Source organism: Ornithorhynchus anatinus, chromosome 1 (genome assembly GCF_004115215.2).
Source record: "Ornithorhynchus anatinus isolate Pmale09 chromosome 1, mOrnAna1.pri.v4, whole genome shotgun sequence".
Classification (NCBI taxonomy): Eukaryota; Metazoa; Chordata; class Mammalia; order Monotremata; family Ornithorhynchidae; genus Ornithorhynchus; species Ornithorhynchus anatinus.
In genome coordinates, this window is record NC_041728.1 from 90340789 (window position 1) to 90917504 (window position 576716).

General features: G+C 42.3%; 2 protein-coding genes and 3 non-coding genes across 6 annotated transcripts; 3 read left to right on the top strand and 2 right to left on the bottom strand.

The window, feature by feature from the left end:
- Positions 1-57670: 57670 nt before the first annotated feature.
- NBAS (NBAS subunit of NRZ tethering complex) lies at positions 57671-344002 on the bottom strand. Of its 2 annotated transcripts, none has more exons than XM_029058646.2 (52): positions 343844-344002; positions 335925-335979; positions 329277-329313; positions 327813-327890; positions 327053-327100; positions 323947-323990; positions 309066-309199; positions 305062-305195; positions 304835-304933; positions 290431-290569; positions 286157-286225; positions 280599-280727; positions 275388-275451; positions 272830-273023; positions 270102-270359; positions 269341-269466; positions 266643-266794; positions 265800-265937; positions 264494-264572; positions 261370-261474; positions 260851-260987; positions 236295-236378; positions 235028-235181; positions 230068-230253; positions 226836-227009; positions 221506-221639; positions 221067-221129; positions 219253-219375; positions 216491-216593; positions 213260-213489; positions 208688-208800; positions 202860-202973; positions 196019-196132; positions 192589-192746; positions 191864-191962; positions 176866-177033; positions 175569-175682; positions 175097-175220; positions 171826-171902; positions 171335-171472; positions 158987-159216; positions 148566-148676; positions 140964-141214; positions 138504-138838; positions 115769-115987; positions 113453-113655; positions 107848-107937; positions 103565-103760; positions 82775-82914; positions 71494-71638; positions 65997-66125; positions 57671-58120 (listed from the first exon to the last, which is right to left on the bottom strand). In XM_029058646.2, exons 1-52 carry the CDS (start codon positions 343955-343957, stop codon positions 57845-57847), a joined length of 7128 nt encoding a protein of 2375 aa, XP_028914479.1. In that variant the 5' UTR covers positions 343958-344002; the 3' UTR covers positions 57671-57844. The 2 variants fall into 2 exon arrangements, with proteins under 2 accessions (XP_028914479.1, XP_028914476.1); XM_029058643.2 differs by having other exon boundaries at positions 343838-344002.
- A 7138-nt stretch (positions 344003-351140) lies between these two features.
- On the top strand, positions 351141-391297 carry DDX1 (DEAD-box helicase 1). The gene is made up of 26 exons (XM_029065535.2): positions 351141-351220; positions 360984-361035; positions 361323-361386; positions 361613-361642; positions 364170-364266; positions 366940-366987; positions 367432-367515; positions 368250-368333; positions 370577-370653; positions 371173-371245; positions 371330-371406; positions 372425-372539; positions 373048-373186; positions 373638-373698; positions 377676-377774; positions 378660-378749; positions 381198-381386; positions 382908-382959; positions 386013-386159; positions 386368-386459; positions 387499-387571; positions 387753-387825; positions 387906-387948; positions 388868-388963; positions 390198-390318; positions 390976-391297. The coding sequence occupies exons 1-26, from the start codon at positions 351205-351207 to the stop codon at positions 391104-391106; spliced, it is 2223 nt and encodes a 740-aa protein (XP_028921368.1). The 5' UTR covers positions 351141-351204; the 3' UTR covers positions 391107-391297.
- A 5199-nt stretch (positions 391298-396496) lies between these two features.
- LOC114816105 lies at positions 396497-396634 on the bottom strand. The gene has a single exon (XR_003763889.1). It is a non-coding gene; the product is annotated as a small nucleolar RNA SNORA7 (small nucleolar RNA).
- A 72091-nt stretch (positions 396635-468725) lies between these two features.
- LOC114816485 lies at positions 468726-468863 on the top strand. Its single transcript, XR_003764265.1, has one exon. It is a non-coding gene; the product is annotated as a small nucleolar RNA SNORA7 (small nucleolar RNA).
- Positions 468864-533117: 64254 nt separating this feature from the next.
- TRNAV-UAC lies at positions 533118-533190 on the top strand. Its single transcript has one exon. It is a non-coding gene; the product is annotated as a tRNA-Val (tRNA).
- Positions 533191-576716: the final 43526 nt, after the last annotated feature.

Consider the following 576716-nt stretch of genomic DNA (forward strand, 5'->3'; position numbering starts at 1 on the left):
CTATTTATTTTGTAAATGATGTGTATTTCTCTATGATTCTATTTATCTTGATGATGTTGTTTTGTTTTGTTTTATTCTGTTTTGCTTTGCTCCCCTGTTTAGTCTTCCCCATTTAGACTGTGAGCCTGTTATTGGGCAGGGAGTGCCTCTATCTGTTGCCGAATTGTACACTCCAAGAGCTTAGTACAGTGCTCTGCACATAGTAAGCACTCAGTAAATGGTATTGAATGAATGAATTGGAAAATTCTGATTATTCATTCATTCATTCATTCAATCGTTATCTATTGAGCACTTATTGTGGGCAGAGCACTGTACTAAGCACTTGGAAAGTACAGTTCAGCAATAAAGAGAGACAATCCCTGCTCACACCAGGCTTACAGTCTAGAAAGGGGGAGACAGACTCATAAGTAAACAGGCATCAATATAAATAAATAAAATTATGGATATATGCTCATCAAAACAATTAAACAGGCATCAATACAAATAAACAGAATTATAGATATGTACCTATATACACAACTGCTGTAGGGACATCGCATTAAGACATATTAATAATTATAATAATTGTTGTGGTTTTTATACCTGTTATACCAGGAGGATGGTTTAGGAAACTGATCCAGGCAGGAGTGCGAAGTATGGACTGCAGAGGAAGACAACCAGAAGAAAGGAGACAGCAAAATAATGGTCACTGTGGAGACGGTGTTTACCGCTCCCAGATTTCTCCTGCTGCTACCCTGATGTTGTGGTCACCTGCAATCATGGATATCACTATACTTCTACAAGCTTTAAAGACATAAACATTTTTTATTCATTATCTGTGAAATCACAGGTGGCTGGCAATCTGGCCAGGCAAATGAGACAGAAAAAATGATATGCAATGAAGAACAGTTTCCAACAATGTGGTACAGCAGTAAACTTTAGGATGCAGCAGCAGTAACAATCAACTCTGGAGCAAAGGTTTTGGGAGGGCTAGGAGACTAAGAGACAGTCAAACCATTGATTCATTCGTATTTATTGAGCGCTTACTGTTTTCAGAGCACTGTACTAAGCGCTTGGAAAGTACAATTTGGCAACAGAGACAATCTTTACCCAACAACGGGCTCACAGTCTAGAAGTGAGGAGACAAAAAACAGAACAAAACAAGTAGACAGGCATCAGTAGCATCAATATAAATAGGTAGAATTACCTATATACACATAAAATAAATAGAATAATAAAGATGTACATATATACACAAGTGCTGTGGGGCAGGGAGCAGGTAGAGCAGAGGGAGGGAGTCGGGGCGATGGGTGGGAGGAGCAGACAATAAGGGGGTTCAGTCTGGGAAGACCTCCTGGAGGAGGTGAGTTTTCATTAGCAAGAACAAGCCAAGAAAGTCAACAATATATCCCCACATCAAGAAACTGTCTTTTCTGTTTCTGTCTTTTCAGCTTCAACAACCATGGTTAGACTCTCACCATCAAAGTGTTATCTTGGAAATATGATCAAAAAGCTCTTCTAAAGGAGGAAGGGTTAACGATTACACCTCCTTCTCATCACATGCTGCTTAGGGAAGCAATATGGCCTAGTAGAAAGCCCAGAGGCCTGGGAGTCAGAGGATCTGTGTTCTAATTCTGGTCCTGCTGGGCAAGTCACTTGTCTCTGGGCCTCTGTTTCCTTATCTGTAAAATGGGAATTAAATTCTACTCCATCATACTTAGAATGATGGGACCAAGTCCTCTCAGTTATTATTTCCCTCCTACTTAGACTGGGAGCCCCATGTTGGACAGGGACTGTGTCCAACCTGGTTATTTTGCATCTACCCCAGCACTTCATTCATTCATTCAATAGTATTTATTGAGCGCTTACTATGTGCAGAGCACTGTACTAAGCGCTTGGGATGAACAAGTCGGCAACAGATAGAGACAGTCCCTGCCGTTTGACGGGCTTACAGTCTAATCGGGGGAGACGGACAGACAAGAACAATGGCACTAAACAGCGTCAAGGGGAAGAACATCTCGTAAAAACAATGGCAGCACTTAACCCAGTGCTTTTCACATCGTAAACACTGAACAGGTATCATAAAGCTCACTGTGGGCAGGAAATGTGTCTGTTTATTGTTATATTGTACTATCCCAAGCACTTAGTACAGTAAGCGCTCCCAATAGACACTACTGAATGAATGAATGGGTTAATTAGATGTGTATTCATATACAGACACCCGCACACACACAAACATGAGCTCTCATACTTTTCTCCACTTAAGCAGTTTCTATATTAGTCAATGTTTAGAGAAGCCAATGTCCACAGCCCGTAGAAATTGTTTAGCCAGCAGAGACCAATGTTGCAACATAATTATCTTGAAAAAGCATGCAGACATTTAGCACAAATCTGTGAAAATATGCTCTGCTCAGAAGTAGAATGAAACAGTGCAGTTAGATGAAATCGCTATTCCAATAACAGTTTCAGCAAAAAACACTGGCAGCCAAGATAAAGCAGTAAATAGGTTTAGCCCCCACCCAAACAAAGCTGAAACAAAGGACATGCCTCTTTCTGAAATAGCACAGTTGTGTTTTTATGTTTCTCAGGAGATCTCCTTTCATATTTGAGCCATGCAATCTCTGTTTTCTTTTCCTGGTGTTTTCTGGTTGAAAGCTAAATTTCTAGGACAGAAGTGAAAAAGGATAAGTGGGGCTGTTCTCCCAGACCTACCGTCCATTACCCTCAATCCTGAAAAAGATAAAAAAGGAACACTATAACATTCAGTTAAGCTTCCTAAATCTGACATTTACTAATGGATATAGGTGAAACCAGAATTTAACAAGGATAGCCTATAGCAAGAACTCCATTATAGTGAGAGAAAATCAAGGCAGCATGGGGAAGATCATGGCCTAGTGAAAAGAGCACAGGCCTGCGAGTCAGAGGACCTGGACTCTAACCCTGACTCCGTCACTTGTGTGCAGTGTGACCTTAGGAAAGTCACTTTACTTATCTGTGCCTTAGTTTCTTCATCTATAAAATGGGGATTAAGACTGTTAGGCCCAAATGCAACATAGACTGTTTCCAACCCGATTCGTTTGTATCTACCCCAGTGCTTAGTACAGTGCCTAGAACATAGTAAGCATTTAACAAATTCCATAAAAAGGCACCACTCTGTCTTTAATGAGAAGTTGGTATGATGAATATTTTCTGGAACTTAACGATCTTTGCCATAATGGTGGTTTCACCTGCTGCTATGTCAATAAGAACTGTTTTATCCAGTCCCAGGTGGACATTGACTTCCCACATTTTGATGCCATCATCCATCCACACACAGAAATCCCCTATGATGAACAGCTGTCAGATTTGGGTGCTACTGCAACCTGTACAACTAGAGTTGTGTAGAATTTTAACTCTTCATTGGTACTTAGTGTAAAATCTCACGCTCACGATGTTGGCAAAGCACTTTTATTTAAGAGCAAATCAACGGCTATTTCTTCTAAGCCATTCCCCTTTAATGGCACTCTTTCTGAGGTTCATTTTCTGGCACTAGAATAAAGGAAATGATGTAGCCAAAATCTATCAGTTGCACAATCAGAAGCTAAATCAAAACATTACCTCTTCCAAATGCTTGTTTTTAGGAAGAAGAACTCCTGAAAGCATATTTAAAAGGCTCAAAGTATCTCTTCAGCATCAAGGAGCTTACAGCATAAATTAATCAAACATAGAGGGATTCAATTTCTTTGAAATGGATCGCTCATTAACTATAACAGGAAAAATTATTTGGCCAAAATCATTTGCAAGGTTTATCGACCCTCGCACATTTATGAAACAGAACTCACTGAATTCGCATCTTGATTTATCTTAAGCAACAAAGCTGAAAATGGTAGTCGAGAGAAAGTTTTCCAGAGCCCCTGGGAAAACTTATAAGCAAACCTGAGTCTTGGGAAAGGCCAAAATGAGGACTCAGAAAATTAATTTTCTTTCCTAGTTCCTCCTCCTAAAAGCAGCAGTAGTAGTAGAAGTCAAAGTAGGAGGAGAAGTGGTAGTAAAAGATGTTTAATAATAATAATAATAATGGTGGTATTTGTTAAGCGCTTACTATGTGCCGAGCACTGTTCTAAGCACTGGGGTAGACACAGGGGAAGCAGGTTGTCCCACGTGGGGATCACAGTCTTCAGCCCCATTTTGCAGATGAGGTCACTGAGGCACAGAGAAGTGAAGTGACTTGCCCACAGTCACACAGCTGACAAGTGGCAGAGTTGGGATTCGAACTCATGACCTCTGACTCCAAAGCCCATGCTCTCCCATCATTGGTCAGGGATTGTCTCTTTCTGTTGCTGAATTGTACATTCCAAGTGCTTAGTACAGTGCTCTGCACACAGTAAGTGCTCAATAAATACGAATGAATGAATGAATGAATGAATGAATGAATGAATGAATAGTAATAGTGGGACAGAGACTGATCCATTTTTTATTGTGTCTACCTCAGCACTCGAGCAACAGTGTGGCTTAGTGGCAAGAGCACAGCTTGGGAAGCAGAGGACGTGGGCTCTAAGCCCGGATCAACCACTTGTCTGCTGTGTGACCTTGGGCAAGCCACTTCACTTCTCTGTGCCTCAGTTACCTTATCTGTAAAATGGGGATTAAGAGTGAGCCCCACGTGGGACAACCTGATTAGCTTGTGTCAACTCCAGTGCTTAGAATGGTGCTTGGCTTATAGTGAGTGCTTAACAAATGCCATCATTATTATTATTACTTAATTCTTGGCACATAGTCAACACAACAAATACCACTATTATTATTATTATTATTATTATTATTATTATTAGTTCATTCATTTGATCGTATTTATTGAGTGCTTACTATGGGCAGGGCACTGTACTAAGCGCTTGGAATGTAAAATTCAGCAACAGATAGAGACAATCCCTGCCCAACAACAGGCTCACAGTCTAAACAGGGGAGACAGACAACAAAACAAAACAGCACAAAATATTATTAATAGCAGTAGAAGTAGGTATAATAGTAATAGAAGCAGCATTTGTTAAGAGCCCATTAGTGGCAGTACGCTATACTAAGGACTAATTAACATTTTCAATTCCATGTTACATGGACATCATTCAAAATAAGGTGACCAGATATCCTAAAAATAGGCAGGATGGTCACCATTTTCAGCCCCAAACCAAAAGATTTGGGAGACTCCATTCAGAGAAAGAGTGGAAAGAGATCATACCAGTGGCATAGTAGCAATCCCATCATCAACCTATCCAGGGACTGGGCAGAGAAGCATCAGTGCTGCTAGACTAATGTGTTTCTGGTCGGGTCAGAAACTTACATGCCTAGCCCTAACACAGGGAAGTTCAAAAAACCTGGGCTGCCACTGGCTTTCACCCAAGTGGGGCTGAGGGTGGTAACCCTGGCTGAACAGTCCCAGCCTTAATTAGACAGGCCCCACAGTAACATTTCAGAGATCAATGTCAATATATGTACTGATACATATCAGTATCAGAGAAGCAGCATGGTTCAGTGGAAAGAACGTGGGCTTGGGAGTCAGAGGTCACGGGTTCTAATCCCGGATCCACCGCTAGTCAGCTGTGTGACCTTGGGCAAGTCACTTAAGTTCTCTGTGCCTCAGTTACCTCATCTGTCAAATAGGAATTAAAACTGTGAGCCCCACTAGGGACAACCTGATCAACTTGTATCCCCCAGCACTTAGAACAGTGCTGTGCACATAGTAAACTCTTAACAAATACCACAATTTATTTTATTATTTTATTTTATTTATTATTTATCATTTCACTGGAGTAGATATGGCAGCAGCGGCTAGAGCAAGCAGCAGCAGTAGACAGGACAGGACAGCCCAGAGCAAGCCAGGCCCCTACTTGGAGAGTCAGAATGTTGGTCCCACCAGTTTAACTGACTCTGCTAAGGCTACTGTTGCTTTTCGCCCAGATAGCAGAATGAAAAAAGGAGAGGGCTAATTGCTTTTCCTCATTTCTCCTTTCCCCCCACCTTTTACTTGCCCTCTCTCCTCCCCTTTTTTTTTTTTTATTTCCTTTTTCTTTTCTTTTTATTTCTGTTCTCTGATTTTCCCCTTTCTTTTTCTTCTCTCTCACACTCTCTTTCATATTTCTGGAGTCCACATTCCTATCCCACATAAGACCTGAAGTCTAATTGCCTTCATTCATTCCTTCATTCGATCGTATTTATTGAGCGCTTACTAGGTGCAGAGCACTGCACTAAGCACTTGGAATGCACAATTAGGCAAGAGATAGAAACAATCCCTGCCCAACAACGGGATCACAGTCTAAAAGGGGGAGACAGACGGAAAAACAAAACAAGTAGTCAGGCAATCCAAGTTTGCTGGTCACAAAGCTAACCAACTAATGGAGTGCCATTTTTTATTGACATCCCGCAATCAAGGGCAAATCTAGTAAGTTATGGAACCTATTGAGTACTTACTATGGCTTAAGCACTGGGCTAGACACTTGGGTAGAAACAAGTATGGGGGGGGGGCATGTAGGGAGTAGTTGATATATGAGGTCTTGGGAACTTGAGATATGTAAAAGTCTTTGTTGGTAGAGGGTGGGGGTTGTCACTGAGTGTGTGTGGTCAGTGTGTGTGTGTGTATGTGTGATAGGGGTGTTTGGGTGGGAAGGGGAGAAGTGGATAATAAAATGTGGGCCTGGACTATCACCCGCTCCTTGAGCCAAAATGGACAGGATGGAGGGATAACCTAATTGCACTCTCCCAAGCACTTAATACAGTGGTGTCCCCATAGTAAGTGTTCAATAAACACAATTAATTGATTGATGATTGATTATCCCACAACAATGGGGGATGTTTAGGGTAAAATATAATAATAATGTTATGAATTAAGTATTTGTTATGTGCCAAGCACTGTCTAAACACTGGGGTAGATACAATTTAACCAGGTTGGACATGGTCCCTGTCCCACTTGGGGCTCACATTCCTACTCCCCATTTTTACAGAAGAGGGAATTGAGGCCCAGAGAAGTTAAGTGACTTCCCCAAGGTCACACAGCAGACATGTGGCAGAGCCAGGATTAGAACCGAGGTCCTTCTGACTCCCAGGCCCATGCTCTATCCGTCAAGCTATGCAACTCTTTATGCAGAAATATGCAGAAACAACTATGAATAGGGAGGCAGTGAGTGCTTTTTCACTGCTCCGCTCTGGAGGGTGGGAACCACTGACCAGGATGCCAGTGTGGGCTGGACATATATACCTGCATTGAGTAAGCTCAACTGAATGCTTGAGAAAGCACACTACAACAGAGTTGGTAATAATAATAATGATGTTTGTATTTGTTAAGCACTTACTATGTGCAGAACACTGTTCTAAACGTTGGGGTAGATACAGGGTAATCAGGTTGTCCCATGTGGGGCTCACAGTCTTAATCCCCATTTTACAGATGAGGTAACTGAGGCCCAGAGAAGTTGAGTGACTTGCCCAAAGTCACACAGCTGACAAGTGTCCGAGCTGGGATTCGAATTCATGACCTCTAACTCCCAAGGCCAGGCTCTTTCCACTGACCTATGCTCAGCAAGCTTGCAGTCTAGAGAATCTATATAGAGCACCTATAAACACAGATATATTGCCTTCATGTTATTAGAGCACCCAAGGGGGGTGATACTGCTTGTCTACTTAAACCTTTTAGCATGCTGGGCCACAAAAGAGAGCCTAATCTCATGCCTTCTTTTAATGGTTTATGTTTTGCTCAACTATTGATTTAGCGTTTTACCTGTTAATATTTTGCACATTATTCCCAAAACTCTAGTGATTTGAACATTTCATTTATTGCTTCATTTGACTTTCATCTGTCTCACAAGCCATGTTTTGGCGGGGGAGGGGGAAGCAGGGGAGAGAAGGGGTGGGGATTGCAGCACAGACAAAAACAACTGTAATAGTAATCCTGTTGTGTCTGTAAATTTAGGTGGGGTATACTTAATTAAAAGTAAAACCAATGTTGATTTTTACGATATTTCACTTTACTGTATTCTCGTAAGTCCAAACATTCCTTCATGAACAGGACAAATGAAAAGAAAACATCATCGTAATTGTGGATAGTGTACTTATTGTTCAGAGGGCTGGAAAATTCAGATGAATGGACATCTTTATCACTTCTTTATCAACTGTAAAGATTTAAACTTCTTTATAATTGTAGATTCCTTTTTCTCAGGATTTACACATCTTGGGGCTTATGTATTAGTTTTTTGGGAGACGAGTAACCATTTTGTTATAAATTTCACTAAACTTTAGTTAAATATAATTCTGTGGTATTTAACTGTTATCCGCACTCAATAATGATCAATTTTCTTGGCTGAATGAATAACAGAGACAGATAAGTTACCTCAGGGACCCAGGAATGAGTTATTGGCTTGGAGTTAACCAGACCTTGGTACCTTGAAATGGTTAATTCATCTCCCAGAAGATTCAATTTACTTCTGGGAGTAATTTAAGTCTTGAGAAATTCTGGCTTTTGTATTAGCCCATATATCTTCTGCATGAGTTCTATAAGGATATCCAACTAAGCAAAGTTCAGAGACAGACCTCTAAAACCTAGAATTAAATCACCGAGGACATACTGAATGCACTCTGCTGAACTGAAAAGGGGAAACTGTCTTCATGACAATTTAAATGAATCAGAAGGCTCAGAAACGGGGTTGGTAGTCCATCCTATAATATGTGGACCTATTTGCATATATCTGTGTAGTTTATTTTTACATCACACTGACTTTCACAGCATATCTAACAGGTTTGATGTTAGTTTTTTCTATGTAGGTTTGTCATCCAAGTACATTATTTTACAGGCTAATTCTATTTATGGTGTTTCCTAATTTTGAAAATAATAAATCCAAAAATATTTGCCACATGGGAAAGGAAGGTTTGAAAAATTTTCTATGTAAGCTCTCTAATGGTAATAATAATAATAATAATGATGGTATTTGTTAAGCACTTACTATGTGCCAAGCACTGTTTTAAGCCCTGGGGAGATACAGGATTATCAGGTTTTCCCACTTGGGGCTCACAGTCTTAATCCCCATTTTATAGATGAGGTCACTGAGGCACAAGAGAAGTTAAGTGACTTGCCCAAAGTCACACAGCTGGCAAGTGGCAGAAACGGGATTAGAACCCATAACCTCTGACTCCCAAGCCCGGGCTCTTTCCACTAAGCTGTGCTGTTTCTCTAATAGTAGGAAACATGTCTCCGATTTTTAAAGTACCCAAATACTGAGAACACAGTATATGCTCAATAAATGCCAGTGGTTGATTTTTAGTTTATTAGTTAATGGATTATTTTGTTAATTTCTTCACTTTGATGAAAACAAGTGATATTTGCCGACCAAACAAATTCAGCATAGGAAAATGGGTTCTTGCTCAGGAGATATATAGCCTAACTTCTCAAGTTAAAACACCATTTAAATGTTGATGTCTTTGTAAACAACCTTCCAATCCTTTGCACTGTTTTGTCACTTTTCCAGGCACACAAAAACTGGCCAAGCATTCAGATAGGTTTAACGAAGCGGTCAGATTTCAATATTTCACTATACACAATAAAAATCTGTCATCTCGCTGAAACAAAGGGAAATATATGAAGTACGAAACCAATGCTTTATCAGAATAATCCTTCATATAAACCAGTATGTTCTTAGTAGTACAAAAAAAGGAAACAATTTGTTATTGACTTTACTCAGTATTCCACAATTTTGCTTTTTCTCCTAATGCCTCTCTTTACTCTGTCAACACCCAGGAGCATAAGGCTTTACTAGACCTACAAAGAATCAGAAACTATCAATCACTTCATCTTCTGCAGCTTCTACTTCTCTGTTCGGTGATAATCATTAATCAGGCACTTCAGAAGCAGATGGTGTTACTACTAGTTCACCACTGAAGCTTATTCTTAAAAGTACTGCGAAAGTCTTAAATTGTTTTGTTTGGTTTTGCTCTTATATGGTATCCACTAAGTACTTACTATGTGCCAGGCACTGTTCTAAATGCTGGAGTAGATATAAATTAATGAGGTCAGACAGTTCAAATTGCTTGTGGAGCTCAGAATCTTAATCCCCATTTAAAGAGGTAACTGAGGCACAGAAAAGTAACGTGATGCTTATGGTCACACAGCAGACAAGCAGCAGAATGGGGATAAGAAACCTGTTCTGGGATCCAGGCGCAGGTTCACTTTGGTAAATACACTAATGACAGCTACATGGACAGTGTTCATAATATTACATCTCGCCAATCATTCATTTTATACAAACTAAAATTTTACAAGTTAACCTCATTTGTTCCTTATCCACCAGAATATCATACCCTATAAGACAAAAATCCTTAAAAGATTTACATACATTTTTTCAGGGCCATAGCTAGACCATTTCATTCAGTTCAATAGCATTTACCAAGCATTTACAAAATCTTAATCCATGGTATTTTTTGAGTGTGTACTGTGTGCAGAGCACTATACTAAGCAGTGTAAAGAAAAATGCAAGTTTGAGAATTAGATGCAATCTTTGGATTGCAAGGGACTCACAGTCCAAGAATTAAGTGGTAGGGGAGATGTTGGCAGCAGACACATAAGACTCATAAGGATGAAACAATACAAACAATACAAAAATAACATGAAAAACAAAGAAAAGAATAAAAACACCAAGTCTATGTGGCATTATGCTTGCTGTAGTCAGGAAGCATGTCTATCAGTTATGTTCTCTTGTACTCTAGAAGCAGTGTGGCTTAGTGGAAAGAGCTGGGGCTTGGGAGTCAGAGGTCGTGGGTTCTAATCACCGCTCTGCCACTTGTCAGCTGTGTGACTTTGGGCAAGTCACTTAACTTCTCTGTGCCTCAGTTCCCTCATCTGTATTAAGATGATTAAGACTGCGAGCCCCACATGGGACAACCTGATCACCTTGTATCTACCCCAGCACTTAGAACAGTTCTTGGCACATAGTAAGCACTTAACAAATACCGTCATCATCATCATGAACTTGTACAGTGCTCTGCACACAGTAAGCTCTCACTAAATAATACTGATTGATTGATTGATTGATTGATTATCGCTACTGAAGCAAAGTTTCAAACTACTTGAGGTTCAGAATCTAGCAGAGTTGCAAAAATATCCTCTCCAACATTCAGAAAATTAGTTCTCATGCTACCTCTCTTTCTTCACCCTGGTCAGTTGGGGGAGAAGAAAGTGAAAATGGAAATTCTGATGTCATGGGGTTTGGGCAGCCTCTCTCCCACACAGCAGCCTCCATGATCTGGCTCTTCAGTTTACATTATGGATTTCCTGTGTTTATCCCACATATATGACATTAATAAAGCATCGTATTGTTTCACATTAACAATCTCTGCTAGACTAGCACTTCACATAGAGACGGAAAAATGTAGATGTTTCTAGAACAGGGAATCAGCTAGATACTCAGGACTCCTATTAGGGGGAAAGTTATTTTGCATAAGATATGTGACTCACCTAGTCACATAAAAGGAAACACAACCAATTACAGGAAAGGAATTAGACCAGGAACCAGGGGCTAGAAGCAGCATGGCTTAGTGGAAAGAAGCCAGGCATGGGAGTCAGATGTCATGGGTTCTAATCCCAGCTCAGCCATTAATCAGCTGTGTGACTTTAGGCAAGTCACTTAACTTCTCTGTGCCCCAGTTACCTCATCTGTAAAATGGGGATTAAAAAAATGTTGGTATTTGTTAAGCGCTTACTATATGCAGAGCACTGTTCTAAGTGCTGGGGTAGATACAGGGTCATTAGGTTGTCCCACGTGAGGCTCACAGGCTTCACCTCCATTTTAACAGATGAGGTAACTGAGGCACATAGAAGTTAAGTGACTTGCCCACAGTCACACAGCTGACAAGTGGCAGATCCGGAATTCGAACCCATGACCTCTGACTCCCAAATCTGTGCTCTTTCCACTGAGCCACGCTGCTTCACAGATTAAGACTGTGAGCCCCAAGTGGGACAACCTGATTACCTTGTATCTACCCCAGCACTTAGAATAGTGCTTGGCACATAGTAAGTGTTTAACAAATACCATTATTATTATTATTAACTTCAATCAGCACCATAAGGGGAGCAGACCACATTCTGCAGGATGTAGAACATTGTTTACTAAGATGGCCCTTTATTGGTAGCAGGATGGGCTGCAGGAGCTGAGGGAAATCTGTTAAGGAAAATACAATCAATCAGTCAATCAATGGTAATTATTCAGCACTTACTATTTGCAGAGCCCTGTACTCAGCAGTAGAATTAGTAGGCAGTTACTCTTGGGGTTCAATCTTGTAACAAGTTCCAGATCAAAGACAGGCAGATATTCTTGGACTTGATTTTAAATTTTCTTGAGCAACTACTGACGTTGTTGAAACACTTAAGATGATCTGATTTTGACCAGACAGTGTACCCATGTAATCTGGTTGTAAGGAATCTGTTCTCATGGACCTTCCTAGGCAATAGGACTGCCTCATTTGGTAGCTTTTACCAAAAGGACAACCCATCAGGGTCATGCTCACGAAAGGTCCTTTTACTAAAGCGGCCCCTTCGTCCCAAATATCAGGATGCACCATACCAGCATAATGTGAATAATCACAAAAAAATATTTTTTAAAGCAAATACATATGCCTTCTATAGTTAAAGAAATCCTAACTCCTAAATGGTTCCCAGAATCCTCCCCCTACTTCATGATTCATCAAAGAATCCTGCAGGATAAGCAGGTTTCTCTTGTCTTTTGATGATCGATCAGTGATATTTATTAAGTCTTACGTCTTCGGGGTACTGTCCTAAAAGCTTGGGAGAGTACCACACAACAGAGTTGATAGACACGTTTCCTGGTCTACCACCTCGCCCCCTCCTACATCTCCTTTCTTCTCTCCTATTTCAGCCCAGCCCTCACACTTCACTCCTCTAGTGCTAAACTTCTCACCACCGACCCCTAGCCCACATCCTGCTTCGGGACTGGAACAGCCTCCCTCCTCAAATCTGACAGACAATTACACTCCCTCCCTTCAAAGCCTTATTGAAAGAACATCTCCTCCAAGAGGCCTTCCCAGACTAAGCCCCACTTTTCCTTCTCTCCCATTCCTTTCTGCATCACCCTGACTTGCTCCCTTTGCTCTTCCCCCACTGCATCCCCACAGCACTTATGTATATATCTGTAATTTTATTTATTTGTATTGATGTCTGCCTGCCATGGCTCTAGATTGTAAGCTCGTTGTGGGGAGGGAATGTGACTGTTTATTGCTGTATTGGACTCTCTCAAGTGCTTAGTTCAGTGCTCTGCACACAGGAGGTGCTCAATAAATACAATTGAATGAATGAGAGTGAATATGGGAACCATCTTTTCAGAGGAAATTCCTCTTCTCATGATGTAAACAGTACTGATTCCTCCACCTTTTGATAGTAGTACACAAAAAACCTTTAGTTGAACCTTATTCTTTTGCCAATATTCATTCATTCATTCAATTATATTTATTGAGCACCTATTGTGTGCAGAGCACTGTACTAAGTGCTTGGGAAGTGCAATTCAGCAACAGATATGCATAAGCCATGAGAGGCAATTTCTTTGATCAGTTTCAGAGGTAACCAGATAGTCTACACTGGACTGATCAATTAATTAATCAATCTATCAATCAATCGATGGCATTTATTGAGATCTGTGCACAGAACACTGTCCTTAGCCCTTGGAAATGTACAACAGAGTTGGAGTTGGGGTTCACAATCTAAGTAGGAGAGAGAACAGGTATTTAATCACCAATTTACAATTGAGGAACTGAAGCACATAGAAGTTAAGTGACTTGCCCAAGGTCATACAGCCAGGACTTGGCAGAGGTGGGATTAGGACCCAGGTCCTCTGGATCCCAGGCCTGTGCTCTCAGTCCTGCTAATCAGTCAGCCTCTGTACTAGCAGCCATGATTTCTGTCAGCAGCTGGCAGGGTGGACATTCCAGGTGTGCATTGGCTAAGCAGTAACAGGTTTGTTATCTAGATGGTGAGACAGACTTTAAAATAAATTATGGCTTTACATAAGTGCTTTGGGGGTCAGAGTGAAGTGACAGTCAAGTGCTTAAAGGGTATAGATTCATTCATTCAATAGTACTTATTGAGTGCTTACTATGTGCAGAGCACTGTACTAAGCACTTGGAATGTACAAGTCGGCAACAGAGAGAGACAGTCCCTGCTCTTTGACGGGCTTACAGTCTAATGCATAGTCGAGGCAGAGGGAAGACAGCATAGGGAAAATGAGGGATTCATTGGGAAAGAACTTGTCTGCTGTGTGACCTTGGGAAAATCACTCAACTCCTCTGTGCTTCTGTTACCTCATTTGTAAAATGCAGATTGAGACTGTGAGCCCCATGTGAGACAGGGACCGTGTCCAACTCGATTTGTTTGTATCCACTCCAGCACCTAGAACAGTGCCTGGCACTTAGTAAGTGCTTAACAATTACCACAGTTATTATTATTATTAACTCTTGGAGGAGATGTGATTTAATAGGGCTTTGAGGAGAAACAGCATGGGCTGGTGAAAAGAGCATGGGCCTGGGTGTCAGAGACCCTGGATTCTAATTCTGGCTTTGCTACTTGTCTGCTATATGGCCTTGGACAAGTCACTTAGCTTCTTTGTGCTTCAGTTTCCTCAAATGCACAAAGAAGATTCAATACATGTTCTCCCTTCTACTTAAACTATGAGCTGCATATGGAAGATTGTTCCAGCGTGGCTCAGTGGAAAGAGCATGGGCTTGGGAGTCAGAGGTCATGGGTTTGAATCCCAGCTCGGCCACTTGTCAGCTGTGTGACTGTGGGCAAGTCACTTAACTTCTCTGTGACTCAGTTACTTCATCTGTAAATGGAGATTAAGACTGTGAGCCTCACGTGGGACAACCTGATTATCCTGTATCCACCCCAGCGCTTAGAACAGTGCTCTGCACATAGTAAGCACTTAACAAATACCAACATTATTATTATTATCTACCCCAATGTTTAATACAGTTCTTGGCACAGGATAAGTACTTGACAAGAAAAAAAATTATCATTACTAATAAGGTTGGGAGAATGGTGGTCTATTAGATATGAAAGGGGAGGGAGTTCCAGGTCACATGGCAGACATGGACAAGGGGTCGGCAGCGAAATAGAAGAGATAGTGATACAGTGAGTAGGTTACAGTTAAAGAAGTAAGTGTGTGGGTTTGGTTTTAGTAGGAAAGCAATAAAGTAGGATAGGAAGGGATAAGCTAATTGAGTGCTTTAAAGCCTATGTAAGATGCTTCTGTTTTATGTGGAGGTGGATGCTCTTGAAGAATGGGGAAACATGGACTGAACTTTTTTTAGAAAAATGATCTGGGCAGCAGAGTGAAATATGGACTGGAGTAAGGAGAGTCAGGGAGGTCAGCAAGGAGGCTAATGCAGTAGTTAAGGTAGAATATAATAAATGCTTAAATCATTGACTGGAGAGGAAAGGGAGGACTTTACCGATGTTGTGAGTGAACTGACAGGATTTGATGACAGTTTCAATATGTGAGTTGAATCAGAGAGATGAATTGAGGATAATGACTGGGTTATGGTCTTGGGAGATAGAAAGGATACCGGTGTTTTCTACAGTAATGGGAAAGATAAGGGAGGAAACGGCTTAAGAGGGAAGATGAAGAATTCTGTCTGGGATGAGTTAAATTTGAAGTATTAGCAGTACATCCCAACAGAGATGAATGAATGAATGATGGCATTTTTTTAAGTCTTTACTATGTATCAAACATTGTTCTAAATGTTGGGGTAGATACAAGCAAATCAGGTTGGACACAGTTCATGTCCCACATGGGGCTCACAGTCTTAATTCCCATTATACAGATGATGTAACTGAGGTACAGAGAAGTGAAGTGACTTGCCCAAGGCCACACAGCAGACAAGTGGCAAAGATGGTAGTAGAACCCAGGTCCTTCTGAGTCCCAGGCTCTTGCTCTATCCACTAGGCCATGCTGCTGCAGGAGGCAATTTGAGACTACAGAGAAAGAGGGAGAGGTCAGGGCTGGAGAAGTAGATTCATTTTATAAATGGTAGTAATAGGAGCAAATGAGTTCTCCAAGGGAGTAGATGTAGACGGAAGCAAGCCCAGTACAAGTGTCCTGCTGCTATTATTCTGCAGCTGGTACACTGGTAACAAAACATAGTTACTCAGAGACTCACTATCAAAAGGATGAGTATACATTTGGCATGTCTTCCAATCTCAGCAGCTATTCCTTCAAATGATAATAATAATAAATTAATTTTTTTGGCATTTCTCCCAATCTTAGCAGCTTTGGTAAGTCCACAACAAGCTGTCTTGTCTAAAAAGTGACTGTCTGTGACCCCACAAACAACAACGGAGAGACTTTGCAAAGGCATTGACGGGTTGTACTTGAGACAGGTGATTGCTGGCCTTTGGGGGCAGAGCATAGAGGGAGGTGTGGCTTTCTCTCCCAGTTCTACCCGGTAAGGGGCCTGGACCAATCAATCACTGCCACATGAAGTCACAGCTGCCAAGCATAAGCAGATGAAAGGCAATCATTTTGAATCCTGAGGGGGCACCTGGAGGTATACACAGAAGAAAGCATGCAGAGGAGTAGAAATGTGCAGAGAAGTCAGCATTGAAGCAGCAGGAGGACAGTACTTGAAAGCAGAAACAAGCAGCATTGGCAGAATGGGCTCCTTGGACCCCAGAGTGGTATTGGACCCTTGGAGGAGTGGAGAGAGTGACTGTGTGTATGTGTCTCTCCTTTGCACTCCTCACTCTAGGCTTCAAGGCTCTCCATCACCTTGCCCCTTCCTACCTCTCCTCCCTTCTCTCCTTCTACCGCCCACCCCGCACGCTCCGCTCCTCTGCCGCCCACCTCCTCGCCGTCCCTCGGTCTCGCCTATCCCGCCGTCGACCCCTGGGTCACATCCTCCCGCGGTCCTGGAACGCCCTCCCTCCTCACCTCCGCCAAACTGATTCTCTTTCCCTCTTCAAAACCTTACTTAAAAATCACCTCCTCCATGAGGCCTTCCCAGACTGAGCTCCTCTTCCCCCTCTACTCCCTCTGCCATCCCCCCTTTACCTCTCCGCAGCTAAAGCCTCATTTTCCCCTTTTCCCTCTGCTCCTCCACCTCTCCCTTCCCATCCCCACAGCACTGTACCCGTCCGCTCAACTGTATATATTTTCGTTACCCTATTTATTTTGTTAATGAATTGTACATCGCCTTGATTCTATTTAGTTGCCATTGTTTTTACGAGATGTTCTTCCCCTTGACGCTGTTTAGTGCCATTGTTCTTGTCTGTCCGTCTCCCCCGATTAGACTGTAAGCCCGTCAAACGGCAGGGACTGTCTCTATCTGTTGCCGACTTGTTCATCCCAAGCGCTTAGTACAGTGCTCTGCACATAGTAAGCGCTCAATAAATACTATTGAATGAATGAATGAATGAATAAGTAAAAAACTTTCCACAGTAACCTAAGTGATCAGAGGTGTGGTTTGAACTCTACTACATATCACAGATGCTGATCTGGTCCAGGAGGGTCCTGGTTGGTACAAACTGGGGAACTTGTGACAACAGCTATTCCTTGGCTTGATCACTGACTAGTTGCACCCTGAATGCTTCGGACACCTTTGGGGGGTTCCAAATCTTAGTCAAAGTGAGAGCAGCAAAATTTTGGGTCAATTCTGAGATGCATTTATGTGGAGCCCCAGGAAGTCCCTATGCTGGATATAAAAAATAATGGCCTCTATAGCCATAGGGTTGGAAATTGGATGTTCGATAGTGAGTTGATGAAAATATCATGGTCACAGTAACAGAAAGCTGCATTGGTCTGACTTTTTGATATTAATGTTTACTAGTAATGCTTGCTTTGTTGTCTGCTTCATATATTGATATGATTCTTTTCCTCTTACACAAACTATTTTTCCATAAGCCTGAGTTTCCTAAAAAGGAAAATACAATCAGTAGAACTGTAGGAAAAATGATACACCTTAAAGCACTAAAGAAAAATAGGCTACAGGGTGAATAAAATTCAGGATAAAAGTTTCTATATCAAGGTTATGATCAAACACACATTATGAGATAGGAAATTAGAATGGTCGGTGCTAGAAATGTAAAACTCTTTCCTAAATGGGACACTTCAACAGTAATATGTACATGGAAGTATATTAAAACAGCTGCAAATTACTAACACATTCTTTAAAACATTTTTAGCAATGTAATACATCATTCCTCTCAGAGTTGCACCTGGAGAGTTTCCACTACTCTACCAGTCATGACTACAGGAGGGAGAGTCAAGCAGAGGCATATTATTTCATTCCTAGCTTGGGCAGTTGCTAATGAGTGGAAGGCAATCGGCTGCCAGTCAAAACTCACCTGTGCTGGGCTGCAGTGTGGCATGGGAGAGAGTCAAGGGCAGAGACTCATTTACTGCATGGAAGGAGGCAGTGGTAAACCACTTCCTTATTTTTACCAAGAAAACTCTTTGATACACTACCAGAACAATTGCAGATGGAAGTGGGGCATTCTAGGAGAGATGTGTTTATGGTGTCGCTATGGGTTGGACATGACTCTACAGCATTAGACAACAACAATACATCATTAACAAATCAGACAAAATGAAATTAAAATTGTTTTTTTGCAGGTAGATTTTGGTGGGCAAGTTGTCTTTAAATTGTAAGTTACTCGAGGGTGAGGAACATTTCACTTATATTTTTCACACTCTTCCAAGTGTTCAGTTCAGTGCTTTGCATGCAATAGGTATTCATTAAGTACAGTTGATTGACTTATTGCATTCAGTCAGTTGTCAAATATCAGTAGTGAGAAGGCAGAGAGAATGAGAGAGGTTTAGATGAGCTCCATCCGGGACTTGAACACTAATCTAAGTACTTGGAAAAGTGAATAGGAATAAGACAGAGTCCTATGTCCTCAAGGTATTTATGGAATTATTTTTAAAAAAGAGGAAAAAGAGTGGGAATACTTGCTTAAATAGTAGAGAATGTAAAATGAGATGTACAAAACATTAGGAGCGATTGCAATTGCATCACTGCAGAGTTGGTAGTTGGAAGTATATAATATGGAAAGAAGAAGATTACTAGGGGGAAAAAAACTCCACTGCTGTAGAAGCACTTTGAAGATGTGTGTGTGTGTAGAGGGCTTTTGTTTAGTAAATTTGAAGGGGAAATGAATGCCAGGTAGGGGATAGGGCATAAACAAGGGACTGGAGGCAGGAGAGAAGGTCCGTTTGTCTCTCGCTCTAGTCAGTAAAATCACTGTGGGCAGGGAATGTGTTATATTATTATTATAATGTTGATTTTGTTAAGTGCTTACTATGTGCAGAGCATTGTTCTAAGTGCTGGGGTAGATTTACAGGGTAATCAGGTTGTCCCACATGAGGTTCACAGTCTTAATCCCATTTTACAGATGATGTAACTGAGGCACAGAGAAGTTGTGACTTGCCCACAGTCACAAAGCTGACAAGTGGCAGAACTGGGATTTGAACCCATGACCTCTGACTCCCAAGCCCAGGCTTTTTCCACTGAGCCACGCTGCTTATAGTGCACTCTCCCAAGCACCTAGTACAGTGCTCGGCACACAAGTGCTCAGTAAATATGAATGAATTTGGGAGGAGAGTAGAGAGTGACCTGGCAAGTAAGCACTTTAGATAAAAGAGTTTGAAGTCAGTGGTCCCAAGATTTTGCTTGATGCAGGGGGAAAGGGCTAGCCATTGAAGGCTTTATTAGGGGAGAGGTGTGAACAGAACAATGCTTTTAAGATGTTCTAGGTTGTGGATTGCAATGTACATTGAAGATTGGAGAGTTTGGAAGCAGAAAGGAAGCTCCTATTGAAGAGAGTCCGAGCTAGATGATAGATGTCTGGTGGAAGAAAGGGACAAATTCAAAAAGTAGTGTGGAGAAAACCTGGTTGCATTTAACAACAGATAATATGAAGAGCAGAGATAATGGTGGTGTGGTCAATACAGATGGGAAATCAAGAGGAGTAAGATTAGGGAAGATAGTGATTCTCGATTTTAAGATGCTTGCAGAGAATGCCTTGGAAAAAAACCTGATGGGAGGGAGCTGAAGGACAGAAAGCGGAAGAGGTGGTTGAATGAAACACTGAATATGTTTGAAGGTGAAGAAGATGAAGAAAGGAAGGTTACGACTGAAAGCAGTAATGAAGTAGAATATAATAGAAGTTGTAGGTGTGCTAGCAATTTATAAAAGTTATAGATTTGAAGTTGTGGAGACTGGAAGTAGATGAAGATTAAAGCCAGGATGCAGGTAGAACAAAAAACACACACATAAACAAATAGTTTCTATCCTTTCTGCCTCAAATAACTTATTGCCAAATACATTCCCCAAAGATTTATATTGTTTTTGCACATTGTGTGCTTGTGAGTAAATGTTTTTCCTCTCCAAATGACCTTTCCCCCCAATATAATGCTTTTTATCACTCTTGGATGCCCTATTCACTGATTTCTCAACCTGTTCCATTCTTTTTTGTCCTCATGGTCATCTATTTTTTGCCCAGTCAATAATTTTGCTCAATATCCAATTCATCTTCAGTCTTGAAACAAAGCCAAATGTGAATTTGATACAAATATTGGCCAATTTGAAACCCGTTCATACGTCTTCTGGAGTGAGAGCTAGGCTTTCCTCATTGGCAATCTTTATTTTTAGTGGTACTACATCTTGGGATAGTGTCCTCTTTTGACAGCTTAAAGAATAACAGTAAAAAGTTTCATCCACCCAGGACCATTTTCTGAAACACCTGACAGACCCTGTTATGACTGTTAGAGTACGATTCACTCTACTAATACCAAAACAGCCAATTTTGTCCACCAAATAACAAAGCTAATATGTGCTATGCAGAAATTTTTTATGGTATTTGTTAAGCTCTTACTATGTGACAGACACTGTACTAAGCTCTGGGGTAAATATAAGCTAGTCATGTTGGACACAGTCCATGTCCCACATAGGTCTCACAATCTTAATCCCCATTTTACAACTGAGCTAACTGAGGCACAGAGAAGTGAAGTGACTTGTCCAAGGTCACATAGCAGACAAGTGGCAGAGCGGGAATTAGAACCCAGATCCTTCTAACTCCAACCCATACTCTATCAGGCTATTCTGCTTCTCTAGGGAGGGGTTTCTGTCCTCTCCATCCTATTCTCCTCATTGGAAAGCTGTAGGATTAGGAATCTTATTAATATTACTTGTTAATATTAATTGAGCCCTTATTGGAACCAAGCTGTATTCAACCCTTGGGAATGGAGAGAAAAACATAAACTAACCCTGTCCATAAAGAGTTTATAATCTAGGGTGGGAAGACAGAGACACACACACTCACACACAAATTTAATATGAAATGAATCTTTTTCTCCCTTTTACCTCAATCCCCATTCCAGTAAAAGGAAAGTCTCCTGTTGTACAGTCACACTCCCTGCTTCACCCACTTTCTCTCTTTATTTGAGGGCTGGACTTGGATGTTGGAATAGCAGGTATCACTCCTGAAGCCCCCAGTGGCAGAGGGCTTGAGTCAGAACCTCGGCTTCACCTGCTATATGCTCCTGTAGAAGGGTATCGCTTAAGTAAGGCAACAGTGGGAAGCCTGAGATTGAGATGAGCATTAAGCACTCACTTAACTTCTCTGTGCCTCAGTTTCTTCATCTGTCAAATGGGGATTAAATTTGTGATCCCCATGTCAGATAGGGACTGTGTCCAATCCAATTTGCTTGTGTCCACTCCACCACTTAGTACAATGCCTGGAATATAGTAAGCACTTAAATACCACAATTACTATTACAAGGTACTGCAATCAATCAATAAATCAATGGTATTTATGGAGTGCATACTGTGTGTAGAGCACACGCACAGCGGACAAGTGACGGAGCCGGGATTAGAACCCACGTCCTTCTGACTCCCTGATCTGTGATCTATCCACTGATAATAATAACCATAATGATGATATTTGTTAAGCATTACCTATGTGCCAGGCACTGTGCTAAGCGCTGAGGTGGATAATAATAATAATGTTGGTATTTGTTAAGCGCTTACTATGTGCAGAGCACTGTTCTAAGCGCTGGGGTAGATACAGGGGAATCAGGTTGTCCCACGTGAGGCTCACAGTTAATCCCCATTTTACAGATGAGGTAACTGAGGCACAGAGAAGTTAAGTGACTCACCCACAGTCACACAGCTGACAAGTGGCAGAGCCAGGAGTCGAACCCATGACCTCTGACTCCGAAACCCAGATTCTTTCCACTGAGTCACGCTGCTTCCCCTTATAATAATGTTGGTATTCGTTAAGTGCTCACTATGTGCAGAGCACTGTTCTAAGCGGTGGGGTAGATACAGGGTAATCAGATTGTCCCACATGAGGCTCACAGTCTTCATCCCCATTTTACAGATGAGGTAACTGAGGCACAGAGAAGTTAAGTGACTTGCCCACAGTCACACAGCTGACAATGTGGCAGAGCCGGGATTCGAACCCATGACCTCTGACTCCCAAGCCCGGGCTCTTTCCACTGAGCCATGATACAAGGCCACGTGGCAAGCATTTATAACTGACTTACCAAGATACTCCCATTCTTCAACAGGAGAAGCAAAATGTATTGTGTACCCCAGGGGGTTGCTCCCAACAGTGAGGTGAGGAGTAGCAAAGTGAAGTGTACTATGGGAACCCAGCTCAAAAGAGGAAGAAGCCTATAGATGAAGAAGGGAAAAAGAGAGATTAAAAAGTGGGCAAGTTGGAACATTTTAATAATGATGGTTGTGTGACCAAAGAAAAGGGAAGGGAATCTTTTCACAGACTCAAAGGGATTTTCTTTCTGTGAGGTTTGGCTCTATTGAGAACCAAAAATTGATGATTCCAGTGAACAAAATTCCTACTGTGGTTACTTTTATTGGATATGTTCCCCTAAGGCAAAGACAGGTTTAAAAAAAACCTGCAAGTTTGCCTAATACCCAGAAATTTGCTATGCTTCTACCTTATTCCTACTTTTATCTTTCCTATGTTATCTGCTCAGGGATTTTAAGAGACAAATTAATCTTAAAATCTGCTGGAATGGGAGGAAAAGTGATTTGTTCCCAAAGAAATGCATCTCAGAAGTTTTAACATTTACTAAACTGACTTTATTCACTCAATTGAAGAATCATTCTGACTTCAATATACATTTCCTACCAAAAGGTATGCAGAGAATTAACAGGTGATAATAGTTTAACAGTGCACTCAGTTACAATGCCTGCCAAATTATTTCTTGACTGCATTGGCTGTTACTTTAATCTTTTCACTTCTTCACTGGGTTACAGCACAGTAGTTAATGACCTGCAATAAATCCAAGAAGCTGTGATGTGAAAGCTACAGAACCATAGAGAAGAAGCATAGCTAGGCTATTTGGTTTGAGATATGGCATCCAAATTAGGTTTGCCTCACAAGTATCCCTCAATATTAAAGCGGTTGTTCTTTAAAGACACAAATGTATTCTTATCCTCCTTACTCATAGGCATCTATTTCTTTTTAATCACAACCAAGACTTTTTATCCAATCTTTTCATATTGCATATTATTTATGGCATAATTGCTGGTTGTGAAACTAAGGTTACAGAGAGCATGCTGTTTGTATGACTCTCAGTTATTGTGCCCTTCCCAGTACCTTGCATACAAATCTGCATTTCAGTACGATGAAATGTGTCAGCCCTTTTATACAATCACCCAAACTGCTTTTCTCCATTATTGTTCTTGTAGCTGCCCAGAAAGGCTTAATTATTTAAATCTGAACTAATTCTTCTAATATGCTTGTATGAGAAGTTTGGCTAATTTGGCTATGCTTGGCCCATAATATATAGCCTTAACTCACGGTGACTCAATCTCACTTGTCTCACTGCCGACCCCTGGACCAAGTCCTACCTCTGGACTTGAATGCCCTCCCTCCTCAAATTCACCAATTACTCTTTTTCCCCCCAAAAAAGCCCTACTGAAGGCACACCTCCTCCAAGAGGCCTTCCCAGACTAATCCTCCTTTTTCTAAGCTCCCCCTCCCTTCCGCACCACCTCAACTCACTCCCTTTGCTCTTCCCTTCTCCTGCTGCCCCACAGCACTTATGTATATATGCATATATCTATAATTCCATTAATTTATATTGATGCCAGTTTACTTGTATTGATGTCTCTCTTGCCTCTTCTAGACTGTAAGCCCATTGTGGGCAAGGATTGTCTCTCTTTATTGCTATATTGTACTTTCCAAGTGCTTAATACAGTGCTCTGCACAAGGTAAGCACTCATTCATTATACACGATTGAATGAATGAATATCACTAATAACTCAGCACTACTCTATAAGCAAGTTGACAGCTACAGTATGTTTAAAAAGAGTCCAAAGGATTATGTTTCTCTCTTGACTTTAATATCCTGCTTTCCTTTCAGTGACTGACAATGGCAGTAGGAGCAGAGGGAGTGTGGGGTAGGAAAGGAGTCAAGTCTTAGATTCTCAAAAGTTCATGAGAATATCCACTAACCTTTTGAAGTATGATTACCTTGGCAAGAATGCTATGAATTCGAATTCATTTTTCTCTTTGTTTTCTCTATTTTATGATTATTTACCCATTCATGAAAAAGGCCTGATAGCTATATTCAAGTAATGAATAGGTAAAAAGAAATGTAATAAAAAATAATGTGCCATATACAGATAACCATGTCTTTAAGAAATGCCTTATCATATGCTGTCGAGTCATCTCCGACCGATAGCAACGCCATGAACACATCTCTCCCAGAACGCCCCACCTCCTCAATCTGCAGTTGTTCTGGTAGTGTATCCTTAGAGTTTTCTTGGTAAAAATACAGAAGTGGTTTACTATTGCATCCTTCCAAGCAGTAAATTTGAATCTCTGCCCTCGACTCTCTCTCATGCCGCTGCTGCTCAGCACAGATGAGATTTGACTTGTAGCAGATTGCCTTCCACTTGCTAGTCACTGCCCAATGACTAGCGCCTCTGGAATGGGAATGGGTACACCTCTGCTTGACTCTCTCTCCAATAGCTGAAACTAGTAGAGTACTGGAAACTCTCCAAGTGCGACCCTGAGAGGAGTTTAAGATGTGCAGCTCTTACTGAATTACTATCATGAGATAAAAAATGTCATACAATCATTCTATTTATGGGGAAGTGTCACAAATTGGTACTTGATTTCAGCCCAGAGTTCTGGAAAAATGATAGATCTATGAATAGTACTTACCATTGCATTTCATTTGCTTTTAGCATGTCTAAAATTCTCCAACATTCATTTTTAATGTTACTCCATCAACCAGCAAGAACTTAATAGACTAAATGTATTTTTTTTAATCCAAAATTTTAGACAGAGCACTGTGACACAGTAGAAAGGGTATGGACCTGGGAGTCAGGGGATCTGGGTTTTAAACCCTACTCTGCCACTTTTCTGCTGTGTGACCCGGTGCAAACCATTTAACATCTCCATACCTCAGTTTCCTAATCTGTTAAATGGAGATTAGATCCAACTCCCTTCTACTTAGACTATGAACATCATATATCTACCTACAAGTAGATTAACTTGTATCTACTCCAGTGCTTAGTACAATACTTGGCACATAGTAAGCATTTAACATATACCATTTAAAAATTAACAAATACCATGATTATTATTGCTAATAGGCACAAGATAGAGAGGAATGTATTTACTATTTAGATAACAATCTTGATCTTAAAAATATCGTTAGATTATTTCTTCATTTTACAACTATCCTGATTTGTGTCCACATTAACTCTACTCATATCTGTTACTTTATATTTTTATATCTACCCTTTCCCAGTAGTCTATTTAAAGCTGGAAGATGAACAGTTTTTCTAAATGTAATTTGAGGGAATTTGCATGATACATGATCTAACAAATATGCATTGAATTATGTATGATATCTTGTAATGGGCTATTGCTTGTTTTTAAGTGTGATCTTATAAACTATTGGTTTTGCTTTTGATGGAAAATTGAATGCTATTTTCCCCACTTGCTTTACATATTCTTCTAATTAAGGTAGGATAAAATAGATTTCAAACCTGAAATAAGCCATTTCCTTCCAACAGTCTGCATTTGTAAAATGAATTGGGCTCATTTCAATCAACTGCACCCTCTAATTTGTCAGCAAAAAAGTATCATCATAAAAGATATCCCAATAAGCAGCTCTTATGCAAAGTAATTCTTAAGGTGACATTTTATGGTTAGTGAATTAACTTTATTACTTTCATTACTTTAGGAAAATCTTGATAATTTTACAAAGGGATATACTTTGAGATATTTTAAGATCACTCTAGATTAATTTTTTCAGTGCAAATACTATGATATATTAAAAATAAATTGGCAAGAAAAATAATGAAATAAATACCCAGAACTCAAATTCCTGTAACTCTCGAAAGTAATAAGGAGCCACACTGCTGGAACCTTTCCTGCAATACTGGAAATCTCAAATAATCAATCGGTCAAATGCAGTGTTCCAGCTTCATAATGCATTTTCAATAGTCAATTGTATTTATTGAGCTAAGCGCCTCGCACAGTGTTCTGCACATAGTAAGCATTTAATAAATACCATTGATTATTAAGCACTTACTGTGTGCAAAACACAATACTAAGTGCTTGGGAGAGTACACTGTAACAGAGTTGGTAGATACATTCCCTGTCCACAATGAGCTTACAGTCTACAGCCAGGAGATAGACGTCAGTATAAATAAGTTATGGATACATATGTAAGTGCTGTGATTATAGTATTTAAGTGCTTACCGTATGCCAAGTTATCATATTCAGCACTAGGGTAGATACAAGGTAACCAGGTCCCACATGGTGGTCACAGTCTAAGTAGGAGGGAGGGCAGGTAATGAATCCCCATTTTGCAGATGAGGGAACTGAGACACAGGGAAGTTGTGACTTCTTCAGGGTCATGCAACAAGTACATGATGGAGCCAGGATTAGAATCCAGATGATCTGACTCCCAGGCCTGTGCTCTTTCCACTAGGTCACACTACTTCCCTAAGCACACATTTATTTACTTCAAAAGAAAGCCTTAGCTCAATATTTTGACTCCAACAGTGACATATAAGAATGTATGGAGGAACAGTGTGGTGGTTGACCTTCTTGAAATCTCTATCCATTGGTACCCTCAGGCATCCTTTGCTTTTCCTTCTAACAACCCATTTTGGATCTCTCATTGTTTGACTTATCTAGACCCTCCTTAAACTATTACTAAAATACAGGAGCTATGTTTTTGCAAAAGCCCACGTTTGGGAAAACTCATGCCAAAGTACTCATTTGTGCTGTAATCATACAGACATTTCACACCCACGGCATTTCTTCTAATAGCAAGTTGGCAAAGAAAACCTATTGCTGAATATAGGGACCAAGCCAGTGTAGTGAAGTGTCTTAAACAGACATTAAATGGAGATTCCTAGCAATATCAAGTACTATTTCCCTGTATAGCATCCCCTCAAGTGTCCAATCTGATTAACTTGTGTCTACCATAGCACTTCGAAAAGTGCCTAATACATAGTAAGCACTTTACAAATTCCTTTTTTTTTTAATGAGGGGAGATTAGATTCTGGGTAATGAGACAGGTCAGTGGGTCTCAAATCAGAAGGGAGTTGGATATCTGAAGGATGGAAGGCACCAGGTACCGACACAATGTAGGGTTTATGTCTATGTAGGGTTTATGTTTGGGATCATGATGTTGCTGTTTAAAAGTTGAATGTTTATTTCAAAGAGAAATATTTATGAAAAAGACTAGAAGGAGGTGAGAGAAAAGAAATGGGGCTTGGAGAGTAGCAGAACAGAAATCACAAAGCCAAACACTAGAAGCTGCTCACTTTTACCATCACCTCTCTTGATTCTTCCATCCTGGGTCTAAGAATCAGGTACCAGGTGAGATGAAGGGCAGTGGAAAACCAGGAGCCTGCTAAGAGCAGGCGAAGTCCAGTCCATGTCTCCCTACTCCTCAAGAATCTCCTGTGGTTGCCCAACCACTTCCACATCAAATAGAAACTCCTTATTATTGACTTTTAAGCACTCAATAGGCTCACCCCATTCTACCTCACCTCACTGATGTCCCATTACAGCCCAGCCCGCGCACTCAGCTTCTTTAGTGCCAGCTTACTCACTGTATCCCCAATCTCGTCTATCTTACCACAAAGCCCTTTCCCATATCCTTCTCTTACCCTGGGACTCTCTTCCCCTCCATATATACCACACCACCTTTCTCCCCCACCTTCAAAACATTATTAAGGTCCTCCAAGAGGCCTTCCCCAATAAAACCCTCTGTCCCCCAGCTCACTCTCCCTTCTGTGTCATCTATGCACTTGGATTTGTAACCTTTGGCTATTTGATATTTGCCCACCCTGAGTGCCACAGCACTTATGTATATAGCTTTAAATCAAATATAAATTAATTATTGATATTAGTGTCTGACTCCCCCCCCGCCCCCACTGGACTGTAAGCTTACTATGGGCAGGGAACTTGTTAATTCTGTTGCATTGAACTCTCCCAAGCACTTAGTACAGTGCTCTCCATATAATAAGTTTTCAGTAAATACCACTGATTGATTGAATGGGAGTAGAAGTCAGGTCATTCTGACTTCTAGACTCATGCTCTATCCTCTAGCCCACACTACTTCTGGAGAACATGGGAAAGTACAATATAAAAATAGCTGGGAGACACATTCCCTGCCCACAGCGAGTTTACAGTCTAGAGGGGGATACAGGCATTAATATAAATACATTGTGGACATGGACATAAGTGCTGTGGAAGTGATGGAGGAGTGAATAAATGGGGCAAATTCAAGTACAAGGGCAATGCAGAAGGCAGTGGGGAAAAAAGAAAATGAGGATTTAGACAGGGAAGACCTCTTGAAGAAGATGTGCTTTTAATAAGTCTTCAAAGGTGGGGAGAGTGATCATTTGTCAGATGTGAAAAGAGAGGACATTCCAGGCCAGAGGCAGGGCATCGGAAAGAGGTCGTCAGTGAGACAGATAAGACTGAGATACAGCATGTAAGTTGGCATTAGAGTAGTGAAGTGTGCTGGCTGGGTTTTAGTAAAAAATCAGTAAGGTAAGTTATAAGAGTGCAAGGAGTTTCTTTTTGATGTGGGTATGGATAAGCAACCACTGGAGGTTCTTGAGGAGTGGGAAAACATGGACTGAACGATTTTGTAGGAAAATGATCTGGGTAGCAGAGTGAAGTATGGACTGAAGTGGGGAGATATGGGAGGCAGGAAGGTCAGCAAGGTGGCTGATGCAGTAATCAAGGTGGGATAGGATACGTGCTTAAATTACCATCATAGCAGTTTGAATATAAGAGCTTAGTACACTGCTCTGCACACAGTAAGCACTCAATAAATACGATTGAATGAAATAGCCCTCTGGACTGTAAACTTGTCGCGGGCAAGGAATGTTTCAACCAACTCTCTTGTATTCTCCCAAGCACTTAGTTCAAGTGCTCTGAACACAGTAAGTACTCATTAAATACAACTGATTGAAGGAAAGATTTTAGTGATGTAGTGAAGGTAGAACTGACAGGATTCGGTGACAGGTTGAATATATGGGTTGAATAAGACAGATGAGTCAAAGAGTAACACCAAGGTATACCAGCTTTTGAGACAGGGATTATGGTGATGCTATCTACAGTCAAGGAGAAGTCATGGGGAGGAAAGGGTTTGGGTGGAAAGATGAGGAGTTCTGTTTTGGACATGTCAGGTTTGAGGTGTCGGTAGGACATCTGAGTTAGAGATGTCCTAAAGGCAGAAGGAAATGTGAAACTGCTGAGAAGGAGAGAGATCAGGGGTAGAGAATTAGATTTGGGAATCATCTGTGCAGAGATGGCAGTTGAAACCATGGGAGTGAATGAGTTTTCCGAGGGAGTGGGTATATATTAATAATCAAAAGGAACTCAGAACTGGGCCTTGAGGGATTTTCACAGGTAGGGAGTGGGAGGCAGGCAGGATGTCTGCATAAGGGGCTAAGAATTAGCGGCCGAAGAGAGAGGAGGAGAAGCAGGGGAGGACAGTGTCAGTGACGCCGTCGGATAACGTTTCCAGGAAAAGGGGGTGTCTACAGCTGAGAGGATGAGGTTGATTATGGTGGAGTAGAGGCTGACAGACAAATGTTCAGTAATTCTTTACTTCCATGTGATGGAAGGCAATGTAGTCCAGTGGAAAGATCACAAGACTGGAAGACAGAAGTTCTAGTCCTTGCTCCAATACTTGCCGACTGTGTGACCTTAGGCAGGTCACTTTACTTCCCTGACTCAGTTTCGTCATCTGCAAGTGATCAACCCTTCCCATGACCAAGCAATTGCAGAATAGTTTGATAATGCTCATCATTATCATCAATTTATTGAGTGCTTACTCTGCACTGTACTAAGCATTTGGGAGGCAATAATACAACAGAATTGACAGATACATTCTTCTGCCCACAGTGGGAAGCACTGTGGCCTCATGGAAAGAGAATGGGCCTGAGAGTCAGAGGACCTGAGTTCTAATCCTCTCTCGACCATTTGCTGCGAGACTTTGGGCAAGTCATTTAAGTTATTTGTGCATCAATTACCTCATCTGTAAAATGGAGATTAAGACTGTGAGCCCCATATGGTGCATGGACTGTGTCCAATCTGATAAGCTTGTATCTACCCCAGTGCCTACTATAGTGCCTGGTACATATTAAACAGTTTAGATACCCTTAAAAAAAAAGAGCTTACACTCTAGAGGGGGAGACAGGCATTAATAAAAATAAGTAACATAATATATAATTTAAAGAAATGCTCATAGGTGCTGTGGGTTGAGGAGAGGAAGATATCAAATGCCCAGAGGTCACAGATTCAAGTGTGGATACATATAATCTAGTTTCAATTAATCCATTTTGATGGCTTCTTTTAGGTTTATTCCAGCTCAGTTGGTTGAGAGGGTCATAAAAGGACTTTTAGTATAGTATCCTCCCCTTTGTCTCCATCCAAACTGCTACCATGTTAATAATAATAATAATGATGGTATTTGTTAAGTGCTTACTATGTGCCAAGCACTGTTCTAAGCTTGGGGTAGATACAAGGTAATCAGGTTGTCCCACATGGGGCTCACAGTCTTAATCCCCATTTTACAGATGAGGTAACTGATGCATAGAAAAGTTAAGTGGCTTGCCCAAAGTCACACGCTTACAAGTGGTGGAGCTGGGATTAGAACCCATGTCCTCTGAAGCCCAAGCCCATGCTCTTTCCATTAAGCCACACTGCTTCAATCCAATCACTTACTGTGGGCTTGATTGCTGTTTCAGCCTCCCCGCTGACCTCTCAGTCTCCTGCCTCTTCCCACTCCAGTCCATACTTTGCTGTTTGGTTCACTTTTCTACAAAAACCTTCAAGCCATATTTTCTCACTCTTCAGAACCCTGTAGTTGTTGCCCATCCTCCTCTTCATCAGACAGAAACTCCTCACTATTGGCTTTAAAGCACTCTATCACCTTGCTCCCTCTTAACTTCACCTTACTACTCTCCTGCTACAAACAAGCCTGCACACTTCACTCCTTTAATACTTACCTTCTCATTGTCACCTATCTTGCCACTGACCTCTTGCTCAAGTCTTACCTCTGGCCTGGAATGCCCTCCCTCCTCATTTCTGATAGACAAGTATTTTCCGCTCCTTCAAAGCCTTACTGAAGGCACATCTCCTCCAAGAGGGCTTCCCTGACTAAACTCTCTTTTCCTTTACTTCAATTGCCTTCTACGTCGTCCTGACTTGCTCCCTTTATTCTTGCCTCTTCCCGGCCCCACAACAATTATGTACATAACTGCAACTTATTTATTTCTCTTACTGTCTCCACCTCTGGTTGTGGGCAGGGAATATGTCTATTATATTGTTTCTTTGTCCTCTACCTAGTGCTTAGTACAGTGCTTGGCATACAGTAAGCACTCAATAAATGCAATTGACTGACTGTTATAATATACTTCCATTACACAATTGGGACACATGAATATACATACAATAATCAATCTCTGGTGCATGGATGGCAACAATGGTAAACCACTTGTGTATTTTTACCAAGAAAACTCTTGGATCCACTACCAGAAAGATTGCAGATGGACAGTGGGGTGTTTTGGGAGAGATGTGTTCATGGTGTCGCTATGGGTTAAAAATGACTCAATGGCTTAAAACAAGACAAGAAGTTATTTATTAAGCACTTACTATGTGCAGAGCATTGCACTAAGCACTTGGGAGAATACAATATGATTCGTAGACACATTTCCTGCCCACAACCAGCTTACAGTAGAGGAGAGTGCTAGGAAAGAATCTACAGATGAGCCCCGCATGGGATAGGGACTCTCTCTGCTTTGCTTTATCTTCTATCTCCTTCCAGTGCACATAGAGAAGCAATGTGGCCTAATGGAAAGATCACGGGCATGGGAGTCAGAAGACCTTGGTTCTAATCCTGGCTCCACCTCTTGCCTGCTTTGTGACCTTGGGTAAGTCCTTTAACTTTTCTGTTCCTCAGCTTCCTCATCTGTAATATGAGGATGAAATACCTGTTGCCCCTCCTACTTAGACTGTGAGCACCAAGTGGGACTGTGTCCAATCTGCATATACTATATCTACCCTAGCACTGGCACAGAATAAGAATTTAACAAGAACACCATTATTATTACCGTTGTTATATCGTTGTTGGCAACTGGTTATAACAAGATGGGGCTCTGACAGAAATGTGGTTTCAGGCAGAGAGAATCACATGGATGCTATGTCTACAGCATGGATGCTATGTCTAGAGTACTTTATTAATATTTCAAAGGGAAATAATTACAAGTATTTAAAATAATAATTATGGTATTCGTTATGCACTTAACTATGTGCCAGGCACTGTATTAAGCGCTGGGGTGGATACAAGCAGATCAGGTTGGATGCAGTCGTTGTCCCCTGTGGGGCTCACAGTCTCAATCCCCATTTTACAGATGAGATAATTTGAGGCCCAGACCCAAGACAGCAGACAAGTGGCGGAGCTGGGATTAGAACCCATGACCTCCTGACTCCCAGGCCCATGCTCTATCTACTATGCTATGATTAAGAGCAGATTTTAATACATTGAAACTAAGCTAGCTAATTTAGTATAATGTCCTTTACTTGAGGAAAAATAACTGGTAATGTGGTTTTCCTAATCAAACTGCTGCTCCTAAGAAGTCGTGTCCTATAGGCTAGCATTATTAGTATTTAATTATTATTTAACATTTTCTGAGAGTATTAGAAAAAATACCCATTTATAAACTAATGCAGGGAAACATCGAATTTAGATTTCAAAAGCCCCAAGATAATATAATTTATTATTGATTCATAAATATCTTGAGGGTAGACTCCAGAACATACCTTCTGTTGAATGCTCCTAAGACCTTAGCACAGTACTCCACAGTCAAGACTCTGTGACTCTAATAAATGGCTCTGATGATGATGATGATGATGATGATGATGATGATGATGATGGGTACCTTGAAAGACCTGGAATTAGGAAGCTGTAAGCAGCTGTTCTAAGTAGTCCCCCTCCCCTAGCCTCTCCTCTATGGTCCTACGCTCCCAGGTTGCCTAGAATGGCAGCCCTCCCCCTTCCAGTTTTGTCTGGGAATGGCAGATTTGGCTTACGTAAAAATGACATATTTGGTGGGGGAAATGGGGTAAGGGATTATGCCTACCACCTCTACTTAGGTTCTTAGTATGCAGTAAGGGCTCAATAAATACACTGACTGATGGATTGCCTTGTGCAAAGGGAATATTGGCAGGAGGAGAAAGCTATCATGGCTACCCATTTTGGGGGAAACAAAGCCAAAGGTTATTAACCCCATTCCCACCTGAGGTCCATGAGAAATGCATAAAATCCTGATCACTCAATAGGACTTACTGTATTAATATTCATTCAATCGTATTTATTGAGTGCTTTTTGGGTACACAGCACTGAATTAAAGATCTGTGACAAGTTATTGCCCAGGAAGGAGCAACCCCACATGGCATCTTTTGGAAGAAAGATTTGGGAGGCTGGAGAAGACTATAGCTTTTCATAACATTTCCAAATTAAAATGGCTTTCTGTGATGTTTTTTCTCTCCAAAATTTTAAATTCATCATCAGGAATTACTCCTGGAGGTGGGCATATCACTGACCCCTAAATTTACCAACATACACTACTGCAAAGAGAAATACCTAGCCCAGGAAAGTCAGCTTTTCTTGTCTATTCCGTGTAGTGTGAACTGATGGCATTTATAATCGCTAAATTTATGTCCAGGGATAAACATCATCTGCAAGCAAATGAATATTGAACATCTATTCAGCTTGTTTATAAGTTCTGGAACATATGCTTCCGAAATGTTACAATGTTACAAGATGCTGAGTGATGAACATCCTGAAGACAACTATCATCAGCATTTTAATGATTCAAGGCTTCCAATTCAACTCTGCTGAGGATAGGAGAATTTAGAGCCCCGGGATAGCATCTGACAATAAAAAAGGTGGAAGAATCTAGGAGCAGTCAGAACTGGGCTATGCAGTTTATCCTAGATGATCAGAACATTTGGCATGGTCTGGTGAAATTTGTGCAGTAAATTGAACTTCAATTAACCAATCGATCAATGGTATTTATTGAGTGTTTACTATATGTAAAGCACTGCACTACGTTCTTGTGAGAGTATAATATAACAGTGTTGGTAGACATGTTTCCTGCATATAAGGACCTTGTGGTCTAAAGGAGGAGTTCATAATCTAGAAGACTCCATATCCAAATTCATGTTCCATGTGAAGCAGATTGACCTAGTGATCCTTCTGGGAGTCGAAGGACCTGGGTTAATAATAATGTTGGTATTTGTTAAGCGCTTACTATGTGCAGAGCACTGTTCTACACGCTGGGGGAGATACAGGGTCATCAGGTTGTCCCATGTGAGGCTAACAGTCTTAATCCCCATTTTACAGATGAGGTAATTAAGGCACAGAGAAGTTAAGTGACTTGCCCACAGTCACATGGCTGACAAGTCACAGATATGGGATTCGAACCCATGATCTCTGACTCCCAAGCCCATGCTCTTTCCACTGAGCCACGCTGCTTCCCCTAATACAGACTCTGCCACTTGTCTACTCTGTGACCTTGGGCAAGTCACTTAACTTTTATGTGCATCACTAACCTCATCTGAAAAATGGGGGATTAAGACTGTGAGCCCCAGCCTTTGTGTCCCCCCTGATGAGCTTGTTCCTCCCCCAGTGCTTAGTACAGTGTCTGGCACATAGTAAGTACTTAACAAGTACCTTGCATAAAGGCAGCATGGCCTAGTGGAAAATTCATGGACTTGAAACAAAGGACCTCAGCATGTTCACTGTGGGCAGAGAATATGCCTACCAACTCTGTTGCATTGTACTCTCCATAATAATAATGGTAATAATGATGATATTTGTTAAGCATTTACTGTGTGCCAAACACTGTTCTAAGTGCTGGGGTAGATAGGAGGTAATCAGGTTGTCCCTCGTGGGGCTCACACTCTTAATCCCCATTTTCCAGATGAGGTAACTGAGGCACAGAGAAGTTAAGTGACTCACCCAAAAGTAACACAGCTGATAAGTGGCAAAGCTGGGATTAGAACCCATGACCTCTGGATTACCAAATGCTTTTGGGTACACCAAATACAGTTTGGGTGTGCCAAACACTTCATACAGTGCCCTGCACACAGTGAGCACTCAAATATCAACTGATTGATTCTAATCCTGGCTCTGCCAAATGCTTGCTGCATAACCTTGGGGAAGACAGTTCACGTCTCTTTGCCTCAGTTTCCTCATCTGTAAAATGGGCTTAGACACCTGTTCCACCTCCTCCTTAGATTGTGAGATCTGTGTCCAACCTGATAAACTTGTTTTTACTCCATGTCTTAAAACAGTGGGTGATACATAGAAAGTACTTAAAAAATACTATAGCAATAACAAATGATTTCTTTCCTCCCTAAAATGAAGGCAGTATTACATAGATTTTCAGAAAATGTAACTCCAAATGTCACCAAGTGGCAACTGTTTCAAGTGAAAAGCAAGGCAAATAGAAGAAATTGACAATGCCAGTCTATGAAAATAGCTGTCTATTCTTGCATTGTGGCTGGCAAACTATTTCAGCAGGCAAGGTATCGCAGTGCTGGGTCATCACTGAGTAGTGTAAGCATTGGTTTATGTTGTTCCAAACTGCTATCTGTAGAAGCTTCCCCTACTCAGTAGCAGACAGAACCTTATCAGTTAATCAAAATCCAGATAAATAAATAGTGGCAGGTTCCTCTAAGAATAGAGAAGCCAGATAGATTGAAAGGAGAAGTCCACAAACTCTCTGCTTAATAACTTCCCCCTATAATGAAAACAAATGTCTTATCCAGTTCCTCGATGACTTTGGGAAGATTTTTTTTTCCTAACTACTTCTATTTTTGGACCAAATCCTACGAAAGTAGAAAAAAGGACCTTTTAACTAGAAGTCAAGAAATCCAAGGGGAAAATCTATTCTTGTAGATTTCTATGTTTGTGGTCTGAAGCTATGAAGAAGCCCATGAAGTTTGAGATTCCCATCTGGATGAAGAAAATGCTTATCTATCATATTTACTGAGTACTTACTCTGTGCAAAATATCTGTACAAAGCGCTTGGGAGAGTACAATGTAACAGAGTTGATAGACATGTTCCCTGTGCGAAAGGAGTTTACAATCCAAAGGGGAGACAGGGGATGAGGTAAACAAAGGGTATAAATTCAAGTGCAATGACAACACAGAAGGGATAAGGAGTAGCGGAGGACTTGGTGAGGGAAGACTTCTTGGAAGAGGTGTCACTTTAATGAATTTTTGAAGGGGTGGAGAGTGACTATAGCAAGGGTAGACAAGATCAAAATCCAGTAAGTGTTAGAAGAGTGAAGCATGCGGACTGGATTATAGTGCAAAATCAGGGAGATAAGGAAAGGACAAGGTGACGGAGTACTTTAAAACCTATAGTAACGAGTTTCTATTTGATGCATAAATGGACGAGCAACCACTGGAGGTTCTTGGAGAGTGGGTAAAACATGGCCTGAACATTTAGCAGAGGGAAGTATTAACTGAAGTGGGAGAGAAACGAGGCAGGGAGGTCAGGCAATAGGCAAGGCGGGATTTGGCAAGGGCTTGCATTAGTGTAATAGTTTATACAAAGTGGAAAGGGTGGATTTTAGTGGTGTTGCAAAGGTAGAACTGACAGGATTTGGTAAAAGATTGACTGTGTGGGTTGGATGAGAATGATTATGGCCACGGTATTGACTTGTTAGGGAGGATGGTGGGGCTATCTAAAGGGATGGAAAAGTCAGGGAGGGGCAAGGTTTGAGTGGAAAGATGGAGTTCTGTTACATAGTCTCCCAAATGCTTAGTACAGTGCTCTGCACACAGTAAGCAGTCAATAAATATAATCGATTGAATGATTGATTAAGGTTGATGTGTTGGTGGGACACCCAAGTAGAGATGTCCTAAAGACAGAAGGAAAAATGAGATTGCAGAGAAAAGAGAGTGATTAGGGCTGGAGAGGTAGGTTTGGGAATCATCTGCATAGAGATGATACTTGAAGCTATAGGATTAAATGAATTATCTAAGGGAGAGGGTGTAGATGAAGAATAAAATGGGACCTAGGCCTGAGCCTTGAGAGACTCCCACAATTAAGGGATGGAAGGCAGAGGAGAGGCTCATATAAGAAACTGAGAATGAGCAGCCAAAGAAATAGGAGGAGAACCAGGACAGTATCAGTGAAGCCAAGGTTAGATCATGTTTTCTGGAAAAATGGGTGGTTGAAGACAGCGTCGCTGGCAGCTGAGTGGTCAAGGAGGATTAGGATGGAGTAGAGGCCATTGGCTTCTGTCAGGGTCACATCTGGAGAGTTTCCAGTCCTCTACCAGTCTCAGCTATGGGAAGGAGAGTCAAGCAGAGACCTGTCCATTCCATTCTTAGCTTGGGCAGTGACTAGAAAGTGGAAGGCAATCTGCTACAAGTCAAAACTCATCCATGCTGGGCAGCAGCAGCATGTGAGAGAGTCGAGGGCTGAGACTCGAGTTTACTGCATGGAAGGTGGCAATGGTAAGCCACTTCCGTATTTTTACCAAGAAAACTGTATGGATACATTACCGGAATGATTGCAGATGGAAAGCAGGGGGTTCTGGGAGAGATGTGTCTGTGGCATTGCTATGGGTCCAAAAAAGACTCGACGGCATAAGACATGACAGAAGCCATTGGATTTAGCAAAAAGATCATTGGTGACTTTAGAGAGGGCAGTGTCTGTGGAGAGGAGGTGACAGAAGCCAGATTGCAAGGAGTCAAGGAAAGAATTGGAGGAGAGAAAGTGGAGGAAATGGGTGTCAACAACTTGCTGCAGGAGTTTGAGAAGAATGGTAGGAGGGAGATGAGGCAATAACTCGAAGGAGTCATGGGATCAAGGGAAGGTTTTTGTTGTGTTTTTTTTTTAGGATAGGGGCATGGACATGTTTGAAAGCTGTGAAGTGGTTGAAGGTGATGATCAGGGAGAGAAGAAAGAAGGGTTTTAATAGGGTGCAAATAGAAACTCAGGTAGAGAGAGTAGATTTTAAGAGGAGGAAGATTTCCTCTTGAGGTATTTTTACTCCAAGCTTGTAAGAAAAGACTAATGCATGGATAAAGTTTTCCATGGCAATACTAACAAAATATATAATAAGTGGGGACGCAGATATTTGTCTTGTCTTATGACATTGAGTTGTTTCTGACCCATAGTGAAATCACGGGCATGTGAGACATCTCTCCCAGAATGCCCCCCTCTTTATCTGCAATAGTTCTGGTGGTGTATCCATAGAATTTTCTTGGTAAAAATACAAAATTGGTTTACCACTGTCACATTCCGCGCAGTAAACTTGAGTCTCCACCCTCAACCCTCCCGCATGCCGCTGTTGCCCTGCATGGGTGAGTTTTGATTTGTATCAGATTGCCTTCCACTCGCTAGCCGCTGCCCAAGCTAGGAATCGAATGGATAGGCCTCTGCTTGACTCTGTCTCCCATAGCCGAGACTGGTAGAGTACTGGAAACTCTCCAGGTGTGACCCTGAGAGGGGCAGGCAGGGAGAGAGAGAAAGACAGCCAATGCTGTCGTGCAAGCAAGGTAAATAAACTGACTGATGCTAAGAACTATATCAGTGTTCAAGTGGCAGACAAAAATAATTTTGTATCTATGGAAAGAATTTTCCTTCACTTGATGATAAAAATACTACTGATTATTATGGTATTTAAGTGATTAAGTGTTCATGGGTTTGAATCCCAGCTCTGCCACTTGTCAGCTGTGTGACTGTGGTCAAGTCACAACTTCTCTGTGCCTCAGTTCCCTTATCTGTAAAATGGGGATCAACTCTGAGTCTCACGTGGGACAACCTGATTACCCTGTATCTACCCCAGCGCTTAGAACAGTGCTCTGCACATAGTAAGCAGTTAACAAATACCAACATTATTATTATTATTACTATGTGCCAGGCACTCTAAGTGCTAGGGTAAATACAAGCTAATCTGGTAGGACACAGTCCCTGTCCTACATGGGCCTCAAACTCATAATCACCATTTTACAGATGAGGTAACAGGCCCATAGAAGTGAAGTGACTTGCCAAAGGTCACATAACAGACAAGTGGTGGAGTCAGAATTAGAACCCTGGTCTTTCTGACTCTCAAGCCCATGGTCTAACCACTATACCACTCTGCTCCTTTTCATTCTTGCCTATTTTATCCAGAGTGAATGGCATAATTTTGTTATTCCTTTTTGGCATCATGATCTCCCTGAAGTTGCTTTTCTAAGACAGTCCCACCATTTCTAAGTTCTAGAGACTAGGTTGATCTATTTTCTGTGGCTGCCTCTTTGCTGTTCATAGCTACCCTGGAGTGTCTGATGTATTGCTTCACTGTGTTTTTAAAGCATTTCTTTTCTCTTTTCTGTTTCAGCTTGTCCTAGAACAATTGCTAGCTATCCTATTCTTGTCTATTCTCCTTACATGTCCCACCCAGCAACAGGATAAACATAGCTTCTATAGTGATGGTCTTTTAGAGATGAAAGGACGTAGAGAAATGAAGATTAATAAAAAAATAAATTAAATTAATTTTTTTGTCAAGCCTCAATTTCCCATAAGGGAAAGACAGGAATTCAAAATTCAATTAATTTCCAGGGCTATAGAGCTTTCTAAATGTATTAGAATTATAAAATAATAATATAAGCTATATTTGTTGGGAAGGAATTGAGGTTCTAGTAAAAAGATACAAAGTAGCTTGAGACCATAGGTCATGGGCCTAAAATTAGATGGGATTTCTTTTCAATTCAGCCTAAGTAAAAATATAAGTTAAAATGGAAAGTCCAGCCCAGAGTAGTACAACCATCTTCATATTTCTGATATTTCCATTAGGACACTGGCAAGTGGGGGAAGAATGCTTGAGAGGCTTTTAAGCTTGTAAAAGTGGTTTTGTCTGATAGGCCTGGTACAGCTTTCTCAAAGACTGGGTTAAATACAATCTTACCAAATATCAGATTTGTTCTGGTATGTACTTTTCAGTTAGAAATAACAGAATGTTCATATTTTCATCAAAATAACCTCAGGCAACTTCTTTGACTTAAAATTTTCCATTTTCTGCTTGCATTTATGATGAACTGGATGGGGACATATTTGGAAATATCTGGGAATACAGAATTGATTAAACATGCATTTAATTTTAAAATATCACAGATTAAAATGTCCTTGATTAGGCTTTTGCCATTCTTACCCTTACCAAATTTAATGCAAGGTAAGGGTCATCATTCAATGTCTTTTATAAATGAAAATGATATTGCTGATATTTCCTAAATGTAGAGGTGCCCTGTAGAAAATCATTTGTGATTCATTTTCCTGACCAATTTTTTTTAAATGGTATGTGCTCACTAATAATTTCAGAGAATTAATGATAACTGTGGTATTTGTTGTTTTTACTATATGCCAAGCATTGTACTAAGCATGAGATAGATATAACCTAATCAGGTTGGACACAGTCCCTGTCTCAAATGGGGTCACAGTCTTAATTCCCATTTTACAGATAAGGTAACTGAGGCACAGAGAAGTTAAGTGACTTGCCCAAGTCCACACAGCAGACAAGTGGCGGAGATGGGTTTAGAACACAGATTTTCTTGATTCCTGGGCCCATACTCTTTCCACTAAGCCACACTGCTTCTTAATTGCTGCCCATAGCAAAAAAAAGTACAGTTGATTTCTTCCCATGCTCCAGGGAAAGTGTTCTCTGTAATATCTGTAATTTTTTTATTTATATTATCTGTCTTTCCCTATAGACTAAGCTCATTGTGCATAGGGAATATGTTTATTGTTATACTGTACTCTCCCAAGCGCTTAGTACTGTGCCCTGCACACAGTAAGTGCTCAATAAATATGATTGACTGACTCTTTGACTCTATTCTTATTTTTGCTTTTTCCCAAGACCCTCCACCAAGTGAATGACTGCATGGAATTGGTTTCTTAATGAGCAGATTGTATTTGAAGGTGTCTTCAACTACAACAGCAATAATAATGATGATGATGGCATTTGTTAAGCACTTATTATGTGCCAAGCACTGTTCTAAGCACAAGTTAATCAGGTTGTCCCACGTGGGGCTCCAGTCTTAATCCCCATTTTACAGATGAGGTACCTGAGGCACAGAGAAGTGAAGTGACTTGTCCAAAGTCACACAGCTGACAAGTGGCAGAGCCGGGATTAAAACCCATGACCTCTGACTCCCAAGCCTGTGCTCTTTCCATTGAGCCATGCTGCAATCAAAGTAGAACCTATTTAATTCAGTTCAGTTGAAACTTTCCCTAAAACCCCTTCTCATGATTGAAGTCTCTGTTCATTCTGAATGACATGCCACTTTTCCTTGAGAAGAAAGAGAATAAAAAAGGTACCTTGTCTTTCTCTATCCTCCTGGGCTTTTGCGAGAACCTCTGAGTAATAAACTTTATAGGCTGTAGGCTTGTTGTGGGCAGGGAACCAATTCTGTTATATTGTACTCTCCCAAGCACTTAGTACAGTGTTATACAAACACTTAAGCACCCAATAAATACAACTGACTGATGGAGTTCAACACATTCCAAGAGAGATACTTTCAAGACAGTTCTATGCTATGTACAAAAGCTTTCAAAAGGCATTTGAAACTGCATTTCTATGGTAGTAATTTCTTTTTTCTATTTACTACAGATGTAATTGGCAAAGTGGGGGGGGGGGGGAACTATTAGAAAGTTTCAGTCTGTTTCATTTTTACTCTGTAAGCATTCCTTTAGATCTAAGTTCCATTGCCCAGATGGTCTAGGAGAAGAAATCAACAACTTATTGTTATAGGTTTGCCAGTGCCAAGCTACAGAGGACATTTATGCTCACTGTGGAGAGGTAAGTGACTTGAATAATGCTGAATCTAGAGAAATATAAGCATTCTTTTATTTCAATCTCTTTCATAGTGGATTTTATTCAGCAAATTCATTACCAGATACTTGGCAGGCAATATAAGGGGCCTGAAAATGATGCCATTTGAGTTCTTTTTGTTCATATTAAATATGCCTACCTAAAAGATGGGCCTTTTCAAAAAAAGGAATTCACTAGTTAATTCAATCAAATTTAACAAGTACCTACAGTGTGCAGAACTTGTACTGCAGACTACTTGTTTTGTTCTGTTTTGCTTTGCTATCTCCCCCATTTAGACTGTGAGCCTGTTATTGGGCAAGGGTTGTCTCTATCTGTTGCCAAATTGAATATTCCCAGCATTTAGTACAGTGCTCTGCACAAGTAAGCCCTCAATAAATACAATTGAATGAATGAATGAACACTCTATTTTTTGCATAGGTCTGTTATGGGCAGGGAATGTGTCTGCTAACTCTGTTGTACTGAACTCTCCCAAGCTCTGAGTACAGTGCTCTGTACATAGTCAAGTGCTCAATAAATACTGCTGATTGACTAATAGAAATAGGAGATCTGCCCCTGCCTTTGATGAATTCTCATGACAATTTATTCACCAAGGATTCCAATGATTAGATTGAAGGCAGGAAAAACAATCAGTTTCTGCTCTTTGATGAGATGGAGCCTTCAACTTGGTAGAGACACACAGAAGTCCTTCCCAGCCCAGCTCCGCAGAGAGGTGAATGGGAAACAGCTGGAGATGACATTGTGACTTAGTGGATAGAGCACAGTCCTGGGAGTCAGAAGGACCGGGACTCTAATTTTGGTTCTGCCACATGTCTGCTGTGTGACCTAGGCAAGTCGCTTCATTTCTCTCTCTTTCTGTTTCCTCATCTGTAAAATGGGGATTAAGAATGTAAACCCTATATAGGACAGTGACTGTGTCCAACCCAATTACTTGTATCTACCCCAGCACTTAGTACAATGCCTGACATAGTAAACTCTTAACAAGTACCACAATTATTATTAACTGTGAAATCAACCCCCACAAGTCTATTGATAAAGCACAACCCAGAACCTCTCCTTCAGCCCTTCCACAAAATCCAAGTGGAATTAGTTTTCCGTGGAAAAGAAAGAGTATCCCCTTGGAACAGTAAATCCAGCTTTTAGGGTGCCTTGAAATAGTATTGGAGGACTATAATAATGATGGAATTTAAGTGCTTACTATGTGTCAAGCACTGTTCTAAGCACTCTGCCCTTGCAAGTGAAGAATAAGATTTCCCAACAGAGCTGTCTTTATCTCTGCGTCTGGAAGGACTCACAGGACTAAAGAATGTGAGTGGTACTGAGAAACCATTTATACTGTAATCAGTTCCTTCATGTGGGTTTGTCTATCGTTTAGGAGATACTATCATCATTTTTTCTATGATAACCTGAGAGGGCTCAAGCCATGGATATTATATAACGATAACATCTATCCCAATAAAAGTGGACATCTGATATCTGCTTTAGTCTGATCAATTTATCTTCTGTTGGCCACATCTATAATTTCTAAAAATGAGGAACTCATTTCATTTGTTGGCCATTCATTGGTTGGCCCTCTAAACTATAAGCTCATTATGGGTAGGGAACATGTCCGCCAATTCCATTGTATATTGTACTCTCCCAAGTGCTTACTACAATGCTCAAAACACAGCAAGCACTCAATAAATATCATTGATTGATGTACTGATTAATTTCATTTGGTTTGAGGAGGGAGAAGATGAGGGAATGGGAGGGGTATCCTTCCTCACCAAGAGGGTTGTTTAGGGATACCAGAGGTTGCACCCCCGCCCCACTGATTTTTAGTTATAATTAAATCCACAGATCCTGGGAAGATATCCATGCTGCCAGTATATAGATGGCCTGACTTTTCCATGGAGTATTGGCTGTCCCTGGTTTGGATCCTGGAAGTTCAGTCTAGGTGATAATGGGTAGATTAAGGGTGGAAAGGTGCCCATCTGACTAGAAATCCAGCCCATTGATGGGTAGGGATTGTCTCTGTTGCTGAATTGTACTTTCCAAGTGCTTAGTATAGTTCTCTGCACAGAGTAAGTGCTCAGTAAATACGATTGAATGAATAAACTTATAGAGGTGGCACTGAAGTTTCTACTCCACTCTCCCACTTTCCCCAACACAGTTCCCCCTCTTTCTCTCTCTTTTTCACACTTTAGGGACTAAGACAGTGCACAAGTTAAAGTCAGGAAGGAAGTTTGCACATCTGTGCTCTGGAACTGTAGCTGCATCTGGGGCAGCAACACCCAGAAGTCTGGACTATGCTCATTTCTGCTTCCTGCTGCCTCATTTAGTGGAGAGAGATGTGTGTGCACTAAAGCTTTGGTAAATAGTCTCCCCAAAGGATTGACAGTGCATTTAGGCAAAGCTGAGCCTAGTGCTGCCCTGCTCTAAAATTTGCCATTTTGGGCAACGTAACCTGCAAGTGGCATTCAGATGTCAGGACAATTCATTCATTCCATTGTATTGATTGAGTGCTTACTATATGCAGAGCATTGTACTAATAATAATGTTGGTATTTGTTAAGTGCTTACTATGTGCCGAGCACTGTTCTAAGCGCTGGGGTAGATACAGGGTAATCAGATTGTCCCACGTGAGGCTCACAGTTAATCCCCATTTTACAGATGAGGTAACTGAGGCACAGAGAAGTTGTGACTTGCCCACAGTCACACAGCTGACAAGTGGCAGACCTGGCATTCAAACTCATGACCTCTGACTCCCAAGCCCGTGCTCTTTCCACTGAGCCACGCTGCTTCTCTCCCCTATAAAGAGAAATAAGAGAAGGAGACAGTGAAAGAGGATGGTGGAAGATGGTGAATGAAGAGAATGGGGAAAGATAATAATGGTGGTATTTGCTAAGCTCTTAGTATGTGTCAAGCACTGCCATGGGTTCTAATCCTGACTCCACCACTTATCAGCTGTGTGACTTTGAGCAAGTCACTTCACTTCTTGGTGCCTCAGTTACCTCATCTGTAAAATGGGGATTAAGACTGTGAGCCCCATGTGGGACAACTTGATTACCGTGTATCAACCCCAGCACTTAAAACAGTGCTTTGCACATAGTAAGTGCTTAAATACCATTATAATAATAATTATTATTATTCTAAGTGCTGGGGTAGATACAAGTCAATCAGGGTGTCCCATGTGGTGCTCACAGTCTTCATCCCCATTTTACAGATAAGGTAACTGAGGCACAGAGAAGTGAAGTGACTTGCCCAAAGGCACACAGCTGATAAGTGAGATTAGAACTCACAACCTCTGACTCCCAAGCCTGGGCTCTTTCCACTAAACCATACTGCTTCTGAAAAATGTAAAGGAGTGTATAGGATGCTTGGCTAGAGTGGAGACAGGTGAGTTTTTATGGCATTTTAGATTTATTAATCCTAAGAATAATCATTTTTTTAATTACGTATAGCACTCTTCTTTCCCTCCCCTGTTGAATCTCTCTTTCTCCCCTTCTCTCTCTGTCTCTGACTTTGTTTCTCTCAATTTTCCTTCCTTGCATTTTTTTGAATCCTGGCCTATAATGAACCTCCGCCAGCACTCTTGAGGCTTTGGAAATATTTTCACCTACTCTGTTTCTCATCAAAAAGAAAAATCAAATAAAAAATTGTTGTTCTTTTAAACTCAACCTTCTATAGTAGAAAGTTTGAAAAATGATATTCATTCCTTATCAAGGTAGCATTATTCTTTACGAGTTTGCGAGTTTGGTTTTTTCAGACAAGTCAGTCATTTTGTCACTAAAATGAATTTAATTAAAGTCTGAATGCACTTTCTCCTAATCATGATTTTTCAAAACAGATTTGTCTCTCTCCTTAGGCTATTACTAGGGGGGAAAAAATCCCTGAGAAATAAACAGGGTGCTTTTTATTTCACTCACAGGAGGGAATACTATCTTGGGGCCTGAAATTTTAGATATTTAGGAAGCTTTTCAGACAACTGATAAAGACAAAATTGATCTTCCTTTGAGTTATATTAGAACATTACTTGAAGTCATCCAAGCTGCTTTTCTAATCCAAAATAATTTACTGTTGAACAGTATCAATGAATTGAGTCACTCCACTTACATGATTCTAGTCTTGACAATGACTAGCTTGCTGTTTGACTTTGGGCAAATCACAGCTTTGCTGAGCTCCAAACTGTCACCCAAAAAATATGTTTCACAGAGATTCAGGGAGGTTAAGGACATAGCATATTATACAGTCCTCTGTACTGTGAAGACTGAATTCCCTAAACTTACTTTTCACTAATTCATTCATTCAATAGTATTTATTGAGCACTTACTATGTGCAGAGCACTGTACTAAGTGCTTGGGATGTACAATTCAGCAACAGATAGAGACAACCCCTGCCCAATGATGGGCTCACAGTCTAAAGATTAAGTATAGTAGCAGTAAGAGAAGAGCTGGAAAAAGCTCACAATCAGAGTACTGTACTAAGCAGTTGGTTAAGTACATGATCCATGCCCATAAAGATGTTAAAGACTAGCAAGTCAGAAATTGGGGTTTCTGGGGCTCTTGGGCTCAGGTAAAACTAGTGGTTCCAAGTTCTAAAAATATTAGATATGAGATAATGTCCAACCCCCAAGAAAATCACCTTGGCCCTGGAAGTTTGATTTTTTTTCCACAGAGATTTGGTTAACTTTTCCATCATAAAACGCCTTTCAAAACACAAGCCTGACTATGCAAGCTTGCCTAGTCTCTGTTCCTGGGAAGGACAATTCAGAACAGCCAGCAGTTAACTCGTGGGGCAAGTACAAGGTATCCTGACAAAAAAGGCTAGTTGTCAAAGCACTGTGAGAAATCTTATCCATAGATTCCTCTGCTCATACTGGGCCTGGTTATGAGAACAACATTAGATTTCTCACTTCTGTCAGCATGACTTCCCCAGACTCACCTGGAGAAACAAGAATAATCCAGATTCTGAGCTGTATATTACGTGACTTTGAATGTGAGAATACCCAACCAAGTTGAAAGTCCTCAGGCATAACTTCAGTTACCTAGACATACCAAACCCTGAATGGGCAGTTGATTTACAGCCAGACTCCACTAGTTTGGGGGGGGGAGGGGCGTCTATTATCTACAGGCTGATTCACTCTGCCAAATAGTTTAAAGTTGCAAGATGATTAAAAACTTCTTGGTCCAAAATTAAAATCTTGAGAACAAAATTAGGGCCCTTTCACTAGTAGGCAGCAAACTACTAATAAAACTCAGGAGAAAAAAAGCTGGGACTGGGGGGTTGGGGAAAGGAAGGGGTAGGGTTGCAGAACTCTGTTCCCATGGAAACCACAGCAGGTATGTGTGGTCCAAGAAATAATACAACACAATAGTTAGTGCTTACATAAAGAGAGGAGAGGACACACATGGTGAAATATTTATCACCCACCAATCACTCTGAAAATTGTGTCTGACAAGTGTATCAAATATCACTGGGAGATGCTATCTTCCAAGAGAAACCACTGAACAAAATGATGTGGGTCAAGGGGAGTGGCAACTCACAGGAATGGTGGAGGCAAATAGCAATATTAGGTGAGTTCTAAAAGGGAATGCTGGAGAAAGAAAGGGTGTAATGGCAGGCATTGTTGTGGGAGGAGGTTGCAGTTAGTGTGCTTTGTTACCAACCAAATCAAAAGCCTCAAATCTCTCTACAGGTGCCCAAAAGGGTAGAGAGACCAAGGGAACTGGGACCAATACTGACATTTACCAGAATATCTCTCTCAGAAGTGAATTTCAGAGGAAAATTCCAGGTTTTCCCCTCCAGTTCAGTGATGCATCTACTTGATGGGCAGAAGGTTCAAAAATGCATCAGGATCTCAGAAACCACACTGTGGCAGGGAAAAAAATAAGGTATTTTATTCCATGGTATTCAATGCTTTTCATCTTTGTGCTCAGGTAATGAGACCCATATTTCTAATAGTGTTCTCGCAGGTGTAATTACTATGGGCAAATCCCATCCTCTAGACCACCTCGCCATGGTTATTATGTGGCAGCACATTTTATGGGCTTTCAACATAGAAATGTGCAATTACTGCCGAAGTAACTAAGGCTTAAGGTTGCTAAGAACATCACTGTATACTTGTGAGTCAGAGCTCTGAATCTTCCTCTTGCCCTTCCATTCCTAAAATAGGTAGGAGGCTAAGAGCAGTTTGCTTTAACTTTTATCTCAACTTGTTCTACCAAGAAGTCACTTCTCTAAGGCCTGTCTTGGTTTGTGCTAAAGCTGCTTCCATTTTTGGAAGGAAAGCAGCACCTCAGGTTCACTGGTTAACTGGGAGGGTGGAGAACTAACTGGTTGGACTGTTCTTTCATCATGTAACTTTTCCTTTGGAATTCATCTTAGACTAAAATCATTATGAGCAGGGAAGGTGTCTGCTAATTCTGTTGTATCGTACTCTCCCAAGTGCTTAGTTTGGTGTTCTGTATGTAGCGAGTGCTCAATAAATACCATTTGTTGATTGATTGAGTTACCACAGCTATGTAGAGAGAAGAGTAACCTCCTGTAACCTTGGTGTTATCCTTGACTCATCTTTCTTAGTCAACCCATGTATTCTTTCTGTCACAAATCCTGTTGGTTCAACCTTCACAGCACCACTAACCTTTCCAGCCAACTGCTACCATGTGATTCCAAGCACTTATCTGATCCCACCTTGATCACTGCATCAGCCTCCTTGCTGACCTCCCTGCCTGCTGTCTCTCCCTATTTCAGTCCATACTTCACTCTGCTGCCTGGATCATTTTTCTACAAAATTGATCAGTCCATATTTCCCCACTCCTCAAGAACCCCCAGTGGTTGCACATCCACCTCCATATCAAGCAGAAACCCCGTACTCTTTGTTTTAAGGCCCTCAACCACCTCGCCCCCTCCTACCTTACCTCTGATTTTTCAGTACAACCCTACTCACACAATTGGCTACTCAAATGCCAACCTCGTCACTGTTTCTCAATCTTGTCTATCTTGCTGCCGATGCCTAGATCCAGCCTCTGGCCTGGAACTCCCTCCCCGTTCATGCCTGACAGACCATCACTCTCTCCACCTTCAAAACCTTGTTAAAAGCATATCAACTCTAGGAGCCTTTCTAGGAGTGTTTCCTCCAGGAGGAAACTCTCATTTCCTCTTTTGTCTCTCCTTTCTGTGTTGCCCTTCCACTGGGATCTGTACCCTTCATTCATCTCACCCTCAGTCCCACAACACTTATGTGCATATCTGTAATTTATTCAATTAAATCATCTGTCTCCCACTCTAGACTGTAAGCTCTTTGAGGACGATGAACGTATCTACTAACTCTCTTGTACTGTCCCAAGTGCTTAGTACTGTGCTCTGCACACAGTAAGTGCTTAATAAATACAATTGATGGATTAAGGAGTAACAATGGATAGAGTTCACTAGTAGGAATCTTTCTCATTGGACCAAGCCTTTAAAATCCTTGACCCCTCATGTCGGAAAGGATCCTGAGATATCAGCTGGCCTAAGACATATGGTGGAATTTGCTGCTGAAAAATCTCCAGGTCTGGAGAAGCAGTGTGTTCAATGAAAAGAGCATTGGCCTGGGAGTCAGAAGAACCTGGTTCTATTCACATCTCTGGCATTTGCCTGCTGAGTGACTTTGGGAAAGTCACTGAACTTCCCTGCACTTGATACTTGTTCTCCACAGGACTCTTAGCCCTGGGAAGGGTAGGGATTGGGTCCAACTGGATTATCTTGTATGTACTGCAGAGATTAGTATAGTACTTGGCATGAAGTAAGTGGTTAAAAAGTAACAGTTATTGTTTTTAAGATTGTAGAGAATACATAACCTTCTGGGTTTTATTACCAGGGGAGTTGAGTTCTTTGTGATGTCTAACCAAAATCTCTCCTACTTTAATTTCTATAACCACAGGGTTACACATCACACTGCTTTGCCAAGTGTTTTTTACACAACTGCCAGAGACAGAATACTGAGTTTTAGAGCATTAGTCTCCCTCAGTAACAACATGTGTTGCCTTAAATTAATAGCATTTCCTCTTGATCAGTTTTTCAGGGACAAAGAAAATAGTTCTTCAGCATTCACACCATTCCAAAAAAAAAAAAAAAGAAAATCAAAAAAACCTTCTTATTCCTGAAAACAATTACTCCATCGCCAATTAGCGCTCTCTTTTTTTATAGTATTTGTTAAGCACCTACTATGTGTCAAACACTGTTCTAGGTTCTGGGGTAGGTACAAGTTAATAAGTCGAGAACAGTCCCTATCCCACATGGGGCTCACAGAATAAGTAGGAGGGAGAACAGGCATTTAATCCGCATTTTACAGTGAAGGGGAACTGAAGCATAGAGGATAGGAAACCACTGGAGATATGGACTGACTGGTTTTTCAGAAAAACATGATCCTGGAAACAGAGTGAATCATGAACTAAAAGGGAAGAGACAGAGGCAGGGAGGTCGGAGAGGAGGCTGATGCGGTAGGCAGGCTATGGTAAGTGCTTGGATCAGCATGATAGCAGTCTAATTTAGACTTTGCTTCCTGTTAACTGTACTGTTCTGTCTCTTTCTATGATTATTTCTAAATCTGTCACAGGCAACTCAAGATGTAGATAATATCTCTTCCCTTTCCTTCTTTCATCACTGCTCCCTTCCTGCTGATTTTGCATATTTTCTGTTGCTTGAAGTAAGATTAACTGAGGATTTGTAAATCACAATATTTGTTTAATACTTCCTTTTTAGGATTAAAACATGGATTCTTCATTTAGAAATTAAGAGGGTATATGAAGGAGGCAAGGAGTCAAATTACCATGGAATTTGGATTAGTTGAATCCAAATTAATTAGGCTTTACAGTACATCTTTCCTCTTTTCCCCTTCCCCCAATTGATTGGTTCATTTAATCATATTTATTGAACACTTACTGTGTGCAGAGGACTGTACTAAGCTCTTGGGAGAGTACAATATAACAATAAACAGACACATTCCCTGTCCACAACAAGCTTACAGTCTAGATTTTGATCTCCTATCTGTAAATGTGATTTTAAATGTTTGTCTATGTCTAGAAAATATTTTCAAATAAAACTCTGCAGGAATGATAATTTTAAAGTAAATATGCTAAATTATTTTTGATGCACAAACACAGGAAACAAAAATTAATTTTGCCAGCTTTTCATTCAACTGGGGGTAAACACTGCATAGAGAAAGTTTCCACAGCTAATGGTCTGCTAACTGGCTAAGACAGTACTTGCCCTCCAAAATCTCCTGTGTAAATGTCCATATTTAGCACAGATTTAGATGTAAATTTTAATTATGGTTCAAAAAACACTACAGATACCATTAGAAGTCAGAAAAAAAAAATCTTTCATCATTCTGAACTTAGTTGCATGAATTTATTTCTTTGGTTTACAGAAATTTTTAAGAATCTGCCCAGAATGCCTATCATTTGATAATAGCGAACTGTAAAATAAATTATCAGTGACAACTCAGTGGTTGAAAAGCATCACTCAACCTCTTTAGAAATCCCTACAGAAGGACTCCAGGGAGGTATTTCTAAAGAAAAAATCTCTTATCTGTTGATACATTTGGAAAAGTTTTGAATTGGGTTCAGTCAGTGAACAAAAATTGTTGAGCACCCACTAATTACCACTTCTAGACTGTGAGCCAGTTGTTGGGTAGGGATTGTCTTTATTTGTTGCTGAATTGTACTTTCCAAGCACTTAGTATAGTGCTCTGCACAGAGTAAGACGTCAAATATGATTGAATGAATGAATGAAAGGAAGAAGGGACTTCTGGAAATGTAGAGAATGAAGCCATAGGATTTGGCAACAAACTGAATACAGGGGCTTGAAAGAATGAAGAGTCAAGAATCATGTGAAGGCTTCAGCTTTGAGAGTTGGGAAGCATGGTGATGTCCACTGTGATGGGAAAGTTAGGTGGACAAGAGGATTTGGGAAGGAAGAGGTCAGTTTTGACTATATTGAGCTTGAGGAGCCAGGGAGACACCCATGAACCTGGAGGCAGGAAGAAATGCAAAATGAAGTGGCAGAGAAGTAGTGAGGTCAGGGCTAACAAGGTAGATTTGGGAGCTATCTACAGAAAGATGGGGTATTTCAAGCCATGGGAATGGAAGAGCTCTGGAGACTGTGAGCCTGTCATTGGGCAGGGATTGTCTCTATCTGCTGTCGAATTGTACCTTCCAAGCGATTAGTACTCATACTGTACTCGTCTGCCCAACTGTATATATTTAATTATCCTATTTATTTTGTTAATGAAATGTACATCACCTTGATTCTATTTAGTTGCCATTATTTTTACGAGATGTTCTTCCCCTTGACTCTGTTTATTGCCATTGTTCTTGTATGTCTGTCTCCCCCGATTAGACTGTAAGCCCATCAAACGGCAGGGACTGTCTCTATCTGTTGCTGACTTGTTCATTCCAAGCGCTTAGTACAGTGCTGTGCACATAGTAAGTGCTCAATAAATACTATTGAATGAATTAATAGTACAGTGCTCTGCACATAGTAAGTGCTCAATAAATACTATGGAATGAATGAATGCATTGAATGAATGAAAGTAAAATGAGAAGAGAGTGGGATCCAAAGGAAAGCCTAAGGAACTTCCACAGTGAGAGAAAGAGAGGCAGAAGAAGAGACATGGTCAAAGAGATCTAGAAAGTTTGACCAGGGAGGGGCAACTGGAGAGGAGAGGTTTGAACCAGGAGAGGTCTGTGTCAGAAAACCCAAAGTTACATAGTGTTTCCAGGGGAAGAGCGTGGTCCACAGTGTCCAAGCTAGCTGAGAGGTGGAGAAGGTTCAGGGTGGACTAAAGTCCATTAGATCATCAGTGGCCTTGGAGAGTGAGATCTTAATGGAGTGAAGGTGGAAAAAATGGGATTGCAGAGAGTCAGGAAGGGAATTAGAAGAGAGGAAGTGGGAGCAGAAGTTATGTAACCATTAGAGCTGAAGTCGGGTAACCATTAAAGAAGCTTGGACTGGACTGAAAGGGTGATTAGGTGCAGTAGTATGGAAAAGCAGGGTCCAGGGAATGTTTTTCTCCCTCATTAACTGGTGACATTTGATCTTCCTGGCAATGACAAAAGTCTTCTGATGCCAGCTTCCTCTTTTTTGTCTATCAATGGACCTTTGATCCTCCTCTTTTCTCAAAAGCGAAGAGAAAATTCATTTCTATTGCTTTTAATTTTCTATGCTGAATCTCCTTTCGGGTTTTAGCTTTTCTAATCTAGTCCTTCAAGAATTGTTCTATGTAAAACTATTACTGAATGTTGGAAAGTCCGTGTCTTATGTTAGGATTTTTCCCTGGGCTATACTGCATGAATTACTTACGTAGCTTATCCTTCTATCGACATTAATGTTTGTGTAAAATTATTTGTGCCTAGGAGGGCAGTGCAACCTATTACCAAGTTGTAGTACTAGCTGCAGTCGCATTTGTGTATCCAGGATGTGGTGCACTGCACACTAAGTCTTGAATGACAAAGTGTCTTATTCCTTGTCCACAGGGATCATACACCCTAACAGCAGAGACAATCACAGAAATATTTAAAACTAGAGTGGTTCAAGTAAATGGGAAATGCCAAGGAAATATTCAAGTTAATTATTAACCTTAAGATCATAGTCTTTTCTTCACTGCTTATCTATTCTTTTCACCTGCATACCAATCTTTGAAATAAGAAATACTTTTCCATTTGAAGAGGTATAGTCACAAGGTATAGGCAATGGGAAAAGAAGAGGAATAATTTCCGGTTGGAAAGGAAAATAAAGAATACTATCTCAGAGAAAAATTTCAACTGATGAAATACAGTTTCACTACCCTGTGTTAACAAATCAATATATCTTCTTCATTTAACATTTATTGAAAATTCACTTTATCACCAAATATTGTGGAAACAGCTCTAGTATCTGCTTCCTCCATACTAGATAATCAACTTCATGTTCTTGGGAAGTTAGTAATCTGGGCAGATTCCACTTTCAAATCAAGTAAACTAATAAAATCCAAGTAAGCATAAGTATCAACTCATCTCTTCCTTGTTCTTCCATTTCTTTTCTGTCCAGTGCTTGCTTAAATTCACAAGCAAAGGAAGCAGAGTGGCTTAGTGGAAAAAGCACATGCCTGAGAGTCAAGGGAGCTGGGTTCTAATCCCAGAACCACCACTTGTCTTCTATGTGATCTTGGGCAAGTCATTTTACTTTTGTTACCTCAGTTACCTCATCTGGAAATGGGGATTAAGACTGTGAGCTCCATGTGGGTCATGGACTGTATCCAACCTGATTATCTTGTATCTACTCTACTGATTAGTAGAGTGGCACATAGGAAGCACTTAAACACTACTAAAAAAAAAAAAAAGCACTGCCAACACCAAAATTCAAAATCATATTTTCATTTTATAGTAGGAAACTACTCACATTATGATATTTTAGTTATAGAAGGTATTTAAATACTACATACTTAATTTCAAAGCAATTGTCAAGGCTACCGATGAGTGACATATATCTTGCATTAACATTGCTTATGTAGTTAGAATCCAATTTATTAAGCGTTTTCTGTATGCAGAGCACTGTACAGAGCTCTCGGGGTGTATAATCAGAGTTAGTAGACACGTTCTCTGCCCACAAGGAGCTGATGGTCTAAAGAGGAGACAGACAAAATAAATTATGGATCTGTACATAAGTTCTGTAGGGCCGAGGGTGGGGCGAATATCAAGTGCTTAAAAGGTACAAATACAACTGCAAGGGTGATACAGAAGGGAGAAGGAGTAGGAGAAATGAGTCCGGTAAAACCTCTTGGAAGAGATGGGATTTTAATAGGGATTTGAAGGAGGGGAGAGGGATGGTCTATTGTCTATGAAGAGAAAGGGCATTCCAGGCCAGCGGCAGGACGTGGATGAGGGGTCAGCGGCAAGACAGATGAGACTGAGGTACAGTAAATTGGTAACTGTTAGAGTGAAGTGAGGGTGCTGGGTTTTAGTAGTAAATCAGTAAGGTAAAATAGGAAGGGGGCAAAATGATTGAGTGCTTTAAAGCCAATAAATAGCAAGAAGTGTCTTGAATGCAGAGGTATACATGCAACCCTGTTAAATAGAGTTGTCCATTTTCAAAGAGACTAAGCTTCCATTCTTGTGTCTCAGTTTGTTTGACAAGACTCATGTGTGACCAACACTTCTGAATTATGTGCACATGAGAATAGCTGCTGTACAGCTGTATTGAGCCTGTCTCTGCTTTTCAGGCTTCCAGTTTGTGGGCATCCTAAACTTTGCAGAGGACAACTGCCCTCCCAACTGCTGCCACACAAGATGGTCAGCTGGCTGCCACGGAACAATACTTTGTCAACCATTTATATTAATGTCTGTCTCACTCTAGACTGTAACCTCTTTGTGGGGAGGGAACGTGTCTGCCGACTCTGTTGTATTCTCCCAAAAGCTCAGTACAATGCTCTGCACATAGTAAGCACTCAATAAACACCACTGATTAAATGACTGAATTAACCACTAGAAGAAAAAGATTCAATGCTGTTATTTAAGTGAAAGATTTGTTACAACAATTCTATTCAATGGAGAGGAGAAAATTCACCTTTTTAACAGACATAAAGCTCCAGGTCTAATTTATATCCTCAATGCTTCCGACTGATTCATTTCTGAGATTCTGTAGTTGTATGTAAGCATGAAAGGGGTGAAACTGGTCCTAAAAGAGGTATCAAATGTGAGTAAAGACAATCTGAAACTATCTTAAACTAATTTAAACAATCTTCCTGCAAAAGATCTTGATTAAAGACAAAGGAGCCTGACAAAGGAGGGTTTAGAGCTTGTCATGTTTTGTACTTGGGGAGTTTGGTGCCATTGTTAAATTCCCTTGATAATGAATTTGTATAATCATACATTATGATTTGTATTATGATTAGTATTTGTATAATCATACATTATAATCATACATATGACCCAGAACTACTTCAAGCATTCATCTGACTTTTAGAACAGTTCCACCAAATGCCACATAAGTGTTATACTCCATATCAATTGGTAAGGGCGGATCACAAATAATGAGGATCTGGAACACAATTAGTCCACCATTACTGAAGCGGTGCCTTTTACAACACACATTTGTTGGACGGGATGTGAGAGTATCCTCACATCTGCCCTGCCAACTCACATCTGTAGTATGTGAGTGTACTGTATTCTATACAGTAGAATATCTAAAGAGTTGCTCTATGGCTAGGTGGAGTGGGATTATCATAAGCAGGGTAAAAAGAAACTCTTTAAAGGCACAGTGAAGCAAAACAAGCACATCAGTGAACAAATGGGAGATAGGTCACCCTCGTGTGCCCTCATTTCAAATGGGGCACCTGCCTTCGAAAAAATGTTCTGGAAAAATCGTGACAGCAAGAGGGAGCAGTGTGAGCCCCACCCACCCCACTGCTCTTCTCACACTTGACAACCAAACGGGATTCTGATGTGTGACAGGAAGTTCCATATCCACGGCACTGGACTCCCATCAGCCTTCCCCACTTCATTAGTCATGGAAGTACTCAAACTTTTTAAGTAACAGGGTGCCTTCTTAACTTTTAGAACACTGCGTGAGTCACCACTGTGACTCTATAACTTCTGCATGTTTCTTCCCGAGCACTTAGTACACAGTAAGTACTTCATGAATATTACTACTACAACAAATACAATACTGTAGCAGAGAGCAGTTCTTACAGGCACACAATGTGGAAGATATTCCCAGTCACAGGTCAGTCTCATCAGCCAGATCCTAACTGACTGATCCTAACTAACTAACAGATCCTAATATGACTGGGGAATTCAAGGAAATATGTTATGTTTTTTTAAAAGTCACAAAGAAAAATAATTGAAGAAAACTGATTTGAAAGACACAGAATGTGGCATTTATAAAACCCGGCCAGACAACAGCACACAAGGTGGAAAGTCCAAAAGAACATTGATCAGTAAGTGTTCACTAAAATTAGATCCTCACTGAAAATCTTTCCCATGTATGTTTTCATTATGTGTTTTTGGTAGTTTTTAGGGAATCCAAGAATGCTGGCATCACAGCGTAAGCCTGTTTGCACACCACATTGGGAAGACGCAGTTTTAAATGTGTGTATGCATGTACACTCACAGTGTCAGGCCTAGGGACCTCAACAAAATGAGTTGGAGACCTGAGGTGTTCGTTTCTCCATCCTAGTGCTTTGTAACTTTCAATTATGCTTTATATAGGTATGAGCCGAATGGTTTAGCTTTCTCCAGTGATAATCTTTAAACCACGTCAGTCACATTCACATTAAGTTTATTAGCATTTTTCGAAATCGTTTTGAGCAGTGGACAGATATATTCCCTACGATCCGAGCTGTCCTTCCATACCAAATTTCCATCTGAGAACTAGGTAGGACGCTTTACTACACAGAAACTTCTTTACACCCCAAACCTCCATGCTGAAATGCATCTTATAGCCAGAGCTGAACGGCCCTGAGGGCGGCACTAAACGTTCTCAGGGAGGGATGTGTCCCTTTGTACTTCAGCAGCAGGGAACCCGCCTCTGCGGGGAAACCAGCCTTCTGCAGCTGCTGGACTATTTCTTCTACAGCCCATTGCTGCTCTTCATGGTGAGCCAACAGGTGATTGATAAGACGAGGATAAAAGGAAGTGGACACACAGTCGACCACCAATCCGGCATCCAGAAGCAATCCGAGGATTTCCGGGTCACAGTTTGAATCTTCGACCTATGGGAAAGGAAAAAGCATAATGAGAATAAGTCATGTGAAATCATCAGAATGGAATGGTCAGTTAGCCTAGTATTTTGACGCTAACAGTGCTACCAGAATACCTGGAGCAACAGGTTGGCAATTCATTTAATCATATTTACTGAGCACTTACTGTGTGAAAAGCAGTTGTCTGCCTTATGTTGCACATTAATAAAAAGGGTTCCACAGGCTCTACAAAGAACCCTACAAGATTAGTACAGTTTGAGTTTTCATCACAAAAGTTCTGACACCTTTTGCTATCAGGGAAGGATTTTCTAAATGCCCACTGCTCCAAATAATTCTAGACTTTACTATTCTGACAGGGACTAAAGGAAGAAGTACCACACATAATTCTCTGGATCACCTCTAGCAACCTTCTTATAAATAAAGTTCCATTGAAGTTATACTCTTTAATGGCTTGTTTTACTTTTGATTCTCCAACTCCCTACTGAAGAAAGCTTTACTCAGATTGACCCAAATGAACTCTTCAAAGCATTATACTTTCTTCACGACGACTTCTGGAATTTTGCTTTCTCACCAGGTTTCTTTACAAACAAGGTGGGATGATCTTTTCACTTAATGCGACATGACAGCAAAAATGTGTTTGCAATAACCAAGTGGCTAAGATTGAACACTCACAGTTCTTCATGCTAAACTTTTTCCAATAAAAAATCCATTGTAAAAGTATAAGATTTGTATTACAGCCCAGTAGACATTAAAACAATCAATTCACACTAAATGATCCGGCAACTAACTTTTACACAACTGTTTAACTACAAAAGTGCTCAATGTTCTACCAATCTGAAGACAATGAAGATTCTTTCCCAACTCCATTCTCTTCACATCACCCCAAATTATACCCGTCCTTTCTTCTTGTAAAACTGCCCCACACTCATCATTTCCCCAAAACTCTTTAAGCAGTCTAAGTTAGGCTTTAGCACTTTCTCAGTACTGTGTATACACATCAGCAAGGGTATAGCTGTTCATATAAGGCAATATTTTCTGTCTCCAACATTGTGCTATTATGTGTTTTCCCATTTTCCTTGATTTTTTAATATGAGTGCCAGCTCACGGAATGCATAGTTCCTCAAGGAGTGAAAATGTCCAGAAGGTGTATGCGGTATTGTTGATTGGGCAATATTTCTGAAAAATACACTGTCATGAATTGCACACATGTTAAATAAAAATTATGAGCTACGGCATAAGCAATATTTCCCCCTGTCATTTAATTTCTGGATAATGTATTAGAAATAGTAATAATAATAGTAGTAATAATAGTATTTACTGAGTGGCCACAGAGTGGCCACTGTACTGAATGCTTTGGAAGACCAGAAAAAGTAATGACACATTCTCTGTCCACAAGGAGCTTACCCTCTAGTGGCGATAATCCATTTATAACTGAAATCTACAGACAATTCAAAAAATCATTTTTAAACAATAGTTTTCCTATCTTCATCATGAAATGTTTTTGGTACCATGAAGCAACAGAAAAATGGGTAGGTTTGAATTTTACCTCTTTTTAATTTCCCCTGCCCATCCTCTGGTAGATTTGTTAATGAAATCCCCAAAAGAAAAGCAGAAAATGGTACAGGGAGAAACTAAAAAACTTGCATAATTCTCTAAATGGACATTAAACTCATGAATTTGTTGCACTGTACGCTCCCAAATGCTTAGTACCATACTCTGCACACAGTGCTCAATAAATACCATTGATTGATAATAAGATGTTCACTCCTTGTGTTAATACTGTTTTTTTTCCCATATTCTCCCTTCCTTACTTTCTACCTCTTAATAACTGAGCACCTGGAATGTCTATGGAACAAAAAGCAAAGGAATTATTTTGAGCTTTTTGATCACCTTAAGAATTATGCCAATTCTATTGTAGTACATTCTCCCATGTACTTAGTACATTGCTCTGCACACAGTAAGTGCTCAATAAATGTCACTGACTGATCTCACGCTCCCTTATTTTTACAAATTAAAAAAAAAGTAGAAAAGCACAAAATGTCAGTATGCCAAGGGCAAACATTTGATAAACTACACCACTCAGATAAAAGGCTCTGAATTACAAATACAGTGCCATAATAATTTTAAATTCTCCAGAATACGACACCAGAAAACACCTTCATCATTCTCTATTTTCTCACTGAACTCCCTTCCTTCAGGATTTCAGACTCCTAGAGAGAAAGTGATATTTTTTTCTGAGGTAAGAGGCAGAGGCCGCAGCAGGAGTTCCTGACCTGATTTTTCTCCCTTTATTCCATTTTCATATTTGTGTGTCCCTCCTTTGCAGCGGCATTTCCAAAATATACAGTCTCTGAATTACAACTGAAAACTCTAAAGGGGGGGGGGGGGACTTATATTTTCTTTTGTATGATTAGCTGCTTCAATTTTGGCACAACAGTTCCAAGATACAAGTTAAAAGACTCAATGACCAATAAATTTTGTTGTTTTTTCAAGTCCCGCACTCTTTGGCCATAACCTCTTAACCTTCCTTCTCTCCCACACACACTCTTTTCAGCAAAACTGTGTTCTCCTGCACAAAGATCTTTGATCTTTATAGCTCCTCCATTTATTCAAGGTCATCGTTCCCTATTTGGACACCTACATAACTTTCCCTCTCTAAATGCTCAAATTCACAACCTCAACTCTTTACCTCCTGCCCCTCTGGTCATCTTGAACCACCAACCCCCATCCCTGGGCAACCTCCACAGGAGGCCTCCTCTGCTCTTCCTCTAACAAGTGTTGGGAAAATATCTCTCGGGAGGAGGGAGGTGGCGGTTAAACCATATTAAATCAGTATTTGCTGAGAAGAATGGGATTTCAAAGAACCAATCAATCACATTTATTGAGCACTTACTGTTTGCAGAGCACTGTACTAAGCACTTGGTAGATTACAATATATCAGAGTTGGGAGACATGTCCCCTTCACACAGTGAGTTTATAGTCCAGAAGGGAAGACATAAATCAGTACGAATAAATAGATTATGAATATGTACACAAGTTCTATCGGGCTGAAGGTGGGGTGGTGAATATTGGAGAAGCAGCATGGCTTAGTGGAAAGAGCCCGGGCTTGGGAATCAGAGGACGTGGGTTCTAATCCCAGCTCTGCTACTTGTTGGCTGTGTGACCTTGGGCAAGCCACTTTAACTTCTCTGTGCCTCAGGTACCTCAACTGTAAAATGGGGATTAAGACTGTGAGCCCCACATGGGACAACCTGATTACCTCGCATTACCCCAGCGCTTAGAACAGTGTTTGGCACACAGTAAGGGCTTAAGAAAAACCATAATTATTATAATTATAGGCTGCAAATAATAATAATAATCACTGTGGTATTTGTTAAGCACATACTATGTGCCAAGCACCGTATTAAACGCTGAGGTGGATACAGGCAAATAGGATTGGACAGCACATACTATGTGCCAAGCACCATATTAAACGCTGGGGTGGATACAGGCAAATCGGGTTGGACACAGTCCCTGTCCCACATAGGGATCACAGCCTCAATCCCCATTTTGCAGATGAGATAACTGAGTCCCACAGAAGTGAAGTGACTTGCCCAAGGTCACACAGCAGATACATGGTGGAGCCAGGATCCAAGTGCAAGGGAGATGCAGAAGGGAGTGGGAGAAGAGGAAATGCGGGCTAAGTCAGGGAAGGCCTCTTAGAGGAGATGTCCTTTTAATATGGCTTTGAAGGTGGAGAGTGATCATCTGTCGGCTAAGAGGAGGGCGTTCCAGGCCAGAGGCAGGAGGATATGGGCGAGGAGTCAGTGGCGAGATTGATGAGGTCGAGGTACAGTGAGTAGGTTGGCAGTAGAGGAGTGAAATGCGAGGGCTGGGTTGTAGTACGAAAGAAGCTAAGTATAGGAGGGGGCAAGGTTTTTGAATGCTTTTAAAGCCCATGGTAAGGAGTTTCTGTTTGATGTGGAGTAGATGGGCAACCACTAGAAGTTTTTGAGGAATGGGGAAACACGGACTGAAAGGTTATGTAGAAAAATGATCCAGGAAGCTGAGTGAAGTATGCCCTTAATTGGGGAGAGACAAGAGGCAGGAAGGTAAACAAGGAGATTGATGCCAGTAATCAGTCAGGTGGGATTGGATAAGTGCTTGGACGAAAGTTTGGATGGCTCCATCCAAAGGGAAGATTTTAATGATGTTACGAAGGTTGAACCAAAATAATTTCGTGACAGAATGAATATGTGGGTTAAATGAGAGAGCGGAGTCATGTATTAAGCACCATGGTTAGGGGGTTGTGAGAAGGGAGGATGCTGTGCTCTCCACAGTGATAGGAAAGTCACAGGGAGGACAGGGTTTGGGTGGGAAGATGAGGAGTTCTGTTTTAGACATGTTAAGTTTGAGGTGGAAATCATCTGCCTCTTAGTATAGTGCTCTGCACATAGTAAGACCTCAATAATACCACTGATTGATATATCTTTAGGAGCTCTACATTTGTCTCCTCGATGTTTTTTCATAACCATCATTTTTCTGGCAACCCCAATCCTAATTGAAAATGGAAACATTTAATAAAGTAGAAAGATGAATTACTGACAAATATTATGGCATATCTGCATAGCAACTGAATTGCCAGCCTCCTCAATCACTATCGACCTCGGTCCATTGTCCTACCTATGGCCTGGAATGCCCTCCCTCCTCACATCTGTCAAACTAGCTCTCTTCTCCGCTTCGAAGCCCTACTGAGAGGCTCACCTCCTCCAGGAGGCCTTCCCAGAATGAGCCCCCCTTTTCCCCTACTCCTCCCCTCCCATCACCCCTCTCCCTCCCTCTGCTCTACCCCCTTCCCCACCCCTCAGCACTTGTGCATAGTTGTAGATTTTTATTATTAGATTTATTTTATTAATGATGTGCATATATCTATAATTCTATTTATCTATTTTGATGCTATTGATGCCTATCTACTTGTTTTGTTGTCTGTCTCCCCCTTCCGGACTGTGAGCCCGTTGTTGGGTAGGCATTGTCTCTAACTGTTGCTGAACTGTATTTTCCAAGCACTTAGAACAGTGCTCTGCACACAGTAAGCGCTCAATAAATATGATTTAATGAATGAATGAATGAATGAATGAATGAATAGTATTTATTGAAAGCCTACTGGGAACAAGCACTATGCTAAATGCTTGGTCTTCAGCATCAAATGATTCAGATGAAAGCCAAGAGAGTTCATCTCATTTCTTACGAAGTGGACGGCATTGAAAAAACTTTCAAATGTTTGTTTGGTCATAAGAAAGAGACCAAAGGAGTTCATGGTATGGTACTGCTGCTTTTTTATTTGTTTGTTAAGTGTTCATCATTAGGCTATGCACGGTTGTAACTGAGTCTTCCACTTGGAAGTATAAAAACATGATCATTAACCTGGGGTAGTTATAATAATGATGGCATTTGTTAAGCGCTTACTATATGCAAAGCACTGTTCTAAACGCTGGGGGAGATACAAGGTAATCAGCTTGTCCCAGGTGGGGCTCATATCCCCACTTTACAGATGAGGTCACTGAGGCACAGAGAATAATAATAATAATAATAATAATGTTGGTATTTGTTAAGCGCTTACTATGTGCCGAGCACTGTTCTAAGCGCTGGGGTAGACATAGGGGAATCAGGTTGTCCCACGTGGGGCTCACAGTCTTAATCCCCATTTTACAGACGAGGGAACTGAGGCACAGAGAAGTTAAGTGACTTGCCCAGAAGTTAAGTGACTTGCCCAAGGTCACACGGCTGACAAGTGGCAGAGCCGGGATTAGAACCCACAATCTCTGACTCCCAAGCCCAGGCTCTTACTCTCAATGATGTAAAATATCAGTCTTTTTGTTTGACTTTCTTGAATTAATTTGTATATTTAATAATCAGGTATTCCACTAACCAAAACGTTTCATAATTTATGCTTCTGGGGAAAAAACTGACAAGAATGATGTAAATGGGCACCAATAAGCTATTCTTAAATTATAACTGTGCACATATCTTCATAGGTAAATACTTTTTTATGTGTTTTCTTTCACCTCCTAGTAAGCAAAAGGGCACCTGGAACTTACATATTAGAGATCTAACACTATCCAGGCTAAAGAGATCTACCATTATCTAGTACACTTTAACCACTTTACTTGGGACTGTTAAAATATTTCAATGATTGAGGAGGATGTAAGCCAAAGTAAACTTGGCAGCATTCCACGCTCCAAAGCACAAGCAGCGTGGCTCAGTGGAAGGAGCACGGGCTTGAGAGCCAGAGGTCGTGGGTTTGAATCCCGGCTCTGCCACTTGTCAGCTGTGTGACTGTGGGCAAGTCACTTCACTTCTCTGTGCCTCAGTTACCTCATCTGTAAAATGGGAATTAAGACTGTGAACCTCACGTGGGACAACCTGATTACCCTGTATCTACCCCAGAGCTTAGAACAGTGCTCTGCACATAGTAAGCGCTTAACAAATACCAACATTATTATTAAGCACTGAAAGAAACAATGGCAACATGATACAATACTGAGTGTTGTCACGAAAAAGTTCTAAGAGAAGAGTGTTATGGGGAATGTTGCATGTGTACAATAATTGAAGAAAGCAGCATGGCATAGTAGAAGTGACTTGGTGCAGTGGTTAGAGCACGGACTGGGAGTCAGAAGGTCATGGGTTCTAATCCTGGCTCCACCACTTGTCAGCTGTGTGACCTTGGGCAAGTCACTTCACTTCTCTGGGCTTCAGTTTGTCTCATCTGTAAAATGGGGATTGAGACGGTAAGCCCCACGTGGGACAGGGACTGTGTCCAAACTAATTAGCTTGTATCCACCCCAGCGCTTAATACAGTGCCTGGCACACAGTAAGTGCTTAACAAATACAATAATAAGAAGAAAGCAAACATATTATTATTTTCATAAATTGCTTCTCTCATATACCCTCTGAGATTGGTTGACATTTATTTTCCCCATTTTAAAGATGTTTGGCTCACTTGAACAGGCTGCCATGCAAAATTATTCAGCCGGAAAACTTATAAGAGCCTAAATCAGAATTAAAAAGAAAAGTTAAATATGGTGCTGAGTCTTTACAAAACTGTAAGATTAGGTAAAAGGGAGATTTGCAGTCCTGGGAAGCTCCTTGAGGGCAGGGAAAATGTCTACAACTTCATTATATTGTACTCTTCCAACTATTTAGATTGATTTATTAGGGCATAGTTAATAAATTCCTCTTTAGATGACAGATATGAGTTACTCTAGAATTATGATGGAAAATACCTTTAGAGGTTAAGATACAATCATTGTTCTGTTGCCCTCTCCTAGACTTCCGTTTAGGACCCAAGCTGAGCAAGAGCAGTAAAGATTTAATGGTTTGACCAGACTGGAGTACATACAATGACCACTGGAACAGCTAAATTGTGACCCTAGAGTTGGCTGACTTTGAAGTGCAAGCTTGAAAGGGGAAGAGAAAAAAGAAGTTGGAGTTCATAGTCTTTCCCAACAGTCACATTATTAAACACTGTTAAGGCTGCCAAACCAGGAGAGGCTCAGGAGGTGCATGCCTAATTGAATCTTTGAACTCTGAGAGTCTCTAGGTACTGAAAAAGCAGCCCAAATACACTGCCATCCTTTGTATTACATGCTCCTTAAACATGGCTTTCAAACAACAAACACAATTTCAATTGTACTAGTTTTACACCAAATGAATTAAGACAACTATTGTTGACTCTCATTAGATCATAGAAGATCTGATTAAGCTCTAGAATCACACAATGCAGTGATAACGGTTTTAGCAAATTTTCATGATGGTCCAGGAATCCAGAGACTGTGACTTCTGTGAAGATGAAAGATCTAATTTATTACCTTACACCTAGAAAGATGGTTAATTCAACTTCTCCTCATACCTTTCCCACAGTTTTGATCTGCTCCAGGGCCACAACATGAAGATCGCGATCTTGGCTTTCTACTAGCAGTTTCAGGGAAGGTAGCAGGAGAGCCTGGTTAAGCAGCAGCAAACACAGCTCCTTTATACACTGCAAACAAAGCATAAAAGCCATGCTGTGAAATAATAATAATAATGTTGGTATTCGTTAAGCGCTTACTATGTGCAGAGCACTGTTCTAAGTGCTGGGGTAGATACAGGGAATGTTAGTAGACCTTTAGTGATGCTAATAAATCAATCAATCCATCATATTCATTGAGTGCTTACTGTGTGCAGAGCACTCTACTAAGTGATTGGGAGAGTACAATGAATCGGATTTGGCAGACGTTCCCTGTCCACAAGGAGCTTACAGTCTAGAGGGGAAGAAAGACGTTAAAATAAATTATGATTACGTACATAAGTTCTGTGGGGTTGAGGGTGGGAGAATAAAGGATACAGATTCAAGTGCAAAAGCAATGAAGATGGGAGAGAGAGTAGGGGAACTGAGGGATGAACAGGGAAGACCTCTTGAAGGAGATGTGATTTAAATATGGCTTTGAAGAAGGGTAGAGTGATGGTCTATTGGATATGAAGAGGGAGGAAGCTCCAGGCCAGAGGCAGGACATGGGGGAGAGATCAGTGGAGAAATGGATGAGACTGAGGCACAGTGAGACGTTTGGCATTTAAGGATGAAGTGAGCTTGCTGGGTTGTAGTAAGAAATCAGCAAGGTAAGATAGGAGGGGGAGAAGTGATTGAGTGATGCACAGTCCCAATGGTTAGGAGTTTCTGTGTGATGCAGAAATGGATAGGCAACCTCTGGCATTTCTTGGAGGTTAACTGAATTCACGTTTATGAAAATCTAATATGTCACAAAGAAAGCCAAATAATGAAAATTTTAACTAACATCATAGAAATAAGGAAAAATGCCAGTATTCAAAAATCTATCAATATACCCTTCAATATCACCCAATTTTTCTTCATTAATGTACCTATCTATCCATCTACACTAAATAAATAGGATGCCTGTTCTACTGTACCTAAGAAAACTGAAATAGTCTCACAGCTTCCTCCTGAAAGAAGAGCATATTCTCAGTCCCCTTTGGGACTGATAGTTCTTTGAAGTTTCTGCAGAAGCCTGGTTTCTAGGGAGGAAAGTTCCCATCTAGCATTGGGAATTCCTTTAAAAAATGCCAAGAAGTTGCAATAAAACAAGAGACAAATAGCTTCTTTAAAATTCACTATAAAGAATTAATTTGAATCCATTCAATTTTTTCTTCCCTTGGATTTTAAGCTAAGATGCTGATTAGAATTATATTTTTAAGTATCAGTTTATTGGGCTTCAAAGTCCCATACAACTAGAAGTATAGAGTGGCAAATATCTTCACAAAAATGTGTTTGAAGAATAAATAATTCAGTAGAACTACGATTTAAAAGCATTCAGTAAACGTCATCTAAAATTATGAATCTTCAGTTATGAATTGCACCCATTTGTTGCAAAAAAAAAAGAAGTACATCTACATTCTGAGTCTAGAATAAGAGAAATAAATAGTTGAGCGTGATGAAACAACCATTATGAATGATGACACTCTGACCTTGGATGACTAGATTTAAAGACTCAGTCTTTTCTCCATCATTTTCAACCTTAATAATTAGGTACTTCGAACAATGCAACCAGCTTATTTTGTAGTTCCCACTTGATGCTGCTGCTGCTGCTGATGGTATTTGTTAAGCTCTTACTATGTGCCAAGCACTGTTCTAAGCACTGGGGAGAATCAAGGTAATCAGGTTGTCCCATGTGGGCTCACAGTCTTAATCCCCATTTTCAGATGAGGTAACTGAAGCACAGAGAAGTTAAGTGACTTGCCCAAAGTCACACAGCTGATAAGCGGCAGAGACGGAATTAGAACACGCAACCTCTGACTCCCAAGCCCAGGCTCTTTCCACTGAGCCACACTGCATCTCACACTTGGATAAGCTTCACTGGAAAGCAGAGGTTGTCATGTTTTTAAGTCTTTGGTTGTAGCATAGCTTACTAAATGCTCGATTTTATGTACCATATTAGGTTCAATGACCATCAGAAGAGTGCTGCTAATTTTTTTGCTTTCACTTTAATGATTGGGTACTTAGAAGTCAAGGACAAGTATATTAGGGCTACAATTTTACAGGAAATTAAACATCTCAATCAATTAATTTTATTTATTGAGCACTCCCTGTGTGCACAGCACTGTACTAATCCTATGAATCCAGGCTTATATTTTGTCAATGATGGAACTACATTTCTATCCTCACAAATAGTAGAACTCTCCTTTGGTTTGTGTATTTTATTTTCAATTATTTACTTATGCAAATGTCAGTGGCACTGAGCTGGCCTTTACTATCTAAATCGAATCATTCTGTTTGATGAACGATTGACCGAAGCCAGAGAGTTTGGAAAGGTAGATGAAAATCCTCTGTGAGTAATATGCTTATAATTTAGAACACATTCACTAGTAAAACCTGCATCAAGGTAGATGGATGTTCCAATATATTTTGACTGCAAACTTTCAATATTATTTTCTTCAAGTCCATATATTATCTTTGAAAGGATGGATAATTTGGAGGTTTCCCCTCCAATACCCTCAACAGACGTTAGGTTATCCTCAAAACCCCTAACGCTACTCCATTTTCCTTTCAACTGTTCCTCAATGCATATTTTGGGAAACTGGAAGCAGATCATACATTATAAATGGGCTAACCTGCCTGGGCCAGCAGGGGATTGCACAAGAGCAATGGAAAAGCAGCAAGGCCTAATGGATAGATCACGGGCCTGGGAGTCAGAAGGCCCTGGGTTCTAATGCCAGCTCCGCCACTTGTCCGCTGTGTGTCCTTGGGCAAGTCACTTAGCTCCTCTGGGCCTCAGTTACCTCATCTGTAAAATGGAGATTGACTGTGAGCCTCCTGTGGGGCATGGACTGTGTCTAATCTGATTAGCCCATATCTACCCCAGTGATTAGTACAGTGCCCTTACTTAACAAATACTATTAAAAAGAACAATGAGCTGCACCCAAAACTTACATTTTATTGTCAATGACCCTAGATTTAAACCTTAATCACCTATTTAATCACCCGGAGAAGCAACATGGCTCAGTGGAAAGAGCCCGGGCTCGGGAGTCAGAGGTCATGGGTTCGAATTCCGGCTCTGCCACTTGTCTGCTGTGTGACCTTGGGCAAGTCACTTAACTTCTCTGTGCCTCAGTTACCTCATCTGTAAAATGGGGATTAACTGTGAGCCTCACGTGGGACAACCTGATTCCCCTGTATCTACCCCAGTGCTTAGAACAGTGCTCGGCACATAGTAAGCGCTTAACAAATACCAACATTATTATTTAATCTGGAGCCTTGAAAGCTTATGTGTAAATTTTAAGCAAGCAATGAAGCTGAGTGTTGTTTAGTGAAATGCCATGCAGCTAGGGAGAGACCGCAGGAAGACCTCATAAAGCTGGATGTGAATGGACCGAAAATGATAATGTTGTTATTTATCGTGAGGCTCACAGTTAATCCCCATTTTACAGATGAGGTAACTGAGGCCCAGAGAAGTGAGTGACTTGCCCAAGGTCACATAGCAGATAAGTGGCGGAGCCAGGATTAGAACCCATGACCTCTGACTCCCAGCCCGTGCTCTTTCCACTAAGCCACGCTGCTTCTCAGGAAAAGGAGTATATCTGTTCCGACTCGACTGAAGTGCATGGCCAAGGCAAGCCCCAATTGTTGTTCATCAAATCCCACAACATTAAGTCGAGGAGGAACCTACTGAACGCTTGAATGATGGATTACTGAAACTTAAAGAAGGTTCAAAAATCACAAAAGGAAACGCATCTTTACATAATGGATATTACTATATGGTATCAGTTAACACAGGAAGGCATGCAGCGGCAAAACATTAGCAGGTTCCGAAGGGATTTGGATTTCTAGAGGGAAAGTTAGGATGTATATATATATATAAAATAGAGGATGTCAGAACCCTAAACATGAGGACTGATATCAAAGTGGGCAACCACTACATGGCCCTACTGTTGCTTATGTTGGCAGCAGGACAGTAGGCAGGGGAGAGTATCGGTTTGACCAATTTGACCAATTAATCAAATCTATCAATTGAGTTTATTGAATTCTTATTGTGTACAGAGCACAATATGAAGCACTTGAAAAGGTATAATAAAATAGAGTTGATAGATAAGGTCCCTGCCCCTAAGGGAAGCAGCATAGCCTAATGGAAAGAGTACTGGACTGGGAATCAGAGGACCTGGGTTCTAATCCTGGCTCTGCCAAATGCTTGCTCTATAACTTTGGGCAAGTCACTTAACTTCTCTCACCCTCAGTTCTGTCGTTCTCACTCTTACTTAGACTGTGAGCCTAATGTGGGGCAGGGATTGTGTCCAACCTAATTCTGCTTTGTAGTAGGAAATCTGCAGGGTAAGATAAGAGAGGGCAAACTGATTGAGTGCTTTAAACCCAATGGTAAGGAGATTCTATCTGATGCAGAGTTGGTGGGTGGTGAGGAGACATGGGCTGAACACTTCTGTAGAAAAATGACCTGGGCAACAGAATGAAGGATTTGGTGACAATATATATGGGTTGCGTGAGGGAAATGAGTAAATGGTAATGTTTATGATATAGTAGGAAAATGGTGTTGTCTAGAGTGATGGAAAACTGAGGGGGAGGACATGGTTTGGGTGGGAAGATGAAGAGTTCTCCTTAGTTAAATAACTTTTCTGCTTTTCTTGATTCTGAAACACATTAGTCTGTAATTTTGAGTAAATTACAAAATAAGTATTTAACAGTTTTATTTTCCAGCTAACATGTGACATTTACTCTTGTTTTGATGTCATATTTACTCCAAGTGCTGGCTTATTCCCACAAAATTCCATGATCACATTTTCCAACACTTAAAATGGACAAAATATTTTGCTACTATAAAACTTTTCAATGCTTTTTTCTTTCTATAAGTGCTTCTCTCTTTTTCAAAACACAGTACAAGATAAAGCCCGAGGGTCACGAAGGATCTGACTGATTTTTCTCCCTACTATTTTTAGCAACAAATAGTGTGGTTAGGCAAATCATATCAGAGGGGAAAAAAAACTAGAACACTAAAGGAGTTTGTCTGAAGGTATGCTCAGGGCAATGCTGAAGCCGGCAAAGTTTGCAAATAATGTGTATGCATGCTCTATTTTTTGGGATGTGAAGGGGGAGAATGGGGAAGAACATACATAATTCATTTAACCGAACATTTATATAGAAGCACCACTTAAGAAAATGGAAAATATAAAGTTTTAGAGTTTTTCTCCTGGAATATTTTCTTCATTCAATATATTAAAAATTATTGGCATTTAACTCATCATGGCTTCTGGTAAAAGTAATTTATGGGAACTTGAAGGCATCAGTTTAGGTGTTTTGATATTAATTCAAATACTCACTAAGAAGAGCCCTTGAAACATCAACTCACCTCTACAGGGAGCATTTGCTTGGTATGATACAAAGATCGACAGATCTTCAATACTTCATTACCCAGAGCTTCCTTGTTCTCCTCTGTGCAGCTGGACACCATCTTGGTGACTAGTTTCATCCAAGGATTTTTTGCTGTACTTGTACTGATAGAGAAAAGTACATATTATTGGAAATGAATAAAAGGTCTAATTGTTACTCAAACATACAGGAAGAATTTAGCACCTTCCACAGCAAAACACAAACACTGGACCTACCTTGAGTGTTCAATTAAGTTCCCAATTATAGTCAAATAGAATGCACTTGGATTCAGTATGAACTATAGGCTTCACAACACAACAGAGGAACCACTAAGTGTCCAGGGTCCCATAAATTCCCATCAGCAGTTTGCATAAAGGGGCTTCTGAAATGTCTTGCAGTCTGAATGTGGAGGATGAGCCTGGAAGTTAGAAGGTCATGGGTTCTAATACCGGGTTCACTAAATGTCTGCTGTGTGACCTTGGGCAAGTCACTTAACTTCTCTGTGCCTCAGTTACCTCATCTGTAAAATGGGGACTGAGAAACGAGCCCCACATGGGACAGGGACTGTGTCCAACCCAATATGCTTGTATCCACCCCGGCGCTTAGTAAAGTGCCTGGCACACAGTAAGCACTTAACAAAAACCATCATTAATATTATTGAGTCATCAACCCACTTTGCTGACTTCTGCCCTGGAATCCTTAACCCCCAGGAAACTTGGGAGATCTCAAGGACTGACTTGCAGGTTTGGGTAAACTTGGGGTGACTTTAGGGGGACTGCTCTGAGCTAAAAGCAAATCATAGGTGGGGTAAAGTGAAATTCGAAATAGGAAGGTCTCTGCCTCCAAGTCAGTCCTTCCCTCCCAAACCCCGTCCTCTCCCTGACTTCCCTGTCACTGTGGACGGCACGACCATCCTTCCCATCTCTCAAGCCCGCAACCTTAGTGTCATCCTTGACTCAGCTCTCTCATTCACCCCACACATCCAATCCGTCACCAAGACCTGCGAGGCTCACCTTTATAATATCGCCAAGATTCGCCCTTTCCTCTCCACCCAAACGGCTCTCTTACTGCTACAGGCTCTCATAATATCCCGGCTGGATTATTGTGTCAGCCTTCTCTCTGATTTCCCTTCCTCCTGTCTCTCCCCGCTCCAGTCTATTCTTCATTCCGCTGCCCGGATCATCTTTCTGCAGAAATGCTCTGGGCATATCACTCCCCTCCTCAAAAACCTCCAGAGGTTGCCTATCAACCTTCTCACGCAACAAAAACTCCTCACCCTTGACTTCAAAGCTCTCCATCACCTTGCCCCCTCCTACCTCACCTCCCTTCTCTCTGTCTACTGCCCACCCCGTACACTCCGCTCCTCTGCTGCTCACCTCCTCATGGTCCCCTGTTCATGTCTATCCCGCTGTCGATCCCTGGCCCACGTCCTACCGCTGCCCTGGAATACCCTCCCTCCTCACATCTGCCAAACTAACTCTCTTCCTCTCTTCAAAGCCCTACTTAGAGCTCACCTCCTCCAGGAGGCCTTCCCAAACTGAACCCTCCCTTACCCTCTGCTCCTCTTCCCTGCCCCATGCCCCTTCTCCCTCCCTCTGCTCTTCCTCCCCCTCCCCACAGCACTTATGCATATTTTTATATATTACTCTATTTATTTTGCTAATAATGTTTATAAATCTATGATTCCGTTTATCTCGATGATATTGATGCCAAACTACTTGTTTGTTCTGTTTTGTTGTCTGTCTCCATTTAGACTGTGAGCCCGTTGTTGGGCAGGGATTATCTCTATCTGTTGCCAAATTGTACATTCCAAGCGCTTAGTACAGTGCTCTGCACATAGTAAGCGCTCAGTAAATACGATTGAATGAATGAATGAATCTTCTGCGGTCCTGATCAATGAGTCAGTGATATTTACTGAGTACTTACGGTGTGCAGAGCACTGAACTAAGTGCTTAGGACAGTACAGTGCAGTATTCTGCACACAATAATTGCTCAATAAATATGCTCGATTCATTCCTTCAATCAATTGTATTCAGAGCTTACTGTATGCAGAGAACTGTACTAAGCACTTAGGAAAGGACAATATAACGATAGACATATTCCCTGCCCACAAGGAGCTTACAGTCTAGGGGACAGAAAGACATTAATATAAATAAATTACAGATATGTACATAAGTGCTGTGGGATGGAGAAAGGGAGCAAGTCAGGGTGAAGCAGAAAGGAGTGGGAGAAGAGGAAAGGAGCGCTTAAGTACAATAGAATTGGTAGACAGGTTCCTTGCCCTCTAGAAGCTTACAGTTCTGTTGAGGCAGCATTGGAGGGAGAAGAGAGGAGTGTCTTTGTCCACATAATAACTCCCAGAATGCAGGAGAATTGCACAATGTCCAAGAAACTCTCCAATCCCTTTAAAAATTAACAAAGCAGGAATCAACCAGGCTTTGCCTAAACCCTCCTGGAGTGTCTGTTAGGGTGGTCCTGTAAACTCTCCCCTGGCCAGGGAAACCAAGTTTTCAATTTGAGTGGTGGGACAAACTTGGGAGTGGAGTGATGTGGGAGTGAGGCTTTGAGGAGAAATGGGAGGAGGCAGGGGAGAGATAATAGGGGGTGGAGAAGAGGGGAAGGAACAGGAGAAGGGAGTAAAAGAAGGAAGTAGGAGAGATTAGGAGTGGGAGAGGAGAGGTAGGAAAGGAAGGAGAAAAAGGAAGGGGGCAGAAAGGAGAGGTTTTCACCAGTGCTTTACCTGCTTCTACTATTGTTCCAATACCTATTTTCAGGTACTTGCCTAATCAGTAGTACTTAACTGTCTACTGTATGCATAGCACTGAGTGCTTGGTAGAGTACAATCACAGAAGACATGAATCCTGCATAAAAGAAACAGAGGTGTGAGAATGAATGCCTCTCTCTTCTTGCCTCAATCAATCAATGGTATTTAGAGAGTGCTTTCTACATTAAGCCCTTGGGAAAGAGCAATACTGTAAAGTTGGTAGACATGATCTATTTTTTTAATGTCATTTGTTAAGCACTTCCTCTGTGCCAGATACTGTACTAAGCACTGGGGTAGATGCAAGATAATCAGGTTGGACACAGTCCCTGTCCAACATAGGGTTTATAGTCTTAATCCCCATTTTACAGATGAGGTAACGGGCACAGAGAAGTGAAGTGATTTGCCCAAGATCACACAGCGGACAAATGGCAGACCTCTGTCCTCAAAGATTTCAGAATCTGCCCAGTTGCTACACTGGCTTTCTGGGATCACTAAAGTTCAGGTGCCCTGCATGGGTTACGTAGTTACAATCATCCTTGGACCGGGCCTGTAGCCGCGACCATCAGACCTTATCGGAAGGCAGCACAGTTCCTCTCAGCCCCAACCCTGACACCTTGTGAGGAGCAGCCATCTGCTTGCCTTCCCTGTTGGAGCTGACCGGGCAATCCTGGGGGCCTGCTGGGAGGAGATGGGGTTGCCTCAGGCAGTAGCAGTGTCTCTTTCTCTGTAGGTTGGATGGAGCAAGAGTTGGGTTCACCATTTTGCCTCCACCTCTAGTGTCTTTGCCTCGATAGCAATTTCTGGAGCTGGACAGGTGAGGGAGTGGCCAGGGATTGTGTCCAATATTCTGTTGTGTTATACTCTCCCAAGTGCTTATTCATTCATTCAATAGTATTTATTGAGCGCTTACTATGTGCAGAGCACTGTACTAAGCGCTTGGGATGAACAAGTCGGCAACAGATAGAGACAGTCCCTGCCGTTTGACGGGCTTACAGTCTAATCGGGGGAGACGGACAGACAAGAACAATGGCACTAAACAGCGTCAAGGGGAAGAACATCTCATAAAAACAATGGCAACTAAATAGAATCAAGGCGATGTAGTACAGTGCTCTGCACACAGTAAGTGCTCAATAAATACAACTGATTGATTGATTGACAGATGAAGGATCACTTTCACCTAGTCATGCCTACTGAGGCCTCTGCTTCTGGCTTCAAGGGGTAAGAAGGGCCTACTTACAGTTGTTCTCCATGCCTAAAAATCTAGGGCTAACCTCCTTGACCTCTCAGGATCGCACCTGGAGCGTTTCCAGGACTCTACGAGTCTCAGCTATGAGAGGCAGAGTCAAGCAGGGCTTGGGCAGTGGAAGGCTAATCTGCCACAAGTCTAAACTCACCCCTATGGGGAAGAAACGACCAGGAGTCATTCATTCATTCATTTATTCATTCATTCATTCATTCTTATTTATTGATTGAATTGGGGAAGCAGCATGGCTCAGTGGAAAGAGCCTGGGCTATGGAGTCAGAGGTCACGGGTTCGACTCCCGGATCTGCCACTTGTTAGCTGTGTGACTGTAGGCAAGTCACTTAACTTCTCTGTGCCTCAGTTACCTCATCTGTAAAATGGGGATTAACTGTCCACGTGGGACAACCTGATTACCATGTATCTATCCCAGTGCTTAGAACAGTGCTCTGCACATAGTAAGCGCTTAACAAATACCAACATTATTATTATTATTATTATTTATTGAGCACTTATTGTGTGCAGAACACTGTACTAAACACTTGGGAAGTACAATTCAGCAACAAATAGAGTTGAGGGCAGAGACTCAAGTCTACTACATGGAAGAAGACAACGGTAAACCACTTCTGCATTTTTACCAAGAAAACTCTACGGATGCATTACCAGAACGATTGCAGATGGAGAGAGAGGCGTTCTGGGAGACATGTGTCCTTGGAATGGCTATGGGTCGGTGACGACTCGACAGGATAAGACAAGACAGCCTCCTTGAGGCGATTGGCTCCCTCTGCCTATGCCTCAGGCCAAAATGAATAGCTTGCCTTCTTCCCTGAGTTGCCCCAAGATTTAGGGACTTCCCAGGCCAGCAACTCTGCTTTCGGGGGCTAGGAATTGCCAAGACTAAGAAGTTTAATGTTACTGATTCCACCAGTCCTATCCAAAGGCTCTAAGGAGGTATTTTATCTACTTAAATGTATCTTATTCTGGATTAACTGCTTACCATAAAAGATTTAGCAGTGCATCACCAGATACAGGGTACATTAAAAGATAAGAATTTCACTGTTACATTTTTTTCCACAGCCACCAGCTAAATAAATACTCTCTCGGCCTAATCTGTTTTTAGCAGTTTCTGTAGTTTCCTCTATTTGGACTTTTGCTCAACTTGAATGTTAATATGATAGAGTAAAAAATGAACACAAAAGCATTTATTTTTGGTTACTAAGTGGTGATAGGGAAATATGCTATGAAAACCACAGTAGTAAGGTGATCTCAACTATTATTGCGAAATAAAAATAGTTATTTTTAAAATTAAACCTCAGTACAAATAAAAATGGGTATGTCAAAGTATTTTTCAATTGCCCGTGACCTGGGATACAAGCAAATTATGATTCCTCTATGTAGGCAGCACCCATACAGAGGGTGGCCTTTAGATTACATGGATACAATTCCATATTAAACAGGTCATCGCTATGAGATGAATATGGGCATCATTTTAAATTCAATCGTATTTATTGAGCATATATTTATTTATAGTACTGTGTGCAGAGCACTGTACTAAGTACTTGGAATAGTATGATATAATAGGGTTTGTAGACATAATTCCCTGTCCCCAAAAAACTTAGAATCTAGAGTGGGAGACAGACGTGAATATAAATAAATAAATTATGGTTATATACATGAGTGCTGTGGGGCTGAGGGAGGGGTGAATAAAAGGAACACATCAGGGAAACTCTGAAGGCGGGGGGAAAAGAGGAAATGAGGGCCTCTTGGAAATGTGCCTTCAAGAAGGTTTTGAAGGTAGAGAGAGTAACTGCCTGTCAGATTTGAGGAGGGAGGGTGTTCCAGGCCAGAGGTAGGATGTGGGTGAGAGGCTGGCGGTGCGATCCACCAGATCGAGGTACAGTGAGTAGGTTGGCACTAAAGGAACAAAGTGTGTAGGCTGGGTTGTAGTAGGAGAGTAGCGAGGTAAGGTAGAAGGGAGCAGGGTGACTGAGTGCTTTAAAGCTGATTGTAAGGAGTTTCCATTTGATGTGTAGGTAGATGGGCAACCACTGGAAGTTCTTGAAGAGTGAGGAAAACATGGACTGAATGCTTTTGTAGAAAAATGATCTAGGCAGCAGAATGAATTATGGATTGGAGTGGGGAGAGACAGGAGGCAGAAAGGTCAGCAAGGAAACTGATAATCAAGGCAATTCTTCCTTTTGCTTTGACTAATATGAATGTCCAAGTCAAAGTCAGTTTTAAATTTGTAAGAGAAATTTCCATGAGATTTATATTCAAATAGATCATGTAGAGTTATTATATTTCACTCTATGGTGTCGAATTCACAATGCAGCCACGATGTAGTCAATGAAAACATGGATAGATTGTGAATGGCTGAATTGAGGAGTACACTCTCCCACAGACTCACATTTTATAAACGGTGATCCATTCTAAAATCTCTGGAAAAATTATTCCTGTAGGCACTATATGCTATTACATTAAGCATCACTAAACTGCAGTTTAATATTTGTTAATACTTCAAAGTATTATATTCCAAATGTGATACCCTACAATGATTATAGCAGAGGAAGGTAAAAGTAGAAGCTTCTGCTACAGACTGTGGTAGTGGTTTTTCAACTGTAGTGAAGAACTGGATGGAACAACATCCCTCTTTTCTTGCCTTCAGAAAGTATCTTGTCATGGGCCAAATCCTTCGGAATGCCATGAACTCTTTTCTCTGTCAGGGCCTTCTTCGATCAATTTTACAATTTCATTTGGTTTTCAAGTTGACGCAAATCTTCAAACTCAAATCTTAGCTGAGAGTGACGAGGCGGTAACTTTATTCTTTGGTTTTTTTTGCATATTGCAGTGATGTTTGGATTTGCAAGGTGTTAAACATTCATGGCGGCAACCTTGAGTTGTACGTTATCTTTGGGGTGTCTGTAACCTTTATTCATCCCCCATCCAGCCCCAGAGCACTTTTAAACATATCTGTAATTTTATTTATATTCATGTCTGCCTCCCCCTCTACATTTTGAGCTTGTTGGGGGCAGGGAACGTATCTGTTTATTGTTATATTGAATTCTCTCAAGAGATTAGTACAGTGCTTTGCACACTTTAAGTATTCAATAAATATGAATGAATGGATGAATAACCTGGCATGGCATATCAATTCACACCAGTTTTATCTCTGGGTTGTAGGTAGTATCATGGTCTGTCCCCTCTCAGGTCGCACCTGGAGAGTTTCCAGTACCCTACCAGTCTCCACTACTGGAGGGAGAGTCAAGCAGAGGCATACCCATTCCATTCCTAGATTGGGCAGTGGCTAGCGAATGGAAGGCAAGCGCTACAAGTCAAAACTCACCAGTGCTGGGCAGCAGCAGCTTGGGAGAGAGTAGAGGACAGACACTCAAGTTTACTGCATGGAAGGAGGCAATGGTAAACTACTTCCATATTTTTACCAAGAAAACTCTATGGATACACCAACAGAACGATTGCAGATGGAGGTGGGGCTTTCTGGGAGAGATGCGTCCACGGCGTTGTTATCGTCGGAGATGACTCGACAGCATAAGACAAGACAAGATCATGGTTTGGCTAAAACCTGCAGTCTGCTTTGTCTTGTACTGTTACCACTGTTCTGGGGGAAGTTGACGGCACATCCATCCTTCTCATCTCACAAGCCCGTAACCTTGGTCTCATCCTTGACTCCGCTCTCTCTTTCACCCCACCTATCCAATCCATCACCAAATCCTGTCGATCTCACCTTCACAACATCGCGAAGATCCGCCCTTTCCTCTCCATCCAAAGCACTACCACATTAGTACAATATCTCATCCTACCCTGACTAGATTTATGCATCAGCATCCTTTCTGATCTCCCATCCTCCTGTCTCTCCCCAAGTCAGCCCATACTTCACTCCGCTGCCCGGATGATCTTTCTATAGAACCGTTCAGGGCGTGTCACTCCCTCCTCAAAAATCCCCAGTGGTTGCCTATCAACCTCTGTATCAAACAAAAACTCTTCACTACTGGCTTCAAAGCTCTCCATTACCTTGCCCCTTACCTCACCTTCCTTCTCTCCTTCTGCATCCCAGCCTGTACACTCTGCTCCTCTAGTGCTAAACTTCTCACCATGCCTCACCTGTCTCATCGCCGACCCCTAGCCCACGTCCTATCTCTGGCCTGGAACGCCCTCCCTCCTCAAATCTGACAATCATTCTTCCCCTGCTTCAAAACACTACTGCAGGAGCACCTTCTCCAAGAGACCTTCCCTAAGCCCTATTTCCTCAGCTCCCTCTCTCTTCTGCATCACCTAGATTCACTCTCTTTACTCTTAATAATAATAATAATAATGTTGGTATTTGTTCAGCGCTTACTATGTGCCGAGCACTGTTCTAAGCGCTGGGGTAGACACAGAGGAATCAGGTTGTCCCACATGGGGCTCACAGTCTTAATCCCCATTTTACAGATGAGGTAACTGAGGCACCGAGAAGTTAAGTGACTTGCCCGAAGTCACACAGCTGACAAGTGGCCGAGCCGGGATTTGAACCCATGACCTCTGACTCCAAAGCCCGTGCTCTTTCCACTGAGCCACACTGCTTCTCGTATCTAACCTATCACTCTTCCCCCCGGCCCCACAGCACTTATGTATATATGTATATATCTATAATTCTACTTATTTATATCAATGCCGGTTTACTTGTTTTGATATCTGTTTCACCCCCTCTAGACTGTAAGCCCTGTGGGCAGGGACTGTCTCTCTTTATTGCTGTATTGTACTTTCCAAGCACTTAGTACAGCGCTCTGCATACAGTAAGCACCAGTAAGCACTCAATAAATATGACTGATGGACTAAATGAATGAAAAAAAGAATTGGACACTCCCATTGCTATGCTACCTATTCATATCTTAGTTGCTCTGTTTGTTTTCTCTAATCTCCTATTGTCATATCTGCTCTATATTTGAAGCAACAACCATTTTGAGCTGCAAACTACAGGATAATTAAAAAGGGCCCAGAAAACTGATATAATTCAATAAGCACTCGAATTCTAGGTTCCCTTTAAGAAATAATTCATATCTTTTAAACTTTAGATACTGATCCAGAAGTCATTATGGAAGCAACAGAAACTCATTTTTACCAAATTTTCTCTTTATATAACTCTACTTTGTTACAGCAAAATTCATCACCAGGAAACCAAACGAATTGTGTGAAGATGGAAACACTTTCAAATACATATGTCTGAAAGATCTATTAACAACCTTAAATATATCAATAATTTGAATCAGTCACATTGCTGTAAAAAGTATAGAGCACTGATAATATTAAACAGGACGTGTGTAATTTTTATCTGCGTCACCTCAAACAAAATCAACTCTTTTTACTGTTCATGATGCAGTACCCTGCTTCTCAAAATATCATGGTCCTTAAACCATACGTAGAAATCTTTAGCTGAATGTTTAAGGAAATACAGGACATATTCTTAAGTCAGGCAGCAACCTGCTCTCCAACATATACAAAAACCATTAAGGAAGTGTAATATTTGTTTGCATCAAAGCTTGTGGCGAAAAATTCCTTATTTCAGAAACCCTCCAAACTTTCTTGCCTTTAGTTGTGAAAAATCATGTCTATCAGGCATTTCTTTGTAGTCTCCAAGTGTACACAAAATAATTTGTTTGCAGGAAAAAGAAAGCTACTATTTACCATCTGACATGTATGAATTTGTATAAGCCCTTCAGGGAGTCTGTTTTTTAAGTTCAAACAGACTGTGATCTATATTCCATGGCAGCTCAAGTAAGTAGACCATAGTAACTGGTCTTATCCACCTAGCTTTGCAGATGAAGGATGGCACCTTATGATAGCTAACGTGCCAAAACAAAAATGTTCATTTGACTGTGTTTCCTGAAGGGCAGCTAGAAGGATAGAAGATTGCTGATAACACAATAAGGTAAGAACTGTTCCATTTAAATCAAGGGAACGACGACCTCGGCAGAGGAAAACGTATGGCAACTGAATATCTGAAACCCAATCAAAATAATAACTTTTCAAATACAGAATGTTTCCATGAGTTTTGAAGTCACTAATTAATAACAACCTTTCAATGGGAGAGCATATTAGCTTGTCTCTTTCCAGGGATTAATCCTTATTTCCCTCCCACCTCTTATCCACTACTTAGCTCAGCTCAACAGAACTCTGAACACATCCTTATACTCTACTATTTACCTGATCTGTAATTGTCTTTTAATATCTTTAGAGAAGTAGTATGACTTAGTGGGAAGAGCATGTGTCTGGTGGTCAAAGGCCTTGTGTTCTAATCCAGGCTCTGCCATGAACCCTGCTGGGTGACCTTGGGCAAATCACTAAACTTCTCTGTGCCTTGGTTCCCTCATCTATAAAATAGGGATTTAATACCTGTTCTCCCTCCTATTTAGATTGTGAGCCCCATGTGGGACCTGATTATCTTATATCTATCCCAGCACTTAGTACAGTGCTTGGCATTCAATAAGCACTCAACAAATATTATTATTATTATTACTATCTGACTCTCCCTCTAAACTGAAGGCTTCCTGTGGGCAGGGATCATATCTACCAACTCTACTGTACTGCACTTTCCTTAGCACACAATGCTCTGCACACAAAACATGCTCAATAATTACCATGTATTGATTAAGACCTCACCGTCTGAAAAACACTAAAGCACACGGATTATAAAGTGATGTGAACTCACAACACCATAGGCAAACTGATTATTTGAATTCTGATCTTGCCCGATTAAGCTAAAGCCTTCTAAGAACTAAAAAAAGTATACTGATGTGTGTAGATGGTAATGTCCTTCTAGGCAGAGATCATGACTACCAATTCTTGAAACTTACTTTCCCAATGCTTAATAAGTGCCCTCCACACAAGAAGCATTCAATAAAAGACACTGATTGATTAAAGTGTAATCTGAATTAAGTTTCTGTACAGTGGGATATTTGTAGAAAATGGCATAGAAAATAATCCAGTGATTGAACTTTATAAAAAATTATTTTGAAATACTTCATGCCTGGAGTTGTTTTAAGGCACTGAAGTAAACGTGTAAAACACATCACACCTTTTGAAAGAATACTTCAAGGGGGTTTGAAGCCTAGTTTCATTCCGTCTTAAATAAATGTACAGTTTCAAACTTCTTCCAAACAACATTTCAATCAGACACATTATATTTCTTTTGTTGACTTGAGGTACAGAAATTCAGTATCAAGTATTTTATATAAAACCCCTTGGGTTCATAAGAATACTTACAGATCTGCACTCTCCATAGGTGGCCAAGCTTGCAAGAGTAAAACTAGGTGCTGGAACTCAGTCTCATGGTGACTGGACTCTAGTAAATTCAGGAAGAGAGAGTAGCGCTTCTCCTCATTTTCTATATCTGCTACGTCAACCTAGAGAAAAATGAATGGACGTGACAAAGTTGAAAAAAAATACAATTTTTAAATGGAAAATACTGATTTTTCACAATTCCTGCATATACTGCTGATATAGAAATTATTACCCTCTTTTTAATCTCAATTATTCAAACTTGAAATGAGAAAGGACATTTATTTTTAGAAATTTCTCAATTATTATCTTAGTGGAATAATTCATTCATTCATTCATTTATTTTTATTGAGCAGCTACTGTGTGCAAAGCACTGTACTAAGCACTTTGAAAGTATGTAAATTGAGAGTGTGTTTATAAATTCACTCAAATTTTCCCAAGAAAAGTTTTCAAAAACACCTTCAGGTAGAATTGATTGAAGAAATATCCAATATCGCATTACTGCTAGACTGAATCTAACTTTTCTGTAAAATATGTTAATCATCAATTGAGAGTAATTTTCCACATAGAATTCTGTTGCTTAGTGTTGCTCTCTAGACCAGTACATTGGTTCCTTTGAGAAATTCAAATTTTGCTCTAGAGTATTTTATTTTATTGTTGAAAAAACTGACCATTTATAATCACCTTAAATATTTTTCCAGTTAAATCTTAGTTCCTGTTGTAGAGCAGCTTTTATAAATATATCAATAATTTGAATCAGTCACATTGCTGTAAAAAGTATAGAGCACTGATAATATTAAACAGGACATGTGTAATTTTTATCTGCGTCACCTCAAACAAAATCAACTCTTTTTAATATAAAATATTAAGTTCGTCTCACTGATGATTCAAAAACAAAGACTAATACATTTTTCTTTTATACTGAAATATTAAAATAGGTCAGATTTTCAGCTCAGTGGCAGATTCACGGGATGAAATGTTAATAATTTTGTGGAACTCCAAGTATTTCTAAAAATGAACTGGGCTCATAAGGTATTTTTAAATTCTTAAACATCTTTAGAAGTTCAGAAATTATCTGTTCTAAGATTCCCAGGTGCTATAAAATTTGAAAGGAAATATTTTCATAGAATGCTGGGAAATTATTAACTGCATTTAGTAATAAAAGGTACACAGTGTTAAAAACATTCAATTTTTAAAACTTTTTGGCTTTGGATATAAGGTTATGTGAAAACATCACAGTAAAACATTCTTTTTGCACAAAAATATGCTTGGAATGAGACAGTTTTGACGTCAGTAAAGTCGGTGTATGCTTTGAAATTACGGGGCAGATGAGACTGTAGGGGGTTATGAAGCTATAATGTGACTCAAAAATGAACAGCTACTAAATCATCATGGCAATAACAACTACTTGTTGCTAGAGAAACGACTAAATGGGAGTATGGACTCAGTTCAACTTCTAGCCAACAATCATCATGACAATAACAACTACCTGTTGCTAGAGAAACGACTAAATAGGAGTATGGACTCGGTTCAGCTTCTAGCAACAATCAATCAATCCATCAGTGGCATTTACTGGGCACTTACTATGTGCAGATCACTGTTCTAAGCACTTGGGAGAGTACAACACAAGAGAATTAGATGACATGTTCCCTGCCCATAATGATTTTACAGCCTAGAGGAAAGCCTATAGCACCCAGTAATCCCAGGTGGCCTCCCATCCAAGTACTAATCAGGTCCAACCCTGCTTAGCTTCCGGGATCAGACGAGATTGCGTGCGTTCAGGGTGGTACCCAGGCAGCTGTCGTGAGTGATTTGGCCAGACACAGAATCAACATCCCAGCAGTCGGTGAAGCTAGATGTCCTGATAAAGGACAGCTTGAAGATAAAGGTGTCAGCCAGGTGCTCCCACATCCTCCCTCTGGTCTGGAACTCCTTCCCACTCCAAATCTGCCACACCCCTAAGTCAGTAAATCAACTGTATTTATTGAGCATTATTCTATGCAGAGCACTGTTCTAAGTGCTTGAGAGAATACCTATAACAATAAACCAACACATTCCCTGGACATCTGGAGGACAATCAGTGTCCCCACCTTCAAAGACCTCCTAAAATCACATCAGGAGGTCTTCCCGGGTTAAGCCCTCTTTTCCCCAAATCCCTCTCCCTTCTTGTAGCTTACACACTTGGATTTCTACCCTTTAAGCACTTGATACTCATCTCACTCTCAGCTCTATAGCACTTATGTCTATATCCATTACTTGCTTACATATTGTAAGTAAGTCTCCTCCTTTAGGCTGTAAGACTTTGTGGCAAGGAATGTGTCTATCAACTCTATAATACTATACTTATCAAGTGCTTAGTATAGTACTCTGCACAGAGTAAAGTCCTAAATAAATATGATTCATTGATTAGAGTTGTTGGTTAATATAAACGTGAGAAGCAGCATGCTGAAGTGGATAGGGCACGGGCCTGGGAGTCAGAGGGGTTCTAATCCCGACTCTGCCACTTGTCTGCTGGGTGATCTTGGGCAAGTCATTCATTCAATCATTTTTACTGAGCGATTAATGTGTGCAAAGTAATGAACTAAGCACTTGGGAGAGTACGTTATAACATATAATATGAGTCACTTCACTTCTATGTGCCTCAGATACCTCATCTGTAAAATGGGGATTGAGACGTCAGCCCCACATAGGACAGGGACTGTGTCCAGCTCAATTTGCTTGTATCCACCCCAACACTTAGTATAGTGCCTGGCATATAGTACCATTGTTATTATCGTTATTAATTTATAATAATAATAACAAATGCAGATCACATATGCACTTCACAATGTGCTACACCCCATTCACCTATTGGTTGTACTCTGGACCCAGCTAGAAAATTACTGGCATAGACGAATAAGTCCAAGTGGTGTCATGGAAACCACAAGCACTATAATCTCTGCACACTCTCATGCATTAAATCATATTTATTGAGCACTTACTATATGCAAAGGACTGTACTAAGTGCTTAGCACTCTCCAGCCTTGAAAGCTTAAGACTGAGGCTCATCCGACCTTACTGACAGGAGACTCCTTCTATCTTCTTCAGAGCAATGGTTTTTAGGGAGTGGATGTGCAATTAGATAGCTGCTACTCTCTGATCTTTTAATTCTACCCCAAACCACAGGTGAGTAACTTGATGATCCTATTGTAGGCCTTAAAAAAGTGCTATGTCACAAATATCAGATCATTTGCCCCTCTGTTAATAAACTTGGAAAAGAGCACGGACCTGGGATTCAGAAGGACCTGGGATCTAATCCTGGTTCAACCACTTGTCTGCTCTGTGACCTTAGGCAAGTCACTTCACTTCTCTGTGACTCAGTTACCTCAACTGTAAAATAGGTATTAAGACTGTGAGCGCCTTGTGACACAGGAACTGTGTCTAACCTGATTTGCTTCTATCTCTGCAAGTGCTTAGTAAAGGGCATGGCACATAGTAAGCACTTAAATACCACAACTATTAATAGTATTCATTATTATTAAACTGCAAACATAAAAACATTCTTGCTACAAATATTTGAATGGATTTATTTTGGGTGTGGCAAGAGCTAAGTGACTGTTTTCGGCAGACCCTAGCAAGGTATTTGAAACCAGTACTTTTGGGTTCTGGCAAATACAAATGACATTTAGCTGCCCTAAGATCACCGAGATCCTGAGATTTCCCATGTCAGAATTGAAGGAGGCCTATTACATCCATTTCTGGCAGTCAAGAATATTGTATGGGAACGCACTAACAAAGGAGAGGGCATATAGTTTTATGCATTAATAGAACTTGTGAAAGTTAGCTTGCTTAAGAATGTAAGGCAAAATGCCAGAAAAACAGATAAGGATGTAAGGTGGAAGGCTGCGTGTAAGATGAAAAGTTAGGCTTGCCAAATATTGACCACTAGAAGAAGAGAAGGCACCAGAAGAAGAGAAGACTCCACAGGGGACGTGGGAAGTAAAAATCCACTGCAAGCCCTAGCTGAAACCGGCTGAGACTAGTAGAATATGTGTGTCGGGGAGGCGGGAAACGACGCCCCACCAAGAGGAATAGCACCTGCACACCCAACCAAACGATTTAGGGAGCGCACAGATCGAGGAGAGGACCAAGACCAGAAGAATGGACCTGAAGGAGAGCCTACTTAAGAGAGCAGACTGTAATGGTCGGTGTGACTCCCTTCGGTTGACACTCTCTTTGGTAGAGATCACCCACAGGATCGCCACCAACGTGGAGTCCCGCCTCAATATTTTGACACTAAAGCTGAAATCGCTGCCTCTGAGCACTCCCTCGCTGGAGGACTTCAGAGCACCCTACCACCACCACTGTAGACTAAAACTGCTTCTTGCCACTTCTGAGCACCTTCCCAGTGTCTCTCTGCAGCATCAGCCCTCTGGGGATAACATCTCTCAGGGCTAGCGGGTATAAACGGGACTGTAAAACTAGTCAGGCCTCGTACATCTTATTCTCGAAAGCCATGCTGGAAAAGTACAAAACCAAATCAAATCAACCCAAGAACCTTGTACCTAACTCCAGTACTTAATACAGTGCCTGGCATAAAATAGGCACTTTACAAATACCACGCTCATTATCAAGAAGCCAGTATACCCCAGGAAAGACTGTCAGATTGTGGCAATTGGCCTTATATGCTTACTATGTGTCAAACATAGAGAAGCAGCAAGGCTTAGTGGCTAGAGCACAGACCTGGGAGTCAGAAGGATCTTGGTTCTAAACAATAATAATAATGTTGGTATTTATTAAGCGCTTACTATGTGCCGAGCACTGTTCTAAGCGCTGGGGTAGACACAGGGGAATCAGGTTGTCCCACGTGGGGCTCACAGTCTTAATCCCCATTTTACAGATGAGGGAACTGAGGCACAGAGAAGTTAAGTGACTTGCCCACAGTCACACAGCTGACAAGTGGCAGAGCTGGGATTCGAACTCATGAGCCCTGACTCCAAAGCCCGTGCTCTTTCCACTGAGCCACGGTTCTAAACCCACATCTGGCACAAGCTTACTGTGAACAAGGACTGTATTAACCAACTCTGCTGTATGATAGTCTCCCAAGCATTTAGTACAGTGCTCTGCACACAGTAAATGTTCAATAAATACCATTAATTTACTGATTGATCGCAGAAGACATATTGTTTCAAAAGATAGTACAGCACAAACTGATTTAACTGAAGATTTGAGCTGTGGATTCCCTTAATTCCCAGGTGAATTTATTTTATATTCCATCTTCCTTCTAAACACCTCCTTTCCATAAGAAGTAGTAGAGTGCAAACAGTAAGCACTCAATAAATATGACTGAATGAAAGTAAAATTACTTATTTTAGTTTAAGGCCACCAAATGATCACCAAACTACCAATCACTGCCAGAGTTCTTGAAATTTTAGTGAATACATCAATTCTACTCTGCTAATTTACTCTAGCTGGATGTCATCAGGAAAAACGTAATACACATCTTACTACTGAACAACTCCTCTTGTTTGGGCTTTGCATAATCATGTTTCAGCTCAATGAATTGGGTGACTTTAGTCATCACCAAAATTGTATTTCTCAAGTAGCTACAGTCTATCAGCCTAGAATCACTGGATTTGACACAGTACACACCATCACCTACTCTTATAGGAGGGCAGTTTCGACCTTGCAACCGATTGTAGTTGCTGAAAATGAATAGGATTACCCTAACACTCTGTTGAATTTCATCTCCTTTTTCAGTCACTGATATAAATTTAAATTTATCTTTGTATCCCCTTTGGTGGGTTGATCCAGAACAGTTTTATAGATATTAGGCATGCTGTAACTACTTTACCTTTTTTGAACTTTTATGATTTTGTAAATTATACTCAGATAATCTTTATCATTTGTGAAAAATACACGTGATGGAAGATAAAATAGAGTAGCTTAATTGTTTCTGGCAATTTGAACCACATTTACCTAATTCATATGTATTTTGCACTTAAGGCTCAGACATTTAGTGAAGAAATTAAATATAAACCTCCAACATGATATCATGTGACTAGATGTCCAAAAATAGATGTATTGGTGTAATTATTATTATTAAAATAAAAATAACAATAATAATTTTTGTTAAGCACTTATGTGCCCAACACTGTACTGAATGCTGGTGTAGATGCAAAATATTCAGGTCAGACACAGTCTCTGTCTCACATGAGGCTCACCATCTAAGGAGGAGGAGGAAGAACAGGTATTTAATCTCCATTTTACAGATGGGAAAAAGAAAAGTGAAGTGACTTGCGGATTTCTGCTGGTTTTTCCACTCTTAATAAGCTTTAGGAATGACATTTTGTTTTCATTGTGATTGAGAGAGAACATATCCGGAATCTCTGATTGATGTTTACTCTATTATTTTTGGATGCTCACTTAACTCCTTTTTAAAAAGAGCCAGATTATATATGGTTGTAGGCATTGGTGGAAACATCAAGAAAAAAATATTTCTACTCAACTTTAAAATCAGAAGAGCAGATTTTGTTTATTTATATAAAGGGCTGTTGCTTTGGTTTGCTGGAGTTTCTTCCTCTGGAAGTTTAAGCCAGCAGAGAGGTGTATATTAGAGTACAATTAGAATGCCAGTACATAAAAGAGTTAGCAGACATGAGATACACAAACAGCTGTTGGAGAGAACAAAGCTAATGCATTTTTCTTTATCAGAGAGGCAAGACAATTTGGTTTGAAAAGACAATTATTACCAAAAGGAACAAAAAAGCAATAGTGTCGCCCCCAGAGCATTCTATTTAAGGTGGTGTTCTATACCAAATCCAATATTGAAGCAAAATTTGTTTTCCTACACTAAATTCATTTGATTCATTTTATTGTCTCTAAAGAGATGCAAGTGACATATTTAGGAGAGCCACCTCAATCTTCCTGAAGCCTCTGTTTAGGACAGTCATCACTTTACTCAAGGTTGTTTGTCAGGCTAATCAGTTTTCTCCAGCTGTGCCCCAACTGTTCAAGGCATCCTCTGAGGTTTTTCTTGTGAATCCTATTTGGATACCATGCTTTCATCCATTTGCTTTCCAGCCCACCCAATACAGATATCATTACCGATTCCTTCTTTATGGGTAAAACAATATTTTTGTTTAATCAGAAAATGGTGAAATTAAATACTTATTGAAATAGCCTCATGCTTTTGACTGAAGAGAAAGTCTAAAGGTAGACTTTTCTACTTTTCTAAGGTTCTTCAACAGAGCGTATGTCTTCCCTGCTAAATTATAAACTCCTTAAGGGGAGTGTTCTGACCACATTAGATAATATATGTTTGGGGTTGATTAACATAAAACTTGGAGAAAATGTATTAATTAGGTTAGGTCTGCAGGAGGTGTGATTCAAAACAGGCTCTAGAAGTGGACGAAGCCATGATTTGTCGGATATAAAGGGGAAGTGAGTTCCAGACAGCAGAAAGATGGGCAGGAGAGGCAGAGGCAAGAGATAGTTGTGGTGAGCCTACAACAAGCTGCCTTATTAATGACTGTTTATGATCCCATGAACAACAAGGAAGGAAGAGACTGGTGAAGGCACTGATGGGCTCTGCTTAAGGGCAGGTAATTGTGGGCCTTTGGGAGTGAAGCATGGAGGGTGGCGGGGCTTTCTCTCCCTGTTCTACCCAGTAATGGTCCTGGACCAGTTAATGACTGCCATGTAGAGCCACAGCTGCGATGCCTAAGGCAGATAAAAGGTGTTCCTTTGGGCATGGAGGAAGCAGCATTGGCATGGCAGGAGAACAGCAGAAACGAGGCAAGCAAAAGGGTCGTGCAAAAAACAACAAGGCAGCACAGAGGCACACAGAAGGCAACACTGAAGAAGCAGCAGCAGGAGAGCAGCACTCAGAGAAGTAGCAGAAGGCAACGGCACTTGGAAGCAGAAAGAAGAAGCATTGGCAGAACAGGATCCTTAGACCAAAGACTGGTACTGAACCTTTGGTAGAGTGGAGTGAGTGTGTGTATGTGTCACTCCCTTGCACATTGGTTAAACTAAGTAACATAGTTTTCACGGTAACCTTGGTGATCAGAGGTGTGGTTAGACTTCTACGTGTCACTGAGGCTCTCCCGGTCTGGGAAGGTGCTGGTTGGTATGACACGACAATAGTTAGTAGATATATTTCAGGAGAATGAAGAGCGTGAGCTGAGGTGTGGTGGAAGAAAACAGGAGGAAAGGAGGAGGGAGAGAGCTGATTGAGTGCCTTAAAGCCAGTGGTCAGAGGTTTCTGCTTCATATGAAGAGGAATGGGTAACTATATGAAATTTGTTTGAGGAGTGGAAATACATGTGCAGAATGACATCTAGAAAAATGAGGTGGGCAGCAGAATGAAGTACGAACTGCAGATGGGACACCGGAGACAGGGAGGTCAGCGTAGAAGCTGATCTGGTAGTTCAGTAGGGATTATGACAAGGGAAGGCATGGTGGCCATTTGGATGGAAAGGAAAGGGTGGATCCTGGAGTTGTGGTGGAAAAACATAGAGAATTCGGTGACAGATTGATTATGAGAGTTGAAATTGAAGGAACAAGTATGGACAATGCCAAGACTGGTGTCCTCAGGGACAGAGCGGTGTTGCTAATTGTATTGGGATGAGAAGAGGATTTGGGAGGGAAAACAGGGATTCCACTTTGGACATTTTGCATGTGGGGTAATAGGGGTCAACCTTTCATTTTGACCATGGAGGTGAAAAGGGGACAGGGATTTTAGTGGGAACGAAGACTCAGAGGGTGAAGGCTTCAAAGAGATAAATAAGCCAGAAATCTATCATTTTGCATCTTTTTATCCCTGAATGGGTTCCCATTTCTCAGTTCTGAATGGGTTCTCAGTTCTCTTCGGAGAACAGCTTAAACACCTTTTGGGGCGGGGTCATCACCCCCATCGGCATATGGAATGGGGCCCTGTGCTTAAGAGGATGGTGGGCTAGCCATACAAAGATGTTTCGGAGGTAGGAGAAAACATGCAATTACCCAGAGGGAGAGAGGTGGGGCATAGGAAGTTAAATTGGAATGTCCAACTGCATAGTGGTGGTGGTTGGATGCCATGGAAGCAGATGTGCTCCCCAAGGGAAGAAGTGTCAATTGAGAAGAGATGGAGGCCTAGAAAAGAGCTGACACCCACATTAATGGGTGGGAAGCGAAGGAGGGGGTCAGAGAGAGAGACTGAGAAGCATCAGCCAGGAAGATGAAAAAAATCAATTATACTTACTGAGAACTTTTAGTGTGCACAGCACTGTTACTAAACCCTTGGAAGAATCAGAGGGTCAGTAAAACTTAGGTTGGGAAGTGTTTCCCGGGAAAGGATGTGGCACACTTTGTCAAGGTTGGTCAGGAGGTCAAGGAGAATTAGGTTAGAGTCGAGTGCATCCTATTTGGGAAGTAGGAAATCATTCAGAGAGGTCCACGAAGGAAGTTTGGAGAGTAAAAGATGGAAGATCTCAGTAATGCACTGAGGAGACTGGACAGAAATTGGAGGAGGGAGATGGAGCAATACAGGGAGAGTGCAATGAGGTCCACAGTAGGTTTCTTTTGAAGATCCAGGAGTTGTGAGTGTGTTTGAGCACAGATGGGGAAACACTATTAGATAGTGACTGAATATGGAAATATTCAGAAGAGTTGGCACAGGTGTTTTTAGAACATGAGACAGTAAGCTCATTGTGGGCAGAGAACATGTCTACCAACTCTGTTATATTGTATTCTTCCAAGTTCGCAGTAACAATAATAATGATGTTGGTATTTAAGTGCTTATTATGTGCCAGGCACCGTGCTAAGTGCTGGGGAGGATACAAGCAAATCAAGCAAATGGACACTGTCCCTGTCCCACATGGAGCTCACAGTCTCAATCCCCATTTTACAGATGAGGTAACTGAGGCACAGAGAAGTGAACTGACTTGCCCAAGGTCACACAGAAGACAAGAGGCAGAGGCGGGATTAGAAACCATGTCCTTCTGACTCCCAGTCCAGTACTCTATCCAGTACACCATGCTGCTTCTACAACATAGTACGGTACTCTACACAAAGTGAAAAGGGTGGGGTCGGACCAGTGAAGGGGGTAGACTTATTAAAACAGGCAGATGATCTCTTGAGAGTTGAGAAGGGTGAAAAAGTGGATGTGAGACAGAGAGATTTAGGGAGGTAAAATGGGGACTGTGGGGACATCACACATGATGGTTTCAGTTTTACAAACTAAATTGTTGTCAAGGTCTCTGGGGGCGGTGGAGAGAGAGATGAAGGTGTTTGGAGGCTCAGGGGGAGTTAAAAATCTGCAATAATTGATGTGGACAACTAGGTATGGGACTAGATGAGGAAAGAGAAGTAATGTTGCTGTAAAGGAGGGCAGAGTTATAGCATGTGAGGATAGATATAAAATGGCTGAAACTGGCCTGGAACCAGGATTTCCACAAACAATGCACTGCGACCCAAGCACAGGAGCCAAGGAAACATATTCTGCAAGTGATCCAGGGCTGGTGGTGGTGGTGGTGATGTTAGAATGATGGAGGAAGAGGGGTGTGAGAATATACTGAAGACTGTACTGTATTGAGGATTAAAAAGGGACAGAATTTAGGCTCCCTAATACTCAAACCTACTAAACTATTGTCAGCATCTACCACTTAGATTTCATTTCATTCGTGAACGAATCCCTTAAGTACATGCCCACCTATTATTTACTTCCTGCTTTTCTCTTGCTTGTCACTGGATTTTGCTTACCACTGGCATTAATCAATCAGTGGTATTTATTGAGTGTTTATTCTGCGTGAAAACTATACTTGGGACAGGTGCTTGGGACAGAACAACAGAATTGATGGAAACAGTACCTTTCGATTTCTCTAATAATAATAATAATAATGGCGTTTGTTAAGCACTTACTATGTGCCAAGCACTGTTCTCAGTGCTGGAGCACTCTACTGCTTATTCTTACAAAGAGGATGATAAAGGCCCCATCATTCTAATAAAAATGGGGACTAATCCTTCCAAATCTCAACTAATATTTGATAGCCTAATATTTTTAAGTTAGAAAAATGAACATGCCAATCTTTGTGATATTTGGGCATTCTTAACAGTTGCTCACCCGAATTTATGATAGTTACCTGGCGTTGGGGGTTCCGGAGCCGGTGGCGGAAGGTGGGGTTGAATGTGTGCCCCTCCCCCCCGCTCCCCACGACGCGAGTGTGGGTGAGATGGGTGGAGGAGAAGGCAGGAGGAAGGAAAAAAGAATATGATAAAGATTTTAGAACATACACTAATTGAAGGTTATAATTCATTCATATTATGCATCTTAAAATGGCCTTTTAGCACACTTTATGAATTACTCAAAAACAATAAATGATGGGGAAAATACTTTATGCTAGAATATTTACAAAAAGCCTCTGCCTTATAAGTCTCCTCATGTACCAAAGTTAACTGATGATAACTAACTCAGAAATGATGTGACCAATTAAAAAAATTTAAAGGTAATTTTGAAAGCACAACACTTTCCAGTTCTATTAAAATACTTGAGGATACAAAAGGGATTTTTTTACTGAAAGCCTTTTAGAGGTGATTTCTATGGGCAATTTTAAGCCATAGAAATGATATATAGGGGTCTTTCCTTGTGTTTTCCCAGTTAGACGTTAACTCAATATAAAATGCTAAATTCCTGCATATAGAGATTATCGGAGGCTTTAAAGTTGCTTTTGTTATAGCAGTCTTTCTTTACATCTTTTTTTCTTGCATTAGAGTTTCTAATTCTGTTTACACTCAGCCACAAAGCCTTTTCATGAATCAAGGCATGATGGCCAAAACACACAATGAGTATAGATGTATGTAATTCCAAGCAAAAGGCCCTTAAAGCTAATTATTTGGACACAAAACACAAACGGGACTTGACCTTAACCTGGAGATAAAAGCAACTCATGTGGCAAAAGGGTAAATAATCTCAATTACATTAAATTCAAGTTTAAGTCTCAGGACATGTTCACAATTCATTGAAATAAAATTAAGATGATGTGGAAAAAATGCCTGTCTTCTCTAGTACTTAGAAAAATAATTGAAGGTAAATGATTTTAATGGCAATTTCCCCAGAAAGTTTTGCTCAAATGTCCTAAGACCTTTAAGATAATGGTTCTATAAACAGTAACCTTGATCTTATAGTAGGTTTCTGTACATTTGAACAGGAGGCATTACTTAAATTGATTAGATGACCTAGTTGGTGAGATGAACAGTGGATAAACATCATTTAGGACTGAAGGAACTTTGCTATTTGAAAGTTCTGAGTCAATTTACAAGTTGAGCCCACGGAAGCCATATGCTTATTCTTATCTCTACTGGCCATAGCAATAGTAGTAATAGTATTTACCTTATGCAGAGCATTGTGTTAAGTCCTTATAAAAGTTCGATACAATAGAGTTGGGAGATGCGATGCCTGTCTTCAAGGAGTTTAGAATCAACAAGAGGAAACAGACGTTGAAATGTGGAAAAGAGTAGAGATAAAGTGCTGGAGCAGAATACCGAGGTGGGAATTACACATGATCCTTGTCCCTCAGGGAGCTAACAGTCTGTGAGCAAAAATGAGAACTTCTCATTTTGAGTTTGGAGGTGAAAAACTTCCTTGCAAATAGAGATCACATCTACCAACTGTAGCGTACTCTCTCCCAAGCAACTCAGTACAGTGTTCTGCACACCGTAAGCACTCAATAAAGATCAATGGTTAATTAATTTATTGGAAGCTTGGCCTGCAGAATAGAACACAGGTGTAAGAGTCAGAAAGAACTGGGTTCTAATCCTGCCTCCGCCACAGTGCCTGTGAGCCCCACATGGGATATGAACTGTGTCCAATCTGATTAGGTTATATCTACCCCAGTGCTTTGTGCAATGCCTGGCACATAGTAAGTGCCGAACAAATACCATTAAAAAAAAAAAGCCAAATTGGGAGGAGATTCTATGACATGTGGTACTCCAGGAGCAACAAAGAGGAATCCCACCCAGACCTAAATATGCAAGATCACAGAGGTATATCTGGAATGGAACCACAGCCCAGGGAACCAATGATGATCCACTGAAAGAGAAAGAAATGAAATGAATTGAAGAAGAATTAAAAATGCAGCAATGCACATGGGTCTAGAGATGTTGACGCAGACACACAAGGGACTGGGTGGGTAAACTAAAACCCAATTCCTGGCCAGTGTTGCTCACAGCATGAGCCAAAACTACATGGATTTGAAAGTGTCAATAAGGTTCTGAATCCATGGTTGTCGGGGTTTTTTTAATAGCAATTTTTAAGCACTTGCTATTTGACAAGAACCGTGCTAAGTGCCCATGTTATTTATTGAACATTTTACAGTAGGGACTCCATGAGGTAGGAATTGTCTCTATTGTTGTATTGTACTTTAGCAAGTGCTTAGTACAGTGCTCTGCAAAAAGTAAGCACTCAATAAATAGAAGCAGCATGATTCAATGGATAGAGCACGGGCCTGGGAATTAGAAGGACATGGTTTCTAATCCCGGCTCCACCACTTGTCTGCTGGGTGACCTTGGGCAATTCACTTCACTTCTCTGTGCCTCAGTTGCCTCATCTGTAAAATGGGGATTGAGACTGTGATCCCTACACGGGACAGAGACTGTGTCCAACCTCATTTGCTTGCATCCACCCCAGCGCTTAGTACAGGGCCTGGCACAAACTAAGCGCTCAACAAATATCATTATTATTAATAAATATGATTAAATGAACAGATGAATGAATGAAGTAGCCCTCTCTAAGAGTTCACAATCTAAAATGAGGTGAACTGCACTGGTAGAACAAGTCCAGCACTAAATTTAAAAACAAAATGGTAACAAAGAGCGAGAGCACAAACCTGGCAGAAGGACAACCTCCCAAAAAGAATTGGCTAGAAAATTCTGGAATGAAGCTGCTGTCCCCCACTGCCTACAGCGTGAGTGGTCCACCCCCTCCCTACCTAGGGGGAGATAGAGTTCGTTTGTAATTTATTTTAATGTCTGTCTCCTCTTGTAGACTGTAAGCTCCTTGTGGGCAGTGATGTCGACTACCAACTCTACTGGATTACACTTTCCTCAGCGCTTAGTACAATGCTCTGAAAAAATAAGCTCTCAATAAATATGATTGATCAACTAGAGAGTTGGGAACTTCCTGTTGGCTCTGTGGTATGCTGGTGGCCTGTTCCCCAGACCTCCTGCCAGAAGAGATCCTCATGTACTTCATGTATTTTTCTCTAAAAAAGGAAGCTCGAAGTTGAATTTCAGAAGTATCTTAAACTGAACTCTTTCTCAGCCCTTTTCCCAGCAAAGCTCTCAGGCTCACGCTCGGCTTGGCTTTGATGGCCTTGGATCTCAGTTACTTTAAATATTACCCTACAAATCTTGAGTTCAATATTTTCTGTTGTGATCTTTTTCCATCTTGTGGTACTAACTCAATCTCAGCTTTGATCTTGTCTCATTTTGGAATCTGGTTCAGCTAGGGTCGTTGGGGCCAATTTAGACCTAGAAACTGGATCCTGTGCGGAAGTGTGAATTCCATATCTTCTTTTAGTAGGTTAAATGTAGGATGGGTGATTTTGAGCCTCGTTTGTGGCAATATAACCAAGCACTTCCAATTTTTATTTCCAAAAGAATATGCTACGGGGGGGGAGGGCTCTAATACAATAAACATGGTCCTTGAAAATCAGTCCGACGGTCAGTGGGCTCAAGTCAAGTCGAAATTGAAATCAACACCTTAACACCTTAACCTTAAGGCAGATAATTTTTTTTTTGATGTTAGTGAATTTACAAAGCAGAGTGAATGGGATAAATTCTACCATCTTTCAAGTCCTGAAACTTTGCTGGAATAAACTTTTACTGAAAATCACAGGAATCACAATCAAAAATTTAAAGACTACACCAGCATAGAGTCAAGAAACATTGTACTGTATTTCACAGGTTAACTATTTATATTATCTTTAATACTGTTTTACAAGCATAATTCTTACTAATGCTATTCTCCTAGTTCCTGCTTGCTAAAGAAACACATACTTCATCATCATTACTATAAATTGTGTCAAATTGGCCACTGAAATGAATAGCTAATATGTTCAAAGACAATGCTTAGGCAGGAAGAACACATGTGTAAATCGAGTTGTTTGGAAGTCTTTGCAAACTGTTTTGCCGATTTGGTTATAACAATTCCAAGGCATAAACTCAAATTTAGAATATGATGATTTTAAGCCACACATTCTATTTTGCTCCTAAATAAAAAAATGTCAGGGATGGGGTGGGAGGGGATGGTGTGTGTGTGTGTGCTTAAGAAAACACCATTATTTTGACTCATATTTTTCAAGCACCAGTTAACTAGAAAATTACAGAACCTGAAGAGCTCAGATAAAATATAACAAGGGATTAGAACAACACATACTTTCTCTCTACCTCCATCTTTCCCCACAGCTGTGGGATTCTCCTAGAATTTGAATTAAATACTCTCAAGCTGTTGAGAAATGAGGACTTCTGAATTTTTAATTCTGTTAACTAATCATTACAGAACTGGAAATTACAGCACCTCTGACTACAAAAAGAGGTAGCTGCCTTCATAAAGCACATGTTTAATTTTGCACAAGCTGGCTTGTTTCCCAGCAACACATTGATTTGTGGGACTCCTACTTCTAGTACCTAGAGCATAATTAAATATTAAGGTCCTCTTTGATGTATGCAAAGTCTCACTAAGAGGATTACTAGAGACCCTGACGGTGGCTTTCTCATGCTGCAATATCATTAAACTTATCTTTACTCAATAAGAACCCATATCCAACCATGTCATTATCCAAAGACCCTTGGGTATAGGAAAGGTGGGGGTGAAAGGAAGGAGAGCAACCATAAATAACGGAGCAGGGGAGAAAATCAGAATGTTTTCAAAGGATATGAAAAGAAATCACCAGAACTAAATACAGCAATTTAGGTCCCCTGCATCAGAGGAATCGCAGATGCTTCCATGTGGAGATCACAGTTTGGATTAATTCATTTACAAGAGCCAAAGTTGTTTTTAGTCACACAAAACAGTCCTTAATAATATAAGCTTGAGTTTCCTCTAAATTGGAATGTGCTATGAAATTTAGGCATTTTTTTTAAATAGGAAGAAAGAGGTCATTTAATTGTTAAGTTATACTTTCCCAAGCATTAGTGCAGTGTTCTGCACACAGTAAGTGCTCAACAAATATGATTGGATGAATGAATGAATAAATAAGAGGGAGGGCACATCTATAAGACAGGGACAAAAAATAACTTCACTTTTACCCTCGCTACCAAAAACAACTTAGTCTCCTTCACCGACTCTTCTTCGCCCACCACACTCTGAGTACTCCTCAAGGCTCAGTTCTCATCTCAAGCTATTCATAAAAGCCTCATCTACCACATCTGTGTGATAGATTCAAAATTTACCTCATTAGCCCTAACCTCTCTCCTTCTCTGAAATCTTGCATCTCTTCTTCCCTCCAGGATGTCTCTCAAACATGACATATCCAAAACTGAACTCTTCAACTTTCCTACCAAATTCTCTCCTCCATCACTGCTGACATTGTCTCCCTCCCTCAATCTCAAGCCCTTAACCTTGGCATTATCCTAAATTTCGCCCTCTCTTTCAACACTCACATTCCAGCTGTTGCCAAATCCTGTTGGTTCCATTTCTGAAACATTTCCAGAACCTGCCCCTTCCTCTCCATTCCAAATGGTACCGCGTTGTTCCAGGCATAGCCATATCCCGGCTTGACTACTGGTACTATTTTATTACTAGCTGACTTTCCTGCTTCCGATCTCTTCTCTCTCCAGCCCATACTTCATTCTGTTGCCCCGATCACTTCTTCTAGATCATTTTATACATTTCTCTCCACCCCTCAAAGGTTGTGCATTCCTCTGTGCATTAAACACTGACCTGACCACTGGTTTTCCTATCTTCTCTTGACCTACTACACTGCAGGTCCCATGCTTCTTTCCTCTCACACCTAAGCACTCGTTTGTCTCTCTTGCTGCCCGTCTGCTGCTCCCACCCTCCACCCACCCTGAAACTCCCTCTCCTTTCACATACTGCAGATCCTCCATCTTCAAAACCCTTCTGAAATCACATCTCCTCCAGGAGATCTTGCTTACTGATCATTTACCTGCCCATCTTATGTTACCCAACAGCCACTGCGGCACTTAGACCCCTGGTAGCACTTCTGTATCTATTTTTATTTTCTACTATCAGAAAATGATTTTAGTTCCTGCCTCCCCCTGCTGTCTTGTAATTCCTTGAAGGCATGGATCATGTCAAATAATTCTATCTACTTCCCCAAATGCTTAGTATAGTACTCTGAACACAGTAAGTGCTCAATGAATTATATTAATTAGTACAATCGCTCATCCTATACCGACTGGATTACTGCATCAGCATCCTTTCTGATCTTCCAAACTCCTATCTCTCCCCAGTTCAGCCCATACTTCACTCTGCTGCCCAGATTATCTTTCTATAGAAACACTCTGGGCATGTCACCCTTCTCCTCAAAAATCTCCAGTAGTTGCCTATCGACCTTCGTATCAAGCAAAAGCTCACTATTGGCTTCAAAGCCCTCCATCACCATGGCCCCTCCTACTTCAACTCCTTTCTCTCCTACATCCCAGCCCACATACTCCGCTCCTCTGGTGCTAACCCTCTCACCGTGCCTTGTTCTCACCAATCCTGCCGTCAACCGCTGGACCATGTCCTACCTCTGGCCTGGAACGCCCTTCCTCCTCAAATCTGCCAATCACATTTCCCCCCTTCAAAGGTCTACTGAGACACACATTCTCCAGGAGGCCTTCTCAGACTAAGTCCCCCTTTCTTTCCATCCATTCTCCATTGCCCTAACTCACTCCCTTTGCTCTACCCCTCTCCCCACAGCACTTGTGTATATATGTACATATCTACAATTCTATTTATTTATAGTAATGCCTGTTTACTTGTTTTGATGTGTATATATAATTCTGTTTATTTATATTGATGCTATTGATGCCTGTTTACTTGTTTTGATATCTGCCTCCCCCTTCTAGACTGTGAGCCCATTGTGGGCAGAGATCGTCTCTCTTTTTTGCTGAATTGTACTTTCCAAGCGCTTAATACAGTGCTCTGAACACAGTAAGCAGTCAATAAATACAAATGAGTGAATGAATGAATGAACTGATGGATGTTTGTGGATTATCAATTTGTCCCATGAAATTCATAGGGGGAATTAAAAATTAATACATAACACCTTCACTAAGGCAACTAATCAACCATAATAGCTTCTTATTTATAAAAGATGAAGGACAAATTTAACAGGTGGTTTCACCAGGGCTGGCGGTTGCTAGATGTCATGACCCTTGAGGAAATATTTTTGCTTTGCTATATACATCAGAGTTCAGGGAAAGTGGATGAGAATGCAAGAAAACAGTTGTCATTTCTGGCCTGACTACCCACTGGCACAATTCAACGCCTCACAACACTCCCTTGGCTGCTCTGTAGACTAACAAATCAATCAATCAGTCATATTTTTGAACACTCACTGTGTAGAGAGCACTGCGCTAAATGCTTGGAAGAGTACAACAAGAGTTGGTAGACACAGTTCCTGCTGATACGGCTCTTATGGTATAGAGGAGAGACACATATTATGTCTAAGAAAATAAGTGCTGTGGTGCTGAGGGTGGGGTGGATAAGGGGTACAGATCCAACTTCAAGAGCAATGCAGAAAAGGAGAGGAGTAGGAGAAACAGGGCTTTGTTGGGAAAGGGCTCTTGGAAGAGAGGTGATTTTAATAAGGGAGTTCCCGACCAGAGGCAGGACATGGATGAGGGGTGGGTGCTGAGATAGACCAGTTGAAAGTCAAGTGAATAGACTGGTGTTAGAGGAGTGAAGTGTGCAGACCGGGTTGTATTAGGAAATTGGCAAGATAAGATAGGTGGGGGCAAGGTGATTGAGTGTTTTAAAGCCAGTGGTAAAGAGTTTCTGTTTGATGTGAAAGTGGATAGGCAACCACTGGGGCTTCTTGAGAAGGGGGAAAATATGGACAGAACCATTTTTTAAAAATTTTAGAATAGTTAATAGGGGCAGAAGAGTGAAGTATGGACTGGAGTGGGGAGAGATAGGTGGTAGGGAGGTCACCGAGGAGGCTGATGCAGTAGTCACGGTGGATGGATCAACGTAGTAGCAGTTTAGATGGAGAGGAAAGGGTGGATTTCAGCGATGTTGTAAAGGGTGAACATAAGGGATTTGGTGACAGACTGATGATGGGGGTTGAGTGAGTGAGATAAGCTGAGGATAATGTCAAGGTTACAGGCTGTGTGACAGGAAGGATGCAGTCTACAGCAATGGGACAGTCTGTGGGGAGGACAGGGTTTGGGTGGGAAGATAAGCAGTTCTGCTTTGGACAGAACTTTGGGAGAGTAGCCTACTGGAAAGAGCATCGACCTGGGTTCTAATTGCAGCTCTGCCTCTTGCCTGCTGTGACACCTTGGGCAAGTCACTTAACTTACGTGTGCTTCAGTTTTCGCATTTGTAAAATGGGGATTAAATACCTGTTTCCCACCCCCTTCTTAGTCTTATTCCATGTGCGACAGGGACTGTGATCCACCTGTGTTTACAGTGTCTACCCCAGTCTTAGTATAGTGCTCGACACAACGTATGTGTTTAAAAATACCACAGTTATTATTATTCAAAGACTTACACATACATTCAGCTTGGGTTTGTGGACTTGACACAAACTCCGTTTCTATAAACTCCATCATGCAATCAACTGCATTTTCTTCATACTCTATGATTTCTAACTTATATTCATAGGATGGAACTCATCTTCCAGCCAAAGCAAAGGGCTAGTCAGGAGACCTGGAAGCTCTTCCTCCACCACTAGTCAGGAATCGTGTGCTCTTGATAATTTGGGTTTCAGTTTCTCCAATTAAAGCACGGCGACCATAGCACCCCTTCCTCCCTATAGTGGCTGTTGTTGGGAAAAATGAAATGCTACAGAATGAATTATTCGATTTACATCATATTAACTTTGGGTTATAATTTTAGATGCACATCCACGTCTTCAAGACCCAAGCAGCATGACCTAATGGCTAGAGCAAGGGCCTGGGAGTCAGAAGGAACTGGGTTTTACTCCCATCTTCGCCACTTGTCTGCTGTGTGACCTTAGGCAAGTCACAACTTCTCTGTGCCTCAGTTCCCTCATCTGTAAAATGAGGATTAAGACTGTAAGCCCAATGTGGACAGGGTCTGTGTCCAACCTGATTAGCTTGTATCTTTCCCAGAATTTAGTAAAGTGCTTGGCACTTAGTAAGCACTTAACAAATACCATGAGAACAAAAGAAAACAAAAAAAAAACCCCAAAACTTTATGAACCACAACCTTATATTAATTACACACTAAGAGTTATGGGTAGCTATAGAACAAAAATATATTATTCGCTTTCAGTAGGGCTTCCATTCTAATCTACAGGTCTACAGAGAAATGATAATGCAGACACCCTGACCCAGATTTAAAGTTGACAGGCTTTGGATAGTTAACTGAAGAAAATGTTTCTAAAGACAAAGGTAATTTGTGAGGTAGTCATATTTAAGGTATTCATCATAAATAGCAGTGTTGGGAAAAAGTAAGATATTATAAATCAAAATGCAAAATGGCCAATGTGGTGCTTTAAAAAGAAAAAGTCTATGGCTGCCATGGTTTTCATTTCCAGTTATTCTTCGCTCTAAAGTACTTTAAAGTCATTAAGAGTCTATTTTATCATTTTAATTACTGATAAAGCAAAAAGAGGCTACCTTCACTTGAGGCCAGGAGGCTTTGAGAACTGCCTGGGTTCGGAAGAACACAAGGAGCTTGCTGTCCTTGTCAGAGAGATGAAAAGACTGTTCTATAATCTGCAGCACTCTAATGCGAGGTTTCACCGGCAGGGCATCATCATCACAAAAGGGTCGTAACCACTCCAACAAATCATCGGAGGAAATCAGCTTTTCTCTGAAAGTCAAACCAAACGGTCAGCTAGGCACTATGGTTTTAATTAAAATGTAAATGCATGATTAATGACCAGTGATTCTATTCAACTATGCTATGTGTTTGAAGGATCTATGTCAGGGACCTCTTAGAGTTTTATTATTTGGTGTTTATAGTAAAAATTTTAACTTGTTTCACCTCTGTCCTGTTCAGCTCAGCACTCTTACAATCACAATCTCCTGTTGCACTTTTTTACCTATCAACTGACATGCTCTACTATTTAAGCATTTTTTCCTCTTATCTGTAAATTACTGAGTCTCTAGCTCTCCCTATGGATCCCCTGCTTCTTGGTGCAGGGATTCTGTCTCCTTTACCTACTGAACTCAGAAGTCGGAGATAGGGACAATAGGGAGTGGGAGAGAGCTAGGTTTGCTTTCATAGTAAGACTTCCTTGTAGCCAGGGAACATCTCTGTCAACTCTGCTGTATTGTAATAATAATAATAATAATGTTGGCATTTGTTAAGCGCTTACTATGTGCAGAGCACGGTTCTAAGCGCTGGGGGAGATACAGGGTAATCGGGTTGTCCCACGTGAGGCTCACAGTTAATAATAATAATAATGTTGGTATTTGTTAAGCGCTTACTATGTGCCGAGCACTGTTCTAAGCGCTGGGGTAGTCACAGGGGAATCAGGGTGTCCCACGTGGGGCTCACAGTCTGCACCCCCATTTTACAGATGAGGGAACTGAGGCACCGAGAAGTTAAGTGACTTGCCCAAAGTCACACAGCTGACAAGTGACCGAGGCGGGATTCGAACCCATGACCTCTGACTCCAAAGCCCGTGCTCTTTCCACTGAGCCACGCTGCAGTTAATCCCCATTTTACAGATGAGGTCACTGAGGCACAGAGAAGTGAAGTGACTTGCCTACAGTCACACAGCTGACGAGTGGCAGAGCTGGGAGTCGAACTCATGACCTCTGATCCGAAGCACAGGCTCTTTCCACTGAGCCACGCTGCTTCCCAAGCTGCTTGGGATTGTACAGTCCCAAGAGCTTAGTACAGTGCTCTGCATATGGCAAGTGCTCAGTAAACACCATTGATGATGACAGACGATTAAATGAACCTCAGCCACGTTTAAATTGTGGGAATAAATCTTAAAATTGCAAATTTTTCTGAGCGGCCAAACTTGAATAGCTTTCAGAATTCAAGCCTGTAATGCCAATTTGTATCCAAGAATTCAATGGTCAGCAATTTTTTTTTTAACCTCCAATAACATCTCAAACTGGCTAATGAATTTTAGACATGTACAGCTGCAAAGAGAAGGGAAATGTATAATTAATGCAACTTTACAGGCTTCATCAAAACAGAGACGAAAGTAGTATTAGAAAATAATTCAACTTGTCATTTCCCTCTGATAATAATTAGGGCTAACAGGTTTTTAAGCTCAGTATAGTGAATATTTCAACTTTATTTTTTGGTTTCCCTTTATCATTTTGTCTCAAAGACCAAGGCAAAATTTGATTGGAAAAACACAAATGTTTTTCTATTTTTGATCCACAAGTTAATTTAAAATCTGAAGTTTTGAAACATGACAGAAAAAATTTAGTTTTCATTTAACATGACTTTGTCAGTTTGTCAGTAAACTGTGTTGAATTCAGATCATTTGAAAGATTAACAGCTCACAGCTTTTCCTGAATGAGCCATGTCAGACAATGCTAGAAAGAAAACAATTGAAGGACTTTGAACAACAGAGATGTGTGCCTGGACTAGAGAAGGTAAAGGCTGAAGTAGGGAGACCAGTGCCGAAAGGCTGATAACCTAATTATCCTATCCTAGCTAGGCTAAGCAAGTTACTGATAGTTAGGATAAACACACGGAGCAGTTTGAATGGGGAAGAAGGAACTGGATTTGGGAAATGTTGTGGAGGAAAACTCAGTGGGTTTAGTAATAGAAAAAACATGAGAGTTGAAGAAAAGTGAATAATCCAGAAGGAATGGCAAAGTTCCAGGGTGTGAGACAGAGAAGATGGTAGAGTTGTCACTTAAATGGGAAAGTTATTACTGAAAAGGGAAGGTTAGATGAAGGAGGATTCATTTAATGAACTCTTACTAATTCATGAGTAATGGCAGCTATCCTTCTTGGGGGTGGTGACTGTTGTTAACTCTGTTAAAAAGCATCCTGATGACCATGACATGAAGTCACTTCCTTTTTATTATTTTTAAGGGTGTTATCACATCCTGAGATTCAAATTCAACAGGTATCATTCATTTGTGATTGTGAATTGCCCCTTTATTAGTCTTTGCTCATTTAGCACAAGCAGGACACCCCACACTTTTTTTAAGGGTATTCATTAAGTGCTAACTATGTTCCGGGCACTGTAGTAAGCAATGAGGTTATGTTGATGGTATTGACGCCTGACTACTTATTTTGTTTTGCTGTCTGTCACCCCCTTTTAGACTGTGAGCCCATTGTTGGGCAGGGATCGTCTCTATCTGTTGCCGAATTGTACATTCCAAGCGCTTAGTACAGTGCTCTGCACACAGTAAGCGCTCAATAAATACGATTGAATGAATGAGGTAGATACATCATAATTAGGTTGGACACAGTCCACACCCCACAGTCTTAATTCCCATTTTACAGATGAAGTAACTGGGGCCCAGAGAAGTAAAATTACTTGCCCAAATCACAGAGGAGTCAAATGGTGGAGCCAGGATTAGAACCCAGTTCCTCTGACTCCCAGGCCCATGCTCCTTCCACTAGGCCTCATACCACTTTCTCATCACACTTCCATAAATTATTATTATTATTATTATAAAGCTCAGATCTTCTTACTAAATCAATCAGTGGTACTTACAGAGCACTTACTGTGTGCAGAGCACTTTCTAAGCACTTGGGAGATTGATCAGTGGTATAACAGAAGGGAGACAGGTGGACAGCTGTGCTAGACATCAGGGGACTCAGGGAAGACTTCCTCAATCTAGCAACTCTGGTTCTGAGAGGCAGGACTTTGTCCCATAAGCTACGGCCCCTCCTTTGGTCTGTCTTGGATGAAGAGGGGAGATATGTTGATGTCTCCTGGCCCACGGTTTAACTTCAGCATTAGGCAAAATACTTGTCCAGTGATAGTTTGGGGGCCCCTTCTGCTGACATGTTTACTTTGGAGGCCCTCAGGAGTTGCACTAGCCAGAAGACTCATCCCAATGTCAGGGGTCAGGGCTACACTGGCTGGCTAGGCTGCCTCCAGGGTTGGCATTATCAGCCTGAGCACCAGACCTTAGGAATTACCTCCAACTTTAGGGGCAGCCATAAGTCCAGATGCCACTACTATCTCAAGGGTGGCTGAGCCCCCTCTGATGAGAAGTATCTCTCTCAGTAATAGCAACATTTACCAAGTTGCTGTGTACAGAGTACTTTAGCAAGCACTCGGGAAATTTGCAAAATGAAAAATATCCAAGACATCTTCTCCAAGACCTCTTCTCTTCACCATCTAAGGAAGCTATGTATGGGACAGGTGAGTTGGGAAAGTGGAGTGGCCTTTATCGTGAGTGGCCAACTAGATTGTCTGCCTCTGGGTATTATGCCGCTGTCATTTGCTGATAGATCAATAAGACTCAGTGACTATGGGAAGTTGTGTAGCCTAGTGGAAAGGGGATGGACCAGATAGCTATCCTGGTTCTAATCCTGGCTCTGCTATTTGCCTGCTGGTAACCTTGTAAAAGTCACTTAACTTCTCTGCTCCTCAATTTCCTCAACTGCAAAATGGGGATTCAGAACCTATTTTCCTTCCTACTTAGGCTGTGAGGTCCATGTGGGTCAGAGACTATAACCGGCCTGATTAACTCCTACCTACCCCAGTGCTTAGAACAGTGCTTGACACATATTAAGCACTTAAGTATCATTAAAAAACTGGTAGAATTGGGATTAAACCTAAGAGCCTTATCCTTAGGCAAGAGCTTTTCCCTCTGAGATTTGCATTTAAGCTTAAAAGCCTAACAAATAGTAGTGCAACTGTTCTTATGGTCACACTGTCTTTTTGTCTAGAACACTAATCCACAGAGGCTACAGTAATGAATGTCACTTGAGCATTTGAAAACAGGTACACCTTTCTTACCCCTTTTCAACACTCGCATGAACTGAGGAAACAATGCCTTCAAGAACCTGGAGTGGATCTTGCTTGATAAGAGAGTCTCCTTCATTCCCACTGTAAAAGAAAAAGTGACATATTCAAAACAGGATCACTTTTCCAAATAGACATAATCTTACATGCACTTTAGTAACTAAGAATACAGACAATCCAATTTAGTATTCCAGTCTATTTCTGTAGCTTTGAATATTCTAAATATGTGAATACCATAAATATGTGAGGAAGGAAATGGAAAAGTGATAACCCAAGACAGTTATTTCTCGAAGTGGCCGTACTAATTTATGATTTCTGGGAATGCCTTTATGAGATAATAACGCACTAAGTGGCTGCGGAAAAGCTGATGCAAAATCTTAATCTGTCAAAGCCGAAGGAGGACATCCCACTCACTCGATGAAGTGGCAGGCAGCAGAGAACCCCACAGTCAAGGACTCAGAGGCCTCTCTGAACCTGTAGCCCTGACGGCCAGATTGACTGAAGCAGAATTGCAGGAATCAGGTCCCTACTGTTAAGGAACTGGAGGATGGCATCCATCCTTGGCATTCAGGTCCAACTGACTACTTCCAAGGACACCTTAAAAATCAATCTCCTTGCCCCTTCTAGATTACCTTGCTGCTTTCCTCCTATAACCCAGCCCTCATATTTCACCACTCTAATACCTACTCCCTGTTCCTTGATCTCATCTATCTCATCAATGACCTCTCACCCACGTCATTCTTTCATTCATTCAATTGCATTCATTGAGTACTTACTGTGTACAGAGCACTGTACTAAGTACTTGGAAGAGTACAATACAACAACAGACACATTCCCTGCCCACAGCAAGCTTACAGTCTAGGGAGGCAGGTATTAACATAAGTAAATATTTATTTATCCTGCTTCTGGCCTAGAACACTCTCCCTCTTCATATCTGACAGATAATCACTCTCCCCATCTTCAAAGTTATCGAGAAGCCTTCCTCAACTAAGACCTGATTTCCTCTTCTGCCACTCCTTGCACTTGGATTTGCAACCTTTATTCACCCCTCCCTCAGCCCTACAGCACTTATGGACATATCCATAAGTTATTTATTCATATTAATGTCTGTCTCTCCCTTGAGACTGTAAGCTCCCCGTGGGCAGGAAGCATGTCTACCAATCCTGTTACATCTCCCAAGAGTATACAATGATCTGTACACAGAAAATGCTCAGTGAATATGAGCGATTGACTGAGACCTGGGGAGGACTCCCAAATGGCTGCAAGATATGCCCAAGGCTCGAGGCTGGAGCCAACAGACAAACACCACTGAAATTCACAGAAGAGGCTGCTGGCTGGTGACCTCCGCACATAAATTGAACCGATTGAAGTTGGTCAGATTTAATCGCTCCACTGGATTGATTGTAAAACCGTGAAACCAAGCTACTGATTTCTGAATCATTCCTCAATCAAGTAATTTTTAAACTTGGATCAATCTGAATTGATGAAAGCTCTTTCGATTCGCAGAGATTACATAAAATCCAAACTAGCTTCCCGAAACCATGATAAGATTAAAATAGCTTTGTGGGTTCTAGTAGAGGCTATGGGTACACAACAGGGGTGTGAATTGTCTAAGCTGGGTCTGATTGGATAATGGCTGTCTGGGACACCTCTGTCTGACCTTCTTTAACTCAGTTGAAGGGGTTAATTTATGGCAGGGTTATGAGGCGCTTTTTTAAATTAGTTCTCCAGGTCCATTGCCCCTGCCCAGGAGGAGTTCGGAAGTGGGCCTTTCCGGCTGACGGGATCTGAAATTTTATTAAAATGTCATTTGAGAGGGAGAAAAGTTTCTGAAAAATCAAATTCAGTATCTTTCCCCGTCTCCAGCCCCATTGCTGCTTCTCCACAGCTCCAGAGGGGATAGAAGCGGGGAACCGGGAGGGGTAGAAGTGGGGCTCAGCAACTGTCCCAGTGAAGTATGGGCGCCCACAGACACTCTGACTCCAAGGAGCCCATAACTATGGAGGCTCTGAGAAAGAGAGGAGGAAAGGCATTAGCAGGACTGATCGACTGCCCCACTGGGGCTGGGGCCACCAAATACACCTGGCTCCACATAGGTATGGAGGCTCTGGAACAGAGAAGCAGCCTAGGGAGGTGACAGGAAGGGACAGAAGTAGGGCTCAGCAACTGACCCACTGGAGCTGGGGGTGCCCACAGACACTCAGGCTACTCAAGGCACAGAACTATGGAGGGGGACAGAGTGGAGGCAGGGGGAATGGGAGGCAGGAAGGGCTCACCAATCCTGGAGGATTTATTTTGCATTTATCTCAATAAAAAGAATGCCCCTTACCAGGCAAGTCCAATTTTTATTTAGGGCAGCAGGAACAGCAGCTCTGTGGCTCCTTCCCCTCCTCTCCCACAGCCCAGGGAGAAGCAGGGGCAGCTGTTTTTCCCTGACTGACTGGGGTCCCCCCGATGCAGGGATCAGCTCCAAGTTCACCCTCATAAACTACGGTTTGGGAGGAAATCCCTGATTACCATGGGTTCCTTCTTCCCTAGCTTCATGGAAAATCCCAACTCCCTCTTCCCTGGCTCCTCCCCCTATTTGCTAGATTAGATTTACCAATTAAACCTGATAGATATAGCGCCACAAAGACTTTAAAAATGCCACCTAATATATCATCTTGAAGGATTTTACCTAAGTAATATGCTCTAGAGAAAAATGTGCCACCCGGCCGTGGAACCAAGATTTTTGGATTTTCATATTGAAATAGGTAATTTACAAATGTTTTATTACCAATCTAACAAAATGTTCTCTAGAACCTAGGACAATTTCTGCCTTTTCAAGTTTGCCTTAACAAGATATCACAGGACAATTTTCTAGACACCAATTTATCATTATTATTATGGTATTAATAATGATGGCATTTGTTAAGTGCTTTACTAGGTGCCAAGCATTGTTCTAAGCACTGGGGTAGATACAAGGTCATCAGGTTGTCCTATGTGGGGTTCACAGTCTTAATCCCCATTTTCCAGATGAGGTAACTGAGGCACAGAGAAGTTAAGTGACTTGCCCAAAGTCATACAGCTGCTAAATGGCAGAGCCAGGATTAGAACCCATGACCTCTGACTCCTGAGCCTGGCCTCTTTCCACTAAGCCACGCTGCTTCTCCAAAGCAAATAGGTAGGGTTAGGGACCCAACTTTAGCACTTCATTCCATCATCCCCACCCTATTGATTAAGCACATATTGTGTGTTTAGAACTATTCTAAACACTGGGGGTATATAGAAGTTAATCAGGTAGGACACAATCTTTCTCCCACATGGGTCTTACATTCTAAGAAGGAGTAGGCAATTATTCTTGCCCCCATCGAGTTACTACTGTATATTTGATCTTGCATGGATACTCATGGTGCAAGAAGGAAGTGTGTTCAAACCAATACAAAAACTCACTTAAGATGTAGAAATGTCTCAAGTATACAAAGCTGCAGCGTGGCCTAGTGCAAAGAGCATGGACCTGGGAGTCAGAGGGCCTGGATTCTAATCCCCACTCCGCCAACTACTTGTTGCATGACCTTGAGCAAGTAGCTTAACTTCTCTGTGTCTCAGTTTCCTCAACTGTGAAATAGGAATTAAAATAGTCTCCCTCCTACTTAGACTGCAAGCTCCATGTGGGACAAGGACTAAGTCCGACCTAATTAACTTGCACCTACCCCAGTGCATAGAAGAATATTTGACACATGATAATAATAATAATAATTATGGTATTTGTTAAGCACTTGCACTGTACCAGACTGTACTAAGCGCTGGGGTAGAAACAAGCAGATTGGGTTGGACACAGTCCCTGTCCCATATGGGGATTATGGTCTCAATCTCCATTTTTAAGATAAAGTAACTGAGGAACAGAGAAATGAAGAGACTTGCTCAAGGTCAAAGAGCAGACAAGTGGCAGAGCCAGGATTAGAACCCATTACCTTCTGACTCCCAGGCCCATGCTCTCTCCACTACACCATAATGCTTTTACAAATAAGTGCTTAACAAATATCAATACAATAACAATACCAAAATTTGATAAGTGCTTAATAAATACCTTGGGAATAGTACATCTTTTAGCATTTTCTTACATTTAAAGGCTAGACCAAGGGATCAATTCACTAATTAAAGCATGCAACTTGAGAAATATTTTGTCCATTGGGTCTTTTGGGCCCAATCTAAACCTTATATTGTATAAACTTAAAAAGGTGATGTAAAATTACAAATAACAGAGCTTCAAAGGTGACGTATCAAATTATCTATCGAGTTTTTAAAAAAACTACTGTTTTTTATTTTCACCCTTACTGTCCAAAACAAAGAATCATCATAAGCTGGTGATGGAACAAAGCTCAATTATTCAGACACTAATTCTTCCTAAAAATTTCAAAGTATTCCACATCTGTTATAAAAGAAACTGAAGATACCTCAGAGCATTAAGGTGAATACTCTATGAGGCTAGAGTAATTAAATTGATAAAGACTCATTTGATTTCAGTTCAGCTCAAGAAAAGAGACATGCATTTAATCAAAAAGTTCCTCAAGAGCAATAAAGAATTACAAAGAACGCTTAAAAGGAGAATAAATTAAACAGAACTAAATCTTTTAGCCTAATTACATTATTCACAGAAAGCACTTGATGCTATGTGTCAGCCTAACTTTTCTTTCCCTTTTTTATTATCCTCTCCACTCCCACAAAACCCTGCTCACGTCTCACCTTCATGAAATGCCTCAACCGCTCCACGAAATGCCTCAAAAGTGACACTTCGTTCTAGGGATCATTACTAAGATGATAATGGAATGCCCCAAATATTTACCAGTTGATTGTGCTTCTCTACAATTAATATTTTGTGTGACAAATTGCTCTTTGCTATGAATCTGCAGGGGTAAGTTGCACCTGATGACTAGCTTCGGTTTGATGTCAAGAATAATGATGTCACCTGCTAACTGGAGTATCACAGGCATTATCTCTGGTTTGCAGTCCCCAGTATTTGGAAACTGCTATTCAGTGCAAGGCTGAACAGGCTGAGGACAGTCTCCAGCAGGAAAATGGCAGCAGGTGAGATTCCAAGATTCCCCCAATTTTCCCTCAAATCCTGTACTTTATTATATAAACTGAAGGAGAGCATTCGTATTTGGGGAATGAGTTTTGAGTTGGAGACAGGAGGAACACCGAGCCTGGCCAGTGCCGTTCAAACAGACACTCTTCTTACTATTTTACTCCTTTCCTTTCATCTTCACCCATCACCACTTTCAACAGGTCAAATTTACTTTGTGGGAGATAATAATCTTAGTGCAAGCATGAACATTTTCTGCATACTGCCTTCAAATAAAAGGGCCAACTAATATAAAGAGAGGGTTAAAAGAGACCACCCTTCCAAGATTAAAATGGGTTTTTTGTATAAACTTATATTACATCAGATGGTCAGTCTTGAACCTTCAGGATACTACTTCTAACACTGTTTAGATGCTACTGTTAACACTGTTCTAAACTTAGAATTATAAGTGAAAATGATTTAAAAACTGCAAAGATTCTTGAATACACTTCCCCGTTTTGAGAAAGACTACTGTCCAACAATACTTGTGCTTACCTTAGTGCAAATATAATTTTCTTTATGGCACTGTGGACTACATCTTTGGGGGAGATTTCCAGAGGGCCAACAGCTACTTCTAGTAACTCCTGTATCATCTCTAGAGATTGGCCATCTAAACACATGGTCACTGCTTGGTCATGTATTTTCACTTTTTCCGACCTGGACAGATCATACAGAAAACCATATTTTTGTAGCATATCCTGTAAAGGGAGAAGATTGAACAGTTCAATGACAATGTAAATATAAATACATAAAAGATTTCTAAATATTTTTGAGGAATTTTTACAGTGGAAAGTCATCATGATATTTTAAAATATACAAAGGGCTGAAAAAAACATGAGCTTTTCCTTTACAGAAAATGGAGAGGCCCTGCAAAACTTTATGTCTACAAACCTATTAATGAACATTCACATGCTGAAATAATGAGGTAATTAAAATGCAATCATATAAGTTTTACACAAAAATTTAAATAGAAACCATTGTATTACCTAACATTGCAATAAAATTTGCCATCCTACAATTTAAGTCATATATATTATTATTAGCACATGAGTGCCTGATTGTGCGAGCACTGTCCTGGGAGTTTTCAGGCCATAAACAAGAACCACGGGACATAATCCCTTCCCTCGGGGAATTTACAATTCACAGAGAAGGTAGAAAACATAATAAAGAGTCTCAGAGTTAATAAGAAGCGTGGTGGAAAATCCAAGAATAACAAATAAGAAATTAGATTAGTGCAGGGGTTCTGAGGTGCCTGAGAATAGCAGGACTCTAAGTATTCAAGGAATGTCTTTCATGATCACTTTGAAGGAAGGTAAATGATTTCTACACTCCCTGGGACTTAGAACAGTGCTCTGCATATAGTAAGTGCTTGGTAACTACCATTGATTAACTGATGATTTCGCAAAGCAGGGGGGAGTCATTCCAGACAGGAAAAGAAGTAAACAATGGATCATGGGAAGGAGAGAAATAAGAGCTAGTGACTGTTAGGGGACTTAGGAGAACTGAATAGGGAGAAGATAGCTGAGAGACAAGAAAGAGCCAACTTACAGAAAACCTTGAGGCTGATGGGCAGGAGTTTTTTATTTTGTGTGACAAGTAATGGGAACAGAGTGAAGATTTTTGATAACAAAAATATTGCACTCTGGTGCTTTAGAAAAATGATGCCAGAAACCACATACACCTGCTTGCTATAACAGGTGGTAGTTTTTATTGTTAGGAACCAAAAAATGATATTTAGATTATTTTCTACATATAAAAGGATATTATTGGCTGCAGATAAGGCTAACCACCTTTAATCAAAAATCCCTACAAGAATTCTCTATTTACCTGGCCATATTTTAAACTTTATTGGGCTTCTCAATAAGATAAATCAATCATGTTAAAAGCTGAAAGTTCATGTGTGTGTGAATATATATGGGTATCTATATTTATATCAGCATAGATATATAGGTGTATTAATTCATTCAATCATATTTATTGAGCGCTTATTGTGTGCAGAGCACTGTACTAAGCGCTTGGAAAGTACAATAAGGCAACAAAGAGAAACAATCCCTGCCCACAATGAACTTACAGTTTAGAAGGGGGGAGAGAGACATCAAAACACGTGAACAGGCATCAATAGCATCAATATAAATAAATGTAATTGTAGATATACCGATTTGCCAATAGATTTGCCGATTTGTACATTCCAAGCGCTTAGTACAGTACTCTGCACATAGTAAGTGCTCAATAAATACTATTGAATGAATGAATATACATATACATCATAACAAGTACATACACATTGTGCCTAACTGTTCTAAATCAAGACTTGTGAAGCAAATTTATTTAATAGTAATTGCATTCATTTACCAGTTTATGCATATAAAGCAAGTTAAAATTATCATAAAAACTGATTTTAATTTTACTGTTTGGATGGATGAACCTGGGACCTCAATAGAGCATAAATGGTAGGTGTGCATATAATTGCATCATACATCAAAAACTCATTTCAAAACTTTTCCACACATTCTACATCTGATCCTGAAATCATATCTTTCCACGTAGAAAGCAACTGAACAAAGCTGCCCAGAAATCTTACTCAGTATATATAAATATAATGAGTTTAAAATGAATGAACCAGTTATATGTTAGTTCTCAGTAGGCATTAAATTTAAAGGGTAGAGAACATCGACATTTTTAACGCAGTGGTCTACCAAGTCAAATTTCCCTTTATTGACTTCCTACCTTTCAAGTTCTTCAAAAGACTATATATGCAAAATACGCTGCTAAACAAACATAAGGAAGAACTTTTTGAGAATTTTTTATTACCTGTTCACTGTTCTTCAGAAATATAATGAAGCTATGGCTGAGTGTTTCCAAATGAGCAAGTGACTGTTGCAGATGATTCAGAGTGTCCTCATATGTAACTACAGAATCACCAGCATTGTGATTAGTATCTTCTGTAGGCCTTTTCCTAGGCTTCTCAATAAAATGTTTGACTGCATTTATAGTTTTTTTAGTCATTTCTCTACGGACATCCAGAGGCAACTGGAAAAAAACAACAACATACGCTTTGGTAAGATTCCCTTTCAAAGCAGTTACTGAGAATGCAATAAACTTTCTCTTCCTCTTTTTCATGAGTTCGGGAATACAGGTTGAATCCGTTAATTGATTGATTAATTGATGAAACACTGGAGCCCCATGTTCTGACTCTTACATCAAAGTAATAAGCATGCTTACAGGAAATACAGAAGTTTTACCCTCTTTACATTTTTCCTTTGTGATCTACATGTTCACAACTCTAAATTTACCGTTTGAAAATAGAGCACCAATCAATCAATGGCATTTATTGAGCCCCTATTGTACTGAATCCTGGGAAAGTACAATAAATTTGAGAGACACAATCCCTACCCTGAAGGAGTTTACAATCTCAGGCTTAAAATCTCAGGCCTTTATCCATGCATCTAAATTCTTCTGTAATTTTGGGTGTGGTCTGCTAACTTCTTGTCCTAACAAATTCCACCGGCTTTTGGTTTTGTGTCTACCATCATCAAGCTTCAGTAGTTGTCACCAAGTATCAAGTGGTGAGGGACTTATTGAAAAACAATTCTGGGTACACGTGGCCCTTTAGAATTGTGGAGATGCCAATCACGTCACCTCTCAGGTTCATATTTCCAGACTATGGAATTCTGATCTTTTCCATTCAGTCTGGTACAGAAATTCCTCTTCCTGATCAGCTGGTTGCTATTTTCTCTATTTTTTTTAAATGGAAAACCTATATTTATGAATCTCGCTGAGTATTGACAGATATTAGTGAAATGGAGAAGTTAGAAGATGGAAAAATACTCAGGCTAAGACTACAATGTTGGCAATATCAGGCAGGAGGAATACAAATTTTCAGGTAAGATGCTTTTAGGAGAAAGCTCTACTTCTTCTTAATGGTATTTGTTAAGCACATACCATGTACCAAGCACTGTACTAAGCAGTGAGGTAGATGCAAGCTAATCAGGTTGGACACAATCCCTGTCCCACATGGGGCTCACAGTCTATGGGAGAAAGACAACAGACATTGAAGCTCATTTGACAGATGATAAAACGAAGACCCACAGAATTGAAGTGACTTCTCCAGGTCACAGAGCAGGCAAGTGGCAGAACCCAGGTCCTCAGACTCCCAGGCCCATGTTCTCTCCAGAAGTCCCATCCATTTTAAAAACACTTTTTAAAAACAATTTGTGAAATCACTTCCTATTCTTTCCCTCATCATATTCAACTAGTGTAGCCTAAAGTAATTCTCTTTGAGTAAAGAGTGAACCATAAATGTCTTTATTTGCTAGGCTTCACTGAAATTAGTCCTCTTGTGGAAATGCTAATTGTAGCCATGGTTGTAATTTAAAGAACTGTAAAGGTGAGGCATAAAAGCTGTGATGACTATGTGAATTACTTCTGAAACTAACTCATAATAATACCGCTTTTCACGCCAGCCTTGACTACTGCAATAGTCTCCTCACTGATCTCCGTTGCCTGTCTCTCTTTCCACCTCAGTTCTTACTTCTCTCTATTGCCCAGATCATTTTTCTTAAAAAAAAACCCCAAAAAACCCCAAAAAATCAGGTTATGTCTCACTTCTAAAAATTTTTCAATGGTTGCCTCCTCCCAGCATTAAAAACCAACTCCTTACCATCAGCTTTAAAGCACTGTTTGCCCCCTCCTATCTTACCTCACTGATTTCCTAATACAACCCAGCACACTTTGGTTCCCTAACACCAGCCTTCTCACTTTACCACCTCTTGCCGCCTCCTCCTTCTGGCCTGGAATTCCCTCCCCTTTAAATAAGAAAAACCATCACTCTCCTCACCTTCAAATCCTTAGTAAAATCACATCTCCTCTGCATCTCTTTACCCGACAAAGTCCTCATATCCCTCACTCAATCTTCTGCATGGCCTAGAACTTGGATCTGTACCATTTAACTACTTGACAGTCACCCCATCCTCAGCCACACAGCCCTTACGTTAATGCCTGACTCCTCTGCTATAAACTCACTGTGGGCAGGATTACCGATTCTGTAATACTGTGTTCTCGCAAACACGTAATGCAGTGCTCTGTGCACAGTAAGCGCTCAATGAATAGCAATGGCTGATTAAGGTCATATATATCCAGCTGGATATATTCTGCTTCAAGGGTGAGCTACAGATCTGGACTGTCTTCTCACTTAGCAATTTCATGCTGATGCAAATATTCAGGAATCATTTGATCTAGATGGTGCCTCAAACCATGAAATTGCTCAGCGAGATGATGAAGAGTGAGGCAGTAGGGGAAATAGGATTGAGCCTTAGAGAGACCTGGCAATCAACAGAAGTCAGGCATCCCAAAAATTGTCAAAAGGAAATATTACAAGACTCAGAACAAAACAAATACGTGAATATGTCAGATACATAGCTGGCATTTTAGGAACATATGTGGAACGAGAATCAACCAAAACCTGGCTAAATACCATATGAATTACTCCTTTGTTCCAAGAAATGGCTTGGATCCAAAGACATTGACATTTCTGAGAAGACTGATAAAACAGTTTAGTCTGTGGACAGCTACTGCACTTAATGCAAGCAGTTATCATTCGAAAGACCTTGAACTTACAAACACTGTGTAGTACAGACAATTGATTGGGTAGCTATAACTGAGAAATACAAATCACTAAGAAATACACTCCATTTATAACACAAAAGAGAAATACTAAACATGAGAGGAGGAAAACAGTGAAGCATGATGGTCTAGTGGAAAAAGCATGCGTCTAGGAGCCAGGAAATCTGGGTTCTAATTTCAACTCCACCACCTGCCTGCTGTGTGGCTTTGGGAAAGTCACTTAACTGCTCTGTGCCTCAGTTTCCTCAACTGCAAAATGGGTATACAATACCTGTTCTCTCCCTTACTTGGAACAAGAGCCCCACATGGGACAAGGGCTAACATTAATTTGTATCTATCCCTGCATTTAGAACAGTGTTTGATACATAGTAAGCACTTAACAAATATCATAAAAAACCTAAGAGAAGAAATTCAGATGCAACTTTTTATATAGTTTTAGGAAAATCATAAAATGTTATTACCAAAACTCATTTAGAGAGAGAAAAATGAGAAAAATGGGATTTCTTGCTCTGGTTGCTTAAGTTGTAATATGACACACAGATCTCCATGTTTAACAGATGTGAATTTAAGCTAGATTCAATACTCCTCGGGCATCTTTAATGGGAGGGCAAACTGTTACAGTAAATCTTTCTGGAGTACCAGCTCTTAGGGATTTATTCTAATGTTTCTTCAGCTGTGAAATTTTGTCATTTCCCTGTAAAAGCTAAAAGGAAAATTTACACTAAGCAAAATGCAGAGAAACATAAATCAAGTCGAATATGCATAAAAAAGCTATATTTTTCAATGGTTCATGCGTCTCTTATCAATCTCCATCCTTACCTGGCTCTCACGATGTGTAAATAATTTATGTCTGCCTGTCCCACCCCCATTAGATTGTAAGTTCCCTGAGCTTACTCTGTACTTGGCTTCTGGTACTCTCTCTCCCAATAAATACCATTAACTGAATGGCTTATGTAGATTGAAACTGGTTTGCTTCACTGTGAAATATGTGTAACAACTTGAACAGAATAAAATGTCCATACTATTTTTCTACAATCAATCATTCTGTGATATTCACTAAATGCTTTCTGTGAGCGGGACTCTGTACTAAGGACTTGGAAGACAGTACAACAAAGTCAGTAGAAACAATCCCTAGCCAGTATTAATTAATGTGATTGAATGAATAAGGCAAGTATGAATATGAATAGACAAGTGCGTCTACAGAGTAAGATGGACATTACAATAGATTAGGGATGGGGAAATAGTAGAGTATAAAAAATATTTACACAAGTATTAGGGGGTCCTGGTGAATATCCAAGTGCTTAAGGGGTACAGAGCCAAGTTCATAGTAGACACAGAGTAGGGGGCAGAAAGAGACAAAGCACCGCGTTTTTTCAGCTCCCTTCCCCCCACACATTGCCGACTCGCTCCCTTTGCTCTACCCTCCCACCCCATAGCACCTGTGCATATATGCACATATCTATAATTATATTTATATTAATGCCTGTTTACTTGTTCTGATGTGTATATATATCTATATCTATAATTATATTTATTTATATTGATGCCTGTTTACTTGTTTTAATGTCTGTCTTGCCCCTTCTAGACTCTGAGCTTGCTGTGGGCAGGGACTGTCTCTCTTTGTTGCTGAATTGTACTTTTTAAGCACTTCGTGCAGTGTTCTGCACACAGTAAGCGCTCAACAAATGACTGATTGATTGAATGAATGAATGAATGAATGAATGAATGAATGGGGAAATAAAGAGTGTAGCCTGGGGCTCTAGCAAAGGATGTGATTTTGAAGAGGATTCTGAAAGTGGGGAGAGTTATAAACTGTTAAATAGGAGGCAGGAGGGAGTTACAGACCAGAAGGAGGACATCAGCAAGGGGTCAGTACTGGGATACAAGAGATCCAGGTACAGAAGTGTTAGATGAACAGAACATGTGGGTTGGGTTGTAGTAGAAGATCAGCGAGGTAAGGTAGGAGGGAAAGAGCTGATCGAATGTCTTAAAGCCAATAAAGAATTTCTGTTTGACATAGAGGAGGATGAGCAACCACTGGAAGTTTTTGAGGAGTGGGTAGAAATGGACTTAATTTTTTTTGGAAAAATGGTCTAGGCAGCAGAGTGATGTTATGAACTGGAGAATGGAAAGATAGAATACGGGGAAGTCAGAGAGTAGACTGATGATGTAGTCAAGACAGGATACGATGAATCCTTGGATCAGCTGGATGGAGAGAAAAGGGTGGGTTCTAGAGATATTGTGAAGGTAGAACTGTCAGGATTTTGGGACACAGTGTCTGGACTGAATGAGAGAGATGAGTTGAAGATAAATTTGTGAGACAAAGAGGATGATGGTGCTGTCTACAGTGATAGGAAAGTCAGGAGTTGTTCAGGATTTAGATGGGAAGATGAGGAGTTATGTTTCAGACATGTTAGGTTTGAGATGTCAGCAGAACATCCAGGTAGAGATGCCCTCTAATGTGGGAATCATCCAACTAGAAATGGCAGTTAAAGCCACGGGAGCAAATGAATTCTCCAAGAGAATGTGTATATAAGGAGAATAGAAGGAAGGATAATAGAAGGAGAACAAGAACCCATGCCTGGGGAGTCTCCACAGTTAGATTTTCGGAGGCAGAGGAGGAGCGTGTGAAAGAGTCTGAGAAGGAGCATTCAGAGAGATATGAGAATAACAAGGAGAGGACAGTGTCAATGAAACCAAAGTTAGATGATGTTTCCAGGAGAAGGGGACAGTCTTCAGTATTAAAGATAGTGGAAAAGTCGAGGAAGATTAGGATGGACTACAGGCATTGGCTTTGGCAACAAGGAGGTCATTGGTAACCTTAGAGAGAATCGTTTCCATGGAGTGAAGGGAGAGGAAGCCAGATTTCAGTTGGTCGAAGAGAGGACTGGAAGAGGGGAAGTGGAGGCAGTGGGTGTTGACAACTCACTCATGGAGCCTGCAGAGGAATTGGTAGGAGGGAGTTGGGGCGATAAATGGAGGGAGCTGTGGTGTCAAGGGAGGGTTTTTTTTTTTTTTTAAGAATGGAGGAAACATAGGCATGTTCTAAAGGAGTGGGGCTGGAGTCATACATTTGTCCTTATTCCTTTATTACACAGAGGTATACATATTGAGAAAAACAACGTGTTAGTGTCATTGTGACACAACCATATACTTCAGAGAAGATATGTGACTATCCACTTCCATTTTAGCATTGCATTCACCCACTGCAAAGCATTAAATTGCAACATAATTGAAAGATTATCATTGACTACTTGTTCTGCACCAACCTGAAAGGCTCTATCTTTTTACTGGTCAGTTTCTGTAATGAAATTTTCTATCACACTCTGAGTTTCTGAACAGCTTGAGGCTTTCTACAATCATAGTTTGTATTGAAGAATGTGAATAAAAATAAATTCACTTTCTTATGCATAATAAATCCCAATATTCACTATTATTGTTTGCATTTTATAGTTTTTAATAAAATATTCAAACACCCATTTGCACTTTCCATTTTAAAATAATTTTCTGCTTGTGTGTAAATATAACACATTTCAAGCTACATTGTTTTGGAAGAAAATATCAGATTGACTTAAGTTACAGAAAAGGAAAATGTTATACAAGTCATAAATTTATACATGAATGTGTAAAGAACAAAAATCTTGGCAAAATTTATGATCCTCTGGGTTTCTGAATAGCCTTGATTAGTAACATGATAGTCATGGAATAAGGCTACAAAGTGTTTCTCTAAAATTTGCCTGCCTCATAAACCAGCCTCACTGTAGAGGATAGGATCATAACTTTAAGGTGTAAAAATAGAAAACCACTAAACATGGAAAATAACAGAGTGGAGCAGTCTTACAAGAGAAATGACACGTAACTCTATGCAGTATGCTATATTCATAAGTACATGTGCTCCCATCATGACTAAAATCACAACTCTTCCAAGACGTCTTGACCAACTAAGCCCTCATTTACCCTACACCTTTTCCCTCTGGAGTCACCTATGCATTTGGATCTGTAATAATTATAATATTAATAATGATAGCCATTATTATTATTATGGTATTTGTTAAGCGCTTACTACATACTCAGCAGAACACTCATCTAAGCGCTGGGGTAGATTCTCTCTGACCTCCCTTCCTCCTCTCTCGCCCCGCTCCGGTCTATTCTTCACTCCGCTGCCCGGCTCATCTTCCTGCAGAAACGATCTGGGCATGTCACTCCCCTTCTTAAACAACTCCAGTGGTTGCCTATCGACCTCCGCTCCAAACAAAAACTCCTCACTCTAGGCTTCAAGGCTCTCCATCACCTTGCCCCTTCCTACCTCTCCTCCCTTCTCTCTTTCTACCGCCCACCCCGCACGCTCCGCTCCTCTGCCGCCCACCTCCTCGCCGTCCCTCGGTCTCGCCTATCCCGCCGTCGACCCCTGGGTCACGTCCTCCCGCGGTCCTGGAACGCCCTCCCTCCTCACCTCCGCCAAACTGATTCTCTTTCCCTCTTCAAAACCTTACTTAAAAATCACCTCCTCCAAGAGGCCTTCCCAGACTGAGCTCCTCTTCCCCCTCTACTCCCTCTGCCATCCCCCCTTTACCTCTCCGCAGCTAAAGCCTCATTTTCCCCTTTTCCCTCTGCTCCTCCACCTCTCCCTTCCCATCCCCACAGCACTGTACCCGTCCGCTCAACTGTATATATCTTCGTTACCCTATTTATTTTGTTAATGAATTGTACATCGCCTTGATTCTATTTAGTTGCCATTGTTTTTACGAGATGTTCTTCCCCTTGACGCTGTTTAGTGCCATTGTTCTTGTCTGTCCGTCTCCCCCGATTAGACTGTAAGCCCGTCAAACGGCAGGGACTGTCTCTATCTGTTGCCGACTTGTTCATCCCAAGCGCTTAGTACAGTGCTCTGCACATAGTAAGCGCTCAATAAATACTATTGAATGAATGAATGAATAAAAGGTAATCAGGTTGTCCCATGTGGGGCTCACAGTCATAATCCCCATTTTACAGATGAGGTAACTGAGGCATAGAGAAGTGAAGTGACTTGCCCAAGGTCACACAGCAGACAAGTGGCAAAGCCAGGATCAGAACCCACATCCTTTGACTCCCAAGCCCGTGCCCTTACCACTAAGGCATGATGCTTCTCTACCTTCTAAGCCCTTGATATTAATTCCATCCTCAGCCCCATAGCCTTTATATCTGTCTCCTCCTCTACACTGTAAACTCCCAATGGTAGGCAGGGAATGTATCTACCAACTCTGATGTACTGTTCTCTTCCAAGCACTCAGTATGGTGTTCTGCACACGGTAAGCTCTCAATAAATACAATTGATTGATTGATAATTAAAGATTTATAACCAAATAGGTGGAGATACATTGGGACCATCCTAATAATTCTACCAGATTGAGTATGATGGTAATCTTAAAAACAAATCTAGGCATTAATCTGGAACAGTGAAGAAAATTAATTGGAATACAGACTCATCATGAGGGCTGCACTATCTGAAGCCTGGACCTTGGGCCTGAATGCCTCGTGGGCCCCTCAACAGTGTGGCTTAGTGGAAAGAGCACAGGCTTGGGAGTCAGAGGTCGTGAGTGCTAATCCCAGCTCTGCCACTTGCCTTCTGTGTGACTCTGGACAAGTCACTTAACTTCTCTGTGACTCAGTTACCTCATCTGTAACATGAGGATTAAGACTGTGAGCCCCACATGGGACAACCTGCTTACCTTGTATCTACCCCTACGCTTAGAACAGTGCTCGGCACCATAATTATTATTATTATTATCCATGAAACAGATTACATCATGTGAAGTGCTGTGTAAGGATGTCGTTAGAGTGGTGCCATCCTTAGAGGGGAGGGAGATGTGGGTGGCTTGGGTTTGGCAGACATGTCCAGTTAAGCAGTTCATTCATTCATTCAATCGTATTTATTGAGCATTAATGTGTGCAGAGCACTGTGTTAAGCAATTGGAAAGTACAATTTGGCAACAAATAGAGACAATCCCTACCCAACAATGGCTCGTGGTCTTGGGCTAGCTGTTGCCAAGCAGCCTTCCTAGTTGCCTATTCCCTGCAATTTTATAAGAATCAGACATTCATACATCAGTTGCCTCATAATAGTATCTTTGAAAAGGTCTATGTAAGCCATTGTCTTCATAATCCCACAACTAGGAGAGTATGATTTGGAAAGTTGTCTGAGGGCCCCCCCTCCCTCCCAGGACCAAGGTCCCTGGGCTGGCGCTCTTTCAGCCCCTGTGCTAATTTGGTCCTGTATATAACATCCTACTCCTGCGGAAAAGGACAGGAGGGAGAGTGGTCCACAGCAGGACCCCCATAAAGTTACTATTTGGGGATCTGAGGTAGGAGATCTGCAAACAGGGCAGAAAGAAGGAATGTTAAATTCACAATTGAAGAAAAACCTCATGATGTGCCATAGCTGTGGATACTTGTAAAATAATTACAAAAAACAGATCACCCCCATCTACATTAAGTAGTGACAAGGCAACTCATAGCAGAGGATGTAAGACTTGCACAACGTAAAGGGTGCAAGTAAAAGTGACAGCACAAACCTGCATTTCAAATGCATGCAAGGCCACTTGCCATGCACATGACTCATATGGGGTTGGCTATACACAAGTTGGGCACACTGAGCTCAATGATTAAAAAAAAAAAATCTCACTATTCACAAATAGGGCTATTTAAGGTGCTAAAGGATGTCTATAGAGACTATTCAACAACAGGCATTGCACAGAAAACGTTATATAAATGCATAATTTTCCAATTGACTTTTTCCCGTAATCTACATAAAACTGATGAGACAATTTACCTTGAGGGATGTGAAGCGCTCCTATGACTCCTATAACGTTTCTAATGGTAAGGGTGTTAACTATCCTATTTCCCAGCTGACATACCTGACATATTCACAGCAGATCAGTTTTTAAGTAAGCCTGATTTGTGGCTTAAGCTGAACTTCAAAGACAGAAAAGGTTAGTGCAGTCAATCATATTTATTGAGCTCTGACTGTGTGCGAAGCACTGTACTAAGCGCTTGGAAGAGTACAAGACAATAATAAAGAGACACATTCCCTGCCCACGACGAGCTCACACTCGAGAGGGTCCTTGATAATTTACGGAGTACTTCCTTAGTAAGAGTAAAAACGATGAATATGTGGAAATGGCCTGGGAAGGTCAATAAAGGATCTGAGCTTGAAGGAAGAACTTTATATGAGTAAGAGGGAAAAGAATCTGTTTAGAAATCCCCACAATACTCCACCCCTGTTTAACAGATTCAAGTTACTGATATGATCCTTGTACATCCCTGGTACCCCTTGCCCACTTCTTCTCTTGGCCCTGGAACTCCTTTCTCTTTCATATCTGACAGACCACCACTCTCCCCACCTTCAAAGCCAACCCCAAATCACATCTTCCCCAAGAGGCCTTCACCAGCTAAGCCCTTATTTCCCCTATCAATCGATAGTATTTATTGAGCACTTACTGAAGAGCACTGTCTTAAGCACTTGGGGGAGTACAATATAATTTGGTAGATGTGTTCCCCGGCCCCAAGGAGCTTAGGGACTGTAGGGGGAGAAAGACATTAGAATAAATTTTGGATACATACATTAGTTCATTCATTCATTCATTCAATTTTACTTATCGAGCACTTACAGTGTGCAGAACACTGTACAAAGCACTTGAAACTCTCCCTCCTGCACCACCTTTGCACTTGGATCTGTACCCCATTAAACACCTGATATTTATCCCACCCTTAGCACACAGCACTTGTGTACATATCCTCCCATTTCCCCTACTTGTAATTTATATTACTGTCTCCCGCTCTAGATTATAAACTACTTGTGGGCAGGGAACCTAACACCTCTGTTGTACTGTAATAATAATAATGTTGGTATTTGTTAAGCGCTTACTATGTGCAGAGCACTGTTCTAAGTGCTGGGGTAGATACTGGGTAAACAGGTTGTCCCACGTGAGGCTCACAGTTAATCCCCATTTTACAGATGAGGTAACTGAGGCACAGAGAAGTTAAGTGATTTGCCCACAGTCACACGGCTGACAAGTGGCAGAGCCGGGAGTCGAACCCAAGACCTCTGACTCCGAAGCCCAGGCTCTTTTCACTGAGCCACGCTGCTTCTCTAAATAAAGATGGCATTGACATTTTCGTGAAAACAATTTTCATTTAAAACATTTAAAAACATATCGAAACCTTAGATCAGCAAGTGGCGGGCGGGGGGGTGTGGGGGGAGAGGGGTGGCGGGAATGAATAGAGTACCTGATCATTTAAGAGAGAAATCAAGTGAATTACCAGATCAGTTTTCTCTTGGTGCACTGCCTTGCATTTTTACAGGTTGAATTTCAATTGGATGCGACTTAGCCATATTTTGATTCATTTAGAATGCCTGCTTTATTTCTTTCCTCTCACCGGGATTTCTGACACCAAAGAAATGCCCGCATACCTCATTAATGTGGTGCTTAGTCCCCCTTCCAAATCATTAATGAAGGCTGTTAAATAAGACCTCCAAAATAACACCAACTCCTGTGGCATCCCACTAAGATTCTCCTGGGTCAAATACATTACCATTTATTAGTACCCTTTGTTTACAGACTTTCGGCCAATTTTCAATCTGAAGTCTTACTCAATTTGAAGTAATTGTACAAGTTCAGAGAGGCACTACTTATTCAATTTGTCAATAGTGAACACCATGATGACCACAAATTTGCTTTTGAAGCCAAGTTCTTTAAGGTTTTTTGTAGTTATTTGGTAGGAGAAGGTTTGACACCTGTCTTCATGTTCTATCAACGAGGAACTGAATAATACAGTTATTATCTTTGGGATAATCTCAGGGGGACATGAAGTAGTGGGATAGCCCGGAATTAATTCAAACTGCAGTTCTTTTTATAGGTAAACAAAAGCTAGTATGCTCATCGTAGCAGCCCTAAATTTGCTTTTTACACAACACAAACTAAGACATAGAGAGGATTGTGAAACACTATCAATGCTAAAGAATAATGATTCGGGGGCAAAGGCAACAGCCCATTTTGATATCAATCTAGGCTGTCATGCCATTAGTGAAAAACTAGTATGATATCGGTATTGTAGTGAGCTTTGCAAAAGCAAGAAGAAATACTTCCAGCTTAGTCAAATGCTAATTACTGTGCTGTTATTAATTTTAGTGATAGCATTTTACAAAGGATGTGGAGAACCTGGAGAAGGTTCAGAGAGAAGTCACAAACATGGAAAATAAATTCTAAAAGAGTAAGGTAAGACACTGGAATTATTTAGCCTGAAGAAGAGAAGACCAAAGGATAATTGATTAACTGTCTTGAAGTAAATGAGCTGGCCCAGGACATTTGGAAGCACATGCAGTCTGACCACTAGAGGTGGGGTAGTGGGGCACACCTGTGGGGTAAGTGAAATGAATCATGAAATGCATTTCTTTCTTCCCACCTCCTCCCCTTCCATCCCATGCTGGAGAACCTATGCCAGGCCTGAATAACAATAATTATAACAGTTATCTGTTATCTGGCAAGCACTTACTATGTGCCAAGCACTGTATTCATTCATTCATTCATTAGTATTTATTGTGCGCTTACTATGTGCACAGCACTGTACTAAGCGCTTGGAATGTACAATTGGGCAACAGACAGAGACAATCCCTGCCTACTAACGGGCTCACAGTCTGAATGGGGGAGACAGACAGCAAAGCAAAACAGAACAAAATAAAACAGGACAACATCATAATAATAATAATGTTGGTATTTGTTAAGCGCTTACTATGTGCAGAGCACTGTTCTAAGCGCTGGGGTAAACACAGGGGAATCAGGTTGTCCCACGTGGGGCTCACAGTCTTAATCCCCATTTTACAGATTAGGGAACTGAGGCACAGACAAGTTAAGTGACTTGCCCACAGTCACACAGCTGACAAGTGGCAGAGCTGGGATTCGAACTCATGAGCCCTGACTCCAAAGGCCATGCTCTTTCCACTGCGCTACGCTGCTTCTCATGAAGATAAATTCAATAGTATTTATTGAGCGCTTACTATGTGCAGAGCACTGTACTAAGCGCTTGGGATGAACAAGTCGGCAACAGATAGAGACAGTCCCTGCCGTTTGACGGGCTTACAGTCTAATCGGGGGAGACGGACAGACAAGGAGATATACATCTCATTAACAAAATAAATAGGGTAATTAATAATATATACAAATGAGTACAATGCTGAGAGGAGGGGAAGGGGGAACAACAGAGGGTGGGGGGAGGGGAGGAGGAGCAAAGGGAAAGGGGAGGCTCAGACAGGGAAGGCCTCCTGGAGGAGGAGAGCTGTACTAAATGCTAGGATAGATACAATATATAATAATAATAATGATGGTACTTGTTAAGCGCTTACTATGTGCTAAGAACTGTTCTAAGCATTAGGGTAGATAAAAGGGGTTCGCAGTCTTAATTCCCAGTTTACAGATGGGGAAACTGACGTACAGAGAAATTAAGTGACTTTCCCAAAATCACACAGCAGGATTAGAATCCACCCATGTATGCAGCTCAGACACAGTTCTTGCCCCAAATGGGGTACTTAGTCTAGGGAGGTAGGAGAACAGTTATGTAATCCTCATTTTACAGATGAGGAAACTGAGGTACACAGAAATTAAGTGGCCCCACCCCTCACTGATTCCAATAACAAATCTACATATAAAGTCAAGGTTTTAACTTCTCAGGGAGGGAGGGTGGGGTATTCAAAAAAGTCTCATTATTAAACTTACAACAAAGCTTCTTCCTTTGGGAGAGCCAAATTGGGGCCTCCTATATCCCCCAAATAGGGCCAAAATCAGCCATCCTATATGTCTGATTATTATGGAACAACACGGAATTAGGAACTTCATCCAGGATGCAGTTGTCGGAACCCAGAGACCATGGCTGAAACAGATTCTCATAAGCCAGGATTTCTCCCTTTACTTATCCTTGTTCCTCTCCCAGTACAACCCAGTTCACATGCTTGACTCCTCTCAAGTCACACTAGTCATGGTGCCTCATTCACTTATCTCTCATGGCTGATTTCTTATTCATGTTCTCTTCCCTCCCAGAGTTCCTTCCCCCTTCACTTTTGGCAGACCTTTTGCTCTCCCCATCTTCATGGCCTTTCTGAAATCATATCCCCTCCAAGATCTCCCCACCTTATTTTGCCCTCTATTGACATTTCAGCATCACCTAATTACTTGGGCACTAACCCACCCCATCTCTGGTACCATGTAGTTTTACATTCTGTTGCTTCTCCTGATCATTAGAGTGATTCTCTTACTTGTACGGGGATCATTTTTCTACAAACTTTTCAGTCCACATTTCCCCAGTCCTCAAGAACCTCCATGGTTGCTCATCCACCTCCACATCAAACAGTAACTCCTTACCACAGGCTTTAAAGCACTCGATCACCTTTCCCCCTCCTAAGTTACCTCCAGGACCTCCCACTACAACCCAGCCCACACACTTCACTCCTCTAATGCCAACCTACTCACTGAAACTTTATCTTGTCTGTCTCACTGCCAATCCCTCGCCCACGTCTGGCCTGGAAATCCTTGTCTCTTCATATCCGACAGACATTCACTCTTCCCACCTTCAAAGCCTTATAAAAACACATTTCTTCCTTCCCCAACAAAGCCCTCATTTCCTCTTCTCCCATGTCCTTCTATGTTACCCCTCCACTAGGATTTGCATCCTTAATTCACCCCTCTTTCAGCCCCATAGCACTTTATTTTACTGTGCCTCATAGCATATGTACCTGTAATTCAATCCATTTATATTAATGTCTGTATTCCCTGCTTGACTATAAGCTAGTTGTAGACAGAGAACGTGTCTACCAACTCTGTTATATTGTATTCTTCCAAGTGCTTACCGCAGCGCTCTGCACACAGTAAGCATTCAATAAACACAATTGACTGATTTTAATTTATTTTGGTTTGTCTCCTACCTTGATTGCAAGCTCCTTGAAGGCACAAATCAGGTCTACTAACCTTACTTTGCTCTCCCAGGTGCGGAGTACAGTGCTCTGCACAAAGTAAGCACTTACTAGATAGTATTTGATTAAATCGGTTTCATAAATTTGAAAAAAAATGCTATAGAAAATGTAGCAGTCGAGGTTTACCAGGAAATTATTTAAAGTGCCTTAAGTTCAAGACTAACTGGGCTCAGCAGATGGTCTGGCTACCAGAAATCAGACACCATGTGGTTTGACCATGAAGCTGGCTGCCTCAGAGCTTTGCTTGGGGAAGAGGCATCTGTATGTCAAAACATGTTCATTTTCTACTTTCCAGATATTTAGGAGTGAGATGATCCTTTTTCATAGTTCTGAATATTCATCTATGGATGCATATCCATTACCACTTGAAAAGCACTTGGGGTAAAAACATAAATGATGATGATGATGGTGGTGGTATTTGTTAAATGCTTACTATGTGCCAAGCACAGTTCTAAGTAATCAGGTTGTCCCAAGTGAGGCTCACAGTCTTAATCCCCATTTTACAGATGAGGTAACTGAGGCACACAGAAGTTAAGTGAATTGCCCAAAGTCACACAGGTGATAAATTGCAGAACTGGGATTAGAACCCATGACCTCTGACTCCCAAACCCAGGCTCTTTCCACGAAGCCGTACTGCTTCTCTATATGGTCCGTAAATAGTCTACTGCCCATCGATACTTACTGCACTTTTTGACTGTTAAGGATAAGAATTCACATAACAAGGCAGATTCATTTTATCCAATGTCCAGAAAATGTCTAGCTAAGGAAATCTGGGTGGATTTTTGACCTATAAGAGGGGCAAGATACAGCAGGAAGGAGCAGTATGAGGGTGGAGTCGGATGGAAGGAGCTACTAACAGTTTTGTGCAACTAACGGAAAATCCTTCCAACTCTCATAACAATAATGATACTTATTAAGTGTTTTCTATGTACAAAGCACTGTCCTAAACACTATGGCAGATACAAGATAATAAGCTTGGTCAAAATTTCCTGTCCCATTGTGTGGCTCACAGTCTGACAGGTTTTTTATTCCCATTTTACAGATAAGGAACTGAGGCACTGGGAAGTTAAGTACCTTGCCTAAGGTCACATGGCAGTTATGTGCTCGAGCTGGGACCAGACCCTTGGTTCCCTAAATCCCAAGCCTGTGCAGTTTCTACTATCACCTGCTTTGGAACAGCCAAATAATTTGCATGAGGAAACAATTTCCTTGAAACGTGACTCAAATTCACATGAACCGAGTCAGAATATTCATCTGTACATTTAATAATTGTATGCATAGTGATAATATGACCGAATTATCTGTATGGCCTCCAAATATCAAAAAAATATGAAAGTGTTGGTTTAATTTGCTATGTTTAGTCTCTTTCACCAAGGCACTCATCCAACATGCTATTTTAGAAAAAACGGTGATTTATTTTTTGGATTCTATCCACATTCACAAAAAATTTGGTTCTCGACAATCGAAGGCACATCTAATAATAATGATAATAATAATAATAATGTAGTTGTTAAGCTACAGTCTAAAAGTATTGAAAACTAAAAGAGTATGTACAATTACCTGATATTTAATTGACAAAAAATCACATGTAAGTAGCTTGAACAAGTTATATTGAGGTCACATATTAATTTATATGCTATATACATATTCTTTCTCTCTATATAAACTAATGCACATTAGTACAGTGCTAAGCACTTAGTACAGTGCTTTGCACACAGTAAGTGCTCAATAAATAGAGTGAATAAATGAATAAACACAAATCTACGGTAAGCTAATTTGGTAGTTGTCACAGACTGAACCCTATCTCTGGACATTTCTCCACTGAAGCTCCCAAACAGCTACCTGTCAAATCACTCCACATGGTTTCTGACAGCCAGATCACCAGTTTGGCCCTGGCAGTCTTAGCTCTGATGGCCTGACATATCATATAAAGTTTAACATTATCATCAACATCATCTTCAGGAGATGATGATGGGCTCTCGTTACGGGCTCTCGTTATATCCCGGCTAGACTACTGTGTCAGCCTTCTCTCTGACCTCCCTTCCTCCTCTCTCGCCCCGCTCTGGTCTATTCTTCACTCCGCTGCCCGGCTCATCTTCCTGCAGAAACGATCTGGGCATGTCACTCCCCTTCTTAAACAACTCCAGTGGTTGCCTATCGACCTCCGCTCCAAACAAAAACTCCTCACTCTAGGCTTCAAGGCTCTCCATCACCTTGCCCCTTCCTACCTCTCCTCCCTTCTCTCTTTCTACCGCCCACCCCGCACGCTCCGCTCCTCTGCCGCCCACCTCCTCGCCGTCCCTCGGTCTCGCCTATCCCGCCGTCGACCCCTGGGTCACGTCCTCCCGCGGTCCTGGAACGCCCTCCCTCCTCACCTCCGCCAAACTGATTCTCTTTCCCTCTTCAAAACCCTACTTAAAAATCACCTCCTCCAAGAGGCCTTCCCAGACTGAGCTCCTCTTCCCCCTCTACTCCCTCTGCCATCCCCCCTTTACCTCTCCGCAGCTAAAGCCTCATTTTCCCCTTTTCCCTCTGCTCCTCCACCTCTCCCTTCCCATCCCCACAGCACTGTACTCGTCCGCTCAACTGTATATATTTTCATTACCCTATTTATTTTGTTAATGAATTGTACATCGCCTTGATTCTATTTAGTTGCCATTGTTTTTACGAGATGTTCTTCCCCTTGACGCTGTTTATTGCCATTGTTCTTGTCTGTCCGTCTCCCCCGATTAGACTGTAAGCCCGTCAAACGGCAGGGACTGTCTCTATCTGTTGCCGACTTGTTCATCCCAAGCGCTTAGTACAGTGCTCTGCACATAGTAAGCGCTCAATAAATACTATTGAATGAATGAATGAATGAATGAATGAGAAGCAGCAAGGAGTAGTGGAGAGAGCCCGGGCTTGGGAGTCAGAGGTCATGGGTTCTAATCCTGTCTCCGTCACTTGTCTGCTCTGTGACCTTGGGTGAGTCACTTTACTTCTCTGGGCCTCAGTTTCCTCATCTGTGAATGGACAACTGTGAGTCCCATATGGGACAGGGATTGTCTGACCCGATTTTCTTCTATCCACCCCAGCAATTAATACACTGCTTGGCAAATAGTAAGCACTTAACAAATACCGTAATTATTATTATTTTTATCCACATTATCATCATCATCACCATCAATGGTATCTGAGCACTTACTATGTGCAGAGCACTGTACTAAGTGCTTAGAAGAGTACAACAGAGTTGGTAGACATATTCCCTGCCTGTGTTGACCTTAGAATCAACTTTAATGTTTTCTATGATGATCTTTTCTAGTTTGTGGTATGAGGTAAATCCTGACTCTGATCTTGTCTGATTTAGAGTTCTGATTCAGCTATGATTACTAGAGCCTCCAGAGAACTCTCAACTGCATCCTGTTACGAATTTCTAAACCCAGATCTTCCTCTGATGGCCCTGGTTGGGGACTACACAACAAATTGACTCTAACTCTGATGATCCTTCAGGAAAAGCCTCATTGGTGTTTAATAAAAATGACTCGCATTATCATGAGTTATGAATTAAGGATATTTATTTTGGAGACACATTTATCATAATGGGTAATGCTATGATAGATAATGAGGTTTTTCCTTTTTGTGCTTAATCAGAGTACATGGGAGTCAGGGAGAATAAATGTACCTCCGGTCCAAAAGCTAAAGTACCAGACTGTGTGGATGTGAAGTAGTCGACTATGTAATGTTTCATTTTCCACAAAAATGTCATACTATCTATTAGATTGTGTGATGCTTAATCTTCTTAACGACCTAAATACTGGCAACAAGTTTAAGCATCCACCTAAAGAAATGTATGAACACAGGCATCAAGGAAGATCTCTTTGACTCCTTTTCTCTTTTCACACCAGCCAATGGGAGGGAAACCTGAAGCTGAAGGAAAACTTTTTTTGTACTCAGAACAAAGCAGTCTAACCCTTCCATCAATCGATTATTACCAGTTGTGACGTGTCTTAGCATCGATCGGTGGGTTGTGAGTGACCCCTGGAAATTCAGCTTCTTAAAGCCCCTTTTCTGCTCTAAAATTGGCAATTTCCATACCTACTTAGCCTGTCTCAGAATTTAAATGAATAATAATAATAAAATAATTGTGGTATTTGTTAAATGCTTACTACGTGCCAAGCACTGTACTAAGCGCTGGAGTAATAATATAATGTTGGTATTTGTTAAGCACTTACTATGTGCAGAGCACTGTTCTAAGCACTGGGGTAGATACAGGGTAATCAGGTTGTCCCATGTGAGGCTCACAGTCTTCATCCCCATTTTCCAGATGAGGTCACTGAGGACCAGAGAAGTTAAGTGCCTTGCCCACAGTCACACAGCTGACAGGTGGCAGAGCTGGGATTCCAGCCCATGGCCTGTGGCTCCCAAGCCCAAGATCTTTCCACTGAGCCACGCTGCTTCTCTAAATACAAAATAATCAGGACAGACATAATTCTTGTTCCTCATGTGGCTCACAGTCTAAGTAGGAGGGACACTAGTTATTTAATTCCCATTTTAGAGATGAGGAGACTAAGGCAGAGGGAAGTTAGGTGATTTGCCCAAGGTCACTCACAGAAGGCAGGTGGCAGAGCTGGGATAATAATAATAATAATGGTATTTGTTAAGTGCTTACTACATGCAGAGCACTGTTCTAAGCGCTGGGGTAGATACAGGGTCATCAGGTTGTCCCACTTGAGGCTCACAGTCTTAATCCCCATTTTACAGATGAGGGAACTGAGGCACAGAGAAGTGAAGTGACTTGCCCACAGTCACACAGCTGACAAGTGGCAGAGCCGGGATTCGAACCCACGACCTCTGACTCCCAAGCCCGTGCTCTTTCCACTGAGCCATGCTGCTTCTCAGATCCTCTGACTCCCAGGTCTGTGCCCTTTCTACAAGACCACAAGATCAGGGGTGAGTGGAAAAGTATTCACTTGCAAGAAAACCCATTTTGTAAGATGTCAGGGAAAACCTCCTGCAGGTAGTTCTCAGAACAAGTTCAAGACAATAAGAAAGCAAGGAAATTTCCCCAGATCACAACACAGACGGGAGGAGGGGCAGTGTTGGGGGAAGAGAAGCAGTCGTGGGACAATGGTTAAAAATTTTAAGTGTCCACCCATCAATAGTGACACCTCTCTACAATGGCTCTGCAGACAGTGGTACAGATCTGGGATCCCCCAATGAAACACAGGTTCAGGGTTTCAAAAAGCTTCTTGACGACATTATGATATACTCCATGCGCACAAAATTTTCTTGGCTTGACAACTGGGAAGCTCTAGACAGCTGGATCTCAACCAGTCTTTCCAATAGGAGTAGTGTGTTTTCAAATTCTATTATCAGGTCTGGCAAGGAATTTTATTTAATGGTATTTGTTAAATGCTTAGTAGGTGCGAGCACTGTACTAAGCATTGGGATAGATATGAGCTAATCAGGTTGGACAGAGTCCCTTGTCCCACATGGGACTCACAGTTTCAATCCGCATTTTACAGTTGAGGTAACAGAGGCACAGAGAAGCTAAGTGATTTGCCCATGGTCAAACAGCGGACAAATGGTGGAGCTGGGATCAGAACCCAGATCCTTTTGAGTCCCGAGCCCGTGCTAGCGCTACGTTACTTCTTGCAAGGCAACAAAGGGGAAAAAAAACCCAGCATGACCTAAGAAGCCAAAAAGTTGGTTGTCTATATTTCCCAGATATCCCTGGTGCTGTGGGAAATACAACCGAATGACTGATCGATTAAGTCTGCCTTTATTCCTAGAAAGTGAGTTATGCTCACCTCTGGGGTGGCTCATATTTAGAAAAAAATTTAGCTACCTGCCTCCCTGCCAAAAGGAAATCTGCCCTCCATTTGCTTTGAGATGAGGTGAAGTTTTTCTCTCTCTGCTTAACTGAGACTAGAATAAAATAGCCCAGGACATAAAGACTTTGGAAATTAGTGATTCCACCCATTTTCTGAGCCAAAGCCTTAGATCAGGAGCGGAAATGTGCTCTGCATGCTTTAACCTGAGCACATGGTGAGGAGCTTTTATAATTAGGCAATCCATCTTAGTTGGGGAACCTACATTTGCAACCTTTCCAACTGTAATATTAATTAAACATTGATTTTGGCTATTATTCTGGCTAGGAAACTTTTAACCAATATTTACCAGGACTTCTGTAGAGCCAGAATCCAGATTCTAGCCAGCTTCTTTAACCTCTTTTCTTCTTTTGGAGGGCCCACGTCGCAAGCCAATCAATAGGCTTACTTCTTGGCCAGAAGGAAAGAGCAATATGGCCCTGGCCTTTCAAAGAACTTCCCCATTCTTTGCCCTCAAGTTTCTCCAATCTACCCCTGGGCTTTTCCTAATCTGCCCTCCATCCTCTTCATTCTTTCCCCCTTCTTTTAAACACAGATTTTAACACTTTTTCCCCCACCACTTTCCATGACTCCTGTGTGGAAAATACCCCCACCTCACCCCTGTGCTACCTGGAGCTAGGAGTATAAAATAAACCAGTCCTGTATAGGTGATGTGTTATAAAACTGAAACAGGTATAAATTTAGAAACACTTGTGAGCAGGGAATGTGTTTATTCCTATATTGTACTCTCCCAAGTCTTAGTACACTGTTTTGCACACAATAAGCTCTCAATAAATATGAATGAATGAAATGCCTAAAATTGAAGTCTGCCTCTGTATTCAATAATAATAATGACAATAATGGTATTTGTTCAGCACTTACTATATGCCAGGCACTTTACTAAGCACCGGGGTTGATACAAGCAAATCAGGTTGGACAGAGTCCTTGTCGCACATGAGCCTCGCAGTCTTAATTCCCATTTTACAGATGAGGTAACTGAGGCACAGGGAAGTTAGTGACTTGCCCAAGGTCACACAGCAGACAAATGGCAAAGCCAAGATTAGAACATAGGTCCTTCTGACTCCCAGGCCTATGCTCTACTCATTCAATCGTATTTATTGAGCGCTTGCTCTGTGCAGAGCACTGTACTAAGTGCTTGGAAAGTACCATTCGGCAATAGAGAGAGACAATCCCTGCCCACAACAGGCTCTACCCACTAGATCACGCTGCTTTATATGAATGATGAAATAATGAGCTCAACTTTCCCATACCTGAAAGAGCATTATGTGAAGCAAAGATTGTGGTAATTTGTATGTATGTTTACATCTTTGCCCCACACAATATTATAATGTTAAATCTGCATGCCCATAGAAATGCAGATAGTTGAACTTCAATGAAAAGCACAAAAAGGTAAGATTTTTCATCCTATTCAATTTCATTACTCAGTGCAAATGGACAGCTGTCAGGACCCAAGGCCACTAACAGGGAATCCTCTAAGGCAAATCTTTCCACATCCACATCACCGGTGGTAATTCATTTTATATGCTGTAACAGATTATCAGATGAGAATGACCACCACCTATTCATCTTACTTATCAGTAGAATCCACCTAACCATATTAAAACATACTGGGATGCTTCACCCAGCAACAGGACAGCAGAAACAGCTGGTCTAGTGGAAAGAGCACGGGCCTAGGAGTCAGAGGATGCAGGTTCTAATCCCGGCTCTGCCACATGTCTGCTGTGTGACCTCGGGCAAGTCACTTCCTTTCTCTGTGTTGGTTACCTCATCTGTAAAATGGGATTAAGACTGTGAGCCCCAAGTGGGATAGGGACTGCATCTAACCTGATTATCTTCTATGTACCACAGGGCTTAGAACAGTTCTTGGCAAACAGTGAGCACTTAATACCATAGTTATTATTATTATTATTATTGTTATTATTATTATTAGAAGCACACTGAAATATCAACATTTTGCTAAAACGAAGACAACGGAAACTAATGTGGAAAATCTTGATTGAAAATTCTCATTAATAGTAAAATACATTCTCAACTGACATTTAAAATATTAAATTACCTTGGTTACAGCCTTCGGAGAAAATGTAAGCGCGTCGACCACTGTGACAATATCACTCGGTTGGAGTCGGTCAAAGTACTTTCCACAGACTTCATATGCGTGAAGCCACTCGGGAAATGACTCCGGTGCTTTTTTAATGAGCTGAGGGTCTCCAGTCCAGAACAGTTTTTGCAACCAGATGGTATACAGAGAGCTTGGTGAGAGCATACTTCCATCTTTCTCAGGGATTTTGGAAGCGAGTTTGGAAATGGATAAAATATTCTGACTTGTTAGAACTGGTTCCAGTGCTCCTAGAGGGCTCACATTCTCATCAGTAAGCTTTTTGTAGTTAAGTCCTAAAGGTAGGAAGATAGAAAAACCAAAATACATTTGTAAATCCACTATAAGAAACCACTCCTCCTGACAATCCTTACAGAGTACCACGAAAACAGAAGGAATTCTGGTTGTTCATTCAAATTTTCCAGACACGCTGGAGCCTAAGCGAGATCCAGCCATGGAGAGTCTTAGGAAAGCTAAGGCCTTAGGAGCCTTGAGAGATAATAAAAACAATAATAATAATAATAATAATGATGACGTTTGCACTTACTATGTGCTGAGCACTGCTCTAAGTGCTGGGGTAGATATAAGGTTATCAGGTTGTCAAAGAGCCCGGGCTTTGGAGTCAGAGGTCATGAGTTCAAATCCCGGCTCTGCCACTTGCCAGCTGTGTGACTGTGGGCAAGTCGCTTCACTTCTCTGTGCCTCAGTTACCTCATCTGTAAAATGGGGATGAAGTCTGTGAGCCCCACGTGGGACAACCTGATTCCCCTGTGTCTACCCCAGCGCTTAGAACAGTGCTCTGCACATAGTAAGCGCTTAACAAATACCATCATTATTATTATTATGTGGGGCTTACAGTCTTAATCCCCATTTTACAGATGAGGTAACTGAGGCACAGAGCAATTAAGTGACTGGCCCAAAGTCACACGGCTGACAAGTGATACAGGCGGGATTAGAACCCACAGCCTCTGACTCTCAAGCCCATGCACTTTCCACGAAGCCACACTGCCAGGGAGAGGCCAAAGTTTTGGCTCCCCTGAGCCAGAGAGCTTCTTGGTCCTTCGATTCCAACTTCAAACACCCCTAGGATGGATCTCTCCAACTACCTAGTTTGCCATGTCTTGCCACTTCCCCCTACCTCTTCCAATTCTCTACCCCCCTCAGTTAGAGTCACTAGAAAGACGGAATGAATACGGGATTTATGTTACAGAGGCATCCTTTGGTCCTATGGCCTGCTGCTGACTTTCCCAAACTAGAACTAACTGCTTTGTTGAAGAAGTGGATGATTGCATTGATGTTACCAGTACTATTTTCCTAGGGAAAAAAAAGGGCTAAAACCTGTTGGCTTCTTTGTCCCATTAATAACTGAGATAGGAGAAAGACTCCTCAATATACAACCCAGAGGTCGAAGTTAGGAGACTGAATAGCTGCCAGATGGTGGTGGTGGGAATGAGGCTGTTCTTAAAAAAAAAAAAAAAAAAAAATTAAAGCCTCTTTTCTCAGACCAAGTGTTTGCTTTGCTCTCCTCCCTCCTTTTGATATTGGATTTGGGGATTTGGTGACATTTACTTTGTGGAATTTCATCTCTCTCATTAAGAAAGCTACTGCAGTGCTCTCCTCTGATGCATCACTACCCCAAAATAGTGTAACATTCTTATTTAGTTACAACATGGATTTAGTTTATAATAATGTCATTCTCTGAACTTCTACTAACATTAAACCTACTTTTTAACATGCAAAGAGTTCCTTTTATTTTGGAACTTATATGAAATAAAACTCAATCAATGATATTTCTAAAACAGCAACTACTCGCAGAGAATCGTATTGAGTGCTTGGGAGAGTATGACGTAAGCGGAACACACAGTCCCTACCTTTAAGAAGCTTACATCCTATAAAACATTTCAAAAGTAAATGTTCTCCTTTCTGTAATGTAGTTGTAGTCATAACAGCATTTATTAAAAGCTTACTGTGCATAGAACACTGCACTAAGCACTGGGAGAAAATACGCAGTGAAAAATAGACATGGTCCCTGGCCCTCAAGGGCTCACAACCTCTGTAAGTCAGAGAGAAGTCTTAGATAAATTATACTTCTTGAACATATCACCTGTGAATGTCTGAAATGCGTCAAAATTGATGTACGCAGAAATTGCGAAAATGGTAACTATTTGTGAATGAACCCAGTAACTAGAAATCAAGAACTATATGATCACTATTTTGTAATTACTATCACAACAAATGTAAGCAGGGAATGTGTCCAACAATTCTGTTGTACTGTATTCTCCCAAGCACTTAGTAGAGAGCTCTGCACACAGAGCGTATTTAACAAATACCATGGATTGCTTCATAAGAGCATCACCTTAGCTGTGTTTATAACAGAGTACAGATAGATCCCTGAGGATTTAATTACCAGATTTATCTTACCTGATGCAACAACCTTGAACTTCTTCAGCAGCCGAATGTGTGTGTCAGGTTTGATGGCATGCCTCACAAAACTTGAACAACCGCAGTTTTCGAGAAGAGTAAAGTAACAGAGCAACCTTTCGTGATCTAAGCCGCTGATACTTGGATAGACATATTTGACCATATGCTCATGAAAAGCTTCAGGGTTGGTTTTCAAAGTATCAAAGAGACCAAGAACTTGTGCTCTACTTTCTATTTCTACTGTGGATAAACTGTAATTCAAACAGAAAAACGGAATTACGGTTTAGCTTTCTGAAATGGAATGCTTTCCTTAGAGCCAAGTTAGTTTATGGAATATTTATTTTGTCAAGCAGAAAGTATTTTTTTTTTCTGTAGAAAAGGCAATATACTGGCCAGAGTACTTTGGCAATCCACATTAGGAGCTGGTGAAGCAGAAAAGATATTCAATGCCTTGGGCCCAATTCTATTTGGGGTTGCTTTACCTACTGGGCAAAATCTCAAATAACCCACTGCCGGGGACCTACAGCCCTAACAGCCCCAATGTCCAGACTCCATTTCCTTCCTTCAAGGTGAGTGGAAATTTTACCCTTTCTAGGATACTGGAAGAGCTCAGAGACACTGAAGTTGCTGAGAAACAGAGGCTGCCAACTCAGGTCCTTATAAAACAGTTTAGAGCAGAGTTGGCACAGGAAGAACCCTCCAAAGCCCAGACAGTGTCATTGGGTAATAATCATAATAATAATGTTGGTATTTGTTAAGCGCTTACTATGTGCAGAGCATGTTCTAAGCGCTGGGGTAGATACAGGGTAATCAGGTTGTCCCTCGTGAGGCTCACAGTCTTAATCCCCACTTTACAGATGAGGTAACTGAGGCACAGAGAAGTCAAGTGACTTGCCCACGGTCACACAGCTGACGAGTGGCAGAGCCGGGATTCGAACTCATGACATCTGACTCCCAAGCCCGTGCTCTTTCCACTGAGCCATGCTGCTTCTCTAAAGGTAGACCTAAGCCTTGCAACCTGTCTAGAGGACTACTGCTGATACAGGAGGGAATATAAAAAATCCCGGTATCTTCAGAAGAGAAGAGGGAGGTCTCTATGTCACGGTTAAACAAGACAAATGGGCTACTATTAATCTAGTGTCCTGAAAAGTTCAATGGAACTTTCAAAGGTAACTCACTTAAAATCAGGGAATAATAGGCACTGAAAAAATGTGACCTTAAACCATTATGCCTGAATGGAACAATTTGATTTCACTAAGTTTTTAATTACAGTCAAATTCCATGATTTAGAAACAGATTATAGATTTGTTCAGAAAGATTGTATTTTAAAACCACAACTGGAGAAACAAGGACCTCAGTCTGGAGGATGATGAAAATGATAATGATAATAATAATGTCAGTTAAGTGCTTACTTTGTGCCAAGCACTGTACTACGTGTTGGTCTAGATATAAAATGATACGGTCTTACATGGGCCTCACAGTTTAAATAGAAGGGAGAACAGGAACTGAATCCCCATTTTGCAGATGGGGGAAATGAGACAGAGAACTTAAGTGACTTGCCCAAGGTCACACAGCAAGTAAGTGGCAGGATCGGAATTAGAATCCAGGTCCTCTGACTCCCAGACCTTTCTTCTTTCCACTAGGCACACTACCTCCTGGAAAATGAATATTGGGACTCAGATATGGATGTGAGATGGAGCAGAAATTGAGATAGGTTTCTCTACTTGAGTAGAGGAGTTTCTGAGATTGGGGCAGTCTGAAAAACAAAGAGATGCCCTGTTGGAGCAAATAAATCTTTATAGGCTTATAAGGTATAATTAGTCTCACAAATGGTTCTTTCTGGACACACTTGGGCATATGGAAAAGATTTTACACTGCATGCTAATTATTTTGTTCAAGAATCATCTTGGAACAACTTTACCAACCCAAGAAACATTCCCAGACCTCCTTCTGTAATCTACAATGTACCATCGTGTCTCAGTAGCTCATTACGGGCAGGGCACATGTCTGCTAATTCTGTTGCATTCTCCCAAGCGCTTAGTACACTGCACTGCACAGAGTCAGTAGTCAACATAGAAAGACTCTATTATCTTTCTCACTTGAGCAGAAATGAACTTTGAATTTAGAATATTTCAATTCAAACACCAAAAAAAGCCATATTTTTTGCATTCCCTTCTCTCCGTCTACAGCCTACACCGCACACTCCGCTCCTCTGCCGCTCACCTCCTCACTGTGCCTCGCTCTTGCCTGTCCCGCCATCAACCCCTGGCCCACGTCTCACCGCTGTCCTGGAATGCCCTCCCTCCTCACATCCTCTCTTCCCCTCTTCAAAGCCCTACTGGGCTCACCTCCTCCAGAGGCCTTCCCAGATTGAGCCCTCCCTTTCCCTCTGCTCCTCCTCCCTCCTAGTTGCCCCTACTCCCTCCCTCTGCTCTGTGTATATTTGTACATATTTATTACTCTATTTAATTAATGATGTGTATATATCTATGATTCTATTTATCTATTTTGATGTAATTTTTGATGCCTACTTGTTTTGTTTTGTTGTCTGTCTCCCTCTTCTAGACTGTGAGCCCTTTGTTGGGTAGGGATTGTCTCTATCTGTAGCTGAATTGTCCTTTCCAAGTGGTTAGTGCAGTGCTGTGCACACAGTAAGTGCTAAATAAGTACTATTGAATGATTGGCTGAATAAAAAGGACTACTCAAACTGTTGTTAAATTTTGTCATTTCATGTTTTAGCTACAGAATAGCTTAAATACAAATACTTCACATTTGATTTTCAGCAATTAAACATAATAAAGTAGCTTTTAGTTGTGAATTAATGCATATAGCAATCCCATGACTAAGGTGTGCTTTAGTAGCTTAAAGTTGTCAATCATCCTTGACAGAATACTTAATTCAACAAAAGCATATATTGAAGATATCTATGCCATTATGGAACAATTAATTTAATCAAATCCATTTGCTCTTCACTCAATATGTAATGACTATTAAAGGAGTTAGATAATGAAGCCTAACCTAGTGGAAAAAGTATGGTGGGGAGTTTGGAGGTGTTCAGAGGTGCAGGTTCTAGTCCCAGCTCTGTCATCTGCCTGCTGTGTTACCTTCAATAAGTCACCTAATTTCTCCACGCCTCAGTTTTATTTTTAAAATACAGATTAAAACTCTTGTTCATCCCTCGTAAAGGATGATAGTTGTGTAGAACAAGGACTGTATCCAATCTGATTATTCTGGATATACCTGAAGATTTAGTACATAATAAACACTTAATAAATGCTCTCACTATTATTAGTATAATACTATCATAAATATTTGGCTACTTCTTAAATACTTTTAGAATTCGTTCACATTTTGTTATGTCTATTCATAGACTGTAAACTCAGTACGCACTCAATAAATACCATTGACTGATTGATCTATTGATTCAACTCATTCATTCATTCATTCAATAGTATTTATTGAGCGCTTACTATGTGCAGAGCACTGTACTAAGCGCTTGGAATGAACAAGTCGGCAACAGATAGAGACAGTCCCTGCCATTTGAAGGGCTTACAGTCTAATCGGGGGAGACGGACAGACAAGAACAATGGCAATAAATAGAGTCATGGAGAAGAACATCTCGTAAAAACAGTGGCAACTAAATAGAATCAAGGTGATGTACATTTCATTAACAAAATAAATAGGGCAATAAATATATACAGTGGAGCGGACGAGTACAGTGCTGAGGGGATGGGAAGGGAGAGGGGGAGGAGCAGAGGGAAATGGGGGGAAAAGAGGGTTAAGCTGCGGAGAGGTGAAGGGGGGGTGGTAGAGGGAGTAGAGGGAGTCAGTCTGGGAAGGCCTCTTGGAGGAGGTGAGTTTTAAGTAGGGTTTCGAAGAAGGGAAGAGAATCAGTTTGGCGGAGGTGAGGAGGGAGGGCATTCCAGGACCGCGGGAGGACGTGGCCCGGGGGTAGACGGCGGGATAGGCGAGACCGAGGGACGGTGAGGAGGTGAACTCACACATTCAATCAATCTGTCATAAAATCCTGTAGGTTCTACGTTCATATCATCTCTAGAATTTACCCTTCCATCTCCATCCAAACTGCTACCTCGCTGACCCATGCGACACATCTCATCCCATCCCATCCTTGACTACTACATCAGCCTCCTTGCTGACCACCCTGCTGGATTATTTTTCTGAAAAACTGTTCAGTCGCTCAGTCCATATCTTCCCACTCCTCAACAACTTCCAGTGGTTGCCCATCCACCTCCGCATCAAAGAGAAACTCCTTACTATCAAACAGAAACTTCTTACCATCGGCTTTAAAGGACTCAATCAACTCTCTCCCTCTTACCTTTCCTTGCTGATCCCCTATTACAATCCAGCTTGCACACTTCACTCCTTTAATGCCAACATACCCTCTGTACCTTATCTTGTCTATCTTGCCACTGACCCCTTGCCCAGGACTTCATTGAGCCTAAAACTCCCTCCCCTTCACATATGACAGTCCACCACTCTCCCCGCTTAAAATCCTCCTAAAATCACATCTCCCAGAGGCCTTCCCTTACTAAATCTTCATTTCTCTTATCTGCCCTTCCTTCAGCATCTGTGGATCGGTACCCCTTAAGTAATTTATATTCAACCCGCCCTCAGCCCCACAGCACTTTTGTTCCTATTCTTATTACTCTCCCATTTCCCCTTTCTGTAATTTACTTTAACATCCATCTCCCCATCTACACTGTAAGCTCCTTGTGGGCACTGATTGTGTCCACTAACTCTATTGTATTGTACTCTCCCAGGTACTTAGTACAGTAGTCTACACAAAGAGTAAGTGCTCAATAAATACACTGACTAATTGAGCTTCCCTGTCAGGAACAAATGAACCTCGGTTCTGAGACTTTAGGACCAAGAACCTGAGAAAAGGAATTTGCGTTGGTGATTCAAGCCAAGTCACTCTTACTCTCACTTCCCTACCAGTTATGTTCTCTCTGGAGCAATCAAATTAGGATACAACAAATTTCAAGGTAAATGTATTTTTTTTATGTGAAGGACCCATCAACAGTCGAACTTGACGAAATAACATTTCTGAATATATGCTGGAATGTGGTTGCCTTGGTAGCTGCTGCAGGCTTTACTGCCCAAGTTACCCGGCTAAATTTTTGAAGTTCTTCTCTTCTACTTCTTTGGTAGATTGTCCTATAGTACACCACAGCAACCAATCTATGAGGGGACTTCAAAGCATCCAATCGGATCTTCTGTTGAATGCCAGAAGGAAATTGCAGAGAAGGAATGATGAAGACGATATTTCTCAATAGGCAAAGAGGCTGAATCACCACGTTTCATTCAATCCACTATATTTCACACTATAAAGGTGTTCTTCTGGGCAAGAGACAAGCTCTCAGAGTTCTTTTGGAGGAAAGAAGTTAAGGTCTGAGTCTTCTTTTGCTCTGACTTGACTAAACTGCAGCTGCTCTGCTGGCTGACTCTGCCCTAAGATTGAGCCTATTACATGGTAAAGAGCCTCTTTATCACCTACCTAAAAACTACTTGAGGGAAAGGTGGGGAAGAGAAAAACGGATCTGCAGTGCATTTCTGGTTTTATTATTGAAATCTGAATATCCCCTTCCATTCCTTGATGAGTAGATTTTTTTGACTAAAATGATACTGTTTGGAAATACTTCCTTATGAAAGATTCAAGCAGAATTTTCCTCTGAGGCTTAGCAATATTCTTTAACTCTTCTGCTTTTTCTGAACGCAATTTGTCTAATAGGGTTTTTCTACTGGCCAAGGGAATATTGATAAGATCTCTCCATGAATCTCTTTTAATACTCCCTAAGTGCTTCTTCAGGCAGAAACTTGAAGCACTAATGGTAAAGCCCTTGGGGGCAGAACCAGGTCTAGAATTCAGGTCTGCTTGTTCCCAAAGCAGTTCTTTCCACTGGACCAGCAGCAGGGCTGCAAAGATAGCAACAAATGTATATACATAATATACACAGTGCAATTTTACCACTTCTTATTTAATATAGCTACAACTGCCATGAAAAACAAAATCATCCTGTTAACTTTTATGAAAAAATGAAACAAATCCTAACTGAAGAGGCAATCTAATGTAATAAAAGTGAATGATAGCCAAATTCAATTTGCCACTGTAATATATGTGTGTAAGTATATATATATAAATATATTTATATTTGAGAGAGAACGTGTGTGAAGGGAATGAAGTAGGAGAATGAGGAAAGACAAGAGAAGAGAGGGAAGAGGAGGAGGAAGGGGAAGGGAGAAAGTTATGAATAGTGTATACAATTTTCCCTTATTTTCAAAGTTAACACCACCAGTACTAGGTTGGGCAAATATAGTTCCGCTTTAGAGAGATGTTAATTTTATCTTATTTAATTTATGTTAAATTTTATCATTTTATCTTTTATCCTCAAAGAATGTCTGAAAATTAAGCAATAAATGAAAAACCTTGATTTTTAAATACGGACATACGGAAACTGAAGGAAGTTCAGAGACTTGCCTGAGGCCACTAACTAGATATAAACAATCTGGGGTCTGTAGTTCAAAATTCCCTACTACCAGGACAGCTGTTCTAAGAACTAGATATAAATTACTGCTGTGTATTTGAAAAAAAATAAAATAAACCTCAGGAAATTTGGACCAATGATTTGGAGAAAATAATGTAGTAATGTGACATTACTACTACTACTACTAATAATAAAGTAATATGACATTTTTCTGGTTTTATTCCCTTTCAATGCCAACACCATTTGGAAATAATAACAGTAGCTATCTTATTACATAGGAACATTGGAAAGAGAATCACCTTCAGGGCAGGTAGTAAGTTAAGGATGGGTAAAATGTTTTATGGCTCACAATTTTTAAAATTATTTAAAAATACAATTTCACCAATTGGTAATGTTGATATTTTATTTATTTGTGTATTAGTTTTCTTCAAAGCTATGTTCTGGTATAATTAAACCTTTCTTTTAAGTCATGATTGCCCTTTTTATTGAATTAATACAAGGTAGTCTACAAAAATTCTGATAAGCCTATTAACCCTGAAAATGCTGAAATTTCTAAGTGATTTGTTTTCCAATTGATAAAATGATGATGGCAATATATAGTGAAAAAAACCAAAAAAATGTCCTGGGATCCTCAACATATATTAAATTACTAATATGACATTCAGCTTTAGGACATTTATGGCTTTAACTATTGATTTGTAAGCTAAAATTACACATCTTGAGTCAGAGGAGCCCCTGCTAAACTTGGAAGGATTGAACCGCTTTATGAAAGCAAGAGAAAAATGTAAAAGACACTGTTTCCTGAAAAGAGACTGTCCTAGATTATCCTAGCAACTGAAGAAATAACCAGGGAGAAGAGAGAAATGAGGCAGACCTGAAACTTATTATATTTTATTTGCCAATCGTTATGGAAAGGGACAATCAGATTAGAAGAATAAGTATTAAAGACGTGAAAGTAAGGTAGAGCTTAAGTTTCAAGCTGCTACAGCAAAATTATAAAACACATGAGCTAAAATTTTCATCATGAAAAGTCTCCAATTACCAAGAATATATGCAAGGGCAGAACTACAAATGCGTTTATATTCATTTCACTTACCCACTGTCAGTGAAGAGAAATTCCAAATGAGTCATATAAACTTCCCAACTTGGTACATTATACCGCTGTGCCAAGGAAAGAGAGATGTTGTATACATTTTCCTCGAGGGTTCTTGAGAATAACCAAAGAACGGAATTGAAAAACAAAAGAACAAATAGGTTACTTTCGGTAGGATAGAAAATATTCCTAGGCCTCTCTCTCAAGTTGTTAGTACTTCCCTTAATAAACATTGTACGTAACTCAGTAAAAGCAATTACATTTAGCTTTATCATTAATTCTTCTTTGCAGTGAACTGCAATTCTAAGGATGCATGATTGTGTAACTGAAAAACTGGAAGGGACTTTTGAAAAATCATCTGGTTTAGCTCCTGCTTCCATACATGGAGAAGCAGTATGGTGTAGTGGAAAGAGCATGGGCCTGAGAGTCAGAAGGTCTTGGGTTCTAATCCCAGCTCCTCCATTTGTCTGCTATGTGACCTTGAACAAGTCACTTCACTTCTTGGTACCTCGGTTACCACATCTGTAAAACGGGAATCGAGACTGTGAACTCCATGTGGGACAGGGGCTGTGTCTAACCCGATTTGCCTGTATCCATCGCAGTGCTTAGTACAGTGCCTGGCACACAGTAAGCCCTTAATAAATACCACACATTATTATTATTATGGGGAAGACCAAATCATCAAGGATAAAGTGTTTACATTTTACCAGAGATTTAGATTTCATTATTTTCCTAGATAGTTCATTTCAGTTAAGAAGTTCTTTTTAGGCAACAGAAATCAATATTCTAATTTCAGCCTAATTATTCTTGTCTGTTGTCTGGAAACAGAGAATAATACGGACCACCATAATACATGTAACTAGCTAGTAAGGCACCACTTAATCTTCTCTTGTCCATTATAAAAAAAAAAGTTCTGGCTCTTACCCAACATTCAGAAAAAAAAAAAAAGAAGGATGCAAACTTTCTGAAGAAACTCAGTTAATGCACCACCAATACAGTAGTTTGGCCAACTTCTTGATGGTAGGACCCTGGCATGGACTTCTTGACATTTACAAAGGATCTGGGGAGAATTCAAAGACCCTGGAGGGCTCTACCACGTGAGAGTGGGAGTCAGCCTTTTGTGATTGCCCTGAGGTGATTTAGGAAAATTGAGAATTCAAATATATCCCTGCCTTATCCAATCAACTTCTCTGCCATGTTTGATGCGGTTCTTTATTGGCACCACACTTGATGGACCCACTAGATTATAAACTCCTTAAAAGCATGGATCTAATCCACCAATTCTATTGTACTTTCATTCATTCAATCGTGTTTATTGAGTGCTTACTCTGTGTAGAGCACTGTGCTAAGCACTTGGGAAGTACAATTCAGCAACAAATGGAGACAATCCCTGCCCACAACGGGCTCAAAATCTAGAATGGGCTCACAGTCTAGAAGTGTAGTATTTTTCCAAGTGCTTAATACAGTGGTCAGCCATCAATCAATCAATATCTATTGACTGCTCACTGTGCACAGGGCACGGTACTAAGCATTCATTCAATCACATTTATTGAGCACTTACTTTGTGCACAGCCCTTACTAAGCACTTGGGAGAGTACAGTACAACAGTTGGTAGATAGGTTCCCTGTCCACAGCGACCTTACAATCTAGAGGGGGAGGCAGACATTAATATAAACTACAGGCATGTAAGTGCTGTGGACCTGAGGAGTGAAAAAAGGTGAGAAAATCCTAGTGCAAAGGTGACACAGGAGAGAGTGGGAGAAGAGGAAATGAGGGTTTAGTATGGGAAAGCCCCTTGGAAAAAATGTGCCCTCAATAAGGCTTCGAAAGTGGGGAGGAGTGATTGTAGGAAAAGAAGAGGGAGGGCGTTCCAGGCCGGAGGCAGGATGTATGCAATAGGTCAGAGGCGAGATATACGAGATTGAGTAAAGTGAGTAAGCTGGGGCATTAGAGGAGCAAAGTGTGCAGGCTGAGTTGTAGTAAGAAAGCAGTGAGGTAAGGTAGGAGGGGGAGACAAGGTGATTGAGTGCTTTAAAGCCGATGGTAAGGAGTTTCTGTTTGAGGTGGAGGTGGAAGGGCAACCAGTGGAGGTTCTTGAGGAGTGGAAAAACATCGATTGAATGGTTTTGTTAAAAAAAAAAAATGATCCAGGCAGCAGAGTGAAGTACGGTCTGTAGTGGGGAGAGACGGTAGGCAGGGAGGTCAACAAGGAGGCTGATGCAGTAATCAAGACAGGATGATACGATAAATGTTTGAATTAACCAAGCAGCAGTTTGGATGGAGAGGAAAGGGTGGATTGTAGCGATGTTGTGAAGGTAAAATGAGTATCTGGGTTGAATGAGAGCAATGAGTCAAGTATAACACTAAGGCTATGAGCTTGTGAGACAGGAAAAGCGGTGGTGCTGTCTACGGTGATGGCAAAGTGAAGGAGAGGGAAAGGCTTGGGTTGGAATATGTTCTGTTTCAGACATGTTAAGTTTGAGGTGATGGGAGGACATCCAAGTAGGGATGTCTTGAAGGCAGGAGGAAATATGAGACTGCAGAGAGGGAGAGAGATTAGGGCTGTAAATGTAGATTTGGGAATCACTTGCATAGAGGTGGTAGAAAGCAGGAGGAGGAAGCCATTAGGGAGTGAACACTGGAAGAAAGCAGTAAGGGAGGAAAGAAGGGAGGGGGCGAGTGCTTTGATAAGGTCCAACGGGATGGGGTATAAGGTGCAGGTGGAGGGGCTACATTTTGAGAGGAGACTGGAGACCTCTTCTTGAGATACTGCTGGGAAAGATGGGGGAATCGAAGAAGGGGCAGAAGGATGGAGGAACTGTAGAGGATCAAAAGAGGTTTTAGGGATTTCACACTTGATGATTTCAATTTTCTCAGTAAAGGCAGCACTCAATATATATACCCCCAGGTGAACTCGGGGTACCCACCACCTCAAGGTCAAATGCTATCTTGTGACTGCCCGAGCCAGCAGGTGGAACTCAGAAGTGCGGGTGGGTATCGCCCCCGCAACCAAAACTGCTAGATTGACACCCCAAACCGGGAATACGGAAGGTGTCCCTCGCCCCTGTGCCAATTCAAATTAGGTATGGAGGAGGGGGGAGGGAGGAGATTGGATAAACTGAGGCCGGAAGCTGGAATGGCCCAGGAGCACAGGAAATAAATACCTGCCGCCTCTGACCTTCTGTGCAGCGGATTAAGACTCACAGCAGTCGGCTGCCGGTCACCTCTACCCGGAGCGTGAGATGACCTCTCTGCCTGCACCAAATGAGGAGCCATGGGATGGGTGAGTGTCCCACTGAATGTTCATGGGGCTGGAAACTAGGCACTTCGCCACAGGTGTGTAATGTGCACGTGGATTCCCCCCAAGTGGGAGGCGCCGCGTGCACCACGTGCAAACAAACCTTAACAGAATTCTTCCTGGGTGGGACCTGGGTGTTTTCTCATGTGCGAGTAACACATAAGTATATTCCTCCCAATAGGGAAGCTCTAATATAATTAAATAATCATATTCCTCCTGAAAGGCAGGTTCAACTCACTGTGTCCAAAATAATCAAATTCAATTTGCCTCATGGAATCAATTTTGTATAAACTCTACCTTTCTATCCCTGGTCTATCTCCCTCTTTCGCTGCAATGATTCACAAATGAAACCGTCCCCAGGTGACGGGTGACAACATACCATTGATTAAGTGATGAGTGGATTGCACTTGGATTTGTACGATTCACTCCACCCCAATAGCACTTATGAACATAACCATAATTTATTTATATTAATTTCTATCTCCCCATCTAGACTGTAAGCGCCTTGTGGGCAGGAATGTATCTATCAATTCTGTCCCCCAAGTGCTTAGTACAGTGCTCTGCACACAATAAGCAGTCAGTCTGTCGATCATACTGAGTGCTTACCATGTGTAGAGCACTGTACTAAGCACTTGGGAGAGTACAATAACAATATAACACATTCCCTGTACACAATGATCTTACAGTCTAGATGGGGAGATAGAAATTAATGTAAATAAATAAATTACAGATATGTTCATAAGTACTGTGGGGCTGGGAAGGGGGATGAATAAAGGGAGCAAATCAGGGTGACACAGAAGGGAGTGGGAGAAAGGAAAAGAGGGCTTAGTCAGGGAAGATCTTTTAGAGGAGATATGCCCTCAACAAGGCTTTGGAGTGAATAACTGTCTGCCAGATATAAGGAGGGAGGGAGTTCCAGGCCAGAGGCAGGACATGGAAAAGAGGTCAGTGCCGAGATAAATGAGATTGAGGTATAGTGAGAAGGTTAGCATTAGAGGAGCAAAGTGTGGGGGCTGAGTTGTAGTAGGATCACTCAATAAATACAACTGATTGACTGATGGGTGTAGTAATAAATCTCAGGATCGTAGCAGCCTCTTCTCCTGAAGATTAGATAGGGTGAATGATATTCGCCCCATTCAGCCCCCCACAGCACTTATGTACAAATCCTTAATCTTTTCCATTTTCCTTATCTGCAATTTATTTTAATGTAAAATAAATCTAGACTGTAAGTTCTTTGTGGACAGAGATCATATCTACCAACTCCACTATATTACATTAAATGAATACTTCTGACTTGGAATTGGTACCCCAGAAGCCTAAAGCATCAGTCAGGCATAGCATGTCTTGGGGATAAAGTCAATAAGTTGTATCCTCATTTTACACTTACCAAAACAGCACAGCGGGATCCTACTAGTGAATGAGGAACAAAACTTTTTTTTCCATAGGAAATGCAGTGTGCTAACAGGAACAACTATTTAGATTACTACAATGCAACAATGAATAACATTTTTTCACCAAAAAGAGCTAATGTAACCTGAAGGGCTAACTAATTAACCTACATTCTGAATAGTAAAAATAATCCCTATGAAAATTTGGAAAATACAACAATTCAGTCATGAATGTATATAATATTCACTAGGTTTCAAAGCACTGTCATAATAAATGGTTCCACTCTTTCATATATTTAATTTGTTATACATTGATGAAAGATACATTCACTTAAGGTCAGATAAATCAAACATTAGTGATAAATGCAATAATCACTTGAAGTTACTGAGGCATAAGTAATAGTTATAAAAAGCACTGACCTAATCCTTTCGTTCTAAGAAAAATACCCTCGTCATAATTTCATTTACATAAGTATTCAAGTGGCTTTTACTGCTACTTAAGTGAGTACAGTGACTACTAACAATTACTAAATCTTTTTTGACTTTTTACTCTGCACCCCACTAAGGCACATTACTGAGAAGTCCTCAGGAATTAAATCTCCCGGGAGAGACCTCCTGCCATTAGGAGTAGGAACGATGGGATATTTTATCTAAACAGTGCTGTAGCTGCCTGTCCAAGAGAGAGAATCTTTCCCAAGACCTGCTGCCGGGGCATGGAAGAACCACTCTTCCCTTATTTTCTAACCATTTCCTGCTTTTTAAAAAAAGTTTCCCATTATTCCTCTGGCCAGCAACAAGCAGTGGGGTGGAAGAGGCAGGGAGTGAGAAGAGAAGTGGTGGAGAAGTGATGTGGCTTTGGCTAGGGATTTCAAGGGTCCTGGAGTTTAACTTTTTGACTGACAGATGGAAGAAAATTAACCTGTTTGACGGGGTTGGGGAGGAAGGGCTGGAGCTAGCCATTCCACCTCAGCAGGGCAACTGCTGGGTGAACAGACTCCTGGAGGGCAGAGACCAAGGGACAGATGGTGAAGCACAGCAGCTGCTCATCCTAATTTGGAAACTTTTATGTACATACATTTCCATAAATTTCCATGAATACTATATTGTATATATAAGGTCAAGAGGGAATTTGATAGGTATAAAATCCCCTATGTCCCATTAAAACAACAACAGCCTCTCTTAGGAACTCAACTGTCACCATTAGAGGGGGTCTAGCGTATTAGTTGAATATTGATGTATGAATGACTGAAACACTAATAATTTTAAAATATGACAACTGCATAAGAGAAGACCCTTTTTACACATAACTTACTTCCTTTAAAGAAATTTAGTCATTTAGTAAAACAGTGTCTAATTTCAAAAGCAGTTTCTCCTATGAGTTTAATGCAAAAATTAGAAATGAAATTAGTGTTATGACAGTCCTACATTTCTGAAAACATTTTACACTAGATTTTAGAATAATAGCATTATTATTAATTATTAATTTAGTCAAATTAACTAAAAAAGATAAAACTGTGTTCCCAATTTTCTGATTGATTTTATTGGAGTTATTCCTTATGGAAGCCATCAAATCAAATTCTAAGTGAATTTTACTGTGAGCGATAATTTTCGAATATTACCGTCAGGTTTCTCTTCAACCTTAATAACCTGATAATTAACAGTAAATGCCTGCAAGATTATTTACACCACCCATATAAATCACTAAATTTCTAAAGTTATCTGAGACCCTGGAATTGAAGAACCAACTCTGTAGCAAAAGATAAACCACTTGTAAAGTGAGGCTAAAACCATCAGGATAATGACAACAGAATCCTTTAAAAATGTGAGGCTCAACAAAATGGGATTCTCATCAGGCATACACAAGCTACGCCTAGCCCAGAAACAATCAATCAGTGGTATTTATTGAGCATTACTCTGTGCAGAACACTGTACTAAGTGCTTGAAAGAAAAACAGAGTTTGTAGATACCCTGCCCTTAAGAAGCTTGCGGTGAAGTGGGTGAGACAGCCATTAAAATAAATTACAGAAAGGGGAAGGAACAGAATATAAGGATATGCTCATAATTGCCGTGGGGAGGAGAGTGCAGTGAGTATCAAAGTGCTTAGATCATTTGGACAAAGTGCACAGGCAATGCAGAGGAGGAAATGAATATGAGAGATTAGACAGGGAAAGATTCTTGAAGAAGATCTGATTTTAGGAGGATGCTGAGGATGGGGAGAGTGGTATTTTGTTGGATACGAAGGTGGAGGGAGGATAGCAAGAGAAATACGACTGAAAGAACAGCAAATGTAGTTTTTTTTAAATGGTATTTGTTAAGCTCTTAAAGAATACCATAACAACAGGCACACTTGTCTAAGGTCACAGGCATATAAGTGCTAGATCCGGGATCAAAACTCATGTCCTCTGACTCTCAGGCCCATGTTCTTTCCATTATTCCACACTGGTTGGTGTTAGACGACAGAAGTGTGTGGCCTGGACTATAGTAGGAGAGGAGTGAGGTGAGATAAGAAGGGGAGAGCTGATTGAGTTTCTTAGAGTCGAGAGTGAGGGGTTTGTAGTATGCAGTAATTAGTGCGGAACCATTGAAGGTTTTGAGGCGTGGGGAGGCGCGTGCGGAGAGATTTTTTAGAAAAAAGATCAGGGCAGCAGAATGAAGCATGGATTGGAGAGGGGACAGACAGGCAGCAGAGAGCTCTGTGAGAAGGCTGAAGCAGTAGTCAAAGCAGGATATGATAAATGGTTGAACAATCATGGCTGCAGTTTGGATGGAGAGGAAAGGGCGGAGTCTATGGATGCTATTGATGCTTGTCTGCTTGTTTTGCTTTGTTGTCTCCCCCTTTCTAGACTGTGAGCTCGCTGTTGGGTAGGGATTGTCTCTGTTGACGAATTATACTTTCCAAGTGCTTAGTACAGTGCTCTGCACACAGTAAGAGCTCAATAAATACGAATGAATGAATGAATGCTGTGAAGGTAGAACCAAGAGGATTTGGTAGCAGACTGAATATGGGGTTTGAGTGACAGAGATAAGTCAAGGATAATGCTAATGTTACAGGCTTGAAACACAAGGGGTTGGTCGTGTTGCCTATAGTGATGGGAAAGCCAGAGGGAAGAGAGGATTTTGGTGGGAAAATGAGGAATTATGTTTTGTACACAGATTACAACCCTTCATTTAAGGAAAAAAATAGCAGTGGCAAAGAGAAGAGTGAAAAAAACCCTGGAGGAGTGGTAAGGGAATGGAATAGACCAAAAAGCAGTCCAAAAATCTAGTATGCAAGCTGGCCTTAGTGTCCCCGAAGAGGATCACAGATGGAATTAATTAAAGTTGGTAGCCTTGTCTGTATGGGGCAAACCCTAAGTTATTGTCAAAGATCAAGTTATCCCACACAGATTTAGATCAGAAATAGAATTGTCCACTTCAGTTATTCTCTCCACATATATCAATTGATCGATGGCATTTATTGAATGTTTGGTATGTGTGCAGAGCACTACACTAAGCACTCGGGAGAGTACAATTGGATAGAGTAGGTAGATGTAATTTCTGCCCACGAGGAGTTTACAGTCTAGAGAGAGACTGTAAACTTGCCCTATAATCCCTGTTTCATTTGTTTTATGCAGATTCAGTCCATTAAACGACTTCATTGCAGATAAAAAAAGGGAAAATAACCAACTGTTAGATTGTTCTCTCTCCCAAGCACTCAGTACATTGCTCTGCACATAGTAAGTGCTCAAAAAATACCACTGATTGATCGACAGAAGCAACATAGGACTCTGCGGCACATCATTTGGAAATTCAGGGTTTAGGAAAGTATTAGCCTTTCAAACACTGTCTAGATTGCAAACCACCATTTTGTGTTTTGATAAGACAATCCTATAATGGAATAAGAAGTAACTACATTCAATAAACATTTTGGCCTGGGGGAATTAAACCACCCACACAAGCTCCTACATTTCCAATCTCCGTTACGACTAAGACAGATGCACTCGAACTAAAAAAGCAGCTTGGTAGGAGGGAGTTGATCCATCTATAAAATGGCGATGATATTCAACCTGAATTTCACCTCAGAGACCACACTAACAAAATGAAATATATTACAGAAGCTGACACTTCTGAAAACATTAACAGTAGAGAAAAATACCTGAATTATTGCCTCTGTGAAGTTACACTGAAATTATAATAGCAACATCTTTGCATGTGAAAGGTGTCCTTTCCACTAGATCTTTACTGATCTATTGGTTAATCTGGATTCCAAGTATGTCCAAGGATCTGCTGCTAATATTAATTCCAGTTTTTAAATGAGAAATTGCCTAACTATGACTAACCAGTAGACCTTAGGGTCTAAACGGAAGTTTAAAGTTGGCCCAAAATCTGCAAACGTTCAATTGATACTGCAATGCTAAAATGATTTGGTCAATAAGTACCATGCTAAGACTTTTAAATTAGCTTTAATAAGACTCTGATTTAAGATGTTAACAAAGGACACTGACGTTTTAAAGTGTCTTACGATAAAGAAGCAGCAATGATGTAGTGGCTAGAGCACGGGCCCGGGAGTCAGAAGGTTATGGGTTCTAATGCCAGCTCCACTACTTGTCTGCTGTGTGACCTTGGGCAAGTTATTTAACTTGTTACCTCATCCGTAAAAAAATGGGATTAAGAGTGTGAACCCAATTTGAGACAGGGACTGTGTCCAACCTGATTAATTTGCACCTACCCCAGTGTTTAGAACAGCACACAGTAAATGCAAAAGTACTTATTATTATTACATGAATTATATTTCAGAGGTATCGACTACAATAGAAAAGTAACTTTAGCAGTGCACTGACCAAAAGGGGAAGAAAAAAATAATTAATTTATACTGCTTCTCCAGCAATTAGTACAGCACTTGGTTTGTAATTCTATGTTTCAAATAGAGTGCCTTTTAACTAATCAAACTATGATATTTATTATTTACTATGCGACAAATACTCTCCCCCGCTTCAAAACCTTACTCAAGGTGCATCTCCTCCAAGAGGCCTTCTCTGATTAACCCCTCCTTTCCTCTTCTCCCACTCCCTTCTGTGTCACCCCGGCTCTCTTTAATAACAACAATGATAACTGTGGTATTTATTAAGTGCTTACTATGTGCCAAGCACTGTTCCAAGGGCTGGGACAAGATAAGCAGGTTGGACATAGTCCCTGTCCTACATGGGGCTCACAGACTTAATCCCCACTTTACAGACGAGGTAACTAAGGCACAGAGAAGTTAAGTGACTTGCCCAAGGTCCTTTATTCATCCGCCCTTCCAGCCCCAGAGTACTTATATACATATCTGTAATTTAATTATTGTGTCTGTCTCCCTGTCTAGACTGTGAGCTTGTTGAGGGCAGGGAACGTGTCTGTTTATTATTACATTGTACTCTCCCAGTGGCTTAGTCTAGTGCTCTGCACACATGAAGACCTCAATAAACACAACTGACTGATTGATGTGCAGAGCACTGGAGTAAGTGCTTGGGAGAGTATGATAAAACAGAATTAGCAGACATGTTTTCTGCCCGTACTAAGTTCCGCTCAGTTGGATAAATATTTCTCATTTGCCTATAAGAATGTGAGAAAGATGTTCTGACGAATGGCAGCCTGGGAAAAGAAATCTTCAAGGTGAATGACGATTAATATGGCCTCCTAGAAGACACCATGGCTAAAAATTTAGTCTGTTGGGAATTTTCAATGCAACCACTTTAAAAAAAGAGACACGATTGACTTACTCGGCCAGACCCAAAATAGTTTCTCTCTTATATTGGCGATCTGCGGTAAACCTCTGCACATCCACCCCCTTTCCAAGACCTTGAAGAATTTGAGCCTGAGTGAAATCCAGAAGTCGCTCGTTATAATAATGTAACTGCTTAATCAGCATGGTGAGTTCTTCAGACCAGTCTTCATTTTCATACTGAGTAACGTACTTTGTGACCAGTTGGATTAACTCTTTTGGTTTAGCCTGTAGGAACGAGCAAAATAGAATGTAATGATTAACCCTAAGGATACAGTAAAAAAAATGCTCAAAATACAACATTCCTCCAAAATGTACATGTTCCATCTCTTCAACGGTTACAAACACCAAGCAGATATGCTCCAATAAATGAAAGCATTTCCAGCCTTATGAACACTTCTTCGACTGACTTTGCACAAGTTTCATTTAGATTAGAATGAATGATCATTAGCAAACTGTTGCCGTTTGACAGAAAGGTTAACAGTGAACTCTAAACCAGCTGTCCAGATAATAAACTTCACTAATGTAAGGCGCCACCCTTCTTATAGCATCAATGCCGATAGTACTCACTGAGTGCTTACTGTGTGCAGTTCATTTTGTAAAATCATCTGGAATCAAAGGCAGAATTTAGTGCAAAGGTGGGCCAAATAGTTAATTTGGGGAGAGAACACAGTTCAAAATAAGAAAAACGTGTACATTTAAGTAGCATCCTTACTCATAACAATGTAATCTAGCCTGTTTTTCTATTTTTAGTGTATATTATGAAACCCATCCACAGATTACGCTCCTCGATCCCATCATTAAACCATTCCAGAGCAATGATGATGAACAATTACAGAAATACCTCCCTCAGGTTAAGATAAAAGCTTAAAAACAGATAACTTACTAGAGGTAAACTTTCACTTTAATAACTCCATCATAATGAAGTACATATTTCTTATCTTCAAGTAGCTTAGATTTTAAACATGTCCATCTTGATGAATAAGTCTTTTGCCAAACACCTAATGAAAGTGACTTATTTTCCTTCTCTCTTTGCTATTTATGTAAAAAAGGAGGGTCAGAAACATTCAAGGACAGTGGAACATCGCCAGGAAAGGAGCCAAGGAATTGCAGACTAGAGGGGAAAGGAAAGAAGCAGTGTGACGTAGTGGAAAGAGCACAGGCCTAGGAGTCAGAGGACCTGGGTTCTAGTGGAAAGAGCACGGGCTTTGGAGTCAGAGGTCATGGGTTCGAATCCCTGCTCCGCCACTTGTCAGCTGTGTGACTGTGGGCAAGTCACTTCACTTCTCGGTGCCTCAGTTCCCTCATCTGTAAAATGGGGATGAAGACTGTGAGCCCCACGTGGGACAACCTGATTCCCCTGTGTCTACCCCAGCGCTTAGAACAGTGCTCTGCACATAGTAAGCGCTTAACAAATACCAACAATATTATTATTATTATTAATCCCAGCTCCACTACATACTTGCTGAGTGATCTAGTATACTTGCTGAGTGATCTAGTACCCTAAGTCACTTAGCACCTCTGTTTCTCAGTTCCTTCATCTGTAAAAAAAGACCATGAGCCCCATGGGGGACAAGAACTGTGTCCAAACTGATTATCTTATATCTACTCCAGCTCTTACTACCCTTCCTGGCTCACAGTAAGTGCTTAACAAATGCCATTAAAAAATGAAAAAAAAAAAAAAGAAATAAAGAACCAGGAGAGTGATAAGAAGTTGATTTATGCTTTGTGGTTTCCAGTACTAAATTCATTCCAAAAGTGAATCCTTTTGACTTATCACTCAGGGACCTGGCTGAGATGTTATAGCATCACTGGAAGAATTACCTACGGCCACTCTGAAAGGAACCTTAAAACCTTACGAAGCCACTCAAATGTATCCAGGTAATACACTGCGAGTGTCCAAGTAGACCTCTGGTGGAGGAAAATGGGAAGATTATTATTTTTTTTTTATGTATTTGTTAATTGCTGGCTGTGTGGCAGTCACTGTACTACGCACTGGGGTATATATAAGTTAATCAGGTTGGACACATTCCATGTCCCAAACATGGTGCTCACTGCCTTAATCCCCATTTTACAGATGAGGTAACTGAGGCACAGGGAAGTTGAGTGACTTAAAAATTCTCTTTACTTGCTCAAGACACACTGCTGAGTCTTTGCTACCTCAGTTATAAAAATCATGTTCACTATTGGTGGACACACTCCTCTCTGACTAAATGCAGAACACTCTCTGGAAGAGAGATTAACTGATCATTCACTTTTCTAGGATACCATTTATGACACAGAAGAGCTAATTTACCAAAACAAAGTCAGGGCACCCAGAGAAATCAAAATTATTTTGAATCCCCTATTTCTAAAACTGGATCTAAATCATCTTACTCTTGTTTTATCTTTTTATGCGACTATTGTGTCATGATCTTACCCATAGTTTAAATCTAATGTTATTTCTTGTGGATATTGATTTTGGTTTCAGATACAGCGAATTATCTGCACCTATGGCAGCTGGGAACACCTATTGCAGCAAGCCGTTTAGCCTGAAAAGGGAACGACCAATCCAGCGTCAATTCCTGCCCTAACACACTACAGAGCAAAATAATTTGTGACACACATTTACAACTCTCGTTCAATTTGGTAATCTGATGAATTGATTATGACATGGCCTCACAGTTGTCTCCACAGGAGACCTGAAATACTAAGACATACTTGGAGATGCAGCATGATGTAGTGGATAGAGTCCATGCCTGGGAGTCAGTAGGTCATGGATTCAAATCCTGGCTAGGCCACTTGCCTGCTGTGGGACTTTGGGCAAGTCAATTAACTTTTCTGGGCCTCAGTTATCTCATCTGTAAAATGGGGATTAAGAATATGAGCCCTACGTGGGACAGGCACTATGTCCGACATGATTTGCCTGTATCCACCCCAGTGCTTAGTAATAATAATAATGATGGTATTTGTTAGGTGCTTACTATGTACAAAGCACTGTTCTAAGTGCTGGGGTAGATACAGGGTCATCAGGTTGTCCCTCGTGGGGACAGTGCCTGGCACACAGTAAGCATTTAACAAATATTATTAATAAACAAACTGTAGTTTGCCCAAATCTGTAAGAAGGGAAAACTTGTTATGTATGAACCACAGGAGTGGGTTATGCCTATAAACAGAATGTTAAGAGTTAAAAATGCTGGTGCTTAGATGGAATGTTCTAACAGATGCAGAAAGTGGGTCACACAAGTATTTGGTAAGAACTGCCCCTGTCAGAAAATGAAAAAAACAGTAGCCAGCATCCTCTACCAAGAGTGGTGACACATTGAAACTCATCAATATTTATAGTACTAAACACCAGACCTGGAAATAGGGATGTTGTTACAACAATAAGGCAGGAAAACAGCTAACCCAGAGGGTCTTGTCTAGTCAGAAAATTCCTGCTGTCAACTTTATGACAAATCATCGCAGTCTCTTCGGAGAGTTTGTTTCTACCTAGGCGAGCCTGACTCGCATGCGGGTCAGAATTCTAACTTAAAATAAAAGTCTTCAGAAAAACCTGTCCTTTTGTCCCCTTCCCCACATGCAAAATTGGGCAGCTCTAAAACTCCTTTAGGCAAACAATGAATATTTAGATCAGTTTTATTTCTTATGGAATGAGGTCTAAGTTTCTCAGGCCAGATAAACTCAAGTAAATATTGATGCTCATTTATCTTTTAGCGTTCATTATTCCGCCTTTTAATATTTTGATCTCCAATTCTTTGTACATTGGGATTTTTGTTCTTTCCTGCACATTTAATTACATTCTTTAACTATCAACTTGATTTCTCTTTGAAAACCAAGCCCATAGCTAGGCTCTGGGATAAAACAATTATAGCCAGTTATTGATTTCCTAAAATCTAGTTTGGTGCCATTTGAATCGTCTTTTACACCCCCCTACGCATACCCAAGTGAAATTTGGTCCACACTTATTAAAAATTACACCGGTTTATCAAATTCTGTTAATCTCAGTTATCTGCATTTTGGCCCGGCTTCTCACTTGTTGCACTCCATACCCCAGAAGGAACATGACTGACAGGGAAGAAAGTGTGCAAGTGATCCTGTACAAACCATTTACACAATAATCAACTCGCCCTCTGCAGGTTCACAGTCATGAATCCTCAGGACCAAGGCTTGTTTATCACTTCTGACAGGAGGCTCCATCATTATCATCACAAACAGTTTACCAAGCCAGCCTATGTTTGATTTATTTCACTGAATTGTAGTGGTACTGGCAAATCACTTTTTTTAATGTTATAATGTTTACAGGTGAGGTTCAAAAGTCATAGGCAAAAGCATCCCATTCCATTCTCAATTATTTGCAATATGTAGTCATCCCCAGAATTTCACTGAAGTCCTCGACCTAAATAAGAAATGACAAGCAAGATGCAAAGAGTTGAGATTGGAAAGCTAAAATTCTTAATTTGGGGGAAAGTTTTCCTAGAGGAGCACTGTGACCTATGGAAAGAGTTCAGGACTGGGATTAGACCATGATTCTAATCCCAGCTCCTTGATTTGCCTGCTGTGTGAGTTTGGTAAAGATTTCTCCTATCTGATTATCTTGCAACTACTCCAGCACTCAGAAGTAGCACTAAGTGCAAATACCACCTTACTGCTAATATTCTTTTCAAATATAACAGATGAACGAAAGGAAGAATTTCATGAAGGTGATTACCTGGGCTTCCAAGAGATGGTGAATGAAGCTATATTTCTGTCCACTTATTTTACCAATGTGTCTAGTGAAATCCATCTATTGCTACCCATTCTTTCCAATTATACATTTAACTCTCCACATCAGATTCCATTTAACCTTATCTACAAATTGCCTTATACCACTCTATTACAAATATAAACACCAATTTCAAGTAGTTTAACTCCCAGTTTTCCTTCTAAGCAATCTCAAAATGCATCCTATTTTTATCGCCTTAAAAAAAAGAGAAAAACTTTACTAGGTAAGGGACTTGATAATTGCTTCCCCCTGCGTCATTACATTCTCTATTCTCTCTTTATAGTTAATCTCTTCTTAGAATCCTTTGATTAAATTACAAGGTGTGTACAAAATTTTACCAGTCACAAAAAAATTATACAATTATATTTGAATGTGCATTTTCATCTTTGATTTCTTCCGAAGGGATCATTCTACTTTCACCTGAGCAACTTAAAAACATCTGCAAATTTTCTTTTCAAAAGCATTTCCTTTTAATCTATTCCTTTTATACATTTGATTAAAATTATGAGATATGCTTTAAGTTTCCATGATTTTTAGCTTTAGTTGTAGCACACATTAATTGCATCAAAATACTGAAAAAGAAAATGTTAGGTATTTTAAAAAAGTGAATTTAAGAGCAGGAAAGATAAGGAAAAGTTAGTATGATGGCCTTAAATGGGGAGGGAACCTAGTTTAAGAGGGAACCTAGTTCTCTGACTTAAAGCAAGGAAAAACAATTTTTTTTTCTTCTGGCTTTGTTACAAGCTGTACTATTCTACACCCTTCATGGATTTACTGTTAAAAAACAAGCCCAGAAATAATGTTCATAATTTCTATATATAATTTCTATAAATCTTAAATAATTTCTAGTGCTGCATAACTAACTGCATGTGTAAGTAAAGGAAGTCAAATTTAAATTCTGGTGAGTTATGTATATTCTTACAAGTTGATACTACTTTCATGTATTCTTTTATATCACTCCTCAAATATCTGTTACATTTAACTTCAATCTCTGCAATTACATTTTACATGGATGCTGATGCTAAACTGCCATTAGTGTGTCAAAGGGAAAACGCCCAAACTTTACTTTCAGGATCTATGAAACACAATGAAACACTACTTTTGGATGTGAGTGTATGGAAACCTCCCTCCCTCTTTCCCCCAAATAACCCTAGTTTCTCACGGTCATGAGAAGTAGACTGGTAATGACACTATTTCTTTGTAATATTTCTAGAGCCTAATATGAAATGAAGTCTTCTTTTTTTGGTTGGTGGGGGGGGTGCTTAAATGGCATCATGGGTAAAGTTCAAAAAAGTATTCAGTTGAATATATCTATATAGACATAACACCCACCCCCTGATGGAAAGAACCTGGATCCTAATCCCAGCCCCGCCGCGTATCAGTTGTGTGGCGTTAGACAAGTTACTTAACTTCTCTGTGCCTCAGTTACTTCATCTTACCTCATCTTTAAATTGGGGTTTAAATCCTACTCCCTCCTACTTAGACTGTGAGCCCCACTGAGACAGGGACTGTGTCCAACCTGATTGATTTATATCCACCCCAGTATTAAGAGTAGTGCTTGGTACATAGTAAGCGTTTAACAAGTACTATATTAATTGTTGTCCTTCATATTAGAAGACAATATTATTAATGGTGATATTCCCTTTTGAGTGTGTGTGACTGAAAGGGCCAATGACGGACCCACCTTCTCGACAAAATGGTGAACATAAAAAGGCTGACCCTTGTGATTTCATGATGCTTGCTAAGGCTGGTGCTGTTTCTGCTTCTACCTCCTTGTTTCTCATCCCTTACTTCTTTACAAAAAGAGACACTCCTTCCTTGATTGCAGTACACCATGCTGGTATGGCCTCGAAAATTGACTTAAGTTTTCCTCTGGGATGCAGCATTGGGTGAGGTTTTCTTTTCCTGCGGACTTAAAATGCTTCCGTGGTCAGGTCCCCAGACAGAGGTGTTTGGTATCTTACTATCTTTCACTCTCCTCCCGTGTCCCACCGAAGTCGGGGTGTTGAAGTAAGCTTAGATTCAATGAGAGAAGAGTGAGTACATTCCAGAATTGAATTATTTGGGATCTCATCTTGCCACCTGATATTGAACATGGCTAGAAATATCAATGATGGAACTGCTCAAAGAGGAACAGATGTTGTCCACGATGAGCTCGGGTCTCAATCAGTGGTATGTACTGAGTGCTTACTATTTGCAAAGCACTGTACTGTTTGGGCGGGTGCAACACAACAGAGTTGGCAAACACATTCCCTGCCCATTGCGAGCTCACAAGTCTAGACAGGGAGACAGACATTAATATAAATTAATAATTTATAACACATTTAAAGATATGGACTTAAGTGCTTATTAATTGTCCATATTAGAAGACAATATCATTAATGGTTATATTCCCTTTGGAGTGTAAGTGTGTGACTGAAAGGGCAGGGTTGAGGGTAGGACAAATATCAATAGCACACAGTCTCACTCGTAGAAAACGGTGGACATCAATGTAGCTTAGTAGACCTTTAGTTTCATCTGAAGTGTGATATGGCATTGTCATTACACTCTGTTGACCTGTCTCCCAAAGGATGGCCTCCTTGGTTTGCTCATCTACTCCTTTGCCTATTGCTGCATCATTGGTCAATAAGCTGTGTAGATAAACCTTCCTTCCACCAGCCTCTCCTCTCTCCAGTCCGTATTTCACTCTGATGCCTGGATCATTTTTCTAAAAAATCATTCCTCAAACAGGGCTTGACACATAGTAGGCTTTAACAAGTACCATCAGTATTACTGCTATTACTGTTACTATCACCTAACCTCACTTATCTCCCACAACTCAGCCTGCCCACTTCACTTCTCTAACACCAACTTACTGGGCCTCATCTTGTCTCTCTCTCAACCCCTTGCTCACGTTCTCCCTCGTGCCTAGAACTCTTTCCACCTTCATATCGGGCAGACCACCACTCACCCACCTTCCAAGCCCAATGAAAATCATATCCTCTCAAACAAGCCTTTCCTGACTAACCTCTCATTTTCCCAGCTATTCTCCCACTCTTCTGAATCATCTATGCACTTGTGTCTATACCCCTTAGTACTTTTATACTCACCCCATACTCATAGCACTCCCCAATTGTATTAACTGTATGTGGTAACATATCTTCCCTATACTCCACTGCTGTACTATCTGTAATTCATTTGAATGACTGTCTCTCCCTCTAAATTACACTCTCCTTGAAAGCCGAAATCACATCTTCCAATTCTTGTGAGAAGCAGCGTGGCTTAGTGGAAGCAGCACAGGCTTGGGAGTCACGGGATGTGAGTTCTAATTCTGGCTCCACCACTTGTGTGACCTTGGGCAAGCCACTTAACTTCTCTAGGCCCAACTCATCTGTAAAATGGGGATAAAGACTGTGAGCCCCATGTGGGACAACCTGATTACCTTGTATCTATCCCAACACTTAGAACAGTGCTTGGCACATAGCAAGTGCTTAATAAAAACCATAATTATTATTATTATTGCTTTGAATTTAATACCATATTAAGTGCCTTCAGCATCTTACTAAAGCTTCAGCCCAAATAATTGTTCATCCTGCTCTCTGGTGTTACCTTTGTTTTATGCTGCCTCAGGATGAGCTCAGACTGATGCAGTTAATAAGAAAATATTACCTTGATTTTTGTCTAGTACTTTTATTTTCAAAGCACTCGCACATATGCTTATTTAATTTATGACCAAAGTGCTCAATATAATGCTCTGTACACAAATAAGCACTCAATCAGCACTGTTGACTGGAGGGGGGGGGGGGGGGGTGCGGGGAAGGGCAGTATTTGTTAGCACATATTATGTGCCAGGCACTGTTGTTTTAAGTGCTGGGGTAAATATGAGGTAATCAGGTTGGACACAGTCCATGTCCCACATGGGGTTCACAGTCTTAATACCCTTTTCACAAATGAGATAACTGAGGCACAAGTTAAGAGGCTTGCCCAAGGTCCACAGCAGACAAGTGGCAGAGTCAGGATTAAAAGCCAGGTCCTTCTGACTCCCTTGCCTGTGCTCTAACCACTAGTACTCACTGCTTCTCCATTTATTCATTGACCTCCAATGAATCAATTGATTGACTGATTCCAAATTCTGCAAAGTGTTCAGCTGTGTCCCCAATTGCTCTGGTGCAGACTGGCACATCCCCTCTGTTTTTTATGAGGGGAGGCAGTGTAGTATAATGGAGGACCACCTGTCTGTAAGCCTGAGGACCTGAGTTAGAATGCGACTCTTTCACCAGCCTATTGGGTGACCTCGGGAAAGTCACTTAACTTCTCTTATACTTCAATTTCCTCATCAAGGAATGGGGATAATAATACCTGCTCTGCTACCCAACTTCACAGGGTTGCTGTGAGGGAATAAATTAAATAAGCACATGTGAGAGTGCTTTGAAAATAAAAGTGCTAGACAAAAATCAAGGTAATATTTTCTTATTATTGCATCAGCCTGAGCTCAGCCTGAGGCATTATAAAACAAAGGTAACACCAGAGAGCAGGACGAACAATTATTTGGGCTGAAGCTTTAGTAAGATGCTGAAGGCACTTAATAAGGTATTCATTATATAAAAGACCTTTGTCATTTCAAGTGGTGAAAACACTATGTAGAGAAAAATGTATTATTTTTATTTCCAAGTAAAAATAGTATATCTCTACTTTAGCTGGAAATAGGATGGGACTGTATAAAATCCGGCCATGGGCCCAGGGTCATATTTTGCCCACCCTTACCACAGAGCCTCCAGAGGCATCTCCTCATCTGAGAAATTCTAGAGTGCGGGATGGTTGCAAGACTTATTCAGGGTGAATTAACAAATCCCAGAAAAATCAATGCAAAGCGTGGGCGGCACAGAACACTGCTAACAGAACCTTCTGTGTGATGGTTTCTACAGCCCTCATTCTCGGCTTGATTTCTCCTCCTCCTTCCCCACCCTCCCGCCCCCAACCCCAGCATTTCCAAGTTTACTGATGCTGTGAGGACCCAGCCTTTTGAGTCCCCGGTCTAGCACAGAGCCAACACCTGGACTTGAACTGGGGAGGCAGGGAGATGAAAGACATGCCGGGCAATTTCTTAGGACCTCAGCCGTACTAGGGAAATCACCATTGCTGCTCATGGACAATCAGTTAATCAACTGATCAATTAATGAAATGTATTTACTGAACTTTTACTGTATGCAGAGCACTGTACTGTTTGGGAGAGCACTTATTAATTTATATATATATATATTAATGTCAGCCTTCCCCTCTAGGCTGTGAACTCATTGTGTGCAGGGAAAGTGCCTGTTAATTGTTATACTGTACTCTCTCAAGTGCTTAGTACAGTGCTTTGCACACTGGTAAGTGTTCAATAAATAAGACTGAATGAATGAATGAATGAATGAATGAGAGTACAATATAACAAAGTTGGTAGACACGTTCCCTTTCCGCAACAAGCTTTTCAGAGGTTGTTGTATTAGGGAAAACTCCCTGTGAGAGCCCCAGAAATATGAAGTCCTTGCTGGGGTGATTTTAGGAGTAGAACTCCTATTCTAGGATGCGGTTTGCCCCATTTTAATCAGCCCCCAGATTATTTCCCCGGGAATAGTCCCCAGGGACCTACCTGCCTAATGCCAGCCTTTACCAACAAAATTGATTTTGGACTGACTCAAGCAGTCAAATTTCACATTCTTCAAATGGCCTGTCTCTGACCACAGTTTAGGTGGGAGAAAGGGAAGAACCGGGAATGTGAATGTTTGGGGGATTGTGCTTTTTGTTTTTTTAACGGTCTTAATAATTGCTGGACTGGACCTTGTTATTCCACTGCCTCCCAAAGCTGGCAAAGCCAGATATCAATGAGCCATTAAAAGGAGTTTTTCACTTAATTTTGCCCCTTGGATAAAGCTTTCAGAACATGGGCTTTAATCCAGCCTGTGGCCTCATCTACCACCAGTAATGGCCATGGTTCAATACTGTAGAGGTTCAATATAGTACAACATTTTCCTTCAGTAAGAACTATTATGTTCAAAGCTGCTGATATTGTATAAGTCTCCTGGGTGATGATTAGGATACAAAAAAGCTGTAGACTTGCTGGTTTCTGGCACTTTCACTGCTTACAGCAACCAAACTGGACAGCTCAAAAAGACAATTCGTCTATATTTATGCTAGGTTCTAGAGATGGGGCACAGGGGAAAAGATATTTGGTCCCCCAAATATGAGTTCACTGTATCAATTTTCATTTGCTGTATAAAAATACTCTGTCACAGGACTGTGTTTTGCAAATATATTCTGGACACTACCAGCCCACCTTCGTACAACTGAGTCACAGTCTAAAGTAATGAGACTGATTACACTATCAGAAACCTGAGGAGGTTTTCCATAATCGTAAAATCATTTTCTTTGGTACTGGGACTTTACAAACCCAAATTAATGTGAATACATCCAGTTTCCCTATAACCCAAGGGTTGTGTACCTCCCTAAATAACCTGTAAAGAAGCAGCATGGCCTAATGGAAAGAGCATAGGCTTGGGAATCAGAGGTCATGGGGTTTTAATCCCTGCTTCACCACTTGTCAGCTGTGTGACTTTGGGCAAATCACGTATCTTCTCTGTGCCTCAGTTAAATAGGGATTAAGACTGTGAGCCCCACGTGGGACAACTTGATTACCTTGTATCTACTCCAGCGGTTAGAACAGTGCTTGGAACACTGTAAGCACTTCACAAATACCATCATCATCAAAATGTTTTATTAAGAAAAATCTATGCTTTGCATTTGTCCAGGCTAACGCCACAGATATGTGTGATAGCAGTTTCTTTGAAAGCACAGCACAGCAGGATCCAGACAGGCTCACTTCACGATCAGAACGTATGCTGCCTCTCTAATTGCGTTCAAACCAAGGTGAATACTGAATCCATGTGTTATGGCTGAACCTGCGTTGCAACGTGCCGCTGTTCCATTTTGAACAAACTCTAAAATGTATCTCTTCAAATCGCCAAAGAATCGCAAAACTAGGTCAAACAACAGAAGACGTGAAGGTGCCGGATGCCAAGCGCCCGCGGCATCTTTCTCTGATCATAAGGCACTAGTAAAAGGCCAAGACATGCAAATTCAAGAGACAAGTACAATAGACTTGTACTATTAGCTACGCAGATGCACCAGGGTAGTGGGACTGGAAGATATAATCCCTGTAGCCCCTACAATTTTTTCAGATCAAAAAAACAACAAAGGTGGTCCCAAAAACTGATTTACTCTGATGTTTTCATGAATCATAAAGACTCAATTTTCCATAGGGCAGTGCTCCATGAACCAACCTTTTTACTTTGACTTAAAAGTTAATTGATGTCTGCTTTGTTTCCTTCTATGAAATGGAAATTAAGTAAAATATGATATTAAAAAGCAGATCCTCTCAGGAAGCAAGAGATTAGACCCATTCCCTTTTGATTCTGTTGGAATAAGTTTTTGAAAGAAAAACAAAAACACTGATTGCATGCCTCTTGGAAGACTGTCCAGAGTGTATGAAGTCCAGGTTTGCTCTTTGAATAGTGTACTCTCTTAGCAAGTCTTTCATTCTACACATTAATTAATAAGGGGGGGAGAAAAAAAAAAAGAACTAACCCTGTAGAGAGGATGGCATTTGTCTGTGAAACATGGTGCCAAACGAGCATAGATCTGTAGGCTATAGAAATAAGCTGCCAGCTGGAGCGATAAGGCAGAATTGGATTGCTTTTCAAAGCACTTGTTGGCATCTAACTCCTAAAATGGAAAGTAATAGAATTAATTTAGCTAAAAGGAATAATCAAGCTTATAACTGCAAATAATATTATCAAAAAATCCATGTCAACAAATGCCCATTTCCCCTAAATTAGCTGTACTATTAATGTAGTTCAAAAGACAAGAAAGTTTACTCTCCTTAAATCAACTGCTTGAATAAAGACAAGCTCAAAATTGATATACTCATTTTCTCAGGGTTTTGCTTAGACACAAAATTACACTCAACATTAATACATTTTCCATTTTAATAATAATACAATTAAATGCTGTCAAGCCATCACTGTGGTTTCTTTAAATCCAAAGCAACACTATATTAGCAGTTCAATATGACTTACCTGCGGTAATGCAAGCAGGTAAGCAAGAGACAAGGTCATGTCATTTGGTAAAGTATCACTAGCCAGTTGTAAGAGAACTGAAGAACAAAGGAAAATATGACATATATCGATTAGTGTTCTATTCACATTAAGTGAAATGCTTTTCATGCTCTGGAAAATGTTAACAGACACTAGCAGGAATCACTGCCTGAACACACTTAGTGAAGCCTTAATTTTTTTTTTCTTAATCTTAACTTTCAGGCAAAGTTCATTATGCCACCAAATAGGATGAATGAGCAAACAGTTGCAAACTCAAACTAAAGTAACATCACCTGGTCTACATCCCTCTAGAATGTCAGCTCCTTGAGGACAGGGAACAGGTCTACTAACTCTGTTGTAATGTACTCTCCCAAGTGCCTAGAACAGTGCTCTGCACACAGTAAGTGCTCAATAGATACTATTGATTGATGGCTACAAGCTAACTTGATGGCAATAAAAATCAAGGTAATGGTATGAAATTATATACATTACAGAAAGCCAACAAGAGATATACTGTCAATACGAGTTCTCCAAAAACAAGCAACTAGTAAATAGATTTCATATGTTCCTCAATTACTTTATTGTTCATAAGCCATATTGCCAAAAATGAATTTGAGTTGTAAAATATGAAATTATCTTACCAGTGAAAAATTTTTCATTCCTGAAGCTACTTCTTATTGCAAACTGTGCACTATTCTAAATGTCCATGCCTAAAACTAATCCAAGGGGTGTTAGCTCATAGAGTCTTCTCCCACCTGCAGTGGCTGCAAACTCTTCATGTTGGAAAAAAATATGCTTTACACAGAATGTTAGCCCTGAAAATTAAGCCTTATGGAAGTTTTAGTGATCAACTTATCTAAACGATGTGGGTTTTTATCAATTTAACATGATGGTCATGAAATTTCTATCTACATTCCAATATAGGTTTGCACAATGGTTCATCTTTGGAAAGCAAAAGGAAGTCTCTACTGTCTAACTGTTGTAATGTTTATCGCTTTGAAACAATCAGAGAGCATGAGACAAATTGATTCACTGACGATCCAGAAATGGTAAAGACAAAAGATCGAGGAGTTAGAAAAGTAAGGAGGAGAGTGGCCGGGGGAGGGGTGTCACAGAGAGGAAAAGGAAGCCATCCTTCTAGGGATTCCCTAACTGTGTGAGCTGCAGGCCTATTAGTTCACCCGCAGATCTGCCTCTGTTCAATGCACTTCTACTGATTTTGCACAGAAGTTACCTACTAAAAATAGGAAATCATCTATATAATTTTTAGGACCCTCTTGCTTATCACCCAACCTCCCAATACTTATGTCTCCTCCTCTAAATTGTAAACCCACTGTGGGCAGGGGATGTGTCTACCAACTCTCCTATATTGTAATCTCCCAAGAGCTTAGTACAGTCCACTGCATACTGTTAGCACTCACTAAAAACAACTGATTGATTGCTTGATTCATTCATTCAATTGTATTTATTGAGCACTTCCTCTGTGCAGAACATGCACTAAGCGCTTGGAAAGTACAATTCGGCAACAGAGACAATCCTTACCCAAAGTGGGATCACAGTCTAGAAGTGGGGAGACAGGCAACAAAACAAATAGACAAGCACTAATTGCATCAGTATAAATAGAATTATAGATATATATACATCATTAATAAAACAAATTGAATAATATGTACATGTACACACAAGTGCTGTGGGGCAGGGAAGGGGTAGAGCAGAGAGAGGGAATTGGGCCAATGAGGAGACGAGGAGAAGCAGAGAAAAAGGGGGCGCTAGTCTGGGAAGGCCTCCTGGAGGAGCTGAGCCTTCAGTAGGTCTTTGAAGGGGGGAAGTGTGAGTGTTTGGCAGATTTGAGGAGGGAGAGGATTTGAGGAGGGAGGTCATTCGAGGCAGAGGCAAGATGTGGGTCAGGGATCGACGGCAGGACAGGCGAGAACGAGGCACAGTGAAGAAGAGAGCAGCAGAGGAGAAAGAGTGTGCAGGCCGGAGATGGAGGAGAGAAGGGAGGTGAGGCAGAAGGGGACAAGGTGATGGACAGCTTTGAGGCCAATAGTGAGGACTTTTTGCCTGATACTAAAGGTTGAAAGGCAGCCACTGGAGATTTCTGAGAAGGGGGGTGACATGCCCAGGGTGTTTCTGTAGAAAGATAATGATGGCAGCAGAGTGAAGTATAGACTGAGGTGGGGAGTGACAGGAGTTTGGGAGATCAGAAAGGAGTAAGTAAGTATTCCTACACTCAACTATCTGTCCTATCCCTAATCTACTTTAAAGTCAGTCTCCTTCTGTAGACTGTAAGATCCTTGTGAACAGGAATTACATCTACCAAATCTGTTGTACTGTACTCTCCCAAGTGCTTAGTACAGTGCTCTGTACACAGTAAGCACTCAGCTGATTGTTAAAAGTTCTCCAAACAACAGCTCCTAGGAAACATTGCTCTGGTTAGTAAAGAAATGCAAATGAATTCATCCCCACTCTGTAGCACTCATCTTATGACCTTCCAACTCCACTATAAAATTTATTTCATAAAAATTAAACCACCCAGGCTAAAAAAGGTTTTGGTGAAAAATATGAAAAAAGTCTTCTTTCATATTTCAATTTTCCAAAGGTTTTCTAATGAAATCATTAATAATACATTCACTTTTATCATTATATAATATTCTCACAGCTCAGAATTTGAATAAGTGGATAAAACCTCTGCACACTGTAGGCGCTCAATAAATACCATTGACTGATAGTTCTTATAAAGCTATTAACAGCCAATAAGTATTAAACCACTTTCTTCATAGAGTAATGGGCGAAAAAACATACAAAATTACAGAGGGGGATGATGAAATTTACAATGATTACAGTGAGTCAATATAATGAATCAAAGAATTTTAGGCAAAGCCAAACTGCCTTTTATTGCATTTTACAATGATAAAGAAGCATTTATTTGTTCAGAGCTTTGAAATCTCCATCACTCCTTCTATTGAAACATACACAACGTCATTAACAAATTTAAATCAACCTATGTCAGCTTATGAGTTGAAAACACTAAAACAATATTTGGACTATGAGGTGGAATACATATTTTGAGAGAAATCACTAAACATGAAAGTTTAGTAATAAATAAAAATTATATTGTGCTACAATACAAATTAAGACTAAAGAACTATGAAACCCTTTAGTAAATGGAACTTCGGAATTCATTTGGAGCAAAGAGTAAATAAATTGAAACTACATTGAATGAAAACAATTTGTTTAATATATTTCTTACCTTCTGTAGTTGGAAATACGTTTTCCCCTTCACTCTTAGTTTCTGCTAATTTCCCTGTTCTCAGCAAGACTTCTGCAAAGCTTTCTAAAGGGACATGCTGATAGGCTGTATAGGTAACTTCAGCCTGCACAAAAAATAATTATTCGACATGATAGGATTTAATAGCTTATTTTAATGCTCATATCTAATATGCCTGGCAACACAGCACTCGACATTCCATTAATAACTCCCGCTATCAGCTTAATTTCCTAAAATAAATCATTTTAAAATGCAGAAACTTTCATATGCTCTTTAACTTGGCAGAATAAATAATGAATCCAATTACTTAATGATAGTGAAGCAAATGATTGAATATTTTAAACCTAGTAACAGTATTTCATTTTCAAGAAATAAAATAATCTATTTGCATCAAATGGTATGAAATAAAACAAGATAACAATAAAATCTCTATTTCAACACAGCTTATACTTACTTCAGCCAGAAAAGGATCAACAATTAAAGATTCATAAAAAGGATGGCAGCCTTGTTTTTCCAATTTGGCATTGGCTCCGGCCCCGCTTCTATAAACATCCCCAAATTCTTGTCCCTCAAAGTAAAAAAAAAAAGTATATTCTGACATTAGCGATGGGATTTCTACATTAGTAAAAGCTACCTAAAGTATTTCAAAAACTCAAGGTGCACAAGTAATAGCTAACAGTATGGACTATAAAAATGAAAGCTGCGTATATTCAAGAAACCATGAAAAAAACGAATATAGCCTATGTCACTAATATAACTGAATTAACAAGGGCTTGACAGACTAAGGTTGTATGTAAATGCTATTTCATTGACTCAGTTTCTGTTTGATGTGGAGGTGGATGGGCAGCCACTGGAGGTTCTATTTTTGAAGATCAGTTGCTTGTCTATTCTATTTCTTGGCAGTTAGATCTTAGTATGATAGCGGAACAAAGGTCCCCAAGACGGAGCCACTGATGGGTGATTTCTAGACATCCTCCACTTACCCCAGTTAATCCTGCCCTTTGTAGGTTCGGCAGAGAGGACACAGATGAAAACGACAGATGGTAAAGGAGTCCAACTTCCTATCCTCCCTATCCCTCTGGAGAACTCACACCAACTTGCCAACATGCTGTTTCACTCCTGTGCTTGTGCTGTGGGTGCTGTTCCCACAAATCCAGGCATTTGGCCTAATTCAGCCACTTCAAATAGGTTCATTATGGTCAGGAAATGTGTCTGCTAATTTCCCTTGTATTGTACTCTTCCAAGTGCTTAAAACAGCAGTCTGCACATAGTAAGCACTCAATAAATACCACGGATTGATCCACATTCTGCCCTCTCTATTTTTCACAGCGCTGTTTCTCTCTCTCTCGCTCCCCTGCCCTTCAAATTTTTCCACATATTTAACTAAGCTGAAGGCCCCAAATGTCCCCCCAACCCTTGTATAGTTTGCTAACTACTATACTGATGAAAATCGATACCATCAGGCGTCTTCTACACTGTAAACTTGTTACGGGCAGGGAACATTCCCACTGATCCTGTTTTACTATACTCTCCCAAGTGCTTAGTACAATGCTATGTACATACTATACTTAATAAATACCACTGATTGATTGATTAGCTTTCCAAAATCTCCTTATTCCCTTCCAATGCCACTTTCATTCTCTCATTCCTCTCAAGATGCCACCATCGGTAGTAACATCCTCAAAAGAGAAGTACATTCATGCTGGCAGATCAAAACCAAGCTCTGTATTTGCATGTAAAAGATGTCTTACATGTAATGGTCGGAGGTAGGTTAAAGACTTCTTCCACCACTGCCGGTCGCTGACTGCATGAAGCATGGCTTTGGTTGTCATCGTTGTATTAGACAGGACTTTCATGGTAGTAGCAGTCGTCCAGTATAATAAGTCAGTTGAATGACTCGGTGGAATGTTTGTTCCATCCTGACATTTACACAAAGAGAACGGGAAGTTTTAAAGTGCTCAAAGAACGTAGCAGTGTTAAAAAAAAAAGTATCCCATACACCAAGTTGACTGATTTCAGAAAACAATTCACCCAAAATGACTTTCATTCATCCAATCCATTAATCCGATCCAATACTTCCAAAGTATAAATTCAGGGTCATGACCAGAATAGACAAGCAACTGATCTTTTAAAATAGAACCCCCAATGGTTGCCCATCCACCTCCTCATCATCCTCACCGTCGGCACTGCTCCCTCCTACCTCACCTCACTGCTCTCCTACTATAGCGCAGCCTGCACACTTTGCTCCTCTAACGCTAACCTTCTCAATGAATCTCAATCCCGTCTGACTCGCTGCCGACCTCTCATCCACGTCCTGCCTCTGGCCTGGAATGCTCTCCCTCCTCATATCGGACAGTCTATTACTCTTCATCTCTTCAAAGCCTTATTGAAGGCACATCTCCTCCAAGAGGTCTGTCCTAAGCTCTTTTTTCCTTATCAACTCCTCTTTTTCACCCTGACTTGCTCTCTTTGTTCTTCCTCCTCCCAGGCCCTGGCACTTATGTCCATATCTGTACTTTATTTCTTTATATTAATTTATTTCTCCCCCTCTATACTCTAACCTCATTGTGGGCAGGGAATGTGTCTGTTATATTGTACTCTCCCAAGTGCTTAGTTCACAGTTAGTGCTCAATTAATAATGAGTAACTAACTTACTATATTTGACTAAAGAATGTGTTATACAATCTTACTGTGGGACACAACATCTGATGTGTGACGCAGAATGCACTATACATTGCCTAATTATAATCTGAAAGGTCTGTCTGTATCGTTCTAATGGTTTTGATGTCTTCTTTCATTACTATTATCACTTTATTACAGATAGACCTTTCATTTATTAAGAACCCCAGAATGACCCTTTTATTTCTTAAGACTTACACTGTACAAACAGTCTCCTGGATCTTTGGGTATTGCTCAGTAAATACTATGAGTACAGTTGGACACTCTATTGCCCCCAAGACACTACCAGCTGTCAGGGGACCACTTTTGTTTTTCCAGCAGGAGCGGGGAATGGGACAAAGTAGCTTGTGGAAACCCACAGAGAGCAACAACAGCAAAAGGGCTGCAACTCGGCTGGGTCACTTGTCTGCCCAATTTTAATCATTCCTAGTAACCAGTGACATTTTGGGGTCCCCTATTGATGACTCCTAAATAGAGAGGAGTGAAGTGGTAAGAGCAAAGGGGAAACAGAGAGGGCAGGGAAAGAAAGGAAAATAAATGAGATCTGCGGCTACGGATGACCAGCGTCAACTTGGCAGGAGCTGAAAGGGGAGAGGTCAGAAGAAGAAAAGCAGTGCCACCTAGAAGATAGAGCTTGGGCCGGGGAGTCAGAAGGACTTGGGTTCTAATCCCGGCTCTGCCTCTTGTCTGCTGTGTGATCTTGAGCAACGCATTTCACTTCTCTGGGCCTCAGTTACCTCACCTGTAAAATTGGGAATAAAACTCTGAGTTCCATGTGGGACACAGACTGTCCCAACACAACAGTGCCTGGCACATAGTAAGCGGTTAACAACATTAAAAAAAAAAGAGCAGGGCGAGGTAAAGAGCAAGAATTTTTGGTCCATCATCTCTGGTCACAGGTCAGACAAAGAGGAGACACTGGACCCAGTAGACAGGTCTTAGAAGGGCAGCATAGCTTGCTGTGGGTTGGGTATGTGTCTACCAATTAACTCTGTTACACTGTACTCTCCCAAGTGATTATTGGTACTGTGCTCTGCACACAGTACGTGCTCAATAAATATGACTGACTGATGGACAGAGTACTTCCTCTCCGAAAAACACAATTAATGAACACAAGGGACTGTAGGAACCATTCAGGAAGCACTTCTGGAAGGAGTGAAAGTACAATGACCAAGGGACAGAGAAAAGCAAGGAGCAAAGGAACCAAGTATAGAGGAAGACACAAAAGAGTAAAATAAGAGATTCAACAAAAGGAGAAACAACCTCTTGGACACAACTTTATAAGGAAGCAGGGAAGAGAACAGTAATCAGATACACTATGTAGATAAGAAGAAGAGACTGCAATGCAGGATAAACCTAGATAGAGATAAAGTACTCAAGACACAGATTAAGTAAAAGCACGGTAATTTAGGGAAAAAAAGGAAAAGAGTGAGAACTGTAGTAGTACTTCTTCAGCTCCCAATTGGTGTAATTATATAGGCACTTGGGAAGCACAGAATAAAAAAACGGCATGCCCTGTCCACAAGGAGCTTTCATTCTAAAGGAGGAAACAAAGATCCAAATACGGTAACTCAACTGGTCAAAATAAATAATTTATCACATGTGTTTCCATCTGTTGCCGACTTGTATGCTCCAAGTGCTCCATACAGTGCTCTGCACATAGTAAGCACTCAATAAATACTATTGAATGAATGAATTCATGAGTGCTTAGAAGGGTATAAGTTGAGTAAGTAAGTCCCACTGTAAGTATCGTCTTGTCTTATGCTGTCGAGTTGCCTCTGACTCACAGCGATGCCATGGACTCATCTCTCCCGGAATGCTCCACTCTCAACTGCAATTGTTCTGATAGTTCATTCACAGAGTTTTCTTAGTAAAAATATGGAAGTGGTTTACTATTGCCTCCTTCTGCGCAGTAATTTTGAGTCTCCGTCCTCGACTATGTCCCATGCCACTGCTGCCCAGCACAGGTGAGTTCTGACTTGCAGCAGATTGCCTGCCACTTGTTAGCCACTGGCCAAGCTAGGAATGGAATGGATATGCCTCTGCTTGACTCTCCCCCCGTAGTTGAGACTGGTAGAGTATTGGAACCTCTCCATATACAGCTCTGAGAGGGGAACTTTTTTTTTTTTGTTGGTATTTGTTAAGCGCTTACTATGTGCCAAGCACTGTTCTAAGCGCTGGGGTAGACATAGGGGAATCAGGTTGTCCCACGTGGGGCTCACAGTCTTAATCCCCATTTTACAGATGAGGGAACTGAGGCACAGAGAAGTTAAGTGACTCGCCCACAGTCACACAGCCGACAAGTGGCAGAGCTGGGATTCGAACTCATGAGCCCTGACTCCAAAGCCCGTGCTCTTTCCACTGAGCCACGCTGGATCTCCTGTAAGTTCTACAGTTGGCTAAAGGAATGATTTAGCTCAGGATGCAGGAAATCAATCAGGTAAAACATTCCCTGATTCCTAAATTCATTCCCTGATTCCTAAAATCACATCTCCGAGAGACCTTCCACAACTACGTCCTCATTTCCCCTATGCACCTTCCCCTCTGCATCATCTATGCAGTCATCTGTGTACCACTTGAGTAATCTCATACACATTTCAGCCCCACAACACTTAGGTACATATTCTTAAACTCTGCTACTTGCCCTCTCTGTAACTCATTTTTTATGTCTGTCTTTCCCTGTAGCCTGCAAACCTCTTGAAGGCAGGGATCTCATCTACCAACTCTATTGTACTGTACTTTCTCTGGTGCTTAACACAGTGCTCTGCAAGCAATAATCACTCCATAAATGTCACTGACTGGAGGGCTTACAGAGGGCTCAAAGTGGGAAGTGTCGTAATTTGTCTGATGTGGGTAAAGAGGGAATTTCAAGACAGTGAAACAAGATGAGTGAGGGGATAGAAAAGGCAAAGTTGAAAGCCAGGTTCACTCGGGGAAGCACCATGGCCTACTGGATAAAGGCCAGGCCTGGGAGTCAGAATGTGGTGGGTTCTATTCCTGGCCCCGCCACTTGTCTGCTGTGAGACCTTGGGCAAATCACTTAATTTCTCTGGGCCTCAGTTACCTCATCTGGAAAATGGGAATTAAGACTATGAGTCCCACGTGGGACTGGGACTGTGTCCAACCCAATTTGTCTGTTCCACCCAGTGCTTAGTTCTGTTCCTGACACAGAGTTATCACATAGCAAATAACAAAATAATAATAAAAATAGTAATTATTATTATTACTACTATAAGGTTGGCTTTAGAGGGATGAAGATGACAAGTTTGATGTTAAGAGGCACATCAAGCTAGGAGAGGATTTTCAAGAGAGGAGAGATGGGGGCCAAGTGACACTTCAGGAGAGTTATCCGTGCAACAGCACGGATAGTCTGGGGTGGGGAGAAGCTGACTGGAAGCTGTGAGACCAGTGAGGAGGATAACACAATAGTCTAGCCGTGGCTAAAGCAAAAGGTTTACCAGCATGGTAGTAGTTAGCATGGAGAGAAAGCAGCATATCTGCAAGACTTCTAGGGAGAAAAGGCAGTATTTGGCTGTGGGTTGACTGTGAGAACTGAATGATAATTAAGAGTTGAGGATGTCCCTTAGCTTACAGGCCTCTGGGATAGGAAAGATGGTGGTGTTGTACAAGATGAAAAAGTTATGGGGAGGAGTGAGTTTCAGGGGAAAGATGAGGAGCTCTGTTTTAGAGTTCTGTTGAGTTTAAGGTACCAGGAAGACTTCCTAGTGGAGATGCCTTGGAGTCAAAAGGTCAGATGAGAAGTCAGAGCTAGATAAATAGACCTAGGACTTCTCTGCCTCGAAGTGGTAATTGAAGCCACGGGAACAGGTGAGTTCCTAGAGACAATGGTTGTATTATTATTATTATTATTACTACTAATAATAATCATATTTATCAAGCGCTTGTGGGAGTACAACATAACATCAGACACATTCCCTGCCCACAACGAGCTCACGGGGGGAGACAGACAATATGAATAAATAGATCATTAAATAAATAGATAAATAAATTACAGAATAAATAGAGTAGATGATTGAAAACAGAGTTTTGAGGGAACAACCACACTAAGGGGATAAGAGGCAGAGGAGAGGCAAGATACTGCCTGAATTTCTGAAAAGTCTGAACCTAATATAACAGCCTTCCTATTTGCCCCTAAATGCTCTTGCATTTAGGGAATGGAGATAGATGGGAGAGAGGAGAATGAGGTACAGTGGAGCAAAGAGAGAGAAAGAGAGAGAGCTAGGTGAGAAGAGTAGAAAGGTAGGAGGGAGGGAGTTGGTGGAGGTTCTTGATGCTGATTATGAATAGTTTTTGCTTGGTGCGGGGGGGGGATCTGAGAAGCAGATGGAGGGTTTGGAGAAGAGGGGAGATGAAATAGGGCCTATCAAATATGAGACGACGATCTGTGCAGTACTATAGCAGAGTTTGGAAGGTGGAGGGGGGCTAGCAAGGAAACTTATAATAATAATGTTGGTATTTGTTAAGCGCTTACTATGTGCAGAGCACTGTTCTAAGTGCTGGGATAGATACAGGGTAATCAGGTTGTCCCACGTGAGGCTCACAGTTAATCCCCATTTCACAGATGAGGTAACTGAGGCACAGGGAAGTTAAGTGACTTGCCCACAGTCACACAGCTGACAAGTGGCAGAGCTGGCATTCAAACCCATGACCTCTGCCTCCCAAGCCCGGGCTCTTTCCAGTGAGCTATGCTAATTCTCTAAGAATACCCTAGACGGACTCTGATGAGAGTCTGTACCAGCAGGGTAGTGTTAAGCTGGAGACGAAGGGGCAGATCCAAGAGAAGCTGGTTATGTATCTGCTCCCTTTGCTGTTGATTCTTATATTCTGTATCTTCCCATTATCAGTGGATCATTGTTTGTAATTTCTTCCTCTTTCCTAATCCCCTTTCCTCCTCATCTAGGTTGAGAGTATAGGAACCAACTACGAATAGGTTAATTTTGCATTTACGCTATGCTCAGCACAGTGCTCCTCACACAACAAACAACACACAATGTTACTGCCATTACTATTCCCACTACTAAAACGATCACAAACACAGCTTTTTTAATATCCTGAATATAAGGACAAAAGAACACATCAGAGCGCTGTCTGAAAAAAACACTACCTTTGCAATTGTTCTGGGCATTTCACTGTGTTATTCTTATATAAATTTCTAATAAAAAGTGAATCTTTGGTTAAGCTCACTATCATGTTTGCAATTTCCAGCAAGGAAATCATGGCAAGGAGCTTCAGCTCAAAGCAGACATTTATCAGACGTTCTTGGCGAGTAATAAACGAAGGCTCACAAATCAGCACGTCAATATTGCAGATTTAATCAATAAGCCATTTTGGTAAAATCAAAATTTAGAATAATTCAAAATGCCCCAGATACCAGTCAACTTTTAATAGACTGAAATTCTGAGACTACCAAGACTCTCCTACAATAGGTTTATAGGTTATTTGAAGGTTACAATGAAAGCTTTTATTAAACCTATTTTATCAAATTTTTAGAGGATATTATATTCAAATTTTACATAGAGTAATCGGGAGTCCTTGTATTACTTCTTTTTTCATCTAGTATTTATAGATTCTAAAACTCATGTAATATGGTCACATAGTGGACAGAACATCAAATTCTACTCTGGAACAATACAACAGAGAGCTGTTTTTCCAGAAATTTTAGGGAAGACAAACAAAAATTTCTCACTTTTCTGCCCCAATTCTTTTATCTCAACCCTTGCTTCCTCAAAGTTCCTTTTTCATGCATGAAAATACCTTCAGCAACTAATCAGACCAGAGAAAATAACTGAATTAATTTTTTTGTTGTTGGTTTGAATTAGTAATACAATGTTTCAATGAATTCTATGTGCTTATAAACTTTATATTTTGGAATTATCTATGACAGGTTGGCCTCCTGGGACCTTGTATAAATTCCAAGATATGTAAATGGTCCATTAGTGAGCAGGAACATGACAGTCATCAAAATAACTCCAAGAGTTCAGGGGAAGACCATGAAAAAAGACATCCATCCCACCTTGTGTTTGTAAGGAAAAGAAAGGTGCATTTTGACTTTATTAGTTCAATGACCTATTCCAAGCTGATTTTGCTATTTACAATAATGAAAACCAATGATTAAACAAATAACACCATTACTTCATATTTATTTATTAATATTAAAATTACTAATGCCAATACCCTTTCCATCTTCAAGCCTCAGCATTGACATTTCTTCTCCCTCTCTTTCCATTACCATATTCAACCTGTCACCAAATCTCATCAGCGTTTCCTTCATCACCTCTCCAGACTTCACCGTTTTCTCTCTATCGAAACAGCTACCACTCTGGTCTAGGCATTCCAAGGATACATTCATTCATTCAATCGTATTTATTGAGCTCTTACTGTGTGCAGAGCACTGTATTAAGCGCTTGGGAAAGTATAATACAACAATAAACAGTGACATTCCCTGCCCACAACGAGCTCACACCAGGACCCACATGGGGTTTACAGTCTTAATCCCTATTTTACAGATGAGGTTACTGAGGCACAGATGAGGAAACATATCCTGACTGACTGTTGCATCAGCCTCCAATGACCTTCTTGTCTCCTGTCTCTCCCCTCTCCAGTCTATACTTCACTCAGCTGGCAGGATTATCTTTCATTCAATCAATCAATGTTGTCAACTGAGTGCTTACTGTGTCTGTACAAATCACTGTACTAAGTGCTTGCATGAGAATAATATATAGAGTTGGTAGACAGTCTCTGCCCACTAGGAGCTTAGAGTTTACAGGGAGAGACAGATATTAAAATAAATTACAGGTACGCAAACAGAAAGAAAGAGTTCGCCAAGGGAGTGGGTGTAGACAGAGAATAGAAGGGGGCTCAGAACTGAGCCTTGAGATAACCCCAGAGATTGAGGGAGGGAGGCAGAAGAGGAGCAGAGAAAGACTGTGAAGTAGAAGCCAGAGAGAAGGGAGGAAAAGCCAGAGAGTGCAGTCTGTAAAGTCAAGGTTAGACAATGTTTCCAGAACAGGGGGTCAATGTCGAAGGCAGCAGAAAGATCAAAGAGGATTAGAATGGAGTTTGGTGACCTCAGAGAGGACCATTTCCGTGGGATGAGAGAGGCAGATACCAGAGTGTAGGGGCTGAGGAGAGAACTGAAGGCGAGGAAGTGGAGACATTGAGTGTTTGGAGAGCAATGACAGGAAGAAAATGGGACATTCTTCACACACCTCCCCACTCCTCGAAAACCTCAAATTGTTCTCCATCCCTCTCCCCATTACGCAGAAATTCCTGTCCACTGGATTTGAAATACTCAGTCAGCTATCTCCATTCTATTTCTCCACTCTCTTCCACCTCTTCATCCCACCTCACAAGCTTCATTCCTCTCAAGCTAACCTACTTTGGTTCTCAAAGCCCTCTGCAGCATTTAGGTACATACCTTCAAACTCTATGATTTCATTCTACATATAGTTGATTTGAGTGTCTGACTCCCCAGAAATATTTTAAACTCCTTGAGAGAAGGTATCAGGCCTACTTAGACTGGGAGCCCCGTGACTCTCTCTGACCTGAGTATCATGAATCTCCTCCAGCGCTTGGCACAGTGTCTGGCACGGAGTAAATGCTTAACAAATACCAAATTATTGCTATTGTTAATTCTATTATACTACAAGTACTAAATCCAGTACCCTGCCCACATTAGGCACTCAATTCATATGTTTGAGTGATTGACACCATTATTCCCTTACACTGTGCAAAACATATTAAGCACTTGGATAAGTCTGTTAAAAAAAGTATTAGCACTTGCATCTAAACTGATTGCTAATCAGAGACACTGCAATCTGCTTTTCACTTATTTAGACTTAACAAATCACTTAAAATGCAACAACTAAACTGAGAAATAATCTCAAAAAGTCTAATTACCTAATTAGAGTTCACAGGGGTAAGACCGATCTTAAAAAAAAAAAAAAAGATTCTTAGCCATGTGCTCAATGGTTTGTGGGATATGATTTTTTTCATTGGATTAATTTCTATTTCTAGCATTTTTGAGGACTTCAAGTTGGCTTTGTTGCAGCTGTAAAGTTACAGTAGACATCAATTTATTATTTTTAACAACATAAAGGTTTTCATTCAGCTCACACACATATGTAATTGTGGACTATTGGACTTTAGTAGTGACTAAGAAGACTTTTCTGTGAATTTCAAGTAACGATGTTATTCAAGTTACAAACCAAAATAGTGTATTAAGGGTCTAATTGGAGCTACTCTACCACACCAATACTAAAATTAGTGATACTAGGAAGGAGAAACAGATGCCTTTGATCTTAAAATAAGACCGGATCAGAGGATGGATATAATCAATCCTCAAATTATGAGTTGTTTTTGGTCCTCTAGCACAACTGCAAATGGACATAGCTAATTAATTTGGAATATGGTATGACTAAAATAAGTCTGGAGCCCTCCAAAATACACATACACAGCGCAACCAGGCCCAGAATAAACCTTAGAAGTATCAAATCAGGTCTAACAGAGTCCCCAGCCCACAAAAGGCTCACAGTCTAAGCAGGAGGGAGAAAAGAAATTCAATCCACACTTTACAGATGTGGAGATTGAAGCATTGAGAAGTAACGTGACTTGCCCAAGGTCAGAAGGAGGTAAGTGGCAGAGTCAGAATTAGAACTCAGGTCCTACAGCTACCAGGTCCATGCTCTTTCAACTAGGTCATACTACTTCCCTGGGAAAAAGATAATAGAGATAAAAGAGGGAAGTCTTAGGGGTTTCAACATTGAGTTATGGAGATGAAATGGTTTTTGGTTCCCCCATTAGATTGAAAACTCTTAGAAGGCAGGTATTATACCTTCCATTTGCATTGTAGGAGCTTAGGTGCCCAGTAAATGCTCTGCACATAGAAGACTCTAAAGGATGGATAATGACAATTTACCACCCCACCTCTGATAAGTGGTTAGGTACCAATACCTATGGAGAGCATAGCATATGCCCTGTAAAGTTTACCATTCGGTTATTAAGATGTGTTTTCTCAGGAATTGAAGGGAGGAAGAAGAGTGAGAAAGGAAATGGAGACGGAGGAGAGTAGTGGAAAAAAGAGGGAAGAAAATCAGAGATGGAAAGAAAATGAAAAGAGCAAAGTGGCAAAACAACAACCAGAGAATGTTCAGTTTAGAATTATACCTGGAAGATGATTATTTAATCCCCGTGTTTGATTTACTCAAGGACGTTTCCAAGAGAACCAGGATGCTCACCTTACACTGATATTATCATGTTGAGAACAGACCAATGTCATGCTGTATGAAGCCAGAGTAAATCAGTGCCAGCAGGGCAGGAACCAGAGCAAAAGATTGAGCAATGCTGATTTGCCCAGCAGAATAAAGGTGTGAGACAAAACAATCTTTGACACATTATTCTGTCCTTGTTTGGCTGAGAAGGAAGGATGCTTGAAATTTCCTCAAGAACAAAGCACAGTTAATTAATAAGTGCTTATTATCATTTTTATTTCCAGGTTCTATTCGGTGCCAGAAGCTAATTTTCTGAGGTCTTAATATTGATACTTCCATCTGAGAGGAAGGAAGACAGACAGACCTGATCTGGAAATGTACTTCTAGCAGCCCATTTGGTGTTAGAAGGCATGGTTTAAATTCTTTGAAAAGGGACACCTTCAAGTCAGAGCATTTCACAGAAAAGTATCTCAGCAAAAAGATTTGCCAAACAACCATCTCAACTGGACAGTGCATGGGACGGTGCACTACTAAGGCCACATCTCTCCCGAGAGGCCCTCCCTGATTTAGCCCTCTTTTCCTCAACTCGCTCTATCTTCTGCGATAACTATGCACATCAATCTGTGACCTTTGGACGTTTGATTTTCATCCCACCCTCAACCAACAGCACTTATATATATATATATATATTATATATTATTCATATTGATGTCAGTCTCTTCCTGTAGACTGTAAGCTCACTGTGGGTAGGGAACGTGTTACCAACTCTGTTGTATTGTACACTTCCAAACACTTGGTACAGTGCTCTGCACACAATAATTGCTCAATAATACCATTGATGATGATTATGATGAATTAAGACAAAGTTATTTAAAGTAAATTAGGTATGTGGGAATAAAAACTGAAAATAAATGACAGAAGCTTTAGCATTACCAACAGCACATAGTTTTTTCTTCCTGGTTATAGGATGTAGCCACTTCTCAGTCCTTTCTCCAGCTCCCCAAGGAGAAATAAGATTGAGCTAACCATTGAATTGATTATGTGCGTCAATCTCGGAAACCTGTGCTTCTGATTCAGCAACTACCTTAAAAGTAAAATGCTAGCATAGCAGATCCTCAATTGATGTAGCCGACTTGATGCCAAAAACTTGCTGATATTAAATTGTTGATGCAAAACAGAATGCTCCAAATCATGACAACATTATTCAATCCTGCGAGGAAATGAATGACCTTCAGAAATAAAATGATCAACACGGTCATCTAAGACCTTCTTATAGTTTTATAGCACTGACTTTACAGTGTCCCTGTCGTTTGCGAGCATACGACTGCTTAAAGAAGAATTGTTTAAAGCCCTACTGTTGATAACACCAACCTAAAGTACCAGATCATCGTGATGGGACACAGTCCTAATCCCACATGGGGCTGCTGTCTAAGTACGAAGAAGAACAGATTTCTAATCCCACTTTACAGATGAGGAAACTGAGGCGCAGAAAAGTTAAGTAACTTGCCCAAAGTCATTCAGCAAGCAAGTGGCAGAGCCGGGATTAGAAACCAGGTCCTCTGAAATCCAGGCCTACGCTCTTTCCACTAGTCCATGCTGCTTCTTTGACGCAGAAAGCCAGCTCTCATTTAGGAGGCATAATTAAATTTAGAGAAGCAGCGTGGCTCAGTGGAAAGAACCCGGGCTTTGGAGTCAGAGGTCATGAGTTCAAATCCCAGCTCTGACACTTGCCAGCTGTGTGACTGTGGGCAAGTCGCTTCTCTTCTCTGTGCCTCAGTTACCTCATCTGTAAAATGGGGATGAAGACTGTGAGCCCCACGTGGGACAACCTGATTCCCCTGTGTCTACCCCAGCGCTTAGAACAGTGCTCTGCACATAATAAGCGTTTAACAAATACCATCATTATTATTAATTTAATGTGGCTATTATATCCATTGTTAATCTGCAACATGTGGCCCCCTACAGCTAAGAATTATATGTGAATCTGATAAAGTTGGGTATTCTATTCAGAAATGTTTTCCTTAAATCAGAACCCCAATATGCTCAATGAGGTACCTGTTTGGAGCCTCCCTAGATTTAGACCTAGCACATCATGTACGAGAGGATTTTAGGTGTTACAATGCAAAAGGCAATCGCTGTGGAGGACTTATTTCTCCTTCCTGAGGCTCACTTCTGGAGTTTCCTTCGTTAACTATAGAGATTTTATCTAGGGATGTGCTCACATTTAAAACTGTGTCACGACCTACTCAAAGGGCCACAGAACTGATAGGCTTCTTGCTTTTAATTCAATGGAATACCAATAGGCAGAAGAGCTGGAAACCACATAAAGCTCTTAATGAATTCCAAAGAGAGAGGCGAGAATATAAAATGTGATTACAAGAACCAAACTTCATAAAAGGACATCTATGTCTTTCAAATAGGCATCAATCTGGCATTAAGAAGATTGTGAAAGCAAGAATAACTGAATAGAATACCAAAGCCACCTTTCTTTTCTAAAAAGGTCAACCTGAAAATATATTTCCTAGAAAATTTTCTTTGTGAAACAAATTAACAATCATGAACAATCACTGAAATGTTCTCAGTTGAATATGTCCCTTGGGGATACAGTATTGAGAAGCACGGTAACCTCGAGTGGAAAAGCAAGCCTTGGGATCAGGCAGTCTGGGTTCAAAAGCTCTACCACTTATCTGCTGTTTTACTTTGGGCAAGTCATTTAATTTCTCCACATCTCAGTTTCCTTATCTCTAAAAGAATATACCTGTTCTTTCCCCGCTTCAGTCTGAGAGTCTTATGTGAGAAAGAAACTATGTCCGATCTACTTATTTATATCGATCCCGGCTATGATTATCACTATTCTGGTAGGACGTTGTGTGATCCTTTTCTGTGTTGAGAACTATGAAACACGCTCATTTTCTTGCAATGGTTTGGAAAACAATGTCCAGTAAATGTTCCCAATGATTGTTTGGTTTATATCTGATTAGCTTGTGTCGACCCTCGCACTTAGTACAGTGCTTGGCACACAGTGCTTAACAAATACCATTTAAAAAAAGTGACTTGCCAAAGGTCACACAGCAGACTCCTAGCCCCATGCTCCTTCCATTAGGTTACACTACTTCCACAAGAACTGCTTCCTTAGATGGTAAGCGCACTGTGGGCAGGAAATATGTCTACCAATTCTGTTTTATTGTACTTTCCCAAGCACTTATTACAGTGCTCTGCACACAGCAAGCACTTAATACAACTGATTTGATTGATCCAAGAACTTATCATATCCCATCCATGACTACTGTACCAGCCTCCTCACTGACCATCATGCCTCCTGTCTCTCCCCGTCCAGTCCAAATGTCACTCTTCTGCTCGGATCATTTTTCTGGAAAACCATCCAGTCTATTTCTACCTACTCCTCAAAAACCTCCATTGGTAGCCCACTAATCTCCACAGCAAACTGAAACTTACAGTCGACTAAAAGGCATTCAACCAGCTCTCTCTCGCCTACCTTACCTCACGGATCTCCTGCTACAACCCAATCCACGTGCTCTGCTCTTCTAAAAGCAACCTACTCTCTGTACTTAGATCTTATTTGTCCTGCCAACCACTCTTTGGCAATATCCTCTCCTCTGTCCTGGAGCTGCCTCTCCCTTTACAACAGACAGCCCACACTCTACCCACCTTCAAAACCCTCCTGCACTAGACTTTCATGACTTAAGCCCTCATTTTAAGCAACGTGGCTCAGAGATCATGAGTTTGAATCCCGGCTCCGCCACTTGTCAGCTATGTGACTGAGGGCAAGTCACTTCACTTCTCTGTGCCTCAGTTACCTCATCTGTAAAATGGGGATTAAGACTGTGAGCCTCACAAGGGACATCCAGACTACCCTGTATCTTCCCCAGCACTTAGAACAGTGCTCTGCACATAGTAAGTGCTTAACAAATACCAACATTATTATTTCCTCCCCATCTTCCCCTCTGTTGTCACCTATGCCACCAGATCTGTACCCATTATGTACTTTGATATTCACCCCACCATCAGCCCCATAGCACTTAAGTACACATCCTTATTCACTCCTGTTATTCTACCTGTAATTTATTTAAAATGTCTGTAAATTCCTTGTGGGAAAAGATTGTGTCTACCAACTCTACTGTACTTTCCCAAGCACTTAATACAGTGATCTGCACAAAGTAAGCACTCACTACGTATCACTGATAGATTCAGAAACTGTTTAAGTGTTTTTCAGGAACTTTCGTGAAGTTCTGTGCCTCCATCTGCAATCCCCTCTTTTCAAACACTGTGGACTTTGAAAAGTGGAATTGTGGATCTGTTTGCTCTCTCATCCAAGAAATGACATTTAGAGGGCAGAAGCAGGAACTTGCCAACACATTCATGCCCATTAGTATGGACAGAAAATCAGAATGTGAAAATACAGTTTATAACACTGTTCTCATTGACAGAGAAAATAATGCCAAATTGAAAATGGATCTTCAGAGAAAGTATTAAGGTAATTTGTCACACAAACAATACAATGGACTAAAAGTGGTAAGTTCTATATATAAATTAAAATATCAACAACATATGTTTGATTTGGGGGCAAGGAATTCTCTTTAGCTATCCAAGACACTCACAAACAAAACACACTGATAATTTTGCTATTTTAGGGCTTTAACTTTCAAGCATCTCTAAAATCATAAGATCGTTGTTATGAGATACATGGCAGATGCTATTTGAATTTCATAAGCTACAAAGTGGCATTTGAAAGGATTTTAATTTCTCTAAGTATCCCTTTTTAACACATTATTAAAATAAAGCAAAACAATGGATAAGTACTGGTCCTCCTTCTACCTACCTCTTGCAGCTCCTTATTAATGAATGATGAAGAACCTGAAACATTTATATTTTCTCCTCCTTCTGGGTGCATCTGAAAATTAACTGCTTGGTAGAGAATCTGAAAAGGAAAGAAGAGTAAAACTACTTAAACTACCATAGGGTTTGACTTTACCCAAAAGATTTTAGAAATATCTGTAAAATGAAATATTCTTCTTAACTTTGTAAACTGAAATATATTTTTGACAATTGTGTCAACAGGAAATTGCACTTCTGTAATGCAATTTCTCAGTTATTTAAAGTCTTTTTGAACTCGTATGCACACAAGAACTACAAGGTCATTAACTTGAGTGAACTTTTGCTTCTGAATAATTACCATATCTATACTGGTTGTTCTGCCCAGGTATTTGAAGGGGAGACATTTAAAAGCACATATCTTAGTATTTTTCTTCTTAATATCATTACTTCACTATGTATTCCTGCCTTTCTCCAATGTAGTAGGTTATTTTTTAACAAGATACTATGTATTTCTCTAAGTGTTTTGTATTTCTAGAAATCTACAACTAAAAAAATTATATTTGGAATCTAGTAAATATAATTTTCTCACTTATATTTTCTTCTACAAATCAGTTCCTTCGAGCAGGTCCCAGTTCTAAAACCTCAAGACAAAATGTCGCTTGTCTTTCTTGACGATGATATAAACTTGAAGCGGAACTCCCTTAACTCTCATTAACACAGCACACTTACTTCTGTCTGTAGTGAACTACTTGCTGCCAGCAGAGATTCTATGGCATTAGGAGGGCAATGTGTCAGAGCAAAAGCCATGAGTTCCTGACGAGTTCCCAAATCTTGGTAACCTTCCGACTGTCCCAATTGGCTACACACCTTCCAACTTCCAGAATAGCCTGTTGACGGGAGGAAAATATAACATAAGGGCTTATGAAATACAGCTAGCAATCTTAAAAACGGAATTCTAGAGTAAGTAAATACACTAAAACCAAGTTAGAGAAATGTTCAAACTAACATTAAAGCGATATAAATTTGAATGAAAATGGTAAATGTGTCTGTTTTGTCTCTGATGATTCTACCTAGGTGTTAGCCTACCCTGGTATGGCTTTGCTCAAGTCTTCTCTTCTTCACAATATCAAACGATCACTAAATGGTATTTACTGAGCGCTTAGTGTGTAAAGAGCCACTGTACTATGCACTTGGGAGAGAATACAAGAGAGTTGCTAGATACATTTCCTGCCTACAAGAAGTTTACAATCTAGAGGGCGAAATGGACATTAAAATAAATTATGGAAAGCCCTGCACTTTATCAGTCAATGGCATTTATTGGGTGATTACTGTGTGCAGAGCACTGTACTAAATACTTCAGAAACTATACAACTGAGGTGGCAGAGAAACTTTCGTAAAACTGCAGAAACGGTCTGGGCATGTCACTCCCCTTCTTAAAAACCTCCAGTGGTTGCCTATCAACCTCCGCACAAAACAAAAACTTCTCACTCTAGGCTTCAAGGCTCTGCATCACCTTGCCCCTTCCTACCTCTCCTCCCTTCTCTCTTTCTACTGCCCAACCCGCACACTCCTCCCCTCTGCCGCCCACCTCCTCACCGACCCCCGTTCTCGCCTATCCCGCCGACGACCCCCGGGCCACGTCCTCCTGCGGTCCTGGAACGCCCTCCCTGCTCACCTCCACCAAACTAATTCTCTTCCCCTCTTCAAAACCCTACTTAAAACTCACCTCCTCCAAGAGGTCTTGCCAGACTGAGCTCCCTTTCTCCCTCTACTCCCTCTGCCACCCCCCCTTTTACCTCTCCGCAGCTAAACCCTCTTCTGCCCCCTTTCCCTCTGCTCCTCCCCCTCTCCCATCCCATCCCCTCAGCACTGTACTTGTCCACTCAACTGTATATATCTTCAGTACCCTATTTATTCTGTTAATGAGATGTACATCACCCTGATTCTATTTATTTGCTATTGTTTTAATGAGATGTTCTTCCCCTTGATTCTATTTATCGCCATTGTTCTTGTCTGTCTGTCTCCCCCGATTAGACTGTAAGCCCGTCAATGGGCAGGGACTGTATCTCTTGCCGATTTGTACATTCCAAGCGCTTAGTACAGTGTTCTGCACATAGTAAGCTCTCAATAAATACTACTGAATGAATGAATGAATAGAACCCTGCATTGAGGAAAACTCATGCTGTAGTATCCACCAGTTCCAACAACTTGCACAAGAATGCAAAAACGTCAAATAATAATAATGATAATGATGGCATTTATTAAGCACTATGTGCTGGGCACTGTTCTAAGCACTTGATACCACGCTGCACCATATCCAAGACATGCTAGCAACATTTTAGCCAAAATTTGCAGCAAGAACATGCATTTTGGTAGAACTGGGTATAATTTAATTTTGATCCTGTCTTGCAAAGACATTTTTTAAAATTCAGTAGCTGAAAATATTTTCACCAGTCTTTCCTACATACCCTGTTAAGAACACTGGTTTCCCTGATGAATTTAATTATCAATTAGGATGGCTTCTCTTTCTAATTTAATTAAAATCACCCGCCCTCCCTCCTCAAATCGACAGACTATTACTCTCCTCCCCACACCCCCTTCAAAGCCTTACTGAAGGAACATTTCCTCCAGGAGGTCTTCCCTGACTAAGCCTCACTTTTCTCTTCTCCCACTCCCTTCTGTATCACCCTGACTTGCTCCCTTTGTTCTTCTCTCCTCTCAGCCCCACAGCACATATATACATATCTGTAATTTATTTATATTAATGTCTGTCTCCCCACCTCGAGACCGTAAGCTCGCTGAGGGCAGGGAATGTGTTGTTTATTGTTGTATTGTACTCTCCCGAGCACTTAGCACAGTGATCTGCACAAAATAGGCACTCAATAAATGCAACTGAATTAATGAGATACCACAATTATTATTATTATTTATTAAATGTAAATGAAGGCTATTTATCATGCTGTCTTTTCAACACCTCAATTCTTTCAAAATTACATATAACATTAGAGTAGCAAAGCAGTTACCTTTAAATGATTACACAAACCTAGTTTCTAGATTAGGTAAAGTTATTCCAATATATTTTTATCTACTAATACCACAGCACTTTTTGCTAAAACCATAGGGCAAGAGCCATCAACTTTAACATTCAAAAATTAGCACATCCATATTATTGTGCATGTTTTTCTAAGACCGACTCTGTATCTGAACTTATTAAATCCATCATAACCTTCAAAAAAATTGCAAAACATAATGTATTCCAAGTCCCAAAAAAACTTCCTACATAGGCAAGAGGCTGTAAATAAAAGCTGAAGGCTTTTATATAAGCACAACAAAGGAACATAAGAACAGTTTCAGTTTAAAACTTCCAATTATTTAAATTTGGAGATTTAAAATCTTCAATATTTCTTTGACCATAGCCCTGAGTATTTGATGTCCCATTAGTTCTACATACATACTTGGGGAAAAATAATGATATAGCACAAATATCTACCGTTGAAATAAGACTTTAAATTATATATCCTCTTGCCACTGTTGGGTAGGGACTGTCTCTATCGGTTGCCGAATTGTAGTTTCCAAGCGCTGAGTACAGTGCTCTGCACACAGTAAGTGCTTAATGAATATGACTGACTGACTGAATGAATATAAGAGGAGATTAGATGCGCTTCCAGGTCAACAAAGTGAAATTAAAATTTTTAAAAATAATTTCTAAAGTCAAATTTAAAGTAAATCTTTAAAGTCCAGATTTCTTTTCATCACTATTAGACAACATGTATTCCAAGATAGTCACAGTTTACATAACTAATATGCTATAAAAAACGCTCTTTGAGGGTTTTTTTAAAAATGGTATTTGTTAAGCCCTTACAGTGAGCCAGGCCCCGTACTAGGCACTGAGATTTACACAAGATAATAGGGTTAGACAGAGTCCCTGTCACACAAAGAGCTCACAATCTTAATCCCCATTTTACATATAAGGAAACTGAGGCACAGAGAAGTTAAGCAACTTGTCCAAGTTCACCTATCATATAAGTGGTAGACAAGTTCCAAAACCCAAATGCGAATGGCTTACCAGTAGACTACTTAAATTTTACGCTGGGCAATTTACAACACTAAGAGCGAAAAGGTGGCATGTAAAGGGACTTACATACTGCTCACACTTTACCTGTGGCCATCAGCTCTTGACAGTGCATATTAGCTGCTTTGTAGTCCAGGAAATGAAGAGCTTGTTCCACTAACAGGATCAAAACCTGCCCCTTCCTTTCCGCTTGGTCGTCTTCTAGAAGTAGAGAGAAATAATTTAGAAATTCTCAGAAGGTCAAGTAGCACATGCATTAAATTGTATTTCAGAATAATCTGAAGATAGAAAAATACAATGAGATACACTTAAAAAAACCCAGAAAAATAGACAATGTCATCCTTGGCCTCACCACTGTTATCAGTCTCACTCTGCAGGAGTGAATAGCTCCAGTCTCCAGGAGAATTCCTGAGGGCGAGACTATTTCTGGTTTTGTCCCTGATTAAAGCAAGCCAAACCTGTTGTCCCTCCCCCTTAGACTTCCAACACCATGTGGGACAAGCGGGGACTGTAGTAAGTGCTTGGCACAGAATAAGCAGTATGGCTCAGAGGAAAGAGCCCGGGCTTGGGAGTCAGAGGTCATGGGTTCTAATCCCGGCTCCACCACTTGTCAGCTGTGTGACTTTGGGCCAGTCACTTAACTTCTCTGGGCCTCAGTTACCTCATCTGTAAAATGGGGATTGAGACTGTGAGCCCCACGTGGGACAGGGACTGTGTCCAACCCGATCTGCTTGTGTTCACCCAATGCTTAGTACAGTGCCTGGCACAAAGTTAAGCGCTTAACAAATACCATAATTATTATTAATAAGCACTTAATAAATACCATAATTATAATGAAGAAGCATTTAACAAATACCACAATTATTACCCTTATTGATTTGCGGGACTACAAGTGAAAGACCATCTGAGCCTGGTACACAATAAGCACTTAACAAATACCCCAATTATTAATATTAAAAGGAACACAGTATTATCCGGCTCACCCTATCTCAAAGGGATATTTTGAGGGGAACATGATATAACTGACATGAAAGCCTATTTGAAGAATAAAAGCATGCACTCTTCAAAGTTACAGTGTTGCAAGGTGTTTGGAGCCATCGTAGGGCAAGGCGATGGCAGGCCCAGGAATCCTGCAAAGAACAGACTGTGGATAACTAAGAGTCACCCCAATTAAGAGTGGCTGTTGAAAGAAAAATTAATCAGTGGCATTTATCGAAGGCATACTGTGTGTGGAGAAAGTACAACACAACCGAGTTGGCAGATATGCTCCCTGCCCACAAGAAGCTTGGAAGGAAGAGGGAGACCCACGGCATCTGCAGCACTGCAGAATTAGACTTAAATAATGGGATTAGATTTCTAATGGGGTTGTAAATTTGAAAATGATTAGAAATATTATGGTGATAACCGTAAGATCAAGACTGTAAGATCCTGAGGCCAAAAAGTCTATCTACCAACTCTCCCAGATGCTTCGTTCACTACTCGGCACACAGTAAAAACTAAATAAATATTGTTCATTGACTGATAACACAACGGAATATACTGGACTGATATTTATTGATTTGGTCTTCATCAGATATTACACCGATCCTGTAATGACAAGGACTGCAATTCTGTGCAACTCATCTGACGACTAGACTGTAGTCTCTGGACTGTAATCTTACTGTGGGCAGGGAACAAATCTACCACTTCTGATGTATTGTACTCTCCCAAAGCGATTGATAAATTCAGTGTTCTTCAATCAATCTTATCAAATGAGCACTTACATGTGCAGAACACAGTACTTAGCCCTTGGGAGAGTACAATATAACAGAGTTGGTAGACAAGTTCCCTGTCACACAATGAACTTGCAGTCTAGAGAGTAAGACAGACATTAATATAAATTACAGGTATGTATATAAGCGGTGTTGGGCTGAGGGAGAGATGAATAAAGAGTGCAAATCTAAGTTCAAAGGTGCTGGAAAAGGGAGTGTGGGAGAAGATGAAATGAGGGCTCAGTCAGGGAAGGCCTCTTGGAGGAGATGTGCTTATAATAATAGAGAATAATAGAGAAGCAGCGTGGTTTTGTGGAAAGAGCATGGGCTGGGAGTCAGAGGTCATGGGTTCTAATCCCAGATCCACCACTTGCCAGCTGTGTGACTGTGGGCAAGTCAATTAACTTCTCAGTGCCTCAATTACCTCATTTATAAAATGAGGATTAAGACTGTGAGCCCCATGTGGGAGAACCTGATTACCTTGAATCTACCCCAGCGCTTAGAATAGTGCTTGGCACTTAATAAGCATTTAACAAATCCCATCATTATTATTATTGTTATTATCAATAAGGTTTTAAGGTGGGGAAAGAGTGATTGGCTCTCAGATATGAAGAAGTAGCATGGCCTAGTGGATAGAGCATGAGTTTGGGAGTCAGAAGGACCTAGTTCCAAATGCAGCTCCGCCACTTGTCTGCTGTGTGACCCTGGGCAAGTCACATAACTTTTCTGTGCCTCGGTTACCTCATCTGTAAAGTGGACATTAAAAATGTGTGTCATGTGGGACATGGACTGTGTCCAACCTGATTAGCTTGCATCTACCCCCAGTGATTAGAACAGTGGCTGGCACATAGTAAGCGCTTAACAAATACCATTTCCACACACCTCCCACTCCCCCTCCCCCCCAAAAAAGAGGAGGGAGGGCATTCCAGGCCAGAGGCAGGATGTGGGTGGGAGTTTAGTGGCAAGATAGATGGAGTTCACGGTACAGTGGGAAGATTGGCATTAGGGGAGTGAAATGTGTGAGCTGGGCTGTAGTAAAAGAGTAGAGAGGTAAGATAGGTGGAGGCAAGATGACCGAGTGCTATAAAGCTGATGGTAAGGAGTTTCTGTTTGATATGGAGCTGAATTGGCAACTGTTGGAAGTTCTTGAGGAGTAGGGAGACATGGACTCAGTGGTTTTGTAGAAAAATGATCCGGGCAGCATAGTCAAATATGGGCTGGAGTTGAGTGAGACAGGAAGGAGGGAGGTTAGCAAGGAGACTGATGCAGTAACCAAGGAAGGATAGAATAAATGCTTGAATTAACACTACAGCACTGAATATGTGGACTGAATGAAAGACACGTGTCAAGGATAATACCAAGAATATGAGACAGGGAGGATGATGGTGCTGCCTACAAGGATGGGAAAGTCAAGAGGAGGACAGGGTTTGGGTAGGAAGATGAGGAATTCTCTTTTGGGACACAGAATTGCTTATTACACATTTACATGAGCTGCTAAATGCTTTGGGTAGAAAGTCTTTTTATGCCTCACATCATCAATTATTTGCAACATAAAGCCAACAAAAAATTCTGCCATTTGAACAGCAAGAATTTGGAAAATCCTATTATAGATAATGCCATCCAAAGACATATCAGCATGGCCAGCACGGCATTTGGAAAGCTGGAGCATTGGCTTGGGAAGGAAAGAGGAATTAGCCTGAAGACCAATATTGATATCAGCTGTGTTGCTGTCATAACATTACTGAGGCATGGACGCCATATTGATGGCATATGAAACAACTTGTGTAATTCCATTTGTGTTGTCTGAAATAGACTAAATTAAAATCACAAGGTCTCATTCCAAATACTGAGATCCTGCAGTCTTGCACAATCAATCAATCATCAATCAAAGGTACTTTTTGAGTGTTTATCTGTGCAGAGCACTGTATTAAGGACCTGGAAGGCTGTAATACAACAGAATTGGTATACATGTTCCCTTATCAGAGGTAGCTCACAGTCCAGAAGATCACACAACTGGTAGGTGATGATAATGATGAGGGGGGTGCCTGTAATTATGTGGTCATCAATCAATCACATTGATTGAGCACTTACTGTGTGCTGACTACTGTACTATGCGCTTGGGAGGGTACGATATAACAATGTAACAGAAACATTCTACAATGAACACACCATCTAGAGGATAAGTTTACAGTCTAGAGAATGAGCTTTCAGTACAAATATTGGATTAAGAGGTGCCCAAATCGATTTTTTATGGGAGCTCAGCACTGGGACATGTTTCAGAAGCAGCTGGTGGAAAAGTACTGCAGACTAATAAAAACCCACTCCCCCTGTATCGCTTGTGCTTGGGAACTGGCAGCATGCTGCTGAGGCAAGCTCTACCAATTGGTTATTCAGTCTTTTGAGGCCAAACCCATTTTGGGACAACTGAAGAAACAACCCAGGTCAGGTGACAGACGTTTCCAAGTGCTACACAGCAACCAGTGCAAATCTTCATGTGTGTGGCCTTTTTCTGATCAGTGTGAGCCTCAAGACATCTCCTATATAACTCCCCTCGTAACTCAGTAGAAGTGATACGGTTGGGGCTTATCGGTCAATTTTGATGGTAGACTCCATCATCAAAATGTAGAGGACCAAGAGATAAAAAATTCACAATTCGTTACTTTGAGGAAAATAAGAAAAGAGAACAGAAAACTGATTATAGAGATAAAATGGAAGCAAGTAGCTCTCATTTGTCTTTGTTTCAGATAGTGAACTGTTATCATTTGGAGACACACAATGACGCACAACAATGTTGCTGCTCCTCACAACACCACTGGCTCCCAGAACTCTCTTAGACCTCGGTGTTTTCCTTTAACACACTGCTCAGCACGGTCAGACAGAAAGAAAAACTACCACATTAAAGGAGGGTGGTCAAAAGAGGAGTGCTTTTGGGTGTGTTGTACAAGCCTCCACACTCGTCTTAAACAAGTTTTACATAACCATCCGTGCACAAAGTCTTAAGTTTCACCAGCACCATTCTATTTCTAACGTAATGTATACACCACTCGACTAATGTGAGACCTGGGACAAGTCAATTATTTTTCTCATCTGTAAAATGAGGATAAAAGTATGTGTTTTCCTGACTCAGACCGTGTACTCCACGTGGGATGGAGCGTTGATACGACTCTTGTATATCTATCAATCGTATTTATTGAGCACTTACTTTGTGCAGAGCACTGTACAACACTTGGGAGAGTACAATGTAACAGAGTTGGAGGACATGCTCCCTGCCCTGTGGAAATTACAGGCTAGAGGGGGATATTGACACTAATATAAATAAATTGAGGATATGAACATAAATACTGTGGGGCTGAGACTGGAGTGAATACAGGGTGCAAAATCAGGTGCAAGCACGACAGAGGGGAGAGGGAGTATTTGAAATGAGGGCTTAGTCAAGGGAAAGCTTCTTGGAGGAGATATGCTTTTAATGAATCTTTGAAGGCTGGGGAAGGGGATCATCTGACAGATAGGAAGATATCTAACCCTATGTTTATCACAGTCACATAATAAGCACTTAGTAATCTCATTATCCTTATTGCTTTTTTTCTTATTCTTCTATTTTATGTATTTATCTACAGTAAAATGGACAACACATGAAAGAACATGTTTAAGGTATTGCTGTGTACTTCATTTATACTATGGATTTGCAGCATTTCTCCAACACACACTTAATAATCATAATAACTGTGATATTTGTTAAGCGCTTACTGTGTGAGGCACTATAGTAAACGCTGGGGTGGACACAAGCAAATTGGGTTAGACCACATAGGGCTCACAGTTTTATTCCTCATTTTACAGTTGAGGTAACTGAAGCACAGAGAAGTGAAATGACTTGCCCAGGGTCACAGAGCAGACAACGGGCAGAGCCAGGATTAGAACCCATGACCTTCTGACTCCCAGGCCTGTGCTCTATCCCCTACGCCATGTTGCTTCTCCTAAATCCCATGGTTTAAAATAAACCCTGTCACTAAAGTCCTGTCCCAGCAGTACCCCACCGTATCAAGGCGTAACACTCTGAGTTAGTTAATAATGACGGTATTTGTTAAGCCCTTACTATGTTCCAGGCACTGTTCTAAGCGCTAGAATTATGCCCAAATCAGCAGAATGAGGCAGACAGAACAGGAAGAAACATTTAAAAGGTATTGGTGAGTTGCTTCCAGTACCTACTGACATTTAGCAACAACCCCATGGCCTGAGTGTTGCCAACAGTTGCTTCTACAAAACAGAAGCTACCATACTCTTCTCCTAGATTAGGAATTCGCGTTGCGATTTGGAGGTACTGTGCTTAGACAAAATACTAGTTTTAATTTTCAGTTGTGGAGGAGAATGCCAGCTTTTCACTAGAATCAGTTTTGGTAGAGACATGATTTAACCTGTTGCTAAGCCAAATCCATCAGGCTCTCCCGTTATTGGGTAGGGATTGCCTCTATTTGTTGCCCAACTGTACTTTCCAAGCGCTTAGTAGAGTGCTCTGCATAAGCGTTCGTTCAATAAATATGACTGAATGAATGAATCACAGTGGTACGTCAAAGTCCACAGCATCTTCTTGGGATCGTGCACACTGAAGAAACCAGAAATGAAACCAGATAAACTACAGGGAGAATGAATTTTAACATCAAGTAATAATCATAATCTAAAAATTATGAATTCAGAAGGGAATAAGTAGAAAATATAACTTTTTTCCCCAAATAGCAAGTAAATTATTCCCCTTTGAAAGCCCTAAAGTTTCTAGTTCAAGAGGGTCATGGAATAAATTGGAGTAGTGTATGACTTGCTTTAGTGAAAACATAATAAGAAACGCCACAAGACCAGTAATTGAGGAGGATTTAAGCACATGGTTGAAAGCTGTGAGCATGGATGAAATAATCTCAAACAAATAAAGGAATTTTAGAAAAAAAAAGTTTTAGAGAAATTAGTATAGAAAATGTGCATGGACAGAAACCATTCAATGAAAGATTTCTATTGTTTTCATGAACCAAGGAAAAACATCACTTATACCAAAAAAAAAAAATGTCAAATATATCAATCTTCCAGAAGGCTGAAAGCTTTAGTTACATCCTTGAACACACTTTCTGATAATAATTCAAATTCTCTCAAGCGTAACAAAGATATTCTACATTTTAGAGTTTAGCATTTACCTGCAACCCTCAGCAAATTTGCAAGTTCCAGGAGTTTAGCAGATTGCTTGTAGCTTGTCGGGGCCTGCACAATACAATCCTTGATGAGACTTAGGCGATCAGAGCACAGACGCACTAAAAGAGAGACACCGTTAAAGTGGTTAATGTAAAAAGAAATATATGGCTTCTTGTTTAGATCAAAAAAGCAAAATGGAAAAAACCTTTTTTTTTTTACATGTTACGGCTACAGAATATGCAGAAAAATGAGAATTTTTAAGGGTACAAACAAGAGAAACAAAGCACAATACTTGTTTTGAAGAACACGGGCCAGGTTTTTAGCTCATTAACCTCAGTATATTATAGAGTAAATGTGTTTCACTCAGTCTCAATAGCACAGCAGGTTGAATGTATTCTGAAAAATGATTACTTTTTTGAAAAGGAGAATAGAAGCACTGAAGGGAGGGGAAAGAAAGGGAGAGGGGAAAAAAGACGGCTTTCAAGGTCCTAGAGGTAAACTTAGAGAAGTTTGTTCTTTTACTTGTGAATTTATTATACTTACTGAGCGCTTACTGTTTGCGGAGTACTATGCTAAACACTTAAGAGTACAATAAAACGGAGTTGATAGTTTAGCAGCAGTGGCCTCCTCAGATTTGAAAGCCAGATTTTTCTTTATGAACCACTTTTACACACTGGTCAATGACATAAAGGTTGGGAAGAGAATACAGGCAAAGTTGAGGGAGACATGAATACAGAAAAGAAAAAAAAAAACCTCTGAATTTTTTTTATCCCATTTAGGAAATGAGACATTTGAACTGGATTCTATTTTTCTCCTTCAGTAATACGAGACAGCTAAGGTTTGAATTCTTGCAAATGAAAAGTGCTTTGTAATTTATTAGGCAAACCTAGAATAATTGCTTCAGTAATAAGAGCCAATAGATACTACGGATGTCGAGAGGAAAATACATTAATTCTATCCCAGTAATTGCAGAGTCTGATTAAAGCTTCTTCCTCATGTTAATTCCAGTAGCTTTTTTGAAGCAACGTATATACTAGATCTATTGTGATGGCAAGAAAAGGATGGGAATTAAACAGCATTCCAAGGGATGACCTGTGTGGGGAACCAAGAGTCGAGGGTTAGCTGTAGTCTAAGTTCGTCCCTGAATTTAATGAACTGGAAGAGAACATAATGAGAATGGCATTCACATCTGTGGTGGTACTCAGTGGGGGTTTCAAATACTAATAATAGGCATAATTCAAATGAATTTATAGGTGATATTAGGAAGCTACAATAAAATACTCCTTAATAATATCATAAAAGAAATCAAAGAAAAAAGATTTGGGAGGAAGGAAAGAAGGGTGGAAAAAAAGGCTGACTGAGACCATCAAATTAGAAAGATATGTGGGACACAACATGTGAAGTGCGGGACCTGATTATCTTGTATCCACCCCAGGGCTTTGTACACTGCTTGGCACATAACAAACACTTAACAAATACCACAATTATTATTATAATTTCCTTGGAATACTGGAATACAGAATACTCTAATTTAAGAGTTCAGGTATTAGCCAGATAAAATGAAAAGAATTTTAAAGCATTAAAAATAATTATAGAGCAACTGGAAGGATAAATAAGAATAAATTAACATGCAAAATGAATACCGTTGCTAAATACAGTAAAAAGGTCTAGGGTACAGCAGAGTATATAAAAAAATGATTGGAGCATGTCCTACAGACAATATACACAGAAATAAAGGGAAGAAATAAAGAAATGGAAAACAACCCAAACATCTTGAGGGAAATTAAGGGGACTGTGGGTTTTTCCTTGTGGGCAGTAATCACAACAATGAATCAATCAATCAATCATATTTATTGAGCCCTTACTATTTACCAAGCACTGTAACAAGAGCATGGGAGAGTACAGAATAACAGTTTAACAAACACATTTCGTGTCTTACAGTCTATAGGGCATTTTACCATTTCTGCTATACTGTACTCTCCCAAGCACTTATAGTTGATATTTGTTAAGCACTTACTATGTGCAGAGCACTGTTCTAAGCGCTGGGGTAGACACAGGGGAATCAGGTTGTCCCACGTGGGGCTCACAGTCTTAATCCCCATTTTACAGATGAGGTAACTGAGGCACAGAGAAGTTAAGTGACTTGCCCACAATCACACAGCTGACAAGTGGCAGAGCTGGGATTCGAACCCATGACCTCTGACTCCAAAGCCCATGCTCTTTCCACTGAGCCACGCTGCTTAGTAATGTGCTCTGCATACAGTAAGCACTTAATAAATAAAACTGGTCAAGAGTGGTTTCAATTATTACTTTTAGAAAGTGTTTAAAAAAGCATATAGAAAAATGACCCCAAAATCATCAGAGGAAAAAAAAAATCCTTCACTGACAAAATATAAATATGATGATAAACCTTTTTCCCCCATGGGGTTTGCCTTGTGTTTTACCTAATCAATTTTAATTTATCTGATTTCTTCCATGAAACAATATCCACAGTACAAAAGAAAAAACAACAGAATAATGAAATTAGCCACTTAATTTGCTAAGGATGAGCACTTGGGTAATAGATTTCTAAAATAACAACCTTCTTTATATGCATTTCTAATGAGTATAAAAATATCCTGAACTGAAAATCTGCTTGTGTGCTAAACATTGCCAAGACTGGGCAGAGGTGACTGACTGTAGGCTCAGAATTCAAAGGCTGCTGTGGACAGCCATTACAATGGGAAACTCCCAATCAATAAATCAAGCTATGGAGCTGTCAACTCTTTAAACCTGCTGATTTTCTTGAAACACTCCTAATTCCTGAAAATTTTTCCCAAGCTACAGCAGAATAGTTGGGGGGATTCCCCATCAAAATCACTCTGCAGCTGTTCTATAAACACACCACTCAAAATATGACTAAGTGAACACCTAAGCACATCAGAATTTGATCTGTAATTTGAAAATTAACATTTTGGGTAGTAGCGGCAATTTTTGTGCATACCCGCCTGCGTAAAGTATAATTACAAATTATATTTTACCCAGAAGAGCAGTGTGGCTTAGTGGATAGAGCATGGGGCTGGGAGTCACAAGGAGCTGGGTTCTCCACTTGTCGGCTGAGTGACCTCGGGCAAGTCACTTAACTTCTCTGTGCCTCAGTTACCTCATCTGTACCCTATTGTACCCTATAGTACAGATGAGGTAACTGAGGCACAGAGAAGATAATTCACATAGCAGATACTGAGGCACAGAGAAGATAAGTCACATAGCACGTCACATAGCAGTCTAGTGGTGTTTCTGGGATTAAAACCCAGGTCTTTTTGACTCCCAGGCCCGTGGTCTATTCACTAGGCCACGCTGCTTACAACAACCCGTTTGGCCATTATTCTCTTTACTTCAGTCCCCCGGCCCTGTATGCCAGGGTACACCATATCCCAGGATAATCTGGCAAATGCACACCTTGGCGGTAAAGTCATTCAATCAATCAGTCATATTTACTAAGCGTTTTCTTAGCAGAGCACTCCACTAGCAAGGCAAAGGCTTGGGCCTTTATAGTGACAGAAATCCCAACTCCCAAATGCTTCCCTGACTCTTCTCCTTTATTCCTTGTTCGTCAAAGACTCCCGCATGATGAGCGGGTTCCTCCTCTCTTTCAGTGATGGTATTTGGAAGCAGGAAAGTCCTCTTCTGGTGGTGTGAAGAGCAGCATCGATTCCTTCCTTTGATGACAGTTCACCAGAATTTGCAGGATCCCTTTTTACAGACTTTCTCCTCTACAGAGGTAAACAATCCTGGTTTCTCCTCCTTTTGATGAGAGAATGCTGAAACTCTTTGGTGGAGCAATCCCAGTTTGAATGCTGCCGGAGTGGGTGACCGGTTTCTGAGATGCCCAAATTGTCTGCCCTGAACTGATGCAGACTGAGCGTGGGTAGCTTACTAAGCAGCCTGTCTCAGTGGGAAAAGCACGGGCTTGGAAGTAAGAGGTCGTGGCTTCCAATCCCAGCTCCGTCAGTTATCAGTTGTGTGACTTTAGGCAAGTGACAACTTCTCTGTGCCTCAGTTACCTCACCTGTTAAATGGGGATGAAGACTCTGAGCCCACGTGGGACACACTGATTACCTAGTATCTACCCCAGTGCTTAGAACAGTACTGGACAAGTAATAAGCGCTTAACAAATACCATTATTATTATTATTCTGCAGCTGGTCCTAGTGTGCCTAGTGGATTATCCCTAACAAATCCATCTACAGCCAAAGGAAGAGCAGCATAGTGCCAATAACCTACTGCAGCACAATAATGCAGTAGGCAGATGTTTTGGCATTCTGCGGTCTTTGCCTTCCCTGACTAGCCTCATCTCCCAACCCTATTCATTCTCCATTGGTATCTACTCTACCCTCATTCCTCCTGTACTTATGTACGTAGCCTAATACTCTGCTGCTCCCCATCTCTAATTTATTTTCACGTAGGTCTGCCCCACTACATCGTGAGCTCCTTGAAGGCATGAATCATGGCTGTCAATTTACTGTATTGCACTCTCCCAAGCACTTATTACAGTGCTCAGCAGAGAGTTAATGAACAATAAATACCGCTGGTTGATTGACTGCTGCTCACTTTAGCCAGGCATTTTTCAGGATTCCTGTAGGGCCCCTCTTCCTTGACAGATGCTCTAGGTGGTTCTTCAGTTAGAAACCTTCACATCCCAGCAGGCAATCCCCTTCTTGCGGTGCCAGGACTGAAACCCAGGTCGCCTGATTCCCAGAGACACGCTCTTTCCACTGGGTCTTGTTTTTTGTCCATCTGTCTCCCCCGATTAAACTGTAAGCCCGTCAATGGGCAGGGATTGTCTCTATCTGTTGACAAATTGGACATTCCAAGCGCTTAGTACAGTGCTCTGCACATAGCAAGTGCTCAATAAATACTATTGAATGAATGAATGGACCATCAGTGGGGGCTAAATCAAACAAAATATTCAATGTGCCAAGTATAACTTTAGTATTCAGTAGTATCTGTCATGGAATGAAAAACACTTATTCTTTGTTGCCCAAAAACAAAAAAGGGAGGTGCAGTGATGTAAAAGGAAATATGCTACTGTGATCCATGAGAGGAACCTTTGGCCAGGTTTTTTAAATTCAGAATCTATATAGCACAACATGATTGGCCTAAAATTAGTGGTTGGACCAGAAATGGTTTTTGTCTTTTTATTTTTTTTTAAGCGCTTACTGTGTGCCAGGCACTATACTAAGCATTGGAGTAGATACGAGCTAATCAGGTTGGACACAGTCAATCCCCATTTTACAGATGAGGTAACTGAGGTCTAGAGAAGTGAAGTTACGTGCTTAAGGTCACACAGCAGACAAGTGGCGGAACTGGGATTTGAATCCAGGTCCTTCTGACTCCCAGGCCCGTGCTCTCTCCACTAGGCCACACTGCTACTCTGCCTAGCTACAACTAGACTAAATACCAACAGAACAAAGATATATTATTGAAAAATGGAGTTTCCCTCTATTTAAAAAAAATTAAAAATAGAATCCTGGAAATGAAAGCATTGAAAAGAGGACTAGCAGCTTACATCTCAAAATTGTCATCTCTCCTTCAGCAAGAGGTATGTTATTTTATATAAATACATTTAGCATAAATTTCACTTCTCCTAAAAGCCTAATTAAAGGCTGGAATGAGAAAAATGATGCCTCATAGGTAAGATGCAATAGTGAAAATATTATATCAATAGGCTTTGAAAAGAAATCAACAAAAGATAAATTGTCATTTTTTGACGTATAAAATCTTGATGATCCAGAGTAAACACAAAGAGACAGTACCCATCACGTATACTTTCTATAAAACACCATTCATTTCACCTTGCAAAGGTAGAATCTTTACTCCAAATTCTTCGAGATAGCTAAGAGCTCGGATGAGATCTAATTCTTCTTGAATGGCATTGGGACATTCAATGATCAATTGTAAGCAGGACCTAAGCAACAAAAGATGGCAATCAGGAAAGTCAGGGAATACAGTTTCAGAGTTTTCCTTGAGAGTTACACAATTATTTAGTCTGCCCACTGTAATGTTTCAATACTTCAAGAAAAGATCTAGGGAACAATACAAATCCAGGGGTATATTCTATGGTTAAAGAATTTCTGATTACTAATCATAAAGAATACAGAGTTTTTCCCTACTTGTCATTTTAAGGAATCTATAATAATTCAGTCGTATTTTCAATTCAATTGCATTTACTGAGCACTTACTGCGTGTAAAGCACTGTACTAAGTGCTATAGGGGTGATTAATAAAATAAGAAACTTGCAAACAGGCTAATATTGTCTATTTGGAGCCAGGCGTTTATTGAAATCCTTATAAAACGGAAATGTGGGAAAAAAAGGTACTACAGGGATTCCACCCATCCTTCCCATGCCTCCTGTTTTGTCCTCTGCTAATCTTCAAACTCTCTATCCCAAGGCAAAGCAGTCACAACAGCTGCCAGGCACTTGGTACACAAGCAGGGGAAGAACTTTAAGAGACAAAGGGAAATAGAGGAAGGCTGAAAGTTGGCATCCTGCATATGCTGCCCCATCACAGCTTCCCAGTTTCCCTCTCCATGGCAACTGAAAGCAGCAGGGGGAGGATTACGTGCAGGAAGAGTGGAAACATCCAAAGTTAATCGGACTATGACATTCACTGAGCCTCCAGCTTTTTTTTAGCGCACTAAGTACTGCGTAAAGATACAAATGACAAACTCAGTCCTCAAGGAACGTTTTACTGGACAAAGGATAAATCCCCAAACTGCATGTTAAACCATAAAAACAAGTAATATACACTCAGTCAATCAGTGGTATTTACTGAGCGTAAACTGTGTAGATCACTATACTGAGTACTTATGAGCATTCAGCAGAGTAAGCAGACATGATCTTTGCCCTCCAGGACCTGACAATTTAGCAGGGGAGAACAAACTTTAAAATAAATTACACTTAGGGGAAGCAACAGTGAGTAAGTAAATGTACATAATGCTGCAAGCGTGGCGGGATGGGGAAGATAGAAATGCAAATTGGAAAAAAATCTACTGAGCATTAAGGGACAGTTAAGGAGTAGGAGACACGTGGTGAAAGAGAGTGAGCAGTAGCCAGAGAGACAGGAGGAGACCCCAGAAAGGCTAAATCAAGGTTAGATGTTTACAGAAGGGGATGGTCCACATAGTATTAGAGGCTTCTGAGAGATTTAGGCAGATTGGGATGGAGTTAGAGTCTATTAGATTTGGAAAAGAGAAGGTTATTGGTGACCATGGAGACAACTGTTTCAGTGGAGTGGAAGGGGCCGAAGCTGGATCGCAGAGAGTTAAGGAAAGAATTGGAGGAAAGGAAGAAGTGGGCAGGTGTCAACAACTTGTTTGAGGAATTTGCAAAGGCACGGAAAAGAGAGATGGAAGAATAACTGGAGGGTGCGCCAGGAGAGGAGATATGTGGGCATGTTAAACAGAAGGGAGGTAACCACTGATGAGTGACTGGCTGAAGATGGCAGTTAGGGAGGTAAGAAGGGAAGGGCAAGTGTTTTAATAAGGTGTGAAGTGAATGATCAGAGGCATAGGTGGCGAGGGTAGATTCCTAAAGCAAGTGTGACATTTACTCTTGAAAGGTGACTGGAAAGGATGAGAAAGTGGATGGAAGCAGGATGGGGGTAAGACTGGGGAGGTGAGGAGATTTATTCAACGGTATTTGTTAAGCACTTACTATGTGTCAAGAACTGTTCTAAGCACTAGAGTAGATACGAGAACACAATCCACGGTGACATATATAGAAGGGACAGATGGAGCAGGCTCAAAGAGTAAATTATGAGGCATTTTATTTTGATATGATAAGCACTTTAGTCACCACTGCAGGCTTCTAGGAAGGGAGATTAAACGTTCAAATCAATGTTTTTTGCTGCACAAAAATCGATTTTTGCTGCTGCACAAAAATTAAGACAGAAGAGAGGAGAGACTTTTGCAGAAACAATCGTTAGACCAAACATAAGGTATTTAAGGATAAAACTTGAGGTGAAAATTTGGTACAGAGAAGAAAGATCAGGACACCCAAACTACAAGAACATCTGAAAAAGAAAACAAGATTTTATGTGTGAAAGCCAATCATATGTTTCACAAAAATCAATGGAGTCTTTCATTAAAAGTCATTTAAGTAGCCTGAACACAGAAGAGTTTCTATGATTATCTGCAGAAACAGGACATCTTGAATTATCCCTTAGAAAAAGTCAGGGATTCTCAATGACCTGAAATTCTCTGAAGACCTATGTTACAGAGATGTAAAAGACTAGCTTGAGGACAAAATCCTGTGGTTCTTTTCCCTAAGAAATTACAAGCTATCAGATAAAGCCAGTATTCCCATACCTCACAGGAGGTCTGATTTAAGACACCATTTCATGAAATATGTCAAAAGACCAATGAGCAAACAGCTGTTCTCACCATACCCATCTGACCTTCTCCCACCATGTCCAAAACAATTCCACAACTTCCTTGGCAGCCCATGCTACCAGAAGCAGAATGACGCCAAATATATGTTAATAGCATGAAACGGGGTGGATTTTTCATTGGGAAGTGTTAGGGAGGGAAGAGGAAGAGAGGAGATGAGAGAAGTAGGAAATATTGAAGACCGTGCTTAAAACATACTCATCTTTTACTCGATTGATGATATTTATTCAGCACTTAGTGTGCACAGGGCACTCGGAGAGTACGATAGAATTGGTAGACACATTCCCTGCCAAAAAAGAGTCTAGGGGGACACACACACACATATCTACTACAGACATGTACATAAGTATTATGGGCCTGTGAGTGGGGTGAATATCACGTACATATAGGGTACAGATTCAACTGCATAGGTGATGGCAGAAGAGAGAGAGAGTAAAGGGAAAAAGGGCTTAGCTGGGGAAGGCCTCTTGGAGGAGATGTGAATTTAATAAGGCTTAGAAGGTAAGGAGAGTATTGGTCTGACACGTACAGAGGGGGAGGGGTTCCATGTCAGAGGAATGATGTGGGCAGGGGGACAGTAGGAGATAGATGAGATAGAAGGACTAAATGAGGACAAAAGTGTGAGGGTTGGGTGGTAGTAGGGAATCAGTGAAGTAAAGTAGGGAAGGGTGTGGCGACCCGATGGGTGTCATCCTTGACTCTGCTCTCTCATTCATTCCACATTATCTCACATTCACGACAACACCAAGATCCGCCCTTTTCTCTATATCCAAACCGCTACCACATTAGTGCAGTCACTCATCCTGCCCCAACTGGATTACTGCATCAGCCTCCTTTCTGACCACCCAGCCCCCTGTCTCTCCCTAATTCAGTCCATATTTCACCCTGCTACCCGGATTATCTTTCTACAGAAACACTCTGGGCTTGGCACCCCCCTCCTCAAAAATTTCCAATGGTTGCCTAACAACCTCCATATCAAAACAAAAACTCATTATTGGCTTCACAAATCTCCATCACCTTGCCCCTTCTTACCTCACCTCCCTTCTCTCCTTCTACATCCCAGCCCACATACTCCCTTCCTATGGTGCTAACCTTCTCACTGTGCCTCAATCTCGCCTGTCCCTCCGTCGACCCTGGCCCACATCCTACCTCTGGCCCAGAACGCCCTCCCACCTCACATCCACCAAACGATCGCTATTTTCCCCCTTCATAACCCTACGGAAGACTCACTTCCTCCAAGAGGCCTTCCCAGACTAAGACCCCTTTCGCTCAGCTTCGCCTCCCTTCTGCATTACCACATCTCACTCCCTTTGATCTTCCCCCGTCCCTGCCTCACAGCACTTAGGTATATATTATATATCTATAATTCTATTTATTTATATTTATGCCTGTTTACTTGTTTTAATGTCTGTCTTCCTACTTCTAGACTGTAAAGCTGGTGTGGGCAGGGATTGTCTCTCTTTATTGCTGAACTGTATTTTCCAAGTGCTTAGTGTAGTGCTCTGCACACAGCTAGCTCTCAGTAAATACAACTGAATGAATGAATGGAGTGCTTTAAAGGCAATGGTAAGGAGTTGCTGCTTGATGCAGAGGTGAAAAGCAGTCGATGGAAGTTTTGGGGCAGTATGGAGACACGGGACTGAACTTTTCCTGTGATCTGGGCAGCAGAGTGGAGTAAGAAATGGACGGTGACAGACTAAATATGTGGGTTGAATGGGCGAGATGAGTCAAGGATAATTACAATGTTACAGGCTTGTGAGATAGGGAGGATAGTGGTATTTTAGAGTGATGAGAAAGACACGAGAGGAAGTAATAAAGAATAAGTACACCGATTCCTTTTTTGTTTTTTTAAAGTTACAGCACTTCATTATTTTGTCCAGCAGATTCATGAGTTTAAAAAACACTCATTTTTTTTCCTAACAATGAAAAAACAGACATCAAGAGCACCTTTTAAAAATGCACTAGCATAACTGTACCTGGCCAAATCCATGCAGTTATCCTTTGAATGGGTGGAGGAATTGAAGTACTCCCTACTAGCAGCCAATACCAACTGAATGCTTTTTTCATAGCTGACCTTGTCCTGGGGTTTCTCTTTAGTGGTGCCACTAATTTGTGGATCTACTGACCGAGCACTAAAGAGCATCATCTGCCCAGCCAACTGGATGTTTTCTAAGCGGCTTGAACATAGGAGACTTTCTGTAAATATCTGCAGAAACAAGAAACCTGAAATTATCACCTAGAAAAGGTCTGGAGTTCTCAAAGACGAGAACTTCTTTGGTAGGACATTTAACAGAAAATGCAAAGCCTTCCTTGAGAAGAAAAAAAATTCTACATTCTATCTGTATCATATCAAAGAGAAATACAACACAATATTTTGTTTTAAATAAACCCTGAATATTTGTTGTTGTTCTAAGTTATGTGATCTGGTTTGCAGGCACTGATATGAGTCTTGGCTTAATCACTTTAAAAACAAAGTTTTCGAATCAACCTATGCAATAAAATATCCCAAAATATCAGAAAACTTTGAAAAACATCAGAAGTTAATCATCTGAAATAAAAGTTAAGTTGTAAAAATCATACAAGTACTAAACAGGTGTAATTGTAATATATTATCTAGTATGATCCTATCTGATAATTGGATATTTTTGCAATACAATAGATTGTGGTGAAATAAACATTTTAGACAAAAAAAAATTATTCAGTTAGACATGTCTAATAGTGTTCATTTGACATGAAAAAGTTAGTGACTTTGTAAAATGCAGTTGAGATGGTTTATAATTATATAGTTTTAATTTCTAAAAAGTATAATGAACATTTGGTTCAGAAAAAGAACCCCTACTAAGCTTTAAGAATACTAATATTCACTTTCTGTTAGTATGAGGAAGCATTTTGGAAGGAAAGGGAAAAATACCATAATTGTGCTTTATCACTATCCCATTTACCTAGACTTCAAAAACATTTTTTGCAGCTTCAGCTAAGAATCAATTCTACTGTTCAATGCTTCCCGACTCCTATCAGTTCATTTCTGATAAAGACAGGAAGAGAAATACGGTGGAAGCAACGTAAGGAGGATTATCTCCTCTGACTCAACCTTTCATTCCTCTTCACCCCAACAAATGAAGTCCAGGAAAGCTAGCTACTTTATGTGATCTAGTATACAGAGCATGGAAATGGAGTCAGGAGACCCACAGGCAAGCATAATAATAATAACAATAATAATAATAGCAGTATCTGGTAAGCACTTACTATGTGCAAGGCACTGTACTAAATGCTGGGTGGATACAAGCAAATCAGGTTGGACACAGTCCCTGTCCCAAATAGGGCTCACAGTCTTAATCCCCATTTTATAAATGAGGTAACTGAAGCACAGAGAAGTGAAGTGACTTGCCCAAGGTCACATGGCAGACAAGTGGTGGAGCCTGGACTAGAACCCATGACCTTCTGACTCCCAGGCTTGAGCTCTAGCCACTAGGCCATGCTACTTCTCTACGCCATTCTGCTTCTTTGATGTTCTGTGCCTTTTTCCCCCATCTATTAATGGGAACGAAATGCCTTTTTAAGTTGTAATAGTATTCATTAAGCACTTACTGTGTGCAGAGCACTGTACTCTGCACTGAAAGAAAATACACAGGTGGGAATTAAACACAGTCCTGTTCCCTCATGGAGCTCACAATCACTCCCCACCTCTGAAGACTGAGCCCTGTAGAAGACAAGGTCCAGTGATCTGAACATTTAGTATCAGTCTTTTAGGGTTTAGCCCAGTGTGTAGCACAGCCATTGCTAAATACAATCATTACTGTTATATTAGAGTAGCAGCACAGTCTCACAGCAGATGAGGGGTTAAATTCTCCCTTTTACCTTCTTGCTGTTCTAAGTTTTCTGAGGAATGGTATGACTTTTACTAATGCTTTACATGTTTAACACTATGGAAAAATGGAGCAGCCATACAAATACTGGGCAACTGAGCGATTACCATCCCTTGAATGTAGTAACAACGGACAGGTCTTCAATTGCAATTTCTTGACTCAAATGGTTCTGTCAGTGGTGAACCCAGCATCAGGAGAAGTGAGGAACAATTTGGTTCATTTAAGCAATTCAGATACTCAAAGAAGAAAATAAAGGCTTAACAATAGATGTTTTTTCACAAAAATTATCCACTTGAGCTGTCCAAATTGAACAAAATCCACCAGATAATTGGCAAATCTCTTCTTCACTTTGTGCGCTTGGACAAAAAGCCTAAAATAGTGTGTTTTTTTTTTTTTCCAGCATTTAACTTACTATACAATGAAAGATGCTCAGGGATGCAGTGTTGTTTGTAACCTTAACTGCTGCAGGAGGAAAAAGGAAATTTAAATTCCTAATTATAACTTCTATAAATCTGTGCTGGTAACGCTTTCAAAAACACTACAATCCAAATTCAAACTCTTTCTTAAGAGAGGGAGATTGGCAGCCACAATCAATTAAGTCTGAAAACTATAATAAAAGTAACAAAATAATATTAAAATTTTCAAAGATGTCAGATTTTTATGATGGATACCTTTGCATGGAATTCTGTTCAAGCACTATATGCTTATTGTAGAATATTAAAGAGAATATGCAAAGAAATGGCAAATATCAAAATAATTCCACTCAAAGTTAATAACAGTCTTTCAAGAAATACTAATGATAGGTTTGCCTTGGACTTTATATGGATGCAAATTCTTTTTTCCTGAAATTGGATTTTAACTTTCATTTAGATGCAAACGAGAAAATCTACAGGCAGCAATATATGTTCTGAGACTGACATTATTGAAAATGAACTTTATGCTCAGTCAAGCATTTAAAAAACATAGCATTTAAATGTACGGCCATTCATCCTTACCCTGTTTCTACTGGGGCTCTTTTGCAATATCCATTATATATTTAGATACAAAATCTTTCCAAAAACAGATAGCTTTCCTTACGACTCGTTTGATTTGATGGCTCATGCCCCCTGATATCAGGGTTATTCCAGGCAATGTAGCACATAGGATGCTACATGAGTTTGCCATCAGTTATGACTGAGATGCTCAAGATATGAAAGCTTTCTGCGGGAGATCACATAATGCAGTGAATGAATTCAACTTCGATGAACAAACGTGCATCAGAGTTTAAAGGCACAAACCCTGGCGGGTGGCAATTATGGTATAATTATAACAGATAATTAATAAAGACAAGACCAAAATCACCTCATAGCAAGCATCAGGATCCAGACACCCGTAGACGTTCTTCTGCATAGCTAACATATCCTGCAGCAATCCTTTCCAATGAGACTCACTAACAGGAGGCTGCCTAGAAAAGAAAATGGTTCATCATGCTTATTCCTGGATCCTGGCTTGGATGAAGAACTATGCTTTTATCACATTTCTCCAGCCCTGAAGAATTAATGGAAATTTGCTTCAGAGGTACATTTTGTCTTGAATTTCCGGGTAAAATCTTGGATTAGGGGATTGAGATAGAAAAACAGCATGTCTTCCCACCACTGTACAAATGCTACCTCAGGATGCTTTCCTTTAGCATGCTGTCTGGGCGGTTTTCTTGATCCTGTTATTCTTCATGCCCATTTAGGAAATCACTGCAAATCACAGTTTGTTCCCAGGGGACTATGTTTCGCTTCTAATGGATATTTGCCTTGGAGAGACAACCTTTATCCCAAGAAAGCCCTTTCCAGTTTGCTCAACTCACATTCCCCTTTAACATTTAGCTGGTGCACACTGAGCTTTTACTTACTGGATACATAGTGGAAATAATTTTAAATAATAACTTCTACTTTGTTTTAATTAGAGTCTCATTTGATATTAACCATGTGTGTATTTTGAGGGCAATAAGGAACACTATCTGCCTTAATTTTGGTGGCTCTCAGAAGAGTTAGTGTATAAGAGACTACATTCCGTCAGGAGTTCCCAGGACTGAATCTACCACATTGTGGTGTTTGCTCAAAGCAACCAGATCAGATAAGGAGGGCAGAATCCTCTCACCTCTCCTCCTCAACCAATTAATTAAAAACAAATGAAACATGTAAGCTATTTAAAATGTGCTTCAGTAGCTTAACCTAAAATTCAGATTCTGGCTATTTTTTATTTCACTAGATTTTTGTTTAGGCCAGAGGGCCCTAAACCATTATTTGCCAACAGTGTTATTTTATTCCCTTTCTTCTCTCCAATCTGGAAAATAGACTTAATCCTGTCTCATGTTTTTGTGGCAGTTAAATTTACTGTTGATTTAGACACTGAATATAAAATGCCTTAGGTAGCTGCGGTAAGTGCCCGTTAAAAATATTTATAAATAGAATTTCCTTAAAATTGACATTTTTCTCAATTGTACTTTATAACATATGCATTAATCTTAGAACTGTTATTCACACAAATTTCCTAAAATAGAATAATTTTAGTATTTTGAAATTGCATTCTCTTTCCTGCTCTTATAGAAGATCAGAAAGACATTTATAGGGGAAAAAAACAATAGCTTCATTTCTTAATTGAATGGAATGAAAATGGAGGCAAAGACTGTGGCAGATGATGTCCTGAAGAAAGGAAATCTCAGAGCCGGGCCATGGAGGGAGGAAAGCATCGGAGGTATGGAGGGGAAGAGGAACAGAAGAGAAAGAGAAAAATGGGAGAGGCACTGCCAGACACAGCAAATCTATTCCAGTTTATTATTGCATGAGAGATAAAGAAAAACCCCTCAAGGCTCACTGTCATACCTATGACCCTCTACTATGAAAGAGAAGCAATTAAGTCCTCTTAATAGGATCAACAAATGATTTGGATATGTATAAAAATAATAATAATGATGATGGCATCTGTTAAGCGCTTACTATATGCCGAGCACTGTTCTAAGCACTGGGATAAATCAAAGATGTTCAGGTTGTCCCACGTGGGCCTCACAGTCTCGCCCCCCATTTTACAGATGAGCTAACTGAGGCACAGAGAAGTAAAGTGACTTGCCCACGGTCACACAGCAGACAAGCGGCAGATCCGGATTAGAACCCATGGCCTTTGACTCCCAAGCCTGTGTTCTTGCCACTAGGCCAGGCTGCTTCTCCAATAATAATTCTCCAATAATAATTATGGTATTTGTTAAGCACTTACAATGTGGCAGGCATTGTACTAAGTGCTGGGGTAGAGACACAGTAATTGGGTTGGACACATTCCCTATCCCACAAAGTGTTCCCACTCTTAATCCTCATTTTCCAGATGAGGTGAGGCACACAGAAGTGAATTGACTTGCCCAAGGTCACATAGAAGACACGTGGTAGAGACGTGATTAGAACCCAGGTCCCTCTGATTCCCAGGCGGTGCTCTATCCTCAAGGCCACACTACTTCCGCTTCACATATCCTAACATAACAATTTGGCCATTTTCTCAAATGAAAAGGCCAATAAGAAAAATTGACTTCATTCTTCTGCAATAACACTAAAAGAAATTCATTACTCAGTAGAACATCTACTGGGTTAATCAATTAATCAGTGGAATATATTGAGAGCCATGTGCAGAAGACTGTAGTAAGTGCTTGGGAAAGTACAATACAATGGAAATGATAGACATGTTCCCTGCTTAACTCATGCCACTGAGAATCTGATTTTAAACGTCTTCTTTTCAGTACATTGTCTTATTTTATTTTCGAAGATTTTTGTGACTGTTATTTTCCTTGCACCTTTTAAGTGAAATATGGTTTTATGTTTATTTAGGCTGCAGAAATTCTGAAGATCTATTAGACATAATTGCTATCGAAAGCAGTCAAACATTGCCTATATAAACTGGGACTTCTCTTGGCATTTCATTCATTCATTCAATCATATTTATTGAGTGCTTACTATGTGTACAGCACTGTACTAAGTGCTTGAATACTTCTGAGTCCCTACAGAAGCCTAGATTATAATGAAAAGTCACTAGCATACCCAAATTAGAAAACATTAAGCTCCCCAAAAATGCAACTTGCAATTCCTTACTTGCGCCCTGTGTGTCTGGTCAATCTAATCATCAGTGCACGGGCCTCATCTGGGTTGGATTTGGTGTCTTTGACAAATGAAATCGGTTTCTGTAACCCATGCTTCTCCAAGAGCTCTGACACACTGCAAATACACAATATAAATCACTGATTAGCTTGCAAGAGATTAAAATGTATGCTTTAAATTATATTACAGTAGTGTTTAAAAGGTCATTAAGAAAAGGAGTGTTCTAGCATAAAGTATATTTGCAGAAGTCTAGAAATACACAGTTATAGACTAGAAATACTGAGGGTTCACTTGTATCTCTGACTGTTATGCTTTGTGAAGTAAATTGCTTGATCCCAATGCTTGGACCGAAAAACTCCCTTCTCCCCCGCCCCCCACCCCGTTTCAATAGTGTGTCTCGAGATCACTTCTCACCCAGTTGTCAAGAAATAATTTCAGCAAAATCTTAATTCTATGCATATGAACATCAGTGTGGACAGTTATCTGATAATTTCATATATCTCCGCACTTCTCTGCCTCATCAGCAACACATCTGCCATACCAACCCAACTGCAATCTCCAGCACCAACATAGTTCAGACCCATCCTCAGCATTTCTGTATGTAGGTTATTTGACGGGGCATTCAATTTCTACTTTGTAAACGATGACGGGGTTGGAGAATGCTTTTGTGAATACCATGGACGACCCAAAAAATAAACAAATGGATTTTAGAGCAAATTACGCCAAAGTGGTCTTTGGAAGGCCAAATTACTCCACTCAGATTAGCAAATATTGGACACATAATCAGGAGAATTAATTCTCTGGAGAAGAAACTAATGCTAGGAGTCAGACCGGCAGCTAGCTGGATAGAGACCATAACAACAATAATGGAAGAACCATTAGAAAGGTTGCGGTTATGGCAGAGGACAGGACGTTGTGGAGGAAGGATATCCATGGAGTCGCTATGAATCTGAAACGATTCAATGGCACTTAATGATAATAATATAAAATGTTTATACATCTGTTCTTCCATCTTGTACTCTCCCAAGCACTTGGTACAGTGCTCTGCACATAGTAAGTGCTCTATAAATAGGACTGATTGATTGATTACAACATAAGCTCTTTGTAGGCAGAGATCATGTCATGTCACTTGTCTTCTTCCCCAAGCCCTCTGTATTTCGCATTGCAGCCAGTGGGCAGTCACTACTTCTATACTAATACTGACTCAATAATTTCCCTCCATTTCTGCGTGTTCATCGATGGTGTTTATTTGAGGTCTTGCTACGTGTACTAAGTGTTTGGGAAAGTACAATACTACAGAGTTGGAAATTGTTTTCCATTTTTTATTAGGAAGGTGGGGATCAAGAACAAATATAAGTAATAAAAGAAAACATTCTTTACCATTCACCTGGCATAAATCATGTTAGTCATGATGAAGTGGACGGACTGCCACTTACCCAGGATTAATAATAATGCATGCAAGATACTTTTCATGAAAGAAAAAATATTCTTTTTTCATGATCAGAGTATAGAATTCCATAAAACATCTTTTGCATAGTCCGTTGCATAGTGCCCGGAATGAATATCAGCTACTAATATTATGCATTATGATAAATACAGAGTTTCAGTCCACTAGCAATTCATATTAAGCTCCATTCATATAACATTTAGCACACTGCAGGTTAGGTATCAACATGACATCTATGAGGAGCTGCAAATGAATTTATGCAATTAGAAGGACAGTTCCCTAGATATCAACTGGGTAATCTTAACATTCCTTGGTCAAGTACCAAAATCAAGGCAAAAGGAAAAAGTTGAAACTTTTCTACCTGAGAAACTGTTCCAGTTGATCTACCTTGTCATGAAGAGCCGTCGTCATTCCTGTTTTATGACTAAAAAGGATTAAAAACATTTTGAAACAAATATTTTATTTTTGGTCACATGTTAGCATGTCAGATGATGAGAAAGAAGATAACAGAGAATATTACACCTGACCAGCTAATGCTACACCGGATATGACAGTCTATTATTCAAAATACATTAATTAAAGGGACAATAAATGAGATTAAGGTGTAAAGGGATATTGTAAGATTTTGACAGAAAAAAAAGGAAAGGCATATAAACTTTGCTAAGAGAACTTAATTGCCTATTGAATGTTTGAGTTTGAATTATGAGCCCAATTAGAATCCTAATTCAGACCACAATCATACATTATTGCTTAACAGCATTCAAGAAAGAATGACAGATTCCCACTATGAGACTCTTTACCCGTATCCTCTCTGGGGAAGGCATTCTAACACATCATAGCAAAGAGAGAGCTGGTTATCACGTTCACAACTGTAGATGCACTCCAGGGCTGTTATCATCAACTGGTCCTGATCAGGAATTATTTTTTGCTGAAGCTGTCAAAAATGTAAAATGTGCTACATGTGAGATTATTTGTTGAGAGGTTGATAGTTTTTTCATATTTCAATGGGTGTCTAAAGTACATTAAATAGAGCAATTAGTCAGCTGTAAAAACCAATCTGTTGATTTTTTTCTGACTCGTAGACTTGAGACCTTTAATAACCTTAAATGAAATTACTTTTTAATTACAGAATCAACCAATGAAGTTAATTTGTAACCTACATGCTGTGCATTTGCTGATTATAATTCCTCTTCCATTTATTATCCCTTTCAGAGGGACAGGACTAAGCGAGGCAAAATTCATTAAAAAAACCAATACATTAAAAGCAATATTTGTAATCAAAACCATATTTAATAAAATTCACATATCCAGTCTCATTGTAGTATTTGTTAGGTACTTACTCTGTGTGGAAAAAACTATGCTGAGTGCTGGATTACATACAAGACAAGACAAACTGAACCCTTCCCACTCGGGGCTCACATTCCAAGATGTAGAAAGTACGTTGTGATTTTACAAATGAAGGCACTCAGGCACAGGAGAATTAAGTAACTTTCAGAAGATCACGCAGCATACCAGTGGCAGGAATAGGACTAGAATCCAGGTATCCTGGTCCCCGGACTAGTCAGTGAAGCACTTGGGAACATATCCATAAATAATTTATTTTAGTCTGCCTTTTCTTCTATACCATAAGCTCCTATCAGGAAGGAACGTGTCTACCAGATGTTGCACTGTACTCTCCCACATGCTTATTACAGTGCTCTGCATACAGTAAGTGCTCAATAAACACCATTTATTGATTTAAAAAATTTAAAAATGGAATTCAGGTCAAAACTCACACAATACAGAATAACTTTCTTAAACGCAAGCTCTCATGACAGTAATCTGCAGAATGAACAGGCAGGATGGCAGTCAAGTGGTTCAAATGCCCCCAGAGCACCAATCATTCAATATTTTCAAGTCTGGGACATTGTTTTTCCTCAAAATTCATATATGTATGGATTTGTATATAAAGAAAGGAAGAGGAAAAAGAAGAGAGGGAAATGGGGAGTGAGAGAGAAAGAAAGGGGGAGACAGAAGGAAAAAGAGAGCTGTCCTTTGGATCTGATAACCCCAGTGACAGCAAAATGTATATCCTGTATAAGAATGTGGCTAATAAGACCAATTGAGACCACTGATGATGTGCACATGTTGTGCTTATACCGACTGTTCCTTGCTACACTATATCACTTGTTACCCAAACTGCCTGGCACATTTTGATTTCTCTCCTGCATCAATGATCACAAGAACCATTACCTCATCTCATCACCTACTGATACCAGACTTAATTTTTTACGACTGTTCTCAAAGATCCACCTACTAACCCACAACATTTCTTCTGTGCTCCTGTTTAGTGTTTCTTCCACCCACCTTGTTTTTAGTTTCACCATTTCAATTTAGGGCTATTAGGGTAATCTGCTATTGTCCAAGACTCCTCCCTGGTTTTCCACAGCAAAAGTGTTACATAGCTAGCAATGTTTCCATGTTAAAAGGCTACTGCATTCCAGTACATCAATGTTTAGGATTCTTTCTTGCTATGTGATATCAGGGTGCCTGAGTGGCATGGATGGAACTATTCGATGATGAAGATGATGGTATTTGTTAAGCGCTTACTATGTGACAATAAGTCAGATGTGCTGTTGGTTTTGTTATTTATTAAGAATATGCTAGGCAGTGGGTTAGATACAAATATAAAACAGATCAGAGAATCCCTGCCCCACATGTGCTCACAATCTAGATGGGGAGGACAATGGATTACAGATAACAACAGAGCCAACAAATTGAGATAACTGTGAAGAGAAAAATAATGATTAGTTTTTCAAGGGGGAGTTTAAAGATTTTCCACTACTCTCAAGTAAACGGTCCTTATTTCAAGCCACTACAGCGTCCCTGGAGCTCTGAAGGTGGCCAAAGAAAACTGCCTACAGGTGGTTCCCAGTGGTTCAGGGGGAGATTCGCCTGGCAAGGTGAATGGTAGATTCACTGTCTTCACCCATAAAGAAGGTTAAAAACTACTTCACTGTCCTTATGTGCCTGCAATTTGAGCTGAACCTTGATACCATGTTGCTAACAAGAGTCAGTCTCCCAAAGGACACAGCAACTGCTGTCTCGATTCTACCTTGTACCTCTCCGTTTCCCCTTGCATCCTTCAACCGTGTGCTAAAAAGCAGAATTCACTGATAACCTTAAGCTCGTATCACTATTAAAATCCTGTTGGGTTTGCCATGTGTGGGCTCGTACATAATATCTATCTTCAGGCCAAATGTCAGTCAGTAATACTTTGCTGATTTTGACAGGCAATTTATAATCTGCATTCCTTCAGAGTGCCTTCTGCTAGAATTTAACATCAAGGAATAGGAACATCTGAAGGAATGATTCAGAGATATTTGATTACATCTTTCTCATGCTCAGTTGAGAGTATCCCCAGAGTACTGCAATTTCATTTTGACACCAGATTGCAGATTCTTTGCATGTATCCTCAAGTCAGGCTGCAGTAGTGTAGGATGAATGAAACTGGGCCTTAGTAAGTCTGCTTCACTTGCTTTCCGACACAGTCAGACATCAGTAATAATAATAACTGTGGTATCTGTTAAGTGCTTACTATGAATCAAGCATTGTATTATGTGCTAGGGTAGAGGCAACATAATCATGCATTGTACTAAGAGCTTGGGAAAGGGCAAGAGACTCAGTAGACATGATTCTTGCCCGTAAGGAGCTTTCAATCAAGTGGGGTAGGATAGAGATTAAAATGAATTAGAATTGGGAGAAAGCAGTAGGGTAGAAAGATATAAGGGCAATGGGAGGTGTGCTTTTATCCTTCTAAGACTCATAACTGCTGCTGCTGCTGCAAAAAAAAAGAGTATTTTTCTTTTTAAAAATGAGAAAAATGTATATTTTTTGCCAACAATGAATTGCTCTTTCATTTATCTCAAGGTATATTAGTTCATTGGTAACTGAAACAAAAGCATGCAAAAAGATAAAGGAGAGAAAGGACAGATCAAACATTTCACTAGATAGGAAAAATCACTATCCAGAATACTACAAACTAAGCACTGTATTAAGCACTGGGGTAGATACGAAATAATGGGTAGATTTTTCCTATCTAGCCAAATGTTAGTGTTCAGGCTCAGGCTACAATATGGTAAGGCAGAAAAGAGCAAGGCTGTATGTCATTCATACAAAGGTGGAAGGAAAAATATGAAGAAAGGTAAATCTGGTTATCCAGAATGAGTGTTTTGAGTGGTTTAAGGTAACTCCTCCATACGACCAAACTCAGAGAATAATTAGTATTACAAACAAACATTATAAGAAATGAGGCAGAGGGAGAGCAAAGCAAAAGAAGAGACGGGGGGAGCAAACAAAGGAAAGAGAAGGGGAACATTATGTTCTGGGACCACTGTCCTCCTCCATCTTCTCCGCCTCTGTTCTCTCCTCTCGTATGTAAGGTAAATTCCTATGTAGGGTAAAGTACTCCACCCAAAACAGCTCAAGGCAGACAGACGCAGGCTGCTCAATGAACACAAACTTGGAATGGGTCACCTATATGACACCATGCCAATTTTACAATTGTTACCAGGAACTCGATAGCTGTAAATATCAAGTCCCAATCTGCTCGATTTGCATGCTTTATTAATCATCTTGCCAGACTGATTTCAAATTTTGGGCAGCTACAAGTAAACCTTGTTAAGAACTCTTACTGCAAAAAGCTATCAACACTGTTTTACGTGCAAAACAACTGTAAAATAATGATCTAAACACTCCTGCAACTGGTTTGCTAAGGACTCCAGAAAAGTTCATGTTTTATTCAAAGGACTTTTTCCAGCTTGCAAAATACAAACGGAAAGGCTGATTTTATTCAAAGGATTTACATATGCCGACTACAAAGCGGAGTACTATCACAAACAAGATTTCTGGAGAATTTAGAGTAACCTTTTTCTTCCCCATAAAACATTCATAATCAATCTATCCTGCTTTACAAAGTTTTTCAGGTGTCACACTCACTTTAGCCTCTACTCAAATTCATTAATAATAAAAAACACAGAGAATTCAAATACCCCGTTAAATGCAGACATGAATTCAAAATAGGAAGGTGAATATATTTCTGCTTTATCTACACAAGCACAATTTCTGGCAGAGAAGACAAGTCACTTAATGCCTCTGAGTCTCAGTTTCCTCATCTGAAAAATGGGGATTCAATGCCAGGTGGAGCAGGGACTGTGTTGAACCTGTTTTCTATAAAAATTAAGACAGTACTTGTTAAGCACTTACTATGTGCCAAGCACTGTTCTAAGCACTGGGGTAGAGTCAAGGTAATCAGGTTGTCCCACATGGGGCTCATAGTCTTAATCCCCATTTTACAGCGGAGCTAACTAAGGCACAGAGAAGTGAAGTGATTTGCCCAAATTCACCCAGCTGACAAGTGGTGGAACCGGAATTAGAACCCACAACCTCTGACTCCCAAGCCCATGCTCTTTCCACTAAGCCATGTTGCTTCTCTAACACAGTCCTTAATATTGTGCTTGGACCGTATTTAATCCATCAATGGTATTTATAAATCAATCGATCGTATTTATTGAGCACCTACTGTGTGCAGAGCACTGTACTAGGCACTTGGGAGAGTTCAACACAATAACAGAAACATTCCCTGATCACAACAAGTGATTACTGTGTGCAGAATCTGTACTAAGCTCTTGTTCAATATAACAGAGTTGATAGAAACATTCCTTGTTAAAGCTTTGCTATGGGTCACTTTTTTAGGTTTGTTGTTGGTTTTTTTTTTCCAAAAGAACTGCATTACCAGTGATTAGTACAAAGAGTGAGAATGAAGTAAGTTAGAACATTATTTTTAAAAACCAAAACAACAAAACACTGTAATTCAAAGAAATTATAATATTGCCTATCTCCTAATTCTTTACAAAGCAGCAAATAATCTTTCAAAACCCAAAAGCAGGGGCTATGGCTGAGAAGGGAACGTTTTCATTCTAAAGTCTTTTCGTGGAAAGTTTTCGGGAATAATCGCATATTTGTTTAATCGCAAACACTTGTTTAAATATATTTAATTAGATTGGTTTCTAAAACTGATTTTAGAAAAGTAAATATCTGAGTCTAAGAGCAAAATCAGAAAGCCCAAAAAGAGCTAAAAATTCATACTTACATCTGGTTTTGAATGTTGAAATATCTTCAAGGGGAGTTTTAGATCTTCCTTTGCTAAAGTTACTAAATACTCTTTCAATAGGTCATTAGCAGCACCAGGAGACTGTTTTTCACAACGATGCAGGAAAGGAACCATCCACTGGTAAACATTCGTTATATAATTTTCCTCAGAAGACTAGAAATTATAGTTTAGAAAAAAATATGTTATTAAAAATTTTTCAGAGTTCATATAACTTTATACAAAGCTTACAAAACATTGCCTTTGTGTTCTCCAGGTAGAAGAGTAGATGCAAAGGACATTTTGTCAACCATGAACAACAATAGGAGGAAAAATAGATATTTGGAAAAAAGTAGCAGGTTTTTGAGGTTCTGGGCTTTTTGTAAGTGCTTTTCTCCTCTTCACAAGACAACATTATACCATTCCTTTCCTAAGACGTGTCATATCTGGATTTAGAAAAATCGACATATTGGAAATCTTATTGTAAGCTTGTTGTGGGGCAGAGAATGGGTCAACCAACTCTGTCAAATTGTACCCTCCCAAGCACTTAGTACAGTGCTCTGCAAATAGTAAGCACTCAATATATAGCATTGATTCACTATTGGTTCAGATAAAAGTTTTGAAGTCACCTTTCCAAATGGGCCTCCTTTTAAACACAATTTACACTGCTCTAATCAATATTTCTCTTTAACCAAGCCCTTTGTAGTCCATGGAGTAACATCTGAGACAGTCACAAGGGAGGGATTACTAGGTGCTAGGTGATCCCGCCGTCGACCCCTGGGCCACGTCCTCCCCCGGTCCTGGAATGCCCTCCCTCCTCACCTCAGACAATCTAATTCTCTTCCTCTCTTCAAATCCCTACTTAAAACTCACCTCCTCCAAGAGGGCTTCCCAGAGCTCCCCACTTTTTTTCCCCTGCTCCCTCTACCCACCCCCTTCACCTCTCCTCAGTTAAACCCTCTTCTCCCCCCTTTCCCTCTCCTCCTCCCCCTCTCCCATCCCACCCCCTCAGCACTGTACTCATCCACTCTACTGTATATATCTTTATCACCCTATTTATTTTGTTTATTTTGTTTAATGAGATGTACATCACCCTGATTCTATTTAGTTGCCATTGTTTTTATGAGATGTTCTTCCCCTTGACTCTATTTATTGCCACTGTTCTTGTCTGCTTGTTTCCCCCTATTAGACAGTAAGCCCATCAAACGGCAGGGACTGTATCTATCTGTTGCCGACTTGTTCATTCCAAGCGCTTAGTTCAGTGCTCTGCACATAGTAAGCGCTCAATAAATACTATTGAATGAATGAATGAAATCAGCTTCAGACTCAGAGATAATACCTATGGTGTTTTAACACCGCAGCTAACTACTGCCTTACCGGGGAGGTTATCCCTGCGCAATATTTGGCGAAACCAGCCTTTTTCTTGCCATAGTTTCATCAAAGCCCAGCAGAAACAGGTCCTAACTACTTGACCAGGTTTGCAGACACTCCTTGTTGTCCTCACAACCGACTCATACTTTATTTTCAGTTCCCAAGATTAAGTGGGTAAATGTTTTATCCTAACGTCAACAAGTGTCTGGGGTTATGTCCCTGCTGAAACATGAGTCAGTGAGTGAGGCAATTGTATTTATTGAACACCTGCCGTGCAGAGGACTGATTCAAGTACTAGGAAGAATACAATATAACAATAAACTGACACATTCCCTGCCTACCTGAGCTTACAGTCTAGAGGAGTGAAATCTTTCCTCTAGAATTATGAAGGATTTACAATTTTGGGTGAAGGAAAGGATCTGAGTTTGCTTTTTTGTTACATTTTTAAAGGAGAATCAACATATGGGACAGATAAATAAAAAGGATGCCTCAAAAAATGATCCACTTATTAGAGAGTGGCTAAAGTAGTAATAATAATACTATTTAAGTGCTTACTGCGTGTAAAGCATTTTATTAAGTGCTAGAAAAGAACACATGGGTAGGAATTAGACACATTCCCTGGGATATAATTATTAAGCCCTCAATACTGAGGATATTGAGTCTGTAGCTCAACACACATACACAAATTAATTGTAAAAATTGGTATACTAGATCCATATTTTTGAGTAGATGTTTTGTAAAAGGTTTTAAAGTAACATGTTTGAAAGGCACCTTGAGATGGTTTATATTGCCTCATCTGCTACCATGTGGTACAGATCAGATTTGTGGGTCTCTAGTCTATTTCTAATTATCTTCATGTAAGGAATACTAAAATCTCCTTCAGCAACACTCACCTAGTACTCCTAAAATGTGGGGGTTACATTTCTGATTAACTCTAGATTAAGGCTCCACAAACTTGCACGCAAACTGTTTTTCTCCTACTACAATCCAGTCCACACACTTTGCTCCTCTAATGCCAACCTACTCACTGCGTCTTGATCTCGTCTATCTTGCCGCCGACCTCTCACCCACGTCCTGGAAAGTCCTCCCTCTCCCGCCTCCAAAGCCTTCAAAGTCACATCTCCTCCAAGAGATCTTCCCTGACTAAGCCCTCATTTCCTCTTTTCTCATTCCCCTCTGTATCACCCTGATTTGCTCCCTTTATTCACCCCTCCGTCAGCACTATCCATAATTTATTAATTTATATTAACGCCTGGTCCCTCTCTAGACTGTGAGCTGGTTAATGGGCAGGAAATGTGCCTACCAACTCTGTTGTTCTGTACTCTCCCAAGCGCTTAGCACAGTGCTGCGCATACAATAAATATAACTAAATGATCGATTGATCCAGATAAACCTGCACTGTAAAAAGAATGTTTTAATTCCCCAGTAGTGTTCTATCCAAAAACAGTGAAAAGGGAGAAGGCTTGCAAATCAGAGGACCTGGATCTTAATCCCAGCTCTGCTATGTGCCTGCTGTGTGACTCTGGACAAGTTATTTAACTTCTCTGTGCTTCCGTTTCCTCATCTGTAAAATGGGAATCTAATATGCCCCCCATTTAGACTGTGTGATCCAAGTGGTCAGAGACTGTGTCCGACCTGATTATCAGATATCTACTCCTGCACTTAGTAGATAGTGACACATAGTAACAACTTAAATGTCATTATCATTATTATTATTATTATTATGAGAATTGGGTGCTCTCTCAAAATATCTGCATTTATGTGGAATAAATTACACAATACAAGTGATCTTTAAGATGTAAATTTCTAAGAACTCAATTTGTATTCTATGTGAGAATGCTTAAAAAGAATGAAGAATACATACGCTGTTCATCAACAATCTTAGCTTTTCAATGTCTTTCATCTGTTGTAGCTCTTTCAAGGTCAGTGTTAGGTTACATCCTGTTTCATAAACTAAAGTTTCCAGGGTAACCAAATTGTCACACAAAACCTGCAAACCAGGAATATTTCTTTCCACTCCAAGCCGGACAAGTGATAATGCACAATCCACCTGTAGAAGAAAAAAAAAAGCCAATACCCTCTGTTTCAATCCTCTAAAACAAAAGATGTTGCAGAATAATTAACTTCCACAAACATATTGAGATAGGCCAGGTGCTCACTTTTCTAAACAATTCCATAATACAATTAGCCACTGATTTATCCCTATTGCTGATCTCTAGCAAAACTATATGCTCTTGCTTTTCCCCATTACCACAGATTGCCTTTCTTTGTCAACCCAGATGTGCACAAACCAGACTTACCACACTTTTGTTGCAAATTCTGTGTTGGTCTTTATATCACTGAGGCAAGAAGAGCACATGGGAAAGGGAGGAATTAATGAGATCAGGGGGCTGGAGGTGGGGCAGAAAGGGTGAAAATGTAATGTGCAAAATAATGTAAAGAAGTAAGGCAGGTGTGGAAGTGACTTTGTTAAAGGAAGAATTGATAAACACTTTTTTTAAGCCACTATATGAAATTTACTGTATAGTTCCTAAAATATTTAAATTTGCACTGATAAATACCTTGGACAAATTTCAAAGCCAAAGAAAGTGTTAATTTAAATTATAAAACTCAAATTTTATATATATTCTATTTTACACAAGCATGACACTTTTATTCAGGAAAACACTTTCTTATTTGTAATCCAAATCTGTCTTTTCTAGTTCCTGCCTGCAAATTTGTTTCTTTTCTAATTCTTACTGAAAGAATATCTTATGATATAAATTAAATTGTTGACATCCCTAAAGGAACTGCTTCGGTATAATTGCAAAATTATGTTGCGCCACAAAATACCAATGTGTATATAACCCAGTCACTACAAAAATATCTTCCTGAACAAATAAACATTTTCTAGAAGCACTCTCTAACACCATAAGCCAAAAAAAAAACCTTTTAACCTCTAAAAATGCAAATAATTCATATCAACTACCATTTTCAGGTAGGTAATTCTGAAAATTTAGTATACACAACAGAAGCAGTGTCCCGTGTGAAAACGAAATTTGGCCTCTGGGTACAAACATTGTGGCTCTATGATGGGTTACTATGTTTTCTTATTGATTTGCATGAAATTTGTTATGTTGTTTGGGCAAGAAAATAACTATTATAAATTGTTTCCCATCACCCTTCTTCCCACATTTATTCCCTTCCCTGTTTCAAAGGGTTTTCCTGTCCTCTGCATACTGAAATCAGCACCAGACTCCTCTGTTTCCCCCAGCATTTCACTGTAAAGACACCTCATGATACAGTAGAATTTTGTTCCTTGAAAATGTGGCAAAATCATGAAAGGCTGCATCACGGAGTACATTGTACCGATAGATTTACATGTAATGACTTGAGATTCAGTCCAAAATTGCTGGAAAAAATATGAAATTCCTTGATGTGCTACATCCTGTTACATTACTCTTGTTAATCTCAGTTAAAGTGAGTTAAAGTATGTCATCACGGTATTAATTGAGGACAGTGAACGTTTGCATAGGAGGCTGCAAAAGTTGAAGCTTGTTGAGCTCCCAGACTAAGCCCCCCTTTTCCTCAGCTCCCCCCTCCTTTTTGCATCACCTTGACTTGCTCCCTTTTGCTCTTCCCCTCGGCTCCCCGCCCCACAGCACTTATGTATAGATCTATAATAATATTTATTTATACTGATGCCTGTTTACTCATTTAGATGTCTGTCTTCCCCCTTCTAGACTGTAAGCAAGGTGTGGGCAGGGACTGTCTCTCTTTATTGCTGAATTGTACTTTGCAAGTGTTTAGTACGGTGTTCTGCACACCGAAAGCACTCAATAAATACAATTTATCGAAATGAACTGAATGAATGAATAAAAGCTGACTGGGGAAGTGATTTTCTACTTCTGTGAAGAATTTGTCCAATTTAGATTGTATAGCAAACAGTTTACTTGATAAAGTATCTTGTAATAGACCAACTCTTTCTGAACATCTCTTTTTACCTCAACTTCTCTCTCCATCTTCTTCAATCACATTTTTTAATTCATCAGCTTTTTATAAAGCCAATTTAGGGCCTCAATTTGAAAATCTTAGCTAGCTGTGGAGGGACTATAATTTCTTCACTGAGTCTACTGAACCTCCATTCATTAAGTGGCTTCTATAGCCTCCATAGCAGTCATATTATTGGGAAAAAAGATATACACAAGGAAAGTTAGACATGGTCCTCAAACTAAAAATATCCAAAATAGAACTCATCTTCCTCTAGACCGTAAGCTCATTATGGGCAGTGAACGAATCTGTTAATTCTGTTGTACTGTACTCTCCCAAGCACCTAATACAGTGCTCTGCACAGAGAAAGCACTCAATAAATACGATTGGTTGATTCCTACAGAAACCTTGTCCACTAGATTGAAAGTCCCTGGAGGAACAGGGACAATCAATAATCAATTAATCAAGGGTATTTATTGAGTGTTCATTCAATAGTATTTGAATGCTTATTGTATGCAGAGCACTCGACTAATCACTTGAAAGAGTACAATACAACAGAACTGGTAGATATGTTCCATGCAAGCAAAGAGTTTGCAGTCTGTAGGGGGAGGCAAACATTAATAGGAATAAATAAATTACAGATATGCACATAAACAGCATGGCCTAGTGGAAAGAGTACGAGCCTGGGAGTCGGAAGGATCTGAGTTCTCATCCGAACTCCGCTACTTGTTTACTGTGTGACGTTGGGCAAGTCATTTAACTTCTCTGTGCCTCAGTTCCCGCATCCTCTAAAATGGGGATTTAGAGTGTGAGCCCCATGTGGGACATTGTTCTCTTAGCTCTCTGGATGCTCATTCTTCATCTCTTTTGCAGGCTCCCCCTCTGCCTCCCACCCCCTAACTGCAGGAATTGCTCAAGGCTCAGTTCTGGGTTCCCTTCTATTCTCCATCTACACCCACTCCCTTGGAGAACTCATTAACTCCCATGACTTCAACTAAAATTCCTATGTGGACGGCTCCCAAATCTAAATCTCCAGACCTGATCTCCCTCCTGCTCTGCACTCTTGTATTACCTCCTGCTTCAAGGACATCTCTGACTGGATGTCCCACCAACACCTCCAACTTAACATGTCCAAAACAGAACATCTCATCTTCCCAACCCAATGGCCTTCCCCATGGCTTTCTCAGCACCACCATCCTCCCTGTCTCACAAGTCCATTTTCTGTAGCTCATTTTTCTCATTCAACCCACATATTCAATCTGTCACCAAATCCTGTCGGTTTAACCATCAAGACATCACAAAGATCCACCCTATCCACTCTATCCAAACTGCTCCCGCATTAAACGTTTATCCCATGTCGCCTTGATCACTGCATCAGCCTCCTCCCTGACTTCCCTCCCTCTTATCTCTCCGCACTTCAATCCATACTTCATTCTGCTGCCCGGATCATTTTTCTACAAAGACGTTCGGTCCATGTTTCCCCATTCCTCAAGAATCTTCAGTGATCCCCCATCCACCTCCGCATTAACCTGAAACTCCTTACTATTGGTTTTAAAGCACTCAATCACCTTGCTCCCTCCTATCTTACCTCTCTGACTTCCTACTTCAACACAGCCCATAGACTTCACTCCTCAAATGTCAACCTACTCACTGAACATCAATCTCGTCTATCTCGCCACCGACCTATCACCCACAACCTGCCTCTGGCCTGAAACACCATCCCCCCTCATTTCTGATAGCTCATCACTTTCCCCACCTTCAAAGCCTTATTAAAATCACATCTCCTCCAAGAGGCCTTCCCCAATTAAGCCCTCATTCCCTCTCCCTTCCGCACTGCCCTTACACTTGCATTTGTACCCTTTACTCCCACCTCCCTCAGCTCTATAGCACTTATCTAGGTACATATCAATCAATCATACTTATTAAGTGCTTACTGTGTGCAAAGCACTGTTCTAAGAGCTTGGGGGAGTACAATGATAGATACATTCCCTGCCCCACAAGGAGCTCACATGTCTGTAATGTATTTACATTAATGGCTGTCTTCTAGCTAGACTGTAAACTCCTGGAGGGCAAGGAACATATCTACCAACTGCATTATACTGTACTCTCCCAAGTGCTGGCACAGTGTTCTGTACACAATAGGTGCTCAGTAAATATCACTGATTAATTATATACTTTTCCCCAATACTATGACTATTATGGAGACTACAAAAGTCACTTAGTGATTGGGTTCAGTAAACCCAATGAAATCATAACCAAGGTGAATAGGAATTTTCTGAAAGCTCTAATCCATGCCATTAGAATTATACCATGCCTTCACATGAAATTTCACGTATCATTACTAAGCATTACTTGCAACATAGATTTGGGATGGGGTAGAGCAAATTTTATGGGTGAGTAAAAGGTCAAAATGATTTTTAAAAATATAGGCAAAGGTTTTAGTAGGCAGAGAAAAATGAGGGAGAGTTCATATGAAAGAAAAAACATTGCAGTCTCCAATTCCAGCCGAGGCTTTCAAATATTTATCCAATCTATACTTGCTTCCACAACCTTAAAATATCCATATGTAAAAGATAAGTCCTAGATTTCAAATTTTTAATTTCAAATTATCTGAAGTAGCAAAAAATCCTCTAGCTATTTCCTCACTTAACTGCTTCCTGAGGTGTTTCACCATGCTCGTTCCTGACAGAATTCTCATCATCTTAACTAATAAAATCAGTGTCTGTTCTCTGTACTGATATCCAGTACAAGCAATTACCAGTGTGTTCTTCTACAAACACCTTCAATCTGAATTCAAAAGGTCAAATATTAACTTGAGAAAAGTAATCCAACAGGAGCTATCATTTTCCCCTCACCTGTAAAGAGTAGTCCTCAATCTCCTCTGCTCTGTTCCAATACCAGTTGGTAACTATATTGATGGAGAGGTTTGTAGCTTTGTATTTTAATAACTCAGGTTGTTCTTCATAAAGGAATTCACCTTCATCCTGAAGATTTGGCTCGACCACTATTCTTAAAAACAGAAAAGAAAAAAAAACTTTAATATATTAAAACATTAAAGGACATTGTAATTTAATTTCTTTCAATAAATGACTGATCAGGAACCTTTAGTGTTTATTTAACTTTTCCATTATCTATTTTTTCCACTAGAAGTTGAATGGATTCCTTCTCAAACAGTTCACTCCAAAATATTTAGTATGAAAGCAAAGCCTGAATTTGTAAAGCTTTCATTTGTCTTATTAGCAACTCATTTTCAAGAAAGTTCTGAATGTATTGTTTCGTTAAAGTACTTTCAGGCGAGCTGGGGGCTCTGAAGGAGCTTTCCAAATCCAGGTACTACTTTCTTTGAGGCAGTTCTACTTTTAACACTTAGGGAATAAAGATGACTGGGAATTGCAGTCCCAGCTAGATCTTAGAGCTCGTGCACTGTTTGTTCCAAGTTTGAGTATGAAATGGGGAAATGAAGAACATGTCCTCCAAGGATCTGGATCACAAACACTTGTTTTTCTTGTTGGTTTTTTAATGGTTTTTGTTAAGTGCTCACTCTGAGCCAGGTACTGTGCTAAGTGCTGGGGTAGATTCAAGTTAATCCGGTTGGACACAGTCCCTTGTCTCACTTAGGGCTGACAGTCTTAACCCCCATTTTACAGATGAGGTAACTGAGGCACAGAGAAGTTAAGTGACTTGCCCAGGGTCAGACAGCAGACAAGTGGCGGGTTTGGGATTAGAACCCAGGTCCTTCCAACTCCCAGGCCTGTGCTCTACCCGCCAGGCCACGCTGCTGTTTTCCATAACTTGTTATAGTAAGTTGGGCAGATGTAAAACCTTAGGACGATGGATGTCTCCTTGAGGTACAGACTGCGTACTCTGTATTTTTCCAAACTGCAAGCAGACACAACAAAAGTTACTCTAACTGGGCCGAATTAAGCTGTGAGGCCACCCAACCTAGAACCCTATTTACATGAGCTTTACGGCGTCCATAGGAGTGGGCATCTAGCTCTTCCCGCCTCTACCCCTTTTTCCTAAAATGTCTTCCTGCACCCTCACCACTAGCAATCCACACTTCATCCAAGCACACACCTACCACCTCTGAGGAAGACAAACTACATCTTACTGAAGACTTACTTGCATTCGGTTTCTTCGCACCAATCCTTATCCCGGTGTTTCTGTTCATTCCAGGGGAGGATTGTCAAAGAACCATCATTTCCACTTCAAATAAATGAGAACGATTAAGATTTTTTACAAGGTTATTTACATTTAAACAAAAAGCAGTAATTGAGTAGCCTCATCAGGAGTATGTCAAGCATGTTCAGAAAGAGAAAAGTTCATGGAATAATTGCATATTATACATATACATTGTATTCACTTCCGAAGAATTCAGTGACGCTGTATCATTAAAGTAAAACCGAGCACTGGTCACGACACACAGCTTAGTAAAACTAGAGAAACTATCAAAGTGGGCAAGAAAAGTCACAAAAGTATGAAGTGTGGTTGGGAAGATCATTTCACCGTCTTTGGCACTAATTTATACATGTATATCTCAATTCGTATTGTCCAAACGCATAGTGCACTTAATAAATATGGCTTTGATTGATTTCTTGTGAACACTCGAGCCTTAGGATTTTTTTTCCTTGTCAGACTGTAAGCTCCTTTGGGAAAGGGAATGAGTCACTTTTATATTCTGTATCTCACAAATGCCTATTACATAGCACCGGACCAACTAGGCACTCGATATCTACGTACAGATATAGTTTTCTCATTCTATCTTGGGTTTTTTTCCCCCCTTATATTTTATTTTATCTCCTTTCACTGAGCACTAGTTGGACAACCTATTATTCAGTGTTAAAAGCATTTTATAGTTCATGTTAGAAAAAAACACAAATCTAAATTTAAATTATCTTCAGCACGATACTTTTGTTAAGTGTTAATATTCGGTTCAATTAAGATACTGTTCTTTATACTCCAAAAATAACATTAAGATGATTTTTTTTGACAAAATGAAACCTTTATCGGTGATATAACCTCCCACTCCAGTTCTACTTCTCAAGCAGAATATAACATTATGTTTGTGTGCGGGTGTGCTTGCACACATACACTATGGGAGTGTGCGTATGTGTGATTTGTGAAGGGATGGAAGGAGAAAAAATGAAAGGCTAAACAATTCATTGTTTAGCAAGTGAAATAATTTTCCTCCTAATTCAACTAATTTGGAATTCATTTCTTAGGTATGTGCGGAGAAAATCACTTCTTATAGTACAGTTAAAAATTGTTAAACTTTATGTTTAAATTTGCGAAAAAAAAATTCAGGATTCAGAAGTCATTTCTGCAATGGATCAACATAACATTTGGCTTTCAAATTCTTATCAATGCCAACATTCATCCTCTCATGGCCTAGTGAATAGAGCACAGGTCCAGGAGTTGGAAGGACTTGGGTTCTAATTCTAACTCCCCTACTTGTCTGCTGTGAGACCTTGGGCAAGTCACTTAACCTCTCTGTACCTCAGTTACCTCATTTGTAAAATGGGGATTAAGACTGTGAGCCCCATGTGGTACAGGGACTGTATCCAACCCTAATTTGCTTGTATCCACCCCAACGCTTCGCAGAGTGACTGGCACATAGTAAGTGATTAAGAAATATTATCATTATTATTATCATTATTACTGTAAGCAAGATGACTATTTCAGTTCTGAGGCCAACGCAGGGGCTAAGCCTGCTCAGGGCAGACACAGAGAGGCTGTAGCTCATTCTAGGAAGCCTGGGACTAAAGCGATCCCATCCCAGAATAGATCTGAGATCTCAGTAGAGGACCCAATCTCTAAGGTCTGACTGTCCTACACCACTGGAACTGGGCTGAAACTGTTCAAGCTCATATAGAAAGGGCTGAAAGCTGCTTTGATGGCACTGACTATTCATATATGTCTGAAAATAGGAAAGAGAATTAATGACTATATCAACCACAATTCCAACTCTTACACTTTTCCCCACTGGAATTTTTGCCTCTAAGTAAGCTTCTTAAGCACAATACAATTTACAAGACAGCCCTTAACACATACAATTATTATTATTATTATTATTATTATTATTATTATTATATAGTTAAGCTTTTACTATGTGCCAAGCACTGTACTAAGTGCTGGAGTAGATTCATGATAATCAGGTTGGACACAGTTTCTATCCCATGTGAGGCTTGCAGTCTAAGCATCTATTTTTTCTCCCCAACATTTACCTTCAAAGTATCCCTAAGTCTACATTCTTTACTTCTGAAAAAACAACTCTGCCTTTTTCTTTCTAACCCTCTTCCATTCTTGATTCCATTACTTGGCCAGATTTGAAGATTTTTTTATAGACTTGATCTAGATTTGAAGATTTTTTATAGACACCTGAGCCACATTTAGAAGCATTCCTAAAGTGGTACTTGAACAATAAATCGGATAAAAACCTTAAAGGAAAACAATGTCCCAAGGGATCTAGTTAGTGCCACAAGGAAAAAGGTGTCTATTCTGCTATTATGATTGTTAATAAGGCAACTAGGAGAATGGAGTGAAAATGCTCACAATGTTTTCAGGTGATCTAAATCGCCAACATGGATAGAATTCGGTTAGTTAAGAGTAAATCTCATAATGACCTCCAACTGACAGAATGAATGAGACACATGAAGCTGGCGTCCAAAACGGATAAATTCCATACATTTAGTACATTTAGTTTGAAAGCAAAGCCTGAATTTGTAAAGCTTTCATTTGTCTTATTAGCAACTCATTTTCAAAAAAGTACTGAATTTATTTTTTCGTTAAAGTACTTTCAGGAGAGCTGGGGGCTCTGAAGGAGTGTTCCAAATCCAGGTACTACTTGCTTTGAGGCACTACTTGCTTTGAGGCACTAATGCTTAATACCCTAGGCAATGATAAATCAGATGCAGTAAGCATTCGATCAATACCACTGATTGAAGACTGAAGGCTCACCTCCTCCAGGAGGCCTTCCCAGACTAAGCCCCCCTTTTCCTCAGCTCTCCCTCCCCCAGCATTGCCCCGACTCACTCCCTTGGCTCTAGCCCCCCTCCCTGCCCCACAGCACTGGTGTATATATGTACATATCTATAATTACATTTATATTAACGCCTGTTTACTAGTTTTGAGGTGTATATATCTATAATTCTATTTATTTATATTGATGCTATTAATGCATGTTTATCTGTGTTGTCTGTCTCCCCCTTTCTAGACTGTGAGCAGGGAGTGGCTCTCTGTTGCTGAATTGTACTTTCCAAGCACTTAGTACAGTGCTCTGCACACAGTAAGCGCTGAATAAATACGATTGAATTGAATGAATGAATTGATGCACACTGATTATAAATGGGAACTGATTAATTCATTTAATCATATTTGTTGAGCACTTACTGTGTGCAGACCATTGTATTAAGCGCTTGGGAGAGTGCTATATAATAATAAACAGGCACATGCCCTGTCCACAATGAGCTTACAGTCTAGAGGGAGAGACAGACATTAACATAAATGAATAAATGACAGATATGTACATAAGTGCTGTGGGGCTGGGAGGGGGCATGAACAAAGGAAGCAAGGGTGACACAGAAGGGAGTGGGAGAAGAGGAAAGGAGAGCCTCTTGCAGGATATATGCTTTCAGTAAGGCTTTGAAGAGGGGCGTCCACCTTTACGAAGTGTTTGGTACATTGTTCTGCACAGAGTCAGCGCTCAATAAATACAATTAATAATAATAATAGTATTTGTTAAGTGCTTACTATGTGCAAAGCACAGTTCTAAGTGCTGGGGTGGGGGATACAACATGATCAGGTTGTCCCATGTGGGGCTCACAGTCTTAACCCCTGTTTACTGATGAGGGAACTGAGGCGTTGAACGACTTGCCCAAAGTCACACAGATGACAGGCGGAGGAGCTGGGATTAGAACCTATGACCTCTGACTCCCAAGCCCATGCTCTTTCCACTGAGCCACACTGCTTCTCATCCTGAGACTACAAAACTAAGAATCTGCACAGAAGACCTGATTACAGCAATAATAGTTTCTATGGCACCGCTTGCACTCTCTCGTCCTTGCAAGTCATCTTCCAGCGAATAAGTAGATGAGTATGAACACAGTATCCACTTGGAAAACTGTATGTTACGTTTTTGGGTGTTTGTTTTTGTTTTTTTTTTTTTAACACCAAGGACCACTTTCAGTCTGTGTTATTTCATAACACCATAATCCGGAACGTTATATCCTAGTCAATCAATCAATCAATGGTATTTATTGAGCGCTTACTAGATGGAGAGCACAGTACTAAGTGTTTGGGAGAGAACTCTATAAGAGTTTGTAGATTTGGTAACTGCTGCAGTATTCTCTGGCCACGCTAGCCAGTAATTTTTCAGAGTCCTGCTGGGCCTTTCGCCTTCATGAGATATTCTAGGTTCTTTGGTACTTGGTCTTTGGTCAGAAACCTTTCCCAGTGAGACCATACTCCCAGCAAGCACCTTACTTTAGAATCAACCCTACAACCCATATCTCCTCATTCCAAAAACTGTGCTCTTTTCACTGGACCAACAAGAAGCTGGGGACTCCTACTAACTCTCAGTGAAGTTAAGAAACAAAAAAGCATCTCAAATCAATCCATCAGTTAATGGTATTTACTGAGTGCTTACTGTTTGCAGAGCACTGGGCTTGGGAAAGAATACCACATAAGACTTGGTAGATGTGATCCCTGCACAACACAGGGGAAGAGAGACATTTAAGAAGATTAGGGATAGGAGAAAATATTATCGACAGGAATAGTGGGGTGAGTATTGAAGTGCTTAAGGGACATGCAGTCAAGTTCACAGTTGACATAGAGGGGAGGATGGAAATGGGAAAGTTTAGTCTGCAAGGTCTCTTAGAGGAGATGTGATTTTAAGAAGGTTTTTGAAGTCAGAAGGGCAGGGACTGTGCCTTTTCTATATACTGGACTTTTTTATGGTAGTTGTTAGCGTTTACTTTGTGCCAAGCACTGTTCTAAATGCTGAATTAGTATTTAAATGTACTAAAAAAATTAAATCCATAAAGCCAAGACAATCTTGGGGTGGCTGAAATTCAGTGCCAAATTTATCCTACATAATAATAATTATAATAATAATAATAATGTTGGTATTTGTTAAGTGCTATGTGCAAAACACTGTTCTAAGCACTGGGATAGATAAAAGGTAACCAGGTTGTCCCACGTGGGGCTCACAGTCTTCATCCCCATTTTACAGATGAGGGAACGGAGGCACAGAGAAGTTAAGTGACTTGTCCAAGGTCACACAACTAACAAGTGGCAGAGCTAGGATTAGAACACATGACCTCTGACTCCCAAGCCCGTGCTCCTTCCCCTGAGCCACGCTGCTTCTGTACATGAGACCAGAAATTTTTTGTCACATTTAACTGAATGTCCAAGTCTAGCAGTCAACGAATAATTCTAAGCACTAACTTATTATCGTCTCCACCGGGGCCTGAGAGACTATTTCATCATTTAAGTGTACACAGATTAGGACACAGTGTACTGTACTCAGTGTTGGGGTAGATTCAAGACAATCGGGTTGGACACAGTCCCTGTCCTGCATAGGTTTCAGTCTTCATCCCCATTTTACACCTGAGATAACTGACTCACAGAACATTTAAATCACTTGTCCTAGGTCACACAGCAGAAAAGTGATGGACCCGTTATTAGAATTCAGGTCCTCTGACTCCCTAGAGAAGCAGTGTGGTTTAGACTGAAAGTTCATTATGGACAGGGAATAGGTCCGTTTATTTCTAGATTGTACTCTCCCATGTGCTTAGTATAGTGCTCTGCACACAATAAGCGCTCAATAAATACAAAAGAATAGATGGCTAGGGCTCGGGCCTGGAAGTCAGAACGACTGGGTTTCTAATCCCGGTTCCACCACATGTCTGCTGTGTAACCTTGGGCAAGTCACTTAATATTTCTGGACCTCAGTTACCTCATCTGTAAAATGGGGATTAAGACTGCGAGTCCTATGTGGGACAGGGACTGTGTCCTACCTGATTAACTTGTATCTCTCCCAGTGCTTGGAACATTGCTTGGCACGTTATCTTCTCTTACGCTGTAGAGTCATCTCCGATCCATAGTGACGCTACAGACACATCTCTCCCAGAATGCCCCGCTCTCCATCTGCAAACGTTCTCGTAGTGTATCCTTAGAGTTTTCTTGGTAAAAATAGGGAAGTGGTTTAACCATTGCCACCTTCGGCACAGTAAACTTGAGTCTCCGCCCTCAACTCTCTCCCTTGCCGCTGCTGCCCAGAATGGGTGAGCTTTGACTTGAAGCAGATTGTCTTCCGCTTACTTGCCACTGCCCAAGCGTAGTAATGGAAGGGTAGGTCTCTGTTTGACTCTCCCTCCCACAGCCGAGACTGGTAGAGTACTGGAAACTTTCCAAGTGTGACCCTGAGAGGGGGGCTGGGCACATAGTGAGTGAACAAGTACCATAATGATTATTATTTTTAATATTATTGTCTCAAGGCCTGTCCTCTTTCCACTAGGCCAAGCTACTTCTATTAGGCCTGCTGCTTCTATTCTCAAAACCATTTAGTGCACTACTTGGCATATAGTAGGTGCTCAGTAATAATAATAATAATGATAATTGTGGCATTTGTTAAGTGCTTACTATGTGCCAGACATTATTCTAAGTGCTGGGGCAAATACAAGGTAATCAGGTTGGACATACTCCTTGTCCCACATGGGCTCAAAGTCTTAATCCCCATTTTACAGACGAGGTAACCGAGGCACAGAGAAGTGAAGTGACTTCCCCAAGGTCACACAGCAGATGAGTGGCGGAGCCGGGAATAGAACCAGGTCGTTCTGACTCCTAGGTCCATGCTCTATCCATTAGACCAGGCTGCTTCTAAAAATTCAATAAATACTATTCAATAAATACTGTTGAATGAATGAATACACGGAGCTATTGACTTGAAATAGTGCTTGACACATAGTAAGCAGTTGAATACCATAATGATGTGTCATCCATGCACTTGGATCCATGATCTTTGGACATTTGATATTTGCCCGAACTCCACAGCACTTAGGTACCTATCTTTAAATAATTATAAATTACCAATTTCTTCATATTAACGCCTGTCTTCCCCGCTAGACTGCATGCTCGTTATGGGCAGGGAACATGTTTGGTAATTCTCTTGTATCATACTCTCCCAAATGCTTAGAACAATGTTCTGCACGTAATAAGTGCTCAATAAACGCCATTGATTGACTGAATGATGACTGACCATTGACGGAATGATGAATCTGCAAAAAAAGGCAAACTACATTCCCAGATACATCCCAGTTGCCCTATGTGACACAAATGTAATGTATTTTCAAATCTATGTACACTTAATTGATGAAAGTCTCTCAAAGATCTAGAGGAGAAAATAATAAGCCAGTGCTTAGAATTATTCTCTTACTGCTAGACCTTGACAAATACCTATTATTCAAACGATTAAATATGACAAAATAATTTCCAGTGTCATGTAGGAGACAAATATTTGGCATTTAATTTCAGTCTCACCAAGTTACTTAATTCCTTTACCAAACAAAATATACCTACTGTAGAGTTAATCCTATTAAATTGGGTCATATATTCAAGGGAACATTTGTGGATTGATTTTTTTCTAACATATTGAATTATTAATTTAGCATTTAAATAAATGACACATTTTAAGCACTTTAAAAATACAATAATAATGATGATGATGATGATGCCTCCCATTCATTGGGTCATTATTTTCTAAGCACTTGGAAAGTACAATTCAGCAACGGATAGAGACAATCCCTACCCAACAGCGGGCTCACAAATCTAGAAGGGGGAAACAGACAACAAAACAAAAGAAGTAGACAGGCATCACTACCATGCATATTACATGTTGATAGCCCAGGAAATACTGCTAACATATATTCATTAGAAAGCTGAGAACCAGCCTGGCCTAGTGGATAGAAGAACCTGGGTTCTAATCCCAGCTTGTGTGCTGTATGACCTTGGGATGTCACTTAACTTCGCTGTGCCTCAGTTACCTCATCTGTCAAGTGGGGATTAAGAATGTGAGCCCGATGTGGGACAGGGACTTTGTCCAACATGAATACCTTGTAGCTAACCCAGGGCTTAGAACCATGCCTGACACATAGTAAGTGCTTAATGAATACCATAAAAAAAACCTTGCATAGCCCAGTGTAAAATATATTCCTTAGTGCTATCTCTGAGGTACTGTCTTTAGCTCAGGAGGTGTGAGGTTTCCTAGCCAAAAAAGTTACTCAGTGATTAATGGTGCTGAGTGAGCTGTTGTTGAGTGAGCTGTGAGCAACAGCTCCGATATGGGGTGGGTGATGAGATTTGAATGCTGGGCCTGTTACAAAAAATGTCTATCATTCCATCAGGTAGTCATTCCTGACGTTAGCCCTGTTCTTAGTACTGAAAGAGCAACTAAAATGGACCTGAGAGCAGCCCTGAGGTTTACAACACAAACAAGCATTAATTCCAAGTGAAGAAAAGACAGACGGAGCATGAATTAAAATACAGAGAGAGAGAGAGTATGAGCCAGGCTCATAAAGAGAAAATATTTACATTTTCAACAAAAGTTGGTGTGCTCTGCCCTTGTGTCAAAGTAGAGAAGCCATGTGGCTTTATGGAAACAGCACAGGCCTGGGAGTCAGAGGACCTGGGTTCTGAGCCTGATCTGCCACCTGTCTGTTGTGTGGCCTTGGGCAAGTCACTTCACTTCTCTGTGCCTTCATTACCTCATCTGTAAAATGGGGCTTAATACTGTGAGCCTCATGTGGGACAGGGATGGTGCCCATCCTGATTAACTTAGTGCTTAGCACTGTGCCTAGCACATAGTAAGCACTTTACCAAATACCATTCATGTGTGTGTGTGTGTGTGTGTGTAAGTGTGTGTGCTTAGGGAATTAATTGGAAGAGAAAATCATCTTTCTTTTAAATTAAAATATAGAAAGAACAAAATTTAACACAACAGTGAACTTGTTTCTATAGCTTCTGTCATCATAGGTTTAAATCTTCCATACATATGATGGATTCTTTGGAATGAATTGAGAACTTCAATAAAGTTTCCCACTAAAATAAGCATCGGAGAAGTAGACAGCTTGTTGAAAGTCATTTAATCAAGGCTCTCAAACATTTTCTTTAATGCCCTTTTCGGTACAAAATAAGGCAGTCAAGAAGGACAATTCACACAACCCTGACTGTTTTGAATTAGAAATACCAGCTTCCTTCTGAAACCACTGCAATCTTCTGTGGCACAAAGGAGTAGCCGGGATGAGAAATCAGGCTGTGGGGTTTCAGAGAAGAGAGGAAATATTCAGGAAAAAACTCCTTCAATGCCATCTCAGTGGGGCTTCACAGCGTCCTCACTGATCTACCTACTAGCACCCAAATCTGCACACTTCGCTCCTCTAAAGCCAATTTACTTTCTGTACCCCGATTGCATCTCTTTTGCCGCCAACCCCTTGCCCACATTGTCTTCAGGCCTGGAATTGCGTCCTCACTGATACCCGACAGACCACTGTCCTCCACACCTTCAGAGCCCCCTGAAAATCGCTTCTCCTCCAAGGGGGCTTCGCTGATTAAGCCCTCATTTCCACTTGGCTGTATTTTAGTATTTTGATACCCCACAATAGATAGGTACATATCGGTTCTGCCTCCTGTTCTCCCTCCTACTTAGATTGTGAACCCCATGTGGAACACAGACTGCGTCTGACCTGATTTAACACAATAATAATAATTATTACTGTTATTATTATTATTGTTAAGCACTCACTGTGTTTAGCTGTTCTAAGCTCTGGAGGAGATACAGTGCTTGACACATAGTTAAATATCATTATTATGATTACTATTATGAGAAGCAGCATGGCTCAGTGGAAAGAGCCCGGGCATGGGAGTCAGAGGTCATGGGTTCGACTCCCGGCTCTGCCACTTGTCAGCTGTGTGACTGTGGGCAAGTCACTTCACTTCTCTGTGGCTCAGTTACCTCATCTGTAAAATGGGGATTAAGACTGTGAGCCTCACGTGGACAACCTGATTACCCTGTATCTACCTCAGTGCTTAAAACAGTGCTCTGCACATAGTAAGCGCTTAACAAATGCCAACATTATTATTATTATTATTATGAAAGAGTGTGGCAACTCTTCATTTATAGATATGTATGCATTCACCAACTGGTGTGCTCAGGATGGTGTGCTGCGAATCCCTACCCTAATGAATTCTGTGGCTTTAGAGTCCTGAGTGTACTCAAGTAAACAATTTTTAATTAAAATGGAAAAATGATAAATATCACTTTTTGCCGTGAAAAAGTATGTACAAGAAAAATGAACTAAAGTGCCAGATGAACTCTCTTTCCTCAATATATGTAAAGAATGTGTTTTTTAATGACCATTTGTCGTCCTTCTGCAACAATGTGATCCATTCCAAGGATCCTCTTAAATGTGCATTTAATCAAATTGAGACTATATGCAGATATCAAGTATGACAGGATATAAAAAGGCCTGCATTAATAGAATCGTTGATAAACACAGAACTATGAGTCAGAACGTTCGTATGGTTTACATGCTGAGAATTAAGCTTTTTGGTGCTAAATGAAATTATCCGAAGAGCTCCTGCTAAATCACTACGACTATTTCCACGGGAACAATAATATGTTCTGTCCATAAAATATACCTTTGATTATTTTTTAATATCATTTATCTTATTAAAACCAAAATCTGAACAGACTAGCATTTAACCATAAATTCAGGAAATTAAGTCCCAAAGCCTATTTGTATGTTAACCGAATATTGTATGAGAAAGGATTCATTGTCTTTACAAACAAGTATTTGCATACTAATGAAATCTTGACTGGGAAGAGTGTTTGCTCAAGAAGAAATTATGTGAAAAATATCCCTGGGGTAATTCAACCATTTAGGGAAGGTGATTTAATCTATTTAAAGATCATGTGGATTCAATTTACTGGTCAAGATGTTTCAAGTGGGTGCAATAAATTATAAAGGGAGTCATAGTTAGACAAAAGGGCTATAACTTTCCCTTGTCAGATAATGCTGACTCACAGAAGATTTAAACTGGGCATGTAGTTTCCAAACCTACAGCCTGGAGTATTATATAATTAGAAATTAAGGTAGAAACTCCTAAAATGACATCTTTACTTCACTTTAAATTACTCTGTACCCCACAATTACTTTTCATTCTCTTAATTTTGAACTGTTGAAATATTGAAAGGAGAATTTATGACTGATTTTTTTTAAAAAAGCCTTAAATGATATATATATATTTTTTTTTCTTATTTGATTTGGTTGGGAATTTTTTTGTTTTCTCCTTCCTCTACCCTTCTCTATTTGTCTACGTGACTGACACATCCATGTACCAGTGTTCATTTCCACTGATTTTGGCAATAAATCCAAAATCTTAGAGTACAGCCACTATGAGGGTTCCATTAAAAAATGACTTCTTAAAAAATTGTATTTGTTAAGCACTCATTATGTGCCAGGCACTGTATTAAGCACTGGGGTAGAAACAAGGCAATAGGGTTGGACACAGCCCCTGTCTTACATAAGACTCACAGTCCACATTTTACATATAGGGTAACTGAGGCACAGAGAAGTGACTTGGCCAAGGTCACACAGCAGACAAATGGCGAGGGCAGAATTAGAACCCAGATCCTTGGTGCTTTTTCCACTAGAAAAGTCCACTAGAAATTCCAAACTAGTGAGGGGACAGAAGAGTAAGCTGCTGAAGGCTCAGAAGACGGTCCATTCCAAGGCTACGGTCTGTACCCACTATCCTGCCGGACACTTCACCACATGTGCAGGGATCCGGGATCCGGAAGAGAGACAGTGGACGAATTACTTGGCCAACACATCGCCAGGATTGGGAATACAAATCAACCACTGGCAGTACGAAATCCTTTGCCCTTTCTTCCATTCCAACCTTCAATTTGAACTAAATGAAAGTACGATGGCTCAGTGTCGATCTCGTTCGTAGTTGTTTACGGGGCGGAAAAATCTTCTGGCAGCATTGGGAAGCAGCATGGCCTAGTGGAAAGAGCCCTGGCCTAGAAGTCAGAGATTCTGGGTTCTAATCCTGGTTCTACCACTTGCCCGCTGGGTGACCATGAGTAAATAGGCAAGGAATGAAGCAGTACAGCCTAGCAGAGAGAGCAGGGGCCCTGGGAGTCAGAAGGACCTGGGTTCTAATCTTTGCTCTGCCACTTCTCTGCTGTGTGACCTTGGGAAGTCCCTTAACTTCTCTATGCCTCTGTTACTTCAGCTGTAACAAATGGGGATTAAAGCTGTGAGTCCCATGTGGGACATGGGCTGTATCCAACTAGATCTGCTTTGAGAAGCAGCGTGCTGTAGTAGATAGAGCACGGGCCTGGGAGCCAGGTCATGGTTTAATCGCAGCTCTGCCACTGGTCTGCTGTGTGGACTTGGGCAAGTCACTTCACTGTGCCTCAGTTATCTCATCTGTAAAATGGGAATTGACACTGTGAGCCCCACATGGGCCAGGGACTGTGTCCAACCCCGTTAGCTGTATCTAACCCAGCATTTAGAACAGTGCCTGGCACGTGTAAGTGCTTAACAAATTCAATATTATTATTATTATATTAATAATTGCCATCTATTGCCATCTCTTTTTTCCTTGCTTTCCTTTTTTCATAGTCATTCCACCCCCCCCCCCCCTTTTTTATCATCTTATAGTTTCCTACTATGCCTCTTTTTAAATTCTCATTTCCTTGCAACCATTTTTTGGGGTAATTTGACTTATTTCTTGTTCTTTTTCTACTGTAGTACTTGATTTCTTCTTTGTGTTCAATTAGAATTTTTTAAGAATGTAAATATGTCATTCTATTTAGATAGTAAGTTGGCTTTATTTTTTACTACTGCATTAGATTTGCTATTTCATCTCATAATTTTAGACAACCTGGCCTCTAGGCAGACTTCTCAGATACAGAGGAAACTACTCCTATTAAAAACTGCCTAGAAATTCTGTTCTTTGTTAGTTATTTGCATATACTTTGTTTTTAGGGCTCTGGAGACCCATACCTACTCCCCTTCTATTATTTTTTCCCTTTTCTGTGATTTTGATATTTCCTTTTCCCCTTCTTTCTTTCTAGCATTTTCCACATTCTCCATTTTCCTTAGTTGCCTTGATTTCCTGTTCTCAAAATAACAGTGGCTAAAATCAGCTCTTTGACTCTATTCCCCCTCTCTAATAGATTTTGATGGTCTCTAAAGGGGCTTAGAGAAGCCTCACCTGCTTATCTCGATTTTCCTTTTGATTCTTTCCATCCATTTGCCTGCTTTCCTATTCTCTACCTTCCTCTTTCTGTTTTCTACTCATTATCACACTGCTTCCCTGCTGTAATAACAACAGTTATTATTTTGGTATCTGTTAAGCATTTATCATGTCCCAAATACCATACTAAATGCTGGGCAGATACAAGATATTCAGATTGGACATAATCCCTGCCCCACATGGGATTCATAGCCTGAATAGGATTCAACCCTCATGGGCTAAAATGGGAAATAAGACTGTGAGCCCTACATGGGTGGGACATGGACTGTGCCTGCCACATAGTAAGAACTTAAATACCATTAAACAACACCCAAAATATTTTACAGATGAGAAAACTGAGGCACAGAGAAGTTAAGTAACTTTCCCAAGGTCATACAGCAGACAAGCGGTGGAGCCGGAATTAAAACCCAGGTCCCCTGACTCTAGGCCTGTGATCTTTCCATTAGGCCACCTTCCATTCTTGTCCTCTGTTTGTACTGGGTATTTCCCCAAAGGGAAGACACTAAACTGTCCCTGGTAGAGAAGGGGGTGGATAGGATAGGAAGTAGCGAGGCTTAGTGGAAAGATCCCCGGCTTGGGAGTCAGAAGACATGGGTTCTAATCCCGGCTCTGCCACTTATCTGCTGCATGGCCTTGGGCAAGTCACTTCAGTTCTCTGGACCTCAGTTATCTCATCTGTAAAATGGGGATTGAGACGGTGAGCCCCACGTGGGACAAGCTGATTACCCTGTATCCACCCCAGCACTTAGAACACTGCTTAGCACATACTAAGCGCTTAACAAATACCATCATTTTTATCATTATTAGCTAGGTAGATCTGCACATTAAGTCTACATGCACCTGACAGATGATTGCCAATGAACCACCTGTCATGATCCACAGTTCCAGAAGTTGAGTTCGGTGGTGCCCAGCTTCCAAGGATCATGGAGTAACCTTGGCATAAACAGTGAGCAGGAATGGGAAGAAAAGGTTGCCAAGAGGAGCAGCGTGGCCAGGTGGACAGAACACGGGCCTGGGAGCCAGAATGACCTGAGTTCTAGTCCCGGCTCTGCTACTTGTCTGCTATGGGACCTTGGACAAATCACTTCACTTCTGTGGGTCTCAGCTCCCTCATCTGTAAAATGGGGATTATGTTTGTGAGCCCCATGTGGGGTATGGACTGTGTCCAACATGATTATCTTCTATCTACCCCAGAACTTAAAAAAGTGTCTGACACATAGTAAGGGCTTAACAAATACCATTTTAAAAAGGGGGGGAAAAAAGTGCTGGTCTCTGGAAGAACCGCATCACACAAATTTAGGACACTTCAGTCACTGCTCTGATTTCTCACTTCCACTGAAAACCTTTGCAAACCGTGGGAGAGAGGAAAGTGGAAAGAGTTGAAGAAGTGCAACCATTTGCCAACAGACCTGTGGTCACCCCAGCCTCGATTATGGAATCTCAGCTCTATGCACTTAATCAGAGAAAACAAGCCAGAGCACAAGCAGCCTACATTACAATGCTGTCTGGAGTAAGAGACAGGAACCTCGTACACAGCATTTGCCATCTTGTCCAAATGGCAAAAAAGGTAATTGCATAGTACTGATAATAACCGTATGTGAAAAAGCAAATTTTGAACAGTAAACCATTTTTTTAAATTATACATTAATCTCCAGTTTCCTTAACAAGGACCGCTGAAGAACAAATAGCATTTCAAAAGCAGAGCCAATATACTGTAAATGTTAGAGGAATGAACTTCACATTTCACGAATTACATTTTGATTAGATGCCTAATCGACTTTCTATTTTGAAGGAAAATATGTAATCTAGTTATACATCTCCTGAGAATGAAGGAGGCAGATGTACAACCTAGTCCCGTTTCCATATTCATCTTTAACATGCTTTTAACGTTCCAAAGGTAAAATTATCTTGGAAGCCAAAAGTCCTAATAAAACATGCTTTATTAGGACTTGACTTCCAGGATAAAACTTACTTTATTGGACTTTCAGGAATTAAAAAGTACTCAGTTTTCATGAGAAGAAATATGCTATGTACAAGTCCAATGAAACATTAAATGATTCTCATTTAATACAAAAACACTTTCACACAACGCGATACTAGTTTTTAAAATAAAACCATGCTATATGAGGAACACTGAAATAACGACTCTCTTGGTTAAGAGTACAGATCCTGTCATGCTATTCCACTGTGTTTTATTCTACTGTGTATTCTCTCCTAAGCAGCATGGCTCAGTGGAAAGAGCCGGGGCTTGGGAGTCAGAGGTCATGGGTTCGAATCCAGACTCTGCCACTTGTCAACTGTGTGACTGTGGGAAAGTCACTTAACTTCTCTGTGCCTCAGTTACCTCATCTATAAAATGGGGATGAAGACTGTGAGCCTCACGTGGGACAACCTAATTACCGTGTATCTACCCCAGCGCTTAGAAGAGTGCTCTGCACATAGTAAGCGCTTAACAAATACCGACATTATTACTATTATTATTACAGTGCTCTGCATAGAGTAGGCATTGAGTAAATACCACTGACTGACTGTGGGTGAAAAATGTAAAACCAATAATACATGAAAATAAACAAAAAAATGAAATAACGATCAGTCAAATATCAATAAGGATATTCAATGAGGTATTCATTCATGTCAAAAATTCAAGTCCGATTATGGACTATTATTCACTCTTCTAATGCCAACTCACCACTGACCTCTCACGCACATCCTGCCTCTGTCCTGGAATGCCCTGCCTCTTCATATCTGACAGAGGATCACTCTCCCCCACCTTAAAAGCTTTACTGAAGACACACCTCCTCCAAGAGGCCTTCCCCGACTAGGCATTCATTTCTTCTCCTCCCACTGCTTTCTGAGTCACCCTTGCACTTGGGTTTGCATGCTTGATCCATCCCTTTCTCAGCCCCACAGCACTTATGTACATATCCATAATTTCTTTATTTATACTAATGTCTGTCTCCCACTTTACAGCAAGCAGCATGGCTCAGTGGAAAGAGCACGGGCTGGGGAGTCAGAGGCCATGGCTTCTAATCCCAGCTCCACCACTTGTCAGCTGTGTGACTTTGGGCAAGTCACTTCACTTCTCTGTGCCTCAGTTACCTCATCTGTAAAATGGGGATTAAGACTGTGATCCCCACGTGGGACAACCTGATCACCTTGTATTCCACCCTCCAGCGCTTAGAACAGTGCTTTGCACATAGTAAGTGCTTAACAAATGGCATCATTATTACTTTAGACTATAAACTCACAAAGGGCAGGGAACACATTTACCAACTCTGTTATATTGTACTCTACCAAGCACTTAGTAAAGTGTTCTGCATACAATAAGTGCTCAACAAATACAGTTGATTGATCAAAAAAATTAATTCTCAAAAGACGACATTAAAGCTATAAGATGGATAAAACTTGGCTCTGGAGTTGGAACTGGGGCTATTGTAAGAAGGAGGGTTTAGATGAGGGTAAGAACTACCGCTACCCTTAGGGCTAGGCTTCAAGGTTAAGAGCTATGAATGGTTTGGTCAAGTGCTGGCATATCAATTATTTATGTTTAATGCCTGAGTGTGTCAGTCTGACCCCCTTCACATACGCCAGACCACCACTTTCCCCACCTTCAGAGCATTATTTAGGTCACCTCTCCTCCAGAAGGCCTTCTTTTCCCTGTCTCCCTCTCCCTTCTGCATCATCTGTACACTTGGATCTGTGATTTTGGGGCATTTGATATTTGCCCCACCCTCAACCCCACAAGCTATGTCCTTATCTTTAAATTATATATTATAAATTATTTACTTAAATGAATCATTTATATTCATGTCTGTCTCTCCTATTAGACTGTAAGTTCTTTGTGGGCAGGGAATATGTCTGACAACTGGGTGGTATGTACTCTCTCAAGCATTTAGTGCAGTGCTTTCACCATAGTAAGTGCTCCATAAATACCACTGATTGACTGATATCAGCAGTTGTTCCCTGATTTTCAACTTGTTGCAGCCATTTGGCTGAGGAGTCCTTCCCAAACTAACAAATATTATGCGGGGGACAATTCTACCCTCTGTAAGGGGAATACACATGGAGATAACCTCTTAAAATAAGACTGGAGAGTTTACACATTAAGAGCTCAATAAATACGACTGAATAAATTAGGGGTGGATGAGGAGATGGTAATGAATGTCCCTCACTCGACCACTTTGCTATTATGGGGCCATTGATTAGTGCCCCGCTCAAAGTCTCAGCAAAATTAGTGAAGAACCAACAGACAGCAGACTGAAGACCACCTACTTATGGAAGAAATAATCAACTGTTGAAACCAAGAGAGTTCACGAATGGGGCGACCTACCCCAGTGAGTACCAACTTGCCCAACTGTACGGGACTGGATAATATAGTTTGTACTCTAGCTAGGAGCTAAGTAGAGAAATGATGGTTTAGAGAAAATTTGAGAGTTTCCAAAGTTTTCTTTCGTATTTCTTTCCAACACTGTTCTAGGTAAGGCATTTTTTCTCATGAATGAATTTATAACTAACATGGCCAAAGTTATGAGTCCTTAACAAAGAGTTTTAAATATACTGATTGGGTAAATATGCCTTTGTCTGATTATATGAACGTCTTGGAACCTTACTACTTCAGAGAAGATAAAGGTTCAGTTGGATTCATTTATTTTTGGCTTTAGGAATTTGTCAAATTACAGTGGTACTGGAAGAAAGAATTATTTGAAACAAATCACTGACCGGGGGAATGATTCTTAGAACAGCCACAGATATTATGAAAAACCTGGCACCTGTCAGAAAAACTTCCTCTTAGTTTATGCAGTAAAGCATTTCCTTCCATCTGTGTAAGGGAGGGATTTTTTTATCTTTTGTCCTATTGAGCAATAAAATTTGCCTATGAAAATGCAGTAGTAGTCCTGATGGAAGTGAAAGTGGCCTACCAACAGTCTACCAGTTTGGCTCTATTGTACTCTTTCAAGTGATTAGTTCAGTGCTCTGCAAAAAGTGCTCAATGTGACTGACTGAATCGATTAATCTTACTTACCATTGTACCTTAAACACCCTCGACAATATACACTCATTGTGGGCAGGGAACGTGTCTACCAACTCTACTGTACTGTCTGTTCCCAAGGGCTTAGGACAGTGCTCTGCACCTAGTAAGATCTCAAAAAATACCATTGATTGATTAAACCTCCCTGCAAGTAATCATCTTACTCCTTGGTTTTAACAACAAAAAATGGGATGAAACTGTTAAAAAATCTTTGTGTCTAGACTGTCTTTTCATCAAACTGACCAAAATTCATAATAAAAGAGTGAATTTAACAGGCAATTACCGAAAACCAGAAACTATAGGCAAAATGAGAATTCCCCCCACCCCCCGCCATTTCCTACTGTTTCAATTCCCACATATTATTCGGGTTGCTATGAGACTGTCACAAATGTTACTTTGGGACATTTCTATTACGATAGCCAGTTATATAAAATTTCATAAAATGTGTATACTTTTTTCTAAAAGTGTCAATTGAGGAGGCATGCAGCTCATAAAAACAGATGAGGCACCTCTGATGAGAAACGTATACTTGTTATTTCACAATGCACCATAAACATTAGATGTAGTCAATGAATTAGAATGACACTGTCAAAGATAAAATGTCCCATGTCTACCCCACCTCCAAATTAATGATGTGCTTCCTGTTGAATGTCACATGAGTAAGACTTTGTTTATGATAAACTGATTTACTCCTGCAATCTCAAAGGTGGTAGATTCCTATTACTTACACCTTTGAGAGATGCTATTTTAATAATGCCTGCTAGAGAATGGAATGTAAAGTGGATTCTAATTTGAAAATGAGAACTTTTCCCTAGCTCTACCGTGATCTGGGCATCTATGAAGCACACCTCAATGCAAGTCCATTTCTTTCTCACACATGAATAAAAAAGTAATAAAACCTGTTTTGAAAGTGCTCTCATGCAATTAAACCACCCCTTCTGGATTGCAAACAGAATTCATTTGACTTCAGTTCTCAATTTTAGTTTCCATGTCATAGTAATTCACTGATTTAATCCTTAAAAATAAACTGAGCAAGGAAATAAAGAAATCAAAGAGCCCGGAAAGAAAGTTAATCCTTGAGAGACTTATTTTGAAATGGTTTTCTGCATAGGATTGTTTTCCCCCCAGTCTGAAGAGGCAAAAAATTATCCCACTTGACGCTGAAAACTCTGTGTGCCCACATGCATCAAATAACTTGGACAACTCATAATAATAATAATGATAATAATAACAATGATGGTATTTGTTACACACTTACTATGTGCCAAGCACTGTTCTAAGCCCTGGGGTCGATACAAGGAAATCAGGTTGTCCCAAATGGGGCTCACAGTCTTAATCCACATTTTACAGGTGAATTACTGAGGCCCAGAAAAGTTAAGTGACTTGCTCAAAGTCTCACAGCTGATAAGTGGAATTAGAACCCACTTTAAAGGTTCTTTAAAGTACCATGCTTATTTACATATTTGGAGAAACGTGGATGGGCACGGTTTGGCTTCTCTAGAAGAAAGGATGAATCACAAAGCACCAATCATTGGTATTTACTGCCCGCTTACTGTGTGCAGAGCACTGTACTAAGTGATCAGGAGAGTAGGAAAGTGTTAAGGATACGCTAACTCTGCAAAATATAGAAACCAAGGATTGTTTAAAAAGTTTTTAAGCTTCAAACTCTCACACTTCTTAAATGGAGAAAACAGAAGTAGCTTCATTTTCAATAAAATGAAGGGGGACCTACATTTCAGATTTTTTTTGGGGGGGGAGGGTGTTTAAGAAATATAGACTGAACCAAAGTCATGAGCTTTGAGTTCCTTATTGACCCTGGAATCTGCCTGAACAACCCTACTGCTAGAATGCACTAATTATCCTATCAATTCTTATTTACTCTTTAACTAGGAAGAAGAAAGTTTTATTTTCTATAAGTAGAACACATTTTTTACCTATTCCATTCTGAGGGAAAGTTCCTACCATTATTTCAGTCTCGTTCAGCTCCTACTTGAACTAAAGTCAAACACAGGACAGGAAATTTTTCCTAGACTGTGAACTGCTTACGTCTGCAACATAAACTTCCCTAAATGAGGAATTTAAAGGGACTTCATACATCATCATTTTTTTTCAGTGCGGTAACTGTGCAGAGGGTCAAGACTAAGGGTGGGAAAACCAGCCTGTAAAACAGTCTATCAACAGGAGGAGAGAGACTCCAAGGAAGATGGTAGTAAACTGGTCCCCAAAACAAGAATTTTGCCTGAACAAGGATATGTAGGAGGGCGAGACCTGATTGAGTGCCTCAAAGCTGGTGGTAAGGAGTTTAACACAGAGGTGGGTGGGCACCTTTTGGAGGTTTTTGAGGAGTGGGGAGTCGTTTGAAGAATGATTTTTCTTTAATAAAAAATGAGTACAACAGAATAAAGTATGGACTGGAGAGGGGAAATGCTTAAAGCAGGGAGGTCAGTGCAGAGGCTGCTGAAATAATTGAGTAGTGATATAATAGTAACTGTGGTATTTGGTAAGGATTTGTTGTGTGCCAGGCACTGTACTAAGCGCTGGGGTGGATACGAGAAAATCAGGTTGAATGCAGTCCCTGGGGTTCACAGTCTCATGCCTAGATCAGCATGGTAGTAGGCTGGATGAAGAAGGTGCAGATTCTAGAGATGTTGTGAAGGTAGGATCAGCAGAATTTCATAACTATTTAAGTTAGGCAGGTTGAAAGACAGAAATGAGTCAAGAATAATGCCAAGGTTATGAGGTTATGGGATGGGAAGGACAGTAATATTGTCAACAGAGAGGTCAGATAATACTCCCAGGAGAAGGGGGTGGTAGAAAGTGTTGAGGGCAGCTAAGAGGTTGAGGACGATTAGGATGGAGTAGAGGCCATTGAATTTGGCTAGAGATCATTTGTGACCTTTGAGAGGGCAGTTTTGGGAGTAAAGGGGACAGAAGCCAGATTGGAGGCGGTCGAGGAGAGAACTGGAGGAGAGGAAGTGGAGACAGCAGATGCAGACTCACTTAAGGGGTTTATGTGGCAATACCTGAAGGGAGCTAAGGGATCAAGGGATAGTAGGATAGTTCGTGATAATAAGGATATTATCACTGGATCTGGCAAGAAGGAGGGCACTGGTGACTTCAGAGAGGAAAGGTTCAGTGGGTAGAGGGAGCAGAAGCCAGACTGCAGGTGGTCAAAAAGGTGAAGTGGAAGCAATGAGCGTAAACAACCCTAAGCTCTTTGTGGGCTGGGATTGTGTCTACCAACTCTGATGTACTGTGCTTTTGCAAGAGCCTAGTACAGTGCTCTGCACACAGTAAGCACCTAAGTACCACTGATTTACTGAATGGTAGGAAGAAGAAGGGAAAACAACTGGAGAGGGCAATGAGGTCAAGGGAGAGTTTCTTTAGTATACGGGATATGTAGACGTTTGAAACCAGTGAGGAATCAATCAATTGTATTTATTGAGTGCTTTACTAAGTGATTGGGAGAGTACATATAAAAACATAACGCAGTTAATAGATATGTTTCCTGCCCTCAATGAGTTTAAAGCCTAGAGGGGGGTGAAAGAATGTGAAAAAAATGCATGGACATGTATATAAGTGCTGAGGGGCTAAGGGGGGTGGTGAATAAAAGGAGCAAATCCAAGTGCAAGGAAATGGGAGAAGAGAAAATGAGGGCTTAGTCAGGGAAGGCCTCTTGGAGGAGGTGTGCCCTCAATAAGGCTTTGAAGGTGTGGAAAGTAACTGGGTGCCGGGCTCAGGTGAAAGGGTCATTGGACAGTGAGCAGTTAAAGATGGCAGTCAGGGAGGGAAGAGAGGCTGGGCAAGTGCTGTAAAAAAGGGTGCAAGAATGGGGATTCTGACAGGAGGTGGGAAGTCGAGGGAGGGTAGATGCAACCGGGGAGGTGTGGGTTCACATCTGTTTCAGTTTTTATTGACGAAATAGACGGTGATAGATGGGGAACCCACGGAGACTGTGAGTTTAAGGAAGAAGTTAAGAAAAAATTGGTGCGGGCAATGGGAGTGGGAGTCAATGAGGGAGGAGAAGTAGGGTTGCTAGGCGGAAGGGAGAGCTGATCTACAAAAAGTGAGGATGAGTATCAGATGCATGAAATCAGTCAGAAACCAGGATATTCATCCGCACCATGGCACGAACATAAGAGCAGAGGGAAGAATACTGAGAAAGCGATCCAAGGTTGCAGGTTGGTGACAGAAGATGTACAGAGAGTCAAGTCTGTAAGGGAGTTGACTGTGGATTTGTGTCAAAAGAGGAAAGGTTACTTAGGGAGACCAAATGGTGAATAATGGTTTAGCAAAGTTGGAGGAGTAAAAAGTCTCTGGTGGGGTATGAGAAGGGAGATCAGAGATGGTGTATGTGGGAGAGAAGGCAGGTGAACAGGTTGTGGTTGAAGAGTGGGAATAGAGACTATACAAAGACTACAGGTAATGAGTTATCATGCATGTGTTTAAGTTTATGAGTTAGTGAGGTGGAGCAGGAGGTCAGCGGGGTTGGAGTGACAGAAAGCAGAAGGCTGGAAGATTTTCAGTCACATACACATGCATAGTGACTTTCCTGATGATTTGTGGAGGGGTAGGGAAGGAGAGAAGGATTCCCAAATGGACCAAGTAGATGAGAAGCAGCGTGGCTCAGTGGAAAGAACCCGGGCTTTGGAGTCAGAGGTCATGGGTTCGAATCCCGGCTCTGCCACTTGTCAGCTGTGTGACTGTGGGCAAGTCACTTAACTTCTTTGTGCCTCAGTTACCTCATCTGTAAAATGGGATGAAGACTGTGAGCCTCACGTGGGACAACCTGATTCCCCTGTGTCTACCCCAGCGCTTAGAACAGTGCTCTGCACATAGTTAGCGCTTAACAAATACCAACATTATTATTTAGTGTAAGAAGAAATGGGAGTTGTTTACTTGCAAATGGCAGTGGTGAAGGGATGATGCTACCTTGCTTCCCATTCTCTGCATCAGCCTTACTGAATTCTACCATGTAATGCAAGTTTATAGTAAGTTTAAACTACAATAATCATGAGTGATAAGGGGTAAAGCATTTTGTTAGCACCAGATATAACAAAATAATTTGGTTCCCAAAATACCAGTCACAGTAACAGTTTTGAACATCTCAAAGTCCTTCTGGAATCCCATCTCCTACAGGAAACTACCCTAATTTCTCATCTCTCCACCGAAAAACTCCAGCTGCCACTTCACTACTTCCGACGTCCTCAGCACTTGGATATTCCTACACATCCACGGTTGACTCACAGAATTATCGGCATACTCTATTACCCACTCTCTGAATTTATTTTCGTGCCTGTCTCCCCTACTAATCTGTAATCTGCGGGTGGGAATCATGTCTACTCTATTGTAAGCTCCCGAGCACTTAGTACAGTGTTCTGCAAACAAAAGATGCTCAATAAATACTATTGACAGATAGAACATCTCCCTGCTTAACTCATAATTTACACTGACTCATGATTACTATACCATGATTTTCCCAAAAGGAGATTCCTCAAGAACACATCCATCTTGACAAACCAGAAATGGTTAAAATTACATTATTCACTCATTCACATATATTAGGAGATGCTAAGGAAGAGCCACGCTAGGTGGTTAGTCTTTCAAATTGAAATTTAACTGTTCTTTTAAGATATTATGCCTGTGCTATCATGGGAAGGAAGATTTAAATGCACTATGTCATTGTCCCAAATAACAATTAATGTATAAACTGTGGACAGAGTTCAAAGTTGTTGATGGACAGCATCAGCTTGTGCAGTCATATGATTCCATTGTTGTAAACGTTTCCAGTAGAGATTTTTCTTCTAAAATGGGGAGATAATCATAACTACGCACAAAATCAGAGCAATACTGTCATATGTATATCCCATATTAAACTGCACTCCTCACTAGCAGGATTAATATTACAAATTCCAAGATCATGAACACACATCTACTTTTTTCTTCTATGTTTCTCTGTTCTTTTATATAGCATCTAACAACAGCACCTTAATTTCTATAGTTGTCAGCACCCGTAGGTTATACATGAGCACATAACCTATTCTAAGTAAACATAATTAAAAGATAGAAACCATGGATGAATAAATCTAATTCCAAGAGGTATTAGGTTGTTAATGTATTTCAAGTTAGCCAACAAATTTTATTAATCATCCATGGGCAACAGAGAAGTGTATTCGACTTGTGGCAAGTTACCTAGGAAGTAGGAGGGAAGGCTTCTGTCCTTGAAAAGCTGGCTTTGACTAAGAAGTTTATAGACAGCAGAAAGACACCATTTGAAAAAAAAAATGCCTTTTAGTAAATCATATTCGAGACATAAAATCTCACCATGCTTCAGGAAGTAAAATGGAATATTCATGTGGAGAAGTCGTTTCAGGAAAATTTGAAAGGATTGCAAGTCGATGTGGCAGTAAGTCTGACCAATGGTAGGTAAACAGTATTTCCAGAGCTTGCACGTTACTCTCCTAGGAATAGCAAACATGAACAATTTCAACTCTGAGAGTTAAAAGTGAAATTATTATATATAAATGCTTTCATTAATAATTATGAATGTATTATCAAATATTGTTGTCCCCAAACAATTCTGATTTCTTCCTTATCTTACATAAAACACAACTTAGTCTGTTGGGAATTTTTTTATTAATTTGAAACTTCAAAATATTAATATTTTATAAAGTAATCTAATTTTGTTTTTATAGCTTTAGTACATAAAGCAGCATCAAAAACAAATAGAAATCAAAATTTTGATTCAGACACAACAGAAACATTTAAAAATTAAATGACTTCATGGTTCAAAGATTCAGTATTAATAAGCAAAGCTATTTCATGTTGAAAAGAGGAAATTACCCGTGCATAAGTTCTTGCTGAGAGAATAATATTTTGATTTCTGAAAGTCTTAAAAAATTCAGCATCATATCTCTGCTTGGCTGCATGAGGCACTCCAAGGATTTCCTGATGGGGAAATATTAATTTAATAAAAAGTAATTTAAATTCACTGACCAAAAAAGAGAAAGCAACAAATCCAATGCCTTTGTACACCTGAATAAAGCCTTTTCAACAACAAACATGAGCTAAATCTTCATTCTTTTCTCTAAAAAACATAAGCATCACAATGTCTATAAAAGCATAGTCGTCTCATCAAATGAGTGATAGTGAAAAAAATTTGAGTTCTATTTACGTGCTATCAAACATTACTAATCTACTAATGAGAAAACTGAAGTCTAAAGCCTTGAGCTTGTAATCAGAAGGCTAGTTTTAGGCACAGTGTTAACCATTATCCAAGAGGCTTTATGCCAGTAATAATAAGTGGGATATTTGTTAAGCACTTGCCAAACACCGTACTAAGCACTGGGGTATCTATAATAATAATGGTATTTTATTAAGAGCTTACTATGTGCCAGGCACTGTACTAGGCACTGGGGTAGATACAAGCAAATCAGGTTGGACACAGTCCCTGTCCCTCTTGGGACTCACAGTCTCAAACCTCAGTTCCTGTCCCTCATGGGGTTAACAATCTAGGTAGGAGAGAGAAGAGGTATTTAATCTCCATTTTGTAGATGAGGAAACTGAGGCACAGAGTTAAGTGACAAACCCACAGACACACCGCAAGCATCAGAGCCAGGATTAGAACCCAGGATCTCTGACCCCCAGGCCTCTGCTTTTTCCACTAAGCCACACTGCCAGTAACTGTTCTTCCCTGTACTTCCATTTCTGCAAACATAAAATGGTTTATACCATTACACCAATCCTATAAGGGATTGTAAAACTTCTTTCCACTCTTCAAAAGGAAGGTTGACAATAAGATTATCAATGTTATTGCTCATTTTCATTAAAACTAACAATTACCCATGTCTCCTGTTTGGAGCAAGATTTATATACTTCTTTTGCATGCTAAATTAATATTAAAGGGTCATCTCAGATCTCTAGAAGTGGGATCAAATGCTATTTGAGCTACATATTTCAAAACTGCGATAATTTTATCTTCACAAATATTATATATTTATCCACCTCGCAGTCATAAAAGGCACAGTAAGTTTTTCAGCTTTAAAATATTTTGAAATCAAGAGAAATAAAATTGAATCTTCAGAAGCCCTCGACTAAACCATTACGAATTATATGATCTTTCAGGAAGATATAATCAAATTAATGAGCCATAACTGATTTTTCTTTATAACTCAGAGCAGTCTGTTGTGGGCAAGGAACATGTCTACTGTGTTATTTTATACTCTCCCAAGCTTCCAATTTTACACTATTTTGCATACAATAAGTGCTCAGTAAATACAATTAATTGATTGAGTGGTGGAGTGATAAATAATACCACCAATACAAAGGTAGAGTAATTCTACTCAAACATCCATAATTGTAGCTTTTAGACTCCAACTCACAAATAAAAGCAAAACGAATGTCTGGAACCACAACCCCTATTACAGAAATAGGCTCCTACTGTCTAAAGATAGTTTTGGGGGTCTATTTTTAGAACAGAAAACAAAGAAAAATCTTAAAATCAGCAACCAGGGCTCAAATTATTCACATCTTCCACCAGCCTCCCACAGTCAACCTTACTCCACCCCTTGGTGGCTTTGAATGAGTCTCCTGCTGCTACTCTAATGACAGAAACTGATCAAGAGCTCATGTTTACAGGAGACCAGAGAGAGGGAGCATACTTAGAAACCATGTTTGACACATAGTAAACATTCAAAAATATCACAAAAGAGGAGGAAGAAAAATAATTTATGAGAGAGAAAAACAGGCCAACTCCTCACTCTTGGCTTCAAAGCTCTCCATCACCTTGCCCCGTCTTACCTCCCTTCTCTCCTTCCACAGCCCAGCCCGCACACTCCACTCCTCTGGTACTAACCTCCTCCCTGTACCTCCTTCTCTCCTGTCCAGCCATCAACCCCTGGCCCACATCCTAACTCTGGCCTGTAATGCCCTCCCTCCTCACATCCACCAAACTAGGAGACTTCCCCCCTTCAAAGCCCTTCTGAGAGCTCACCTCTTCCAGGAGGCCTTCCCAGACTGAGCCCCCTTTTCCTCTGCTCCCCCATCGCCCCGACTTGCTCCCTATGCTCTAACCCCCTCCCCGCCCTACAGTACTTGTGTATATATGTACATAATTATAATTCTATTTATTTTTATTAATGATGCACATATAATCTATAATTCTATTTATTTCTAATGATGCGTTTACTTGTTTTGATGCCTGCCTCGCCCCTTCTAGACTGTGAGCCCATTGTGGGGAAGGATTGTCTCTATTTCTTGCTGAATTGGAGTTCCCAAGTGCTTAGTACCGTGCTCTGCACACAGAAAGTGCTCAATAAATATGATTGAATGAATGAATGAATGAATGAATGCTAATTTGACAGGAAGAATGGGGGAGAGTGGAGAGTGGGTGTTTGAAAGATAAAATGTTCAAGTCAATGTGTACTTATTTCCTAAGGAGAAAGAGTACGTGTGTGAACGAGTATGTGAGCTTTGCTATAATAGCAGTACTTTTCCAAAGGAAACCAAATTTTGATGGGGTGGTCTTAAATACAGAATCAATTAAATTAAAAAAAACATTAAAGTTCCAATGAAATTAAACCATACTCAAACACACAAGAGGTGACTAAGTCACACAGTACTGAATGCTGAGTTAATGATGACGATGGGCAGAGAGGTTAACAAATAAATTATAATAATTGAGATTGCAAACTTCCCTAGCATCCCAATTTAACCAAAAGACCTCCTTTCTCCCCCTGAAGCAAATTATTTATGGTGTTGGCCATTAACATCAAACCACCATCTCTCTCAATTCCCAGCATTTCAGACTACCTTTGGGATTATAAATTTTCAACTATAACCAAGTACAAAAGTATGTTTCAGCAACATCATTAGCTGCTAATGATGGTAAAACTATGAGAAAACTTCATTTGAATAAAATTTCCCATTAAAACCAATTCCTATACGTCCTTATAAAAAGAATCCTCACCTCATATGTTGCTAGTCGGTCTAAATACATGAGCAATTTCAGTCTGCAACGGCAAAGTTCCTTTTGTTCCAAGGTTAGCCTTTTAAAAAAGAAACATCAGATATTACAAATGGGTTCGAAACAATATTCTGTTTGCGACAGTGGCACAAAAGGATCCTTGAGGAAACGTGATGGAACAGTGGTCTCAAAATCAAACATCCCGGCATCTCTACGCATGAATCTATTGAAACCTCTCTTGAATCAGAAAACAGCCGGTGTGCCATAAATTCTGTTGATGATGATAAAGCTATTGATTTTTGTCTTGCTTCATGAGTTCTTCTACGGAATTCCATATGCTTACTTAATTTTGCTTATTTTAAAAATAAGGTTCCTGAGCCTAACCAAGCTCCCTGATATCCTGGTATTGTGGGATCTGGTGATAGATAATTGCATATCTACCCCATCTAAAAATTTTTTTGGTTCTGTAGTCTTCAACAGGGCTCTTTTTAATCCTCATCTTTAAAAAGAATCCTAATCCTTTCAGTCAATCCCTACAATAATAGTAGTATTTCTAAGTACCAAGCACTGTACTAAATGCTGGGGTAATAATAATAATAATAATAATGATACTAATAACGATGGCATTTAAATGCTTACTATGTGTCAAGCACTGTTCTAAGCACTGGAAAAACAGGATAATCGGGTCCCCCATGGGGCTCACAGTCTATCTAGGATATGAAACAGGTACTGAGTCACCATTTTACAGATGAGGAAACTAAGGCACAGAGAGGTTAAGTGACTTGCCCATGGTCACACAGAAGATAAGTGGAGAAGCCAGGATTAGGACCCAGATCCACTTTCCACTAGGCGATGCTGCTTCTCAAATGAAAGCTATACCAATCCACTTTCTTCGGCTCTACTATTCCCCTCTCATAAAGCGATGAAAAGATGCACCACATAACGCTTGTTTGGTGACAAAACTCTGCTTTTATGGTTGGCTTTATACAACTGTTCCTGACAATGGCATGATTATCTAACTTATGCAATTACAGTAACAAAGGAGGGCTTTTAGAAAGCATTTTATAAAGAGAAAAAAATAAGGTCAGCAATACTTTATTAACCCTCATAAAAGAAAACGCTAGTCAACAAATCTCTATTAGGCAGAACAAAATACCAACATTATTAAAAGAACAACCCCGCTTACATCTGAATGCAACTTATTCTGGAAAACTGCATTCAAACAATGGTTATGAAATGCATTTACGTTTGTAAAATAATGCCTAGAAAAATGTATATACATGATTATCCAAAAGGACACTTTATTTACTTTGAAAAGGTTACTAATTTAAGCAGTTCCATTTGCTTTTTGGCTTCTTTTTCCTTTGTATTCTGTGCTTCCTCTTCGGGAGATGAAAGTTCCTCATAGGGGACATTATCAATGTCTATCTCTCCAGGTAATATAAATCTGCGTGAAAGAAAAATATTACTTTTGGCTATAATAGGTTTAAATCACTTCATTTAATCAAAACCAGGTTGTACACTTTTCTGTCTTTATTTCATTGCTAATACTGATTTCATAAGAACAACCACAATGGATTGATTTGAATAGTTTGCTTTCTTTATATTGATCTGCTGTTAGGTATTTCTGGAATCTTCACAGAGCCAATGCATCATCACAGTAGGAGAAAATAATCAACCATAAAAGGCCAAATTTATCTAAACAAGTAATACTGCAATTTTTCAAGAAGGTGACATGGAATTTTAAACAATTAACATTAGATATGATAGTAGTGACGCCAATGGTGTATTTTCAATAATTTGCAAAAAGTCCTCACAGCACTGGTGACAATTTAGTTTTCAGGACCAGAAATGTAACTTCCACCTTGAGTCACATAGGTCTTTTTTTTAAAAAAATGATTTGGTATACTGTAGATGTTCAACCATAATCCAAGAGTATTTATAAAACATTCATTTGAGTTATTCTTTGAAGGAGGGATAACAAAGGACTGTAAAACATGGAGCAATTTTCAAGGATGATGTGGAATAGTTTGTTGGAGGATGAACTCTGAAAAATATCACCTTAAGAACCAAGTCTGAAAGCCAAAATATGATTTTTCTCTCTGAAGCAGCGCTGAAACGCAGCTGAAAAGCTTCATTTGACTTGACCTACCTGCCACCATCTTCTCCTTTCCCTATTGCTATAAGAGCTTCCAGGTCTGTGCCTTTTAAACCAAACTGTAGCAACTCTTTAGCAGCATCCACATTCTCCGGGACTCTTTCCAAACATTCATGAAGAACCCAAGACCGCTTCTTTATTTTACTCTGCACACCACAAAATAAATATAAATCAGGTACCATAAGCTTCTTGTGACAAGGCAGCTAATGATCTAAAACCTGACAACTGCCTTCTCTGAAGCAGACTAAATTGCTTTCGATATTTCAGTAATACTTTAATGACTATAATCTCCGCTAGCTGTAAATTCCTTGTGGACGGAGAACACGTCTGACAACTCTGACATACTGTACCCTCCGAAGTGCTTAGTTCAGTGCTCTGCATACAGTAAGGGCTCAAGAAATACCATTATCTTGCGTAAACCTGAAACGTGAAACTTATAAAGTAAAAAAAAAAAAAAAATACATACTGACCAGAAATAACATTAAAAAGAAATAGCAGAGACCATGTAATTATTCAAAACCACTTTTCTGTCTAATGATCCATCACCAGAAATATAAATTTGGAGCTTTTTTATTAGTATAATCCTTTCAGCTATAATGAGGTAAATGAGTTCTTTGAAGAAGCTCGGGTTATGAGAAAACATGTTATGGTAGCCATTCATCAGTGGGAATTAATGACTTTGGAGGTTGATGGAGCTGCCATTTCACCAGCTGCTGCAGTCTCAGTAAGGGACTCCTTGAGCTCCAAATAGTCTCCCTCCTCTCCCTCATCACGGGAACACAAACCTCCCCCAATAGGAGTCCGAGCCCAGGAACTGCAGAAACTGCAAACTTGGAGCAAGTTTAGTAATCTTAGAACACTGGGGCGGGGAGGCCAGGTTGGGGGCTGTGACATTTAGAAATAAGCACTGTGCCCGGTTCAGGGAAGATCATTAGGACTACCCCATCTTATCTGCTCTTAAATCATCCCAGTACCCTGGCTTTTGATACCAGTGTTTTTAAGTACTCTTATCGTCTATGCTGTTTCATAGTGCATTTTTCTTCTTTTCATGTCTGTTGTCCCCTCACTGAGAGTGTGAGCCCCTTCCGGGACAGGGACCATGTGTGAACTGCCTTATTTTGTATTCAGAGATTAGCACAAAATAAGCCCTCAATAAATGTCACTACTACTACTAATAATAATAATTGTGGTATCTGTTAAGTGCTTACTATGTGCCAGACACTGTACTACACACTGGGGTGGATGCAAGCAAATCGGGTTGGACACTGTCCCTGTCCCACAAGGGGCTCATGGTCTCAATCCCCATGTTACAGATGAGATAACTGAGGCCTAGAGAAGTGAAGTGACTTGCTCAAGGTCACACAGCAGACGAATGGCAGAGCCGGCATTAGAACCCATAACCCATACTAGATCGATCAGTCAATCATCAATGGTATTTATTGAGCACTTACTATGTGGGGAGCACTGCACTAAGCATTTGGAAGTGTACAATAAAACAGAGTTGGCAGAACATTCCTTGTTCAAAGATACAACCCTGACAAATGCTTTTTTTTGGACACAAAGTCCTGTTGTGTCCATCACTATCAGAATGCTCTACACCCTTGCTGTCTGTTATTTTATTGTACTAAATACTATGATGTTCTGAAACCTCAAAGAGAGAAAGAACTATCTGGTACAGTCTGAGGAAGAGACTGGGAAGAACAGCAGCAGGCCATCTTAAGTAACACCATCGACCTGTACCCGCTAAATCTATTTGAGAAAATGTGTATCTTCTTTTACCAGAACACACTGAGGCAGTTAGTGAGAAGAACATTCCCTAATTCTCCCATCACAAAATATCCAAAAAGTGTAATGAAACACGTTATAGCAGAACTGACTATAGACAATTTCTCTCCAAAGCACATTTAATATCTGAATTGAGTTCAAAACTATTAGGCAATGTGTTAAGATTAGGTTACCCATCCAGTCCATTGAAGCAATAAGCAATATATTTAATCTTTAGTTAGAAATAAAATATGCATGCACAACTTGGGAGTACACAAAGTTTTTTCCTCAATGCTTGTTTTCACTACGAGCTTTGGCAACATTATTCCTAGGGAATTAGGAAATGAATGTTCATCTGGCAACCCAAGCTTATTCATATTCAGGATGCTCCAGCATCAGAAGAAATGGTCATACACAGACAGCAATGGAGGAGGGGAGAATTTCCAGGTGAGTTGTCCTTAATACGAAGCTTTGCAAGAACATAACTCCACTTTATATGAGAATTAAGTGTAGTAAAATGTTAAAGAAATGAAGTTATTCTTGAGGTGCAGAAATATTTTACCTTTCTGTTTTAAAGACTTAATGTCAAAGAACAAATAGCAACTTTCTGAAAAATCACTGATGCAAGAATAATTCCAACTGGGGCATTTATATTACTTTATTTTCTTAAACTCCTTTGCATTACATGAATTGAAAACATTTCTTTTTTAAGTATTATTTATGTATCAGATTTTGTCATGAAATAAAAATTAGATATACTTTGAGAACCTTTTCTAATGAATTGTATTCTTCCAATAAGCTAAAGAGCGAAACAAGAACAGCTTTTCCAGTCTAGCGGAACTTGCCTTTGCTATGTAAAGTGTAGTAATGTACAATACAGTCAGAATGTTGAGTTTAGACATGCAAAAAAAATAAATTTCAAACATACCAAATAATCCTGAATAGAAGCAATGTTAACTGTTGATTTCCTCCACTGCCGTTGATAGACAAGATCAGTATCAAGGCCATAGGTATGAGCCAAAGACAATGCCTCACTATATTCTTCATTATCAATCTTGGACAAGAAAATCAGAAAAAAGTACACTTCATCAATATATGATCCAGTGGGTCACTCCGAAGCAAAAACATTCTCACAAGTTCGGTCAGAAAAATGTCCTCCTAAATTTTATTTTACCAACTCTCAACACTTCCAGGAAATTCAGATTTAAGCTTGAGCCACTGAATCCATAAATAATGAGAGAACCTATTTTGCCCAAAATCTTTAGCCTCTTTCACCACCAACAAAAAGCAAAATATACAGACTTTTTATTGCCCCTCTTCTCTACCTTCCCCAAACCCAAACAATGTTCCTTCAAGCAAGCATTAAAGAAGCCCCCAAAATGCAGCAGAAGATTGCATAAGGTGAAGCATAAAAACTGCTATGCAAAAGGATTAATCTCTCTTAGATTAGTTCTTCTCCGGCTATCCTCTTTTACCATTGAAGAGTAACCCATTTCCAAAAGAATATTCCTTGCCCTTCCTCCTGCTTATGTCAATACTCGATGCATTTATAAACTTCTTGTTACAGTACAATGATGACATTGAAAAAATCCTAGAAGTGCAAGGGATAATTTTCTTCCAGATTAAAGAAAGCCTCCCTCTCTCCCTCTTTTCAAATTCTGTTTTTATGCTGTCAAAAGAGTCGCTCACCTTTCTCTGGTAAAGTTCCTCTGGAGTTGTGGATCTGAGACTCACAAGGCGGTAGTTTTTAGTAATGGTGCGGGGACGTTTTCGAGGAGGAGCAAATCGCTCCATTTCCGTCACAAAGTACAGGCCTTGCTTTATGTAACCAAAGTACCTGGCCTTAGCCGAAGTTTCTTCATCAGAATCAGATTCATCTTCTCCTTCATCATCCTCCCCAGGTCTGTTCTCTAATCGCAATCTTTTTTGAGCCAGTTTTATCTCACACTATATTAAAATAGCAGATACGATGGTGAAAATTGATGATTTTGCTCTACTTCACAAAGTTAAGAACATAGCAAGAACAGTTTCAAAAGAGTCATTTTGTTTGAATTCTATTTAATTCACTTTTACAACATCTTGATGAATAAGATAATCCATGGTTCTCATCTCATCACCGTGAGCATTCATTCAATAGTATTTATTGAGCGCTTACTATGTGCAGAGCACTGTACTAAGCGCTTGGAATGTACAATTCAGTAATAGACAGACAGACAAGAACAATGGCAATAAATAGAATCAAGAGGAAGAACATCTCATTAAAGCCATAGCAAATAAATAGAATCAGGGTGATGTACATCTCATTAACATAATAAATAGGGTAATGAAGATATATACAGTTGAGTGGACGAGTAGGGGTATCACTGGCTTCAAAGCAAAATGCTCGTTTAATAATACGAAGCCACATGACCTCCTGGAAACAGCACAGGCCTGGGAGCCAGAGGGGCTGGGTCCCTGATTCCAGCTCTTCCAGGTCTCTGCTGAGTGACCTTGGTAAAGTCACTGCAGTGAGGCTTAGTGGAAAGAGCACAGGTTTGGGAGTCAGAGGTTGTGGGTTCTAATCCTGGCTTTGCCACTTGTCAGCTGTGTGACATTGGGAAAGTCACTTCACTTCTTTTGCCTCAGTGAGCTCATCTGTATAATTGGGATTAAGACTGTGAGCCCCACATGGAACAACCTAATTACCCTGTAACCACCCCAGCGCTTAGAAGAGTGCTTGGCATAGATACAGCCTGATTATCTTAGTATAATCAAGATACAATACTCTTGTATAATCTTGTGCTCTGCACAGAGTAAGCACTCAATAAATACCATTGAATGATTGGTGGATGTGTCCTAGGGCTGAGTACAATGCCTGACACATAGTTTTTTTAACAAATAGCATTAAAAAAGTGCTCAATAAATACCATTGATTGATATACATATATTTATATATACAGTCTAACTTCTATAGATACTTTTAATTTTAGAATTGCATATGTAGCTTTTCACATATTGATTTAAGAATATTTCACTCCTATGAGACTCACCCCAACACACATAAACTTTGGGGAAAAGAAGTATTTGCATGCTTGCATTAAGCCGAAAATTTAACTAAGCATCAAGATGAGAATTTCTGGCTCATTTGTGTCATTTTAAATATACAAAAAAATTGAGTGTTTAAGCTTATTTTAAGTCATAGATGTCATTTTTCATAGTGCACCAGCTGCAAATCCACTGTAAATCTATTTTTAAAAAAAATTCTTGCATTGATACAAACTTTGTACAGGATTAACAACTCTGCACTTTCAGGGAAGCCACAAGAAAAGAATGAAACTGCTTAGAGCTCTTTTAGGATGACAAAACTTGAACCACCTGAACTCCAAGCATGTATAAGATGTAGGGACTAGGTAGATCCCAACCTTCAAAGGAGCCAAGGACCCTATAAAGGATCACCAGTGGCTCCAATGACTCTGATGTACACCAGCAGCATGCGTGGGTCTATTACTGGGATCCAGCATCATCTAATGGAGAGATCATTAGTCTGGAAACAGAAATTCTAATCCCAGGTCTGCCACTGGCCTGGTAGGTGACTTCGTGCTTCAGTTTCCTTACCTATAAAATGGGGACAATTAAATGTGGTATTTGCTCAGCGCTTACTATTTGCCAGGCACTGTACTAAACTCGGGTTGGACACAGTCCCTGTCCCATGTGGGGCTCACAGTCACAACTGCCACTCTACAGATGAGGGAACTGAGGCACAGAGAAGTGAAATGACTTGCCTAAGGTCACGCAGCAGACCTGCTTCTCCCTAATCTCCCAGGGAAGTTGTGACGATAAAATGAAATAACTGATGTGAAAGTACTTAGGAAAAATATAAACTGGCACACTAATGCTGGGAAATACTACTATTATGCCCACTGGGGCTCCTGTGACTACTGGACCTAGAGTACATTGCTCTCATTGGAAAAAAAAATGTTACTTAATTCTTTTTCTCCACAAGAGGTCATTAAAATATATTTAAGCTACCTGTCTCATGGTTCTTAAAAACAATGTTGTGACTATGTGGCTTCACAACAATATTATGGTGGATGTACCTTTTTAAAATTTGGTTAATGATAAAATACTAAACAGAAATCTATCAAATATTTGTGCTATTTTAAAATATTCTCATTTTCTTGGAGTTTCTGTGCCTCCATTTCTTTCTACCTTTATCCCTTTCTTAATTTTACTTCCTTTCTGTCTCCCCAGACTGTGACACCCTCTTTCCGACCTCAAAGAATTCCTCTCATGGCAGTAACTGAGAAACTCTCTCAAAAGACTGATTTCAAAAACTATAAAGAAGTTAAAAGGTTCTCTGAAGCCAACATGCATTCGCTCTTTTTCACATATCGATTACTATTATAATTCAAGTTGTTTCGGGAAGGGACAAAATTACCTCTAAACTTAAAAATCCTCCTTCATGAGACGCAGTGACCTGTGGGGAGGTTTCAAACCATTCACATGACTTCCCCAGTAAATTCTTCAAGGTTTTCACCGACGACACAGTTAGAGCACCTGAGCAGCGAGCCAAGATCACTGCATTATCTGACCACCAATTTACATCAATAAGTGGGTAAAAGGACTCTTTATCTAAAGAGAGAGAGAAAAACCAATAGACATTAATCTCTAAAATGAAATGGACGAAGTATGCTCAGTTTTGCCATACTGAATGTCTTCATGAGGGAATTAGGAGACGTTCTTCAGATGACACGATCCTACTGGGATAGGGCACGACATGAAGCGCGTGTATCTGCCTGTGGCACTGGGCACAGAGTTTAGCAGTATGTGTTCTCCTTAATGTGGGCCCTTGGAAAGAAGGCACAGATGCCCAGGAAAAGCAGGCGAAGTTAAAGAAGCATAACCAATGTTAAATTTTCTATAATTGATATCTTACATTTTTATGCACTTATATAGACGCAAAGCAATATACCGAAATAAGTAACAAAACCGTGATAGAACTATCAAATTCAAACATGAGTGGTTTGTACCCCTTCTCGGCAACATAGTTGACTAAGGCACACAACTTCACCCAGTACTTATAGCTACAGAAAGATTCTAATATTAACAACTCAATAAAATCAAGATGAAGACAATTCAAGGGATTAAAAAAAGCATTTCTGTGGAGAAAAGCTTATACTTCATATTTAACTATTAAAAAGATATGTCTGTGCATTGGATTTTCAGAGTATGTGAAGCTCAACGTAGTGCAGTGTGACAAATATAGGCTCATCGAATTACAGAGAAGAAAGTAATATGTTATTTTCTTGTAATTAATGAGCTCCTAGAGGTAAATCTAGACTGTGAGCCCGTTGTTGGGTAGGGATTGTCTCTATCTGTTGATGAATTGTACTTCCCAAGCGCTAGTACAGTGCTCTGCACATGGTAAGCGCTCAATAAATACGATTGAATGAATAAAACCAGTATGGTTTATGGAAATTAGGATATGTGCAAATTAGATATGCTTTCTTAAGAACAAAAGGCCTGCAGTAGGAAGAGGCAGAAACAAAAGCGATGCCACACACTGTGAGGAACCAATGCTACAGCTCGTCAACAGACGAACGACAGCCCTGCGCAGAGTATGGAAAGGTCTGATGGTCACTTAGTGACTCACTGGCTCTACCTGAACGCCGGTAAAATTTCATGGTCAGCAGTGTTCTTTTCAACCTGGAAAGGACACCTTTAATAAACATAAAAGCAAAGTGCTAAGGCTATTTCACTTCTAGAAACTCTCCACCTTCTGAATGACTGGAGAGTTTTCTGTTAACTGGGTGACTTAGACGGGGTTATGTGTGTCTATACACAAGGGAGTCTCCAATCAAGAAAAATAGATGAGCCTGAGTCCTAGACGGACTAAAACTAAACTTTGTTTTAGTGCTAGTGGATTAAGCAGTTTAAGCAGTTAAGCAGATGAAGCAGTTGGTCCTCACTCGCTCTCTTCCCTCCCCATCACGGCCCTGCTGGGGCACTCAGTGTGATGAGTAAGCAGGCGGTCATGTACATTATTCAAATATATATAAATGGTTTTTACACGCAGGAATTATTAGCATTGTTCCAAGGCCTTGCGCCAGTGCCATGACCTAACAGTCGGATAGTTTTTTGGGTTTGTTTTTTCGAGGGGGGTATTTGTTAAGCGTTTACTATGTGCCAAGCACATATGGGGTAGACACAAGGTCATTAGATTGTCCCACGTGGGGCTCACTGTCTTCATCCTCATTTTACAGATGAGGTCTCTGAGGCACCGAGAAGTTAAGTGACTTTCCCAACGACACACAGCTGACAAGTGGCAGAGAAGGGATTAGAACCCACGATCTCTGATTCCCAAGTCTGGGCTCTTTCCACTAAGCCACGCCACTTCTTCTGTAGTTGCTGCACTCCATAGTAACCACGCTGGCTCCCTACTTGGCCTATCCATCTTATGGAAAACCAAAGAGGTGAGGGGGCGTGTATGGGGGAGGAGTCTATGGTCAAAAAGCTTCCCCACTGATGAGGGCACAGCCCCAAAAGGCAGAACTGGGTTAAGTGCTGGGTTTCTAATTTCCCAGATCAGTGTTTTCTCCACCTTTGGGTGTGTTTTGCGTGTGTGTGTGTGTGTATCTCTAAGTATATGTGTGTACATCTATGCATGCATGTACACACAAACATACACGTATGTTGGGAACACAACCCGGTTTCTGCAGACCGCTAAACCGAAACAATAAAAAAGGAGGAACCACCCTTACTCTTGAGAATAATAGTTAATCATTCGAAACCATCATGAGTTGCAAAGATGAATTACATATTCCTACTAAAATCTGAAACAGCCACAAATCTGGATTCCTCTGGACTGGAGTGAACTGTAAATTCAAAGATATATAAATTCCGACACTTTCCCGAGGCATGTAGCTTTAATCAAAACCTTCTGTACTTTTAGCCACTGTCAGTAATGTGGTTGTACATAATTTTCCTTTTGCTCACCTTTTATTTTCTTTTTTTTTTCTGTAAAGATCCTCCAATTGGGATTAATTTCATCAAAACCTGGCTAAAAAAGAAACAAGCAAGTTAAAATTTTAATTTATTAGAAACAAAGCTTTGCACCTATTGGTATACTTTTGGAAACACTTTGATTTCTGAATTTTAATTTGATCCACTGTCAATGAGGTTAGCTTTCAAGGAAAATCATGATTTCCCAGTATAAACAAGAAACCAAATATTTTGAATTTAAAAGAGACACAAAATCCATTCTAAGGAATTCTGAATCTTCAGAAAATTAAATGATGATCAATTTTCTCCCAGTATGAAGCAGGAGCAAGGCCTAGTGGAAAGAGCAAAGGCTTTGGAGTTAGAGTTCCTGAGTTCTAATCCCAATTTTGTCACTTACCTGCCGTGGGCTTCAGGCAAGTCACTCAATTTCTCTGTCCTCTGCTACCTCAACTGTAAAATGGGGAAAAAAATACCTGCTCTCCCTCTCTCTTGGACTTTGAGGCTCAGGTGGAACACAGGCAGTGTTACGTTTGCTTAAGGTACCACCCTCCCAACTGCTTAATACAGTGCATGACACAAAATAAGCACTTAAATTAGTGTGTTTTTACCCCGCCTCTTATGTATCTAATGCCAGTCTCCTCTTTTTAATTTAGATTGCAAGACCCCCCCCCCTCCCCCGAGAGACAGGGACAATGATTAATTTCCACCTGTGTATTCTTTCCCAGCACTTAGTATTGTGCTCTGCACAAAATAAGTGCTAAATAAATACTATTATTACTATCCTCTCGATTCTATTTATCGTGATTATGTTGTCTTGTTTTTGTCCATCTGTCTCCCCCGATTAGACTGTAAGCCTGTCAAAGGGCAGGGACTGTCTCTATCTGTTGCCGAATTGTACATTCCAGGTGCTTAGTACAGTGCTCTGCACATAGTAAGCGCTCAATAAATACTATTGAATGAATAAACTGGAAGTCCCTCCCCATCTATATATGCCAGATGATCTCTCTCCCCGCCTTCTAAGCCTTATTAATGTAACATCGCCTCCAAAAGGCTTTCCCAATTAAGCCGCCTTTTCCCAAAACTCCCTTTCCCTTCTACATCAACTAGGCACTTGGATCTGTACCCTTAGGGCACTTGGTATTCACCCTGCAATTAGCCACTCAGTATTCATTCATTCATTCAGTCGTATTTATTGAGCACTTACTGTGTGCAAAGCACTGTACTAAGTGCTTGGGAGAGTACAGGACAACAACAAACAGACACATTCCCTGCCCACAACTAGCTCACAGTCTGGAGGGGAAGAGGGACATTAGTGTACATAAATAAATAGATTACAGATATATAGATATGTGCTGTGGAGATGAGACAGAAGATGGATGAAAAGGGCAAGTCAGAGCGATGCAGAAGTGAGTGGGAGAAGAGGACAGGAGGGATTAGTCAGGGAAGACTTATTAGAGGAGATGTGTCTTCAATAACGCTTTGAAGTGGGGGAGAGCAATTGTCTATCTGTTAACGAGAAGCAGCATGGCTCAGTAGAAAGAGCATGGACTTGGGAGTCAGAGGGCATGGGTTCTAATCTCAGCTCCGCCACCTGTCAACTGTGTGACTCTGGGCAAATGACTTAACATTTCTGTGCCTCAGTTCCCTCATCTGCAAAATGGGGATTAAGACTGTGAGCTCCATGTGGGACAACCTGATAACCTTGTATCTATACCAGAGTTTACAACAGTGCTTGGCACATAGCAAATACCATTATTATTATTATTATTATTATTAACAGGAGGGAGGGCGTTCCAGGCCAGAGGTAGGATGTGGTCGAGAGATTGACGGAGAGATCGAGGTACAAAGAAGGTTAGCATTAGGATGAGAAGGTTAGCATTAGCATCAGTATTTATCTACTTGTCCGTAACTTATTTATATTAATTAATGTCTGTCTCCGCCCTCTAGACTGTAAGCTATTTATGGGCAAGGGCCGTGTCTATCAACTCTGTTGTACCGTACTCTCCCAAGTGTGATTTGTCTAGGTCACTTAACTTCTCTGTGCCTCACTTTCCTCAGTTGCAAAAAGGAGATTTAGTACTCTTCTACTTAGACTGTGTGCCCCATGTGAAACTGGTACTGTATTTAAGCTGATTAATTTGGATCTACCTCAATGTTTAGAAAAGGACTTGACACAGTGAGCACTTAAGTATCATAAAAAATGCTTAGTGCAGTATTCTGCCCCCAGTAAATGCTCAATAAACACCAGTGATTGATAGTACTATTATTACTGTTAGGAATGTAACGGGGTTCCAGATCCTAACACGGATACCCTGTCCAAACCTGCCAGCCACTAAAATTGCTAAATTGCCTTTTTTCTTTCTTTGCCAGGGGAGGAGGCAGAGGATGTTAATGTAAAAGAAACTTGTAACTGTGATTCTAGTAACATATTAAAATTAAAATCTGGGAAGGAAAACTCAATTTGATGTGGCATAAAATAATTCTGTTTTAGGATTCATTTGGTTGAATAAAGTAAAATGCTTAAAATCATTTTCAAGGAATCAGCTATTACAAGCTTAATAAACTACATTTATTAGAGAAGGAAATGAATCACAGACACAACAAACAACTGAATGGGAAAATTTTATAAATGAGAATTTATGTGAATCTCATTGCCTTAAATCATGAACAAAATATAATAATGAACAGATTGCTAGAGCAGATGGATTTTCATACACAAAAAACTGAGAAATTAAATCAATTCAAACTAGGGATAGCAAGTAGAATAGGCACTTCTACAACTGCTTTTGTGGGATTCAATTATTAGATTGTGCAGACAAAGTACTAAATCACAATTTATGACGTTATGGAAGTTACACAAGAGCTGGAATTGACAACAGAAGTAGGAACTTGTTTGAAAAAGTAAAATAACTCCTTACAGAAATTATACTCCATACATACCCACAACAAAACCTGAGGGCTTTAGTAAAAATCAGGGTTTTTTTCTGTTTGCCCTTGCTCATTACCTCAGACTTTGGCTCCATTTGTCCCTTTATTTCTTCTATCACTGTCCTGTCTTTCTCTTTCCCTATTTGTACCATGGTAACTGACTATGTAACTAAGCAGTCCTTGAAAGCCAACTAGAATAACCGTAATTTAAAATATATTCTGGCAATAGACAAATGTCGTATTCTTTTAATCAGAAGAGACTTCCTTTATTAGACTCATTAGGCTTTTAAACACTACACATTACAAAAACTAAGATGCCCAGAAGCCGAAACAAGTCATTTTAATAGGTATTTCATGATGAATACACTTGCAGATAGAAAAATGAAAATACTGCAATTTAAGAAGAAAGGAAAAAAGGAGCAAAAAACACATTTTTGAAGTTTTTGCCACTTGGCGCATCCATTAAAACAGGTGACCTACTATATAAGCCACTTAAATACTTGGTCAAGGTTGGTTCATTTACCACCTTTATCTGAAGCTCAGAAACAGAATAGGTGGAGGCATGTTTTGTTCTACAGCTACATTCTACACCAGGGATGGCAAAGTCTCAGGAACTAAAGAGCTGTGAAACAAAAACACACTGCGGCCGAGAGCCTCAGACAGACCAGAAATGCATTTAACTGGAACGGCGAGCGGGCGTTGTTAAGGTGGGAGGAGAGAAGGAGATGAAGGGTGGCAGAGATCAGGCATTCCTAAAGTGAGGAACAGGAGTGGGGGAGGTATGGAGAAGATGGTGATGGCGGTGATGGTGACTGGCAGTTGGGGCTGGAGGACGGGGTTGGGGGCTGGACATTAACCTGTTCTCCAGCATGGGCTCACGTGCCCAACACAGCAAAATAATAAATATTAAAGCCTCCATTTCTTAGCTTGTCTCAACCTTGTGGATGTACCCCTCCCAGCCCCCTCCACCACCACAGATGCCTCCTCCTTACCCCACCAGGCTTCAGTTTTCTCATGTGTGCAATGAGGAGAATTGTGCATACTGAGAAGCAGTGTGACCTAGTAGACAGAGCACAGGCCTAGGAGTAAGAAGGACCTTGGTTCTAAGCCCAAGTCAGCCACTTGTCAGCTGTGTGACCTTGTGCAAGGCTCCCTGCCTCAGTTCCCTCATCAGGAAAATGAGGATTAAGACTGTGAGCCCAATGTGGGTCAGGGACTGGGTTCAGCCTGTTTAGCTTGTACCTATCCCAGTGCTTTAGTACAGTGCCTGGAAAATAACGAGTGCTTAACAAATATCATTTTTAAAAAAAAAGTTGCAGAACAGGTGGAGAAGAGCAGTCGTTTGGCTCGAGAGCTACAACTCAGCCACCCCAGGTTTACTGATAGCGGATATTTTCGATAACAGCCATGTATAATGCTTGACCCTGAACTGCAACCAAGTCACTAACTTTATCAGTTTCGGGATGCCCAAAATTCAACTGCCTTAATAAACTGAGGACTCCCTGAGGAGTTTCATCTTATGGGCTTGTTCGATTAGGGAAAGAAAAAGGAAAACTTGACAACAAGTGGATGGAAGTCGTGTAGTTCTGGTGCATTCACCCATTTCCACAAATCAGTAGGTACTAGGTAAAAGGCCCTGCCACTGGACAGAAAGAGGCTGAAGGCAGGGTCACAGACAGGTGGAGCTCCCTCTTTACAGGAGGGCAAATGGGGTTATGGGGCAAAAGGGAGACGAGGCTGATCCTAAAGGGCTACTCTTTTTCTAAATTCAATCAATCCTATTTATCGAGCACTTACCACGTACAGAGCACTGTACCACTTCTCACCAATTCTTTCCAAAATGGCTGAGGGCCTCATCAGCTTTATTCATAAACTCAATCATATTTATGGAGCACTTACTGTGTGTATGGCTCTGTACTAAGCGCTTGGGAGAGAACAATACAATAACAAACAGACACATTCCTGCTTACAACAAGCTTACGTCTAGGGGGAGGATACACTGACAGCTTGCTGTAGGCAGGGAAGATGTCTACCAACTCTGTCAGTTATTTTCTTCAAAGCGTTTACTACAGAGCTCGGCTCACGGTAAGTGTTCAATAAACATCACTGATTGAGTGACTGATTGTGTCACAGTGTACCTTCAGATAAAGATAACTCTAGGATAATAGCCCTGAATGGATTCACAGTGCACTGATTTTGACAAATGAGAAATTACCATTGACTTCTTCCCAATCTCAAAATGGGAAAATAGATTACTCCAAAGTCGCACCTACCTACCTGCTCACTTTGCTTCCATTCACCTTGTTGTTGGAGAGATGGAACGGCCCAGATGCTCAGCTTCCCCGAGAAATGAATGGCTGCCAGTAGCGTTCCATCAGGGGAAAGGCTCATTTTAAAAATTCCATCCTGTACAAGAATTCCATAAAAGAAAGGACGGTAAAGTAAGTGACAACACTGGAACAATACCTTAAAATGACAGGGCTTTTATACATTTCAAATGATAAATGTTCTTGGGGAACCAATAAGTAATGTTTAAGAGCAAAATTTTCATGGATATTTTCTGTGTCTGATACCAGCCATTCTCCAATCTGTGACCCACTCCTTATTGTATTGATTCTATCCCCTATGATCAATCAGAGGCGTTACTGAGCACTTACTACATGCCGAGCACTATACTAAGCATTGGGAGGAGTACAACAGAGTTAGCAGATGTGTTCCCTGCCCACAATAAGCTTATAGTTTAAGAATCTCTCTAAGGGCAAAGAATTCAATGTCATTTTTTAATGACACAACATGGGCATTTAAAATGGCATCTGTTGCTGCTTACAGAACATAAAGAAGGTATGGTATCATTTCTCAAATCCTTAATGCTGTTAATTTCAAGATGCTGGCCCTGAGAAATAGCAGAACGTGCAAATATGTCAGAGGCATATAAATACAATGAAGCCTCAGATAAATTGTGATCAATTCCAAGATCTTCCGAAGGTATTTTTGTTCAAGATGCTCAATGTAATTGCTAGGCCCTATTCCTCCCCAAGAAGCTGTGCACTACACCAAATTTTTCAGAATCTATGCGTATTTGCCAAAAGATCAGCTTCAGATGGAAAATAATAATAATGATAATAATAATGGCATTTGTTAAGCACTCACTATGTGCCAGGCACTGTTCTATGTGCTGGTGTAGAGAAAAGATAATCAGTTTGGACACTCTGTCCCACATAGGGCTCACAGTCTACGAGCCCCATTTTACAGTTGAGGGAACTGAGGCTCAGAGAAGCCAAGTGACTTTGCCCAAGGTCACACAGCAGAGAAGTGGTGGAGCCAGGATCAGAACCCAGGTCCTTCTGACTCCCAAGTCCATATTCTGTCTACTAGGACATGCTGTTTCTCAATGCCTATCAAGGGTTGACTAAATCTTTTGACTTAACTATTACATACCGCTGCTGCAGGATCTTTTCCTCTCCAGGTCATGAACTGGTGTGAAAGAGATCCCTGCACCACCACCCCTCCACACCCCAACCCGCCCCGTCCCAACATGTATGCATGCACTTACCCCAAAGGGCCTACATTTACAAGTATTTTAGCCCAAATCTCCAGTCATCAACATCATTTTGTTGGGTGACTAATGGCAAGAGACCTACACTAAATGTTGATTCCCCTCTTCGCCAAACTACCTATTATCTCTAGCCCAGTCTTCTCATGACTACTTTCTCCCAGGCTCCCGTTTCTGCCGTCAACTCTATAACTCCAGGCCACAGATTTCAGCCATCATAAGGCCATATCAAAATCGAATGTCTAGAGTAAAGAAATTCAATATTCTGGATCTAAAAATGTCAGTTGACTTCACATGATTTACTTACAAAGATATTTAATTATTACACAATTTAATCTTCAAAGATGAGGTAGAACGCATTTTTGATTCTGAACTAAATAGTCAAAAAAATTATGACAACTGAATCTGTACCCCTGAATTCCTTAACACTGGCAGAATATGGTTTAACACTATGGCAATAGTGATCAACAGATAACGAGAGGAGAAAACAGTTGTTGCATTAATTATGTTAATGCTACCTCCATTTTTAAAAATTTAGATCCCTAAAATTTTACTTATTCTTTGGAGATTAAAGTTCTAGGATTCCAGAAAATCCCAGAAAAACTACTATACATTAAAGGAATTACAGCAACTCTTCAACGAAATACTCAACGCTCCCCATAGTCTGGCAAGCCACAGCTCAAAAGTGTGATCTAAGCAGCACTCAGAATCAAATTATAGTTGGTTCCATAATCAAAACCTCCTGCCATGATAACTGTATTTTCAGTCTCCTGGAAATAAAAAAAAATCTCTCAAATGTTCAAACCCTAATCCTTGAAATGCTACTAAGATTTCTTAAGACATCTGAATGGTAATAATTCTCTCTGTGTTCTTACACTTAAATTTATTACTGAAAGGCAAAAAATTAAAAAAAATTTACTTTGGTTCCCTTAAATAATTGCCTGGTCATTGCTGTTTCTCCTTAACTACATATGTCATTTTTGTCTTTCATCACTGTAATACCCCAGAATGTACCAAGGGAATTAAAGTAACTGCCTAGGTTCATTCTCAAAGGCAAAATCTATTTAGTTTTTTTCCTCAAAGGTTTTGAAGATATACGCTCTTTGGACTAGAAAGATTAGGGTACACTACAAAGTATGGGGAAAGGGAATACTGTGGAGGAGCATGAGAAAGGAGTCATGAGGCCGAAGGAAGGCATAAGGAAAAATCCAATTTTTCTAGTACTTTCTCCCTTTCAAAAATCATAAACAATTGGAAATTTATGAATTGCAAAGAAGTGTCCATATGCCTAAATGTGTAAAAAATTGGACTTTGTATTTAACTGATCTTTATTTTGTTCTAATCAAAGTCATAGGAATCCATTATCTATATCTGAATTATCATCAATCAATTTTCAAAAAGACTAACTTGGCTATTAAATGAAGAGACGAATGAAGCCACCTATCTAAAAACCCTAGTTTACCAGTGCTATCATATGGAATGTGCAAACTTTTCTCTATTCGTGTCAGTGCCACCTTTATTCCGATGTTTGGGGTAGATAATAACAGCTAACCCAAAGAAACACTACAAATTAATATTTGTATTGTAGGAAATACGGCTTCTAGCAAAATTTACATCAATCACCGAAGGGTTATTAAAGAAAAATATAGTTATTACCCATGAGAATACCTTTAAGCTGCGACTTTTTTTGTGAGGTTAAAGACTGTTCTTTTTTTAAGAAAGTATGTAAAATTAAGATATCTTGAGACTTCATTTTTGAAGTCTTGCCTAATCTAAGGACGATAATACTCTGAATTGCAATAGTGTTTGATACTCATTGAAAAGCATTTCAAAGAATCCATCCAAATTAAGTGTTCTACCTTGCAGCCATTCAACCATTAATGAAAATTCTGTGATATTGTAAAATAGCTACATTATATTTGGAGGCAATTTGATAAAGGAAAACACAATCCGCATAGACGGCAGTTCTAGATAGTAATTTCAAATACAAATCTCTACCCTTTGGGCACTTGCTGTTCACCCCTCCCTCATCCCCAGAGCATTTATGTTCATTATATCCGTAATGCATTTATTTATATTAATTTCCCTTTCCCCATTTAGACTGTAAGCTCGCTGTGGCCGGAAATGTGTCTACTAAGTCTGTTGTACTGTACTCTCCCAAGGGCTTAGTAGAATACTCTGCAAACGCCCCCGATTGACTGCTATGCCTCCTGAAACGGCCACTTGATACAGTCCTTTCTGAAATTCAGTCATCTCATTTCATCACCATTGTTTTCCCTCCATATCTCAAATTATTTCACTGAATTTTACATCTGAGCTGCCTATTGCTCTATCGAGTCTTTTGTCTAAAAACAGCATGCCATCAGAATCTTATTAGTACCTGCATTGCGAACATTTGATTTTAACCTACATTTAGTAAAGTCATCGTTTAGAACCTGCCAAAGACAGTCTACCTTAATTAAAATACTAAAGATCACTGTCCTACTGCCACCAGTACATGGAGAGAAAAATATTATTTCTACGACCTAATCTAGTGAAATCACCATATTAACAGGAAAATAATTTGGGGAACACCTCATTTCCTCTTTTCCCACTGCCTTCAGTATTGGCCCTGACTTCCTCCCTTTATTCATTACCCCCCAACCAGTCCCACCGCATTTATTTACATATCCGTAATTTATTTACTTATATTCATGTTTATCTCTCCCTCTAGACTGTAAGTTTGTTGTGACCAGGGAATGTGTCAGTTACATTGTTGTGTTGCTCTCTCCCAAGTGCATAGTACAGGGCCCCACAAACAGTAAGCAGTCAATACAATTGATTAATTGAATGATTGGTTAGAAGGTATCTGTAATCTAAGCACTTGTATTTTTAACAGCCCAAATGTAGGTCAATCGTAGTTATTGAGCGCTTACTGTGCGCTCAGCATTTGGGAGAGTACAATAACAGACACATTTCCTGTCCACAAAGAGCCTTTCTATATGAAACAAGCATATGATTAGGCTAACAATGGCATGAATCTTAGTGCATATATCTAGCATAAAGTCGCAAAGCAAAATTACAAAGAATGTGCATTTATAACATTCTGAAGCCTAGCCTTCCCTAGAGCAGATGATCACAGAGCAATAACAAATGCATATATTTTTAACAGCATAAATAGTTATACACATAAGTCATTTCAAAACTCTAAACCAGAGTCGAATGTCCTTAATGAAGCAAGTAAATAACCAGGAGAGGCCACCATACATTCACTATATGAAGTTAAGTGACTTGCCCAAGGTCACAGAGCGGAGAAGTGGTGGAGCCTGGATTAGAAGCCAGGTCCTTCTGACTCCCTGGGCTGTGTTCTAGCCACCCGGAGAAGCAGCATGGCCTAGAAGATAGACAACGGGACTGGGAGTCAGAAGGATCTGCCTGGCTTTTAATCATTCAATAGTATTTATTTTATTCAGTAGTATTTATTGAGCGCCTACTACATTCAGAGCACTGTACTAAGCGCTTGGAATGTACAAATTGGTAACAGATAGAGACAGTCCCTGCCCTCTGACGGGTTTACAGTCTAATCGGGGGAGATGGACAGACAAGAACAATAGCAATAAATAGAATCAAGGGAATGAACATCTCATTAAAACAATAGCAAATAAATAGAATCCTGGCTCTGTCACTTGTCAGCTGTGTGACCTTGGGCAAATCTCTTAACTTCTCTGTACCTCAGTCACCTCATCTGGAAAATGGGGATTAAGACTGTGAGCTCCATGTGGGACAGGGACTGTATTCAATCTCATTACTTTTCATCCTTTTATCTGATTACCCAATGCTTAGAACAATGCCTGGTACATAGTAAGTGCTTAACAAATGCAATTTGAAAAAAAAAAATGAAATACCACCACGGTTAGTGCAATTTAGACTAGTGACTCTAGACTATAAACTCTTTGTGGGCAGGAACCATGTCTACCAACTCTGTTATATGTTACTCACCCAAGTGCTTAGTACAGTGCTCTGCATACAGTAAGCACTAAATAAATACCACTGATTGATTCATTTGTGATACATCATATTCAACACACAAGCAATATTTGCAAATGACAAAAAGATTACTGAGGCTACTGCATTTCTCAGGAACGCAAACTCAGAAATTCTGATTTTTTCCTCCTGCTGCATGCCAAGGACAAGTGCGCAATTTGATCATCATCCTTGATGGTCACCTTTGAAGTTGTTTTGAATTAGATCCACTTCCACTAAGGAGAAATTCATGTTGCTTTCTACAGCAATTCTGCATTACCTGTTCTTGTCCCGATTTGCCATAAAGGCTGAAATTCAAAACTCGCAGTAATCCCAGCCTCCTTGGTACCTGGAAAACATGATCACATCTTGTTCAGAAAGGTTAATAGAACACAAATTATACGATAAACTGTGACAAATCCCATATAGAATAAAATGATTGAGCAGACTGAAAGTATTTAAAATACTTCTCATAATAATGCTTTTGGGAGCACAATTACATTTTTAAAATATAGAGCTATGCTGTCAAAAAAGCAATTTCTAAAAGTTCAAAATGCTTGTAATTGAAATAAGAGCAAAACTTCCCTTAGAAGAAGCTTCTTCCAAGCCACTGTAATCCCTAACATTACTATTAAGGTATGGTAAAAAGTTGATCACTTGACCTAGTAAGGACCAAGAATAGTTTAGATAAACAAGCCAAACACAGTTTAATTTCCTTGGATAGGATCACATCCAAATTTATGAAACTTTACTTGAGAATCAGGAAGGAAAAACAAAAATCAGACAACTTTTATTTAACTGACGTGCCACTTTAAAAATCAATATTTCCAGTAGACAAATAGAATTATATACTCAATTTTCATTCAAATATTATTATTTCAAATAATTTCAAAACAGCCAAACCTTTTGTGACTATAGGTTTCAAAAGCAGGGAAGGGGGAGAGAATAGCAGTTTTAAATCTGTAATACTTTGAGGATTTATTTGGTCAATCTCTGAGTCTACACCTAAGTAGTTTCAATTATAACCACAGTATTATCAAAATATTGATTTTTATAAGTGTCTTGCAATCATTACTAAACATTAAAAATAGCTATTGAGGAGACTCTCTGTAGGAAAGAGCCACATTCAAACTGCTCATTTTTTTAAGTGTGCTAACCGCATAATTACATTATAGGAAATAGAACTAAGGATGCTGAAAGTTATTAAAATAAATAAGTACATGTTCAGTCCTTTCATAAAAAAGATCCTTAACATATTTACATACATTTTCAAATAATATTTTTAATCTGAAACCATGTTACCATGACACTTTAAAAAAACACACTATCAGGTAATGGGGGGGGAGGAAGCAATAAATGGCTTAGTCAAAATACCATGGCCCAGAAAAGTTTAGCAATCAACTAAAGCAGAGAAAGATAAAATTATATCAATACTCTCCTTTAAATTTTAGTCAATGGTACAGAGTTTTGTGAAAAGCATTTTATAATAATAGGCTCATGAAAATAATAGTAGTACAATATATGAATACAATATACGTGAAGTCAATTTTGCTCATATTTCTTGACAGATAAATTAACTTCCTAACTCCTAATTGGCTACAGAGGAGAAGAAGAAAGGAAAAATATGCCTAGCAGGAATATAAGAAGGATTGCGAACCTCTTGTAAATTTAAACATAATTACCCCACTTCTATATTTCAAAAAGTTAATCACACAGCCCAGCATGCGCTTTTTCACACAGTCCGTCCCCCTATAATTTGGGAGATGCACCATATTTTCTTTTAAAAAAAAACTCAGCCAGAAAGCTGAAAAAGTATGCAAAGTATCCAGTCACAAGACTGGAAAAAAGTATGTAGGAGGTTGGGGAGGTGAGAAAGGAAAACAAATGTTCATTAAGGAAAAAGAGCCGATATCATAGGTTTTACAGGCTGAGGTGACCATCTAACACCTCTCTCTCCAATCAACAACCTCCACTGCCCACAGCACACGCATACATACACACAAACACACACTTATATACATACACACACCTACATACATAGATGCACGTACATATTCTGGGTGGCAATAGAGCTGCTGGCTAATTTCTGGAATCAACCCCGGCTGTTGGTAAGCAACACTTGAGGATTTAGCCTGCGATGCCTGGCTTGAAAAAACACCTTTCGCAATCTGGGCAGATCATCTCATCCCCTCCTCAGCCTGCGCAGTGACAAAAGCAACCTAGATAGCTGGAATCCTAGAAAGAATGGTGCCACCCCAGAATCTGGTGGCTCCACAGGGCGGGAAATGGGCGGCTGGCACAGCTCCTAAGGACCCAGTGATGTTGCTCAGTCCCCACTACAGATTGATGCTCATTATGGGCGGGAGTGGGATTGCTAATTCAGTTGTATTATACTCCCTCAAGTACAAGTACAGTGCTCTGCATATAGTAAACGCTCCCTAAATGCCATTGATTGCCTGGGGCTCACCTTGGTTACCAATAACTGTAGGATGAAATTATCAATCTGGTGAACAATTTCTCTCATTTTCTTAGTTTTGAGTATTTTTAAACAGAACTCAGTTTTCCTGCCCAATCCAATGCTAAATCATATCAGACAATCATATCATCATTTGGACAGGTGATAATGTTACTTGGCATTTGAGGTGGGTTTTGTTATTCTGGTGATGTTGTGTGTCTATTTATTGCATATCTGGGCTTAACCGACTGGTATTGCCAAAAAATCGTTCTATAACCACCTGGAGATAAGGACCTCATCACACCAAATGTATGAAAAACCCCTAAAGCCTGACTCCTGTGAATGAAAAGCAGCATGGCCTAGTGGATAGAACACGGGACTGGGAATCAAAAGGACCTGGGTCTAAGCCCAGTTCTGCTTCTGATCTGCTGTGTGACCCTGGGCAAGTCACTTAGCTTCTTTGTGCCTCAGTGACCTCATCTGTAAAATGGGGATTAAGACTGTGAGCCCCATGTCGGACAAGAATAGTGTCCAACCTGATTACCTTGTATCTGCCCCAGCGATTAGTACAGTGCCTGGCACATAGTAAACGCTTGCTTAACCAATATCATTTAAAAAAAAAATGGATTCTATCTTCATGAAGCACCAGAAGCTATTCAGGGAACTAATGTCTGCTCATTCACACACCCGCTCCAAAAACTACCTAAAGTTCCTCAGAGAAGATGAAGATGGAAGGCTCTGGGTAAGAGCTTTTCCTCTCCAAAATAGCTGCAGCTTTCTAACTTTCTTAAACGACTTAGAATCTAAAGCAATCAAGAAGGAGCCAGGTTTTGAATCAGAATCCTGATTCCTCCAATAGTTACCTTCTCTGTGCCTCAGCAAAAGAGAGAATTGATAAAGGCACTTATGATACAACACCTAGTAAGAGATGTGCTAGAGGAATGAAGATCTTTACCAAAGAGAGATGGCAGGAACAGGTCCTGGACTTTGTGTTTTTCTTTTCCTGACTACAAAAGACACAATTTGTTTTTAAATGCATTTTTGTAAATGCTGAAAGGGTGGAAACTGTCTATTTTGATAATCATAAATGTTTCTTGGCATAATACCATGTGCATATAAGTGTAAATATTCTTTAATGATGATGTCAGCTAGGATAATGACAATGGACAACAGATGCTGAATGACAAAATTGGGGAAAATCAGTTGGCTTTATCTTGGTCTGCCTCTACCCAAATTTGTGTATACGACTGAAGAGCATTTGAAATTCACAGCAGCAAATTAACATGATTGTGTTGTATGTTGTTTAAGGAAAAAAAATATATTTTTAATAAACCGTACAATTATGGAACAGCCATTCCAGAATGCGAGTGCTGTGAAGTAAAGGAAATGGTCAGGAATCATTATTCATCAATCTTATTTATTAAGCGCCTACTGTGTGCAGAGCTCTATACTAAGTGCTTGGGAGAGTACGATTCAACAATATAACAGAGTTGGAAGACACATTCCCAGTATTTACCTCTGCACTTAGCACAATGTTTTGGCATAGCAAAGCAGCTTTCATTCATTTATTCATTCATTCAATCCTATTAAGCGCTTACTGTGAGCAGAGCGCTGAAATAAGCACTTAGGAGAGTACAATATAATGAACAGACATACCCTCCCCACAATGAGCTTACAGTCCAGAGGGGGAGACAGGCATTAATGCATTAATGTACATAAATAAATTACAGGTATGTATATCAGTACTGTGTTGCGGGAAAGAAACATGTCTACCGACTCTGTTGTCCTCTACTCTCCCAAGTGTTTTGAACAGTGCTCTGAACACAATCAGTACTCAATAAATACCACTGCTTGATTGAAACCACAATTACCACTGTTATAAAATAATTCGATATCATTTCTGGCAAGAGTTTTATCAAAGGGACAGTCAACGAAGGGAATGTGAGATGAAGTTTCTAATCAATATATTACCACTGAAATTTCATTACCTTTACCACGTTAGCTTTCAAAGAAAGATTTCCCATCTTTACTGCATTCCACAAGGAGCTTATTTGGACAAAAACCACAAGCCAATGTAAAACACTAAAAATTCCACTTACTGTTGTGACATTCTCTTCGCTACCAGTGACCTGTTTATAATAAGGTGATCCAGAGAGAACTCTCCAGGCTGACAAGCCGCAACACGCAGCTCTCGATCTTCCACCTTCATTATTTTCACAGCCACCTACCAGTAAAAGCCTATAAAAAGAAAAATAAACCCAAAAGTTGATAAACCACACAACCCTTAAGCCAAAGAGAAGCACAAATTGCATATAAAACTGATGACTCTGAACAGATTGTACTGAATTTTTTATGTCCAATTATAAAAATAAAGCACAATTACATTTTTGATGCGCTTCAGAAAACCGAGCATTCTGAACCTGCGAGATTAGAAATACTACCCCCAAAGAGAGAATATTGCAATTATTGCAGGTGCCATGACCCTGGCAAATAATATGCTGGGTCCTTCTCACTGCAGGCTGGAGGAGGATCAGAAGCAGCAGGAGGCAACATGTGATGACTCTGAAAAGCTTTCTCCACACCTTGGACACTCTCAAGTTACCTTGGGGGGAAAAAAAGGACTAAAGAGCAGAGCTTGCAGAACACAAAGGCCACCTGCACACTACTGGCTTTTGGGGATCTCATCTTGACACCTCTGATGAGTCAAACCCAAATGACATGGAGGTGACTGAATGACTCCCAGCGGACACTGGCAGGGAAATATATTCTCTGAATGGAAAGAGTGACCTAGTATGTGTCACTGGTCACTTTTTCCGTATTATTTTTTCACAGGACTGGAAATATTCGGGAGCAGAAACTGCCTCGATTCTGAAAGCCAAACAGCAAAAACAGACTCTGGCTGGATTACTGACAACTGCTATCTTCCAAACCATGCTATAAAGAGCAGAGGTTTTTTTTATTTAGGAAAAGCATTAACTTGTTCAAAAAATAGTTTTTTTAAGCATAATATTATGAACACCAATTTCATGAAGAAAGCATAATCTTTGACAAGGATCGTAAAATAAGGCAGCAGAATTGTAAATATACCTTAGACATGACAAAGAAGTCACAAATTATAAAACCTTCTTCTTTTCATAAATATCTTTTTCAAGTGGCATTACTCCAAACCTACAAGCATCGGTCCCAGAACAATGTCCTATACCATAACCTCAAACCCTGACACTGTTTTCCCAAAAGTGTAAACACCTCCTCACCCTGTCACATAAATCTATCAAGGAGTCATCGCTGTTTTCTCTTAAAGTCTTCAAGTTTTTCAACATGCTCAGGAGCAATACATTTACATTACAAATACCCAAATCTCCCACATCTAAAGTTCAAATCCCTGTTCACAAGCTGTCAATCTTTATCTGCACATCTAAAATCTACTTCCACACATCAGCTTCCCTCACTTGTCTTTGGAAACCCAGAATTTACCATGCCACCAGCAATAGTGGTTGGATGGTTATGGGCTTAGTACAGTGCTTTGCACACAGTAAGCGCTCAATAAGTATGACATTGAATGATTTCTGCAATGAAGGGGCTAAATACACAGCGTAAACAACACTGGAATTTATCTTCATTAAAACCTCCCATGGCAATGATGTGCAATTGAACCCTTCCATAATCAGCAGTGTGGCTCAGTGGAAAGGGCGTGGGCTTGGGGGTCAGAGGTCATGGGTTCGAATCCCGGCTCTGCCACTTGTCAGCTGTGTGACTGTGAGCAAGTCACTTAACTTCTCTGTGCCTCGGTTACCTCATCTGTAAAATGGGGATTAAGACTGTGAGCCTCGCGTGGGACGATCTGACTACCCTGCGTCTACCCCAGCACTTAGAACAGTACTCTGCACATAGTAAGTGCTTAATAAATACCAACATTGTTATTATTATTATCTGGATTATTCTCTAGCCAAGCAGTTATGGGTAATTCAAACAAATTGGAGGGGGAATAAATTTTTACGTTTCTTAGATACAGTAGTTTGGGAAGAAAGAACAAGAATAAAAATCTGATTACTCATAAACCAATCAAAGGTATTTATTCATTTGTTCAATGGCATTTATTGAGCATTTGCTGTGTGCAGAGCACTGTATTAAGCACCTGGAAAATAAAATACAGCAATAAAGAGAGCCAGTCCCTGCCCACAACGGGCTTACAATCTGGGGGGTGGGGAGGGGAGAGAGACATCAAAACTCGTAAACCGGCATCAATAGAAATAAACAGAATTATAGATATATACATAAGCACTGTGGGGTAGAGGGAGGATGGGAAAGAGCAAAGGGAGTGAGTTGAGGTGAGGAGGGAGGGAGGGGGAGCTGAGGAACAGCGGGGCTTAGTCTTGGAAGGCTCTTGGAGGAGGTGAGCCTTCAGTAGGTCTTTGAAGGGTGGGGGGGAGAGTGTGACTATTAGATGGATTTGAGGAGGAAGGGCGTTCCAGGCCAGAGGGAGGACGTGGGCCAGGGGTCGAGGGTGGGATAGGCGAGAACGGGGCACAGTGAGGAGGTGAGCAGCAGAGGAGCAGAGTGTACAGGGAGGGCGGTAGAAAGAGAGAAGGGAGGTGAGGTAGGAGGGGGCAAGGTGATGGACAGTGCTTTATTGAGCACTTTCTATGCAGAAAGCACTCTAATGAGTACTTGAGAGAGAACAATAAAACAGAATTAGCACACACACTCCCTGCCCATAATGAGCTTACAGTCATAAACCAGAAATAATACAGAATATATCTCTTTTAGGAGATTCTCAATGTAGTTTCTTAAGTGAATGTTTCATAGAGAAACAGGTGAGACAGAGTTTGCTATTTTATAAATGCACTACATACAAAGGCACTTTCTCTTGGCTTACTAATGTGCCTCTAAACCTCCAAACGTCAAAAGTGTCTGTGCCTTTATTTTTTCTTCCCAATATAAGTTCTCAACATTTTTTAAACATCCCACATTTGTCGACAAGCGGCTGGAAAGGGGATTGCTTGCTCCTTGGCTCAGTAAATACTGTAGCTAAATCTGGTTAAGACCCAAGAGTAAGCCCAGCCCTTACATTACCCTGATATTGTTAGTCATCAGAATGAGAAGAAAGCTAGACTTCGAAACTCTATCATTTGGAGCTTTTAAGAAGCAGCATGGCTCAGTGGAAAGAGCCCGGGCTTGGGAGGCAGAGGTCATGGGTTCTAATCCCGGCTCCGCCACTTGTCTGCTGTGTGAACTTGGGCAAGCCACTTAACTTCTCTGTGCCTCAGCTACAGCGTGGCTCAGTGGAAAGAGCCTGGGCTTCGGAGTCAGAGGTCACGGGTTCGACTCCCGGCTCTGCCATTAGTCAGCTGTGTGACTATGGGCAAGTCACTTAACTTCTCTATGCCTCAGTTACCTTATCTGTAAAAGGGGGATTAACTGTGAGCCTCACATGGGACAACCTGATTACCCTGCATCTATTCCAGCGTTTAGAACAGTGCTCTGCACATAGTAAGCGCTTAACAAATACCAACATTATTATTATTACCTCATCTGTAAAAATGGGGGTTAAAACTGTGAGCTCCACCTTGGGACAGTCTGATTACCTTGTATCTACCCCAGCGCTTAGTACAGTGCTTGGCACCTAGTAAATGCTTAACAAGTGCCATTATTATTATTATTATTATTATTATTAATTGCAAAAGCAGCCCTAGAATGAAGGGAATGAAGGCAAAAGCAAAAACCACAGAATAAAGTCGGTAGGAGAGGGGAAGCAGGTAGGATTTAAAAATTTTAGGGACCCGAAAAAAACATAAATGTGCACAGACCACAGCTGAACTGGCTGTCAAAGAAAAAAAAACTGTCCTTAAAACATGAGTCTAAGGGGAAAGAAAAGAAAAGAAAAAAAAGATGCGTTAGGGAACCTTTTTCCGCTATTAGGAAAACGTCTGATAATTGTTGCAATAATGTGCCATCTAGTGACTTAAAAGTGCATCTGTTTAAATGTCACCAAAAAAGAAAAGTAAATATTTCTTAAAAAGCTAACAATATTTGCATACCTTTATGAAGACAAAGCATTTCACAGTTGTAAAAACTAGCATTTTAAACCCACTTTAATATCCCGAGAAGATGACTGCAAATATGCTTATTACATCAAGTTCTTAGATTAATTTTAAGTCCCAACTGTTTTTAACTAAACAGAATTGATCGTGGATCGGTCAGTCATTAATATGAGTTAGGTGTCCCCTGAGTGCAGAACACGGAAGCATCTGGGAGAGAAAACTGAATAAAGAGACATGGAATCTGCCCTCAGAGAGCTTACGGTCTAACGGGGACCTGACCAATTGCACATTCCAAGCGCTTAGTACAGTGCTCTGCACTTAGTAAGCGCTCAATAAATACGAATGAATGAATGAATGAAAGTAAGTCATTCACAAATGCTACAGCTGTTCATACCCAAAGTGCAAAAGGAGAAATAGGAAAACGATCTATAAATGAATCTGATTCAAAAAGATGCATAAGTGCTAAAGCATATATAACCTAACAACTAAGGATGGGTGCTGGAAGGATCTGACCTTTCCTCTCCATCCCAACTGCTATGTTAATCCAATCACTCATCCCATCCCGCCTGGATTACTGTGTCAGCCTCCTTGCTGACCTTCAAGCCTCCTGTCTCTCACCACTCCAGTCCATACTTCACTACACCGCCCAGATCATTTCTCCATACAAACATTGGAGACATTCATTCATTTATTCCATCGTATTTATTGAGTGCTTACTATGTCCAGAGCACTGTACTAAGCGCTTGGAATGTACAATTTGGCAACAGATAGAGACAATCCCTGCCCACTGAGGGGCTTACAGTCTAATCAGGGGAGACAGATCCGCTCCTCAAAAACCTCCAGTGGTTACCCACAGCCCACCCACCCCCGCATCCAAAAGACTCAACTCTGGCTTTAAAGCAGTCCACCACCTTGCCCCCTCCTACCTCACCTCGCTTCTTTCTACAACTCAGCCAGCAGACTTCACTCCTCTAGCGCTAAACTTCTCATTGTGCTTCCATCTCGCCTATCTGGCCGCCGACGCCTAGCCCACGTCCTGCCTCAGGCCTGGAACGTCCTCAGTCCTCACATCAGATAGACAATTACTCACCCTTCAAAGCCTTATTGAAGGCTCATCTCCTCCAAGAGGCCTTCCCAGACTACATCCCACCTTTCCTCCTCTCCCACTCCTTTCTGCCTAGCCCTGGCTTGTTCCCTTTCCTCTTCCCTGGCTCAAAGCCCCACCACAGCACCTATGTGCACATCTGTAATTTTATTTATTTGTATGCATGTCTGACTTGCCCTCTCTAGACCGTGAACTCACTCAGGGCAGGGAATGTGTCTATTTACTGTTGTATTATTCTCTCCTAAGCACCTAGTAGTGCCCTAGGCGCATAAACACTCAATAAATATGACCGAATGAATGAATGAAGTGGATTTGAATCAGGAATGCTTTTAGGAGGAAAAGGATTTTCAGGAGCTTAAAATATTATTCTAAGCAAAACCATTACAAAAATCCCAAAACATTCATCAAAAACAAGAAAATTCTGAAAAGATGATATCATTAATACCTACGGTTTAACATCTGAAGTAAAATTAAGCCAAACTCTTTTAAACAGATGTACAAACAGTTCATTATAGTATCCATTATTGTGCATTTTGTGGATAATTTCTCCTGCCAGACCAAAAACACAGAATACTGATACTTCAGGCACCAGGTTGGTTACATCGTGAAAACAAAATTACATTACCTTTAGAATTTAAAATATCTGATGTGAGATTTGTCTAGATTGAGAAAACACTTAGCAAACACTCGGAGTTTGCTATACCAGTAGTCAGAATAGTATTTAATAAGTGCTTAGCATTGTTCTAAGTGGTGGGAAAAAACACAAGGGTCAGAATTAACATGGTCCCCGGCCTCTAAGGGTTTCACTTTCTAAGAATAAAGCAGGGGAGTGGAGGATGGGGCAGGCAGACAGTTTCAGAAGGAGAGATGAAACTGAAACATTGAAAGAAATGCAGAAAACAAAACCTAAATAGAAGGATAAGAAGAGAAGAGCAGGTGAAAAATTATAATCCACTGTGAGGACAGGATCAGGACAAGTCCCTCTACCATCCATTAATAATAATAATAGTAGTAATGGTAAGCACTTACTACGTGACAAGCACTGTTCAAAGAGCTGGGGTAGATACAAGGTAATCAGGATGTCCCATGTGGGGCTTGGAGTCATAATCTCCATTTTAGAGATGAGGTAACTGAGGCAAAGAGAAGTTAAGTGACTTGCCCAAAGTCACACAGTTGATAAGTGGCGGAGCCGGGATTAGAACCCACGACTTCTGACTCCCAAGCCTGTGCTCTTTCCAGTAAGCCATGCTGCTTCTCCATTCACACTCATGGATACCCACATACTAAATAAGAGGTAGGCTGGATATATGGTGGGAGCAGGCATGGTTTTATCAGGCAAGAACTTAGAAGAAGATAGATAGCAACCACACAGAGAGCCCCCTCCCCTTCAAGCCCCCAAGGCAACCCTCACAGAACTCGGCCAGCTCTTCGGCCAAGAATCTATCTGCCACATACAGTGGAAGCCAAATGGCTTGGAGGAGGAGTGGGGGGGGGTGTCGAGGAATTGAGAGGATGAGGAGGAAGAGGTGGACCGGGGATGGTCTCCCACCAGAAGTCGCCTGTATGCGAGGTTGGAAGGGTCCCAAGGTGGCTACTGTATTAATAACAGTATTTATCAGGCGCTTACTGGGTGAGGCACCCTGTACTAACCACTGGGAAAGAATACATGGGAGGGAATCAGATATGGTAATTAATTAATGATAGTATCTTTAATTCAATAGTATTTATTGAGCACTTACTATGTGCAGAGCACTGTACTAAGCGCTTGGAATGAACAAGTCGGCAACAGATAGAGACAGTCCCTGCCGTTTGACGGGCTTACGGTCTAATCGGGGGAGACGGACAGACGAGAACAATGGCAATAAATAGAGTCGAGGGGAAGAACATCTCGTAAAAACAATGGCAACTAAATAGAATTGAAGCGATGTACATTTCATTAACAAAATAAATAGGGTAATGAAAATATATACAGTTGAGCGGACGAGTACAGTGCTGAGGGGATGGGAAGGGAGAGGAGGAGGAGCAGAGGGAAATGGGGGGAAAAGAGGGTTAAGCTGCGGAGAGGTGAAGGGGGGGTGGTAGAGGGAGTAGAGGGAGTCAGTCTGGGAAGGCCTCTTGGAGGAGGTGAGTTTTAAGTAGGGTTTTGAAGAGGGGAAGAGAATTAGTTTGGCAGAGGTGAGGAGGGAGGGAGTTCCAGGACCGCGGGAGGATGTGACTCAGGGGTCGACGGCGGGATAGGCGAGACCGAGGGACGGTGAGGAGGTGGGCGGCGGAAGAGCGGAGGGTGCGGGGTGGGCGGTAGAAAGAGAGAAGGGAGGAGAGGTAGGAAGGGGCAAGGTGATGGAGAGCCTTGAAGCCTAGAGTGAGGAGTTTCTGTTTGGAGCAGAGGTCGATAGACAACCACTGGAGTTGTTTAAGAAGGGGAGTGACATGCCCAGATCGTTTCTGCAGGAAGATGAGCCGGGCAGCGGAGTGAAGAATAGACTGGAGCGGGGCGAGAGAGGAGGAAGGGAGATCAGAGAGAAGGCTGACACAGTAGTCTAGCCGGGATATAACAGGAGCCTGTAGCAGTAAGGTAGCCGTTTGGGTGGAGAGGAAAGGGCTCTGTTAGGCACTTACTAAGTGCCAAGCAGTGTTCTAAGCCCTGGGGTAGATACAAGGTAATCAGGTTGTCCCACGTGGGGGTCACAGTCTTAATCCCCATTTTACAGATGAGGTCACTGAGGCACAGAGAAATGAAGTGACTTGCCCAAAGTCACACAGCTGATAAGTGGCAGAGCGGGATTAGAACCCACAACCTCTGACTCCCAAGCCCGGGCTCTTCCCACTGAGCCACGCTGCTTCTCATCCTTGTCTCTCAGGGAGGGCTCACAAGCTGAAAATAAAAGTGGGGAGAGGGGAGTGGCAACAGACGCATAAGACACTAAAAGACAAAACCCACTGAAGACAAAAACCAAGATGAGTAGGTTACCCTGACCTGAGGAGTAGAATTTCAGACTCCTTGTGTCCCCAGTCACACCCGCAGGGTCTGTGACCGCTACAGCGGTGGTTGCCACGGTTTTCCCGAGGTTTTGCAGAGGTGACCCTAGGCTGGGGATCCCTCTCTCTTTTTCACCAGGGTATTTAAAGGCAGGGTGAAAGCTCCTCAGTAATGTGGCCGACAGCCAGTGCAGGATCCCACGGAGGCGGAATGGGGATTGGGTAGACGGGAGACACCAAGGACCCTGGAGGCAGCAACGGAGGGGGACGGCAATCGGCAGAGAGGTCCGGGACGCGATCGGCGGCGACTTAAGTCCAAGCGACTTGTGGAGCATAGGGTGAGCCGGGGACATACTCTCCCAAGTGCCTAGCACAGTGTTCAAGGCAGATGATACGTACGATTGACTGACGGCAGTGAGGAAATCACTACCTATACATTCAGTCACTTGGGGGCTTGGAGACTTGACGGTGGACATATTTAACCACTTTGCTTTGAATGGGACCAGATAATTTTAAGTTGAGAATATCATTAACAACCACTAGAATTACAGGGGTAGAAGAACGTATGGCAGTTCCAGGCCAGTCTATATCTATTTGAAATTATTCCAGGTAGATGGCTGCCTCTTCTATTCTGTGTCAATTCCGCTGAAGATGGTGGCACATCTCCAAGGAGAAACTGGAAAGGAAAGACTCCTTGTCCAAACATATCAACTTACTACCATTATTGTTGACATTTAGGCTACCTCTGCATACTTGTTCACTACCTTTTCATTTTATCAAATTATTCCTAAAGGGAATAAATTCTGTGTGCTCAAGGCGATGTTGTTATGGTTATTCAGTAACCTGAACTGAAGCTCTTATAACTTTCCTGAAAGCAGTGCTCCATAAAAATTAATAATTTTAGTTTTTGAGCCCCATGTAGGACAGAGACTATGATTAACTTGATTACCTGATTAACTTGTATCTCCCCCCGCACTTGGAATAGTGCTTGAACCATAGTAAGTGCTAAATAAACACTATAAAGAGTTTTGTCTATTTTAGGGTTGATGAAAGATTGTCCAATATAGTTTATGTCCGTCTCTTCAGCATAACATATCCTTTCATTCACCAACATTAATTCTATTGCAAAGAATATAATTAATTACATTAAATTACTAAGATAGGAGTAAAGTAGTAGTAATAAATTTAAGTGCTTACACTGAGTTAAACACTGTACTAAGTGCTGAAAAAGAATATACGGATGAGCATTAGATTCATTCAATCCTATTTATTGAGCGCTATGTGCAGAGCACTGTACTAAGCGCTTGGAATGCAAATTCGGCAACAGAGACAATCCCTGCCCAACAACGGGCATTAGATCAGTCCCTGCCTCTCAAGAGCTCATAATCTAAGGGGAAAAAAAGTAGAAAGATAAACAGTAACTTTAGTAGCTTCCAATACTCCCTGTAAGCAACCATAATTGCAAACATAATTTCCTGGATTTAAAATACAGTAAAAGTTTTTATCTGGCACTTCGTATAGCTTTTCTGATATTACCTAATGCAAGTGCAATTGTGGCCAATTGATACCTTTTAGGAACAACTCCACTCTTTAGAAGAAATTTAAAACGATGACAAAGTAGAAGTCAGTAGCAAGGGAGCCAGTAAAGCCAAGCTTTAGCAGTTCCCCTCAAGTCCCCACAACCTCCCCCATTAGGAACAGAGGTACCTTGGGCAGCGTGGAATAGTATGAAATAGACAAAATCAGGTTTCCTGCTGAACTGATCAACAAATAGTGACTCTAGCTACCCTTTAGCCAGACCTACCCAACACTCCCTTCAGGGAAGGCTTCTCTACGATGGTCCTGACTCCTCAAATCCAACTCTTGGCTAATCATATATTTAAACTAACCAGCATCTCTCAACCTCTTGGGATGCCAAGATACAATGCTTTCACTCTACTTATCCTTCTCTTTCATTGGTTCTTCCACCTCTCATTCTGTAATTTGGGGTATCCCAAAGCAGAACCCTCTCTTTTCTTGCTCTACAGTCATTCTCTCTACAGCTCATCCATTCCTATTGCTTCAGGCACCAACTTTATGCTGATGGTTCCTCAATTCTATCCCTCCAGCACTGACCTCTCCCCTGCCATTCAATCTCTTCCCTCCTTGGATGGCCCATTAGTACCTCCAACTCAACTTTTCCAAAACGAAACTGCTCATCTGCTCTCCTAAACTCTCCCACCCCCATCCTTTCTGTTACCAAAACCCACAGACTTGGCGCTATCCTCGATTCCTCATGATAGTCATTCGGCTCAAATCCAAACTGCTAAATCCTGCCAACTTCCTCCAAATCTTTTCTCAGATCTGCCTCTTTCTCGCCATCTAAAGAGTCATCAGATTGGTTCAAACACTCATCATATCATTGTTAGATTACTATTATCAGCAACCTCCCTCCAGCTAATCTCAACCCCAAAACAGTCCACATTCCAACTGCTTGATCAACTCTGTTATATTTAACTCTCCCAGTTGCCCACAGTAAGTGCTCAAAAAATTGGATTGATCTGCCTGAAATGTCACTCAGCATATGTCTCTCCAGTTTTCAAAAACCCCCAAAGCCTGCTCATTAACTCTGCTTCAGACCAAAACTCCTTACCATTACCTTCAGGGTTCTCCTTCAGCCTTCTCCATTTTACGCATCAGCTCTCTTCACCCATTACTCCCTAGTGGCCCTCTTCCCGCCTCTTAAATTCATCTCTTAACTACACTCTGCCCTCGCCTTCAACTCTTTGCTGACAAATGCTGGTGAAATATTTATATGCTTTTTTCCTACTGTATATTCAATTATTTATTGTGCTCAGGAGCCGACTGGCTTCTCAAATTCTCTGGCAACTGTTGCACAGAACAATGAATTCAATAAAATGCGATGATCGTATTATTACCACATAATGTAGCCTAAAGTCACTGGATTTATTTCCTATCACATAAGATATAAAAATTGTTTAAGATTCACAGTGCTCTGCACATAGTAAGCGCTCAATAAATACTATTGAATGAATGAATACAAACAGTTTAAAAAGTCAGTCAATCGCATTTATTGAGTGCTTACTCTGTGCAGAGTACTGTACTAAGCACCTGGGAGAGTACAATATAACAGACACATTCCCTGCCCACATCGATATTACTGTCTAGTGGAGGAGACAGACGTCGATATAAATAAATTACAGATATGTACATAAGCACTGTGGGGCTGGGATGGGGAATGAATAAATGGAGCAAGTCAGAGCAATGCAGACAGGAGTTGAAGAAAAGCAGCGTGGCTCAGTTGGAAAGAGCCTGGGCTTCGGAGTCAGAGGTCATGGGTTCAACTCCCAGCTCTGCCATTTGTCAGCTGTGTGACTGTGGGCAAGCCACTTAACTTCTCTGTGCCTCAGTTACCATCTGTAAAATGGGGATTAACTGTGAGCCTCACGTGGGACAACCTGATTACCCTGTATCTACCCCAGCGCTTAGAACACTGCTCTGCACATAGTAAGCGCTTAACAAATACCAACATTATTAAAAGGAAAAGAAGACTTAGTCAGGGAAGGCCTCTTGGAGGAGATGGGTTTTCAATAAGACTTTGAATGGGGGCTGAGGGGAGAGTAATTGTCTGCTGGATATTAAGTGGGAACAAGTTCCAGACCAGAGACAGGATGTGGGTGAGAGGTCAGTGGTGAGATAGACGAAATCCAGGTAAAGTAAGAAGATTAGCATTAAAGAAGCGAAGTGTACGGGCTGGGTTGTAGTAGGAGAGTAGTTAGCTGAGGTAGGAGGGGGCAAGGTGACTATGAACAGTTGAGTTTGGGGGGTTTTTTCCTTCACAGATTGGGGAGAGTTTATGCAGAATACTACTAGACAGTAATTTTCGTTAGGTCAGCAATCATGTCCTCTTACTCTGTTGTAGTCTCCCAAGCACTTAGCACATGCTCTGAACACACTGTCTTGTCTTATGGTGTCAGGTCGTCTCTGACCCATTGCAACACCTGCCCAGAACGCCCCACTTCCACCTGCACTCGTTCTGGTAGTGGATCCATAGAGTTTTCTTGGTGAAAATAGGGAAGCGGTTTACCACTGCCTCCTTCTGCTCAGTAAACCTGAATCTCTGCTCTCGACTCTCTCCCAGGGCACTGCTGCCCAGCACGGGTGAGTTGACTTGTAGCCACTGGCTAGCCACTGCCCAACCTACAAATGGAATGGGTATGCCTCTGCTTCTCTGCCTCCCGTAGCCAAGACTGGCAGAGTACTGGAAACTCTCCAGGTGCCATCCTAAGAAGGCCTGAACACACATTAGTCCCTCAGTAAATACTAATGATTTGAGAAAAAGAAAGCTATCCCTTTTATTCCATCTTTTCCTTCAATTCAGTCATGTTCATTGAGCACTTACAGTGTGCAGAGCACTGTACTAAGCACTTGGGAGAGTACAATATAACAATAAACCCATTCCCTGCCCACAACGAGTTTGCAGTCTATAGAGAGTCACCCTTGAATGGCGCATATGACATTCTATAACACTACAGCAAGAAAGATATACTCAGCTTTACAAAACAGGGGTTAGGTCCTCAATGACCCTCACTTGAGGAAAACTTGCATTATAGTAAGAGTTCCTTAACTGATGCCACTCTCACCACACAACCATTTCCTCTGCTATCGTATCACCTTAAATCCACACAGACACTTACAGTCGGAAGAATGTTCCTTAATTCTCAAAGCGCAATCTGACCAAAATGCCAAGAAGATGTATAGTGGAGTATACTTAGGTTTAAGCTTGCAAAATTACAATCTATTTTTTGCCTCATTTAAGCCCTGTATCTGTTTCTCTGAAGAAAAGTGGAGCTATTTTGCCTCCGTAGCTATATGAAAGAAAAAGAAAAGCAGTTGAAAAGAGGGGAAAAAAATACTTAAAACAAAGGAAAGCCAAACAATATGGCCTATATGAATGAAAAGTATTAAGGAAATATTGAGTGCTCTTAAAAGTCAATAGCTCAAATTAAACTGGAAGACATATGGAAGGACAGATCCATTTAGAAGTAAAAGAAAACTGATCGTTATGGAGTCAAGTTCAGTCTATGAATGAGCTGTCAATGCTTAACATTATGCAAAGCAACAGAGAAAGTTCTGTATATCATAGCCAGACACATTCTATTGTTTTCAAGCAGTACAATTCGAAATCAAGGACTAATGGAAGGCATTCATGAAACATACAAGATTTAAAATTTACAATAAACACAATACTCTTGCAGAAAAAAAAACGCCTTTTGAATGTCAGTTGAAAGCTGAACACAGCAGGATTTTTTCATTCTACAGTAATATGTTTATTTTATAATCAAGAAAAATACATTTATATTTAAGAAAACGCCTATTAGGCAGAATTTCTGGCATACGAGATAATATTGTTCAATTTTATAAAAAGGTAAGACTTCCAAATTCACAAGAGACTTTAAGTCTCTTCAAGAACAAAACAAACATTTCCTTCCCTGTTGGTTGAATATTTTTAATACAATTGTGGGAAAAGTTTTCATTAAACAAGTTCTAACATCCTTGCTGTTTTCTCGCCTACTCTTTTAACGTGCTTTGCACTTTAAACATGCTTAATAATGTTATTAGTCACTGATGATTACTGACATAAAATAATATCAATCAGTGGGTTCCACATTTTTAGCAAATAAGTACGTTTTTCCTCGAATCAATCAATGGTATTTACTGAGCACCTGTTGTGTGCAGAACACTGTGTTGAGAGCTGGAATTCATAAAGGCAAATAGTTTTGTTTTTTATTCACTCAATTGTATTTATTGAGCACTGCACTATGCTCTTGGAAAGTACATTCAGCAATAGAGAGAGACAATCCCTGCCCACAGCGGGCTTTTCAGAAATACATTTCATATAATAAAATTTAGAATTCGTGACAAAGCTCAAAAATATCATTAGCTTCTGAATATGTCTTTTACAATCGCTGCTCAAAAACCCGTGGTGATGGAAACACAAATACTCAGACTATTATACATTGATGAAGTTAAAATAAAACACCAGTTTAAGAAATGTATCTCCCTCACGCCACTTCATCTGGAAATGTACTTAGAAAAGTGCTACCCTGATTAGCACTGTGCATATTTGTATATATTATTTATTACCCCATTTATTTTGTCTATGATTCTATTTATCTTGTTGATGTTGTTTTGTTCTGTTTTGCTTTGCTTTGCTGTCTGTCTCCCCCTTTTAGACTGTGAGCCCATTGTTGGGCAGGGATTGTCTCTATCTGTTGACGAATTGTACATTCCAAGTGCTTAGTACAGTGCTCTGCACACAGTAAGCGCTCAATAAATACAATTGAATGAGTGAATTAATTAGTCTTGCAAACTTACCTATGACCAGAGTGGTAAACGGCTGTGTTTATTCCATGAGGATAGTGACTGCTGAAGTTGAAACTGTGGCTCTCTTGGTAACTCTGATTTGTCCCAACACTAGATTTAAGGGGAGGGATGGAGGGGGAAAGAGACAAGTCATTGCATATTAAATTTAATATTTCATATTCATTTTTAAAACAGGCCCTTTATCTCTTAATCTCTCAAACATCCAGGCATATTTTTACCTTACAAGGTAGTTTTTGAGCTCTCCGCGGTAATTGATGACTAGGAGTTCCGCAGACCACTGGGCACTCGCTTTGTACTCCAGAAATATCAACCCGGCAACAGCACAGCTCAAATCACCCGGAAAACTGGAGGCCTAAAGAACATTAAATTGAAAAATCAGATCTTCAATTACTGAAAGAGTCAAAATTTGCCAAATGGGATAGCCAGAAAACAAATCTGAGACTGAATCGGTGGATTCCCAAGTAATGCATAGTCTGTAACAGAGGGTAATGATACAACTGCCCTTTTATGACGAAAGAAAGCCACAGAAACGAAGAACCTCAGAGGGCTTTCCTGGACAAGATTTCGACCACTACGGACTAAAAGAGGAATTGAAAATAAAGTGTTTAAATTAAACAGAGGCTCTAAAAAGTTTAAATGAACATAGGGCAGAAGCCGTACAGGCATCTGGCCCCAGTTAATTTCTATCTTCTACCTCTGCCATTTGCCAAGAATCGTACCTCATACCGAGTTGCTTGCCCATGTTCTTACTCACCTGCTATTGCAGCATCCATTCTGCCCCTTAGTGGCTTCAGGCAATGCTTGAGGGAAAGGATCCTTCCCGTCTCTCAGGCCCGCAATCTCGGTGTCATCCTTGACTCGTCTCTCTCGTTCACCCCACACATCCTATCCGTTACCAAGACCTGCCGGTTTCACCTATACAATATCGCCAAGATCCGCCCATTCCTCTCCACCCAAACGGCTACCTTACTGCTACGGGCTCTCGTTATATCCCGGCTAGACTACTGTGTCGGCCTTCTCTCTGACCTCCCTTCCTCCTCTCTCGCCCCGCTCCGGTCTATTCTTCCCTCCGCTGCCCGGCTCATCTTCCTGCAGAAACGATCTGGGCATGTCACTCCCCTTCATAAACAACTCCAGTTGTTGCCTATCGACCTCTGCTCCAAACAAAAACTCCTCACTCTAGGCTTCAAGGCTCTCCATCACCTTGCCCCTTCCTACCTCTCTTCCCTTCTCTCTTTCTACCACCCACCCCGCACGCTCCGCTCCTCTGCCGCCCACCTCCTCACCGTCCCTCGGTCTCGCCTATCCCGCCGTCGACCCCTGGGCCACGGTCCTGGAATGCCCTCCCTCCTCACCTCCGCCAAACTAATTCTCTTCCCCTCTTCAAAACCCTACTTAAAACTCACCTCCTCCAAGAGGCCTTCCCAGACTGAGCTCCCCTTCTCCCTCTACTGCCCCCCCTTCACCTCTCCGCAGCTTAACCCTCTTTTCCCTCCATTTCCCTCTGCTCCTCCCCCTCTCCCTTCCCATCCCCTCAGCACTGTACTCGTCTGCTCGACTGTATATATTTTCATTACCCTATTTATTTTGTTAATGAAATGTACATCGCCTCAATTCTATTTAGTTGCCATTGTTTTTACGAGATGTTCTTCCCCTTGACTCTATTTATTGCCATTGTTCTCGTCTGTCCGTCTCCCCCGATTAGACCGTAAACCCGTCAAACGGCAGGGACTGTCTCTATCTGTTGCCGACTTGCTCATTCCAAGCGCTTAGTACAGTGCTCTGCATATAGTAAGCGCTCAATAAATACTACTGAATGAATGAATGAATATTGCTCCTCATGATTAGAAGTGCACTTTCTTCCATCCCCACTACTTTTCCTCCTCACTCATAATCCTGGTTCTGTGTCACCATCCCAACACTTCAACTGTCTGGTTAAATACTTTCCTACCTTTCCTACCACCTCCTATTTTCGTTTATCCCACAGGACTGCTCATTTTTTTTTTTCAACAACAAAATTAACCTCCAATATGGCAATTCCTAGCATCAGATCCCGCAACCATAATACTCCAGATTATAATAAATTTTAAAATTTAAAGCTCCTAAATGATGCTTTAGCTTAAGCCCATCAAACCAATGGAGAATGAGAAGCCAAAGAAAATTAAATTTCAAATGATGGGTGAATCTCCGCTTTCCCCATGACAGGGACATCAGGGGTTATGATGGGCTTGGAAACACCCCACCATAAAAATGAGTAAAGGAGTTGGCTCATTTTTTTACTCCTTTAACACCTATTGCCCAACAGTTCTTTCGGGATTGTCAGCTCCTTGTGGGCATGCATGGTGCCTAGCAACTCTACTGGGTTGTTCTCTCCCAATCAACCAATCAAATCAATAAAAGGTTTTTGAGTGCCTTGCACATAGTAAGGTACTGTACTAAGCACTTAGGAAAGTACAATATTAGAGAGATACAGTCATTCATTGCATTTATTGAGCGCTGTGTGCAGAGCAGTGTACTCATTGCTTGGGAGAGTGCAATAAACCAACACGTTCCCTCACCACAATGCGTTCACGGTCTAGAGATGGTAGATACAACTCCTGCCCACAAGGATTTTACGGTCTACAGGGCGAGAAAGACATTAAAATAGAGTACAGACATCAAGTACATAGCGCAGTGGCTAAGCACGAGATAAATACCGTCGATTGATTGACTGATTCAGATAAGTTTCTGTGCACGATATAGGTCAATGACAAACATGATCGCGGGTGCTGCATTTGGACGAGAATATGGTCTGAGCAAGTAAAACTTGGAACAAAACGGAAAAGCTGTCTCAGAATTTATGAACTCTACTTTTACGGATTACTGATGCTTCCTGCCGCAGTATGCACCCTCTCTAGGACCCAGATTAGGAGGGGAAGGACTTAACCAAAGTCCTAAACAAAGTTCTCAGTCCAGAACAGAACTTCTTATCTTCCCAAACAAAGTCTATCCTCCCCACGACTTTTCCATCACCTTGGCATTATCCTCAACTCATCTCTCTCATTCCCGCTTAGTACAGTGCCTTGCACATAATAAGTGTTTAACAAGTACCATAATTATTATCTTTCAGCCTGTCACTGAATCCTGTCAGTTCAACCGACCCCATCCCCCCAGACAGTAAACTCATTGTGGGCAGGGAATGTCACTGTTTATTGTTGCACTGTGCTTTCCCAAGTGCTTAATACACTGCTCTGCATATAGTAAGAGCTCAATAAATACAACGGAATGAAAACACCATCACAACATCACTAAAACCTGCCCTTTCCTCTCCATCCAAACTGCGAGCATGTTAATCCAATGACTTATTCTACCCTGTCTTGACTGCTGTATCAGCCTCCTTGCTGACCTCCCTGCCTCCCTCCTGTCTCTCCCCACTCCGGTCCATACTTGACTCTGCTGCCCAGATCATTTTTCTCCAATACCGTTCAGTCCACGGTTCCCCTCTCCTTAAGAACCTCCAGTGTTTGCCCGTGCACCTCCGCATCAAACAGAAACTCCTTACCATCAGTTTTAAAGCACTCCATCATCTTGTCCCTTCCTACCTCACCTCGCTGCTCTAATGCCAACCTACTCATTGTACCTTGATTTCATCATTCTCACCGCTGGCCTCTCGCCTACATCCTACCTTAAGCCTAGAATGCCCTCCCTCTTCATATCCAACAGAAGATTATTGTCCCCACAGTCAAAGCCTTTTTAAAAATCACATCTTCTCCAAGAGACCTTCCCTGACTAAGCCCTCATTTCCTCTTCTGGGTCACCCCTGTACTTGGATTTGATCCCTCTATTCACCCTTTCCTCAGCCCCATAGTAGTTATGCACATAACTGTGATTTATTCATTTATATGAATGTCTGTCTCCCCCTCTAGACTGTAAACTCATTGTCGACAGGCATCATGTCTACCAACTCTGTTATAATGTACTCTCCCCAGGGCTTAGTACAGTGCTCTGCACACAGTAAGTGCTCAATAAATGATTGACTGATCCTGAGTAACTGAATGTTTTTTATAAAATCCAACTGCAACGTTGCAATACATGGACATGTCCAGTTAATTGTATCAATCTCAAAACGGCCAGCATACAAAAAATTTGTTGCGAGTATCTGGTTCCATCAAAACAAGTCCACCCAGTAAATATTCATCGTTTCCTCCCCTCGACTTTCAGGGTATACGGTAAAAATAAATACCGGGGAAATGACAAAGAGTTCGCTGCCCATAAGGTCAAACACTCTCACGGTTCCTGTACTTTCAGCATAAGCAAGCAGGGTGCAGTCATAACTCCAGGCCACACGTCTCCACTGTGGATTGGGATCCTTTGGAACTATGACAAGAGGAAAAATGTCACATTTAGCTCAAAGTAAAACATTCCATTGAAAGATTCTACATTAGTTTCGTTAAGCGCTTCCCACTTCATTTATCTCCTTTAGGCGGTTTAAAACTAACTTCTGACAATAAGCTACACTACTTCACCTGCAGTAAAATAAAACCAAACTTTATGCTGAGACAGCTATCAGAAAATACCATCTTCAATAGTGGAGAATTGAAGCAGCATCAGCTTTTCATCTATTTGAAGACCAACTCCTTGCCCTTTCCAGATTGCAACTCTGATACACTGTGGTTCAGAAACACAGGCAACAGTAAGCCCCAAAAACTTACTGAAAGAGAGAAAGAAGGCACAAAAAGCCCAGTGTAAATTCCAACCTAATATGCTATATGAGTGGTGGGAAGCCAAGGATACACTTCTAAAATACATCCAAGATATGTTCAGTACATTAAATATATCAATCAATGGTATTTATGGAGAGCTTATGATAATAATAATAATAATGTTGGTATTTGTTAAGTGCTTACTATGTGCAGAGAGCACTGTTCTAAGAGCTGGGGTATACAGGGTAATCAGGTGGTCCCACATGAGGCTCACAGTCTTAATCCCCATTTTACACACGAGGTAACTGAGGCATAGAAAAGTGAAGTGACTTGCCCACAGTCACACAGCTGACAAGTGGCAGAACTGGGATTCGAACCCATGACCTCTGACTCCCAAGCCTGGGCTCCTTCCACTGAGCCACGCTGCTTCTCGTGTGTTTGAGTACTTTACTAAGGGTTTTACGGAGTACGATATCACAATAAAACAGAGTTGGTAGACACAGTCCCTGCCCTCAGTGAGCTTACAGTCTAGAGGAATGCAGATGTCAAGGATTTGGGCATCAATCTAAGAGAACTGGGACAAACCCTCAAGGAGCTACACTAAAGTGGGCCTCTCACCCACTGTTCTCCCCAAAGCCCTTCTCCACCAGGCCACCCTGGAGTCTCCATCCTGACTGCAGCAGACGGGAAGGACGGAAACGGTGGGTGCTCACATCCGTCCGCAAATTGCAGCATGTTGGGAACGCTGAAGCTGCAACCAACGTTTCCTGGCCCTGGGATTACTGGACCGTTAGCCACAAGAAGCACAAAACTCTACTCAATCAATTAATCAATTGTAATTACTGAGCACTTACTGTGTGCACAGCATCGTACTAAGTGTTTGGGAGAGTACAATAGAACAATTGAACAGAGCCTGGCTATAGAATTGACTGCATTTTTGTATTTATGCCTGGCCTCAACTTTCATGCTTGCTACAGACAAGTATGTAGGAGATTCTCTCTTAATGATGCTCACTCCCATAGACCCAGTCTCAACAATGGCAGTGTATGTGCAATCCCGAGGACAGCTCTATCCAAAGAATTTCATTCATTCAGTAGTATTTATTGAGCGCTTACCATGTGCAGAGCACCATACTAAGCACTTGGAATGTACAATTCAGAACAGATAGAGACAATCCCTGCCCAATGACGGGCTCACAGTCTAAATGGGGAAGACAGAAAGCAAAGTAAAACAGAACAAAAGACATCATCATCAAGATAAATAGAATCAAGGAGATATACACCTCACTAACAAAATAAATAGGGTAAATTTGTCTGCTAGCCAAAAGGTGCCCTTCTAATCTTCTTAGTTTACTGAAGGGATCCAAAAGTAACTAATTGTAGTTTAATTTATTTGAGGCGACAGGCCTTACTGCTCCTCCTCAAGTCCTGGGGGCCACTGTCCCCCTCGAGACTGTAAACCCGTTGGGGGTAGGGAACCTGTCTACCCACTCTGTCATACTGTACTCTCCCAAGTGCTTAATGTAGTGTACTGAACCCAGTGAGCACACATTAAATATGATCAATCGATTGATCACTGTCAAGGGCAGAATACTGGGCTGAAACCAGAATATTCTGCAATCAGCTGAGAAGATCTCATTGGTACTTTTTTCTTTATGGTATTCGTTAAGCGCTTACTATGTGCTAGGGACTGTACAAAGCACTGAGGTAGATAGAAGACAATCAGGTTGGACTCAGTCCCTGTCCCTCGTGGGGCTCACAGTCTTAATCCCCATTTTATAGATGAGGTAACTGAGGCACAGAGAAGTTAAGTGATTTGCCCAAGGTCACATGTCTAAGCCCTTCTTTCCTCTTCTCCCACTCCTTTCTGCGTCACCCTGACTTGAGCCCTTTATTCATCCTCCCTCCCAGCCTCACAGCACTTATGTACATATATGCAATTTATTTATTTCTATTAATATCTGTCTTCCCCCTTAGCTCGTTGTGAGCAGGGAATGTGTCTGTTTCTTGCTTTATTGTAATCTCCCAAGAGCTTAGTACAGTGTTCTGCACTCAGTAAGTGCTCAAAAAATACGGTTAAATTGAATGAACGAAAGAATGAACAAGAGGTGGAGCCAGGACTAGAAATCAGGTCCTCTGACTCCCAGGCCAGTGCTCTTTCCACTAGGTCGCACTGCTTCTCATTATTATTACTACCTTCCATCTCATCTTCTTGTGATGAGATAGCATTATCTACTCTATTATTACTATCAACTACTGTATTTTTTCCTACAAAAAAAACACCCTAAAACTATGGAATTGAAGGCCCAAGCCTTATTGAGAAAGAGGGAAGTGGGAAGGTCCAGACACAAAGATGAGGACTGCGTCACCGATCTTTCCGTATTCCAGGCCTATCTTGGAACATCTGCCTCGAGGAATTTGCAGTGTGGATTTTGCAAAGAGAAGTTAGTTCATTCGAATTCATTATTCCAAAAGAATCTTCTAATCATTTCTCTGAATGTGCGTTTGGGTAGCTGACAGCAAAAGTTAACGACCGTTTTGTGAAAGCATGGATGCCAGTCAGGTAAAAAACAGATCATAGAAAAATAAATCCTTTCAAAAATGAAAAGCTTGTCCACGTGTGGACAGAAAGGTCTGTAAACAGCAGCAAATCAGGTCAAATAGGAAACTGAGCTGACCAAAACCAATCATTAAAATCATCTTAAAACACATCAAAAATAGAAAGCCATCTAATGAATCAGGAGGGGCCCTTGACGATGATAGTGTCAGAGGAGCTCTTGGGGGTGAAAATGAGGTTGTAAAAAAAGAATCTGCTTTTCTATCTTTTCTGACCAAAATACTACAGAGGTTCCTAAGCTCAAATTGAAACTAATTAACTTGTAGATGAATGCATTCATCTGTCTAGTACAATGATTTGTTGGTGCTTATTAAATATTGAGGATTGTCAGTTGGATGAGAGGTTCTGGATCAAATTGGAGCAAAACCCCAAAGTTTTAGACCAAGGCGATAGCCGGCTGTAAACGAAGCATCATTTGAAAGGTCTGAAGGAACTTGGAAGGGAATTGAGGGAACTTCGGGCAAAGACCTGTAATCAATCCCCACGAAACTATGACAGTAACAGTCCAACAGCAAGCCCCCTCCATAAGAAAGACTGCAGAAGTGACCCTGGGAATTATAGACCAGTTAATTTTATAGTGCTAACCGGCAAACTGTTACAACAAATTAGGTTCAGTGAACACAGTTAGGGGAAAGGCAGCACCGGTTCTTAGGAGAAGAAATCGTGGCTCGGTAATCTGCTGGAGTTTTTTTGAAGGGGATGATAAATATACAGACATGAGAAAACCAAAGGAACTATTACCTTCAGATTTTCAACGAGTCTCTGACAAGGTTTCACACCAAAGGCTTTAAAAAAAATCGAAAAGGAGGGAACATTCTATCATACAGAAAACTGGCTAACAGAAAACCAAGGAGAGCAGGGTGGGGGAGGGTCAGTATCAATTCTGGGGATGGATAAATGTAAACAGTGGGATCCCAGCGGGATCAGCACTATAACTACTTTGATTTAACATTTTTCTAAACCATCTGGAGCAAGTCCGTAGTACAGCTCTTCCAGGTGGTGAAGTACCATGCTAATGGAGATAAATTTTACAAAGAACTGAAGCTGAGAGGGCAGAAAAATGGTAAATTAGTTTCCATATGAGCAAGTGCATTGAAATAACTTCAGAAAAAGCTTCGATCACCATTCGATCACAGTGTCAACTGTTTCCTTGGGACCATCAGTTCAAAGTATGGCAGAGGCTAAAATGGCTGTATCCACCTAAAGCGCTCTGATACTCGTCCCAGCCCTTACAGACTTATGTATATATCTTTTTAATAATGGCATTTGTTAAGCACTTACTATGTGCAAAGCACTGTTCTAAGCGCCAGAGCACTGTTATACTCTATTACCCCTATCTGTAATTTCTTTTAACATCTATCTCCCCTTGTATATTGCAAGCTTCCGTAGGCAGGGATCACGTCTACCGACTCTGTTTATTATACTTTCCCAAACTCTTAATACAGCGCTCTGTGCTCCTAAGTGCTCAATAAATACCATTCATTGCTTCATTTATAGGAATCACTAGGAAAGGTACCAGAGAGAGAGAGAACAGTTTAATTCTCGACAAAACCTTCAAAAGACTACCTCAGCCTACGATGAACTATGCGGGGTCTGTGTTACTTTAAGAAAGGCAAAATGGAAAAAGAAAGCTAAAATCAACAAGGGGATAGAGCAATGCTGAACAAAAAGATACTGAAAAACTAGTATTCTTTAGTACGAAAAGACAAAGGCAGAGAGGGGACATAATTGAAGTCCACAAGATCATGAAGGATTTGGAGGACACAGATGTGGAATTGTTAACCGTGTTCCAGAATGCCAGAATTTGGGGGTACCCACTGAATTTGAAAGCAGTATGATCAAGACACGCAAATGGAAACCCTGCTTACCCTAATTCCCCACTTGCAAAGCTGTGTGGCTTACTGGACAGATCACAGGCCTGGGAGTCAAAGGACCTGGGTTCTAATCGAGGCTCTGCCACACGCCTGCTGTGTGACCTTGGGCAAATCACCTAACTTCTCTGTGTAAAAGCTTCCTCAATTGTAAAATGAGAAATCAATATCTGCTCTTCCTCCTACTTGGACTGTGAGCCCCATATGGGACAGGGACTGTACCTGACCTACCCGGTGTCTAGAACACCATCTGATTAATTAATTCTAAGTGCTTAAATATAATTATTACCACCATGGGAAATTTTGCAGGCAAAAAAATATCAATATGCTGGAGAGGTGTTTAGATAACTTAAAGTAGATTTATTTCTGAATTCATGAGAAGGAATGTTAGACTCACTAGAAAGGAAGATTATAAACGGCAGAAAGCTCATGAGGTATTCATATGTACGTATGTTAGATTTACAATGGGTTAAAGGGTAAAGTTAGGGATGTTAAAAAGTTGAACCTACTGTGATCAATCATTAAATAATATTTATTGACCACTTTTTATGTGCAGAACACCATGCTAAGAGCGTGGGAAAATGCAATACAATATTGTTGGTTGCCAATAATAATAATGATGATGGTATTTGTAAAGCGCTTACTATGTGCCAGGCATTGTACTAAGCACTGGGGTGGACACAAGCAAATCAAGTTGGAGAGAGTCCCTGTCCCACGTGGAGCTCACAATCTCAATCCCCATTTTACAGATGAGGTAACTGAGGCCCAGAAAAGTGGTGACTTGCTCAAGATCACAGTCTACCATCTACAGAGGAGACAGACATGAAAATATATTAGAAATGGGAAATAGTACAACATTGTCACGTAGTAAGAGCTTAACAAATACCATTGTTGTTATAATAATTACTAGAGAAGAAGAATATTTATCTAAGCATTGTGGGGTTGGGGGGGAGTATCAATGTGCTTAAGAAGTACACAGCCATGTTCAAAGCAGACGCAGAGGGGAAGGCAGATAGGGGAAATAAAGGGAGAAGCAGCTTGGCCTAGTAGTAGATAGAACATGGGCTTGGGAATCAGAAGGACCTGGATTCGAATCTTAACTCCACCACCTGTCAGCTGTGTGACCTTGGGCAAGTCACTTTACTTCTCCAGACCTCAGTTATCTCAGTTAGTAAAATGGGGATTAAGCCTGAGCCCCCCTGTGGGACAGGGACTTTGTCCAACCTGACTGCTTTGTATCTACCCTAGATCTTAGAACAGTGCCTGGTACATAGTTAGCACTTAACAAATACCATTAAAAAAAACAGGGGGGCTTAGTCTGGGAGAGTTTCTTGAGGAGACGTGACTTTTCGGGAGGTTTTAAAAGTGGAGAGAGTGGTAGACTGTCAGATATGAAGAGGGAGGGAGTTCCAGGCACAAAGGAGGCAAGAAGTCAGTGATGGTATTAGACGAGATCAAAGTAGAGAGAGTAGGTTGGTGTCAGTGGAATGTGCAGGTTAGTTTGATTTAGGAAATCAGCAAGATTACGTAGGAGCAAAAATGGTGATGAGTAGACTGTAAGATTGTTGTTCTGGGAGGGGAACATGTCTGCTAATTCTGCTGTATTGTACTCTCCCAGGTGTTTACTATAGTTCTCTCTCTAACCTCAGCTCCGCCACTTGTCAGCTGTATGACTGTGGGCAAGTCACTTAACTTCTCTGGGCCTCAGTTACCTCATCTGTAAAATGGTGAATAAGGCTGTGAGCCCTACATGGGACATTTTGATCACCTTGCATCCCTCCCAGTGCTTAGAAGAGTGCTTCGCACAGAGTAGGCACTTAACAAATACCATTATTATTATATCTCCTTGATTCTATTTACCTTGATGATGTCTTGTTTTTGTTTTGTTCTGTTTTGCTTTGCTGTCTGTCTCCCCCTCAATTAGACTCTGAGCCCGTCAATGGGCAGGGATTGTCTCTATCTGTTCTGAATTGTACATTCCAAGCGCTTAGTACAGTGCTCTGCACATAGTAAGTGTTCAATAAATACTACTGAATGAATGAATTATTATTCTCTGCACATAGTAAGTGCTCAATAAATTCATTCAGAATTTAGAAGCCGGGCCTTGTAGTGTCCTTTCTGCTCCTCAGGGGCGGGCGGCTCCCTCCTCTGGGGTCCTGTGGGGTACAGAGCACTGTACTGAGCGCTTGGAATGAACAAGTCGGCAACAGATACAGTCCCTGCCCTCTGACGGGCTTACAGTCTAATTGGGGGAGACAGACAAAAACAATAGCAATAAATAGAATCAAGGTGATGTACAACTCATTAACAAAATAGGGTAGTAAAAATATATACAAATGAGCGGACGAGCACAGTGCTGAGGGCAGCGGAGGGGAGGGGGTGGAGCAGAGGGAAAGGGGGGAAAAGGGGGCTTAGCTGAGAGGAGGTGGGGGGGGCAGAGAGGCAGCAGAGGGAGCAGAGCGAAAAAGAGGAAGCTCAGTCTGGGAAGGCCTCTTGGAGGAGGTGAGCTTTAAGTAGGGATTTGAAGAGGGGAAGAGAATTAGATTGTTGGAGGTGAGGAGGGAGGGCGTTCCAGGACCGCGGGAGGACGTGGCCCAGGGGTCAACGGCGGGATAGGTGAGAACGAGGGACGGTGAGGAGGTGGGCGGCAGAGGAGCGGAGCATGCGGGGTGGGCAGGAGAAAGAGAGAAGGGAGAAAAGATAGGAGGGGGCAAGGTGATGGACAGCCTTGTAGTCTAGAGTGAGTTTTTGTTTCGTGCAGAGGTTGATAGGCAATCACTGGAGGTTTTTAAGAAGGGGAGTGACATGCCCAGAGCCTTTCTGCAGGAAAATGAGCCGGGCAGCGGAATGAAGAATAGACTGAAGAGGGGAGAGACATGAGGAAGGGAGATCAGAGAGAAGGCTGACACAATAATCCAGCCAGGATATTACGAGAGCCTGTAACAGTAAGAGAGACGTTTGGGCGGATCTTGGCGATATTGTAAAGGTGAAACCGGCAGGTCTTGGTAACGGATAGGATGTGTGGGGTGAACGAGAGAGATGAGTCAAAGATGACACCAAGGTTGCGGACCTGAGAGACGGGAAGGATGGTCGTGCCATCCACGGTGATAGAGAAGTCTGGGAGAGGACCGGGTTTGGGAGGGAAGATGAGGAGCTCAGTTTTGGACATATTGAGTTTTAGGTAGAGGGCAGACATCCAGGTAGAGACGTCCTGGAGGCAGGAGGAGATACGAGCCTGTAAGGGAGGGGGAGAGGACAGGGGTAGAGATGTAGATCTGTGTGTCATCTGCTTAGTGATGATAGTTGAAGCCGTGAGAGAGAATGAGTTCACCAAGGGAGTAACACTGACTAAATGATTGAAGCTGATTAAAGCTATGCTAAGGATATAAGATGTATAAGGATATATAGGATGTATATAAGGATATAAGATGTATAAGATGTACAACCACTGGAGGTTTTTGAGGAGTATGGGGAACTGGAATGAACAGTTTTCCAGATATGGACTGGAGATGTTAGAAACAGGATGTAGGGATATCAGCGACACGGCTGATGCAGTATTCAAGCTGAGTGATAAGTAATGCAGTATTCAAGGCGAGGAGTGATAAGTAATTGGGTCAGCTCGGTAGCAGTTTGGATGGAAAGGAAAGGGCAGACTTTAGCAATGCTGTGAAGGTAGAATCAACAGGATTTGGTGACAGATTGAATATGTGAGTAAAATGTGAGCATCAAGTCAAGGGCAATGCCAAGGTTATGAGCCTGTGAAACAGGGAGGACGGTGGTGCTACCTACAGTGAAAAGAAAGTCAGGAGAACGACAAGGGTTTAGGTAAGAATATAATAATCATAATAATAATTATGGTATTTAAGTTTACTATGTGCCAAGCACTGTTCTAAGCACTGGGGTAGATACAAGGTAATCAGCTTGTCCCATTTTTGGCTCACAGTCTTAATCCCCATTTTACAGATGAGGTAACTGAGGCACAGAGAAATTAAATGGTTTGTCCAAGGTCACACAATAGACAAGTGGCGGAGCCAGGATTAGAACCCACATCCTCTGACTCCCAAGCTCATGCTCTTTCCATTAAGCCACGCTGCTTCTCACTATGAATATGAGGAGTACTGTTTTGCACATGCTAAGTTGGAGGTGTCAGCAAGACATCCAAGTAAAGGAAATGTGAGACTGTACAGAAGAGAGATCAGGGCTGAAGAGGTAGATTTGGGAATCATCCACAAAGAGATGAGAGTTGAAGCCACGGGAGCAGATCACTTCTCCAAGGGAGTAGTTGTACACAGAGAATTGAAGGAGACCCATAGCTGAACCTTGACACACCCCCAGAGTTAGATGTTGGGAGGCAGAGGGGGAACCAGGGAAAGAGACTACTGAGGAGGAGACGTCAGAACGATAGGAGGAGAATGAGGAGAGGACAGTTTCAGTGAAGCCAAGGTTGGATAATATTTCCAGGAGAGGGGGCTGATCCACAATGTCAAGGCAGCAGAAAGATTGAGGAGCGGAAGTTGTTGATGGAATAGCGATCACTGGATTCGGCAAGAAATTCTGTGCTGTGTGAGGACTCCAGATTGCAGGTGGTCAAGAAGAGACTTGGAGGAGAGGAAGTGGAGGGTAGTGAGTGTAGACAACTCGCTCAAGGAGGAATGGTAGGAGGGAGATGGGGTGATAACTGCAGGGTGACACGGAGTCAAGGGAAGGTTTTTGTTTGTTTGTTTATTTTAAGATAGGGATGTGTAGTAGGTATGCTTGGAAATAGTGGGGAAAGGATCCATTGTTAAGTGGGTTGTTGAAGATGATGGCCAGGCAGGGAAGAAGGGAGGGAGCAACTGCTTTGACGAGGTGAGAAGGAATGGGATCAGCAGTACAGATGGAGGGGAGAGAATTTGAGAGAAGGTGGGAGATCGCCTCTTGAGATACTGCTGGGAAGGACGGAAGAGTCGAAGAGGTTATTGGAGGAGCAAGGGACTGAAGAGAGATGGGGGCATTTTAGGGAGACCACATTTAGTAGTTTCATTTCTAACTGACTAAGAAGAACGTGGCCTGATCATCAGGGTATTTAGGGACGAGAGGGGGGATAGAGGGTTTGAGGAGGGAGTTAAAGGTCTAAAACAGCTGTCATGGGCAATGAGCAGGGTAGTCAATAAGGACGGAGAAGTACTGTTACCTGGAGAATGAGAGGATAGAGTTAGAGCAGGATGGATTTATTATGGACAACTTGAGCCTGGTGTCTAGGTTCTGTCAGCAGTGCTCTGCAGCCCATGCACAGAGTAGAGGAAACGTACTATGGAGGTGATTCATGGCTGTGGGTTGGTGGTAAGAGAACAGCAGAGGGGAGTAAGAGCACTGAATTCAGTTGAGAGGACAGCATTGTCGATGTGGAGAGAAGACAGGTCGGGTACGGAGACGAGATAGGGCACGATGACTTTAGAAAATGGGATGGGGTCAAAAGATCGGAGGTCTCGTGGACAGAACAGGACAGATCTGTGGGGAAAGGGAATACAGGAGAGCAGGTAGGTCGGAGGTTGAGATTAGAGTATGAGATTTCAGAGTTGGTAATGCTGGAGATTGTACAGATTGTCATGCACGAGGATGGATGACAAACAAGAAAATATTAAACATTTTGTGTCACATTTGGGCATCATCATCCGTGACACAGCCGGGGGGTTCTCATCCCTATATCCCAGACGAAAGAGCCCCTGAAGTCGCCAAAGGCCCTCAGGCATTTTGAGGTGAAGAGGTAGTGAGCTGGGTCCCTGGGAGAGCAGGACATGGGAGAGCTCGTGCTGTGAATCCTGGATGGACACAGGCATTGGGAGGGTTCGGAGATGGTCCTCGATTAGGCTCTGGTTATCCTGGAGGTTCGGGGGCCAGCAGCTAGGACCCCAGAGGAGGGAGCCGCCCGCCCCTGAGGAGCAGAAAGGACACTACAAGGCCCGGCTTCTAAAGGACTCAGAGAGGACAAAACTGGAACTTGGGACAACCCCAGAAAAGACGGGAAGGACGAGAGGAACGCGAGTCCATAAACGCCTACGGGGGAGCACAGAGGATCCTGTGGGGGAAGTATAAGATCCAGGGAAGGGTGATTTGAACTAGATCTGTTTAGGCTGTTGCCATGTTAACAAACTATTCGATATTCTCAAGATTTCAGATCTTGGTGTCTGCCTGCAGTAGGAGCCAGAGGAGAAGCTCCAGATGCCCAGTCTCAGGGTGGGGGACGGAGCAGGCGGTGGGTCAGCCTCCGATGACCTCTACGTCTTGAGGGAGACCTCAGGCTGGTGGTAGCAATAGGGACATAGGGGCTTGAGAAGCCCTCATCAAGGCCCTGTGTGAAAAGAACGGGAGAAATCGAGGGCTTCAGGATCCAGCGGAGGCTGTCCACGATCTGGGCATTCCTAAAGTGATTTTGGGGGCTCTTCCAGCCAGGTTTAGGGTTGAGAATCCCTGGGATCGTCCCACCATTGAAGAATGGCCCGGATTGGGCAAAAGCGTGAGGCGGTCTTGCACTTATGGTTAATTCCAGCCAGGACTCGGTAGTTATAGGAATGAGAATGACTTGACACCTGGCTGCCCCTCATCTGGACAAGCTAAAATTGGGGTTGGGAGAGTATCAATGTCAGTAGTTCAAACCAAGAAGACAACGGGAAAGAAGGAGAAGGCATTAGGAGAAAAGACATGTCTCTAAGGATGGTCACTGACTCGGTGCTAGGGACGGTGAAAAAGAAAACACCCTCCAGCACCCACCCTACCACTTTCTTCCTTTTTCACAAGCATCACTGGCACACAATGACTCAGATGACAGAAAAATGCAGAGGTATCCTGCCAAGTTCCATTTATCCCTCCGAAGAAGAAGCTTTCCCAACTGTGCAAAGAGACAGAATACACTTTTACATATTATCTTTAGATCATCTTACTAGAAAGATGATAAATGGTGGAACAGAGTGTATAGCTTGGCAAACGCAAACCTTATAAACAGAATGGGAGCCAAAACAAGTGGAATCTACAATTATAACACTTTCAAACAGTAAATCTGTTGTAAAACAAGAATTGGGAATTTTTCAAGTGGAATAAAGTACCCAGTTGCAGTTGGAAAGATGCACATTTCCAAAAATATATTAGCAACGCTCTGTCTCCGCTTTTTAGGCATGTATGAAATATCATTTAGGATATTTAGCTTACTCTCAGAATGGTGACATGCCGGGTAGGTAAATATTTCTCAGCATATTAAAGGCAAAGAAAGTAACGCTGCATTAAGGTTATAAATTGAAGCAGAAGATGAAAGGTTCCACGTGTCGAGTGATGCGTATTTTAAAAACAACAGTATTACCAGGACAAATATTAGCATAAGAATATCATGCATTAGCATTTGTGAGAAAGATGGAACACACTTCACAAACTTTCCAGGCTTAGCTGATCATAAATGAAGTCTATCGTGTTTGAGTTGGACAAGACTTAAGAGGAACATGGCTGATCTACATGAAAACATTAAGCATATGGTTCTGTATCAACCTTGCACTTGGATTTAGTACATATCCATAATCATTATTATTATTGGGGTATTTGTTAAGTGCCTACTCTGTGCCAGGGACTGTACTAAGTGCGGGGGTGGATACAAGCAAAACGGGTTGGACACAGTCCCTGTCCCCGCTTGGGGCTCACAATCTTAATCCCCATTTTGCAGATGAGAAAACTGAGGCACAGAGAAGGGAAGTGACTTGCCCAAGATCACAGAGCAGACAAGGGGCAGATCCAGGATTAAAAGTCACAACATTCACTTTATTGTCTCTCTCTCTCCCTTTAGACTGTAAGCTCCTAATGGGCAGGGAATGTGACGGCCAACTCTGCTGCTCTGTACTCTCCCAAGCGCTTAGTACAGTGCTCTGCACACAGCAAGCGAAGCTCGCTAAATACCACTGACTGACTGATATGACTTAGCTTCCCCAAATCTCCTGCCCCTGAATTGCCCGCAACTCCAGAACTACTTGTCTTTCGGATCTTTTCACATTTCAAATCAATCGGTGGCATTTACTGAGTTCTCACTATGGGCAGAGAACTTTACTGAGCACTTGGGAAGAGTACAATACCACAGAATTAGCAGATATGTTCCCTGTCCATAACGAGCCTGCAAATCTAATCTGACCAGTGCTTTGGTGGTCGTGGTGATAACAGTGGTAACAGCATTTACTGAGCAACAATTGGGTATAACATACTTTACTAAATGCCTGGAAAGAATAAAACGGATCATCACCTCATTCCTCGAATACAAGTTTACATTCTGATGGGAGAGACGGAATGTATAGTCCACTAGATTATAAGCTTCTCGAGTGCAGAGATCATGAATATTAAATCTTTTGCATTCTCTTAGGTATTTTGTGCTGGGCTCTGCACACGGTCAGCACTCGGAAACTAGTGACAATCAATTGAATAGATGTATATATCGGAGGATGAATATAAATACCTATGGGCTAAAGAGGGCTCATAAATTTCCACTGCTTGGAATGGCCTAGACTGAGCCCTACACGGAATTGTGTCTGACCTGATTATTTTGCATTATTTATACTATTTTGTATTATTATTGTAATATCATTTTGTATTATTTTGATTATTTACCTACCCCAGCGATTAGTACTGTATGCCTGGTATAAGGCAAGTGCTTCACAAATACCGCAATTATTATTTTCTAAAACCGTACCTACAAATTCCCACTCTAGCAATTCCATCCCATTTTCCAGTAAGATCTTCCACCAGGCACTAACAAGAGAAGAATGAATACTTCTAAGAAAGGGTTATGCTTCCCACTCATATCTCTTCCCCTGTAATTTCAACCTCTTTAATCCCCATATAGAATGGAAGCTTTTTGAGATGGCGGGTGGAGAATACAAACTTAGTATTCACTAAAGTGCGTTGCTTTGTTTTCCATTAACGTTAATAGTTTCCTTATTATTTAAGGTCTCAACTTAGTTTGTGTGTTTTGCCCAAGAGTGCTCCAAGCCCATAAGGGCATTTAATAACTCATACTTGATGGTCAGGATTAGAAAAGTAATTTCTATTGTTCCCAAAATTAACACAAAGAAAAAAAAAAACAGCATTGAAACGGCATCAGAGGTGTTTCAACCTAAATGACATAAAATGTGAAGAATGAAAATTGAAAATTATAACAGCCTCCAATCTCTTGCTCACATGCTTCCTCTTGCCTGGAACTCCCTCCCACTTCCTGACAGACCAATAACCCTCCTTGTTAAAAGCCACAGGCTTCAGAATGGAACCATAAAAAGATCTTCCCTGCTTCAAGCGGAAAGCCCGAACCGTTGGCTGTAAGGCCCTTAATCAGTTCTTGGCCTACTTATCTACTTTCTTCTCCACCTGATGCCACCCTTCCCAAATCAACCCTCTCAGTGTGCCCCATCTGTCCCACCACCAACCTCTTGTTCATGCCTCCAGCCTTCCTAGAATGCCCTCTCCCTTCCTATCGGACCGACCGCTCCTCACCCCATCTTCGGAGCCCTTCTGAAATCACATCTCCTCCAGGAGGCCTTCCCCGATTGATATCTCACCTCCCAACTGATATCCCCCCAACTACAATTTCACCCCTTTTGTGCCACCTAAGCACTTAAGTACACACGACCCTACTATACATCTCTTTATAGTCTATTGTTTCAATCTTTTATCTCATTACAATATTATAAACCTCACCTGTCTCCTCAGCCTGACTGTGAACTCCTTGAGAGGAGGCATATTTACTAATTCTCCTAAACTCTCCCAAGCACCTAGTGTACTGCTCTGCACCCAGCAGACACTCTAGTATTTACTGTTTAGATCACACTGATTGAATCTACAAATTTCACACACTAACAAAGAGGGGCTGCATCTTTAGACACATTATTAAACCCAGCTTAATATTGCAACGATAAGTGCCTCAAACTCATACCTTGGCATTTTCCAATGATAGATGTAAAATCATCTTTTGCAGACCTGCAATTTGTAAACAAAATGAAGACAATGATGCGTGTATCAAAAAGACTGCATATCACTTTATTTTCTTTCCTACAAGAAGATTGCTCGGTTCTCCGGGAAGGGTTCCCTAAAAAGACCTGTTGAAAAGCCACCGTTTCCTCCAATTTTCTCACTGCCGAGGTAAATGAAGGCACAGATATGAACATATCAGATCTCTCCAATGGCCCATCCATCCCTCTATCCTGTCTCTGACAGTAGCATCAGAGGAGCCTTAGAGAAACAACACGATGGCTTATTCTTGAAGCTGCTTTCTTGCCAGGATCATCTCTTCTGATATCCACAACTTTTAATGTACCCCAAACCTATCAACTATTTTTAAACCTGTTAATTCTTCACTTAATAGGTCATTATCAATAAATTGTATTTGACTGCTTCCTGTAGACAAAACACTCTACCAACTGCTTGAAAGAGTACAAGAGAGAACAATATAAGAGCTGGTAGACGTATTCCCTACCCACAAAGAACTTAGAGTCTAGAGGATCCTATCCTCCATTAATTTATCTTATCCCTTTTTGAATCTAGATTTTTTTGCCTGAGAAAACCTCCAGAAGTAACATAAGGTTTGTTTGTTTTGATCCTACCACTTCACACTTCTGGGTTTATCCCTCGGTCTTGGTGGTAGAAGATGGGGGGAACAATTTTGCATTGTGTTCGTCAAGGCTCACGGTCTTTATGATTTTGTACACTGCCATCGTATCACTTCTCAAACCATCTTTCCCGAAGGGTTGAGAACATAACATTAAGAAATTCTGAGTCTAACGGATAGCCCAACAAGCCCAAGACTCTCTCCGGCAGTGGCAACAGAAGTCTGTGATATAATTCTAGTAACCCACTACATTCATTCTTCCAAGAATTTCTTCCTTCTCAAATCTGCTGATAGTTCGGCCTTCCAAACTCCCCAAGGTGACAAAGAGCAGCATATGCTGATCACTGTCATCTTGGTTTAGAACCTTCCGACGTCCAGCTTCAGCGGGCGTCCTGCCTCCCTCTTCCTCTTGATTTAGGATTTGGTGCAAAACCATTTTGTGCTGCCAGTTCTAACATTTTTAGTCCATCTTGGTAATTTTAGGGTGCCCTTCAATGTATCTATTCTAGCTGTTTCAAAGTCTCTTCAAAATATGAGAAACTGCTAGAGTTGTCTCTATTTTAATAGATTATTAACTTGAATGAAGGCACTATTTATACTGGTCAACCGATTTGAAAATCATATTGCACTGCACTAGATGAGCATCCTTACGATAGGTATCCAAGTAACCCGGAGATGCGCACTGTAGCCCAGACACCCAAAGATACACTTTCTCTCAGAAAACCAGAGATGCTCAAGTAGGGTTTTCTGTTAAATCTCCAATATTCTTTGTGCGTGCTGATGATTTCCTTTGGGGAAAAATTTGAACACACTGTGATTCTTTAGGCCTTCTTCTTTAGAGTTATTAACATTCTCTTTTGAAACCTGATTTAAAAAAAAAAAAAAGTTTTACTTCAACCTTATGTATTCTAATTTGGGGCTATTTGACTCATTTAATTTTCTGAGTCATTCTCACAATGATAAATTGAATTTCACCATTACATATCCACTTGGCACCACTCTAAATAATTAACACCAAACATGAATAAACATCAGAGAGGCAGGTTAAACTCACTAACTAATAATTTCCTAATTTCACGCAGAGGCTGAACTAACACAAGACCCTGACGTGCTGCAGAGAACTCCAATGTTGGCATTACAACACTGCCTAGAAAGTGTTGTGTGGGACCGACGGTCCCTTTCGTAACAGGTAGGCATTATAGACTATCCTCTTAATTGTAGTAGGAATAATAAATTCAGTTTCACTTTGAAGGCAGTCACCTTTGATCATAAATTAAACAACCTCCTCCTTGTTGTTTCGTGTAAGGCTGAGTGAAAGGCATTACCGCTCCTTGGTAGTACAGAGTATTATGAAGAGTTCCTAAAAGTCTGATTTTGCTAACTCCACTTCAGATCACCCTTCGCTCGAGACTGGCTGAGGTGTCCTGTTGGGAACCTTCGACTGAACGTTTAACCTCCTCGAAGGCAGGGACCATTTTTTTTTCTAATTTCAGAACACCATTCATACTACATTCTTTCGGGTGGATTCCAGTCATAACAACGTGGAGTGGCCTTTGGATCCTAGTGAACCTCTGTGGACCAACGCACTTGTCTAATAGTTGTAGGAGTTGCTAATGGTGCCGGATTTTTCCAAAAGGCTGATGAAAGTATAGTCTTGATGAACTCTATATTTCACTCTAGGCAGGTTTACAGCAATGACAGACACAAAGTTGGGATTTGTTAAGCGCTTACTATGTGCAGAGCACTGTTCTAAGCACTGCAGTAGATACTGGGTAATCAGGTTGCCCCACATGAGGCTCACAGTCTTCATCCCCTTTTGACAGATGAGGTCACTGAGGCACAGAGAAGTTAAGTGACTTGCCCACGGTCACACAGCTGACAAGTGGCAGAGCCGGCATTCGAACCCATGACCTCTGACTCCCAAGCCTGGGTTCTTTCCACTGAGTCACGCTGCTTCCTTGTATTATTCTTCTTTTACTCCAGCAGCACTATAAATACACTCCACTGATTACAGGATTTTCGAGAAGCAGCGTGGGTCAGTGGAAAGAGCCCGGGCTTGGGAGTCAGAGGTCGTGGGCTCTAACCCTGGCTCTGTCGCTTGTCAGCTGTGTGACTTTGGATAAGTCACCTAACTTCACTGTGCCTCAGTTCCCTCATCTGTAAAATGGGGATTTAGACTGTGAGCCCCACATGGGACACCCTGATCACCCTGTATCCCCCACAGCGCTTAGAACAGTGCTTTGCACATAGTAGGCGCTTAACAAATGCCATCATTAATTACTGTTTGAGCTAATATTTGACTCTGCCGTATTAGGATGTACAGTAGGGAATCTACCACCACGCTTCCCGTTCCTCTTTACTTTTGGCAAATTTGCTGTAGAAAAATCGGTATCTTTCAAACCGCATCAGGAGAACAATCAACATTTATGATTACCTGATCTCCACACACTGATCTTGAACAGTCGCCAGAAGTTTGCCATTGCTTAAAAGAAAAGAAAAATGCTGTTTGTCCTGTAGTCATGAAATATTTATATCTTCCTCATTAATCTTTACTTATATGTTTTAATTAGCTATTCTTTTTCCTAACAATCACAAGGAAGTAACTGTGAATAGCATAAATCTATTAATAATTAATAATAACAATAATGTTGGTATTTATTAAGCACTTACTATGTGCAGAGCACTGTTCTAAGCGCTGGGGTAGATACAGGGTAATCTGGTTGTCCCACGTGAGGCTCACAGTTAATCCCCATTTTACAGATGAGGCAACTGAGGCACAGAGAAGTGAAGTGACTTGCCCACAGTCACACAGCTGACAAGTGGCAGAGCCGGGAGTCGAATCCATGACCTCTGACTCCGAAGCCCAGGCTCTTTCCACTGAGCCACGCTGCTTCCCTAATTAATCATGCTAGAGTGGACTTTTATAACTAATGCATTAGTATAACTTTAAGCATCAACCAGTCGATCCAAGGTATTCATTGAGCACTTACTACGTGCAGAGCACTGTACTAAGTACAATAAAACAGAGTTAGCAAACACTTTCCCTGACCACAGTGAGCTACAATTTAAATGCTAGGCAAATCGTACGTATAAACCACAGAGACAGATATTCGCATTCAACATACTGGAAAAAAAAAAACTGATTCAAAGAATACTGTTTAAAGCAAAAAATAAAAATAAAAATCAATCCTTACCTTGCAACTACAAGATGCCAGTTTATCTGTTTATTAACCAGGCGAAACAATCCTTCGGGGAGTAAAAATGTTGCAGGGCTGAAATGACAGGGGTAATTAATTAAAATATATAACTAGTGATTAAAAGATAAGCAAATAGCAATATAATAGTTTTACAAAAATAGTTCTACAGAGCAAAAAGAAGTCATGAGGCAAATCAATTAATCAACGGTATACAGTGTGCACTTACATTGTGCAGAGGACTGTACTAAATGCTCGGGAGAATACAACAGAGTCGGTAGACATGTTCCCTGCCCAAAACAATCTAGAAGGAAATAACCTATAATTTGGTCCAACACAGACCCAAATCCACCAATCAGTGGTATTTATGAAAAGCATATTGTGTGCACAGTGCTGTACTAAGAATTTGGGAGAAGACAACAGAGATTGTGGACATGCTTCCTGCTTACAAGGAGCTTACAGTCTGGAGGAAGAGAGAGACGTTAACATAAAAAAATAATGAATATGACCAAAAGGGACTTGGGAATGAGGGTGAGGTAATAACAAGCGCTCAAAGCGTACAGAGCCAAGTGTAATAATGTTGGTATTTGTATTTGTTAAGCGCTTACTATGTGCAGAGCACTGTTCTAAGCGCTGGGGGAGATACAGAGCAATCAGGTTGTCCCACGTGAGGCTCACAGTTAATCCCCATTTTACAGATGAGGTAACTGAGGCACCGAGAAGTGAAGTGACTTGCCCACAGTCACACAGCTGACAATGGTAGAGCTGGGATTCAAACCCATGACCTCTGAGTCCCAAGCCCAGGTTCTTTCCACTGAGCCACGCTGCTTCCCCTAAGTGTACAGGTGACGCGGATGGGCGAGGGAGTCGGGGTAAAGAGGACTTAACTGGGAAAGGCCTCTTGGAAGGCCTATTTGATGTGGAGGGGAATGGGCAATCACTGGAGGTTCCTGAGGAGTGGGGAGAGATGTGAACTGAATGTCTTTTTTTAGAAAAATAGCCTCAAGTGTTACTTGATTCATAAGCAAAATGTCTTAAACTGAGGGGTAGGGATTTTCTTGTGACAAAAACCAAAGGCTCCGGTCATAGGGAATACAGTTCTGCCAGCACTGTGGCAACATCTGTCTCCAGTCCTTAAAGATAAGGCCATTTTCCTGGCCTTGAGTCACACTCAAAGTTCACTCTAACCCGTTAAATAAAAATTACACCCTGAAGAGACCAGGAAGAGAAAATACAAGACTTTCACGTTCCCATGTAAGGGGAGTAGATAGCATTTTCTCCTAATAAATCCAGTCAATGACGGCACTGTTTTTTTTCTGAATTACAAGACTCCACATGAAGCCTAAAAGTAATTGAGAAAACTCACTTTCCTAGTGGTTAAGAATAAAATATTATTTTTTCGCTGTGCAACTGAAGAGAGCGAAATTTTGAAATATTTGCTGTTTCCAAGAACTAGAAACTTACCTGTACCAGATATATTGACGCACAAATAATAACGGACCTATAATAAAAAAGAAAAGGTTAAACAGCAGCTGCAAGCATTCATTTAAAAACACTAACTTGAGAATTATCTTCCACAAGGTTATTTACCAATACCTTCATAAAATGAAATTCCTTAGCTAAGAACTCAATCTTAGCAATGGTATAATAGAATACAGTTCATTTAAAACATGAAAGTAATTGAACTTAAAATGCCAAGCACATATTCTGAGTGCAGCAGGAGTAGCAACCACTGCAGGGTAAGGAAAAGCTGGACATAATTAAATAGCCTCAGAAATGGCCTGATAGCTTTTCAGCGTGGCTCAGTGGAAAGAGCCCGGGCTGGGGAGTCAGAGGTCATGGGTTCAAATCCCAGCTCCGCCGCTTGTCAGCTGCGTGACTTTGGGCAAGTCACTTAACTTCTTGGTGCCTCAGCTACCTCAACTGTAAAATGGGCATTAGGACTGTGAACCCCACGGGGGACAAGCCGATCACCTTGTATCCTCTCCAGCGCCTGGAACAGTGCTTTGCACACAGTAAGCGCTTAACAAATGCCATCATCATTATTATTATTATTACTTAAAAAAAGCCAATAAGGAAAGACAAATTACTGTTAGGGTATTTATTGCGCGCTTACATGCCCAGCACTGGAGTAGATACATAATAATCAGGTTGGGTACAGTCCCTGTCCCACGTAGGGCTCACTGTCTATATTATCAGCTTAAATAAATGATTATTATTAACTATCTAGTATTATTTTATGCCATAAGCCCTGCTTTCGGATGAGTGGAATAATCACTGCTTTAAGAATGAGGCGATCTGAGTCTAGTCCCGGAGGGCAGGATTGGAACAACAGCATCAGTGGTGAATTGTACATTCCAACCGCTTAGTACAGTGCTCTGCACATCGTAAGCGCTCAATAAATACTATTGAATGAATGAAGGGATGTGACTGAAAAACCATCTAGTCGGTCTGTGCGGTGGAAGGGTTCAGGAGGAATTCTGAAACTCATTCGCTCATTCAATCGTATTTATTGAGCACTTACTGTGTGCAGAGCACTGCACTAAGTTCTCGGGTGAGTACAATACAATAATCAGACCTGGCAGTCTAGAGGGGAGGAAATACGGCTCGATGACGTGGGCGGCAAAGACCATGGCTGCTATCAAGGCAACTACCTTGCGGGTCACAGTGCATCGGCGTCACGTTGGTCGTAAACGGGCCCGGCGTGGAAAACAACCTCTTTCCCAGGAATCTTCGCCTACTCGCCTACTGAGAGGAGAGTACCGTACTTCACACTTGGGAGAGTACAAGGACTTGAGAAGCAGTATGACCTAGGGGAAAGAGCCCGGGCTTGGGTAGTCAGAGGTTGTGGATTCTAATCCCGGCTCCACCGCTTACCAGCTGTGTGATTTGGGGCAAGTCACTTAACCTCTCTGTGCCTCAGTTACCTCATCCGTAAAATGGGGATTAAGACTGTGAGCCCCACGTGGGACAACCTGATTACCCTGTATCAACCCCAGCGCTTAGAACACTGCTTCACACATGGTAAGCACTTAAATACCATCATCATTATTATTAAATAACAGAGTCGTTAGCCATATTCCCCATTCCCAAGGAGCCTACAGTCGAGAGGGGGGACAGACATTAATAGAAAAAAATTATGGATATGTACAGAAGTGCTGTGGGGCTGAGGATGAGGTGAATAAAGTGCAAGGGTGATGCAGAAGGGAATGGGAGAAGAGGCAATGAGGGCTTGGTCAGGGAAGGCCTCTTGGAGGAGGTATGATTGTCATACGGCTTTGAAGGTGGGAACTTTGTCTGTTCGCCCCCTCTCCCTTCCCCTCCCCTCAGCACTGTGCTCATTTGTATTTTTTATTACCCTATTTATTTTGTTAATGAGGTGTACATCCCCTTGATTCTACTTATCGTGATTAAGTTGTCTTGCTTTTGTCCGTCTGTCTCCCCCCATTAGCCTGTAAACCCGTCAATGGGCAGGGACTGTCTCTAATCTGTTGCTGAATTGTACATTCCAAGCGCTTAGTACAGTGCTCCGCACACAGTAAGCGCTCAATAAATACTATTGAATATTGAATGAAGGGGGAGGGAGCCGCCGGCCAGAGGAAAGATGCAGGTGAGAGGTAGGCGGCGAGATAGACGAGATCAAGGTACACTAAGTTGGCATTAGGGAAGTGAAGTGTGTGGGCTGGGTTGAAGTAGGAAATCACAGAGGTAAGTTAGGACAGGGAGAGGTGAGTGAATGTGTTAAGGCCAATGGTAAGGAGTGTCTATCTGAGGCAGGGGTAGATGGGTTGCCCATCTACAGGAGGTTCTTGAGGAGGGGGGAAAACGTGGACTGAACGGTTTTATAGACGAATGAATCTGGGCCGCAGAGTGAAGTATGGTCTAAAGTGGGGAGAAACAGGAGGCGGGGAGGGAAGCAAGGAAGCCGCTGCAGTAATCAAGGCGAGATATGATAAGGGCTTCAGTTAACGTGGTAACAGTTTGCATGGAGGGAAAAGGGTGGATTTTATGGATGCTGTGAAGGCTGAATCGACAGGGTTTGGTGAGAGATTGAATAAGGCGCTTGAATGAGAGAGTGGAGTCATGCATTAACACCAAGGTTATGGGCTTGTGAGACAGGGAGGATGGTGGTGGTGTCTTTGGTGATAGGAAAGTCGGGAGGAGGACAGGGTTTTAGATAGGGTTGTGAGGAGTTCTGTTTTGGGCACGTTAAGTTTGAGGTGCCAGACGAACATCCAGGTAGAGATGTTCTGAAGGCGGGAGACCACAGAGAAGAAGAAAGATCAGGGCTGGAGACGCAGATTTGGGAATCATCCGCACAGAGATGCAAGCTGAAGCCACGGAAGCGACTGAGTTCTCCGAGGGAGTGGGTGCACGTGGAGAACAGAAGGGGACCCAGAACTGAACCTTGAAGGACTCCCACAGATAGAGGACGGGAGGCAGGGAGGAGCCCGTGAAAGAGACGAAGAATAAGCGTCCGGAGAGACAGGAGGAGAATCGGAAGAGGGCAGCGTCCGCGATGCCAAGGTTGGATAACGTTTCCAGGAGAAGGGGGTGACCACCGGGACAGAGGCAGCTGAGGAGCCCAGAAGGATTAGGATGGAGTAGAAGCCTCTGGATTTGGCAAGAGCATCACTGGGTGACCTTTGACAGGGTAGTTTCAGTGGAGTAGATGGGGCAGAAGCCAGATTGGAGGGGGTCAAGGACAGAGCTGGAGGAGAGGAAATGGAAGCAGCAGACACAGACGACTCGCTCAAGGAGTTTGGAGAGGAAGTGTTGGAGAGAGACGGGGCGATAACCGGAGGGAGCTTTGGGGTCAAGGTCTTTTTAGAATAGGGGAGACCTGCCCCCTTCCAGCCCCACAGCACTTATGCATAAAACTGTAATTTATTGATTTATATTGTCTGCCTTCTCCGCTAGACTAGAAGCTCGTAATGGGCAGAGAACGTCTGTTCATTGTTATACTGTACTCTCTCAAGCACTTAGTACAGTGCTCTGCACAAAGTGAGCGATCTATAAAGATGGCTAAATGACTGACCATGTTTGAAAGCAGTGGGAAAGAGACCATTAGGAGAGACTGAACAGCTGAAGACGGTGGTCAGGGAAGGGGAGAAGGAAAGGGGCAAGCGTTCTGATAAGGTACCAAGGGACAGGGTTGCAGGCACGGGCATCCGTCGTTCTTAACCGGAAACTCCATCTGATCACAAAATACTAAAAAAACACCAAATGGGATTTCAGATGTTGAGTTTGACCTATGAAACTCTAAACAGATCCAGCCTCAGAGGACCTTTGAGAGCAAGTGGGATTAGCAGTCTCCTCCCTGTCAAAACCTTTTGGATTACAACCCAGAGGAACTGGAAAGAGTGCAAATTTCACGTTAACGGCTAGATCTCTGCAGTTGATTTCCCCGATGGCTATAATTAATGCAGGCCAACTTGACTGGATTTTAGAAAACTGTCCAAGACTCACTTCTTTCCTAGGGCCTTTACTTAAGCCTTATTTAGGTCACATCTCCTCCAAGAGGCCTTTCCGATTCAGCCCTCTTTTCCCCGGCTCCCTCTCTCCTTCGGTATCATCTCTGCACTTGGATCTGTTGAAAAGCAGCGTGGCTCGGTGGAAAGAGCATGGGCTTGGGAGTCAGAGGTGGTGGGTTCGAATTCCGGCTCTGCTACTTGTCAGCTGTGTGACTGTGGGCAAGTCACTTCACTTCTCTGTGCCTCAGTTACCTCATCTGTAAAATGGGGACTAAGACTGTGAGCCTCACATGGGACAACCTGATTACCCCGTATTCACCCCAGCTTTTAGAACAGTGCTCTGCACCTAGTAAGCGCTTAACAAATACCAACCATTATTATTATTATTTTCTGTGACTTATGGGCTTTTGGTATTCGCTCCAATCTCAACCCCACAGCACTTAGGTACAAATCTATAAATACTATAAATGGTTTCTCTCTATTAATGTTTGTCCTCCTGGCAAGACGAAAGGCTCATTGATGGGCAGGGAACGTGTCTTCCAAACACTTAGTACGGGCCTCCACAGATAGTAAACACTCATTATTGTGCTTAGTGGAGAAACAGTATGGTGTAGTGGATAGAGCACGGACCTGGGAGTCAGAAGGTCATGGGTTCTAATCCTGGATCCACCACTTGTCTGCTGTGTGATCTTAGATTGATCACTTCACTTCTCTGGGCCTCAGTTACCTCATCTGTAAAATGAGGACTGAGTCGTGGGACAGGGACTGTGTCCAACCCGATTTGCTTGAATCCACCCCGGTGCTTAGTACAGAGCTCAGCATATAGTAAGCACTTGAAAAAAATCATTATTATATGCCATTGACTAATTGGCCATTTATCAGATGATATTAAGTAATAATAATGTTGGTATTTGTTAAGCGCTTACTCTGTGCCGAGCACTGTTCTAAGCGCTGGGGTAGACTCAGGGGAATCAGGTTGTCCCACGTGGGGCTCACAGTCTTCATCCCCATTTTCCAGATGAGGGAACTGAGGCCCAGAGAAGTGAAGTGACTTGCCCACAGTCACACAGCTGACGAGTGGCAGAGCCGGGATTCGAATCCATGACCTCGGACTCCAAAGTTCATGCTCTTTCCCCTGAGCCACGCTGTTTCTATTGCAGGGGGCCTGAGGAGCCCACTATCACTAAACGCAAAGCTGAGTGTTTAGCTAAGCTGCCGTCTTGGACACCAGGAGCCCAGTTTTAAATAGCCACCCCAACTTTCATTCATTCATTCAATAGTATTTATTGAGCGCTATGTGCAGAGCACTGTACTAAGCGCTTGGAATGAACAAGTCGGCAACAGATAGAGACAGTCCCTGCCGTTTGACGGGCTTACGGTCTAATCGGGGGAGACGGACAGACGAGAACAATGGCAATAACTTTCTTGTCACTACACCCTTCGTTCCTCTGCCTCAAAGACCTCGGCAATAACAGTGGAAATTCTACATGCGGACGGCTGGCAACTCCCGTTCCAAACCATTACTGGACAACTCATGGGCTACTGTCAGCCCTCGATGAAGGTGTGGGGCGTTCCCCCAACCACGCATCTCTTCTGCCTCCTCACAGGTTCAGTCAAGCGGGGAGGATATTAGAGAAGCCAGCATGGCCTAGAGGAGAGAGCTCAGGCCTGGGAGTCAGAGGAACAAGTTCTAATCTCCACTCTGCTCCGCTGGGTGACCCTGGGGGAGTCACTTAATCGCCCTCAATCACTTTCCTCAACCATAAAACGGTGATTAAAAATATCTTAACCCCCTCCTTCTTAGACTGTGAGCCCCATGTGGGACCGGGGCTGTGTCCGACCTGGTTGTGTCCCGGGGCTGGGCACACAGTAAACCCTTAAGAGTTACCAAAATGATTATTATTATACATTACATCGCCTCCACTCCAAGTTCCTATACAGGATTCCTGTCTCTTCCAGTAAATCCCTACCTAGCTGGGACGCAATGTCCGCGGTGAATGTGTCTGTAGTATATTGAAAGTGCTTCGCTACACAGAGGAGGAGCTTCCTTTGAAACCCCCCAAGGACTCTGTGTCTACCGCAAAGGTAGCTCGCAGCATAAACTCTGGAAGGCTCTGACTCCCCACGCTTCAAAGTCCTCGCCTCTCCTCGACGCTGGACACTCTAGATTAACGTAAAAAGAGGGAAGAAGCACGACCTCGTTCTAATCCCGGACCCGGTTTCTAATCGTGGCTTTGCCAGCTGCCTGCTGTGCGACATTGGGCAGGCATGTCACTTGGCTTCTCCGTGTTTTCTTCTTTTCCCATCTTTAAAATGGGGATCCAAAATCTGTTCTCCTTCCCGCACAGACTGTGAGCCCCAGGTGGGACAGGGACTTTGTCCAAACTGATTCACTTTTATCTACCCAGAACAGGGCTGGATCAACAGTAAGCCCTTAACAAACGTAACAACAATAATACTGGTAATACTAATAATACCAATAATAATCCTAACCTGCTTTTCAAACACAAAAATCGCTACACTTGTTCGATTGACTGCGGTCATTAGAATGAGCAGAGGAATACAAGATTGTTTATAATTTACACATGTAAATTCTACACAAGAGAAATAAGCACCAATAGAGAAAAGCTGTATTTACCTGTAATTGCTTTGGTGATGAGCAAGGAAGCCCCATGTTTTCTGTTGCCTCGAGGCTGTAAGTAAAATATAAACAACATACAGTGTAAAATATTTGAATTGTGGCAAAATTCACACATTCGTTAGTTCCTTTCAATAAATTATACAAGCATTTTAGTTTCTTGCCTTCAATTTCCACAGCTTTATTTGCACTGTGAAATACTGCTCTCTAAGGAAACGGCAACTTGCATCATATAATCAGATTTATCTCTGTCCTACCTTTCTCCAATTTCCCCATCCAAATTCCTCTAAATTTCTACTTCTTATTTCTCTAAGTTGTCTCAGTCATTTTACACTAATCTCTTCTGAAAAAGCACGCTCACTTCTTTCGAGAAAACTGGAAATTTCTCATTGGCTTTTCCCACTTCCCACCTCTCTACCCTTGAGTGAATTCAAACACTAATGCCTATTTTATACAATCCCTCTTTTCCCCTCCTAAGTGTCCCATCAGATTTCCAGTGAATAAAAATTTACCCTAGCCATCCTCTCCCACAGCCTTCATTCATCTCCATCAATTGCATTGCTTCTTACTAATTTTCATGTCTCCTTTTTAATTATGCCATGAGTAAAGGAAAATCCACATCCCTTCTCCCTTACTATAGTTTCCTCAAAACAAATACTTCGAGAAAACGTACCCTAGTCCCCTAATCAAGTGGGAGAAAAAGAGGGAGGAATTCAGTCTTCCCTACCTGTGTGTGTGTGTGTGTGTGTGTGTGTGGTTGTATATATATATATATATATACACATATATATATAAATACACGTATATATACATACACACGTGTATGTATATATGCATGTATACGTGAATATATATATGTATACATATATATATGTTTCTCTTTTTGGATTGTAAAGCATACAAAACCAGGAGCTATACTTTGAAGAAGTCTCACTCTCAGAGAGCTAAATAAATATCCAGGAAATCAATAATGGGAAAACATTTCAAGAGCACAGTATGAGAAAAGTATTAAAGATTAACCTGAATCAAAAATGAAATTGCTGAAAAAAGCTGTGACTTTTATAGAGGAAATCAGAGAAGTGGGAAGAGGACAATGACTAATGACGGTGTGGATGAAAACCCTGGTGACCCACAGCTGAGCAAAGGTTGGCCGGGCAATTTATTGCAAAACTCTTCCTTTAACCAATCAATCAGTGGCAGTTGAGTGCTTACTTCATTCCATCGTATTTAATGAGCGCCTTCTGTGTGTGGAACACTGTTCAAAGCACAAGAAGCTTACGGTGTAGAGGATTAGATACTTGAATGTCATTTCTGATACGACACAACCCATCCCTAACTAAGTCCTGATTCTGACTTGATAATAATGTAATAATAATGTTGGTATTTGTTAAGCGCTTACTATGTGCACTGTTCTAAGCACTGGGGGAGAGAAGGGGGAATCCGCTTGTCCCACGTGAGGCTCACAGTCTTCATCCCCATTTTACCAAGGAGGGAACTGAGGCACAGAGAAGCTAAGTGACTGGCCCACGGTCACACAGCTGGCAAGTGGCAGAGCCTGGATTCGAACCCATGACCTCTGACTCCTAAGCCCGGGCTCTTTCCACTGAGCCACGCTGCTTCTTGAGCCCTGACCTTACCTACCCGTTCCACGACCCTGAAATCAGACGATTTGGTAGCACCGCTATTACGCTGATCCAACCCTGCCCACTGCACGGGCCTCCTTCCCGACCTCCCCGCCTCCGGCCTCTCCCCTCTTCGCTCCACGCTTCGCTCTGCTGCCCTTATCATCTGCTACCAAAACCATTCGATCCAGGTCTCCCACCTCCTCGCAAGCCTCCGAAACAAAAATCCTTCGCCGCTGGATTTAAGGCACCCGATGAGCTCTGCCCCTCCTACCTTCACCTCCTCGATTTCCAAGCGCCCCGCCAACCCAAGCTCTTCGTCCTCGACCACGGAACTGCTCCAGGTGCCACGGTCTTGTCCGCCTCCCCGCCCTCCCCGTGCCCAACCCCTCCTTGCCAGAGAAGCAGCGTGGCCTGGTGGAAAGAGCAACGGCCTGGGAGTCGGAGGTTGGGAGTTCTAATCCCTCTATATATCTTCATTCCCCCATTTATTTTGCTAATGAGACGTACCTCACCCTGATTCTATTTATTTGCTATTGTTCTTCCCCTTGATCCTATTTATTGCCATTGTTCTTGTCTGTCCGTCTCCCCCGATTAGACGGTGAGCCCGTCAAACGGCAGGGACTGTCTCTATCTGTAACTGATTTGTCCACTCCAAGCGCTTAGTAGAGTGCTCTGCACATAGTAAGCGCTCAGTGAATACTATTGAATGAATAATCCCGGCTCCGCCACTTGTCAGCCGTGTGCCTCTGGGCAAGTCACTTCTCTGGGCCTCGGTTCCCTCATCTGTAAAATGGGGATGAAGACCGTGAGCCCCCCGTGGGACAACCTGATGACCCTACATCTACCTCAGCGCTTAGAACCGTGCTGGGCACATAGTAAGCGCTCAACAGATACCGTAACTATTGTTTAGTTTCTTCCCTTCAAATTTCCACAACTTTATTTGCACTGTGAAATACCTCTCTCTAAGGAAACGACAACTTGCATCATATAATCAGATGGATCTCTGTCCTATCTTTCTCCAATTTCCCCGTCCAAATTCCTCTAAATTTCTACTTCTTATTTTTCTAAGTTGTTTCTGTCATTTTACACTAATCTCTTCTGAAGAAGCCCGTTCACTTCTTTTGAGAAAACTGGAAATTTCTCATTGGCTTTTCCCACTTCCCACCTCTTTTCCCCCCCCGGAACTCTGTCCCCCTTCATATCTGACAGCCTCCCAATCCCCCCAGCTTCCACGCCCTACAAAATCCTCCCACCTCCAAGAGGTCTTCCCTGACTACCTCCTAACCGCCCCCCATCCTACGCGCCCTCCCCTCCCCATCATCATCTATTCGGCCTTTGCCGCTCACCCCGTCTTCACCCCACGGTGTCCTGAGTGCCTTTATGAGGAGCAGTGTGGCTTAGTGGAAAAGAGCCCGGGCTTGGGAGTCATCAGTCGTGGGTTCTAATCCCGGCCCCGCCACTTGTCTGCTGGGTGACTTTGGGCCAGTCACTTCACTTCTGTGTCTCAGTGACCTCATCTGTAAAATGGGGATGAAAACTGGGAGCCCCACGGGAGACAACCTGATTACCTTGTATCTACTCCAGCGCTTAGAACCATCCTGGGCACACAGTAAGTGCTTAAGAAATACCATCATCATTATTATTATGCTTTCGCTCTTGCCCTTTCTCCCGTCTGCCAATGATTTCCAGCTGTGATTACCCCTCTAGCCTGTGGACGGGTCAGGTGTCTACCACCTGTTGCGATACGGTCCTTCCAGGGCCGAACGCAGGGGTTGGCAGGCGGTAAACGCCCAGTGAAGGCCGTCACGTATTGGGGCTGTCGGGGGTTGCGGGGCCTATTTTGGGTTTTTTTGATGGTATTGGTTAAGCGCTTGCTATGTTCAGGTCTGAGTCAGGTCTGAGCTCCCCAAAGTCACCCCTCCGCCTCTCCCCTCCCCCTCAACAACCCCTCCCCTACTTTCCCATCCTTCCCTGCAGTATCCTCAGAGGAGATCTCCTCCCTCCTCGCAAGTGCCACCCCCTCCACCTGCGCCTCGGACCCCATTCCCTCTCACCTTCTTAAAACCATCGCCCCTGCCCTCCTCCCTTCCTTAACTTCTATTTTTAACCACTCGATCTCCAAGGGCTCCTTCCCCTCTGCCTTCAAACACGCCCACGTCTCCCCCATCCTAAAAAAACCCGCTCTCGACCCCACTTCCCCCTCCAGTTATCGTCCTATCTCCCTACTACCCTTCCTTTCCAAAATCTTAGAACGAGTCGTCTACGATCGATGCCTAGAATTCCTTAACTCCCATTCTCTCCTAGACCCCCTCCAATCTGGCTTCCGTCCCCTCCACTCTACCGAGACTGCTCTCTCTAAGGTCACCCGTGACCTCCTTCTTGCCAAATCCAATGGCTCCTACTCCATTCTGATCCTCTTTGACCTCTCTGCTGCCTTTGACACTGTCGACCATCCCCTCCTCCTCCATACCTCATCTCACCTTGGCTTCACGGACTCTGTCCTCTCCTGGTTCTCCTCTTACCTCTCTGGCCGATCATTCTCGGTCCCCTTCGCTGGAGCCTCCTCCCCCTCCCATCCTTTAACTGTTGGAGTTCCTCAAGGGTCAGTTCTTGGCCCTCTTCTGTTCTCCATTTACACTCACTCCCTCGGTGAACTCATCCGCTCTCACGGCTTTGACTACCATCTCTACGCAGATGACACGCAGATCTACATCTCCGCCCCCGTCCTCTCTCCCTCCCTTCAGGCTCGCATCTCCTCCCGCCTCCGGGACGTCTCCACCTGGATGTCGGCCCGCCACCTAAAACTCGACATGAGCAAGACTGAGCTCCTCATCTTCCCTCCCAAGCCCGGTCCGCTCCCAGACTTCTCCATCACCGTGGATGGCACGACCATCCTTCCCGTCCCGCAGGCCCGCAATCTCGGTGTCATCCTTGACTCGTCCCTCTCGTTCACCCCACACATCCTATCCGTTACCAATACCTGCCGGTTTCACCTCTACAATATCGCCAAGATCCGCCCTTTCCTCTCCACCCAAACGGCTACCTTACTATTACGGGCTCTCGTTATATCCCGGCTAGACTACTGTGTCAGCCTTCTCTCTGACCTCCCTTCCTCCTCTCTCGCCCCGCTCCGGTCTATTCTTCACTCCGCTGCCCGCTCATCTTCCTGCAGAAACGATCTGGACATGTCACTCCCCTTCTTAAACAACTCCAGTGGTTGCCTATCGACCTCCGCTCCAAACAAAAACTCCTCACTCTAGGCTTCAAGGCTCTCCATCACCTTGCCCCTTCCTACCTCTCCTCCCTTCTCTCTTTCTACCGCCCACCCCGCACGCTCCGCTCCTCTGCCGCCCACCTCCTCGCCGTCCCTCGGTCTCGCCTATCCCGCCGTCGACCCCTGGGTCACGTCCTCCCGCGGTCCTGGAACGCCCTCCCTCCTCACCTCCGCCAAACTGATTCTCTTTCCCTCTTCAAAACCCTACTTAAAACTCACCTCCTCCAAGAGGCCTTCCCACACTGAGCCCCCCCTTTCCTCCCTCTGCTCTTCCCCCTTCCCCTCCCCTCAGCACTGTGCTTATTTGCATATATTATTTATTACCCTATTTATTTTGTCAATGAGGTGTACACCCCCTTGATTCTATTGATCTTGATAATGTTGTCTTATTTTGTTTCCTTCTGTTCTGCTCTGCCGTCTGTCTCCCCCGATTAGACTGTGAGCCCGTCGTTAGGCAGGGACTGTCTCTACCTGTTGCCGAATCGTCCATTCCAAGCGCATAATACAGTGCTCCGCACATAGTAAGCGCTCAATAAGTACTACTGGATGAATGCCAAGCGCCGTTCTAAGCGCTGGGGGAGATGCAAGGTGAGCAGGCTGTCGCACGTGGGGCTCACCGTCTCCCTCCCCATTCTACAGATGCGGGGACTGAAGGTCAGAGAAGGGACTTGCCCAGGGTCACAGAGCAAAGTGGCAGGGGCGGGATTAGAACCCGGGACCTTCCGACCGGCAGGCCCGGGCTCTCTCCCTTAGGCCACGTGGCTTCTCCAGTTCCGTGGGGGCTGCGGGGTGAGCGGGGGCAGTGCGGGGGGCCAGGAGGCCACGTCATTCATTCATCCCACCGATGCTATTTATTGAGCGCTCCCCGTGTGCAGAGCACTGTATTAAACGCTTGGAATGGACGATCGGGCAACAGAGAGAGACGATCCCTGCCCGACAAGGGGCTCACAGGCTAAACGGGGGAGACAGACGGCAAAGCGAAACAGGTAGACGGGCAAACGGGGCGCTTACTATGTGCAGGGCACTGTACTAAGCGCTCGGAAGAGGACAATACGGCAATAAAGAGAGACCGTCCGTGCCCGGCAAGGGGGTCACTGTGTAGATAGGGGGAGGAGGACAGCGAAACAAAAGAAGCAGACAGGCAAATTGAGCGCTCACTATGTGCAGAGCACTGTGCTAAGCGCTCGGAACGGACAATCGGGCAGCAGGTGAAGGCAATCTCTGCCCAACGACGGGCTCACAGTCCTGATGGGGGGAAGACAGACATGAAACAAAACAAGGAGGCGGGCAAACGGGGCGCTTACTACGCGCAGGGCACTGTACTAAGCGCTTGGAGGGTAAAATTCGGCCAAGACGGAGACCATCCGTACCTGCCAACGGGCTCACAGTCTACACGGGGGGGGGGGAGACGGACGACGAAATTAATGTCGGTATTTGTTTGTTAAGCGCTTACTCTGTGCCGAGCACCGTTCTAAGCGCTGGGGTAGACACAGGGTCATCAGGTCGTCCCACGTGAGGCTCCCGGTTAATCCCCATTTTCCAGATGAGGGAACTGAGGCCCAGAGAAGTGACCAGTGGCAGAGCCGGGAGTCGAACTCATGACCTCTGACTCCGAAGCCCAGGCCCTTTCCACTGAGCCGCGCTGCTTCCCATACATAAACAAAACATAAGTAGACGGGCAAAGGGGGTGCTGACTACGTGCTGAGCACTGTACTGAGCGCTTGGAAAGTAGAATCTGGCAACAGGTGGAGGCCAGCCCTGCCCGACGACGGGCTCACAGGCTAGAAGGGGGGGGAGACAGAAAACAAAAGAAGTTGGCAGGCAAATGGAGCGCTTACTATGTGCGGGGCGCCGTACTAAGCGCTTGGGATGGACAATCGAGTGACAGATAGAGACGGCCCCTGCCCATCGAGGGGCTCACAGTCTAGAGAAGCAGCGTGGCTCGGCTGCAAGAGCCCCGGCTGGGGAGTCTGCGGTCATGGGTTCGAAGCCCGGCTCTGCCGCTTGTCAGCTGGGTGACCTTGGGCAAGTCACTTCACGTCTCTGGGCCTCAGTGGCCTCATCCGGAGAATGGGGGTGAAGACCGGGAGCCTCACGTGGGACAAGCTGATGCCCGTCTCTCCCCCAGCGCTTAGAACAGCGCTCGGCACAGAGAAAGCGCTTAACAATCACCAACATTATTACCATTATTATTATTATTATTATTAGCCAGTGTTTAGCACAGTGCTGTGCACATGGTAAACGCTTAACAAGTACCAACTTTATTATGACGATGATCATCCAGCGCTTAGCACAGTGCTGTGCACCGAGCAAACGCTTAACAAATGCCAACATTATTTGTTATGGTTATTATTATCATTATTATTATGCAGCGCTTAACACAGTGCTGTGCACATAGTAAACGCTTAACAAATACCAACATTATGATGATTATTATGCCGCGCTTAGCACAGTGCTGTGCACCTAGCAAACGCTTAACAAATGCCAACATTATCATGATGATGATGATGATGATTATCCAGCGCTTAGCACAGTGCCGCGCACATAGTAAACGCTTAACAAATACCAATTTGATTATGATGATGCTCATCCAGCGCCTAGCACAGTGCCGTGCACTTGGTAAACGCTTAACAAAAGCCAACGTGATTATTATTATTATCCTTAACAAACACCAACATTATGATGATGATGATGATGATGCTGTGCACATAGTAGACGCTTAACAAATACCAACATTATTATTATTATTATTATGCAGCGCTCAGCACAGTGCCGCGCACATAGTAAACCCTTAACAAATACCAACATTATTGTTATTATTATTATTATTATTATGCAGCGCTCAGCACAGTGCCGCGCACATAGTAAACCCTTAACAAATACCAACATTATTGTTATTATTATTATGATGATGATGATGATGACGCAGCGCTCAGCACAGTGCCGCGCACATAGTAAACGCTTCACAAACGCCAAGGTCCCGCTGCAGGGGAGGCGCCGGGGTCGGGGCTGACCTGCACCTCGCTGTCGGGCGGCCAGTCGGCGTGGACGAGGAGGTCGTAGAGGATGGTCTCGTCCTGGGCCGGGACGGCGGGACCCGGGTGCGAATCCGGCGCGGCGGGAGGGGCTGCCATGCTGGCGGCGGCGGGGGCCCGGGCACCACGGTCCGCACCCGCTACGGAGGCCCCGACGAGACAAACCCGCGGGGGCAGCGCTCGTTGGTCGGGGACGGCCGGGGGGCGGGGCCCGGGAGGGAAGGCGGAGTCGTGATTGGTCGGGGACGGCCGGGGGGCGGGGCCCGGGAGGGAAGGCGGAGTCGTGATTGGTCGGGGACGGCCGGGGGGCGGGGCCCGGGAGGGAAGGCGGAGTCGTGATTGGTCGGGGACGGCCGGGGGGCGGGGCCGGAAAGGAAGGGGGAGCGATGATTGGTCGGGGACAGCTGGGGGGCGGGGCCCGGGGGGAAGGCGGAGCCGTGATTGGTCGGGGACGGCCGGGGGGCGGGGCCCTGGGGGAAGGCGGAGCCGTGATTGGTCGGGGACGGCCGGGGGGGCGGGGCCGGAGAGGAAGGGGAGCGGTGATTGGACAGCGACAACCGGGGGGCGGAGCCGGGGAGGGAAGGCGGAGCCGTGATTGGTCGGGGACGGCCGGGGGGCGGGGCCCGGGGGGAAGACGGAGCTGTGATTGGTCGGGGACGGCCGGGGGGCGGGGCCGGAGAGGAAGGGGAGCGGTGATTGGACAGCGACAACCGGGGGGCGGAGCCGGGGAGGGAAGGCGGAGCCGTGATTGGTCGGGGACGGCCGGGGGGCGGGGCCGGAGAGGAAGGGGGAGCGATGATTGGTCGGGAACAGCTGGGGGGCGGAGCCGGGGAGGGAAGGCGGAGCCGTGATTGGTCGGGGACGGCCGGGGGGCGGAGACGGGGAGGAACGAGAAGTCGTGATTGGCAGGGACAGCCAGGGGGGCCGGAGAGGGCGGGGGGAGCGATGATTGGTCGGGGAGAGCCGGGGGGCGGGGCCGGAGAGGAAGAGGGAGCGATGAGTGGTCGGGACCAGACAGGGGCGGGGCCGGAGAGGGAGGGGCATCTCTGATTGGTCAGAGTCGGCTAAGGGGCGGGGCCTGTGGTGTTGGGCGGGGGCCGGGTGGGCGGGGGCAGGGACAGGGGAGAAGGGCTGGGGGCCGGAGCGGGTGGGCGGGGCCGGAGAGGGAACGGGCGGCGGTGATTGGTCAGACCCGGGGACGGAGGGGCGGGACCACGCGGGGGGGGAGGGGCCGCGCTGATTGGTCAGTGTCAGCGACGGCGGGGCGGGGCCTGTGTCGAGGGCCCGGGGAGGGGCGGTCATTCATTCATTCATTCATTCATTCATTCATTCATTCATTCATTCATTCATTCCAATGGTATTTATGGATGATGTTGGTACTTGTTAAGCGCCTACTATGGGCCGAACACTGTTCTTAGCGGTGGGGGAGAGACAGGGGAATGAGGTGGTCCCACGTGAGGCTCACGGTCTTCATCCCCATTTGACAGATGAGGTCACTGAGGCCCAGAGAAGTGAAGCGACTTGCCCACAAGGACTTCCTGTGTGCAGATAGAGACGATTCATTCATTCACTAGTATTTATTGAGCGCTTACTGTGTGCAGAGCACTGGACTAAGCGCTTGGAATGGGCAACTGGGCCACAGATACCGTCCCTGCCCTTTGACGGGCTCGCAGCCTAAGCAGCCAAACGAAAGAAGTAGACAGGCATATTGAGCGCCTACTAGGTGCTCGGCACTGTGCTAAGCGCTTGGAAGAGTACAGTTGGGCAACAGAGAAGCAGCATGGAGAAGTACAGTTGGAGAAGCAGCGCGGCTCAGTGGAAAGAGCCTGGGCTTTGGAGTCAGAGGTCATGGGTTCGAACCCCGGCTCTGCCACTTGTCGGCTGTTTGACTGTGGGCAAGCCACTTCACTTCTCTGGGCCTCGGTGACCTCATCTGCAAAATGGGGATGAAGACCGTGAGCCTCCCGTGGGACAACCTGATTCCCCTGTACCTCCCCCAGCGCTTAGAACAGTGCTCCGCACGGAGTAAGCGCTTCACAAATAGCAACCTTATTAGCAGCGTGGCTCAGTGGAAAGAGCCTGGGCTTCAGAGTCAGAGATCATGGGTTCGACTCCCGGCTCTGCCACTTGGCAGCTGGGTGACTGTGGGCAGGTCACTTCGCTTCTCCGGGCCTCAGGGACCTCACCTGTCAAATGGGGATTAACGGTGAGCCTCACGTGGGACGGCCTGATGACCCTGAATCTCCCCCCGGCGCTTAGAACAGTGCTCCGCACGGAGTAAGCGCTTCACAAATACCAACTTTATTATTACAGTGTTGTGCCCACAGTAAGCGCTCCATACATAGTGTTGAATGAATGAATTGGTAGCAGGGAGGCTGAAGGAGGGACCGCCAGCCACTGAACTAGAAGCAACGTGGCCTCGTGGATGGCGGTCGGACTGTGTCCCATCCCACGGCCTCGCTTCTACCCCAGAGCTCAGAGCGGTGCCTGGCACAGAGCAAGCGCTTAACAAGTACCATAAAAGAGAAAAAAATAAATAAAACCACGGGCACCCAGTGTCCAGGGCTCTGGGACGGAGTACGGTGGGAGGGGAAGGCGGATCGGAAGCCCCCAGTGACCGCCCTTTCGGGGACCTTTTCTTAAACATAATAATAATAATCTTGGTATTTGTTAAGCGCTTACTATGTGCAGGGCACTGTTCTAAGCGCTAGGGTGGATGCAGGGTCATCAGGTTGTCCCACGTGAGGCTCACACTTAATCCCCATTTGACAGATGAGGTAACGAAGACCTGAATTCCGGCCAGGGCCGGCTCCCTTCCCGCCCTGGATATTCCTCGGAGATTTTCCTCGGCTATGAGAAGCAGCGTGGCGCAGTGGAAAGAGCACGGGCTTTGGAGTCAGGGCTCATGAGTTCGAATCCCGGCTCTGCCACTTGTCGGCCGTGTGACTGTGGGCAAGTCACTTCACTTCTCTGGGCCTCAGTTCCCTCGTCTGCAAAATGGGGATGAAGACTGTGAGCCCCCCGTGGGACAACCCGATTCCCCTGTGTCTCCCCCAGCGCTTAGAACAGTGCTCGGCACATCGTAAGCGCTTAACAAATACCAACATTATTATTCTTATTATTATTATTTTCATTCCGAGCCTCCCACCCATCTCAGGGGGCTCAATTCACAACGTTCGCTGGCTCTCCTGTTTCCACTTGAACTGCCGAAACCCTAAGGGCAGCGTTTTCGAATTCCGCCCGCCAGACGGACGGTACCGTCACCGTAACTCGGCAGGGCCGCTGAGCACTTCCAGGTGTCGAGCCGGGAAGAGAGAGGGACACGGCCGCGGTCAGCCCCCCGGGGTCATAAGTCGTCTCTCTGGCCGGCCGAGAGAGTGGGATCCCTTGTCCTTTTCCACCGTCCCGTCGAAATTCATTCTCCCGGCCCCTTGTCTCATTGCCCCAATGCATCAGGGAAAATGTGCTTTACGCCTGGCTCTTCAGGAGACAGGGAGATCCATCGCTCTGGATTTACGAGGAATTCCGGTGGGGACGAGCCCCTGCAGCGGGAGGAGGATGCGGCAGCCTGATAGGCCTGAGCGATTTGGGAAGAGTCGATTTCATAATAAAAATACTACTGATGTCGGTGTTTGTTAAGCGCTTACTATGTGCCGAGCACCGTTCTAAGCGCTGAGGTAGATGATACAGGGTCATCAGGATGTCCCACGTGGGGCTCACACTCTGAATCCCCATTTTAATAATCATAATGTTGGTATTTGTTAAGCGCTTAGTATGGGAGATGACCGTTCTAAGCGCTGAGGGAGATACAGGGTCATCGGCTTGTCCCCCGTGAGGCTCACACTCTGAATCTCCATTTTAATAATAATGATATTGGCATTTGTTAAGCGCTTACTAGGTGCCGAGCACCGTTCTAAGCGCTGGGGGAGATACAGGGTCATCGGCTTGTCCCCCGTGAGGCTCATGCTCTGAATCCCCATTTTCCAGATGAGGTCACTGAGGCACCGAGAAGTGAAGTGACTCTGCCCGGTGTCACCCAGCTGACAAGCGGCGGAGCCGGGATTAGAACCCATGACCTATTTATTATATAGGGTACATCTGCATTACCCTATTTATTCTCGTTAATGAGATGTACATCACCTTGATTCTATTTATGTGCCATTGTTTTCATGAGATGTTCTTCCCCTTGATCCTATTTATTGCCATTGTTCTCGTCTGTCCGTCTCCCCCGATTAGACCGTGAGCCCGTCAGAGGGCAGGGACTGTCTCTATCTGTTACCGATTGGTCCATTCCAAGCGCTTAGTACAGTGCTCTGCACATAGTAAGCGCTCAATAAATCCTATTGAATGAATGAATAGTAAGCGCTCAATAAATACTGTTGAATGAATGACCTCTGGCTTCCAAGCCCGGGCTCTTTCCACTGAGCCACGCTGTTTGGAAGGGACGGTGCGTCGATGAGTCTATGGAAATGTTGCCATCGGGTTGTCGGTCAGTCGATCATATTTATTGAGCATTTACTTGGCGCAGAGCCCTGCACAAAGCGCCTGGGAGGACACGGCACAACAATAAACCTTCCCTGCCCACAACAAGCTGACGGTCCAGAGGGCAATGAGGACATCTGTTAAGCGCTCATCTGTGTGACCGTGGGCAAGTCACTTCACTTCTCTGGGCCTCAGTTCCCTCATCTGTCAAATGGGGATGAAGACCGTGAGCCTCACGTGGGACGACCTCATTCCCCTGTCTCTCCCCCAGCGCTTAGAACAGTGCTCTGCACGTAGTAAGCGCTTAACAAATACCAACATCATTATTATTATCATTATTATTATCCCAGTTCTGCCACTTGGGTGACTTTGGGCCAGTCACTTCACTTCTCTGTGCCTCAGTTCCCTCATCTGTCAAATGGGGATGAAGACCGTGAGCCTCACGTGGGACCACCTCATTCCCCTGTCTCTCCCCCAGCGCTTAGAACAGTGCTCCGCACGTAGTAAGCGCTTAACAAATACCAACATTATTATTACGTGTCAAGCGCCGTTTTAGGCGCTGGGGGAGATCCAAGTTCATCGGGTTGGACACAGTCCTCGTCCCTCATGGGGCTCACGGTCTTAATCTCCGTTTTCCAGCCGAGGTCACCGAGGCACAGAGAAGTGAAGCGACTTGACCGAGGTACCGCAACAGACCAGCGGCAGAGTTGGGATTAGAACCGAGGTCCTTCTGACTCTTTTTTTGCTGCTCAATTTCTTTATTTAATAGAAAGAAAGAAATTAAAGCTCCGTACATAGGCGCTGGGCCAGAGGCAGGACGTGGCCTAAAGGTCGCCAGCGAGAGAGACAAGATGGAGGGGAGGCAGGAACTCTGGCCTTCGGCCCTTCAGGGGTTCAGCACTGAGTCCTTCAGCCCATCGGCGCCTCGCTGGACAATCGCCCGCTGCCCATCTCCAGCACTGGGGTAATAATAATAATAATAATAATAATAATGATAATGTTGGTATTTGTTAAGCGCTTTCTACGTGCAGAGCACTGTTCTAAGCGCTGGGGGAGAGACAGGGTCATCAGGTTATCCCCCATAAGGCTCACAGTCTTCATTCCCATTTGACAGATGAGGCAACTGAGGCACACAGAAGCTAATCATAATAATAGTGTTGGTATTTGTTAAGCGCTTCCTACGTGCAGAGCACCGTGCTAAGCGCTGGGGGAGATGCAGGGTCATCAGGTTGTCCCACGTGGGGGCTCACGGTCTTTGTCCCCATTTTACAGATGAGGTCACGGAGGCCCAGAGAAGTGAAGTGACCTGCCCACAGTCACCCAGCTGACAAGCGGTAGAGCCGGGATTCGAACCCATGACCTCTGACTCCCCAGCCCGGGCTCTTGCCACTGAGCCACGCTGCTTCTCTGGGGTAAATAGAGGATAAGCAGATTGATCACAGTGTGTCCCACATGGGGCTAACAGTCGTAGGTGGGGGAAGAGCAGGTATTTAACTCCATTTTACAGATGAAGAAACTGAGGTACAGAGAAGTTAGGTGACTTGTCCAAGGTCACACGGAAGGCAAATATGGGAGGTGGGATTAGAACCCAGGTCCTCTGACTCCCAGGCCAGTGTTCCTGGGTTTTTTTTTTTTTGCTTAGAGAAGCAGCGTGGCTCAGTGGAAGGAGCCTGGGCTTGGGAGTGAGAGGTCATGGGTTCGAATCCTGCCTCTGCCACTTGTCAGCTGTGTGACTGTGGGCAAGTCACTTCACTTCTCTGGGCCTCAGTGACCTCATCTGCTAAATGGGGATGAAGACTGTGAGCCTCACGTGGGACAACCGGATTCCCCTGTATCTCCCCCAGCGCTTAGCACAGTGCTCTGCACAGAGTAAGCGCTTAACAGATACCAACACTATTATTATTACTATTATTAACATCTGTGTGCCTCAGTTGCCTCATCTGTAAAATGATACCTTCCTACTACTAATACATTATTAGTATTATTGTAAATGCTATCGAATGAATGAATGAGACTGTAAGCGGTCAAAGGGCAGGGACTGTCTCTCTCTGTTGTCCATTCCAAGCGCTTAGTACAGTACTCTGCACATAGTAACCGCTCAATAAATACTACTGAATGAATGAATGAATGAGTAAATGAATGCATGAATGAATGAACAAATGAATGAATGAATGCACGCAGGAATGAATGAATGAATGAACGAACGAATGAATGAATGAACAAATGAATGAATGCATGAATGAATGAATGAATGCACGCATGAATGAATGAACGAATGAATGAATGAATGAATGCACGCATGAATGAATGAACGCATGAATGAATGAATGAACGCATGAATGAATGAATGAATAAACGAACGAGTGAACGAACGAACGAACGAACGAACGAACGAGTGAACGAACGAACGAACGAACGAATGAATGAATGAATGAATGAATGAATGAATGAATGAATGAATGAATGAATGAATGAATGAATGAATGAATGAATGAATGAGGGCCCTGAGGGACAGACCCCGGTTGGGGCGAGGGATGGAGCGGAGCATGCGCAATGGGCGGGGGGGGAGGGGGAGGCGCAGGGTAAGTAGAGCATGCGCAGTCGGCGGGAGGGGGGGGGGCGCACGCAGGGTAAGTGGAGCATGCGCAGTCGGCGGGGGCGGGGGGCGGAGCAGGCGCAGTAGGCGGGGCGCGGGAGGCGGGGCATGCGCAGTCCACGGGGGCGGGGGCGGGGGCGGGGGGTAGGAACCTCATTGGGGCGGTTGTGCGGGCGGTCGGTCCCTTCCGGAAGGCGCACGGGACGCGCGGACGCTCCCTGCCCCGGCACTTCCGGGCGGGAGGGAGGGAGGCCGGACGGGGCTCAAGATGGCGGCCTTCTCCGGTGGGTCCGCGGGCCGCGGGGGGCGCGGAAGGGGGGCGGGGAGCGGGGCTCCGCGGGCCTGAGCGTTTACCGCACTGCTCCGCACCCCGCGGACGCTCCGCTCGGGGCCCTCGGGGAGCCAGTCCGGGGGGCCTGGGTTCTAATCCCGCGCGGCCCCTGGCTCCGCGGCTCTTACGTCATCATCTCACGGCTCAGCTGGGTCGAGTTCCTTAATGATCACCGTTTTATTTGATCATTCTACTTATTTCATTGCTCTTTATCAATGGTGGTGATGATTTTTTATTCCGTTTATTCTGCGACTTTGGGGCTTAATGATCATCATTAGTTTATTTTCGTTTTCTAGTTGCTCTGTGACTCTATTTCATTAATGAGCATCGTTATTTTATTTTAGTATTCTAGTTATTCTATGGCTCTAGTGATCATTGTCATTTCATTTTAGTGTTCTAGTTCTTCTCTTCATCTTGATTTTATTCGTGGTCCTTATAATTTTATTTTAGTATTCTATGTGTTCTATTAACCTTGATTTTATTCATGGTCCTTATAATTTTATTTTGGTATTCTACTCATTATCTGACGCTCTTTATTTTATTCATGGTCACTATTATTTTAGTATTGTGTTTATTTTATGACTATTTTATTCATGGTCATTATAATTTCATTTTGGTATTCTATTCATTATACGACTCTCTTTATTTTATTCATGGTCACTATTATTTTATTTTAGTATGGTGTTTATTTTATGACTCTATTTTATTCCTGGTCGTTATAATTTGATTTTAGTATTCTATTCATTATATGACTATTTTATTCATGGTCATTATAATTTTATTTTAGTTTTCAATTTGTTCTATTAACCATGATTTTATTAATAGTCATTATAATTTTATTTTGGTATTCTACTCATTATATGACTCTATTTTATTCGTGGTCACTATTATTTTATTTTAGTATGGTGTTTATTTTATGACTCTATTTTATTCCTGGTCGTTATCATTTGATTTTAGTATTCTGTTCATTATATGACTCTTTATTTTATTCATGGTCATTATAATTTTATTTTAGTTTTCAATTTGTTCTATTAACCATGATTTTATTAATGGTCATTATAATTTTATTTTGGTATTCTACTCATTATATGACTCTATTTTATTCATGGTCACTATTATTTTAGTATGGTGTTTATTTTATGACTATTTTATTCATGGTCATTATAATTTTATTTTAGTATTCTATTCCTTATATGACTGTCTTTATTTTATTCATGGTCATTATAATTTTATTTTAGTATTCTATTTAGCTTATGACTCTTTATTTTATTAATGATCACTAGGATTTCATTTTAGTCTTCTATTTATTTTATGACTGTTTTATTAAGGATTAGGGTGATTTTATTATTCTACTTATTTTATGACTCTATCTTATTAATGATTATTAGTAACAATGTTGGTATTTGTTAAGCGCTCACTATGTGCCGAGCACTGTTCTAAGCGCTGGGGGAGATACAGGGTCATCAGGCCGCCCCACGTGGGGCTCACAGTCTTCATCCCCCTTTTACAGATGAGGTCACTGAGGCCCAGAGAAGCGAAGTGACTTGCCCACAGTCACCCAGCTGACCAGCGGCGGAGCTGGGATTCGAACCCATGACCTCTGACTCCCAGGCCCGGGCTCTTTCCACTGAGCCACGCTGTTTCTGACTACACTCCTCGGCACTGACTACGCTGCTCCGCACCCTGCAATAGACCGTTCAGTGAACGAGTCCAAGAGTCATGGGTTCTAATTCCGCTCCCCTCTTACCTGCTCCCCCCCAGCACTGGGACCTGGTTGTTGAGACGATTTATGACTCAGTTTATTTTATTAATGATGCGTCTGTATCTGTGATTCTATTTGTCTCCGTGCCCTCGTTGCCTGACTACCGCTTTCGTTTTCCTGTTTGTCTCCCCTGTTTAATAATGTTGGTATTTAGTAAGCACCTACTACTACTAATAATGTTGGTGTTTGTTAAGCGCTTACTGTGTACCGAGCACTGTAGTAAGCGCTGGGGGAGATACAGGGTCATCAGGTTGTCCCACGTGGGGCTCACAGTCTTCATAGTCTTCCCCCCCCCATTTTACAGATGAGGTAACCGAGGCCCAGAGAAGTCCAGTGACTTGCTCACAGTCACCCAGCTGACAAGCGGCGGAGCCGGGATTCGAACCCACGACCTCTGACTCCCCAGCCCGGGCCCTCGCCACCGAGCCACGCTGGAAACCAGCTATGTGCCCAGCACTGTTGTAAGCGCTGGGGTAGATACAAGGTGATCGGGTTATTCCACGTGGGGCTCACAGTCTCCCTCCCCATTTTCCAGATGAGGTCACTGAGGCCCAGAGAAGTGACTTACCCAGAGTCATACGGCTGCCAAGCGGCGGAGCAGGATTCGAACCCAGACCTCCGACGCTCAGGCTCTCCCCACCGAGCCACGGGCCCGTTGTTGGGCGGGGACGGTCTCTATCTGTTGCCCAGTGGCCCATTCCCAGCGCTTAGTACAGTGCCCTGCACACAGTAAGCGCTCGGGAAGCAGCCTGGCTCGGTGGAAAGAGCCCGGGCTTGGGAGTCAGAGGTCCTGGGTTCGACTCTCGGCTCTGCCACTTGTCAGCTGTGTGACTGTGGGCAAGTCACTCACTTCACTTCTCGGGGCCTCAGTTCCCTCATCTGTAAAATGGGGATTAACGGTGAGCCCCGCGGGGGACAACCCGATGCCCCTGTCTCTCCCCCAGCGCTTAGAACAGTGCTCCGCACAGAGTAGGCGCTTAACAAATACCAACATTATTAAATACAGTCGAATGCATGAAGGAACGAATCTGGTGCCCCGCCCAACAGACATTTCGGGGGAATTGGGGAGGCGGCGTGGAAGGACCCGGGTTCTAATCCCGCCTCCGTCCCGTTTCTGATGCGCCACCTTGGACTAGTCACTTTACTTCCCCGGGCCTCGGTTACCTCATCTGGGAAGGGCGGGGGTTGTGTGTGCTCTCCGCAGCGCTTAGTACAGCGCCCCACACGCGGTAAGTGCTCAGTAAATGCTCAGAGAAGCAGCGTGGCTTAGCGGAAGATGCTTGGGCTCGGGAGTCGGAGATGGTGGGTTCGAATCCCGGCGCCGCCCCGGGTCCGCTGTGGCAGCTTGGGCAAGCCTTTTCACTTCTCTGGGCCTCAGCGACCTCATCTGGAAAATGGGGATGAAGGCCGGGAGCCCCACGGGGGCCGACCTGACGACCCTCTGTCTTACCCCGCTGCTTTGAACGGTGCTGGGCACCCAGTGAGCGCTTAACAGATACCATCATTATCGTTAACAAATGCGGTCGAATGGATCGGGTGGCCCGCGAAGGGGGCACGGCCCCGGGAAACAGACGTTTTGGGGGACTCGGGGAGGCGGCGTGGAAGGACCTGGGTTCTAATCCCTCCTCCCCTGGCCTGCCACGCGACCCTGTACGAGTCAGTTCGGTGGCCCGGGGCCTCAGTTTCCTCACCTGCAAAGGGCAGGGGACGTCTCCGTGTATTGTCGTATCGGACTCTCCAAAGTGCCCAGCGCGGCGCTCGGCGCGCAGTCAGCGTTCGGTTAGAGAAGCCGCGTGGCTCGGTGGAAAGAGCCCGGGCTTGGGGGGTCAGAGGTCATGGGTTCGAATCCCACCGCTGCCCCTCGTCCAGCTGTGGGGCCGTGGGCGAGTCACTTCACTTCTCCGGGCCGCGGTGGCCTCATCTGGAAAATGGGCATTTAGATTGCGAGCCTCAGGTGGGACAACCTGATGACCCTGGATCTCCCCCAGCGCTTAGAACAGTGCTCGGCACCGAGTAAGCGCTGAACGAATACCAACATTGTTGTAAGTAGGATTGTCTGACAGGGATTAAGACCGCACCTCGAGTGGGTTGGACGTGGGCTGCGTCCTACCCGATTGGCTTCTATCTATCCCGACGCGGAACAAAATACCATTAAAAAAAAAACCCCAATGAATTCATTCGGTCATATTTATTGAGCTCTTTCTGCGTGCAGAGCACCGTACTAAGCGCCCGGGGAAGTACGGCACAACAGAAAAGGGGGACAACCCCTGGCCACGACAAGCTCCGCGTCTAGAGGAAGAGGGGCCTCTCGCGGTAGTCATGATCACGTCGGCATTCGCTAAGCGCCTGCTCTGTGCCGAGCACTGTTCTAAGCGCCGGGGGAGAGACCGGGTCATCAGGTTGTCCCACGTGATAGGCCACGGGAGAGGTGCTGAAGTAGCGTGGCCTCGTGGCAAGACCGAGGGCCGGGGAGTCAGAGGATGTGGGTTCTGATGCCGCCTCCGCCGCTCGTCGGCTGCACGATCTTGGGCGAGTCAGGGCCGGGCCCCGTGTCCGGCCCGATCGGCTCGTATCTCGCCCGGCGCCTACTCGGAGGTCGTGGGTTCGAATCCCGGCTCTGCCACCTGTCAGCTGTGTGACCGTGGGCAAGTCGCTTCTCCGGGCCTCAGTCACCTCATCTGTCAAATGGGGATGAAGACTGTGAGCCTCACGTGGGACCACCTGATGGCCCTGTCTCTCCCCCAGCCCTTAGAACCAGTGCTCGGCGCACAGTAAGCGCCCAACGAATACCGACGTTAACAAGCAGCATTATTTGGGAAGCCCGGGTTCCTCGGGGAAAAGAGCTGTCGAGTGGACAGACTCCTCCTCGGGCCGGGAGGGATGAACCGACCGACTGGCCGGCGTCCCCGGGGAAGTCCCCGGGCCCCACGGAGCCCGGAGGGAAACCGAGCCGAAAAGCCTGGGGGCCAAGGACGAGGAGAACGAGGAGAGAAGTGGAGGAGGATGAAGGAAAAGGGCTTTAGGTCCTTTAAAAATCCCTAGATCGACGGGATTTGCCCAGTTTTTGCCCTTTGCAGAGCGCTGCACTGAGCACTTGGGAGAGTACAGAACAGCGGAGTTGATAGACACGTTCCCTGCCCACAAGGAGTGTAAATATTAAAATAAATTATGGATGTATGCACCGAAGTGCCGTTGGGTGAATCCACCCCCTTTTCCTCCGCTCCTCCTCCCCTCCCCATCGCCCCGACTCCCTCCTCTGCTCTCCCCCCACCCCCGTCCCACAGCACTTTGACATGTTCGTTCATTCGGTTGTATTTATTGAGCGTCTACTGTGTGCAGAGCACTGTACTAAGCGCTTGGGAGAGTACAGAACAGCAGAGTTGATAGACACGTTCCCTGCCCACAAGGAGTGTTAAATATTAAAATAAATTATGGATGTATGCACCCAAGTGCCGTTGGGTGAATCCACCCCCTTTTCCTCCGCTCCTCCTCCCCTCCCCATCGCCCCGACTCCCTCCTCTGCTCTCCCCCCACCCCGTCCCACAGCATTTTGACATGTTCATTCGGTTGTATTTATTGAGCGTCTACTGTGTGCAGAGCACTGTACTAAGCGCTTGGGAGAGTAACAGAACAGCAGAGTTGATAGACACGTTCCCTGCCCACAAGGAGTGTTAAATATTAAAATAAATTATGGATGTATGCACCCAAGTGCCGTTGGGTGAATCCACCCCCTTTTCCTCCGCTCCTCCTCCCCTCCCCATCGCCCCGACTCCCTCCTCTGCTCTCCCCCCACCCCGTCCCACAGCATTTTGACATGTTCATTCGGTTGTATTTATTGAGCGTCTACTGTGTGCAGAGCACTGTACTAAGCGCTTGGGAGAGTACAGAACAGCAGAGTTGATAGACACGTTCCCTGCCCACAAGGAGTGTTAAATATTAAAATAAATTATGGATGTATGCACCCAAGTGCCGTTGGGTGAATCCACCCCCTTTTCCTCCGCTCCTCCTCCCCTCCCCATCGCCCCGACTCCCTCCTCTGCTCTCCCCCCACCCCGTCCCACAGCATTTTGACATGTTCATTCGGTTGTATTTATTGAGCGTCTACTGTGTGCAGAGCACTGTACTAAGCGCTTGGGAGAGTACAGAACAGCAGAGTTGATAGACACGTTCCCTGCCCACAAGGAGTGTTAAATATTAAAATAAATTATGGATGTATGCACCCAAGTGCCGTTGGGTGAATCCACCCCCTTTTCCTCCGCTCTTCCTCCCCTCGCCATCGCCCCGACTCCCTCCCTCAGCTCTCCCCCCACCCCGTCCCACAGCACTTTGGCCTATTCTTTCGTTCGGTTGTATTTACTGAGCGTCTGCCGTGTGCAGAGCCCTGTACTAAGCACTTGGAAAGTACAATTCGGCAACAGAGAGAGACGATCCCTACGCGACAGCGGGCTCGCGGTCTAGAAGGCGGAGACAGACAACAAAACAAGTAGAGAGGCATCGATACCATTGAAAGAGAGGAATAGAATTATCGATATATGCACATCATTAATAAAATAGAGCAATAAATGTGTCCGACTATGCACAAGTGCTGTGGAGCAGGGAGCGGGGAAGAGCAGAGGGAGGGAGTCGGGGCGATGAGGCGGGAGGAGGAGCAGAGGAAAAAGGGGGGCTCGGTCTGGGAAGGCCTCCTGGAGTGCGCATAGGTACGTATTTATTATTCTATTTATTTTGTTGATGATGCATATATAGCATAGAGAAGCAGCGGGGCTCAGGGGAAAGAGCACGGGCTTTGGAGTCAGAGGTCATGGGTTCGAAGCCCGGCTCTGCCACTTAATAATGTTGGTATTTGTTAAGCGCTTACTATGTGCCGAGCACTGTTCTAAGCACTGGGGTAGACACAAGGGAATCGGATTGTCCCACGTGGGGCTCACAGTCTTCATCCCCATTTTACAGATGAGGTAACTGAGGCACCGAGAAGTTAAGTGACTTGCCCAAAGTCACACAGCTGACAAATGGCCGAGCCGGGATTTGAACCCATGACCTCTGACTCCAAAGCCCGTGCTCTTTCCACTGAGCCCTGCTGCTACTCTACAGCTGCCACTTGTCAGCTGTGGGACTGTGGGCAAGTCACTTCACTTCTCTGGACCTCAGTTCCCTCATCTGTAAAATGGGGATGAAGACCGTGAGCCCCACGTGGGACAACCTGATTCCCCTGTGTCCACCCCAGCGCTTAGAACGGCACATAGTAAGCGATGAACAAATGCCAACGTTATTATCATCTGTAATTCTTTTGACCTATATCGATGCCCGTTTACTTGTTTTGTTGTCTGTCTCCCCCTTCTAAGACTGTGAGCCCGTTGTTGGGTAGGGATTGTCTCCAACTGTTGCTGAATTGCACTTTCCCAGCACTTAGTACAGCGCTTTGCACACAGTAGACGCTCAATAAATACAATTCATTCAGCGAATGATTGAGAGAAATATCAAGCGCTAATGGTTTAGACCGTAAACTCCTTGTGGGCAGACGGTAAGCCCGTCAAAGGGTAGGGACTGTCTCTATCTGTTACCGATTTGTCCATTCCACGCGCTGAGTACAGTGCTCTGCACGTAGTAGGCGCTCAATAAATACTATTGAATGAATGAAGAACAGTGCTCGGCACATAGTAAGCACTTAACAAATACCAACATTAATGAATAACTAACGATAGGCGCTCGTTTCAAATTGGCTGCCGTTTACTGATGTGGCTCAGTGGAAAGAGCCCAGGCTGGGGAGTCAGAGGTTGTGGGTTCAAATTCCGGCTCGGCCGCTTGCCGGCTGTGTGACTTTGGGCAAGTGACTTCACTTCTCTGGGCCTCAGTTCCCTCATCTGGAAAATGGGGATTAAAACTGTGAGCCCCACGTCGGACAGCCCTGTATCTGCCCCAGTGCTTAGAACAGTGCTCTACACACAGTAAGTGCTTAAATACCATCATAAGAGAAGCAGCGTGGCTCAGCGGAACGAGCACGGGCTTGGGAGTCAGAGGTCAGGGGTTCAAATCCCGGCTCGGCCGCTTGTCGGCTGTGTGACTTTGGGCAAGTCACTTCACTTCTCTGTGCCTCAGTGACCTCATCTGGAAAATGGGAATTAAGACCGTAAACCCCGTGTGGGACAACCTCATCACTTCGTATCCTCTCAAGCGCTTAGAACAGTGCTTTGCACATGGTAAGCGCTTAACAAATTCCATTATTATTATTATTATTATTATTATATTCTTTGCTCCATCAATTATTACTGAGTCTTCACCGTACAATGTTGTTAACAACATGCTATTTGGAAGTGCAGTTTACCAGAGATAACTGCTGAAAGTCTCAAGTGTCTATCGTTAAGCCCTCCAGGGCTCCTGAAACTTTTTTTCTCTCATTTGCAAAGTCGTCTTCCCCTTTTTCTTTCATCTCTATAAGCAGTGAGTTGGATTGGTTTTTCTGTGCAGAGAAAGGGTACTTCATTTGAGGACTGAACATGCCTCTATAATCATGTCTTGGGAACTATATCATATACAGCAGTATGTCTTTTGGTTATCTGGTTGATTGAGAGGAAAATTGACCTAAAGCTTTGAACTTCAACTGCCTTGACCCTTCCTGAATTGACTGTAACACTAGAGGAGGTGAGAATCACCTTGAAATGGAAGTGTAGTTAGAATTTTTGAACCGCTGTTATTGAGGAAGCTAATTTATAAAGCTTTCACGGTGTGTAAAGCAATCTTAGGACGGTAAGGTTTGCAAGTGGAATAACAAAATCATTTTCAAATACCGAGCACAGGAAAATGGCTAGCGCTGGCCAGGAGCCATAAAGCCTACATATTTGAGAAGAGAGCTTAAAAAAAGTGGTTTTTAGCTGGCAGCCAGGGGTAACAGCATGCCCAAGTTTTCATCAGCCTGCCTGAATTAGCCATCAGCTCGCCTTGTAGCCCCTTCATCCCTTCTCTCTGCTTTTGTCCCTTCTTTATTTCGTTCCCATTCCCTATTCCCAGCAGCCGGGATTGTTCAGGGGAGCTCCGAGGGAGACCAGGGAATTGCTGCCCGATTATCTCTTGACCTAGGGTGGCTGCAGCAAGAAAGACGTCTAAGTCTTTCGCTTGGCACAGGCCAGGGAAGAATTGTTTTCTATAGGACCGATGCGAAATTGAGACACCCCTCCGCCCCCTTTTCCCTGATTAAAGCTTCATTGGAAGAAATGCAGTGGATACTACAGGGAAGTAGCATGGTGGAAGGTCCAGGAAGAATTTAGTAGAGGCGAGGATGATGAGGCCACAAATTAATTATTAAAGAGAAGTGTTAGGTATGTTAAATGCTCCATCTACATCCCTGCAAGTGGGTGGCCAGAAGAGGAACCGTCAGACTGTTCATTCAGCCGTATTTATCGAGCTCTTACTGGGTGCAGAGCAGTGTACTAAGCGTTTGGAAACTACACTTCGGCAACAGAAACAATCCCTACCCAACAATGGGGATAAACCTCCTTCAGCCTTTTATTTTTCCAATGGTATTTAAGTGCTTACCCTGTGCCAGACACTGTATTAAACCCTGGGGTTTAATACAAGTTTATCAGGTTGGACACATGGGGCTCAGGGTCTTAATCCCCGTTTTAACAGATGAGATAACTGAGGCCGATGTATTGCTGGCCTCACTGGGCATAAACTCTTCACAGCTGCCCAGTAGAATGGCAGAGTTAGTTGACTTGCCCAGGGTCACCCAGCAGACAAGTAGCAGAGACAGGATTAGAATCCAACTCCTTATGCTCCCGGGCCCGTGCTCGATCCACTAAGCTACGCCGCTTTTGTCGTCACTGTCACGAGCGTCGATAGATCTGTCACAGTAGAGCTCCTCTTATGTTCTTATGCTTTGTGGATATTGGGGACTTTAGCTGTTGTGAGTAAATTTGTAATTTAATGAATTTTTACGATTTTTTTTTTTTTTTTACAGAAATGGGTGTTATGCAAGAGATAGCTCAAGCTGTGGAGGAAATGGACTGGCTGTGAGTACATTGGCTAAATATACTCTTGGAACACCCATCTAGAGTCCCACTTGTAGTTACTAGTACCTAGGTAACAAAACGTCACATCCGGACGAGAGAATGCACCTTCCCCTTGATATTCCTAAATTCTTTCTTTTGTGAAGATCTTTTAGGCCTTTACTTCATTGGACGTTTGCTTATTGAGTAATTTACTCTCACTTCAGATCTTTTTATGTTGCGTTTTGGAACTAGTTTTTAGTCTAGATTGTCATATTTTCTGCTCATCCTCACAATCTGCTTCTTTGCAGTCTCCCCACCGATATCCAGGCTGAGTCCATCCCACTGATTCTAGGAGGAGGTGATGTGCTCATGGTATGTGTAATAATGTATTGAGCCAGAAACACAGGAGCAAGATATCTTTTAAAATCGCCCCACAGTTAAAATCCATTTAGACATTTAAAAAAAATCATGCTATGGTATTTCGTCATCGTTGGAAAATATTGTCTTGGAAGATTACTTTTTATTACATGTGAGATTAATTGAAAAATACCTTCCAATTGCTGACGCCTGTCTTTGCAATGATTTGTCTCCCATGCAGGCTGCAGAAACTGGGAGTGGAAAGACCGGTGTAAGTAATAAATATAAAATGTTTTCATGCTCCAGAAGATTAAATTTTAAAGCGTGTCACATCTGGCCGATTCCTAGCTTTGAAGTGGTTTAAAAACTAGCGTTTTCTGCCGGCGCTCTCTGAATCGTAAAGTGGTTTTTTTTTTTTTTTTTTTTTTTGTAAGGGAGTTTTAATTCAGTAACGTGAGGGTCCTTGAGTGTAGTTTGAAACTGCCTCTAATATGGCACTTATCTGGACGCTTCTGTCTCTCTCCTCTCTCACTTCCCACTGAGTTCCCGCCGCCTCTGATTACTCTCCCTTAAGCCCAGACGATTTGTAGACAGCCTCGGTTAAGCGGCAGAAGGCCTCCCGGGGGGAGGCCAAGCCTCGGGAACAGAAGCGCAGACCCGGAATATAATAAGAGCAAGAGCTGCAAATCAGAAGCAGGAGAGAACAGGTCTTTTGGGGAGAGGAGAGGTCAGGTCTTGCGTGTTCACCGGGGAGCAGCTTATTAAACTAACGAAGACAACTCATCAGGCTGCAGATGGGGGGCTTCGACTTGGGCGGGGAGGGAGTTTGGAGGCGGCAGGAACGAGGGGGCGGCTTCCTCTCCTTGCCCTCCCGCCGTTTCAGCTCAGCCGCTCCTCCTCCTCCTCCTGCTGCTCGGGGCTGCTGTAGATGTGGAGAGGGTGCTCCCTCCCAGCCGGGGGCCAGAGTCACTCGGGACGGAGCGTGTCGGCGGCAGGCGAAGATGGCACGTCAAATGAGGACGTGTTGGCGGAGCAGCAGCGTCGATACCCCCAGGATTCTTCCAGCCCACTGCCCCGGGCCCTGCTTCCAGGGAGGGAACACAAGTGCAAGACGGGGGACGGGTGGAAAGAGACTTTGAGCTCCTCTCATAGTTCATCTTTAAGCAGTGCCTCGACTTAAATAGTAGGTGCCCCTGAAAGAGGAGGAGGAGCGGGAGGAGGTGGAAGAGGGTAGCCAGGATAGGGAGAAGGGAGTCGTGTATGTTGGAGGTTCCTCTACGGGCTACGTCCGGCCTTCCCACCACCAGGCCGCATTTCCCAGGAGAGTCTCTTTCTCCTGTTAACCTTTTGCGATCCGTTCACCGTTGGCAAATGGTGACATGGGGTTACTGCCGTTTTTTCCTCTCGGGCCACAGTCCACTAGTTACTTCCAGCGCTAAGAGTAGAATTCCTTAGTACAAGCGCTTAGTACAGTGCTCTGCACACAGTAAGTGCTCAGTAAATGCGATCGAATGAATTGAAGAACGCCGAGCCCGATTCATTATTGATGTAAGTGGCGTGGATCCTGCACCCACCTCCCTCGGTGCCTCAAGTCAAGCCCCGGTGGTAAATTAGCCACTTTTAGAGAAGCATTAAGCCTTTCCGACTACCAAGAGACCCTTTCTGGCATACTGCTGGCCTCACTGGGCATAAACCGTTAACGGCTGCCCAGGAGAATGATCATGGGCCTAAATAGTTCCCGCTGAGGGCAGATTGGCTCAAAAGAGTAATGTTTTCTGGGTACCATCACGCTGACCCCGCTTTATGGACAGAGATTCCCCGCATTTGGTGACTTACTCTAGTTTTTGAGGCGGTTTGGGCACCTGGTCCGGGCACTGCTAGCGAGGAAGGGGTGGGGCAGAGGAGAGAGGCAGGGTGGGTCTGCCTCCGCGGGCAGCCAGGTCAGGGGCGGGTGGTCGGCCATCGAAAGGACTGGGGCGGCGGCACCTGTTCCCCCGTGGGGCTTTTCACTCTGAACCACAGAGGAACGTGCCTCCGCAAGAGGCGGTCTGGCTACCCCTGCTGTTGATCAGAAACGCTCTCCTGTAGATCAGGTACAGAGTACTTGGTCAGAAGGATAGAGAATTCTGGATTATTTGGATTTGAATGACTGAGGATGAAAATTCGAGGTCAAGAACAGTAAAAGGTTCCATCACTCCATCACTTTGCCCCCTCTTACCCCACCACCCTTCTTTCCTTCTGCATCCCAGTCCGCTCCTCCGCCTCTCGCCGGGCCTCGTTCTCACCTGTTTCGCCCTCCGGCCCTTCCTCACGTCCTACGTCTGGCCCGGAATGCCCTCCCTCCTCACATCCTCCAAACAATCACACTTCCCCACCCCTTTCAAAGCCTTACTGAAGGCTCACCTCCTTCAAGAGGCCTTCCCAGACTAAGCCCCCCTTTTCCTCAGCTTCTCTCCCCTCCTTGTCACCCCAATTCACTCCCTTTGCTCTACTCTCCCTTTCTCCACCCCACAGCACTTGTGTATATATGTACATATCTACAAATATTAATGCCTGTTTACTTGATTAGTTGTGTAAATCTCTATAATTCTATTTATTTACATTGATGGCTATTTACTTGTTTCGATGTCTGTCTCCCCCACTTCTAGACTGTAAGCGTGGGCAGGGATTGTCTCTCTCTATTGCCGAATTGTTCTTTCCAAGCACTTAGTACAGTGCTCTGCACACAGTAAGCGCTCAATCAATGCGACCGAATGAGTGAATGAATAAAAGGAGGTTATTTTTTTTTTCCTTTCTAGGCTTTCAGCATTCCAGTTATCCAGATAGTTTATGAAACACTTAAAGATCAGCAAGAAGGCAAAAAGGGAAAAGCAACCATCAAGACTGGTGGTTCAGGTAATTCGTGCTAGTTAAACGTTCTTTTGGGAACTTCTTTTTTCAGAAACATTTTGAAAGTCAGTAAATGGTGTAGGGGATTTCACTTTAATGTCATATTAGTCTAGGAGCACGTACGGCCTGTAGAATTATAAGAGGTTGAAAGATTACCGAGGTAACGGAGATCTTAAGGCAGGGGGAAAGAAGTGGAAAGTTAGAGAAAAATTATCTCTCCCCAAATAGGACTTTCTCCATTTTTTTCCCCGGAAATCCATCACTTGGGAAAGAACAGTGCAGTAGAGTGGGTGGACACGTTCCCTGCCTACAAGGAGCTCACCATCTAGACGGGGAGGCATTAAGATGAATGGCTGGTAGGGGAATGAGCGAGTAGAAGGATATGGACATAAAGGCTGGCTGTGGAGTGTGCGGGGTGTCCAGGTGCATAGGCATCGAAGAAGGGAGTGTGAGTAGGAGAAATGAAGGCTTAATCAGGAGAGGCGTCTTGGAAGATGGGTGATTTTTAGCAGGGCTTTGAAGTTGGGGAAAATGGTGGTCTGTCAGATGTGGCAGGGAGAGAGTTCCAGACCAGTGGGATGACATGGCCAAAGAATTGGCAGTAGACAAGAATGAGGTACAGAGAGTAGGTTGGCGTTAGAGGACCCAAGTGTGCACATTGAGTTGTTGTAATGGGTGGTTGACTGGGTAGGGTAGGAGGGTTAAGGTAGCCGATTGAGTGCCTTAAAGCTGAAAAATATAATACTTTTTGGAAATTATCAAACCAACCTTCCCAACAGTGCCTCACAACAGCCCACCTGTATCTTTTTTGAATTTTTTTTTTTTTTCCCAAACAATGAACAAGAGATTTTTCAGGCTTGAAGAAGTTTTCAAATAGTTGCAGTTGTTTTTAATGGTGTTTGTTAAGCATTTACTGTGTACGAAGCAGTGCACTAAGCCTGGGGCAGGTACCAGATAATCAGGTTGGACACAGTCCGTGTCGCACGTTCTTAATCTCCATTTTACAATTGGGGAAACTGAAGCGTGGCCTAGGGGATAGAATGCAGGCCTGGGATTCAGAAGGCCATGGATCCTGATCCCACCCCTGCCACCTGAGTGCTGTGTGACCTTGGGCAAGTCACTTCATTTCTCTGGGCCTCAGTTACCTCATCTGTAAAATGAGGATCGAGACCGTAAACCCCATGTGGGACAGGGACTGTGTCCAACCCGATTTGATGGTATCCACCCCAGCTTAAGTACAGTGTCTGGCATACAGTAAGCACTCGATAAATACCACTGTTGTTATTTTTAGCATTAATAGCAATAGTTCAGCAGGCAAGTGGTCAAACCAGAATTAGAACCCAGGTCCTTCAATTCCCGGGCCTGTGCTCTTTTTCACTAGGCCACGCTGCTTTTATTTCCCTTATTCCATTAGTCAATTTTAATAACTACAGTGTGGAGCTCATCCATTTCAGTGTGCATCAGGGACCGGGAACCTATCACTTGGGAATAGCATGGGTGTCGGCTCACCCGTATGTGCTTGGGACCCTGAAGCCAAGGCCATTAGTTTCACCTTCAGAACATTATGGACAGGAGATAGCTCCCCATCCCCCACTACCCCCCATCCAGAAGTGAGCCAAAATGGCAGCTCTACAACTTACCCTGAGTTGGCAGGATGTCGCCCTGCCTGGTCTAGAGACCAATGGAGTTTCCATTGTCTTCACAAGACAGAAGAGCGAGCGGAGCTGTTCTCTCTCCCTCCCTTCCCCTCCTCCTCCTCTTCCTTCTCTTCTCCCCCCTCCCACCCTCCTATGTTTTCTCCCTTCCCTCTTCTTTGCCCTCTCTCCCCCTTCCTTCTCTCTCCCTTCCTTCCGAGCTCTCGCTCCCTATTATATCGTACTTGCACCTCCACCTTCAACTAAGCTACGTCATTTTGGCTGTTCTGCACAAATTTCATTCTCTGGACTGAGCTCATTGCGGGCTAACTCTTTTAACTCTGTTGTATTCTCCCAAGTGCTTAGTACAGTGCTTTTAATAAATAAACAATACATGCCAGTGACTGAGAAGAAGAGGTGTCAAGTGAGGAGCTTTTATGATCTATAGCATCACGAACTAAAATTTTGTAGGGAAGAGGAGAAGATAAGGTATTAAAATTTCTGAAGTCTCCTCTTTTGAAACAGCCTGATTAAAACCATCTGTGGCTATTTTGAGGATATCATTTCCATCTTATAAATAAGGCTGGGCAAATTTGTGTCTCGTCATACAGGAAGTCTGTTTTTCTCCCTGCCCCTTTTCAGCAAAGAAATCAAGATGAAAGGAGAAACTCGAACTCAGCATGAAGTATCTTGTAAATGAAAGCATATTAACACACTGTGTTAATGGGCAAGTATATTTTTATAGGCAGAAAAGGAATTAAGGGGAATAAAAAACTCCACAAGAAAAAGTTGGGTTTGGGGGCACATTTTTCGCAAACCTCTCCAATGAAAAGAGGAAGTACAGAAAGAAGAATGAAAAGATTTGGAAATGAGGCAGAAAATCATAAATGGAATACTACTCTCATACTCATACAGTACTTTCAGAAGTCTTTTGTCACTGGACCAGCAAAGCTAGAAAATGACAATGTTCCTAGAGTATTGCAATTTGTTCGGAATTATAATGTCTGATGTAACGTACTCTTCCCTTCAAAATTGTCTTTAATAGTGCTTAACAAATGGCAAATGAACCCATACGATAGAGGATCTGCTTTTGGTAAGTGGATACGCTACTTTTTTTTTTAGAGCAAAACTACTTAAATTGTGGTGATCTGTAATCCTCACTCCTACTTGGACCATTTTAATAATATTTTTGAGTTCAGTCACAACAATCTCTTTTATGGTATTGGCAGTTACTGAAAGAGTTTCATACACTTTTAAAATATTGTCATAAATGTGATTTTTATTCGAGTGAAGCAAAATGTTCAAGATGATCCTATCTTAAAGTTTATGCCCACTTGCGTGCTCTGTACTCTTTTGAGTTGAAAATGTTAACTTTCTCATAAATCAGATTTATAGATTATTTGGTGTCAGACTCCAGTGTTAGCACAATACATAGCAAAGCCCTAATATTTGGCTGAAAGCCAGTAAAAGTATTTAAAGCATTATTTTGAGGCTGTTCTGAAATATTTCTCTCTTGTTGCATTTTTCTCTCTTGTAGCGATTGGGTCCGATGGTCTTTGTTGTCAAAGCAGAGAAATAAAGGAATGGCATGGCTGTAGATCTACTAAAGGTGTAATGAAAGGTAGGTGCATGTTTGAAGACTTTTCGGGCGTTTAAAATCTTGGCTCTCTCGCCACTCTTTACCCTTCTCTGTTTTCCGTTTGTTCTTTCTTCCCTGTTGATTTTGGGTCTCTTTCAATTCTGTTAGTTTCTCTCTGGGCTCTGGCTTAAGGTTAAACTTGACAAGTTAATCCTTTTATATTCCTTGCCTCCGTGTTCCCTTTCCTTTCTTACTGTTCCTTATGCTCAGTGAAATGCGGCCTCCCCAAAATAGCCAGAGTCTTGCTTTTCTGGAATTGATCTCTCACTGAGAAGCAGCGTGGCTTAGTGTCAAGAGCCCGGGCTCGAGAGTCAGAGGACGTAGGTTCTAGCCCCGCCTACGCCACTTCTCAGCTGTGTGACCTTGGGCAAGCCGCTTCACTTCTCTCTGCCCGTTACCTCATCTGTAAAATGGAGATAAAGACTGTGAGCCCCTCGTGGGTCAACCCGATTACCTCGTATCTACCCCAGCGCTTAGAACAGTGCATGGCACATAGCAAGCGCTTAACAAATACCCTAATTATGATTTATTATTATTATCATCATTAAAAAGATCTGGGCTTTGGCCTACCAAAAAGAGAATTAATTTTAAAACACGTAGAATTAGTCTAATTGTAAAGCCAAGTGCTAATTTTGTGAATTTTACATATGCTTTCTCTTTTATGACATTCTTTTAAATCAGTTGATAAATACTGATTGATTTATTTTTTTAAATAGGAAAGCATTACTACGAAGTATCCTGTCACGATCAAGGATTATGTAGAGTTGGGTGGTCCACTCTGCAGGCTTCCTTAGACTTGGGTAAGTTTCCCCCAAATAAGAAAACTGGGTAGACGTTACCAAGCCCCAAGGCTGCACGATACGAACGCCATCATAATGAGAGAAAATGCACCGTGACCGTGCTGCTGACCTAGAAATCCGATTTTCGGAATCATTGAGTCCGTAGGGATGTGGGGTGACAGGCCCTAACCCCTTACTTGACACTGATGCAGTTATTCAGAAGCTGTGATTGAATGGGCGATTCAGATCGTTCCCTGATTCGTATGGCCTATCTCTCATGTGTATGTAAGGCTGCGGGGAAACTATAGTTAAAATGTGTCAGTAATAGTTGTGTTAGTATTTAAGTGCCTACCGAATGCAAAAGCACCCTCCTAAATGCTGGGAAAGGAGGACACAAGTGACATACAGAATATGGTTCCTGGCAACCAGAGGATTTGCAATCTCAGAAAAGCAGGGGATTGTACACTGTAGGCTCCTTGTGGGCAAAGAACGTGCCTCCCAACTCTGTTACATTGTTCTCTCCCAGGTGCTTAGTCCAGTGGTCTGTGTACAGTAAAGTAAGCACTCACTAAATACGATCGAGGAGGTTGGCAACGGAAACAGAAGGAAGCAAAACTATTAAAGACTAGAGCGGTGATAAATAGGAGGTTTCAGGTCCTCAGTGGCTCAGATCAGGAGTCACAGACTGCAGAGCGTCAGTCACGCGGCCATCCCCGGGAGGTCTGGCATCGGGGGAGTAGCGAAGGGCTCAGGCTGCTGCCTTTGCTAAAGTCCTTCCCAGGCTGGAGAGCCAATCCTCTAATGTTAGTTCCCTGTGGCAGAGTTTCCAGGTAGGCGTTAGGAGAAAACTAGCCCTAAGACGTTAAGACCCGGATGGATCCTGGGTTCCCCCTTAGCAAGCCTGGAAAGCGTTGTTGCAGTCAGTCAGTGGTATTGTTTGAGTACCTACTCTGGGTAGAGCACTCTACTAACTGCTTGGGAGAGTACAGTAGAGTTGGCGGTCACGATCCGTGCACACAAGGAGTTTACAGTTTAGAGGGGGAGGCGGGCATTGAATAAATGATATGCACATCGGTGCTGTGGGGCTGAGGGTAGAGTGAATATCAAGTGCTTAAAGGATACGGATCTAAGCGTATGGGCGACGCAGAAGGAAAGAGCCAGCCAGTAGGGGAAATAAGGGGGTAAGTCGGAAAAGGCCTCTCGGAGGAGGTGTAGTTTTAGTAGGGCTTTGAAGGCGGGAGGGGTCGTGGTCTGTCGGTCACGAATGGGGAGGGAGTTCCGGGCCAGGGGAAGAACGTTGGGCAAGGGGTCAGCAGTGAGGCAGATGAGATTGAGGTACAGTGAGTTGGTCGGTGTTCGAGGAGCAGAATGTGAGGGCTGGGTTGTAGAGGAAACCAGTCAGGTAACGTAGGAGGGGGAGAGAGGATTGAGTAGTCGCAGGCACCGAAGGTTTGCCTACGGTGTCACTGTAAAGCTGTAGGCCTGACTGTCTTTGAAGCGGGATCTGGTTCTTCGAGGCAGTTTTCACACACTTCTCGTTGCTGACTTGAGCTCTTACCGACTCGCGCAGCAAGAGCGTAAAGATCCCCCCACACATAAAAAGAAATTAGGAAAAAATATACGGGTGAAAAGCCAAAACAACATTCAGACGGCTCTCTCCCCGATGGCACTCTGGAGAACTTTTCTTGAAACTTAATACCTCCAATACGGGAATTTTTCAACAGGAACACAAATACGCCCGGAGGTACTTCCCAGGATCGTAGTTGGGTATGATCATTTTGGCGGTCACGACAGCAGCTCATACGGAGGAAGGAACTCTGGGGAACCCAGAAAGAAGTGAAACAGCTTCAGCCAGATTAGGCGAAAAGATACGTTTGCTCCGGCTGCTGCCAGACTCCCCGGAGTTTGTGCTTCGGTCAAGAGCAGAGCCAAAAGTGATGATCATTGTGGTCTCCGTTAAGCGCTCTCCGTGGGCCAAGCACTGCTCTAAGCACTAGGGTAGATGGAAGATTATCACACTGGGGCTGTCATTATCAGACGGGGGGGCCTAGGTAGGAGTAGGATTTAATCCCGTTTTACAGATGTGGAAACGGAGGCACCGAGAAGTTAAGTGACTTACCACTGGCCTCCTTCCAGCAGAAAGAGAGCAAAGAAACTCGCCACCTGAAAGTGGTAGCCGTGCTTCTGGTAGTCGGTAAACCAAGCTCAAGGGCGAACTAACGGACTTGATGAGCAGTGGGTGAAAATGGCATGTTTCTCTGTAGGTACCGACAAGTTTGGATTTGGCTTCGGTGGAACTGGAAAGAAATCTCATAATAAGCAGTTTGATAACTATGGAGAGGTAAGGCTTCAGGAATTAACAGATTCGTAGCACTCGGTGCAGCTAGCTCATTCTCTTAGTGCTTGATTGATTAACTGAGGGAGAGCGCAAACATTTTCTCTTCGTATCAAATTGCAGTCAGTCGATGAAGACTTGGTTTTTAGGCTAAAGCATTCCAAAAATGTCCTCTTGTTTATATTTTGTCCCTTCCAGAAGATTACGTTTTCCTCCTGCCTACACTTTAATAGGGTCCTTTTTGATATTTGTGTAATCTGTGATGCTTTCATCCGATTTCTGACCTCATGTCACTTTAACTCATCTAATGGCTATTAATCATTAATGGAGTCCAGTTTTTAGTGTTCTTTCTCAAGATCGTTAATACAGTAGAATCTTTACAGTTTATGATAAAATTGTATCTTGAGACGTCTGCTTCTGAGTCCAGTAGTTCTGCAGTTGCTTTTTCGAGCTAGGCTGGAAGTCAGGCACTGCTTTTACTGTAGCAAGCGGTACCCGAGGATCGTGTCTATTCTTTGCATCTAGGAATTCACAATGCATGACACTATTGGATGCTACCTAGATGTCGACAAAGGACAAGTTAAGTTCTCTAAAAATGGTAAGCTATTTGGGACTTTGGGGGTGGCAGGAGAAGAAATCTAGTTACAATTTACATTTCCCCGCATACATTTTTTTTCTCAAGGAAAAGACCTTGGCCTGGCATTTGAAGTACCACCACACATGAAGAACCAAGGCATCTTTGCTGCCTGCGTTTTAAAGGTAATAACAAATCAAACTAAGCTTTTTTGCTGTAGGTGTAATGCTAGACTGGATCATGGCCCTGCTGTCCGGCACCATTTTGGTCATTCATTCAGTAGTATTTATTGAGCGCTTACTATGTGCAGTGCACTGTACTAAGCGCTTGGTATGTACAATTCGGCAACAGATAGAGACAGTTCCTGCCCAGTGACGGGCTCACAGTCTAAATGGGGGAGACAGACAGCAAAGCAAAACAGAGCAAAACAAAAACAAGACAACATCATCAAGATAAAGAGAATGAAGGAGATATACACCTTAACATAATAAATAGGGTAATAAATAATATGTACAAATGAGCACAGTGCTGAGGGGAGGGGAAGGGGAAAGAGCAAAGGGTGGGGGGAGGGGAAGGGAGGAGGAGCAGAGGGAAAGAGAGGGCTCAGTCTGGGAAGGCCTCCCGGAGGAGGTGAGCTCTCAGTGGGCCAAAAGTGAGTCCTGGCCTTTAGGGAAAACTGAAACAATGTAGCGTATGCACTTTGCCCTGGGTCAATTCCTGCCTGCCTAATGTGTCTGTCACATTCCGGTCCGGTAGTTGCTAGGGTAGATATGAAGTAATCTGGTCTTTCTCACTCCCCTTCCCTCGTGAGAGCCACAGTCAAATGGGAGGTAGAATGGGAATTAACTCCTCATTTTCCAGCAGAGAAAGCAAGCACAGAGAAATTGTAACTTGCCCCAAAGTCCCAGAGCAGGAAAGTGGTGGAGCCAGGATTAGAACTCTGATCTCCAGACTCACTTGCCAGTGCTTTTATAATGCTGCCTCTCTAAGTAAGCAAGTGCTTGATCAGAGCAAGCCGATACAGCGGTTGGGGGAAATAAGGCCTCCTGGAGGAAATGTGATTCCTGAAGGGGTTTAGAGATGGGAAGAGTTGTGAAGATTTGTTGAATAGTGTCATTTTCAACCCATTTTTTTTTACTGCACACAGTGGAAATTACCGTGAAGCCGGACTGTTGACTCTTTTCTTTCCCTTGAATTTCCCAGAATGCCGAACTAAAGTTTAACTTTGGTGAAGAAGAGTTCAAATTTCCACCTAAAGATGGTTATGTTGGTCTTTCCAAGGCTCCAGAGGGTCATGTTGTAAAATCCCAGCATTCAGGTAAGTACATATGGAAGGATCGATGGTTCAAGCATCAGCTAACTTTGGAAGGCAGAAATCTGCCATTGAAGAATAAATTGTTGTAGTGAGGGATCTCTTTTGCCTATTGACACATCGCTTTTTAATAAAGTCATCCTTAATGATTTATTTTGTTGTTGTTTTGTTTTAGGAACATCTTGTTCAAAGTTTAAATTTTAGGTTCTAGGCCCATCAGGCTTTATCGCCTACCAAGTTTGAAGCCATTTTGTAAATACTGATGAATAAATATATTTGTTCATTTAAGGATGGAGTAGATATTTGATTAAACTTGGCTCAATATACCGGTAACCCAGATGCATACTTTATGACTAACAGTTTTAAAAATAACTTTAGGGAAATTATTTTTCGTAGCCTTGCCTAATCATCTGAATTATGGTAAGCTCTGAATTTGGTAGTGTTGGGATGTTTTTATTTTCAAAATAAACAATTTAGATAACTGATTAAATGCATCTTATTTTTTCCTCCTTAGGGAACGCACAAGTGGCTCAAACAAAATTTCTTCCCAACGCTCCTAAAGCGCTCATCATTGAACCTTCTAGAGAGTTGGCGGAACAAACCCTGAACAACGTTAAACAATTTAAGAAATATGTTGATAATCCTAAATTAAGGTAATTCCTCTTTAGTAGTTGAATGATTTTTAGGCCCAGTCATTTCCAATTCTGTTACCTTTGTATCTACCCCAGTGTGTTGCACAGTGTTGGGTGCATCCTAAGAACGTTGTTATCATACTATTTCCCTTCATAGACTGCAGTAAATCATGAAGGTTTTTATCGTACAGAATGCACATAATTTATGTTTCTGGAAATATTTGCTCACAGAATGGTTGTCCCTCACTTTACATATCCGTTTTTCTGCTTTGAACAATTCCTCACATCTGCCATCAATGCCGAAGCACCAAACAAGATAGATCCTGGAATAGAACCCAGGGATCGTGTCTCAGAGGCCTAATTTAGGTCCCCGAGCCACATTTCCCATGTTGCGAACGTAATAGCATCAAGAAATATAAGTGTTTTGGACATTTCTGCTCTAATAAATACATCATACTCATATTTTTTTCAGAGAGCTATTGATCATCGGGGGTGTTGCCGCAAGGGATCAGCTTTCTGTTCTGGAGCATGGTGTAAGTTTTTCCACATGAGATTTCTCTTTCTAAAGCAAAAAACCTATTATGCTTCCGGAACTACAACTGCTTCGGTATTCTTGTTATTCAGCCACTCAGTTCAGCTGTCCACTCTCAGCCCTCCGCCTCTCAATTTACTGGGGGATTTTGGGAAATACTAGAAAGGTTTCCACATAAATGTTGATGAGATCTTGGGTAGCAGTGTGGCTCAGTGGAAAGAGCCAGGGCTTGGGAATCAGAGGACATGGGTTCTAATCCCAGCTCCGCCACTTGTCTGCTTTGTGACCTTAGCTAAGCCCCTTAACTTCTCTGTGCCTCAGTTACCTCATCTGTAAAATGGGGATTAAGACTGAGAGCCCCACATGGGACAAAGTGATGATCTTGAATCTACTCCAGGGCTTAGAACAGTGCTTGGCACAAAGTAAATGCTTAACAAATACCGTAATTAATATTATTGTTAAAATAGACCCAGCTCTGTCCCTGGCCTGCCGTGTGACCGAGGGTTCCTAAATCTCTCTGAACCTCATTTTCCTCATCTGTTAAAATTGGGATAAAATAGATTGTGAGCCCCATAGTCGGGGGAAAAGGCTCTGTCTGAGATTACATAACCTTCTAACTATTGTTTAGCAAATAGAAAGATCTTGAATGTCTCTATTATTATTTGTCCCATCGCCGGGGAATTGTCTCCCCTTTAGTATTGGGCTTGATCTACGAACCCTTCCCCCAGGGTTGGTCTCCCCTTAATATAATAATGTTGGTATTTGTTAAGCGCTTACTATGTGCCGAGCACTGTTGTAAGCACTGGGGTAGATACAGGGGAATCAGGTTGTCCCACGTGAGGCTCACAGTTAATCCCCATTTTACAGATGAGGCAAGTTAAGTGACTTGCCCACAGTCACACAGCTGACAAGTGGCAGAGGCGGGATTCGAACTCATGACCTCTGGTAATATCAAGAGCTTAATCTTTGAGCCTGTCACCGGGGATCTGTCTCCCCTTAATCAGGCGCTCGTTGACAAGTTCAAAGTGAAATCGAACCACCGCTGTATAACGCGGAAAGCTTCATTTCATACTTGACCTACTGAAGAACGGGGTAGATGCATACACAAACACAAATTAAGACACACGTAGCTACCAGTCTGACTGGTTTCTCCAAGTCCGCACAGATGATCCCACGTCGGAGGGGTTGAAGGAGTCCGGCTGCCCTCTACACGACTCCTGGTTCAGGTCTTCGATGCTTGGGCCACGGCCGGCAGTGGGCGTCTCAGTGCTTGTCTTAGATGGTTTTGCCGCGGCCCAGGGGATCGGGGCCTTCCCCCTTTTATCAGTTGTTTACGGGGTCAGGAAGGGGTTTGCAGCAGGGGGGGGGGGGGGGTCCTGATTTGCTGCCCCGATGGCCTGCTGTCTCAAACTCGTTACCGGGTGAAGCCAGTGGGGGCTGGCTACCCCTCTCCACCCCCGCGCTTACCCCGTGGGCTTCTCCGGCAGTCTTCCTCCTGCCCGACAGCAGGGCAACTTAACTCCTCCTCAGATTCCCCTGCAGAACAATTCCGTTTCTCTTCAGCGTCTCGAGCCCTCCTCAAACTTCTCAGCAAGAAAATTCCGTTTCTCCTCCAATTCCTCCCTTGACTTTGTTGCTCATGGGGTCGGGGAACAGGAAATGGCTTCTGCCTTACAAGATGGAGTCACTCTGGCTCACCACAGTTATTTTTTAGAAAATTGAGGGTCACCGATTTCTTCTCTCCAAGCCTTGGCTAGGTGCCTGGTTGCAAAGAAATGAGCACTTTTCAAGTGCCTGTAGTTCGACTGGTTCTGAGAAACTCTAGACTCTCCGTTCTAAATTCTAGTCTTTAGACTGTAAGCTTGATGTGGGCAAGGAATGCGTCTGTTTTTTGTTATAGTGTACTCTCCCAAGTGCTTAGTACAGTGCTCTGCACACGGTGCTCAGTAAATACAGTTGAATGAAGAAGAGTTCTAGCCAAATCTTTCTCAAGAGACTGATTTCATCTCATTCTTAATAAGATGGCTTCTATTAGTATCATTAGAGTGTGCATCTAAAAGAAATGTTTGGGCCCCCCAAAGCTGAGTCTCCGTGAAACTGCCCTCGTATAGGTTTGTGGTATAGGGCACACTCTCCTCCTGCCTCCCCACCTGCCCCTTCGAAACCATTTTCCTCGTTCGCAAATAGTTTTACTAGTAGCATTATTAATAACGACTGCGGAGGTGAGAAGGAATAGGGTGAGGTAGCGATTGTTGATATGTGCCCTCTACTCATCTTTAGTTCTCCCTGAGGGCTTGTAGGAGTAGAAATGATGCTATTTATTAAGTGCTTACTCTCTACAGAGCATTGTGTTAAGCACTGGAAAAAATACACAGGTAGGAATTAGATACGGTCGCCGACCCTCGGAGGACTCACCGTCTGAAATTGAAAAGGGGGAGTGGGCACCGGTGACAGGCACAGAAGGGGTGATGAAACAGAGCACTAAGACAATGTAAGGTGAAAACAGAGATCAGTAGGGTGTCCTGGCCAGAGGAGCGGAATTTCTGGCTCGTCGAGGCTTGGAGCCCTCGGTCACAGCCGTGGCCACGGTGACCACTCCGGCGGCAGCAGGCCTCCCGAGGTTTTGCGGAGGCAGTGCCGGGCCGTGGCCGACGCGGTGGATGCGACCGCTGCGGTTGGTTTTCTGGCCAGGGTGGTGCAGGGCAGGATGGGGTGGAAGCTCCCTGGTGATGCGGAGAAGAGCCGGTGCAGGATGCCACGGAGGCAGCACGGTGGTCGGGCCTCTAGACGCGGGGACGCCGAGGATGCCGGTTATTGCGTCGGGAAGGTGGCAGCCGGGGTGGATTTCCACAGCTGTGTGGGGGACGGGCCCGGGATGCGATCCGCAGCCGCTTAAGTCCACGGGACCGGCGGTAGGTGGGACGTGTCGGAAGCGGGGTCCCGGACTGGCCGTTGTCGGGGGACGACAGCGGCCGCCTGTTGGACTGTACGCCAGTTACTGCAGGGCTTGTGCTTGGATGCAGATAGCAGCGTGGTCTCTGGACCGGCCCTTTCCCAGCACGTTCACAGTACACCTTTCCATTTGCCTCTTGTGTATGATGTTGAGCACTTAAATTCCTTGTGCCTCAGTTCCCTCAACTGCAAAATGGGGATTCCATATTTCTTCTCCCTCCTACTAAGACTTTGAACCCTCTGTAGGACCTGATTATTTTGTCTCTACCCCAGCACTCAGTACAGTGCTTGGCACAGAGGAAATACCTTGATTTTTCCTCTACACCAAGCTCCTTGTAGGCAGGGAGAACATGTCTGCCAATTCTGTTATACGGTACCCACCCAAGCACTTAGCACAGTGCTCTGCCCACAGTAAGCACTTAGTACATTTGATTGGTTGATTTCTTAAGGATGTCACAAATATAGCGATGCACGTCATGTATCTCATGTCATGGTAATGGCTGACTACATTTTCCCTCACCTCTGGGCAACCCTCCTTTCAAATGTGAGGGTGGATGTAAGGGGATGGGTAAAAATCCTGCCTACTGGATCGGTAGTTGTTTTAACATTTGAAGCCGTTGCCTCAGATTTGCAGTTATCTTGCTGCTTTCAGGGCTTATGTGAATGTCATCCCCCCAATAATTTGGGTTACATATTTGAAAGAAGGAAGTGGTGTGATGCAGATCTGAGACGTGGACTGGAAGAGGAGGAATGTTTCAAAATCTTTATGTACCGTGTAGTATGGTGGGTGTTAGCAGGGTTAAAATTGATAGGTTGATTTGATTATTTAAATCTTAGGTTATTGAAAATCAGTTTGATCTTATGCCAGCTAAAGGGTTGTCTCATCTCATTACTTGTGGCCTCTTTCCTTCGCCCAATTAGCAGGTTTTAGTAAGGAAAACTCAGTATTTGCCTAAGAACTGCTTTGGAAATATCCTTTCGCATTGGAGGTTTAAAACCCTGTCTCTCTCCGTTCTCGTTTTGCAGGTGGATATAGTCGTTGGAACTCCCGGACGGTTAGATGATTTGGTATCGACCGGAAAACTTAATTTATCTCAAGTTAGATTCTTGGTTCTGGATGAAGCAGTGAGTAGAACAATATACATCGTAACTGTGTGTATCACTACTGTCATGGATAACTTCAGTAGAAATCCTGGAAATTTCTAGAGAATAGAAGATCGCCACTTTTGAGACCTAGTAGCATATGCATTTCAGATTCGAGAGGTCACAGATATGATCTGAGTAGCCCATATCTTAATATTTTGAAGGCGCAATGCGAAGTTGTAAATGTTGCGTTTTGAGAGTTCTTTCAGTGCTAAAAATGCAGATAGGTGAGGCAGGTTCAGAGACGTGTAGAGCCAGTAGTGGGAGGATGAGGGAGAGTGGCAGTATCTTGAAGCCACTGAGGCCGGATGTCACCTCGGCTGCAGGAACGTCTGGAGTGAGAAGGGAGGAAAGGGGAGGCAGAGTTGGGCACCCTGGTTGTACGCTAAGGATCCTCGTTCCCGCTAGTTGATCTATATTTCAGTTGTGCCTCTGCATGGACTTTTAGTCATTTGCCAATTTTTCAGTGTCTGTCTTTACGTACTGCTGCGTCGATCATCTTCCTGCCTAATTGTACATCCCAAGCGCTTAGTACAGTGCCCTGCACACAGTAAGCGCTCAGTAAATACGATTGAATGAGTGAATGAACTACTGTGGAGTCTTCGGAGTGCTACTGTTTCAGATTCGACATTTTTGTTTCACTGTGTGGGGGAAAAGCCACGGACCTACATTTGTCACTTGCAGTAATTTAAAGTGGTGGCAGAACCCACACCGAAATGCGATTCTTTGAAGTCGCGGATTTAGTATTTATATGATCTCGATGAATCAATAGAGTGCTGGAAGTTTCCTGCCTTGCCTACATTTTTTCATCTCCCGATTGACTCTCGAAGTGAAATCTTGTTTTGCCTCTCCCTTCTTCCCATTTAGGATGGACTTCTATCCCAAGGCTACTCTGACTTTATAAACAGGATGCACAGTCAGATTCCTCAGATAACTTCCGATGGGAAGAGACTCCAGGTATAAAGCCTAATTTGTTTCATAGTCAATGCGTTCTGTGTTTAAACCTGATTATATTTAGGCATTGTCAGCATTCCATTATATTCTCTCCACCTAACTTGTTGAGGGCAACTCGTCATAAATATAAAAAAACATTGAAGGCTGGTTTTAGAATTAAAGGAAATCAATCAGCAGTGATTTTTGAGCACTTACTATATGCAGAGCATTGAACTTGAGCATTTGGGAGGGTCCGGTAGAGTAGGTTGACACGATCCCATCCTTCCGGGAGTTTACAGTCCAGTGCGAGAGGCGGACGTTGAAATGAATTACAGGTCGAAAGGAAGCAACAGAATACAGGGATGTGGATTTAAGTGCTGCAGGGGCTTCTGGGGGGATATCAAAGAACTTAGGGAGTACAGACTTAAATGTACAGGTGATGTGGGAAGAGAGGGAAAAGAAGATGGGGGAAATGAGAGATTAGTCAGGGAAGGCTTGCTGGAGGAGATAAAAAAATTTTAGCAAGTCTGAAGATGAGCAGAATGCAGGTCTGTTGGATATGAAGGAGAAGGGAGTTCCAGGCCAGAGGGTGGGTGGGCGTGGGCAAGGGGTCAGCACTGAGTTAGACAAGATTGAAGGTCAGCGAGTAGGTTGGTGTTAGAGGAATGAAGCGAAAGGAATATATTTTAAGAGGGAGAGAGATGAGTTAGGAAGGAGAGAGAAGACTGAATTTCTCAAAGCCGAAGGTGAGGAGTTTCTTCTCGACGAAGCTACGAGTGGGCAACCGTTGTAGGTTTTGAGGAGTTGGGAGATGTGTAGAATAATAATAATAATTATTATTATTTTTAGAAGAATGATCCAGGCAGCAGAGTGAAATATGGATTGGAGAAGGGAGGAACTGAGGTTAGGGAAGTCGGCGAAGAGGTCGACGCAGCAGTCGAGACGGGAAATTCTAAAGGTTCGGACTGGTGTGTAGTTTGTATAGAAAGGAAGGGGGTGTGGATTCTAGAGATGCTGCAGAGAAAGAATGGGCGGGATTAAGGTACTGACAATGTACGGGTTGAAGGAGAGAGATGAATCAAGGTTAATGCCAAGGTTGCGGACTTGGGAGATAGAGTGGTGCTTTGTTCTGCAGGAATGGGAAAGTTGGGGAGAGGACAGGGTTTGGTGGGAAGATGAGGAGTCACGTTTGGGCATGCTTCGTTTGAGGTGTCGGCAGAACATCTAAGTAGAGATGTCCTGAATGCAGGAGGAAATGCAAGATTGCAGAGATGGAGAGGCCAGGAACAGAAATGCTCCGTTCTCTCCCGGGCTGTCATCCCTATCTTTACATTCTAAGGGTGGTATCGGAGCTTCTGCACAGGGAATGTCACGGCTTCTCTCAGTTTGGGTAAATGAAAGTCCCAACTTGTTGGAAACTGCATCGTTTAGGTTAGACTTTAGGATGGGTCATCGTTTAATGAATATTCCCAATGTGTCAGATACTTGAATGGCTGAAAAGAAACTAATTAGATTTTGCCCCTTCTTTCATTTCTCGTTCATTCCCTTTTCCCAAATGGACCTTACCCTCATCTATAGCAGGAGGAGCCTGCGTTTGAACACAGTCAGTCCCCAGCCCAGGATCCTGTGGGGACCCCCATTCTTGTGTGAACATAAATCTCACCTAAAGCACTACACCGCAATTCCTTCTGATTCTCGCAGTCCTAAACCGAGGGGGTGTACATCAGTTGGCCTTTTATTTATTTACTTTTACTGGTGGCCCAAGGCCTGTGGCCCTACCCAAAATTTTGTAGCATCAACCTGTTTTTCCATGTCTCATTCCCTCTAGACTGTAAGCTCCTTGTGGGCAGGGATCTCGTCTACCAACTCTCTATGTATCATACCTCTCCCGAGTGCTTAGTTCAGTGCTCTGCACACAATAAGTGCTCAGTTCCACTGATTGGATATTTCGGTTGGTAGTCGTAATAATAATATTAATGGTGGTATCTGTTAAGGGCTCATGTGCCAAGCACGGTGCTAAGCGCTGGGGTAGATAGACGATAATCAGGCCCCCACATGGGATTCACAGTCTAAGAAGGAGAGGGAGCAGCTATTGAATCTCCATTTTGCACACGAGGGAACTGAGGCACAGAGCTGTTGAGTGACTTTCCCGAGGTCACACGGCAAGTACGTGGCGGACAGGATAGGTAATAAAAGGTAAAACATTCCCATTTGCTGTGTGTTTTCTTTTCCCCTCCCTTAGCTCTTCCCCAGCTTTGGCGATTACTGCTATTAAAAATTAGTGCTGTCAGTATTTAAGTATAAGTAAAGCGACTTCAGGTGTAAATTAACCAATGCTTGATAAATTTGTTTCAGATGGGCGAAAACAGCTTTGATTGCTTTCAGTATGTACAATATGCTTGTGAAATTGGGCTGCCGCACCTGTAAGGAATCAAATATCATATATATATATATATATATTTTGGCTTTTAGGTAATTGTTTGCTCAGCTACCCTGCATTCTTTTGACGTCAAGAAGCTGTCGGAGAAAATCATGCATTTTCCCACCTGGGTGGATCTGAAAGGGGAAGACTCGGTTCCCGAAACCGTACATCATGTTGTTGTTCCTGTAAATCCCAAAACTGACAGACAGTGGGAAAGGCTTGGCAAAAATCACATTCGAGTAAGTAGAGTACAGTGTGGAACATTGCCTTTGGGAGGGGAAAGAGACCATCTGCTTTCAGCCCTTCTCGGGACTTCTTTTAACTCTCCTGTTGTACGGTCTTGTCTCTTGCACGTAAGGATCTTGATGCTTTATTGAAAGATTGACACATTCCACAGGGTAGTCAGTCTTTGAACTTTGCTTTTGTATGTCAGGAGGATGGCACCCTCTGCATTTAACACTTAAGCTAGCTCGAGAAGTTCTTCACCATTATCATTACCCAGATCAAGTTCAGCTGAGGAAAAAAATACATTCACCATGCAGAGAACCACATAAGCTTTAAAGTGTCCATTACAGCTGGAAGAAGACTGAGTCAATAAAAATCATGACAGGCGTTTCAGTGAATGAATCTTGCCTCCTTACTCTCTAGAGAGGGACTGTGGCAGGGCGGGAGAAAGGATCTCTCCGCCCCAGATCGAACAGTGCCTGATGAGCCTGTGACCACTTGGTCAAATATTGTGGCCCAAAAGCCTCATACCAGCTCTCCCGCATTTGGGGTGAATAATCATTTTTGAAAGACCTCATGTAGTGCTCTTACTTTCTATTTTGAATGGAGTTACTGTTTAGATCCCTGGAGAACAGTAACCTTTGTTTTTTTCTCATATTGCAGTTAATCACAACCATGCCCACTTGGTTCTTGGGCAGTCAATCGGTGGTATCTGTTGAGCGCTTACTATGTGCAGAGCATTACACTAAGCGCTCAGGAGAGTACAGTGCAGCAGAATTAGCAGACACATTCCCTGACCATAATGAGCTTACAGTGTAGAGGGGGAGACAGACAATAAGAATGAATAAGCAGCGTGGCTCGGTGGAAAGAGCACGAGCTTTGGAGTCAGGGCTCATGAGTTCGAATCCCAGCTCTGCCACTTGTCGGCTGTGTGACTGTGGGCAAGTCACTTAACTTCTCTGGGCCTCAGTTCCCTCATCTGTAAAATGGGGATTAAGACTGTGAGCCCCACGTGGGACAACCTGCTTCCCCTATGTCTACCCCAGCGCTTAGAACAGTGCTCGGCACATAGTAAGCGCTTAACAAATACCAACATTATTATTATTATTATGAATAAGTAATTTCTAATATGTAATTTAAAGATGGATGTAAATGCTATGGGGTGGGGAGAATATCAAATGTCCAAAGGTCACAGATCCAAGGGTAAGTCCAAGCGTCAGCCTTAATAAACCTGACTCATTTTTAAAGGCTCTTGAATATTTTTGTCTTTTATTGAAAACCAAGTTATGCGTTTTATTTAAAAAAAGTTACTGTGCCTGTTTTAAACTCCAATGCCATGACTCCATTTGGTATGAACAATTTCTTCAGAAATACTACGCCTATCATTTGGGTGCTCGAAGACCGCCATTTCTAACTGATCAGAACAACTTGAAGCTGCTGGTGTTTTTCTTTAGTTATCATTTTGCATTCGGGTCTTGTTTCTGGGTATTTGAAAGTTTTTGGACTGTAATAGTGATTTTTGTTATTTTTTGTAGACTGATGAAGTACATGCCAAAGATAACACGAGACCCGGTGCTAATAGCTCAGGTAAGTAAGAATCATCTTTCTGCAACACATTTTTAAAGAACAACTTGAGTTGTTGTTTTATTTATTTTTTATGGTATTTGTTAAATGCTTACTGTGTACCAGGCACTGTTCTAAGCACTGGGGTAGATATACATTAATCTGGTTGGATACATTCCCTGTTCCACATGCAACTCCCAGTCTTAAACCCCGTTTTGCAGTTGAGATATCTGAGGCACAGAGAAGTGAAGTGACTTGCATGTGGTCACGCAACAGACAAGTGGCGGAGCCGGGAGTAGAACCCAGGTCCTTCAGACTCCCAGGCCCACGCTCTATCCAGTTAGGCCACGCTGCTTCTCAGCGTCGTGGCTTCAACTCACCACAGGATCTCGGTGACCTAAGCTTAGCGAAGGGAATCTGTCTCCCGCTCTCCATAGAAAGGGGAGCTTATTTCTTGGCCAGCGATTTGGTGGGAAGAATTAGCAGATGAGTTAAAGGTCAAACTGAGATCAGCTCTCTGGCTAAACCCATCATTCATTCTTTCATTCATTAGTATTTATTGAGTGCTTACTATGTGCAGAGCACTATACTAAGCCCTTGGAATGTATAGTTCGGCAACAGATAGAGAAATCCCTGCCCAGTGATGGGCTCACGGTCTAATCGGGGGAGACAGACAGCAAAGCAAAACAGAACAAAACAAGACAACATTATAAAGATAAATAGAATCAAGGAGATATACACCTCATTAACAAAATAAATAGGGTAATAAATATATACAAATGAGCACAGTGCTGAGGGGAAGGTGGAAGAGCAGAGGATGGGAGGGAGAGGAAAGGGGGAGCAGAGGGAAGGGGGGGGCTCAGTCTGGGAAGGCCTCCGGAGGAGGTGAGCTCTCAGTAGGGCTTTGAAGAGGGGAAGAGAATTAGATTGATGGAGGTGAGGAGGGAGGGCATTCCAGGACCGCGGGAGGACGTGGCCCAGGGATCGATGGTGGGATAGGCGAGAACGGGGGACGGTGAGGAGGTGGGCGGCAGAGGAGCGGAGCATGCGGGGTGGGCAGTAGAAAGAGAGAAGGGAGGAGAGGAAGGAGAGGCCATCGTTTGTGGAGGGTTATCCCTGCTCTTCCAGCCAGCAATAGCTGTGAGAGATCTATGCTGGACTTTTCATACTCATGCTGCGTAGATATTTTCAGGTGTGCGAGAACTAATATTTCCTTCTAGTAATTTAGAAATACATAAAGCTAAGTATCTGAAGTTGTCATCGGAACTTCCATTCTAATTTAAAAAATACTTCTGAAAAGACCAGTCAACTTCAATAATTGTTTGTGACTATGTTAAATTTGAATTTGATTTTAAGCAATTTTCATACTGATTTATGTATATCGACCAGCAAAAATCCTTCAGAGAAAGAGGTGTTGGGGTTTTCCGGATGGGAAAGAATTGTGTTTCCTTTGCTGATGCCTTAGTTTGCTTTCATCATTTTAATACAACATTTGAAGATCTCCCTGTGCTCTTGCCCTGGTACCAAAGAGCATGACTCTCCCACACACCTCATCCAATCCTGACTTCTTGAATTAGTTGTGTAGCCTTTTTAATCCTATGGGAACAACTATGTAATATGCAAAGCCTTGATGGTTGCCCCACTTCCTCTTCCCTTTTAAACTTTCTCCTTATTGAGTATTCCTATTCCAACTAACAGTCAGTCGATGGTTTGTATTGAGCTCCCACCGATTGCTGAACACTATACTGAATATTTGGGAGAACACAGCAGAAGCAAAACACACGTTCCCTGCCTTCATGGTACAGTCATCACCACCCATCCTGCCCCATATGAGAAACAGCGTGGCTCAGCGGAAAGAGCCCGGGTTTGGGAATCAGAGGTCGTGGGTTTTAATCCCGGCTCCATCCCTTTGTCAGCTGTGTGACTTCGGGCAAGTCACTTCACTTCTCTGTGCCTCAGTTACCTCATCTGTAAAATGGGGATTAAGACTGTGAGCCCCATTTGGGACAACCTGATTAACTTGTATCTCCCCCAGCGCTTAGGATAGTGCATGGCACATAGTAAGCGCTTAACAAATACCATCCTCATCATAAGCTCAGAAGTTTGGTTTCATCTTTGACATTTCCTAAATTTTCCTCCTAAATTCAAGCCTCTCTAGTCCTGTTAATTCTTCCTCAGTATCTTACAGAACCATTCCTTCCTCCACCTGTACCTCCACCACCCTGAGTGGACTAACCTAATAATAATAATTGTGGTACTCAAAAAGTGCTTACTCTATGCCAAGCACTGTTCAAGTTAATCCGGTTGGACACAGGCCCTGTCCCTCTTGGGGCTCACACTCTTATCCCCATTTTCCAGATGAGGTAACTGAACCACAGAGAAGTTAAGTGACTTGCCCAAGGTCACACAGCAGACACGTGGTGAAGCCGCGATTAGAACCCAGGTCCTTCTGACTCCCAGGCCCGTGCTCTATCCACTAAGCCACGCTGTTTCTGCTACCGGCTTTCTACTATTGACTTCCTTACTGGCTTTCCTAATGTCAGCTCCTCCCCTCTTCATTCTTTTTTATCTGGAGCTGATGGATTTGGGGGCCGTTGTGCTCCTGCTTTCTCCTCCTACTAGGAACTCTCAGTCTTGCCAATCCGTGTACCCCTTTTGCTAAGATGGTACCGTTTCTCAGACTTGTTCCCTAATGAGTCCCCTTACCTTCACTTTATGCTGCGCTTTCAGTTATCTTAACTCCTCTGCAGTCTATTTAGTTATTTGTATGTGTTCAGAGTGTTTATTATTTACATCTACACCCATGATCTTTTTAACTGTTGTATTTTTGGCAGTTTATGTCTCTCTGTCCTTTGCACTACTTTGTAAATTTCCCCAACGAAACATGCGTGCAGCTCTCGGTGCTAATGTAGGCCCTCAATATGTATGGTTGCGGTCGCATTGCAAAAAGAACAGAGAAGAAGTCTACAGTGTAAATATTTACATTTGATGGACTATCCATACCGTAACACTAAAGTCAGAAAGTGTTGCGTTTATGTCAGTATCAGAGTAATAATATTTTTTGTTTTTTTGTGTAGAGATGTGGTCTGAAGCTATTAAAATCTTGAAGGGAGAATATACTGTCCGGGCAATCAAGGAACACAAGATGGATCAAGCAATTATCTTCTGTAGAACTAAAATAGACTGTGATAATTTGGAACAGTATTTTATGCAACAAGGAGGAGGTAACTTCCTTTAAATGGACTGTGAATACTTTTCCATTTTGTCGATTAGGCTTTTATTTCATTTTAAAACTCACCTGTAAAGTGAAAAGCATCGCTGCCTCATTGATTCTCAGATTGGCCAGAATCTCTCTCACACTTTTCAGCAGTAATTCTTATGAATGAGTCGTTCTCAAGAATAAATACTAATATGTATTTTTTTTAAAATCAGGACCTGATAAAAAAGGACACCAGTTCTCATGTGTTTGCCTACATGGTGATAGAAAGCCTCATGAAAGAAAACAAAACTTGGAAAGATTTAAGGTAATGAACACTGTATTTCTTTAATATTCCATGGAGAATGGGAAGAAGTATATATGATATTTATAACTTTTTCCAAGTGCTGGGGAAAGAACAAGATAATAAGATTAGATACAGTCTCTGTCTCACTGGGGCTCACGATCTAGGGAGAGCAGGCGTTTTGTCCCCACTTTAGAGGTGAAGAAACTGAGACCAGAGAGGTTAAATGTTTGCCTTAGTTCACCCAGCAGGCCAGTGGGAGTGATGGAATTAGAATCTGTGTGTCATGATTCCCAGCCCCTTGCTCTTTCCACTAGGCCCTGTTAAATTTAAAATGGGTGTTTACATTGACGATTTATGTCCAAGAATAAGGACTCCATCCTTTAGAATTAAGTCATTAATTCTACATGTGTTCAGTTTGCATTACATCATGTTGGACATTAGAAGTGTGAGTCAGTTGGTGCTGTCAATATAAAGTACTTTTTAAATTGGATAGGAGTTTCTAAAAAATTAATAAAGATAACATATACCATAATATATGTTATAGGAGAAACTCTCAAAGAGAGCTTAGACATTAAGTATTAAAACTTTTTTTGAAATAATAAATTTGATCTATGTAGATGTTCATAGATTACTTGCTTAACTGCATGGTGGTTTCATGTTCCTATTTTTAGATACATTTATACCCCCATTAAGAGGGAAAGTTCCTTGTGAGAAGAGAACAGAGCATTCTGTTTCGTACTTCCCAAGTGTTTTGTTCAGTTCACCGCAACTAGTGAAAGCTCAGTCGATATAATTAGTGCTGCAATTACAGTAAAAAAATTTGTAGCTCCCAGTAGTTAGTGAGGTCTTAAAGATTGATAGTTGTTTAGAACTCCTCAAGAAAAGCCCGTATTTCTAGTATCCTCCCTGCTAATGAACTCTGTTGAATTACTACCCTGTATAAAACCTTTTGGGAATCTCTAGTGATTGGAAAAATTAAGTTTACTTTGATTGTAAAGTAAGTTTAAAGTAGTACGTGTAATAATCAGTGTTTCCTCCCATCTGTTTCCTTTTTTTTTAGAAAGGAGATGTGAGATTCTTGATCTGCACAGATGTAGCTGCCAGAGGAATTGATATCCATGGTGTTCCTTATGGTAAAATAACTTCACTGTGATAGAGTGTGGAGTTTGTAGTCTGTGTGCTTTAGCTGGAAAAGGTGGTTGCCCAATCACATAGTAGGTTTCAACTCAAATCTGGTTAAGAGTTAATGAAGAAAATCTGAGGTTGGATTTTTTACAGACTCCGTATTACTGATAATTATTATTCATCTCGCAGTTATCAACGTCACTCTTCCGGATGAGAAACAAAACTACGTTCACCGGATCGGTAGAGTCGGAAGAGCCGAAAGGTACGGATAACAATTTTTGATTTTATGCCCGTCGCAAATTTAAAAACAACGCTGAAAAATAAACTTCTGAATTGTTTCAGAATGGGTCTGGCTGTGTCCCTCGTTGCAACGGAAAAAGAGAAGGTAATGTGGTGCTTCGCTGCTTAAAACCGAGAATGTTTTCACCGCTCCATGGGTGTGTTTAAGTTGTCTGGGTTCAGAGTAATTGATGTCTTCCGCTGTAGAATTGAATTCCGTTACATGTGAAAGCTAAGAACTTTTATAGAATCAACTTCGGACCTCTCACTGAAGTTTTAAGGCATGTAGCATAAATAGGAGCTCACAGATTGTGTTCTCTGCACCGGAGAATAATGAACATGGCACTGTATACCTCACTTCCCTTGTAGTCAATTAGAACCTGGTTTATACCGTTGTATTTTTTTGTGAAAGCCAACAATCAGCACTTTGGTTACCTAGATAGCAGCTTCCCAAGCTGAATGCTGAATGTAAGCTCTTCATTTTCTCTAGACTGAAAGCTTTCTCTGGGCTAGAATTTCACTAATGATGATAATAATTATTGGATTTGTTAAGCGCTTACTGTATGCTAAGCACTGTTCTAAGCTCTGGGGTGGATACTGGGTAATCAGGTTGTCCCACGTGGGGCTCACAGTCTTAATCCCCAATTTACAGATGAGGTAAATGAGGCACGGAGAAATGAAGTGACTTGCCCAAGGTCACACAGCGGACAAGTGGCGGAGCTGGGATTAGAACCCACGTCCTCTGACTCCCAAGCCCGGGCTCTTCCCACTAAGCCACGCCGCTTCTAAGGCTGTAAACTCTTTGTGAGCAAGCAGTGTACCGTCTCTGTTGTACTGTACTCTCCCAAGTGCTTAGTACAGAGTTTTTTGCCTACAGTAAGTGCTCAATAAATACTGTTTTGGAATTGGGATAGTGCCACACAACTAGGGTCTCTGTCTTTTTTTCCTTGTGTACATGTGAACAATATGCTGTCCCACAAGTCGTTTTCACCTCCATGAGATAAGAGTGTTGCTTTCCATTTTAGGTTTGGTACCATGTATGTAATAGCCGTGGAAAAGGATGCTATAACACGAGGCTCAAGGAAGATGGCGGTTGTACCATCTGGTATAATGAGATGCAGGTAATGCTTTTATTTGGAGGAGGGAGACGGAAGGGGCCAGATCAACTCTCTCAGATCAACTCTCTTTTAAAAAACGGGCTGCTAGATTCATGGGTCATTTTATATCTGATGGTTAGACATGTCGTAATAATAATGCAGCTGGATATAAGGAAATAATCTAATGACTTTTCAGAAAGAATTCATTTAAGGGCAGAGTAATTTAAATTTTGAAAACTTAGCTCACTCCTGCCCCCCCCCCCCCCAACGCTGCTCACACTCTTCACTCCTCTCAAGCTGGTCTACTCACTGTGTCCGGTTCTTGTCTCTCTCACTGCCGACCTCTTGCTCACATCCTCCCTTCTCTCTGTAACTGTAACTCCCCCTTCCTTCACATCCGGCAAACCACTGCATTCCACCATCTTCAAAACTCTTCTGAAATCACATCTTCTCCAAGAGGCATAGCCCGATGAACCACTCGTCTCCCCTCTCTGTTTCCCCGTGTCCTGCCATTTCAGCACTTCTCCACCACAGAAGCACTCCTTTCCCCCCCTTCTCATAGCATTTGTCACACCCTATCTGTAATTTGTATTAAGATCTGTTCCTCTGCTAGATTGTAAACTCCTCGAGGGCAGGCATCGTGTACAATTCTGTTGTATTCTTCTAAGCGTTCAATATACTACTCCACACAGAGTAAGTGCTCAACAAATACCACTGAGAAAGTCTTTCCTCTGGATATGATTAGTAAATTATGTTCTTGACCTTTAATAAGTAAATCTCTCAGTGTACCATTTAGCTTCTGTTGTAACACACACCGCGGAGCAGAGTTTACTCCTCTAGCGGCATGAGCAAACAGTGTTTTCTAACGGCCGTCTTTTGAAGGGAAAAAAAATCACCTTCCTCGAATCCAGGAACTTCTTTGGAGATTGCCAAAATATCTCCTTTTCATTTTCTTAATTCTTGGGTATTGAAAATCAAAGTTTAACTCGAGTCCACTCGTTCTACATTTTCAAATTCTGTCCAACTGAAAAGAGAAACCTCTGCAAATAAGAAGTAATCGAAAGCTAACCTAAGTTGGCGTTGGAGCCTTGGTACTTTAATGCAAGCTGCCTGCTTTCAGAACGCTTCCCTTGAACAGTATTGAAGAGAAATAGCTCACACAGCAAATGCAGAGGAGAGAATATCTGTCAAATGCTTCTTTATTATTGCAGTGCCCTTTTTTAAAAGTGTTGACATGCATTGTGTTTTTCCCATTTAGCTGCTGTCCGAGATAGAAGAGCACCTTAACTGTACCATTTCCCAGGTTGAACCAGATATAAAAGTTCCAGTGGATGAATTTGATGGAAAAGTTACTTACGGCCAAAAGAGGGCTGCTGGAGGTAATTATTTTGACTTCAGTGAATTAAATAATTAGTAAGGGTCTTGGTGAATACACTGACTATTTTCAGAAGCTCCATGCTTCAAATGGCAAATGCAGATTTTTTTTATGTGTGTAGATGAGGTTCATTAATGGTAGATACAACCTAGTTATTTTCCTTGTGTAACTTTTAGATCACATAAGAGTAGTGGAATATCTTTTGTCTTGAGTATCTCAGTCAGGTTGGAGATGGAAATGCATGTATAATCGGAGAACTAAGTGTTTTTGCTACATGCTTCAGATACAACATTTGTGAAAATAGGGAGACTACTTTTTTCAGTCTGTTCGGACGATGTGGTGTGGTACGTGCGGGTGGTGATGGACACTGAGTGATATTACAACGCAGCAAAGTCCCTGAAATATATATTTTAATCCATTTAAATAAACCATCCATGAATGTGTTGTTTTTAAATTTGTCCACAGTGCCAGCGTAACATTTTTGTTGTATTCAGTTAGTATTTTTTCTTTAAGGCCATGGTTTGTAAATTTAATAAGTATTACCCAGAGTCACTGTAGCATGTCTAGAATAAGTTTAAACAGTTGTAATTGATCAGAAATACTGTTGACAAGTTATTTCAAGCATTTACCTTACGTTATCTCTTTTCTGTGTGGCTTGCAGGTGGAAATTATAAAGGCCATGTGGATATTTTGGCACCGACAGTACAAGAGTTGGCTGCCCTTGAAAAGGAGGCCCAGACATCTTTCCTGCATCTTGGCTACCTTCCTAACCAGCTGTTCAGAACCTTCTGATTGTAACGTACACTAGATGAAATTTCAGCAACGAACGGCGCAGCCTTCAAATGTCTTTGAACAGCCATCTTCTTCCGAAAAGTAGAATTTACAGAAACTTGGAAACGCTGTTAACTTTCTTGCATGACAAGGATGACTAGTTTAAGAATTCATTGTTAAATGTCACTAATAAAAAGAAGCAACCAAATGACTATAATATCTTTTCTTGAATCCTCTTAGGTGGTTTGAGTTTCCTTTGGATAAACTTTGGAAATCTGAAAGTAAAATTGTAAGAAATTTTGTTTAGGGAATGCAAGTGTGAAACAGGCTGAGGATTCAGGGGTCTCTTGTTTTTGTCTTATTAGTGGTATTTGTTAAAAGCTATGTGCCAGGCATTCATTCATTCAGTAGTATTTATTGAGCACTTACTATGTGCAGAGCACTGTACTAAGCACTTGGAATGTAAAAATCGTTGACAGAGACAGTCCCTTGCCCTTTGACGGGTTTACAGTCTAATCGGGGGAGACAGACAGACAAAAGCAATAGCAATAAATAGAATCAAGGGGATGAACATCTCATTAAAACAATAGCAAATAAATAGAATCAAGGTGATGTACATCTCATTAACAGAATAAATAGGGTAGTGATAATATATACAGTTGAGCGGACGAGTACAGTGCTGAGGGGATGGGATGGGAGAGGGGGAGGAGCAGAGGGAAAGGGGGGAAAAGAGGGCTTAGCTGAGGAGAGGTGAAGCCGGGGTAGAGGGAGCAGAGGGAAAATTAAGCGCTTACTATGTGCAGAGCACTGTTCTAAGCACTGGGGTAGATACAGGGCAATCGGATTGTCCCACGTGAGGCTCACAGTCTTGGTACTAAGACTGTGGCATCGTACTAAGCGCTGGGATAGATACAAGCTTATCATGTTACCTCATCTGTAAAATGGGGATTAAGACTGTGAGCCTCATGTGGGACAACCTGATGACCCTGTATCTACCCCAGTGCTTAGAACAGTGCTCTGCACATAGTAAGCGCTTAACAAATACCGACATTATTATTGTGTTAGGCACAATCCCTGTCCCGCATGGGTCGCTCAGTCTTAATCCCCATTTTACAGTTGAGGTAACTGAGGCACAGAGAAGTAAAGTGGTGTGCACCAGTTCACAAAGCAGACCATTGGTGGAACTGGGATGAAAATCCAGCTCCTCCTGACTCCCAAGCCTGTGATCTATACATTAGGCCATGCTGCTTCCCTACTGGTTTTAGGGGTCGAGAGCTGGCCCAGTAAAGATTTATTCCTGGAGCAAGAGCAGTATAGTTGTACTGACTTCATTTCCAGTATGATTGATCAAGCTTGTTTTAGGGTGTGGGAGGTTAATTTAGAGGGGCAGGGACTGCCTTCCCCAACAGAGAAGGACAAAAGCATGAATGTGGGACCAAAAGTGGGTAGAATAGATGAAAAATACAGCCCAGCCCAGTCAATTGTCCAGCAGAGATGAAGGGAGTTCCATTTCACTTCCAGGGAATGGGTTTGCAGATGCATTGTGGCATACGCATCCATCACTGACCGCTTAATTTTGCACCGAGTGCTTGGGTGAATACAGTTGCTAGCCGAGATCCCTACCCTCAAGGAGTTTACAGTCTAGCCGGAGAGTCAGACGTTAACATAAACAGATGGGGAAGCAAGAGGAGGTTAAGCCAAGTGATCAGGGGGATGGATTCAAGTGTGTAGGTGACGCAAAAGGGAGGGTGGAAGAGAGTGGGGAGATAACTCAGCGAAGGCTTCCTGGAGGAAGGACGATTTTAGTAGAGCTTTGAAGATGGGAGAGTGGGGTCTGTTAGATATTGAGAGAGGGAGTTCCAGGTGAGGAGGAGGTTGTGAGCAAGGGGTCAACAGCAAAGAAAGGAGATGGAGGAATAGAAAGGGTGGTTTTAGAGGAGACAAGTGGTCTGGGTTGTACTGGGAGAAGAGCCAGGATAGGTAGGAGGGGGAGAGCTGACTGACTGCCCTAAAACCCACTGTGAGGAATTCCCGCTTCATGTGGTTATGGTTGGGCGACCGCTGGAAGCTTGGGAGTCTTGGGAAGACGTGCCCAGTATGTTTTAGGAAAACGACACGGGCAGCAGAGTGAAATATGAGCTCCCCTTTCTCTTTTTTTATGTTGATGTAAATTTGATTCTAAAAAGGTCTTATGAAAATTTAATTGCTATCATTGAGGTAGACTTAGTTGAGTCCATGTTTTAGTGTTTTTTAGTTATGGCATTTTTAAGCACTTACTAAAGGCCAAGTAAATTTTTCTGATTGAGTGGAAGAGTGCATAAGCAATCACACATTCTCTGATTAAATTGTTTACAATTTAATCAGAGAAGCAGACAAAAATTACTTTCAGATAAAAAAAAAACAGAGGATGAATTAATAGACTCAGGAGCTCTTGCTTCATGAAATGGAAATTAGGGCTACTTAGCAGTATAACCCTCAGCTAGGATATATTTAGGATGCATTTAGGGCTAGCCAAGGGAAGATAATGGGATTAGGAATTTTAGCTGGGACGCCACTGGAAGTTCGGGGGAGACACTGGTGATCATGGCCAAAACAGATTCCCAAACAAGGTAAGGACCCACGTCGGGATATAATCAGGACCCAAATTGGAAAAGATTGCAACAGAAAATACCGAAGCTGATGTTTACAAGATAATATTTCAAGCCACTGGAGTTCAAAGCTTCAGGGGCCAAGCTTGATGATCTGATTACCCGAAACCGGATGCTGTGTGCTTCTGCTTGTAGACTTTGCTTGAAGTGACTGGGCAAGGGGCTCAACCCTAAAAATATCACAAATTAATTTGCTCTAACTTCCCCTTCCCCCAGGTTAGCTTAATCAGAGAGAAATACTTTACCATGTGGAAATACCACGGTGTGGTCTCAACACAGTCTCCTCAGGAGGCCTCTCCCTTTCCCCTTCCCCATAAGGATGGTGAGTTCCCACTCTTAGCTGGGGAGTCAGTCTCTTCTGAGAATGCCCCAATTGCTTCAGGGATAGTTTAGGGGAAGCAGCATGACGTAGTGGATAGGGCGATGGAAGTGAAGCGACTTGCCCAAGGTCACACAGCAGACAAGCGCTGGTGCCGGTTTTAGAACCCAGGTCCTTCTGACTCCCAGGCCTGTGCTCTATCCACTAGGCCACGATGTGTCTTCTGATTCTGATAGCCTTTCTTTGCCCCTAGTCCCTGCTGCCTCTTTAGTTGCTGGCAGCTTCATTGCCACCTCTTCTGGCTGCCCTCACCCCACCCAGATGGACATGAGTTATAGGATACAAATTCTACCACTTGCGGTTTAACTATGACCAAATAATAATAATATAATAATGTCGGTATTTGTTAAGCCCTTACTCTGTGCCGAGCACCGTTCTAAGCCCTGGGGTAGATACAGGGTTATCAGGTTGTCCCACTTCTCAATAGATGGTATTCACCATTTCACCTCACGGAGATTTCTCTCACCAAGCCCCCTTGAACACTCAGTGACGTCTATGCACAAGAGCTAAGAGGGGAGTTTGGGGAAAAGGAGAAGACTTCTTGGAGGAGGTGAAATTTTACGAGGCCTTTAAAGATGGAGTGAATGCATGGCCTAGTGGATGGAGCACGGTTCTGGGCTCAGAAGGACCTGAGTTCTAAATAATAATGTTGGTATTTGTTAAGTGCTTACTATGTGCCGAGCACTGTTCTAAGCGCTGAGGTAGATACAGGGTCATCAGGTTGTCCCACGTGAGGCTCACAGTCTTAATCCCCATTTTACAGATGGGGTAACTGAGGCACCGAAAAGTGAAGCAACTTGCCCCACGTCAGCCAGCTGACAGGTGGTGGAGCCGGAATTAGAACCCATGACCTCTGACTCCTAAGCCCGCGCTCTTTCCACTGAGCCACGCTGCGTCTTTGCTTCTAAATCTGGCTCCCCGACTTGTCTGCTTTGTGACCTTGGGTGAGTCACTTCTCTGGGCCTCAGCTACCTCATCCGGAAAATGGGGATTAAGATGGTGAGCCCCATGAGGGATGCGGACTGATCCAACCCGAGACGCTTGTATCTACCTCAGCGCTTAGAACAGTGCCTGGCACCGAGTGAGCACTTAAGAGCTACCACAATTATCATCTGACTGATCGGGTGGGGAGGGGACTTGAAGTTGGGAGAAGATATGAGCGGGGCGTTGGAAGCAGGACGGTTGAGCTGAGGTACACCTAGATGTTGAGCTTGGGACGATCAGAAAGGTATTTATTATAAATCAATAGTATTTCTTGAGTGCTTTCTGGGTCCAGAGCACTGTACTAAGCACTTCTAATGTACAATTCATCAACAGATAGAAACAGTCCCTGCCCAACAATGGGCTCACCCACTCAGCCTCACAGCACTTATGTACATACCTGGAATGTATTTATTTATATTAATGTCTGCCTCCTCCTCTAGCGTAAGAGTGAGCTGGGAAGTAATGGGTACAGCGAGCCATAAGTCAAATGGAGAGAAGTGGTGGAGAACCTCGAAGCAACTCAAAAAGCTTTCTGCTTGTTGCTGAGGGCGACTTGTACATTCCAAGCGCTTAGTACAGTGCTCTGCACAGAGTAAACGCTCAATAAATACTTTTAAATGGATGAATATGGATAACCGTTGGAGGGTTTGGAGGAGCGGAGAGGTATGCCGAGTGATGTTGCAAGAAATGGTCCGCAAAGCAGCCCGGAGTATGGACCCAGCGTGGGAGAAGGTGGAGGCAGGGAGAACAGTGAGGCGGCTGACACGCTAATCTATCGTGGTGTCAATCAATTGCATTTATTGAGGACTTACTGTGTGGCGAGCATCGTACTGAGCACTTAGCAGAGCACAATGTAAAATTGTCTGTAGACGTGTTCCCTGCCCACAGAGAGCTTTCAGTGCTGATGGAGAAACGGCCTTTAAAGGAATAAATAACTTCTGGACGTAGTACACAAATGTTGTGATGCTGAGAGTGGGGTGAATATCGAGTGCTTAAAAGGTACGGATCCGAGTGCATAGGTGAGTCATAGGAGAGGGAGTAAGGGAAAAGAGAATGCGGGAAGGCCTCTTGGAAGAGAGGTGATTTTAATAAGGCTGTGAAGGTGGGGAGAGTGGTGGTCCGTTGAAAATGGAGGGCTATGCTATGGCCAGAAATTGGACCAGGGTGGCACTGAAGGGGTCTTGTCTTATGCTGTTGAGTCTTTTCTGGCTCACAGCCATCCCCTAGAGACATCTCTCCCAGAACATACCACCTCCATCTGCAATCGTTCCAGTAGTGGATCCATAAAATCTTCTTGGTAAAAATAGGGAAGCGGTTTACCATTGTCTCCTTCCACGCAGTAAACCTGAGTCTCCGCCCTCGACTCTCATGCCACTGCTGCCCAGCACGGGTGAGTTTTGACTTGTAGCAGATTGCCTTCCGCTCGCTAGCCACTGCCCGAGCTAGGAATGGAATGGATAGGCCTCTGCTTGACTCTCCCTCCCTTAATCGAGACTGGTAGAGGACTGGAAACTCTCCAGATAGGCTCCTGCGAGGGGAAAAGAAGAGGTAGATCTGGTAAATGTGATGGAAGGGTAATTGACACCGGTTGACTGGGAAGTGTCAAGAATGACACCACATTGAGGGCAGATGGGTCACTGAGGATTGTGGTGGTATCCACCAAGATAGGAGAGTTTAAGAGGACTAGTTTGAAGTGGGAAAATGATTGGATATGCTAAGCTTGGATATGCTAAGCTTGGTGCGTCGGTCTGATGTCCACAATGCTATGTTCTGGAGGCAGGAGGAAAAGTGCAACTCTAAGGTAAAAAGTTGGGACTGGAGAGTTACATCTGGGAGCAGAGTGGATAGTTGATGTGAGCAGATAAACTCTTTGAGAGAATATAGAATGAGAAAATTAGGAGACCCAAAACAGAACTTTGTGGGACACCCACAGAGGATGACAAGAATAGAGGTGGAGGAAAAGATGATTGAACAGGATATACATTCTAATTCCAGATCTGGCACTTGCCTTTTTGACTTCGGGGAAGTCATTTAACTTCCCAGTGCCTCAGTTTCCCATCTGTTAATTGGGGATTCGATACATGTTCTCATCTAAAGGAAACTTCTCACCATTGGCTTTATAGCACTCAATCACCTTGCTCCCTCCTACGTACCTTCACTACTCTCTTACTCGAATCCAGCCTGTACACTTCGCTCCTCTAACACTAACCTACTCACCGTACCTCCATCTCATCTATCTCACAGCCGACCTCTCACCCATATCCGGCCTCTGGCTTGAAATGCCTTTCCTCCTCATATCTGATAAACAATTACTCTCCCCGCCTTCAAAGATGTGAAGACACATCTCCTCCAAAAGGCCTTCCCTGACTAAGCCCGCCTTTCTCCTTTCCCACTTCCTTCTGCTTAACCCTGACTTCCTCCCTTTATTCATCCCCCCTCATTTGTTCATTCATTCAATAGTATTTATTGAGCGCTTTCTGTGTGCAGAGCACTGTACTAAGCGCTTAGAATGTACAATTCAGCAACAGAGGCAATCCTTGCCCAACCACGGGCTCACCCACTCAGCCCCACAGCACTTAAGTACATACCTTTAATGTATTTATATTAATGTCTGTCTCCCCCTCTAGACTGTAAGCTTGTGGGAAAAGGAACGTGTCTGTTTATTGTTATATTGTACTCTCCCAAGTGCTTAGTACAGTGCTCTGCACACAGTAAGTGCTCACTAAATACTATCGAATGATTGAATGAAATGATTGACTGACTGACTATTTAGACTGTAAGCCCCATGAGGGTTAAGGACAAGGTCCGACCTGATATCTTATTTCTATCAGTGCTTACCTAGTAAGCGTTTAAAAAATAGCACAATAATTATTATTAAGGAGTAGTCAGTGAGTTAGGAGGAGAATCAGGTGAGACCCTTGTGATTAATGTAAGGTCTTAAACCGTTTCACTTAATATTTACCTCACTCTCACCCTTTACCTTACCTAACCTCACCCTTTACCTCACCCTCAGCCCCACAGCACTTATGTCAATATCCCTAATTTATGTAATTATTCTACGGCTGTCTGACTCCCCCTCTAGACTGTAAGCTCGTTGTGGGCAATCAATCAATCAATCAATAAATTATATTTATTGAGAGCTTACTGTGTGCCGAGCACTGTACTAAGCACTTGGGAGAATGCAATGTAACAGAGTTGGTGAACACATTCCTTTCTCACACTTGCTCACAATGATCCTACCGTCCAGTGGGGAGACAGAAATTAATATAAATAAGAAAATTATGGATAGGTACATAAGTGCTGTGGGACTGAAGAAGAAATGAATAAAGGGTGTGAATCCAAGTGCCAGGGCAACACAGAAGGGAGTGGGAGAAGAGAAATTAAGGGCCTAGTTGGGGAAGGCCTCTTAGAGGAGATGGGTCTTTAATAAGGTTTCGAAGAGGGGGAGAGTGATCCTCTGATGGATATGGAGAGGGAAGGAGTTTCAGTCAGGAGCAGGATGTGGCCAAGAAGTTGGAGGTGAGATAGACAACAACAAAGTACAGTGGACAAAGTACATTAGAGGAGCAAAGTTATAGTAGGAAAACAAGGAGAGAAGGTAGGAAGGAACAAGGTGATTGACTGCTTTAATGGTGATAAGGAGTTCCTCTTTGATGCAGAGGTGGATTGGTAGCCACTGGAGGTTCTTGAAGAGTGGAGATGCTTGGACTGATTGTTTCTGTAGGACAATAACCCAGGAAGCAGAGAGAAGTTTGGACTGGAGTGGAGAGAAACAGGTGACAGGGAGGTAAGCGAGGAGACATTACTAATCAAGGCAGAATAAGACAAGTGCTTGGTTTAAAGGAGTAGCACTTTGGTCAGGAAAGAAATTGCCAATTTTAGCAATGTTGAGAAGGTTGAACTAAAAGGATTTGGTGACAGATTGAATATGACGGTTGAATGAGACAGATGAGTCAAGGATAATGCCAAGGTTACGGGTTTGTGAAACAGGACGGATGGTGGTGCTGTTTAAGAAGGTCAGGGGGAGAAAAGGGTTTGGTTGGGAAGAGATAAATTCTGTTTAGGACACGTTAAGTTTGAGATGTCAGTATGATATCCAAATAGAGATGTCCTGAAGGCAGGAAGAAATGAGAGACTGCAGAGAAGGAGAGAGACCAGGGCTACAACTGTAGATTTGGAAATCATCCACATAGAGGTGATAGTTGAAGCCATGGGAGCAAATGAGTTCTCCAAGGGAGTGGGAGTAGATGGAGAATAGGAGATCCGGAACTGAGATTTGAGGCACTTCCACAGTTGGGGGTGGGAGGCAAAGGAGATGCTTCTGAAAGAGATGGAGAATAAGTGGCCATAGAAATAGGAGGAGAACCAGGAGACGTCAGTGTCAGTAAAGTCAAGGTTGGATAATGTTTCCAGAAAGGGGTGGTCATCAGTGTCAAAGGAAGCTGAGAGGTTGAGGAAACTTAGGATGGAGTAGAGGCCATAGGATTTGGCAAGTAGGAGGTCATTTGTGACCTTAGGAGGGTGGTTTCTGTGGAGTGAAGTGGACATAAGTAGCTTAGAGGAGGTCAAGAAGAGAACTGGAAGAGAAGAACTTGAGACAGTGAGTGTAGGAAACTCGCTCAAGAGGTTTAGAGAGGAATGGTAGGAGAGAGATGGGGCCACAACTGGAGAGAGCCATGGGGTCAAGGAAAGATTGTATTTAGGACAAGGCAAACCTAAGCTTGTTTGCAAGCAGTGGGGAAGAAGCCAATGGAGAGGGAACATTGAAGATGGCAGAAGGGGGGAAGTAGGGGGGAAGAAGGGAGGGGCCAAGTGCCTTGATAAGGTGCGAAGGGATGGGGTCAGATAAAAATAATAATGCTCATAATAATAAATGGTATCCGTTAAGCACTTGCTGTGTGCCAGAGAAGCTGTGTGGCTTAGTGGAAAGAGCATGGGCTTGAGAGTCAGAGGATGTGGGTTCTAATCCCACTTCTGCCACTTGTCAGCTCTGTGACTTTGGGCTAGTTACTTAACGTCTCTGTGCTTCAGTTACCTCATCTGTAAAATGGGGATTGAGACTGGGAGCCCCATGTGGGACAACCTGACTACCTTGCATCTACCCCAGCACTTAGAACAGTACTCGGTACATGGTAAGCACTTCACAAATGCCATCATTATTATACAAGGTAATTCAGCTGGACACAGTCCCTGTCCCACAAGGGGCTCACATTCTTAGTCCTCATTTTATAGATGAGGGAACTGAGTCCCAGAGAAATGAAGTGATTTGCCCAAGGTCAAACAGCAGACAAATGGTGGAGCTGGGATTAGAATCCAGGTTCTTCTGACTTCCAGGTCCGTGAGTTATTCACTAGACCACACGGCTTAGCAGAGCAGCACAGGTTGTGCAGATGGAGGGGGTGGATTTTGAGAGAAGGCAGGAGATCTTTTGAGATACTGCTTGGAAAGGTAAGAAAGCTGAAGAAAGGTCAGGAGGAGGAAGGGGCTGGACAGGAGCAGGGAAGATTATAGGAAGATATATATATATATATATATATATATATATATATATATATATATGTAAGTGCTGTGGATTGGGGGTGAGGTGAATATCGAGTGCCCAAAGGTCACAAATAGAAGTGCAGAGAAGACACAGAAGGGAGAAAGAGCTGGGGAAAAGAGGGCTTAATGAGGGAAAGCTTCTTGGAGGACATGTGACCTTAGTAATGCTTTGAAGGTGGAGAGAATGGTGATCTGGCATATATGGAGGGGGAGGGAATTCCAGGCTAGGGGGAGGATGTGGAAAAGGAGTCAGTGGTGAAAGAGACCAGATCAGGGTACGGGGAGGAAGCTGGGGCTAGAGGATCAGAATGTGAGGTGGGGAAGGGAGTTTGAGGAGGGAATTAAACATCTGGAACACCTTGGTGAGGGCCATGGGCATCAATCAAGATGGAGAAGTAATTTTGTGGAGTAGAGGAGGGGCAGAAGAGTTAAAACAGGCAAGATAATCTTGAGGTGGACAAGGTCGGCCTGATATCTGGATTTCTAACAGCAGTGCTCTGCGGCTTGTACACAAAAGTGAAGGAAGCAGAATGTGGAGGCGATCCAGGGCTGTGGGTTAGTGGTACGAGCTCAGTGAAGGGACAGAGGAGAGAAAGAGTTCAGTTCAATAGAGAGGATGGTGTTGAGAGCATCAATCTGATCATCAAGGGAAGGTAGTTTGGGTATGGAGATTATATGGTGCATGAACGGCACAAGAAATGTTTCTATCAATTCTATTGTCTGTACTCTCCCAAGTGCTTGGTACGATGATCTGCACACAGTAAGCACTCAATAAATGCTAGTGAGTAACTGATTGATTTCAAGGAGAAAGGAATAATCTCACTGTCAAAAGACAGCAGAGAAGCAAGGAGGAGTAGGGCAGAAGAGAGCTCCTAAGATTGGACTGTGAGGTTGTTGTGATTTTAGACTGAAGATTCAAATAATCCAATTGTAGTGTTTGAAGATGTGTAAAGGCAGGTGTGACAAAGCCAGGGAGTGTGGGTTGTATACAATGTGACAAAGAGAGAAAACAGTTGGCTCCCAAAGCTATGATAGTATAGAGGCACTGAGTTTGTTTGAGGAGAAGCATAGTGCAGTGATTAGAGCATGGGCCTGGGAGTCGGAAAGTGGTGGCTTCCAATCCCGGCTCTGCCACTTGTCTGCTGTGTGACCTTGGGTAAATCGCTTCACTTCTCTGGGCCTCAGTTACCTCATCTATAAAATGGGGATTGAGACTGTGAGTCCTGTATAGTGCAGGGACTATGTCCACCCCGATTTACTTGTATCCATTCCAGCACTTAGTTTAGTGTCTGGCACTTAACAAACACCACAATTATTCTTAATTATTATTGTTTGAAGGGAATCAATCAGAAATATTTACCAATCAATTATTCAGTGGCATTTATCAAGGCTCTTACTGTGTTCCAGGGACTGCACTAAGCATTTGGGAAAATAAAATTTGATAGAACAGATATGTTCCCTGCCCACATGATTTCCCTGTGGACCTTAACCTCATTGCAGGCAGGGAATGTGTCTGTTATATTGTTATATTGTACTTTCCCAAGTGCTTAGTACTGGACTCTGCACACGGTAAGCACTCAATAATTACAACTGAATGAATGAATGGTAAGCGCTCAATAAATAGTATTTATTTATTTTTATAGTATTTATTTATTGATAATAGTACAATCAATAATAGTATAATTATTATTATTATTACAGATGAGGTAACTGGGGCACAGAGAAATTAAGTGACTTTCCCAAGGTCACAGAGCAGACAAATGGCAGAGCTGGGATTCGAACTCAGGTCCTCTGACTTCCAGGCCTGTTCTCTTTCCACAAGGTCATGCTACTTCTCAGCCAGCTGCAAGAGAAGCAGACTCTTGGGTTATTCCAGGAATTGGAGATTGGTAGGTGCAAGAACTAGAGAGGGTAATGAATGGGCTTTATGTATCAGTATAACAGACACATTCCCTGCCCACAACAATATTTTTTTTGCAAGGGAAATAGGAGCTTGTACAGTTAAAAAACCTTATTTATAGTTCTTTTTATCCATTATTAATCCATTATTTGTCAAGGCTCACTATCAGTTGAGAGTCTACTACATGCAGTACTCTGGAGAATGCTGCAGAAGACTGTTCAATCATATTTATTGAGCACTTACTGTGTGCAAAGCACTGTACTAAGCATTTTGAAGAATATAATGTAACAACAGACACATTCCTTGCCCACAGTGAGTTCACAGACTAGAGGAGGAGACAGACATTAATATACATAAATAAATTCATAAATTACAGATATATACATATGTACTGTGGGATGGGAGGGAGGATGAATGAAGGGAGAAAGCCACTGTTCTAGGGGCTTGGAAGAATTCAATAAAAGTAGACAAAAAGTTCCTGCCTTTGAGGATCTTACTTTCTAATGGAGTGAGCCCCCTTGCCCCAGTGACCTGGCCACTTTCTTTATTATAAAATTGGTACTATCAGGAGTGATCTCCCTAAAATCTCTCCAGCACCTCACTAGTCTCTCCCCACTCCTGTCCCTTCTTCAACTCCCCCCTCTTTCCCAGCAGTAACTTTAGAGGAGATCTGCCTTCTCTGAAATCCACCTCCCCAAGCCTGCACATGTGACTGAATTCCTTCACACCTTATCAAGACATTTGCCCCCTCCATCCTTACCTTCCTAACTGTCATCTTCAACTGTTCACTCTCCAGTAGTTTCTTCCTCTATGCTTTCAAACATGCCCATTTCTCCCCTATGCTAAAAAAAAACCCTCCTTTGACCCCACGGCTCCCTCCAGTTATCACCCCATCTCCCTCCTACCATTCCCCTCCAAACTCGTTGAGCGAATTGTCAAACCCACTGCCTCAAGTTTTTCTCTTCCAATTCTCTCTTTGACCTCCTACAATCTGGTTTCTGTCCCCGTCACTCCACAGAAACTTCCCTCTCAATGGTCACGTATGAGCTCCTTCTTGCTAAATCATACGGCCTCTACTCCATTACTAATCCTCCTTGACCTCTCAGCTTCCTTCCACACTGTCGACCATTCCCTTATCCTGGAAATATTAACCAACCTCGCCTTCAATGACACTGTCCTCTTCTAGGTCTCCCCCATCTCTCTGGCCACTCATTCTCAGTCTCTCTCACCGGCTCCTCCTCTGCCCACCACCCCCTAACTCTGGGTGTCCCTCAAGGTTCAGTTCCAGGTCCCCTTCTTTTCTCCATACACACCCATTCTCTTGGAGAACTCATTCATGCGCCCAGCTTCAACTACCCCCTCTATGTATATGATGCCCAAATCTACCTCTCCAGCCCTGATCTCCCTCCCTCTCTGCAGTCTTGCATTTCCTCCTGCCTTCAAGACATCTCTACTTGGATGTCCTCCCATCATCTCAAACTTTATATGTGTTAATATGTCTAAAGCAGAACTTCTTATCTTCCCACTCAAGCCCTCTTGACCCTGTTAGTTTCCCGTCACTATAGATGGCACCGCCATCCTTCCTGTTTCACAAGCCTGTAACCTTGGCGTTCTCCTTGACTCCTCTCTCTCATTCAACCCACATATTCAATCTATCACTAAATCCTGTCGGTTCCTTCGACACTGTCGACCATGTCCTTATCCTGGAAACATTATCCAACCTCGGCTTCACTGATGCTGTCCTCTCCTGGGTCTCCTCCTATCTCTCTGGCCACTCATTCTAAGTCTCTTTCACTGGCTCCCCCTTGGCCCCCTACCCTGTAACTGTGGGTGTCCCTCAAGGTTCAGTTCCAGGTCCCCTTCTTTTCTCCATACACACCCATTGTCTACTAAAATCTGCCCCTTCCTCTTCATCCAAACTGCTACTACGGTAATGAAATCGCTATCCTCGCCCTCCTTGATTACCACCTCAGCCTCCTTGCTGACCTCCCAGCCCCCTTTTCGCCCCGCTCCAGTCCACACTTCATTCTGCTCACCAGACCATTTTCCTTCAAAAACATTCAGACCATGTTTCTCCACTCGTCAAGAACCTCCAGTGGCTGCCTATCCACCTCTGCATCAAACAGAAACTGCTGACTATTGGCTTTAAAGCAGTCAATCACCTTGCTCCAACCTACCTCACCTCGCTACTCTCCTACTACAACCCAGCCCGCACACTTCACTCCTCTAAAGCCACCCTACTCAATCTCAATCCTCAGTCTCATCTACCTCGCCACCGAGCTCTCACCCACATCCTGTCTCTGACCTGGAATGCCCTTCTTCCTCATATCTGTCGGATAATTGAGCATGGACCTGGGAGTCAAAGGTAGTGGGTTCTAAAACCAACTCTACCACATGTCTGCTGTGTGACCTTGGGCAAGTCACTTCACTTCTCTGGACCTCAGTTACCTCATCTGTAAAACAGGGAGTGAGACTGGGAGCCCCAGGTGGGACAGGGACTGTGTCCAACCCGCTTTGCTTATATCCACCCCAGAGTTTAGTACAGTGCCTGGCACATAGTAAGTACTTAATAAATACCTCAATTATTATCAGCACTTAGAGCAGTGCTTGACACATAGTAAGCGCTTAACAAATACCATAATTATTGTTATTCCCCAACATCAAAGCCTTATTGAAGACACATCTCCTCTAAGAGGCCTTGCCTAAGTCCTCTTTTTATTTTCTTCAACTCCTTTCTGTGTCATCCCAACTTGCTCCCTTTATTCATCCCTGCCACCCAGCCCCCTAGCACCTATGAAGATATCTGTCATTTATTTATTTATTTATATTAATGTCTGTCTCCCCTTCTAGACTGTGAGCTGGTTGTGGGTAGGGAATATGTAATAATAATAATAATAATAATGTTGGTATTTGTAAAGTGCTTACTATGTGCAGAGCACTGTTCTAAGTGCTGGGAGAGATACAGGGTGATCAGATTGTCCCATGTGAGGCTCACAGACTTCATCCCCATTTTACAGATGAGGTAACTGAGGCACAGAGAAGTGAAGTGACTTGCCCACAGTCACACAGCTGACAAGCCAGGATTCGAACCCATGGCCTCTGACTCCCAAGCCCGGGATCTTTCCACTGAGCCACGTTGCTTCCCAGGTACTCTCCCAAGTGCTTAGTACAGTGCTCTGAACACAGTAAGCTCTCAATAAATACAACTGAGTATTATTGTGGCTTTTATTAATAATAATAATAATAATAATAATGATGGTATTTGTTAAGTGCTTACTATGTGGCAAGCACTGTTCTAAGCGCTGAGGTAGATACAAGGTCATCAGGTTGTCCCCTGTGGGGCTCACAGTCTTAATCCCCATTTTACAGCGGTAACTGAGGCACCAAGAAGTTAAGTGACTTGCCCAAAGTCACACAGCTGAGAAGTGGCAGAGCCGGGCTTAGAACCCATGACCTCTGGCTCCCAAGCCCCTGCTCTTTCCACTAAGCCACGCTGCATCTATACATCTATATATATATTTCTCTCTATATATATAAATATTCATGATTTTTCAGTTCACTCAGCATATTTTTGGAAAACTGATTTCTTTGTAGCTCTTCTCCTTAGGTTGCTTAGATGATTTGGGGAATCATACAAATTAGTTATATATATTGTCACACCCTAGGTTACAAGCTGCTTACAGGACACACAGTCTAGACAATCATCCTGGACTCTTGGCTGGCAACCATAAGCCTGGCATTGGACCAAATACTACAGGTAAATCCATTCCCTCTTCCCACTATCCTTGCTCCTGCTCCTTTCTTGTTTCCAGAAACAAACTGAGTGGAGAAAGAAGGAAAGGGGGAGCAGGGCTGGATTTACAAGGTCATTATTACTTATCTGTACTCTCTGGCCTTCTCATCGGGGCTGGTTCTGGAATGGAACCTAATTAACTGAATATAAATCTAGGTGCAAATACACTTCACAATAAACCATTCATGATAAAGTTATATTCTTAAGTAACATAACCCAATCCTGAGCTATGCCTGAAAACTCTCTTCAAGTCCATTTTCACAATTTTGGATAACATATTGTATTTTCAGTTTAAATCATAGCACTTGGTTATTTGAAATGTCTGCCATAGACTCGCATTTACATGTTAGTATCGTAGCCCCTTTTCTCTTCGTCCTTCTGTTGGTTACCTCGCGGTGGCACTAATGATTCACAAATATCCTCGGAGGAGGAAAAAAATCATTTTGTACTATGGTGATTCTACCACTTGGGGTCAGTTAAGTATAAACTCGTGTTTCTCTCCTGACTGAAGTCAAAGCTTTTCTTTAAAAAAAAAAAAAAAGATTTTTCCCCCAAAATGTGTGAAAATTACTGGATCCTTCTCTTCTAGATCTGAAAAACTCTGAAATTTGAATTCGGAAGCTTGGACACGGCGGCTGTTTGGGAGTGTAGCCGTGTACTGGTTAGTGTCAGAATGGTTTACCTACTGGCCCGCAGTTGAGTGATGAAGGGTTATGGGACAGTGCTCTGCTTTCTTCTGAGCACAACATAGAGGACCTTCTACAAAGAGCTACTGTACATGGAAAAAGCTTGTCTATGCCAATTGCCGTTCTCATTTTTAGACCATGAGTCCGTTGATGGGCAGGGATGGTCTTTATCTGTTGCCGAACTGTACATTCCAAGCGCTTAGTACAGTGCTCCGCACACAGTAAGCGCTCAATAAATACGATTGAATGAATTAACGACCTTAGAAATCGGAATGGAATCCTGGCCATTCGCTAGTTTTTTCTTTGCCGACAGGGACTTTGGTAGTGATTTCTAAATATTCAAATATAGGATTTTCGAGACAAAGTGGCGATAAATAGGATGTTAGTTAAAGAAGGCTCGAATATTTGTTACTTTTTTTTCTTCCAACTGCAATTTATCTGGCTGACCTGAGGTGAGTCATTGCATTATTTGGGGGCAACAGACCATATCCCTCAAAATACTTGCTGGCAAAATTTATAGGAAGTTTTGGAACAATTTTTGTTAGAAATGTTCCTTAACCAATATGATGTGCCCTTGTTAGACAGGAAAAATCAGCTGAATGCCACACTGAACTAACTTGGACAATCTCCCGAATTCATCATCTTACATGGCAGGAGAATTCATGGTACTATGAATGGTGAGGTCTGAGTTTTCATAACAGTTGATTATACCTCGTCAATTAATCAATGTTATTTATTAAATGTTTACTAGGTACAGAGCACTGTAATAAGTATTTGGGAGAGTACACTACAGCAGAATTAACAGATATGTTCCCTGACCATAATGAACTTAAATTCTAGAAGGGGAGACTTTTTTTTCAACGAAAGGAACATTTTAAGGAAAAAGAAAATGAACGACCAGGTTGCTTTCCTCTGTTTCAAAGCCAAATCAGAAGTTCACATGGTTCTACATTTAAAATTTATGCTGGTCTTTCAATGCTCTGCTTGCCAAAACACTAAAGCAAAGTGACACATACACAGTTTTTGATCTAGGCCCTGGAATCTCATGCAGGGATGGAAATGTGCAGGGATCATTTTTCAAACTTTAAACTTTAAAGAAGCAGTTTGGCTTAGTGGAAAGAGCATGAATTGAGAGGAGTCAGGTTCTAATCCTAGCTCTGCCACTTGCCTATAGTGAGACTAAAGTCACTTAACTTCTCTGTGCCTCAGTTAAGTCATCTATTAAATAGTGATATAATACTTGTTACCCTTCTACTTAGACTGTGAGTCCTTTGAGGGACTGGGACTGTGTCCGACATGATTAAATTCAATCAATCCATCAGTCATATTTGTTGAGTGCATACTGTGCACAGAACACTATACTAAGGGCTTGGGAGCATACAATATAATAGAATTAGTAGCCATGTTCCCTGCCCAAGACGAGGTTACCGTCTAGAGGGAGATACAGATAGAAACGCCCTGGGCATGTCACTCCCCTCCTTAAAATCCTCAGTGGTTGCCTATCAACCTCTGTACGAAACAAAAACTTCTCACTCTGATCTTCAAGGCTCTCCATCACCTTGTCCCCTCCTACCTCTCCTCCCTTCTCTCTTTCTACTGCCCACCCCGCACGCTCTGCTGTTCTGCCGCCCACCTCCTCACCATCCCCCATTCCCACCTATCCCACTGTCGACCCCTGGCCCACGTCCTCCCGCTGTCCTGGAATGCCCTCCCTCCTCACCTCCGACAATCTAATTCTCTTCCCCTCTTCAAAGCCCTACAGAGAGCTCACCTCCTCCAAGAGGCCTTCCCAGACTGAACTTCCCCTTTTCCCTCTGCTCCCTCTGCTGCCTCTCTGCACCCCCTTCACCTCCCCTCAGCTAAGCCCTCTTTCCCCCCTTTCCCTCTGCTCCTCCCCCGCTCCCTTCCCTTCCCCTCAGCACTGTGCTCATTTGTATATATTTTTATTACCTTATTTTGTTAAGGAGGTGTACATCCTCTTGATTCTATTTATTGCTATTGTTTTTGTCTGTCTCCCCCAATTAGACTGTAAGCCCATCAATGGGCAGGGATTGTCTGTATCTGTTGCCGAATTGTACATTCCAAGAGCTTAGTACAGTGCTCTGTATAAAGTAAGCACTCAAATACTATTGAATGAATATTAACATAAAGAATAATTACAGATATATAAGTGCTGTAGGGCTGAGGGAGGGGTGAATAAAGGGTGCAAATTCAAGTGCAAGGGCAACACAAGAAGGAAGACGAAGAAGAGGAAATGGGGGCTTATTTAGGGAAGGCCTCTTGGAGGAGTTGTGCTTTTAATAAGGTTTTGAATGTGGGGAGAGTGATCGTCTACTGGAAGAGTGAGGGCGTTCTAGGCCAGAGGCAGGATGTGGGAGAGAAGTCAGCGGCGAGATAGACAAGCTCGAGGTACAGTGAGTCGGTTGGCTTTAGAGCAGCAAGGTGAGGTAGGAAGGGGCAAGGTGACTGAGTGCTCTGAAGCCAGTGGGAAGGAGCTTCCATTCATTCATTCAATAGTATTTATTGAGCACTTACTATGTGCAGAGCACTGTGCTAAGCCCTTGGAATGTACAATTCGAAACAGATAGGGACAATCCCTGCCCATCTGCTGTGGAGGTGGATGGGCAACCACTTGAGGTTCTTGAGAGGTTGGGAAACACGACTGAATTGGAGTGGTGAGAGACAGAAGGCAGGGAGTCAGCGAGGAGGATGATGCAGCAATCAAGGTCTATTTACCCCAACCAACTTGAATCTACCCAAGTGCTTACTTAGTACAATGCCTGGCATATAATAGGCTCTTAAGAAACACCGCAATTATTATAAATATTATTATTTAAATTGATGTATTCTCCGGCCACATGCTAAAAGCTTCCCCGAGCAAAAAGAATGGACCCACTTCCTCCTATCTGTAATTTATTTTGTGTCTGTGAGCCCCATGTGGGAAAACGATTGTGTCTGGCCTGATTATCTTGTATCAACCCTAGTGCTTAATGTGGTGAGCCCACAACAAAGCTGCCTTGTTAGTGACTGTTTGTGATTCTATGAACTAGAAGAAGAAAGAGAATGGCGAAGGCACTGATGGGCTCTACCTGAGGGCAGGTGATTGCGGGCCTGTGGGGATGGAGCATGGAGGGAGTCGTCGTGGATTTCTCTCCTTGTCTGGGAAAGTCCTGGACCAATCAGTGGATTTCTCTCCTTGTCTGGGAAAGTCCTGGACCAATCAATGACACTGCCACGTAGGCCACAGCTGCCATGCATAAGGCAGATAAAAGGCTCTCGCTTGAAATCGCATAGGGTACCTGAAGGCAGCACGGAAACACACAGAGAAGCCCAGAAGGCAGCCCAGAGAAGTAAGCAATGAAGCAGCAGGAGAGCAGCACTCAGAGAAGCAACAGAAGGCAGCAGCACTTGGAAGCAGAAAGAAGCATTGACAGCATGGGCTCCTTTGACCACAAACTGGTATTAAACCCTTGGTGGAGTGGAGCGAGTGAGTTTGTGTATGTGTCACTCCCTCGCACGTTGGTAAAACAAAGTAAAAAACTTTCCACAGTAACCTTGATGATCAGCGTTGTAGTTTGACTTTACTACACATCACTGAGGCTGCCCTGGTCCAGGAAGGTTAGTATGAGCCAGTGGGGGCTTGTGACACTTAATACTGTGCTTGGCACATAGTAAGCACTTAATGAATGCTTTTGTTATTATCATTATTATTATTATGCTCCTGGAGGGCAGGGACCATATGTAAAGATTCAACTGAATGCTTCCAAGCTCTTAATACTATGCTCTGCATAGAGTACATGCTCAATAAATACTACATTTTGAACACTTCAGTATTAATAATAATGCTGGTATTTGTTAAGAGCTTACTATGTGCAGACCACTGTTCTAAGCACTGAAGTAGATACAGGGTAATCAAGTTGCTCCACGTGAGGCTCACAGTTAATCCCCATTTTACAGATGAGGGTATTTAGGCCCAGAGAAGTTAAGTGACTTTCCCACAGTCACACAGCTGACAAGTGGCAGAGCTGGGATTTGAACCCATGACCTCTGACTCCCAAGCTTGGGCTCTTTCCACTGAGCCACGCTGCTGTTTAGACCTTAATATTTCAAGTTCCACTTTCTTTGCAGTATAAATTTGATACTATCACTAGGTCTGGTAAAAACTGATCAACATTAATCAACATTAGGGCGAGTAAAAACTGAAGGTGAGAAATTCCCTTTTTTATGGTATCTCCTAAGCGCTTACTATGTGCCAGGCACTGTTCTGTACTGTATTGAGAAGCAGCATGGCCTAGTGAATAAAATACAGACCTGAGAGTCAGGAGGTTCATGGGTTTGTATACTGGCTCTGCCACATGTCTGCTGTGTGACCTTGGGCAAGTCACTTAACTAGGAGAAGCAGAGTGGCTCAGTCGAAAGAGCATGGGCTTGGGAGTCAGAGGTCATGAGTTCTAATCCTGGCTCCACCACTTGGCAGCTGTGTGACTTTGGGCAAGTCACTTAACTTCTCTCGGCCTCATTACCTCATCTGTAAAACGGGGATGAAGACTCTGAGCCCCACATGGGACGACCTGATCACCTTGTATCCCCCCTCCAGCGCTTAGAACAGTGCTTTGTACATAGTAAGCGCTTAATAAATACCAACATTATTATTACTTAACTTTTCTGTGCCTCAGTTCCCTCATCTGTAAAATGAGGATTAAGACCATGAGTCTCATGTGGGACAGGGACTGTTTCCAATCCAACTGTCTTGTGTCTACTCCAGTTCTTAGAATAGTGCCTGGCACATAGTAAGTACTTCACAAATACGGTAATTATTATTAAGTATTATTATTATTATTGCCATGTAATGGAGTAGCTGCAAGCTAATCCAGCTGGACACAGTACCTGTCCCATGTGGGCTCAGTCTTAATCACTGTTTCATAGATGAGATAACTGAGGCATAGAGAAACTAAGTGACTTGCCCAAGGTCACAAAGCGGACAAGTGGCAGCGTCAGGATTAGAACTCAGGTCCTCTGACTCCCAGGCCTATGTTCTTTCCGCTAGTCCACGCTGCTTCCAACCAGCAGTGCATTGTCCAAAACCTATGAAAAATTGTGAATTATGCAGGCCTCTCTCTCTTTATCCTTCCCATTCTAACTTGTTCTCCTTTCTATCCCTCTCTGGCAGAGTGTTGAGGGGCAGAAAAACAGCGTTGCCTAGTGGTTAGAACATGGGCCTGGGAGACAGAAGGACCTGGCTTCTAATCCCAGTTCTGCCGCTTGTCTGCTGTGTGACCTTCGGCAAGTCACTTAACTCCTCTGTGCCTCAGGTACCTCTTCTGTAAAATAAAGAGTAAAACTGTGAGTCCCACGTGGGACATGGACTGTGTCCACCCTGATTAGTGTGTAGCTACCCCAATTTTAGAACTGTGCCTGGCCCCTAGTAAGCGCTTAACAAATACCATTTAAAAAACAGTCTATTTTTCTATTCTTTGAAGCAAGGGTAAAAGTTTAGTGGTGGAGGATGGTGAAATCCTTGCCCAGACCATGGGTTTTGGAGATTAACTCTATGCCCCTTACTATGGTGCATTGAATTGGCTTTATTTGTTCTAAGCTATTGAAACTATCTTGTGACTTCATAAATTGTGCACTCAACACAGTTGTCATCATCCACCAATATTTATTGAGTGCGTACTGTGAGCCTGGCCCACTAGAACTATTAGAATTTACAGAATACCCTTAATTCAGTTAGTTTGCCTCCTGTCTCTGGTACCTTTATAAGGGGAGGACACAGAATTTCTGTTATTTTCAATGTAACACTTATCATTTTGAGTGTTCTGGATTTCTTACAAGTGAAATAACAACTACAATACTATATTAAAATGATTTTTTAGTATTTACCACTTGGACAACTAGAATGTTATTTTTGCATTATTACCTTTCATCTCTGTGGATCATCTTGAGTTGATAGAAACAAGGAATCAGATTCTTTCTCTGAAGTTTCCCCCTTCTTGTGTTGACTAGCCTCTTGTGGTAAGTCCAGCATCTTTGCATTTTACCTCTTTAGGGTTTTGAGGAGTCATTCCATAAATAGCACCCACATGGACTGGAGTTAATGAAACTCAGTGACTCGGCACATAGTAAGCGCTTAACAAATACCAACATTATTATTACTTATATTCATAGATAACAAACTCCTTGAACAGGAGTTATGTCATAAAATAAAATGCAGCTTTTCCCTCTTACTGGAAAATATTTAAGCCCATATTTATATTCCATCATTTTAGCCTCTTTCTTAGTTCCCGTGGGTTACTCCTAACTTGTCAACTTCCTCCCTCACACACTTTCCCAGTGCAATTGACTATTGTAGCTTCAAATTACACCCAGATCAGCCCGTTTTCATCCTTCATTCCTTCATGTAGCATGAGAGACAGCGTGGTCTATTAGAAAGAGCTTGATCAGGACACTTGATTCTAGTTCCAATTCTGCCACTAGTCCACTGGGTGACCTTGGGTAAGTTACTTAAACTTTCTGGGAGTGGTTTCCTCTGCTTTCAGTGAAATTACTGATACCTGCTTTCCCCAACCAAATGGAGATACTAAATGAGGTCATTGATTTGGAAGGGCTTTGGGAAAATCAAAATGCTCTACAAATACAAGGCATGAATATATCCCCAGGCCATCTATAACATGGGCTCGTGACTACTATGACTATTGGAGATTGAGACCGTGAGCCCCATGTGGGACAGGGACTGTGTTCAACCCAATTTGCTTGTATCCAACATTTAGTGCAGTGTCTGGCACATAGTGTTTAAAAATGCCAGAATTGTTACTTATTATTATATCCCCTGATCATTTATAGCACGGGCTGCAGGCTACTCACGTTCCCTGCATGGAATGGTTCTATATTCAGCCATACTTTGCAAAGGGCAATACTCTCTCTTCCTCACACTTTCTTCTGGAGAAAGATTTATGTTTGCCATTTCAGATACTCAATCAGTCATATTTATTGGGTGCTTACTGTGTGTTAAGCACTGTTAAGCACTTGGGACTGTACAGTATAACAGAGTTGGTAGACGTGTTCCCCACCCACAAGGTGCTTACAGTCTAGAGAGGTTTACAATCTAGAAGGATCGATAATGACTAGATGTAAAACGATCACCTCAGTCATTTAAAAATGACTAACAAAGCTGTTTTCTCAACTGTTAATTAAATTGGATATTCCATTTGCTCTATGGACCTTTCAATTGGTTTCAATCCTATCGCCATGTTGTTTTGTTCTTACCACATTCTGTCTCTTTGACATCCAAAAGGCATTCTAGCCATTTCTTATTCTTTTTTTTTCTTTTGTTCTTCCTTATTATATATCCTTCCCTCACAGAACAATGAACTGCTTAGATAGCAAAATTAAATGAAGCATTCAGCTCTGGGTCAACAGGAGAATTCCTTGGCAGCGGCTAGGGTTTTCCAGGGGCAGACTGGCACCTAGCCTCGTTCTTCTAGGACTTGGCTGATACTGAGAAGGAGTTCATAATTATTGGCTTGTTCTTCCTGCATGTGCAACCAGAGTACAGTCATTAGTCTGATTTCATATTTTTGTGCCATTTTCTTGCTTGTGACTTAATTCCTCAGGAGTTTGTTATTCAGCATCTGAGGAGTTTGGATGCCACTTTGAGACAACTTCACCCTATCAGTAGTGAAATTTTGCAATCTTTCAGGTTCTGATTATTCCAAAAATGGATACCAACTACAGCAGCAGAAAGATATTCTTTAGGGCTTACTGTCAAATGATGATATAACAAATGAATAGCAAGCAGATAGCTACATGATTAATGCATATATATACTGCAGGACCTCAGTGATGACACAAGAGGGAAAAAAATAATCCTAGAGAAAATTGTAAAAAGAAGTGGTGTAGTTTAGTTCTCCTGATCCCTGGTGCCTAATAGAGAAGTTTTCCAAAAGACAAACTCTTATCAAAGAAGAAAACTCTTATCAAAGAAGAGGAAAAGAATCAGTCCTCTAGGGACCTGCTGTCAGTCATAAAGAATCAGCATTGCCTAGTGGCTAGAGTCAGAAGGACCTGGGTTCTAGTCCCATCCCTACCACTGGACTGCTGAGTGACCTTGGCCAAGTCTCTATTTCTCTGTATCTCAATTACCTCATCTGTCAAATGGGGATCAACACTATGAGCCCCAAGGAGGACATGGACTGTGTCCAACCTGATTATCTTATATCTACCCCAGTGCTTAGAACAGTGCCTGGCACATAGTAAGTACTTAACAAATGCCATTTTTTTTTTAAAAAAAGGCAATTTGCTGACTCAATCAGGACTCAAACCTGAGTTTGCAATTTCCACAGCAAAAAAGAAAACAAAATCTCAAAATAAATTTCAAAGAAATCTTGCTATTGTTCAACAATGACAAGTTCTAAAATCTGGAAGGGATATGCTTTCCCATGTACCCATTACTTATATTTTACTGGATTTTGATTGTTGGCACTGAGGAGAGAGTATTAGACTCTTCTTGTATGGGGGGAAAAGATCAACTCTCTATGCCTACTAGATATGACTTTCAGGTTCTTAATCTGAAACCACAAATGAACCATCCAGCTGTGAAAGCGACTTAGACTGGGTGTTGGCAGAGCCAAGGAAGAAAATAGTAGTAGTAACATTTACTGAGCACCCGCTTGGTGCAGCACAATTTATTAGGTGACTGCGAAGTATAGAGTAACAAAATGACTCATTCCTGCCCAAAAGTTGTTTATCAAGGGAAGCAGCATGGCGCAGTGGATAAAACACAGGCCTGGGAGCCAGAAGATCATGGGTTCTAATCCCAACTCCACCACTTGTCTGCTATATGACCTTAGGCAAGTCACTTCACTTCTCTGTGCCTCAGTTACCTCATCTGTAAAATGGGGAATAAGACTATGAGCCCTATGCAGGACAGTGTGTCCAACTCGATTTCTGGTAACCACCCCAGTGTTTAGTACAGTGCCTGGCACATAGAAAGGGCTTAACAAATAACATAATTATTAATGTAATTAGAAATAAATGGTTACAGTGGTTAAAACTGGGTATACATATTTTTACACACATAGGCTTGCTAAAGAGAGTGTAAACAAATTAATAAAAGGTTGGAGTTGGCTGAAGGGAATTGAAGCAATTAATCAATGGTATTTATTAAGCCCTTACTGTGTGCATGGCATTAGGAGAACACAGTAGAGTTAGTAATAATAATAATTCATATGTTATTTGTTAAGCACTTATATGCCAGGCACTGCACTAAGCACTGGGATGGTTACAAGGAAATCAGGTTGGACATAGTTCCTGTCCCATACAGGACTCACAGTCTTAATCCCCGTTTTACAGATGAGTAACTGAGTAACAGAGAAGTGAAATGACTGGCCCAAGGCCACACAGCAGGCAAGTGGCAGAGCAGGTATTAGAACCCATGACCTTCTGACTCCCAAGCCTGTGCTCTATCCACTATGCTATGTCAGTGGTATTTATTGAGAGGTCACTGTGTGCAGAGCACTGTAATAAATGCTTGGGAGAGTACAGTGTAACAGAGTTGGTAGACATGCTCCCTGCCCACAATGAGCTTTCAGTCTAGAGATCCCAGCCTGCAAGGAGCTTACAGTCTAGTGGAAGCAATAAAAGGCAGACACACAAACTCAAGTTCAAAAAATAACAGACTGATTGCAGCTTGTGATAATAATTGTGGTATTTGTGAAGGGCTTTCTATGCGCTAAGTTCTGGGGTAGATACAATTTAATTAGGTCAGATATAGTGAAACAGGGGCTTGGGGATCAGAGAACATGGGTTCTAATCCTGGCTCTGCCACTTGTCTGCTGTGTGACCTTAGGCAAGCCACTTAACTTCTCTGTGCCTGTGACCTCATCGGTAAAACGGGGATTAAACTGTGAGCCTCAAGTGGGACAACCTGATTATCTTGTGTCTACCTCAGCACTTAGAACAGTGCTTGGCACATAGTAAGCACTTAAACACTATTATTATTATTACGTAGTCATGTTGTACTCTAGATTTGGCTAACCATGTTTTTGAAGTTGTATTGTAGTTGCAAATCAACTTCTAGTCGGGTTGAAAAGAAGGTAGTTGTCACTCGTACCAAGAAGGATTCTTTTCAAACAAATAATGCTTTTTCCCCATGCCATATTAGCCCTAGTTCAGGGACCTACCAGGAGCCATGCAGCCTAATCTTACTTTATAGAAGGGTAGAATAAAATATCCACCACTTGGGCTTTGCTTTCAGTCTCCGAGGTACAGAAAGAACTCTAAAAGATAGAATTTTGAGCTCTCTTCAATGTTCCTTTAACTTTTTTTTTTTTTAAAAAAAGCACCATGCTCATCTGGATATGGTGGATAATTTTGCTTCCACTACAGATAGAGCTGAATTGTGTTACTTCTGATGAGAAAACAACAGGCTGGTGTCCTTAAAAATAAATCTTTCAACTTCAGAGGTTTAGCCCAGAATTGAACCATATTATAGCTCAAACTCTGAGACAGAGTTCATTACAACAAAGCCAGGGGCAACTCCATTCCTAACCGAGGCTGAGAAATCTGATCACCCCTGACCCATGCTCTTGACGGCATTAGCCTTCTGGTAAACCTATCCCTGTCATTTACTCACTGACACTTTTCACACTCTGCTTCGGTCTTAGCTCAAAGCGAACAGCTGAGCATAGACCACGCAGAAAGGTTTTATTTTATATCCAGATTGATAGATTAGGAACGAGAGATCTGCTGGAATCGGACTCAACCGAGGTCACGCTTCATGCTCGATAAAGATTTTTTTTCAGACATTTTATAAGGGCTGAGAAGGAAAGAATGTTGATTTTAATTAACCTAACCGCATACTGATATGTCCTTAAAGAACAGTGGGAAAAGGGTGATCCACTTTTGCGGCCAGCGAGACCCCCAGGTAGATTATATGCCTGACTGGTACCATATGTTTAGATGGGAGTGACATTTTCACATGACCAGAGGTGGTGGGGTTGGGGGAGGAGGTTGTGGAGAGAGGGCTCGATCTAAGAAACATTACAGTTACTGCCCTTTAAAGACAGCCTCCCCTCCCCAGCCAATACCGCTCCTCCCCGGCACTACAAACCGTTGGTGATTCTGCCTCCAAGGCTGCCTATATTTATAAATTTCCCTCAAGAAGCAGAGGGCTGTTTTGAGCAGTTTATCTAAGAGGAATTGCTCTATTTAAAGGCCCATTTTCGGATTCTTGGGTTGTCTGTTCTTCAGATACCCAATGTAACCCTTTGCTGGAAAAATGAAGGGAAAGTCAAGGGCAGCAGCTGTTCTTGTGAAGCAGTCTCCAGTAACAAACCAGTAGGAACTTGTGTGAAGAAGAAAGTTTCAGAAAGAAACTGATGAGGGGGGTTGTATGGAAAGCCAAAGAAAAAGCACATTGGTCCCTGTAAGTAACATAGGTACATTTATTTATATTATATAACTTGGTTATATATGTCGAATCATTAATTCATATTAATGTCTGTCTCACCCTCTAGACTGTAAACTCGATGTAGGTAGGGAACGTGTTTATCTACTCTAATAATAATAATGTTGGTATTTGTTAAGCGCTTACTATGTGCCGAGTACTGTTCTAAGCGCTGGGGTAGACACAGGGGAATCAGGTTGTCCCACGTGGGGCTCACAGTCTTAATCCCCATTTTACAGATGAGGTAACTGAGGCACAGAGAAGTTAAGTGACTTGCCCAAAGTCACACAGCTGACAAGTGGTAGAGCCGGGGTTCGAACCCATGACCTCTGACTCCAAAGCCCGTGCTCTTTCCAGTGAGCCACGCTGCTTCTCTATGTTCTGCCTTAGCAAGTGCTCAATAAATACCACTGTTTGACTGATTGATCCATTAACAGTACTTTAGTCTTTGGAGGATGGTCAAAATAATCGGAATATAAACAACTTGTGCTAATGAGAAAAGAAGGGTTTGATCTTAATGATCCCCAGTACCTCTTATTCAAGGTAGGTGACTACAGCTCTTCTCTTCCACTATATCCAGACGGCTCAGTAAGTACTTTCAATCCTCCTGGGCTGCACTGAGAACCTTAGCTGCTGTTGCTTTGCAGATAACCTCAAGTTTGTTTAAACTCGGTCTTGGTGTCAGTCTTCTTCCCGTAGAGACAGGAAAAGTGTAAATTGTCTGTTTTCTCAAGAACAATGGTAGTCATTTTACACTTTCTGTGTGAGTTGTCAGTAATGACATGTATTTCCTCTCCAAAGTACATTTTGAACGTATCGTTCAACATGTAGAGGTTACCCAGGGCTTGGATGTAGTATTGTTAGATGCCCAAGTATCATCTTTCAGAGAAGTTCAGGTGAAATTAAATTCTATATTTTTATGTTCAATAGTAAAATGGGTGCTGACATTTCATCTCTTTCATAGTTGCCCTAAAAAGGAATTGCTGAGAAATAATAGATTTAATCATCAGTATTTTCAGTTGAGAATAAATTGCTTTATTAGAAAAGAGGCCCTATCAGTTGGCTAGGACTAACCTACTGGGGAATGAGGAAAAATCTTGGTGGTTTAGAGAATGGTGATCATAGAGCTAGTTTGAGCTCCAAGTGCAAAGTGCATTTTGGGATGCAAGCATTTTTGGGAAATTTGTGACAAAAAACCAAGGTGAGCTCCAACCGCACTGCATTTTGAGATCTGGGCTATTGCCAGGATACTTGGGTAGTGCTGCCATACTGTCTTCCAGGCCTTGGCAGCCTCTGCTTCCATGAAAGCAGTGCAATCTCATCCCATTATATTGTAAACACCTTGAGGGCAGGGATTGTGTCTTTTTTATTTATTTAATGGTATTACTAAGTGCTATACTATGTACCAGGCACTGTACTAAGCCCTGGGGTAGATACAAGCTAATTAGGTTGGACTTGGTCCATGTCCCCATGGGGCCCACAGTCTTAATCCCCATTTCACAGTTGAGGTAACTGAGGCACAGAGAAGTTAAGTGATTCACCCGAGGTCACACAGAAGACAAGTAGCAGAATCAGGATTAGAACCTGACTCCCAGGTCCATGCTCTATCCACTAGGCCATGTTGCTTCTCAATTCTTACTTCTCCCATACCCTTCCATGTGCTTAATACAGTGCTCTACACACAGTAGGCACTCAGTAAGTATCACTGATTGTTTGATCTTGTGCACATGCTATTTTCGTCTTTTGGCTCTGCTCTTTGCTTCACAGCACTTCCTCTCCCCCAAGCATCAGACTGGATAAGTCAGCCAGCTCCCTTCATCCTCCCATTTCACCTCAGAGAGCCCCACATGGGACAGAGACTGTGTCCAACCCGATTTGCTTGTACTCACCCTGGTGCTTAGAACAGTGCTTGGCACATAGTAAGTGCTTAACAAATACCACAACTATTCTTCTTCTTATTATTGTTATTAATGCTTCGTGTTTCAGCCTATCATATTTTGACTCCCAGGTCACCCCCAACAGTTCACCTGAAATTTCTAACCCCCTCCCACCTGCCACATCATTCCTTCACTCCAAACTCAACCTCACAACAGCCCCCCATTTTCCTTCTCCTGTCCCCTCCTCCCATTCCACTACACATACGTTCCTCCTCTTTCATCCTAGCCGCTGAGCTAGCGGATCAGAGAGAGGGACCCCCCATGGACACTCTCCGTGTTTCAGGAATCTCAAAGGATCAAAGGTCATTTAGAGAAGGGTCTCCCGGAGAAAGAGTGGAACAGCATGTGCAGTTAGAACAGAGTAATTTGGGGTTTCTTGCATTGTATGGTTTTCAGATGTGGTGACCTCTTAGGCACGTTCGTGTGTTCTGAGAAGAGAGGCCATTCCATATAAACCCTGCAGAAGGAACCCTGCTTCAGAATAAACTAGTTTTGCTTAGGGACTGGAAAAACAGGGATCTGTTGAAAAGAACATACGGTTCTCCCTGCCGAGGCCTCCCTTGAGAAACAGCATGGTCTAGGGGATAGAGCACAGGCCTGGGAGTCAGAAGGACCTGGGTTCTAATTCTTACTTGCTGTATGACCTTGGGCAAGTCCCTTAACTTCTCTCTGCCTCAGTTACCTGTTCTGTAAAATGGGCAATGAGACTGTGGGCCCCATGTGGGACATGACCCGTGTCTAACCAGATTTGCCTGTACTACCCCGGAGTTTAGTACAATGCCTGGCATGTAGCAAGTGCTTAACAAATACCATAAAAAAGGGGTCACAGAGGCATTGTGAGATAGAGGAAAGAACATGGAACTGGGCGCCAAGAGGCTTGGATTCTAGTCCTGGTTCAGCCATTAGCTTGATTTTTAATCTTGGGCAAGTCACTTAATCCCTTATTTCTTGGTTTCTTTTTCCGTAAAATGGTGATAACATCCCCTGCCTTTCTCTACCTTGTAGAGAGAGAGGTAGCTGAAGTGAGATTATTGACATGAAGAAATTTTTCTTTTGGGAAAATCAAATACATATTTTTCTTTTATAAAATTGAAAACTAGTACATTGGTATTATTAATTTTTTAAGACTGGGGAAGGGTAGTACAGAAAATTCCTTTGAGCTCCTAGGAAGAAGGGTGCTATAGTTAATTGTATAACTATAACACTGTATATATTGTATAACTATAACACAGAGCATTACACTGTACTAAGTGCTTGGGACACTACAATATAGCAGAATTGGTAAACACATTCCCTGCTCGCAATGAGCTTAAAGTCCAGATCTATAGCTTAGAGTCTCTTAGATCATACACAAATCATTATGGTAAAAATATCAATAGCAGGAACATGCCATACCTAACCAGAGTATGGCTTATTAAAGGAGTTTAAAAAGCTGCTTTTGGCTGTGGGGATTTCAGAACTTGAAAACCATTTTCATTAGGTTTCCACACATGCATTTTTGTCACATAGGCACGAAAACTGTTTGAGTTTTAAATCCAATTAGGATTTTGCCATGACTGCTGAGGGGACCGTCTCATCTTGATCTGAGATTCACACAGGTATTCTTTCCAACTTCAGATTTGAAAATGCAAGCCATTTTGAAGGATTCAAAAGTAGCACGAGGGTCTTGAATCAACAGAAGATGCCTTTCAAATGAATCAACAAATGCTTTGTTTCCAAGACAACGCTTGGAGAGATTAGTGCTTAAAGTGGGATTTTAAACATGAAATGTGCAATTCTACATTTCTTCTTGGCCTTCTATGTGCTCAGGAGTCCAACTGTAGTTAGTAAAAAGTCCACGAACAGATCTACCTGGGATCAGATTTTGGAAAGGATATTTCTTAAGACTCAGAGATAATTTTATTGCCAAAGCCCAAAGCAGACAAGAGGTGACGTTCTCAAAACATGTTATAGAAGTCCTCTCCATGAATCTTGATGTTAGCAAATGTTGGGTTGCGTTTTGGGATTCTGACACTCATTCCTGTCCCCTCGCTGTCAATCGGAGCTGTGAATCGAGCCTTCTCTTGAACCAATTGTAGAAAAACAATCATAAGTTCCAAATTCCAGACTATTGGCTGAAGCTAAGAGCTGAAGGTGGCAGATTTGAGAGATGATCAGTTCTGCAGTTACTGCCCTGATCAGGAAGACTCCGTCTCCCAATCTCTTGGCTCAAACTTCCACTGCTCAGATGTCACTTCCTCCGCAACCCCCACATCATGCGCTGCTCTACAATTAATCTACGGTCGAAGCAAAAGAGAAATAATAGTAATGGTATTTATTCTGCGCCTCCAAAGTAGAACTCGGTGAACTAGGCACTCGGGAGAGTTTGACAGAAGTAAATCTTTTCAGGGCTGAAACTCCTGGGAAATGTAGTCTTGGGTCTGGGTGAGAGAAGTCAAAATGATGTCCAGAGGTTAGCTTCTGCTCACGATCCCATGTGCCCAAGAGCTCTGTTATCATTAGGAGTAGTGGCAGTGTCATAGAACTAGCCCTATTATTACCCAGCACAACTGTATCAGAGACTCAAAGGGATAGAAAGAGCTCTGAGGTTGTGAGTGCCAGCCCTCATCCTTCAGGCAGATTTACTCTTAAACCATCCCAGGCAAATGAGAGATCTCCCGGTTTTTAAAGATTCACAAAGAGGAAATGGTATTACCTCTTTCAGCAACTTATTTAGATGGCAGGAAATTCTTCTGTGTATCTAACCAGAATGGGTTAAGTTCATTTCCTTTTATTCTATTCTCAGTGAGATGGCAGAATGGTGAGCATCATCCTCTGGATAATCACCCTTCATTGCTAGAGTAGTTGTTAAATCGCCCTCTGTCTTTTCCTCTTTAGCATGAATAATGAATGAGAGAATGAAGTGAGTGTTGCAGAGCTGATCTTGCTTTAAACTAAAAAACCACATCTGGATTCAATATAAGCCCCTGATTCCACAGCTTTTTCATACAGTGGCCCACCTTGAGGGCACGCATACTCTTTTCTCATATTGCCTCTCCTCTAAAATCAAATTAAAAACCTAGTTCCTCTACCTCCATGTGTCCATCAATAAATCAGTAATATTTATTGACGGTCTTTTGGGTGCAGACCACTGAACTAAATGCTTAAAACAGTACAAGAGAAGTAGTAGATGTGATCCCTGTCCTCAAGGAGTTTACAATCTAGTGGGGAAGACAGACAGTAAAGTCAATTATAGAGAGGGGGGAGAGGGGTTGTACATGAACAAGAGCTCAAGTGATAGGGTATGTAAGACACACACACAAAGGGCTGTGGGAGGTTGTGAGTGTTGAAGTGCTTTGGTGGCAGAGAAGTGCTGAAATAACTGATGGGCGATATAGTGTGGAGATTAGCGACATATCGAGAAAAGCCTCTTGGAGGAGGTGGGATTTCTGGAGGTGTCAGCAGATTTTTCAGACTGGTTGGTAAACAGGATACGCTCCCCATGATCATGTTACCTGCAGTTCTGGCTATCACCGAAGAGCCGTTCTGCAGCTCTTGCAGCTATGGTTTCAACCAACCATTCAATTACATTTACACCCGCCGGGTAATGGCCCTGCCACTGTATGCCCCATGGACTCTTTTCTCCAGAAGTCCGGGAACCACAGTTGGCATGGAGGGGCTAGCCACATGGATGCCAACTTCTGCTTTTTCTCCTCCCTGCCCTGGCACCCCCATCCTTCCTAGGGGGTGACATTAGTAGAGATAAATACCTAAAGAGCTCAAAAAAGGGACTACTTCTTTTACTTTTATATTTTAATTGTACTCTCCCAGGCTTCTAGAGTAGTGCTCCATCCACATTAGATGCTCAGTTTACACTGATGATGATGATGAAAAAGGAAATCGAAACATAAAGAGGTCGAATGGTTTTCCTTTACTTTTCTAGAGCATGAAAGTCCATTCAGTGAACAGCTTTGAGATTCAGACAAACACCGTCCCCCTTCTGGGCGGACGCTTCGAACGGTGTCTGTGTATGATGGTTTATGAAAGTTCCTCTGCCTTATCTTACAGTGTCTTTCACTGGGGAGGATTTCTCGCCCCTCCAGCTCTGAAAAGTCTAAACAGGATGCAAGCGACTGAAGTCTGGAGCAACCGTGTCAAGGCCAGGAAACCCTTCTCCTGCTGCATTGACAACTGATGACCTGGAAACAGAGTTATGTTCCTCAGGGCTTCCAAAGCCTGGATAGCATTAACCCTCGCTAGATAGTTTCCATGACTACACCATCCCTGGGCGTCTGAGTCCAAACAGGATATGTTTATAAACAGAACTAGAAATATCACAGTTTGAAAATGTTAAATAGCAAATTTTAAAGTCCAAGTAAGAATAAAAACTTGCATGATTGTTTCATAATTGTGAAAAGTTGGATTTTTCCAATGCTAAAAATAAGACGATTTATATTTCGTAACTTGGGAATGCTTGACTCTGCCCCTTGGCAGCTGTGTGACCATGGGCAAGTCACTTCACTTCTCTGTGCCTCAGTTCCCTCATCTGTAAAATGGGGATAAAGACTGTGAGCCTCACGTGGGACAACCTCATTCTCCTGTATCTACCCCAGTGCTTAGAACAGTACTCTGAACATAGTAAGTGCTTAACAAATACCAACATTATTATTATTATTGATTGTATTTTCCATGAAACGCTGTAAGACTGGCCTCTGGAAACATAAAGGAACAACAGTAAGATGCTAACCCTATGGTCTGGGTTGTTAAGGTTCTCCCTGAAATGGCATTATACCTATTGTTCTGAGAAAATACATTTTCTTCCATCAGAATGATGCCATTGTGAAATCTGAAAACAACTTTTTTACAGTTATCCTATTTTACAGTTCATTCATTCATTCAATAATATTTATTGAGTGCTTACTATGTGCAGAGCACTGTACTATCGCTTGGAATGTACAATTCAGCAACAGAGACAATCCCTGCCCAGTGAGCTCACAGTCTAATCGGGGGAGACAGATGGCAGAGCAAAACAGAATGAAACAAAAACAAGACAACATTATCAAGATGAATAGAATCAAGGGGATGTACACCTCATTAACAAAATAAATAGGGTAATAAAAATATATACAAATGAGCACAGTGCTGAGGGGAGGAGAAGGGGGGGAGGAGCAGAGGGAAAGGGGGCTCAGCTGAGGGGAGGTGGGGGGGGAAGGGGGAGGGAGCAGAGGGCGGAGGGGAATCACGGGGGAGCAGACGGATCAGAGGGAAAAGGGGTAGCTCAGTCTGGGAAGGCTTCTTGGAGGAGGTGAGCTCTCAGTAAGGCTACCTCACCTCTAAAGCAAACCCATCTACTCCCCACCAAAGAAGGCCGGAAACAGAATATTAGGGGCACACTGGGTTGGAGAATCTTCTCCTTGCTAGAAAGCAGTTTGGTAGTTACTTATCTGCAGTAGCTTTCCTGGGATTTGAATGGACACAAGCTTCTCTCCATTGGTAATAAGATCATTTTTGTCATACACCACCCTGGTTACAAATACACCCAATTCTCCTATAACACAACTTTTAAATTTTTCCCAAACCTCTCCCTGAAGAATACTCACCCTCCAATTTTTCCCCCATGTATTCACAAGCCATCTCTTCCGACACCGCCTTCGCTCTGCATCCTAATGGGCTTGTGGTTGTCGGATGAAATTTCCTTAATCTCCTTACATTGTTCTAGCCAAAATACTTAGAGAATACATGGTGCAAATATTGTAAACAGGAACAACAGCTTAAAGTTCTATTATGAGGTTTGGGGTTTAGTTTACACTCTTAGAATTAAATCATCTTATCTTTTATCTTTAACTTGAATACCTCCGCTTCAGCAGCACCTTCAGAAATGGTCTGCAGATGAAATCCATTTATGGCCTTCTCACCACTTTGAAGAAACAGCTAGTTCAGGCTAGTCTGACCCCCCCATCCCAGTCACTCATTCTGGGTTAGAACACAAAGGGGTTCAGGAGGAAAAGAGAAGCACCCGTCATTGTTGGAGGCTGGGGGATACCTTGGGCAGACCCTGGGTAATTATACCAATTAGACTCTGGCCAGGTCACAAAGGGTAATGTCCAAACCACAAGGTAGAAAACAAAACCGAAGAAACATAAACAAAGTCACCCTGGTGACTGATGGCAGGTTTACCAGTCTGTTCTGTTCTCAAGCACGGTCTCCGATGGAAGCTTTTTATCTGTGGATAAAAGAAGCATTCTAATCACTTATATGTAGGTCTCTCAATCTCTGACACATATTCAGTGATGGTAAAAATATCCATGGTTTATGTCTATATTTGATTTCTACCTCATAATGTTATCCATCCTTTTTGAGGATACACTTATTCCCTCTTTCTAATTTTGGGTTACATTGCATAAGACTTGTTCTAATTTTAAATTCCATAAGGCCACTAAATAAGCCATTATTGATTACTAATCATTAAAAAGTCAAGATAATAATACCATGAATTTGGTCCCAAAGTGCTTTTCCATTATCTCGTTTAATCTTGTTTAGAGAAGCAGTGTGGCTTAGTGGAAAGAGCATGGGCTTGGAAGTCAGAAGACGTGGGTTCTAATCCCAGCGCTGCCATTTGTCAGTTGTGTGACCTTGGGCAAGCCACTTTACTTCTCTGTGCCTCAGTTACCTCCTCTCTAAAATGGGGATTAAGAGTGTGAGCCCCACGTGGGACAACCTGATTGCCTTGTATCTACCCCAGTGCTTAGAACAGTGCTTGGCACATAGTAAGCACTTAACAAATACCATTATTATTATCCTCACAATAATCCCATAAAACAGGGAGAAGCAGGTATTATTACTCTGCAGCTATATATTCTACAGTTGAGGAAACTGAAGCACCCAAAGAGTAAGTGTCTTCCCTGAATAAGTACTATTGGCTGATGGATTGAAAGTCACTTTAACAGACCAGTTATTTATACAGGCAGAAATGGAACTGGACCCAGGTATCCTGAGTTCCAGACTCTCTCTTTCTCTTTCTCTGACACTCTCTGACTACCTCTACAAAAGGGCAGTCAGACAGAAGTAATGTTATAGAGAGACTCTGTGTGGTCAATAATAATAATAATTATGATATTTGTTAAGCACTTACTATGTGCCAAGCACTGTTCTAAGTACTGGGATGAGGTGCAAGGTAATTAGGTTGCCCCATGGGGAGTGCACACTTTAAACCCCCTTTTAAAGATGAGGTAAATGGGGCATAGAAAAGTTAAGCAGCTTGCCTAGGGCACACAGCACACAAGCAGCAGACCTGGGATTAGAACTCTGACCTCTAACTCCCCAGCCCATGCTCTTTCCACTAAGCCATGCTACTTTCTCTGAAAATAACAATGTCCATAAATATGAAATGTTTTTCCCCTCTTTTTGTGGGCAGGGAATGTGTCCACCAGCTCCATTGTATTATACTCTATTGTGTTGTTTAGAGCCCTTACCTCTGGGGTCCCTCAAGGTTCAGTACTAGATCCCCTTCTATTCTCCATCTACACCCGTTCCTTTGGAGAACTCAGTTGCTCCCATGGTTTCAACTACCACCTCTTTGAGGATGATACCCAAATCTAAATCTCCAGCCCTGCTCTCTCCCTGACTGCAGTCTCACATTTCCTGTTGCCTTCAAGACAGCTCTATGTGGATGTCCTCCCATCACCTCAAGTTTAACATGTCCAAAACAGAACTCCTTATTTTGCCAACCGAAGTCCTCCCCCTGACTTTCCCATCACTGCAGACGGCACTACCATCCTCCCTGTCTCACAAGATCTTAAGTTGGCTCTCCTTAACGCTTGTCTCTCATTCAACCTACATATTCAATCCATCACTAAATTCTGTCGGTTCCACCTCCATAACATAGCTAAAATCCTCACTTTCCTCTCCATCCAAATTGCTACCACTTTAATATAATCACTCATCCTATGCCACCTGGATTACTGAATCAGCCTCCTTGCCGACCTCTCAGCCTCTTGTCTCTATTCACTTTAGTCCATACTTCACTCTGCTGCCCAGATCGTTTTTCTACAATTTTCTACATTTTTCTACCACCCTCCTCAAAAAACTCCAGTGGTTGCCCATCCATTTCCACAACAAACAAAACCTCCTCACCATTGGCTTTAAAACATTCCCCCACCTTGACCCCTCCTACCTCACCTCACTACTCTCTTTCTACAACCCAGCCCTCACACTTCTCTCCTCTAGCTCTAACCTTCTCACTGCGTCTCAGTCTCACCTGTTTTACCACTGACTCCTGACGGACGTTCTGCCTCTGGCCTGGAATGTCCTCCCTCCTCAGAACTGACAGAGAGTTACTCTCTCCTGCTTCAAAGCCTTATTGGGGCACATCTCCTCCAAGAGGCTTTCCCCCCATTCCCTCTTCTCCCACACCCTTCTGCATCACCCTTTCTTGCTCCCTCTATTCTTTTCCCCCTTCCAGCCCCACAGCACTTCGGCACATATCTGTAATTTATTATTTTATATTAATATCCATCTCCCCCCTCCCAGACTGTGAGCTCATTGTGGGCAGGGAATGTGTTTATTGTTGTATTCTTCCAAGCGCTTAGTACAGTACTCTGCACAAAGTAAATGCTTAATAAATACAAATGAATGAGCGAATACTCTCCCAAGGGCTTATTATAGCGCTCTGCACAAGTAAGCACTTGTTAAATATCATTGATAGGTCAACTGATTGATCTACTGATGGAGGAGAGTTTACATTCCTGGCCAGGATAGGGCTGGTAAAGAAACCAATCTCCAATCTCTATTTGAATACAATGTGTTTAGAACGTTTACTTAGATTTCTACCTCTAGGATTTAGATGGCAAGTGTTTTGTTAAACCGAGTGAGGTAAAGCCTGGCATTGGAAAGTTTTGAGGTCCCTTTTAATGTGTAAAAACATTCCCCTTTTACTCTTGGCAGCGGTGGAAATGGGAGTCTATCCTTAGAAATGAATTACTGGTCACCCCAAATGTAACTCTTCCCCACTCCATCTCCGTTTATTATAGGCATGAGACACCTTAGCAACTGGTGAGATGGCTGGGAAGTCTGTCTCCAGCTTCACAACATGGGCGGCACTTGAAGGGCCACGGACCCTTTGGGCGAGCTGTTCCATGAAAGGTGCCATATATAAAACAGCATTCCCTTTTACGATCCGTAACAAGGCAAATCAGAGACATTTTCTCTTGGGTTTGCGTTAAGCAGAATGATTAGTGTTTCCTGAACTAGGAAATAATGATACTAATTAACATCCTTTCTCTCTCTCTCCCTTTCCTTGTAGGCACAGCCATTAGGCCCTAAAATGCGCAGTCATTATATTCAAACAGGAGTCACACCAGGTTAACTGATGGGCTGTTAATGAAACCACCGTGTGAAGACCCTCCCTAATCTGCTCAACCTGCTAGAGATCAAACAGAAACTTAACAGAGCAGAGCAGGTTATATGTGATAGATGTGTGGGTATAAATCACTTCCTCAAAGCTAAATTGTTCCAATTCTCTCACAAGCAACAAACTGAAAAGGTTCTCACAGACATTTAACACCACCTCTGCTCCCCGGGAGGATTATGGGTTGAGATTCAGCCAACTCCTGGGAAACCAGGTAATACAGTATCAGGATAAAAAGCAGAGAGTCAAGTGGAGAATGAAGGAGGAATGTAAAAGAAATTACCGGAGGACCTTGTCTTTTGATATGTATTTTACTGTCCCTCTGGGTATCAGCCTGGGGTTGTATTACTTTTGCTTTTAGGGCTATAAAGATAGCCTTGCTTGTAAATTTCAAAACACAATTAAAAAAAACCCTTTTTTTTCCCCTTTTACAAAGGAAGAATAGATTTCATAGTTCTCAGAGAAATTAGAGGCTGACTGACTTTAAATACACTCTCAAAGCGAATAGTGAAAAAGCACTAAAAGATTTTTGTCCAATACCACCCACAGTTGACAGTTATTTTTGTATGTTTTATTGTTCTGATAAAATGATTTGCTGGGAAATGATAATGTACAGAGGACATTTTAGCGGTTTAACAGATTTGGGGGCCTGGTAGTAGGGCTTCTCTTTGAGCCCTGGAACTTCAAATTACTCCATAAATAAACACGGAAAATCTTTTGTTTACCTTTTCCTGTTCCAGAATTTCCCCCTTTGCTTTTTAGGAAAGTTGTTAACATTTTCATTCTGTGGGAATGTAGAAATCTCCTCTTTGAGAGAAACCGTTATTATACAGCAAAGCAGAATTTCTCTCAGTGAAGTCTGCATCTCATCCACTGAACAGCACAGGCCTTAACCCTTTGCTTACTTGTCAACCCAAGACTGGGTTATGTCCCAGGGCAGTAAGCTTCTGTGACTTGTCGGCTAACGGGACTTCAGGATCCAGGAGGTCAGCCTCAGATAGAAAAGGAGTAATCCTTTTGGAGCCACAAGCAAAGGTAATTTTTTGGTGGAGAAAAGGATGCGATGAACGTTTCTAAACGATCGTAGTTTTTTCATATCCTTTAGGGAAATTGTTGCTCTGTACCGCTTTGAGAAATTGCGCTCTTGTGGCTGGAAAGGCCGACGTGTGATTGAAAATCCATTCCTCAGTCCATACTTCACTTTGCTGCCTGGATCATTTTCCTACAGAGCCATTCAGTCCATATTTCCCCACTCCTCAAAAACCTCCTGTGGTTGTCCATCCATCCCCACATCAAATAGAAACTCCTTACCTTAAGCTTTAAAGCATTCAATTACTTAGCCCCCTTCTACTTTACCTCCTTGATTTCCTAATATAATTCAGCCCACACACTTGGTTCCTTTAATGACAAACTACTCACTGTACCTCAATCTTGTTTATTGCACTGCCTGCCGACCCTTTGCCTACATTCTGCCTCTGGCCTGGAACTGCCTCCCTACATGTCTTATGGACAATCATTCTCTCCACCTTCAAAGCCTTATTAAAAGCCGTATTAATAGAGGCCTTCCTTGACTAAGCCCTCATTTCCTCTCCTCCCACTCCCTTCTGTGTTGACCTTGCACTAGGATTTGCATTCTTTATTCACCTCTCTCTCAGGCCCACAGCACTTACCTACATATTTGTAATTTATGTATATATAATTAGGTTGGGATTTGCTCAGCTCTTACAGTTACTCTCCCCCTCTTCAAAGCCTTACTGAAGGCACATCTCCTCCAACAGTCCTTCCTAACTAAGCCCTCCTTTCTCTTTTCCCACTCCCTTCTGCATCACCCTGACTTGCTTCCTTTATTCATCCCTCCTCCCTGGCCCACAACACTTATTTATTTATATTAATGTCTGTCTCCCCCTCTAGATTGTAAGCTCACTGTGGACAGAGAATGTGCCTGTTGTTATATGGTACTCTCCCAAGTGCTTAGTACAGTGCTCTGCACACAGTAAGCACTCTATAAATATGATTGAATTGAATAAATATTTTATTCAATGAAATATGCCTCAGAGGCAACTGAAGCACAGAGAAATAAGTGACTTGGCAAGGATCACACAGCAGGCAAGTGGTGGATTGTACTAGAACTCAGGTCTTCTGCTCCCCAGGCCCGTGCTCCTTCCCTTAGTCCTGCCAACCCTTTCTGCCCCCGAGAGATCCCTTCTGGGCCACCAGGGAAAGGTGGTTTGCTAACCATCCATTTTGTTCATCCATCTGACTGTTTGCCAGTCCAGGCCAGTGATGCTCCAATTGGCTTATGATGCCAACTCACTTTCTCCCTTCAAATCCCTACTGAAAGTTCACCTCCTCCAGGAGGCCTTCCCAGACTAAGTCCTCCATTTCCTCTGCTGTCCCCCCTATTGCCCCGACTCACTCTCTTTGCTCTACCCCTCTCCCCGCCCCACAGCACTTGTGTATAGGTGTACATATTTATAATTATAATATTATTTATTTTTATTAATGATGGGTATGTATTTATAATTCTATTTATTTATAATGATGCTACTGATATCATTGTACTTATTCTGATGTCTGTCTCTCCCCTTCTAGACTGTGAGCCCGTTGTAGGCAGAGATTATTTCTCTTTGTTGCCGGACTGTACTTCTCAAGTGCTTAGTACAGTGCTCTGCACAAAATAAGTGCTCAATAAATATGACTGAATGAATGAATGCACACTCTGTGCCTCTGTCGATCAATCAATCAATCAATCATATTGATTAAGTACTTACTTTGTACAGAACACTGTAATAAGCACTTGGGAGAATGCAATATAAAAGTGCTGGTGACATGACCTGCCCACATCGAGCTTACAGTTTAGCGGGAGAAGCAGACATTGATATAAATAAATAAATTCCAAGTATGTACTTGAGTGCTGTGGGACAAGGGGCAGGGAGGTGAATAAAAGGTGCAAATCCAAGCTCAAAGACAATGCAGAAGGGAGTGGGAGAAGATGAAATAAGGGAAAACTTCTTGGAGGACTTGTGCTTTTAATAAGACTTTGAAGGTGGGCAGAATGATGGTCTGTCAGCTATGATGAGGTAGGGTGTCCCAGGACAGAGGGAAGTTGTGAGTGAGAGGTCAGTGGTGACATAGAGGAGGTCAAGGTACAGTAAGTAGGTTGTCATTGGAGGATCAAAGTGTGCAGGCTGGGTTGTAGTAGGAAATCAAGGAGGTAAGGTAGGAGGGAGCAAGGTGATTGAGTGATTTAAAAACTAATGGTAAGGAATAATCATTGCATTAAGTGCTAAGGAGAGCACAATACAATAATAATAATAATTCTGCTATTTGTTAAGAGCTTAATATGTTCCAAACCCAGTACTAAGAACGGGAATAGATTCAAGTTTATCAGGTTGGACACAGTCCCTGTCCCACAGGGGGCTCCCAGTCTCGATCCCCATTTTACAGATGAGGGAACTGAGGCTCAGAGAGGTGGTGACTTGTCCAAGGTCACATAGCAGACAAGTGGCAGAGCCGGGATTAGAACCCATGACCTTCTGACTCCCAGACCTGTGCTCTATCCAATACTCCATGCAATAAATTTGCTAGATATGATTCCCGCCTTCAAGGAGCAGACCAGCTTGTCTCATTTTGTGGTCTCCCTCTGAGGTCTCATTTTAAAGAAAACGCCGAAGCAGGGGAATGTGAGAAGAAGGAGGAGCTGAGCAATTTCAGGGAATGTTTCCCAGAAACTGCAACAGTTAAACGTGATCTTCGTTGGCTGAAATCTAAACCAAAGTCTCCACAAAATTAGACATTTGAAGCTAGGGCTCAGTGACTGTTAGGGCTAGGGTTGCTTCAGTGTAAAAGTCACAAATGTAAACTTTGCAGCCATAAAAATGCAAGCTTGGAGAAGTTTTACATTTTATTTCCTCTCAGAAAAGATTGTCGGGTTTCACACTTCAGGTTCATCGTGTTTTGGATGTGTTTGTTCTAGGTGTGATTTTCTGTCCAGTCACTCATCCACGGATTCCTGTTCTTCCAGTGGCTGAATGTACCTGATATTGAATTTCTGTAGCTTTCCAAGGACAGAAAAATGTCACATTTAACAAATCCGTTGTTGCTTTTATGTGGGTAACCAAATTTATTCTTGGCAACTTCTCAAACCTAGGATTCTCCTTTTGCTAAAATCTTCTAATTCCACAAATCTCCTTGGAGAGAAGAATTATAGGCAAGTTTAGAAATTGAAATCAAATAAAAGTAAAGTCAGTCAAAAAGAGACAAAAATGCAAGTTTCATCGCACACACTAGGCTCCTCAGTAAGCTGGATATTAGATCTTTCGGGTGTGGATTGATCACTTGATTCTACCTTGTGCTTTTAAAACAGCTGACAGACCCCTAAAGATGTTATTTTCCTTGATCTCTGCCTTCTCTGCCAAACTGCTGCTAAAGCATTTTGTAGAAAGTGACCTTCTCAGAGAAGCTGAACCATCCATCACACTGTTTTCAGTCTACAGTCTACCTGGATACCCTTCCTACCACCCCAGATCAGTCTGTTAAGATGAACTTCTCCTCTGCTCATGTCACATCTTTGTGTTCAGGCATTTCTGGCTGAGAAAGAAGATGAACATGCCTGAATTGTCTGAGAACAGGTATTTTAGAAATACAGTTAGGTGATAGAGTCTGGGATTTTTGTGTAGGAATGCAAGGGGTGGATCAGTTACCTCAACTGTAAAATGGGGATTAGGACTGTGAGCCTCCCGTGGGACAGCCTGGTTACCCTGTATCTACCCCAGCGCTTGGAGCAGTGCTCTACACATAGTAAGCGCTTAACAAATACCGACATTAATTAACTGAGGCCCAGAGAAGTGAAGTGACTTGTCCCAAGTCACTCAGCTGGAGGCAGGATTCGAACCCACGACCTCTGACTCCCAAGCCCGGGCTCTTTCCACTGAGCCACACTGCTTCTCCATTGACTGATGTTCCACAGCCTGTATCTACCCCAGCGCTTGGAACAGTGCTCTGCACATGGTGAGCGCTTAAGAAATACCAACATTATTCTCCCCCGATTAGACTGTCAGCCCGTCAATGGGCAAGGGTTGTCTTTATCTGTTGCCAAATTGTACATTCCAAGTGCTTAGTACAGTGCTCTGCACATAGTAAGCGCTCAATACATACTATTGAATGAATGAATTTTTTTCAACCTCAGCTAACATTAACGATTGTAGCAAAAGAGGGGGAAAAGGGAGGATGGAGGTTTCCTTAAAGAGCTGTTTGAAAAATTTCAGTCTGATCTCTGAAATTGAAACTTTGCAGCCATAAAAATGCAAGCTTGGAGAAGTTCTTCATTTTCTTTCCTCTCAGAAAAGATTCTTAGATTTCACACTTCAGGTTCATCTTGTGTTTGGAGGGATTCGCTTGTTCCTGGTTTTTCTATCCAGTTACCCATCCATGGATTCCTGTTCTTCCAGTGGCAGAATGAGGACTAACATTATTGAGGACTTCCTTATCACCACTTGAGTTTTCTGATTTTTTCCATCCAGCTGTGGATAGCTCCAAAGACTGGCAGGTTCGAGTTGGCCAGATAGAGGTCGGGGGGGCTCTTCTCCTGGTGTACTTCAGCTTTGAGGAAGAGTAGTAGTTGTAGTAATAATAACAGTATTTATTGAGCACCCACTTGGTGCAGTGCTCTGTAGTAGGTGCTTGGAAAGTAATGAATCACTGGTATTTAGTGATTGCTGACCTCTCACCCATGTCCTGCCTCTGGTCTGAAACACCCTCCTTCGTCATATCTGACAGACAATTACTCTCTCCCACTTCAAAGTCTTATTGAAGGCATTTCTCCTTCAAGAGGTCTTCCCTGACTAAACCCTCCTTTCTTCTTCTCCCACTCCCTTCTGCATCACCCTGACTTGCTCCCTTTTTTCAACCCTCTACCAACCCCACAGCATTTATGAACATATCTGTAATTTATTCCTATTAATGTCTGTCTCCCCTTCTGGACTGTAAGTTCATTTTGGGCAGGGAATGTCTCTGTTTGTTGTTATATTGTGCTCTTGGGAGCACTCAATAAATATGATGGACTGACTGAACAAGGCTAGAAGCCTGAAATTCCAGGCCAATTCCCAAAATAGTGCCAAAAGAATCATGGTTGGTGAATACTGCCCTTTCCCTTTCCTGGTGTGGAAATGGAATAGCCCTCTATGATAAAATGTTTGATAATAATAATAATAATTGTACTCTACCAAGTGCTGAGGGAGGTACAAGATAATTAGGTTGGTCAAGTTCCTGTCCCCTGTGAGGATTACAGTGTATTTTTTTATATGGCATTTGTTAAGCACTTGCTATATGCCAAGCACTGAACTAAGCGCTGAGGGTAGAAACCAGCTAATTAGGTTGGGCACAGTCCATGTCCCACATGGGATTCAAATTGTGAATCTCCATTTTCTAGATGAGGCAACTGAGGCCAAGGTCACAGAGCAGGCAAGTGGCAGAACCGGGATTAGAATCCAGTTCCTTCTGACTCCCGGGCCCATGCTCTATCCAGTAGACCACACTGCTTCTTCATTATATTATATTCATTTATTATATTGCATCTTCATTATAACTTGCTCTGGATTGAGGCATATTATGGCTCTAACCTCAGATCATATGAGAGCTCAGCAGGCCTCTCAATATGCCCAACATTACCTGGTTTTCTTGCAAGACAAAGCCTCGCTTTAAAAAATAATTCAAACTATCCTCTGCTTAATGCGTCTTAGAGAGTGGACAGTGGCAAATGTGCAAGCATGGTGGGGGTGGGACTGTTCCTTAAGTGTGAGGGACCCTGGTGCCCTCAGCCTCCCAACTGCTGCAGAGCTGTGGGGGAAGGAAAAGGGGCAGGTGACCACAGAGAAGATTTAATGGAGGATGGAAACACAGCAACAACAGTGATGGCTATGGCTATGTGGCTTTGATTGTCCTATTTTTATTCCCTATTAAAGAGTACTACAGAGAACCTGGGAAAACTGGTATAGACTAGAGTTAGGTTCTTTTAAGGTACTCGACATGATTTGATGTTTGTCGATAATACGGTATGATTTACTCATAAAATCCTCCACTTATGAGAAAGAGAGACAGCGGGGGAGAAAAAGAAACACACAGAAAGAAAGACAGCAGGAGAGAGGGAGAGATTGAGAGGGAGAAAGAAAGGGAGAAAAAGAAAGAGAATTTTGATTTGAAGTAGCAGCACGGCCTAGTGGAAAGAGCCCAGCGCCTAATCAAAGGACATGGGCTATAATCCTCTCTCCCCATGTCTGCGCTGTGGCCTTTAACTTCTCTGTGCCTCAGTTACCACATCTGTAAAATGGGAAGGAAATCCTACTCCCTCTGACTTCGACTATCGGCCCCATGAGAGACAGGGATTGCGTTCATCCTAGTAAGTCTGTATCTACCCCAGTGCACAGTACAGTGCCTGGCACATTGTTTAACAAGGACCATTAAAAAGATTTTACCAATGGTGTGATTGCATTAGTATGGCTGGTAGGACTGATGAGTAACTGACATTGGAGAAGCAGTATTGCTCAGTGGAAAGAGCCTGGGCTTGGGAGTCAGAGGATGTGGGTTCTAATCCTGGCTCTGCCTATTGTCTGCTGTGTGACCTGGGCAAATCATTTCAATTCTCTGGGCCTCAGTTCCCTCATATATAAACGGGGATTAAAAGTGTCAGTCCCATAAGGGACAATCTTATTATCCTGTACCTACGCCAGTGCTTAGAACAGTGTAAGTGCTTAACAAATACCATAAAAAAATTATTTCAACAGAGTGTGGATGTAAATATTGTCCCTTGTAGAAAGGTTGCATTTGTTAATAATCAGTAATAACAGCATTTTGAGCTGAAGCCACACCAGTGAGGTAAAGAACTGCAAAATGTATTTTTAGTCCATTCAATTCTGGTTTAACTCTTAATGAACACAGAACATAGGATTTTTTTTTAGTTCACTGAACATTTTTCATTATACACACATTAATCTCAATGCGTGTATAATGAAAAATGTTCAACCACTTAGTTTAGGTGGAACTTTGAGAAAATGTCTCTTACCTGGTGCAGTGGTCTGAGTACAGTGGCACTCAATCAATTGATGAGAGAGAAGGAGTTGGAACAAAGGACAAAAAATGTACTTTAATGCACTTTTAAATATTCTATTTTTTGAGAAATCCCAGTAGCAACTACTTTTGGAAATATAACGACTCATGTATATAACATTTTATTTTCCTCAAATTTGAAATTTTAAAATTTCGTATGTAAAAATAACCATTTTTCTCATTTCCATTCGACGATATTCTTGCCTTGTCTTATGCCGTCGAGTCATCTCCGACCCATAGCGACATCATGGACTCATCTTTCCCAGGATACCCTGCTCTCCATCTTCAATCATTCTGGTAGTGTATCCACAGAGTTTTCTTGGTAAAAATATGGAAGTGGTTTACCACTGCCTTCTTCCACGCAGTAAACTTGAGTCTCCACCCTCGAGTCTCTCCCATGCCGCTGCTGCCCAGCACGGATGAGCTTTAACTTGTAGCAGATTGCTAGAGAAGCAGTGTGGCACAGTGGAAAGAGCCCGGGCTTGGGAGTCAGAGGTCATGGGTTCGAATCCCAACTCTGCCGCTTGCCAGCTGGGTGACTGTGGGCAAGTCACTTAACTTCTCTGTGCCTCAGCTACCTCATCTGTAAAATGGGGATTAAGTGTGAGCCTCACGTGGGACAACCTGATTACCCTGTATCTACCCCAGCGCTTAGAACAGTGCTCGACACATAGTAAGCGCTTAACAAATATCAACATTATTATTCTCTGTGCCTCAGTTACCTCATCTGTACAATGGGGATTAAAACTGTGAGCCCCACGTGGGACAATCTGATCTCCTTGTATCCACCAGCGCTTAGAACAATGCTTGCACATAGTAAGCGCTTAACAAATACCAACATAATAATAATAATTCCACTCGCTAGCCACTGCCCAAACTAGAAATGGAATGGGTAGGCCTAGGCTTGACTCTCACTTCCATAGTTGAGACTGGGAAATTACTGGAAACTCTTCAGGTGAGACCCTGAGAGGGTAGACGATATCCTACCTTAGAGAAAGTGGGTCTCGTCCAACAAGGCAACAAGGCAAGGTCTCATCCATCCTTCCAGACAACCACTGTCTTGAGGAAGTTAATTGTTCAAAATTAAGGGATAAATTATTTTGACTAGGAATTAAGGAAACTAAGTAAAAGATCTGTGAGCTCCTTGTGGGTAGGATTTGTGTCTACCAACTCTATTGTACTGTATTACCTCAAGTGCTTAGTACAGTGTTCTGTACCCACTAAGGACTCGATAAGCCCTGATTGATTAAAAGCTTATTGTACGTTACTTTATTGTTTCTTTATCACTACTACAGAAAAATGTAAACTTCCTAATGGACTGAATAATATCTTTTGCGCTGGGTGTATCCACATTGGCCAAGTCTTGCGTTTAAGTCTTGAGGCTTCCTCTAACATCTGACTTGGCCGGAGAACCCAAGTTTACCACGGAAATACTGAAGGGCCCGTTACCGTAGCTTCCTTGGCAAAGATCGTCCAAACAAGCGTATGCTTTGGGGTGGCTGAATGATGACTAGACTATCATTCAAAACCAAGGCATGTCGCTTCTCTTCCTAAACTGTAGCAAATATAAGGCTCCCTTTGTGCACCAGGCTGGTGTTGGCTTGGCTCGGCTCATTGTTGGATCTGTCCTGATCTTTAATTAAACCTTCTGCTACTGCTCCCTGCTAAGTACGACCGCCAACATTTGCCGCTCCCTTTGAAGACTGGACTCTGTTAGGCTCAGACAAGTCAACCCAGTGTTCCCCATGTTTCTCACACATGATCTTCTGGGGCCTAGAGATAAAAAGGTTGAACAATAGTGTGAATGGCTTGCTCATTCTTCTTTTTCATTCAGTCAGAGCCAGGACATTTTTGGGGAGGTGAGGTCTTCGAAAGGCCGTAGAAATACTCTTGAAAGTAGGCGATCTTTAGCTTGAGGCCAAGCTAAGTGTGTTTCTGATTATGCTTGTGACCGTCACCCTCCTATCCCTTTGTAGAGGGCCTTTTTTCTGGGCAACCTACTGACTAGCGAATGATCTAACAGATTTCACAGCACATAAATTTAAACCTAATAAAATAGTTCAAATTCAGTGGTCCTAATTATGGGATCGGAGCAGCGTTTGCCTTCACAATAGCAATTATGTAAACAATTAATAAACCCAACCTGGAGCTGCAAGGAAAATCTAAGGGCTGCTCATTTATTTCAAAGGCAGACTCCAGATACTGGAATTAGCATTCTGAGATTGCCTATGGCCCTCTGGACCAGCCTGTTGACCCAAGTTTGATCAGAGCTAAGGAGCTCCAATTAACTCCATCATTAAGGAGACATTTGCTTGGGCCCAATTTTTGACCTAAATGATCTTGTTAATTGTTATTGTGCATTCCTGGTCTTTGTCATTACGCTACTCTGAGTATGCATTTCTTAGACAAATGAAATAGAGATTATGTAAAAAAAATTGTCCTCGGGGGCATCAATTCAGATCACTTGGGCCTAAAAGTTTCTAGTTGATTCTCCTTTGCTTGAGGATCTCCAGGTCAGCTAGTAGATCCCAACATTAGCTCATGGATTATGCTCAAACTAGATAATTCCTAGCAAAAAAAATTGGCCTGAATTATCGAAGCCTGTCCAATCCATCCAAATTATCTCAGAAATTACTCACTCTGTAAGCTTTATTTTGGTGGTGGGAGCCTGAGTAGTCTTGGGCACTCGCCATCTCTCTGGGTTGATGTAGATCATTGTTGAGGTCAGTCAGTCAGTCAATCGTATTTGCAGAGCACTGAACTAAACCCTTGAGAGAGTACAATATAGCAATATAACAGACCCCTTTCCTGCTCACAAGGAGCTTGCAACCTAGAGACAACGAGATTGTCTCACAAACCCTTCCAATTGCCCCTGTGTCTGAGAAGTCAAATCAGTGATTCAGCAACAGAATCCAAGCCACAGACCCTGCCTCTCCAGCATCCTCCATCCATCCATCCATCCATCCATCCATCCATCCATCCATCCATCCATCCATCCATCCATTCAATCATATTTATTGAGCGCTTACTGTGTACAGAGCACTGTACTGAGTGCTTGGAATGTAGAATTCGGCAACAGATAAAGATAATCCCTGCCCAACAATGGGCTGACAGTTTAAAAGGGGGAGACAGGCAGCAAAACAATACAAAAACAGAACAGGAGCTGTGTCTGGTATGGACTCAGATCAGCCTGTGGGTCCCACAAGGACTCAAGATACTGAGGCTGAATTCAGTTAGTACCAAGCTGAACCCTTGTGCTGGGCTGGGGAAACTTCTCTCCAAGCCCCCAGATAAATGTTTTTCTTTTCCTCCTCTCAATTTCTGTTGTGCCGAGGAGGCTTAGGATGAGCTGAGGGCTTTGAACACAGGCCTCAGCTCAGAAGAGCATGCAGAGAAGATGCAGGCATTGTTTAACATTGCAGTGTTTAATTTCTCAGGCAGAGCAAGTATTTGCTAAGGGGATCAGATCTCTTCAATCCTTAAGTGGAATTGGGTCAGGACCAGAAGGAAACAGGGAGAAAAAGAGGGGAAGGTGGGAGGGGATAATAAGGAAGGTGATAAGAGACAGACGAGAGAAAGAAAAAGGGAAATGAGATAAGGGGGGGAAAGGAGGGAGAAGCAGCCTGACCTAGTGGATAGAGCACGGGCCTGGGAGTCAGAAGGATCTGGATTCTAATTCTGCCTCCATCACTTGTCTGCTGTATGACCTTGGGCAAAGTCACTTACCTTCTCTGTGCCTCAGTTACCTCATCTGTAAAATGGGGGTTAAGACTGTGAGCCCCGTGTGGGACAGGGACTGTGTCCAACCCTATTATCTTGTACCTACCCCAGTGCTTAGTATAGTGCCTGGAATATAGTAAGTGCTTAACAAATATCATAAAAAAAAGACCATTTCATGGGTGGGATTGGTATCAGAGTCTCTGCCATGACCCATCATCATCATCTTCATTTTCATCAGTCAATAAGTCAATGGTATTTATTGAGCACTTACTTTGTGCAGAATACAATACAAAAGAGTAAGCATCAACTGCAATTACTGAGTACCAGCTATGTACAGAGCACTCTATTGAGCACCTACTGTCAAGCATTGGGGTAGATATAAGTCAATCAAGTCAGACCCAGCCCCTATCCCACATGGGGTTCACAGTTGAAGTAGGAGGAAGAACAGGTATCGAATCTCCATTTAACAGCTGAGGAAATTAAGGCATAGAGAAGTTAATTGACTTGTCCACAGTCATACAGCAGGCAATTGGAAGAGTGGGATTGGAACCCGGGTGCTCTGACTCCCAGGCCCATCTTCTTTTTCCGCTAGACCACGCTGCTTCACAAACTCCATGGGGAAATTTATTTTTTTGTCCCCATTTAAGATATCTGGGCCTTGAGGAAAAAGGAGCCGAAGAGTTTGTCTTATCAAAGGTTAATTTATTTACTTATTGCCCAAATCATTTACAGTCTAAGTTTGTTTGTTGGTTTAGAGGTGATGGATCACCCAGATTACTTACTTAACCAACCATAAACAGAACTTCAAAGAAGCTAATTCCACCAGTGTAGAACATGTCCTGCGAACCTGATTTTCATCAAGTTGATGGCAAACTCTGCCCACTACCCAGGGCACCACTGGGTCACAGTTCTCTTTTTCTATTCAAATCTTTTTTGCTTAAAATTAGTTAAGACTTTCTTCTTAGAGCGATAGAGGTAAGTAAGTCTTCTATTGCCTTTTAGATCATTTACCCTGTTTCTGAAAATGATTCCTTGCCTTTGTTGTCTCTGACTCTGCTCCCGAATGAACTACTCCACTGCTAATAATAATAATTGTGGTATTTGTTAAGCATTTACAATATACAACTAGTCTACCAAGTGCTGGGGTAGTAGTAATAAAGTTGGACAGAGTCCCTGGTCCTATATGGGGCTCATAATCTAAGCGGGAAAGGGAAAAGATATTGAATCCCCATTTTATTCATTCAATCGTATTTACTGTGTGCTCACTATGTACAGAGCACTGTTCTAAGCCCTTGGGAGAATACAATGACTTGCCCTAGATCATAAAGCAGGCAAGCTGTAGAGCCAGGATGAAAACTCAGGTCCCTGACTCCCAGGTCCATTCTTTTTCCACTAGGCTGCTTCTCTATACTTCTCCTCATCTTATAGATGAGGAAACTGAGGCCCAGAGAGATTAAATAGCTTGCCTAAAGTGAGACACAATTAGACATTGGTATAATTAGGCCTCAAAGTGGTATGCCCTGACTGCCTTTATAAGAGACTCCTTGAATCACAATGAGAGTACATGATGGGTGGCTGAAAGAGTTCAGTCTGGAGAGAGTCAGCTTGGAGATTTCAAGGTCACTGGTTTAATCCTAGATTGTAGACTAGATTGAAGGTGTCTACAGGGCCACAAAGATCTGCTGAATACCCTGCTCAAGTGAGTTGACCTCCGTTCCACAACAGTTTGGCGGATTTTCTTCTGGAAAATATTAATCAGGAGAAATTCTTCAAGATGAAGTTCACTGTGGACAGTAATGTTTCTGTTGTATTGTTACACCACACTCTCCCAAGTGCTCATTTTTAATATCGAGGTCACCAGAACTTCCGAGCAGGGGGCAGCTTCGAAGAAGAGGGAGGCAAGATTTTCCATGAAGTTCTGTAGGAAGAAACCCAGGTTGATCGTGGATGTGTGTGTGTGGTTTCTTTTGCCATTCCAGCTCATTTTCCCGGGCTCCAGAGTGGGAGAAACAGGAAAAACTGTTCTCAACCACTGTGACTATTCATTTTCCTGGGATCTAGAGCTGAGGAAGCAGGAAAATGCTTTTTCTTCTGCAGTTCTGGCTCATCTTCCTGGGCTCTGGAGCAGGAGAAGCAGGAAAATGGATTTCCCTCTGCCATCCCTTCTCATTTAACTGAGCTTCAGAGTAGTGGCTATAGTGGGGGTGAAGTAGAGAAATAGGTTTCCCTTCACTGCCCTGGCTTATTTTCCCATCTTGATCCCTATGGTAGCCCGGAAGAGCTGCCTTTGCTTCTGCTGCCTTCGCTCAAAACAGCTGGAGGAGAAGGAGCTGGGCTGAGCTTTCGAGATGGAGCATAGAGAGATTGAAGGAAAGTTCATGGTGCCCAAGGTCTATCTCCTCCATGGGGCTGACGGAGGAGACATAATTCATTCATTCAGTAGTATTTATTGAGCGCTTACTATGTGCAGAGCACTGTATTAAGTGCTTGGAATGTACAATTCGGCAACAGAGACAATCCCTGTCCATTGACAGGCTTACAGTCTAACTGGGGCTTTTGCATAATGAAAAAGCGTCATGTTTTGTTTTATTTTAAAAAAAAACCATGACAAAAATCCCTCGGGGCCAGCAGCGGTCCCCAGATGACGGCACAGTCGGTAAGTCAGTCGGTGGTATTTATTGAGTGCTTGCCGCGTGCAGGGCACCGTACTAAGCACTTGGGAAGATACAATATAATAATAGACACATTCCCTGCCCACCTCGGGGGTCGTGGGGTATACCAGGCAGGCAACAGATTGCACCATACAACTTGGGGGGAAGGGGAGGAAATGTCGTGCCATGTTGAACTGTAGTTCAACCCCTTGCTTGATTAATTGCCCAACTAGATGCATTTGTAAGTCAACCAAATCCCTCTTACAAATTCCACCCCTGTTGTGGAGTTGTGACCACAAACAGAGTGGCGTGGTAGAAAGAGCGTGGGCCTGGGAGACAGAAGGACCTGGATTCTAATCGCAGCACTGCTACTTGTCTGCTGTGGGACTTTGGGCAAGTTTCTTCACTCCTCTGAGCCTCAGTTACCACATCTGTAAAATTGGGACAAAGACTTGGGCCTCATGTGAGACATGGACTGTGTCCAATCTGATTACCTTGCATTTATCCCAGGAATTAGTACAGTATCTGGGGCATAGTCAGCGTTTAACTAATGCCATTAGTAAAAAAAAAGCAGGACATAAAAAGTAGCCTGTGCAGCTAAAGGGCCAGCTGAAAACAATAACAATGGGTTCTTCACACAGTGGCTCAATCTGTAAATTAAGGACAGGCTGTACTGATGTAGTGTGGAAAGGAAAACTAATTGGGCATCATTCTTTTCCTCCAACCTGCACTTGTGAATAGAAATAGCAACTGCAATGTAAAGAAAGTCCGTGTGTGTGTGTGAGATGTGTGCATATGTGTGTTCTAATCACGGCTCTGCCACTTGTCAGCTGTGGGACTTTAGGCAAGTCACTTCACTTCTCTGTGCCTCTATTACCTCAACTGTAAAATGGGGCTTAACACTGTGAGCCCCACACAGGACATGCTGATAACCTTGTATCAACCCCAGTGCTTAGAGCTGTGCTTGGCACATAATAAGTGCTTAACAAATACCATTATTATTATTTTTGGGACTAGCAACCCTCCCCACCACTGCAGTTCAGTTATATATATGATACTTCAGGAATGGTAAGTTTATTTAGGTAAACCTGCCCAAAAGCCCTGTCCATTGCAGTCTTTATGCATCTTCTTTGAGGAACAAGGTAAACCTGGAGACCTGGAGACCGAAATTATTATCCTGCTTTCTCCTCCTCGGCTGCACCAACTTGGAAAAGTCACTTAACTTTTTCGTTAAAATCACATCTCCTCCAAGCGTTCTTCCCCAGCTAAGACCTCATTTCCTCTTCTCCCACTCCCCTTCGTATTGCCTTTGCACTGAATTTGCATTCTTTATTCACCCTACCCTCAGCCCCCCAGCACTTAGTCACAAATCCACAATTTTTAAATTTATATTAATGTCTGTTTCCCCTTCTAGACTGTAAATTCACTGTGGGCAGGGAACATGCCTACCACCTCTGTTAGACTGTACTCTCCAAACACTTAGTACCATGCTCTGCACACGGAAAATTGTTCAATAAATGCAATTGATTGTGTCTCTGCTTCTCAGGGACTTCAGAGAAATGGGAATGGGGGAGACGGGAGGAGATTTTGAGATTTAGGAGACCTAGCAAGTACCTTCATTTTGTAGCAGAAAATGTCCCCGAGTTTGCAGCTTAAAAATAAGATCTGTTTTTGTATTTGCTGAACTTGCCATGAGACACAAAGAGAGATATTAGTAAAGGCTGTATGAAGATCAGATATCATTTTGACAATAGAGTATTTAATGTACCTAAGGGGGAATTCCTTTTGGGATGGTACAAACTATTGAAGAAAAACTCTCACCCAGGATTCTGCATAATCTGTGTGTGTGTTTTTGTGTGTGTGCGTGTGAGAGAGAGAGAGAGGGAAAGAAGAAAGGTGGGAGGGCAATGGGTGGGTGAGTTATTTTTCCCTGGCCCACCTCGATTTGGATCCACATTTGGGCAGTGCACCGTCACTGTAAAAGCTTTTAATCCTTTCCAGAGTTCAAGAGACGCCCCAGGAAAAAGAAAGAAGATGCAGAACAATGGGGAAGGAAACAACCTTTCAGCTTTCAAAACATAGCATCTAACTAAGTTGATGACTCAAAGTCAGATAGCCAGGGTTTACAAACACTCTTTGGACTTATTTAACCAGTAAATAGGTTTATTCCTGAGGTTTCATTCTTTGTAGTTTAGGTAATAGATTTACCATATGTTTATGCTTTAGAGACATGTGTAATACCACTAACACCTTGTTCTCCTCCTGCGTTCCAGGTTAAGACCTTGGGGTGGTACAGGTTTACTGCTGTGGCCCTTTCCCCTTGTATAATTATAGACATTCCCAGAGCAAAGGAAATCCCTGAGTTTTGCCCTAACTAGCTTCACCGTTTCACTCTTCAAGAGAAAAAGGTAATAAAGCTTTCACATTATTAACTTTTTCCTTTTTAAAAGGAGAGTGAAGAATGCCATTGCACCGCATTAAAGCCCTCACAGAAGACTAGTGATTGCCTAATGAGCTTCCTCGCACACTTGACCACAAACAACGGCCTCTGCTGAATCTTGCTTTTTAACTTAGCCTTGATGTGGTGCCAGGAGCCTGCCAAGGGTACAGGTTAACACTAGTGGGTTGTGCCCTTCCCTCTTTCCCTATCGACATCAATTAATCAGAGGTTTTTATTAATAATGAATAATAATGATGATATTTATTAAGTCCCTACTGCATGCCGAACACTGGGGCAGATACACAATCTGCAGCCCCTGTGGCCCACGAGAGCTCAGTCTAAGGGAAAGGGAGGATGATCGTTTCATCTCAGCTTTTTAGATGAGGAAACTGAAGCACAGAGAGACTAAATGACTCAACTGAGTTCACACAGCAAGGAAGTGGTAGAACAGAGACTAAAAATATTAATAATGATATGCGTTATGCACTTACTATGTACAAGGCATTATACTAAGCACTGGAGTGGATACAAGCAAATCGGGTTGGAGGCGTTCCCTGTTCCACACAGGGCTCACGGTCTTAATCTCCATTTTCCAGATGAGGTAACTGAGGCCCAGAGAAGTGAAGTGACTTGCCCAAGGTCACTCAGCAGACAAGTGGCAGAGCTAGGATTAGAACTCATGACCTTCTGACTCCCAGACCTGTGCACTATCCACTATCCCTATCTTCTGACTTCCAGTTCAAGGCTCTTTCCACTAGATCACACTACACCTACTGTGTGTGGAGCACTAAGAACCTGGGAGATTGTGAATACAAAGTCCCCACCCTCAAGAGATTTACAATCTAATGTAAATGGGAGTAGAAGGAACAGTAAAGATGCAACTGGTGATTTAATGGGGATGACGGAATCTCCCATCCAACACGATGCCTGGATCCCAGTCCCTGTCGCTTCCAGCTTGTTGCAAGATGGAGGCAGAGGGGAAGTATGTTCTAAGCGTTGGGATAGATTCAAGATAATCAGGTTGTCCCACGTGGGACTCACAGTTTTAATCTCCATTTCCCAGATGAGGTAACTGAGGCACAGAGAAGTTAAGTGATTTGCCCAAAGTCACACAGCTGATAAGTGGCAGAGTGGGGATTAGAACCCACGATTTCTGACTCCCAAGCCCAGGCTCTTGCCACTGAGCCAAGCTGCTTCTCTAGACATGCTCCCTGCCCCAAATGAAATTACAGTGTAGAGGGAGAGACAATATAAATCAATAAATTACAGATAATAATAATAATAATAATAATGGTAGTTGTTAATCACTTACTATGTGCCAAGCACTGTTCTAAGCATTGGATATTAATGATCGTATTTGTTAAGAGAAGCAGCGTGGCTAGAGAAGCAGCATGGCTCAGTGGAAAGATACCGGGCTTGCGAGTCAGAGGTCATGGGTTTGAATCCCGGCTCTGCCACTTGGCAGCTGTGTGACTGTGGGCAAGTCACTTAACTTCTGTGTGCCTCAGTTACCTCATCTGTAAAATGGAGATTAACTGTGAGCCTCACGTGGGACAACCTGATTACCCGGTATCTTCTCCAGGGCTTAGAACAGTGTTCTGCACATAGTAAGCTCTTAACAAATACCAACATTATTATTATTAAGTGTTTACTATGTGCCAAGCACTGTTGTGTACAAAAGTTCTGGGAGGTTTATGGACTATCCTTCCAGGGTGGGAGTAGTGAACAAAAATGCTCCATCTTGTTTCTTGATCTTAGTTCCCTTTGTTTTCACTGGTTCTGGCCATGGAGCCACCACAAGTTGCTGGCTTTGAGGTTGGACTTCAGTTCAACTTTATACCTTTTCTCCTGGCTACTTCTGGAGCAACTTGCAAAAATTAGCTCTCCATAAATGGTATAATGGATAGAGCATAGGCCTAGGAGTCAGAAAGTCAAGGATTCTAATCCCGGGTCTGCCACTTGTCTGCTGAGTGGTCTTGGGCAAGTCACTTCACTTCTCTGAGTCTCAGTTACCTCATCTGTAAAATGGAGATTAAGACTATGAGCCCCAGGTGGAGTAGGGACTATGTCCAACCCAATTTGCTTGTATCCACCCCAGCATTTAGTACAGTGTCTGGCACACAGTAAGTGCTTAACAAATAGCACAATTATTGTTATTATAAAAGATTGTTTTGGAATCCTTGATAAACAGCCTGTTCATCTACAACAGAGGATCAGACTGGCATCAGCTAGGACAGAGAGAGATGAAGAGGTGAGCAAATTAGGGAATTAAGGGTATGAAAATGGATAAACCATAAGCAGAAGTGCTGAGGACGACTGATTATATCAAATCGTTAAGGTGGTAATTGGAATGATATGGTTGATGGAACGGAATTGATTTAGGGAATGTTTTCTGAAGGGGATGGGATTTCAAGTGGTCTTTGAAGCTGGGGAGAGACGTGGTCTAGTGGATTTGAAGAGGTAGGGAGTTTCCCGGGCGTTTGGAGTCACATTGTTATTCTTGTAGTGCATGGCTACTGATGTTCTTTGTAAAGAAGTATATTTCAAAGCAATACTCATTTCAAGCTCACTCCAGCAACTAGAACTTTCAAAAGATTTTTCATACACACCTAAGCTTTGGAATTTAGAGACTTCTTAGGGGAAAAATAACATATGATTTGTTTATTATTGGACAATGGCACAAAGCAGAATTAATGGGCAATATCAACTTTTTCTGATTTTTAAATAGCCACTTATGCCATCTCCCTCTCAAGGATGCTCATGGAGAGTTTCCAGGTCTCTACCAGTCTTGACTATGGGAGGTGGAGTCAAGTAGAGACATACCCATTCCATTTCTAGCTTGGGCAATGGCTAGCGAGTGGAAGGCAATCTGCTAAAAGTCAAAACTCACCCGTCCTGGGCTGCAGTGGCATGGAAGAGAGTCGAGGGCAGAGAGTCAAGTTTATTGCCTAGAAGGAGACAATGGTAAACCACTTCTGTATTTTTCCCAGGAAAATTCTCTGAATCCACTACCAGAATGATTGCAGATGGAGGTGGGGCGTTCTGGGAGAGATGTATCCCATGACGTCGCTATGGATTGGAGACGACTCAACGACATAAGGTAAGACTTCTGCCAGTGATAACCCTCATACAAACAGTAGGACCTAAGAAAATCAACCAGTCAATCATCAATCCACAGTGTGTACTGAACACTTACTCTATGCAGAGAACTCTACTAAGTACTTTGGGAGGACTACAAAGCATTAGTGGTAGTGATAGTATTTACTCAGTGCTTACTTGGCGCAGAGCACTGTACTAAGTGCTGAGAAAGAATATTCAGGAGGAAATTAAAAACCAACCCTATCTCTCGAGGGGCTCACGATGTGTGACTTTATCCCTGCTCTCAAGGAGCTAAGGATAAGACTGTAAAATAAATTACAGGTAGGGGAAATAACCAAGTATAAAGACATGCAATATACATAAATTCTGTTGGGGTGGGAGTGGGAGTGAGTACTTTTGGGTTTGGAGGTTATGGACACAAGTGTATAGACAAAGGAGTAGGGAGGGAAATAGACTGAGGAGATAACAATAATAATAATAACGGCATTTGTTAAGTGCTTACTATGTGCCAAGCACTGTTTTAAGTGCTGGGGTAGATACAAGATTACCAGGTTGTCCCACGTGGTTCTCATAGTCTCAATCCCCATTTTACAGATGAGGTAAATGAGGCATAGAAAAGTGAAGTAACTTGCTCAAGGTCACGCAGCAAAGTGCAGAGCTGGGATTTGAACCCCTATCCTTTAACTCTCAAGCCCATGCTCTTCCCATTAGGCCATGCTGCTTCTCAGTGAGAGATTAGTTCAAGAAAAGCTCCCTCTAGACTGTAAGCACATTGTGGGCAGGGAACAAGTCTACCAACTCTGCTATACTGTATTCTTCCGAGCTATTATACAGCATTCTGCATTCAGTAAGCTCAATAAATACTACCGATTGATTGATTGGTTGGAGGAGGAGAGTGATTTCAGAAGGGCAACCTAACCTCATTGAACCACTACAACCGAGTCTCCACACTTTGGTCCTCTTTGGTCCCAACCTACTTACTGTACCTTGATTTTGTTCATCTCTTCATTGACCCCTTGCCCACATCCTTCCTCTAGACCGGAATTCTTTCCCTCTTCATATCCAGCAAACCACCACTCTCCCTGTCTTCAGAGTCCCTAGTAAATCAAATCTTCTTCAAGAAGCCTTCCCTGACTAACCTATCATTTCCTCCCTATTTGCTCCTCCTCTCTACTTAGCCCTATTCAATTGAGTCTGCATCCTCCAAGCACTTTTATATTTAATCTCATCCCAGTCCCACAGGACTTATGTACATATTCTATATTCCATCATTTCCCCATCTGTAATTTATTTTACTGTCTGTCTTCCACATTAGACTATAATAATGTTGGTATTTGTTAAGCGCTTACTACGTGCCAAGCACTGTTCTAAGCGGCTGAGGTAGATACAGGATAATCAGGTTGTCCCACGTGAAAGCTCACAGTTAATCCCCATTTTACAGATGAGGTAACTGAGGCACAGAAGAAGTAAGTGACTTGCCCACAGTCACAAAGCTGACAAGTGGCAGAGCCGGGATTCAAATCCATGACCTCTGACTCCAAAGCCCAGGTTCTGTCCACTGAGCTCCTTGAGGGCAAAGTTTGTGTCCATTCATTCAGTTGTTTTTATTGAGCACTTACCACGTGCAGAGTACTGTACCAAGCTCTTGGGAAAGTACAGTACAACAATAAACATTGACATTCCCTGCCCACAACAAGCTCACAGTCTAGTGGGGGAGACAGATGTTAATGCAAATAAATAAAATTACAGATATGTATATAAGTGCTGTGAGGCTGGGAGGGGGACGAAGGGCAAAGGGAGCAAGTCAGGGTGATGCAGAAGGGAGTGGGAGATGAGGAAAAGTGGGGCTTAGTTTGGGTAGGCCTCTTGAAGAAGATGTGCCTTCAATAAGGCTTTGAAGAGGGGGAGAGTAATTGTCTGGCGGATTTGAGGAAGGAGGGGCATTCCAGGCCAGAGGCAGAATGTGGGCCTGGGGTCGTGGCGAGACAGGTGAGATGGAGTCCAGGATAGCCCAGAGGAGCTAAATGTGTAAGGCTGGGTTGTAGAAGAAGAGCAGCGAGTGAGTAGGAGGTGGCGAGGGTGATGGAGTGCTTTAAAGCCAATGGTGAGGAATTTTGTAGTTTACCAGCTCTATTGCATTGTACTTTACCAAGTGCTTAGTACAGTGCTCTGAAGCACATATTAAAGTCCTCAATAAATTCCACGTACGATTGAATTGTTTGGCCTGCCATTTGTAAAGAGGGAGAAAGTTCTAAGTAGGAAGAAGGTGGTGAACGAAAGTGATTTTTCAAGCTTCACTTCTCTCCTTTTCAGATTCCTACCCAAGGACCATTTTAGTACAGCCAACGGTATTCTGGGATTAAGTTGAAGAAATATTTTTTGTGGAGATTGTGCCTTCACAGGCTCCAGTGTCAACAAATGGGTACCCCCTTTACCTCTTTGAATTTGAGGGAATAATATTAAGACTGATTTGATTTCGGCTTCAGCTAAAAGCACTGAAAAATTCTCCCAAGCTTCAGGACATAAATACATCAATTTTCACATCTTATTTGAGAAAACAGGCTTGGAACTAGATTCTCTGACTTGGAATTTGTCAGTGTCAGTTGGATTGAGGAAAAAACCCATCTACTACTACTACTAATAATAATCATAATAATAATTGTGGTATTTGTTAAGTGCTTACTATGTGCCAGGCTCTGTACTAAATGCTGAGGTAGATATAAAATAGTTGGGTTGGATGCAGTCCCTGTCCCACATAGGGCTTGCAGTCTTAATTCCCATTTTTACAGATGAGGTAACCAAGGCCCAGAGAAGTGAAGCAACTTGCCCAAGTTCACACAGCAGACAAGTGGTGGAGCCAGGATTAGACCCAGGCCCTTCTAAGTCCCAGGTCCGTGCTCTAGCCTTTAGGCTATGATGTCCAGGGTCCAGTTAGACAGTTGGAGGCTTTTACAGGGTCCTTGCCTAGCATCCTCTTCTGCTGCCTATGTGTCGAGTGATCACCAGCTCATTATATCACCTCTAAAAGGCAGGCAGCTAAGGAAGGGAAAGAAAAATCAAAATTAGTTCATCTAGCCTCTTACTAAATCCTTTTGTGGGAAGGTGGTTGAAGCTACAATATTGACTAAAATGAATGTTTCTTTTAATTACCTGGATCACATTTGATATCTTCTCTCCCATTAGCACAGACCCCACAGACCCCTGGCAGCATGAAAATAGCTGACAGTACGAAAAGAGAATGGTTAACTAGAAAAGCGCTCAGGCTTTTAGAGCCTTCCAGTCAGCGCTTTGAGCTATCGAGCAAGGATCGCCATCCTGGAGCATCTGATTTCAGACTTCCTTCCGGCAGCCCAGCGTGACATTCACTGAACAAGGACACTTGGCAACTGAGGGAGGAAGAAGCATTTGGATTAATTATTCACCAGGCTCCAGAGCTTCCTTGCAGTCAAGAGTTCAGATTGAGCATTTAACTCTTGTGGATCAGGAGGTCTAGAGGCGGAAAGAAAGCAAGGCAGGGAGCACTGAGGAAGTGCATGTGGAAGACAGATGCATGCTCCTTGTGGGCAGGGAACTTTCTACTAACTCTGATTTATTGTACTCCGCTCAAGCCCTTAGTACCCTCTCTGCACACAGTAAGGTGCCCCGCTCCAGTCTATTCTTCACTCCGCTGCCCGCTCATCTTCCTGCAGAAACGATCTGGACATGTCACTCCCTTCTTAAACAACTCCAGTGGTTGCCTATCAACCTCCACTCCAAACAAAAACGCCTCACTCTAGGCTTCAAGGCTCTCCATCACCTTGCCCCTTCCTACCTCTCCTCCCTTCTCTCTTTCTACCGCCCACCCCGCACGCTCCGCTCCTCCGCCGCCCACCTCCTCACCGTCCCTCGGTCTCGCCTATCCCGCTGTCGACCCCTGGGCCACGTCCTCCCGCGGTCCCGGAACGCCCTCCCTCCTCACCTCCGGCAAACTGATTCTCTTCCTCTCTTCAAAACCCTACTTAAAGCTCACCTCCTCCAAGAGGCCTTCCCAGACTGAGCTTCCCTTTTCCCTCTGCTCTCTCTACCTCCCCCCCCTTCACCTCTCCACAGCTTAACCCTCTTTTCCCCCCATTTCCCTCTGCTCCTCCCCCTCTCCCTTCCCACCCCCTCAACAGTGTACTCGTCCGCTCAACTGTATATATTTTCATTACCCTATTTATTTTGTTAATGAAATGTACATCGCCTTGATTCTATTTAGTTGCCATTGTTTTTACGAGATGTTCTTCCCCTTGACTCTGTTTATTGCCATTGTTCTCGTCTGTCCGTCTCCCCCGATTAGACTGTAAGCCCGTCAAACGGCAGGGACTGTCTCTATCTGTTGCTGACTTGTTCATTCCAAGCGCTTAGTACAGTGCTCTGCACATAGTAAGCGCTCAATAAATACTATTGAATGAATGCATGAATGAAGTGTTCAGTAAATACCATTGATTGCCCCAGGCCCATTCCAGAGGCTAGAGCCAGGCAGGACTCCATATGCTGACTGCACAGACAGGACCTAAAAATGCAACAGCAGACCTGTTTCTGGGGCAGGAGGATAAACTTGATCAATGAACCACAGGTAATCTGCATCCCCTCCTCCTTGGCTAATAAGGATAATAATAATGATGGTATTTGTTATTTGGTATTTGTTAAGTGCTTTCTATATGCCAGGCACTGTACCAAGTCCTGGGGAGGATACTAGCAAATCAAGAAAATCAAGCCTTGTCCCATGTGGGGCTCACAATCTCAATCCCCATTTTACAGGTGAGGTAACTGAGACTCAGAGAAGAGAAGTGATTCACCCAAGGTCACACAGCAGACACACGACAGAGCTGGGATTAGAACCCATGACCTTCAGACACCCAGGCCGGTGCTCTATCCACTATGCCATGCTGTTTTTCTAATAATAATGGTATTTGCTGAGTGCTTACTATATGTCAAGCACTGCTCTAAGCGCTGGGGTAGTTACAAGATAATTAGGTAGGACATAGCCCCTGTCTCACATGGGGTTCACATTTTTAATCCCCATTTTAACTGGCGGAAGGCACTGATGGGAAAGGGTCGAGGAGCAGAGCCAGGGACAGGTTCTGAAAACAAAAACTGGATAGGGACTTGTTTCCAAGGCAAACTGCTCCGAAGGGTCACTTTGCTCATCCCACACTACCAAAGCTTGGGGCTTCTGATGCTGATATTTTATGAGGCTTGGTACTGGCACTCATCATCAAACAATTGTATTTTTGAGCTCAAATTATGTGCAGAACATTGTACTAAATTCTCTGTAGAGGAGAATACAACACAATTGGCAGAAGTGTTTCCTGCCCATTATGAACTTGCACTCATGTCTCTTTCCAGTTTACCATGAAATAACCCCCTGTAGCCAGGTGGAAAGAGTAGAGACCTGGAAATCAGACTTGGGTTGTAATTTATTCATTTAGTTGTATTTATTGAGCACTTACTGCGTGCAGAGCACTGTACTAGGCGCTTGGAAAGTACAATTTGGAAACAAATAGAAGTAATCCCTACCCAACAATGGGTTCACAGTCTAGTAATTTCTATTACTCCACTTGCCTGTTGTATGACTTTACTTCCCTGTGCCTCACTTTCCTCATCTGTAAAATGGGAATTCAACACCTGTTCTCCCTCCCTCTTATACACCGAGCCCAAAGTGGAGCAGGGACTGCATCTGACCTCATTTACTTATGCCTACCCCGGTATTTAGTACAGTCCCTGGCACGCAGTAAGTGTTTAACAAATGCCATAATTATTTTTATTATTATTATGGGTTGCACCCGGAGTAATGAATCCATGATCTATGTTGAAATTTGCAGGGTCAGTTAATCCTCCTGATCTTCAAATCAGGTTCTAACCAAATATATGGAGAATAGAGTAACTGGGTGGATGCCAGCTTCACAGACGTTTGACCTCATTCCTTCATGCCATTTCTAGATTCCTATAACTCTAGTCCAGGTTATGGCATTGTTTTCTTGATGCCCCTAATTACCTTGTATCTATCCCAGTGCTTAGAAGAGTGCTGGGCACATAGTAAGAGCTTAAAACATACCATCATCATCATCAATGCAGAGGGAAAAGCTTGAGCAGGCTCTGTGGGGTCCCACTTTGAATTTCTAGGCCCACCAGTCTAAGTCCTCAGATCATTTGCTGCCTCTTTCCCTTGCGACTGACTTTAAGTTTATCATCATCTCCAAATGTATCCCAGACCTAAAGTACCATTTTACACTTTGGAGAATGGCAGCCTGTTCAATCTGAATCCTTTCTTCATCTGGAAGCCAAAGCCCCAGGGGAGACTTTATGAGATGCTCAACAGTATGGAAAATTATATTTCCAGGAGGTTTCTCCCTCTAGTATGTGACTCATCCTTCCTGTGGATGACATATATTCTGCACCCCCTCACCTTCCCTCATCCCTTCTGCAACCCCCATTCAGCAACATGCTTCATTTGTAAATGGAATCGCCAGACTCTCATGGAAACATTTTAGGCTTCCAAATCTGGGTAAACCTTCTGTAATCGGTAAGAGACACAGTAGCTGTAATTGGCTAGAGAGGTGGGTCCTGGGATTAGCTAGAGAAGTAACTGTTGTGGTTGGCAAGAGAGGCCACACACGAGATAGGTGGCAGATAATAGACTAAGGCAGCAGTATCACTGACCTGTTGATGGAGACAGCTAGGACCTCTGAATTGTTAAGCTTTGGAAGTGAACATGACCAGGGAACATCTATCAGTCAATCAGTGGTATGTATTAAATGTTAACTCTGTGCAGAGCACTGTATTAAGTGCAGTGTAACAGAGCTGGTAAACACATTCAATGCTCACAACAAGTTTACAGTCTAAAGGGGGAGATGGATATAGAAATAAATTATAGATAATAATAATGATAATAATGGTATTTGTTAAGCACTTATTATGTGTCAAATACCATTCTAAGAGCTGGGGTAGATACAAGGTTATCAGGTCATCCCACGTGGGGCTCACAGTCTTAATCCCTATTTTACAGCTGAGGTAACTGAGGCACAGAGAAGTTAGGCGACTTGCCCAAAGTCACACAGCTGACAGGTGGCAGAGTCAGGATTAGAACCCATGACCTCTGACTCCCAAGCCCGTGTTCTTTCCTTAAGCCACACTGCCTCTATGTGAATGGGGTGAATATCAAGTGCCTAAAGCGTACAGATCCAAGTGCGTAGGCCACACAGAAGGCCGGGGGTGCAGCGTGGCTCAGTGGAAAGAGCACGGGCTTGGGAGTCAGAGGTCATGAGTTCGAATCCCAGATCTGCCACTTGGCAGCTGTGTGACTGTGGGCAAGTCACTTCACTTCTTTGTGCCTCAGTTATTTCATCTGGAAAAAGGGGATTAACTGTGAGGCTCACGTGGGACATCCTGATTACCCAGTATCTACCCCAGCGCTTAGAACAGTGCTCTGCACATAGTAAGCACTTAACAAATACCAACATTAGATGTGATTTTTAAAAAGCTTTGGAGGTGGGGAGAGTGGTGGTCTGTCATTGTTTTATCCCTACTCAACCTCTCTCTCCATACATAAGTATATATGTACATATATACTTTTTGAAGATGCCTACTGATGATGAGATGCTATCCGTGTGTGTGTGTGTGTGTGTGTGTCTGAGAGACTGTTGTGTGATCAACATAGCCTGCAGCAATGTTTGCATTAAAGAACAGTTCTTTGCTACATTACTGGGTTAGTTTTCAAGTCTGCAGCTTGCTAGTCCAATCTTCTCAAAATCTGTGCTCCAGAGCAGCTCCTCTACTTATTGCTGAACTCCATTCTAGTCTGTCTTCTGCAGTGATCTCCCGGCAGTTCGCGGCTGTATTACTCTGGCTGTATCTTTCCTCCTGGACTGAAGGTGCTCTCTTTCTGTTCCCCATGTAGCACCTGCTTAGGTATCTTATGCGTGGTTTGGTGGAAAGAGCCCGGGCATGGGAGTCAGAAGTCATGGATTCAAATCCTGGCTCAGCCGCTTGTCAGCTGTGTGACTTTGGGCAAGTCACTTCACTCCTCTGTGCCTCAGTTTCCTCACCTGTAAAATGGGGGTGAAGACTGTGAGCTCTACATGGGACAACCTGATTCCCTTGTATCTACCCCAGCGTTTAGAACAGTGCTTGGCACATAGTAAGCGCTTAACAAATACCAACATTATTATTATTATTATTATGCATTAAACTTGTTATGGACAGGGAGTGTGTCTGCTAATTCTGTTGAATCATACTCTCCCAAGCACTTAGCCTGATGCTTTGCACAGAGTGTGCACTCAATAAATACCACTGATTGATCAAATTACAGTAAATGTTCACTGTTACATTGTGCTACGGGACCTCCTGATTTTTCAGTCTTCAGTGTCCTGAATATAACAGTGAGAATCCCTCAGCCAAGCGGAGTGGTATTTTAAGGGCTTCTATTTGCCAGCGGACCTTGTGTAGTATTTTCAGTTACGGGGTTGGGATGATTTTATTTGCCTCCTTTTCCCTTGAGTCTCTCTATAGCTTCACGTCTACTCCTCTCAATTCCATTTCACAGACAGGAGGAGACTTGTTTTCTCTGAACCTCAGTTACCCCATCTGTAAAATGGGGATTGAGACTGTGAGCCCCACATGGGACAGGGACTGTGTCCAACTTGATTTGCTTGTATCTTCCCCAGAGCTTACCTCAGTACTTGGCATATAGTAAGTGCTTAACAGATACCATCACCATCATTCTGATTATTATTATTAGTCAAGGAGGAGGGGATGCGGATTACCTGTGGTTTATTGATGAGTTCATGCTCTTGGAGATGCCCCAGAAATAGTCCTGCTGTTGCATTTTTAGGTCCTTTCTGTGCAGTCAGCATGTGGGGCACTGGCTGGCTGGAACGGGCCTGGGGCAATCACCGGTGCTTACAGAGCACTTACTGTGTGCAGAGCACTGTAGCAAGCTCTCAGGCCAAAAGATGGCTGAGCCTGAGGCTCCTGGGACCTGAGCCTCCTCCTCTCTGCGACATCATTCTGTGGCATTGCTCCTGATCCACCTTATAGATTGTAAATTTCTTCTGGGCAGAGACAGATCTACCAACTCTGTTGCATTGTACTCTCTCAATCACTTAGTACAGTGCTCTACACACAGTGCTCTATAGTGCTCTACACACGGGAAGCAGCATGGCGTAGTGGACAGAGCCCGGGCCTGGGAGTCAGAAGCTCATGGGTTCTAATCCTAGCTTTGCCACTTGTCTGCTGTGTGACCTTGGGAAAGTCACTTTACTTCTCTGTGCCTCAGTTACTTCATCTGTAAAATGGGGATTGAGACTGTGAGCCCCAAGTGGGACAGATGTGCTTGTATGCACCCCAGCACTTAGTACAGTGCCTGGTAAATAGTAAGCGCTTAACAAATGCCATAATTATTGATTATTATTAAGCCCTCAATATATACCACTGATTGATTGATCTAGACTGATTTATTGATCCTCATTCAATTCAATTCAATAGTATTTATTGAGCGCTTACTATGTGCAGAGCACTGTACTAAGCGCTTGGGATGAACAAGTCGGCAACCGATAGAGACAGTCCCTGCCGTTGACGGGGCTTATGGTCTAATTGGGGGGAGACGGACAGACGAGAATGATGGCAATAAATAGAGTCAAGGGGAAGAACATCTCGTAAAAACAATGGCAACTAAATAGAATCAAGGCGATGTACATTTCATTAACAAAATAAATAGGGTAATGAAAATATATACAGTTGAGCGGACGAGTACACTGTTGAGGGGGTGGGAAGGGAGAGGGGAGGAGCAGAGGGAAATGGGGGGAAAAGAGGGTTTAGCTGCGGAGAGGTAAAGGGGGGGTGGCAGAGGGAGTAGAGGGAGAAGAGGAGCTCAGTCTGGGAAGACCTCTTGGAGGAGGTGAGTTTTAAGTAGGGTTTTGAAGAGGGGAAGAGAATCAGTTTGGCGGAGGGTGAGGAGGGAGGGCGTTCCAGGACCGGGGGAGGACGTGGCCCAGGGGGTCGACGGCGGGATAGGCGAGACCGAGGGACGGTGAGGAGGTGGGCGGCGGAGGAGCGGAGCGTGCGGGGTGGCGTAGAAAGAGAGAAGGAGGAGAGGTAGGAAGGGGCAAGGTGATGGAGAGCCTTGAAGCTAGAGTGAGGAGTTTTTGTTTGGAGCGGAGGTCGATAGGCAACCACTGGAGTTGTTTAAGAAGGGGAGTGACATGTCCAGATCGTTTCTGCAGGAAGATGAGCCGGGCAGCGGAGTGAAGAATAGACCGGAGCGGGGCGAGAGAGGAGGAAGGGAGATCAGAGAGAAGGCTGACACAGTAGTCTAGCCGGGATATAACGAGAGCCCGTAATAGTAAGGTAGCCGTTTGGGTGGAGAGGAAAGGGCGGATCTTGGCGATATTGTAGAGGTCTTGGTAATGGATAGGATGTGTGGGGTGAACGAGAAAGACGAGTCAAGGATGACACCAAGATTGCGGGCCTGAGAGACGGGAAGGATGGTCGTGCCTCTAACCTCTAACCTCTAACCTCTAGATGATCCTCTAACCTTTAAGGTCCTAATGGGCAGGGAACATATATACCAACTTTGTTATAGAACGGCATGGCTAGTGGCTAGAGCATGTCCCTGAAGTCACAGGACTTGTGTTCTAATTCTGGCTTCACCACTTGTCTGCTGTTTGACCTTGGACAAGTCACTTCACTTCTCTTGCCGTCAGTTACCTCATCTGTGTAATGGGGATTAAGACTGTGAACCCCAAGTGGGATGGGGACTATGTCTAACCCGATTTGCTCGTATCTACCCCAGAGTTTAATACAGTGTCTGACACATAGTCAGAGCTTAACATGTAATACAATTATTATTATTATTGCTATTATTATACTGTACTCTCCCAAGTCCTCTCTAGAAAGTAAGCTCCTTATGGGCAGAATATGTCTGCTAATTCTGTTGAACTGAACTCTGCCAAGCTCTTAGTATTCATTCATTCATTCACTCATTCATTCATTCATAATTCATTCGCATTTACTGAGTGCTTACTGTGTTCAGAGCACTGTACTAAGTGCTTGGAAAGTACAGTTCAGCAATAAAGAGAGACAATCCCTGCCCACACTAGGCTTACAGTTTAGAAGTGGGGAGACAGACACCAAAACATATAAACAGGTATCAATATAAATAAATAGAATTACAGATATATACACATCAAAACAAGTAAACAGGCAGTATAGAGCTCTGCACGTGGTAAGTGTTCAATAAATACAACTGATTGACATGTTTAGTACAGTGGTCTGCACACAGTAAGTGCTCAGTAAATATGATTGATTGATTGATTGATATATTGGCCAAACGGGGCAAGGAAAGGCTACAGCAGCAGCAGCAGCAGCAGCAGTGTTTACCACATCCTCTAGAATTCTGGGAACGCGGCTGCTGGGAACATACGCCTCTGGACAGCTTGAAAATAGCTTCTCCAATCACAGTATTCTCCATTTTTATTGTGCTCATTGTCAGGTTAATAGCTCCAAAGCATTCAAAAGCCATAAGGGAGGTATTGGAATTTGCCTAATGACCAAAAGAACACTGGGTACATCTTTAGAAAAGTTGTGAGATTCTGATCACACTGAAAGTTTAGATACAGTGTAAAAAGAATGCAAGAGAAGATTCAAATGAAGGTGCACAGAGTCTAAAATTTCAAATAGCAACCGCCAGGATGGATTAAAGGGATAAGAAGACTTTTTACTGGATGCTTGGGGGTCAGCCTCCAGAGCACATGGTCTTGTTTACCTCAAGGCTTTTGTTTCAGTAAAGAATGGAATCTCAAATCTCCAAAGTAAATTCTTATGCCTCTAGCTCATTTTATCACCAATGTTGTTTAAGAAGAGAGAAAAAAATCACCACAAACCCTCTTGTGGGCAAATAACATGTTTACCAGCTCTTTTGTTTTTTATTCTCCCTAGCTCTTAGTACAGTGCTCTGCACACAGTAAGTGCTCAGTAATTACCTTTGTTTGACTCATGTCTTCTCATCTGTAAAATGGGTATTAAAAATGGGGATTAAGACTGTGAGCCCCACGTGGGACAACCTAATTACCTTGTATCTACCCAGCGCTTAGAACAGTGCTTGGCACATAGTAAGTGCTTCACAAATACCAAAATTATTTTATAAAGGCTTAGTGCTATAGCTTCCACCTGGGTATTGTTGGCAACTAGCCCCTTTGCTTCCTGGGATAGATAATTTTCTCCTATCTTTACCTTCAGTTTCCTTCCCAGCTATCAACTCATCCTCCGATTGCAGAGTTGATGATGATGATGGAATTTGTTAAGCTCTTACTTTGTGTCAAGGGCTGTTAATAATTTCTGGTATCTGTTAAGTGCTTGACTGTATGCCAGGCACTGTTCAGTTCGAGGTGCTGGGGAGATACAAGCGAATTCAGATTGGACACAGTCTCTGTCCCACATTGGGCTCATAGCCTTAATTCCCATTTTACAGATGAGTTAACTGTGGCACAGAGAAGTGAAGTTATTTGCCCAAGGTCACACAGCAGACAAGTGGCTGTTCTGGGATCAGACCCAGGTCTTTTGACTTCCAGACCCATGCTCCATCCTCTAGGCTGTGCTGAGAACTACGTACAGGGGAACACGTGTGCATGCACACATATACACATGCACGTTCATGCATACATCACCCTGACTTGCTCCCTTTATTCATCCCCCCTCCCAGCCCCACAGCACTTGTGGACATATCTGTCATTTATTTATATTCATGTCTGTCTCCCCCTCTAGACTGTAAGCTCTTATATGTCAGTTTATTGTTATATTAATAATGACATTTATTAAGTGCTTACTATGTTTCAGGCACTGTACTAAGTGCTGGGGTAGATATCATTAAATGGAGTTATAAACAACCCAAGTGATTAGTTCAGTGGTCTGCCCACAGTAAGTGCTCAATACAACTGAATGAATGAACATATATGCATATGCACCCAAGAAGACATGTAAATGATTACAAATTGCTTTGCAGATGCAGCTTAGGGCTGAAATGATAATAATAATAATGGTATTTGTTAAGCGCTTAGTATGTGCAAAGCACTGTTCTAAACACTGCGGGGAGAGATACAAGGTGATCAGGTTGTCCCATGTGGGGCTCACAGTCTTCATCCCCATTTTCCAGATGAGCTAACTGAGGCACAGAGAAATGTAGGGACTTGACCAAAGCCTCTCAACTGACAAGCGGTGGAACGGGGATTAGAACCCACAACCTCGGACTCCCAAGTCCAGCCTCTTTCCACTGAGCCACGCTGCTTCAGAGCTGTAGTCTGGCATTGTCTGAAGAAAACTGAATCAGTCTCCTTACTGGTTTCCCTGTCTCTTATCTCTCTCCTCTCTAGTCCATACTTTGTTCTGCTGCCTCCATCACTTTTCTATAACATCTTGGGTGGGAAATGTGAGAAGACTAAGAGACAGCAGGATAACCGAGCTGCTACAGCGTGGGAAGAGGGTCACAGAAATACCAGAGAGTGGAAAAAAAATGTTTTGAAGACCTACCAGGCAATGAGACATAGTAACGGACGGGTGGCAGAACACTGCAGCAACCAGACAAGCTTCGTAATTGCTTGTCGTAATAGGGTGAGGGACTATTCTCTTCAAGCAAAGCCTTCAATTAAGAAAGGGATGGAAAGGGCAGAACCAAAAACAGAGATAGGTCCTATGTAGGACAAAAATCCATAAATGGAGCAAGGAGCTATCCTTAATTGTAAATAAAATGAGAGGTATATGATTCCACATCCTTTCCTGCCTCATTTTCGTGCACCTTCAGTAGCACTGGCTTCAAAAGCTATGGACCGTTATGGAATAAGAGGGAATCAGCCTCGCAGGAGTAATGACAGTTCTGTTTTTCTCTTTGACTTCTTTATAAATGTAAAATGGAACCGAGGTTGATGTGCATCGCCCGTCCAGGTGACTCCCCCTCATTTCTAATGTGAGGAGGAAAAGTTTCAGAAAACTTTGTGACTTTGTATCCACAGAGGCAGTTAATTCACTTAACTGTTAAATGCCAATATTTTGACTTTTGCTCCCACAGTGCTCTCGGACCCCTCCATCGCCACCAAGTATTGGAGTCAATTTTGTCTATTTGTTATAGTATATGAATATATACTATACAGAATATATATATATATAATACTCTCTGAAGCTCTTAGTACAGCACTCTGCCCACAGTAAGCACTCAATAACTATGATGGATTGATTGATTTATGTTTATGTGTTGTCTTTTAATGTTTCATCATTCCTGTTCTATCTGATCCAATGCCTTCTCCCCACTTAAACTTTTACATTGTGAGCCCCGTGAAGGACAGCGTCTGTGTTTAATTCCCACCTGTATATTTTCTTCCAGCTTAATAGAGGGCTCTGCACACAGTAAGTGCTTAATATAGACCATTACCACTCTTGTATATATTCATGATTTATTTAAATGTCCATTTTTCCCTCTAGACTGTAAGCTCCTACTGGACAGGAATTGCATCAAACTGCTCTGTTGTATTTGCTCTCCCAAGCATTTAATATGGTGGACTGCACACAGTAAGTACTCAATAAATACCACTGATTGATTGACTGCTTTCTCCTGTCCCCACTATTTGTGAGCAATTTATGTCTACCAGTCCTCCCTCAAAGGATTTAAGTTCCTTTTTAAAAAATAGCATTTGTTACATTCTTACTATGCACCGAGCACAGTACTTAGCATTGGAGTAGATACAAGCTAATCAGGTTGGACACATTCCATGTCCCTACATGGTGCTCATGGTCTTAATCCCCGTTTCACAGTTGAGGTGACCGAAGTCCAGAGAAGTTAAGTGACATGCCCAAGGTCACAAAGTAGACTAGTGGTGGAGCTAGGATTTGAATCCAGGTCGTCTGATCCCCAGGCCCATGCTCTTTTCACTAGGCCACAGTACCTTTCTACTAAAAATACCTCAGTTTTTCTATAGTGCTTTTATTCCCAAAGTACTCTCACATTAATTGCTCATTTTAGTGCTTGAGAGGAGGGACAGTGTCTCCTTCATCTGGTGCACTTTCCCAAGTGCTTTGAACAATGCTCAGGGCATAGTAGACAATCAATAAATAGTGGGGATTGAGTGATCAATTCCATTTGTTCCTCTCTGAGAAATAGCAAATATCTCTGCTTAATACAACATCGAACAGGTAGAGTCTCATTTATCTCACGGAATGCTTGTCTTTATGGTTTTCTTTTTCCCTTAGTCTGGCATGTTTGCTAAAGCATTGGAAGGGGAACCGAGGCAGCCCAGTCTATTTCTGGTGTATCATTGACTTTCTGGGTGATCAGAAAGCCACTTGACCTGTCCTTGATTCTGTTTACTCATGTAAAAAATAGATAACAGATAACAGTAATGCCCACCTGCATCATATCGTGTGATTAGCTTTCAAAATCCCAGTAAAGCCCTTTGAAAACCTAAGGCATTCTATGTAAGTATGTTACCAGGTATTTTCTGTCTTTTCCTGAATTTCTGCGTCTGCTGCCAATAACATTTAGTCTCTGATTTGCGCTACATCCTGACGATTTTGCTCCTCGCATCACTGCCAACTCAGAAATGCTCATATTTTCACTGTCATAGCCACATTGCTGGGCAGAGTAAGGTGAAAGATGGAAAAACTTAGCTGTCTACGTTTTTTGTTCTTTTTTCCTCCCACACATCCACTTCCCTTCACTCTACTGTTTCTGGATTCTCTCCCATAGCTTGTCTCTGTGGTGATAGTCTATTCTGCCTCTTTCCATTATTTTTCTGTTTTTCTTAGCTTTTTGTTCTCATCTCTCAATGCCACCCAGCTCACACTGGTAGTAATAGAACCTTACTTTTAATAGAGTCTCATTACTTTTAGCTTTTGAAACAATGTAGTGGGATAATCAGTTAATCAATCAATGGCATTTATTGTGCACTTACTATGTAGACAGGACTGTACTAAACTCTTGGGAGATGACAATATGATTCAACAGAGTTGGTAGTCTCGAGCCCTACATCAAGAGGCTATTGGTTTTGAACTCAGATTGGACCTACATTAAAAAGTTGCCAGTAGCACATCATCTCAAATTTGGAGAGAAGAAAGCCCACTGATTCTTCTTTGTTTAACCTTAGGGCCAGTCAAACCAATCCCAAAGCCCATTCCACTCCAGAGGAGCACAAACAAACATTATTAGGAAACCCTGTCCTCCTAATACGATAATGTTCACTAATATGTAAGGACTGACCACAGTTCCATTTAGATCTATTATTACCCATATAAAGGGACCCAGATATAGGGAATTCTTGCAAAGGTGAAAAATACATTCAGGAAGTTATTGGTCTACTGTCATAGTCAAGAATGGCCTTTTTTGTTGAGTTGACTCCAGTTGTCTTTTGGGGGCTAAAACGGTTCATGATGATTTTCAAGGACAGAAAGAATGAGGTGTTTCTTGTCTGGTGGGCAGCAAGGAAAGTTTGGCATGGAAACCATCAATTAATCATCATCATAATACATAATCATTGTGGTACTTGCAGAGCACTTACACTGTGCCAAGCAGTGAATTAAGCATCCGGGTAGATTAAAAATAAGCAAGATGGGCACAGTCCCCGTCCCATATGATGCTCACAGTCTAAGTAGGATGGAGAACAGATGTTGAATCCCTATTTTACAGGTGTGGGAATTGAGGCAGAGACTAGTTAACAGATTTGTGCGAGGTCAAACAGCAGGCAAGAGGTGGAGCTGGGAATAGAACTCAGGTCCTCTGCTCCCAGGCACCTGGTCTCTTCATCAGACCACACTGCTTCTCATCACCATCATCAGAGGGAACTCTAACTGGTTCGATTGGAAAAAAGGAGTGAATAGGAGGATAAGAGAAATGTGGTGGTGTGCCTATTGGGAAGAAGTTTCTTGTGTTTTCGTATAATCTGTTGACTGAGCAGAAACAGATTTGATCCTCTTCTTTCCTCCCCACCCCCTTCCACACGCAAACCCTCTCTCCGTTTTCATTGTAGGGTTCCGCGCTATTTGTGCAGCACGAACAATAGTCATAGGAAAATGCCTCATTTCCTCCTTTGGATTGTTGTTCCAGTGTCTGGCAGAGGTCAAAAGGGGAATATGACTGAACTGGTATTTTAAAAACTCTGAGCATTTTTCCAGGTTTCTGTTTTTAATTGGTTAGGATGGCGTCGTTTGTGGAAAAGTTGATGCTTAGATCCATAAAATAATTTATAATACATTTTTTTCAAATGAACGACAGTCCACAGGCTTGAAAGGCACACACAGAAGTGAAAGACGCACACCCTGTGACCCTAAACAATATGCAATCACAAGGTCACTATTCAATTATTATTAGAGGAAATTGTTTAATGAAAACTGTGAGGTTGCTGTTTGGGTTGAAAGTTAGGCTTCTGACTCAGTGAGAAGAAATAAGGTTACACTATTATAGGTATTTTGCCAGGAATAAGGAGAGGAGCTTTTCATTTTCTGCAAGGGTTTTGACTGTTGGCCAAAAAGGAATAGCCATTATTTAAAGGAGAATTTGGATTTGAGTCAGCAAAATGGGATTTCCGCAATTAACCTATCATAGCAAGTTTGAAATACTTTATGAAGTATCTAAGGTATTACCTCATGAAACTAATATTTGATGGAATCTATGTATTTTGGATTAATACCTTGAATTTTTTTTATTTAGCAGTAAGTCTAATCAGTGAATGCTTCAAACTTCAGTTCATTGCAGTAGTAGTATTAGTGTTTATTAAGTGCTTATGGTGCACAGAACTCTGTACTAAACACTGGGAAATAATACATCTGTGAGAAGCAGTGTGGCCCAGTGGATAGAGCACAGGCTAGGACATCAGAAGGAACTGGGTTCTAATCGCAGCTCCGCCATTTGTCTGCTGTGTGACCTTGAAGCAAGTCACTTAACCACTCTGTGCCTCAGTTACCTCATCTGTAAAATGGGGATTAAGACTTTGACCATTCTTTGGGACAGGAATTGTTCAACTCGAATATCCTGCATCTATCCCAGCACTTAATACAGTGCTTGGCACATAGTAAGTGCCTAATAAATATAAAAAATAGCCATGGTTCCATTTTTTGATTACCGGATAAAAGAAAGACAATTTGAATTCACTCAAGATGTGCGTCACTTCTCTATTTATATCACTGAGGCCTGAAGGATAAACATGGATTTTTTTTAAAAAATGGCATTTGTTAAGCACTTACTATGTGCCAGGCACTGTACTACACTGGAGTAGATACAAGATTATCAGGTAGGACACAGTTTCTGTCCCACAGCCTTAATCCCCATTTTGCAGATGAGGTAACTGAGGCACAGAGAGATTAAGTGACTTTCCCAAGGTCTCACAGCAGACAAGTGGAGGAGCTGGGCTTAAAACTCAGATCCTCTGATTTTATCGTTAGTCTAAATTTGGAATACAGTGCAAGGTGACCTTCTAACCTTACCCAGATGGCTGAATGCCAGACTCCTGGAGAACGAAGACATAGTCAAAAATTTCCTGTAAACACTGCAGCGATTTTGCTAGGATAGAAAACCCCATCTGCCTCTCGCCAGTGCAGTCAACATCTACCCAGGTAACATCTACCAGGAAATCTTCTAGAATATTGACACAACTGGGACAAAACAGTCTTGATTGTGTGAAGCTGACTTCAAGATCAGAGAACTGCTTGTAAAGAAACATATCTTATACACACATACCTTGAAGAATCTAACCATCATGTTTAAAGGATGCTTACCGAAAACAGTGGCGTTTACTGCTGAATGAGCTAAGAAGTACGTTTGACGATGGGATAGAAGCCAAGGCTGGGCAGGCATCAAACCTAGGATTACCATGCCAGAGAATATAAGGCCCCACTGCCATCACAGATGAATAGGGATTCCTAAATGATAGCACCCCTCTCATGGTCGCACCTGGAGAGTCTCCAGTCCTCTACCAGTCTCGGCTACGGGAGGGAGAGTCAAGCAGAGGCATACCCATTCCATTCCTAGCTAGGGCAGTGGTTAGCGAGTGAAAGGCAATCTTCTACAAGCCAAAACTCACCCTTGCTGGGCAGCAGCGGCATGGGAGACAGTCGAGGGCAGAGACTCGAGTTTACTACGTGGAAGGTGGCAATGGTAAACCACTTTGGGATTTTTACCAAGAAAACTCTATGGATCAACTACCAGAATGATTGCAGATGGAGAGCGGGTTGTTCTGGGAGAGATGTGTCTGTGGTGTGGCTATGGGTCAGAAAAGACTCGACCGCATAAGACAAAAGATAGCAACAGTATTTTAGCGATCTCTTTAACACCCCTCTGCCCATCACTTAGTAGCTTAGCATGCTACTTTGCACACAGTAAGTCCTGTCTCACCACCAATCCCTGACCTGTGTCCTACCTCTCTCCTGGAATGCCCTCCTTACTCAAATCTGCCACACAATCTCTCTTCCTCCCTTCAAAACCCTACTGAAGGCACATCTTCAGAGCACGGGCTTTGGAGTCAGGGCTCATGAGTTCGAATCCCAGCTCTGCCACTTGTCAGCTGTGTGACTGTGGGCAAGTCACTTAACTTCTCTGTGCCTCAGTTCCCTCATCTGTAAAATGGGGGTTAAGACTGTGAGCCCCACGTGGGACAACCTGATTCCCCTATGTCTACCCCAGCGCTTAGAACAGTGCTCGGCACATAGTAAGCGCTTAACAAATACCAACATTATTATTATTATTATTATTACATCTCCTCCAAGAGGCCTTCCCAGATTAAATCCTACTTTTCCTCAGCTCTCACTCTTTTCCATGTCACCCTTTGTTCTTCCCCCTCTCCCTGTCCCACAGCCCTTATGTATATATGTATATATCTAGAATTCCATTTATCTATATTGATGCCTGTTTACTTGTATTGATGTCTGTCTCCCCCCACAAGACTGTGAGCCCATTATGGGCAGGGATTGTCTCTCTTTATTGCTGTACTGCACTTTCCAACTGCACGGAGTAAGCACTCAGTAGATATGATTGAATTGAATTGAATAAATATTAATACTCTTACTTCCCCTCTGATCTCCCTGCCTCCAGCCTTTGCCCCCTCCAGTTCATATTTCACTTGGCTGCTTGGGTCATTTTACTGAAACATCATGCTTTGCATTGTTTCCCTCCTCCAAAACCTCCAATGGTTGTCCATCCACCTGCGCATTAAGCAGAAACTCCTCATTATTGACTTCAAAGGGCTCAATCAACTCTCTCCCACCTATCTATTCATGATCCCCTTCCACTACAATCTATCCTGCACACTTGCCTCTTTCAACAACATCACCTCGACTTCATTTTTCTCACTGTCGACCCCTTGCTCACACCCTCCTTCCCAACTGGAACTCCTTTCTCTTTCATATCCAACAGACCACCATTTTCAACCACATATTGAAGGCTTTACTAAAATTGTATCTCCTCCAGAAAGCCTTTCCTGTCAAATCTCTCAACTTCTCACCCCATTCTGAGCTTGATGTGGGCAGGGGATGTGTCTATCAACTCTGTTGCATTACAGTCTCTCAAGTGGTTAGTGAGCACTCAATAGTTTCAAATGAGTGATTGATTCTCCCATCCGTACCACCAATGCACATGCATTCATTCATTCATTCAATAGTATTTATTGAGCGCTTACTATGTGCAGAGCACTGTACTAAGAGCTTGGAATGAACAAGTCGGCAACAGATAGAGACAGTCCCTGCCGTTTGACGGGCTTACAGTCTAATCACTCTCTAACACTCTATTTAACCCATTTTCACCCCCAGAACACTGTGTAAGTATCCTTTTACTGTGTTGTTTCACCAACGGCTATCTTACTGTTACAGGCTCTTGTAATATCCCGGCTAGATTACTGTGTCAGCCTGCTCTCTGATCTCCCTTCCTCCTCTCTCTCCCTGCTCCAGTCTATTCTTCACTCTGCTGTCTGGCTCATCTTCCTGCAGAAATGCTCTGGGCATGTCACTCCCCATCTTGAAAATCTCCAATGGTTGCCTATCAACCTCTGCATAAAACAAAAACTTCTCACGCTAGGCTTCGAGGCTGTCCATCACCTTGTCCCCTCCTAACTCTCCTCCCTTCTCTCTTTCCACTGCCCACCCCGCATGCTCCACTCCTCTGCCGCAAACCTCCTCACCGTCTCCTTTTCTCGCCTATCCCGCTGTCGACCCCTGGGCCACGTCCTCCCGCGGTCCTGGAATGCCCTCCCTCCTCACCTCCTCCAAACTAATTCTCTTCCCCTCTTCAAAGCCCTACTGAGAGCTCACCTCCTCCAAGAGGCCTTCCCAGACTAAACTTCCCTTTTTCCCTCTGCTCCCTCTGCTCCCTCTCTACCCCCCCTTCACCTCCCCTCAGCTAAGCCCTCTTTTCCCCTCTTTCCCTCTGCTCCTCCCCGCTCCCTTCGCCTCCCCTCAGCACTGTGCTCATCTGCTCAACTGTATAAATTTTCATTACCCTATTTATTTTGTTAATGTACATCACCTTGATTCTATTTATTTGCTATTGTTTTAATGAGATGTTCATCTTCTTGATTCTATTTATTGCTGTTGTTCTTGTCTGTCCGTCTCCCCCAGTTAGACTGTAAGCCCGTCAAAGGGCAGGGACTGTCTCTATCTGTTACCGATTTGTACATTCCAAGCGCTTAGTACAGTGCTCTGCACAGAGTAAGTGCTCAATAAATATTATTGAATGAATGAATGATCTGTCGATCTTCCCATTAGATTTTAAGCTCCTTGTAGGCAGATATCTTTACCAACTGTATTGTAATCGCCCAGCATTTAGAACAGTGCTTTCTCCTCTCATTCCTCTCAAAACTCCTTGAGCGAGTTGTCTAATGACTTCATTTCCTCTTCTCCAATTCTCTCCTTGATCCTCCCTCTCCCCCTTCCCGAGTTAGGCTTCTACCCCCTTCACTCCACTAAAAGAGTCCTCTCAGTCAATCGATCAATCAATCAATCAGTGGCATTTATGGAGTGCTTACTATGGGCAGAGCACTGAACTAAGCTTTTGGGAGAGAAATCCTCATCTTCCCACCCAAATCCTGTCCACCCCCTGACACCACAGCACCACCATCCTTTCTATCTCACAAACCCATAACCTTGGTGTTCTCCTTACTGAACCCACAAATCCATTCTGTCACCAAATCCTGTCAATTCATCAGCCTCTTTGCTGACCTCTCAGCCTCCTATATCTCCTCCTTCAGTCTATACTTCTTTCTGCTGCCTGGATCATTTTTCTACAAAACTTTTCAACCCATGTTTGCCCATTCTTCAGGAACCTCCAATGGTTGTCCTTCTACTTCTTATTATTGGCTTTAAAGCACAGAATCAGGTTTCCCCCTCCTATCTTACTCCTTTGATTTCCTACTGCAACCCAGCCTGCACGCTTTGCTCCTCTAATGCCAACCTACTCACGTACCTCACTCTCGTCTGTCTTGCTGCCAACCTCTTACCCACATCCTTCATGGAACTCCCTCCTGCTTCATGTCTAACAGACTATCCCTATCCCCACCCTCAAAGTCCTATTAAAAGCACACCTCCTCCAAGAGGCCACCCTGACTAAGCCCTCATTTCTTCTTCATCCATTCCCTTCTGTGTCATCCTTGCACTTAGATTCGCATCCTTTATTCACCACACCCTCAGCCCTACAGCACTTGCTTATATATTGCTAACTTATTTATCTATATTAATGGCTGTCTCCCCCTTTAGACTGTAAGCTTGTTATATGCAGGGAACTTGTATACCAGCTCTGCTATAATGTACTCTCCCAAGCATTTAGTACAGTGCTCTGTATACAGTAAGTACTCAATAAATTCAATTGATTGCTCTGCATAGAGTAAGTGTCCAATAAATGCCATTGATTGATTATTTATCTAGTGCTCATGACTCTCCCAATTACTGAAAACTGGAAGCAGTTTTGATGTATTAATAATGTTGGTATTTGTTAAGCGCTTACTATGTGCCGAGCACTGTTCTAAGCGCTGGGGTAGACACAGGGGAATCAGGATGTCCCATGTGGGGCTCACAGTCTTAATCCCCATTTTACAGATGAGGTAACTGAGGCACAGAGAAGTGAAGTGACTTGCCCACAGTCACACAGCTGACAAGTGGCAGAGCTGGGATTCGAACTCATGACTTCTGACTCCAAAGCCCATGCTCTTTCCACTGAGATGTATTCTTACCAAAGAATACTCTGATTTTTCTGTTGATAGGTAAAAGGCTAAAAGGAGTTGCCCATAAAAGCGCAGAAGCAGCACGGCCTCGCGGATGGACCACAGGCCCGGGACTCAGAAGGACCTGTGTTCTAACCCCGGCTTCACCACTCTGCTGTGGGACCTTGGGTAAGTCACTTCTCTTCTCTGTGACTCAGTTCCCTCATCTCTAAAATGGGGATTAAAACTGTCAGCCTGATGTGGGACAGGGACTGTGTCCAACCCGATTATCTTGGATCTATCCCAGCACAGAGAACAGTGCCTGGCACATAGTATGAGCTTAATGAATACCACCAGTATTATTATTATTATTATTATTATTATTATTGTTAGACAAGGGAAAGGAGAAGAGTGTTCAGGCATTCCACAGCCACAGCCCAATAGTTGGCGAGAGAGAGCTCCCTCGCTCTGATATCTGGAACCAAAATGACTGAGGAATCTTTCCCCCTCCTGTCCTGCTCTACAGTTTCACAATAATGCTCAGACTTGAGTGGGGAAATTCATAGGAAAAAAATACTGACAATACCAACTCCCTAGGACATTTTAGCTCTCTGGCAGTTGGAGCAATTGCCCCAAGTCTCATGTCTGAAGAGGGGTCTCCTGGCACCCTCCCCGCACCCTCCACCCCCAACCATTTCAGGTCCCTCCACATTCACTCATACTTTCCACTCCTCTTTCCATCTCTACTTCAGCTGTTGATCCGGCCGAGGTGAGGGGAGGGCCGGAAGCCCACACACTAAGGCAGGAGGTGAATGTAAACGTGCAATGTTAGGACGGTGATGCTGACAGAACTTTGTCTTGTGGATTTCTTTAGGTTTGCTCTGTCTTAGTGCACTTGATAAATCTAAGACTAAGACAAGCTCTGTCTGTTACTTCTGCATCAGGGGTATATTTGGAGTGTGGTTCCTAAGCAACGTGGCCTAGTGGGAAGAGCACAGACCTGGGAACCAAAGGACCTGGGTTCTGATCCTGGCTCTGGCACTTGTCTTTTGTATGATCTCGGACAAGCCATTTACCTTCTCTGGACCTCAGTTTCCTCATCTGTAAAATGGTGGTCCAATACCCATTCTCCTTCCTCCTTAGCTATGAGCCCCTTGTGTGGCGGGGACTCCGTACGGTTCGACTTGATTATCTTGCATCTTCCCCAGTGCTTAGTCCAGTACTTGGCACGGAGTAAGTACTTAACCACAATCTGCTGGGGAAGCAGCGTGGCTCAGTGGAAGGAGCCTGGGCTTTGGAGTCAGAGGTCATGGGTTCGACTCCCGGCTCTGCCACTTGTCAGCTGTGTGACTGTGGGCAAGTCACTTAACTTCTCTGGGCCTCAGATACCTTATCTGTAAAATGGGGATTAAAACTGTGAGCCCCACGTGGGACAAACTGATCACCCTGTATCCCCCCAGCGCTTAGAACAGTGCTTTGCACATGGTAAGCGTTTAACAAATACCACCATTATTATTATTAGAAAAGAACAGGGGTGAAGGGTTATATCTTTAGGAAAATAGTTTTCTACATTATTTACAAATACAACAGCAAAAATAATGACTAGAATATCTGAAATGCATTTAAAAGTTATCTGCAAATATAGAGTTTTAGAGTATAGAGTAATAGAGTTTTTTTCCTCCTTTATAAATATCGTGTTGCAAAACGTACATTTGTGACACCAGAGATGGTGCAGTCTAGTAGAAATTGCCGAGGTCACGACAGTGAAACGAAGTTCGGATCCTAATCTCAGCTCTGCCACCGGCGTGTGACATTGGACAAGTCTCTTTACCTCTCTGCAACTCAGTTTCTTCACCTTTAAATAGGGTTGATAAAACATCCTTCTGGGCATTTTCAGTCACAATGGGATAAGCAAGATAAAAGCCCTGCAGAAAAACAGTAGTGCCGTACAAATTCAAGGTTTTGTAATGCTCATGCTGTTGTAAATCCTTTAAAAGTTTTCTTCCTGAACTGATCAGATACCGCATGTGAAAATGCTCTGAGCACTGCGGAGGAAAGCTGCATTATTATCCTTGCCATCCAACCCAGGAATCCTGGGATTGCTTTGTGCTGCAATTAGCAGCCCTGGAAGATTTTCTCTGTCAGAGTTGGGGCTGCCTCCTTTTCACTCCATTGTGTCCTCTCTGACAATTCCTCTCTTTCTTTGCCCTAATTCTTTTTTAGGCTGTTAAAGTAAGTGCTCAGTAATAAGCCAGTTCGAAATGGCGACAAAGATATATAGTTTGCGAAAACCTTTAATGTTGCGCTTATTTTAGTGGCATTCAGAAAAGCTTTTTATTTATTTATGCGTTTTTGAGCAGAGCAGCTTCTTCTCTCCCTTTAAAGAACATCTTCCTCCAAGGTTTTCTGAGTCAGCTTGCTCTCTTTTTTCTCTCGGCTTTCAAACGGGGTGTTGTTTATTGAGGAGAAGAAAGGGCTGATAGGAAATTATATAACAATCTTCAAGTGTAAGAAAGAGTTCTATCAAGTGTATGCTGACTGCTAATTCTCCATGCTGAGAATGGTCCAAACAAAAGGCTACTACAGAGTAATAGAGCACACTGCAAGGGAGATCTTTAGAAATCAGAAAAGATGATTACCTGTCCAGTAAGCCCGGTGGTATTATGATGAGACCATGGCGTCCCCATTTCCCAACCGCTTTAGCCAGATAATTCAACTCACTGTCTCACAGATACCCTAGATATCTCACCAGAGTCACTTGAGATCAGCCATCCAAACTCGGCTGAAACGCTGGGAGTGGCGGGAGCTGCAGAGATCAGTGACTCCTGGCAGGGGAGCTTAGAGGCTAAATTTCTCCCCTGCCTGTCTAAGGTTGAACGATCTTTTCTATAGCGCTAGTATTCCATCCTTTGTATTAGAAGACAATGCTGCTGATGGAGGATTGCATCCATATGGGTGTTGCTGAAGGGCAGTCTTCCACACCGTAACCACTAAAGGACAGAAAGGTTCATTTTCTAGCTCTTCCCCCACGCTCCTCTCCCATAGGTGCCACTGAAAGTGCTGTCCTTTTATGAGAAACAATATGGGTCACCTCATTTAAATGGAACCTTGGCTGGAGTAGGGAAGGAGAAGAAGGGGAGCCTACCATAAGCAGCTCGGGCACTTGCTTTGCTAGTGGGTAGTGGGGACGAGTTAGGCTAAATCATCCACATTCTCTCACCCAACCCTTTGTTGCCAACAGCCCCCATCCTGGCTCTGGCCTGAAACTCCTTCCCTCTTCTTGTCTCGATAGACGATCAATCTCTCTAATTTCAAAGCCTTATTAAAAGCAAATCTCCTCCAAGAGACCATCCCCAATTAAGTTTTCATTTCTTCTCCCGCTCTTGGATTTGCACTCTTTATTCACCCCTCCCTTAGCCCTACAGCATTTATGTACATACCTGTAATTTATTTGTATTGTCTGCATCTCCCTCTAGACTGTAAGATTATTTTTAACAAGGAACGTGTCTACCAACTCTATTGTACCATACTCTCCCAAGCACTTAGCACAGTGCTCTGCACATGGTAAGCATCCAGTAAATACCTCTGATGATGATGATGGCGAAGATGATGATAAAATATAATTATGGTATTTGTTAAGCGCTTACTATGTGCCAAGCACTGTTGAAATGCTGGGGTAGATACAAGGTAATCAGGTTGTCACACGTGGGGCTCACAGTCTTAATCCCCATTTTTCAGATGAGGTAACTGAGGCACAGAGAAGTGAAGTGGCTTTCCCAAGGTCACAGAGCAGACAAGTGGTGGAGCCTAGAACCCATGTCCTCTAACTCCCAAGCTCGTACTCTTTCCACTAAACCACTCTGCTTCTCTCCATGCTCTCACTGATGACTGCCTTGTACAATAAATGTGGTTGATTGATTGACTGAGTAATGAGACTATATCCTAATCCTGTAACAGTGGCTCTTTCCTTCTTTCATTAGTATTTATTGAGCAACCACTGTGTATATAGAGCACTGTAATAGACACTTGGGAGAATACAGTGAAAGTAGACAGATCCAGATCCTGCCCTTGAGGAGTTTACAATCTCTGTGAGACTTCTTTCTGAAGCAGACACTTGTGTGCCTTCAACTGAATCATAAACTTATTATTCGGTGTGCAATGCATTAATCAAGGTTAAATTTGGAAGAGGTCACTTTTATTTATTGTTAAAAATCGGTGGACCTTCTGGAATACCTGGCTCCTACCTTAACTTTGATAGTAAGCGTGCTTGAGTAGATTTGTTTTGCTATCACAAAGGATACATCCTTTCTTGATTTGATTCATTCTAAATGACATTTTTATTTAGCTGTTTAGACTGTAACTAAGTAACAATTAACTGTAAACTCCTCAAAATCAGGTAGCATTTTCTAATTTTAGTTTAATGTGTGCTCCTGAGCCCATAGTATAGTGGTCTGCCCTCAGTGGGCACTCAAAAATTGATGATGATGGTGATGATGATGATGCTAATAGTAATGATTTAAACAGAGCACCTGTGCCAAAGAGATTATTCCACACAACCTCCCCTGAACTGTCATTTCTACAGTCATTTTCTATCATCGCATTGCTGTATAATGCAAGGGGGCGGTAAATAGAATCCTAAGGAAACCAAAATAAGATTTTTCCCTTATGACCTGTGGTAATAATCCTTACCCGTACTGTCTCCCTCCTTTTCACCTGGCCATATTCAACCCCTGGGCCCAGCTAGGTTTGCACTCGAAATAAGTATTAACGGTTAAGAGTAACAATAACAAATTAGAATAGTAAGTATTCTTCCTTATCCTTTTCATCATTGTGACAGTCATCATCTTGATTGCTATGTCAATTATTTACCAAGTGCACTAAGACATTCCAAGTGTAATCTCAGGTGCTCAGAAAAACAGTGAAATTTGCAGGCACAGTCTCTGTCCTCGGAAAGCACCAGCGTGAGTTCCAGTTGGGAAATAAGATGCTCCATGTCCTTCCTTCTCCATCCTTCATTCTATCAGGAGTCCTAGACTGCTCCAGTCTGGGAAGGACTCAGACCGCTCCTGCCCTCCTCCTCTCATTAACTTCTATCTTTAACCACTCACTCTCCAATGGCTTCTTCCCCTCTGCTTTCAAACATGGCCATGTCTCCCCCATCCTAAAAAAACACTCTCTCGACCCCACTTCCCCTTCCAGTTATCACCCTATCTCCCTACTACCCTTCCTTTCTGAGATCCTAGAATGAGTGGTCTACACTCGATGTTTAGAATTCCTTAACTCCCATTCTCTCCCGGACCCCCTCCGATCTGGCTTCCGTCCCCTCCACTCTATCGAGACTGCCCTCTCTAAGGTCACCCACGACCTCCTTCTTGCCAAATCCAACGGCTCCTACTCCATTCTAATCCTCCTTGACCTCTCAGCTGCCTTTGACACTGTCGACCATCCCCTCCTCCTCCATACCTTATCTCACCTTGGCTTCACGGACTCCATCCTCTCCCGGTTCTCCTCTTATCTCTCTGACCGGTTATTCTCGGTCTCTTTCGCGGGCTCCTCCTCCCCCTCCCATCCTCTAACTGTTGGTGTTCCTCAAGGGTCAGTTCCTGTCCCTCTTCTGTTCTCCATATTCACTCACTCCCTCAGCGAACTCATTCGCTCTCATGGCTTCAACTATCATCTCTATGCAGATGACACACAAATCTACATCTCTGCCCCTGTCCTCTCCCCCACCCTTCAGGCTCGTATCTCCTCCTGCCTCCAAGATGTCTCTACCTGGATATCTGCCCGCCACCTAAAACTCAACATGACCAAAACTGACCTCCTCATCTTCCCTTCCAAGCCCTGTCCTCTTCTTGACTTCCCTATTACTGTGGATGGTACGACCATCCTTCCCGTCTCTCAAGCCCACAACCTCGGTGTCATCTTTGACTCAGCTCTCTCGTTCACCCCACACATCCGATCCGTCACCAAAGACCTGCCAGTCTCACCTTTATAATATCGCTAAGATCCGCCCCTTCCTCTCCACCCAAATGGCTATCTTACTGGTACAGGCTCTCATAATATCCTGGCTGGGATTATTGTGTCAGCCTTCTCTCTGATCTCTCTTCCTCCTCTCTCTCCCTGCTTCAGTCTATTCTTCACTCCGCTGCCTGGCTCATCTTCCTGCAAAAATGCTCTGGGCATGTCACTCCCCTTCTTAAACACCTCCAGTGGTTGCCTATCGACCTCCGCACGAAACAGAAACTTCTCACTCTAGGCTTCGAGGCTCTCCATCACTTTGCCCCTTCCTACTTCTCCTCCCTTCTCTCTTTCCACTGCTTACCCCGCAGGCTCCGCTCCTCTGCCGCCCACCTCCTCACCGTCCCTCGGTCTCGCCTATCCCGCCGTCGACCCCTGGGCCACGTCCTCCCGCTGTCCTGGAATGCCCTTCCTCCTCACCTCTGCCAAACTAATTCTCTTCCTCTCTTCAAAACCCTACTTAGAGCTCACCTCCTCCAAGAGGCCTTCCCAGACTGAGCTCCCCTTTTCCCTCTGCTCCCTCTACACCCCCTTCACCTCTCCTCAGCTAAGCCCTGTTTTCCCCCCTTTCCTTCTGCTCCTCCCCTTTTCCTTTCCCATCCCCTCAACACTGTACTCGTCCGCTCAACTGTATATATCTTCATTACCCTATTTATTTTGTTAATGAGATGTACATCACCTTGATTCTATTTATTTGCTATTGTTTTAATGAGATGTTCATCCCCTTGATCCTATATATTGCTATTGTTCTTGTCTGTCTGTCTCCCCCAATTAGACTGTAAGCCTGTCAAAGGGCAGGGACTGTCTCTATCTGTTACTGATTCGTACATTCCAAGCACTTAGTGCAGTGCTCTGCACATAGTAAGCGCTCAATAAATATTATTGAATGAATGAATGAAAGGACTCAAGCCCTGAGAAGAGGGAGGGGCCATCCTCAATCTCATGGCAACCGACGACCAGAGCCTTCCCATGCAGTCAGTCAGTCATATTTATTGAATGCTTACTGCGTGCAGAGCACTGTACTAAGCACATGGGAGAGTGCACTATAACAGATACATTCCCTGCCCGCAACAAGCTTACAGTCTAGAGGGAGAAGAGGAGAGAGGCTTCCTCATCCTTTGTCCCCATATGCAGGTCTCCTCCATTCATTCGTATTTGAATGAATCATATTTGAGTGCTTACTATGTGCAGAGCAGTGTACTAAGAGCTCCTCCATTGTTGGGATGTGGGAAAGGCAGTGGCTGTTATTGCAGCTGTGGCTTGTTGTGACTCCTGTGAAGGCAAGTGCTTAGTACAGTGCTCTGCACATAGTAAGCACTCAATAAATACTTTTGATTGGTGGATGGATTGATTACTCTGCTTCACTAGCCACAACACCCTACTGCTGTCATTGCAATTATTGTTGTCCTTGTTTCTACAGTTTTATAATTTCATCTTTACCTGCGTGTAGGTCACCAATCCCTTTAACCCCACCAGTAAATTCAGTAATTCAATCAATTCAGAAAATTCGGTAGTTTTCTTGGATTTTTTTGAGCTTTTTGGAATGAAGGTAATATTTCTATATATTATCAGGGTACTTTCTTTTTGCCAGTGCTTAGTACAGTGCTTTGCTGAATCAATACTATTACTACTGTTTTTATTATTACTACTGTATAACTACTGCTCCTGGTGGGGAAAGATATCACACAAATTGTTTGACTCAAAAAATTACTCTGATCATTCCCTCTAGACTGTAAGCTCGTTGTGGGGAATGCATCTGTTTGTTGTTGTATCGTACTCTCCAAAGCGCTTAGTACAGTGCTCTGCACACAGTAGGTGCTCAATAAATATGATTAGATGAATGAATGAATGAGACCTAATAGAAAACCAGCAGAGATCACTGAACCAACAGTCATCAATCCCTCAAAGGCCAACTCCCTGCTCAGGGAGAAAAGCTTCAGATTTTTCAAGCCTTCCCACCTGATTTAAGGGCAGGTAGCCCATTCTTTTTCTCTTGGGTAGCAGCAGAGAGGCTGAAGGTTCTGGATGTCAAGCCTCACCTCCGGGTGATCTCCATTGGTGGAGGAAATTCTCAGGCCACTTGTCTGACCTCTCTTTCTCTCCATTTATCAAGTACCAGTCTTTGAGAGTTTAATTATGTCCTTAATTCTGTCATCTCTCTGCCCCAGGGCTTTTGCTTTGAGGCTGGGCAATGGAGTCCTACTTTATCCTGCACTCTACGAGTTAACAGAAATGCTATGTAGTGAGCTTCCAGGAGTAATGTAAAGTCAGCAGGATTAGCTTGATATCTCACATCCCGCAGAACGTACCTAGCTTTTCAACGTCAAAGAAATGCATTTAATTCTCTGTTTACCACCTTCTTTTGTCCTAGATTTGCTGCATTTTTGGTCATCAGTAGATTAATTTCTAATTCACTCTTGTGAGCACAAGTTTGGAAGACTTTTTTTTCCTTGACAGAGATACATTTTTATGGAAGGATCTTGACAACAACCTTCATGACCATATTGTCACTGTGCTTATATAACTCATTCAGGTTGAAGGAAGCAGCAATTTCAGGGCTAGTGCTAGAAATTATATTTATTATCAATCAAATTTTGTATGGATAATGCTGATGATGCAGAAGTAGCATGGCCTAGTGGAAAAAGCACAGGCTTGGGAATCAGAAGTTCTGGGTTCTAAACCTACCTCCACATTTGTCTGCTGTATGATCTTGGGATAGTCACTGAATTTCTCTGTGCTTCAGTTCCCTCATTTGCAAAATGGGAATTCAATATTAGTTTTCTCTCTTTCTTAGGCTGGGAGCCCCATATAGGACAGGGATGGTGTCTGGCCTGGTTATTGTTTATTGACCCCAGTGCTTAGTATAGTCCTTGACAGATAGTAAGTGCTGAACAAATACCACAGTTATTTTGATGGTTTCTTAAACTACTGAAATAAGCTGAGCATCTGAAACAGACACTGACTTACATGGTAGCTGCAACAAGGTTCTCAAAGGGGAGTAAATGATCAACTGTCTGCCACTTGTCTGCTGTGTGACCTTGGCCAAGTCACTTAACTTCTTTGTGCCTCAGTTCCCTCATCTGTAAAAAGGGGACCAGGACTGCAGACTCTTGGACTGTGTTCAACCTCATTAGCTTGTATCTACCCCAGTGTTTAGAACAGTGCTTGGCATATAGTAGTCACTTAACAAAGACCCATAAAAAAATAAATAAATGCTGCAGTGATGATAATTGTAAGCTCTTTGAGGGTAAGGGCTAGGGGCTTCTGCTTCTCTTGTGTTTTTCCAAATGACTAGTACAGGGATATGCCCATAATGGTAATAATAATAATAATAATGGTATTTGTTAAGTGCTTACTAGGTGCAAAGCACTGTAAGCGCTGGGGGAATACAAGGTAATCAGGTTGTTCCATGTGGGACTCACAGTCTTAAACCCTTTTTCAAGATGAGGTAACTGTGGCACAGAGAAGTGAAGTGACTTGCCCAAAGTCATGCAGCTGACAAGTGGAAGAGCCAGGGTTAGCACCCTTGACCTCTGTCTCCCCAAGCCCAGGCTCTTTTCACTGAGCCACGCTACTTCTCTATGATGATCATCTAGACTTTAAGCTCACTGTGGGCTGGGAATGTGCCTGCTTATTGTGGCATTGTACTCCCCTCAGCGCTTTGTACAGTGCCCTGCACACAGTAAGCGCTCAATAAATACAACTGAGTGAATGATGGTGATGATGATACTTTCTAGTCAGATCTCTTCATCTTTCCACCCAAAACCTGTCCTCACCATGTCTTTCCCATCACTGTAAACAGCACTACCAGCCTCCCTGTCTCACAAGCCGATTACCTTGGCATTATCCTCTACTCATCACTCTCATTCAGTCAACATATTCAATTTGTCACCGATCCTCTCTATTCAACTTTCACAGTATTGATAAAATCCACCTTTTCCTTTCCATCCAAACTGCTACCACGTTAATCCAAGCACTCATCCTATACTGTCTTTACTACTGGATCAGCCTCCTTGTTGACCTCCCTGCCTCTCGTCTCTCCCCACTCTAGTCTACACATAACTCTGCTGCCTGGATCATTTTTCTTAAAGAAAAAAAGAAAAAACATTCAGTCCATTTTTCCCACTCCTCAAGAGTCTCCTGGGTTTGCCCATCCACCTCCACATCAAATTGAAACTCCTTGCCATTGGCTTTGAATCCCTGAATCACCTTGCCTCCTTCTATCTTACCTCACTGATTTCCTACTACAACCTAGTACATTCACTTTGCTCCTCTATCACATAACTACTCAGGGGACGTCAATCCCTTCTATCTTGCCACCGACTCCTTGCCCACATCCTACCTTGGGCCTGGAACTCCCTTCCCCTTGATATCCAGCAGATGATCACTCTCCCCATCTTCAAAGTCTTACTAAAATCACGGCTCCTCCAGGAGGCCTTCCCCAAGAAGCAGAGTGGCTCAGTGGAAAGAGCCCGGGCTTGGGAATCAGAGGTCATGGGTTCGATTCCTGGCTCTGACACTTGGCAGCTGTGTGACTGTGGGCAAATCACTTAACTTATCCGGGCCTCAGTTCCCTCATCTGTAAAATTGGGATTAAGACTGTGAGCCTCATGTGGGACAACCTGATTACCCTGTATCTACCCCAGCACTTAGAACAGTGCTCTGCACATAGTAAGCGCTTAACAAATAACAACATTATTATTATTAAGCCTTCATTTACCTTACCCTCTCTCTCTCTTCGATGTCTCACTTGCACTTGGATTTGTACTCTTTATTCACCTCACCTCCAGTCCCGCAGCACTTATATACATATGCGGAATTTATTTATTTACATTAATGACTGTTCCCCCTCAAGGCTGTAAGCTCCTTATAGGCAGGGTATGTGTCTACCATGGGAAGAGCATGGCACAGTATGGGAAGCAGCATGGTGTAATGGATAGAGCATAGGCCTGGAAGTCAGAAGGTCATGGGTTCTAATCGTGGCTCTGCCACTGGTCTGCTTTGTGACCTTGGGTAAGTCTCTTCATTTCTCTGTGCTTCAATTACCTCATCTGCAAAATGGGGATTGAGACTGTGAGCCCCTTGTGGGACAGAGACTGTTTCCAAACCAATTTGGTTGTATCCACCCCAGCGCTTAGTACAGTGCCTGGCACATAAGTAAACACTTAACAAATACCATAATAACTATTTCATTATTAACTATGTAAGCCCTCAGTAAATATGTTGGTTGATTCATTGATTAGTTGGTCCCACACTTAAAATAGCATATAAAAAATGGAAGGCAGGGCATGAAGTTGCACCTTGTTTTAAATAATAAAAGCAGTCCAGGTGCATTCTGAAATGTAGCATAACAAATCTTTCTTGTTACACCCCAGGTGACAGAAAAATTTCTCCCAGAAAGTTCTGCCAGACAGACTCCTCTGTAGACTGGCACCAATCCAACCTGAGGAAAGCATTACCGGGCAAAGGCAAGAATCACAGAGAAATCAATTTTGAATCAAACTAAAGCAAACTTGCAAACAACCAATATCACCATCCCTTTACCAGGTTTCGTTATTTGCATTTACTAGACCTTCCATTTTAGCCTCTGCCATTTGATTACCTGAATCTAAAATTTTCTTTATATAACATCATGGATTTAAATAAAGTCTTTAATAGTGTAAGTCTCTACCTGAACTATCCCTTGCCAAAATATAGAGGGCACATATTCTAGAGGGGCTGGAGGCTCTTGATCTCCCATCTTACTCCAAGAGCTCAATACAGAAGAACCACTAAGTGTATCTTTGAAATTCGACTCTCAGTATTGGGGAATTTGATGAGTTTTTACAATTTGAAGAAATCTTTAAAAAGTAGAATCATTCAACTACATAGAGATATTTAGATTTTAAACAACAACCATCAGAGCAACACCAGAAAGGTTATTTCAAATTATTTAGAGTAGGGGTACTCTCCAATTCCTCAGTATAGACCTGCCATGTTCTCTGGCTACTGTGACCATAGGCAGATGGTTTTAATTTAAGTTATTTGGTGGGCATCACATTTCTAAACTCAATGGCTTACTTTTCCGATCTGTAAGCTCTCGGAAATTATGCCTATCTGAAAGAAGAGATATTTAGGAAATTAATCAAGGAGCTCACAAATGCTCACCATTAAAACAGCTCATCTTCATATGCAGAAATCTGAGTGCTGGTGTTTCAGGGGCTTCATGGACGGATACGATGAACTAGAAAATATCACGGAATCACATTCAGATCATTCATTCAATCATATTTATTGAGTGGTTACTGTGTGCAGAGCACTGTACTAAGTGTTTGGAAAGTACAATTTAGCCTTTGCCCACAACGAGGTCACAGTCTAGAACGGGGGAGAGAGGCATCAACAAGTGAACAGGCATCAATAGCATCAATATAAATAAATAGAATTATAGATGTATATACCCATCAGAACAAGTAAACAGACATTAATATAAATAAATAGAATTATAGATATGTGTGTATACATATACAAGTGCTGTGGGGCGGGGAGCTGAGATTGGTAGGGCCCAGCTACGTTTGGAGAAACAATGGTTTTGTGAGGTGGTTCACTCCCCCTGGCCCTTTGTAAACCCTTCACTCTGAGTTTTTATTATCCTCAATACACCAAGTATCTTCTTCCCCTGGAAGGGATTGTCAATCAGTCAATTGTACTTATTCAATGCTTAGCACTGTACTAAGCACTCATTATGGGCAGGGAATGTGACTGCTAATTCTGTTGTATTGTGCTCTCCCAAGCTCATAGTACAGTTCTCTGCACATAATGAGCCCTCATAAATATCACTGGTTGATTATGAGAACCTCAAGACAGGGAGATTGCTGTGCTCTGACCAACACCGTTTAGGATTAATATCAAATGACATTAGAATATTTGCTAATCTTTAGGAGTCCCAAGTGGTACAGGGACTGGGCCCTTCATTTCCTTGCCTGTAAAATGGGAAGTAAATATCAATTATCCCTCCCTTTTAGACTGTGAGCACCACGTGGACAAAAATTGTGTCTTATTTGATGGCACTGTATCTACCGCTGTGTTAATCAAAGAGGAAGTGCTTAATATATTATTAGACAACTTCAGGGTAGTTATTTCATTAATTAATTAATTAATTAATTTAGAGGAAGGTTTCAAATGAGATTAGTCTAATTTCAAAAGGTGTGATGAAAATGTAAGAAAAGGTATAGTTAAAAGAACACAAGTCTGGGAGGACCTGGGTTCTAATCCTAGCTTCACCACAATGTTTGCTGGGTCACCTTAGGCAAGGCACTTAACTTCTTTATCCCTCAGTTACCCAGTTGTAAAATGGGGATTAAGATTGTGAGGCCCTCGTGGAACATGAACTGTGTCCAACCTGATTAACTTTATTCATTCATTCAATGGTATTTATTGAACACTTACTGTGTACAGAGCACTGTACTAAGCGCTTGGAAAGTATAGTTCGGCAACAAATAGAGACAATCTCTACCCCACAATGGACTCACAGTCTAGAAGATACACATCAAGCAACATGGCTCAGTGGAAAGAGCGCGGGCTTGGGAGTCAGAGTTCGTGGGTTCTAATCCTGGCTCTGCCATTGGCCAGCTGTGTGACTTTGGGCAAGTCACTTAACTTCTCTGTGCCTTTGTTACCTCATCTGTAAAATGGGGATTAAAACTGTGAACCCCATGTGGGACAACCTGATCACCTTGTATCCCCCAGCACTTAGAACAGTGCTTTGCACATAGTAAGCGCTTAACAAATACCACCATTTAATAAAAAATAAATAGTATTATAATTATAAATATTTACATATATACCTAAGTGCTGTGGGGTGGGGGCGGAAGGGTAGAGCATCTACCCTGGAGCTTAATATAGTACCTGGCTCATAGTAAGTGCTTAATAATAATAATAATGGTATTTTTAAGTGCTTACTATGTGCCAAGCACTGTTCTAAGCACTGAGGTAGAAACAAGGTTATCAGGGTGTCCCATGTGGGGCTCACAGTCTTAATCTCCATTTTACAGATGAGGCAACTGAGTCATAGAGGAAGTTAAGTGACTTGTCCAAAGTCACATAGCTGACAAGTGGCAGAGCCAGGATTAGAACCCTTGACCTCTGACTCCCAAGCCCGTGCTCTTTCCACTAAGCCAAACTGCTTAACAAATGCCATTAGAAAAACATTCACACAAAACACTAAAAGCATTCTTTCCAAACCAGTCCAACCTAAACAAGGAAGACAGAAACTTCATTTGCTAAGCAGGGCTTCAGAAAAGAAAGGGTGAACATACTTTCCAGCATTTTAAGTTCCACATCCAATTTATTCCTGAACAATTAAGGCAAATTATTTTAATGGAGAACAGGCACCAGGGAGGAAGAAAGGTAAACAGGCAACAGAAAAAATCCACTCAGAAGCATCCCTGATTTCAAAAAGAGGTGGACCAGGAGGAGTGAAGAGGAAGAACAGAATTAGAACTGTCATAGGCAGGTCACTTTCCTTTAAGACCTTTCAAATTATAAAAAGAACTAAAGAATTTCTTTCCTAAGGGCAAAAGGCAGTGAAATGTTAAAAGGCTTGACCATTGCACTGGGGCAGATAATGAGGCAATTACAACTATTAAAAGAGGACAGAGCTCCAGGCTCTATGAATTACATCCCTGAATTCAGAAGGAAGTAGCTAGGGAAATCGGAAAGCCTCTGGCCAAGATTTTTGATATGTCGCCAAGGACAGCATTGCTGCTGAGGCCGGCAGATGGGGAATGCAGTTCATGAATTTGAGCCAGGAACAAGGAATAATCAGGGAGTCCGGGTCTTATACAAACTGACTTCCAAGATTTTTGACATTATTTATGAGGCCCTGAATCACAGGAAAAACAATGAACCTGTGAATTAGGTGTCAAAGGAATATCTATCTTGATTTATGAACAGATCACCTCTGACTAGCTTTTTTTTTAAAGGTGGGATGTTTCAGTGGTGGTGGTGCATTGTATTTAGATGGCAGGAAAACATTTGATGTTTCACAGAGCAATAAATTTATGAAGCCAGGAAGCATGTTATAATGGAAAACTCAAATACATTGGCTTCCAAGATGGCTTCAGCCCTATAGTACAAAAAAGGTGGCTCAGGATGGGGAGAAGCAGTAAAAAATGAGATGTCCCATGAATTAGAAAGTGCTTTTGGCCCACTAGCATATATCCTAGAACACTGGTTCATGCAGGATTATAAATTCAAGAGGTAAGAACATTACAGGAGAACTGGGTTCTACTTCCTTGAAGGTGAAGTCTGGGTCTTTTATTTCTACTCTCTTTCTCAAGTGTTTAATACAATGCTCAGGACTCAATAGGGGCTCTATAAATGCAAATACAAAATAAGGCAGGACCAGATGCCTATTGAAAGAGTAGAGAAAGGAGCCAGTGTGAGTTCTCAATTTAATGCATAGCATGAAAATTGGACTTAAAGCTTATAATTTGACCTGGTTATTTTGCCTGAGAGGACCTTGTAAATGACACTCAGTAGGCTATTTGATCTCAATTGTTCAGATAATTTTGGGGTGTAGGCTTAGATACAGACACATTGTAGCGTCATGATTAAGGGCCAAACATTTCCATTTCCTCCCAAAGCACACTGTCCTTGGATCAGTTCATACAGAAATTCTGGATTATATGAAACTGCTAGAGGAATGTAGCTACTATATTCAGCGGCATTTCTTGTGTTACGTAACTGGGGAACATGCAATCATTCAATCAATCAACCTCACAACAATTAGTTACTATGTGTGGTAGAATGAAACTAAGAATGTCCACAAGGAGATTGGAAGATGAAGTACACCGGCTACTCCCTACTAGCTTTTCTTTACCATTTTGTGTCATTTGAAGGAACACGATTAATTAATATCAAAATATTGCTGGGACTTTAGATCTGGCAATCAGAGGGAAACGGTGGGGATGAGACAAGTATGCGTGATTCTTCCAAGAATGTCCCACCTCTATAGTAGTACCGATAACTGTGGTATTTCTTAAGCACTTACTATGTGCTAAGCATTGTACAGGGAACTGGAGTAGTTAGAGTGCAATCAGGTAAGACACAGTACCTGTCTCATATGGGCTCTGAGTCCAAAGGGGAGGTAGAGCAAGTGTTTCATCCCCATTTTACAGATCAGGAAACTGAGACAATGAAAGCATAACTCACCCCCTCCCCTACTTTCCCATCCTTCCCTGCAGTATCCTCAGAGGAGATCTCCTCCCTCCTCGCAAGTGCCACCCCCTCCACCTGCGCCTCGGACCCCATTCCCTCTCACCTTATTAAAACCATCGGCCCTGCCCTCCTACCTTCCTTAACTTCTATTTTTAACCACTCAATCTCCAAGGGCTCCTTCCCCTCTGCCTTCAAACATGCCCACGTCTCCCCCATCCTAAAAAAACCCGCTCTTGACCCCACTTCCCCCTCCAGTTATCGCCCTATCTCCCTACTACCCTTCCTTTCCAAAATCCTACAACGAGTCGTCTACGATCGATGCTTAGAATTCCTTAACTCCCATTCTCTCCTAGATCCCCTCCGATCTGGCTTCCGTCCCCTCCACTCTACCGAGACTGCTCTCTCTAAGGTCACCCGTGACCTCCTTCTTGCCAAATCCAATGGCTCCTACTCCATTCTAATCCTCCTTGACCTCTCTGCTGCCTTTGACACCGTCGACCATCCCCTCCTCCTCCATACCTTATCTCACCTTGGCTTCACGGACTCTGTCCTCTCCTGGTTCTCCTCTTACCTCTCTGGCCGGTCATTCTCGGTCTCCTTCGCCGGAGCCTCCTCCCCCTCCCATCCTTTAACTGTTGGAGTTCCTCAAGGGTCAGTTCTTGGCCCTCTTCCGTTCTCCATTTACACTCACTCCCTCGGTGAACTCATCCGCTCTCATGGCTTTGACTACCATCTCTACGCAGATGACACGCAGATCTACATCTCCGCCCCGGCCTCTCCCCCTCCCTTCAGGCTCGCATCTCCTCCCACCTCCGGTTCGTCTCCACCTGGATGTCGGCCCGCCACCTAAAACTCAACATGAGCAAGACTGAGCTCCTCATCTTCCCTCCCGAACCCGGTCCTCTCCCAGACTTCTCTATCACCGTGGATGGCACGACCATCCTTCCCGTCTCTCGGGCCCGCAATCTCGGTGTCATCCTTGACTCGTCTCTCTCGTTCACCCCACACATCCTATCCGTTACCGAGACCTGCCGGTTTCACCTCTACAATATCGCCAAGATCTGCCCTTTCCTCTCCACCCAAATGGCTACCTTACTGCTACAGGCTCTCGTTATATCCCGGCTAGACTAGTGTGCCAGCCTTCTCTCTGACCTCCCTTCCTCCTCTCTCGCCCCGCTCTGGTCTATTCTTCACTCCGCTGCCCGGCTCATCTTCCTGCAGAAACGATCTGGGCATGTCACTCCCCTTCTTAAACAACTCCAGTGGTTGCCTATCAACCTCCGCTCCAAACAAAAACTCCTCACTTTAGGCTTCAAGGCTCTCCATCACCTTGCCCCTTCCTACCTCTCCTCCCTTCCACCCACCCCGCACGCTCCGCTCCTCTGCCGCCCACCTCCTCACCGTCCCTCGGTCTCGCCTATCCCGCCGTCGACCCCTGGGTCACGTCCGCCCGCAGTCCCGGAATGCCCTCCCTCCTCACCTCCGCCAAACTGATTCTCTTTCCCTCTTCAAAACCCTACTTAAAACTCACCTCCTCCAAGAGGCGTTCCCAGACTGAGCTCCTCTTCTCCCTCTACTCCCTCTGCCATCCCCCCTTTACCTCTCCGCAGCTAAAGCCTCATTTTCCCCTTTTCCCTCTGCTCCTCCACCTCTCCCTTCCCATCCCCACAGCACTGTACTCGTCTGCTCAACTGTATATATTTTCGTTACCCTATTTATTTTGTTAATGAATTGTACATCGCCTTGATTCTATTTAGTTGCCATTGTTTTTACGAGATGTTCTTCCCCTTGACTCTATTTATTGCCATTGTTCTTGTCTGTCCATCTCCCCCCATTAGACCGTAAGCCCGTCAAACAGCAGGGACTGTATCTGTTGCCGACTTGTTCATCCCAAGTGCTTAGTACAGTGCTCTGCACATAGTAAGTGCTCAATAAATACTATTGAATGAACTTGCCCGAAGTGGCATGGCTGCTGGGTGGCAGAGGTGGGATTAGAACTCAGATCCCCTGAATTCCAGACCGATCTCTTTCCACTAGGTCATATTGGTTTCCTAAAGGGAGACCCACTTGGAGATAACTAACCCTTTTGTGGGAGCGATGAGAGAGAGTCGTATTTCTTAATTCTTTTCAGATTTACTGGGAAGTAGTTGAGGACAGTGATGTTAAGTACCATGGTATGTAGTAAATGGTTTTAGTAATGATGGTGCTGATGGTGATGTCAATGAAGATTGCTCAAAAGTGCGGGTACTTGGACTAATTTATTTACTATAAATTACCATCCTAAATGAGCCACCGACTAAGGGTAACAACAATTGAAACAAAGGGAATGAGCAGCAAAAACTGAGTGGAATATGGAGGCAAAGATATTTGAGAATATATTTAGGGCATCTTTATGAGGGTTAAAAGAAAACATAGTTTTTTATTGTCCAAGTTATTCTACTGGAGTTGTTTCAGGGGAAAATTGAGTTCACTGGCATAAGAGCAGAGTCATTTGCTTATATACCTTGAAATGTATTTGTAAATGAAATAAGGGGGATGGATACTGATTTAAGTGTGAACTTAGGATACTAGAATTTGAATATTACTCTCAGCGGAGTGTGGATGCATATGACCTTCTTTTGAGTTGAGGTTTGGATAAAGCATTAAAAATAGGGACTCCTGGACTTTTTTTCCTAGATTTGCCTCATGACCTAAGGTCACAAGCCTAGTGAGCTATTATACAGGCATAATTAAATATCTTACTTAAATCTCATAAGACACTCTAAAATGAATTAGCTAGTTGTATTGGGGTTAAAAGTAAAACTATTTTACATGCTTCATAGATGTTATGTAGTTTCCTCCAGGGTCATTTGTACCGATATATTCTGAAGTGTGTTTAGATATATTTTGGTATGTTGTATATTATGGTCAGACATGCTTTTCTAAGTTATATTAGGGACTTTTCTAGCGATTCAACACCACTCAACATTCTGGTGAGGCGAAACCTCCCCGAATCAGATAAATAATGGGTCTCTCTTAAAATATTTTATACACAGAAATTATTCTTACTTTAAAGACTCATATATTATATTGAAGATACTTTATGAAGCACCCGAAATACTCGTTTACACAATCCACTAGGAAAAATTAATTGTAAAAGACATCTACTGCCTCTGTGTATTTATGAGGAATGCTAAACAGCAACAAAGCACACCTTAAAAAGTCTTAAATAATTTACCAGTAAGAATAAAAGCTTCCATTTTATTTTAAAGAATAGTACTACTTTAGACACTTGGGTGAAATATGTGGCTCCTTGATGCAATTGCTGGAACAATATTTTCCCAAACATCATAATAGCTTTAAAAAAATAAGTTTTGTTCTCTTGGGAAAATCATATTTGTGTTTTGTGGCCTTATCAGGACAATCATGAAAATACTATCGAAGCAGCCTTCCCGACTCTGGGGAAGATAAGGAAGTTCCTCATTAGCCGCCTCTGAAGATTCATCAGCTAATACATGTGGCTACTCACTCTCCTCACCGCTGCCCACCTGCTTTTTATTTTTTGAAGCTTCAGTTACTTGACTTAGCAAATGACTAATTGCTGAATCCAGCTACATGGTTTGCATACTGAAATTGAGATCTTATTCTACTTATAGAGAATAAACCAAATTAGTCAAATGTTTGAAAGTGCATTCGTCCATTTCCTCCCTCTGACTGCCCTCACGTGAAGAAGCTTCAAGTTAGGAAGGGCTAAGCCCCACTCTTCATGAGGATGAAGGATGAACAGACCTTCCTTTAATGGTCTCTGCTTTTTGTAACCTTTCCATCAGCTTCGAAGATGCTCAATCAGCACTCACCCTTCTACCTATCAGCTCATATCTCACTACAACCCAATCTGCATGCTACTGTCCTCTTACACCAATCTACTCACTGTACCTCAGTCTCAACTCTCTTCCCGTTGACACTTTGCTCACGTCCTCCCTCCTGTCTGGAACTCCTTCCCATTTCATATCTGACAGTCCACCATTTCCCCCCACTTCAAAGTCCTACTGAAATCACCTCTCCTCCAAGAAGCTTTTCCTAACTAATCTCTCTTCTCCATCTCCTATTCTACCTCCCTTCTGCATAACCTCTACATTTGGGTCTGTATACCTAAATCTTTGATACTCTCAGTCCCAGTGAATATCCTTATAATCTGCTCTCTCCCCTGCATGTAATTTCTTTGTCTGTCAAAGAATGACAGAAATGTCTAGATTGTAAATTGACTAGATTGTAAAATGACTAGATTGTAAATTCCTAGAGGCCAAGGATTACCAACTCTGCTGTTATTAATGAAACCACTGATTGATTGATCTATATCAATAGATTTGAGAAGCTCTGTGAGAGGCAGCGTATTCTAGTGAATAGAACCTGGGCTTTGGAGTCTATTGGATTCAATAAAACCACTGATTGATTGATCGATTATCTGAGAAGCTTTGTACTTCTAGACTGTAAGCTCGTTGTGGGCAGGGAATGTTTCTGTAATATTGTTTTATTGTACTCTCCCAAGCGTTTAGTACAGTACTTTACACACTGTAAGCACTCAGTAAGTGCAATTGACTGACTGACTGACTTTATGGGAGGCAGCATCTTCTAGTGGAAAGAGCCTGGGCCTAGGAATCAGGAGACTTAGGTTCTAGTTCCATTTTGCCCCTGGCCTGCTGTAGGACCTTAAGCACATCTTCTGTTATTCTTTTTGATTCAGGTTTTCCATGGTAAAATTGGGAGAGTGATACCTTCTTAACCCTGTCCTAGGGATTTTGTGATGATAAAATGAGGTAAAGGCTATGAAAGTGCTTTGGAGACAACACTTTGGAGAGAAGCAGTAAGCCTAGTGAAAAGAACATAGAACCGGGCATCAGGGGACCCGGGTTTGAAATTCAGCTTCACCAACTGCCTACTGAGTGATCTTGGACAAGCCACTAAGCTTCTCTGTAAAAATGACGATTAAATGCCATGCTTCCTTTCAGCTATGATCCCCATGAGGGCGAGAGATTGTGTCCAAACTGGTCATTATCTTAAATCTAGCTCAATGCTGCTTTCAAATGAAGGAATAACAAGTGTCCATGCAACTTCCCTGAGATTTATTTGTGTGGACTTAGGGTGGGCTAAAGCATCTACCTTAAGCTCCCTGAGAGATTTGTTTATTTTTTCTGGGTTTTAAAATCACAACTTTTGGAGGTGATCTTTTAAGTGAGAATAACCTTCCAATTCATTTTTGAAGTATAATCTTAAGTTTATTTAGTGTGATGATATAATTCTACAAAACTTTTTGGAGAAACATTTGTCCTCCTCTTCCTTTCCACCCAAACTGCTCCCTGGCAGTATTATTCATTCATTCAATCATATTAATTAAGTGCTTACTGTGTGAAGAGCACTGTACTAAGCGCTTGGGAATGAACAATACAACTAAACAGTGACAAACCCTGCCCACAATGAGCTCACAGTCTAGAGGGGAGATAACAGAGAAGCAGCGTGGCTTAGTGGAAAGAGCCTGGGCTTGGGAGTCAGAGGTCATGGACAAGTCACTTCATTTCTCTGTGCCTCAGTTACCTCATCTGTAAAATGGGAGTTAAGACTGTGAGCCTCATGTGGGACAACCTGATGACCCTGTATCTCCCCCATCACTTAGAACAGTGTTCTGCACATAGTAAACACTTAGCAAATATCAACATTATTATTATTATTGTTAAATAGCTCCAATCTTGTCTTGGCAATTGTATTAGCCTTTATTATTATTGTTATTATTATATTTTTAAGCACTTTACTATATGTCAAGCATTGTTCTAAGCACCAGAGTAGATAAGAGTTAATCAAGTTGGACACTGTACTTTGTGCCACCCAGGGTTCACAGTCTAAGTAGGAAGAAGAAACTATATTGATTCCCCATTTTACAGTTGAGAAAACTGAGATGCAAAGAAGTTAAGCGATTTGCCCAAGGTCCCAAAGCAAGCACTTGGCAGAGCTGGGATTAGGACCTAGGTCCTCTGACTCCCAGGTCCGTGTTCTTTCCACTGATCTCTATGCTGCTTCTCAGCAGGTCTCCTTGCTGATCTCCCAACCCCCAGTCTCTCCCTCCGCCCTCTACATGCTGCAGCAGGATCATTTTCCTGAAGCATAGTTCAGCTTATATCTCTCTTATATCAAGCCCCCAGTGGCTCTCTGTGTCTCCGGTCAGCAAATGACAACTACTCACAATTAGCTTCAAGGTTCTCCACCATCTACAGAAGCAGAAGCAGTGTGGCTTGGAGGAAGGAGCATGGGTTTGGGAGTCAGAGGTCACAGGTTGTAATCCCAGCTCTGCCACTTATCAGCTGTGTGACTTTGGGCAAGTCACTTAACTTCTCTGTGCCTCAGGTACCTCCTCTGTAAAATGGGGATTAAGACTGTAAGCCCCACATGGGACAACCTGATCACCTTGTGTCTACCCCAGTGCTTACAACAGTGCTTGGCAGTGAGTAAGCACTTAACAAATACTATCATTATTATTATTATTGTTATCTGGCTCATCTTACATATTAGCTCTCCTTACCTGCTGATCCCCAGTCAACCTTCTATGGGTACCTCACTCTTGACTCTCCATCTCTGTCACCTCACTCATGCCATTTTCAATAATAACAATAACTGTGGTATTTGTTGAGTGCTTGCTTTACTTACTTTACTGTATGCGAAGCACTGCTCTAAGCACTGGGTCTTGTCTTGTCTTATGCTGTCGAGTTGCCTCTGGCCCATAGCGACACCAGGGACACATCTCTTCCAGAACACCCCACTTCCATCTGCAATTTTAGGGAATCCATACAGTTTTCTTGGTAAAAGTACAGAAGTGGTTTACCATTGCCTCCTTCCACGTAGTAAATTTGAGTCTCCTCCCTCGAGTCTCTCCCATGCCGTTGCTGCCCAGCACAGGTGAGTTTTGACTTGTAGCAGATTGCCTTCCGCTCTCTAGACACTGTCCAAGCTAGGAATGGACTGGATAGGCCTCTGCTTGACTCTCCTGTGGTCGAGACTAGGAGACTACTGGAAATTCTCCAGGTGCGACCCTGAGAGGGACAAGTGCTGGGGTAGATACAAGATAATCCGTTATCTCACACTGGAGTTCACAGTCTTAATTCCCATTTTACCGATGAGGTAACTGAGGCACAGAGAGGTTAAGTGGCTTGTACAAGGTCACACAGCAGACAAGTGGTGGAGCTGGGATTAGAACCCACGTTCTCCAACTCCCAAGCCTGTACTCTTTCCACTAAGCCATGCTGCTTTTCCAGCTTGAAATTCTCTTCCTCCCACATCTTGCAGATCACAGATCTTCTCTCACTTAAAACCTTCCCAAAATCCCACTTCCTCCACCAGATTTTCCCTGATTAATTTCTCAGCATCCAGAACCATACGATCCCTTCAGCCGATTCTTGTATACCCTCCTTAGCACTCATGCATTTATATATCTTTTCGATTTACTTTCCTACTTAGATGTAAATATTTTTGTTTGAATCCTCAGTTAGATTTTAAGTTCCTTCTGGGTAGGGGGCACATCTCTGTTATTTGGTACTTCCTAATACATATTAGGTTATTTGGTTATTAGGTTATTATTTGTAATTCGATACTTCCTAATTTCCTAATACTGTTTACTGCATTAAATGAGCACTCAATAAAGATGCCTATTACTACTACTAACAAGGACACATAGTAAAGCCCTCAATACCCAGATATTAGTTGTTTCTACAGCCCAAGTAAACTGGAAATTTGTCAATGAATTGGTTAATTTGGTCAACGTAAAGAGACAACTCATGTAATTCAGACTAATAATCCACTGGAATGAAATCTTCGCCCTGTATATGTCTGAGGCTGATCCACCCCAGTGCTTAGTACTGTTCCTGGCACATAGTAAGTGCTAAACAAATGCCATCATTATTATTATGACTGGACAATCAATCGATCAATGGTATTTATCGAGCACTCACACAATTCCATTTTAAACTCCATGCACATAAAGACAGTTTGACACACTGGCCCAGCTGGTCATTATTTTAAAATCTGCCTCCTGGTCTTCTCGCAGTTTCAATCCCTCACCTTACTGTTACAAGTCAGACTTGCCTGCTGATTTGACTCCTGCTAGTCCACTGCCCTGTGTCTATGTCACATGTTTGAGTCTGGACTTCACTGTATTTTTAAACTTCCTTTAGTTCTCTATACTTGTCAAACTCTGTCAATAGCCCAGAGGCCTTCTTGATTTGATTTTTGAACAAAGGCAGCTGGAAGAATGTTTTGACTGCAAGTCTGTTTTATTCATGTTGCAGCAACTACTTAGATACCCTGCAGCCATTCATTCTCCTCTCAAGTCCTACCCAGTGGAGGTGTGTTCCTAGAGAAGCAGCATGGCATAATGAATAGAGCACAAGCCTGGGAATCAGAAGGTCATGGGTTCTAATCCCAGCTCTGTCACTTATGAGAAGCAGCGTGGCACTAATCCCATCTCCACCACATGTCTGCTGTGTGACCTTGGACAAGTCACATCACTTCTTTTGACTTCAGTTCCCTCATCTGGAAAATAGGGATTAAGAGTGTGAGTCCCATGTGAGACAAAGACTGTGTCCAACCTGACATCCTAGTAGCAACCCCAGCTGTTTATCAGAGTGCTTGGCACAGAGTAACTCTTTAACAAGTACCATTATTATTATTATCATTATGAGCAGTGCCTCTCTTCTGGTGAGTTTGCTGTGTTCCATGAACTCAGTGCTGTTGTTCATGACTCTGATGAAACTGCTTGAGGAGATAGATGGTTGTGCTTTCTGTGGTAGATCCAGTGATACATAATTTGAAGCGGTGTGGCCTGGTGAATAGAGCACCGGGCTAGAAGGAAGATACCTGGCTTATAATTCTGGCTCCACTGCTTGTCTGCAGCATGTTCTTGGATAAGCCACTTACCTTCTCTGTTCCTCATTTTCCTCATCTGTAAAATGGGCATTCAATCCTCATTCACACTCTTTCTTAGGCTATGAGCTCTGGGTGGGACAGGGACTGTCTGTAATCTGATTATCCATTGCTTGTCACTATAGTAAGCTCTTAACAAATACCATTATTCTTATTGAAAAGCTGGGCAGCAACACAGTTATGTAGACTCTCAATTTGTTCTGTCAGTAGCTTTGTGATCCAGTGTCATCACACTCTGTCAATAACCCATAGACCTTCTTGATTTGATTTTCGAACAATGACAAGTGATTCCCTAGGTGGAAGAATGTTTCAGCTGCAGTTTTTTTTAATGGTATTTGTTGAGCACTTACTGTGCTTTGGGCACTAATCAATCAATCGATCATATTTATTAAACACTTCTATTCATTCAATAGTATTTATTGAGTGCTTACTATGTACAAAGCACTGTATTAAGCACTTAATAATAATGTTGGTATTTATTAAGTGCTTACTCTGTGCCAAGCACTGTTCTAAGCGCTAGGGTAGATACAAGGTAGGTTGTCCCATGTGGGGCTCACATATTTAATTCCTATTTTCCAGATGAGGGAACTGAGGCACAGAGAAGTGAAGTGACTTGCCCAAGGTCACACGGCAGACAGGTGGCAGAGCCAAGACTAGAACCCATGACCTCTGACTCCCAAGCCCGGGCTCTTGCCACTGAGCCACGTTGATTTTCAATGTGCAGGGCACTGTACTGAACACTTACGAGATTATGACACAGCAGTATAAGAGACACATTCCCTGCCCTCAATGAGTTCCACATGGATCTCACAGCTTTTATCCCCATTTTACAGATGAGGTAACTGAGGCACAGAGTAGTTAAGTGACTTGCCCAAGAGGACACAGCAGACACGTGGCAGAGTCAGAATTAGAACCCAAATGCTCTTACTCCCAGGCCCGTAGTCTTTTCACCAGTCCACATTATTGTGGCAGCTGAACATATGGATCCATCCTAAACAGATGACACCATAACACCAGCCTGAACACCCCCCCAGCTGTGTTCTCTGAACCAGATTTTGCAAGGTTTTTGGGCCTGGGGAAGTTTTGGTTGGCCCTCTACCTTCTAGCAGTTCAGGTCTCTGTCACTCATCTCTCCTGCAGAGGAGTATTGATGGGTGGGTGGATGAGAAGGAACTGACAAAGACTAGAGAATGGAAAAGTTCAAGAACTGACATCCTTGAAAGGAGCAACAATAACATAATTTTAACTTGAGAATTTTCCAAGAATAGGCGGGCCTGTCTAAGTAAGCACAGACAAATCATTTGACAAATTGAATGCAAATTGGCTTATAGACCTATTGTTCCTACGCCCAAATGTTGACCTTGGAACAATTTTTGTGGAGGATGTTTAAGGCTGCAACAGGGACTTTTCCCTTTCATTCCTTTGATTCTTCTACCCTACTCCATTCTTGTCCTCAGGATTGCCTTTTTGTTGACCAAGGTTGGGTTCAAACTCGCCTTGAGTAGCCTTACAAAATGGGAGTGTTTTAGTCATTGTTCAGATATTTATGTGAACTGTTGTGATCTGTATTAAGTGATCTGTATTAAGAAAGTGACTAATAGATGAACAGTACCAGGAAAAGGGTTCTTTAAAATCACTGCTTGTCAAAAGAATCACTTGCATTCTCAATTAATTTGTATTCTGCTTAGAAGAATAAAATAATCTATTCATCCTGACTGTTATCCTATAAAAAGTAGAGCTCTTCTAGAGGTAGTCTAATCACATTATCTGCCTTCTTTTCCCCTTGAAAGAGGAAACAGAATACAAAAGATCAACAGAAGAGGAGGCGTCGTGATCAAATTCTGCTTTTATCGACTGAATAAGCAGGAGTGGCATATGGTGTAAAATATTAGATTTCTTTCAATTCTATTATGAGTACAGAGTCCCAAATATCTTTGTACCATTATAGGTAAATGATTTCCAGTAATTATTTTTCAGGCCTCATTAGTAATGATCTGACAAAAATGGGAGGAAGCAGAAAGGTAGGGCCCTATATCCTGTTGAGTTAGAATACTCAATCAGGATGTTTGCTAGTTATAACTAAAAGAAGAAAAATGTCGTGATGGATCAGAGTATAATGCTTTAGAGCTGAAATAGTTTTCCTTGAATGCCTTTTTACACCATTTCACAGCAGTTTGATGGAAGCTAAAAAGCCATCAAGGGAATAGTAACTATAGAAACTTCCATCACAGACAGTCTGCCTTCTGAGATCATGAATTTCCCTCACACTTAAAAAATTAAACTGATTTAAACCAACAGGAGCTTTAAAGGAGACAGAGATCACTAATGCAGTCTTGGAAATAGCCACTTGCCAGTTCCCCCAGGACAAGAAATAATTTATAACAAGTGAGTAGAAATGACTGCTCATTTCATGCACGTTACTGCTGATGTTTCTTGCAGGGAGAGGGCAGGCTTGGAAAAGACACGAAATAAGTTTAGTACTTGTTTACAGGATAGCACTAATGTGTCTAAGACACTGTTGCAGATTCTGACTTTGAAAGGTAGAGGCTCATTTTCATTAGGCTACTATTAAATATTTACTTTGCCCAGGAGCAGTTGGTTTGGCTTTTCTGCCTTGTAGAGACAAAAGATCATCAGTGTTAGTGAGAAATCCCCAAGTTGCACCCCAGAGGAGGTGATACAAATTCAATTTGGGATATATTTAAAATGTATTTGGATGAGCTGTGTTAGCTAATATCAGTTAATAACATCAGTGTTGAAAATGAGTACACCCAGTTCTTTCATAGCATGTGTTTCTCTTGCAGGTTTTGGATAGTATGTTGTTCGGGAATTAGGAAATATTCTAACAACGTGTGGCTGTTTGTATTTAACAGGATGTGATGTCAACAAAGGTTCGTGTGTCAGCCAAATCACATATACCCTAATGCTTGTTTTCCTTAATGTAGGGTTGGTGGGGATTGAAACTCTCACATAATAGGAGAACTGAGTTTCCTACTCAGTGCATACACAGGGCTTTGCCAAGAGTCAAGCAGTGTTTCTAGAAGAAATTGAACATATTCTGCTCTCCTTTTTTAATTTTTCATTGAACTTTTATTGGAATCTATATTTGTTAAGTGCTTACTGTGTGCCAAGCACTGTTCTAAACACTGGGGGAGATACAAGGTTATCAGGTTGTCGAACCCACGACCTCTTACTCCCAAACCCGGGCTCTTTCCACTAAGCCAAGCTACTTCTCTAAGCACTCAGTACAGTGCTCTGCACATAGTAAGAGCTCAGTAAATACCACTGATTCATTGATTGAGTACAGATAGCAATTTCAAGAAGAAAAGTGCATTTTGTTAGTGTATATGGCAAGTAGACCCCTGCCAGAATCTTTTGGTGAAAATTACTCAGAGATGTAGAAACCTACTTCCTGCAAAATAAGAAGTGTAACAGCAGCTCATCACAGCTCCCTCCTCGTGATGATGACAAAATGGAGGCCAACAGAAACCCTTGTTTGAGATCAAATTACAGAACACGTACTCCTAGTAACTGGAATTCATTCCTTGCCTTTGGTTTCACAGTTAATATTGGTTTCACCTTTGTAAAATTCTACTGAAATGTATAGAAATGCCTTTCATAATAATAATGGCATTTGTTCAGGGCTTACTGTGTGCCAAGCACTGTACTAAGCAATGGGGTAGGTACAAGATAATCAGGTCAGACAATGTCTCCATCCCACATGGGGCCCACAGTCTAAAACTGTATAAAATTTAATCCATTCTTTGAAAATGAAGGGAACACTCAATGTTGTATGTTCAATTTTTAAACTCCCCTTGCTAGTCTATTTCTTTTATTGGCACTTAAAACTTGCTTTTTCCCATTAGGGTTCAAATCTAATTTGTAATACTAAATTACGATTTAGTACAGATCAGTTACAATTGTCTTTGTGTTATTTTAATTGAACCACTTAAAAATTATTGAAGTCTTTATTGTTAATTATCACTTCTTGCTTTTTCTGGGTAATTATATTCTGTTTCATACCTCAGGAGTCATTTAAAGAGAAAATGGAAACTTCAAAAGATTGTATTGTAGCAAAATAATAATAAACCCAAGAAAGGAATAACTCTGACCAAAGATCAATATTAGTTGAAGGGCTAAGGAAAATGACATCTTCAAAAGCACTAGGCTCCCCTTTCAATGCTAAACTAGTCACAGAGATTCTTACAGAACAAAATATCTTTTTTTCATCTCTTTTTGATGTTCTAATGATAATTGTTTGATCTTTTCATTATGGTTCATAGATATAACTATCCTTTGAGTTCAAAGATGATGTTACCAAGAGTGAGATTTTATCTGTGTGCAGGAGGGTTGCTGATAAAACCAATATATGATTGACAGCCCCTTCCTCCTTGTGTGCAGGTAGATATTTCATCCTGTGTCAGTGTCACGTTTGTAAACCCACAGTGCCTGGTGTTATTTTCATTTCTTCCTGTCGTCATGATCTTTCTGAAGCCTTTACTAGACAACAGTTTTACCCACTTTCTGACTGCTGCGTGCAAAAACTAACCTGTTTTTGGGAGCCGTGTCACAACTGTCCTCTACTAAGATTCATCATTTGAGATTCTGCTTCACTGTGTCATTAAAATATTCCTTCTGTTCTACAACTATCCTATTTCATTTTACCAGAGACCGTTTTTGGGGGCATCTAGCTGCTGCCACTCATTCTCGCCCCTCATCCCATTTAGTGATCGAGTGAAGGTAGGATGTGATTAGCATGGATTTGGTACTGGAGGTCAGACTGGATTCCAGGTGTCTCATTGTTGGTGATCTTGATACAGCCTTACCACTAAAGTTAGCAATCGCATGCAGCTAAAACCTCTCTAGAAGTTTGTTTGTCGTTATGGTTGTACTCTTCTTCAAAGCTCAAATATCTGACATAAGAAGCAGTCTATAATGAGAAAGTGTGAGGCTCTATGAATTTATAATAACCTGAATTACAGGCCTACAAGAGACTCAGAATAGGCTTCCCTGGGAATATGAGATGTTATCAATCAATCAATTGTGGGTATTGCATACTTATTATATGCAGTACACTGTACTAAGCGCTGAAGGGAATACAGTATAGCAGAGTTGGTAGTCACCTTCCCTGCCCAGAACAAGTTTACAGTCTTGCTCTGGAGAAGCAGAGTGGCTTAGTGGATAGAGCATGGGCCTGGAAGTCATGAAGTCATGGGTTCTAATTCCAGTTTCTCCACTTGTCTGCTGTGTGACCTTGGGTAAGTCACTTTACTTCTCTGGGCCTCAGTTCTCTCTCTGTAAAATGGGGATTAAGACAGGGAGCCCCATGTGGGACAGTGTCTGTGTCCAACCCGATTTGCTTGTATCCAATCCAGCACTTAGAAGGGTGCCAGGCATATAGTAAGCACTTAACAAGTACCGTAATCATAATTATTATTATTGCAGTCTAGAGAGCATGATGATTATTTCTATCAACTCTTTCCTATTGAGCTACATAGAGTTAGGCCAGCTCCCATTCGATGTACCCTGCCTCCTTCCCCTCCCCAGTCTTCTGCTGCCACCCCTTCATTCTGCTTCCACAAACACAAACAGCAGTAAAATTAAGGCACTCAATCAGCTCTCCTCCTCAATCAATCAATCAATCAATCGTATTTATTGAGTGCTTACTGTATGCGAGGACCGTATTAAGCGCTTAGGAGAGTACTATATAATAAAGTTGGTAAGCACGCTTCCTGCCAGTTTTGTACTTAGGCTCACTCATCTCCCTCCCACTACTATAACTCAGCTGACCTGCCTTGCTCCTCTTATACCAACCTACTCACTGTACCTCCATCTCACCATTGACCCCTTGCTCTCATTCTCCCACCTGCCCAAAATTCCCTCCCCCTTCATAAACTACAGACCATCACTCTCCCCATCTCTGAAGCTATACTAAAATCTTATCTCTTTTAAGACGCCTTCCCTCACTAACTTCTCTTCCCCCCACCCTATTCTCCTTCCTTTCTGATAACTATGGTAGACATGTTCCCTGCTCACAGTGAGCTTACAGTGTAGAGGGGGAGATGGGCATTAATATAAGTAAATGAATCACGGATATCTATGTAAGTGCTGTGGGGCTGAAGGGAGCATGAATAAAGGGAGAAAATCCAAGTGCAAGGGTGATGCAGAAGAGAGTGAGAGAAAAAGAAATGCGGGCCTAGGAAAGGGTTCTTGGAGGAGATGTGCAGTCAGTGAGGCTTTGAAGGTGAGGAGAGTGATTGTCTGTCAAATATGGAGAGCAAGGTTGTTCCAGACCAGAGGCAGGATATGGGCGAGAGATCGGCGGTGTGATAGATGAGATAGAATAGTTGGGATCACAGGGGAAGGGAGACTCCTTCCTCCACTGCCAGCCTAGGACTTCTCCTCCCTGCTCCTCACCCTCTATCCCGTGCTGAGCCCTAGGAGACAGAATAGGCAGTGGTGACAGTGGAGCAAGAGGGAGAGGGAGGTGGCCTTCCCTCTCGAAAGGCCCACCCCACCTCCCCATCCACACAGAGAGCAGACTGGGCAATCTCTCAATAATAATAAAAATAATTTTGATATTTGTTAAGCACTTATTATGTGCCAAGCACTATAATAAGCACTGGGGTGATTACAAGCAAATTGAGTTGATACGGTCTCTGTCCCATGTGGCACCTCACAATCTCAAGCCCCATTTTACAGATGAGATAACTGAGGCTCAGAGAAGTGAAGTGACTTGCCCAAGGTCACGCAGCAGACAAGTGGCAGAGCCAGGATTAGAACCCATCACCTTCTGTCTCCCAGGTTGTGTTCTAGCCACTACACCATGCTGCTTCCAAAATAATGGTATTTATTAAGCCCTTACCATGTACCAGGCATGGTACTAATCACTGGGATAGATGTAAGGTAATCGTGTTGGACACAGTCCCTGTCACACATTAGGCTCAAAGTCTTAATCCCCATTTTCCAAATGAGGTAACTGCGGCACAGGAGTGAAGTAACTTGCCCATAGTCACACAGCAGACAAGTGGTGGAGTCAGCATTTGAACCCAGGACCTTCTGACTCCTGGGTCCGGGCTTTTATCCACTAAGCCATGCTGCTTCTTCCTCATCACAGCCGATCCCCAACCTTCTCCTCCACTGCTCCTGCTACCATCTGCTCGCTCCCTGATCTGTCCCTAGATTTAAAGTCAATGTGGGGATATGGAAAAACTGTGGAGACAGGGAGATGAGCCTGGGGAATGGAAAAGGGCATGGGTCAAATCTAATTCTTTAGCAAATTCACTCAAATGGAGAGCACTCACTTCTAGAATAAATTATTTCCAATTTTTCCAAAGTGTCTTCACATCTACTATCTAATGTTTAATGTTGGTATTTGTTAAGCGCTTACTATGTGCAGAGCACTGTTCTAAGCGCTGGGGTAGACACAGGGGAATCAGGTAGTCCCACGTGGGGCTCACAGTCTTAATCCCCATTTTACAGATGAGGGAACTGAGGCACAGAGAAGTTAAGTGACTTGCCCACAGTCACACAGTTGACAAGTGGCAGAGCTGGGATTTGAACTCATGAGCCCTGACTCCAAAGCCCATGCTCTTTCCACTGCGCCACGCTGCTTCTCTAAATGCTATCTCATTTTTGTACCCTCAACACCCCTGTTAGGGTTTTTACTATTTGTGACAAATATTGCTATCCCTATTTTATGGATGAGGAAACAGGCAATTAAAGTAACTCAGCCTAGCCTGGGGTAGAGTCAGGATTAAAACCCATCCTTTGACTCTTAGGCTTCTTTCTACTAGACCATGTTCCCATTAAACCACGTTTGGGCTTTTCTTCTGTCAACTTAATAAAAAGTAAGAACTGTGGAAAGCAGCATGACCTAATGAAGAGAAAATGGGCCTGTGAGTCAGTTTTAATCAGCTCTGCTACTTGCCTGCCTGCCTGCCGTGTGACTTAGGGCAAGTCATTTAACTTTTCCATTCTTCAACTTATCATCTGTAAAATGGGGCCTCAGTACCCATTCTCCTTCCACCTTAAACCATGAACCCCATGTGGATTGGGACCCACCTGATTATCTTGTATCGACCTCAGCACTTAGCACAAAGAAAGCACTTGACAAATACCACAATGGTTAGGTGTGGCTAGCCATGACCTTCTGACTCCCTGGCCTGTGGCTCTATCCACTACCACATGACTCTCCAGAATTTGGGAATTTTGAAACTTTTTCCTTGAGCACTTCTCCTATAGAGAATTAGAGGCCAAAAGGTGTCCTCCTGACTCTTGATCTCCACCTGCGGCAGGGGAATAATGCCAAAGTTAACAGAGGTCCTTTGGAAGAGAATTAAAAATGCCAATGGCCACTTCACTTTGGCAGAAGAAACTCAGGTTGGTGAGGTTATTCTGGTGAAGTTCACCTTTGTTAATGAGTACATGGCTCAGTGGAAAGAGCCTGGGCTTGGGAGTCAGAGGTCATTGGTTCGAATCCCTGCTCTGCCACTTGGCAGCTGTGTGACTGTGGGCAAGTCACTTCACTCTGTGCCTCAGTTACCTTATCTGTAAAATGGGGATTAAGACTGTGAACCTCACATGGGACAACCTGATTACCTGTATCCATCCCAGCGCTTAGAATAGTGCTCTGCACATAGTAAGCGCTTAACAAATACCAACAAATACTTCTTCCTTTGAACTTTAGGTAGCAGGACCACAACTTGAGTCAGAAGCCCAGAACTTTAGAGCAGGGCTGAGAATCAGAAGGTCATGGGTTCTAACCCTGGGTCTGCCACTTGTTTGCTGTGTGACCTTGGGCAAGTCACTTCACTTCTTTGGATCTCAGTTATCTCATCTATAAAATGGGGATTGAAACTGTGAACCCCACGTGGGACAGATACTGTTTCCATCCTGATTTGCTTCTATCCAACCCCAGCACTTAGTACAGTGTCTGCACATAGTAAGCACTTAACAAATACCACAATTATGAGATGCAGTGTGGCTTAATGTTTATAGCATGAGCCTAGGAGTCAGAAGGTCATGAGTTCTAATCCTGGCTCCACCACCTCTGCTCTGTGACCTTGGGCAAGTCACTTCACTTCCTTAGGGCTCAGTTACCTCATCTCTATTGGGGAATAAGACTGTGAGCCCCATGTGGGACAGGACTGTGTCCAACCTGATTGACTCGTATCTACCAGAGAAGTAGCATGGCTCATTGGAAAGAGCCTGGGTTTGGGAGTCAGAGGTTATGGGTTCAAATCTCGGCTCTGCCACTTGGCAGCTGTGTGACTGTGGGCAACTTCTCTGTGCCTCAGTTATCTCATCTGTAAAATGGGGATTAATTGTGAGCCTCACGTGGGACAACCTGATTACTCTGTATCTACCCCTGTGCTTAGAACAGTGCTCTGCACATAGTGCTTAACAAATACCAACATTATTACCTTAGTGAATAGAACAGTGCTCGGCACATGGTAAGCACTTAAGTACCATAATTATTATTATTATCATCTTTATTGTCTGACCAGGCACTTCTTCAGTACTGTGGTTGGGAGTGGGAGTGGAGGGAAGGAAAAGAAGAAAATAATGCTGAGTTATAAAGTCCTGTATTGATTATGCCACTCAAACCAATTTCCAGGAAAACACAACTGGAAGCTAAGAGGACACTTGGTTTGAGAGCTGACTCATAACCCTAGAGAAATCTCTAAAATAGTTAATCAGGCCGCATTTTCTGTATTGGGGGGTCTCATTTTGGGATTCTTACTTGAGCAACACTGGGACTCATTACAATTACTGTTAACTAAAACGAGATTCTCACTTGAGAGTGATTGCTAAGAACGGACCTAATAGTCATACCTAGCCTTGCTGGCATTGGCCTGGTTATCTCACATGATTTACATTTTAAAATAGTTTTTGGATTAAGTAGTTTCGTTATTTTAGTTAAGGAACGAGCTACAGAAATTGACAGCTAGCAGTGAATGGGAATTAATTCTTGAGTTCATTTGTTCCTGAGGATTTTAATTTGTGAAAATGTAATAATAGCAAGATTTTATGTGTAGCCAAAACACCTTTCTGGTCTGTCATAATAGTGACAAAAATTGCAGTATTTATTAAGTGATTACTATGTGCCAAGCATTGTATTAAGTGTTGGGGTAGATGAAAGACAATCAGGTCGGATACTGCACTTGGCTCACTTGAGGTTCATAGTTCGAGTAGGAGGGAGAACAGGTCTTGAATTCCCATTTTGCAGTTGAGGAAACTGATGTACAGAAAAATTAACTGACTTGACCAGTCACACACAGGCAAATAGCTACATTGGGATTAGTGAGAACCCAGGTCCTCTGACTTCCAGATCCTGTGTTCTTTCCACAAGGCCAAGCTGTTTCTGCTATTGTAACACTGCATGCAGTCTTTTGATTGCCACATTTCAGTCATTCATTCAATTGTATTTATTCAGAACTTACTGTGTGCAGAACATTGTACTAAGCTCTTGGGAGCATACAATACAACAGTAAGAAGACACATTCCCTGCCCACAACTACTTTACAGTCTAGTGTACACTTCTTACATTTAGGAAGGGCATAATGCAGCTGTACAAGGTATGAGGAAGAGCCCGCAAACTGCCCCCAAGAAAATTCCTCATCTTCTCACCCAAACCCTGTCCTCCCTGTCTTTCCCATCGCTGTAGGCAACACTCAACCCAATCTTCCTAGATTATTACATCAACCTCCTTGCTGGCCTCCCAACATCCTGCCTCTCCCCACTCCAGTGCATACTTCACTCTGCTGCCCAGATCACCTTTCTACAAAAATGTTCAGGACCTGTCACCCCTCTCCTCAGAAATCTCCAGTGGTTGCCCATCTACCTCTGTATGAAACAAAAGCTCCTCATATTGGCTTTAAAACACTCCATCACCTTGCCCCCTCCTGTCTCACCTCACTTCTCTCCTTCTACAACCCAGCCCACATACTTCACTCCTCTAGTGCTAACCTTTTCACTGTGCCTCAATTTCATTTGCCTCACCGCCGACCCCTGGTCCACATCCTGCCTCTGGTCTGGAATGCCTTCACTCCTCAAATCCACCAGACAATTACCCTCCCCCTTCTCAGAGCCTTATTGAAGGCACATCTCCTCCAAGAGACCTTTCCAGACTGGGCCCCACTTTTCCTCATTTCCCACTCCCTTCTGTGTCACCTGACTTGCTCCCTTTTCTCTTCCCCCACCCCCAGCCCCACAACACTGATGCATATATATATGAGAGCCTGGGCTTCGGAGTCAGAGGTCATGGGTTCGACTCCCAGCTCTGCCACTTGACAGCTGTGTGACTGTGGGCAAGTCACTTAACTTCTCTGTGACTCAGTTACCTCATCTGTAAAATGGGGATTAACTGTGAGCCTCATGTGGGACAACCTGATTACCCTGTATCTACCCCAGCACTTAGAACAGTGTTCTGCACATAATAAGCGCTTAACAAATATCAACATTATTATTATTAATTTTATTTATTGGTATTAATGTCTGTCTCCTCACCCTAGACAATGAGCTCGTTGTGGGCAGAGAATACCACAGTTTATTGTTGTATTGTACTTTTCCAAGCACTTAGTACAGTGCTTAGCACACACTAAGTGCTTAATAAATACGATTGAATGAATGAATGAATGAATGAATGAATGAATGAATGAATGCTCATTACTATCCTTTCTGTCTCACAAGTCTTACAAGTCTCACAACCCTTAGCCATTATTTTCAAGACATCTCCCATTCAACCACATATTCAATCTGTCACCAAATGCTGTCAGTTCTACTTTCACAACATCTCTGAAGTCCACCCTTTCCTGTCCATTCAAACTGCTATTATACTGATCCAAGCACTTTTCATATCCTACCATGACTACTGAGTCAGCCTTCTCATTGACCTTCCCGCCTCCTGTCTCTCCCACTCCAGGCCTCACATCAGAGCTCAGCACACGGTAAGCACCCAGTAAATACCAGTGACTGATTCAATCGGCTGCCTGGATAATTTTTCTGCAAAAAACATTCATTCCATGTCTCCCTAACCCCTCAAGAACCCTCAGTGGTTGTCGATCAACCTCTGCATCATATAGAAACTCTTTACCATCAGGTTTAAACCACTCAATCATCTCACCCTTTCCTACCAAATATCACAATTATTATTATTATCTTACCTCGCTGATTTCCTACTGCAACTGAGTTTGCACATTTTGCTCCTCTAATGCCAGTTTACACAGGACATGTCGCACCGCTCAAAATAATAATGTTGGTATTTGTAAAGCGCTTATTATGTGCAGAGCACAGTTCTAAGCGCTGGGGTAGATACAGGGTCATCAGGTTGTCCCACGTGAGGCTCACAGTCTTAATCCCCATTTTCCAGATGAGGTAACTGAGGCACCGAGAAGTTAAGTGACTTGCCCAAAGTCACACAGCTGACAAGTGGCAGAGCAGGGATTCGAACCCATGACCTCTGACTCCCAAGGCCATGCTCTTTCCACTGTGCCAGGCTGCTTCTCTCAAAAATTCCTCACCTTAGCTTTGAAGTATTCCATCACCTTGCACCCTCCTTCCTCACTTCTGTTCTCTCCTTCTACAACAAGGCTGACATACTTCGCTCCTACAGTGATAACCTTCTCACTGTACTTCCATCTTGCTTAGCTTGCCACCGAACCCTTGCCCAAGTCCTCTCTCTGGCCTGGAACTCCTTCCCCTTTTATATCCAACAGTATATAAAACCTCACCTTCAAACCTTATTAATATCATATTTCCTTCAGGAGGCCTTCCCCAGTTAAGCCCTTTTTCCCCCAACTCCCTCTCCTTTCTGCATCACCTATGCACTTGGATCTCTATTCTTGATGCACTTGATATTCACCAACCTTAGCCCCACAGCCCTTATGTACATTCCTATAATTTATTTTAATATGTAATTATGGTACTTGTTAAGTGTTTACTATGTGCTAAGCACTAGGGAAGGTGCAAGTTAATCAGGTTGGACATAGTCTCTGTTCCACATGGGGATCACATTCTTATCCCCATTTTACAGATGAGGTAACTGAGGCACAGAGAGGATAAGTGGTTGGCCCAAGGTCACATAGACATGCAGCAGAGGCAGGATTAGAACCCAGGTTGTGGCAGAGCAGGATTAGAACCCAGGTCCTTCTGACTCCCAGGCCTGTGCTCTATTCACAGTCACTTCACTAGGCGAGGTGAGGTAGGAAGGTGATGGAGTGATTTAAAACCAATGGTGAGGAGTTTTTGTTTCTTACAGAGGTAGATGGGCAACAACTGGAGATTTCTGAGGAGAGGGGTGACAGGTCCTGAACGTTTTTGTAGAAAGGTGATCCAGGCAGCAGAATTGAAGTAGGCACTGGAGTGGCGAGAGGCAGGATGTTGGGAGGTCAGCAAGGAGGTTGATGCAGTAATCTAGGAAGATTGGGTTGAGTGTTGCCTACAGTGATGGGAAAGACAGGGAGGACAAGGTTTGGATGACATGATGAGGAATTTTCCTGGGGGCATTTTGCAGGCTCTTCCTCATTCCTTGTACAGCGGCATTATGCCCTTCCTAAATGTAAGAAGTGTACACTAGACTGTAAACTTGTTGTGGCCAAGGAATGTGTCTTCTTACTGTTGTATTGTATGCTCCCAAGAGCTTAGTACAGTGCTCTGCACACAGTAAGTTCTGAATAAATACAACTGATTGAATGACTGAAATGTGGCAATCAAAAGACTGCATGCAGTGTTACAATAGCAGAAACAGCTTGGCCTTGTGGAAAGAACACAGGGTCTGGAAATCAGAGGACCTGGGTTCTCACCAATCCCAATGTAGCTATTTGCCTGTTTTGTGACTGTGGTCAAGTCAGTTAATTTTTCTGTGCCTCAGTTTCCTCAACTGCAAAATGGAAATTCAAGACATCTTCTCCCTCCTACTCAGACTGTGAACCCCAAGTGAGTCAAGTACAGTATCTGCCCTGCCTTGTATCTATGCCAAGGCTTAATACAACGCTTGGCACATAGTAATCACTTAATAAGCTCCTTAGGGGCAGGAAATGTATCTGCCAACTCTGTTGTGTTGTACTCTTCAAAGCACTTAGTACAGTGTTCTACATACAGTAAGCACTCAATACATTTGATTGATTGATTGATTAATTGATTGGAGGTAGAAGGAAAATATTCAAATCTTCAGTTTGGATAAATGGGAGTTTAAAAGAGGCCATGATTGAAGCCTGAAAAAATTATGCAATGTGTGGAGAATTCAGAAAAAGAAAATTCATTAAATTTCTCAACACCGGGAACAGGAACGCCTGTTACAGCTTGAAAGTGGTAGGTATACGGCAAACAAAAGGAAACACTTCATCACCCAGTTGGCGGAAACCATATGGAATTTGTTCCCACAGGAAACTGTGCAGGCTGGTTATAGCAATAAGTTAAAGAAGAGTTTGTATAAATATATAGATCAGAGGTACAGAAATGGTTGTGAGAGAAAAAAAAATAGGGAAGAAGGCTCAAGAAGGGTATATAGATTAATAGATGTCAATTGTATAATGGGTTGTAAACAGGAAATTAAGGGATTTTAGTTTGGTATTTTGTCGGATGGAAGGAAAGTGTGGCACTGTTCCTTTAATGTTCCTTTAGTGTGACCCCTGAAGATAGAATGCTGAGTTGGACTGACCACTAGTATAAGTCAGTATGAAATTCTTTAGGCATTTAGGCTCAGAAACAGGAAACTAAAATTGCACTGTATTTGAGATTTTAATATAACAGGAAGCCCAAGGGGTACCAGTAGAACCAGAGTGGATGCGGAAGGAATTCGTGGCTAACACAGCTCTAGGTTTGGTTCAGTAAACTGAGTTAGCCAGGAATGTGAAGTCTACCTAGTGGCATCTTCACTCTAACTTGTCTTAAAACAAGGCATTCAGGTACATGCTATTTTTTTCCAAGCTTTAAAATGCACATTTGGTCTAGGTCCAAATGAGAACATTTAGCTTATCTACAGCATCTGCTAGCAGACTTGAGGTATTCTGGAATGAAAAAGGGGGAAATGGGATCCTTAAGGCCACAATAGGCTTCCCCTTTTGCTTACTTCTCTATCAACACAGGTTTCTTTGCCAGTGAATGGATATTTGCAAATGCACGCATTCCGCAAGGATGAGGAAGGAAGAGATGGCTTTTAAGTTTCAATTCTTATTTCATTCACCCAGATATCAGCCATGGAGATGGCTTGTGATTGAAGTGCCTTGAAGTCATGGCTAGTGCATTTACATATGTGTAAGGCTCCTGATTGCCACAAGAGCTCTAAGTGATTGCTCAAGGATCCAAGAGACTGGAGCTAGAGCCAGAAGACAATTCAGTGGTGCCTCTAAACCAATCGAAGCCTGGTGAATTAAGAGAATTTAAACCAGTACTCATCCTTCATTTTCTCTTAATAATACCTCAAAATTCTAAACAGATTTTTGGTTTCGGTAAGGACTTTCACACTACCTATCTCATTTTTTATTCACAGTAATCCTGAATGTGAGAGAGGGTTCCTGCTTGTCTGCTGTGTGATCTTGAGCAAGTCAGTTAACCTCTCTGTGCCTTAGTTTCCTTAACTCTAAAATGGGGGGTCAATATCTACTTTATTCCCTCCCCACAGCTCCATAGCACTAATGTATATATCCATAATTTATTTATTTATATTAATCTCTGTCTCCTCCTCTAGATTGGAAGCTCATTGTGGGCAGGGAATGTCTGTTTATTGTTATTGTACTCTCCCAAATGCTTAATACAGTGCTCTGCACACAGTATGTGTTAAATTAATTAATTAATTGTATTAATTCAATAGTATTTATTGAGGGCTTACTATGTGCAGAGCACTGTACTAAGCAATTGAAATGTACAAATCGGTAAAAGATAGAGACAGTCCCTGCCCTTTGACGGGCTTATGGTCTAATCTGGGGGGTACAATAAATATGAATGAATGAATGAATGAATACTTAAACCTTTAGCCCCATGTGGAACACTGATTGTGTCTGACCTGATTGATTTGTATTTAGCCCTGCGCTTAGAACAGTGCTTGACACATAATAAGCTTTTAACAAATACCATTAAAAAATGGAGGCAAGCGTTATTTACCCCCATTTTTTAGAGAAGGAAACAGAGGCCCAGATAGAAGCAGCGTGGCTTAATGGAAAGAGCACAAGCTTGGGAGTCAGGGGTCACGGGTCTAATCCTGGTTCTGCCATTTGTCTGCTGTGTGACCTTGGGTAAGCCACTTAATTTCTCTGTGCCTCAGTTACCTCATCTGTAAAATTGGGGATTAAGAATGTGAGCCCCACGTGGGACAACCTCATTACCTTGTAACTACCCCAGAGCTTAGGACAGTGATTGGTACATAGTAAGTGCTTAACAAATACCATTATTGTTATTATTAGACGTCGTGTGAATTTATAGAGGATGAATGGCAGTGCTGGAATAGAAATGAGGTCTTCTGACTCCTAAACTCATCCCAATCCACCATAACATAATGATCTTGCTGCCTTTTTATCTTCTCCCCTTCCCTGATCATTTGAAAAGTCTGTCTTATTTCTACTTTAGCCATACTCCAACCAGGGACCTTCTCCCATGCCTGATTCAGCCAATCAATCAATCAGTGATATTTACTACATTTACTCCATGCTGAGCAGTGTTGTTGGTAGATACGATTCCTGCCTTCAAAGATCTTATAATTTAGTATGAGAGACAGATATTAAAATAAAGTATAGAGAGGGGAAGCAGACTATAAATTCCAGTCTTAGTTTTAGAGAAAACCATTTTCTGTGGGGAGAAGAGCAAATAAAATTTGATTCAATTCAGAGGATAAGAAGTACCTATCTTCTTTTTCAGTTATCTCAGCAGGTAGGGCTGAATCGCCTTAAGGAGACCTACGTGGCTTAGATCAAGACTAAAACTAAAGTAGAAGCAATTCAGGGAAGCTGGCATTGCTATTTTCCAAGTCCTGCTCCAACCTGAATCAGTATCAATCAACCAATGAATCCATAAACCAATCAATCAGTGGCATTTATTGAGCCCTTACAGTGAGCAGAGCACTATATTTTAGCGGTCAGGAAGGTACAATAGAGTTGGTAGATGTGATCCATGCCCACAAGGAGCTTATAGTCTTAGGGGAGGTAGACATTAAAATATATAACAGATAGGGGAAGTGGCAGACTATAAGGATATGCACATAAGTTTAGACTGTGAGCCCATTGTGGGGCAGGGATTGTCTCTATCTGTTGCCGAACTGTACATTCCAAGTGCTTAGTACAGTGCTCTGCACATATTAAGTGCTCATAAATACTATTGAATGCATGAACATAAGTGCTGTGGGGCTGGAGTAAGTATCAAAATGCTTAAGAGGTACACAGCCAAGTGCATAGGTGACACAGAGGAGAGGGCAGATGGGGGAGCAGCATAGCCTAATAGAAAGCACAGGCCTGGGAGTCAGAGGTCATGGGTTCTAATCCTGGCTCCACCTCAAGTCTGCTGTGTGACCTTGTGTAAGTCACTTAGCTTCTCTGTGCCTCAGTTACCTCATCTGTAAAATGGGGATCAAGATTGTGAGCCCCATCAGGGACATGGACTGTGTCCAACCTGATTACCTTGTATCTACTCCAGCTCTTAGAACAGTGCTTGGAACATTGTAAGTGCTTAACAAATACCACCATTATTATTATTATTATTATTAAATTAGGACAATGCCACAGTTATTATAACTATTAAGTGAGGGCTTAGTCAGGGAAGGTCTCTTGAAAGAGATATGATTTTAGGAGCATTTTGAAGGTGGGGATAAGATGGACTGTCAAATGTCAAAGAAGAGGAAGTTCCAGGTCAGAGGGAGGATGTGGGCAAAAGGTTGGTGGTGAAATAGAAGAGATTGAGGTATAGTGAGAAGATTAGTCTTAGAGGAGCAGTGTGTGCAGGTTGGGTTGTAATAGAAAATCAGATAGATAAGGTAAGGAGGGGAGAGAAGATTGAGTGCCTTAACACCGATGGTAAGGAGTTTCCATCTGATGCGGAGTTGGATGCGCAACCACTGGAGGTTTTTGAGGAGTGGGGAATGCAGAGTCCTGTACAAAGCACTTGAGGAAATACAATACAATAGGGTTGGTAGACATGGTCCCTGCTCTCAAATTACTTACAGTCCAGCCCCAAGCACTAGCACTGAGGCCTGACCAATGGAAAACTTGAAAGAGATGCTTTGTAAGCTAAGGATTTTAAACTTCCCTAAGGTTTACTCTAGATGTGCAAGGAAATGCCAATGAGGTGGGGTCTTTTTTTCCAAAAAGCAAAGTCAGAATGTTCTTCTGGAAAGGGAAAAGAGGTTGATTGTACCTGGAGGAAGCTCTGCAAATGTTCATTATAACAATGCCCTATCTTTATACCACATCTTTTCCTTTAAGAACTTAAATAAGAAGAGGCAGCATGGCCTACTGGAAAGGACATAGGTCCAAAAATCAGAAAGACCCAGATTCTAATCTTGATATCATCACTTCTCTGTGGTATGACCTTGGGCAAGTTGCTTACTTTTTTGGACCTTGGTTTCTTCATCTCTAAAATGTGGATAAGATGCCTGCTCACCCTCCCTCTTAACGTGTGAGCCATGAGTGGGACAGGGGGTATGTAGAATTTAATTTTTAGCATTGACCTCAATGTTTAGCACAGTGATCTGCACATGATAGACACTTCTTAAATACTATTACAGGTGAGGCTACCAGATGGCCCACTTTCTCTGAATGACAAGTGAGAGGATTTCCTCTGGAGCTCTCAAGCATTCCATCATTTCACCCTACACTCCTGGAGAGTCAATGGGGCCAAACCTCTGTGGTGTCAAGTGGCTGTGGAGATCAGAAAAACTGGATCCTAAAATATTGCCTTTACCCTAGGCCTACTGTGGGAATGTTAGAAAAGTTGCTTGATTGAACGGTGCTTCAGTTCCTTCCCCTGAAAAATGAAGAGAAAATACCTGCCCCCCATATTTCATAGGTGTGTTAGATGATAATGATGGTATTGGTTAAGCACTGACTATGTGTCAAGCACTGTCTAAGTGCTGGGGTAGAAACAAGTTAATCGGGTTGAACGCAGTCCCTGTCCCACGTGGGGCTCACAGTCCAAATCTCCATTTTACAGATAAGGTAACTGAGGCACAGAGAAGTGATGTCACTTGCCTAAGTTCACACAGCAGACAAGTGGTGGAGCTAGGATTAGAACTCTGAACAGAGTAAATGCTCAATGAATGCACTTGATTGACTGAAAGAGCCAGAAAGCTCCAGTGAAAGAAAAAGTCCCGGAAGAGCCGATCCATTGGGAAAATTACTTCACTGCCACTGTGGTGGCTACAACTTTTTTTCTAGTGGCTTTGGGGAATGGGGTTCTGCCCGTCCCAGGCAGAGGGCCCAGGCTGGCGAGAGACAGCAAAGCCTGGCCCAGACCCCAGCCCCTGACTTATCTTAGCAGTCGGCAGTCACCGTCTCTCCCATTTTACTCCACCTTGGGACCCTGAGCCCTATGCCCGGCATAACCTTATAATGATAATTAATACTGCCATTCTTCCTCAAAACTAGACAACACCCACTCACTGCTTCTGCTTCTACAAATGCCAGCGCTCCCACCCAGGGCACCCAGCAGGCCAGGGCAGACCTGAGAACAGGATCTGTATCCTCCAAATCTCTGGCCCATCCTTTTCCCTAGGGGACATACACCGCCCCCCCCCCCCAATCCACACCCACAGCCCCCCCCCCCCATATAGACTCGTTGGAGGAAGGGAATATGTCTGTTGTTGTATTGAACACTCCCAAGTGCTTAATGCAGTGTTCTGCACACTTAAGTAAGCGCTCAGTAATGTGATTGATTGACTGACACACAGACACCCAATCACCACCTCCAGGCAGAGTCCCTTCTGGATTTTGTGCCCCAGACTTTTACTTTCCCAGAGACATTTCTGCAGCTGAAGCTATGGTGAACCCCACTTCCCTGTGTCCTGCTCTGCTTCCATTTCCTCCTTTTAGGCCGGAGAAGAGAAGGTGGTGAAAGAGCTTGGAGCTGGCACTTCATAGACAATGCACAGAAGTTTGACAGATTTTCCAGAAAGTTCTCATCTCCTTTGTTCCCGGCTTTTTTTCCTCTCTCTCGGCTGACAGGCTCTGCTTTCTCCTTGTGCAGAATGACATGATGCTGTCTGACTCCTAAGTCTGCGCCCACTCTGTTTTAACTTATCTCTCTTCTTTCGTTAGGCAATCATCTTCTGAAAGTTTTGTCCCTTGGAACTGAACATGCTGCATCCTTCTCAGAGGAACTGAAAACAATGATTTCTATAAAAGATGTGGCAAGTAACTTCTCTCACAACCTGAAAAGCCTTCCTATAAAATGAATATGTTTAAGAACTCATCATTGCTTAACAATGTGAACCCCCGAGAGACGTCCTAGTTTGAGAAATATAATTTTATGGTTCCTAACCACTTCTGGCTTGCATGGCTACGTTTGATATTTTGGAATTTGAGAAACTCAGCATGCTTGTCCTTCTGTGTACCTGCTTTAGTATATTCTGTCTTCTCAGTAGTTTGGAAACTCTTGAAGAGCAGGACCTGGGTCTTATTCCACGTAATTCCTGACAAGAGCTAATGAGGACTGTGTAAACAGGAGGAATTCTCTAGACTGAAAGCTTGTTGTGGGCAGGGAAGGTGTCTATCAACTCTTGCACTAAGCCCAAGTGCTTAGTACAGTGCTCTGCAAACAATAAGTGCTCAGTAAATACCATTGATTGGTTGATTCTCCAACTAATCCTCACTTGTCAGCCACCCTTAGCGCTCTTGTGCATACATTGACATATGTGCCTTCTTGCCTCTTGGAAGACAGCCTGCTGCTATTTTAATCATATTCTCCCAAGGATCAAATGCTTTGCTTGACTCCCAGTAGATTATGAGTTTCACACAAAACAGGAACTGTGCCTGACCTTATTTTCTTGTATCTACTCCATGTGATCAAGCAGCCAATCAGTGGTATTTTTTGAGTACCTATTGTTTGCATATCACTGTACTAAGCTCTTGGGAGTGTATAATACAATAAAGATTCATTCATTCAATAGTATTTATTGAGCACTTACTACGTGCAGAGCACTGTACTCAGCGCTTGGAAGGTACAATTTGACAACAGATAGAGACAATCCCTGCCCATTGACGGGCTTACAGTCTAATCAGGGGACACAGACAGACAAAAACAATAGCAATAAATAGAATCAAGGGGACGTACATCTCATTAACAAAATAGGGTAATAAAAAATATACAAATGAGTGGACGAGCACAGTGCTGAGGGGAGGAGAAGGGAGTGGGGGAGGAGCAGAGGGAAAGGGGGGGAAAAGGGGGCTTAGCTGAGGGAGGTGAAGGGGGGTGCAGAGAAGCAGCAGAGGGAAAAGGGGAAGCTCAGTCTGGGAAGGCCTCCTGGAGGAGGTGAGCTCTCAGTAGGGCTTTGAAGAGGGGAAGAGAGTTAGTTTGGCGGAGGTGAGGAGGGAGGGCATTCCAGGACCACGGGAGGATGTGGCCCAGGGGTCGACAAAGGGATAGGCGAGAACGGGGGATGGTGAGGAGGTGGGCGGCAGAGGAGCGGAGCGTGTGGGGTGGGCAGTAGAAAGAGAGAAGGGAGGAGAGGTAGGAGGGGGCAAGGTGATGGAGAGCCTTGAAGCCTAGAGTGAGAAGTTTTTGTTTCATGCAGAGGTCGATAGGCAACCACTGAAGGTTTTTAAGGAGGGGAGTGACATGCCCAAAGCGTTTCTGCAGGAAGATGAGTCGGGCAGCGGAATGAAGAATAGACTGGAGTGGGGAGAGGAGGAAGGGAGATCAGAGAGCAGGTTGACACAATAATCCAGCTGGGATATTATGAGAGCCTGTAACAGTAAGATAGCCGTTTGGGTGGAGAGGAAAGGGCAGATCTTGGTGATATTATAAAGGTGAGCCTCGCAGGTCTTGGTGATGGATTGGATGTGTGGGGTGAATGAGAGAGCCGGGTCAAGGATGACACCAAGGTTGCGGGCTTGAGAGACAGGAAGGATGGTCGTACCATCAACAGTGACAGGGAAGTCAGGAAGAGGACAGGGCTTGGGAGGGAAGATAAGGAGCTCAGTTTTGGACATGTAGTAGATACAATCCCTTAAGGTCTAGAGATGGGAGGCAGACCTTAAAATAAAATACAGATAAGAGAAATTGGAGATTATAATGATATGTATATAAGTGCTGTGGGCCTGAAGGTGAGGTAATAATAATAATAATGATGGTTTTGTTAGGCACTTACTATGTGCCAAGCAGTCTTCTAAGTGCTGGGGAAGATACAAGTTAATCAGGTTGTCCCATGTCGGCTCAAAGTCTTAGTCCCCAATTTTACAGATGAGGTAACTGAGGCACAAAGAAGTTAAGTGACTTATCCAAGGTCACACAGCAGACAAGTGGCAGAGCCAGGATTAAAACCCACATCCTCTGACTCCCAAGTCTGTGCTCTGTTCACCAAGCCATGTTCCTTCTCAAGTGCTTAAGGGACACAGATCTAAGTGTATAGGGAGCCCAGAGTGGAGGGCCAGTAGGGGAAATAAAAGCTTCATCGGGGAACTCCCCTTGGAGGAGATGTGATTTGAGGAGGGCTTTGAAGGTTGGGGAGAGTGGTAGTCCAGCACTCCAAACTGTGCTTAGTGCATAGTAAGTGTTGAATAAATGCCATAGTTTTTATTATTATTATTATTATTATTATTCAGTAAATTCAGATGAACAAAAGAAAGTGTTCAGTAAGTGCTGCTCTGTGATGGCAACTTGCACAGACTTTTAAAATAAGTGTTTCTTATTCACATGCATCTGCAGAGCCAGCTCCATGCTGAGATTTGAAGAAAGGCAAGCTGCATGACTATTGGTGTCCGCTGGGCTGGGCTCTGCACACAGTAGGGGCTCAATAAATTCTACAGATTGACTGAGGAGGAGGATGTTCAGACAGAGGAGCGGCTTTCTCTTCCAGCTCCGGAAACTCCCATGGTGGCCAGGAGTGTTCTGGAAGGTGTGTGGCAGAAGAAGGAGAGAGGGACTATTAAGACCAATCGGCCAATCAACCGATCAATGATATTTAGTGAACATTTACAGTGTGCAAAACATTTGACTAAGCACTTAGGGAAGGCAGTGCAATAGCCTCTGTGGAATAGTACATGAGAAACAGTGTTGCCTAATGGAAAGAACATGGGGCCTGGGAGTCAGAGGCCCTGGGTTCTAATCCCTAATCTCCCACTTGTCTGCTGTGTGACCGTGGACAAGTCATTTAACTTCTCTGGGCCTCAATTGGTACATCTGTCAAATGGGGATTACGAGTGTGAGCTCTATATGGGACAGGGACTGTGTCCAACCTGATTATCTAGTATCTAACCCAGTGCTTGCCATATAATAAACACCTAGTGCTTAGTACCATGCCTGGGACATAGTAAGTAGTTAACAAGTTCCATTAAAAATAAAAGAGTTGGTAGTCACAAGTCCCTGCCCACAAGGAGATCATAGTTAAAAGGAGAAGGTTTCAGTCTAGAGAGGGTCGGGGAAATGCAGGACAGAGTCACTCAATAGATGCAGTAAAATCAGACTCAGCAGGCTATGAAAATTCCCAGCCTGCGAGACCACTAGATGGGACTCCCAGAGATGGTGCTTCTGGGGCTAGGACATCCTGTTGGGATATCACTATTGGATAAGATGACCTGATTTCTGCTCTCTTTGGTGAGACAGAGCCAGAGCCAGAAAGAGAGAAGCATAGAATAAGATTTAAAAAAAATAAAAAAGGAAAAAGTAGGGAGAGAAGGAGGAAAAGGGAAAAAAGGAGGAAAGATAAAAGGGAGGGGGAAGAAGGGGAAAGAGATGGGAGTGAAAAGTGGGGTATGGTAGGGAAAAAGAACCTAGAGAAGCAAATTATACAAGGATAGGTTCCTGAAATGTGCGACTGTCCTACCTACAGCAGGGGTGATCTTGGGGTTATTATTCTAGCTGTGGTCTTGGGAGGTATTAGTTACTAGTATACCTCTTTTCTGGAAAAATAAAAAGTGTAGCTAGCCTCATTAGTTGTCAGGCTAATGATACAATTTTCTTTGATCCTGAACATCTGCCACTAGCTAGAGGAAGGAGATCAGCTGGTAGAGTTGATTTGTCCCTTAGTTCTGGACTCCTCTGGCAGGTGAATGGCACTGGGACCCCTGTTTCTTCCTCTGTATGTGGGCTAAGCCCTATCCCAACCTATCAAACAGGGGTTGACCAGCTTGCCAGGACCAGATTAGGTGGGCTTTGAGAAATCAAACCCATCAGTATTTCTCCTCCAGATCTTATCCTGGTTTGAGGGAAAGAAGAAATCCAGCCATCCCACCAATTTTCTTTTTTCAACTTTAGATCTGTGACTCTCCCAATTAATGATTTATCGGTGAGGCCAGCCCAACCTGTGCCAGGTGCACTGGGAACTGCTAATGTCCAGTCTGAAAGTATTACATGTCACATCAATCTGGGAGGAAAGGTATGTTGAATCACATTTCCATTTGAAAATCAAACAGCTCATAATTCAGTTTTACAGTCTTGCAACATAATGAGAGAAGAGAATGGGAAAAAGTCCCACACCGGGAGGCCAAGTTCCAGTAATTGACCAAAATGAATTTGTGTGGTTTCCTGCCGTTTGATTTGAGAAAAAGCCCTGGGATAGGAACTTCTTAAATCTAAAAGGCTGGGAGGTAATCACAGAGAAATCCCACCTGTTGGCTTTGTTAGCCTTTTACTGCTTGTGTTTAGTGTGGGGGGGAGGCTTTGTCATGGGTAACATTAAGTTGGTGACTGAGAACAGTTGCTAACAGCACAAGAGGATCAGGATATTAAGAAAATAAAGTTGAAAATAAAGCATGGATTGAAGAGATATGAAAATAGTCAATCGTATTTATTGAGCACTTACTGTGCAGACCACTGTACTGTTTGGGAGAGTACAATATAAAAATAAACAGACATATTACCTGCCCACAGACATTGATATAAATAAATAAATTACAGATTTGGACATAAGAAAATGAACAGAGATGGCCTCAAAATGGTGACCCTGGATTTGGTCTCCCTTAGGATTTCCTCTGAATGCCATGTGTAAATTATAATTTCTGGGATGGGCAAGGATCAAGTCTAGTCTTTCTTTTAGCCTGGACTGTAAGTTCCCTCTAGACCGTAAGCTTGTTATGGGCAGGGAACATGTCCCTAATTGTGTTGTAGTGTACTCTCCCAAGTGCTTAACACAGTGCTCTGCACATAGTAAGTACTCAATAAATACCATTAATTGATTGATTGATAGTCTAATTGCTTTTATTTTCATCCCTGCCAATATTTGACACACAGTAAGCACTTGATAAAAACTGCAACCTAGGTATACAATTGGTTTAATATTTGTATTTGGTTTACAAGAATTTTGCATTTGCCTGCAAAAATTTGGTAAAATCTGTGTGAAAATTGGATTAATTTGACTTTTACCATATATCATTTTCTGATTTTCTATTCATTCTCACCCACCCATGGTGACAGTCACTGACTGAAACTGTCCTTACCACTTGGGAGCCTTGGAGAGCTGCTCAGAGCTAGGGGTTTCTCAGTCCTTCGTAAAGGGACAGATGGAAAAAGACTGGCATATGGAACATAGCCAGCTACATCCAGAGCAGAGTTCACACTAGTCCAGCTACACCTTTAGTGATTCAGAATAAACACAGGCCCAGGGTACGGTACTGTTGTTTGTGTGTTTTGTTCATGATATTTGTTAAGCACTTACTTACGTGTGTGACCCCGTTCTAAGCACTGGGGCAGATGCAAGTTAATCATTTTTGACTCTGTCCAGGTCCCCCATGGGGCTCACAGTTTTAATCCCCATTTTACAGATGAGGGAACTGAGGCACAGAGAAGTGAAGTGATTTGCCCAAGGTCACACAGCAGCCCATGAAGTGGAGGCGGGATTAGAACCCAGGTCCTTCTGACTCCCAAGACTGTGCTCTATCCACTAGGCCATGCTACTTCTCTACAGTTTCTCTACAGTATTCCAAGCCATTCAGGGGAAGGCCGAAGATGATGTTCCCTTTTACACAAGTACAGTTGATTGGTTGGGTGGTAGTTTTTGGTCCAGACTAAACACAGCACTCAAAAAACGAAGACATCATAGGCAAAGTGTAAATTGCAAAGCCATTACCTGTCTTTTAGCTGAATAATTTGGTGAGAACTGGATGTGTTTGCCAAAACTTTGACCAGGATTTCTCCCTACTTTCCTCAGTCATCTTCAGAGACCTATCTATAATAATAATGGTGGCATTCATTAAGCGCTTAAGATATGCCAGACACTGTACTAAGCACTGTACTAGTCCCTGTCCCACCTGGGGCTCAAAGTCTTAATCCACTTTTGACTGATGAGGCGACTGAGGCCCATAGAAGTGAAGTGACTTGCCCAAGGTCACCCAGCAGACAAGTGACAGAGGCAGGATTAGAATCCACCTCCTTCCGACTCACAGGCCGGTGCTCTATCCACTAGGCCATGCTGCTTCTCGGCAGTTGGTTCAAAATATAAGTCCATTTGAAAGGGAAACATATCTTTGGCTCATGAAATATTGTGATTTTTGGATATTGTCTCGTGTATGGTATGATACTAACACAAAAGCCTGGATCTATACAGATGCATACTGGAGTGGTTTATAGATGGGTGATTAGAAAATTTTGCTTAAATCAAAGCAAGTTTGTAGCACAGGTTGCACTAATGGGCTGCCAAACCAGTAGCAATGTCAAGAAAAAAATGGACTGAGAATTGGAATTAGCACCTAACACAGACCAGATGTCAGCCCACAAGAGCTTTGGCTATATTAACATCAATGGACTTCCTAATGCAACAGTAACCATTTTTCATTAACAACAAAGTGAGTTGTCACTGAGCTGGGCTTACGGTGCTAACTGATACTTCCACATGGGCTGTCTTCATAGGGGGCAAGAGCAGGATACAGGATACGACAGATTTCCAAAGGAAATTAATTAATTCAAACCATTTACAGCATGTTGACCCACACTAGTTTACACGATGGTGGCTTGGTTTAGATAAAAGTGTGTTTAGGTTTATGCGAGCCCTAATTTCAGGAGGGAAGTGAGGGAAAAGCAAGGATTAAAACCTAAATAAACTTAATAGATATTTTTTCCTAGTCAGGGAAATGCATTGTTCTCTCGGAGCCTGTTGTCCACATACCTAATAGTTACTGAGTTTCAAAGCGGCTAAGGCTTCCTTGAGATTGCTGGGAGTCCTAGATCAAATTACGGGAGGAGGAAATGAGTTCTTAGGCTATTTTATGAAGCCCTGAAAAATGAGACTCTTTTGGGTGGAAACTCCACCCCGAGGTCCCTGTGTCCCTCCTGGTCATCTGTCACCTTGGAAAGGGGTTCTAATATGTCCCAGTGACAATAATTTAGGAAGATGTGGAAGCCTTCCTGGCACAAAGTATGGTTTTAGGTCCATTTACTTGGCTCGGTTGGGTGTTACTCTATATTCCAACAGTTTAACCAACCAACTGCTGATGTATCTCTGGCTGTGGTAGTGGTGGCTCGTTTGTTTCACAATATTGGAATTTTTTGTTTCGAATATTTGCTTGAGAACCTCAATGCCAAGCCACTTGGGCTGGCCACAGCGGCTAAGTAAATAATCTGAAGAAAATTAACCTGTCATCAACTGGCATGGACGTGTAACTGCTTTACCGGAGATGTCTGCAGACAGATCGAATTGTGTTTTTCTCTTTTGTAGCTAGCAACCAAATCCATTCATTTCAAGAGGCTGGAATCTAATGGGCAGAAATGTGGGCTAGAAGTCTGGAAACTTAAGTTCTAGTCCTGACTTAGTCACTGACATTGAGATATCTCAGTTGAGTCACTAAAACCTCTCTGTCTCAGAAATCCCACAATAAATATGGATATAATACTACCTCTTCCCTATTTATGATCAACTGAAATCTTCAGTTCATGTCTCCCCACTCCCCAGGAACCTCCAGTGGCCGCCCATTCATCTCCATATTAAATAGAAAGGTCTCACCAGTTATTTTAAAGCACTCAGTCAGCTCACCCAATTCTACTACCCCTTACTAATCTACTACAGCTCAGCTCACACACTCCACTCCTCTAGCCCGAGTTTACTTACTGTGCCCTGATCTCATCTATCCTCTGCTGACCCCTTTCCCAAGTTCTCTCTCTAGCCTGGAACTTCCTACCCCTCCACGTATGGCAGACTCCACTCTCTCCACTTTTGCAAACAGTAAGCGCTCAATAAATACGATTGAATGAATTCAAAGCATTGCTAAGGTTGCATTCCTTCCAATAGGCTTTCCCTGATTAAGCCCTCTTTTTCCCAGCTCACTCTCCCTTCGGCATCATCTATGGATTCCCATCTGTGACCTTTGGACACTTGATATTTGCTCCACCCCTAACCCCACAGTACTTTTGTACCTATCATTATATTATGTATTATAAATTACTTATTTATTCATATTAATGCTGTCTCCCCTTCTAGACTGTAAGCTCATACCCATGTGCATAACCCTCGTCAGATGTTCCGGACATTTAACTTCCTCCTCAGCCCCCCGTTCCTCCCCCTCCATCCCTCATCCTCAACAATCTGGCCAACTACTTCATTAGGAAAATTAACACCATCAGGTTTGAGCTCCCCAAAGTAACCCCTCCCCCTTCTCCATCCCCCCTGCTCTCGACCCCTTTTTCTACTTTCCCATTCTTTTCAGCAGAATATTCAGAGGAGATCTCCTCCCTCCTCTCAAGTGCCACCCCCTCCACACACACTTCAGACCCCATTCCCTTCCACCTTCTAAAAACTCTCAACCCTTCCTTCCTCCCTTCCTTAACTTCCATCTTCAACCACTCACTCTCTAATGGCTTCTACCACTCTGCCTTCAAACATACCCATCTCTCCCCCATCTAACTCTTTCTTGACCCCAGTGCCCCCTCCAGTTATCGCCCCATCTCCCTCCTAACCTTCCTTCCTAAACTTCTGGAGCGAGTCGTCTACACTCGCCGCCTCAAATTCCTCTTCTCCAACTCTCTCCTGGACCCCCTCCAATCTGGCTTCCACCCCCTCCACTCCACTGAAACCACCCTCTCAAAGGTCACCAAAGACCTCCTTCCTGCCAAATCCAATGGCTCTTACTCTATCTTAATCCTTCTCAACCTCTCAGCTGTCTTTGACACTGTCGACCATCCCCTTCTCCTCAACACATTATCCAACCTTGGCTCCACTGACTCGGTCCTCTCTTTGCTCTCCTCATCTCCTTGGCTGTTCATTCTCAGTCTCCTTCTTGGGCTCCTCCTCCCCCTCCCATCCCCTAAATGTTGGGTTTCCTCAAGGATCAGTTCTTAGTCCCCTTCTGTTCTCCATCTATATTCACTCCCTTGGTGAACTCAGTTGCTCCCATGGCTTCAACTATCATCTCTATGTGGATGATACCCAAATCTACATCTTCTCCTCTGTTCTCTCTCCCTCCCTCCAGGCTTGCATCTCCTCCTGCCTTCAGGACATCTCCACCTGGATGTCCTCCTGCCAACTATAACTCAACATGTCCAAGACTGAGCTCCTCATCTTCCCTCCCAAACCCTGTCCTCGACCTGACTTTCCCATCACTGTGGATGGCACTACCATCCTTTCTGTCTCACAAGCCCATAGCCTTGGTGTCATCCTTGACTCCGCTCTCTCATTCACCCCACCTATCCAATCCTTTACCAAAACCTGCCCGTCTTATCTTCACCAATAACCAATAACCCCCTTTTCCTCTCCATCCAAACTGCGACCATGTTAGTACAATCACTTATCCTATCCCTACTGGATTACTACATCAACATCCTTTCTGACCTCCCAACCTCCTGTCTCCCCACTTCAGTCCATACTTCACTCTGCTGCCCTGATCACCTTTCTACAGAAATGTTCTGGGCACGTCACTCCCTCCTCAAAAAATCTCCATTGGTTGCCTATCAACTGCCATATCAAGCAAAAACTCCTCACTATTGGCTTCAGAGCTCTCCATCTCCTAGTCCCTTCTTATCTCACCTCCCTTCTCTCCTTCTATAGCCCCAGCCCACACACTCTGCTCCTCTGGTGCTAACCTCACTACACTTCGTTTTCTCCTGTCTCACTGTTGACTCCTGGCCCACATCGTACCTCTGGCCTGGAAAACCCTCCTTTCTCAAATCTGCCAAACTATCACACTTGCTCCCTTCAAAGCCCTACTGAAGGCTCACCTCTTCCAAGAGGCTCTCCCAGACAAAGCCCCTTTTTTCCTCAGCTCCCCCGCCCCTCCGCATTGCTCCCACTCGCTCCCTTTGCTCTACCCCCCTCTCCCTGTCCCCCCAGTACTTGTGTATATATGTAATAATAATAATAATAGTAATGATGGTATTTGTTAAGCACTTACTATGTGCCAAGCACTGTTCTAAGCACTGGGCACTGTTCTAAGCTCTGAGCACTGTTTTATTCTATTATTTATATTAATGCCTATTTACTTGTTTTGATGTGTATATATCTACAATTCTATTTATTTATATTGATGTCTGGTTACTTGTTCTGATGTCTGTCACCCCTTCTAGACTGTAAGCCCATTGTGGGCAGGGATTGTCTCTATTGCTGAATTGTGCTTAGTACAGTGCTCTGCACAGACAAAATGCTCAATAAATATGATTGAATGAATTAATGTGCAGATAGAGGGGATGGATTTTGAGAGAAGGCAGATCTCCTTTTGAGATACTGCTGAGAAAGATAGGAATGTTGAAGAAGGGGCAGGAGGAGGGAAGTATTGGAGTGGAGCAGGGGAGATTTTAGAGAGATTATGACTGATATTTTAAATTTTCTCAATAAAGTAGGTAGCCGAGTCATTAGGGTCAAGAGATGGAGGACGAGGGGGCAAAGGGTTTTTGAAGATGAAATTAAACTTCTGGAGCAACTGGGGAGGGCAATGGGCATGGGTGTCAATAAGGATAAAGAGTTAATTTTGCCAGGCAGAGGAGACGGTAGAGTTAAAGCAAGCAAGGATCAACTTTAGGTGGACAGTCAGATTCAGTTTGTTAGTATCATGTTCGTGGTGGTACTCGATATGTTCTCAGTAAATTCTATTTATTGATTTGTATGGTAGTTGGGAAGACAAAGGAGAGATTCAATATGAGAACTTTCTGGGCTCCTGGGAGGAAATATGCTTCAAGATCAAGTGTGGAGGTTTCACTTGACTAGCCCATGGATGAATTAATTCATCAATAATATTATTGACTTCTTATTCTGTGCACAGCATGTAATGAGCACTTAAAAGTGCAATAATATAAGTAGACATGGAGTTTACAATCTATTGGGGAAGACAGACACAATCATGAATAGCAGTTAAAGGGGAGCAGCAGGATTGAAAGAAAATGCATCCTTCCTATATGCTTGGAAACTCGGTTCTTCTCCTTTTGGAATAATGTAGTTTTAATAACCTCACCTTGTAAACAGACAGTTAGTTGTCTGATTTCCATAACAAAGTCCTGGGAAAGGCAAGAAACTTTTCAAGGTTTTTGAAGGGTTAAAAAGTCAGCTCCAACCACACTTATAAGTTTCCAGGTGTAGCCACTTTATCCGCTCCCTCTTTGGGAGTTACCTGCTTTCTTTCGCTTCCTTAGGTTGAAGGGGAGAGGTAACCAATTCAGATGTTTCTTTTTTCAGGCCCTTCATCAGCACTTAGAAAAGTGCTTGGTACATAGTAAGTGCTTAACAAATACCTTTATTATTATTATATTCATTGGGTTTGTTTCTGTGAAAGCTTGGTTGTTTGCCTTGAACACTTTTATGTGGATTAGTTCTCACCAAGTGGCTTCTCTCAAAACTGGGCATGTTATTGGCCCACTATCAAAGGGAAAAAAAATCTAGTTTCTTAGAGGAAATTTGCAGAATTTGCAGGTTCTTTCTAGGGTAAATTTAGGTAATGATTGAAAAGTGGTTTGATTTCTCACCTCTTCGAAGGGAAGTGATAAAAATCTTCCCAGTGCAAATGCCACTAGGCTGCTGATGTTGGAAGCTACTAGATTAGGTATGCTTTCCTGTCGGACTTTGTTCATTTTCTGGCTACTGGGTAGAATATTTACATTGCACTCCCCACTAGCCTTATTATGCAAACTATCTAGGAGTTGCCTGTTTGGATAAAAAGAGTTTGAAATTAATTGGGCCAAATGGATTTTTTCATAGTGGAGGGTTGATATTTCTTTTCTGGGTTGGTAGCTCCAAATTTGTATGATGTGTGTGAAGATAGGGTTTAATCACAAGGGCCATGCAGTATATCACCTACATTATTTTTACCCTTGGTCACGTTTTACCCAACACTATCATTAGTCAGAGGAAGGGAGGTGTAGAAGGGGACATATGGGGCTCTCACTATTTTCTACTTATTTATGGGAAGATCCAACTACTGAGCTTCTCCAGCCTCCTCATGAGCTCTCAGAAGGCCTCTGAAGTTACATTCTTTGGCCCCTTTTGTTCTACCCTAGGAGTGAGTGATAATGGATTCATCACGTATCCAAAGCATCCTGAACTCTACAGTGCTAGTCTACAGTACTAAGAACTTAGTACAGTGTTAACTGCTTAATACAATGCTCTGCACACAGTAAGTGCTCAGTATATACCACTGATTCATTGTCCACCAATTCTGGAATACGATACTCTCCCAAGCTCTTAGTACAATGCTGTGAATACACTAAGCACTCAATAAAATATTTGATTAATTAACTGGGAAAATGGGGAGTACAACCACTAAAACTCTCTCTCCTCTCTCTCTCTCCTTTGCTTCCCCATACTGAGAAATTTATTACAGTTTCCCCATTACTATTTCTTTAACTCCATAGGGGATAGAGACACTCAGGGGAAACTGAGAGATGGGAGTCAGGGGAACAGGCTACTGAGAATTCTCCCTGGAATCCTCACTAGAAGATGAACTTGAAATCCAGATGGCCAATTGGCAAATTGATTTGAAAACATCACCAGGTACTAAGGTTTTTTTTTTCTTTTCTACTCTTTCCCATTCATTTGAAGAGGACTTTTTGAGGTATTGATGCTGCTTTTCTACAGATACCTACTTAAATGGGCTTTTGTCCTGCAAGATCTTCATCAATTTTGCGCTTTCTTGGTGCTTGGATAATATATATATATGGTTTTTTATGTTACAGTTCTCCATTGTTTCAGATGTGTATTTTAGTCCCTTGATGGTTTTAGAGGCACATCAGTAATTGTGGGGATCGGAAGGAAGAATCGATTGTTTCAGTGTTGGAGCTACAGATGGGTGCAGTTAACTTGATAATGTAAAGCAATCTGCATCACAGGGTCCAGACCAAATTCCCAACCAAAACTATCCATTTGGGCTCAAAACTAGTTCAAGGCCCATAAAAGATGGTCTTTATTGATTGGCCAATATGCATTTTGAGACAGCAAAAAGGAGCATTGGCAGAACTTGTGACGTGATAGGCCCCTTTTTCACTTTCAGAGAACCCTGGGACAAGATCTGGCCAAACCTATGATGCTTTCAGGGGCAATCTGGTCTTCTCTGCTTATTTGTTGATTAGCATCAGTCAGTCTGTGTCTGCTAAAGTTCAGTAATGTTTTTTGGACAGGATTTTAACTCTTAAAGTACTGAGGAAACTTCAGTGTGGATATGAGTTAAACTCCACCTGTGGTAGGAAAATATTGCCATGGGTTGAGTGAATTGCATTGGCTCCTGTTGCGGGTAAGGCCTTAAAAATGGTATGAGTCTGCCCATGATAGGGTTTGGCTGTGGCAGTGCTTTTTTAAATTTTACTTACTGATAGTGGGGTTATAAGATCATTTAAAAATGGTTTCTGCAGTGAGTAACTGTAGTCACTTTACTGCTCTAAAAATATTTGAGTGGAGCTTGGTGGTCATGAAATTCAAAAGGGAAAAAGTGGTGCTGGAAAACATTTCCTTAAACACAAAATAATGAACCAGACACACACAGCCTGCTGCAGATGTTTAATATTAACCACCCTATTGAAATATGCGCTATACAAGTTACTCCATAAAACACTGCTATAGGTTGGCTGTTACTGGCCAAGAAAAATGGAAGCAAATTAGTCTTTCAGGGAATGTCTCCTTTTTTGGCATTAGGAGTTTAGGGCAAAAAACACTATTTTTTTGTGACTGTACACTTGGATGTAGAAAAACTTGCACGAAAACTTGGAACATAATTGAGTTGCAGTTGTACCATTTTCCACAGTAATGGATGATTCTGCTTGCAAAAATGCCTTTTCTATATATATATATGTATATATATAATTCCCATTCCTAATAAAATAGAAGCCAAATGCATAGAGTAATATTTGTACTTTTAAGTCCTTTTAGCCAAGTAATTCATACATTAAAAAAACCCCTCAGTCATCAGTCTTCATGAGTTTACTCCTCACTTCTGCTGAATCTGTGGGTTAAATATATATTATTTCATTTTCTTTCCCTTTTCTATCTCTTCCTTTTACTTTATGCTCTTACAACTTCATGTGAGTACCAGCCTGTAGACTTATGAGCAGATTTTTTTTCTTTAAATGATTTTCCTAAAAACATCTGCTTAATTAAAAAAAGTGGAACTTTTCAGCTGAGTGCCATCTCTGTTCCTCTTTTACCTCTTTTTCTCTAGGAAGATGGTTAGTTAGGAAACCTTGACAAAGCATTTGAAGCTACTGGGACTTGAGTTTGGGGAGGTCTCAAGTCTTTGAAGATGTGGGCACCCATTTCTGTAACACGATGGACAGCAGGCATTTGGATTAATAACAAAATTCACAGTCCACATCCCACATGAGAAGTGGGTATTTTCTTTGGTCCCTCTTGTTCTACTGTAGAAGTGATTGATGATACTGGATTCATCAGGTTCCCAAAATATTCTGAGCTGTACAGTGCTACTCTACAGTACTAAGGACTGTAGAGCGGTTCCATAGTGTAGTGGTTATCACGTCTGCTTTACACGCAGAAGGTCCTGGGTTCGAGCCCCAGTGGAACCAGCCCCGACTCATCATTTAGAGAAGCAGCGTGGCTCAGTGGAAAGAGCACGGGCTTTGGAGTCAGGGCTCATGAGTTCGAATCCCAGCTCCGCCACTTGTCGGCTGTGTGACTGTGGGCGAGTCACTTCACTTCTCTGTGCCTCAGTTCCCTCATCTGTAAAATGGGGATTAAGACTGTGAGCCCCACGTGGGACGACCTGATTCCCCTGTGTCTACCCCAGCGCTTAGAACAGTGCTCGGCACATAGTAAGCGCTTAACAAATACCAACATTAAGGACTGGTGAGATTGTGAGCACTTTCACATTCAAAATGTAATAGATCTAAGCATATGACCATGCATCTTTCAATATCTGGACTGGACATTCCTCAGAGGCTATTGTCAGGAGGGCCAATGAGGAGGCTGATACAATAGGCTAGAATGACCGGCCAGAGAGATGAGGAGAACCAGGAGAGGACGGAGTCCATGAAGCCAAGGTGAGATAAGGTGTGGAGGAGGTGGGGATGGTCGACAAAGGCAGCAGAGAGGTCGAGGAGGATTAGAATGGAGTAGGAGCCATTGGATTTGGCAAGAAGGAGGTCATGGGTGACCTTCGAGAGAGCAGTCTCGGTAGAGTGGAGGGGACAGAAGCCAGATCGGAGTGGGTCCAGGAGAGAATGGGAGTTAAGGAATTCTAAACAGCGAGTGTAGATGACTCGTGCAAGGATTTTGGAAAGGAAGGGTAGTAGGGAAATAGGGCGAAAACTGGAAGGGGAAGTAGGGTCGAGAGAGGGTTTTTTTAGGATGGGGGAGACATGGGCATGTTTGAAGGCAGAGGGGAAGGAGCCATTGGAGATTGAGTGGTTAAAAATAGAAGTTAAGGAAGGGAGGAGGGCAGGGGCGATGGTTTTTATAAGGTGAGCGGGAATGGGGTCCGAGGCGCAGGTAGAGGGGGTGGCACTTGAGAGGAGGGAGGAGATCTCCTCTGAGGATACTGCAGGGAAGGATGGGAAAGTCGGGGAGAGGGTTGGGGGGGAGGAGAGAGAGGGAGGGGTGACTTTGGGGAGCTCAGACCTGATTGTGTTGATTTTTGTGATGAAGTAGGTGGCCAGATATCACCAAGATCCACGCTTTCCTCTCCACCCAAATGGCTACCTTACTGCTACAGGCTCTCCTTATATCCCGGCTAGACTACTGTGTCAGCCTTCTCTCTGATCTCCCTTCCTCCTCTCTCGCCCCACTCCAGTCTATTCTTCACTCCGGCTGCCCGGCTCATCTTCCTGCAGAATCGTTCTGGGCATGTCACTCCCCTTCTTAAAAATCTCCAGTGGTTGCCTATCAACCTCTGCTCCAAACAAAAACTCCTCACTCTAGGCTTCAAGGCTCTCCATCACCTTGCCCGCTCCTACCTCTTCTCCCTTCTCTCTTTCTACCGCACACCCCGTACGCTCCGCTCCTCTGCCGCCCACCTTCTCACTGTCCCCCATTCTTGCCTATCCTGCCGTCGACTCCTGGGTCATGTCGTCCCGCGGTCCTGGAATGTCCTCCCTCCTCACCTCCGTCAATCTAATTCTCTTTCCCTCTTCAAAGGCCTCCTTAAAGCTCACCTCCTTCCCAGACTGAGCTCCCCCCTTTTTCCCTCTGCTCCCTCTTCTCCCCCTTCACCTCTCCGCAGCTATTCCCTCTTCTCTCCCCTTTCCCTCTCCTCCTCCCCCATCCCACCCCCTCAGCACTGTACACGTCCGCTCAACTGTATATATCTTCATCACCCTATTTATTTTTATTTTGTTTAATGAGATGTACATCACCCGGATTCTATTTATTTGCCATTGTTTTTATGAGATGTTCTTCCCCTTGACTCTATTGTCATTGTTCTTGTCTGTCTGTCTCTCCCGATTAGACTGTAAGCCCGTCAAAGGGCAGGGACTGTCTCTATCTGTTGCTGACTTGTACATTCCAAGTGCTTAGTACAGTACTCTGCACATAGTAAGCGCTCAGTAAATACTATTGAATGAATGAATAGGCTAGCCGTGATGTGTCCAGAGGAAAAGGGGTATTCCTGAGCTGTTGTGTAGGAAGAATTGGCTGGATTTGGCAGTAGATCGAATGTGAGAATTGAAGAAGAGTAAGGAGGCAGGAATAATGTCGAGGTTTCAGTCTTCTGAGACATGGAGGGCTGTGGTGTCACTGACTGATATAGGAATGTCAGGGGGAAGAATAGATTTAACATGCTATGTTTGAAGTCTGGTGAAAAGTAGCATGGCTAGTGGAAAGAACAAGGTCCTGGGAGTCAGAGGTCCTTGATTCTGATCCCCAATTGCTTGCTGAGTGACCTTGGGAAAGTCACTTCACTGCTCTGTGCCTCAGTTTCCCTGTTCTCCCTCCTACTTACACTGTGAACCCCATGCAGGACAGGGACTATGTGCAACCTAATTAACTTGTACCGACCCCAGATCTTAGAACAGTGTTTGACATAATAATGATAGTGTTAAGCTCTCACTATGTGCCAAGCACTGTTCTAAGTACTGGGGTAGACAACAAGCTTATCAGGTTTGACATGTAGTAAGTGCTTAACAAATACCATAAAAAACCCCACAAGGAGAGGTCTCGGAGGTGAGAGGAGACGTAGTTAGGTGAGTTGGGAGGACAGGATTAGAAAGGTAGATTTGGGAGTTATCTATATAGAGCTGGTAACAGAAGCCATGTTTGCTGTTGAGCTCCCTAAGAGAGTGGACTTCGAGTGAGAGGCCTAGGGAATCTTGAACACAGCTTTGTGGGAGTCCACATTTCAGGGACGAGAAACTAAAAGGTAGCCAGTGGATGAAATGGAGAAATTTGTCATAAAGGTAGGAGGAGAAGCATGGTTTTTTTATGGTCTTTGTAAAGCACTTAGTATGTGTCAAACACTGCTCTTAAGCGCTTAGGTAGTTACAGCTCCTGTCCTCCAGAGGGCTTACAGCCTAAATAGGATGGAGAATAGGTATTTAATCCCCATTTTACAGTTGAGGAAACTGAGGCACAGAGAAGTTAAGCGACTTGCCCTAGGCCACTCAATAAGCAATTGGCAGAGCCAAGGTTAGAATCCATGTCTTCTGATTCCCTGGCCTGTGTTCTTTTCACTAGGCCATGCTACCTCCCATATTAGTACTGTGTCAGCAAAATTGATGCCTGAAGGAGTTTCAGGGATGCTACAACAGTATCAACAGCAGTCAAGAGCTTGAGGAGGATTAGACAGAGTAGATCCCATTTGGATTTGGTGATGAGGTCACTGGGGATGTTAGAAATAGTCTCGGTTGAGTGAAAGGGTTTAGGCACTTAGTATGGTACTCTGCACATAGTAAGCACTCATTAAGTAGCCCTGATTGAAAGTCAGATCATAGTGGGTCAATATGAGACTCAATAAGAGAGACTTTGTTGAGGCAAAGTGAAGACAGTGTGTGTGCTTAACCTTTCTGGGAGTTGGGCTAGAAATGGGAGTGGAGAGATGGAATGACAGTTGGAGAAGACTGTGGGTTCGAGAGAGGGCTTTTTAAGTATGGGGAGAAGTTGGGTATGTGTGAGGACAGGAGAGAAGCCAACAGAGGATGAGCGATTGAAAACAGCAGTGAACAAGGGGAAAAGAGTGGAGAGGAGTGCTCCTAAGAGGTGAAGGGGATAAGGTCAGTGCTTACATCTAGTAAGGGAGAGATTAGAGCATAGTCAGGAGACCTCTTGCTAAACAGTCGGGAGGCAGGAGAACGATGAGGAGGGGGAAGCGGAATGGTGAGGAGGTGATGGAAAAGCTTTGTAAGGTTCAAGTCTGATGGTTTCAGTTTTACCAGTAAAGTAACAGGCAACGTCATCAGGGATTAGTGAGCACACAGGGGACATCAGCCAGGGCTTAAGAGTATATAAGAGTTTGTGTGGATGAAGGATTTGATCAGGGAGGAAAAGAAGAGTTGTCCCACAGAAGGGAAAGCTGAGTTAAACCTGGATAGAATGAACTTATAATGGCAAAATCATCCTGGTGCCTGGGTTATTTAAGTGCTTAGTACGTGACAGAACCTGAACAAAGTACTGGGGTAGATACTAGAGATCCTAGGTTAGACACAGTCCGTGTCCCATATGGGACTCAGAATCTTAATCCCCATTTTACAGATGAGGTAACTGTGGCACTGAGAAGCAAGTGACTTGCCTAAGGTCACACTGCAGACAACTGGCAGAGGCAGGATTAGATTCCAGATCCTCTGACTCTCAGGCCCGTGCTTTCTCCACTAGTCCATGCTGTTTCTCATGGTCCAAGAATGCTTTCTATTTGGGTGGTTTTTCAAGGGATTTTCATGATTTAAACAGTAATTGTTCTAACAATAATTATAATTATAGAATTAAGCATTTACTCTGTATCAACCACTGTACTAAACACTGGACTAGATGAAAGATAATCAGGTAAGAGTATTTATTAAGCACTTATTGTGTGCAGAACACTGTACTGAGTGCTGGGAGAGAATTGACAGGCGAGAATTAAACAATGGAGAAGCAGCATGGCCTAGTGGGTAGAGCACGGGCCTGGGAATCAGAAGGACCTGGGTTCTAATCCTGCCTATGCCATTTGCTATATGATTTAGGACAAGTCACTTAACTTTTCTGTGCCTCAGCTACCTTATCTGTGAAATGGGGATTAAGACTGTGAGCCCCATGTGGGGCAAGGACAGTGCCTAGCACATTGGAAGCACTTAATAAATGCCATTAAAAAAACCCAAAACATGATCCTACTCCCTTTGGGAGGCTCACAATCTAAATGTTTAAGTGGGGAGAGGGAGTGATTTCCATTCCCTTCAGAGCTGCACTCCTTTGCTCCCTTTACTTACCATGAGCCCCACAGCACTTATGATCTATCTGTAATTCGTCTATATTAACGACTGTCTCTCCCTCTAGTTGTTGTGGGCAGGGAATGTATCTGTTGTATTGTTACATTGTACTCTCTCAAGTTCTGAGTACAGTGGTCTGCACACAGTAAGCCCTCAATAAATAGGATTGATCGAGGAGGGATTCATTCATTCAATAGTATTTATTGAGCGCTTACTATGTGCAAAGCACTGTACTAAGCACTTGGAATGTACAAATTGGTAACAGAGACAGTCCCTGCCGTTTGACATGCTTACAGTCTACTCGGAATGCAACATTAAAACACAATACAGACTAATAAAATAAGCCCAAAGTCTTTTGGCTACTCTTGGGTGTCTATTGATTCTCAAAAGGGCAAGGCAAGAGAATGGGCAGGTTAGAGAAGGAAAAAGAACGCCTGTATAAAACTGAGCAATCCACAGTCAGGATAAGATTCAAACCAGAAATCTGCAATCGCCCCCGAAACAAATGAACGGGGGGAACCCTTGATTATAAAGTCACTGGGATGGGCCTAAGAGAGAGATTAACTGTGAGTCAGATATCAAGGGTGAAAGAGTTAATTTAAGCATAAGAGTGGGACAACTGACTCTTCTGGAAGAAATATCTGGAGAAGGAATGAGACTTTTGGCTGGATTTTGTAGCATTTCACTTACATTTTGCCAAGCATAGAGACAGCATACATAATATTTAAAAATGAGTTGGTTGCTAGAGGCAACATAGTTTTATCTTGAGAATAACTTGAAGTAATCAGGCAGTGGAGAGACTAGAATAATCTGTTTGCAGCACGGCACATTGCCACAAAGGTGGATCTAAATAAATATAGGTTTTCATGGTTAAGGGCCTCAGGAGAGGAAAATAGTTGTATCAATCAGTGGTATTTATTGAGTGCCTACTATGTGAAAAGCACTGAATAAAGAACTTGGGAGAGTACAATACATTATAGTAAACAGGGCAGAAGTAACAAACTGTTTTCTCTGCCAGACCACAGTTTTCCCATCTTCAAAGCCCTCCTAAAATCCCACTACTTCCAGGAAGCTTTCCCTGATGAATTCCAAACACTCCCTGCTGGGTCACCCCAACAGCCACCCCTGAGTCCTTGTGTACTTTATTCTCAGCACCTGTGTATATGCTTGTTCAATTGCACATTCAATTTTTAATTCAGTTATTTCATCCTGAATTGTTCGTGCTAATGCCTGCTGGATCCTTGTGCTTCCTCCTGCTTCTTCTGTCTGTAAATACTTGCAGGTTTATAATGCAGGTGATGTAAGACCTCATGTTAAGGAATTCTTGCACAGTAGCACTCATCCTTTCTGATATCTCATATGTGTATCTGCACCCAAGTGGTTCCTCTTAGAACACACTGACCCCAGACAAGTTCTCATTGCCAGAGACGTGGTTCCTAATAGGCCAAAATGTATTAAAACCACATCCACTCACATCCAGTAGTTACCACAGATTGAGAACTGAGTAGCAGTAATAGTATTTATTAAGTGCTTACTGTGTTCAGAACCCTACACTTGGTGATGGGAAAGATAACAGTAATAATAATGATGATGATGGTGGTGTTTGTTGAGCACTTACTATGCCCCTCTTCTCTCACTCTCTTCTGTGCTACTTACTTGCTCCTTCATTCATCCTCCCTCCAATCCCCACAGGCACACACACATTTATAAATATATGTAAAATGTATAAAATTACATATATAATATATAGTAATCTGTAATTTATTTACTTACTGTCTGTCTCCCCCTCTAGACTGTGGACTTATTGTGAGCAAGATTGTGTCTATTTGTTGTTATATTGTACTCTCCCAAGCCCTTAGTACAATGTTTTGCACACAGTAAGCGCTCACTAAATATGATTGAATGAACGAATGCCAGGCACTCTACTAAGTGTTAGGTTAGATACAAGCAAATTGGGTAGAACACAGTTCCTGTCCCACATGGAGCTCATAGTCTCAATCCCCATTTTACAGATGAGGTAACTGAAGTGACTTGCCCAAGGTCATACAGCAGACAAGTGGTGGAGAAAATACACAAGTGGGAATATAACACGGTCCCTGTCCCTCAAGGAGGGCCCACAATTTAAGAATAAAAAGAGGGGGAAGGAACTGGTGACAGATACGTGAGGACAAATGAAACAAAACACTAAGATAACACAAAGATCACTAGGTTGCTGTGGCTAGAGGAGCAGAATTTCAGGCTCTTTGTGGCTTAGAATCTACAGTCACATCCACAGCCCAGTTGATTGCTACAGCAACAGCCACTTCAGGTTTCCAAAGGAGGCGGTGTCAGGCTGTGGCTGTTTTTCTCTGTCCTACCCTACATTTTAGAAGCCAGGTCAGGATGGAGGCTCCTTGAGTCTTGAGCGATTTGGCAAAACCCACTGTTTCAAGTTCCTCTCCTCCTGGTCTCGACCCCTCCAATCTGGTTTCCTTCCCCTTCACTCCACAAAAAGTACTCTCTCAAAGGTCACCAATGATCTCCTTCTTGTCAAACCCAACAGACTCTACTTCACCCTAACCCTAACCCTAATTAGCCTCTACTTCATCCTAATCCTCCTAGACCTCTCAGCTGCCTTTGACATTGTGGACCACCCCCTTCTCCTGGAAACATTATTCAACCTGGCCTTCACTGACCCTGTCTTTTCCCAGTTCTCCTCCTATATCATTTTCTCATTCTCAGTCTCTTCGCTGACTCCTCCTCTGCCTTCCAACTCCTCAAGGTTCAGTTCTGGGGTCCCCTTCCATTCTCCATCTATACCCACTCCCTTGAAGAACTCATTTGCTCCCATGGCTTCAACAACCACTTCGATGGAGGTGATTCCCAAATCTACATCTCCAGCCCTGATCACTCTCTCTCTCTGCAGTCTCGCATTTCCTTCTGCCTTCAAGACATCTCCACTCGGATACCCCTCTGACACCTCAACATAACATCCTTATCTTCCCACCCAAATTCTGTTCTCTGTCTAATTTTCCCATCCCTGTAGATGGCACCACTATCATTCCTGTTTCACCATCCCTTCGCATTATCCTTGACTCCTCTCTCTCATTCAATCCACATATGCAGTCTATCACTAAATCCTATTGGTTCAACCTTCACGGCATCATTATAATCCTCTGCCACTCCCTTCTGCATAGCCCTGATTTTCTCTGAAGCCCCATAGTACTTATGTACATATCCATAATTATTAAGTGTCTATCTCCCCCTCTAGACTGTAAGCTTATTGTGGGTAGAGAATTTGTCTACCAACTCTGTTCTATTATAATATTGTACTTTCCCAAGCACTTAGTCTGCACACAGTAGTCACTCAGTAAATGCAATGGATTGATTGGTGACATGGGGAAGCAACATGGTTGACCCATAGAGAAAGATTCCTGAGGGTCCTGAGAGCCACAATAAAGGGTCCTGGATGAATCAATCAATCAGTGGTCTTTATTGAGTGCTTACTATGTGCATAGCACTGTACTAAGCACATAGGAGAGCCTAATAATAGTGGTAAGTGATAATCTATTATAAAGTGCCAGGCATTGTATTAAGCACTGGGGTGAATATAAGCAAATAGGGTTGGACACAGACCCTGTCCCTCATGGGACTCACAGTCATAATCAGATTTTAAAGCTGAGGTAACTGAGGCACAGAGAAGTGCAGTGACTTGACCAAAGCCACACAACAGATAAGTGGCAGAGCAGGGATTAGAACCCTGACCTTCTGACTCCCAGGCCCATGCTCTATCCACTATGCCTTAGCAGACACCTGCCCTGCCCACACTGAGCTTACTATGTAGAGGGGGAGACAGACGTTGATATAAAAAAAAAGTAATTGAGAATATATAATTTGATTAATGTACTAGATGGGTGTGGAATGGAGTCAAGCACCCCATCTTGGCTCTAGCCAGCAGGGATCATCCACCGTCCCTCTCTAACTTGCTCCCTTTTGTCTGCTCTCCATGGCTAGGGCCACATGCCAGATAGAGGGGTGGTTTAGGCTTTTTGCTGTCTTGCTCACCTACCCATTCACTGTCACCTCCCATCCCCACGGCTGTGGGGGGAGTGGGATTTCTCACTGCAGTGAATGTGGAAGGAAGCAGGGAGGTGGGGGAACAGCCTCAACTCTTTGCAAAGTTCCAAGACCATTGGGGCTTGCCAGCTCTCAGTCCTTCTCCTTTCTCCTCAGCACAGCTCCCACTCCCCTTGGGTACCTCTGGTGAGTGGCGGTGTGTGTCCACTGGATCACTGTTTGCGGGGAGCCTCCCTAGATGGCCCAGCTCTGGACCCCGAAAAGAGTTGGCATTTGTTTTTTTGGTATTTGTTAAGCACGTATTATGTGCAGAGCACTGTTCTAAGAGCTGGGGGAGATACAGGGTAATCAGGTTGACCCACGTGAGGCTCACAGTCTTAATGCCCATTTTACAGATGAGATAACTGAGGCACAGAGAAGTTAAGTGACTTGCCCACAGTCACACAGCTGACAAGTGGCAGAGCCGGGATGCGAACCCATGACCTCTGCCTCTCCAGCCGGGGCTCTTTCCACCAAGCCAGTTGTTCTGGCCTTTCAGGAGTCATCAAACTGGTCATTACCCAGGATTTTGTTTAGGGCAGACAGGAAAGGCTCCCAGATAAAAGAAGAGAAACTCGTTGGTGGAGATGGGCAGATTATAAGGGGGGAAAAAACAATCAATGATATTTATGAAGGATGTCATATGTGGGAAGCAGTACATTCTAGTGAAAAGGGCAAGGACCTGGGGATCAGAGTACCTGGGTTCTTATCCTAGCTCTGCCACTTGACTGCTGTGTGACTTTGGGCAAGTCATTTGACTGCTCTGTGCCAGTTTTCTCCTCTGTGAAATGAGGATTCAGTACTTGTTCTTCCCCTCCAATTTAGACTGGGATCCCCAAGTGGGACAGGGTCTATGATCTGTTTCTTGTATCTACCCCAGTGCTTAGTACAACACTCACTATTGTCTTCTAAGCTCTCCATCACCTTACCCTCTATTATCTCTCCTCCTTTCTCTCCTTCTACAGCCCATCCCATACACTCCGATCCTCTGCCGCTTACCTCCTCACTGTGCCTCGTCCCAGCCTCTCCCACCATCGACCCCGGCCCATGTCCTACCTCTGGCCTGCAATGCTTCCCTCTCACACCTGCTAACCTAGCACACTTCTCTCGCTTCAAAGCCCTACTGAAAGCTCACCTCCTCCAGGAGGCCTTCCCAAACTGAGCCCCCTTTTCCTCTGCTCCTCCTCCCCTCCCCATCACCCTGTCTCCCTCCCTCTGCTCTACCCCTTTGCCTGCCTCATAGAACTTGTGTATATATTATATATTTATTATTCTATTTATTTTATTAATGGTGTGTATATTGTATATATCTATAATTCTGTTTATATTGATGCCTGTCTACTTGTTGTGTTTTATTGTCTGTCTCCCCACTTCTAGACAGTGAGTCCATTGTTGGGTAGGGATTGTCTCTATCTGTTGCTGAATTGTATTTTCCAAGTGCTTAGTGCAGTGCTCTGCACACAGTAGGTGTTCAATAAATTCAATTGAGTGAATGAATGAAAACTTGACACATGTTAAATATTTAGTTATTACTATTATTATTATTAACAAACACTTTAAGTGCTGGAGTTGATATAAAATAATAATCTCTGTTCTTTATGGGGGTCTCAGTCTAAGAGGGAGAGAGAACAGGTATTCTATCCCTATTTTACAGGAAACTGAGTCACAGAGAATTTAAATGATTTGTCCAAGGTGCCACAGCAGACAAGTGGCAGAGCAGGGCCAGAAGGGAAAGAAATCTCCCCAAATTCCCAGTGGCATATTTTTGGAGAGAATATGATGGCAAACACAATTGGGAAGAAAGATTAGAGAAAAAGGAAAACAAAAGAGTATATGAAAGCTGTTTCTCTTTAACAATGCCTGGCTCATGAAGCCGTTCTCAAGTCTTGCCATTTTTTATCCCAGCCTTCCTGTTTCATAAATTATATCCAACTAGCACCAGCTGGTTGCCTGCTTTCATTAATAGTCTGATGTTTTTATAAAGTTCCCAAACCAGTCCCTCATCCTTTGTTCGATGAGAGAATCCATTTCAGAGTCAATAAAAGACAAATGAAAGAGATTTCTTTCTGGATCCGTTCATTCAAAAATATTTATTGAGCACCTACTATGTTTAATGCACCATGCAGGACATCTTGGTGGATTGGGCTCTGTTCGGCTCATGGTATAGTAAAATTGAAATGCAAGGTCCCTTCTTTGCTCATTATCAAATAGAAAAGGACAGCCTGTGCCTAAACAGTGGGAACAGAACACAAAAATATTAGAGGAGGGAATGGAGATACCCAAATTGGTGGGATAAAGAGAAAGATGAATGCTAAAAACTGGATAATCTTTCAGGAAATCCTGGCAGTATGTATACAGTTTACATTGAGATTTTGAAGTAAAAACCCAAAAGAGTCAAGAATTTGAAGAACAGAGAATTTCTAGGGAGATATGGATGCAAAATATGGCTCTCCATCAGTCGATGGTTAAAGAAATGGGTCCAGAGACAAGGAGAAGAGTCTCAGTGGCTCAGAGCAAAGATCATGGCTGACCTTGGTCTGAAAGTACCCCAGCAAAGTCCACTTTTGGTGTCTGTTTCCATGCTAAATCAATCAATCAGTCAATAAAATGTGCTGAGCACTACATTCAATTATATTTAATGAGCATTTACTAAGCCCTTGGGAGAGTATAATACAACAGTAAACAGACACATTCCCTCCCCATGACAAAATCAATCAATAAAATGTGCTGAGCATCTACACATCTGCCATACCAACTCTCTTCCCCTCTTCAAAGCCCTACTGAGAGCTCACCTTCTCCAGGAGGTCTCCCCAGACTGAACCCTCCCTTTCCCTCTGCTCCTCCTCCCCTCCCAATTTCCCCTTCTCCCACCCTCTGCTCTTCCCCCTTCTCCTCCCCACAGCACTGTGCATATTTGTATATATTAATTCTCTATTTTGTTAATGATATGTATTTATGATTTTATTTATCTTGATGATATTTACACCAGACTACTTGTTTTGTTTTGTTCTGTTTTGCTTTGCTGTCTGTCTGTCTTGTTTAGATTGTGAGGCTGTTATTGGTCAGGGATTGTCTCTCTCTGTTGCTGAATTGTACATTCCAAGCGCTTAGTACAGTGCTCTGCACATAGTAAGTGCTCAATAGATACAATTGAATGAATGAATAAATACTGTGTGCAAACACTGTACTAAGTATTTGGAGAATAGAATAGAGTTGTCGCTTTTCTGGCACTTGTTACCTCTTGTCTACTGTGTGACCTTGGACAAGTCACTTAACTTCTCTATGCCTCATTTACCTCATATGTAAAATGAGGATCAAGACAGTAAATCCCATGTGGGAAAGGGACTGTCCAACCTGATGATCTATCTATTCCAGTGCTTAGTACAGTCCTGACGCATGGTAAGTACTCAGTGGATACCATAAAAAATGACATGACATAGATATGATCTTGTCCTCAAGCAGCTAACAATCTATCAGGGGAGACAGTCACTAAAATAAGTTGCAGAGAGAAAAAAGTAGTATAGAGAAAAGACATGCCCTCGTGGATAGAACATGGCCTTGGGAGTTACATCATGAGTTCTAATCCCTGCTCCACCACTTGTCTGCTGTGTGACCTTGGACAAGTCACTTAACTTCTCTGTGCCTCAGTTCCCTCATCTGTAAATGGGGATAAGACTGTGAACCCACTGTGGGACAGGGACTGTGTCCAACCCGATTATCTTATATCTACCCCAGTGGCTAAAACAGTGCCTAGCACAAAGTAAGTGCTTAACAAATATCATAATTATTATCATATGTACATAAGAGCTATAGGGGGAAGAGGGAAGGGTAACTAAGTTCTTAGGTGGCACAGAAGGGCTAAAGTGACAGCAGTGGAGGATTCCCAGACTGAGCCCTCCCCTTCCCTCTTCACCTCCCCCCCATTCTCCCTACTCCCTCCCTCTGCTCTTCCCCCTTCCCCTCCCCACAGCACTTGTACATGTTTGTATATATTATTTATTACTCTATTCATTTTATTAATGATGTGTATATATCTGTGATTCTATTTATCTTGATGGTATTGATGCCTGACTAGTTTTATCTGTCTCCCCCATTTAGACTGTGAGCCTGATGTTGGGCAGGGATTGTCTCTGTTGCTGAATTGTACAGTCCAAGCACCTAATACAGTGCTTCACACTTAGTAAGTGCTCAATTAATACGATGGAATGAATGAATGAATATACTTCTGAGAACAACAGTGAAGGTGTCAAGAGAAGCAGGTCTCCAAACTGGCTGGGAAAGAAAGCCCTGAATGTGGCAGCCCAGACTGAGGTCCCCCTTGCTGCAGGGGTCAGAGCCAGATTCACCCACGCATGTTTTAGTTTTGTGAGGAAACCACACACTCTCCCTTAAACAACTTCGGTTCCTTTCTCCCCAGCTTCACCCACAGTCTCGCCTACATCTTCCCCAGCTCCATCCCCTGCTTGCCAGATCAGTTGACCTAGTAATAAGAACGTTGTGTCAGGTGGTCCCTTAGATATTTAGAACTCCGACTGATGTATCATCTTGAAGGAGATCACCTGAACGAAATGCCCTAGCCATAAAATGCGCTATCGTGTTGTGGAACCGAAAGGCCTCCTGGAGGAGATGTGATTTCAGAAGGGCTTTGAAGATGGACGATATGGTCTGCTGGACTTGAGTAGGGAGGAGTGAGCAAGAGGTCAGGGTTGGGAAAAGAGGAGGAGGCAGCACTTTCCTTGAAGCTCTACTTTCCTCTCTTCTTTTCCCATCAAAAACGGTTAGGTGAGACAAGGGTGAGAATGAAGGGGTGGAAAGCTGTAAATCTGCTGCAAAGGGGTTGATGGGAAGCTTGGGACTTCCAATCTCCATCACTAAAGCACCAACACTACCCTGGTAGTCAGCGGAAAGCTTTAAAGCTTCCCATGTCTGAATATAGATAGTTCCAGGACCACCCGCTAATGTTCTGGGCTTCCTGTGCCCCCAAAACATTCTTAAAGGGAAAGCCCAGGTATCACCCAAATCGACTGCCTGGCAGATAAAAAAAAAAAACTGGAAGAGAGAAATGTCTTTTAATCATTGAAGAACTGAGAATGGAAACATTTTACAATATAATTAAGTAAATGTCAACTCTCACTGAGGACTAAGCAATAACTAAGGCCACTGTGGAAAAGGAAAGGGAAATAATAAGAAAAAGAAAAAAGAAAAATAAGGAAATGGAAGAAATCAAGAAGGGGTCTAGTTGGGCATGTTTATGTTGTTCTTCCTGCCTGAAATATGATGCCTTAAAATTGAATAGAGTCTGATTTCAAGCAAACACAATAGTGAATTTTAAAGTAAATAATCTTTGGCTGGACACCCTAATTTGATACCTGCTCTCCCAAAACTCTTTGACATGAGTGACCATGAAGAAAAGTGAGATACATGTGTAAGGGCTTTGAGCTGTTCGAACTAAAGGTGCTTTGTAAAGTGAAGGTGTTATTGCTGGTGTAGAAATAGATCAAAACAGTTATGGCCTGAATGGTTGGGATTTGTTGAAAATATACTTACCTGCTGATATATATTCTTGGTGATCCAGGCAGCCAAGAGAGTCCCTGTTCATTGTAATCATTTACGTTTAACAACTGGGACAATGTGCCTTTTGACTCCCCCCCCCCGCCTTGGTAGTGGGGCTCCCGCTGGGGCTTCCGGCCTGGTGCCCCCGTCGTCACAGTCCATGCCCGGCTGAGGTGAAAGTTCACTCTCGTGCTTCTCAAAGTTTCTCTTTAGGCCTGACAGGAGACGGTTCTGCCTGAAGGAAATGAAACACTTTATCTTGAAGAAAGATCTTAATTTTTGTCCCTAGTCTCATAAATAACAGAGTTAGCTTTGAGTGACATTTCTTCTGGGTGTTCCTAGTAGGGTTACCATGGGGGAATGCCTAGAAAGTCAGAAAGACACCCTGGCAGGCAGAGAGAGAGTGAATTTCTGTAAATGCTAGGAACAGGACCAGGTAAACGCAGGGGCTCATGGCGCTTAAATTGAGGGCCCTGAACTAATTACGACCCCGCATCTCCTCATCTCAGTGCATCCAGGAGAATCTTGTTAATTTCTTGGAAGAGGTCGTTAAGCAGATAGGGCCTAGAAAAGGGGAAAGGATTTTTGGTGTTAGGAGTCAGTTCAGTAATTAGGTGAAGAATCAGAAGTCTCTGTGGAGGAGAGGTCACTGTTGCATGCAGGGCTGTGTGTGCGCTTACTCATCTGGGGGCCTCTTTCTGTGGGGTGTCAATAGTGACTTGGCGGGAAGAAAGGGACTCCTTTGCCCAGAAGCAGCGTGGCGCAGTGGAAAGAGCACGGGCTTTGGAGTCAGGGCTCATGAGTTCGAATCCCAGCTCTGCCACTTGTCAGCTGTGTGACTCTGGGCAAGTCACTTAACTTCTCTGTGCCTCAGTTCCCTCATCTGTAAAATGGGGATTAAGACTGTGAGCCCCACGTGGGACAACCTGATTCCCCTGTGTCTACCCCAGCGCTTAGAACAGTGCTCTGCACATAGTAAGCGCTTAACAAATACCAACATTATTATTATTATTATTCCCGTCCCATAGTCAATTTTGCTTTCAGAAGAGTAAACCACAGGGTAAAGCATGGAGAGGGAAGGGGAAGGAAAGGCATGACAGGAAACACCATTAGATCTTGGTGGGCATCCTCCTGACCTATTATTCCTCCATCCTCCTCTTATTTTAATTTTTTATGGTATTTATTAAGTGCTTACTGTGTGCTAGGCACTGTACTAAGTGCTGGGACCTGATCACCTTGTATCCCCCCTAGTGCTTAGAACAGTGTTTTGCACATAGTAAGTGCTTAAACAAATGCCATTATTATTATAAATACAAGCTGATCAGGTTGGACACAGTCCCTGTTCCACATGGGGTTCACAGTCTTAATCCCCATTTTCCAGATGAGGTAACCAAGGCACAGAGAAGTTAAGTGACTTGCCCAGCATCACACAGGAGACAAGTTGGCAGAGCAGGACTAGAACCCAGATCCTCTGAATCCCGGGCCCGTGCTCTATCCACTAGGCCTTGCTGCTTCTGCTGCTTCTCTAGGCAAAAGACCGCCCAGCTCCACCAACTGAAACATGACCGCAGTCCATCTACATTTTTCTGCCACCACTCGGTCCGGTGGCAATGTAATGAGGACATCAGGGATCATGTGAGGGCATGGGGACCCTACCAAGTGGTCCAGCCTCGGGCCCAGACTTGAGTTAACATGGGCCTAGCAAAGAGAATGTTTTTCTGGAACTAACCTGGCAAATCTGTCCAGAGATGTTTAGCTAAATTCAAGTAACGGGCCTATCACTATTTTACCTGAGAAATACAACTAATTTTTCTAGAACATAGAGGACCCAGTTGTTCTTTCCTAAGGTCTTCAGAATTTCTTCAGAGTTCTCTTCCCTTCTAGTTCACCTTCAGAAATATGGTCCTCATATTCAAGACTTAGTGCCAGTTACATTGATTCCTCCATTTCTCTTATGTCCACTCTTGCTTGACCCTCTTTTCTCCTTTCCCATGCCATCCTTTTTTTTGAATTGCTTAGCATGTGGTCTATCAAGGGCCAGAGAGTCAGAGGATCTGGGTTTGAATCCCAGCTCCACCACTTCCCCGCTGTGTGACCTTGGGCAAATTGCTTCACTACTCAGTTTCCTCATCTGTAAAATAGGAATTCAGTACCAGTTCTTCCCATTTAAACTGTGAGCTTCAGGTTAAACAGGGACTGTGTCTGACCTAATTATCTTGTAGCTACTCTAGTACTTAATATTGTGCTTGGCACCTAGTAAGCACTTAATAAATATCACAATTATTATAATTAGTATTACTAAATATTTCCCCACCCCCTTTGTCCTCTTCTCTCTGTGCCTTTTTTTGCTGACACTTTTATTTGTAACTTCCGTTTCCATATGTGGGGTTACAGCCTCAGAAATCCAAGTTGCATACCCTCAAGGACCATGGGTCAAACAAAACAATCGTATTTATTGAGCGCATACCATGTGCAGACCACAGAAGTACGTGCTTGGGAGAGTACAGTATAGCCAAGTTGGTAGACATGGTTTTGGCCCGCAAGGAGTTTACAGTCTAGGGGAGAAAGAGATATTAAAATATTAGATATAGGTAAATAAGTCTGTGAGGCTGAGGATAGGATGAATAAAAGGTTCAAATCTCAGCGTAAGGGTCAGTCCAAGAGTGAGGGTGTGCGATGCCTCTTAGATGATTTTCCAGGAGTAAAAATGGAGGAAGTTAGATTGCAGATTCCTCAATTAGACTGTATACTCCTTAAGAACACTGTCTTTTTATCCCTACTGCACGCTCCCAATTGACCAGCAGTATTAGTAATAATACCATATCTGTTGTATTGTATTCTCCCAATACAATACACACAGTAAGTGCGCAATGAATACCTTCTATTGATTGATCATAATATATCTGGACTCCTCTGAGTGCAATGTACTGTACTTCATATTTAAGACAAAAATGGGGCTTTGCACAAGGAAGCTCAAAAATACTAAGGAAATAACGAATCGATGAGGTTAAGGCAAGGAGGTAGCTAAGAGACCAGTCAGGAGGCTGACACCAAGACGGGACCTCAAACAGGTATTGGCTCCAAAAAAGACCTAAGCAACAAGGAAAGCAGGCTCAATCTTCAGGATACTAAATGTCTAGAGGTCATTATTCAGGGTGGGTGTTAGCAGAACAAACTGGTCCCCAAGACAAATAGTAAAGAACAGGAAACAGAGCACCCTCATGAACAGCCTGAAGAATCGGCCTAAGGCTGGTGATCCCCCATTAGGGATTAGGCGATAGTGCCTCTTTTAGTTGGAAGGAAGCAGAATGAGTAATCTTCCACATCTGCTTCCTGCCCCCGTTAACCCTGGAGTGATGAGCTGTTAAGGCTGAGGATGGAGCCTTTAGAGAGACACAGGGATTTATTTCCGGGGCGTCCTGCTCTGGTTCCTGCTACATCCCTCCAATTTCATATCCTTCCTGAGAGCTCTCTTATTCCTGGCCACTGGAGTTTAGCTATTGGAAAGCCAATTACCACTTAGTGTCAGTGTTCTGCACATAATAAGTGCTCAATAAATGCCATTGATTAGAGACGTAACTGTTTTTAGCGAGACAGGGTGTGCCAGTGGACAGAGCACTGGGCTCAGTGAGCTTGGGTAAGTCATTTAATATATCTGTGCCTCATTTGCTGACTCTGTTAAATGGGGATATAGTACAAACTCCAAAATCTGGATATTACAGAGCTATAAAGTATTTCTTTTTCTCTTCCTTTCTGGAGCTTGCAAGTTCCAGATGTGCTTGGAAAAGAACACACAGCTTTTTTTTGCTATTCTGCCTTCTTGTCTTGCACACTGTGTCTCCCCCGTTTAGACTATGAGCCTGTCATTGGGCAGGGATTGTCTCTATTTGTTGCCAAATTATACATTCCAAGCACTTAGTACAGTGCTTTGCACATAGTAAATGCTCAATAAATACTATTGAATGAATGAGTGAATGATTCTCTTTTCTTTCTCCTTTCTCTCACCCATTTTCCTTTCTGAAATCCAGAAAAAAAGGATTAAAAAAAAAATTCTTAAACTATCTGGATTTTTGCAATTATATATTTTTTAATTTTATTTTTTATGGTATAAAGTTCTTATTAGATGTCAAAACACTGTTCTAAGCACTGGGGTAGGTACAAGTTAGATCAGACACAGTCCCTGTCCCACATGGGGCTAACAGTCTAAGTAGGAAGGAGAACAGGTATTTAATCCCCATTTTACAGTTGAAGAAATTGAGGTCTGGGGAAGTTAAGTGATTTGTCCAAGGTCACACTCAGCAAGCAATTGACAGAGCCGGGGTTAGAACCCAGGTTCTCTGACTCCCAGGCCAATGTTCTTTCTGCTGGACCATGCTGCTTCTTAATCATCTTATAAGGATACTGAGAGAATGATATATTAGGTTAAAGCTCTTCGGACTAATCAGCAAAAGTGCTAGTGTGGGAAGTTGTGAATTTCTTGTGCAACTTGGTGAAACAGCAACAAAGAAGGCAGATTAATTCAGATTCCAACATTTGTACGCTGATGAAAATCTTACATTATGACATTTAAAACATTTTAAATTAAAGCTTCGCATGACTGTTCAGAATTCCTTTAAAATCTTACTTTCCTGCATCATAGACCCTTGAGACAAATAGCAATTTTGTCAAGTGTCATTGGCCATTAAGTGTCACTCGGAAAGGGAAAGATGAGGTTAAGTACAGTGATTCTTTGGGTTTGGGTTTCTCTAGAGAAACACTCCAAACAGGACTTCTAATGCAAAAAGCTCTAGAGCAGCCATTTGGAAGGCTCCTGGAGGAACCATGAGGTAGAAGCCACCTAATCTAATGGAAAGTTCAGTTAGGTAGGCCTGGATTCTAGTCTTGATTATGTCACTTACCTTCTGTGTGATTTTTTTTTATGGTATTTTTTAAGTCCTTACTATGTGCCAGGCACTGTTCTAAGTGCTGGGGTAGATACAAGGGAATCAAGTTGGACACATGTCCCACATAGGACTCACAGTCTTAATCCCCATTTTATAGATGAGGTAACTGCGGCACAGAAAAGTGAAGTGACTTGCTCAAGGTCACACAGCAGATAGGTGGCAGAGCAGGGGATTAGAACCCAGACCTTTGTGAATCCCAGACCTATGCTCTAGACAATGTTGCTTCTCTTGGGTCATGCTGTCTTCATACCTCAGTTTTTAATATGTAAAATGAGGACTCAGTGGCTAGCTGCTCTCCATGTGGGACAGGGGCTGTGAAAACATGATTATCCAGAGAACTTGATGAGGTTTCAAACTCCAGGAAGGGAGTTCATGTAAATCAAACTATTTGGGAAGGGTTAGGATGATTCAACATTTATGTGGGGATTTTCCCACAATAGTTTCTGGAGCTGTGAGGGAAATTTCTCTTCTTCTTTCTCTTTTTTTTCATAAATCCCAGATCACACATTGTGTACTTAAGTGAACCACCCAGATGGGTACATAATATGATATTGAGCAAGAAAGAAAACCACAGACATAATATGTTGACTTTTGTGAGCGGCAACATTTTAATCTGTATTTAGTTTTATGCCTCATTCAGCTGAGTGATTTAGTGACAAGACTAGATTATAATAATAGGGCTTTGCCAATGAGTCAGACAAAACTAGGGTCCTAATAGACCTAAAGACCAAATTAATCATCTAGGAAATATGGAAAGACCAATATCCTAACTCTGAATGAATCTGTGTGCCTGTTCTTAAGCATCCTTGAGATTTCACTGTTTCATTAAAAGAAGAACATAAGAATTTTTAAAGGATTTTTGTTGATCCTTGTCCTGCATGGGACTCACAGTCTAAGTAAGAGGGACAACAGGTATTTAATCATCACTTTACAGTTGAGAAAACTGAGTTACCAAAAAGTTAAGTGATTTTCCCACAGTCACATAACAAGCAGTTGACAGAGTCAGAAATAGAACCCAGGTCCTCTGACTCCCAGGCTCAGGATCTTTCCACTAGGCTATGCTGCTTGGAATAGGTTTCTTCTGAAGCTGATGCTGAAGATCTCTTCCTCCTTAGCTCAGAGTGTGATTTTTCTACTACATTTCACTTGCATTTGTTAGCAGCAGTTTGTTTCAAAATGGCTGATGGAAAATCTTTAGTCTTTAGTAGATTCCTGAGTTTTTTCTGTTCCTGTGAAAGAGGGAGTAATGGATCCCCAAGGTTCCTTATCTAGGTTTCTGTTTTATGTATATATGAATCTTGATGTATTATTCAGTATTGTATATAGTAAACGCCAGTACAGGAATTCCCCTAGCAATTTGCTGAGACTTTGGTTGAGCTACACAGTTTTTCGGCACCTCTTCAGTTGCTCAATTGAGGCTTTTCACTGGGGTTTGTTGATTTACAATCAAGTTGGAATTTGGGCATTAAGACTTGGACCACGTTCTTTCTTACCTCTGGTAAACATTTGCTCCCCAATCCTTTCCGTTTGAACCCTATCTTACTCTACTTGGACTCGTTCTGTTAAAAAGTCTTCCCATTTTGAAATAAAATCCCCTGATTCCACCACATCCTCCAGTTATCTCCCCATCTTCTATCTCCCCCTTCTCCCTTTCTTCTTTAAAGTAACCAAAAGGACTGTATATAGTCCTATTGTCACCACTTTTTGTACTGGAAAATCATATAGAATAAATTTATTTTATGGTTTGTTGATGTTTATCCAGGCGCCTATCCTTCAGTGAGTGTGTGCTTAATCAAAATGGTTTGCAACTGCAGTAGGCAATGGAGTTGTTTTAAAGAGTTCATCCTTTAATTTCTGAGTGTGAAGATGGGAAAAAGTGAGAGTAGTGATATTAAAATAACACGGGGTTAAGCTTTGATTTGGAGGTTTCAATCTGAGGTTGTATGACATCACATAGAGAGCAGGGCAGACTATCAGTGACATTCTTGGCCAGAGTTATACCCGGAAGCACAAGTGGAATTGAATCCTTCATCACCCCTGGAAATAGACTGTGCTTTCTGTGACTGGATTTTAGTTTATTTGTTTCTATTTCTTTTGTGGGTGTTTCCTCTCATGGTTCCTGGTTTTGAGAAATATAAACAACTCTTTTTATTTTGGGGATGTTCTTATTTGAGAGCATTATTCAATTCCATGTTTATCCCCTTTCTACTCTTTTCTCCTTTTGCCTATCTTTTGGTCATTTTGTTGTTCATTAATGCCTCCACCAGAGAGAAAGGTCAGTGGCACAGAGCAGAGTTGAAACTCAAACAGCCAGTGTGACTCCATTTTACAACTCTTCGCAAGTCAGTGCCATTGGTTAAAATTAGATGTTTTTATTTTCTATACATTTCCTCTATCCAGGCTAACCCTTTCTTCTTGTGTTGGTGCGTAATTGAAACTTAGCTATGTGACAAGGTTGCTTGGTCTCATTCTTCCTTCATAAACACCTTCTAAACTACATCCTAAAATATATAATAATAATGTTGGTATTTGTTAAGCACTTACTATGTGCAGAGCACTGTTCTAAGCACTGGGGTAGAGACAGGGTAAGTCCCACGTGGGGCTCACAGTTAATCCCCATTTTACAGATGAGGTAACTGAGGCACAGAGAAGTTAAGTGACTTGCCCACAGTCACACAGCTGACAAGTGGCAGAGCTGGGAGTTGAACTCATGACCTCTGACTCCGAAACCCTGGCTCTTTTCCACTGAGCCACGCTGCTTCCCCTGTATACATACAACCTACTCAATGCACCTCAATCTCATCTGTCTCCTTGCCCACACCCTTCCTCTGGACTGGAATTCATTCATTCAATAGTATTTATTGAGCGCTTGCTATGTGCAGAGCACTGTACTAAGCGCTTGGAATGTACAAATCGGCAACAGATAGAGACAGTCCCTGCCCACTGACAGGCTCACAGTCTAATCGGGGGAAACAGACAAAAACAATAGCAATAAATAGAATCAAAGGGATGAACATCTCATTAAAACAATAGCAATAAATAGAATCAAGGTGATGTACATCTCATTAACAAAATAAGGTGGTAAAAATATATACAATTGAGCATTCCCTCCCCCTTCATATCTGACAGACCACTGTTCTCCCCATCTTGAAGGCCTTACTAAAATCATATCTCCTTCAAGCGACCTTCCCTAGCTAAGTCTTCCCTTTCTCTTTTCAGCCTCCCATTCCATAATTCACCCTCCATTCTGATCACCTATGCACATGGGTCTGTATCAGTTGAGCACTTTGATACAACATTTAAGTACATATCCATCTGCACTTTATTTTTAATATGTCTCCCCCTCTAGTTTGTAAACTCACTGTGGGCAGGGATCGTATCTACCTACTCTATTGTATTGTATTTAATACAGAGAAGCAGCGTGGCTCAGTGGAAAGAGCACGGGCTTTGGAGTCAGGGCTCATGAGTTCGAATCCCAGCTCTGCCACTTGTCGGCTGTGTGACTGTGGGCAAGTCACTTCACTTCTCTGTGCCTCAGTTCCCTCATCTGTAAAATGAGGATGAAGACTGTGAGCCCCACGTGGGACAACCTGATTCCCCTATGTCTACCCCAGCGCTTAGAACAGTGCTCGGCACATAGTAAGCGCTTAACAAATACCAACATTATTATTATTATTATTAGTCTCCCAAGTGTTCCGTACAGGGCTTCACACACAGAAAGCACTTAATAAGTACCATTGATTGATACAAAATTGGGGGAGAGGTTGGGGAGGGCAGTCACACAAAAAAAATTGCTGTTTTGCTTCTTGAGTCCATTAACATTCTGCTCCCCATTTTCTAGTGTTTAAACTTGCTTTTTCTCATATTGCCTCATTTTATCCTCTCCCACTTTCTGCATCTTCTGGTTCCCCCCTTTATTCAAAATTCTCTCCTTTTTAGACTCTTTCTTAGCTGCAATTTTCAGTCCAATTAGCTGTTGTTGAAAATGTTCTAATTCTCACAGGAAACATTTGACACTGTGCTCAAGAAAGCAAAGGGGTTAAAGAGCAAATAAAACATTGAAGTTCTACCCATCTGCTTGGTGCTTTAGGTGGTAGCTTGCATGGCTGTAAAGAGGTACAGCTGAGTCTCTACAGTGTTAGGGAGAGATGCTGAAGGCAGCTGGAGTGGTAGAAGGCAGTGGGAGGTTTGGTATGTGAAGAGGCCTGAGGGAGTGAGGGTGGGCTGGGAAAGAGAATAGGGCCATGATGCTATGTCTGTGGAAGTTCTATGACTCCTTAGGAAGAAAGGTGTGAGTCTAGAATTAAATTAGGGAAAATTCTTCTAATGCTTAAAGTTACTCCATGTCAACAAATCAAGCACTCTTGGAGGAGTATTAGTTACTTTTCAGACCACTAGGGAACTGAAGTTCTGCAAATGCTGTTGTAATGTTTTTATTGGTCCCGAGTGGCCTAAAAGTGTTAATTTCCTCCCAAGGTGCTTAACTCACTAACTGACAAGGGTTGCACCCAGAGAATTGGCTTCAGTGGCTTTTTCCAGGGGAATTATAGGAACTTAAAAGCCATGGTAGGACAGGTCAATGGTGTAGCACTCAAGTATTTGGCTTCCTTCAGTGCACTAAAAGATACGTAGAGGAAGACTGTACTGGCTGCTCTCCTTGAAAATCAAGTAATCATTAACAATTTTAGGTGAAGTAAAAAAATCTCTTGGTTTTAGGGCATGATTTCATGTATTGGCAATTTCATAGCAATGAATAATGAATCCCAATACTTGAGCAATCAATCAAATGGTATTTCCTGAGCACTCACTAAGCTCTTGAGAGAATATAATACAACAGAACTAACAGACATGTTCCCTGTCTGTAATGAGGTTACAGTCTAGGAGATGACTATGATTGGCATGCCTGTTTCATTTGCTCCCTGTAAGTAATGTCCGGAGAGTCATGAGACAAATATACATATCCAGACCAATGTAGAAGTTGGCATGGCATAATGGAAAGAACAAAGGTCTGAGAATCAGAGGGAATTGGTTTTCAATCCCAGCTGCGCCACTGGCCAGAGGAAATTTACATACTACTCTGGGGTCCAGTATCCTCATCTATAAAATGGGGACAGTAATACCTACCTTGCTCTCCTTTGCGGCATAGTATAAGGATGAAGTAATGTGCAGCACTTCAGAAGAAGAAAAGCATCCTACAAATTCAAGGTCTCTTTAGAAGACAGCATGAGAAGCAGTGTATCTAATGGATAGAGCATGGGTCTGGGTTTCAGAGGACGTGGGTTCTAATCCAGCTCTATTGGTTGTCCTCTGTGTGGCCTTCACTTAACTGCTCTGTCCTTCAGTTAGCTCATCTGTAAAATGGGGATTAAGATTGGGAACCCCACGTGGGTTATGGACTGTGTCCAACCTGATGAGCTTGTATCTACCCCAGGTCTTGGTACAGTGCCTGACACAAAGTAATTGCTTAATAAATACCATAAAAAAGTCAGATAAAGATGAGCAGGGAGTGTTATAACCTGACCTCATAATAGTATAGGTGAAAAACGGTTTCATCTTTTATTTGTTGGCTCTTGGACACAAAAAGAGTTAGAAAGACATGATTGGAAAGATAATAGTTATAATGATGATATTTGGTAAGGGTTTACTATGTGTGAAGCACAGTATTAAGTGCTGTGATAGATATAAGATAATCTGGTTGAACACAGTCCCTTTCCCACATGGGGCTCACAGTTTAAGTGGGTGGGAGAACTGGAATTGAATCCCCATTTTATAGATGAGGAAACTGAGCGACTGAGAAATTAAACGTTTGCCCAAGGTCATACAAGAGGCAACTGGCAGAGCTGGGATTAGAACTCAGGTCCTCTGACTCCACAAGGGCACACAGCTAGAGACTATTTTAAATAATAATAATAGTATTTGTTAAGCACTTTGTCCCTTACCCTGTACTAAGTTCTGGGGTAGATGAAGATAATCAGGTACTATATGGGACTCACAGCCCAAGTAGGAGGGAGAATAGTTACAGACTCTCCATTTGGCAGATGAGGGAACTGAGGCACAGAGAAATGAAGAAACTTGCCCAAGGTCACACAGCAAGGATGTGCCCGAGCTGGGATTAGAACCTAGATCCTCTGACTCCCAGGCTTCGGCTCAAAAACAAACAGCCTCTGATGAGTTGCCCAAAACCCCGCTGCACATGTTTTCCTGGACATTCTGCAAGAAAACCAGCCTCCTGGCTGCTCTCTAGATGCTGGTGCATGGGTCATCCTGGCTGAGAAACAAAGAATCGCAGACTTGGAGCTGTGCTAAAATAGCCGCTGAGCAGAGGCAGGACTTGGAGCTACTGCTCTGAGACTATTTCTGGCCCCCTTGGTGATGCTGGAAAGCTTGAGGCGATCTTGGAAACTCTCTGGGTCTCACTCTTCTCAGGGGACAAACGGGGATAATAAGGTTATTCCTCCACTGCCATGGGGATGTTTGTTACTGTGATTATGAGCCCTGTATTTGTTCAGGACTCTGCGACGATGCTAAGTAGGGTCAATTGCTGTTAGCGGAATTAACTCATAGACCACCCTAGTCTTGAAGCATCCCAGCCTTTATATTAGGAAGGAAGCAGGCTGAAATCATTGAACATGCTCTCCGAGCCTTTCCTTCCAGACAATATTTCTCGCAAGCAATCCCTGAATTGTTTAAATAGCTATAGCTATTGTTTAAATAGCTCTCTTGCCTAAAGCACTTTTTTTGAAAAGGGAGTTTTGACTTTATGAGGTAAATGGTAGTCATCCATAAGGCAGTAGTTTTCAAAATGCTGAAATGTTTGGCTCCAAACATCGCTTCTCTTCAGTTTTTTTTGTCCCCTCATTTGGGGTGGGAGGGTATTGAACCTAACTAAACAAGAGGCTTTTGGTCTGTGAATTGCTCTGCTTTGACTCTAGCCAATCTATCACCTAGCTCTTTGCCTGACGGAAAGAGCACTGGCCTGAGAGTCAGAGAACCTGGGTTCTAAGCATGGCTCTGATGCATACCTGCTGTGTGACCTTGGGTAAGTCACTTAACTCTTGTGTGTCTCAATTTCCCCATCAGCAAATCAGGGATTAAATACCCTGTTTTCCTCCCTGCTACACTGTGAGCCCCATGTGGGCAGAGGCAGGGTCTGACAAAGGTCTGATTTGCTTTTACTGTATCTTCTCCAACAAATAGTAATAATAATGATGGTATTTGTTAAGCACTTACTATGTGCCAAGTGCTGTTCTAAGTTCTGGGGTAGATACAAGGTACTCAAGTTGTCCCATGAGGGGCTAACAGTCTTAATCACCATTTCACAGATGAGGTAACTGAAGCACAGTTTTGTTTCGTTGTCTGTCTCCCCATTTAGGCTGTGAGCCCATTGTTGGGCAGGGATTGTTTCTATCTGTCGCCGAATTGTACATTCCAAGCACTTGGTACAGTGCTCTGCACACAGTAAGTGCCCAAAAAATACGATTGAATGAATGAAGTGATTTGCCCAAAGTCACAACTGATTAGTGGCAGAGCTGGGATTAGAATCCACCTCCTCTGACTTCCAAACCTGTGCCCTTTCCACTGTCATGCTGCTTAAGTGCTTAACTAATAAATGCCTCAATCATCATCATCATCATAATTATGACAACTGTTATTTGTAGCAGAAGCAGACATCTTAAGCAAAGTGTTCAGTAGAAGGATGTTAATGGCACACTTGTCCCCATCATTCAGGGGAAAACCCTTTAAAAATGATCTACAAGAGACCTTCCCTGACTATGCCCTCATTTCTTCTATCCATCCTCCCCTTTGCTCTGACAGTGCAGTTGTTTGTGTATCCCTTAAGCCCTTTGATACTCACCCCGGCCCCATAGCATTTGATGTATAGTGTAGTGGATAGAGCACAGGCTTGGGAGTCAGAAGGTTATGGATTCTAATCCTGGCTCCACCACTTGTTTGCTGTGTGACCTTGGGCAAGTCACTTCATATGTCTGTGCCTCAGTTACCTCATCTGTAAAATGGGGATTGAGACTGTGAGCCCCATGTGGGACAGGGGTGTGTCCAACTTGATTTGTTTGTATCCACCACAGTGCTTATTAGTCTAGTGCCTGACACACAGTAAGCATTTAACTAGTGTAATTGTTATTATATTCTTATATTCTGCTATTTCAGTCAGTGGTATTTATTGAGCACTGTACTAAGTGTTTAGGAGACTATAATTCAACGGATTTGGTAGAACTGTTTCCCTGCCCACACTGAGCTTGCAGTCTTTCTGTCTTTCCCTTAGACTGTAAGTTTTGTTGTTTTTTTTTTTTTTATGGGTGGGAATACCAACTCTATTATATCAACTCTATTATATTGTACTTTCCCAAATGCTTACTACAGTGCTGTGCACACAGCAATCACTCAAAAACCATTGATTGACTGAATGATTAAGGAACTAATATCTAACCTTGCATTTGCTTATCACATCTTTGAACATTTGCTGCCCAGTGGAAATAGACAAAGTGAAAATTGGGCAAGAATCAATAGATGAGTGAATTTGAACTCAGAAATATATGACCCGGGGACCAAAGTTAAGGGCTGAGGTACTGGGAATGATGGTGGGGTTAAGGCGATAACCCAGGAATGGAAGGGTGAACTGCTAAGGAAGAGGAATTGGAACTTTTCAAGCATTCAATTGAAGGAAGTTATGGTGTAAGAAGTTCCTGACAAAGCCCAGACAAGCAGATAGATGGAAGAGAGGCAGAGAGATAAGAGAAATGACTGGGGAAAAACAGAGTGGAATCATCTGTTCAATAGGGATTTATAAGGTGAAGCTGTGTGGAAAAAGCATGGGCCTGGAAGTCAGAGGACCTGGGTTCTAACTAAGGTCTGCTGCTTAATTGTGGTGTGATCTTGGGCAAGTCATTTAACTTCTCTGTGCCTCAGTTTCCTCAACTATAAAATAGGAATTCAATACCTACTTTCCCTTCTATTTAGACTGTGCGCCCCATGAGGGACGGAGATTCTGTCCAACTTGTATTTATTAAAAAATACCTATCACCGTGGATGGTACAACCATCCTTCCCGTCTCTCAGGCCCACAACCTCAGTGTCATCTTTGACTCAGCTCTTTCGTTCACCCCACACATCCAATCCGTTACCAAGACCTGCTGGTTTCACCTTTACAATATCGCCAAGATCTGCCCTTTCCTCTCCACCCAAACGGCTACCTTACTGCTACAGGCTCTCGTTATATCCCGGCTAGACTACTGTGTCAGCCTTCTCTCTGATCTCCCTTCCTCCTCTCTCTCCCTGCTCCAGTCTATTCTTCACACCGCTGCCCAGCTCATCTTCCTGCAGAAACGATCTGGGCCTGTCACTCCCCTTCTTAAAAACCTCCAGTGGTTGCCTATCAACCTCCGCACGAAACAAAAACTCCTCACTCTAGGCTTCAAGGCTTTCCATCACCTTGCCTCTTCCTACCTCTCCTCCCTTCTCTCTTTCTACTGCCCACCCTGCATGCTCCGCTCCTCTGCCGCCCACCTCCTCACCGTCCCTCGGTCTCGCCTATCCCGCCATCGACCCCTGAGCCACGTCCTCCCGCGGTCCTGGAACGCCCTCCCTCCTCATCTCCACCAAACTAATTCTCTTCCCCTCTTCAAAACCCTACTTAACGCTCACCTCCTCCAAGAGGCCTTCCCAGTCTGAGCTCCCCTTTTCCCTCTGCTCCCTCTACCCACCCCCACCTCTCTGCAGCTAAACCCTCTTCTCTCCCCTTTCCCTCTGCTCCTCCCCCCTCCCATCCCATCCCCTCAGCACTGTACTTGTCTGCTCAACTGTATATATCTTCATCACCCTATTTATTTTGTTTAATGAGATGTACATCACCCTGATTCCATTTATTTGCTATTGTTTTAATGAGATGTTCTTCCCCTTGACTCTATTTATTGCCATTGTTCTTGTCTGTCTGTCTCCCCCGATTAGACTGTAAGCCCATCAAAGGGCAGGGACTGTCTCTATCTGTTACCGATTTGTACATTCCAAGTGCTTAGTACAGTGCTCTGCACATAGTAAGAGCTCAATAAATACTATTGAATGAATGAATGAATACCATTAAAAATAAAGTAGTGAAAGATCTCCTCCAGAAGATAGCAAAGAGGGGATAATGTTGAAAGATGGCACTAAAGGGTCATTAGATAGTAATGGGAAGTGCTGTTGCTTTAAACAGAAAAGGTCCTTGGATTTCTAGGTCAAAATCTACTAGTGAATCCTGGAGAAAAGGGGAGTAAGAGGAAGGCAGTATAAGGGTAGTGGGAGGTGAGGGCTCATTGATAGTATTTATCATGCAGATTAGAGATGGAGGACACTGAAAAGTTGTTTCATGATAGAATTACAGCTCTTTAAAACAGAACTGAGGTCACACCTTCTCCATGAGGTCTTCCCTGATTAAGCCCTTTCTTCCCCAGCTCACTCTTCCTTCTGCACAGTCTATGCACTTGGATCTGTGTCCTTTGGATATTTGATATTCATCCCAACCCTAACCCCACAGCACTTATGTACATATCTTTAATTTATTATAAATTATTTATTCATATTCATGTCTTGCTCCCTCTCTTGATGGTAAGGTCATTATGGACAGGGAATGTGTCTGCTAATTCTGTTGTATTATACTCTCCCAAGCGCTTAGAGCAGTGCCCTGTCCATAGTAAGTGCTCAATAAATACCACTGATTGATTGATCTTAAAAAAATATATCTTTAGTCTATGGATCTTACCCTAGCCTAGGTGCTGCCCTCTTGCTATCATCATTAGGCATATTGCACAGCTGTTATGTGATTTGTCACCTCCTCCATTGTTACAATATTCCCTCAGTTTTCCTGTAAAAAAAAAAAGGCTTGGACATACATATGAGAAGAAAAGAAAATGAGAAATTTCCCCTAATCAATTCCAGCATGCAAGTTTCAATTGTGCTTCTGTGAGTGTCCTTCAGGAACCACCACTCTCTAGTGAAGAACAAATGTTAACAAAGAAGAAAAGAGAGACAGGGCTTGGTTTGAGAGAAGTTTTAAAGACCTAGTTCTTGGGTAGGTGGTTGAGATGCCAAGAAAAGTTAATTGAATCCACCAACTACTTTGCTGAGGTCAAGCAGACTATTCAGAGATCAGCAAGATCTGAAGTAAGTAGTCAATAAGTAAGTGTTTGTTTAGTTAGCCCAAGATTATGCGTGACACTCAGCTCCCTTATTTTGGGCTATATTTATTACAGTAGGACATTCATTCAATAGTATTTTCAATAGTATTTATTGAGTGCTTTCTATGTACAGAGCAGTGTACTAAACGCTTTGAGTGTACAATTTGGGAACAGATAGAGACAATCCCTGCCCAATAACGGGCTCACAGTCTAAATGGTCCCATCCCAGCTTTGGGATTCTATGGTTCACGGGGCCATTGTGTCCACCCGGCAGCTCACGGTCCTATACATTCCAACAAATGGGCATGAGAGCTTGACTGACTGAAATGATCAACTTTTTTATTCTTCAGACCATCAGTTCATTCCAGTAGTTCAGAAAAATCATTATGCTTTCACATGTGCAAAAAAATTTATAGCAGTAGTCTCTCTGTTTCCCCAAGACTCTCTAAGCTTAATGTCTTTCCAGTTCCCTTTTCCCTCTTATCTGGTACAGCATGGCATAGTGTATAGACCATGGGCCTGGGAATCAGAAGGTCATGGGTTCTAGCCCCAGCTCCATCAGTTGTCTGTTGTGTGGCCTTGGGCAAGTCACTTCACTTCTCTGTGCCTCAGTTACCTGATCTGTAAAATGGGAATTAAGACTGTGAGTTCCAGGCAAGACTGGGACTGTATCCAACTTGATTTCCTTGTATCCACCCCAGCGCTCAGTACGATGTCTGATCTACAGTAACCACTTAACAAAAAAACACAATTATTATTATTATTGTTACAGCACCTTTTAGCTCTAAATGGGTCTTACATGGGTTCATACCCCTTCCTGTGTGACTGTCTACTATCTCATCATACTATAGTAGGACTATAACTGGGAAGCAGTATGGCCTAATGGTTAGAGCACAAGACTGGGAATCAGAAAGAGCTGGATTCTAATGCTAGCTCAGCTACTGATCTGCCTTGTGACCTTGGACAAGTCACTTCACTTCTCTGGGCCTCAGGCACTTCATCTGTTAAAATGGGGATTAAGCCTATGAGCTCCATGTGGGGCAGGGACTGTGTCCAACCTAATTAACTTGTTTCTATACCAGCACATAGAACAGTGCCTGGAACAGAGTAAGCACTTAAAAAACTACCATTTGAAAATAACAACTACAAAAAAAACTGCAGGGAAGACAGAGTGTGAGAGCATTTCACAGACCACTAGCACGATATTCCGTTCCTATACTACAGTTTCTTAGTCCTGGAGTCTCAGGCCTGAGGCTCAGCTGTTGAGCCCAATGGGAGATTCTGTAGCTATTTTATTCAATTTTATGAACAGTTTGTTATACTATTTCTGTGGAAAACAGCATTAAAATCAATTTAAGGGCGTAATTTATAATTTAGAAATTTTAAGAAATTTTCCACTTTTATTGTTTTATTGTTTTTGTTTTGATATTTGGCTTAAATATGTGCCAAGCACTAGGATAGATACAAGATAGTGAGCTGTGGCATAGTCCCTGTCCCACATGGGGCTCATAGTCTAAGAAGGAGGGAGTAGGATTGAATCCCCATTTTACAGATGAGGAAACGGAGGCACAGAGAAGCTAAGTAACTTGCCTAAGGTCACACAGGAGGGAAGTGGTGGATCAGGGATTAGATCCCAGGTCTTTTGACTCCCAGGCCCCTGCTCTTTCCACTGCTCGATGGTTACATGAGTTGATTTTCTCTTGTTTATGAAATCAAACTAGTCTGCATTACCTGACTCCCCAACCCAATCCTTCACTACATAGAAATATAGGCTATGTCTTGTTAGATCAAACTAATGGTCCACCAACTAGTGTTCTTTGGTAACAGTGACAACAAAGGTGGAGTAAGGAGGGATGGTCGCCCTACTGACTATCTCGCGGTTATGGTTTCACCATGTAAGATCTCCAACTTTTCCCTCTTTTAATCTTCTGTACTTCTGATCCACTCATTTATGTAAACTTCTTAACTTATAACATTCTTATTCCCTGTCACAGCTCTTACTTTTCTTCTAACTCATGTGTCACTGTGCATGAGTACATCCGAGCCCATTTTGAAGCTGTGGACATTTTCTACTTTATTGCAACTCTTTGAGGGCAGGAACTATGTCTCTTTTTTTTTCTGTTTTATGCTCCCATGGGCTTAGTAAATGCTCTGCATGCAGTAGACACTCGATAAATACTACTGATTGATTGCACAACTTCCCGGGGTAACAAATTCCATGTGCTTAATGACTGCTGTGTGAAAACATTTCTCCTTTGGTTAGTGTTGAACTCACCATCTTCAAGCTTCAGTGAGGGGCTCTCTTTATGCTGAAATTGCTGACCTGTCTCCATCCCTCCTGGGTTTTGTGAACTTTCATTTTGCCCTTTTTCTGCTTCTGTCTTTCCAGGCTATCAATCTGTCTTCATTCGGAAGCTTCTCCATTCCCCAACTCAAATGTTTCCCTTTACAGGATCTTCTCCAACTCAATTATGTCCTTTTTTAGATGCAGTGATCAAATCTACGGATGGTATTTCAGGTGTGGATATACCATAATTTTAAAATGGCATTTATTGCATGACTATGATATTTGTTTTGTTTTTGAGAGTCTGTAAGGTCCTTGTGAGCCGGGATCATCTCTAACTACTCTTTGTATTATGCTCTCATTCATTCATTCATTCATTTATTCATTCATTCATAATTATTGAGCGCTTACTGTGTGCAGAGCACTGTACTAAGCACTTGGAAAGTACAATTTGGCAACAAATAGACACAATCCCTACCCAACAACGGGCTCACAGTCTAGAAGAGGGGAGACAGACAAAACAAAAGTAGATAGGCATCAATGGCATCAGTATAAATAAATGTAATTATAGAAATATACACATCATTAATAAATATAATAGATATATACACATCATTTAATAAAATAAATAGAATAATATGTACATATATACACATACTCTGCCAAGTTCTTAGTATAATTCTCTGCCCACAGTAAGCATTCAATAAGTACCATTGATTAATCTGATCGACACCCATTTTACAAATCTTTTTGATTGCCACCACACATTTAAACTATTAACTTGAAAGAACTGTGGGCATTGACTTCAAGATCATTTTCCTGTGTATGATTAATAGCTCGAAGTCCATGTCCATAGAGTTGTACTTTGCCTTATTTTTCCTCTAGATGTTTTTCCTCACAATGAAGCTCATCTGCCATTCTTTTTGTTCACTCATTCAGCTTTATGAGCTCTTCCTGCAGTTTATCTTCAGCTACATGACCTTTCACCATCCAGACGAGCCTATTGTCAGACATAAGCTTATTGTCGGCTGTAAACTTCCTTTTCCAAATCATTTATGAAAATGCTAAAAAAAAAAGAACAAACAGATTTATACCCATCTCTGGTGGATCCTTTATTATTTACACTTCTTCAAGTGATTGTTTATCTCTGTCCTTTATTTGGAAATTTTAGCTAATTTTCAACTCAAGACAGGTTATTTCCTCCAATTCCATAATTGCTCTTTTTTTTAAGCCTCAAGTATAGAAACTAATCAAAGGTCTTTTGAAAAGCTAAATATATTCTGTCCACTGGTTCCCCTCTATCCACATGCTTGTTGACCCCTTCAAAGACCTCTGGTAGATTAATGATGCATGACTTCCCCTTACAGAAACCATGTTGCCTTTCCAACAGGTTTTGTATGTCTAAGTGTTCCCTGACCCTAAACTCGATTATAGACCCAAGTATTTTACCTTATGGCAGTGAGACTCACTGATCGGGAATTCCCAGGATCGCTTCTGCAACTCTTCTTGTAGAGAGGAGTCATATTGATGAACCATTGCTCCTCCGATCCATAAAATGACAGAGACAGTTCATTTCAATAGGATCCATTGAGCACTTCTGTGTGCAGAGCACTGAACTAAGATTGTGGAAGAATAGCGGTAGTAGTGATAGTAAGAGTATTTATTAAGTGCTTTCTGGGTATAGAGCACTACACTAAACACCGAGAAAGAATACACAGGTAGGAAATTGACTGACTCCCTGTCCGTCGAGAGGCTCACAATCTAATGGGGCAGACTGGCAGAAACAAAATGTTTATATATAGTGAGAACAGGAGGAAATATTAAGATCCAACTGGTAATAATGAAAATCTAGAAAAATGAATATTTAAGTGAAAGAATAAACAAAGCATGTAAATCAATATATACATAGAGACTATTTATCCCTTCATCACCATGAAAAAAACAAAACCCTCCCTTAAGTACCCCAGTTATTGACCCATCTCTCTACCATTCCTCTCCAAACTCCTTGAGTGTGTTGTCTGCATCCACTGTCTCAAGTTCCTCTATTCCAATTCTCTCCTTGACCCCCTCCAATCTGGCTTTCATCCCCTTCAGTACCCCAAAACTGGCCTCTCTAAGGCCACCAATGACCTCCTTCTGGACAAATCCATGGCCTCTGCTCCATCTTAATTCTCCTTGACCTCTCAGTTGCCTGCTCCTGAAACACTGTCTAACCTTGGCTTCAGTGACACTGTCCTCTCGTGGTTCTCTTCCTACCTATCTGACAGCTCCTTCTCAGTCTCTTTCTCTGGCTCCTCCTCTGCCTTCCACCCTCCAACTGTAGGGGGGTCCCCTCAAGGCTCAATTCTGGGTCCCCTTCTATTATCCATCTACATCGACTCCCTTGGAAAATTCATTCTCTCCCATGGTTTCAACTATCACTTCTACATGGATGATTCCCAAATCTACATCTCCAGCCCTGACCTCTCTCCTTCTCTACAGTCTCACATTTCCTTCTGCCTTCAGGACATAATAATAATAATGTTGGTATTTGTTAAGCACTTACTATGTGCAGAGCACTGTTCTAAACGTTGGGGTAGATACGGGGTAATCAAGTTGTCCCACGTGAGGCTCACAGTTAATCCCCATTTTACAGATGAGGTAACTGAGGCACAGAGAAGTTAAGTGACTTGCCCACAGTCACACAGCTGACAAGTGGCAGATCCGGGAGTCGAACCCATGACCTTTGACTCCGAAGCCCAGGCTCTTTCCACTGAACCCCGCTGCTCCCCTTAGCCATGCTGCTTCCCTTAGGACATCTCTATTTAAATGTCCCCAAACCTCAAATTACATATTTAAAACAGGTCTCATCTTCCCAGATTCATGCTGAACTCCCCCTGACTTTCCTAACATCGTAGAATACACCATCATCCTCTCTGTCTCATAAATGCATTATCTTTCTCTCCTCAATCTGCATATTCATTCTGGCATAAAGTCAGTTCTGTCTTGACAATGTCTCTAGGATCTGCCCTTTCCTTTCCTTCTAAATTGTTACCACCCTGATCCAAGCACTTATTGTCCACCTTGACTACCGCATCAACCAGTTCACACCACTCCAGTCCACACTTCACTCTGCAACTGGATCATTTTCCCAAAAATCATTCAGTCTGTATCTCCCCATTCCTCAAAAATCTCCAATCATTGCCCATCACCTTTGCATCAAACAAAACTTCCTTATCATCAACTTTAAGGTAATCAGCTCGCTCTCTCCAACCTTACCTCACTAACCTCCCACTACACCCTAATCCTTACCTTCTACTTTTTTAATGCCAACCTACTTTCTGTGCCTCAGTTTCATCTTTCTTGCTACTTTATGCCCATGTCCTCCTTTGGGTCCGATACCACGCCCTTCACATTTAACAGTCCATCTCTCTCTCTGCCTTCAACACTCCCCTAAAATCACATCTCCCCCAAGACAAAGCCTGCATTCCCTCAACACACTCTCCTCTTTGTGTCAATTAGGCATTTAGTTATGTATGGCCTAACTGCTTTGTTACTCAACCCAGCCCACCACACCTTATGTATATAAGGTACATATCCTTATACTCTGCTTTTTCCCATATCTGTAATTTATTTTAATGCATGTCTTCCCCTATACAGTGCAAATGCCTTAGGGACAGGGATTGTGCCTACCAACTCTATTTTATTGCTCTGCACGCATTAAGCACTCAATAAAAAGAGAGAAGCGGCATGGCTCAGTGGAAAGAGCCTGGGTTTGGGAGTCTGAGGGCATGGGTTTGAATCCCGGATCTGCCACTTGTCAGCTGTGTGACTTTGGGCAAGTCACTTAACTTTTCTGTGCCTCAGTTACTTCATCTGTAAAATGGGGATTAACTGTAGCTTCATGTGGGACAACCTGATTACCCTGTATCTACCCCAGCTCTTAGAACAGTGCTTTGCACATAGTAAGCAGTTAAATTATTATTATTGAATGGCATTGATTAATTTATCCTTTCCTCTACAGTGCAGCCCGTACACTTTACTCCTCTAATGTCAACTCAAAGCTTCCCTTGCTTTGCTTTTGCCCCCTTTATTTCTCATCACCTTTATTTCTCTCATCCTTTTTGAACATCCTCCTTCTGGCTTGGATTTCCCTCCTTTTTCTCATTTGACAGACCAAGAGACTTTCCCAAGCACTAAACATAATGCTCTGCACACAATAAATGCTCAATAAATGTGATTGAGGGACTGACTGACTCCCCTTTTCAAAGCCCTACTAAAATCTCACCCCCTCCAGGAAGCCTTCCCTCATTAATGTCTCATCTCCTCACCATATTTCCACCCTTACTGCATTATTTATGCACGTGCATCCCTTCCCCCTGAAAACTGAGGTACATAACCCCACTCCTAGAACACTTATGGGTAGATCAATCATTCAATCATATTTGAGTGCAAAGCACTGTGCTAAGCACTTGGGAGAGTATAATATGACACCCTGCCCACAGGAGTTTATAGTCTAGAGGGGGAGACAGACAGTAATATAAATAAATGAATAGGCAAATAGATATGCACATAAGTGCTGTGGGACTGCGAGGGGGATGAATAAAAGGAGCAAGTCAGAGTACTATAGAAGGAAGCAGAAGAAAAGTCTGTGTGACTGTGGGCAGGTCACTTCACTTCTCTGTGCCTCAGTTACCTCATCTGTAAAATGGGGATTAAAACTGTGAGCCCCACGTGGGACAACCTGATCACCCTGTATCTACCCCAGCACTTAGAACAGTGCTCTGCACATAGCGCTTAACAAATACCAACATTAATTAATTACTTAAGAAAAGGGAAAGAGGGCTTAGTCAGGGAATGCCTCTTGTAGGAGATGTGCCCTAAATAAGGCTTTGAAGGTGGAGAGAGTAATGGTAGGTAATGAAGAGGGAGGGTGCTCCAGGCCAGAGGCGGGACATGGGTAAGAAGTTGGTACTAAAATAAACAACATCCAGGTACAGTGAATAGGCTGGCATTGGGGGAATGAAGTGTGAGGGCTGGGGTGCAGAAGGAGAGTAGTGGGGTGAACTAGGAGGGGGCAAGGTACTTTTAAAACTGATAGTAAAGAGTTTCTGTTTGATGTGGAGGTGGTTGGGCAGCCACCGGAGGGTTTTGAGGAGTGGGGAAACATGGACTGAATGTTTTTATAGATAAATGATCTAGGCAGCAGAGTGAAGTATGGACTGGAGTGGTGAGAGACAGGAAGCAGGGAGATCAGCAAAGAGGCTGGTACAGTAGTCAAGATGGGATAGGATAAGTGCTTGGACTAACATGGTAGCAATATGGATGAAGAGGAAAGGGAGAATTTTAATGATGTGAAGTTTGAACTGACAAGATTTAATGTTAGATTGAATATATGGGTTGAATGAGAAAGAAGTGTTCCTTTCTGATCTCCCATACTTCTGTCTCTCCCCACTTCAGGCTATATTTCACTCTGCTGCCTGAATTATCTTTCTACAGAAATGCTCTGACCATGTCAACTGCCTCATCAAAAGTTCCCAATGGTTGCCAGTCAAACTTTGTCTCAAGCAAAAACTCCTCATTCTTGGCTTCAAAGCTCTCCATCAGTTTGCCCCCTCTTACCTCACCTCTCTCCTCTCCTTCTACAGCCCAGCCCACACACTCTGCTCCTCTACTGCTAACTTCCTCACTGTGCCTTGTTTTTGCCTGCCCTGCTGTCGACCCCTGGCCCATGTCTTACCTCTGGCCTGGAATGTCCTCCCGCTCATGTTCGCCAACCTAGCACACTTCCCCCTTCAAAGCCCTACTGCAAGCTCATCTCCTCCAGGAGGCCTTCCCAGACACTTCCCCCTCTGCTCCTCCTCCCCTCCCTATCACCCCTATTCCCTCCCTCTGCTCTACCCCCCTTCCTGCCCCATAGCACTTGTGTATATATGTACATATTTATTATTCTATTTTATTAATGATGTGTTCATATATCTATAATTATATTTATTTATATTGATGCTATTGATGCCTTTCTACTTATTTTGTTTTGTTGTCTGTTTCCCCTCTTCTAGACTGTAAGCCTGTTGTTGGGTAGGGGTTGTCTCTATATTTTGCTGAATTGTACTTTCCAAGTAACTAGTACAGTGCTCTATAAACAGTAAGCATTCAATAAATATGATTGAATGAATGAATGAACAGGAAGGATGGTGCTTCTGTCTACGGTCATGATAAAGGCGGGGGAAGGACAAGATTTGCATGGGAAGATAAAGTATTCTGTTTTTGACATGTTAAGTTTGAGTTGATGCCAGGACATCAAGTAGAGAGGTCTTGAAAGCAGGAGGAAATGCAAGCCTACAGTGAGTGAGAGAGATTAGGGCTGGAAATGTAGATTTAGAAATCATTCATACATTTAGTTGCTTCCCCTACTGGTAGTTTATTTTAATGTTTGCCTTCCCTTCTAGATTGTAAATTATCTCTACTGTACTCTCCCAGGTGCTTAAGATAGTGCTCTGCACAAAGTAGGTGCACAACAAATTATATCGGCTGAGTAATATCTGATAATTCTATCCTTAGACATAGGCCAGATCTCTCCCTGCCCAAAAACACCATTGGAAAGAAGATATAATAATAATAATATGTTCCAACCACAGTGCTAAGCACTGGGGTGGATGGGATATAATCAAGTTGAACACAGTCCCTGCCCCACAGGGGTCTCAGAGCCTAAGTAGGAGGGAGAATCTGTATTGAATTTCCATTACATAGATGAGGGAACTGAAGCACAGAGAAGTTGTGACATGCCCAAAGTCACACAGCAGTTGACAGATCCTCTGTCTCCCAAGCTGGTGCTCTTTCCACTAGGATTGTGTCTACTAGAGGCAAACTTAGTCACCCTCCTTCTCCTAACGAGGAGAAACAAGTTGGTATGACTATCTCACTTTGAGGCATTTACCCACACATCTGCATAAACCATCATGAGGTAGATTGCTGTTTTCCTTTTTCCCTCTTTCTCAAATAGAATAAATTAGAGCAGTATTGACCAGGGTCCCACAGGAGTAATATGCAGATGAGAACAGAAGCAGCGTGGCCTAGTGGAAAGAGCATGGGCCTGGAAGTCAGAGGACCTGGGTTCTAATCCTGGCTCTGCCTCTTACCTAGACTGTGAGCCCCATGGATACAGGGACAGTGTGAGATCAAACTAACCTGTACCTACCCCAGCGCTTAGAACATTATTTGACACATAGTAAGTGCTTAACAAATACCATTTTAAAAAAAGGAGAGATTAATTGGTGTCAAAAGAGATCAGTTCAGGATCAGCGTTACTGGAAGCATTTAGTTGCAGTAAACATTTTATAGCTGTGCCTTTCCACTGAAGATGGTACCTTGTGGATCTAAACTACGGCCTTTCCTTGTTAGCCTCCTCACAGCTTTTAGCTGGGAATAAAAATGAATAATTAGCATTCTATTTGGAAGCCCGTAGGCCATAGCATAGAATATTAAACAGCTGTGCAAACTGGGATTTGTTTGAAGTAGTTCACTTTTTTTTTCATTTGAGTTGTCTGAGACAAGGTGTTTTTTTTGTTTTTTTTGAGGGGTGGTGTTGATGGGAGGGAATGCTTTCCATAAAACTTTACGTTTCTGCATGTCTGAGGTCTGAAACAAATCCCCAAGATATTTGACAACAAACCTCTAAAATCTGGGTGAAAAGTAGATAAAAGTATGTCGGCACATGTTCTAACAAGTATCCGGTGTCAGTCACTACTCGATCTGCTGCCGAAGATGTTGGATGCCAGGATAAAGTAAGTTCAGGCGAAACTGGTGTTGACAGTGGAGGCTTATCCCTCTGATCATGTTTTATGCATAGACACCCTTTTTCTCTGAAAGGATTCTTCAAATATTTACTTGGTGGCAATTATTTCCCCAAGGCTTTTTTTTTTTTTTCTGAAAGTATCAGTGAAGGCCTCCAGTCAGCTCTCAGGTATTCCATGTTTATTTTCCTTTATTATATCGAAAAGCATCTGCATTTTAATACCCCAGGGGAGTGTGTAAGGGAATGTGTAGAAAGCAAGTGTCAGTGGCTCACACGTGCCCAAATCAGTCAATAAATAGTCATAGCTCACCAACTCCAAGAGGCAACTGAAGGCAGGGCTGTCCTGAGGGCAGGACCCACTGGGGCAGTTGTCCAGGGCCCTTCAACCAGCACCTCTCCTCTCCTGGCCAGTAGGATTCAGGATAGCTACTGCTGTGAGCAGGATCATGAGGAAACTTAAAATAATAATTGTGGTATTTTCCAAGTACTTACTATGTGCTGAACATTGTACTAAGTGCTGGGGTGGAGACAACCCAGCCCGCACGCTTCACTCCTATGGTGCTAACCTGCTTGCTCACTGTACCTCAATCTCATGTATTTTACCAATGACCTCTCGCCCATGTCTGCCTCTAGCTTGGAAAGCCATCTCTCCTCAAGTCAAATCTCCACAAATCTCTCCCCACCTTCAAAGCCTTACTGAAGACAAATTTCCTCCAAGAGGCCTTTCTTTCCCTCTTCTCCTACTCCCTTCTACATCTCCCAAACTTGCTCCCTTTATTCGTGAGTGAAAAGAGTATGGGCCTGGGAGTCAAAGGACCCAGGTTCTCTTCCTGACTCTGCCATTTACATTTACCTCTTCAGCCTCTGCTCCATCCTAATCCTCCTCAACTTCTCAGCTGCCTCAGACACTGTCAACCACTCCCTTCTCCTGAAAACGTTATCCAGCCTTGGTTCCACCAACTCCATCCTCTCCTGGTTCTCCTCCTGTCTCTCCGGCCTCTCATTCTCAATTTATTTCTCAGGCTCTTCTTCCTCCCATCCCCTAACTGTGGGGGGTCCCTCAAGGTTCAGTTCTGGGTCCCCTTATATTCCCCACCTACACCCCCTCCCATGGAGAACTCAATAGCTTCCACGGCTTCAACTACCACCTCTGTGTGGATGATTCCCAAATCTACACCTCCAGCCCTGATCTCTCCCACACTTCAGCTTCACATCTCCTCCTGCCTTCAAGACATTTCTATTTTGATGTCCAGCTATCACCTCAAACTTAACACGTCTAAAACAGAGTTCCTCATCTTCCCACCCAAACCCTGTCCTCGGTTTTCTCATCACTGTAGATGACACCAACATTCTTCCTGTCTCATAAGCCCACAACAGTGCATGTCACTCATCTCTCTCTTCAACCCACATATTCAATCTGTCATTAAATCCCATCAGTTCAATCTTCCTGATATTGCTGCAATTCACTCTTTTCCCTCCATCCAAACTGCTACCATGTTAATAAGCACTTATCCTCTCCTGCCTTGATTACCACATCAGCCTGTTTGCCGATCTCCCTGCCTCCTGTCTCTCCCCACTCCAGTTTATACTTCACTCTGCTATCCGGATTGTTTTTCCACAAACATGTTCAGGCCATGTTTCCCCTCTCCTCAAAAATCTCCAGTGGCTGTCCATCCACCTCCCCATCAGATAGAAACTCCTCATGATTGGCTTTAGAGCCCTCCACCACCTTGCTCCTCCTGCCTCACCTCACTCCCCTCCTACTACAACCCAGCTCATACACTTTGCTCCTCTAATGTCAACCTTCTCACTGTACCTCAATCTCATCTACGTCACTGTCGACCTCTCCCCCACATCCTGCCTCTGGCCTGGAAGGCCTTCTCTCTTCATATCTATCGGACCATCACTCTCCCCACCTTCAAAGGCTTATTGAAGGACCACCTCCTCCAAGAGGCCTTCCCTGACTAAGCCTTCATTTCTTCTTCTCCCACTCCCTTCTGTCTCACCTGTGCACTTGGATTTCCTCCCTTTATTCACCCCTCCCACAGTCCCAAAGCACTTAATGTACCTATTCGTAATTCATTTATTCATATCATTGTCTGTCTTCCCCTCTAGACTACAAGCTTCTTGTGGGCTGGGAACATGTCTACCAACTCTGTTACACTCTCTCAAGTGCTTAGCCCAGTGTTAAAGCATGAAGGAGGAAGGAGGAGGGCTGCTCAGGTACTCGGCACCCTCTGGAAGCCTGTCTGGGCCCAGACCAGGATGGGGGAACGACCATCAGGTACTTATCTGTGCTGGTTCTGGGTTAACTGACCCATTCCCCAGGTTCAGTTGTCCGGGCACAGCCCTTACAGTTGTCACTCTCCAAAGTTACGTGTGTTAGGCCAGGCCTTGACCAGCCTAGCCTGATGACATCGTGGAAGATGATGTTTTCATGGGTGACAAGGCTTATCCCCAGCCCCTGTTAAAATGGATGCCCCTGAGACCCCCTTCTGGGAAGGAATGTGGCCTATGGGAAGGCCACAGGGCCAGGATGCAGGAGACCCAGGTTCTGCGTGACCTTGAGCATACCATTTAACTTCTCAGGGCCTCGGTTTCCTCATTTCTAAAAGGGGATGAAATACCTTTTCTCCCTGCCCACTTGGGCCAGGAATTGGGTCCAACATGCTTGTACTATATCCATCCTAGCGCTTAGTACAGTGCTTGATCCATCATGACTGGTTAATCTAGCCTGCCCACCTAGCCCAGATCTGTTGGTTTTCTGGGGAATTGAAGGCCACGTGTTGGACAGCCTGTGTTGCCCATACAAGGCCTGGCCCAGCCTTGCAACTTCTCCCCCAGGGCTCCCAGAGGCAGGGCCAGTGGGACTAGGATTTGGCTTGC

What these genes read in the sequence shown, in the direction of transcription:
- DDX1 (XM_029065535.2), top strand. An exon ending in TATCCATGGTGTTCCTTATG is followed by an intron (nt 387,572 to 387,752) that starts GTAAAATAACTT and finishes TTCATCTCGCAG; the next exon opens with TTATCAACGTCACTCTTCCG. An exon ending in AGAGTCGGAAGAGCCGAAAG is followed by an intron (nt 387,826 to 387,905) that starts GTACGGATAACA and finishes GAATTGTTTCAG; the next exon opens with AATGGGTCTGGCTGTGTCCC.
- NBAS (XM_029058643.2), bottom strand. Translation starts at nt 343,957, where the DNA reads ATGGCAGCCCCTCCCGCCGCGCCGGATTCGCACCCGGGTCCCGCCGTC. An exon ending in TTGATCCTTTTCTGGCTGAA is followed by an intron (nt 175,221 to 175,568) that starts GTAAGTATAAGC and finishes TTTTTTGTGCAG; the next exon opens with GCTGAAGTTACCTATACAGC. An exon ending in GTTCAAGGTTGTTGCATCAG is followed by an intron (nt 138,839 to 140,963) that starts GTAAGATAAATC and finishes TCCTACCTTTAG; the next exon opens with GACTTAACTACAAAAAGCTT.